At 40.3% G+C, this 555,629-nt stretch overlaps 46 protein-coding genes, 2 long non-coding RNA genes and 1 other non-coding gene across 96 annotated transcripts; 23 read left to right on the forward strand and 26 right to left on the reverse strand.

Annotated features, from left to right (window-relative positions):
- Nucleotides 1–16,314: 16,314 nt before the first annotated feature.
- On the forward strand, nt 16,315–16,386 carry TRNAT-CGU (transfer RNA threonine (anticodon CGU)). The gene has a single exon. It is a non-coding gene; the product is annotated as a tRNA-Thr (tRNA).
- Nucleotides 16,387–22,308: 5,922 nt separating this feature from the next.
- Nucleotides 22,309–49,495, forward strand: LOC136776353 (uncharacterized). 3 transcript variants are annotated; one of them, XM_066731809.1, is made up of 2 exons: nt 22,309–22,572; nt 44,234–49,495. In XM_066731809.1, exon 2 carries the CDS (start codon nt 44,304–44,306, stop codon nt 46,248–46,250), a length of 1,947 nt encoding a protein of 648 aa, XP_066587906.1. In that variant the 5' UTR covers nt 22,309–22,572; nt 44,234–44,303; the 3' UTR covers nt 46,251–49,495. The 3 variants fall into 3 exon arrangements, with proteins under 3 accessions (XP_066587906.1, XP_066587904.1, XP_066587907.1); XM_066731807.1 differs by lacking the exon at nt 22,309–22,572 and adding an exon at nt 35,520–36,043; XM_066731810.1 differs by lacking the exon at nt 22,309–22,572 and adding an exon at nt 41,328–42,263.
- A 2,893-nt stretch (nt 49,496–52,388) lies between these two features.
- Nucleotides 52,389–57,140, reverse strand: LOC136776357 (leucine-rich repeat-containing protein 45-like). 2 transcript variants are annotated; one of them, XM_066731819.1, is made up of 6 exons: nt 57,030–57,140; nt 56,051–56,416; nt 54,756–55,887; nt 54,337–54,662; nt 52,841–53,245; nt 52,389–52,524 (listed from the first exon to the last, which is right to left on the reverse strand). In XM_066731819.1, the coding sequence occupies exons 1-6, from the start codon at nt 57,119–57,121 to the stop codon at nt 52,440–52,442; spliced, it is 2,406 nt and encodes an 801-aa protein (XP_066587916.1). In that variant the 5' UTR covers nt 57,122–57,140; the 3' UTR covers nt 52,389–52,439. The 2 variants fall into 2 exon arrangements, with proteins under 2 accessions (XP_066587916.1, XP_066587917.1); XM_066731820.1 differs by lacking the exon at nt 57,030–57,140 and adding an exon at nt 56,480–56,601.
- A 1,069-nt stretch (nt 57,141–58,209) lies between these two features.
- Nucleotides 58,210–60,543, forward strand: eIF3d1 (eukaryotic translation initiation factor 3 subunit d1). The gene is made up of 3 exons (XM_066731821.1): nt 58,210–58,470; nt 58,545–58,590; nt 58,861–60,543. Exons 1-3 carry the CDS (start codon nt 58,279–58,281, stop codon nt 60,324–60,326), a joined length of 1,704 nt encoding a protein of 567 aa, XP_066587918.1. The 5' UTR covers nt 58,210–58,278; the 3' UTR covers nt 60,327–60,543.
- Nucleotides 60,544–60,611: 68 nt separating this feature from the next.
- On the reverse strand, nt 60,612–62,368 carry LOC136776359 (L-allo-threonine aldolase). Its single transcript, XM_066731822.1, has 4 exons — nt 61,919–62,368; nt 61,720–61,834; nt 61,564–61,647; nt 60,612–61,490 (listed from the first exon to the last, which is right to left on the reverse strand). The coding sequence occupies exons 1-4, from the start codon at nt 61,961–61,963 to the stop codon at nt 60,616–60,618; spliced, it is 1,119 nt and encodes a 372-aa protein (XP_066587919.1). The 5' UTR covers nt 61,964–62,368; the 3' UTR covers nt 60,612–60,615.
- Nucleotides 62,369–62,784: 416 nt separating this feature from the next.
- LOC136776220 (uncharacterized) lies at nt 62,785–63,997 on the forward strand. The gene is made up of 4 exons (XM_066731600.1): nt 62,785–62,854; nt 62,905–63,176; nt 63,426–63,648; nt 63,897–63,997. The coding sequence occupies exons 1-4, from the start codon at nt 62,785–62,787 to the stop codon at nt 63,995–63,997; spliced, it is 666 nt and encodes a 221-aa protein (XP_066587697.1).
- Nucleotides 62,965–94,692, forward strand: zip (myosin heavy chain 10). Of its 3 annotated transcripts, XM_066732162.1 has the most exons (11): nt 62,965–63,308; nt 63,426–64,408; nt 79,185–79,341; nt 79,455–79,573; nt 83,685–83,708; nt 84,162–84,200; nt 86,498–86,590; nt 86,670–86,832; nt 86,938–88,274; nt 88,377–91,912; nt 92,450–94,692. In XM_066732162.1, exons 2-11 carry the CDS (start codon nt 64,052–64,054, stop codon nt 92,574–92,576), a joined length of 5,952 nt encoding a protein of 1,983 aa, XP_066588259.1. In that variant the 5' UTR covers nt 62,965–63,308; nt 63,426–64,051; the 3' UTR covers nt 92,577–94,692. The 3 variants fall into 3 exon arrangements, with proteins under 3 accessions (XP_066588259.1, XP_066588260.1, XP_066588261.1); XM_066732163.1 differs by lacking the exon at nt 84,162–84,200; XM_066732164.1 differs by lacking the exons at nt 83,685–83,708; nt 84,162–84,200.
- On the reverse strand, nt 93,830–95,952 carry LOC136776555 (26S proteasome non-ATPase regulatory subunit 10-like). The gene is made up of 4 exons (XM_066732172.1): nt 95,717–95,952; nt 95,551–95,649; nt 94,983–95,265; nt 93,830–94,900 (listed from the first exon to the last, which is right to left on the reverse strand). The coding sequence occupies exons 1-4, from the start codon at nt 95,822–95,824 to the stop codon at nt 94,707–94,709; spliced, it is 684 nt and encodes a 227-aa protein (XP_066588269.1). The 5' UTR covers nt 95,825–95,952; the 3' UTR covers nt 93,830–94,706.
- Nucleotides 95,953–96,232: 280 nt separating this feature from the next.
- TRAM (translocating chain-associated membrane protein 1) lies at nt 96,233–100,255 on the reverse strand. 2 transcript variants are annotated; one of them, XM_066732171.1, is made up of 8 exons: nt 100,119–100,255; nt 98,691–99,107; nt 97,739–97,918; nt 97,544–97,659; nt 97,260–97,472; nt 96,902–97,011; nt 96,544–96,831; nt 96,233–96,465 (listed from the first exon to the last, which is right to left on the reverse strand). In XM_066732171.1, the coding sequence occupies exons 2-8, from the start codon at nt 99,084–99,086 to the stop codon at nt 96,371–96,373; spliced, it is 1,398 nt and encodes a 465-aa protein (XP_066588268.1). In that variant the 5' UTR covers nt 99,087–99,107; nt 100,119–100,255; the 3' UTR covers nt 96,233–96,370. The 2 variants fall into 2 exon arrangements, with proteins under 2 accessions (XP_066588268.1, XP_066588266.1); XM_066732169.1 differs by lacking the exon at nt 100,119–100,255 and adding an exon at nt 99,482–99,589.
- A 569-nt stretch (nt 100,256–100,824) lies between these two features.
- LOC136776556 (cdc42 homolog) lies at nt 100,825–107,633 on the forward strand. 2 transcript variants are annotated; one of them, XM_066732173.1, is made up of 7 exons: nt 100,825–100,961; nt 101,061–101,261; nt 101,914–102,114; nt 102,184–102,293; nt 102,373–102,570; nt 102,827–102,969; nt 103,055–107,633. In XM_066732173.1, the coding sequence occupies exons 3-6, from the start codon at nt 101,937–101,939 to the stop codon at nt 102,914–102,916; spliced, it is 576 nt and encodes a 191-aa protein (XP_066588270.1). In that variant the 5' UTR covers nt 100,825–100,961; nt 101,061–101,261; nt 101,914–101,936; the 3' UTR covers nt 102,917–102,969; nt 103,055–107,633. The 2 variants fall into 2 exon arrangements, with proteins under 2 accessions (XP_066588270.1, XP_066588271.1); XM_066732174.1 differs by lacking the exons at nt 100,825–100,961; nt 101,061–101,261 and adding an exon at nt 101,300–101,577.
- Nucleotides 107,634–107,782: 149 nt separating this feature from the next.
- Nucleotides 107,783–130,411, reverse strand: LOC136776553 (uncharacterized). 4 transcript variants are annotated; one of them, XM_066732166.1, is made up of 4 exons: nt 129,017–130,411; nt 118,633–118,761; nt 117,716–118,533; nt 107,783–117,643 (listed from the first exon to the last, which is right to left on the reverse strand). In XM_066732166.1, the coding sequence occupies exons 1-4, from the start codon at nt 129,837–129,839 to the stop codon at nt 115,001–115,003; spliced, it is 4,413 nt and encodes a 1,470-aa protein (XP_066588263.1). In that variant the 5' UTR covers nt 129,840–130,411; the 3' UTR covers nt 107,783–115,000. The 4 variants fall into 4 exon arrangements, with proteins under 4 accessions (XP_066588263.1, XP_066588262.1, XP_066588265.1 ...); XM_066732165.1 differs by having other exon boundaries at nt 107,783–118,533; XM_066732168.1 differs by lacking the exon at nt 129,017–130,411 and adding an exon at nt 125,152–125,211 and having other exon boundaries at nt 107,783–118,533.
- A 1,928-nt stretch (nt 130,412–132,339) lies between these two features.
- Nucleotides 132,340–134,239, reverse strand: LOC136776241 (chymotrypsin-2-like). 2 transcript variants are annotated; one of them, XR_010823037.1, is made up of 5 exons: nt 133,798–134,239; nt 133,349–133,668; nt 132,966–133,220; nt 132,652–132,899; nt 132,340–132,586 (listed from the first exon to the last, which is right to left on the reverse strand). XR_010823037.1 is itself a non-coding variant. In XM_066731632.1 (4 exons), exons 1-4 carry the CDS (start codon nt 133,856–133,858, stop codon nt 132,732–132,734), a joined length of 804 nt encoding a protein of 267 aa, XP_066587729.1. In that variant the 5' UTR covers nt 133,859–134,239; the 3' UTR covers nt 132,340–132,731. The 2 variants fall into 2 exon arrangements, 1 of the variants encoding a protein (XP_066587729.1); XM_066731632.1 differs by having other exon boundaries at nt 132,340–132,899.
- Nucleotides 134,240–135,738: 1,499 nt separating this feature from the next.
- LOC136776296 (zinc finger protein 84-like) lies at nt 135,739–139,169 on the forward strand. The gene is made up of 4 exons (XM_066731717.1): nt 135,739–136,543; nt 137,013–137,090; nt 137,172–137,315; nt 137,398–139,169. Exons 2-4 carry the CDS (start codon nt 137,028–137,030, stop codon nt 138,937–138,939), a joined length of 1,749 nt encoding a protein of 582 aa, XP_066587814.1. The 5' UTR covers nt 135,739–136,543; nt 137,013–137,027; the 3' UTR covers nt 138,940–139,169.
- A 153-nt stretch (nt 139,170–139,322) lies between these two features.
- LOC136776297 (regulator of chromosome condensation-like) lies at nt 139,323–143,881 on the reverse strand. 3 transcript variants are annotated; one of them, XM_066731720.1, is made up of 7 exons: nt 143,670–143,881; nt 143,473–143,562; nt 143,122–143,286; nt 142,907–143,058; nt 141,681–142,047; nt 141,316–141,588; nt 139,323–141,250 (listed from the first exon to the last, which is right to left on the reverse strand). In XM_066731720.1, the coding sequence occupies exons 1-7, from the start codon at nt 143,674–143,676 to the stop codon at nt 141,078–141,080; spliced, it is 1,227 nt and encodes a 408-aa protein (XP_066587817.1). In that variant the 5' UTR covers nt 143,677–143,881; the 3' UTR covers nt 139,323–141,077. The 3 variants fall into 3 exon arrangements, with proteins under 3 accessions (XP_066587817.1, XP_066587816.1, XP_066587818.1); XM_066731719.1 differs by having other exon boundaries at nt 142,907–143,286; nt 143,670–143,867; XM_066731721.1 differs by lacking the exon at nt 143,670–143,881 and having other exon boundaries at nt 142,907–143,286; nt 143,372–143,499.
- A 262-nt stretch (nt 143,882–144,143) lies between these two features.
- LOC136776491 (serologically defined colon cancer antigen 8) lies at nt 144,144–148,913 on the reverse strand. 7 transcript variants are annotated; one of them, XM_066732040.1, is made up of 11 exons: nt 148,739–148,913; nt 148,228–148,653; nt 147,927–148,067; nt 147,501–147,831; nt 146,583–147,444; nt 146,265–146,503; nt 146,094–146,199; nt 145,754–145,871; nt 145,010–145,086; nt 144,832–144,926; nt 144,144–144,755 (listed from the first exon to the last, which is right to left on the reverse strand). In XM_066732040.1, the coding sequence occupies exons 2-11, from the start codon at nt 148,416–148,418 to the stop codon at nt 144,441–144,443; spliced, it is 2,475 nt and encodes an 824-aa protein (XP_066588137.1). In that variant the 5' UTR covers nt 148,419–148,653; nt 148,739–148,913; the 3' UTR covers nt 144,144–144,440. The 7 variants fall into 7 exon arrangements, 5 of the variants coding, with proteins under 5 accessions (XP_066588137.1, XP_066588139.1, XP_066588138.1 ...); XM_066732042.1 differs by lacking the exon at nt 148,739–148,913 and having other exon boundaries at nt 146,583–147,393; nt 147,501–147,828; nt 148,228–148,541; XM_066732041.1 differs by lacking the exon at nt 148,739–148,913 and having other exon boundaries at nt 146,583–147,393; nt 148,228–148,541.
- A 152-nt stretch (nt 148,914–149,065) lies between these two features.
- Nucleotides 149,066–151,678, reverse strand: LOC136776271 (major facilitator superfamily domain-containing protein 12-like). Its single transcript, XM_066731678.1, has 8 exons — nt 151,322–151,678; nt 150,851–151,189; nt 150,570–150,777; nt 150,286–150,494; nt 149,845–150,204; nt 149,621–149,771; nt 149,405–149,523; nt 149,066–149,323 (listed from the first exon to the last, which is right to left on the reverse strand). Exons 2-8 carry the CDS (start codon nt 151,152–151,154, stop codon nt 149,205–149,207), a joined length of 1,470 nt encoding a protein of 489 aa, XP_066587775.1. The 5' UTR covers nt 151,155–151,189; nt 151,322–151,678; the 3' UTR covers nt 149,066–149,204.
- Nucleotides 151,679–151,805: 127 nt separating this feature from the next.
- Nucleotides 151,806–152,931, reverse strand: RNASEK (Ribonuclease kappa). Its single transcript, XM_066731670.1, has 2 exons — nt 152,725–152,931; nt 151,806–152,544 (listed from the first exon to the last, which is right to left on the reverse strand). The coding sequence occupies exons 1-2, from the start codon at nt 152,791–152,793 to the stop codon at nt 152,320–152,322; spliced, it is 294 nt and encodes a 97-aa protein (XP_066587767.1). The 5' UTR covers nt 152,794–152,931; the 3' UTR covers nt 151,806–152,319.
- Nucleotides 152,932–153,197: 266 nt separating this feature from the next.
- On the forward strand, nt 153,198–156,729 carry LOC136776496 (enkurin). The gene is made up of 7 exons (XM_066732053.1): nt 153,198–153,386; nt 153,580–153,988; nt 154,070–154,261; nt 154,871–155,642; nt 155,870–155,971; nt 156,062–156,119; nt 156,243–156,729. Exons 1-4 carry the CDS (start codon nt 153,301–153,303, stop codon nt 155,057–155,059), a joined length of 876 nt encoding a protein of 291 aa, XP_066588150.1. The 5' UTR covers nt 153,198–153,300; the 3' UTR covers nt 155,060–155,642; nt 155,870–155,971; nt 156,062–156,119; nt 156,243–156,729.
- LOC136776492 (uncharacterized) lies at nt 156,267–167,684 on the reverse strand. 2 transcript variants are annotated; one of them, XM_066732046.1, is made up of 6 exons: nt 167,546–167,684; nt 167,276–167,445; nt 167,047–167,177; nt 159,152–159,296; nt 158,904–159,078; nt 156,267–158,832 (listed from the first exon to the last, which is right to left on the reverse strand). In XM_066732046.1, exons 5-6 carry the CDS (start codon nt 159,024–159,026, stop codon nt 156,736–156,738), a joined length of 2,220 nt encoding a protein of 739 aa, XP_066588143.1. In that variant the 5' UTR covers nt 159,027–159,078; nt 159,152–159,296; nt 167,047–167,177; nt 167,276–167,445; nt 167,546–167,684; the 3' UTR covers nt 156,267–156,735. The 2 variants fall into 2 exon arrangements, with proteins under 2 accessions (XP_066588143.1, XP_066588142.1); XM_066732045.1 differs by having other exon boundaries at nt 158,904–159,296.
- On the forward strand, nt 165,174–214,105 carry mgl (megalin). Of its 4 annotated transcripts, none has more exons than XM_066732035.1 (22): nt 165,174–165,546; nt 190,679–190,801; nt 192,944–193,075; nt 194,379–194,633; nt 194,823–195,077; nt 195,212–195,328; nt 195,453–202,697; nt 202,830–203,459; nt 203,548–203,943; nt 204,067–204,634; nt 204,744–204,987; nt 205,131–205,738; nt 205,903–206,195; nt 206,302–206,819; nt 206,903–207,143; nt 207,288–207,542; nt 207,623–208,129; nt 208,222–209,185; nt 209,265–209,364; nt 209,464–211,676; nt 212,799–212,884; nt 213,875–214,105. In XM_066732035.1, exons 2-20 carry the CDS (start codon nt 190,705–190,707, stop codon nt 209,737–209,739), a joined length of 13,701 nt encoding a protein of 4,566 aa, XP_066588132.1. In that variant the 5' UTR covers nt 165,174–165,546; nt 190,679–190,704; the 3' UTR covers nt 209,740–211,676; nt 212,799–212,884; nt 213,875–214,105. The 4 variants fall into 4 exon arrangements, with proteins under 4 accessions (XP_066588132.1, XP_066588129.1, XP_066588131.1 ...); XM_066732032.1 differs by lacking the exon at nt 165,174–165,546 and adding an exon at nt 172,961–173,478; XM_066732034.1 differs by lacking the exon at nt 165,174–165,546 and adding an exon at nt 172,961–173,478 and having other exon boundaries at nt 212,799–212,876.
- Nucleotides 214,106–215,284: 1,179 nt separating this feature from the next.
- LOC136776221 (alanine aminotransferase 2) lies at nt 215,285–217,051 on the forward strand. The gene is made up of 5 exons (XM_066731601.1): nt 215,285–215,302; nt 215,511–215,843; nt 215,922–216,366; nt 216,436–216,704; nt 216,773–217,051. The coding sequence occupies exons 1-5, from the start codon at nt 215,285–215,287 to the stop codon at nt 217,049–217,051; spliced, it is 1,344 nt and encodes a 447-aa protein (XP_066587698.1).
- Nucleotides 217,052–217,053: 2 nt separating this feature from the next.
- black (glutamate decarboxylase-like protein black) lies at nt 217,054–220,062 on the reverse strand. 2 transcript variants are annotated; one of them, XM_066732050.1, is made up of 3 exons: nt 219,923–220,031; nt 219,639–219,845; nt 217,054–218,806 (listed from the first exon to the last, which is right to left on the reverse strand). In XM_066732050.1, the coding sequence occupies exons 2-3, from the start codon at nt 219,837–219,839 to the stop codon at nt 217,430–217,432; spliced, it is 1,578 nt and encodes a 525-aa protein (XP_066588147.1). In that variant the 5' UTR covers nt 219,840–219,845; nt 219,923–220,031; the 3' UTR covers nt 217,054–217,429. The 2 variants fall into 2 exon arrangements, with proteins under 2 accessions (XP_066588147.1, XP_066588146.1); XM_066732049.1 differs by having other exon boundaries at nt 219,639–220,062.
- A 1,053-nt stretch (nt 220,063–221,115) lies between these two features.
- LOC136776497 (membrane protein BRI3) lies at nt 221,116–223,797 on the reverse strand. 3 transcript variants are annotated; one of them, XM_066732057.1, is made up of 4 exons: nt 223,779–223,797; nt 222,945–223,047; nt 222,444–222,586; nt 221,116–222,371 (listed from the first exon to the last, which is right to left on the reverse strand). In XM_066732057.1, the coding sequence occupies exons 2-4, from the start codon at nt 223,000–223,002 to the stop codon at nt 222,240–222,242; spliced, it is 333 nt and encodes a 110-aa protein (XP_066588154.1). In that variant the 5' UTR covers nt 223,003–223,047; nt 223,779–223,797; the 3' UTR covers nt 221,116–222,239. The 3 variants fall into 3 exon arrangements, with proteins under 3 accessions (XP_066588154.1, XP_066588152.1, XP_066588151.1); XM_066732055.1 differs by lacking the exon at nt 223,779–223,797 and adding an exon at nt 223,477–223,771; XM_066732054.1 differs by lacking the exon at nt 223,779–223,797 and adding an exon at nt 223,477–223,771 and having other exon boundaries at nt 222,945–223,104.
- A 20-nt stretch (nt 223,798–223,817) lies between these two features.
- Nucleotides 223,818–230,730, forward strand: Sec71 (ADP ribosylation factor guanine nucleotide exchange factor Sec71). The gene is made up of 13 exons (XM_066732039.1): nt 223,818–224,331; nt 224,405–224,916; nt 224,989–225,365; nt 225,445–225,849; nt 225,931–226,287; nt 226,367–226,678; nt 226,752–226,993; nt 227,087–227,367; nt 227,631–227,964; nt 228,037–228,633; nt 228,726–228,946; nt 229,011–229,214; nt 229,285–230,730. Exons 1-13 carry the CDS (start codon nt 224,208–224,210, stop codon nt 230,410–230,412), a joined length of 5,094 nt encoding a protein of 1,697 aa, XP_066588136.1. The 5' UTR covers nt 223,818–224,207; the 3' UTR covers nt 230,413–230,730.
- Nucleotides 230,613–237,765, reverse strand: Oseg2 (intraflagellar transport protein Oseg2). Of its 2 annotated transcripts, none has more exons than XM_066732036.1 (9): nt 237,721–237,765; nt 236,799–236,942; nt 236,627–236,739; nt 236,373–236,558; nt 234,065–236,294; nt 233,423–233,983; nt 232,880–233,323; nt 232,172–232,492; nt 230,613–231,935 (listed from the first exon to the last, which is right to left on the reverse strand). In XM_066732036.1, the coding sequence occupies exons 1-9, from the start codon at nt 237,763–237,765 to the stop codon at nt 230,769–230,771; spliced, it is 5,211 nt and encodes a 1,736-aa protein (XP_066588133.1). In that variant the 3' UTR covers nt 230,613–230,768. The 2 variants fall into 2 exon arrangements, with proteins under 2 accessions (XP_066588133.1, XP_066588134.1); XM_066732037.1 differs by lacking the exon at nt 237,721–237,765 and adding an exon at nt 237,021–237,071.
- On the forward strand, nt 237,153–240,596 carry PGS1 (Phosphatidylglycerophosphate synthase 1). 2 transcript variants are annotated; one of them, XM_066732052.1, is made up of 8 exons: nt 237,153–237,966; nt 238,247–238,451; nt 238,512–238,638; nt 238,730–239,000; nt 239,074–239,330; nt 239,666–239,902; nt 239,971–240,180; nt 240,240–240,596. In XM_066732052.1, exons 1-8 carry the CDS (start codon nt 237,935–237,937, stop codon nt 240,440–240,442), a joined length of 1,542 nt encoding a protein of 513 aa, XP_066588149.1. In that variant the 5' UTR covers nt 237,153–237,934; the 3' UTR covers nt 240,443–240,596. The 2 variants fall into 2 exon arrangements, with proteins under 2 accessions (XP_066588149.1, XP_066588148.1); XM_066732051.1 differs by having other exon boundaries at nt 237,154–237,966; nt 238,512–238,634; nt 238,723–239,000.
- Nucleotides 240,597–240,744: 148 nt separating this feature from the next.
- On the reverse strand, nt 240,745–244,059 carry eIF3b (eukaryotic translation initiation factor 3 subunit b). Its single transcript, XM_066732048.1, has 10 exons — nt 243,867–244,059; nt 243,483–243,678; nt 243,087–243,399; nt 242,663–243,019; nt 242,447–242,589; nt 242,238–242,373; nt 241,973–242,168; nt 241,659–241,839; nt 241,234–241,583; nt 240,745–241,156 (listed from the first exon to the last, which is right to left on the reverse strand). The coding sequence occupies exons 1-10, from the start codon at nt 244,000–244,002 to the stop codon at nt 241,056–241,058; spliced, it is 2,109 nt and encodes a 702-aa protein (XP_066588145.1). The 5' UTR covers nt 244,003–244,059; the 3' UTR covers nt 240,745–241,055.
- Nucleotides 244,060–244,919: 860 nt separating this feature from the next.
- Nucleotides 244,920–383,747, reverse strand: LOC136776501 (inactive rhomboid protein 1). Of its 5 annotated transcripts, XM_066732067.1 has the most exons (17): nt 381,575–383,747; nt 363,083–363,330; nt 320,577–322,901; nt 320,118–320,501; nt 272,729–273,088; nt 272,202–272,388; nt 269,719–269,808; nt 254,225–254,517; nt 254,011–254,097; nt 253,469–253,663; nt 252,698–252,878; nt 251,540–251,778; nt 251,411–251,435; nt 251,072–251,259; nt 250,700–250,996; nt 250,444–250,597; nt 244,920–249,883 (listed from the first exon to the last, which is right to left on the reverse strand). In XM_066732067.1, exons 3-17 carry the CDS (start codon nt 322,868–322,870, stop codon nt 249,452–249,454), a joined length of 5,406 nt encoding a protein of 1,801 aa, XP_066588164.1. In that variant the 5' UTR covers nt 322,871–322,901; nt 363,083–363,330; nt 381,575–383,747; the 3' UTR covers nt 244,920–249,451. The 5 variants fall into 5 exon arrangements, with proteins under 5 accessions (XP_066588164.1, XP_066588163.1, XP_066588161.1 ...); XM_066732066.1 differs by having other exon boundaries at nt 251,411–251,438; nt 251,543–251,778; nt 253,469–253,645; nt 320,118–322,901; XM_066732064.1 differs by having other exon boundaries at nt 253,469–253,645; nt 320,118–322,901.
- On the forward strand, nt 378,714–391,791 carry LOC136776504 (putative 3-methyladenine DNA glycosylase). 2 transcript variants are annotated; one of them, XM_066732074.1, is made up of 5 exons: nt 378,714–379,082; nt 390,088–390,283; nt 390,344–390,550; nt 391,010–391,219; nt 391,297–391,791. In XM_066732074.1, the coding sequence occupies exons 2-5, from the start codon at nt 390,130–390,132 to the stop codon at nt 391,704–391,706; spliced, it is 981 nt and encodes a 326-aa protein (XP_066588171.1). In that variant the 5' UTR covers nt 378,714–379,082; nt 390,088–390,129; the 3' UTR covers nt 391,707–391,791. The 2 variants fall into 2 exon arrangements, with proteins under 2 accessions (XP_066588171.1, XP_066588170.1); XM_066732073.1 differs by lacking the exon at nt 378,714–379,082 and adding an exon at nt 389,733–389,865.
- On the reverse strand, nt 384,169–385,461 carry LOC136776331 (uncharacterized). The gene is made up of 3 exons (XM_066731770.1): nt 385,058–385,461; nt 384,539–384,980; nt 384,169–384,414 (listed from the first exon to the last, which is right to left on the reverse strand). Exons 1-3 carry the CDS (start codon nt 385,174–385,176, stop codon nt 384,301–384,303), a joined length of 675 nt encoding a protein of 224 aa, XP_066587867.1. The 5' UTR covers nt 385,177–385,461; the 3' UTR covers nt 384,169–384,300.
- LOC136776503 (facilitated trehalose transporter Tret1-2 homolog) lies at nt 386,175–388,904 on the forward strand. Of its 3 annotated transcripts, XM_066732070.1 has the most exons (5): nt 386,175–386,375; nt 386,446–386,634; nt 387,337–387,533; nt 387,874–388,183; nt 388,262–388,904. In XM_066732070.1, the coding sequence occupies exons 1-5, from the start codon at nt 386,291–386,293 to the stop codon at nt 388,885–388,887; spliced, it is 1,407 nt and encodes a 468-aa protein (XP_066588167.1). In that variant the 5' UTR covers nt 386,175–386,290; the 3' UTR covers nt 388,888–388,904. The 3 variants fall into 3 exon arrangements, with proteins under 3 accessions (XP_066588167.1, XP_066588168.1, XP_066588169.1); XM_066732071.1 differs by lacking the exons at nt 386,175–386,375; nt 386,446–386,634 and adding an exon at nt 386,934–387,180 and having other exon boundaries at nt 387,297–387,533; XM_066732072.1 differs by lacking the exons at nt 386,175–386,375; nt 386,446–386,634 and adding an exon at nt 386,949–387,035 and having other exon boundaries at nt 387,297–387,533.
- dor (vacuolar protein sorting-associated protein 18 dor) lies at nt 391,761–396,563 on the reverse strand. The gene is made up of 16 exons (XM_066732069.1): nt 395,986–396,563; nt 395,726–395,909; nt 395,335–395,492; nt 395,095–395,271; nt 394,756–394,945; nt 394,354–394,691; nt 394,059–394,288; nt 393,871–393,982; nt 393,620–393,799; nt 393,221–393,538; nt 393,025–393,160; nt 392,718–392,939; nt 392,498–392,649; nt 392,335–392,432; nt 391,950–392,261; nt 391,761–391,874 (listed from the first exon to the last, which is right to left on the reverse strand). Exons 1-16 carry the CDS (start codon nt 396,064–396,066, stop codon nt 391,811–391,813), a joined length of 2,952 nt encoding a protein of 983 aa, XP_066588166.1. The 5' UTR covers nt 396,067–396,563; the 3' UTR covers nt 391,761–391,810.
- Nucleotides 396,564–396,812: 249 nt separating this feature from the next.
- Nucleotides 396,813–402,337, forward strand: LOC136776391 (transmembrane protein 145). 2 transcript variants are annotated; one of them, XM_066731883.1, is made up of 6 exons: nt 396,813–396,949; nt 398,158–398,815; nt 398,892–399,399; nt 399,477–399,614; nt 399,702–399,957; nt 400,041–402,337. In XM_066731883.1, exons 2-6 carry the CDS (start codon nt 398,439–398,441, stop codon nt 400,229–400,231), a joined length of 1,470 nt encoding a protein of 489 aa, XP_066587980.1. In that variant the 5' UTR covers nt 396,813–396,949; nt 398,158–398,438; the 3' UTR covers nt 400,232–402,337. The 2 variants fall into 2 exon arrangements, with proteins under 2 accessions (XP_066587980.1, XP_066587979.1); XM_066731882.1 differs by lacking the exon at nt 396,813–396,949 and adding an exon at nt 397,612–397,881.
- A 30-nt stretch (nt 402,338–402,367) lies between these two features.
- Nucleotides 402,368–403,490, reverse strand: LOC136776392 (peptidyl-tRNA hydrolase 2, mitochondrial-like). 2 transcript variants are annotated; one of them, XM_066731886.1, is made up of 3 exons: nt 403,339–403,480; nt 403,105–403,269; nt 402,368–403,041 (listed from the first exon to the last, which is right to left on the reverse strand). In XM_066731886.1, exon 3 carries the CDS (start codon nt 402,926–402,928, stop codon nt 402,500–402,502), a length of 429 nt encoding a protein of 142 aa, XP_066587983.1. In that variant the 5' UTR covers nt 402,929–403,041; nt 403,105–403,269; nt 403,339–403,480; the 3' UTR covers nt 402,368–402,499. The 2 variants fall into 2 exon arrangements, with proteins under 2 accessions (XP_066587983.1, XP_066587982.1); XM_066731885.1 differs by having other exon boundaries at nt 403,105–403,490.
- Nucleotides 403,491–403,752: 262 nt separating this feature from the next.
- On the forward strand, nt 403,753–407,347 carry hay (ATP-dependent DNA helicase hay). Of its 2 annotated transcripts, none has more exons than XM_066731619.1 (9): nt 403,753–404,069; nt 404,308–404,519; nt 404,581–404,691; nt 404,756–404,905; nt 404,983–405,156; nt 405,227–406,547; nt 406,613–406,761; nt 406,838–406,954; nt 407,045–407,347. In XM_066731619.1, the coding sequence occupies exons 1-9, from the start codon at nt 403,802–403,804 to the stop codon at nt 407,171–407,173; spliced, it is 2,631 nt and encodes an 876-aa protein (XP_066587716.1). In that variant the 5' UTR covers nt 403,753–403,801; the 3' UTR covers nt 407,174–407,347. The 2 variants fall into 2 exon arrangements, with proteins under 2 accessions (XP_066587716.1, XP_066587717.1); XM_066731620.1 differs by having other exon boundaries at nt 403,960–404,160.
- Nucleotides 407,348–407,883: 536 nt separating this feature from the next.
- Nucleotides 407,884–408,450, forward strand: LOC136776222 (mitochondrial inner membrane protease subunit 2). Its single transcript, XM_066731602.1, has 3 exons — nt 407,884–408,027; nt 408,070–408,189; nt 408,271–408,450. Exons 1-3 carry the CDS (start codon nt 407,884–407,886, stop codon nt 408,448–408,450), a joined length of 444 nt encoding a protein of 147 aa, XP_066587699.1.
- LOC136776366 (KICSTOR complex protein ITFG2-like) lies at nt 408,352–410,753 on the forward strand. 2 transcript variants are annotated; one of them, XM_066731829.1, is made up of 6 exons: nt 408,352–408,632; nt 408,713–408,935; nt 409,006–409,325; nt 409,409–410,142; nt 410,219–410,453; nt 410,568–410,753. In XM_066731829.1, the coding sequence occupies exons 1-6, from the start codon at nt 408,486–408,488 to the stop codon at nt 410,745–410,747; spliced, it is 1,839 nt and encodes a 612-aa protein (XP_066587926.1). In that variant the 5' UTR covers nt 408,352–408,485; the 3' UTR covers nt 410,748–410,753. The 2 variants fall into 2 exon arrangements, with proteins under 2 accessions (XP_066587926.1, XP_066587927.1); XM_066731830.1 differs by having other exon boundaries at nt 408,463–408,600.
- Nucleotides 410,754–411,474: 721 nt separating this feature from the next.
- LOC136776367 (sodium-coupled monocarboxylate transporter 1-like) lies at nt 411,475–417,522 on the forward strand. Its single transcript, XM_066731831.1, has 9 exons — nt 411,475–411,610; nt 413,034–413,265; nt 413,362–413,707; nt 414,563–414,717; nt 414,827–414,967; nt 415,067–415,175; nt 415,266–415,487; nt 415,564–416,081; nt 416,751–417,522. Exons 2-9 carry the CDS (start codon nt 413,048–413,050, stop codon nt 416,845–416,847), a joined length of 1,806 nt encoding a protein of 601 aa, XP_066587928.1. The 5' UTR covers nt 411,475–411,610; nt 413,034–413,047; the 3' UTR covers nt 416,848–417,522.
- Nucleotides 417,523–421,025: 3,503 nt separating this feature from the next.
- On the forward strand, nt 421,026–471,890 carry LOC136776323 (homeobox protein OTX2-B-like). 2 transcript variants are annotated; one of them, XM_066731755.1, is made up of 4 exons: nt 421,026–421,571; nt 451,167–451,703; nt 461,627–461,781; nt 466,343–471,890. In XM_066731755.1, the coding sequence occupies exons 2-4, from the start codon at nt 451,475–451,477 to the stop codon at nt 467,072–467,074; spliced, it is 1,116 nt and encodes a 371-aa protein (XP_066587852.1). In that variant the 5' UTR covers nt 421,026–421,571; nt 451,167–451,474; the 3' UTR covers nt 467,075–471,890. The 2 variants fall into 2 exon arrangements, with proteins under 2 accessions (XP_066587852.1, XP_066587853.1); XM_066731756.1 differs by having other exon boundaries at nt 461,630–461,781.
- Nucleotides 471,891–484,128: 12,238 nt separating this feature from the next.
- Nucleotides 484,129–497,006, forward strand: LOC136776111 (homeobox protein OTX2-like). The gene is made up of 7 exons (XM_066731480.1): nt 484,129–484,560; nt 492,148–492,443; nt 492,543–492,694; nt 493,769–493,959; nt 494,050–494,170; nt 494,280–494,489; nt 494,607–497,006. The coding sequence occupies exons 1-7, from the start codon at nt 484,475–484,477 to the stop codon at nt 494,706–494,708; spliced, it is 1,158 nt and encodes a 385-aa protein (XP_066587577.1). The 5' UTR covers nt 484,129–484,474; the 3' UTR covers nt 494,709–497,006.
- A 232-nt stretch (nt 497,007–497,238) lies between these two features.
- On the reverse strand, nt 497,239–501,265 carry ari-2 (E3 ubiquitin-protein ligase ari-2). The gene is made up of 8 exons (XM_066731617.1): nt 500,744–501,265; nt 499,880–500,396; nt 499,533–499,764; nt 499,350–499,467; nt 499,056–499,280; nt 498,775–498,987; nt 498,540–498,691; nt 497,239–498,001 (listed from the first exon to the last, which is right to left on the reverse strand). Exons 2-8 carry the CDS (start codon nt 500,394–500,396, stop codon nt 497,992–497,994), a joined length of 1,467 nt encoding a protein of 488 aa, XP_066587714.1. The 5' UTR covers nt 500,744–501,265; the 3' UTR covers nt 497,239–497,991.
- A 380-nt stretch (nt 501,266–501,645) lies between these two features.
- On the forward strand, nt 501,646–502,327 carry LOC136776281 (uncharacterized). The gene is made up of 2 exons (XR_010823043.1): nt 501,646–501,880; nt 502,110–502,327. It is a non-coding gene; the product is annotated as an uncharacterized lncRNA (long non-coding RNA).
- On the reverse strand, nt 502,319–503,051 carry LOC136776282 (uncharacterized). 2 transcript variants are annotated; one of them, XR_010823045.1, is made up of 3 exons: nt 502,962–503,051; nt 502,650–502,878; nt 502,319–502,557 (listed from the first exon to the last, which is right to left on the reverse strand). It is a non-coding gene; the product is annotated as an uncharacterized lncRNA (long non-coding RNA). The 2 variants fall into 2 exon arrangements; XR_010823044.1 differs by having other exon boundaries at nt 502,650–503,043.
- A 146-nt stretch (nt 503,052–503,197) lies between these two features.
- On the reverse strand, nt 503,198–507,742 carry LOC136776237 (uncharacterized). Of its 4 annotated transcripts, none has more exons than XM_066731622.1 (10): nt 507,589–507,742; nt 507,138–507,491; nt 505,753–507,050; nt 505,332–505,679; nt 504,990–505,254; nt 504,504–504,922; nt 504,208–504,435; nt 503,665–504,140; nt 503,474–503,585; nt 503,198–503,390 (listed from the first exon to the last, which is right to left on the reverse strand). In XM_066731622.1, the coding sequence occupies exons 1-10, from the start codon at nt 507,602–507,604 to the stop codon at nt 503,235–503,237; spliced, it is 3,672 nt and encodes a 1,223-aa protein (XP_066587719.1). In that variant the 5' UTR covers nt 507,605–507,742; the 3' UTR covers nt 503,198–503,234. The 4 variants fall into 4 exon arrangements, with proteins under 4 accessions (XP_066587719.1, XP_066587720.1, XP_066587718.1 ...); XM_066731623.1 differs by having other exon boundaries at nt 505,753–505,931; nt 506,235–507,491; XM_066731621.1 differs by having other exon boundaries at nt 505,753–507,491.
- An 11,379-nt stretch (nt 507,743–519,121) lies between these two features.
- On the forward strand, nt 519,122–520,595 carry LOC136776039 (TP53-regulated inhibitor of apoptosis 1-like). Of its 3 annotated transcripts, none has more exons than XM_066731355.1 (3): nt 519,122–519,464; nt 519,764–519,990; nt 520,320–520,595. In XM_066731355.1, exons 2-3 carry the CDS (start codon nt 519,844–519,846, stop codon nt 520,398–520,400), a joined length of 228 nt encoding a protein of 75 aa, XP_066587452.1. In that variant the 5' UTR covers nt 519,122–519,464; nt 519,764–519,843; the 3' UTR covers nt 520,401–520,595. The 3 variants fall into 3 exon arrangements, with proteins under 3 accessions (XP_066587452.1, XP_066587451.1, XP_066587450.1); XM_066731354.1 differs by having other exon boundaries at nt 519,123–519,459; XM_066731353.1 differs by lacking the exon at nt 519,122–519,464 and adding an exon at nt 519,481–519,686.
- A 114-nt stretch (nt 520,596–520,709) lies between these two features.
- Ssrp (structure specific recognition protein) lies at nt 520,710–525,548 on the reverse strand. Its single transcript, XM_066731351.1, has 14 exons — nt 525,343–525,548; nt 525,046–525,231; nt 524,742–524,957; nt 524,492–524,667; nt 524,282–524,417; nt 524,088–524,191; nt 523,872–524,000; nt 523,497–523,788; nt 523,259–523,417; nt 522,697–522,840; nt 522,427–522,618; nt 522,091–522,336; nt 521,937–522,014; nt 520,710–521,846 (listed from the first exon to the last, which is right to left on the reverse strand). Exons 1-14 carry the CDS (start codon nt 525,391–525,393, stop codon nt 521,688–521,690), a joined length of 2,268 nt encoding a protein of 755 aa, XP_066587448.1. The 5' UTR covers nt 525,394–525,548; the 3' UTR covers nt 520,710–521,687.
- Nucleotides 525,549–527,335: 1,787 nt separating this feature from the next.
- On the reverse strand, nt 527,336–532,148 carry LOC136776315 (uncharacterized). Of its 2 annotated transcripts, none has more exons than XM_066731740.1 (5): nt 532,017–532,148; nt 528,373–528,601; nt 528,205–528,297; nt 527,689–528,126; nt 527,336–527,548 (listed from the first exon to the last, which is right to left on the reverse strand). In XM_066731740.1, the coding sequence occupies exons 2-5, from the start codon at nt 528,592–528,594 to the stop codon at nt 527,336–527,338; spliced, it is 966 nt and encodes a 321-aa protein (XP_066587837.1). In that variant the 5' UTR covers nt 528,595–528,601; nt 532,017–532,148. The 2 variants fall into 2 exon arrangements, with proteins under 2 accessions (XP_066587837.1, XP_066587838.1); XM_066731741.1 differs by having other exon boundaries at nt 527,412–527,563.
- Nucleotides 532,149–536,547: 4,399 nt separating this feature from the next.
- Nucleotides 536,548–541,146, reverse strand: Polr3E (RNA polymerase III subunit E). Its single transcript, XM_066731768.1, has 8 exons — nt 540,224–541,146; nt 539,835–540,088; nt 539,557–539,750; nt 539,312–539,484; nt 539,046–539,250; nt 538,782–538,984; nt 538,547–538,710; nt 536,548–538,476 (listed from the first exon to the last, which is right to left on the reverse strand). Exons 1-8 carry the CDS (start codon nt 540,272–540,274, stop codon nt 538,212–538,214), a joined length of 1,509 nt encoding a protein of 502 aa, XP_066587865.1. The 5' UTR covers nt 540,275–541,146; the 3' UTR covers nt 536,548–538,211.
- Nucleotides 541,147–541,521: 375 nt separating this feature from the next.
- On the reverse strand, nt 541,522–544,203 carry LOC136776330 (probable splicing factor, arginine/serine-rich 7). The gene is made up of 2 exons (XM_066731769.1): nt 543,874–544,203; nt 541,522–542,934 (listed from the first exon to the last, which is right to left on the reverse strand). Exon 2 carries the CDS (start codon nt 542,891–542,893, stop codon nt 542,093–542,095), a length of 801 nt encoding a protein of 266 aa, XP_066587866.1. The 5' UTR covers nt 542,894–542,934; nt 543,874–544,203; the 3' UTR covers nt 541,522–542,092.
- Between the last annotated feature and the right edge of the window lie 11,426 nt (nt 544,204–555,629).

The raw sequence follows: 555,629 nt of genomic DNA on the forward strand, positions 1-555,629 counted from the left end.
CGCGTTCCCTTCGGAAGAGAAGAAATAAGCTTGCTATATAATTTAATATATTATACGAGTGCGAAAGAAAGAAAGAGAGGGACGGAGAGAGTCATGAGTTTTTCGCATCCGTCGTCCGGAAATTGTATATTCGGAATTTCGAAAGCAAACTTGCTAGATTTATTCTAATTGGAGCTAGGACGCGTGCGTATACTGTATCTCGCGAATAAGAAGAGGAATCGTCCGGATAAGGAGATCTCTAGATAGCAATGATTTCCATATAAATTAGGTCTAGAAAGTATATCGCGTATTTATACCCATACGCACGCCTGTGTTGCTTCAAAATGATGCGCGCCAACCGGCAAATTTCAGAAGGAACTTTTCAGCAGAGTGCGTGTAGAGTATTGTAATAACGCTACATAGACTTTGGGTAAATAATCCAAGCAAGCGCAATTTTTTACCGACCAATAGTCGATTTTCCTAATACGGTACAACGAGCTAATTGAGGCTCACTGCCGGAATTTAACCGGACGCTCGATTCCAGCATCTCTATGTAGGTTAACACCAAGCCAAATGCCAAAAGTAATTGCAACATCCTGGGAATGGAGCTAGCGAAAACGAGCGAACGGACGCCCTGCGAGGAACTTTGAAGCTCCAAACTCAAATTATTTACAATGTTATATATATATATATATATGTGTGTGTATACTAGTGCATTTTCCCCTCTCACCACTTTTTACAATTTTATGCACTGCGATCTCGATCAATCCGAAATATAACTACATATATGATTGTACCGATGAGATGGGAATACAATATATGAACCATATCTATAATTCATTAAATAGCGGCTCGCGTGAGAAAATGGAGGAGGTGGATGTCCCTCTGTGCGGGGAATTAAATGAACAAGAGGAAACAACGAAATGGCCCGAGTGGCACGAATGTACTTCCGGTACCTGAGAGAGCCCATTAAAAACTCCAATTAATCGCTATTCAAATTAGCCTAAATGTATACATATAAGGTACTGTTAATTTCGCTTCTCTCTACTGCACAGTAGTGCAGAAAAACTCCGTTAAGAGATGACCTTAATTGATTTCGATTGTTTAACATCGCTCGAAACTGCATTTTCCTACAATTTTTTCTCCTCCATTTTTTTATTTATCGCCATGCAAGTAAAATTTATTGGAAACAGCTCGGCGCGGTGGTGACCTTGTTTATGGAAGATTTACGTGGAAAACGCTTTGAATCAGCCATAAGACGCGCGATTCCAATCCATCACGGATATGTACAAGCTTCCGTTGGCTTTCACCATAAGCAATTAATCCAAATTAATTGTCAGTTTAATTTCAACTGCAAACACGTCGGATTTTCTTGCTTCATCGTTGCGCCTGGAGAATCTGCTGGATCGTTCGAATGCCTAAATCAAAATTCCATCATTTAACGAGAGCATTTCAATCAAAGAGCGATTCACGATCTCAGTCTGCTTTTTATTCCTCTTATTTTATTATGTCTTTATATTCATAGTAGGTGCATGCAAACTTTATCGGCAGTCTAACGCGATGAAAGATTTCACGCGTTTCGGAGGAGCGCTCTATAAAACCATTCCGAAAGTCTTTCCACAATCTAATGATTCCAAGAAATCAATTTTACCTTCCAATTAGGCTCAATCTATCTAAATTAGCTTACACCGGACTTTTTTGGACCAGAGAAATCCGTCCTTTATAATTATCATGAACTGTACTACAATAGCAAGCAGTATACTGTTTTTTCTTCTTAATCTACCTTTTAAATTCAAATTAAGCAGCAATCTTTAAACATCAGTTGTGAAAATTTGGGCTCTCTTGATATTTCAACGCAAAGCTTTTTGACCAATTACCTCATGGGAGCAGTTATCTGTGGGAAAATTGTAGTCTGGAACAGGGTACTGCGGACAATTAAATGGCAAGTTTCAGCCTAACGCGTCGACTATAATCATGCTCTCGCCAAACCTGATTTGCTGGACTCTAACGGTTAGGGTGTTTCGCGAGCGAACGAGCTTGCAAAGCGTCTTCGCCTCACTCTTTTTTGCAAAACATGCATTGCAGTCGCTGGTAGTTGCTGCGTACGTTACGTCGCATCGGGCGATAAAAAAACCATGAAATTACATTCAACCGCGTGCTATTGTCGACAAATTGCGAGATTCTATGTATAATTGCCGTGGCTAATTATTGCCATATCCTATACGAAAAGGCAATCGGAACGGAAGCGATTATTGATTATTTGAATAAAATTTCCTACAATCGTGATTTGCTTTTCATTGAAGTTTTTGGTGAATTTAATTGGAGGTGGACGAGTAAATTGGTCGAAGATTTGGTCTTACGTGAAAAAATGCGGATACAGGAGTGAGTGTGCGAAGGTATGGGTGTAGGGAAGGAGAGAAGAGGGGGGGGGGGCGGGGAGGAATTGCGTGTCACGTGCAGCAGGTAGACAGAACTCAGCAGCAGCACTCAGCAGCAACACAGGCAGCACAGCGAAGGTAGCTGAGGAGCGCGCGTGCAAACTGAACTGCTGAACGGTGGCAAACGGTAGCAAACGGTGGCAGCCAGCTGCCAGATTCCTCGCCAACTGCCAGCACGCATCATAAATATTGATCGAGCAGACAGTGCACGAATTATTTCTACAAGTTAAAAAGAAAAGAAAGAAATTAGGTTTGTAAAGCACGTACAATCTTTCTCCCACCCCCCCCCCTCCCCCACCCCTCACTCTTTCTCTCTCACTCTCTCTCCACCAAGTACAACAGCATTAGGTCGCTTCTTCCAAACGTCGATACATTGCTCGCAGTCTCGGTTACCAACCTCCCCTTCTTCTCTCTCTCTCTCTCTCTCTCTCTCTCCATACATATGCATCCTCATGTCTACCCTGTATACACGTGTATGTGATTCATTCCTCTCTTACTGCCTCGCACCACTCGTTCTTTCCATTACAAGCCAGAAACGGTCCGCGAGCTATCCATTACAACACTTTACAGCCATTATTCGAAACTTTACAATTACAGCGTGCTCTCTCATCGAAACCTCGCTACCTTCCTCCTCATTGACACGCACCAAAATACCATTGTAAAACAAGACCGCAAAATAATGAGACATAAATCATTACGCACTATCGATCTTCCAGCAAGGAATTCCTTAAGAAACGATGAAGAAAGCCTTCTTATATTCCGCACACTTATACATATACATATACCATATAGACTGTGTACAGCTTTTTACTCGCACACGCGAGTTCTTCACGCGAGACAAGAATCTATACAAGCAGAAGTTCAATTGAGTTGTTTGCCTTTTTCTCTCTGTCTTTTTTCTTTTATCATATGGCCACGAGTCCACGAGCTAACTCCGCCGAAGCATTAAACGCTAATTAAAAGATTCAAGGCTCTATCGTCTCTTACAATGATGCTCTTACCTTTACAGCTTTCCAATTCGAATGGGACAAAGTTGTAAAACAAACGAGTGCACGAATTGCTTATTAAAGCAAATGACCCAGATAGTCCAATTGGTATATACTGCACCAAAAAACTATATATATATATATATATGTTTTTTGAAAATTAAGAATCGTGCGAAGAATTTCATTTTGCATCTATTGGAATGTAGCTGATGCACTAATTTGCAGCTGTCAAAGGTAAATTACAATCGTTGTAAAGTCGAAGCAACGTTATCTTTCATTATACCGAAATCAGGACTAATTTTTTTTGTAAAGTTTGTTTTGGTAATTCGTAAAAAAATTTGGAACACGCTCGTTGGAAAGGACACTATTATATTCACACCCTATTTTTCTCCATACTTTCGCTTCTCCAACTGTTATTCTATTTGTTATAAGAATCTGCAACACGCGATCGATGACATGCGTACGAATTACGAAGCATCACTATAATTACTATAACTGATCTTTATTTGCATTAAAAACGTTAAATCTTTACAGTCTCATTTCAGATTTCACTTTTCTAAAAGCTTCTTCTCATTAACTCCGTTTAAAACCTTATTACGACGTTTGGAATGAAACATTTTTCATTAGTAACGTGCCACTGACACAAATTAAATTCTCACTATACAAATAATATCCTTCGATAGAAACTGAAATGATTTCACATATTTCCCCAGAAATCGATCATAGCAAATACTGCGAACATGTACGAATTCCCGATTAAATTTGTAGTTTTTTGTCATTCTGCTTTGATGAAAAAGGGTGAGAAAATCTTCAAGGTAATTGAGGACTGTTTTTATTGGAGCAATTTGAAACGGACTGAGATGGAATTCGTCACGAATCTCGAGTTCAATGTTGATTTGAGAATATGTTATAGAAAAAGTAAGAAGAGGAGAATAGGTGTGACCCACTTTGAGGGATTCGCGCAAGAGAGTAGCTATAGAGACTGTGGAGTGAGAGACGTCCGGGTGACGGGGGAGAAAAAATTAATTGCTCCGACTATACTAAATAGACACATACCTTGGAGCAACAATGCCGCTTATAATTACAAAGATTCCGCTGGCTTTCTTAATGGATATGCTTTCTGGCCTTGATATCACTTGCTCTCCTAATCGTTCTTACGATCTTACGCTTGCCGCTTTATGATTCGCGTAATTCTCGAAAAAGGGAGAGAAAAACTCAATCTTCATGACTATGGTAGCAACTGTTATGTAGCTACTTACCGAGTAACCATCATATTTTGCACCTTATTATTATCGCTTAATAATCTTAACAAGTTGATGAGAGCTTTCCGAAAACAGATGTTATTCTCGTAAACGTTTCCAAGTAAATTCTCTAGCTAGTCAAAACCTTGACAACCGATCCCTCGAATTGCACCATGAATATATCTATAGTGTAATATAGGAACTCGAAGAGGGGAATACTAAATCGAGACTTAATTTTGAGTTATCAATAATATAAAACCAATAAAAGTGCGCAGGGCTTTTACCTTCGATAAAACCAAATTATCGAAGCTCTTCAGGCTCACCCTGAATCACACGCCAAATCTTTCAAACCTTCCTTAACGCTTGACCAGTGTGAAGTTAGCACCCCAAATTTTTAAAAATGGAAAAAAAGTAAACAGTTCTAGTAGCATCCGGACAAGTTCTACAGTTCCTTGCTATTTTTCAAAAAAGGATTTTTTTTTAATTTTTCAATTTTTAACTAGAGTTCTCATGACACCTCAAAGAGTTCTATAAGTATGTCTATTAGTTTTTATCAATAGGACTTTTAGTTTAAAGGATATAAGCGTTTGAATATTAGAGAAAGTGAAGTTGGCACCTCAAATCATCTTTTTATATTTTTTCGACTTCAATCTGCAGAACTTTTTTGAAAAATAGCAAGGGACTGTAAAACTTGTCCGGGTGCTACTAGAACTTTTTGCTTTTTTTCCATTTTTAAAAATTTGGGGTGCCAACTTCACACTGGTGAAAACTTGGGTCTTGGATTAAGACACTATATACTACAAATCGTGGCATTTAAATAAAGCATCCGCTTAAAATTCACTTTAAGCAATCCGAACAAAAATAAAAAGAAAGATAAACGAGAATCACGACAACATTAAAGTCAAATAAAATTTGTATATCAATACTTTCATGCAGGGTATTTTTAAGCTAAATTGCAATTTGTTTGTACATGGCTTGGACCCTGAAATGTTCACAGTTTCAACCATATCAACGTGGCATTAAATATCCTTTATTACCCTCTTCAACGACGAACGTACCTGACGTCAATGCCTGGATTAGCAGACTACTCGTGACTCCCGGCTTATTTCAGCTTTACCTCACAAAGTCGCAAACTATATAGTGGACAATACGCAAGTGGATGAAAACCAGAAAACGCTCATATACGCGCAGAGCTTAATCCTGATCTCACGTTGGATTACTCTTTGATGAATCACGATCCGACGAAATGTTCTCATGCTTGTAACTCCGCCCCCTCTGCTTTATTAATTATACCGTTTGTCACGAGCCGTTAACCACCTAAAAATTATCATAAAAACCTTGTTCACCAGTGGAAGAAAATAGTGGGAGAGATAAATACAGAGGAGACTATAGGATAACAAAAACAAATAAATTGTTAAAGGGTAGATACTGGTAAGCAAAAATTCCAAAACCTCGTATGGTCAAATAAATCCTCAGCACACTCGACTTTACTCCTCTCTCGTGTGTGATATAATTATACGCGTAGTGTGAAAAGGTTATATTATAGGTCAGGTCAGAGCGTAAAGCCTTACGAAGCTACAGAAGAGAAGCATTACGCTTACCAGTTAAGTAGTTGTTACGGTTAGCAGTGGCAACTATCGTGTACCAACCAGCTGCACCAGCTAATTCAATAATTCAATTCCACAGTCAGTTTGCACATATATATATATATATATATATATGTATATCTATGACAAAGGCAAGCGAGCCGCCCTTGTTAGCGATTATACAGCCAGTGCTAAATTTTAATGTGGATGAGTCGGTGAATAATGAGGAGGAAGCGTTCAGCGCGTGATGAGACGATGAGAGGAGAATCGGTGGACACGAAACGAGAGGAAGAGGCGAGATTCAGTCCCGTTAAGAAGAGTGCACGATTATGTCAACGTGTCGAGTGCGTTAATTGCTCGCTTCTCTCACGATTCCCCGACGACTCGCTCCCTTCAAAATTTCCTCGAGCAAGAATTTCCGTTCAGCTCTGATCGGGTCTCTATCGTATATATACAGCGGGGGCCTTTAATTGAAGAAAAAACGACGAAGAAGCAGTATCCACGGTAAAGCCGTATAGAGATGATTGAACGAATGCTCCGCTCCGCTACATAGTGCCGTGCTGTAGCCGCAGACGAAGCCGCGGCACAACAGCCGCTGCTCGATTAATGAAGACCATTTCTGAATTGGCAGTTCTGCGAAAGCAATCAGAGTCGGAAAGGTATAAAAAGTTGGCGGTAAACGGTATAGATTGAGCCGACGTATATCTATAATCCAGCAGTGAAGAAGGATAATGTTTCAATAATTCTGAAAAATTGTGAGATTGCTGAAATTCAATATTTCTTCAATTCTCTGTTGAGAGACTGCGAGGCGAGGATGTTGAAAAGTGTAGCATCCCCTTGGAGTGATCGAAGAACGAGTAACAAATATTTATTTAACTTGGGTTATCGTGAGAAAAAGACAAAAGACGATCCATCATAAATTCAATCGAAAAAAGCACTTTCACGAAATCGAAACTAAAACTTTCGAAACTTTTTCAGTGAAACGTTTCGAATGACTTTATTAGCGTTAAATGGGATTTATGTGTTGATAATATGCGAGCAGGTACTACATTTTCGAATGGACGACGAGAGGGATTTTTATGGGAAGTGACTTCGGCAATTAGGGCGTTTGATCGACTGTGCATTAACTGCAGTTAATTGGGCAAAAACTGTTTAACGTGTGTTATATGTGGAGAGAAAAAATAAAAATGTGCAGATCAGCATAACTGTAACTAGCGAAGGTGTAAGCATAGAGAAAAAGTTAGAAGACCAATTTGGACTCGTAAAGAAATAGTGTAAGGGTCGTGCACCATGTGTGACTCAGATGGAATGTCTCTTAGTTGTTTCATAAGAGCTGCCCATATACCGCGCTGTCCGCGTCTCGCCGGTTACCGCAACGAACGCTAATGAAAAGCCAGTAAATTCATTTTACTGAGGAGGAATCGTGTTAAGTTGAAAGTTGAAACGGTGAATAGCTAAGTTCCGAAACATACCGTATATACTATATAGTATATTCGTATATATAATACTGATGTAGGTGTCTTATACTGTAATAATATAATGGTATATACGAGTGTGGAATTACAAATAAGAGAGTGGGAAAAAATGGGAAAAGAAAGCGAGGAAAGGGCAATACCCAATTCATTTGGCATTTACAAGTGGTAATGACCAGTCCCCATACAGAAAGCGATCGTTTTTCAAATACAATTAACCCATTTTTCGCCTCGCGAACAGACTCTTTAGCTCGGATCCTTCATTTTCTCGCGAGATCCGTTTCTACTCCGCAAGGCTCCTGCAGTAATTGTACTGATGAGCTTGAGAAAAAGAAGTTTCACTGATTCGCCAGAAATTATACGCGTGGTTTTGAATAGTATATTCTTAAACGCAAATTTTTTGTATTCTAATTGTATGAATTAACGATATGTAATATATGCAATATATACTTCAAAGTTAAATTAAGCACAGTACACACTGTATCATCGCGATTCAACAAATCTGAATAAAATTATTATTAATTGGTACGAATTAGCAACATAAAGAAAATAAAGGGCTGTGTTCTCAAGAATCGTATGTTCTTTTATTTTTTCACAACCTGCGCTCTGAGTTTAATACTGTTCATGAAATATTATACGCAGAAACCAATTTTAAGGATTCTCAAAATTTTTATTCAGCCATTCATAAAAATTCAAAGGTCTCAAATTGCTATCCTCATCTTACCTTCCAGCAACACATACTGACGTACTATGCAATAATGAAAATTTGTAAGTATTTAGGATCCTCAGCTTGACTCCTCGAGCTCAGAAACCAATAACAAGACACATATTTACGCTTATGGGAACCTCGTACTTTCGAGCCATCTCCACCTATTCATGCACACTATGAAATAGCTTGCGAAATGCCTAGGCCGAGTGCAGTAGGCTTCGGTACACGTTGAATGAAAGCGAGAGCAGTATATAGTGTTTTCGGAACTTTATGTCTTTCATACATCTGCAACTTTTCAAGAAAATCCATATCTTTACAAATATTCAATCACATAACAGAATAACTGAATAAATAGATAATAGCTCGTGGCCAATTAACAATTGCTGAAACTAATACAAATTTAACTTTATACGCGAGATCTTTTGCGACTTGCAAACAAAGGCCAAACGTGTCGCTTTTTCGAGATATAATTTTTTAAACAATCCGCTGGGAGTCTTTACACTTCAGAACTCTTGGCTTCCCCCAAAAGCCTATTTTTTAAGAATTTACAAACTTTACATTATCACTGATTCATCGTTTTACACTAGACACGTTTGCAGCGCCACCTTTTATTGACCAAGGTATGCAGGAAATACAGAATTCTGCTGTATCAGTCGACGATAAAAATAAAAATAGAAGTGATCTGTATTACCTATCAGTATATTTCAAAATAAATTTATGTACTTGTTCATCCATCAATACTTGAAACAAAATTTCATGACATTAAAATAAATATTATGTTAATTTTACTCCCTCGGAATAATTTAGTACAAATTAACAAATGAATCTTCACCCAACCGAAAGAAACAAAAAGTAAATTTAATTTCCACTCTTCTAAGAAATAATTTTACTGTTCTAACATAATTGGCGTGTAGTTAATTACACTATTTTTGCTGATATGCTTTCGCAATCATCGTGCAAAGCGTTCAAATGTAAATTGGTATCAGGCTGATACCAAGAGAGAGAAAATAGGTTGCACCTAATTATAAATTCAAACAGAAATAATATTTCGTGGAGGACGTATCTGCAATGATTGGTTGGTTGGAAGTGTGGCTAATAGCACGCACACAAGCGGTTCCGCATTGAGGTAATTTATTTTATCTACCATAAAGAGATAACCGCCTTGGACATCATTTATAATCATTCCTTCAAGTTCCTGGATCGCGCCAGATTCGCCGAAAGGGCGGCCTACGAGGTGCGTCCATCTCCGTATATTATAGCATTATTATGTGTGTACTAAAGTAAGCTACACCATCAGAGTATATGAAGTGGTTCTCTTTAATGGCGTGCCTCAATTGAAATAAAAGCAATTTTCACTGGAAATAAGTATATATTATATTATATATATGAATAATAATTTAAAATGTAGATTGAGAAAAACTTGGCAAGATGAAAGCCTGTATTACTCGGTACGAAAAAGGGTCGCGGTAAACGGTCGTCTCTTATTGCTCATGAGTTATCAGAGAACTCTTGGCTAATTACATGGAAGAGATGCACAGGCCAATACTAATTAAACCTCTTGCGGAATAAGTCTGCAGAGGCGTGTTAAACCTTGACAAGATAATTGTGCGTATTTTTGCACAGTGATTAAGCTTCCAAAGATATAGCAAAAAACTCTTTTAAACGACAATGAATAATACATGCGCTCGTATGCTTTAAGCGACAGTTTTAGTGCGACAAAGCAGTCGCGCATCACTGGTAAATAAATCAATAAATAGATAACGTAAGGCTAAGCTTGCGTATTGTCGCTATGGAATATCGATTAACTGTTTATTAACAAGGATAAACTTATTTGTCGGAATGCGCGCGTGTGTGCGTACGAGAGTCGACTAATGAGAATAACGGCTCGACTGCGACGCGTCGCAAGATGGCCCGGGTGCATGTATGCGAGCGGTGGGGGGAGGGGGGGGGGGGGCTCGTCGAAATCGGTTGGAGACGTCGGAGGACGCTTGGCTCGGTGACTTCTGCCGGTGTCCGTTCCGTTCTCGCGCGTAAGCCTTGAAGAAATGCGAGCAAAAAGTTGAGGCAGTTCCCTGTACAAATAGTCGTTACCAGCGGCATCATCTTCGAGGTTGTCGGATCATCGGATGCGGTGGTCTCAGGCGTTTTCAGTTTCGAGCGGCGCGCGACGACCACCGAACCCTTATTCTTTTCCTCGAAACGACGACAGCTCGCCACACTCGACTCGAGTCCTCCTCGCACCGCTCCGCTCCGTCCGAAGCAAAGGTCCAAAAGTCCGGACGGACAACATCTGCAACGCGAGACGAGATGATCGTTCTTGCACGGACGCTCGCGGTGCAAGTTTGGTGCTACGCCTTTTGCCAACTGCCAACTGATCACGAAACGAGAGAGAGACGGGGGATTCTCTCGGAAGACAAGAGACAAGGAACCTTGTATTTATCCTTTTTATTCATCCTTTTTATTCATCCTACGGAGAATCGCACGATAATATATCTCTTTGTCGGTTCCTCGACCGGCCCGAGCGCAGAGGTCCTCTTATTTGAATAAGTGAATTTTAAACCGGCTGTTGCTCAGCGCTAACTCGGCTGCTGGCCAATCACAGTCGATCCTTCTCGCTGCTTCCACGAATCCGATCGTACGCAGCGTATAGGAATACTTCCGTCCTGTCTGTGCCACGAGTATATATATATATATATATATATTATTAATTTTTATTTTCTTTTTTTTTGTTAAGAGGAAAATCATTGAATGAAATCAATCAACTTGAAAGATAATAGCCATGTGCATTTAATCGTAAACAGATTGTATGGATTATCGGAAGATTCCTACTCTCTCGAGTGGATTACGGAATGTCTTCTGCGTGACGAAAGGACGCCACGCGCGCGTTTTATAGTTCGACTATTGATATTCGCACATGACCAATAGAGAGCCGATCGTTGTCAATGTTTAGCGATGTGTTTATCGGGAAATCGTATCGAATGGAGAAGCAGCAAACTTGCTGGAACTGCATGGAGGTAATGGTGAAACGGCTTCTATATGTATACGCTTTTACAGCTCGTATAATAAAACTTACACGATAGCACCGATTGGATGCGGCTAGTTAGAGCTATCCTGCATCCCATACGAAGAACTGACCTCCAGCTATTCATTTTAATGTCTTCCCCGAAGATTGAACCAACCTGGAAACTATGTGTGTTTCTAATGTACGAAACGACCGGTGCTCAACTTCGAATTAGACCTGTAGCACACATATATTTTTTTATTGCACTACTCATTTCATTGGTACAGTCCGTCCCGAATTTATTCTTTAAAAAAAATACTACTGATGAGCAAAACCAGACTTGTTCCTCCTCCTACTCTTGCATTGCCTGGTGAATTAGCCATGCCAAATGCAGTCACTGTAATCTTTTAAATCACGCCACACCGTTTGCATCACTGCAGAAAATCTGCAAATTTCGAGGAAGCATCGATTTCCAGAATATGGCGTCACTGAACATATTATTTTGAAGTTTGGAAATATTTTTTTTTTTTTTTTTTTCTAGTCAGTTTATTTAAAGCTAAGAATGATATTGCTGGATTCCGAAGTGCCTGAGTGTTCTTTGAACAAAATTAAAGATCAGGTGTATCGGGTAAAATGGACTGAGTGTCTGGGTCACGTGTTGCTTGCTTTTTATACTTGGCGCGAGACTCTACCGGCTCTCTTAGCCGACTTATTCCCGGAAACTGAGATTCCTAGTTAGTCAGGGCAATGAAATTAAGAAAAACCTTAAACTATGTTTACGCTTAATCAAGATAGTTTCCAGTGAAACTGAGTGTTAAATACCGTAATCTATAATGAATAAACAGAATTTATGACGTCATTTTAGCTAGCCCCGTTACTTTAGATAGAAATAGTATATATAACATGTTTAGACATTATCTGCAGAGAACCTATTATGGTTGCCATACTTATATAGGGCGTACCATAAATTACGATTTTTGTGTGTAAGAAAGAAATTCTTTTTCCTCTTTTATCTCTCATCACTGAATATTTATTCAGTCCGCTCAAAACAGTAGAATCCTTTAATTACTCATGACAATTGTTAATATCGTTTCATCCTTAAATTATTATTTCACTCGTTTTTGTCGTGAGTAGCGAGACCCAAATTAATTACTATCGATAGCCAGAAAAAAAAGGAGTACAGGTTTGATCATATAAGTATAAGGTTTTCCCTAATAAAATGCTCGTTACTCAGTGATCAAAGAAAACAGTAGAAAAAGGATTTTTATCTTCAAATTGCACCACCTGTTGAATCTTCAATGCAGAGTCATGAAAATAACAAAATAATAGGCTTACCTGTATAGCTATAATTATAAAATCTTAAATTTACGATTTATAAAGTGATTGCATTGGTCAAATGCATCCTTCATTAATTATTATTTTCTTATCGAATCAACTTATAAATACTAACATAAAGATTTCATTTTTCAGCATTTATTCTCGTCAAGAACAAGTGAAAGCTATTCCTGGATCTCGAAGATCCAACTCATCGTTACATCAAAACAAATTTTGCAACTCCCTGATGCTTGATCGACGTAAATGTATACAAAACGTGCAAACAATCATTCAATCTCTCGAAATATAGTATAGAACCACTGACAATGGAAAGCTCCACTTTCCCAATCCTAAGATCCCAGCGATGCACGTGCAATATTTCAAGAAAATCCTTCCCAAGTCCCCGAAGCGAAAAAATGGAAATAACGCGACAGACAAGACGAATGGCGTCGGATCTTCCAGGCCACGTTTAAGGAATAGCGGAATGTCGGTATTTGCGACTGCAACGACGGCAGTTCAAGGGTGGAATATCCTCGCGAGAGGAGAATAACAAATAGAATTATTCCAAGATTCCGGCGTCTAGACAAATCGTCAGTTGGCTGACGAGTCGTGGAAAATTCAGCGAAGGCGCAGTCCCGAGTTGGCAAGAATCGCGGGAATAGTGCACGTTTCGGACAGATGGAGTACCAACGTCATAATTGGTGCACGGGAGAGGCGCGTGCGCGAGGGTGGCTGGCGTCAACGTCGACGTCGACGTCGGCGTCGCCTACTCTCACGTGCTCGCTCGTGTAAAAGTTGCATTTTGCGGTGGGCTCGATCGATGATCACGCTTAGCCTTCTCAACGTATATATATATATATATATATAAGACACGGCTGATTTATTGGAGGAGCGCGTCTTGTGCGAGCCGCCAATGCATACCGCACCGTCCGTCTGCGTTGCGTTGAGTTATGCTACTAGGTCCTCGACTGCTCCAGTGCAACGCGTCTATCAATATCAAAGACACCAACCCAATAACTCTGCAATCTCTCTGCATTAATTCTACGAATAATCGCAGCAACACTCGATAACCTCCTCCAGCCTGAAACTCTCTCTGGAAAACATACAGTGTATACGATTACGAGCTGGGATCAAAAATCAAATGTTGGACGAGCACGCGATAGCGCGGAGTCGGTTTAGCTAGAATTGCGATAACTATTTAAATTGAATAAAAAAATAGAAAAAGAGGAAGGTATAGACGCAGCATTTATATATGAGCGATAAAATTTCCTGATTAAGTTTTTGAATAACTACATACTTATTACGTATCTGTATCTAACGATTTTAATTGTCAGAAATATGACACTCATTTTTATAAGAATAGCTTATCTATTTTGTGGAATTGCATTAATCTTGAGCGTAACAACTAGATGAACTTGAAAATAATCAACAAGAAACTTGAGATATATATGTGTGACTCCACACTTGTGGAGGATGTTCCGTTTAAGCGTGACGTATAAATATATTGGTTTTCTATTTACTGTTTGTCTGGCTTCGCGCGCTACATATTAATAGACCAACCCGTAACGCGGAGAATATCGAATACACTGGGTGGCGAGTCAGAAATTTTTACTCTTATTATCATTATGTACACCTGTAAACGATAGTCGAGTAATATTAATATAGTGCGTACATTAAGAAATTTTAAAAGAAAAAAAAAACATGAAAAAAGAAGCGAATACCAGTCTCCTTAAAAAATATAAAAAATTAAGTTAATGAGTTTTCCTAATATACGCAGCGGTCGAGATACAAATAGTCCACCGGGTATAAAAGATCCATGTCATCATTGACTAACGCGTCGACTACGTAAATTTCCTAGAAGTTGTTCAAGATCGAGTTGGAAATAACCTCGTCAACAATTCGGGGAAAATCGGGACTATGAGGCTGATATGGCTATACCATATACGGCGCGTAGCACACGTATCGATCCTGATATCTCGGAGATTTATGCATGAAGAAAGTTTGTAGTTCATTCGCGCAATAAACGATCACACTAGGAAAGTAAATTTTTGTTTCGAGCAAGACCTTAAAATGAATTTGGATTATAGGAATTTAAAAGAAATAGTTTACGCGAAGCTCCTTAATTGACGCGCGCGTAATATCCAGAGATAGAGTACCGTAGGCGTTATACATATAGGATGCCCTGGAACAGACAAACAGACGAAGAGAGTAGAGCAGGCCTCGGCGGCGAGCCTTTTAAATCGTTGAGCCGTCGAGCGTATGTACAGGTATATAGCGATTGTGTGTGTGTGGGCCGGCGCGCCGACCAACTGGCCAGCTGGTGAATATTCACTGGCCAAAAAAGCTCGCGCTTTACGCGGAAGTGCCGAAATAGAGCGACTTGGAAAAATCTGGGTCGTGCGTCGTAGACGCTAATACGATCTATGCATCCACAAATCTTTCGTATCACCCACGAAATCTCTAGGAATTTTATTCGTCGCAATTTTGTCTGGCGAACATCGAAATGTCGTTGAACTTGAAAATATTTTTGTACAACTTTGTCTTTCTTGCTGCTTGACACTTTATATGGATACTATATTTATATGTATATGATATATTTATCGTTCTTAATTATTTAAAAGCTTTCTAATAAGGTTGAGGAACATGTAATTATAAGATTATGGACACAAAGAGGGAGAACTAGGAAACGGTGCACATTTTTAGAAGAAAACTCATCCAACAATCCTGCATTATTTTAACATTCAGTGTACAATAATTATCGAAGCATTTCTCCATTCCATACTTCGTTACCCACGCATCATGCCAAACATCCACTACCGCAATCTATTTACTTTAATTTAAAGAAAAAAAATTAATTGCATCGCGGTTCGCCAAAGCCAATAAAGGCGATGATCCAGCAAATTTCACCGGGCCTTTGATCCAAATTCTGCAGAATCCAACCTTTGCAAATTTTAAGATTTTCTCTGGTCCGAGAAAGACTGTATTTGTACGATTGTTTCGCCTGCACGAACAGAATTTATTATAACATACATATGTAAAATGAGAACAGCAGGAAACTAACAAGCAGGGATTTTTAATAACACGGTTATACACCGAAGACCGCGAAGGCAAAACATCCGTAGTACGATCTGATTAATCGAGCTCGCTCGATGTTATCGAAGAAAAAATATGAACAGCAGGAAGTTTACCGGTAAACTGAAAGCAAAATAAACACGTGACGACTGTTATCCGATTCTACGAAACTGATGAAATTTCTTTTGTGTAGCGAAGCTATGGGCGAGAACCTATTGTAAAGCAGTGAACACGCAAAAACTGGAAATTTTGTAAAGAAAAAAAGGCGTCATAATATCCGTAGAAGGTGAGGAATGATTCTAAGAAACAAACAATTGCTATAGCTATGACATTCGAGGTAAACCAGCCATGAGACATGGACGTTTTAATCCTAAGTAATAATAATAATAGTCGTTTTTTGCTCGTGATTAAACAAGCATAGATTATTTTGAAAATTTCGGGCCAAAAGCGTCAGTCGGTAGAGATTTAACTATCGAGTTTTAAAATGTCCTTTAACATGCGCGACAGGTGCCAAGAGCCTCCTTAGCTCAGTGGTAGAGCACTGGTCTCGTAAACCAGGGGTCGTGAGTTCAAACCTCACAGGAGGCAAATCGAACACACGATCTATTTTATAGACCACCATTTCCTCTTTTTCCATGAAATATCTGAAATTTCATAGGTTATCTAAATAATAATTATAGCTGTAGGAAATTCTGACATTTCGTATATCTTGAGGAAAAATAAGGAACACTGCTAATGAAAAGAAATAAATAGAGAAAAAGTACCTAAATTGACATTATTATTTCATCGAGTTCTCGTTAACGACCAAACAAGTACCACATGCTATATACGACATTATATTTGAAAGTTAAAAAAGAATATCTCATTCTGCTCCCTATTTATTCTTTTCATCAAACCCGTCGACTCGGAGATTCCGGTCATTTCTGCGAAATGATTGTTATATTCCCTTTTCGATATATATATATATATGTACACGAGCAGCCTAATCGAGCGTGACTCGTAGAAATTGTACGGATAAACTGCGGTTGATTTTGCCTAGGTCCAATTGGTCAGCCAGTCAGGAGGCAAGTTTGACAAACAAAACCTAAGAGATCCGCAGGTTTTTGCATCGTCTATTTTGGCTGGCGTGCAGTTTTAATTCTAAAAATACGAAAGTATGCATTGATACAGGGGGAGATTATCAAATATTCTGACGGGCTGGCCGGTCGCGTCTGGAAGGAGAAATAGAATAATCTGAGATCAGGCGCAGACGTTCCGAGAAAATCAGCTTATAATATAATGCTTTTATGAAGTCTCAGTTTGAAATAAGACAAGTGCAGGTTTTCAACGAAGCGATTGTAACTGCTTGATTGTCCAATCTGGGAGTATCCGTGCAACGAAGGTGCAATAATAAATCATAATTAAAAATCTAAAGTCCCGGGCTGTGTTCTTCGAAAGAGTTCTTTAACGGGTTTCAGCTTCCAGACGTTAGTGAGGAGGAGGGGGAAGGGGAAGAAGACAAAAAAAATTGGTAACTTTATTCATACCGCTATAAATCACTAGCTCTCGTGTTTTCACGTCTATATGGCATATTATGTCGGTTCTCGCGCAATACACGATACATCCTACACGAATAAAGGCGACATCACTCTTGGCGCAGGACACGACGTGACGTCTTTTCAGCAAAATTATTTGCAAGTGAAAGCTATTCGAAAAAGAAGACCAAGTGTAGCCTTAGGAACGAGTTCTAAAAATTAAAATTATTGTTAACTTGCTGAATTATATATAATCTTTCTATCGAAATTCGATTGAAAATATTGAAATACTGCTGCGCGCGCACTGGACAAAAGGATGAAAATAGAAGACTCGTGTTAAAGCTGTCCTGACGATCACTGATTTATGCTTCAATTATTTTATCCTCCATCTCTATAAGCTAATTTAGGCCAACTCGTTATTCTTGCGATCCTGTAAAAAATTTATACAAGGCTGCACAAAGAAAACAATTTAATATAACTATTACAATAAAATTTCTGTAAATTTAAAAATATGCATTTAAAAGTACAGTCGTGGGTTACAAAGTTGCCCACGACTATCCTTGTAATAATTTCCACAGAATTTTTTCATCGCTTACTGTTAATGGTCCGAAGATAAATTAACTTTCTGAATGTAATGGCAGACAGAAATCATAGGTGTATCAGTTTTATCTCGTATCATATACTTATCACAGATGCAACCATAAATAGTAACTATAAAAATACATCATTAATCGCAGCTTTCTCAGATCAATTTGATCGGAAAGCTAACATGAGATTTGGCGACGTCGCGTCATCCTAGACGCTCCCTTCACGGAATTTCTTGCATACTGCGCTGCGCTTCCTATGTATACATATATAACACACATACTACACGTAGACACTGTGGCGTCGTCCATAAGGTCAATCCTATCGACACTGGTTCGTTCGCACCATATTACATATCCGACGAAACAATTATTAAATTATCGAGCTCGCGCTGTAACAGCAAATTCGAACAAGGACAAAAGTATCGATTAAACAAAATGATAATTAAAAGGATGATGGAATTTTTAAGAGGATTTTTCTATTATTAGAATAATGATGTAATATGATCGTGAGCAATGCGAGATAGTGATTGATTCCAGGTAGAAGAGAGGTAGCGTATTAAGCGGCCGTGTTGCGTGGCTATTCGTCGAGGGAAATTCCAGGAAATTCACGGCATATTGCGTCTAGTGGTGGCTGACGGTCCGGCCTGGCCCGAGTGGCCGACCTGGCCGTGCCGCGCCACGCCACGGCATAGAGACCGGAACATCTGCGCCGTTATTTCGTCGTTCGCCCAAAGCATACTGCTTCCTGGAAAACCTCCAATTACCACGAAGAAAACTGACCCGGAACGGAAGCGAGCAGCGCGACAACGCGCAACATCTCTCTCGATCCTGCTTTTCACAGAATCCACTAATGCTCGATCCGGACTCGCGCGGATACTAAACAGAAATCCTATGTGACCGAGTGGTACCGTATCAGGAAAATATCCTTACGGAATGTCGAAAGGATATTGACACTGGAGAACGATCATAGAAATAATAATAAGGCTACCTCATCGCGATGCAGCTATTTTCGTCTCGAATCGAACGTAAAAATGGATGCTAATTAGCATATATATGCATGAATAATGAAAGAGCGATGATTTCGTTTCAGGGAACGCTCCGAGTTCTCCGAAGAGAAGCTACGTCATGATTAGGTCGAATATGAAATACAATGATAACTATGTTGTACACGTGAGGCTCGTCCTTCCATTTTCGACCTATTCTATATATATATACTGAATCGCATTGACCGCTATCTCACGATCAATTGGAAATAATAAAAGGATATGGCGAGAGCTCTGGGAATTCTCGGAATACCACGGACAATTCTTCCAGTGACGTCATATCATTCGAAAGTACGACTCGATCGAGGAAGCTCTTGCAGTCACAGGAGTGAAGCAAATTAGCAGGAAATTATGTAATTCGGATACAGGTTAGTTCTCGATATAAAAGCATCGATTGCACTTTGAGCAACCTAACCAAGGTATTTCGTTTTGGAGCAATCTGCGCGACTTTAAACCGAATCAACCGCAATACTTGTTCCATTTATTTAAATGCTACAAACTTACGAAAATTATTGCTAATTTATACGTGGTTTTTTCATAAAAAAAATAGCAATTATAGTTTTGTTACAGTGGCGATACAGCAGTTCGATATCCGTGCATAACTTAATTCCAGACTGAACGCGATGTATCAAATATTGCTTTCGTGCAGGAAGGCCGTAAAATTCTAAAAAATGCTTGAATTCGTGTATCAATTAAATCGAATCAACTGCAATACTTGTTCTGTTTATTCCAATGCTATACAAGCTTACGAAAATTATTACTCGTTTAGTTTTATAAAAAAAATAGCAATTATACTTTCACTATGCAGAGGTGATGCAGTAGTTCGGTATTCACGCATAACTTAATTCCACGTGATGTATGAAATATTGCTTTCATGCAGGAAGACCTAAATTTCCAAGAAATGCTTGATTCGTGTATCAATTAAATCGAATCAACTGCAATACTTGTTCTATTTATTCAAATGCTACAAGCTTATGAAAATTATCACTCGTTATATTACATGATATTTTCATAAAAAGAATAGCAATTATACTTTCACTGCAGAGGTGATGCAGTAGTTAGGTACACTTGCATAACTTAATTCCATGTGACGTATGGAATATTGCTTTGATGCAAGAAGACTTAAAAATTGCAAAAAATTGTTAGTTCCAAGAAACGTTTGATTCGTGTGTATCAAACCACACTAACATACTTGTGAACGAATAAGGTGTCACTTCCGCTTGCACTGGAAATGCAGAATGAAATTCGCTAGCAAAGTTGAATGAATTTATTATTTGCAGTGGAAACTCGACGAACCAATGCTGCTCCGTTCAAACAGAGCGTACGCACACCTCCAATTGAGCTGGTATCTCATATCGCGATCGCAGTTTTCCTATACTCACACACATACGTTCGTGCGTGTTGCAGCACTCGCAGCAGCAGCTTTCACGCGAACCTCGACAGAGCGAAGCGGCTGCTTCTCTAATCGCACCATTCGCACCTGATGGGAATAAAGTTGGCGGAATTCATGTGGTGCATGCTATATATATATATATATATGCAAACTTGTGCAATATATATGCATACTTCGCTGATATCCACTGTCTTCTCAACCCTCCAACTAGTTAAAAATTACACAGATGTAACTACATAGATTTTCAACCATGTCTACAGCAGCCAAATGCGAAATTGTCTGCAAAATAATTTCTTAAGGAGCGAAACGTAGGATAATTGATATTCCGAGAATCCGGTATAGGGAATTTCAAATTGAATTTCAGTGGAATCGGTCGGTACCATAATGACGATGCGGGTATATACGTGCTTGGCGCACGTGGTATATTTGCAGCCAACGGATGTGGCTTCTTCGATTTGAATAAAACGTCGTTACTTTCGGCCAGCAGTTTTCGTACTTCTTAGAAATCGTCCAATAATGGCGGGACAGATGCTCTCGAGCGCGCACAAAGGCCTCGCCTCGCCTCGCACGCCGATGCATCGAGAGGAGAAAGAGAGAGAAAGAGAGAGAGAGAGAGAGAGAGAGAGAGAGAGAGAGAGAGAGAGACTAAGGCCAATTTATATTGTGCAAGAGGCACTATAGAACAGTACCCACTACTATACAATCTCATTCTTCGCGTGTCATTAGCATTTTATAGGATTATAATTATTTCGAAGAGATTATTCGACCTAAACACTCCTTCTTGTTTATTATGCAGCCTTCATTTTTTTGCACACGCGAAACACGCTACCATTTACCAACAAATTCCCTTTTATAGCACGAATAAGCATTCTACCATAAATCGTATAAATATAGTTTAATTGCTACTTTTTTGCGCCTCGTATAAACATTTCATTGATTGATATAATCTATATAGTATAGCTATATAGAGTTCCCTAGCGTGCTATTTGCATTGGACACGATCCTTCTCACTCGATTGCCCGATGACCCACTTTTCACGAGAAATCGTGACGTCACGCTGCGAATGTCGTCATTCCTGGGACATGGCGATTAACCTCAAATCGATTTATCCAATTCTAAAAAGAGATCAATTTCGTTCGGGTTTTAACTCTTTCTCTTCCAAGGATATAACTCATGACTATAACCGAATTAGAAATATCGACTGAATTTTTATTCTATTATTTGACTGGATATTGTTTCCATGCGCGCCAGAGAGAGAGAGAGAGAGAGAGAGGAATTTTATTGACGCGCCAGTAAAATTGATTTTCATGAAAAACAACGTATCGTTAAAGTCATTCTGTTAGATTTAAATTTTTGTTAAAGGCTATACTGAGAATAGCGGAATTGGACGATCGAATAATATGACTATTGGACGAATCAATCCTGTTTGACCTTGCCGCGCGGTCGCTCGCGTGTGTTTTCGTGCTTCGCGGAACGCAACTTCCTCTTATTACGATACGTGACTCGAATGCGCACCCTGACCACCAGTGCGAGATTAATTCACGTTCGACCACCAATCTTTCCTTTTTTCCTACGAATGCCCTACTACCTATACCTATCTCCCTTTTGATCCAAATCGCATCAATTCTCACCAAATGCATTCCCTTTAAGTACATCGTAATAAATCAAAGCGATTTTGTATTATTTCTATACGTAAACCTCTATGTTTTAATATAAACTGTAATCATTGAATCGTCCATCATTTCATTTTGTTATTTTATGGTTTTTGTATCAGGCACGTTGCGCGTGACCTTAAAATCAATTTTATGCAAGCTACTTTTCATGCAGTCGTTTGACTCGCCGGAGAGAGCGAAAGTGATTTTTGAATAAACGGAAGCGTAATGTCGTTTCGCGGGTTGAATGGTGGCGCCGCCAGTGGCAGCTGGCAGAACAAACGCCAGAGTTTATTTTATGGACAGGCTTTGTGGCGACGACTGGCACGAGCACCAACTCTCGCGACGACGAACACTCTCGGCCAGGAGAAACGCGCTGAAAGTTTATCTAATTAAAAGTAGTGCCCGTTGAAGAGCTTGGATCGTATTGTTTGAAAGGTGAAATTGTTGGGGAGCTGGAGTTTCGGTGAATATCGACTACGACACGTACAGTGGAGTGCACGAAGCTTAAATGGAGAAGTGCCGGACGGTTGTGCTATCCAAGTTCTGACTGTGTGTTACCGGACGCTTCGAGGGCAAAGCAAGGTAAAAGCTCTCTGTCCTATAAGCCTCGTCTGTAGTTATTTACTGTGATTGGAAATACATTAGAAATTCCTATTTTCCGTTAGTTTCCGTGGCAAACGGACGGGCATGCTATTTTCTTTCTCCTATAAAGTGTAATAAAGAACAGATACAGAGTGATTTTTTGTCGAGAAATATTTGTCTGCTGGAAGGAAGGGAAGAAGGGAAGTGAAACAGAAGTACATTGTTGCCACTGCCTCTTGTATCGTTCGTGCTATTCGTACTTCTTTAGACTGCTTTACACTCTGAGAAGCGTTTAAAGATTTATATCTTGCTCGTTTTGTCTTCAATCATACGGTACACAATTTAGTGTATCGTTGGATGTATCTAATTATCAACAGTGATATTGACAAGGGCATTCCATACGTTGTAACATTATTAGCATGTGCTTGAACCTACACCGAAAGTCGATTTCTAAATTAAAAATCCGTACGTATTTGAGTATTTGAGTGTGGAAGAGAATATAGCTGTGAAGAAAAATGCTAAAAGCATTGATTGAAGTTGGTCACGCGTTGTCTAAAAATATCGTCTATAATAGGTAGAGCGCGGTCGATCAATGTTGAGTGTGAGGAAGCGAGCTGCTTCGGTTTACGAAGGAAAAGAACAGTTTTACGAAGATTTCATCGATTCGTTGAATTTGTCTCCGATTAAAGATATCTAAAGCTGACGTGAGCTAATTATATGATTGCGAGAAATAGAGGTCCTACACATTAGACAGTAGGAATATAATATGAGGATGTTGGTGAGGGTAAGCTAATATAGGAAGGGTGCGCAGACCTTGGCTTTCAGGTTATAAGTGGAACATACCCGATCGATACTCGCCCACGACATTTCTTTGAAACCCGCGAGATATTGAACTTGCTGAAATCGTCTCGTCTCGTCTCGTCTCGTCTCGTCCCGTCCCGTCCTTACTTTCAACGCTCTTGTCCAAACGGGCAATGACCTCGTTGAATTCTCTTATTTACAGAGTAGTGGCCACCGATGGCCGGCGCTCTTTTAAACCGTCGCGCGGCAACTCCTCTAACAATTACACTTTAGCAGAAACGATGATAGCACTAATTACTTTTACTGGAAACGCTAATTACTTTCCATCTTACGCGGCACTTTCGCGTCTCGCGATCGTACCGGATTTTAACGGAATTAAGTGTCGCTATTTAAAAATCACCTACTTTCACATTTCTCTCAAAACTTTTCACCTTGCTACTCTCTCAATTTTACTGCAATTTATTATTTCTTTTTCTATCTTTCCTTGCGTTTCTCAGTTTCTTTGGTGTCAATCCAAAATTTAGTTGCAAAAAATTTTGTACAATTTTAAGGATATGAAACTCTTCGCGGAAGGCCAACTTTTACTTATTTCACTATGCTTCAAAGCGGTACAGCGTTGTTTTTTCTTGTTTTTAATAAAAAGAAAAATTATATTTTTCTCTTTGTGAATAATTTGAAGAAACGAACGCCTTGTGCAGGTCTAAACGAGAATTCGGTGGATAATTTAAGACCAGAAAAGGACGAAGGAAAGAAATACTTGAAAAATGTAAGAGATTTGCCTCGATAACTAAATTAGGCCTATAAAATCTAATTTAAACCTGTTTTAACGATATAAGATAGATATAATTAAGTATAAAGGCTTCATCCCCTTTTTGCTTTTATATACCGACAAAAACCTGTGCGCATAAAAAATGTGCATTGAATTGCACTGATTATAGGTTGTTCCGTTGTTCACTTTTTCTCATATTAAATTATTTAAAACTGTATTAAATTGTACCTTCGTCCAATAATCACCTTACTTTTTTTCCTGGCTATATTTTTGCTTATTTAGTTTCTATTAAAGTTTCTATAATAATTTATATAGGATTTTTTGGTAAGGGTTGTGTAGAAAAATAAAACCTCTGTTTAGTAACAGTTTAATGTCGCTATTTTACTAGATAAAATAAAACAAATTTGTACAGGAATTTTTCCCTCGATTCGTTGATCCAGGCACAACTGGTACTGAAGAGTAGTGAAAAGTGTGTGTGTGTGTGTTGAGGCACACTGGAGCACTCTGGACTGGATTGTTCAAAACTGCTCCCCCTTGATCGTTTGTCTCTTCCTATAGATGTCGCGCGCTGCGCATATTCCAATAAGGACCATTATTTCAAAATGCTATATACTTTGATCCTTATAATAATAATAATAATACTTTAAATTAAATAATTAGAAAAATTGATTAAATTTCTAACTGTCCCCGGTATTATATTGTGCACAGTCACGCTCTGATAATTTTTCTTTGAGATTTAATAAATTCAATGGAAAATTAAACTGAGCGATTAAAATAACATGTACGTTGTACCAACAAGTAATATGATAAGATTAAGATGCGTATAAACATTAATTCTTCTTCGCTGAAAATAATAAGTTTCTTTCTATATACACAAGACTTTACGATCGACCAAGCGTTTTCTCAGTTTGCCGAATACTATGTTTACATCTCGATACCTTTTGCTGCGGCGTAAAATTCTTTTTTCTATACAATAGATAAATGTGTTATTACTGTAGAAAACCACGTGGTAAACTCTGCGATATTTTTCCCTGGAAAAAATGACTTTTACATAGCACATCCATACATATATGTTCATTGTATTAGCAAAATATTCATGCAAGGAATTTTGTTGCTGATCTTCCAAAGCACAAAATCTGAAGCAGGCAATAACACAGAATCCAATGGAGCGATGATGAGTGATTCCGTAATGATTAGCATATATTTGTCAGCAGTAAGTCAAGACATGGATATTTTCGATAAGACAAAGTGATAAAGTTTGGCGTGGAAGAATTTAGGCCAGGCGTCCTTGAACCGATTCTCAGAAGGAAATATTTCCGGCTAAATAGCTGTGCTGCGCGCGAGATTTATTTGCTTGCGATAAGGAAGTGGTGGTAGGGAGGAGGAGGAGGGGGGGAGGGTCGTCTATACATATATATACATAAATAACTTGAGCAAGGTAAGGCCGATAACGGACTTTGGAAAACGCTATCATCCATCCATCCCACGCTACGCGAAATCATGTACCTCTCTGTCGCAAGAAACTATATATATATATATATATATATATAAACATACGATGATGAAATAACCGAGTAATTCGCGCATTTCGCGTGTCTTGAAAAAGTGAAAAATCCATTAAAAACCTTCCGAGAATCTCCAGACTATTAAAATACAGCTAGAGTCTGTATAGACAACTTGGAGTGATTATAAGCTGCGGACGAGACACTCAGGAGTAACCCTACAAAGCTATATATATATATATATATATATGTATATATAACAGCGATGTACATCCTTGAGATTTTCTCATTAACGACCAAGAACGAACTAGACCAATCGGAAAATGAGATATTTTTAGCTCCTCTTCGGAGTCTCCATGGAAGAAAGGATAAGGTTATTATAGTACCGAGAAGCCCTTTGAAGAGCTGCCAGCCAAGCAGGCAATGCTCCATAGATATATATATATATATATATATATATATTTAATTCCTTTTCTGACGATTCAAGTGATTGGATAAAAAATAAATGGGCATCTGCCGAAAAAGATTGGGAGGACGGTCCTTCCGAGAACCGCAGGATGATGCACCGACGATCTCGATTCTCGACCAGCCAGCAGCCAAGTATGCACCACCACTGGGATCGAATCGCTAGACCAAAATAAAAGAGACTCCCAGATTTCATTCGAAACTCCCGGCTATATATATTTCTCACGCTAATTTCTCCAGAATTTCCTCAGCTTCTAAAAATCAACCATTTTTATATTCAATTTCTGGTATTACAACTCGTTTGAGGACAGAGTCGACGTTGCTTCTTCTTCTTCTTTGCCACCGTTGCGTACCAATCGTAAACAGTGCACCGGTGTACAATAACTAGTACAAAACCGTCGCGCTTATATTCGTGAGCAGCCTGAAAACATTAATCACTCTAGCAGCGAGAAATCAGTTTACCGCAGGAAAGAGGAGACGATTGTTGAATGATACGAATATATCTGCACGTGAGAAATTCCTGGAAAATGCACTCGTGCGAAATTTTGGTGCTAGGCCAAGTGCGCTCGTAAATTCGTTTCTTGAAAAATTACTTCGAGCAGTTTCACACACATATATATATATACATAAATAAATCAGTAGAGCGAGAGAATTATTCGTGTTGAAACGAAAGAGATATTATATAGGTTCGCGAGGAACGTGCAAGCTGCAGAGGGATAAGCGAGCGAGACGCGTAGTTGCAGCTTGGATTCTGATGCATCTGCCTCGGTGTACCATCGGTGCCGTGGCGAGCCGGCTCAGCGGGATCGAGACGGGAGCGCGAGCGAGCGAGCGACTGTAGAAATCTCTTCCGAGAAGTCGATAAGCTAAAGCAGCCACGCAGTAGTCAACCAGCCGAAAATCTCATCCGTTGGACGGGGCCCGTTCTCTCGCTTCTCGCTCGTTGGCTTACGTCCTGTGTACTACCCCGCTACCTGCCTGAACTCGACGAGGACCCACCCACCCCCCCCCCCCCCCGCTCCACCCCAAACTCCGAGCCATCGAGCAGCAAAACAGCTCTCGAAGAGTCTGGCTGGCTATTGGCTCGAGAGAGCCTCGCGCGGCTCGCTCTCCGCACAGTCTGCTGCACTTCTCAGTTCTCACTGGCTTCGCTGCTTCCCAACTACTCGCGCTCTCGCTCGCGGTAATACTCTCATCTGTGACTCTCCGAGTCTCTCACCTCCCCCCCCCCCCTCCCCCTCTCTCTCCTTTGGCTCCTCCGTATACTCTAGCCTGGCCATTCCGGAACGAAAGGGATCCACACGGACGGCCGACTATTCCGAACCAAACTCGTGCCATCTTTGTTTGCCTCAACGTAAATTCCTATCCCCGAGCAACTCGTTCATCGAACCTAACTGCGCATCCCTTTCTTTTAGATTTACATGAGCAAGCAAAAATATCTCTTTCTCTCGCTCGCTCCACTCGTGGCCGTTAACCCTTATTAAACTTCCTATCCCCTGACATATTATTCTCGGAGAGATTGAATAAAGAGAGATTTCTGGGATCATTTCTTAAATGGTTGTAGATTTTGATAGAACTTGTGTAGTTTTGCAGGTACTTTGAATTTCAGTGGGTCAAAGTTCAATCGTTCTATCGGCATTGACCTCTGTCCATGGTTGTGATTAATCAGACTTTTTTTATCTTTAACGATCAAAGATTTCTTGGATCGAACGATTCCTTTATTCTTGGTATAAATCTTGAAGAGTTTTTATCGTTGAATGGATAGAAAGTAGTATAACTCGAAATAAGGAGAATTCTGATGCGCGTCGTAAAGGAATTGGTTGAATTTGAAATATTGCAGGCAAAGTAGCGAGAGTCTCTATCCGGAGACACTTAATTCCCTTTTTTTGTCAGGGTCTAGAAACCTCCGCCTTTTCCCTTCGAATTTAATAACCTTTTCCACGAAGCTCTTCCGACGGTCGGGGGACTCTAAGTAAATTATAAGCCCCAGTTGAGTCGAGTCGTACCCTCCTTCCCCTTCCTCTACAGGTGGTTCAATTATCAACGCTGTTGCTGCTGCTGCTGTTGCTGCTGCTGCTATTCTATGCATTCGAAAAGGAAACCTTACCTCACATTTTTTTCTTACAACACAAAGTGTATTACTATATCTTATATTATTATCGCCGAGGTGCCAGATTAAATGTTTATTTCCTCCGGACATTTATCGCTGCACTTTTACAACCTATCAAATCTTTTTAACACTACTCGCATAATTACTATATATAGTATATTTAAATCCCAGATGCAATTGTCCTTTAAAATATTTTAGTGTCTTCCACGAAAAAAGCATAAAATTCCAAATTGAACTTTGCACGATAGTCCTATATATTATGAATTTAATAGTTATAGACCAAAACTATATATATAGCTATAGAATAACTCGTCGTTATAAACCAATCAAACGCTTTATTTCGTCATCCTTTTCCACTATCTTTCAACTTACAGTTTACATGAAATTTTACACGCATCTGTCCAACGAGACTCAGACCTCCTCAACGCTGATGTACGGAAGGAATTCTTGAAATTTTTCAGAAAATATGAAAATATCCTTGGGAAGCGCTGCGCTCGCTTCTAAAGCTATATAGATATAGCTATACCAAAGTATATAGAAAGAGCAACTAATCCGGTACGCGGTATTGCAGCGAGACTATTTATAGTGAGATATTACGAATAAGCGCATAGAATTTCTCGGAATCCACTAATGGCTATCTGCTCTCAACACTTGACTTCCCTCGGCATAAATCCATACGTGTCACGAACGCACCCGGTGAACGTTCTCCGGCCAGAGTAGGATGAGAAAAGAAAGCGGGGAAAGAAATGCCAAGGACGGACTCGTAAATATATATATATATATATATATATATGAGCAAAAAGAAAGGGACCAGAGATCCGCGCGCGACCGCGATTATTCCACCTAATAAATCTATAGCTAATTTCGCTGGAGCGAGACGCACGGCACCGGGGGATAAACCATAATTTCGAAGGGACAAGCTAGTCTTTCGGAGAATTACGTCTCCTGTTTTATTCCAAAAGTTTTATTAATGATTGCAACGCTTGATTGCGTCTTATATACGGTTTATGCACGTCCAAAAAATCTCTGTGCGAACGAGCGATTAATAATCCCACGCGGAAGCTTGAGCGGGGAATGAGGTCGGTACACGTATATATATATGTATGTATATTTGTAGGATTGGTGCGAGAAACTTGGGAATTATATATGTGTAGGAAGTAGGAAGTGGACCGTTGCAAAAATGACGAATGATCGTAATATCGCGAAGAAAAGTTGCACATGTGCGGAATTCTTCGAAAACTATTTTGCACACTCGATCTCTTGCATGTATCTGCAAAAACGGTAAATTGTCCGTGCGTCGTTCTTCCTTTTCTTCTCGATCTTGTTCTCCTCTTATCTGCTGGGATATATAGTGTCTCGCGTTACGTTTATGGATCAGGTAACACCGCTTTATAATTATTCCTTGCACGTGGAAAAACAAGGGAATATATATTGCACAAGGTAGAACCCAAGTAGAAAGGGTGCACAGTGATCCTGAGGAGAGAGACGCTGAAATTTTATGCATTAATTTGTAGCCTCTTTAAATTTCACCTACTACTCTCGTTCTCGTTGAAATTTTAAATATATATATATATATATATATATATAATGCTTTCTCCGGCGCGCGATAGCGTATATATACACGACGTTAAGCATTTCATTTTCATCGTTGCGTTACTTTGAACTTTGAATACTTGTAACTCTATATATCCGAGGTACGCTTCGCTGTATAATCGATGGTTTAAAATTTTTAGTAAATCTGTTCCGCTGTGAACGTGACATGCGTCGCGTGGTCGAATACTTGTTTCGTAATACTCTAAAATTATCTCATTTATTTCGGAAAATATCTTAAATGGTCTGCAGTTTTTTTAAGTACCACGGCTCGAGCGCGACCGTAAGATTTATCTCGAGGCAAAAAAATATAAAAACGTCCCGTCCCGGGTGGAGCGCGCTTGTAAAATATCCAAATGTCAAGTAGAAAGTGACGTTTCGTGATTTCTAAGAGAAACAATGACCGTAATAAAAGATAATCATAGCGCGCTTTAAATTTAAATAATCGCACTTTAATTATATTGTCTGGCTTATTGTCACGTTCTATTTACAGAAAAAGTTATGCGTGTAAACTTGAGTAGCATGCTTGTGTATATGTACGTATACACTACTGCAGAACAGACAGTGGTGCGTGTGCAGTGGTTAATTTTCTACTTTCAAGTTCTAAGGAATTATATTGTTTGCGATGACTAGCCTTTGTTTTTATCTTTTCCGACTAAATCGCATAAAAACGTAGCGTACCCTTGTACTATACTTGTGCCACTTGTTTTCTCTGAATTTTTACATTGAACGATCGTGTAGTTTTCGCCTGCAGAATTTTTTGTAGTCTAAACAAGTCAGACGGTCATTGTTGAGATTTCTCCAAGCGAATCAACACCGCCAATTGCAATATACATCTTTTCACACTCAATGCTTTTCAGTCTGCGATTCTCTTTATTTTATAACCAATCCACGCGGGCGTACTGTAATTGGGAGAAAATTCAGCGAGGAGCGTATCGATGATGGTGAAATGGAAAATTATTCATGTACGTACGATCGACGGAGCACGGAAGATGTTATGCTTTTATGGTGCACAGTTCAAGCGTTTCTTGTCTGAAACAGCAAGGTCAAATAACTTTCAATCAAGGTCATCCATAAAAATTATTTTAGAACAAAAGAGCTATCTCTTTGATTTGCAATGGGACGTAATAGAGTGACATTAGCTTGACCTTGAAACGTCATTTGACAGCTGGACGAAGGTCACTTGGAGTTTTCACATTAAAATGAAATACCAGACTTGTTTTATTGCGTATTCTTTAAGCTGGATCCTCGAGAGCTTTCCAAGAGCCTCTCTTTGACGAAAAGAGGATTTTCGAAAGCTCCCGAGAAGTGTCAGATACAAAATGATGTAATAATTAAAATACAGGGTGTTTCGTTCAAAGAATCTCAAAGTAACCTTCGTTTAACCATCGAATGACGTTTCAAGGTCAAGTCAATGTCACCATTTTATGCCTCGTTTCAAATCAAGGGAACAATTTTCGTTCGAAAGATGTTTTCGTAGATGACCTTGGTTCACAGTTATATCTGACCCTACAATTTATTCCTCTCTACAACCTCCCTAATGATATAATAACAATATAATAGACTCTAAGTAAATTTCAGCCTGGACTGTACCGTAACGCGTGTATACTTGAGAAAAATATGCTTTAGCTAGCAACAAGTATTACGAAGAAACTGGTTATGGCCAATCATTAAACAGTACAATACAGAGGGTAGGCTGGTTGCTCGCTTTCCAGGATTCGGTAGAACGTTACCAGATTTGCTTAGAAATGGAACACAGATGGTCTTTCTTTCAGAAATTTCGGTAGGGGGGGAGCAGGATTTTTTCTGCGAAGGCAATCTTTAGCGGGACTCTTATCGTCGTCAACGGTCGCCATTATATGGTTTTCCGAAAACTTTTAATCGGATCTTCGGTAATAAACGAATAAACTAGGTACAAGAGATATAATAAACGAAGGATGAGGTATATGATGATTGGTGCAGGGTGAGGTTCGGATCAGGGACGGTTCCCGTGTATCAGGGATTCCAGTCTCCAGTGCCTATTTCATTTCCAGGAAGCTTTTACGCCCCCCGGGGACAATAGCAGCAGGAGAGCCCGCCTGGTTCCGTTATATTAGGGAGACAATGGAACGCATTGTGCCCCCTGCTGTACAATACTGCAAAACCAGGCAGATTTCCTGGAAGTTTCTCAATCCCTTCCCCCCCCCCCCCCCTTATTCGCTTTTTCATAATCGCTATCTCCAGCGACCCCGCACGCTATCCCACCCTCCCCCCCCCCCCCCCCCCCAAACAACCAAGCGAATATTTGCTAAATCTAACGAGACATCGATGCGAAATTAATAGATGCGATAAAATATATAAGCGCATAGCGAGAAAACGTTACGTTCGAATCACAGGATTTCCTCGCGAGCACAATAGCGATGATTAAAACGACTGGCGAGGAAAAATATATACGAGGCTTTTTTATTAATCGCGTCCGAGAAAAGACGAGCTCGAGTGGGAAATTAATAGAAGAGGAGTCGAGCGAGTCGACGAATTCAATGAAGAGCTTACCGAGAAAAGTGGTGGTGCGACGGCGCGTTACAATATCGAAAGCGAGCACAAGAAGCATCGGCGCGGGAACAAAGAATTTGTTATCGAGAAAAAATATTGCTCTCGCTGTCTCGCAGCTGTGACCCGCGATTGCGAGAATCTCCGCCGATCACCCAAGAAACAGAAACGACGACAATTCTTTCGACCAATGATCGATCGGCCAATAAAGAAACTCGGTGAGAATCGTTGTGGTTCCACGATAGTCCGCAACTATGGAATGGGAATGCTGCTCGAATCAAAATCATTCTTGGAAGCTGATTGAGTAATTTTCTTGTTTATCGTTGCTTTCAAAAGCTCTTGTATATATATATATATATATATATATATGTATGTATATATACATATGTACAGCGTCTGTTGTAGTACATTACAGGCGTTATATAGTTTTTTACGCGTAGCCTTATATAGGTGAGAGGCTGAGAGAAATTTATTGAATGATCTAGGACGAGGAAGAAAAAGAGGAAGATCCAAAGAGGGAAAGGTGTACAGTGGGCGAGAACTTATTGTCAGCACGCACACACACGTGCTTTTATGCTCGTGAGTCACCACCAGGTGTGCGCAGTCCCAATCATCCAACGTCTTCATTCTCTCCTTTATCCTTCCATCATCATCATCATCATGATTATCCACCTCGTGGAAAATACATAATCACCGGAAACACATGGATCTCCTCGAACGCGCGAACCTTCTTAATTCTTCATGCGCAGCTTTAACAAGTCCCTCGAGAGAAGCTTTAAAGCTCTATCCGGTTATAAATTTGCACAATTGTCGGAGGATTCGCAGATTTATAAAATTAGCGAACGGTCATGGATGATTTCAGTGGAGAGGAAATTTCCGTCTCTTTCTTCGACTCTGGGAAGATTCCTTCGTGTATCGGTCTGAGGTCATCATTTCAGCTTAACTCTTTCGGAAGAAAAAAATTGTGGTAATAATCGAGTAAATGATCAAATTCTACAGAAGAAACCGAGAGTCGATGAAAGAAAGATCGATGTACATGTAAATGTTACAAGGTACGATAATAAAAAAGAAACAGGATCAAAGGTGAAGCTCTTTGGCAATCGAAATGAAATTGGATAGGGTGAACGCTGAAGAAGAGATCCGCAGGATTATCTTTCAGCATCAGCACACGGCCCGTTCTCCAGATTTCTGCAGAGGCTTTCTTTTATTCCAGGAAAACCTTGCGTTTCCTTCGCAACACTGACGTATCATCTATACATATATGTAAACACGCAAATTGTCTTCCTTCTCTCATCGCGCGACAGATATACATAACTAGCCTAAACTGGACGGATTATCATTAAAATCACCGTTACTCTAGCTGGATAGCAACGAGCGTTATTAATTCCGCGTAGTCTGTTAGATAAAACTGCACTATTACTCTCGTAATTCATTGGAGGCATGCCGCGCAGAATATACGGTAAATTAAATGTCTCTCGTGAATTTCACGACGAGTTTTAAATTTCACATCCGCAATAGCGATTGAGTCGAGTTCGGTGAAGTTGGCAGAAAGGCGGCGCGCAGCGGCAGTCGTTCGTATATGCATATGTATATATATATATATATATATAGTACACTGTATGGTAAACAGAAAGGGTTTTACATATCATTATTCTTCGTATTGTTTGACATGGATAGTTTCCGAGTACGGATGATTGGTTGTTGTGAAGGAACCGTGGTTATGGGGGGGGGGGGGGGGGTTGTCCTTATTTATATTTGGCGGCAGTGGCAAAAGTGGCGGCGCGACGGGAGACGCGACCGAACGAACCGACAAGTGAAAGCCGATGCGAGCGTGATCGGCTGGCAAGCATCGCACAGGCATGGTGCACGATATACGATACTCAACGATAAATAGTACACATACGGGTTCGATGAACGGTCTATAGCTTGATTTCCTATCTAGCGCCTGACAATTTTGGTGTCAGCGCGCGTTATACCGCTGCTACGCGGTTATATTGTAATGAAGGCGTTGCCATTTATAGGCTCTATGTACTTGTTCCATAGCACGCCATTACCAGTTATAGAGAAAGTGCTTCTGAGAACATGATTTTCCACGGCACGTCAGCCACGATTACGATCATTAAACTGGCATTTAAAATAATTCCGAGTAAGATCGATTTGTTGTAACGTGGAAAACCTTGAAAATTGGAGCAGGGGGTAAGCCATAAAAAGCGGGACAATCGAGTCCCGCGAAAGCCCGATACTTCTCCTTCTCTCGGCCGCGCGTTCCAATTCCAGGCAGCGTAATTATTGTCCTTTGAACCTTTCGATCGAGAGGATGCACGTATCGAGTATAATATGTGTGTGGGATAGTTTTCTCGGTCGATCTATCGCGATGCATCGTTATTCCTCCTTTATATATATATATATATATATATATATATAGCCATTGCTTCCGACGACGCGACTCGAAAATTAACGGGGGGGATGAAAAAAAAAGTGTAGTCGAGATATCATAGGTAGACACTTTCTTTTCCTCGAAAAGCAATGATTTTATTCATATAGGTAGGAGATAGAAGAAAATTTTGCCGCAATGACTAAGCGGCCTTGAAAGTAAAAGCTGGTGGTATTAAAGCGCTTTTAAAATAGAAAATAAACCTATATCTGTATAGAGAACGACCGATAATGAAATGGGCGATTCGCGGAAGCATAGGAAAGATCGTAGAAACGGAGAATAATGAGCTAGGTATTTTGATAAGGTATTAGAGAGCAACCAGTTGGAAGGAATCCACTTTTCCCCGAGAGGCATAAACCTTTCCATTTAAACTGACACGCCGGTGCGAAGAGTGGGAGTGATGCTCGAGTCGAGGTTGCCTTCAGAGAAGAGAGGAGGCCTGTGTCTGCCTGCCTTTCTTTCTTTTCCTCGCAATTTCCCTTTACTTGGCCCAAAGCGCTGTGCGCGCTATGCTCTCCAGTATTCTCTATACTATAATATAGCTATGGGCCAACGTTGTAACGTTTACGACCAATGGGAGAATCGAACGGATGCCCCACCAGCCCTGCCACCACTTGCCAGTGGCGCCTCGCGTGGACTACCTAGCAATTATAGATTCATTCAGCTGAGAGAGTCTCCCCCCCCCCCCCCCACTCACTCGCTCCGATCCGAACTCGTCGACGGTCGAGCGAGCGCCGAGCGAGCGTCAGCAGCGACACTCACTCGACTGACTGCGAACGCGCCAAGCGCGAGTCGGTCGCTACTCGGTAGTCACTCGCTTCGGTTGAATCGAGTTCACTCGATGCTTGCCTCGCCAATCGTGCGGATATCGCGTCTGGGACTCCACAAAACTTGGCAAAATTTCGACAAACTCTCGCGTTTTGTGCACTCTACGCTCTTCCGAATCTTTGCGTGGATGTTCGCGTTGTAAAATTGCCTCTCCATCACCGAGTACCAACGTACAATAGTAAAAGTGTGCTGCTCGATTCAAGGAAAGCTTCATAAGCGAGATACTCTTGACGAGAAAGAACACAGTCGCTGGAATTCTGTTTTCGAGGAAATTGTGAAAGACGCGTTATGTGACTTGTAAAGCATCTTTGGATTCTTTGTACACACGTGTTTCCAAGAAAATTCTTTGTGCATCGACAATCGTTGTTTTTCGACAGTGTGGGATTTAATCCGATTTACCGTCGACGCTCCAGCTTGTTGTGGTTTTTTCCCATTTTTTCCCGGTAAGCCATAATAATACGCTTTGCTCGAATACGAAATCGAGAAAAACGCATCGTTCGTTTGCTCTTTTTTACCCGCGTTCTTTTTTATTGTTTACAAACATAGTGATCGCGATTCGTCGTGGAATTGATAATAATAATTGACTTGCGAGTAAGCTGTGCGAGCACCGAGGTATTTCTCCAGGCTTTGCACACGCTCTATGGTTTAAATACTTATATACTCTGTACGATAAATCGAAGCATCTTTTTTCTCGAGGTTTTCATGGAATTTGAAAGGTTGGAGCGATAGGCGGTGAGGCGAGGGAAGTAAGTGGCTTCTACATCGGATTTTAAAACCGGTTCTCTAGAGTGATTTGAGCCGTAGCATGGCGCGTACTATATACATACAAGTTGCGTGACATAAGCTCTACGTCAAAGTCTACTCTCTGAATTGCTCTCCCCGGCAATCGACGTACGCGAAAGGAAGGACCGACGAGTTTGTCGGGGCTCGAATCTTTCCGAGTGCAGCTGTCAAATCACGTCGCTCCTTCGCTCGCCTTGCAAGATACGCGCTCTCGAAGCTTTTCGAACATTATTAAAACCAAAGCGTATACAGCTTATAGCTATCTGCTATACTCTTGCGTAGGCGCTATCAAGGTGAGATTGAAGCGCGCCAAGAATTCGGTATCGACGACAGATAAGAGCAGCCTATCTCCGATGTACGCACTGCATAGCGTCGTTTCCACGAAACTCTGATTAACTGGGAAAGAGAGAAAGCGATAAATTCAGGAACGAAGCAATCCGCCCGAGCGCCCCGACCTCCTCTAACAACAACACTTTACCGCAATTTCAACAACTCGTTATAGATAAATCCCATTGGATCGGCAGCCCTGGAGGATGAAAGGACGATGCTCCGATGAATTCCATCTATATCCATCCGTCCCTCTCTTTCTCCCCGTGTCCGTGCGTCTGTGTGTATCGCTCGAGCCAGTATAGGTTCTTCGGCTCGGCGGGCTCGGCTCGCCTCGGAGAAAAGATGAGCCGAACCGCGAGCCCCCCCCCCCCCCTCCCCTCCTCGACTCTACCAGACACTCTCTTTTCGTCCCTCGCTCGGAACATTCCAATTCCAACGAGCTGTGTGCTCCGTACCTCCGTGATAGATGGATCGCGAGAGAGAGAGAGAGAGAGAGAGAGAGAGGAATAAAATGAAAGAGTCCTCGATAAGTAATTGTTGCCGAGAACTGAGAGAGAAAAGAGCTGCTGGTGCAGGCTAAGTGCAGGTAGCGACCGATCGTCCTTCCTGCCTCGCGGGCTAAATCCCTTCTCTCCTGCTGCTCTCTCCCTCGTCACACACGAATCTTCCCGATCGAGACAAAGAGAGAGAGAGAGAGAGAGAGAGAGAGATTCCCTAATAATATTCCCTACGTGGAAAAACACGTTTTGCTCGTCTCGTCTGGTCTCGTCTCGTCTTGGCCTGCTGATGGCTACCGTTTAACTTGGTCTTCCACCAACTAATCTTGCCTTCTTTTCTATTCTCCCCGCCCCCCCCCCCTCCTCATTCTGCTTCCCCCACCAAGCCAACACTCAATCGCTTACTTGGAAGCTTACGCGTATGACTTTCTACGACTGCGCGCTTGGCAACTCTGACCTCAATAACCCGCCGGTTCTTCGTAATTTGGCAGCAATGTAATAATAAAAGCGCTCACTTTCGCGGAATTTAATATCAATTAAAAGTCTCACGACCGGCTTTGTTCGACCCGGACACCGTTATTTCATTTCCCCCACTCTCTCGCTTTCCAATTTCCCATATATGTATGTACTCGGAGACATACGTGCAGGATACGCGTTTTATCACTGCAACTTTCGCAATTTCAATTTGTAATATGACTCGTGTACTTTGTAAATAAATATTACGACATTTTAACACAGGACAGGTTTTTTTTGTTTAACAATTATTGCTATTAGTCTGCATCTGTTATTCTTTTTTCTTCGTTTTTTTTTTAGTTTAATAACAGAGCTGTGGGAATTTTTTCTTTGATTTTAAATTGAATTGAGATGACGGGACGGGACGGAACGGCGTCGTTCCGGAAGAGAGCGGTACAATCGACAAACGCCCCGCGTTTCTCTTGAAATTCAATTTGAAATTCATTCAGTCCCTCGATTTACATCTTGATTTGAATCAGCACGACCCTGATAGCTGTAATCATTATCGCGTTCCGCGAACCGTGCGTGCTTCCTCATTATCTTGTTCGAACCGACTCTAGCCTCTTTTTTTGTCTTTCTTATTCTTCTTCTGCTTCTCTCTCCTACATTACTATTGCAAATAAACATTATCAACAATAATACGAGCGCGATGTTTAATTCTCTATTCAACCGCCGAACGATCCTCCTTGGACGAATCGCTCGTGCAACGCGTTCGATTTTCGAAAATTCATTCTTAAAAGCGAAACTCGATTACGCACTGTTCATTATGGATATGTGCATGTAAATCGTACCGAGAATGCTGCATTTTTTTTCTTCCACATTCTCTCCTACATTGCAATTGTCCATTGAAACTCATAGAACGATCCTCCTTGGAAGAATCGCGCGATGCGTTTAATTGTCAAAATTCCCCTCCATAAAGGCAGAACGCGATTACCCTGTTAATTATGGATACGTGTAAATCGTAGCGAGCATGCGGCAATTAAAATTAATTGCTTAACTAGCTAGTCCACTCTGGTTTCAAATGAAACGAGAAACACTTGGCCGAGGTAAACTGTAATAATGAGAAATAGATGGAATTATAATAGTGGCTGGCTAAAGCATAAAGAAAGTTTAAAATGATCGAGGACATGAATTTTTCTGCCCGAGAGAAAAGCAAAACGTTACGCTCTCGTGACAATGTCAATCCTCGTAATCGTAAAATCTCTATTGGGAGTAAATTCCTCGAATCTATGACTTTTTATGAAATTCCTTATCGAACTTGGACTCTTGCTGAATATTTCATAACTCGATTGGTCTGAAATAAGCAGATTCGCTAATTCATGGCCAAACCGTTATTCAAATATCACTCGATTCCTGACGTCATATCCCAGTTGGTTCTTCACGGAAATGGACTGGGAGATAAAGGCGTGAAACGAATTTTTCTTGCCTCTTCGCTTAGCGCATTCTCGATCCATCGACCTCGCTCACTCTTTTTCTCACACACACACACACATACCCACCCTCGTTCCTTTTCTTACAACGACTCCCGCAGAAACGTCGTCACTGGAATTCACGAACGAAATTCTCGCAAGCTCTATATAATTATAATCCCGTGCTCCTTTTCAATGATCGAACAATTTCAATCGCTTCGTAACGATCGTGATTTATTCGTTTAAAAGGCACCTACGCTACGTGCACGCATAGCGGATTCCTCGAGTAAGAGGAAAAAAATTTCACCGGTCAAGCTGCATCAGCATATTTACGTCGGAATTTCAATGTCGCGTGGAATCACCTCGCTATAATGAAATTTGATTTTTCTATCAGCAATGTCAGAGACAGAGAGAGAGAGAAAATAACTTTATCGCAGGACTCGATCAGTTGCGCGTAGTACCCTGTATATACCGTAAACTATACATATAAATAGTGCACGTAACCATCCAGCTCCTATTGCATATATATATATATATAGAGAGAGAGAGAGGGGGGGGGGGAGGGAGGGAGAGATTAAAAAAGAAAGTCCGGAAAGCGCTTGTTGCGCGATCAACCTTTTATTCCAAGTTTACTTATTGGCTACAAAGTACGTGTTTACGTACATGTATTGTATGGTCAGGCAGGCTGGCTATGCGCGCGCGCACCTCTTAGAAACGGCAGACGCTCAATGCGTCACGCCTCGATCGCCGTAGCTCTGACTCGTCAGCTGATTGTCAGCGAATCTACGTCAGCAGAGCCCGAGATCTATATTTTCCAACATCTTCCTCCTTTCCTTCTTCGTCCATCCACCAAATAATTTCCATTGAAAACTCGCGCGTCTTTTTGAGCACACGCGGCACGTATTAAACAAAAGCAGCTTTTCCTCAAACACATATACGTTTGCGGTTAAAAAACATCAATGTCTACAACCATTATTTTTGCGTCTCTATTCGCAGATGACGTGTTTCGTGTTTCAAAACGAAAAAAAGAGAGAAACATCAATCGCCAATTTCTCTGGAAATGAAAAACGAGTTTACTATAAATATACAAGTTTTTTTTTGTACCAGGCGGTGCGGTTTTTTCCAAGAAAGTCTATACAACAGATCCTATTGTATTCGTGACTTAACAGTAACTTTTAATCGAATGCGAGAAATAGCCATTTAACTTTTATCTTCCCAATAGCGTTGTGCAAAGGTACAAAGTTTTTCTTGCGATTAAATATGGTTAATGGATGAGGAGAAATTGGTTAATCGTATAAATAATATTATAGAGTCGAAGGGTTTCTGCGGCCATAGCGTTGCACGCGCCGATTAATCGACGGCGCGCGCGTGCAAGAAGAAGAATTCTGGAGAACAATTGGCCGTAGGTGTTTCTCGCGCAGCACGCGCGTTCTTCTTCTCTTCCTCGGGCTTGTGTTTTGCATAATACTCTGCAGATATATATTGACGATATAGGGAGAATAAAATTGGTTGGAGAGGAATCGCCTCGGTACCAGCAGATGCGTGCTTCTTGCGATATCCTCCGTCGAATATAAACCACTCCAAATTTCTTCTCCTCGTACACCGCGCTCGTTTAAAATCGATGCGCAGATGGCCTTTTACGTGCCTTCGTAGCAGCAACAAGGCAGCCATAGAAAAAAAACAACAACAACAACGACTCGGAAGTCTTGGAATTCTCGGAGATTCTTGCATAATTTCATTAGCAGCGGTTGCTCCTATTGTGCAACAGCGTATGTGAATTTCCGAGAAAATTTAATGATATCACTGAACGATGGAGAAGGATTGATAAAGGGGAATATTGTCGCAGCGATAAAAAGATGTTCATTTACCTTTTGGTCGCATGGTATGGATTGCTTTTTAAGAGTTGGAGCGTGTGTATGATTGATGGAATAGTGAGAGGGGGAAGGAGGGGGGGGGGGGGCAATGCGACGACTTTTAAACGGGGGCTTGGTCTTCTGGCATTGCGACACACTATACGATTAAAAACGACGAAGATGACGATGGCGATGACAACGACGACGACGACGACGGCGACGACGGTAAGACTGTAGCTAGCGTTGCGGTGTGGTTTCTCGGCCTCGAGTGGACTCGGCTCGACTCGACTCGGTTTCGCTCGGGCCTAACCGAACGAGCGAACCACCGACCGACGAGAGAACCAACAAGCGAGCCAGCTGCTTCGTGGAATCGTTGCTTCGCGCTACTCCAACGATACTACGAAATCCTCCGGCAACAGAACCAGTCAAGCATACACACACGCACGAACATACACGCATCCGAGCTCTCCTACGGCATACAAAGAAACTCCCATACAAAAACTTAAATATCTCTGCTCACTTTATATCCCATATTTATATAAAATCAGTAGCATTCAGTACCGGACGTGTTTGGACGCTCGAAGAGTCGACGGGGAGTGTTGTTGTTGCCGAGTGAAAGAAAGAGAGGTATTATAGAGTCGAGCGAAGAGTGGATGTGGAATCTAGCTCGTTCGGAGACACGCGTGGCCAGTCAGTAAGTCAGTCAGTCAGTCAGTCAGTTAGCAGTTAGGTAGCAATTCCACGATTTGCCTTGGCTCAACTTGCATCGTTCGCTTTGGTCGTTGGCGCGTAAGAAGAAGAAGAAGAAGACGAAGAAGAAAATTCCCTTCTCACTTCTCACAATATCAGCATCAGTGGAGGCAACGGCGGAGCTCGGCTCAGTTGCACGCGAGACTCGAGCAAGCAAGCATCGGTGGCGCTCTCTTCGCGGTCGTCAGTACAGGCAGATGTACATAACCTATACGACCTACCGTGCGCGACGCTATACTTTCCCAGCGATTCTTCTCCTTTCCTCCATCTCTTTATCAGCGAACGTGAATTGTAATCAGTAGTGCGAAAAGTTTTGCCAATCGTGCCTGATATTAGTGGACGGTGCGAAATGTAGAGCCTGCGATAAGTGGATCGAGCGATAGAGAGTTTTTCAGTGTGCAGCTGCGACGCGACGCGACGCGGAGTGACGCAGTGGGGGGGTATATGATACTATATAGCACAGTGTATATACATATGGAGGGGGGAGGACAATTTATTCTTAGAAAGCGACGTTGTTGCATAAAGAAGGTAATTATTTAGGTATAATTCGCCTAGGTTGGAACGGCACGAGAGAGCATGTCAGACAAAAAAGAATCGCTGATGGCTTGCCGCTAATTCCCGGTAGAGCTGCGCGCTCATTAAAAAGGACGAAAGTGCGGAATGACGAGTATGACAATGAGGCGTCGCGCGCCTCGCACGCTGCACGGTGCCTCTCCTCGTGCCAACTCGCTAGTCGATCCAATGGGAAGGAAGTCGTCGAGCGAGAGACCATGACACTCGCGTTCCGCCACTTCCTCCTGATTTACTTACAAAATTACGAATTCAGCCTCGCAGGAAACTCGTTCAATTCTCCATCGAAGCAATAAAAACGCTTTAATTAATTTTTCATTTTGCACAACCACGCGAGAACTTTACGACAGAGACACAATGGAGGGGCCAACACCTACTTTGAACCGACCACGCGACGATATCCTTGAAAGATTTTCTTTCGTCTTTTCTACACGCGCGATTGCGCAACGCTATTCCTTTCTCTCTCCCGCACCTTTTTTTTCGTCATTCTAATCTCACCGACGCGGACGTGTCTCTTCGTTCTTATATATATATAGCTTTTTCTCCTCACTTTCGTCTCTATATATACATATAGTACATACATATACCAGCGGCAATTGCAAACGGAATACTCGAACGCAATCGCCCTTTTTCCTCCTTTTTGTTTTCTATCCTTACTGGGCCGGCTCGCCGCTCGCGCCTCGCACTTCCATTTTCATGAACGGAGTCGTAAATACGCGAGTGCCAGGGGAGGGTTATCACGCTCGGTTTTATCGTTGAGGCTTCTCGGTACGGAATCAATCCATTAGTTATTGCTATTAATGAAAATTGGACAAATAATGTTTTCCCGAGAAATCATTTTTATGCACTTATGTCTCTTATCGGGCGCCGGTGGATCGGAGCGAGGACAAGAAACTGGCCGAGTTTCTGATAAAAAAATGGGTTCACTGCGGTGTTTGCCCTGTGGATATCTCGACGAGAAAAGCACCTACTATCTTCTCTCTCTCAATTGTTTCTTCTCATTTATATTTTTTGAAGTTATATTATGAACTTGTATACGAAGCTAATAGTAAGGCGGTGCTTTGCGAATCAAAATCACGCCAATGGAATATTTTGAGAGAATTTGAAAAAGGTAAATAATAAGAGACGCAAGAACGCGTTTTGAAATTTCGCGATAAATTATTCTGTTTACCAGCGGCTCATGGAGCATCGTCAACTTTATAATGTTCTTCCTGATGCGCAATATTGCAAGGCAGCTCCTACGTATCCGGAGGATTTCTCGAAAAATTGTCTCTCTCTCGAGTGCGCGACCGAGCGGGGAGGGTTTATATACTCGGCCCCCAGGAGCCAATTCCCTCAAACCGCTCGGCCTTCTTCTTGGAATCGGAGACCCCACTCGTTCGTCCGTCTTCTCTCATCCTTTATTTTCTCCACCTCCATACATTTTTCACAGGCGCCAGCACGCGCTCCACCAGTTTACAGCTTTCCAACCCACACATACACAACTATATATCTTTTTCTCAATCCGTACACTTATACCAAGTTTAAAGCCATATATATATATATATATATATATAATCAAAGAAAAGCTTGTCGGTGAAAGTATTTAGACCATCGATCGAATTCTCCCTCCCCTCGTCGATGGACGTTGAATCGTGACGATAATTAATAAAATCCCGAGAATTGGATTAACGAATCTAAGTAGAGCGAACAAGTTTATCATCGTTGTACTCGTTATCGATCGGATGATGATTTCATCATCGCATAAATCACTGTCACGCTTGTGCAATCGGTTATACGCTATATATATGTAGTACTCGTCGAGAGAATTATCGAGGTTGCAGCGAATCGCGAAGCGAAGAGTTCGGTTTGAAAAAAAAGTTTGAAATATTTAAGAGAGAAAAAATACTTGAAGAAAAGTAAAAGAAGTTTTTTTATTTATTGTTTAGATCGGTCGAGGACAATTGGTATGCTGATTTGCACGTGGTCGTCGAGAGCCGATCAGCATCGAGCAGCAAGATGTTGAGTGTGATGTGCCCGAACTGTCGTCACCGGTTCCCAGCTCCAGGATGCTGCAATCTGGTTGGCCAAGAACAGGAGCAGAGGCAGCGACAGATTCGTCCTCCCAACTCGAGTCACTGTTTCTACGGGGGTGTCCTGGTACCCCGAGGATACACCAGCGGCGGCGGCTGCTTCATAAATGCGCCGACGATCGTCCACGGTCCGGCGATAATACAGACATCCGACCTCAAGTCCCAGCTGGAAACGACCCTGCTGAACGGCGCCGGGGGACAATGTCGCGAGGGAAGAGCCCTCGAAGCCTCGAGCACGAGCCACCACCAGAGGAATTTCGCCTGTCGAGTCTCCCCCGAGTGTCACATCACCACAACCTGCGACCTCACCGGGGGCAGCGTCACCATAACAACTCCGAGCATCCAAGCCGGTGGATGCTTGATACAGACATCGGACTCCGCTATAGTCGTGCAAAGTCCGCACATCGAGATCCGACCGAAACTCTCCGGAGGCGGCTGCTTCCTTCAGAAGCTGTCGACGGAGGCCCAGGAGTCCGAGTCGGTGGACACATCCTTGCTGATGGACGAGGAAGACAGCTTTGGTAACCTGATCGAATCCTGCTGCGACGCGCATCCTCCGAGTGGATGTCAAGAACTTCCGGGAATCAGACGGAGCGATGACCTTGTGTGCAGATCGAGCAATGCGAGATTCGTCGATTGTCTGCAGGAGAACCTGGCGAACGAGGATTCTTTTTGTTCTGGTAATTGTAAAATGGCGGCTGATAGGGATTGTGATAAACGGTCACAGTGCAGGGATCAGAAACATCATTCGTTCGCCGGAAGGAAGAGTTGCTGCTGTTCCTGCCGTTGCTGCGGCTGTGGATGCGACTGCGGATGCTGTCGCTCTAACAAAACTCCGCCTCGGTCGAGACAGGCCTTGAGGAGCTGCGAGGCTACGATGAAGAGTTCGCCAGGCGCCATGGAAGACCTACCGGATGCCACGAAGGATAACAGTGCAGAGACGTCGCTGATAGAATCGACGAGTAACCTGCAGATCGCGGTAAACGCCACTGTTCAGTTACCGGCAAGTTTGGGCCAATGCACTTTGAGCATAACAGCATCGACCAATGGGAACGCCCATGCAGCATTGCCAAGGGAAGAACGTCGCGATTTCAATACCAAGACTTTGTTGAATGGCTGCGAGGAGAAAGAGGAGGAAGAGGAGGAGGAGGTGGTGGTTGAAGAAGAAGAAGAAGAAGAAGAACAAGATGAAGAGGAAGAGGAAGCAGTCAGCAGTAATTCCTGCATGACCAGCAGTGTCGGTAATAGTTACGAGAACATGATCGCGAACGAGAGGAGGGACGGTACTCCCAGTACCCCAGTTTCCTGGTTAATGTCCAGCAACTGCCCATGGGGATTCGATGCCTTCCTGATGGACAGGGACACGTCCAAGCTCTCCGAGATCAAACGTCTCTTGCAGACCTGTGGCTGGTATCACGAGGGAATCAGCTGGCAGCAGAGTGAGAACCTCCTGAAGAACGTGGCAGTTGGACGTTGGCTGATGAGGGACAGCTCCGACAGCAGATACACCTTCGCCGTCTCCGTTCAAACCGAGCGAGGACCCACCTCCGTCAGGGTCCTCTACCAAATGGGTCGATTTCGACTGGACGCCGAGCCGAAGCTCGCTCTGAACATGCCGCTTTTCGATTGTCCCATTAAAATGCTCGAGTACTACGTGAACTACTCCAAGAAGATCGACGAGAAACGCAAGGAAGTCTGGGTGGACTACAGTGGCGAATTGTACAGTCAAATCTACCTTACCAAGCCGCTGCTCAAGCAGGTCAGGTCGTTGTCTCATCTCGCCAGATTGGCCGTCAACAGGAACAACCTGCCCACCGATCATCTACCACCGCTTATCAAGAATTATATCGCTGAATATCCGTATACGCTCTGAATAGTCTTGCTGCATCTTCCAGTCTCTCTTCTATGCATATTACACAATTGTTAAGATATATCGCTTGAGTAAATAACCCCCGAAAGATTGCTGTCCTTCTATCCGCACACGTTAGGGCACGCGCGTGCTAACACGCAAATTGATTGTAGAAGGTTGATCGCAGGTTGCCAATGTGAGAGACTATGCCCTGACAAATGTACCGACCCCGAACAACGTATACTATACTTGTAAGAGAGCAATCTGCATTTTACTCTGACGACAACGCGCTAATTGTATGCGTATGAGAGAAAAGAGGGGAGAGGGTGGCGACTAACGTAAGATAAGATTAACGATAGAGAAATTGTCCTCTAGAAAGAATTATTGAAAAAACAAAAACATAATGAGCTTTATAGTCCGATTGCGAATAACGTAGAGAAGCTCTTTCCCAAGTTTTTCACTGATAGCGATCTTATACATATACTGTCGTCGACCTGCCTCTATCGACTGAAGCATTTTAATATATTTATTATAGATATGTCTATTTATATATAGTCTGTATGTATAATATATATTTTTGTGCTATACGCGACTGTCTAATGCCATTTTGATAACTGTTCGTTTATTGTATCCAGCTCTGTGTATATAGAGTAGCCAATTATCGAAAAGCGCGAAAGATCGGTCAATGTGCTCTCAACGGCCTTTGGTTTCATAGCGTTTTCACTTCGTAGATGTGTAAGTTTTCAGGCTGAGCGTGTTGAGTGAGTGAGAGAGAAAGAGAGAGAGAGGGGGGGGGCAAGACTGCAGGCGATAATTGGCACGACAAACGAGCGTACAGATGGTAATGTGCCAGACGAGAATGGCCATTAGCGAGAATCAACTCATGAGCGGAAAAACCTTTCGCAATTTTGTTCGTAAGTTTAGTCAGCATGTACATATATGTATTACATGTATATGCATATATAGCATAATGTCGTCGGCCAGCGCTGATCGTTTCGCGGCCGATCGTTGGAACGGATCGATCGAGCTATCCAAAATGAATCGGAATTGCATTCCAGTTGTGGAAGTAATTTTCGCACTTGGACATGTAAGGATGATTCCTCGTCTTTGGAGAGTCCGTCGTTTCGCGCAAGATAATCTAATGATTTAAATCCCCGCTGCCAAGATCGCCGAATCTGAGCAAAAACAGATTTGTATATATATACATATAAAAGAATTATTGTATGTGTATATATCGTTCGGAATATATATAGGGTACCATTTACATACCCTCGTTGAAACGGCGAATTTATTCTAGAATCGCGCACTCATATATCCTTACCAAGTCTTATTAACCGCGTCGAGAGTAAGACGCGCCAATTTAAATTACGTGTATACCATTTTGTAAAGGCACTTATGCTTCGTATCTAGCAAATCTATGTATCAATATATCTAGATAGGAATTTAGGAAATTTCGAATTGACGCTGACAATGGACAATTGTAAAAAATTAATACGAGAGCGAGCGGCCGGAGAGAATTATTTGTACGAGACACGCCAGACGGATCAAACAGCGCGTAGAATGTACGAGCTGCTACTACATGCTTATAGGGTCGCAATACACTCGGAGAAGAAAAGCACGAGCGTTCTGGTTAGCATTGACCGACTTTACTGGCAAGTTGCTCGCTCGCCACTCGCTCTCGACCTTATTCATTCGGAGCATATTCGAGCAACGTTAAATCAGCTTAGGACAGTCGATGAAACACGAAGGATTCTCATTAATTTCACCTGCAAATTCAACTGAAGAAAAGGTCCCATGTACAGAGATAACGCTCGTTCAAATTTATACATCAAGCGGCAGAGCGCGAGCATTCTGCTTTATCCACAAAGATATTAACCGTTTCTCGCTAACGGAAGCCACATTAACGACTAGTTTGAAATAATAAATAGTATATATATATACATATATGTATATGTATATTGTTCTCTAAACTCAAAGAAACCTACGTGACCTTGGCGCGTTTATGAGGAAGCCGAATGACTTTGATTCTTGTGGAGTGAGAGAGAAAGATTGTGCGTGAAAATGATTAAATGTAATACATATAGAGCTATATATAAATTATATGTACGTACTCTGATCGCTGTTGATTGCGTTCTAACTTTGTATACTTTGTCCATACCTTGTGTATATTATGTGTGTGTAGAAAGTATATTAATCTAAAACGCCATTTCCAGCGGTGACTGTACCTCAGTGTATGTGTATATATATACATATATATTAACGCGTGCAGCGTTTACGCGTCGTGTGCTTTTTTGTTTATAATTCTCTTTTTTTTTCTTTTAATCAAACGACTGGTGTCTCTATATTAGAGACCTTACTACAATCGGATCGTTGAAAATTGCATTGGCGCGCGGGAGCGCTTAGTGAGAATTTTGCGGGCCAACCGATTAGAGGCTCGTCAAGTTCGATTAACGCTGTGAGTTACTGTATAGCTTCAACGCGTGCAACAGGTAATTCGTTTTCATCGCGCGAGAGCTCCGTGAAAGCTGTTTGATCAATCCTAAACTGGTTGAGAGATTTGAACAATCAGTCGATAATAAAGCTTAGAGATGTATAATTATTTGTTGTATTCTTATATGAAAAAACGTACGGATGTCTTTCACAGTCAATTTGCATCCGACTTGATCGAGCAGAGTCCAAGAACAACCAGTTACAGGTATATAGTTAGTATGCGAAGAAGAGGTGAAGAACCTTATTGTAAAGAAACAATGTTTTACAATTGGTAGAACGTTAGATTAATCGTTTCCAATTAATCAATTGAGCGGACTGAAGTGAGATACGCCTGGGAATCTTAGCTTCCATCATGCGTACGTCTTATCCAAATTTAGGTAGAGACTGATAGGGCCAAAAACTGCCATTTGCGAGAAAGTACAGTAGGAACATTTTGTGGCAGTAAGAAATATATATATATATAAATACAATCCTCCAATAAGCTGTAATAATTGAATAGAGGCACAGTTCCTTTTTAACGAAGCTAACGCATCGCAGTAAAGAACCTGAGAGACACGTATCCTTCGTGTTATTTATGGAAGATTTCGGGCTTTCCGTTAAAGAGGGTCCCTCTGCTCTTCTTCTCCAACTCTTTGGCCTACCGAGTAAATCTTATTTTACCTAATTTATCAATTGTGAACTCTCAAAGATCATGTACTATGTATTTTGTATCCCGATGGCGAGATCAGTGTATAGCAAATCACACAAGTTAAATTATTAAAAATCCTATTTATTATCAATTATTCTTTGTCACACTTATTATCCTGTGCTCCACAATTCCTTTCTACGCAAACGATTTAATCGAGAAACGATGTGGATTTATTTGACATGGATCAAGGACGATTCGGAACGAGCCTGGACTCCCTGGACCAGCTACAGGAATTAACGGGAGAAAGTGCAGCGTCGCAACATTATGCGACATTTACCCAACGATTTATCGCAATCCTCTCTGCATCGTCGAAGGAAAAGTGTTGAGCGAGGGTATAAGTCGTTTGAAAATGACGACGGGCAGAGATCATTCCAATGAATCTATTATTGATTCGCGAGTCGATAAATGGATTATTCTGTCGGAATATCGAGGTACGGGAATAGGCACGCAGGGATACGAGCGACATGCCTGCCATCAGTTGCGGAACGTCTCGCGAGGAAAATAGGATGGGGAGGAGTGGGGACCGGAAGTTCATTAGTGTCCGTTGCTCGGCGCAGTTTCGAAATTGGTGGTTGCTCGAGGTGAGGCGATGGTGGTGACGGTGACGAGCGGACAAGCTGATTCTAGCTGGCCCCGGACTGACGGACGGACGGAATACGTGGAAAAGTGGCTGAAAATCGCTTAGCGGGAAATATGCAAGCGTGGATAATGAGTGTATCCAGGCGATGCAGCTGGCTGCCAATCGCGGAGGACACGCACACATATTATACGAGCAACTTAACTGCACATGACTGTCCCCTTAAACACCATTTCTTTCATTATTATATCCCCGTGTAAATAATTCTCAATCCGCGTCTGCTGTTATTATATTAATTACAACTGATTTATACGTGGAGCCTATTTGTATATATATATATATAGCATATATTGCCAAGTTTCGAGAAAAACTCGTGAATCGCACGGGGGAGCGGTTGGCATCTGCATTACCTGACTATATATATATATATATATTAGGGTGGTCATTAAAAAAAAAATTTTTGCGGATCCTTAAAAAACACTAGTATTTGATGAGAAACTACAGTGGTTGAAACCTGTGGCCTGACAAATGATAGGAACACGTGCCTCATTGCGATCAAATATAATTTTCGAAGAATTTTACAGTTTTTCGCAGATAACTCATTAAATATTCGATTCTATGAAAAGATGCATATAACCTTTTCTCTGCAGAATTAAATTCTACATAATAAAGGTTCTATACATTTTTCTTCTAGAATGCATACTAATGGAGATATTGCTGAAAAATCGATCCTCTTTTTCGTTTATACACATTATATTGACATATGCTCATATGAGTAGTTACTCTTATTTCGCTGTAGTTACACATTTTATTTCTCTTAATTTAATAAAATATGTTAATTATACGGTAAACTAAAAATAATTATTCATATAAACATATCAATATAATGTGTATAAACGAAAAAGAGGATCGATTTTTCAGAAATATCTCGATAAGTATGCATTCTACAAGTAAAATGTATAGAACCTTTATTATGTAGAATTTAATTCTGCAGAGAAAAGGTTATATGCATCTTTTCATAGAATCGAATATTTAATGAGTTATTTGCGAAAAACTGTAAAATTCTTCGAAAATTATATTTGATCGCATTGAGGCACGTGTTTCCATCATTTATCAGGCTACAGGTTTCAACCACTGTAGTTTCTCATCAAATACTAGTGGTTTTTGGGGATCCGTCAAAACAATTTGTTTTAACGACCACCCTAATATATATATATATATATATAGGAAGCTGCACGTTGAAATAACATTTTGTCCGGGTCTTAGCAATTGGCCCTTGAGCAACCAATAAGTAGCGCGCGCTATATCCTCCCCCCCCCCTTCCCCCCCCCCTCCCAATTTCATAAAACAGTCGGATTGCTTAAGTGGCCAGTATCAGCAGGTTTACGAGAGACAAGCGAGGAAGAAAGAATCTCGCACGTATGGAGTTGGAGGGTAGGTATTTACACATTGCGTGTGCGTGGCGTGCAAGAATTGCAGCTGCCGTATATCCACGCTACTATATAGCCTCTCTCGAAAACAAGGGGGCAATAATAGTATCAAGAGAGCACCTGTTAACGCGTTAAGAGAGCGTGCAAACTCGATGCTGTGTGGATGTATGTATAGCTATACTATTACTAGCACTATTGGAGGATAGCATGTATATATACACACATACGTATATAGAATATAAAAATAGCCGTATAGAGCAGATACCATCCTCCTCTAGCTGTTATATACAATTATTCCCAATGCACTTATTATACACGAGAACGAGAGATCGCGAGCGAGCTGTTCGAAGGAAAGTTACGCAATTAAAAAAGAGCGTTTCTTTCGCCGGAAATGATGAAATTAATTTTCATTGGTGATGATATTACACGCACGACTAGCATTGTTATTTTAAACAATAATAGAGTACCTTCCTAGAAAGAGCGCAGATTGAAATAGTATTATGGTGGTGCGAGGAGGCAGGTGAAGGCAGGGCAGGACATCGCTAGTGTACACAACTCGCAACTGCTCGCAAGCTGTTCTATGAAAGGTTTGCGCTACGTAGAACTGTCGAGTCGACCGGCAGCGGTATATATCGCTGAATTCTGATTATCCAGCCGCTTGCCGTTATTCATCGCGTTCGCGGTACTTTGCAAACCTTGCTGCTCGATCGTTATTTCAAAAATGAAGCCTATTGTTTCTTCATTTAGCCATCGAAACTACAATGGCAATCGCGTAACGCTAAACATTGCGTCACTATAAACTCTACTATATATATATATATATAGTAAACAGTATAAAGACCAAATTTATGTCATCGCTAGACCGAATTTTTTACTTCCAACGAAGCTCGCACGACTGAAATTTTTTTTACTAAATTCTTTATTTTGTTACCTAAATGGTAAGTATATATACAATAGTCGTATAAAAAAGTACTAAATATAAAGGGGACGTACAAAAAGACCTGACTGTAATCTCTATCTGTGTTACTTTACAGAGGTAAACTCGGTCCAATGGCTCCAAGATACTTGTTGAAAGCGGCGTAAAGTTGACCAGCTCGCTGCACTTCCTCGGCCCTGTCATGGTGTAAGCAAATATTTCACTTGAAAAGCAAACAGAGAAAAGAAAAAAGTGGTAGAAGGGCTTGATCCAGGCGAAAGCAACAGGTAGGAACTTTTGCGCTGCTATGTATATCTATACTATATTTACTTATTGTTTTCATAGCATCCATCTGCACAGTATGTGTATAAGAGCTTATTTTAACAGAACGAGTTCATAAATCTTCCTCCTTGTTACTTTTGCTTATAACAACAATATATATGTATATTGGATCAAGATCGAGAGGAATATGGGTGCATATACATAAATGTGGGTGTAGAAAAAATTGTTTACCTATACTCGGACAATTCTTTTTCCTTATTGGCTATCAACTCTTTCAATTGTTTTTTTTCCTTATCGCGCTCGCGCAATGCTTCTATATGATTGTTCTGCGCTTCGTTCATCTGTACCGTAAGACCATTTATTTGCTGACTCAGTTTCTCAATTTGTACACTCTGCTCCTTGATCCTCATCCTCTCGTCCAACAATTCCTGCTTGAGTCTACTTGAATTTTGCCTCTCTTGGTCCAATTCTTCTTTCAATAATTCGTAACGCCTCTGCGGCTCGATCAATTCACTCTGCAGAGCGCTCACTTGACGCTGAAGCGTAGCCGTTAGCCTCTGGGAATCGATGAGTTTCTCTCCTATGTCTTCCTTCTCCTCCTTTATCTTTTGGAATGTATCCTCTAGCCTCGTAAACCTAAAACGTCACGCGTTCTTTTAGTTATCGCTCGGATCAGTTAGCGGTACTGCGCTGGAAAATTCCTAATTGATTTTCCCTGCACGCGAAAATTCTTTAGTATTTATTATATAAGGATGTCCCACGAACGATGGCCATGCCAATGCCATCGGATAGGGGACCAAAATCTAAGTAAAAAAGTTGTAAAAACTTTTTTGCTAGCACCCTTAGTTAAAAAGTTATTTGGAATTAAAGATTATCGATTACAGTAGCCTTTCTTAAAGAGGAAGATTGTTTTGGTTGCATTATAAGGCCAAAAATGCTAAGATTCTGTGAATTGAAATACTGAGAAAAACACAAAGTCAAACATCCACTTGAGTCTATTGAAGTGGTTGAAGGCCTATCGGCAATTTCGAGTTTGAGCGCCGTAAAAACAATCAAAACATAAACACTATCGAGAAAAGCTACAAGCTAAGATTGAAACTTTTGCAACTTTCGTTTAACAAATGAATTATTTATATTTTTGAATTGTGCATATTTTTACGATGAAAATGAGTCCAAACGTGACATAATTACGGCTATTTTTAGCGATACTATTAATCGATTAAAACTTTTAATTAACTCTAGAATAGCCGTAATTATGTCACGTTTGGACTCATTTTCATCGTAAAAATATGCACAATTCAAAAATATAAATAATTAATTTGTTAAACGAAAGTTGCAAAAGTTTCAATCTTAGCTTATAGGTTTTCCCAAAAGTGTTTATGTTTTGATTGTTTTTATGGTGCTCGCACTCGAAGCTGCCGATCGGCCTTCAATCACTTCAATAGGCTCAAGTGGATGTTTGGCTTTGTGATTTTCTTAGTATTATAATTCACAGAATCTTAGCATTCTTGGCTTTTAAATGCGACCAAAGCAATCTTCTCCTTAAAGAAGGACTACTATAATCGATAATCTTTCATTGCAAATAACTTTTTAACCAAAAGTGCTAGCAAAAAAGTTTTTACAACTTTTTTAGTTAGATTTTCGTTCCCTATCCGATGGTATTGCCATGGCCATCGTTCGTGAGACACCCTAGATATACGTGTATATCGATACCGTCGTTTACCTACCTTTGCAAGGAAATTTCACAATCATTGAGTTTTATCTTTAAAGTGGAGTACTTCTCGGTGATATCGCGTAGCTCGTTTTTGGTTTTCTGCAATTGAGCCTGACACTCTTCTAGAGCCATCGTGGTCTCCTTCAAGGTAGTTTTCAAAATCCCCTGATCAATTTTATAGCGATGCTCTTTCTCCTTGAATTCAGCCTTTAGCCTATGTATGTCTGTCTTGTCTTTCGCAAGAAGGTCCTCGTAAGCTTGAACGTTCGACATGTATTTCTCCTTCATTGCACTGGCTTCCATCGATTGATTGTGAAGATCTTTCTCGAACCGTCTCACCTAATATAAACAAAAATAACCATGGTATAATACAAGCGCCGCAGTTATCACACTAGCTTAACTTTGTAGAGAAAATAGAAAATTGAGAGGAACCTTTTGTTCAAGCTCCTTCTTCATGGTTAAACATTGCTGATAAGCCGATTCCTGGTCAGCCTTGTTCCTCTTCCAATTTTCCTCAGACTCCGCGTGCCTCCGTTCGATTTCCTCGATCAGCTTAACTTTGTCCTCGTTAAATTTCTCCTGCTGCTGCTTCAGCTTATCAATCTCCCCTTGCAAATCGTTTATTCGACTCTCGAGGGTGACAGTATGCTGGTTCTTCGTGGTGATTTCAGCTGTCAAAGCGTCGATAGCTTTCGTCCTTTCGAGTAGCATTTTATTCAATTCCTCGATTTTCGCGTTAGTCTCCTGGTGTACCTTCTTCGGCACCACTTCCTCCTCTATGCTGTTCTGACTCATATTTCCCAGTTCCAAATCGAGCAATTCGCACTCCTTCGAGTAGGTTTCCAGATCGGATTTGTTGTCCTCGTCGTCATCCTCGGCCTCTTCACGGTTCTCGATGTTGGTGCTTTTCTTCAGGATAGGGGCAGTGTGCAGTACCTTTATTTGACTTCTTTGCTTTTTCTTCTTCCTTTTACGGGGTTTCATCGTGCGTTTGAGATTTTCGCTGTCCGACGAGAAGCTAGCCTTCTCGTTGGAATCTCCGTGTTGATGCGGCAGCTGTTGTTGTTGCTGCTGCTGTTGCTGCTGCTGCTGCTGCGGTCCCTCCCCTTTTTCGAGGATCGTCATCGGTTTTTTCGGTGTGGAGGCCGAAGACCGTTTTAAATTTGCGTCGGTTAACAGAATGGTGTAACGCAGCTCGGAGTCGTTGAGCTCCTGCATGCCAGAGTCGTCGATGAAGAAGGGGTCACCCCTGTTCTTCTTCGCAGCCGCTTTGATGAATTCCGTGCTGCTCTTGGAGAGAAAAGGTGGAATGTTGCTTTTGGACAAACGAGTGCTACGATTTCGCGAGGCGCAAGCTTCAATTTTTTGCACTATCTCTTCGGGAATACAATTTCCGCGCAATCCAATGGCCGTGATACTTTTGTTCTCGTACATGGCTGCCAAAACCAATTGGCCGCCTTGCAGGCCCAGGGTGTTCCATGCCAGGTCCAAGTTTCGTATGGATTTGTTGAATCTGATCGCTCTTGACAAGGACTCCGCGCAGCTCGGCGATATCTGATTGTACCTATATATATATATATACAAACAGTAGACATCAATTAGTCGTAACATCATAATAGACTCGTACGCGCAGCTTCTCTCTCCCGTATTAACCAGGAGGCGTTCATTCAAAAAGCTGTTCAACGCATACCAGTGTGTAGTTATATATACTGTAGACATGTGCATACCTCAAGTCTAGCTCCTGGAGATTGTGATTTTTGGCTAGGCCGTCGCAAAACTTGGCAAAGCTATCGATGTGAGAGCCGAGACTGTTCCATTCAATGTGCAGACACTTGAGAGTGTTGTTGCGCAAGAATATTTGGCCGAGCTGGCTGACAGTAGCGCCGTTTATGTTGTTACCTTTCAAGTTCAATGACGTTACGCTAGATCCGTCGCAGAGAGCGCTCAAAATGCAGCTGAGCCCCTTGGACAATAGCATACAGTCGCTGAGGTCGATGATCCTGATGGACGAGCTGCTACTCAACACTTGTCCTATTACCTCGCACATTGGTATCATCAGCGACAAGCAGGATAACCGCAGCTCGCCGGATGAGCTAGAAAGATTTGTTTACTTTTTACTCCACACCTATACATAGTGCATTTACCAGGTACTATACCTAATTATAACCGATTCTTTCATATTTATCTCTTATATAATAGTAAAGCTCGTTAAATACGACACGCCTTTCGATTGTAAACACCGTTCGCACGGAATCTCGACTGTACAACCCCCTATATGCTTTTCAATAATCTGCTTCTGTTGATCGCGCTTACGCGGAATACGCTTTCCCCGAATTATCACGCTACCGCATTTAACGAGTTGCAACACGCTTTTCTCAAAATAAATTTCGCATTTTATAATTCCGTTGGAGTTTGTTTATTCAGCGAGCCTCTCACGCTGCTAAGCTATATTTTGTATGCGGAATGCGGCATTTGATAATCTACATAAATTGGTATACGTTTAGATATCGTTAGATTGTGTTCAATGAATATTATTTCAATGCTGGATGGGTATCGAGTGCTTTGGCGAAGCTGCTGGGATTCTGCGAATGACGCAGGACCGAAGCAGTGTCTCCGTTTGTTTTGTTGCTGCTACAGCGATTTGTGTACATTTTTCGTGTAACCATGCGACATACTGCAGCACGCTAAACGCAAACACGCACACACCTGCTAATTTCAATAGCATTGAGAATTTCCTGCGGCGGCGAAATGCCCCGCTTCTCGCACAATTGGACGAAGAGCTCGTGATCGTGAAGCATCTTTACGATCTTTCTTGCAAATCACGGCGAACACATTGGAAAATAAAGTTAAAAATATTAGCGCGAGTTTGACACTTTTGATTTTGACGCAGGACGCCGCCAGAGTATCGATCACGATACGAACTATGTGAACGAGGCAAACGCTCGCCACATGACTGCCAATCATTGGTGGATGAAAAAACTTGAAACCCGGATACCAGCTATGTATAATAACATGCCTACACATACTATAGTGCAATATACAACATTTTATTTTTATTCATAGTATAGCAGAGTTTATTATCATCGCAGAAAAAAGATGAAAGTTAAACATTTAAATGTACAAACTTCGTGTACTTAAGCTTGTGAATAATTGTACTATGTGATCATTGTTAATTATTATAGAAATCATGTAAAGACGAAGGAACTTTGAGCAAGATTTATCTTTAAACCTTAATTTTTCTATGATTGCTATTTTTATTTATATATTATTGGTGCAGATGAAGTTGGAATCATTTAAAAAAAAAATTGGAATAGAGTACAAGTGTATTTTGTAAATAGCTTATTCTTTTGTATGTAGAGGTTGGTGGCAGTGTGTCCATGTGTTGTTGACAAATGTGGTAACGATGGTAACGAAAAAGTGAATAATGGCCACACCGGTTTTCCGGCTTTCCGCTTCGAAAACATCCGGCGCCAGTGTTGAGGGTGAGAGGGATGAGAGTGTTGACGTTCGCGTTCTGCTACTGTTCATTGCTCGGAGAATATGCTTGTGCTTCTGCCTTGCTTTAATTTACTCGGCTTTCGTGTTGCTCATATGTGTCACATATTTTTTACATCAATATAATGAACAAATTTATCTAGTGTATTGTGTAATACAATGATTCGCACAACAAATTTTCTTGATATCATAGGTGAAGGCATAAAGAAGGGAAAGGAGCAAGAGGAGATTATTGCTCGAACGATGGCTCAAAGCAGTGGCTCCTCTGTATTTTAAAATTGGCGCGCCTATGAATTGTGTATCGTGTGTGTGAAAGCTATAGTTCTAAGCTTCTCCGCTCTCTCTCTTCTGGCGCTCAGGGTAAAACTCTTCTCTTTTACAGGGGTGGGAGAACTAGAAGAAGGAACCAATTTATTTATAGTCGCCGTGGCGTGGTAGTCGTCGTGAGCTATCTATCGTAATGGCGGACTTGGCAACGCTGATAATGGACGACGTGGTAGTGCTGGACGATGCTGTCCAGAAAGAGGAAATAGCCCATTTTCAAGCACCAGCGATACAACATAATCCTGATGGTTGGGGTCCCTGTGAACTGCCGGATCAGTTTAAAGACATACCTTACCAACCATTTTCCAAAGGTGATAGGCTAGGAAAGGTAAGCATGCTGCTCCAGAACAATATCATTTTTAATGGAAACACGAATCTTTACGAACGATTTTACAATCACAGATATCCGATTGGACAACTCCACCTTTCTCCGACAAAAAATATCCAAGTAAGTAGCTGATTTTTGAAAACAGTGTCTCTCTCTCACCTAACCTCTAAACTCACTGACTGCAGGCTAGTTTGCATATTCACACCGGAACGCAATGAACGCTGTAACTTTCCTTATACACGGTTGTCATTTTAGTATTTCAAAAGACTTGTTAGTGTATTGTTTCCTTCGAAAGTCTAGTTTCTTTTTCAGTGATAAGATATTTTTATTTTCTAAAAAATAGAATATTTTTTTATGAATTAAGGCCTAATTTAAATCGATTATTTTCAGACAAATATACATCTCAATTTGGTACCGGCAATCAATATGCGTATTATCATGACGAGGACGAAACTACTTTCCACTTGGTGGACACAACTCGTGTTCAAAAGCCTCCATACCAGCGTGGTAGATTCCGTCATAATCAACGCAATTTACGTGGCCGCGGTGGTCAGCGTGGTGCAATGAGTCAGATGCAACAGCTTGGTAAACTAAAGTTACGCGAACGCGAACGTAAAGGACAAACCAAGAGATGGGGTAGGCAGCAAGGCTTGAGAAATCACAAAAATCAGCCTCCTATCAAGATCAGGGATGCGTCTGTTACTGTGAGACCTGATTGGACTACGATTGAAGAAATGGATTTCCCAAGATTATCCAAGCTCTCATTACCCAACATTGGAGAAGCCGAAGATATCTTATGCTGTGGCTCCCTGGAGTATTATGACAAATCGTACGACAGAGTAAATGTAAAGAATGAAAAGCCCCTGCAGAGAATTGATCGTATTTTCCATACTGTTACAACAACCGATGATCCTGTCATTCGTAAACTGTCCAAGACAGAAGGCAATGTTTATGCCACTGATGCAATCTTAGCCACGATCATGTGTTGCACTCGTAGTAATTATTCTTGGGATATTGTCATCGAAAAGATAGGAGATAAATTATTCTTTGATAAGCGTGATAATACAGAGTTTGATTTGCTTACCGTCAATGAGACTAGCGTCGAGCCACCGCAAGACGATGGCAATTCTTTAAATTCGCCCAGAAATCTTGCACTGGAAGCAACTTTCATCAACCATAACTTTTCGCAACAAGTGCTCAAATCCAATGAGTCACGTTACAAGTTTGAGGAAGGTAATCCATTTATTGCGGAAGAAGAGGAAGGAGATGTTGCCAGTGTGGCCTACCGTTACCGCAAATGGGATTTAAACAATGGTATAGTGTTGGTAGCGCGTTGTGAGCACGATGCGGTCATGCAAGGCCCGAACAACGAAACCCAATTCTTAACTATCAAAGCTTTGAATGAATGGGATTCGAAACTCGCCAACGGTGTTGAGTGGCGCCAGAAGTTAGATACTCAACGTGGTGCAGTCTTAGCTAATGAACTCAGGAATAACGCCTGTAAGCTAGCAAAATGGACGATCCAAGCCCTGCTGGCTGGTTCGGACCAACTTAAATTCGGATATGTTTCAAGAGCTAGCGTGCGTGACTCTAGCAAACATGTCATCCTTGGTACACAGCAGTATAAGCCTAATGAATTTGCAACGCAAATTAACTTGAATATGGATAACGCCTGGGGGATCTTACGGTGTATCGTCGACATTTGTATGAAACAGAAAGACGGAAAATATTTAATTATGAAGGATCCAAATAAACCCATGATCCGCTTGTACGATATTCCGGATAATACATTTGAAAGCGAAGGCGAGGATGACGAGGATGATGATGAGCCCGTTAATGACGCATTTCAAAGTTAACAGTGATCATTGAAGTCATCGTATGCTACAGCTTATTTGCTACCAAGTCAGATTTGATATCAACAGGTGAAATTATACTGGCATAAAAAATAATAAATCAATAGTTGTCTTCGAATCTTTCAGGTGATTTTTTACGAGCGGAATTTTTTCATTTCTGTTGTGTACTGTCAAGAGGATTCAATTAAGAATAATAAAAGAATATAATACAAACATTTAATTCCGAGTAAATTCTTATACTTATTATATTCTAACATGTTTAATTATTTCTCACAATAATTTTTATTGACTTTTATTCTTTAGAGATTTCTCTGATAACATGCATGATCTTATCAATCGCAGCTTGAATCATAGGAGTAGTGTGATCCCTATTGACAACTAATCTTATCATTTTCGAGGAAAGTGCAAGACTTTTTACAATAACTCGTCCCTCAGCGCAAGTATCATCCTTCGCTGCTAATCTTTCAGCAAAACAAATGCCATCGTATTTATCAGAATTGATGCTCACGAATATCATATTGGTCTGTACTTCTGAAAGATTAACAGTAAATGTCTTAGAGTTAATGCTATCAATCGCTTTTGCTATTGAATAAGCTCTTTCGTGATCTTGTTTTAGTAGCGGAAGTGTCTCATCCAATGCGACAAGTCCAGCAGCCGCCAGAACACCAGCTTGCCTCATTCCTCCGCCCAAAACCTTCTGAGCTCTTTTTGCCTTCTGAATAAATTCCTTGCTGCCGCACAGTAGAGATCCTACCGGAGCTCCGAGACCCTTGCTCAAACAGCAAGAAACCGAATCAAATGGTGCAGCCAATTCTTCGAGAGGTATATTGGTAGCAACCGATACATTCCAAATTCTTGCTCCATCAAGGTGCAGCTTCAAGTTATACTTCTTTGCTAAAACAGCTAGCTCCTTGATCCACGATTGTGGTACGATTCGTCCTCCGATTGTATTTTCCACTGCTATCAACCTCGATATAGGCTCATGAACGCTATCGTTGCGAAATTTGCTCTCAAGAATCTTGAGGTCGAAACTACCGTCCAATTTATTTGGTATGGTGCGTAAAAGTACACCTCCCACTTGAGCAGCACCACCCTGCTCGTGATGAACTATATGAGCTTGCTCTCCGCAGTAAGCTTCGCATCCACGTACATCGCAATGAGTCAGGACTGTAAAAAAAAGTATCAATTTCAAAAATTGGTAAAAGCGACGATTTGAGAAAAAGTAAACTATAATACTTGCTTGCAACTAAATTGCTCATGGTACCCGATGGTAAGTATATTGCTGCTTCTTTGCCAAGTAATTTCGCCACTTTATCTTGGAGCTCTAGGATGCGAGAATATTTTTATATAATCCATTATTACTAGAAATATCATTTTTATGATTAATACAAAATACCATTCACAGTTGGATCCTCGTTAAAAACGGCATCTCCAACTTCTGCATCTCCCATTGCTTGCCGCATAGCCTTGGATGGTTTCGTAAATGTATCACTGCGTAAATCAACGACTATCTGCAAGAAGCAAATGGAACTCTATAGTAGTTTAATCAGAAATATTTATTTTTCATAGATTAGATCACAACTTTTATTTCTTACATCGCCCGTCTCATTAAAATTCTCGTTGCTTTCTCCGTAATTCATTTTTATAGTAAATTTTTGTATATGCCTTCAATTGGTTAGACTCGTATTATTATAGTTTATTGAAGAAAAAAAATAAATATCTTGAATTTACGTTGAAACTTTTAAATAATATTTTCAACCGAATTTTAACAAAATAGTAATAATACTATCTAATAACCATAGTACGAATAGCAATATAATAACAGATGATGCAGGCAATCAAGACATATAAAAGTTTATTATTGTGAATAAAATGCTGTGCTCGGTATCTCTTTTAAAATGGAGAATCTGTTAGAAGTATAATTTCACCGGCGCGACGAAACCAGAAAAATTAAACTAACAGAAAAAAGAATAAATTATACTATTTGTACGGTGGTATAAAAATAGTATTACGCGAAAACTGTACCCGCAGATGTAACACTAATGTAATTGATCATGCTACTTGATGGCTTGATGCTGCTATTTATTATATCGTTAATCGAGTTGCTTAGTGCTGCCCCCTACGATACTAATGCCAACCATGATTTATTTATAGTAGGCATTTTAAATTTTAAAGGAGAATTTATTTTTCCCTCCGGTTACTAAATTAAAGGAGAAGAATAGTTTTTATAAATACATCGATTACACAAGTATTATCAGCTAGGCAAACTTGAAGATTATTGAACGCTTGATTCATAATTATAAAAGGTTTCTTATGCATTAACGAGCGAGCAGAAGCGAAATGACTATCATTCGAATCACGAAGGCCATTTTAATAAGGTTTTCTTCAATTGGTCGAAGCCATTATGGAATTCATGTGACAGCTGGAGCAGACCAATGATTGTGTAGAGTTTTAGCGCGAAATGGTAAACGGTCGAGAAATTTCAAGACCTTCCAATGGGATTGGCCGAGATACTCTCTTCGCAATTATACGTCATTGCTGGAGCGACGAGAGCGCTTTTAGCGGCGCTTCTCTATACTAGTACCCAATGGGAGAAAAGGGGATAGCGTATATGAAACATTTGGTCTTGGTTGGTGGAAATGTGAAAGAAGGGAGAGAAAGATTAGAAAGGGAGAAGGTCCACCGGTGAATAAGTGCAAGCAAGGGAAAGGCGAACAAGCGAAGGACTGTCAAAGCAAGAAACTAAGTTTGAAAAAAAGAGAGGGAAGAAAGGTTGGTGGAGGGAGTGACAAGGAAAAGAAAAGTAGGGAGGAGGACGAAGACAAAATGAGTGTGGTAGTGTCATGTCATGGGGTAGAGGGACTCTCGGCTCCGGCTGGGAGAGCAAAGTAAAGTAGTAAAGCAAGGCAACTGGTGAAGCAGTCTCAGAAACGTTTAAACCGTCGCGACGGTGGTCAGGAAAACCATTGAAAGTGTCGCGTGGAAGTAAGTAGGGGAAGAGTACAGTGTGGTCTGCCTTTTCTCTCTGTCTCTCTGTTTCTCTCTGTCTCTCTCTCTTTCTCTCTTTACTTTTCTATCATCGGTGATTTTACATGTGTTTAGTCGGTAGAAGAAGAGGGGCATTGTCGAAATTCAACAGCAGGTACAACGAGAAGGAGGGAGAAGAAGGAGGAGGAGGTGGAGGAGAAGAAGAAGAAGAAGAACAAGAAAAAGTGTGGTGGTATTGCCGGAGAACGAAAAGGAACAGCGACGGCGCGGCGTCTTAACGGTGAAGGAGGAAAAAGGAAAGAGAGGCGGTCCGTGGTAGCAGTAGCGATAGCGATAGGTAGGTAGAGTGGTAGTACGAGCAACAAGCGGGGACCGCGGCAAGGCGAGCGAACGACAGCAATAGTCAGTGTTGGTTGGAGGAGTTGAAGAGTTCGCTCGGCACTCTGCACTCAGTCGGCGTCGACGAGTAGAGTCAGTAACGAAGAAGAGGAGCCCCGCTGCTCTATCGTATACCGGTGTGGTGTACTAGGAGTACCTGGTGAAAAAGGTTCTTACGTGGTCTTATATACGTTCTTCTTAAGATAGGTGTGCAACGAGTAAAGGCACGAAAAGAAGGCAGTAACTGCCATTGGAGTGTCGAGGAGAAGAACAGGGGAATTCAAGAGAGAAAGAAGGAAAGAAAGTGAGCGAGGCACACCTCGGTGTTTCGCATTGTGTGTGCGCGCGGCTGCTAAACAAAGATGGCGGACCTGGACTCGAGGATAGACCGGTCGGATCCGGAACTTCGATTCTTGTCGGTAGACAGAAACAACTTCAACGATCCAGCAACACAGGCCGAATGGACCCAAAAGAAGCTTGTCTGGGTGCCGCACGAAACCCAGGGTTTCGTCGCGGCCGGCATCAAGGGCGAGCGCGGGGACGAGGTTGAGGTTGAGATCGCCGAGACCGGTAAACGCGTCCTCGTACCCAAGGACGATATCCAAAAGATGAATCCACCCAAGTTTGATAAGGTCGAGGATATGGCCGAGCTAACCTGTCTCAACGAGGCATCCGTGCTACATAACCTCAAGGATCGATACTACTCCGGCCTTATTTACGTAAGTACCACAAATACTCCTTCACCGTTCTGACAAATTCGATACCTTATCTTGAAATCGAAAGGAAGAACCATCGTGTCTTTTAATAATTTTCTTGGCTGTAACGTGGCTGCATTCGTTGAATTCCTGTGCTGAAAAATTGAAATTGACTCGAGAGCGATAGTCGGTGAAATTCGCCATACTCTTTCTCTCTCTCTTTCTCCGTCTCTCTCCCCGTCTCTACTCTTCAGTCTTTCTTCCCCTTCTCCAGACTCTTTATCCCTCTCACACTTACTCTCACAATATAGCAAAGTGCTTCTCTCGAGCGTCAGGCAAGCAGAGTAGCAGAGCAGAGCACGGCAAGCAGGCAAGCAGGTCTTTCCTTATTTCTCTCGCGAGAGGGCCTGGCCAGCCTGGCTCGTTTTCGTCCGTTCGTTTCTCTCGCCGCGTGTACTAAAGATAGCCAAGTTAGCTGTGGCTCTTAGCTGTCCTCGCCTGGAATTAATTCGCACGAGAGAGATATATCGGAAATGGCCAGGAGGACGTATATTTGCCGCCTGCTCTTTCTCCGATGTTTTACCACCTAGAAGAATTTCATGTAGTCCAATTGACGAGGAACGGCTCACGCTCTTGGACATTCCAAGAAAAGTTTCTCTCTCTCCCTCCGCGTTCCTGTGTGTATGTGCGTTACGGAGAGAGGATATATAGGAGCAGACAGATTGAAACGCCATTGCCATTGGCTGTGCTGCACGCTCGGCAGCGTTTTCCTAGCCATAAAGCACACCTACTCTCCTTCGTATCGATGGAAAAATGAGAGGAGCAGCTTCTAGCTGGTTTAGCGAGTCGCCTAGACCGTTCCTAGAGTTAAATTGCGGAATTCAGAGCCAATTATTATTCAGATAGTCGAGGATATTTTTTCCACTGCAGAAATGTCCAATTGCTGGACGCCCACGAATCTGGATCTGGCCCCGTGCACCGTCTCCCGCCATCGCGTCTCACCACTACAACCTTAGCCGGCTGGCTGCTTCCTATGCCTCGCTTGTTATTTTCATGAAGACAGACGGAAACTGCGGTATCCCATATGACCTTCCCCCTCCCTCCCCTTTATAATTAATAATACTAACATATTTTGTTGTGCTTTGTTTTGACAGAAACCTAATAAACAAGACTCGATGTGAGTTTAATTGTTGACGGTGCACGACTATCTACTACTTTTTTTTTTTTTTTTTTTTTTTTTTACAAAAATCTACAATCCTTTAATCTTCAGAAAAGCATCGATCGCGTCAATGGGAAAGATGCAAGTGGAAAAATTACATGTATTCATTGATTCTGTATTTTCTCGGTATTTCCTCTTATCAAGGCGCGATAAGCCTCACCTTTTTCGAGCCTCTGACTCATGCTAATTTTAACTACGTTCCAAATCAGACGGTTACATGCCAATGACTACACACCACTACATAGTAGCGGTTATGCCAATGAGGTTTACACAGGAGCTTTGTGTCACTGTCTTAAGAGGGTACGAAGCACAACGTGGTATGTTAGAAAATTGGTAAAAACTCCTCTAAACATGCATTGGTGAGAAATTTTGGAGGCGATTAAAATTTCAACGGATGCCGCGTATTCGGTTGAGAATTAAATGCGAGCTGCAGTATACGTTCCGGTGATAGTGAAACCCTCGCTCGATAAGATAATAAATGGCGCACAGCTGTTCGTATACTACAAGGGGTACAAACCAGAGAGTATTTTCCTTTGGCGAGCAATAATCGTGGGGTATTCAGCAGCCTTTCGCAGATAATGGATGGATCGTTTATTATAAAGTATACCTGCTACATTAGGATCACTCTTTCGAGCGAATTATACATGTATCCGAAGCGCCTGTTATGCAACGAATTTGTAATTTTCTTATTTTTCTCAAATGATAATTCTGCTGCCTCCGTATCTTTTTAGCTCGGACGCTGCTTGTCTTGTTTATTTCAGTTTCCGTCTTGATTTAGTACGCGTTATTTTTGGAGAATAACATTGGTGCGAAAAATAGAGGGAAAAGAAAAGGAGACTGCGGAGGAAGAAAAGAGCGAGGGACTCGCGTTCGGTTAATAAGTTGTGAGGGGGGGGGGGGGGAGTAGGTCGTAGCTATAAGTTTCGCCGTGGTTCCAGCGTGTAGCGCGCTGGCAAATTACAGATATCACTGCAACGCAGAGAGAGAATGTAGCATATAACGATCCATGTGCACGGTGTGACGCGGCGCGAATTACGATTTAGAAAGCATTTTAGTGGAATCCGCTAATATATGTATAAGTGACAGAGGAGAAATAAATTGCAGGTCTCGCACGCACAGCAGCTAACTTGTATGCGAGAACGAATGATTATTTCTTGCATGTGTGCTCTGTACGCTGATCGCTATAAATGCTCGACTCTCTAGCGCGCGCAGGCATCCCTTAATTCATTCGAGCGATCTTCCCAATTGCTGCAGCAAAATCTCCTCGACAAACGAGCACGGACGAGATACGTAATAATAGATTATATTTTATAATTTAACTAATAACGATCGTAAATGTCGCGATAACATTTCTTGCTTGTTATATGTACGTGTACACGTGTGTGTGTGTGTGTGTGTGTGTTCAGTGGGTAGATGGTGCACGGTTGCCCGTTTCCGAGGATATAGGTGTAAAGCGACGAAAAGCAATGGAAGAATAAATTAGTGCACCCTACGAGAGGAGAGCGTGTGCGTGTGCGAGATGAAAATATTTGTCCCGCGCGAGCGACGGCTGCAAAACCTCCTTGGAATTTCATTATGCGCCGAGCGAGATCCTACCAATTTTCTTAAGTAGACGCCTATTTGTAACGTAGGTACATTAGCCTGGCGTAAATGTACCGCCGAAACACTCATAAACCCAACGGCGCATTTCGATTCGTTAAAATAGAATAGAGCAATGAATTATTGTTATTGGTACTGTTATTATTATTATGCTACGCCATCAGAGACACCTTGTTAACTTTTTCCACAAATAAATCATCCACAATACTCTCTCTGTACTTTTTTTTCTTTTATTCTCCTTCTAATAATATGGCAGATTCGACCAATTGAATATTTCGCTGCAGAGATCCTACGAATTCTTTCGCTCGCGGACGGAGCTCTGACGAGGACGAGGACAAATTTTTTTTCTCCTTTCGGTTGAACTTGAGTCGAACGAGAGTCGATGCTCGTGACTCACGCGTGACTGATTCAGCAAACACGAGCCAAGGCAGTGTGCGAGAGAAAGAAGAAGAAGAACGATCGAATAATAAATCGAGATAAATACGTGTATAAGGGGGAAAGAGGGGGGGGGGGGGATTTTTCTTGAGTAAAAAAAATTAAATTGGTGTGTACATCTCGAGACGGATATCCGTTAGTGCATTTCTACTGCTTTTTTTTTTCTTCTTCTTCGAGGCGAACCAACCGATCTTACGCCATCTTGCGAATTTCAGAATATATAGCAGAGAGCAGCGAGTCTCAGCTTTAAACGCGAAATGCAGTCGCGACGGTTTTAAAAATACGCAGTTGGCATTTCTTCCGGCTGGAAAATGTTAATTCTTCTCTTCAGTATTTCCACCTATATCAATACTACTCGACTGAGCAAGCCTCCTTTCTTTTTATTCGTTCGCCATAGAGACGCGTCTCTCTATTGACATTTTTTGTCCTTCGGGACGGAATCTCGTGCTTTTGTTTACAGTCAAATATTGAGAATTGGATGATTCACTTGTGCTGCTGCTCATTCACTGCAATGTGTCTTACCGAGGGGTTTCGTTTCGCCAGATTTGCGTATCAATTGTACGAGATATTCACAGGGTCCGCAATTCGATGTAATCAGAAAAATGTAAAATAAGAAAAGGAAAGGGAACGGTTTCAAAGATCGAAGCTCAAGTAAAACACAATCCCACCGTCCTTAATTTTGAACTGATTAATGAAAATGAGAATGTAAGATTGCGCGAGTTTCTGATTGGCCAAGATCGGTGGGTTAAGCCGTCGATACTAATTAAGGCTTGGTCATCTGTTCGAAGATGAAAATAATATTTCTCCTGATTTGTTTGGTGGAAGTGGAAGGCGAGCGCGCCGAGTAAAAAAGAAAATAAAGCAGATATATGTAAACACCGTTGAATGCTGAGTTAAGAAAATTTCGGATTTTTATAAGAAAATTATGTTCAACCGTTTTATTAATGTGAAAATAGTAATATAACATATGAGTAAGTACAGCGCATAAACAGTGGTGTTCCGCGCTAATTTTTGGTCGGCTTCTCGCGTCGAAATCCTAATAAATATTTAGAATTGGTTCTATGGGACGACGATAGGAGTGATGGGACCAGGTCGGAGTAAGAGGCGGCTGGTTTTAGGTCGATTAGCATTCGGTTTGTACGACGTGTAGTCAGACACGGCAAGGAGAAGGCAATCGTGCATGCGAAAGTGCTTTGTGCCTCGCTCGTTCCTTTGCTCGTTTACTCACTCGCTCAACATTGCGCGAGAAAGTATTTTGGAATTTTCTTAGAAGCCCCTGGCAGAAATTTCCCCCAACGGGACCTATACAATTCTGCCACTCGCGTCGTATTTTATCACTTATTTATTATTTCTCAACTCTTGCAGGAATTTATATGCGAATTACCAAAGAATCTTGAAATAGTCGGTTAACCAAGTTTAATCGCGCACACGCGGATTATAAACATTGCTGTTGCGCATAAGAGACTGAGGCCAAAGGCCTGCTGACACAGCTATATAGTGTAGTAGTGTATATATATATATTATAATAAGTCTATGCGACGCGCCATATGTATCCACTCATTTCTTCTCTATGTCTTTTGATTCTTTGTCACGATTCAAGGTCTTTGAAAGTGGCCAAGCGTGGATCTTCCAATGGCATCATCTAAAAGAGCACCGTCTCTCTCTCTCTCTCCCTCTCCCGTTCACGAGCACAACACTACTCGCTGCTTTCAAAATAAACTCGACAATTTTTAGAAATACATTACTGCAAGCTACGTGCTAGAACAATTCACAGAGATTCGAGTTATCGTGTTGTTGCGCTTGCGAGTCGTTGACACGTAAGACACGTGGTCGCGCCGTCGCTTTACTTACGTTACATCTTTACGTATCAGCCACGTCCTACGAAACTCGCCACTCTCTTCACTCATCCCCCCCAATCATCCATTTTACAAAAAAACATCCAACTTCTCCCCATAATTTTACGCGAAAACAGCCCCAAATATAGCTTTTAATTCTATTTCAGTATCCAACTACGTTTCAATCTATTTTTAAAGCGCGTTAGTCTTACATTGTAACACGAGTTTTCTTAGTCATCCGCGTTATACACTAATAGCGGCCGTCATTAAAAGTGCAATATCTTGCAAACGTCCTTGCAATCTCAGCACCGCTATTATTTACCTTCGCCATGAAACTCGAATGCCGCTCTTTCCTCGCTCTATATGTAGTATAACAACCTCTCTCTCTCTTCACTTTCGCCCCCCCCCCTCCTCCTTATCCTTACTCATCTAGAGGATCAAATATGTATATAGATAATATTCGAAAGAAACCAAAGAATTTTCGTGTTACGGAGATGGCGGATTTATATCGTAATCCTGTACGGGCTGCAAAGTGCCCATAAAGGACGTCAATCTTGTGCAATGCTTATACGTATATATACTTGATTATCTCGAGAGAACCTTATACGGCGCGAATTCGACTGATTTTATTCCTATACCGTATATAGACAGGGGCAGGACTGTTTAATCCACGTTCGTATGATAGGCAAGCAGCAGCAAATTTACACTCGAAAAGAACAATCTTATCTTTTAACCAAGCGAAACGAGAAAATTCCTGAAATTGTTACCGCGATGTGACTAATGGCCGATGCTGATAAAGAATGCCCGAGTGGTTTCTTGTATGATTTTCCTTCCTTGGAGAGGCAGTAGTGGTGGTAGTAGTATAGCGATGTTTTTTTTTTCTGGAGGATTCTTTTCTGGAGAAATGAAATAAGAAGGACTGGCTGCACGGTGAGTATTGCTCAATCCTCTGGCATTGTTGACTCTGGCCTGCTGACCGAGCTTGGTTTCACGAGGCTCGAGTCAAGGAACGCCCGGTATGCGTACGCCTCAGCAAAAGCACCAAATGACCAGTTGCAAGAAAGAATCGAATAAAACGCTCTTAGCCTACATATCTCTGTCCTCTCATCGACTCGATATAACAGTCCTTCGCAACGTTTCAATATTCATTATTAATAACTTTCCGTGAATAATTAATTCCTTCTCTTTTTTTGCCCGCTACGAGAAAAGCAATTAGAGAGAATCGCGATTCAGGCGTAAAAGCAGCAGTCATGCAGATTTCGTAAGAGGATTTTAATGCGACTAACGCACACTTATTAATCCAACTAAAATGCTGTTTTGTCGCGCTGGCTCAATTACCGAGTAGAGGCCTTTTCTGCTGACGACCAGTCCCCCTCGAGCGTGTAGTCGCTCGGTTCCAGCAGAGACGCGCGATGACGCACTCTCCGCAGAAACGACGAGCCAAGCCAACTGGCTTCTAATAAGTATAAGTATATCTGTATAGCTCAAAGAGCGAGCGGCGTCGTCCGTCACCGTCGCGAACCATCGCATCGAGAGTCGATCAACGGACGTGACGCGTTTAACCCCCACCACTAATCCTGGCGCGGGGCCTAACCTTTTATTTTACCTTCTTGACTTGGCTCGGTCGCTCCTGCTTCCTACAACTCCAACGCATCTACCATTTTAACTCAATTTCTTCATCTCCTTTTAACTTTTCACCTTTTTAACTCATTCATTCGCTCCTGATTCTCCCAACTCCAAAGCATCCACGGTTTTAACAAAACTCTCTCAATCTCCTTCAAACTCTGCACGTTTACTCTCTTTTCAAGCTTTTGAAAATAATAATAACACTCGATCTCAGCCGTGTAATATTCCTCGACCTCTTTTTCCGAGTGGGAGTGTAACTGCAACCACGTAAATGCATCTATACTATAACTATAAGTCGAATGGCAGCGAGAGCTCGTATGTACGGGCGAAATTCGTTACAGGCGGCACACGGCTTAAGCGTGTTACCAAAGCAAAGAGCCGAGGGGAAATTCGGATGGATGGAACACCTGCTGCATCAGCGATGCGCGTTGCACAGCTTGCACCGGCCGGCCACTGCCCGCCAGTGGGAGGGGGCAACAGGAAATAAATAACCCGCGCACGGCTAACCGAAAAACAGCCAGTCTATTATTTCTCTTCTTTCTATTATACGATCCAGCAAAAACTTCCTACCGAGACCAATTTAATTGGATTAAATTGCAACGAAACTGCGCCCGACGACGCCACCACGCGACGTCCTTGGATTAATTTGCCACGATGCAATTGCTGATGAATTCGCATACTGGAAACCGATTAGCGCCGATAAACGGCAAATTCTAGGTGAATTTTAATCTAGAAACTAATTGGTTATCGCTCTTGTCGCGCTAATCGTTGGTTCTTTCCAGTGTGTTAGTCAATTTACCTGTAGATATTTACCACATATATATAGGAGCGAGTTGGACATCGCGCAGACGACGGTAAACACTCGTTTTCTACCAATGAACCATGAGTCGATCGAGGAAATGAATAGAAATTACAGGTACCGCGTGACGTCATCTTTACTCACGCGCGAGCATCACACTTATGATAGAAACAAAAAAACTCGGTTGAATCGCGCGAAGACTCTCAAGAGGATTTTGAATGAGAACCACTGCACAGTGGGACAGGATTCAATTGTATAATACCTGAACAAAAGAGAGGAAAAAACCAAAACAAACGAAAAGGAGATTTAAGAAAGTTTCTGCTGCGTATTATTGTCAAGTGTTCTCCAATGACGTCATCCGTTTGTTCATTTCACAAAGCGAGCCTGTAGAGAGTCCTGTATAGCGTGCCATTTAATCTTTCGATTTAATTTCACCCAAGTTTTTAATTACGTTAATTGGTTTCGCTTCGACGAAAGGATCGAGCATCTCGATAGTTTCTTCGATCGGATCTCGTTTAGCCTCGGGTGACGCGATATTCGCGATGCTATAATTTGCCTTGATAATCGAGTGCCGATAATTACGCGGAACATAGTGTTATCGCGGCGTGCCGATGGCGTATTACGTATGAGAATGATTAGGAAGGACTTGGCATGGCATAGTACGGCTGTGAGCTGACCTGACAGCCAGACGGACGCTAGTTGACCGTGCTGGTGCCTCGTGTTCGCCTGCTGCTGCTGCTGCTGCTGCGTTCCTCGATCGACACTTTCGATCTCGAGAAGCTATTACACAGCATCGCGGCTGCGTTGCGAGAGGCGGCAACGAGCAACGGCGAAACTCTGATGAAAAAAGAGGAGGAAGAAGAAGAGGAAGAGGATGATGAGGAGCTATAAGAAAAGACGAAAGGGAAAGATGCACGAGTGACCGTAACGTCCTTAACCCGGTTCTTCATCATTCTCCATTCGTTCTCTCTTGAGCGCACGCACGTGCTCGCGTAGATGTATATATATATATATATATATATACAGGGATATAGTCACGATGGACAAGAAATCCTTTTTAAGTAGAAACTCGCTAATGCTTATTATTTCACGTTCGTAGAAAGTAAATTTAGTGGAATATTGCTGGAAAGTGAGCAACGGATGAAAGGATATGGGTAAAAAAGGTTTGAGGGATGGGGGGGGGGGGGGGTAGTGAAATAAGTAAAAGACGAGGGAGGACTTATAAGGAAGGACGTCCTTAACCCGCTTCCTCCAGGAGAGCCACGTTATACACTACATAACTATACTGTAACCAAAAGCTTGATTCTCCGCTATTACGCCATTTATGTTCAACCTATATTCGCTCTTTAATGGAAATAACCGGTGAAGTCCTGTAATCTTTTCTATCGAATAGTTTATCAAGCTTTCTTCTTCGAGGAATTTAAAGATTTCAAGATTTTTCCTCAACTTCTTAATGTACGCAGAATGGACCAGAAGACTACAACAATTTAACAAAATTCAAACGTCAAATTTACTCAAAACATGTGCTTATTTTCTTGAAGGTACTTATAATTTAAAGGGAAAGTAGTCTCTTGCGTAAAATCCTTTTAATATCATTAAAGGGAATAGGCCATTCTAGAATTTATTAAAAAAAAATTTTTTTCTTATAAGACTCTCCAACATCTTAAATAATTGCCTTAAAAATGAGCTGTTGCGTCAAGTCTATCGTAAGGCAGCATTTTTTAGTATTTCTATCAATCGTGTTGAAATTACGAATTTTTAATTAGAATTTGGTAGAGAGAAATCAGCTGAGCGACACGAAAAATTCCTACAAATAGCATGAAATTTATCTCAACTATCCAACCGTTAGTATATATGTTTTTCGGATGTTATTCATAAGATTTTTCGATCTCTTGGTCCACCGTGCTTCGGCGTGATTCATAAATTTTCTTTTGCCCCGAGGACTGGCGTCGTGCTCCGGAGTTCTCCAGAGCGATTCTCCAATGGCCTTTTTTTCTTCTCTCTCGAAGAAGGATTATCATGGAGGTCTACTACGTGGGAAAACCCATGGAGATGACTCGTGGATGAATCGCTCGCTCGCTTCATGTACCTTTTAACCTCTCGACCCTTTCGTCCACTTTACGTCATACTAACGATCTCGTTAAGCACCAATTTTTACCCAAGAAGCTCTCTATCCTCCCCCTCGAATAGTGCAAAAATTTCTCATAATTTCTTCTTCGCTGTCTCATAGTTTAATGCACCATATATATATATATGCTCTCATTCACGAGAATTGAAAATTTATTTTTGAACCAAGAAGGAAACGTGATTTGTCACGAGCGATAAAAATGCAGGCACCGTTTTTAATTTCACAAGTAAATTAGAGTTTTTCTCGAGCGTGGACGGAGGGCAAAGCGCGCTCTTGTTCGCGCCACGAGCCTATACCAGCCCACGAGGACGAGAAACTTTTTTGTCCCCCTTTTCTCCCGAGCAGGGCTGTCCGAAGGTCCCCGAAACCGGTCTCAGAAGCCTTGTGTCGTCGACCTGTCCAACATTCCATGCTTATACCACAGCAGCATACACCTCTCTGCCTCTCTGACGCAAGTGCGTGCTTCCTCTCTAACCAACACATCCACCGTGAAACACGCGCGCAAATGCAAATTCAACTTAATTACCGTGGCCAAAAGCAGAATCTAATTTACCTGTACACCATTATTTTTTATCATCATCACTATCGTTGTCGTTTATCTGCTACGCTATTTTGACAATAAATGTTCAATAAATCAACTTGACGAAAGAATGCATTTATCGTGGAGATATTTATTCAATTAAATCCTCTTAAATTAATCCAAGACCTAAGCCTTATCTGAGCTTTAAAAGCTTTGTTTGTTTTTTCTACCATCTGTATTTTCTATGGTAGTCTATATATATTTATTTATAGACTATAGAAGTTGTGAAAGTACAGTTTTAAAAATTTGAAAGATTATTCAATTTTTAGAGACGCGAGCAAGCAGCTGTTTATAGAAAATTTGCTGGACAAGCTACTTGGAGTCATCGATTACAGTGGATTTTCTCAGAAATCACTTCCAATCGACGATTTGCGTCATTTTTTAAAGATAGCTTTTTCAACCAAACGCGCATGTTTACAGCGTATCGTATCAATTATTACCTCTATTGATATAGCACATTATTATTTACAGCCGTTTGAAACGACTTTATCGGATTTTCGAATATGAGCTATATACGTGCAATCTCGTCGCTGCTCGTCACTGGTGCAAGCTTACGATAAAAAAAAATAGTATTTTTTGTCGGTCCAACAAGATGATTCATCGAGGCTTGCCTTGCCACGATGCGAGGAGGGTAGCCCATATAAAGTAAAGATATACGTAGGCGTTGAAAATGAGACTTTCTGAAAATGTGTCGAATTACGTAGCGTCAGCTTAACCAATATCCTGAAAGATACGAAGCGCGAGATCATTGTCTTTTTTTATGTTAAAAAGTTAGCCAAAGTCGAACGATCCAATGCTTCGAGACTGTTGAAGCATGTATCGATCGATATAGACGCGTTTATAGATCATACAATGGCACCTCGATCGTCGTGACGACGAAAAAGGTCAACTAACTTTGATATCCTTCGTCTCACTTTATTTCAAGCAGCTTCGACGTGTATGATAAATATTATTCTATTTTTTGTTATCGTTATTCGTGACACTTTCGATAATTAAGTGCAATTGTTGGTAAAATACTCAAAGATGGAATACTAGGAAGAAAGGCCAGGCCCTCGCAGCCAGCAGAGAGCAGAAGAGCGATAAGATTTATCATTCGTACGAGGGGATAAACTTGCATGTGCGCGCGCTTCCGCTCCCATAGTCATTATAACAACCAGAGTGCAAATGATATTCGTTCATCTACCTCTACATTCTTGCTCGCGTACGCATACTTATGCCGTTGCAAATAAGGACCTCATTGTCGAATTATAAATGTAGCTCGAACGAATCAGCGCACGATGAAGACAGGTTTTGTCTGAAAATCATCATCAGAGATCTTGTATATAGTCAATCTTTTCCATTCTGCTATTTCAATTGCACATTGTAAATCCCCCCCCCTCCCCACTTTAAAAAGTAAAAGTAAACCCAAAAAAGTGGATTAACTTTTGAAGAAATAATTTTACTCCTGGTGCAATCGTAGACTTTGGCCTTGGAATTCGCATAAATCAATGCAGAAGTCGTGTCTTCGCTGTTAATTAATTGGACGCGCGTGCGTGCGTGCGTGCGTGCACATAGACTCATAATAAATCCATCCACGAAAATCGTCGTCTCTTCTTAATCGAGCGAGTAACATTGCGATATAGAAACGTCACGCTTAAAGATTATTTTCCCAGCAGTTATTCAGTTTACTACACAGTTTAGTATTTCCAAGATAGATCGAGCATAACACGGTCATCACAATCACACGGTCACTGCAGCTAGCATTCCGTGCAGATATTCGCTGCTATGAATAGTGCGAGAAAAAAATACCTCACGAATGATTGATCCGAAAAACACTCATTTAATTAGGAAAAGAAGAAAGGGTTTGAGAATCTCGTAAAGAGAGGCGTAGACGCTGGTCAATGATGCATTCTTGCACGAGCGATCGATGATTCTGTCTAGCGTCGCCGTCGCTGCCGACTCGTCCCACTGCCAGTTGCCACCAGCCGAGTTCCTTCACACTTCGACTCATCCCGCCACGTTTCCACACCCTTTCTCACTTTTTTGCAAAGAGTTCTCGATAAGTCCCCAAAGTACGCACGCGTGCAAACCTTTTTCCAACTTTTATACAGACACCAGCCGATATACTGGCGTTAGAACGGGTTCAATTGAAAACGTGTATCACCCTCGATATTTCGGTTCCCTTGTGGAAAATCAATAGAATTGTACAAAAAAGTAACGCGTTGTTTTTGTTGTATTCTAGAGAAATTTTCTTTAAATTTGTTTTTTGTTAATTGTATTAATATGCTCTGTAACGAGACTAGAAACGATTCTTGGAATATTAAATAAAAAAGATTATAATATGAAGAGTGTACACGTTTTCAAATTTACATGGTCTATATATATATATTCCACTAATTCTCCCTCTGCACAAAAAGAAAATATTTGTTTACCTCTTCTGCTCCAGGAATAATAATCGTTATGATTCTCCCCGCGAGATTCACGAGCTTCCCATTCATGCCTCGAAACCAGAATGAATTTCATTGCGAGAGGAAAGAAAAGAAGAAGAAGAGGAAGAGTCAAGGTCGCGATCCACGATTTAGGGGAGTGGCTCTCTCGGTAGATGGGATGCTAAACTCTGCGTCGTCGTCGCCGCGCACCATTCGTTCGTGCAAACCAAAACACAAGAGGATAGACAAAGAAGCAACTTTCTTGCAACTCTTGTTATAACTCAATTCCAAACAATCGCTTTCTTAGAAAGTTTCTTTCAATTTACTAGCCAAAGTTTCTCGAATAGAAACATAATCTGTTTGAGAGGCAAAAAATATTCTAAGAAATTATGCCACTTTATTTACTCAATCATCGATCCTCTCTCGCGCACAAGCCGCTCTGTCTTCTTATCACCCTCTCTACCAATTATGTCAATCTACAATTGAAATAAAATAATAATACTTTGCAGTGTAAAAAAGCGCGAATAAAGACACAACAAAATACATGAAATCTACATATTTTTCACAACTCGTGCGATTAATAATCCCCTTAATATCGCTCACTTGAATGTCTCCCCCCTCCCCCCCCCCCCCCATACGTTTATATTTAATATCGCAAATAATTTAATATAATTAATAGGATTCTACAGTTTTAGCTCCACTGAGAATAAGATAAGAAGGGATCATTGTACACGCATATATATATATATATATATATATGCACAGGGAAATATAAGCTCTTCCCGATCTAAACGGGATTAAATGCGAATCGAGGCAACGACGCGGGGCGTACCTCCGTGCATCGATCCTACATAGAACAAGATCAATGTGTAGGGCCAATCGCTGCTTTCTCCTCCAGAGTTCGATTCTCATTGATCCGTCGTCGAATGATGAACGAGCACGATAAATACCCGTGCTTAGCTTGATTTCTCTGAAATTACTCGGAAGGGAAATAATAAGGTGGGCACCGGTGAGGTGCTGCGCGAGCCTATATATACATGTATACACTAACAACGCGTATAGCGGACTTCGAATATTCGATTGAGTTCGATGCATATAGCACATACGTTGAGCAATATATATATGCCCGCATGGAAGAGCAACGCACGCGATTTTCCGCAACTTGCGGCGAGAGTGAAAGGTGAGTCCCGTGTTGTTGCTGCTGACCCGATTCTTCGCTACGAGCTTGTCGCCTGCCTTTTCCTAAACCGTTATTAACACTTCTAACGAAGCCGACGGCGGGCTGATTCATATTCGATCGATCGGTCCACGGACCAAAGAAACTCGCCTGGAAAAACTCCCGCGAGCTCGTTATAGCTTTTCTCGAACGATAAATTCTCCACTAACGCTGAAGACAGTATATATAGTCACTCTGCAAGACGCAAGCTCCGTCAGAATTGACTGGGTTCCCTCCAAAGTGAAAAATCTCGATAAATTTTTTTCTCCACGGTCCCGTGAAGGATTTTTTCTTAGGATTTTCACTCAAGAGCAGAGTTTATCCTAGGAGAGTGGAGTTCGAGAGGGGATCCGTGATTGCGCGCAGACGAGGGATTTAGGCGTCTACATTCCTCATTATAAATATATATGCATGCGCCGCGCCGCGACGTCGCCGACGCCCCCCGTCTCTTGCACCCCTCCCCCTCTACCCTACGTCTCTCCTCCTCGAGAATCGACTCGCGAAACGAGCTGCTATACCTCTCTTCTTCGCCGGATCCTTCTTTCGTCGAACGTCTCGCGCACCCAACCTTATCTCACGGTGCAACCTCTTCTTTCTCCCCCCCCCCCCCTCTTAAAAATCATACTCGACTCTGGTGCGATCCGCATCGGAAAACCTCCCCTTCGATTCATCATCCACAGAGACACAACAACGACCAAGTACCCCGATCAATCGCAAATCACCGAAGAAATTATAATAGCCACCATTATGCATCTCGGAGTATACAGTTGAAGATAATTGTCATAATTGGATTATCGATTAATTAATAGCGAATACCGAGCAGTAGGCCGAGACTCTTATTTGCAGCACGAGCTAATTGGAATTCGTTAAAATATCGCTGAGATAATTTCATTGATATATATTATATATATATATGTGTATATGAATTAATTGGTTTATCTTGTTTGTGTTACAGACGTATTCCGGCCTTTTCTGCGTAGTCGTAAATCCCTACAAAAGACTGCCAATTTATACAGAGAAAATCATGGAGAGGTACAAGGGTATCAAGAGGCACGAGGTACCACCACACGTATTTGCTATCACAGACACTGCATACCGTTCCATGTTGCAAGGTAAGTCAAATTGCTTGACTCGCGTCACCCTGGTTCTGCACATATATATATACATATATATGCTTCTGGAGGAACGGGTTGGAAGAGCCGAATTTTTCACGTATCTTTTGCAGATCGAGAGGACCAATCAATCTTGTGCACCGGCGAGTCCGGAGCTGGTAAAACGGAAAACACGAAGAAAGTCATTCAGTATTTGGCCTACGTCGCTGCCTCCAAACCCAAATCGAACGCGGTAAGTTATTTTCCAGCGCAACGTTCGGAAGATAAATTAGCTACTACGATCTTACAAACGCCTTTTATTTCTATATACTCGCTGCAAAACTATATCTATATATTTATGTATATATAGACAAGTTGTCGAGGTGGACCCTATCACGAAGACTCGACCATATGAAATGCCAATTGATTTTTCAGAACATTTTTATATTACTGAGCTTAGTGTCTTCTCTGCAAGGGATTCTACTGGAAAAGTTGCGAAACGTTGAAGAGGACACGAAGAGCACTCGCAACACTCGCTCGCAGGAAATTAAATTTCACGCTGCGTGGTTTATACCGCTGCAGGAAATTTCACCTCAATTCCTAATTCTCGCCCAATAGCGCTCCTCCCACGAGTCGCTCTCTTATCCATCATCGATGCACCACGAAGAGGAGAATTTGAATGATTTTCTCACACGCTAATCAAAGCCGAAGCTATGGTCAAAGCGATACGCGACAGTTTCAATTCTCGCTGATTGACGCTGTGCGTTAGCATCGCGTGCCTGTGTATACAGTGCTTTCTTTGTTGCCTTCTCCCTGCAGTCTAATCTTCAATGTAAACTGTAGCGTCATTAATTTATAGGCAGATATACAAAATGGCACACAGATGCAGTCGAAAACTCTTGCAAACTGCGCAAAAGAATAATGACTTCTTTTGTGAGAAAATCTCCCGAGATAGCAACGAGACGCAGCAGCTCTCTCGTCATTTGTCCATAGACTATATACGTGTTCTATCTTTAACTCGTCTTTTTTCTTCGCTTTATTTCTATTACAATCCTACGTGCCTCTGGACCTCGAAGATATTCTCAAGAAACCGATCAAGAGTAATTGTAAATCTGGCTACGAGGATGCACTCTCATATCTGATTCGTATAATTCTTGTATCTTCCTGAAGAGTCCATGCACACTGGAGGAAAAAGTGTCTTCGTCGTGGTCGATGAAGAAGAACGCAGGATTCCGCTCCACTCGGAGCGATGGTTATCAGCAGGCATATAGACGCTAAATCTTACATCAGTACAGTATCGAAATATAATTATCATGATTTTACATATCATAAAACACTTTCCCAGACATGTTTTGACATTGGAATATTCATGAGCCTACTCTGGTATAAATCACTGGAGCGTTGTAAATTATTTGTCACGATGCAGCAGGGATGAAGCGACGCAGCATTTGCCAACTTTATTCCGTTTCTCCTCTGACAGTCGGCGACAAAATTCCACGGACCTACTGTACGCGGTGTATTTGTGCACCGAGAGACTCGAGGACTAAAGTTGTTGCCAATTTTTCCACGTTGTTATTCAATTAGTCAAACTTTTCTCTCCAGTTGCGTTGCAACTATTTGTTTGGTGCACAATAATGCTACTCGCTGCTATAACTCTTATCGTTCACCGTCCTGCTGCTCTCTTTCGCTACCCTATTATGGCCTGTGCGTCTCGCTCAACCAGCAACCAATGACGCTTAATCAAAGTTCAAATACTCGAGCCTCTTAACGCACGTGCATCCTTCCACTGTAATTTAGACACTGTACTTTCGAGAATTAAACCTAATTCGTCTTATCTTGTCGTTGAATGAGACAATTAAATATATTCTATTCTATATTATCAAAATTATAAAAACTACAGATTTTGCATCAATCGTTGTACATCAAAGGTGCTGCATAAATGTGAGTGGAATTGGTTGAAAATTCTACTACAAAGATTATGGCGAGGTCGAAACATTTGTCCTGCTGCATATAACATCTAATTGGCTGATTCTGCACAGATGTTCTTATTGGTCCATCTGCGTCCTTTACACGTTTCATTTGGGCAAATCTAGTTTTACACCTTCGACCAATCTGTGATTATTAACCTTTTTCACCAGAGCTGCTGCAGGATGGTGCTATCGAGGTCGTAAGATCCTTAACACAATTTCTGTCATTCCCTACAGACTGTGTAGAATTGCACCGCACAGATGAAAGGAGGCTTGACCTGCATCATTATTACCTAATGAATCTCTAAGATGTGCAGAGATAATCGGTAGATCACAGTCGCCGGCGTCGATTGATTTTTCGAGCTGGTTCGAAGGACCCGTCCTTTTCCAGATATAAACGATCCACTTATCTTCAGTGGCGGAGCGACGACGCAATCGTCAGTTCTTGAATCACACGCGTGACTCATCTCGCGCGAAAACAACGCATAAGATAATCTTCGATATATGGACCTGTAAATATACCGATCTTTCGTCATTATAATTCCTCGTGATTTAACCTCGGCCACGGGCCAGCGCGCCAAATCAGAAAATTTCTTTTTCCTCTTCTCAATGTCTTAATAATTCTTTCCCCTCGACATTCGATATCTATATATATATATATATATATATAATCTATTTGAACTCCGATTAATTCACAAGAGTGCTTTATTAATGGAAAATCTTTCGTTTTCTCTCACTATGAAATGTAAGATGTGTTTGCATAAAAATTAATGTTAAAATAGTTTTTTTCATTGAAAACTAAAAATTCAGCAAATATTTCTCTCCTTATCTAACTTTATTATTTCGAACAATTCTAATGATCATCGATTGATTCTCTACGTTTCCGTATCGATCATCAATGGTCGCACACATGTACATATACACATTCTTCAATCTTTATTCTCAATAATTCACCAGGCAGAAATTCAGACGTCCTCGACGAATCCCGTGGTTGATCAAACGAGTACAGGCCAACCTCGATTTTTCTCCTGCAATAAATACAGTGCTGATTCTTCGTAAAAATAAATTAGAATATTTTTTTAAATGAAAAGAAATCAACCCCTCCCCCTCCGGTTAATTAAATAAGCGAGGACTGATTAATTTTATAGTAGTTATCGTTGGATAAAGATCGAATACAGAGACTTTGGTATGGTTCAATGATTTAATTGGTTAGATTAATTAAGTATATATATCAAATAAGCACCACACGCACGTACACAGATAAATCTGTGGACTGTTTGGAAAAGCGCAACGTAATTACCAAAGTTACTTAGTAAGTAAATACTTGATATGCGTTAGGAGTAAAGAATAAGAGGGGGGGGGGGGGGTGAGGGTGTATATATCGGAGGGAGATGTTAGATGTTTAGTGCTCATTTTGCCCGATGGCCCGAGGCCATTATGGAATGCGTATCAGATAATAAGTATAAAATGTGTAAAACGAGAACGCTCGCGATACGATGACTGCACACTACACGCAATATTGCACACCGGGTGCATTATCGTTTTACCTTCGTTCACGACCAGCACATTCCTAATCGTTTCGCATGCACGTAGACGCAAAAATTAGTTTGCTTGTTTTTAGAGCCGTCACGCTGCCTTGCATAAAGTGTCAAATTTTACTTATTTTTTTTTTGTTCATGTTGTTGTTGTTTTTAATTTTGTAGCTTTGAGATAACTCGTAAATAAAGCCTGCTCCTATTTATCGCTAATCCTTCTCGATACTTGGACGGACGGTTCGATTTGACGAACCAATGAGCTTATCAAGATTTCTTCTGCTGTTACGTGTGCTGCATATAAAAATATTAGTCAGAGTGCTAAGTATTGAGAGGGAAAGAGAGAAAGTCAGCAGATCGTTATCGGATTATAAATTGAAACAATGAATTATTGCTGCGGAAGCTTGGATCTAAGGCGGCTGGCTGGATTGGTCGGAAGAGCAAGCTGATATTATATTCACTTTGCACAATCGTCAGATTTGCTTTCGAGAATCGCAAAAAAAACAAAGCACTTGGCCGGAAGCGATGCTCGAGCAAATTTTTATTAACGAGCACTTTTTAATCACGCACCCCTTTTTCCTCAATATTTTCCTCGACTAATAACATCTCGATCACATTTCGATAAATTTACTGCTCGAAACGTGCCACAATCCCGTTGGTTCTTCTCAGAGAAGAATATAAAAAATTTAAAGACACGTTAAAGAAAACAATTGGTTGTCGTTGAAAGAGAGATAAAAGTGCAATAAATTATAGGTAAATTTTGTAAGAAAACCAAAAACAAAAAAATTCGAAGAAAAGAATCCTGGTCTAATAGTGAAAATTGTTTCATTTTCGGTGCTGACTATTTGGCGGGCGTCCCACCTAGTCTCCAAGTCCGGCATTAATCATAGTAAGTCATCAATGCAAAAAATTAAATATCGAATCGCGTCCAAGACGCAGCAGCAGGCTATAATACCAAGACCTCTTTTTGCTTTTCAACACTGCACTTACTAATCCCGCGCTTGGTTTTGGCCTATTCTAAAGAAAATAGAACAAACAGAGAGAGAGGAAAAAAATTAATACTCGTTTACGCGAGGAAAATTGACAAGCGAATTCTTTCATTTTTGATAAAAAAAAACCTGGACTCATTGCGAGTAGAGAGAAGCTTATCGTAATATCTATTACTGTGTAACAATGATAATAATAGTTGTTGGAGCAGAAATGAGGTAATAATGAGTCAATTTTCTTGCGCGTGATTCGAGATCGCTGACACTTGACTACTTAATGGTGTTTGTTGAAAAAAACTGAAAATGTTATTAGTGTCTAATAAATCTATCATTTTCCTGTTGTATCTACGATCCAGACTGCTGGGAATCTTTCGGACAAGTTTGCGGTAAATAATGTGAGGACCGAAGCTAGAAAATATACATAACGAATTAACAAACTTGGTGTAGTGTTTCTTGTTTGTGTTAGTAGCATGGCGCAAAACCTTTCCTAGGATAACCATCCCTTTGTCAGTGAAAAGACATTTTCTGTCAAACGAGGATAATTGACCTTTCGCTCCAACTATTTTTCTGGTAAATTTGCTTCTTTGGAATAATTGCCTAACTAATGAATTTAAGGAATGGTCATCCTAGCGTATAATTCTTATTGCTCTTCATTAGTCGCTTTGCCATCCAACTGTAATTATTGCTCAGTATTCATTGTACAGTCGTGCCAAGTTAACATCCAACCAATCATTCGTTTCGCGTTCTCGTCAGATGTCCAAGTCCAAGATATCCAATAGCGCAGCTGTATTCATATAAATTGTCGCTGGGCTTGCTCGTTAATCGTCTATGATAGAACTTGAGAAAAAGCACTGCATATTTTATTCATTAACCTTGTGTTTTCTTAAGAGGTATATATATATATATATATATATATATAGAATTTATGTTTGCTAACAATTAACATGTACGGATTGCGTTTTTTTCACATATACGAAAAATATGCTTTATTTTCTTTTGCCTACATATGTATAAATATATATATATATATATATATATATATACTATAGATATATGCATGCAATGCAAGAATCAATTGTAATGGCAAAAGCTTGATACGATTCAAATGTATCCGCCGAATGTGCAATTTTAATAAGAGAGAATTTCGTTTGCCAGGTGTAATAGAGAGCAATGCAAAATGTCCGTTCGTTCGATCTAGTGAAAAAGCAAAGCAACACACTGTTATAGACTGAGAAAGAAAGCCTAGGACAGGGTTTACACGTAGTTGGTCACGGGTGATTTAATAAATCTCGTAGGTACGTGATTCGAATACTTTAAGAACGAGCTCGACACTTCGGTTGATTTTACACTTTGTTTTTAATGCATCGACCAAAGACTCGATTAAGATATTTTTTAGTTTACCATTTATTATTATTATTATATCGATAGATCTAAGAGATTACGAAGTGAAACGACAGTGATGATATGAATACAGCTATTCGTTCTTTAATTCATCCAAATCATCTGCGTTTTTATTTAATGTTTCATCTATTTATACTAGACATCATTAAGCCATTCCATGTTCCATCGTAACTCGTCAAAAGTGATCTCTCACAATATATTCTAATTTTGATCTCTCCGCTTGAAAATAATTCATGAATCAATGCGCTCCAACTTTTTAACGTATTACGAATAATTTCTCTGTTTTCATATTAATCATCGGCTTCCTTTAAGATTAGCTCCAAGTTCTTTTCCTATGTTTAAATAGACAAGACGAGTTAAATTTGATCCTACTGTAACAATAGAGCACATACAGCTCCGATTCAACAGATGTCTCGTTCTTGATCAAAGTTAACTCTTCTTCTCTGTCTCGTGTATCCTTTGTGTTTTCCAATCCATCGATTGTCTCTCATTGAATTCCTACATATTTATTGTACGTAAGCTCAAACTTGTATTGGCATCGTCATCAAACTTAAGTCCAAGCTCATTTAAAAGCTTTAAAGGCTTTGTAATGTCTTTCAATGATTTGTTCAGTTTTTTGTCAGCTATAACTTCAGTAGAGAATTTAATTAACGAATTTTTTACTGAATTCTTTTGTAAATAAAACCAAAGTATTCAGATCAATTTTTAGGATTTTCCATAAATATTTTTGTAACTTTCAATGGATTTGGGAACGCAAGTTCACGCATATACTTATTGGTGTGTTTAAATAAAACGAGCCAAACGTTTAGTGTTTTTATTGTAAACTCACTCGAAATTGAGAGCTACGATTGGTCAGTTTATTTCTGTCAACTGAAAATAACTATTTTCCCGCGTTTCCCATCCAAGAGTGAAATCGTTTCGAATCAGGATTATTCAGGATTTCACGAGCAGTGATCGCTGCATCCTATTGCATTGGGTATATAAGCGCTAAAATTAAGCTGATCGTCGAAGATAAATGAAGGGAATTAACAGGATAGATTAAAAATCGTAGCTCTTACGTGACATTTTCTTCCTTCATGGGACTTCAAGAATCATTACAAATATCCTTACAGCGTGTATGTGTATAGGTTTGCTTCAGCATGAACTGTATAAAACTTTGGCTCGTTCTATTGAAAATTTTCAATTACCTTTAACCTATAAGAATCATGCATCTTATTTTTCTCAATGTTGAAAATTGTGAAGAAAAAATCATCAACTACCGATTTTCTCTAAAATTACATTTTCTTCGCAGGGTGAATTGGAGCAGCAGCTTCTTCAGGCAAATCCCATTCTCGAAGCGTTTGGAAATGCAAAAACAGTGAAAAATGACAATTCGTCCCGTTTTGTAAGACTACATCGTTCTACTAAATTATTTCATATGAAAACTTAATGCCAGCATATTCTTACATTATTTTTTTATTCAGGGTAAATTTATACGCATCAATTTTGATGCGTCCGGTTATATTGCTGGTGCAAACATCGAAACTTACCTTTTGGAGAAATCGAGAGCCATTCGTCAGGCAAAAGATGAAAGAACCTTTCACATATTCTATCAGCTCTTGGCTGGGGCGTCGCCGGAACAGAAAAGTAAGCTCTATGATAGATAATACGATAAGTATATTTGTATAATAAAGAATTAGAAGGAAATTTGGTCGTAGAAGAACTAACGGGTTTTTTCAATTCACTTTACAGAGGAATTTATCTTGGAAGATCCAAAACACTATCCATTCCTTTCGAACGGAGCTTTACCAGTGCCCGGTGTGGACGACTCTGCTGAATTCTTCTCAACCGTAAAATCTATGCACATAATGGGCATGACCAACGAGGATTTCTCATCCATTTTCCGCATTGTGTCGGCAGTGATGCTATTTGGCTCAATGCAATTCCGTCAAGAGAGAAATTCTGACCAAGCGACACTGCCAGATAACACAGTAGCGCAAAAAATTTCTCATCTTTTGGGATTAAGCGTTACCGAAATGACAAAGGCTTTCCTAAAACCGCGAATCAAGGTAGGGAGGGATTTTGTGACAAAGGCGCAAACAAAAGAACAGGTGGAGTTTGCCGTCGAAGCTATCTCGAAGGCCTGTTACGAGAGAATGTTCCGCTGGCTCGTCAACAGAATCAACAGGTCCCTCGACCGAACTAAGCGCCAAGGAGCGAGCTTCATTGGAATCCTTGATATGGCTGGATTCGAAATCTTTGAGCTAAACTCCTTCGAGCAGCTTTGTATCAATTACACGAACGAAAAGCTTCAGCAGCTCTTCAATCACACCATGTTCATCTTGGAGCAAGAAGAATATCAGAGGGAAGGTATAGAATGGAAATTCATTGATTTTGGCTTGGATCTGCAGCCTACGATTGACTTGATCGATAAGCCAATGGGTATTATGGCTCTTTTGGATGAGGAATGCTGGTTCCCTAAGGCTACCGATAAGACCTTCGTGGAAAAACTCGTCGGAGCACACAGCGTTCATCCGAAATTCATGAAAACTGATTTCCGCGGAGTGGCTGATTTCGCCATTATCCATTACGCCGGTAAAGTCGATTATTCCGCTGCCAAATGGTTAATGAAGAACATGGATCCGCTAAACGAGAATGTTGTCAGTCTCCTGCAAGCTTCCCAAGATCCATTTGTCTGTCACATTTGGAAAGATGCCGAAATCGTTGGCATGGCGCAGCAAGCACTAACCGATACACAATTCGGAGCTCGTACCAGGAAGGGAATGTTCAGAACTGTGTCACAACTATACAAAGAGCAATTAGCTAAATTAATGGTGACATTGCGTAATACCAACCCGAACTTTGTAAGATGTATTATTCCTAATCACGAAAAGAGGGCTGGAAAGATAGATGCTCCGCTGGTTCTTGATCAATTGAGGTGCAACGGTGTCTTGGAGGGAATCCGTATTTGCAGACAAGGCTTCCCTAACAGAATCCCATTCCAGGAATTTAGACAGCGTTACGAACTGCTTACACCAAATGTTATACCTAAAGGTTTTATGGATGGCAAGAAGGCTTGTGAAAAAATGGTATGTTTTATCAGATATTATTTAGTCTTTTATCTCACTTTAAGTGATAATAAATTATTGTATTTATTAATAGAATACTAAATTGTCATTTTTTTCTTTTAGATACAAGCACTGGAGTTGGATCCAAATTTGTATCGTGTCGGGCAGTCAAAGATCTTCTTCCGTGCCGGTGTCTTGGCTCATCTTGAGGAAGAAAGAGATTACAAAATTACCGATTTGATTGTCAACTTCCAAGCTTTCTGTCGAGGATTCTTGGCACGAAGAAACTATCAAAAACGACTGCAGCAACTGAACGCCATTCGCATCATTCAAAGAAATTGCGCTGCTTACTTAAAACTTCGCAATTGGCAATGGTGGAGATTGTACACCAAAGTCAAGCCCCTTTTGGAAGTGACGAAGCAGGAGGAGAAGCTCACACAAAAAGAGGACGAGCTCAAGCAGGTCCGGGATAAATTAGAGATGCAACTGCATTCTGCGCAGGAATACGAGCGGAAATATCAACAGGCGATCGAGGAGAAGACGATGTTGGCTGAGCAGCTACAGGCGGAAGTTGAGCTTTGTGCTGAAGCCGAGGAGATGAGAGTGAGACTGGCAGCGAGAAAACAGGAGCTAGAAGAAATTTTGCATGACTTAGAAGCTCGTATCGAGGAAGAAGAGGAGAGGAGCACGGCGTTGACACAGGAGAAGAAGAAATTGCAACTTAATATTAGCGATCTCGAGGAGCAACTCGAAGAAGAGGAAGCCGCCAGGCAAAAGTTGCAACTGGAGAAAGTTCAGTGTGACGCGAAGATCAAAAAGTTGGAGGAGGATCTTGCCTTGTCTGATGACACTAATCAGAAATTGGTGAAAGAGAAAAAAATTCTCGAGGAACGAGCCAACGATCTGTCACAGGCCTTGGCGGAGGAAGAGGAAAAGGCGAAGCATCTTTCAAAACTGAAGACCAAACACGAGGCAACTATTGCCGATCTTGAGGAGAGATTGCTAAAGGATCATCAACAACGCCAGGAGGTTGATAGATCGAAGAGAAAGGTCGAGACCGAAGTTTCCGACTTGAAAGAACAAATTTCTGAGAGGAAGGCGCAAGTGGAAGAGCTGCAACTGCAATTAGGAAAACGTGAGGAGGAGCTTAATCAAGTAATGGCAAAGATGGACGAGGAAGGTGCGGCGAAGGCCCAAGCGCAGAAAGCGCTGAGAGAGTTGGAGTCCCAGCTGGCTGAACTCCAGGAAGATTTGGAAGCGGAGAAAGTTGCTAGGAGTAAAGCAGAGAAGCTTAAGCGAGACCTCAACGAAGAATTGGAGGCATTGAAGAATGAATTGCTCGATTCTCTGGATACTACAGCTGCTCAACAAGAACTGAGAAGCAAACGCGAGCAGGAGCTGGCTACCTTGAAGAAAAATCTAGAAGAGGAGACATCGGTGCATGAAGCAACGTGCGCTGAAATGCGCCACAAACATACGCAAGAATTAACAGCTTTGAACGAACAAATAGATGCTCTGAAGAAGGCTAAAGCGGCTTTGGAAAAGGCCAAAGGTGCCCTTGAAGCTGAAAATGCAGATTTGGCCACGGAGCTGAGATCCATCAGTGCGAGCAGGCAAGAGTCCGATCGTAGACGTAAGCAAGCGGAGCAGCAGTTGGCTGAGGTAAACGCTAAACTGGCAGAGGTCGAGAGGGTGAAGCAGGAGCTAGCCGAGAAAGTTACAAAGGTGACGCAGGAGGCCGAGAGTGTGATGCAGCAATTGGAGTCGGCTGAATTAAAGGCATCCGCGGCCTTGAAAGCTTCGACCACCTGTGAATCTCAATTTACCGAGCTCCAGCAACAACTGGAGGAAGAAACCAGGCAAAAGCTCGCGTTAAGCTCGAGGCTGCGAGCTCTGGAAAGCGAGAAGGAGGGTCTGCACGATCAAATCGAAGAAGAGGAGGAGGCTAAACGCGCTCTCGATAAACAAGTTCAGAGTCTGAATCTTCAGTTGGCCGAGGCGAAAAAGCGTATAGAGGTGGAGGCCGAGGCTGCGCTCGCCGTCGAGGAGGCTAGAAAGCGTTGCATGAAAGACATCGAGGCTCTCCAGCACCAGGTGGAGGAGTTGCAAGCAGCCAACGACAAATTGGACAAATCGAAGAAAAAGATTCAAGCCGAGCTCGAGGACAGTATTATCGAGCTGGAAGTGCAAAGGGCCAAGGTCCTGGAACTCGAGAAGAAGCAGAAGAACTTCGACAAGGTCCTTGCCGAAGAAAAGGCGGTGTCCGAACAGTACGCCGAGCAGCGCGATGCAGCCGAGAGAGAAGCTCGCGAAAAGGAGACCAGAGTCTTGTCATTGACGCGTGAACTGGACGACATGAACGAGAAGGTCGAGGAGCTAGAGAGGGTTCGCCGAGGTCTACAATCGGAATTGGACGAGCTGGTGAACAATCAAGGAACCGCGGATAAGAATGTGCATGAGCTGGAGAAGGCCAAACGAGCTCTGGAGTCTCAGTTGGCCGAGCAAAAGTCACAGGTCGAGGAGTTGGAAGACGAATTACAATTCACGGAAGATGCCAAGCTCAGACTAGAAGTGAACATGCAGGCCATGAAGACTCAATTCGAGCGTGATCTTCAAACGAAGGAGGAGCAAGCCGAGGAGAAACGCAGAGGACTGGTGAAACAATTGCGCGATTTGGAGGCAGAACTGGAGGATGAGAGGAAGCAGCGAGCAGCCGCCATTGCAGCGAAGAAGAAGATGGAAGCTGATTACAAGGACATTGAGCAGCAGCTGGAGATGCATAATAAAGTGAAGGAGGATGCTCTGAAGCATTTGAAGAAGCTTCAGACGCAGATCAAGGACTGCACCAGAGAGACCGAGGAGGCCCGAGCTGCGAGAGACGAATTGGCCGCAGGAGCCAAAGAGACTGAGCGAAGGGTTAAGAGCTTGGAGGCAGATCTCCTACAACTCACCGAGGATTTGGCCAGCAGCGAGCGGGCTAGACGTGCTGCGGAAAACGAGAGAGACGAATTGCAGGAAGAAGTTAACAACAATGCCAGCAAGGGTACCATTATGTTGGACGAGAAGCGTAGGTTAGAGGCCAGAATCGCGGCATTGGAGGAAGAGTTGGAGGAGGAACAGTCCAACGGCGAAGTTGTTATGGATCGCGCTAGGAAGGGACAGATCATGATTGAACAGTTGACGACTGATTTGGCCACTGAACGCTCTTCCACTCAAAAACTCGAGTCCCACAGAATGTTACTCGAGAGACAAAACAAAGACCTAAAGGCGAAGATAGCCGAGCTTGAGACTGCCCAACGCGCCAAGACCAAGGCCACGATACAACAGCTAGAATCCAAGATCAATAATCTTGATGAGCAACTGGAGACCGAGGCGAAAGAGCGATTCGCTCAGCAAAAACTCAACCGGAAACTCGAGAAGAGGTTGAAGGAAATGACATTACAGTTGGAAGACGAGAGGAGGAATGCGGATCAGTATAAGGAACAAGCGGAAAAGATTAATACCAAAGTGAAGGCTCTCAAGAGGCAACTCGATGAGGCGGAGGAAGAGATCAGTAGGCATAAAGCTATGAAGCGAAAAGCCCAACGGGAAATGGACGAAATGTTGGAATCTCAGGAGGAGCTAACGCGCGAAGTGGCGAATCTTAAGAATAAATTAAGGTAATAGCCACTATTCATTCTTTTCCACATTATTTTCGTTCTCTCTTCAATCACTTTATATATCATCGATTCTTTTGCGAAAGAGAGCAATGTACTTTCCTTGATGAGATTAAACCGTGTTAATAAAGCTATGGCTTTATTTTTAAAGGAAGTAAACAACTTCTGAAATGTATAGATGTCAGAAGAGAAAAAATGATTGGTATCCTACCTAAGAGAGTTTTCAGCTAGGAAACAATCCTATTAGTTCCCAGTGTATTAAAGTGAGTTAAATGTTAAGTTTCTGAGTTGTGCGTTTAAGCATTGACCATGGTATCTCCTTTTGGCTGCTTTTTCCCTGTTTGACGTGATATAACGACCCACTTGTCTTGATTATTCCATGATTTGCGTGTGACTTTAATCACAGAGTATTTTTTTCTTGTGCAATAAAGAATATTTCTTTATTAATGATGCTAAGGTGATGAAGAAGCTTGCGTTTCAAAAACCACGCTTCAGTTGAAATTTAAATAGGAATTTAAATGGAATTATTGTTTTTTCTAGGCGCGGCGGCCCTCCATTAAGCCTGAGTTCTGCGAGATTGAAGCGTGGCTCTGTACAAACTGGTGGCTCCGGTGATGATTCCACAACGCAAGACGAAAGTATCGACGGCGAAGATAACGCTAATTGAGAATATGCATCCCGGACAAAAACAGCTAATACGTTGACCGCAAGAAACAATCAACACTTCATGCATAATAAATCGCGCCAGAGCGATCTTCAGTTAATATAGAGTTAGGGTATGCGAAGAGCCAGTGTCAAAGTCAATATGGATTTAAATTAATCCACAGCTCGCTGTTTTAATGGGAAAACAGAGATCATATTCTTTTCATTATGAAAAACTATCTGACAAATCGCTTCGCTACTATATGTATAAGTTTTCGAGCTTTTCTATTGTGCAAACTTCAAGGAGAGACACTTTTTTCGGACTTCCATGTGCACTGGATGATAAACAACAGGAAATAATGTTGTCTTTTTTCCTCTATTTCTTCCCTGTCTCTCTCTCTCTCTCTCCATCTCTCTCTATCTATCTATCTCTCTTTGTTATGATAGGTATATAAATACAATTGCTCTTTTCCCATTAACACACAAACACACAAGATGCCATGAAATTCGCAAAGCTTAAGAAAAGAGGATTTTGTTGAAGGAAGTGTACATAATTTTGCAACTTATTAAATGACCGCCGAGCGGTACAGAACTAAATATAATTTGAGTATCCAAGCTCGTTCAATTTTTTTGTGAATTATAATGTACGAATTATGAGGAAAGAGATAAAGCAATGAGTAAAATAGCAGAATACGAAGCTGCATAATCTTTAACAAATTAATAACACTCTTAGGTAGAATTTAGCGTATTAATGTTTATAATAATAATAATTATTATTATTACATTTTTTATTTTTATCGCTACGGTCAGCATCATCCCACACATTTTATTGCAGTAATTATTAATTATTTTAATAATTCAACTAATATTATGCGCGACTCGTACAGTTATAAGGGAAGAAACTTCGGGGTGGAGCTATTCAAAATGATTATTGTTTAGTTTAGTTTATTATTATTATATACTTCAAGATTATTGCATTCTAGTTTCGTTTTAAAAGGGTCATAGATTTAATGCCGTTTTTCTCCTTTTTTAAACTCATTTTGAGCTTCCCTTTCGCATCTCGAACTTATCACGATTAAAGAATAAAATTTGTATCTATTGCGCTATATCTAAGAATATTATTAGCAAACTATGTGATGTGTACATATGTATATACATGTATATATATGTGTGTACACAAACATGTTTAAAAGAAATCTTTTTACTTTAGCTGTACTTAAAAGCATCTTATATCATCTTTGTTTTTGCTTCGAGTTGAAGGGCTTCTTATTTTCATCAACCTGTTTCTAATGAACTTGCATAACAGCATGCAACTTAAAAATTGCCCAAATAATGTCATAATATAGTATTAAAGTATATCGGAAAAGAGTAAATATAAAAAGAAGTATACATTGAAGCAGGAAACAAAAAAATTGGATTTTATATATATATATATATATCCATGTTTTTACCCAAACATTTTACGAAATTCTTTGTATTCATAAATATGTGACGAATATAAAACTAAACTTAATACATCAATATTATGCGACGGGTAATCATGAAAAATCGGATTTTGAGCTGTGAAGATGTGAATGCTCTTTGGAGGAAAAACTAGTTTGGACTTGAAAGGAATAGTAAAAATGAAGTTCCCTTTGATGGATCACCGGATCCACAATCAGTTTGACATTGAAGACATATGGAATTTTGTTTTTGATAGCAGAGTGCAAACGTGCATTATTTGGTACAGCGTTTATCTAAAACATTGTTAATTGTGTACATAAGTGCGTTGTAAGGGTACTCACTTTTCGCCTCACTATGGTAAAATAAGCATTCTTTTATCAAACACTACAATCAAAGCATTTGATGACAATAGATCTCTATGTAAAAAAAGAGATGTCCGAAGTGAACCGAAAAGTGACCGACCTAGAATAATGTGAATGTTCAGTCTTGAGGAATAACGGAGAAAAGAAAAATCGGTTTGAATCGATAAGCAAGAGTTTTGATACGTTTTATATGGAATGAAAACAAAGGTTATTTGCGTCTTAAATATATAAGAGAGAATATAAACAAAACTTGCGAAAAAAAGAACAAAAAAAAACAAATGAAATACGAAGACATTTTATTTAATCAAATACATATGATGATAAAAATCTACAAAATATAAAACAGATATTTAAGATGATTCTGTTCCCTTGATTTCTTTTAAATCCCTAGCCAATCCACGACTGCAAAGATCTATCGGGGTTTTACATTCTTTATTTGTTAAGTTAATATTTGCCCCAAAATATGCCAACATTTTTGCTTCATTTACGCGGTCTTCTTCACATGCAAGATGCAATGCTGTATTCCCATAAATATCTTGTTGATCTAAAAAATAGGGTCTCTTTACAAAATTTCTAACTACTCATTGCATACATGCTGTAACGTTATTAGATGACTATTTACCGACCTATTTTCGGCTCATATGATAAAAGTAATTTTAAAATTTCGATGTTTCCTTTAGAAGCACACCTGTGTAAAGGTGTAGCACCTCTTTTATCCGCAATATTAATATTTGCCTCATTTTCCAGTAATGACTTGCAAATGTTTTTCCAATTCTTAGAAGCGGCGTATTGAAGAGCCGAATGACCCTCGTCCGTTGTTGTATTTACATTGGCACCCTCAGTAATTAAAGTATTGACTACTTTTTCTCGACCAGCTGACGCAGCCAATATAAGTGGTGTCATATTTGTCTGAAATATTAAGAATTAATTATTTACTATACTTTGACAGCCATGTATTAGAATAAATGTTCCAAGGATTCAGGCACAATTTAGTTTATGGTTGTGAGCATTGCGCTACATAATATTATTTACCACTCAATTTAAAGAAAAATAACATTATTCTGACGGTTGATATACATATAAGGAATTAGTAAACACTTCAAAAATACACATATCTTTACCGTTAAGATTGTTTAATTATTACTAAATATATACACTCAAAACCAATTGAAATTTTCAATGAAAGTAACGTACATCATCTGAAGGATCAACCGGAACGCCCAAAGAAAGTAAATGCCTCACTAAATCATCGTGTCCTCCTAAAGCAGCCCAGTGTATTAGCATTCTACCATTCTAAATAAAAAATTATTTCTCAAAACTAACCTTAAAAAGTTGTTTAGTATAATTTTAAAATACATACAGAATCAGTTTGAGTTTTAAGTTTTTCATTTTCTTCCAGTAAAATTTTTACTGCTGCTGTTTTTCCACGATAGGCAAAATCAAAAGGAGAAACTTCTTGGTTTGACATTTCTTTTAATTTTTACGCTATCACGCTTACTTTGAATTTTAGAGTTTACTATAATTTCTAGGCCTCGTTCATTTACTGGCTGTACCGGCTGTACGGAAAGTAGTAAAACCAGAATGAAGTTCAATAGTTTTCTCTCTATAGTATACTATAGCTAAAATGCCTACGAATTGGCGACGTTGGCGTAGCCACTAGCCAGTCAAAGCCGAGGTAGTGTACATACATACATATGTATGTATGTATAAACATATTCGCATTGATTTTGCTCAAGAGACTAGAAAAATAGAGTCTTTAGTACTCCTTAGCGTCTACTCATGTTTACAATAATAATTGCATACAAATTTTCTGTAAGATAACTAATTTCTAAAATGGAAAATCTACTTTTAATAATATTTATAGTAGTTTTATTTTTCTTAACAATGTAATTAGACAACATCCTTTTATAAAAAGTAGAAAATCTAATTCTAATCTGTGTATTTTATTAAATTTTTTAATTTCATAATATAGGAAAAAATTTAATAAATATTTTTAAAACTTTCAAAATAATATTTATTTAGCTTTTGATATAAATCTGTTTCTCAAATGTTTCTTTGTAGCTTGATCAACCTCTGGTAAATCATCATCCTCAGAAACAGGCTTTTTTCCTAAAATTAAAAATATTAAATAAATGGAAACATTTTCAAATGGGTAAAAAGTAACTTTTAAAAATAATGTATGTTTACCATCTTTCTTTTTCAATTTTTGTTTAGACTTTGTCCTGATAACAACTGGCGCAGCATTTTCTTTTGCATATTTAACTTGTCTCTTAATGAACACATAAAGGAGATGTGCTTGGAAAATTGTAATGATACTTAAAATAGAGTACTGTACTATTGGAGTATTAAAATTGCCTGTAGAGAAATTAAAAGATGGCTCAACTTGATTTAGGCCATACAAGAATACCAATGCTGTCAAGGCAAAAGTTGCAATACGAGCAAAAATGTATATTGCATTGGCTATCAAAAAGGCCACTAAAAAGAAAAATTTTATGTTATGAAAAAACTTCTTAGTAAAATTAATAAGCACATAGTATAATTTTACCTTTTGTATAATTTTCATTCTGATTTATGAAATGGACAAGTCTTGCACCATGCTGAAATGCATCACCTATATAATGAAAAACGAGTAACAGAACGCCCACCTGCTGGAAGCTAGAAATTAATAATTTTTTATTAGGACATCTTTATGGAGTAAATAACACTATATTTTGTTAAGAATGACAAAGAGCAATAATCTTAAGAAGCCCTAAAATTATTAACTGTGTACATTATTTTATACTCCTTCATACTCTGTAATATTTATTCCATCTATTTTCTATATCATTCATATGTTTTTCAGATATTTGTTGATAAAATAGAAATATTATAATATAAAATATACTGCCATAAACAAGTCTTACTTTGAAAAATAAGCTCCAGCTGTAAAAAGTAAACCTGTAGTAGCTAATGCAGCATGTGGTAAGATATTCTCCTTCTTAATTCGTTGAAAATATAATTCAGGGTAACAATGTAGCCAATATGCTAATTGTGTAATAAAGAATAATTTCAATGAAAACGACATTAGTAATGGATAGCTTTCCCATAACTGTGGTAAATTTAGTAATAAGTTTTCCCTGAAAAATACAAGTCATTTGTAAAATTGTTAATATATCATGATTTTTTTTTTATTAATTTTATATCTCACCGAATTATAATATCTATGCCCCAGATGGCAGAAAAGACATAAAACAGTACCAACTGGCTTGATTCATTAAATTTGGCCAGTTTAACCTTGCTTAAATGTAAGCGTTTTGATATTTTCTGTAATAAAAAATTTAATTACTTTTGAATGAGCATTTCATATCAGGAATTAGAAGTAATTTACAAAAAAAATATTTACATCAAATACATATTCCTGGAACACAGCATGCATTACAATTGCAAAGAGAAAGTAAAAGAATACTGCACAAGCATCTTTCCAGCCTGTAGTATACTTATTTGGTACTGGTGGATCTGCACCTTCAGGGGCTTCAACAGTATGATGGATAGCAATAAACATATACGCCCATGGAGATGTAGCCTAAAATACATAATCTCAAGTTAACTATGTTAAATTAAAAATTTGTTCAGCTTAGCAACCATTGTCATGAGTTAAAATTAAATTAAGTTATTAATAACAAACAGTAATTTAGTTCATAGTTTTATCGAATTTCTTCGAGCCGAGTAATAAGGATCTCGGTCGAATTTTTTGTTTTTAATGAGAGATCTGAGTCTCAGATGTACAAATTTTGGGCCTCTCTCGCGTCTCCTTAACTTATTCTCTATCATCGCATGTACGTAATCTTTAAATCTTATTAATATCAATCTCAGACTTTCGTATACTGTTCCGACGGATAGCTTAAAAGCACCGGCTAATTTTGATGAAAAGTGTAAACAAGTAACAACACAGAAAAACAAACCATATGTGTGTCGCCCTAACGCCCCCCCCCCCCCTCTTTATTCCAACTCAAGCCTGCTTATGCCATTTTAAAAAATGGAACTCGTGTGGTGTAGCAAAGCTTATAAAATGATATATAATAATTTAATGTACTAAGCACTTATTCATTTAGTTACTGAAAATAACACCATTACCTAATAATCCATAATGATACTAAAAATTATTTAAAAAACAAAATAATAATGGATATTCTTTTTAATAATAGCAAGTAATAGTTGAAACATATGGATGACATTAAACAAGCTTTATAATTCCAATTTTATTGTAAAACTGTATACTATCTTTTTTATTACTTGTAAATTATTTAAAATATAAAGCAGAACATTATATTTGTATATTAAAAAATTGTACTTGCCTGTATCATCAACCCTATTACAATTACCATTGCAACGCAAGATACAATATCTGCATGATTTTGTATAACAAATTCATGACTGAAAATCGGTGGATTTTTATTGGAATTTTTTCTTGGTTTAATTGCAACCATTTTAGCAGAATTATGCTTTATCGTCTTTTTGACACAACAAATAACACATCTAATTCTTAAAATTATATGAATGGAATACTCCAACAGACTTGACACATCACAACTGATCACAACCGTAACAATCAAAACCCAAGTGTGGAGCGGCAAGGTGGCACAGCAAGTTTGGCTGACAACAGGAGTGTTTTGTGTTTCCTGCAACAAAGCTCCCCCTGGGGGCTGGGACACAGAATTTATGCCCGACGATCTGAATGATCTGACACTCATGACAGTCGTGGTTGGATGAACCTGGACAAAGATGTGGACAAGATTTTAATTTTAAAAGCCTCTATGAGCGACCGCGCGGTCTACCGTGTTTATCATGTGCGCGGTTACCAACTTCTCTATTTGTTTTTATTCTGTTCTATGTATACGCTAGTAAAGTACTTATGCAAATATGCTACACACTTTCTACACCTTTTGCGAAAAGTGTTAAAAGTGTAGTTAAAAAAAATACAGCCCTTAATATAGGGAGAATGTATTGCAATATATGTATAGAAAAACGTTCTCCCCCAACCAAAAATGCTAAATGTTACCGATAGATAACGCTGTTAGTATGCATATGCATTACTACACATTCTCACTTCACTGTTTTTGTTTAGTACTTTATTAGCGTATATTACCAGAGATGAAACGGGAGATTGCTCTTTCTTTCTACCACTCTACTATACATATGTATGTATATAGTGTTTTGTCGTGTCTCGCTTTGCGGACTGCGGTGGCCCAATGTGATCAGAGTGGATTGTAAAAGTCTACAAGCTGAGAAGCTCATCTTCAGCCACGTCAGACGTCGTTTTTAACACTAAAGCATACTATGAATTTAGAAGATTATGATTATGGTGAGGACTGTGAGGAGGCTATTCCACGGAAAACCGTGATGGACTTAAGTAAATATAGAACTTTCAAGGATACACCTGAACGGGTTCAAATGCATGAAGACTTTTTAATTCCGTGCATTACCCTACTTTTAAGAAATCCGATGTAACAATAAAGTTAAGTATTCCGGATGAACTCAGACAGATTGATACAAAATCAAGTTCAAGTGAATGGGAAGGTCAACCTGGTCCGCCTGATGGAAGTCGGTGGTATATTGAACAGATATGTAACCGACTAGATCTAAATATGAAATTTCATACTCCAGAGGATATTTTCTATCAGGGATTGGAAGAGACTCTCGATGTACCAGGCGAACCGTTCTGGATTGATTTCGTATATAATAAAGTAAAGAACATCGGTGTGGATAGGTCAAAATCAGCATACACCAGTAAAACGGACGCAGACAATCTTAACAAGGCGAAGCAATTGAAGGAACACCACCACAGGAATCACACCGATGGCACTCAAAGAGGGACCAACCTAAGGGCCGTATTCAGAGACGTCACTCGAGCTCGACTCGAACTAGAGACTCAACACGATCTAGGTTTGCTCCGACTACGTTTTAAACGGCGACGATTCGACTGATTACCAAGATTGAAGTTAAAACAAACCTCCTCGTCGTTATGCAATTGTTGCTCCAATAAGAAATCGAGTAACCAATCTACAATTGGCTTCAATTTAAAAAGATCAGAAGAAAAATTACATATCTTAAACATTTTTATTGAACAATTTATATTGATAAAGAAACACTATTAAGTTAGATTGAAAACATAACAGAAGAAAAGTATTTAATGGAGTTAAAATTTGGCAATTCGGTTTTGTATTGTGTTCTGTTTACTTATATTTATTTGGTTAATATACTTTTTCAGTGTAATTAAATAAACTCCATAAAAGTAGATTCTATTTATTGTAAAAGTAATTTTATGTAAGAAAACATGGGAAACTTTTCATCAGAGCTTGATTCTCAAAATCTTGAGGGCTATTTCAACCAGACGTATAGTTCTACGACGCTGTCTCGCAAATCTCAAGGGGACTGGGGAAGTAATTGTGGTTTCAGCTTCAACATTGACAAAACAAGTTAGCGACCTTGAAAAAAATCATTTTTCCAAGGTTAGCACGGTTAGCACCGACACCGGATAACCACGAAACACTCAAAGACCAGAAGGACCAGAACTCTTCAGGGCTCAGGCTTCGATGCGAAAGGACGTATACATTAGTATACAATCTGTAAGCCTTCCTCTACCCATGTGGCCACGTTTATAACCTACATTATTGTAACATGTATCTCGCTTGTGATAAAAGCATAAAATAAATACATTTAAATAGGTTTATCGGCTTTGGACAAAAAGTTATCCACTCTGAAGTACCGACAACGCAACTTCCACACGTTTTATTAGCGCCCTCTGGTAATGATATTTCTTATAAGGAAAACTGTATATAACTAAACGCGGAAGCGTTTCGTATACATATATCATATATCTGAGTGAGTGTTACCACTGTTACCTCCTGGTCGACGCCCAGTTGCTCGTGAGTTTTTAATTTAAATTTTCATTATTTTTTTCATTAATCTTTCATTATAATAGGTAGAATCGAAGCCGGTAATATCTTTGTAGAGTGCATCGTATCTAATACAGTTGTAGTAATTAAAGAAAACAAATGCTGGATTTGACATATTAAGCAAAATGGCGTCTCCAAAAACAATTCACGAGCTCCCCTGTTTGCAATTATTTCAATAGTACTTGAAGTACAGCTTTTCCGTTGATTAGAGTTTTCGTAGAAAACAATCATTAGATATTTTCTGTTATTGGACATTTTGTTACTATCAATTACTTCTAGTTACACGGTAATTTGTGCAATTTGACATTTGCATATCAATGTTGTATTTTGCATTCTGACACATGTTATTATTTTGCTCACTTTGATTTTCTTGTGTTTAGCACATGATAAATTTGCAAAATCATAATAACTAACCATTAGTAGAGACCTTAATTGATTATAGTTATATAATTTTGTATATATTTACTCTAATTTATAATTATAGGACTTGAATTTGAAACTCTCTACATATGTTTTGTTAATACTTGATATAAAAGTTTCAAAATTTTGCCTTATATATTATAATAAAGAAGTAGCTTTAATATATAGACATATTTTTGTATAATTGTACACTTGTTTGTAGACAAGAGGTCAGAGCACTGAAAAATGCAGACAATAAAATGTGTCGTAGTAGGAGATGGAGCGGTTGGTAAAACTTGTTTGTTGATATCGTACACAACAAACAAATTTCCATCGGAGTATGTACCTACAGTATTTGACAATTATGCGGTCACTGTTATGATTGGAGGGGAACCATACACCCTAGGGTTGTTTGATACAGCTGGTAAATGTTTTGTTATAATTTTATTATATTTTGTTGATCGTAAAAGAAAATTTTATTGCTCCATAATAGGCCAGGAGGATTATGATCGCCTAAGACCTTTAAGTTATCCACAAACTGATGTATTCCTTGTATGTTTCTCTGTTGTGTCTCCATCATCTTTTGAAAATGTTAAAGAAAAGGTATGATGCATCTTTAGTGTTTCTCTGATAACAAACATTAGACAGGCTCGATGTATCAATATTAATTTTTTGCTTTCAGTGGGTGCCAGAAATAACGCATCATTGTCAAAAAACACCGTTCTTATTGGTAGGAACACAAATAGATTTACGGGATGATGCTGCTACCACTGAAAAACTTGCAAAAAACAAACAAAAACCAATTCTGAATGATCAAGGTGAAAAACTTGCAAAAGAATTGAAAGCAGTAAAATATGTTGAATGCAGTGCCCTAACACAAGTAAGTTTCTGTGGATTCAACTGAAATCAGTCAGTTATTAATGCTACCTATGTTGTGTTTAGATTAATATTAAATTGTAATCAATGCTAATCAGCTAGCTTAGAATTTGACACAGTGTGATGCAAATGTATGTACTTGCTGAACAGTTACTTTAGCAGCTGTGTCTTACTGTGTCAATTTGAAAGCTAATTGAAAAGCACTTAATAGTATAGCCGTAAAGTGGAATGCTTAATATTATTTTCATTGAAATTTACAGAAAGGTTTAAAAAATGTTTTTGACGAAGCGATTTTAGCAGCTTTAGAACCGCCAGAGCCGGTGAGAAAACGGAGATGTACTCTGTTGTAGGGGCAAATGACCCTTTCATCTTGTCAGACAGTTTGTCATTATTGCTACGCGCCGTAAGTGTCTGCTCCATCCCGCACTCAACATGTCAGCGGCACGCATAACATATTTTAACTAAATAGCTCTTGTTTCTCTATTTAGGAATGGTGTAACGGCAAATGTGGTTTTTTCTACAATCATATAAAGGAAATGACTATGCCAATCCGAACAGGAGAAGCCCCATCTGAATTCATTGCTGGGTAGCTCATCTGTCCAATATTTATCGTATAAGGCGTTTCTAATTATTGATTACTAGTGTGTTTTTTAATAAATCGGTTTTTAAAAATTATACGCATCAAGTGTCCTGTTGGGTGACTGTAGCCTCCATGGTTTAAGCCTCAATAGCCCTGTGTATAGTTTGTAATCTTGTATGATCAAGAAGGAACATTCTCGCATAAGTTTCCACTAATATTTTGTAAAAGCTTGAAGCAAGGATCGTAATATGAAATCGGTTTGATCAATACGATCCAATGTTTCAATTAATGCGGCGCGGCACTATTATATCGCGTATACGGCAATATTTATATACATATACAGAAATATATATATATATATATGTATACGTATAAAATGTATAATGAAACTTTATTCGAGTAGAGGATCGCGCATTTATTTGAATTGGCCATTAAGAAGGTGCCAAGTCCACAATTTTCAAGAGAATCCATGTTAACCCAATACTCGATAAATTGGAATAAGACTTAAAATAAAATTTAAATGAAAAGATTATCGTGCGTCAAGTTAATTGTCTAATCTACATAAATTCAACAATAAGACATTCCGCGAACAATTGATCTACTCCAATTATTTAATTTAATTTAGATTAGATTTCTACCTATCTTTTTACTTTTCTTCCTATTTTTCGGTGTCCATCGAGCAACAAAATATGCGTGTACACTTACATGCCTGTTTTTGTGAGGATGAAAGCTTGATTTACACATATTCAATAATTACTTTTATTTAACAATCATAATGAGACATAATGTATGTACAATCTACACTCGCATTTGGCCATTTATCTTAAAATTATCTAAAACTTATGTTAAAGTCAATTTCCTTTTTTATAGTCCATATAATAACGTCGATATTATTCTCTATTGTTGAATACTTTGCTTCTTTCATTTTTATAATATCTAATGCACTACATTCACAATGCCTAGAACTCCTAGGGCTACACACTACACACAAGGGGGTTAATGAAAATGCTCACTTTGGAAGTGTGTACCTTTTACGCTTTAAATTGCTCGCTCTCTCATTCTGATCTCATTATTCATTCTCTCATGCGCATTAAAGAAAACAATTTGCACAACTACCACTCTTGCTTACTATCTCTTTCTCTCTTACTCTCAACCCTTACCTCTATCACTTGAATTAATTCGTCATTACGTTTAACATAGCGAAGAAGATCACCTTGAACCAGACGGTTGCAAATAACACGAGTTTCATCATTAATATAATAATCGCTCATTTGGAACCTTAATAATAATAATAATAATGATAAATTACACTGGACTACAGACTGCAAGAAGAAGCCTAACGGCTCGTTTTCCTTTGTATTCGTTAATCGGACGCAAACCGACCCGAAAACGTTTCTAATACTTCGTACGTCCAGACTCGTGGCCTTTGCTGTCGATACTTGATAATGGAAATGGGAAGGTGGATTTGTTAAATGCTTTAAACTCGGCGTCACGGCCGGAATGTTATAACGGTCAGTAGTCGTTGCGAGGAATACGTGAGACGCGAACCGATTGTGTAAATTTAATATTCTCAATATAAGACTGTTAATACGATAGGCCAGCTGACACGGGCAGCCACACATTCTCCTTTCGTCTCCTCTCATTGTCCGATTTCCTACATGGAGAGGCATGAAAACACACAAAGCACAGACGCTTAATTATGCAGCAGTTGTTACAGGTCCGCCAATTCTCATAGTATTATCGTTCCATTGTAAGATTCAAACGATTGCTAAATTCTTGTATTGTACTGAAAATGTATCTATGAGATGGTAGACGCTAGACTGAAGTACGCGTAGAATTGTAAGGAAAAAGGGAAGAAAGCATAAGGAAATGTAAAAAAAAGAATGGATTCTTTGGTGACTAGGACAGATGAAATATGTCTGGATAACGATCAAATAGAATTTTCGCTGCTGTACGATTGTTGAAGAAATGATACGATATCTGTAATCTATTTAGATACACAATGTACGTAGCATTGGCTGAAGGAGCGATGGGGGGAGATAGCGTTGTAAACGAAGGAGCAACCCTTTTAACAACAGTTAGCTCGCGCATAAAAGCTTGAAAATTATGATTATTGTAAGGTGAAAACTTTTCAGACTCGACGCAACGCGCTTTATCTTTAGGAAACTGTTGCTCCTAATTTCATTGAAGGAATATTAGCTCTCCCTTTGTTAACGGCACTCTATATTTTCATGCTGTAGCTCATTTCACGAGGACAAACAGCATTAGTCGACGATAGTCGCTGTATTGAGAGAAGCTAGAAGAAGAGATAATCGAAGGAAAACATTGAGGAGGAATTGGACAATGAGAATAACAAGGTAATGGTGTGTGTGTATAGCGAGTGAAAAGTTGAGGAGTGCTGCAGACAGTGGAAAAAGGAGCTGGGAAGGAAGCTAAAGGAGGACCCGAAGGACTGCTTGTGCTGGCAGTGGAATGGGTTTATATATATATATATATATGTGTACACACATATACATACATGGGTAGCTAAGGTAGCTGTGCTTTTACCAGGATAGAAAGAAGGAGCTTTCCTTTTTTCACGGTCGCGTCGCTCGATCCCTCTTCGATTAATATCGAATGAGGTCCAAAGGTGTATCGATCGTACACGCGCGCAGTTGACTTATTTGAATTTCACCGGGGCTTCTCTCTGCCCCCAGCTCTTTCGCTCCTGCAGGCGACTCCTGCTTCTTCTCTTGGCTTTTCGACGCGCGGATATTTCTTCGGATCGATATCGTCTCCTCGTCGAAATAACCCAGTTGGCAAGTCCCGACGGTGCCTGGAACGAAATTCGCGCCACCTCAAACCTCCCCAAATCGCTCATCCAATTTTATTCGCCGCCGCATCTCCTCGCTTTTTCCTACAATCTCAACGAGAATCCGCGCCAGTAACGCATCCTCGCGGCCCGATCAATAATATTCCTTCAAATTCTATATACCTCCTCATTTCCTCATCCATTCTCTCATCCACATCGTAGCGTTTCTTTTTCTTCTCCCAGGCCGCTGCACATTTTTCAAAATTAACGATCTCGCTCTCGTCTCGTCTCCTCTCTCCTCTCGTATCGAGTCTCGTCTCTCGTCTGACTTTTATAATTTATATACACTGCGGGTGCGGATCAAATTGCACCAACAAATTACTCTCCTTAAATATATATGATTTTATATATGTATAAATGTTTATTTCATGTATAATAATATCCATATAATATACTTCTTTTTTTGTTAAATTTCGATCTGCTAGTTAGCTAATATCTTAAAAAAGTTCTACGGAGGGTCCCAAATACTGTTATTAATTCCTTTCTCAATCTCCTCTCTTCTTCTAGTTTCTAATGCCTTTTACATTTACTATATCACCATAGAACATATCCATACGCGCGTCAGCGTATGCACACACAAACACACTCATAACCTTTCCTCTAACGATAGAATTATAGATTTTTTTCAAAGATGCACAACATACATTTAATCATCGTAACGCCCATTTGAAATTTCTCTCGCAAGAATCTACGATACAACATTAATTTGTGCATGATGCTTGACTGGCTCATCTTATTATAGCACACATACAAAGATATCCAATGTAACGGCAAAGCAATATAATCACAATAATAATAACGATATCGCATCGATGATATAATAGAGACGCAACGATGTAATGTGACAATTTATGAAAGGCAATATCTATATGTATATATGTATATAAATCCCAGTGAATCCGAACGATCGATAACATTTTGGGAACGAGCGAGCTATTAAGAATGCCTATAAGTGCAGAAAAAATGGCAGAATTTTATTTACATTTTAGTGTGACATTTTTTGCAATATTTTCGCCAAGTGATTCAATAAGCATTCGAGTATCGATTTTTCATTTACCTTGATTAAAGTCTGCGCGCGAAAATAGAATTCTACCGACAGAGAGAGAGAGAGAAAGAGAGAGAGTTTCGTTGGGAAACGAATCGCGCGAGTCCAGCGTGCGATTTTAAACAATGGGAAGAGAGACGAATGCTTGGAACATAAATCTAATTTGGAGCTTGAGAGAGCAGGCCAATCTAAACAGTTGGAATGAGCCGATGTTTATAAGTATGAAAAGCGAACGATATAAATGAATTTCGAAAGTCCAAAAGATTTTCATAGAAAAAAGACAATTAACTTCCGTTCGTTTCTAGAAATTCATTAAATATTAATGAATGTTTAACATAAAAATAAAGTATAAAGAGGCCTGGAAGAGCCAAGCGTTGATCGTGTGCATTCGAGTAATAATAAAAAAAAGATTCCTGGTTAAATGTTATATATATGTACGTGAAAATCATTAATTGAGATATAAGGTTAAGACAAAAAAGGTTTGCGATGGCCATTCGATACAGAGTTTTAAGAAACGTGTTTGAATGCGATAACGATTGCGAAATAAGAGATTCGCGCTAGTGTGCAATCTACGTGAGAAGTGCAGTCTCGCTCTCTCTCTCTCTCTCTCTCTCCAGTATACATATATATATTTCCGGATCAATATTACGCTGCAGAAATGCACAATTTGAGAAATTGGGCAATTGTTGGCTGTCGCGCGCGGAGATGAGGGGCGCTTCAAGTTGGCAGCATTTGTCTTAATTCCTGCACGTATAATAATGCGTGGCCGCATGCAATCGATAAATCTTTGAAAATTCTTCAAACGTCGCGTCGGTCGCGTCTATCGCACGCGTGGAAAATATCCAACAAGAAAATTTAATCAAACCTTCGGTTTAAGTACCTCTAAAGGCAGTTCGATTAAACCGATATTTTAGAATAGACTATAAAATTTCCCACACATTAAATTAAACTAGAAATTGAGAAGCTTCTAGATTAGAAGGCCTTGATCGCCTTCTACGAATAAAATAAATAATCTTAAAATTAACACAGAATTTAACCAAATCGATATAGGTGCATATCTATGCATATTTATATAATATATATATATATATTTTTTTACTCGATTCTACTCTCATGTTTTATTTATAATATACTATATATATATATATACTATATTTAAATATAATTATCTATTTTTATAATAGGCCAGAGTTTTAAGTATACTATATAATATAATATATATATATTGCAGTCTTTAATGTTTCAGAAAAGCCATCTTGTTTTCCCGTGTATATATGTACATCGTTTGTTAAAATGGCGTTCCATTTTTTTGCACAACTTTCCTCTCTCATTTCCACGTTTATTCCTGTCCCTTCCCATCCTCCGCCTCCACTTTACCTTTTCCCAACCGTTGTTCGTTCAATAGATAACACGGCGAGACTTTTTTCAACGCCCCCTAGGCCAATCGAAGCTATAATATTATAATAAATCGAATGATGTGTCACTCGGTGGGGAAGAGTCAACTGAAGTTAGATGAAAAAAGGACTCGTTGTGATTCTTTGGAGTTTTTAACTGGGTGGATAGAAGGATAATCCGAAAGAGTTACATACGTGAGAAGAGAAGATAAGCCGATTTTCAGTCGCAAAGAAAAAATATCACTTCGGACTTACGACCAAGTATAATGGAATTTTTTAAAGAACCGTACTGTGGCTTTCAAGAACCGACGGTTTCTTGGATACGAGAGCTTGTTGGATGGTGAACGAGGAGGAAATAAATAAAACAAGAGGACAAATGCACTCGCGCATTGAAAGATTACGCCTAATTGCACTGCCCGACTAATTTTCGTTATAATTACTGGAGGAATTAGCGAGAGGACGATTGCCTTATCGATGATAATCGCTTAGACCGTTCGATCGATTTTTCCTATAACTCCTCGATAATAATTACTACAATTAGAAGCCGTACTTGGTTCTCGTCAATTTAGTATTATCCTCTAGCTCGAGCAAGCATCACATTTACACACTATCGACGCATCAGAGATCAGAGTCAGCAGCGCTCGTTATTAACACTCTTTCTCTCTCTCTCTCTCTCTATATTTATATATATATATATATATATATACACAACATCAACAAAATGGCGTAAAGCGAATAGAAGCATATACATGACGCAAAAACGCAAGTGTTTCACGACAGAATGAAAGATTTTCGCACTTTGCACGTTTATCGAGTTTGATTCTTTTCGCGAAGCGTGTGTACGCGAAAAGAAACAGAGAAAGGATCGAGTTTCGTCAGGGAGTGTTTAAATGCAAATTTTAGACGGATGAAAATAGCACAATAGTATAGTATAATAAGGACGGGGAACAATGGACGAAGACGGTGACCACGTATACTCTTTGGGATTCTAGGAGTGCCGTATTTGATAATAATAACAATAGCAATTTAATTATAATCGACGATGATTGGTGGTGATATTTCGTAAAAATCGGAAATAGTTGAATTCGCGTGCGAAAGTTACAGGAAATGGACACGACAGTGAGACGGCTAATTGGAGCGATAAGCCCTTATATAAATAATTATGCAAAACGCTGCGCTTCTATTTGTATACATGTATATATATATAAATGGTACTAAAAAATTGCATTTTAAAAGCCATCCCATAATGAAAGCAGAGCTATAATCGTAGATGCTCCGACGAAGCTAAGTTTACTCTTGACCTTAATTATTATTAATAAATTTATTAATACTGCGCGTTATTATTATTTTTAATTCTACTACAACCGTTATTCTTATTAATATTATTATCGATAAAATATATAGAGTCTAATAATAATAATATAATTATTATGTTTTTTCTCAAGACCTCCCGTTTAAACGTACATGTATAATTTAAGTCAACGTTGTTTCTCTCGATATATAGGAAGCTCGGATGCTTTTATTTCCCTTTTCAAATGCCAACTGCACGAGAGTGACGCGAGAAAGACCAAGCGCGATTAAGAAGCCCTACAATTGACCTAATTAATTCAATCCCGTTAATAAGTCAATTATCTCGAATTTTTGCATCGAGCGTCCATATTTCTCTTTTCCGTAGCCGCCAACTTTTCAATTCCTTTCGATATCGTCGAACCAAATGTCCGCATGCGGCACTATAACTCTATAATTAATGAACGTATATATATATATATATACATATATGCGTTTCAATTCTTCCAAGCTTTCTCTCAAATTTTTCACTTGCCTGACAAATATATATATATACACTGGTATATATCGCATACGCGCTTCCTTTATAAAAACTTTTTCAACATGACCTGCTATTAAATATATATATATATATATATATATATATATATAGAAACATTTATAGATCGCATTTCAGTGGGCGATTTATTGAAAAAGCGACGAAGCACATTGAAGAAATGAAATATTGATGGAATTTTGAGCGAGACCATTTGGAGAAATTTGGCTTTTCTTCTTCTTCTTTCGTTATTGAATTCCACTGAGAAAATAAAGATGGAAGTTGCGTGCCGTAGCCCGGTAGCAGCATAGTAGCTTTGAGCTTTGAGCTTCCAGTGCTTCGTTCCCTTGTGCCAGCCGCTTTGTTTCGCAACGAACCATTGCATTATTCATAATATACATATCTCGCGGTCTATGATCGTCTACTTTTCTTTATCCTCCTCCTCCTCCTCCCCCATGCTTAATTAAGCTGATTAAGAGCACGCAAGCGTCATTCCTCGGCTCGATTGAATTGCTCCTCGTTTAATGATCAAACAGAATTTTTACCAACGCACTTTAATATGAATGGAGAAATTGTCGCGAAAAATGGGCCAAATTTAAAGAGAAATAAAATCGTGGCTATACGAGCGAGAACGAGCCACGGGGGCTTTCAAAGTTTATAGCCCCACATGCAATATAATATCCCTATATATATATATATATGTTCCTCCTCTATTCACGAAAACTCACTGCAGAACGTTATACGCGGTCCAGGCTGATTCACTTTTGCCAATGTCTGCATGTTATACCAAAATGCAATCTTATTGTATTATAATTATAGATGAATATTTCTGCTGGACAATCGAATCCTATATAAAGTTGGAAAACAATTGGGCATTTTCCTAATCGATTAGTTTATCCCTGGATAAATATATCTATATAGCTCTATCTATAGACACGTTATTTGGTTCTCCGCCCTTATCGAATTCTCGCCCGAAACGGGGTTTAATTCTTTTCATTTGCATTTATTGCATTAGTTCGAGACGATAATCGCGAGAAGCAGAGTTCGAAGTGAAAACGTTAAAAATAAGGCGCATTTTTCTTCATGCAGATAGATGATGAATGGGCAAAAAAAGTTCAATAAAGCGCAATGGTCGAGAGAAAATGATAATTGCGAGCCAGACAACTCTGTATATATATATATATATACTGTATAGGTATATCTCAATGTCTTCATTGGAACGTTCGTCGCTTGAAAGCTGGAAAGAGGTTGAAAATAAAAGCTCCTCGTATTAGTTTTTACTCGCTACTTCCATCTCTTTCAGTACAGCCTATATATAGATATAAATATCCTATTAATTCTAATTTCACCACTCGTCTCGACTCTAATACTCTATAATTACATCCTTCATCGATCGTCGACTAACGGCTCTTATTACACGACTTGAATAGCAAAATTCGATAATTCGAAAAATTGTTTTCTCCAATATTGTCGATCATTTGGCACGTTAACAATTTGTTAACAACTACGTGTATATAGTTTGGGCCGAAAACATCTATATCGATGGGAGTTTATCTTGAAAATACCACTAAATAATACTCTATATACTACAATGACTAGAATAGATGATAAAACGGTTTTGGAGTGCAAAATATTAAATATACTGCATACATCGATCGACCATTAAAAAGTAATCAATGCATTATATTATAAAATTGTGGATTTGTTCTCTTTGCACTGATTGAATTACTGGTTAATTGATTTTTGTGGTGTAGTGAGAAGCTCATTCTACAGTTGTATATTTATATATACTATTTTCCAAGAGTAAGTGCTTCCTTTTCTACTTAATCCATACTGCTAAGTCGTTGATCAGTATAGATATACTCCTGGATCGTATGTTTCCACTAATTACCTAATGCTAATTATAAGTAGTTTGCCTAAGTAGAAGCTCGTCTTTCAGTAAAGCCAACGGTCTTTGGTTGAACGTTTTTTTTCTTTTTTTTTTAATAGAGATTCTCTAAGAACGACTAAATTTCTCTTTGGAAAATATATGTGAACGCGATTCTGGAAAATGGTTAATCCAGCAGGATTGTTTCTATCCTCGCGTCGTTAGTGCTAAAATTACTCCGTTTGATGCATCGGGCGCTCCTTCGATTGACTCGATTAAGTTTAGATCGAGAAGGGATATCGATAGGAAAGAAATCTACTAAAATTTTGCAGTATTTTTCATTGATGAAAAATTTGCCAAGCGTCGCTGGGACAATCTTGAATAACATTAAAAAGCACGCAGGAGTAACTGGACTAGTTTTAAAAGCGGTAAAAAATGAAGTTTCTCTCTCCCTAAAGCCATATTTCCCGCAAGCAAATACGCTATACGATGTATTTCACAGGGGAAAAGGAAATTTTTGGTAAAGCGCGTCATGTAAAAAATCGATAGAAATTTATTTACAAGTCCGTCCCCACCTATACATCGCGTTTATATATATGTATGTATATATATATATATATACGTAGGGGTTTTCAAGCTCGCAAACACTCCTCGGGTAAGCCATAAATTTTACGTGGAGCATTTCGCCCACCTGACAGAGATATCCGTTCGAATCGATCGTAGTTGGAATAAAATAAAGGGTAGAATTAATGAGAGGGAGAAAATGTCAGAGATCGTCGCTACGTATTTTTAAAGTGCAGTTTACGAAAAAAATTACGAATAGGTTTACGATTAACACGATTGATTCTTTCGTATGATAAATTCGCGATGAAAATTTATGTACGCGTATCATCCGGATTTGGCGTATAAATTAAAAGTTACGAGCAATCACTGTTATATATACCCACGTAGTACCCTCTACTCTCGACCATGAAATTGGAGAATCCGCCTCTTAAATCGTTCGATAAATGTTCAAAGTGCGAAAATTCCTCTTACATTCTATATTTATTTTGCTTTAAGCTTACGACTAGCACAACGGTTTCCCTTAATACGAAAGAGAATAAAGATGAATAATCTGTGTCAATTGCTGTAGAGAATATTAAATTATGGATATACAGAGATACAGAGAGACGAACGCATGTTCATATATACACGTGAATGAAATTAATATTGCGTATAAATATAAAAAATATAAACGGCCGGCCAATAAACTTCATCCAGCTTTGTTCGAAGCGTCGCGATAAAACTTTGGCAAATTAGACGATACAATCTAGGTAGTTAATGAAAATTAATCGTTCACCTACTATAATGAATAACGCTGAAACGTTGCATGAATCGAGTACACGTCGCTACTATTGTTAGCTCGATATACGTACGTACTATATGCACGTATAGGTGTGTGTAACTGTGATAAATCGGAAGGATGAACGTATCACAGTATCGCTTAAATAGATAATAATAAATTGATGAAAATGGAAAAATGGTATACTATAGGGAAAAAGCAACTGCTAGTAGCGGGTTAAGTCAATAATGATGAAAAGTTTCGTTAATCTCGTTAAAATAATGGAAATAAGCTTTTTGCCGGTGTAAATGCATTTAACGCGAACGGCCAATCTCGCAGAAATTAAAAAGTCGATAATGCATATTAGTCGAGGTGAAGAAGCCGTGCCACCAAGTCAGCCGCATCCAGAACAAAGAATCCTTTAACGAAAATTTCGTCTTTTATACCTTTTCTCATTCTCGCGCTGCATGCCGTTTCTATCTAGTATACCATAGTACGTACAACGAATAGCAGTACGTCGCTGTTTCCTTGCAGTATGCAGAGCGCTAACGTCGGCCAATCCACTATATACTATATATGTATATATATATATCGCAGCTCTCTCGGGATCAAATACGGGATGAGACATTACCAATCTCGTTAAATATTTATCATACTATATATATATATATATATAAATATATAGAGGCGAGAGATAAACTTTAGTGCCGAGCAACAGGAGCTTTGGTTCGCAGGCTTTGCAACGAAGACGACGACGACGACGACTGAACGAAAAGAAGAGAAGAGAAGAGTCGCGCGCTTACAAAAAAGCTGCTTCTACATATGTACACACGTACATACGAAACATCGCAAAAGCATATTTGAAAGGAAGCCATTTGAAATCTTTCCTGCGTGTAGCGCGCCACTTTCAATTGCCCTTTCCAAGATTCTACGAGAAGAGGTAGTCTGCTGGCAATAATTCGCTTCGCTCCTCCTTCCATTAACAATATACTATTAAGTATCTCTCGGGATGACAGCCGATGTAAAAATACACAAATATAGATGTATATAGATATATATGTATATATATATATATATATATATATCTAATAAAATCGGCCCCGATGTCATACTAAAAACGCACAAGCGCATTAAATTTCTTGAAATTCAATATATATATGTGTTTTTCTCTCTGTTTTGTTTTTTGTTAAAACGCACATATCCCCGTGTGATTGATCTAAACTCTGTTCAAATTCAATACTAATATCCCCTTGGCGTACTCGTAGCTTTGAAAATAGTTTCTCGTGCGGTATAACGACGGTGTACATACGTAGTATATATACGCGCGGCGTATATACTATATCCGGCTCGGATGGGGCGGATAGCGATCTTCATTAGGCATAATTCGTGCGGAGGCTTGCATCTTGGACGCTGAGGAAAGGGTTGAATAATCCGAGTGATGGAACGGATCCTATCCCGCTGTGATCGTCCTTGATACTGGGACACGATGCAAGCTCTTCGATAGGGAGCAGCAAGCGTCGATCCTTAATTGGACGCGAGGATTCCGGCAGCAGATTACACATTCATCGCGTAATAGACGGAGGAGTTCTGTGCAGGGTTGCTGCTGATGGTGGTGGTAGAGCTGGTGGTGGTGGTGGTTGTGGTGTTGCTCGTCGACACTGGTACCACGGTAGAAGCGTAGGAGCTGCTCGAAACGTGCGTGGGTGGCGTGGATAGGGCGAGGGTTGACGTAGAAGTTGACGTAGATGTGATGGAGGAGCAGGAGGACGAGGAGGAAGAGGAGGATGAGGAGGAGGAGGAGGATGACGAAGAGCATGGCGGAGAGTTGGAGGAAATTAAAGCTGATTGAGGTAGGAGAAAATCGTGCGCAGGTGCGCTGGCCGCACCTTCCGGAACTCCCCGCTCGGCTACGGTACAGGAGTTGCTCCGTTGAGGAGCTGGAGGAGCAGTGGTGGTACCAGTGACGGCAGCGACGGAAGGATAATGGGACGCGAGCTTGGTGGGCGAGGAGAGAGCGGGCGAGGAGGAGGAGGAGGACGAGGATGCGACTCCGACCGGTTGTACGCTACCGTTAAAACTGCCCGATAACATAGGAACGCAATTGTTCTGCTGCTGTTGCAGAGTAGTGGCGTTCAAGGCCGTGACGGTTTGTGTCTGAACGTCCGACGCCGAACGTCCCAGGTGCACCTGATAAAGATGGTAACCGGTGCCTCCTGCAGGAGCTGCAACCACGCCGGGAGTACATCTGGTACCAGGAGCCACCATCGAGTAGGAAGCTGCAGGTAGATTGCTCTGTTGCACCTGATACTGTCCTATCTGATGATGATGCTGCTGATGATGCTGCTGCTGCTGCTGCTGCTGCTGTTGCAAGTGAATTGGATGTACCTGCTGAGGATTAAGGTTGGCCAAACGGAATTCCGAATCTGGTTGATGATGATGATGCAGATGAAGGTGCAGGGTCTGCTGCGAGGCGTGAGCAGGTATGCCGGTATTTGTGGTTGGATTGTTCTGTATATTCGTCGCTGGGGTCAGAGGTCTCGCGTAGTACCTAGGCTGTTGCTGTTGCTGCTGTGGTTGCTGCTGCTGAATCTGACGAGGGTAGGGGTACCTCTCGATGTGCGTGGCGTAATTCGGCGATGAATGTGGCGGTAAAATACGCTGAATATTTTGGTAAGTCGGATCGGTGATTCCGTTGTAAGGTACAAAGTACATGGTGCGATAACACTTGGCTGCCTGTTGTACAGTTGCGGGAATAGCGTTGCAATTGTTATAATTGGCGATGGTGACCGGTGGCGGTTGCCTGCGCATTTTCGCGGCGAGACTATTGGCGTAGAGAAGCCCCGTTGGTGTCTCTTCCCCGGCACCACCGGCTATCCTCAACATCCTCGGATTTCCCGGTTGTTCCTGTTGCTGCTGCTGATGCTGCTGCAGCAAATGTATCTGAGCGTTGTTCTTTTGCTCCGTATATCTCGATAGATCTCCACTCGGGATTCTCAGGAATGGGGACAGCAGAGTTCGCTGTGGTGGGTTTGCCTCGAGGTAAGAATTACGTTCGAGCGTTCCTTGAACGTTCACCGCTGTCTCCGCTATAGTTTGATAGATGTCGTCTATCTGCTTCTGCATACTATTTATACGATTAATGGTATTGGTGTCGCGATCCTCCTTGGCCAAATTGGCGGCGTACAACTCGGCGAAATCGTTGATCTCCTGATCGGCGCCGGCGGCGGCGGCAGGTAGTTTGGCCTCGACCATCTGATCGCCGTTCTTCTCGTAGTAGGCTGGCCAGGAGGCGTGAAAACTAGCTCTCACGTCGACGAAAGTATTGGCGGGCGGAACGGTTCTCGAACGCAATTGCCTTACGATCTCGTCGGTGGTCTCGAATTGAGGTTTTATTCCACGCACGGAGGGTCTGCGATTGAAACCATAGTCGTTGAGTTCGTCGTCCTCGTCGCTCTGTTGCTTCTCCTCGGTTTTCTTCGGAGGAACCTCGCCATTGGCAGCTGCCGCCGCCGCCGCTGCAGCCGCCGCCGCCGCCGCCGCCGCCGCAGCCGCTGCTACCACTACGGAGCTCTCCTCGTGGGAATCGGTCTCGTAACGTCGTCTCAACCTCTCGGTCCTGCTCTTGTCCTGCTCGACGAAGGCCAATAGCTCGTCTGCCGTGCTGTCGGGAACATCCGAGCCGGTCCCGGTCGGTGTACCCCTGGTAACGTCCGGTGGCCCGACGAAACTCCTCTCATCCCCGTTCAACACCGCCTCGATGTCCTCCAAACTGTACGAAGAGTCCGAGTTGTATCCGATCGAGTCGCGATTGTTGGCAGCAGCGGCGGCAGCAGCTGCTGCGGCCGCGGCGATTCTGGACGTCGTTATCCTGTAATAATCCTCTCTGGCCTCCGTCCCGCTACCACCACCGACGCACGACAACGGCGCCAAACTGGCCAACAACTGTTTCCTCACATCCGAGTTGATCTTCGTCAACGGATTCTTGTTTTGCAAGATCCTGGCCGATCCATTACCGAGGCCCAAATCCGGTAAATTGTTCTCCATGGACTTTCTTTGCGCGAACAAATCGGTGATCTTCCTGTAGGCGGACTGAGCGTGGACTGGGTTACTCGGATTGGGATTTCCATTTGCGCCGTTTGTGCCGTTCGGGATGCCGATCCCGTTAGCGTTGCCATTTCCGGAAACTGCGAAAATTCCCTGCGAGTCGACCGAGTTGGTTTTAATGATTGGTCTCGTTGGATGCTCCTCACCGGAGGGCGATCTTCTCACCGGGAAGTCCGCAGGCTGAGGCTTCGCTCCCTCGTTGTTAGTCTTGATCATTGTACCGGGAGCAACCGCCGGATTTTCCGTTGTCGCGTTGTTGTCCTCGTCCTGATCGACGCAGGTCAGCTGTCGAATTCGCTCCTCCAGCGAGAGATCCTTCGAGCGGAGGTTCTTCTTGCGCGACGAGGAGACCGTGTCGTATTTTCCGATGAGACTTCTACGCAGGGCGTTCCTCTCGATGCTCCTCTTGATCGTGCTGGGCTCGCTCTCGGAGGAGTCGCTGCGACTTCCGGAGATCTTTGACCTTTTAGCGGCGTCCAGTTGCCGAAGAGGATCGTTGGCGAGCAACGACCTCTGGACCTCGGATTGGCCATCCTCGGGCTCCTCCTGGCTCAAGGACATGGCCTTGGAGACCGGTGCCGGTGGCGGGGAGATGAACCTAGGGTCCGGGAAGAGCTGCCTCACCGCGGAGTTCGGTTTCAGGCTGTTCGAGACCAAGGACACGTTGCCCAGTTTGAAGGTCAACGAGAGCTCCCCCGATGTTGCGTCCGATTGCGACACTCGTTCGTTCCCACTACCGACCCCGTTCTTTCCTTCTTCCGGTGCGTTACGCTCTGACTTTTCCAGAGCATCCTTGTTGGCCGCTTCTCCGCGCATCACGGAGCAACACTCGTCCTCTCTGTCCCTCTTCTTGGCCGCATCCATGGCTCGGTCCTCCAGCTCCAGGCCTCTCCTCGTCTCCTCCGAACTTATCTCCCGAACGATTCGTCTCTCCGTCACTGTTGTCATCGTAATGGTCTCCACCAGGAACCGTTGCTGCACATCTATCAACAAAGCGCAACTTGTCCAACTCTACCTGCTGCATCTTTCACGCTTCATCACCGTATCGGAAAGAACAATATAATAATCTTATTTCTAATTACCCGAAGTGGTTTGCGCCGCCGTCTGATCGTTCGCTTCCTCAGCATCCTCGACTTCCATCCTCTGCACGGCCTCCAGGCTATTTCGTACCTCATCGCAGCTTCCATTAATATTCCCCGTCTCTTCCAGCCCTGCAACCAAATTATCAATTACATCTCAATTTCTCGTCCAAACTTGCTTCCTCGAATTTCAATTCTCTCCGCAACTATATAGTATAAAGATGGAGCTGCAAACGCAATTTTTCTATAATAGTGGGAATAAGTATTCAGCTGGTGCGATGCACAAAGCCTTTTTCTTCAATTTATTTCATTGTTTCTCGCTTATATTTATTTTCCTATACATATAATAACTAACCACATCGTCGTGTAAATAGAAATTTAATAAATTTCCAACGCCGCGTGTATGTATCGTCGTGTCGATGAATTAATTCACGTTAGCGGAACGAGAGTTTGTGTGTGTGTGTTTATTCGGTGCTTGTTACTCAATAAGCAACTCTTGTTACCGATATATAACGTAACTTTCATCCTGAACGAGATCATTCCATCACACTTCTGGCTTGACTACTAGGCGTGAACTGCATGTTCATACTCTTACGCATGAACGCTCATCCGTATAGATGTAACTTGACCAAGTATAAGGTGGACAAAGAATAAGATGAGCAATGAAACTCACGTATTACTTTCGGCCAGTATTTAATGTTTATCGAGAGCTTGTTCGGGGCTCGGCCAGCCATATCGAAAACGCTTTCGCTCAAATGCTTTCCTTTCCACGTAAATGTTACATTCGATAAAAGGACTATTCCCGTCAGCTGTAAAATCCTACCAACTCTGTTCATGCGGGTATCGGTCTGTAAAAACAAAAATGACTTTTTACGGCCATCGCTAGTGCGATCAAAGAAGACGTTTCAAGAAACGTCTCTCGCTGTAACTGCACGATCTAACGTCATCATCCTCATCGAACATGCTCTAAACGGCAATTCTATAATACATATATATATATATATATATATATATATGTATAATCTGCTCTGTACAGCCTTGAGAAACGTTTGATAAGGTTAATAAAATATCAAGTGTATTTCGAATATCATCACATCACGTTTTCATCACTCTAATCCATAATTCGAAAGTATTTTTTTTATTGCACAGACAATAGACACTGAGAATAACTGGTTATTTCTATCAGCGATTAGGAGAACTTTTGTGACATGAGATTCGGTAAAGTACAATTTCCGGACTGAGAAACGCGTACCGTTTCGCCAGGGACTAACCGGAGTCTTCTTTATCTCTTATCAGCTCTGATACCGGTGGAGGTGCGTTAGACAGGAACGTAAAACTATAGCCGGATGATAAAGCAAAGGCATGCACGATGTACATAATTACAAAGGGTATTTTCTAAATTAAAACATGGGTATTTAAAAATAAATATTGCATTAAAGAAACAAAAAAATAGAAGCAATAATGTACGATTGTTCGAAATTGTATTGCCAATTTAAAGCGATACAAAGGGTAATTGAATAATTGTACTGTAAAAGACTATCGATGATTATCGCGGAGAGTAAAGAGAGAGGAAGAACGGTATAACGAGTAGGAAAGTTTTAGTGCTGGAGGAATATTGAGTAGGCCTGTGAAAAATGGTGGAAAGAGAATCTATTTAGACTGGTAATTATAGTAGAGGATATTGTTGTTAATAGCATGCGTTTCCCTTGGGGTTGGAAGGCTGAAGATCGAAGGTCGGTATACTGTATTGTCTAGCTAAAGACGGGAAGCACCTTTATATATTTACAGTGTATCTATTAAAAATGAATTTTTCAGAAAATAAATAATTTTTTTTAATCGATATAGATAAGATTTTCTTATCATTTAAAAACTGTACAGCTTAAATTCAACAATCTTATATCCGCGTGGTGCACGCGGACATGGTAAAAAAATATCCTTTAAAGAAACGTCAAATTATAATTTAAAAAATGATTGATCTTTAATAACTTCCTTTAGTTTTATTTCTACTATTAATAAATTGAACAGTTTTATCTTCATTCTTAATTTGACGTTTCCATGTTTATTAAGATTTTATAGAATTTTCGAATGTGACACAGTAGGTGCATAAAAAGGGTGAAGAGGTTGAAGAAGTTGAAACTCGTGAGTCGAATAGGAGCGAGTCCCGTCCGCGTCCGTATTATTGCAATGGGGCTAGTATTTATATATACTATTAGTGTATAATGGTGTATGGGAGGATTGAGAGTGGCGTGGCGGACACAGATTCCAATGTTGGCGTGGTGGACGCGGAGGAGAGCCAGAATGGAGTCAGTTAAGGACATATCGCGTCGGTGAAACGTTATTCGTATCAGCTAGCGCTCACCGGATGTACAGCGTAGCGTGACTCCGGTGCCTCAACGGACCCACCGACCTACGTCCTACGGGCTACGGGCCCACGGAATAACCAATACATCCCCAAAACCTCATGCGCACGCATTCATACACATACACACGCATACACGCGATTTATCCACATACACAGCTTCCTTCCCCACAAAACTTCCTCCAGCTCCTCCACATCAACCATACCTCGAATCTTCACCTATATCGATATATCCCTCCGATAAAAACCTTGGAATTTTCAGCGTTTACACGATAAATCGTTGTAAAGGAGGAAAGCACGATTAGTCGATAAATTTTTTTGCAAAAAATATTTCCAGAAACGGGCAGAACGGCATTTTCGATTATAAGAAAAAATTGGCAATGTGCCAATTACACCGAGGGACATTGCTTGTCGATTGTTCCGTCGCTCTATGTGCACCAGAGAAAAAAGTTTCTTCTTATACCTATATATAGCCTCGCCATTCTACAATTGCACTTTGTCCACTTGAAACAGTCCCTTTGAATCTAACGAGTAGTGGTGTGGTCGTGTGGCCTTGTCGGTACTCCAGCTATCCGATATAATACGGTTATTATAGTCGAAAATCAAAGAGCAAGGTTTCGTCAAAGACTGACAAATTTCCATTTATAAGCGAATAATTCGTGTTATAATCTTCTTAAAGCCAAGTAAGCGATGCATATATATATATATATATATATATATATAAGAAAGAAAAAATGAACAAAAAAAGAGGAAGAAATTGACTGATTCAATCGTTAGAGATTTTCAGGGGAGTGACGTTTATTTCTTGTTTAACGATGCTATTCGTTCCAAAGAATGTCGAGCTTTCCTGTTACTCGAGTGAAAGGGGGAAAGGTGAGAAGGGAAGCGGGGCTTGGGGAATTGCTCAAAGGAGAGGCATAATTTCGGCTCTAACTACGTACTTCCGCGAATTCCTTTCAAGCAGGTGCATTATATTATACTAAAATATAAATACACATTACAGCGAGCCGTCTAATCTCGTAATTAGACAGTTAACTATAATATATATAGGTATATCGAAGATATATATGTGTGGTATACACACCAGTTGACTCGCGTTAATTGTACAAGTGCGAAGCTCCAAGCGTCACGACAACTCTGACAGCGTTGCATAATCGGGCCAGTTTAAAAGGCGCATTAAACACACCAGTTTATTTATTATACAGGCATGAAATTTGACACGCCCGCACACGCCCTGCCACGCTCAACGATCTTAGCCCAGCTATATGTGTACTCGCCAGTGCACGCGCACTTGTATTAATTTCCCACCAGTGGATCTATTGTTTTTTTCATTTTTTCTACTTCTTTTTTTCTCTTTATACCTCTTCTCATCCTCCTCTTCTTCTATATACTCGCTGTATTCCGCATTGGAAAAATCGAAAAGCCTCGCGCCATCTCTGAAAGACCGTACCGTGACAATAGCTGTCTCAAAATAATTAAATAGCTGCCGCAGTCATTCTTACGACTTAATTATTTAGATTCATCAGCATCCAACCAGGTATATAACGCAAAACCCTAGAAGCAGCCTCTTTCTCCCTCAAGCTCCTACTATTTTCTCTGTATATATATATATATATATATATGCACTATAATTATCCCCTTCCGAGTAATCCTTATCCGGTGTAATGGAACTTTTAAAAAATTTTACTCAATTAACTAGCTCCACTGTGCAGTTGCCTGTAATCTACGTGGAAGGGAGCATGTGTGTGCGAGTCTCAAACTGCTCAATTGATAAAGTCGAATAAGACTCGGATGAATGAATGATCGATTATCAGAATGATTATATCGACGTTATGCTGATTTCCCGCTCGATTGTTTATATTAAATTAATTTTTTTCTCGGCAGGGGATTCGATTCTCAATAAAGCTACATTGTGCGATCAGCTATCTTTTTTTTTTCTTTCAGCGGAACGTCATTCTGTATTCGTTCGCTGGTCTCATTTTAATATTATACTAAATTTTAAATTGGTAAAACATCCATGCGTGCCATTCGTTAAAATAATTGCCCAAACGTTAACTAGGTCAGCATACAAAATTTGCAAAATTCACCTGAATATTTTGTTAGTTAACTATAATGCACAAATGTAAATACTAATTCGTTAAAATAAAATTGGCTATGTTCATTGAGAGCCAAACTAAAAAATGTTTTTTTATCCCCAATGAAATAAATCAACAAACAGAAAATCTAAAACAGAAAACTGAGTCTCGTTATGAGATTGAGAAATCCAATTAGGATAATTACTTATACACGATATATAGTTTAGCACTAATGTTCTTACTACCCACTTTGGTCTTTGGATCAAGCTTTTTCAAATTGGAGAGGCGTGCGTTTAAAGTCAGACATGGCAATTAAAATGAAAAAAGAGATGGTTATTTAACTTGGAAAATGTAGAAAATTTTACTAGATTTTCAGTCAATATTATTCTGCTTTTAATTGGTGCTGACGGAGCTGCTGGAATATGCTTTAACCCTTTCCTCTATCCCTGACGCAATATGGAATATGTATATTTTTAATCCATATGTATTGAGAAAAGCCGCACACGTACATTATATGGAATATAATATTTAGTCCATTTTAAAATCGTGTGTAAAATACATATACCGGGCATATACCAATATCGGTAAATCTATACGCTTTTATTGCATATTCTTGTAGCAGCTTTGCGTAGCAGCCGCGCACACTACGTTAGCAAAAAATACACGTGTACATACAAGTTTAAATCCATCAATACACTTTTTTTCTCGTTGCCTTGGCTACTAATTTTGTCTTCGAATCAACTGAATTTCGTTTCATTGAATTTGCATATCGTATATACCATGGGGACAAGTCATAATACTAATTTTATTAATAGCGATTCTTAAGTGACTGATTAAGATAGTGTATTTTCAACGGTGCACAGATATAAAATGACAGTTTTATTCGTGGATAGAGAAATGGAGTTGGATAAATTGGATAAGTGTAAATATCTGTTGGAAACGTTGTCTCAAAGCCATCCAAGAACGGACACATTCTCTTTCAGTTTCAGACGTTTCAGTCTTTCAGTTCTTTCATAATGCATCGGACGTGCCTATTGCTGTCAGAACAAATAAACCGAGGAATATTATCGCAGGAGAAAAGACGACGATCGCAAACAGTGAAACGCACCTTTATCATGCAACATTCGTCATTTTATTTAATTGTTACAAATAAATTCCATCTTGAAAATCATGTAAATTTTCGTATATCGCTCGTGGCTAAAATTCTTCTATTTGTTCATGGAAATCGTACTTTTCGCAAGTGCTTTCCGCACAGATTTGAGTATAAATCGAAATTTAACAAGAGCGTACCGAATCAAGTCTTCTCGTGGTTCTCGTCTTTACGCGCGATATCTCTTACACTGCATTATCAGTGTGTTCCCTCGATTAGCCTAGTTTGCACCAGCTATTAATTTCTATAGTAATCTACGACTGTTAATACATAAGGCACTATAGCACACAATACAGAACTACGTATAGCAGCAACCTTGCTGGAATTCCTTGGCGCAGGTGTGCCAATTTTCCGCGCTGCCAGCGAAAACTGCTACTTTCATCTTTAGATTTATCCATTATGCTTCTTTGTATTTCTCACTGCATGCTTAACCGGTAAATCTAAACGATTCAATATCGTCCAATCAAATTGTATATAAATATAATAATGTATAAAGAGAGAGAGAGAGAAAGACTGGCACTTTCTATATCATTCTTCATTCCAGTTTAATAAAAACGTTTTACGCGAAACGATCATATAGACATTAAGATTCCTACACCGTGGAAGCGCAACAACTATGTTGGTCGAGGACCTCATTGAAATTCTTCAATGCAGGTGTACCAATTTTCCAGGCTGTCGGTGAAAACTTTCAACGTTCGATTCACCTCGTCATGTATCAAGTTCATATTATACAATCTGTCTTGCACAAGGAGTTGGCATTGGCTATAAACGTCACTTGATAGACAGAAGGTTTGCGATGATATTTCTATTTCTACACGCACATGTATAAATACAGAGTTTAGAAAAGGACGGTGAATCACAGTTTTAGTAACGAGCGTATTGATCGTCAATGTAGTCATAAACGAGACGAATCAAGAGAGAGGAAGAAACACAAGTACCTACGCCTTGTTTTTCTTTACGTTAATGTCCAGCAGCTACTTAACTGTGTAATGGAATTTGTACCAAAGCTTCGGCCCACTTTACTAACCGCATTTTCTATGAGCGAAGGGAGCCCCTGTTAGTCTCCCCCCCCCCTTCTTCCACTCCCCCCACAATACCTATACTATACACATTGTATATCGTCGAGTAAAGTATATAAGATATACAGCAGCAAACACCTGATCCTAATCCTCTTAGCAGTTAATTCGATTTCGGTGAGAACCGGAAACTATCGCTGCTGGCGCGCCTCGATCTTTTCAAGGATCTCCATTGATAGATACCCGCGATATATGATTAGCCACTCGCGCGCCTTGTAGAGGAAGAGAGAGAGAGAGAGAGAGAGAGAGAGCGATCAAGTTTTTTCTAAGGAGAGTTTCTAAATACGAAGCGACTGGCGGGAGCGACCTCGAGCAAGCGTCCAACGCAAATCTCACATATACAAACGTTAATATAAAAGACCTTTCACCGTTTGCCTGGTGCTGATCTGCTGATCTAAGCAGCTTTAAAGAGAACAGGGAAATTACAGGTGTAGCACGTTGAGCGTTTAGAAGGTATGCCGCAAGATTTTCTGCAGTCTCCATATTGCGCACTGCAGGTTTCTTATATATAGTTACGTCGAGCCCAACAAGAGAGCCAATTCGATGCCATGCTAACTTTCTTCCCGAGAAATCTGTCCGGCCGGAATATTTTCTAGGACTCGCGCGACAGCTCAAAGACGACTGATACAGCCAATAGACACGTTCGAGCCAAGTCGCGTCTTTCGGTGAAATCGCTATAGCTCTTCCTTCCATTCTGCTTTCTCGCGCAATTATTACAATTACAAAAAGTCCTTTCTATCTTTTTCTCTCTTCTGGAATGTCAATCGTCGTGGGCTCTTTCTTCGATTTTCTCGAGAAGAAACGAGTTAAGAAACGTAGTATATATATGTATATATAGTTAATCTTAAATCCGGGAGAAGCACGTGCAAGTCAATCGAATTAGGTAGGGTTTAGGAAAAGAAGAAGGCGAGACGATGAGTTATGGTTTCTTCCTCATTCACATATACATGACTGGGTATGTATATAGGGAGGAGAGAGGGAGGCGCGCACAATTGTAATCCAAATTGGACTGATTGAATTAATCGAGATAGGAATGAGCACGAAAGAACCAGCCAATGATGCAAGCTACCATCGAGTCGTCTTTTACCGATCGAGGTAGCTTACCGCACGCGCCGTATACTATAGTAACAATTTCAACCTGTTCCGCAGCCATAAGCCATTTACGGTGATGAACGATACGCAACCGCCATAAACACCTCTCTCGTTTTCTCGTCCCCGGAGACTGATCAGCCACCTGGCGTTATATCACAATTTAAAAACCCCAATGACCTGCAGATTCTTCAAAAACGTGCGGTACACACACTCTGTATATATTTATTTATCCGCTACATAAGGATCAAACTCCAATTGTTATTATTCAACGCTAAAAGAGTCTATTTATATCGAAGCAATAAGCGTCTTATCTTCATCGACACGGTGCAGAGATTTTCCTATCGTGGGGGGTCCAACTGGTTGACCAAGTCGAGAATCCAATCCCAATCAGCATTGCTAATGGGTCAAAGGAGCAGGAGATCGGTGCTTTCAAATTGCATCAGGGTTCAGTGATCTGGACGTTTCAAACTGCATGATCCATAACTAACCTCGAGACAAAAATATTGATGAGGATTGGGCTTGTTCGTTGCTACAGACTATATATATATATATATAGGGTAGACCATTTGCGCGAAAGCTGGGAAAAATAATGCGGCGCAACCGGCAACATTTCATTATTAACCGCGGGTGCATCCTACGCGAGTTGAGTGAGTAGAGTGTGAAGTGTACTGAAGCGGGGTGGAGTGGGATGGAGTGGACATCGTGGGAACGAGCTCCCGTGCCTCCCGTGGCACACACGTGAGAAAGCGTAGAGCAAGGGGTTTGTCTCCCCACCCGCTTCGCTTCGCTTTACACCTATCCACACGTTTCTCCTGCTAGCCCGTATTTCCTATCCAACTCGAGCGTTCTCTTCAGCAATGCCACCAAAGGAGATTTCAACCCCAACAGCCCTGACTATTTTCTTTCTTACACGGATATATCATCCTAGCTCCGCATACGTCAAATACGCCAGACATATATATATATATATATATATATATTGTATACAACACGATAGTTTCAAGATTCCTCAAGCATCAAACGCGAAAGGAAATTTCTTTGTTTTTGTATCCCTCGGTTCTCAGCACCAGGACGATACGTACATACGACGCTCATCCATAACCCATTTTTCTCCCTTCCTCGGACTCTTCAGCCGCAAGGATTCAAGCAAAAGAATATCGTGCCTCCCCGACCATAAATTACTTCCGCAATAACCCGCTCTTTCCGTGTTTGTTTCAAATACGCTCGCTTCGATTCGATAATCTATACAGGATACTGTGTAGTATATATATAATATACTCCTTTACTTTCTCTTCTATTATATTAACGAATAAAAGAAAAGCGTCGAAAGTAACGATCGTTTACGGTATACACGGCGAAGAGAGGAGCGCGAAATAAATGATTTCGCGTTACGTTGGCCCCAGCCCCAGTTATTTGCACTATATTGCTCGCCAATAATCGTGAACATAAAAATGCCTGACACGTGACATAATTGCAGGTAGTTAGACGTATCTCTTTTTCTTCCTGCAGCAACGGATTTCCGGTCTTTTTCGCGCGGACGAGACGCTCTGCGTTTTCCATGAGAGCGAACGACCTGCACGCATAAAATTCTACCTCTCGAGATAAATTTGCAACAGATATATGTGTATATATATATATATTAGCTGACTGGCAATCAGTGTAACTTGAATTCGATCTCTATGAACAGTGTCGTAGAAATAGACTGGACTGAACCAATAATGAGATCGAGTTCCGGTAGCCGAGATGCGTTAAAAAGCACGCAAAAAGTTGTAAACTCGATTTGCTTCGAAATGAAAATTTCAAATGGGCTCTGTAGAAGGAAAAGCGTATAGTTTGTTATGGTATGAAAAATGGAAAAGTTAGGTTATACTGGAAAGCGTCTGTGCTGCTGCAGAATCGATCACACGAATGAATTAAATCGACTTTCCGTCATTCCGTCAAGTGGACGTATATATAACTCTGAATATTAGCTGCGACAATGATGCAAACTTTTACTCCAGCCTTTTGATTGTAATTCACCGATTTATCTACGAAAATTCCCAAAGCCTTTCTCATTGCAGACTAGCAGCACGTACATATACATATATAATATAACTCGATTTTAGAGAAACGTTGGCAAAAACATTACGTTCATGGATCATAGTCCACCACATAAAACGTCCCAGGGCAAAAATGCAGGAGTAACGCGTCTATCTCTATAATTACAAAAAATATCAAATTTTTGCACGAGCACTTTCCAAAACCTCCGGCTATATATTGCATTCAGAATGGTTTTGCACGAAATTCTGATATCTTTAATAGTTAGCTTTAATAGGTAAACACAAATATTTTCTTACACGCATATTTGTAGACGGGACTCTAATAAGTATACAAATATTATATCAAGAACGATTTCTGGATGTTGTTGAAGCTGAGAATGAAAGATATTATTGCTGTAAATTTGAGACGATTCGAAGTATATGCGGGTCGAAATAGAATCTTCTTGGATCGCGCTTCGATGTCCTCCGGTGCGTTACGCGACGCGAATGAAGCACGAAACCGCGTGTATATATTATTTGAAGCTACGCGTATGATGAAAAGGGGTGGGGGGATGCTGTATCCTGCTGGCGCAGGTCCCACTTTCCGCGCTTCTCACCTGTCGTCTGCTGGAGATAGTAGCAGTGTTCGTTGTTCGGGTCGGGATAAAGATGGCGTTCGGCAACATTGCTATTGGTGATGTCATTCTCGTCGCAGACGTCCTTGTATCCCTCCGGAGGACTGAGGGTCTCCTGTTGATGGGGTTGCTGGCTCGAGGGGCTGATGGAGCCGTTACGCGGATCTCGCGGTGGTACCACTTGGTCCACGACACGCACCGTGGCATCGTGTCCTCCCGCATTCCCGATCATCCCATCCACCGTCTCCTCATTCCCGTCATCCTCATCCATCCGGTCCCCATCTACGTCCCTCTCAGTCTCGAGTTGACCCTCGTCCTCCTCGTCATCCTCCAATTGGTTGTCATCCTGGTCCTCGCGAGGAGGCTCCTCGCAAGCGTACTGCAAGCGGACCGCCGCAGCCGCCGCAGCGGCCGCGCGACTGATCCTGGAAGCGGGGTCTTCAGGGTCCTCGTGCTCGTCCTCGAGCCTCCCGTTTCCGGCTACCACGGCCGCGTTGGCGGCTGCCGCTGCTGCTGCTGCCGCTGCGGCGAAATGCAGATTGAGTTCCGCTCTGCACTCCTTGCAATTGCCCAGCCTGATCATCTCGTGCTCCTGGCAGCAGCAGTCGCAGTCCTCCTCGTAGTCGGCGCAGCACTCCTCCTTTATAAGAATTATGTAGTCGGCTGCGAAAAATTCGTTGAGCTTCTCGTTGATGACGACGCGATTCTTGTGGGCTTTGCCCTTCGACTGGCCCGGCTTCTTAAGCAGGGACTTGAGTGTCCTGGGGGGCACTTCCGCCGGAAGCTTATTTCCGTGCTCCTTCATTCTCGCGCCTTTATCTGATTGCTTCTCTCCCGTTTTACTGGCGCTCGCGCGACTATCTCCCCCTCCCCTGCTCTCCTAACGATGAGTTCGCGTTCGCTCTCCCTCCTCTTCCTTCTTCCTTCCTTCCTTTGTCGCGGGATTCTCACGGGAAAAAACCTTAAACCCCTCTCGTGACCCCCATGATCCCCGCTCCCGTCCAGCCCGCCATATATCTCTTATCCTCGCGTGCTCTGCAGCCGGCGACCCGTCGACGACATCTCTCTCTCTCTCTCTCTCTCTCTCTCTCTCTCTCTCTCTCTCTCTCTCTCTCTCTCTCTCTCTCTCTCTCAATCTCTGCCAAGCAAGTGGATCGGCTTGATCGAATGGTGCAGAGCGAGCCGAGCAATTGCACCAGGGAGAAACGTGCTATTCATCGATGATGATGACGACGAAGCGGAGGAGGAGGTAGAGAAGACGAAGAAGAAGAAAAGGAGGAAGTGGAGCGCGTGCAAACTGATGGTGGTGTCCGGTGCATAAGGACCCAGCCACCGAGTCGGTCAATCAACGACGAGTCGAACAACTTTCATTGAGGCTTCGGGCAATCCTGCAGCCGAGCGTTTTACGCGATAGGATCGCGCCGCCGAGAAAGCGCTACTGTCACGCGCACAAACGCATTCTCCAACGGAATTCCGTGTTTTCGGGCCTCCTCCGCCTTTTACGCACGCGCTCCGCTCGAGCCTCCGACGAAACACACTCAAACGTGTCAGCACGCACCACGAGAACCAACCTCCAGCAGCACACGGACACACGCGCACATACACTATTTTGTTTCGCACACTTGCGCGTTTCTCTCGTCAAATCGTCGATACGCAAACGTCCACTTGGACGAGGAGGACGACGATCCACATAACCGCTGCAGCTGCACTCTCTCTGTCTCTCTCTGCAATCGAAATCCCTTTGAAAAATGCAGCAATTATCAACCCTCGCTCTTCTGGTCGTTCTGCCTCCACTTCCCGGAATCGCTTGCGTTTCAGCAGGACTGCGCTATCGACGATTTCACCGTCGGACTGTCAGTGGAACAATTCTCTCAACGCGCGAGACTGCTCTTAATGGCTGCGGGGGGGAGAGAGGGGGAGGGCAGAGTGAATCGACGTGGAATTGTCAAATGTTCCAATAGTACATATATATATATATATATAATATATATACTATGTACTAATAAAAAGAAGTTTTACCGAGAGACTCTCGTGGAGTTTTCCTTTAATCCGGCTTATTCGCGGCAAGCCGCTGCGAAACGTTTCCGTTTATCGATCTCGCACAGCAGACGTGGGCGCTTTTATAAACGGCGTCGCGCCGCCAGAAACACGGCACAGGACCTAGACGCCGCTTTCACCAGATCCTACAACGCAGCTACGTACGCTTAAACTTATTCTTCACCGATGAACAATCGTCTCTAGCTTTATCGTCAGCGCGACTAGAGGCTTCACAGTAGAAAATACTCTTTGTCATTCTCACCGAGGCACTTGTCTCACTCACTCGCGCTATTCCGTCCCTCTTCTTATACTCTCCGTTTGCCCCTCCCCCTTAAAAATCGTCCCGTCCTGTCAGATTTCCATGGACGATAACACGCGGGCGGTGAATTTTTTTGACAGCAGCGAGCGGGTCTTCCTCGCCTGGGCTGGGACACTTCTCCGACCACGGACTCTCTTGCTCGCTGACTGACTCGCTGGCCACCACTGACCACTCACTACTGACAGCTAAAGCTAAGGAGACTCGGAGGAGAGGAAGGAGACAGCTCTCTCTCTCTCTCTCTCTCTCTCTTGGCCTGCTCACCCTGTGGTCTCTCCCTGTCTCCTCCGCTGGTCTGCTGCTCTGGCGCGAGCGAACCAATGCAGGACAAAATACGGGCACGGCAGAGCCTGACTGAGCGGACTGAGCTGAGCTGCTGAGAGTGAGCTGAGTGAGTCGAGTCTGCTCACTCTGCTCTGCTCTGCTCTGCTACTACTGCCCCCGCACGCGAGTCGTTGCTGACGCCAGGTGCTACAACTCGCAATGGTTTACTTCTTACCGACCGAGCTCTCTCGTGTTTTTCATTCTTTTTAATAGGAAACAAATGGATCCAGATTCTTGTATAAATGGATTATCACATTTATGTATATGGAACAAAGTTGAGTAATGTTCCAAATAAACTATACATCGATTTAAGTCAATTTATACAAAATTGTAGGTTTTTTTAGGTAGGCTGTCTTATGATATTTGATCAACTGTTGCTTCTTCGATAAAGCAAATCATCATCCACCATCTGTACAAACATAGTATGTACTGCAAGCTCTCTGATCCGAACTATGATCTGAAATAACTGCGAGCTTTTTGCTTAGCTCTGTATATGGCTAATTTCCGCTTTTATATAGAAGATTATAATTTGTAAAAAATATTATAAGGCTGGGTTTATTTATAATTATTTTCTTATTGTTATTGGAGGAAAAAATTAATCAAGTAGAAAATTTTAGTGGAGAACAAGGCGATTATATTTGCACTTTTCGCAGTATCCATTTCTTCACCAGTAAGAAGTGACAACGAGTTTTATTTTCCTATAGAAATTATTAAATAATCATGTCGATGGTTCAACGCTGATGGAGTACATTTTGTGACGTCCGGGTGGTCGCTGTAAAGGTCTCCGCCAAAAACCACTTTTCGACGTCTCAGTGAGACGGACATTTTTTTTTACGCTTTTAACGCCGTGGCAGTTAGAGTCTGTTTCACTACCACTGAAATCGTGAATAAAATAAACATCTTTGGCAAAACACTGTCGCATTTCAGGTACTCAACGTACATCGACATGGCGTCTTCTATTTAATACTAATAATTGTTTTATTTGCTACATTTGGCATACACATAGTTTCTAGATATAGATCACGTTTTTAGAAGAAATTGGCGACTCTTCTGTATCGCTTTCTTTATAAAGTCCAAAAAGTAGTAAACGTTGCTGTAAACGTCTGGATAGCCCATAGCGCAAGGGAAAGTCCAGGAGAAAATTCCCACGAGCTTCTTATTGTGTACCAAAGGATTTCCGCTATCTCCCTAAAAAAAAAAATAAAAAATAATAAGAAATAGTTTAGATGTGTGGAAATTTCCGCTATAGTTCACCTTGCATGATCCAACTCCTTCTTTCGCGAAACCACAAATGTGCGATGGCAGAATAGTGTAATTCTTTTGGTAGGTTTGACAAGTGATATAATCCATTATTGGAATTTCCAATTTGAGCATGTATTTGGACAACCATGGTTCTGGATACTTATCGCGTCCCCAACCACTCAAGAGACCCTTAGCTCCTTTAGGCACATCTGAATCCGGTAAGGCTATTGGTGATACCTCTGACGTTATAACGACAGCTTTATCCAACTATTTAATATTAAACAAGCATGTATGTATTTACGAGATATATGCGTGTAGCTTCCTATGAATATTATATTATACGAATAAACAAATTCGTATAATATAATATTAAAGAATAGAAAACATTGACTCACAGTTACAATTGCCACATCGTTTACCCAGGATGCCTCTTTTCCGAAGATATAGTCTGGATGGCACTGGACGTTTACCACTCGATAAGATTTACCATCATCACCTTTCAAGTTAATGGAACCTATGATGACAGTGATTCCTTCGTATGGCTCCTCGACCAAATCACAGAGGCAGTGAGCAGCGGTGATAACCGTTCCATTATCAATGAGAGCACCCCCGCAAATATGCTGACCAAAAGCTCTCAAAGATATCTGGTAAGGTATCTCCCCTCGCACCACTTTTGTTCCACCAACGATTCTTTTCACTCGATGCGCGTATGACTCTGAAGAATACCAAAAGAAAAACTCTAATTCAGTAGAATAAACACTTGATACCTAATATATTTGCTATTCCTCCTTTTTCCACCGTAGTTCCCTTTATATCCATCCCTCATTGCTTCAAGGTCACTCACCTTTACCGACAAAACCTGCCACGAAAATCAATGAACACGCGAATAACGCTTTAAAAACCATTTTATAAATTTAGAATTAGATCTGGCACTCTCCCGATTTGCCGAATAATAATTGTACGCAGATCAGTACCTCGTTTAATATATTTTACGTTTCTTTTTATCTGTTAGCACACCTGCGCCTTTGCGTAACCTATATTGACAAGCGACGATAGGCGAATGCTGCATTTCAGGCGCGTGCGGGAGTCATCAAATTTATTTCTTTTGTCATAATCGCCTGACCGTTCGATAAGCCGCTATTCTAGCCATTTCTTCTCTTCGTTAAATAATTTCATTGTATTTAAAAATCTATAGCCAATGTCAACGGGAAAACAATATTCGCGTTAAATCATTTTCTTGCACTCCAAGATATACTGCGACTTAATCCTAATCCATTCGAGTCCAGCATTCGCTGATGACTAATCAAGTTTTAACAGAGACGGCCGTGTCTTTACCATCTCTCCCTCCTCCTACGTCATTCTTCCTGAAAAACCTTTAAACATTCGTATCCTGAATCTTTCGTTAAAATCTTATTGTCGCGCGCACTTGTTTCATTAAACTTTTACTCGTCAATTTTCAAATTTACGTCATGTTTTTTCCCTCTCTTTAGGGAGGAATATAAATGTTGCTTTTTTAAATGTCCTCTATAAAATGTCGGTAATGATCCATTCCTGAGATAAATACTGTCCCGGCGCGTGCAGGAAAAAGCATTGTATCAACGGTACCGGAATCGGACTGTATGTAAGTAAGCTCCAAATTTTAAAATGAAATTTTTCAAGTAGAATCTTTAAAGTTGTAACTCTCTTCAACAGGTAGTGTATAAGATTGCATTGTAGGGGGGGGGGGGGGTACACAGCATCATATATCTCATTTATTTTGTAGTTGGAGCTATATTTCGGGTAAATATAATATACGCATGTTTAGAGCCGATCCTTCCAGTCGTAATTAAGTTAATTATGCTATATTTGTGACGTAACATAGAATATAGCATAATTAACTTAATTTACGACTATACGGATCAGCTCGCTGGGCCAAGTCCTACCAACTCAGTTTGAACCACACCGAATTATAAAGTGATATAGGTTTGCCGCCATATACGGTCGGTAGCACTTTCAAAAATGATGGTGGTTAGCTAAAACAGTATAGTTTATATGAAAAGCACTATAGCAATTTAATCCAACTTGGTACTTTGGTACCAAGACTCGCTGGATTTCTGCAGACAGTCTCAGTTTTTGACTGACCCAAATTGTCTCGGATCCACATTATCCCATTCGGGAAAGCGTGCATAGGAACGATTTGATATATCGCTTGATTTTTCTTTTTCTCGATTCAATCGAAAATCATTGAGTGAAATGCAATAGTACTGGAACTGGAGTATAGGATCGTAAAGTTATTTCGTAGATGGACGTTTGGTGCGTTCGGAGTGTAGCGCTTGGATAAATGTTGAACCGTGTCGCGTAAGTGTAAACGCACCGTTAGGAGATTTAATTGAAAGACGGCTGTTTACTGCAGGAGTTGCAACTTGCAGCGCTTCCACGGGTTCCAGGCCTTTCAGCCAGTGATGGTAATTGGAGAGAAATCCTTCCCCCCACTATGCCTCCCAAGACCGCATCATATAGGGTGCATTTTCAGAAGCAGAACCGCAATCACGGTCGTCCCGAAGATAATATATTTGCTACTTGATTCCTAACCAACGTTTGTCTATTAATAAAATATATTATGTATATATTTAATAAGGTGACGACAAATACATAAATTTTACTCGTGTTGCTAAAATATATATGTTTACAAACTTTATTATGTTATATAGGATATTGGTGTATCTTACCCCGGAGATCTCTCTTTTAATTATATTTTATTATATTATTATAAAACGAAACAGCAAAATATTATTTATTATAGGCAGTTACGGGGAATTAAAATACGATACACATGATTGACACCGAATGATAATGTTATACATTAAAAATATGTTTCATGCAACGAATTTTTTTTATTACAACAATGAATAAAATTCATTAATACGACGAATTTTGTTCATTGTGTAATGACAATTTATTGTTCATTGTTTGCAACATTTTTTCAGCATAATGTATATAATATAATACTAGGATTAGGTACATGTATGTACCTAATATGCGCATTACACACGTTACTGTGGCTCATTCGATAGTACGTACATATATACATCAACACCTCGGTATACTACACGCACGCGCATAAATATAAGTGCATGTCACGGACTCACCACGGTCTCACGCAGTCTCACGGACCACCGACCGACCAAGACCAAACGGAGTACGGACCGTCCGGAGTCCGGACCAACGAAGCAACGAATGTATGACATACGCGAACGTCGCGAACGCGAATAACGCGATGTACTGATGTACACGCGACAGAACAGAATGGACAAATACTAGACACTCGTCAGTCCTCAGTCGTCGCAGTAAATGCTTGTGTTTATATTATATATGCGTGTGCGCATGTTTCTAACACAAATATCTAACGTGCATACTCAGATATCTCTGAATATTTTTTATGGAACGGCAATACATAAGAGTAGATCGAGTAGATATACAGAACCACGCTTGAAAAACGTCACTCACGTCACCAATGTGCCGAGTTTAAGGACGACTGTTAAATATATTTTTGCTTTAAATAAATAAAGTTCTATCTTTGTAACCAATGGATGGTCCATGTAACTTAAGTCGTAAGTATTTCAAAATGACGGATTGTTAGCTGTTATTTGTCCCAAGTCTCATATTATTACAATCGAGTCGACTATCATCGATAATCTGTCATTAACAACAATAACCCAGATATAACAAAAGTCATCAACAGCGTTGGCTGCGCAACAAGCAATTCGATTTTAATATTGTTATGACTATTGTTATCATTGAGGTTGAAAGTTATAAATAATAGAGTTTTTCCTTGGTTACATTCCCACACGCCAAAGTCACCAAAGTGCATTGAGTGATTGTTGTTAGTGCAGATTTAAATGCGTGAATATGGTGTAACGAAAGGAAAAAAGCTATAAACGTTACTTGTACCTATCCAGAATTCCAGAATATCATCTAATCATATATATTCTGTTGTCTTGTTCATCATATAATAGCATTTGCCTTGCTTGAACAACAGAAAATACTGCATCTAAGTGAAGAAATGAATTTCCCTTTCAGAGTTAAGTGTAGCAAATGGAAGGTTTTAAGGTGAAAGATGAACCAATGGATGCATTAGCTATAGAAAGTCAGGTTATGGTAAACGTTTTGTATGAAATTGCAGCACAATTTGCTTCAAAAGAATTACAGCTAGCACTCTAACCTATACATTACTTTAAGGATGAAAGTATTGTAAGCGTTGTGCTTAAAGAAGAACCCAGTGGCAAATTTGAGCCTGACTACATGGAGGATATCTGTTCTGGAACTTTCGACAAGGTGTTTCTACCTATCGAAAACAATGACGTTGACTTTTCTCATGAAATGGTTAGTATCCATTTAAGTAAAAGACTTTATGTTAACACTATAAATCTTTAGAAAACTCTCTTAATAAAATTATTAATTCTAGGTAAAGTTAGAGTTGGAGGGTGAAACAAGTGGACACGCAAATAACCAAATTCCTAAGTATCCAAATTGGGCAGTTCAGATTGACACATCAAATCTGTGTGACAAAGATGATGGGGGAATGCAAAGATGTCTGAATACCACTGATTTTATTCAGGCTCATGACATTGGAAGGCAGACAGGATTTTGCATTAATGGACAGCAACCAAAGTTTTATAAAATTCAGTGTTCAATTTGTAAGAAATGGTTTTTGAATAATGACTCAATGGTTACGCACTTAAGAATGCACTGCAGTGGAAATCAGTGTGAAGTTTGCCAACAGAGTTTCGAGGACATCACAAGTCTGCATGCTCACATGTTAACTCATGTTGGTATGACTCCATTAGAGTGCAATATTTGTCAAAAAAGATTTGCTTATAAATGGTGTTTACGAAGCCACATGCAAATGCATGTTTTGGAAAAGCCTTATGACTGTGAAGCATTGCAACAAGCATTCATGAAGAGACCTGGAAGTGAACAGATTTTAAGCTCGGATGAGAGACCCTTCAAATGTGATATTTGTCATGCAACATTTAGGGAGAAAGGAAATATGAATAGACACATGTTAATTCATACAGGAGAAAGACCATATAAATGTGATATATGCTTTGCAGCATTTCGGGAAAAAGCAAAGTTAAATACACATATGCCGCTTCATACAGGTATTAAACAATTTAAATGTACGATGTGTCACCGATCGTTTGCGCAAAAAACGGCGCTCAATAATCACATGTTAGCGCATAGCGGAGAAAAGCCGCATGCATGTAATATCTGCGAAAAAACATATAAAAGAAAATCTGAATTAATTAGACACGCTATGGTTCATACCGGGGAAAGGCCGTATGAATGTAAGGAATGCCTTATGACTTTTAGAGAAAAAGCAAAATTGAACTCACACATGCTTGTGCATACAGGGGAAAAACCACATGAATGCCGCATATGTCATAAAGCGTGCGCACGAAAATCAGATCTGAATAGCCACATGCTATTACACACCGGTGGTCAGTACGATTGTAAAGTGTGTGGCAAAATATTTACTCGAAAGTCAGATCTCAACAGGCATACTTTAATTCACACAGGAGAGAAGCCATTTGCCTGTGATCTGTGCGATATGGCGTTTAGGGAAAAGACGAGACTAAATTCTCATATGCTTATACACACGGGCGATAAAAGGCATGCTTGTCACATTTGTCAAAAAACGTTTAAAGAGAAATCTGCTTTAAGGAAACATATGTTAAGCCACACGGGCGATAGACCTTATGAATGTTATGTTTGCCACAAAGCTTTCACGCAAAAAACTACTTTAAATAGTCATATTCTGGTTCATGCAGCTGAAATACCTTACGAGTGTAGTACTTGTCAAAAAATATTTAAAGATAAAGCCACTTTAAAGAAACATTTAGCAATGCACATCAACGAAAAAACACACGAATGCCTGATTTGCTTGAAGAAATTCGCCCACAAAGCGGCGTTAAATAACCACTTGTCAACTAATCATACGTCATAATTAAAGTTATCTAGTCTCTCATAGCTCTCAGTTTCTTTACAATGAATATACCGTATCTCCGTGATTATATATATGTTTGCTCATTCATTTTATGTCAATTTGTACTTCTGTTACAAATTATATTTTTCGTGTGTATGCTAATACAATAAATTTATCTATTTGCGAATTAAATTCGCTTTACTGTATAGAAATATAACAGACATTAACAATATACCTTATTATAAAAAACATATCAGCTTTTAAAGCAGACTTCATTAATGATTTATGTCCATGCATTCCATATCTGGATAAAATCTTATCACTCATTTATGGAGACTAAATGTATGATATGAATGAATCTACTTAATTATGTTATTATTTGCTTAATAATATACTTTCATATAGATTTACACAGTGTGTTAAAGCTGTATTTTTAGTTAATTTTGTTAAACAGCACATTGATTTTGGAAATTACATTGAAAGTTCGTCAAACAGCGTAATAGCTATTTACAAATTGCACCGCATGATGATTGTATTAAAATAAATATATATTTTTACAGAATACAAAACAGAATATACATAGTAATATACAATTGCACATCTTCTATCAGCATGTAGTTATAATTAGTACAGTGAATAGAACATTTTTTCTTATTCCTTATTATTGTAAATTAGGGTTTCTTATCATAATAGCAATTGTTTCGCGTAGATTTAAACAAGTTTACTCGTTGATGAAATCTCGTTTATTTAAATTTAGACTTAAGCTGTTCTTATTTGTATAAACATTATGAATTATCAAACAATATTGTTTCAAAATGGTTGTTTAACTTAGTGGTATTTTATTTAATATTGGAATTTTTTACTTTCTTCTAAGCTTAAACCAAGTTAGAGAAAAAATATTGAATTTAAAATATTCTTTAATATCATTTGATTAGTAAAGTCATGTTAAATACAAATACAACATTACTCTTTGACAATGTTTAAAAAGGTAACAATTTAATTATAGTGAAAAAATTTATTTCATATCAGTACACAATTATAAATAAAAAACAGTTCAATCTAACACTCTCTTAATAATAAACAAGTACAATATGATATCATTTTTAACATTTAGACTACCTTTTTAAATACATACGTCATTTAATGGGAACATTTAAACGTATTTTCAAAAATATATTGTTCACTGAATATCTTATACAACTGATTTGTACTCGTTATGAAACATTTTGTTAAACACTTACAAACGAAGCTACTAACAATTTGTAGTTTGAAATGAAAACAAACTTTCCAATTTAATCAAATACTTGATTCATAATACGTTTCCTCGTTTCTTTCCTATTAAAGTTAAAGTTCATAAAAGTTTTCTACAAATTCATTCTAGAATTTTCACATATTTGTGGATTTACAATCATATATGAAGAATCGTTTTCATATTAACTGCACATAAATGCTTGATCAGTTAAAGTTATTGCTTTCTGTATGCTTTACTCTTATAAATTTTATCATAGAATAATGATAATTGAATAATCAAGCTTATTCTACTATGAATCAGTTGTTTCTTCGTTTACTATTTATAGTGGAATAAAGGGCCAAACTTGAAACGAAGGATGGATGTTCGACCCAGCATCCTCGAATAGATTACAACAATGATTGTGGACCAACAGAACTCAGCTAGAATTTATTCCGAGGCTATTTTGGACTCCAATTCGGGGAAAGAGCTCGAAATTGAGTGTCCCTTATCGCGGAGATGTCTTGTAACACGTCCGTAGCTGTTTAGTGAAAATTCGAGGGAGCTGGGTGCGAAATAAGTTTGTCGAGTGATTTCGGAAAATTGAGGCTGAGCGAAGCTTGTATCAAAATGTTTTCAAATCAAGCCTCATTGAGCACGCTTAATGTTGTTGAATAAGCCGTTAAACTACGACCTTGGATCGTGTTATTGTTTTCATTTTAATTGGGCTGCATGCGATATTTATACCTTTTTCGGACGGTTAGAGAACGATTGAAGGCTATCTATATTGCTACGCTCGATACAGTTAAGATCGTACGCGAAACTACTGATTGTAATTTCTATTGTACAATACACAAGAAAGCGGAAACAAATTTATTAATTACAACACCTTAAATACAGCGTTCTTTTTGTTCAACCTCATTTGTGAAATTTACACTGTTTGTGTCACGGCCATTATTATAGTATGTTGTCCACCACCAGCAACTTTAACAACGGATTTGCCTTTCAAGTCTTTTCCTTTTATCAATACTGGGGAATCTACGTCATCTTCCGAGCCTGTACCTAATTGTCCACTTGATCCCATTCCCCATGCATAGAGCTCACCTGAAATATTAGTAGGATCTTCTAATATAAATATTTATATAAACTAATGAATACTGAAATTATACCTGTTTCTGTTACTGCAAACGATTGTGCACTACCAGCAGCTATGTCAATACACTTAATAGAGCTTAAGGCTGGTATTAAAGTTAACTGTTTTGCATCAGTACAGTTGGATCCTAAGCCAAGTCGCCCATATTCTTTTCGACCAAGAACAAATACTTGTCCTTTCTCATCCAAAGCTAATGTGTGATGTAGACCCGAGCTAATATGTTTCCATTCCGTTCCACTAAAAGTTTCAGATATTCTTGGGTGGAAATGGGTTGTCTCCTCTTCTAACCCTGTGCAATATATTAAATAATTCATTATTACAATATCAACCTTCAAATAATATATAAAATTATTTATGAAGTTTTAATGCAAATAGTTATACCAATTTGAAAATAATTATTTAAGCCGAATACATAAATAGATCCATTGAAATACTCTTTAGCGAATGTGCAGTAAGTTCCTGCCCAAATATCAGAGAATTTAAGCTTCTTTGTAATTTTAAATTGTGCTAGCTCAGGAACTAATAGAGATGCTAGACCAAGCCTTCCATATCTACTATTGTTTCTACTTCCTTTCCGTCCTAATTGGCCTTGCTCTGCACATCCACAAGTGTATACATGGCCATTTTCAGAAAGTAAAACTAAATGATCAGCACCAGAGGCAATTTTAACTATTTTAGCATTAGGTGTTATTTCTACAGGTGAACGTTCATTTCCTTTTATAGTCAATCCCATATTTCCATGAGAGTCCTGCAAGAATAAGTAAAAATTTTGTTTAAAACTATATTGACACTTTTTAAGTATAAGAAAAGTAACATCTGAGATTTTTCACTTAATTTGTTAAAAGTTGGTATCTCTGTTACATTTAGAAATACATAAAATTTTAAAAGAATGTGTAGTTCATTTTGAAAATAATCATATTACCTTTGTAAGCACACAATCTATTTTCATTGCTATTTTCACCCATACATCTCAAGGCTATTGGCATTTTTTTATTCAATCAAATTCTATACTTTTTGTTGTGTATTGTTATAACGTATATAAAGAGCTTTTCAAAATAATATACTAATGTACCATTTAATCCAAACGTGTGTTATTCTTTTGGATTAGAAAACATATATAGCTACAGATTGTCTTAAGACTTACATGATCATAAAACATAAACATAAGAATCCACTTGCATGCCTATAATATTAAATACAAATATTCTACAACTATCTGGATTAAATAGTACACACTAGAAAAGTGATTAGTTCATTTAGTTAGCCTGATTCTAATTTTTTAGCAAAATCTATATTACCCTATAAAATAAAAAGGTCGGTTAAATTTCCTATTTTCTGTGCTACAATGATTCATTGAAAAAATTTTCAAATATAAGTTATAAGAATGTGCAATATAAAATATAGTATTTTATTAAAAAAGAAATGTCTATGACTTTGAAGTACCAATGAAATTCATCAAGAAAACAGATTGATTCCTATATTATTCATTTCAATGCAATTAATTCTTTGAATATTTTTGGCATTTTCAAATCTAACAGAGATGTAAACTTACAACACTTCAGGAAAATCCCTTATACACACACATATATATAAAATTGGGAAGCTACCCTAAATGATCCCCACGCAAAAACTCGCCCATCCTCTAATAAAGCAGCACTATGTGAGTCCCCTGCAGTCACTTGAATAGCTTTACCAGGTATTTCTACTAAGCCTGGCTCAGTTTCTGAGCCCTCTTTAGATGTGTCCCTACCCAGTGCTCCTTCATCGTTACATCCGAATGTTAATATTTCTCCAGTAATCTTAAGGCATACATTATGCATACCACCAGCAGCAATAGCAATGATATCAGTAAGTTGTGAGACAATAGCTGGTTTCATCTTTTCCATAACATCTTCACCCAATCCCAGTTGACCTACGTCTCCTTGTCCAAAAGTAAGAACTAATCCAGGTATTGTAGTTTGTTGTAGATTAGGTTTTACTTTTATTTCTATAATACAAATTTAAATTAATATGTATACGAATACAATGAATGAAAAAAAAGATTGAATAAGCTTTAAATATATTTTGTAAACCTTATAAAAAAGTATCTGGTATAAAGGTGAACTTAAATTCCCAGATAACGGAATGATTGTATTTTCGTTATTTTAATACAAATGAAATAAAAAAAAACTACCTTCTACTTTTCTTTTTTTGGAACCAGACGAGCTTACTGATGAATTTGAAACTGTTCGTTTCAATGCCTGCTTTCGTTTCCTCGGCGGCACTACAAATTTTTTAGGTTATATTTATATAAAATATTACTTCTATAAATTTTAATTATATTATAAATAATATAGATATAAGTGTTACTTTTATGCATTATATACATACTTTTCATTGAAAGAATATGCTATGATTTACAAACACCCGATTCACCTAAATCTCTTCAGTTTTTACTGCCTTGGCGCCAAAAATTATAAAACGTGTTCTAAGCGTAGGGCGACTGGCGGTACAATGAGCATTGGTAATGGTGATTGGTGAGTACGAAGTGAGATGAAATGAACGAACGGTGAGCGCCACTGCATTATTCAAAATGAAGGAATTGGAATTATTGGAAACGCTGGTTGATGGTTCCTGGTGTAGCCGCACGTAAAATTGAACGTGTCACAATTCGTTCCAATGAAGTATGAACCATTCATAAAAAAATGCTTTCGAGTCAAATATATGTGACTACATATATAAGGTCTGTTCTCGTTGGCCTACACTTTTAACACTTTCTACACTTTCCGTATTTCTGTCTTTGTCCATTGTATAAGTTGACACCCTAAAAAGTGCACAAAGTGTAAAAAGTGTAGGCAACGAGAACAGACCTATAGAGTCACAATCTTAGTAACAAAATCTAAATGGATCCAATTAAGAGAATAAAAGATATCCTATTATATACCAACATGTTTATTATATCTATACGATACATTATTAGCTTAATGTCACTAAATATATGATAATAATAACAACAATTACTCATTTCCAACCTGCAAATATTTTTCATTTGAAACGAAACAATAAAACTGTTCTAGCGCAGAGCGAGTATTACTTTAACTATCTGATTGATTATGCCACACATGCACAAATAAGGATTTTGCATTAAATCCTCAGAGAAATTTAATTAGTCGTATTTTTATTACTTTGCTGATCGTACTGAGCTTCATCCTGCGTTTCAGCTTTCATACTGTATTGCCCATCTTGCATATAATTCTGATCATATTGGGAAGGATTATATTGATCGTATTCACTGTACTGTTGCTCTGTTGGATAATTTTCATAGTCCTGATTATTCATTTGATATTTATCTTGTATGTTGTGATCTTCGTTTTGCAAAGAATATTCATGAGTAGCTTCTAAATTTTCGATTTCGGCTTTATCGTGTACATTCTGCTCACTCATCGCGTTATAGCCCGTTTGGATCATATCGGTAGCCTGAAATATTTATTTATCTTTAGCAAATGAAATTAATTGTTTTACATGCATGGTAAACTGAAAAATGTGATTTTACAGATTGTATAATTCCTTGTTGCTGATCGACAGGATTTCTTGAAATATTATCATATACGTAAGACTGTTCATTATTAGACATAATAGAAGAATTTACTAGAAATACGATATACATTATTATTGTTAAAAATAGGATAAAATATTGTTATTTATTAATTAATAGTTTAAATTGTACAAACCAGTTTGTTTATCAATAGTATTTTGTATTTTATTTGATAAGTATTTTATGTTGTCTTGTAGGCTGGCCATTTCTTCCCTAGAAAAAAAGAAATATTATTTTCAATAAATTCATAAAAAAAGTGTTGAAAGAAGAGAAACATTAAGTAATATATACTATATAATCACAGCAATAAGAATTTATTTTTTACATGGGTGAGTTTTGGCTGTATATACCTAATCGAATTTTACTACTGTGTTGATAGAGGAGGAGCCTTGGCTGATACTATACGAACCAACTTCTTTTTAGGCATTACTTTAACTTTCAGATCAACTTTAACGGTGCGTTTCTTGTTGGGAGATGGATTGGACTTATTGGCAGTTGCAATTTCTCCCTTGTTACCCTCTGTCAACACAGAATTCTCGATATTTAACGACGCTGCTTGCATTCACCCTGATAGCATATACTAATACGATTAACGGTGAAACTATAGCTCTTATTTTTAAAGATAATTAATATTGACTAATTTTATGCAGGGTAAATGGATTATTGTAATGACTAAAGTTTTTCTTTATATATGAATGTATGAACTTATTTGAGCAATTAATACAATAATGACATAAAAATAATGAATGGAAAAGTTCAACGTAAAATAGCGTTAAAAAATTCTGATTTTCCAAGGTGAATTTTAGAATTGATCTTGATAGATTATGCTATACAGGCTTTGTGCAAGGGTGTCTCAATCTACGTAAATCGTAAAATATACTTGTGTTTGATGCTGTTAGCTTCCAAGCGTTGTGTGAGAGATTGGCATTCAGCAGAGAGCTGAGAGACAAGAGTCGCTTGGCTGTTTAAGGTTCCTTCTAACCCAGCCACTGTAGAAGCTAAGAAATTCAGCTCCATTAGTCAATTTGTTGAAAATTGACCAAGCCTTCTCTCTACCCATGCTAGGCATAATGTCGCCATGCCGATTTCCCACACAATAATAATAATCATCATAACAGTATGAATAATATAGAGCAATTAATAAAAATAACGTAATAGAAAGATGAAAAACAGCTGATAGACAATATACCCAACATAGGCATACTCAAACATTTATTTACCATGCTTGCTCTCCATTTCCATTATCATCGTTGTCAATTCTTTGTCCTTATCAGCTTTACCCTGGTCCTTATTTTCCTCAAGTTTCGCCATTTTACTCATGTTTATCTGTAAACGAGTCTCGAATTATCGCACTTTTAAAAAAAATCTCAATCTTTCTCCCCATCCGTTACTTCTTTTTCCAACGATGAGATTTGTTCGGTTAATCGTAAATTCTCCCTACGACAGTGGACCAAGTCGGCATCGGCCCGCTCCAATCTTTGCTTGTAAGAATTGATCTCGGTCTGGAGCCTACTCTGCTCCTGTCTAGCTTGTCTCTCGATTCTCTCGGTAGCTAATTTCCCAGCAAGGATCTCCTGTTCTGCCGAATCCTTTTCTGTCAGCGCCTGGCTGAGATCGCTCTGCAGCATCGCTGAAAATCAAACAATTAATATTTTATAATAAGCAAGAGGGTGCTTGGACATGTTGAGATTTTCAGCATGCGGATATACAGATTTTATTTTGAAGTTCCTTCTTCAGGCTGTCGATCAGTAGTTGTTTCTGATTGAGGTCCCTCCTGAGTTCGGCGAGTTCCCGGCGTTGCTTCTCAGCTTCCAATTGGGATTTGCTGGCGGCGTCCCAATGGGCCGCGATATCAGCCGACAACTGCTCAACCTGCTGGCTATATCTGCGCTCTATTTGCTGCCTCTCCTCGGAAATGCGTTTGCTGGTCTCGTGAGTAGCCTCCCTGATCCTCTCGTGTTGCCTCTCAAGCTCGTCCCTCAGCCTCCTTACTTCCGCTTCGGCTTGGGCCTTCTCGAACTCGGCCTGCTGTGCCATATCAATTGACCTTTTGACCTTGTGAGTAGCATCGAGCTCCCTGTCGCGCAGCATCGACAAATTTTTCTGTATCTCCTCGAGTTTCACCTCAGCCTCGTATTTCGATCTCAACGCCTGATCGAGCTGAATCTTCAGCTCCGAGCTTCCGCTGTACTCCTCCGGTCTCGTTGAAGAACCCTTACCCTCCTGGGCCTTCCTCAGCTCCAATCTAGCCTGTGTCAACTGTGCCTCCAGCTCGCTTATTCTCGACTCGAAAACTATACTCGGACCCTCTAGGACAGGATACAGCTTTGATTTCTTCGATCCACGCGTCCCTTCGTCTCCATCTATAACAGCCGTTTCCTCTGCCTCACCTCCCTCCCCCTCCTCCTCCCCCTGGCTTCTTCCATTTTCGGTGTTCCTCAGACTCTTTCGCTCCGTCAAAGCTCCTCTCAAAAAGCCCGTTTTGGTCCTGCTGTGAAGCACCTCGTTTTCCGCTACCACCTGCGCGATACCGTTTCGATCAATTAATGATAAATCCCGTATCCTCGACTTCTGTTGAAATAATCGTGTATATTTATCATGGTATACGCGTGGTTCGTGTAATTTACCTCTCTGACTTTTGCCAACAGATTAGATAGTTCATCTCTGCAATATTGAGATTCCTGTTCCAGTTGCTCGATGTACTCTTCCTGCTTCTCGATGAAGGACATCAGTTCCGGTGGAACCGAATGATCCGTGATGGCTGGTACCAAATTACCACAAGGTTTAGTGTTCCTAATCGTGGCTGATGAATAGGGACTTTTGCTGGGTGATGGGTCTCTCCCTTGTACTTCCCTCGACCTTGAGCACTCGCTGATGTAACTACGATCATCCGCATCCCCCACCGATTCGTTGATCTTTGTATTGCCATTTCGATAAAAGTGTCTTATGTACGGTCTCCTTTGAAAATTGGTAAGAAAAAAACCTCCAAGTATAAATTATTTAATTCTCAACATTTTTAAGTTTCTTTTTTTTTTGGTAAATAAATTTATTACCCCGTAGTAGTATTTCTAGGAGCAGCATAGGACTCTGCAAGTAAATACTTCAGTTTGGAGACTGCCTCTCTGTAGGTAACTTCTGTGTAATCGGTAACTTTCTTCTTGCCTACGTCCATCTTGGGGAACGCATTGATTTTTCTGAAAAATTATAATATTTTTAATAATCATAATAATATAGTAATGATTCGTGCGATTGGGAGGCATATCGTGTTGTGATAGAAATTCATAGTTCGCACGTAAAAGGAAATAATCGATAAATTGATGGTAGGGAACGTATGTGGGAAAAGCGCAATTATACCTAGTTTTCAAGCGTCTGCAGGGTCTGCCAGTAATGTCGGCGGTGTAGGACGTTAAGCTGGGAATGATTTTCGGCCTGAAATAGGATCTTAGTGGGAATTTGGGTCGAAGGAGATAGGACGTAAAGGTTGTCGGGGAAGCGGTGGATGTGCCGATGAATCGGCTACGCCGGCTGTAGCTGCTTCCGAGCATCCTCGATCAGTAAGTTTCTTCCAATCACAGCGAGTTAGCTTCCGGTTTGAACACTCTGAACTGGACGGCTAGACTCGACCAACTCAGCTTTTGCTGCTAACACCGCGTTCGCACACTCAGGGACGATCGATGAAGCTACAGTCACGTCTCTGTTTCTCGTACATGTATGCTGAAGAAAAATCGAACTTGACGACGGTTCCTGGCAGTGGATCGCGTGCGATTCCCTCGTCCATCCCTACCCAAGACAGCCCGTACCATCAGACACCGATATCTCGTGACTCCTAATTATACATGGTTTCTCCTTCCTCCACTTTACTCACAAGAATATCTTCGCTGCATTATTCTACTCAAATCTCTTCAATTCCATTTTAGCGACTTTTACTTTCTTTATATAAAATACCTTCTTCGGCCATTTTCTACAGGTTGCATCATCAAAATTCGGGTCAAAATCAATTTAAAATTTAATTGAGTTTTTTTTAGATTTCCCTTTGGCGCATAATGCCTACCTCTATTTTTTCTTCCTAAAAAGATACCATTTTTACCATGTATATTCTATAAGATTTCTTTTTGTAATATATTCATAAGAATTCGTTCAAATCTTATTGGAACATATATTTAAAAGAGATAAGAAAAGATTCATATAAGTTATGTTTTGATGTTTTTATAAAAATCAACTACAATTTTCTTTCGTTAGCATAAGCAAACGGTCAAAAAACGTATAAAAAATATGTAATAAATTTAACAGTTTTAAAATTAAATATACACTCCCTATTTACGTGTATTTCTTTATGCTACTTCATTCTCCGTCGAAGAAATGCTATTGCTAGGTAAGATATTTGAAAATACTGGCGATATTGACCTGTCGAATTCTTCAGCCGTTTCTTCTGGGTATATGGATTGATAATCTAAAATTAAGCAATTATTATTATGTCTGTCGCCTATTTAAAAAGAAGCATATACTCGCTGAAAAATTAAAAATAAATTACCTTCGTCTCTAGAAGAGGGTTTAAAATACAATATCATAATCGCACCAAGAATTGCGGATCCACCGCAAGAAAATACAAGAATATCTTTAAAATAGTGCGAGCTATTAGCTACATTACGACTAAAAATAAATATATAATTAACAACTGCAAATTAGTTTTAATTACACTATCGTGCAAATCACTCATTAAATTAATCTTAAAATAGATGATACTAACAAATACTGTATTAACATAACAACCAGCCCATTTGATAATTTATCGGTAAAGCTCATGATTCCATAAACGGTAGCTCCTGTGCCTACATCCCGACCAATAAAATCAGCACAACATCCCAAACTCGTTACAAGCATAATTGATCCAGCACAGCCTAACCGAGCACAAGAATTTACAAGTTATTCAATTTAAAACTTCTGAAACGGATAAGTAATTAATTTATTTACCTAGCAACAAGGATACTGGATAAATTTCAAACTTTTTATAGGAATCTCCCTTGCCAAACCAAATCCAAGTGCAGGCACACAACCCAAAAAATACGCCTAAAGCATATGCAACTTTTCTACCTAATTTGGTGTTTAATTTCTCTATTATTAAGGACATAACAAAGCTGCTGACAAACATTGTTAAAGGTACAATAGCCAATGATACAGCTGACATTTTTAAATACTCATGTAAATACAGGGGAACATAAATCTGTGATAAATTTACAAATAATCTTGTAGGCATGTATACGCAAGCAAGTTTGTACAGCTCAAAATCCTTTAATAATGTTGATATGGATTTGATGTTTCCCTGTGAAGGTCCTAAAAATTGTATGGATATTAATCTCTTTTAATCATATTATCTATTTAATTTTTCATTTTAAAATATTTAAAAATGATTACTGTTCGAATTATTGGTATTTGTTTCCTTGACAAAAATATGAAAGATCAATGAAGTTACAGCACCAATTCCTAAACCAATCCACACCACCATTTGGAATTTATACTCATCTTTAGGACATATTCTAGCATTTGACGATTCATCAGTAATATGTAAAGTAGCCCACATAATGCAATAAACAAGAATATTTGAGAGTACTGTGAAACTATACCTAAAATTTGAGATAATTAATAAAAAAAAGTATTTACATTTTTATTTATATTAAGGTATAAAATTGTATCAGTACCTGATAGCTATAAGCTCTGTTCTTTCATGATCTGTAGGTGTAAGCTCTGGTACCAATGATAAATGTGATATTTGCACTGCTGCCCAACCAAATTGAAATATTACAACAAATGCAGCATAATATACCAATTGAGCCCATTGATGGGCATTTTCACACTGGATACAATGAGAGAATATAAATCGAAAAGAAAAAAGTACACAAATAGTACCTAAAAGGTATACAATTTCAGCTTTATATTAAGGATGAAAAGATTTCTGTTAATAAATTATCAGTAAACCAACCAAGCAAATGCCAAATTTTTCTTTTGCCATATTTGCACAAGCATAAATCATCATTTTGATCAGAAAAGTAGCCAACAAAAGGGGTGGCTATGGCATCTGCTACTTGACCAATAAGTAATACGGCTCCTGCTAATTCTGGTTTAAATCCCAAGATATAATGGAAAAACACTAGCAAATATGTAAACCACATAGAAGCACAAATATCATTAAGAATATGTCCAGTTCCATATGCTAATTTCAATGATTTTGGTAGCCTATACACAATTTCTGTGTAATCATGTGTTATCCTATTTACATTTTCCATGATTATGGAAAATTATACAAATATGGATTTGGAATCTGTAATAGTTAATAAAAAAAGTCATTAATACATCAAAATATATACATTATTTTTATCACAAAAAAAATTAATTTTTGTATTTTCAATTTTTAAAATTATATCACAAATAATTTATTATAATTAAATAATACCTTGAAATTGACTCCCTAAATCAACATAACCTTTGCAACACACATTTAACGCAAAACGGAGTCAGTATGATACTCATGTGACATTGACGTTTGCATTAATCAGACGCTTTCGTAAAGTTCTTGTATGCTTTTTTGAGCTTAGTCATAATTTTGTTTAAAAATAAAGGATTGGTACTTGTATCAGTACTAGTTGATATAAAAAACATGTAGTTATATAGGCCAGCTGTCATATCTCTTAACTGCCTCCTGCTGCCTCCTCTCCTCACAATTCTCACCACACCATTGCTAACATTGTACTTAGCTTACTGGCTTGTTAATTTTGCTGCTGCTTATTGTTATATGTATTTGTATAAGCACTATTATATTATCAACATTCATGAGTCACACATGACACACCATTTATTAACTTTTGATGAGTTTTTTATAAAAGCATTTGTCATATGGTAATTATATTATTAGTGTAAAACAAAATCAAAGTCAAAACTGATATTTTTTCTTTTATTCAATAATTGGAATGATAAGACAGAATATGAACAATAACATAATAATAATAAGATATACTGATTTACCAAGAAAATTTTATAATACTATTATGGTGCTGTATAGTCAACAATATAATTATTACTAACCCTTTCTATTCTTTTATTCAATGCAATCATTTTAATCATTTGTGGAGCGAATAAAGTGCACTTAACAAAATACTTCATACATATATATATATTTACATTACAGTATTTTTAATTTGTTTGAACGTGTAACTTGCAGAACATAACATGATAAACATATTTCACAAACATTCCACTTCTTTTCCAACATTTATATTCTTATTCAGACCAAAATGAACCAATCTGTTCTATTTAGATCTGCTAGATTTCAAAAACCTCTTTTTATTAAAATTTAAGATAAATTCCATCAGTTTCTACTACCGTTTAGAATAAACGATAATAATATTTTGAATTAATAGCTTTAAATTTAATTATTGTACAAAGCACATTTATTCAAACGCTAAGGGATGATCTAGAGTTCACATAGAACTGATGGCCAGAGAATAAGAAGGTAAACACATAGATACATGCTGCTATCCAGCAGTTAATTGCATTTTGCGAATAGTACCTATTCGCTTCTGTATAGAAATCATCAATGGTTTTAAACTCCTTATCTTCTAATGGAAGATCCTCTATTAAAGCTACGCTCCTTACGTAGAAAAATATTCCCATTAGGAGCTAAAAACAAAAATAAATTATGCATTGATGGTGGGCCTATTAAACACTTTGAAAAAATATCTCTAACACTGTCACAATCAGTTAATACATCAATCATACTAGCAATAAAGTTTGTAAGAAAATTTTAATTGAAAATTGTTAATTTAAACAGAGAGAAGGAAATTGAACATAATGTCTTACAAGTTGAACAATTCCCCATACTGAGAGAATTAAACCGCAGAGGGCATATTTCGGACCACAAATCTTCATGGTTGCAAGGAGTTTCTACTTCTAACAATAAAATTAATTGAAACCCTGTTTTTTAAAAAAAATTATAATGCTGTAGAATAACACTTGTCAGTAATCTATGAAAACCACACTCTCACACACTCCACCCTGAATGGTCATATGATTTGATCCACTGTCGATACCTCGAATCTCGAACTTTGCATGCATGAATTCGAAGCGAAGACAGTGAAGTTAGCCGAGATGTGAAAGAATTAAATAAGCGCGGTTTCAAACATGCAGTACCAAATTTTCTATTTTTGCTTGTATCGAACAAACATTCTTCTATGTAGATATGCAGGATAGAGTAGTACTTAGCAACCCGTATGATTGCACACTACAATATACACTATAGTATACATACAGCATTCAGTTGTTGCAGAGGGAATTGAAATTGCTGCGCGTATACAGATATTTTCCTTATATATTTTTGTGGTTATAAAGCCTGGTGATTTTTAAAAAAAGTAATTATCAGTTGTTCGTTTAATAATAATGCTGCAGAAGCAGGATACTATTCTAAATGAGTCAGTTATGCAGCTGACAGCGAAGCCTGAAATAATTATCAGAAAGAAGCCAAAGTAAAATATATATATATATATATATATGTTATTGTTGTTTTCCCAACATTTTATTTTAAACAATAACAATTAATTTTGACGCGAGTGTCACACGCTAAATTATTTCTATTCAATTCATACCATCTATCTTTTGTAATTCTTTTATAACAATATATATATTTATTAACATTTAATAGTATTATCCCCTATTTAGATTGTATCGTGCAAAGTGCCGAACTTTCATAAAGGAGTCAGAAAAATTGAAATTTTCTCATCGCACATTCGGCGTGCCAGAAGTGACTCTAGCACCACCGTCGCAGTTCCTGAAGAAGAGGAGTCGGCCAGTCTTCAAGGTCGTGGTGGATCACCAGCATTATCATCGTGAAAGTTATCAGCGTAAACTGCCGGAATGGAAACCGTTCAAGAAAGCTGCAAAAGCAGAAATTGCGGAACTACCGAAAGATCCACTGACTACAGGACGAATAAATTTTCGCAAGAAAAATATCAAAAGCGCGCAAAAACTTCAACCTCCGGAACCGAAAAAAAGATACGCCGATACGAGAAACGGTGACACTTGGGATTTAATATCCAGTGGATTATATCCCGTTTATATTCACAAAAAGGTGTGCTATATACTTGTTCACTTTAATTATTCATGTTGAATTATAATTTCTGTAATGAAACAAGGAAATATATTTTTGCAGAGTTTTGGTAAGGCCTCTAAAAAGGTCTTAGATGGAAAGGGCAAACTTTATGAAACTATAGAGCATATTGGGTACGACATGAATGAGAGTGGGAAAAAAATTAAATCCGAAGAAATGGAGAAAAAACGAGGAAAATCTCCATATTCGGAATATTACGCGGTTACTGCCGAAGAGAGGGAAAACTTATTAAAAGTATATATGTACATATTATTATATAATATTTAATTTACAAAATTTCATGTTAAAATTAATCGGCTGAGTGCTGCAATTGGGATTCAACGAATCGAAAATACCCATCGTATCATTGATAATTTCTATATAATTTCAAGGCTCGAAAAAATAATGTATGGATTATTAGTTACATTTAACGCGTAGCATACACGGGATTCCCATTCTGCTGTTTCCATTCTTCCTTCGCAGACGATGATATCAATCTGAATGACTCTTAGTTCTATTTTTATATAATCTCAAAATTCCCCATTATACTCGCAATTTTTCTCGTCATCTTTCTGTTTTCATCACAGTAAATATATATATATATATATAAAAGCGAGTACAACGATGAAGGATTTAAAACAATATAGTTATCTTGAGGAAAATTGCAAATGTTTACTCAGCAAATAAACTGTAGAACGGCTTTAACCTGTTTATAACCATTAAAGCGGCACTAACTTGACTTTTTTCTATTTAGTATTCGGAAATTCGCAGAAGTCTTGCGTTTAAAATCAGATTTCAGTAAAGTTTGTGTAAAATTATCTATCTTCTCAAATTGAAATTAAAATTCGCATGTTTTAATTAAAGGGAATGAAGCAAAGATGGGACGAGATGATGACTGAATTTCAACGTTTACCGTTCTTAACCGATACGGTTCCTAAGGTGATAAAGAAAAGTAAAATGGAACAAGAATTGAAGCAGCTCGAGAAAGACATTAATATTATAGAAAGCCATCCACAGATCTACGTTTATAATAACAGCGAGGAAGAAAATTAAAAATTGAAGAATATTTAAGAAGTAATTCGATTAATCGACGATCTGAATAGATAAAACATTTTCAATTTCTTACAAAAATTTATGCAAATTTTACACTATTTATAATACATATATACGCACATAATATTCTGTAATATTTTACCATATCATTCACCAATCAATATTAATTTATTTAACATTTTTATAAATTATGTGTATTATATTTATCACAATTTATTCATTGAAGCTAAAAAATCAAAAGGAAACGAAATGTGATTTAATTAAAATTTGTTAAATATAAGCAGTCATGACTATATATATATATATATATTAATGTGAATCTTAATCAAGATTACAATAATATGTCCTCGACCGGTATGTTACAATACAGTTTCAGTCACACACGTATGCAAAGATACGTCAGAAATGATAATTTGCTCTGCACGTGCTCACCGTCCTTTTGTGTAAGTATTTTTAAACATAACTACGAGATCCACTACTAAAAACACTGATATATAAAGGAGCTAAGTTTTTCTTTTACACCATTCCACTAAATACCTCAGCAGCAGGAATGTCTGAAATTCGATCTGACTAATAAGACATTGTAAGCAGAATTTCTTATTTCTTTAAGTAAATCTTAATTTTCTTATAAGCCTAAGAATATAATTACTTCATTGAGAAACGATTTAAGTAGTGTGTATATATCAGTATAGTATGTGGTACTAGTTTATGACTATGTAAAGAGGGTAGAAAATGAGTGGTGTTAAATTATTTGTGTAAGTTATTACCGAGTATTTCTAACTTATATTATTATTTGATTTTCGTTTATAGATTTTTCACCTAAAAATGAAGACTGGTTTCTTTGTATTATTCGTCGTACTGTCAGTAACGGTGCTTGTTCAATCACAACTTTGCAAAGACCTTCGTGAAAGTGTAAGGATTTTATATAAATCTATCATGTGTGATTATTTTCATAATTATGTCGGTATATTTTAAGGAAATTAAAATTTCTCTTTCGTTTAGTGCGACGACAATAGTAGCTGCTGCACTGGTTGCTGTCAAAGAAATAAATGCGTACCATGTAAGATATCTCTTTTCATCTAAATATGCTTTTGACTCGTATTAAAGTCTGTAGAAATTATTCTTTATAGGCATATACGGTAAACGAAAGTATAATTTTTAATAGAACTTTTGACTGTTACAGGGACCAGAGCGTGTTTGAGCGATAAATGGTGCAAGGATTGTACACCTCAAGAAACATGCGAACTTATTTATGTCAATTGTATTCGAGCACCCTGCCCACCAATTGCAGGATGTGTACCGAATTGCAAACCAAAATGTAACAGAGGAAGCCATTGTATCTTAGAGGAATGGCATTGCATCAACCCACCATGCGGAAAGCGTGCAATTTGTGTACCAAACGAGTAAAATTATCACAACGAAACGTTTGTACTTTCTTAAATATAAATATATATATATTTATATATATTGGTCTTCCAAATAGTACATAATCAATAAGCCAAGTAAGATAATATCTACATTTAACGGGTTTTTGAAATAATTAATACATGTGTAAATTAAGAGTCTTCTTATTATGTACACTTTTTACATTTCTCTAAAATGAATAATATCATTGTGAAAAAAAGAAGATAACATTTTGAATGTTAAATACAATGAATCATTGATCTTGATATATTTTAAAATTGTTGCCACGTTTCTGTAAACTTACAAGACTCGTCTTCATTGTCGTGAAAAACGACTGAATAAGGCTCGCATTGCGAGGAGGAACTAGTCGGGGCTTTTGTGGCTTGTTGCTCACACTCATGTTCTCTAGATGCTCCGTTGGATGTATGAGGTTTTGACAGATTCTTCATAAGCAATCGAGAACTCTTTAAGTCGATTATTCGGTTGTCGTAGGAGGGAGGAAGGTCGCAGAAGATGCATCTGGCTTCTTCAAATATCTCGTCTATACAAGGATGATAAATTTTTCCACAAATTGTACAGGTAAGGTAATTGACTGTGGTTATTTGTAAGAGTGTAGCAGCACACCTGGGTAATTTATGACCAGATGGACACTGCGTAGAATCCCAGGCAAGCTCGGTTATCGGTACCGAGCACAAATTGCACAACTCTACATCGGCCAAATCAATGGATTTTGTTGCAGAGAGAGCGGCTCTTGCACACTTGGCTGCATACGTGTCTATCTCGCTATCCTCGCCTGCCAAGTAAACTTCTAAATACATCCTGAGTAGTTTAATGCAGATGCTTTGCTCTTTCGAGATTGAGACTTGATTTGCCAAACGATTAAGAATTATGCACGTTGAATGCAAGAAAACCAGGGGCTGAGCCTCCGATATTTCACCAATTATATTACCTGCAGTTTTTTCTATTATTTTCTTCTTTTTACAAATTTCATTTATTATCGATATCCACATTGCCATTTGCAGCTCGTTCATGGGCAAAGATTCCAAATTTTGTGATATTAGAGGCAGTTCCACTGCTGGATTAAAAGACCTTGCTGCTTTGATGCGAACCAGTTCCACAGCGTCCCATAAGTCTTTCAAGTGCTTCTCCTTTTCTATCAAAATTTTCAATGGATCCCAAGAATCTCCTTTTAGGCCAAATATGTTTATCATGCTTGGTTCACGAGTTATTAAATGATCAAACATACTATTTGGACTTGTAATATTTACAAACATTAAATAATTCGGGGAATGCGCGATCCCGAGATACTGAACACCTGTCTTGACTAAATTATTTTCTAGCCTTCTCTTCTTTAAATTCGTATTTGTATTTATTAAAAATATATCACAGTTTTGTGTTGTAGCTAAAAATTTATCCTTTCCTATGGCAGTAAGCCCTGTTACAGAAAATCCACCAACTTTTATGTGCTGAACAGAGTTTAAACTGCCTCTATTCGAAATATTTAATAAAATAAGAAAAGGGCCCTTTACAGCCAAAATTTTTATGTTTGTTTTTCCCTGACTGCAAATCTTTAAGCTTGTAACTTCAATACGATCAGCATGTTCATAATAAATTTTTTTATATACTAATTTTAAATTAGTATTTTCATTTTTAAATATAATGCCATGAATGGTACCATTGAATAATCCAGCGATAATTAAATGTTTATCTATACCAACATCTAACCAACATAGTGCTTTAATTTTAACATCAGTATTTAAACTAATTTTACATGTGATTTCTGGGTTAAGAACTCCATCTATGCAGGAGATTTTAGGAATTTTCCATATTATAATATCAGAGCTGCGGTATGCAGTAACTAGATATGCAAATGACAATTTTTCTGTTATAAAAAGATTACTCCAAACCATGGTACAGGCAACAACCTTTCTTACATTAGATATTATTGTATCAAAATACAATTGTTTTTCTACACAATTCCTTATATTTAACTTAACTTCATCTTCTACTATTTTTAATAAGTATGATGTTAAATCACATACAGAGTACCAGTATTTAGAAACCTTGTGTAATAATTCTATAGCCCCTGAGGAAGTACAAATTGCTAATAAAGATTTGCTCGATTCTATTAAACCTTGTGGGGACCAAGATACTCTATTTATTGTTGGTGTAATATCAGCCAAGTCAGTAAATTTTGGAATGATACTTCCTTCCAAAAACATACAGTATACTTCCTCCCTGCTCATTTTAGTTATTCTTGCTTCTATATCTGTCGCAAAAGGATGTCCTGGTAGGACAGTAGAAGGATGAATGAATGAACGTGCAAATTTCATAGTTTGTTGCGGGCTCATAGGTGAAGGGATTAATTCCTAAAAGAAATACAGCTTCTATGAAACATTATTACTCATGCAAAAATATATGTGATAAAATAAAAACTCACAAATATATGAACTCCATTGGCAGTAATTACTGAAATCATATTATTCTGGGACCACTCCACAGAAAAGGTAGTATTTACAAGTGGGGATAAATTAAAGTTATGTATTTCCTCTAGGATTGCCATCTGTTCTCTTTACCCCGGATACTGACCTCTTTTATTAACCTTCCGGGAACGTCTGGAGGAATTTTTAAATTTATCTGGGATTTTCAAATCGTTCGAAAAAGTTATTTTTTCTAATTCGTCATTACCCATAAAAGACTGATCAATAAATATTATTGGAAATCGAAGATGTGTCGTGTCGTCATGAGCGGTCCGGGACTGGCTTAGCCCAGGGGCTGGACACTCAAGCCTCGAAGGCTCGAATTATTTGTACCGAAGGCAATTCTTAGCCAACTAAAAAAAGTTAAAATTGAGGAAAATACAGTATTTAAGTTGGTAGCAGTGCTTGATGCGTTGGGTGAAAAATGGTCACGTTAGGTTAGTAAGGACGATATCTTGTTACTTGACTATAGCATAATTCACTATAGGAATATTACCAAATTTCGTTTAATTTAGTTGTATTAAACGTAATGAATAAAATTATTTGAGACAAAATGGTATCTATAATGAAAAGTAAAAAATATAATTAAAGTAACAAAATAATTAAAAATCCAATGCTTTTAGTTTGATGCGATAATATGGTGAAAGCAGCCAGCTTTAATGAAAACTGAATACCAAAATATTATAAGAACCGAAAATCGTTTAAATGAATTGCAACTAACTATTCTACATATCATAAATTTATTTAAATGATTACAATAAAAGAATATATAAAATATTTTAAAGGTTGTCCTTTAATGTTATTACTCCGATTAAACGTTCTAATTGAAACATGGGGCATTCCTCATCAAATCACGGAGCTCAGAAACAAACTACTTTTTATTTTCTTGAAAATTGTTTACTGTGTAGAACTTTTTGATATAAACTTCAGTGTAAATTTGTAGAATTTTTCATTAATTCTAAAAAAACTTGTGAATTGTTGAAAATTCAACGCTTTAACGATTCCGAGATTTTAAATGTTTATATTTAAAAGAAGAAGTAAGATATTTCAATGTTCGGCATGCCAATTTCCTCATCTTGAATTGAATTTTATTTGTAAAAAAATATGAAATAATAATTTCCCTATTATCTATTTATTTTACATCGAATCAAAGTAAAATTTTTAGTTTTTCAAAGTGAACATCATTTTTCATTTTTTTTTTAAATTCTCAAATAAAAAACAATTTTTAAGGCCAATATAATCATGGAACAATCTTCGGTTCTTTTGTTTACGTCAAAATAAGAAGAAAATATTTTTTTTGTAGGGTGATGATTTGTAATTAAAAGATATATGATACTTTCTTCTTCATTTTAAGCATAACAAAAGAACCGAAAATTGTTCCATAGTCGCATTGGCATTAAGAATCGTGTTTTTATCATAGCAATTTTGATTGATATATCTAAGTATGTAAAACAGACATCGCTATGAACACAATATTTTTTTAAACGTCTAATCAAGTACTATTTGGAAAAATATAGAGTTGCGCAGCATAATTAATGCTGGTAACATTGTAGATTAATCAACATACCCAAACACATTTTTTTTACATCTGAAAATTTTAATATCTTGAAAAGTGCAGATGATGTAATAATTTTAGAACCAAATTTGGATTCAGCGAGAAAATTTACATAAAATTATACTTCGAAGTCTCAAACAACTTTTAAAATCCCTAATTTTGTTGTCCTGTGTAATTATATGTATTTTATTACCCATCTATAATTTAAAAAAATAGAAACTCTTCAATAGCAAAGAAGGCTATGCTTGAGGGGCAACTCCGCTTGACGGAACTGCTTAGTTTTTAAATAAATAAAATGTATACAAATTACGAAAAAAAAGTCCGAAAGCACAAAAAACTCTTTTCATTGTTTTATACACCTTTTACACTAATCACGATTACAAATGATATACGATCGTGCAATGAATTAAGCCGTATGCCGGTTACAATGTTTGTTACGCACTTTCGCATTCAATTGGCGAATCATTCCACATTTCGTATATATTATCGTTTAGCACGAGTTACGTCATTTTTCCAAACAGCCGAGCTGTCGAACCATTTGTATTCGTTTAGAATCGGGCCTTATGTCTTTTGCGAGCAGCCAGGTTGCGGAATCACTCGTATTCGTTTAAGACCGGGCCTTATAACTTTACAAAAAACCGCGCTGCGGTATGATCAAAAGTTTAAAGCTTCAAGGGGAACCGAGCTCGCTTATTACTTCGATATTTCAATTATCGGTAGGTAATTCGTCTTTTCAATCGGGTTAAGGTGCTCGGGGACGTCTTGATTGAAGGGCTATTACCAAGAAGATATCTGCTTTCGGCATATGTTTCAGGGAATTGACTCTTGTAGTGTAACGAAAACCAATTCTTGCCAATGATTTATAATCGATTACTACGCCACTAATATCGATTACCTGAAAAAAAGCCGGGATTCGATCTGTTACCATGTAAAGATCGAACAGAAACTTTATCGCACTTTGAAAAAATTCACTGAGCAATTTTACTCTAGAAAGAAGTAGATATTCTTAAAATTTTAGAAGATTCCTTGGAATAATTGTAATAGCGCGACTAAGTCAAATTTCAAATATGTCTCCGTTTTACTATTAAAGTTTTGTCAAAATAATCTTTTATATACAATTCTAAGAACGTTTGTTTCTTTCTAACAAAAACTCAATCAGTGAATTCTGCCAAAGTGCAATATAGGCTCCCTTTTTTGTAATTACTGATAGGAATAAAAAATAATTATTTATATTCAACTTTTTTTTTAAATCGGAAAAATATGCCTTTACGTACTTTAAGTAGATTAAAAGCAGAGGTAATTTGGTTCTTATGAAAATTTATATTCCTCCATTTATAGGAAATTTGTTGGAATTACATTTTTGCCACTCGATGCATCCTTTCAATCATTAGTATATTATACAGGGTGTATCAGCAATGATGCATTTAATTTTAACAACGTATTCTTGGGACTAAACTAAGACAAACAGTCCTATACTATAAGGTCTGGAAAAGCATCATTGCTGAGATGAATCAATTTTAAACCGATAAATCAGGGATTTGATTCAACGGAAAAATTACTTTCATTTCACTTTCGTTGACAGTTCCCCTTTAAAAAACAAAAGAAGTTTGTACTTCTCTGCCGATCCGTATACACACACGCACGCAACTACGCCGATTATTAATATTACCTCCTAATGTCCTACATTTCTGATCCTGTTGTTGATGAAATTCATTTTCTGCCTATTTTTAAAAGGATCCTCGACAGCATCCATTTCATAATTGAAAAGTCTAAAGAATAATACGGCGTTATTTGTAGATTAATTTCAAGGCGTTTTATCTTTGCGGTGACACGACATATGAACTGTTCTAAGGTAGTCAAGAATTAAGTATTATATTAATAAAGCTATAATAAGAAATTTTTTTTTCTGTTTTTAAAAATCTTACTGTTTTATCAGATAGAGCAGTTTGCTGTGTGCATCATTGGAAGATCAAAATGACTCGGTAATAGATTTTCAAGTAAGGCCATAGTCTTCTCTGGAAATTTCAATCTAAATTGAGAGGTTGAGGGATCCCTTTAAGAATAAATAAGCCTTTTTTCATTTTCTGAAGAGACAAGCCAAAAAATTAAAAATAATTTTTTGTTAATGCTGTAGATTATTATTCAGTCTTTGCACGCTCTTAGGTATAAAAAGATTTCAAAGATAAATTAGTATATGCATATGTTTTTCTCTTCACTTTATTACGATTTGCTTGGTGAATTGTAAAATATTTCTCTTTGGTGACCATATCAACTTATAGTCACTATAAACTAGAATCTGATCTAGCAATTGGCTAATTTTATTGGCTAGTCCATTTAGGCAGACACTATGCAAAAAGGCAAAAACTGTGGACAATCTACGACATAAAGAAAAAATTATTTTTAATTTTGTGGCTTGTCCCTTCATAAAATGAAAAAATGGCTAATTCGTTTTTAAAGGGATCTCTCAAGTTCTCCACTCTCTTAGATTGAAATTTCTTGTGGACTATGGCCTTACTTGAGAATCCATTTTCGAGTCATTTTGATCTTACAATGATGCAGCAAACTGTTCTATCTGATAAAACATTGAGACCTCCAAAAACAGAAAAACATACAATTTCTTATAATAGCTTTTATAATAAAATACTTATATTTTGACTACCTTAGAGCAGTTCATATACCGCGCCACCGAAAAGATAAAGCGACTTAAAAATTAATCTACGAATAACGCCGTATTATTCTCCAGATTTTTCAACCAAATGGGTGCTATCGAGGATCGTTTTAAAAATAGGCAGAAAATGAATTTCATCAGCATCAGGATCAGGAATGTAAAACATTAGGAGATAATATTAATAATCGGCGTAGTTGCGTGCGTGTGTGTATATGCGTGTACGACAATACTGATCGGCGGAGAAGTACAAATTTCTTTTTTTTTGAAGGGGAACTGTCAACGAAAGTGAAATGAAAGTAATTTTTCCGTTGAATCAAATCCCTGATTTATCGGTTTAAAATTGATTTATCTCAGCAATGATGCTTTTCCGGACCTTATAGTACAGGACTTTTCGACTTAGTTTATGCTCAAGAATATATGGTTAAAATTAAAAGCATCATTGCTGATACACCCTGTATATTGACTCGAAGATGGTAAGTACTTCCTGACGCTATATTGTACCTGGAATATTTATTTTATACTTCGAATTGGTATTATGCTTTTCCGTTAGCTTTCGAAATATTTAGGGGAGAGTTGGGCAAAATGATCACTCGGGGTAAAATGATCCCTGAGGGTTTTATAGAAACTATTGATACTATTCGTTTAAACATTAATCAATATTAAAATATAAACTTCTAAGTACACAATAATATAATATTGTAATGTCTATTTTTAATACGTAAAAAATTGTTAGCGGCATTTATGTTTTTCATCATTTTTCTGTAAGATAAGCGATTTTTGAATCATATAGGAAATAAATGTGGGGATACTTTTCAAATCGCAAAATTGGGTAAATCGTAATAGGTATTAACTTTTATTTCCTCTTAAAATTAATTTAAAATCGGCTTTGGTAAAATTTTAAGATTCTATGATAGATGGGCAGCTCATTTTGGGCAAAACGATCCCAGTGGATTCATTTGTAAGAAGCAGCCGGTGCTCAAAAAGTAGTAACGATGATGACAAAGAATGTATTTTTCATACAACAAACAGTTTAAAAACGAGACTTATTGAGAAGATTGGATCCAGTGTACTTTTTTCACGCTTTTTGCGCTTTAAGCGATTATTATACTTGAATAACACGTTTTCTTTTCATAAAATTCAGAATGTTAGCACTAAAATATGCTTTCTACTTTTTTATAGAAAGTATTATAGCTTTTGTCTATCGTATCTATAAATATAAATTCATTATTTTAAATTATTCGGCATGGGATCATTTTGCCCCACTCTCACCTACAAGTTAATTTTTGTCTATTTTTCACCCTTCGATGGCGATATTTTCAATAATTTTGCGTGTTGAACGTCAAACATATAACAAAAATTATATATAGGTGGTAGCTAATAAATGATAAATATAAGAAATAAAATATTTTTTCTCATAAATTGTTATAAATTTAAAAAATGTATTCTATTTGATTTTTTTATATTCAATATAATTGTTTAAATTTTCTGTAACATTAATTTTTAATGTATATATTGTGACGCGGTTTTTGGAGTCTCCCCGTCCCAATGTGTTAGTTCGAAACGGAATTCGGTAACGAGAGGGGAACATAATAAATCCACCGACTCTCCCTCCTTTCACCCCCCACGATTTATTGTAATTATCTAAGATTGTGTCGAGCCAGCACTTCGAGTGCCAGAAATGGATGTTGTTCCGTATACTAAGAAGAAAGGGGAAAGACATGTATGTAGAATGAATGAGCAGGATAGTAGACGGCGGCTCGCGGTTCTAGGTGCGGGGGTGGATAAGTAGTAGTATGGGACATAGAATAGGCATCAGCAACGGATGACCACAATGACGAGAAGAGGAATTTAGGAGAAAAAAAACCTTGAGCGAAAGGCCCCCCAGTACCCACTCCCATCCGAAAAGATACGACGGAAAGATCTACGAGAAGATTCTACCAGCCAAGAACCCATCCTGAAAACATGGGCTTTTCAATTGGTAGGCGGCCCCACACCTGTCGCCGCTAGAAGAGTGGTATGATAATCAGCCAATAATTGGGCCGCGGAAAAAGGACCCGCGAATGACTAGATTAGATCGATCCGATCCCGGAATAAGTAGGAGCGGAGTGGGGAAGAATCAAGTGGGGAATGAGACTATTGAGAGCAGGAGAGTAGTTCTCTTCGATTGGAGACAGGGAGCGGAGCGGATGGCTCAGGAGATCGAGCAGGATCGTCCAGGATCCGAGATGGAGAGCCAGTCCGAGGTGTAGGAGTTCGGCGGAGGAGGAAAGGAGACGTCCGAGGATTGTACCAGGCCACCGATAGATGAAAAGGTCGGTAGCTGCGAGGAGTTGGGTGTTCGAGCCGACCAAAGGATTCCTCCGGACCGAGTTTGAGTAAGGTAGGGTGGTGTAATTTTCGGATGTACTCCGCATGGCGAGGCTAGCTGGGTGAACTGGCCCAGGAGGGGGGAGGTGTTCCGGTTCACTCTCGATACGGGGCTCCCCGTCATGTTCCCCACATCTTTCCCGAGAGTGACCTCTCCGACGAGGAATTGTCCCTTATGGAGAATCACTCGGGTGTGTGGGTGAGAGTAATCGGGAGTTGGCGAGAGGGTGTAGAGGTCCCCTCGTCTCAGGGCCGTCGAGATGACTCGGGACACCACTCCCCAGGTATTCCCCAGCCGAAAGGTGTAGGTAGAATAATTCTCCCGTGGGAAGGAATCGTGCCTTTTCCGTTTAGATGGGGGAGAAGGAGGACCGTCGGTTGGTCAATAGTGGAGAGCGCGAGCCGGTCATCTCGATTTCAACCCGGTTCGGGATGTCCGATCGGAGAGGAGGGTAGGGAGTCGGTGCCTCGGCGCTGCCAAAGTTTGGAGTCGGTTGGGGTATTGGCTGACCTTGTCGCGAACCTCTCTCCGAGCATCTCTTCTTGGCGGGGCCCCTCTGAACGGTACAATTAGGGGGTGAGTGCCTAGGGCCTCCCCTGCGATTCGAGATGATCTGGCTCGTCGAGAAAGCCTCCTACGGGACGTGGCTGATTATAATATGGGACGACTCATTCCCCGAGATCGGGAGTTTCTCGTCATGCGGAGGGACGCAGGAGAAATAGATTCATGAAGAATCCCCGCTCCTTTGACCCGCGAGCCTATGTACGACTGTATGTATGTTTGTGTGTATGACGGTGTATGTGCGAAGGTGAGAAAGAGAGTGATTATACTGAGAATGGTATTTAGAAGACTGATTATGGGGAAAATTGGCGATAAGAATAAATCGTATGACCCCAGTATTATCTAGTGCTTATTTCGTTTAAATGCGCAAGTACCTAGTCCTGTGGTTGTCTCATCCTTCTAACCCTGCCCCTCTACCAAAGACAATATCCTGACTAGCTGGAGATGGAAGAATGTCGAAGTGAATTTCTGGATGGTTTGATCATGAAATCTGATCTGGCGCCCAACACTCCTACTTTAATGAGGAGCACTATTCTTCCCTGTACCGGGACGATTATAGCCATCGGAAATCATACTTGACAATTTTATATAATGGGAAGACAGAAGGACTCGTTATAATATATAAATATCTTAGAAGACTGGGTCCGATAAGACTGATAGATTATTATTAAACTTTACCTAAATTGACCGTAATTAATAAGAATTAATCAAATAGCTTAATCAAATTATTGAATGATTTGATACTATAGTAAAAAAATATATCAAAGAATGCCTGAAAAAACAAGAGTAAACAAAAATATTATTCAAATGGGCATCAAATTCTAAAGAAGCGCAATAACGCCATCTACGCAGTGCTGCCAATTATATTGCTCAGGATTTTAGGTTGGCTAAAGATTGCCTTCGAGCCTAGGGTGACAAATAAGAAAGGGTGGGGGTAGCTGAGTGTCCTACCTCTGGCTTAGCCTTCAGACTCTTCAGAGTTCAGGGCTCAGGCCGCCTCAGGCTTGAATCTCGGGTTGGGTTGGGCCGCGGGCTTGTTGCAGTGTGGAGGCGCTGGAAAGCTAACATGGCGACATTCAGTCCTACCACACAGCGAACATAAAATGTGACATTATAAGTTGGCAACTATGCTAGTCAAATTGACAAGACTACACTCATTATAGATATAAGCATACTGTACCTCACTGTACCTTACCAGTGCACATGCACTAACCACTTATAATACTTATATACATGTGCGGCGTGTGCGGCCTTACAATATGTTAAACCCTATTGTATATATAGGGGCTCCTCTTCATGTATCCCTCTCTTTAGCATCTCCTATAACGAGATTGGTCCACGGACCACTACCTACAGTATTGTAAAAAGAAAGATTTCGGAGTTGAATAAAAATGCTGAGTGGGAGATAAATCGTCGTGAAGCATTTCCTGGTTACAAATAATATACATACAGGCTCGTACCATCAAATAGAGCAAGCTCGGATTTCAGTTTATAGCGCTTACTTAAGACAGAGATCGAGCTAAAACGCCTAAAACATCGTAGTGAAGGTTGAAGCGAGGAAACTTATTATTAGCGAAGATAGCGTTGAGCTTAAATTCCATTCAATTGGATGGGTCTAATAACGTCTCTGCGCGAATGTACAGAGTGTGATCCACACCAGTCCACACAGTGCCACAGCCACTGGCGCCACTGGGCACTGACGTCTGACAGCACTACTGACTGGGCTGTGGTGATTCCATGCGTTCCATGTTCCACTTGTTCCGTTTAACAAACCTATTTTTAAATCGCTTCATTGTACTTTATTTAAGACTTAAGGCAAACCTGAGTGAATGTAATTAAGCTAGATTAAGTTAACCACGATTTAAGTTATATAGTTCCCGTCACGCGATCTATATATATCATTTCAACCCGTGGTTTGCTTTATTTGGCTCAACTAAACTGCACTTAGTCGGGTTGGCTCTTATGTGATCATAGATCCGAACATGCTATTAAACGGATCATAATCTTGTCGGTGTTTTCGATAATATAAAACTATCACACTTTAACCTATAATATAATGTTTTAGCTCGGTCTTCGTCTTAAGCGCGTGCTCACTGCTTAGCTGAAGTTCAAGTTTGGTGCTCCGCTCAGACCAGCTCCGCTTCATGGTACGGGCCATAGACTATACTGAAAGGAAGATAGACTGCTCTGGTAATTTTTCTGAACTCTGACGTCATTTCCGCGCATAGTCGAAAAATATATCATATATACATAAATGGTTGGTTGTATGCTTAAAATAAAGATTTTTTTCAAATGTTATATTCACCTCGTAGTGGTTCTTTACAATAAAAAAAATTAGGAATAATGTACAGCATATATATATATTTTTCTTATATATGTGCGATACAGTTGCACAATTAACTCGTACATTAAAATATATATGCATAAATTTGCACATAAACAGCGTTCTCCACTTAAATCCGAAAACGTTCGCAATATATAATACGTGTCACATGAATTATTATGAGCGTTTTGGGCCTTAAGTGGAAAACATCCAAAATGACTTTGGACGCGTTCGACCAAAGGTTCACAATGCTAGCATTATATATAATACTTGACACATCAACTGCTAATAACTATATTATAAGCGTTTTGGGTCTTAAGTAGAACGCGCCCTTTTTTTAATTGCCAGTAAACACTTAAATGTTAAGAAAATAAAAACAAATACAAATCTATTGTTTCGATCTTGAAAAATAATAAAACAGCAATCTTAGTTTAGAAAACTTATATACATATACGTATTTTTTTGTATAAATTATTAATGCATCTTTATATCGTTACTTAATGATGATTTTAAAAGGGATGATAGTGAAACATCAGCATTTGGATGTTAAAGTATGAAGTTTAGCTTCATAGGAAAGAGCAAAGCTAAGATTATTCAGCATGAGAATGTAAAGGTACCATTCGGTACCACTCACTGTGACGTCACCTAACAAGTAGTCACTTTTTTCAAAGCAATGAATGACCATGGAGAAAAAAAAACAAAACTTTGATAGTTCCAGGTATAAATTTATATTTTTTGAAGTTACCTTCACGCTCTTAATTCTTTCCGCTCCTATATATTTGTATTTGAAAATTATAATAATTTTTTTTTTCAAAAACTATATAGAAATCAAATTTTTTGAATGAGTAAGAGATGGCTGTGAAAAATTATATTAAATTAAGTTATAGCATATTATAAAAATATTTGCTTCCTTAAAACTGTCATAATTATGTAATATCACATTTTACTAATTTTTTCTGTAAGTATAATTCTATATTTGTAAGGTATTTTTTATTGTTTCGCAGATACTATTCGACTTCTCAAAAAATTAGTAAAAATGTAGTTATTTTTTAATACATCTGATAAATTTTTAAAGCCATGCAGCATACATATATCTATATTCAATATAAAGCGAGATTTACTAGAATAGCACAAAGTTATGCAATTTTATGGATGAAAGCGAATAATTGTATAAATTATTAGGGATAGATAATTAAAAGATTCTGCGCGTGGATTGGTATATTACAATTCTGAAAGAGAGAGAAAGAGGAATATATCAAGGATGAGAGAGAGGATGCTGATAAAAAGGAGTGGGATAGGAGGAAGAAGTAGAAGATAAACGACGAAATCGGCATGGACGGGTGTATAGAGTGTTTCTCTGTGTGTACGAGTCGTCGTGACCTTGTGGCATTTGGTACCTGGCCGTGCCAGCCTACACACATACACTTCCACGCCCAATCTCACCCATACACACATAGAGGCACACGAGCAAAATAACAAAGTACCATCTCTTCTCCAGTTAGTTCCCCACCACCTGGCACCTCCGTCTATGTGTATGTGTACGTATACTCGCTTGTTTGTACGGTAGGCGCGCGCACATACCGCAAAGTCACGTTTATGCGTAGTACGTTTGACACATTCTAATCAAGCCACGTATTTATACATCACGAATCTACACTCCAATCTTGATCCGAGCGTGTGTACGTGCGTGCGTGCGTGCGTGCGTGTATGGGTGTATGACAGTACACGTGGTGGTTGAACGCTTGACACATTCTAATCATTCTTACGAACGCACACATTCGAGCCACGCAGTTCTCGCTGAAGTGTGCGAGTACCCCCCCCCCCCCCCCTTCCCAACACACACTCACACAAGTACTCTGATCAATTGTCCATGTAGGCGTCTCTATAAACATTTTCTCGCAAGAATTATATTCTGTAAACACTGCATACATTGCTGAACTGGAGATGAAAGCCATTTATATGTATATTGTATAGATGCACAGACTGTACGTAGAGACTTTCGTTGCGGGGCACATCCATTCCTCTTATTGCATTTGGACGGTTGGCGCACACCAGAAACACTAATCGCTATCACAGTATAATATATACGCCTGAAAGATGTGTATACGCATGCCAGCATTAACGCTTCCACGCTGTTGCACTTTTTAAAAAAACTATCTTTCATCAACAATTTCTTGTGCGAGTGGAGGAGCATCGTTAGAAAATGACAGAAGAAGCGCGACCTTTCTTCCTGTCTCCTAAGCTAGCGTATCGTTGAAACTCGCAACGTCCTCGAATTACAATTTTCCCGAATAAAGTTCAACTTTATTATGGTCGTAACGATAGCTTATTACCTGATCCTGCTAGACAATCGCGCTTCAAATGTGCATACCTTCCGAGCAATCGATCTCTTTTTATATATAATAGCATTACACTATGACAATCTGTCATAAAGACAATGTCGAGTTCGGTTTTCTGTTGCTCGCTGCAAACGTTTCAAGAGGTTCACGATTATTTTCCTTTCTTCGGGTCAATGACTCTTGCATTTTCTTACCGTAATTATTCAACGCTTGATATATACATATAGCGTTTTGCCCTCCTAAATTTTGCTGACAGGAGAAAATATTTTAATATTAATTTTCAGTTGTGATTGAATATTGTATTTCAAGTTTTACTAGAATTACTCTTCTGGTAAAGTAACATTCCATTGATAGAGACGAAGGTTGAGCACAGAGCGTGAGATGTTCCAGCAAGTCCCTTTCGCTTTTACCGTCGTTCTCACACTATGCGTACCTTCTTCCAAATGTGAATTAATAGCTCGCCAAGAATGCATTCATGTTTCGCTACTCTTTAAAATATTATTAACATTATCAATTATTTTTTCTGAGATGAAAAGAAAGTGACTTGTACGGTATGTTATTTTGTAATATTTATTATTTAGGATTTTATAATGTTGCAAAAGCTGACGATATGGTTTTATCGTAGATGGTCCTTTACATTTTTTGGTATTTATCATACACACGCACGTACACCATCACCTTGTTCTAAGAAACCATGTAATCGGCTTTGTAGTTCATCTTATTACCAGAGATAAATTATTTCTACTTAAATTAGCACGACTTAAATAAGGTTTATAGACTGGGTTTTGTAAAGTTTTATGTATCAACAGGATAACAGTCGTTAAAGTTGCATGAATAATAATTGCACCAGTTGCAGGATGAATGGACAAAATAAATTGATTTTATTACTCGAGTTTCATTGTATGAAAGAGACACAACCTAGAGCCATACTATAATGTATAATGCTAACAATAAGAAAATACTTTCGAGGAATTCCAATCTTTGCGTGGAATTTTTAATGTTTCGTCAATTAATTACTTTGAAAGCTTGGTGAAAAATGTATTATTATTGCAGCTTCTATTAGAAAGAAGACTCCAAAAATTAGGCAACCTTCATAACGTATTTGAACATGAAATAACAAAACGTCATCACATTAACGGTGCATGTCATTATGAAGGTCAACCGGCACACGAGAAAGAATGTAATATAAAGTTTTAACTGTTCGTCGTTCCTTGCAGTAAAGATTTGGAATTACCCCCCTCATAGACCATTTGACAATTTATTTTTTAAATGAAGAAATTGTGGCAATAAATTTGTGTAACTTGTTGCTTAACGAAGCCACTTTTACAAAGGAATAAAACGACTGTTTCATTATCCTAAGTTGTAAAGTTTAAGAAATTATACAATAGCGCGTTCAAGCAAACTCTTATAATAAAATCCATTGAGTTTTCTGTCATTTAAATGTTAAAAAAAATACACAGAAATAACGGAAATTATATAAACAGTTAATAAAAACGGTAAAGCTTGAAAGAAGAATAGTTTGTATATATATATATATATATATACATATATAAATACTTGAAGAATAAAGGGTAAAAATTGATAACGGTGGATTTTTCAAGAAAAAGTATAGTTGTAGCTTTAAAGCGTGGCTGATGAATGCAATGACTTTTTTAAAAGAGTCTGATAAAAGAAGATGAAGAGGGGCAAGGATGCGCGTTATCCAACGAGGTTAAATGATAAGGCAACAAGGACCGCAGACAGATCCTTTTCAGAGATGGGTCAGATTAACTGAGAGGTGTCTCAAGTCAGGGCCCGATTCCGATTCCAGCTTTCCAAGTTAGAACGATCCGAAGTGAGCGGTGTGAGTTACTCAGTCTCCGTCCGTTCTCGATCGGATCGGAGCCCGGAGGCCGGAGATGCGGAGGAAGCCGAACTAGCCGAAGTCGAGGAGCACGTCGAGTCGAGAGTAAGAGCCGGAATGGCGAGCCGTGATTGGCCGATGCTGGGACGGTAGCGGTGGCGCGTCGCAGCGTAGCCGGCGCACAGGAGACGCCATCTTGGTTGGCCAGAGCCGCCACTCGCCAGAGTGGCCAGGCGGCCAGCCTGCCAGCCAGACAGAAGGAACGACAAGACGACAACATCAGTCGCTTGCTGACCGCGACCGAGAAAACTTGGGATGTGAGAGCCATGAACTAAGCTCCAATTCCTCGTGTCACTCTAATCTTGGCGCTTTTTTTACGTTTCCCCCCTTCCCCCGAAACAAGTCCCCTCCCCTCTTCTCCCTTTCTTTCTTCTCAATTCACCCCGACTATCTCCCCCTCCTAATCCCAACCCCCACCCCCTACCGGCACAGTACCACTCAACCGGAAACGCGCACGCGGAGCGGAGCTTTATTGAGATTGAGAATTGCCGCAGTTTACACCGAGTCGGGGTCGGTCAGTCAGCAACCGGTGTGGCTTAAGCGCACCGTGTCAAGTGAAGTCGCTATTTATTTTTATTGTTATTGATATTTTTTCACGAGTGTTTGGTGTGCTCTCGAGTGTTGTGGTACGTCACGGAGGTGTGCGATGGCGGTGGCTGCGGGCCCTCGGCGGCCACGCACCGTCCTTTCCGGTGATGAACGTGCTTCCGGAAGTGCCTTGAACCTTGGAACTTGCTCCGCTAGACTCCTCGTTCTTGCTGTCGCTCTTTGCACATTCCTCCTCATACGAGTCCCTGAAATTAGCGCTGTTAGGCTCGGTAAGTCCTACCTGTATAAACTTGCCCGTCTTTCCTGTAAGAATATTCAAGATAACATTTTCATCCGAACAATGTAAGGAGATAACGTTTGGAGAATCCTTTCTGTCAAATCGCTCATATTGCAGATCTACCTGGCCTGTATTGGTGAAAACTGAAATTGCTTTGAGCGAGAGCAGTAGTCATACTCGAAGATGCTATTGAGTTTATAAGAGAAATGTTTTCATTAGACAAATGCGGGCTTTTAATTCCTCTTTCTTTCGAATCATATGCAATTAATCTCGATTGAATCAATATAGCCTTATATCGAGGCTAACTGTAATGCTGAATTTTATCAGAGTGCTAAATAGCTAAGATTTTATTGCTTTATACTGTAGACCGTTTGACACTTGTTGGAGCTGGTTGTATACTGTTGGTGGCAGAGAGGAAAAGCAGGTCTCTTTCGCTCTAGCCATTCTATTACCGAGAGAAAAGAAGGAACATGCTGGAGAGCCATTGTTATCGTGTAGGAGCTAGGTCCCCCGCGCTACCGCACCGATTTTGTCGAATGAATTTTCAAAATGAGGTAACGGCGCGGCTCTGAGTTGATCCTCTTCAATTGCGAAACGTCAATAAATACCTGATCCAGAAACGGCTTGGTGTATCGTGTATTCCTACTAACCTTTCACACTCCATAAACTTTCTGTGAATCGAGAGCTCGCGTTATGTTTATTAAGCGCTAATTATACTTTATCGCAATCATAATACGGATTTATCTGCGAACGATTCAGTTTTGATAAAAATAAAATGAAAGCATTGCTGTGTGAATCCGTGAGATAAGAGATTCGTTGATGCTGTATTTTAAAAGCCATCAAGTATATAATGTAAAGTTTCTAGCGAATTTTGAAGGCTGTCCTGAGCTGTTACATGGGAGTATCTTGTTATTTGTTTCCAAGCCCACATTGCAATTAGTGGGACCCTATCTTACGGCGACCCATTGACATTTTTGATTACCGAATACCGAGGGTCATTATCACCGTTGGAGGAATTTCTGAGTAAAGCAACGATAAGCGATTTTTTTAAATTTCTGCAAACCAGTAAAGCTGATGTCGAGGAATCGTTCTGCCGAGGAAACTCGGGGAAGCAATGTACTGAAATTGCTGAACGTTCGTTTACACGCATTTGGTGACGTTTCTCTTTTCACTGCTGACTATCGGAAATCGCATATCCTGCGTAAAGGACGAGGCATCGGTTGAACTCTGTGCAAAATCGTACAGCGAATCACGAAGATTTCATTGCTATTTCATGGGCACTGGACGCTTCATATGCTTTTCTTTCCCTTCGACGTAACTCTGACTTTTTCAAGGTCTTTGAACTGAAAACCAGATGCCAAAGACGACGTGTGCTACACGTACATAAATAAGTCTATAAAAATGCAAATACCTCGGGGTCGAACAATTTGCGAAATGTCTCCTCTAATACCGTTTCTCATGGAACGTGTGTGTTAAATAATACACTGGAATCTCATACACATAAAGCCGACAGCGTGTATAGATACTTCTCGGCAAGGAGATGGTCGAAGGATGAATATGAATATGGTCGTCTGGATAAATGGCGAAAATGCTAAATTCTTTCAGTTTAAAATATAAAGGTTCGTAAGGTGGTAATTTGGCAAGAGTATAGGATAGAAAGGATACAAGAAAGCTGTACTGTGCTGACGGTTTACCGCTACACGCGTGCCCTCTGCCGGATACGTGATAAACTATAATTACAGAAGAGCCCACGTCCCCTAAGCTACTTTTGGGGTTAAAATCGCGAAGATTTAGCCGTTATCAGTTTGCACAACCAGGTGGCACGCCTGTCGACAGTTGACGGAGGCTCCTAAAAACTGAAGAGACTAAAAAAGACACGAATGACGCGTCACGAGAACGGGATAGATCTGGTAGATTTCAATGCCGAGCAATACCAACGTCGAGTATCCGTGAATCACGTGCAACGGCTCGATGATTTTTCCAGGCATATCGAGGATTCTTCCTGGGCTCCCGGGCCCAAAGATGATAATCAGTTTACACGAATGCTACACTTGTTCTCTCTTTCTCTGGAGGTAGGAAACCGGTTTACTCGAGGATTCTTATAGCCATTTAGGTGCGTTCCTTTAACCGGTACGCTTGCGCAGATCTCGCTAGGTTTCGTAAGGAAAAGCGACGACCAATCGTGGAAAAGCCTCAATTAAATCGAAAAAATATATCCCGATAGATTATATGTGTGGAAAAACTTGTGTATTCTTAATATTTCAAACACGCAGATATTCCAAATACGTTACTGCAGTGCAGCAATGATAATGCAAGGGTTATTTGTGGTTATATCAGCTGATCAAATAGGATTACGAGAGTATTTTATTGACGAAAGTGAGAAGACTCGTTGTTTCGAGGTTATGTGTTGGAAAACGAAGTTTGATGTTTGATTAATGAAGAAAATGAGATATCTCCAGTTAAAATTCGGGGTCTTGCACGGGTACGATGCATGCATTCGCCGTGTTTACACGTAGCTCTGTCTTTCTTAAAACCGGTTCCCTCTCTCTCTTTTTCTCTCACTTTTCTAACCTTCCAGTCAGCGTCTTTGTTTCTTTCTTGCTCGACGATCGCTTCTCCTCTTTAGCATAGGCGGAAAAAGGAGAGAAAAGGAGTCAGTCCCGAGTGTAACCCATTGCGTCGCGTCGCATCGTGTGGTGTGCTGTGGGAAGGAAAGGAAGGAGCGGAAATATAAGGGGGTAGGGGGGATATGGGGCCAGCTCGGCCGACAGTCCAGCCAAACCCGATATTTCAGCTATGAAAAAAAGAGACAACACTTCTGACCTTGGTTCCGTTTGCTGGATCATTCGTGCACATTTGGCTTGCCTAGCCTCCCCCCTTTTTCGTTGCGATATGATTAACCCATTCTTACCGTACAACAATCATCTTTTTTTGTTTTCCACTTAACAGAATCGCGCGAATGATTTGAATCCTCTATCTCAATGCCACAGATTCATCTAACAATATCTACAGTTTACCTTAACACTGACATAACGAAAACTCTATCTCTCCATTCCTCCGAGCTTATCCTAAACTTTTAAATTATTAAAAACTCTCAAAGCTTTTAACAACGCATTTCTCTGGCTCGAGGGACATAGATGAAAGAAATTGAATAAAAGCAATTTATATTTTTCTGCATGAAGATTTTTTGTTGATTAGGTCGTGCCAAGTATCCTCCTCCTTCCATATCTCGTTTAGTCGCGTCAGTCCAACCGGTAGTTTAAGTTTTGTCGAAAAACAAGCAGTAACTTTGACCTTGATTACGCTGTCGTGTTTTCGCAATGCAACCGCGCTTGAATAGTCGTTAAACGGGACACGACAACGGATTATATCTCTGAAGGAAGGAGAATCACGGAAATATTGACGCGATCAGTTTTCGCCAAGCACACTGATAATTGCGACATATTCCTCAGCTTCCAGACGAGTCAAGTATTCCGCGTGCTATGAAGGAATTTTATATGGCTAGTAGCTTGCCATTGCGATAGAATCAAAGAGCTTGGATCGAGCCTACAACTTTGCTATTTCGCAAAAGTGATCCACTTCTTCGGAAAGATGGCGCGATGACGCAATCGCAAAATCCTTGCGAAAGAGAGCAAGCGAGACTAGCGACATCTCCCACAACTTCCAACGGATCTTCAGGGGAATCAATCAAGAATATCCTGTGCTATAAAAAAACAAACTTTATATGACTACAAGTGATACCATTATGACCAAACGTTACCGGCTTCGCTGCTTCGTTTTTATCAAAATAATCTCCAGTTGATTTGTTTCTTAATTTAGATCAATGTCATCGCCCAATAAAAATGATTCTTGCAAATTTACAAACTCTGTATTATTTTGTAAACGAGCGTGTAGTTTTACTGATTACCAATGATAGCTAAATTAATTTGGAAATTTGCTATACATTATATGAGCATATAAATATCCCTGCATCGCATTCCCCTTGTAACACAGCATCAGGATAACAATAAGGGGCAATTTCAGTTTGAGCTCGTATATTTGTACAAATATATAACTACACGTATCTCTGCAGTTGTGAGAATTGTTCCGAAAAGTTGGCATCTGAAGGTATATATATATATATATATCATATGCCAGTAAGCACATACAAAAATACATATTTGTATCATACAACAACTAGCAGCGTAGCTAGCGTTCGGTAAATCAAACTTTAGTCTTTTAATTCTCGCAAATGAGTTTTTGAGGGGATTTTTAATTGCGCCTTTCGTTAATTATCTCTGACTTTGACGCAAAGCTCCTGATAACAGCTCCGATCTGGAATTCACTATTTAACATGGTCGTCGCAGCGTGATAACTGCAATATTCACTAAAAAGAAGAAATTGCTGTATCTGCATATGTATATACGTGTGTGGTAGCCCAACAAAATAAGTAAGAGTGATTTTTGCGCAGTTATTATCGAGTTGAGGGCGCGCGAGGGGGAGCAAGCGAGCAAAAGCTCCTTTTGTTCCTTCACTCGCACGAGACGATGCGTGGTGCACGCGGAGTATTCCAATGGTCCGACCGTTCCAACCAAACATGATAAATAAGTAATAGGAGACGTTGAATAAACATTCTGCTGCTGCTCCGGCTGCTGATTTCAATTGAATCTCGGACCTCTGGCTCCATATAAATTGCTTATTCGTCTACATAGGTGAACTGATTTAGATGGATGAGCCGATTAGCAGGTGCTCTCGGTCAGTCATCAATTCCAACAAGAGTAAACATTTCATTCTAGATCACGCATATGTACACACACATACGCATTTGTAATACAAGATAGAAACGTCTCATTCTGATTCTTCGCTCGACTGTTCAAACGCTGAAAAAAAGAAACTCATTGAAACTCGTAAGCAACTCTATTGTTGAACGAACCTCTTATCAGCCTCTTCTCATGTATTTCCCTTTTAAATGTGTGTTAACAATTTATTTGAATAATCGTATTGGGTATTATACATATATACATATATATATATATATCTGTCGTGATTGACTTGTTCAAACTTTAACGATAAACCTCTGCAATTGTTTTGATTTCGTGCGTAGTTTGGCTAATTACATAATAATAATCACTGTTGCAAAATACGATCGCCTGATAAAAACAATATTTTTTACGATGATATTTTTGTTTTTTAATTCTGTGGTGTATCTCACGTGTGTCTTGCCTTCAAGAAATTTTTAATCCAATCGGATCCCTTATAATTATGCAATTATGATAGGGCGAATATTATTATTATGTATACAGGAAGGCTTTTTCGCGAAGAAATCTTCTCTCTTGCCTTTTCTATTATGTATATATATATATATATGTAGAAATTCTCGCGTTGCGCGTGCAGTATACCTGCGCTGAGAACGTCTAGACGGCTCTGAAATAAAATCCAAGCGCTCATCCCCCCCCCCCCCCTCTCCCTCTCCCTATTATCCTCTGCTCAATCCTTATTCACGTTTTCCGGGAAGCGCATTCTCCACATTTCCAAACATTCCTTACAAAACGGCAACAAGTACGTCAGCGAATACCACTCCACGAGCAATTACCCGACGATAGAAAATTACATCCTAATTAATGACAAGGTGCGCTCCGCGCCGCAATACACCTGTACGAATCTTCCAAATATTCCCTGATTTCATCCACTATCAAAAGTAAAAACTGTGAAAACGCGCCTGCGCGTAACTCGAGTTTCACTCGATGGAATTACTGACGTTTGAGGAACCCTCGATAAAGAAATGAAGGAAAATAATAATGAAACTAGAATTTCTTATCCACGCGAGTTAACTATGAATGGATATATACATGTACACTCATATTCCATTAAAAATTCTTCTATCCCTCCGCAAATAATCAGCTCGTACAGCGTTTGGTTAATTGTGAAATTACGCAATTTTGCTTGCGTTATTCGAAGGATCTACACAATGCAAAGTAAGCTATAACGAAACGCGGATAAAGCAAGTTTAGCTTTCTCAACACGATGGAACGAGGCATATAAGTATGTGCCCCTTTGGAAGCAAGAATAGAACAGGAATGAGTATGAGAGAGAGATTATTATCCTGCAGCAGCCAATGGCATACATTCCAACGGGAGTTTATATCCCTCTGGAGGATCATCCTCAGAGTTGACTTAATGTGAAATTATATCTAGATAAATTAGTCTGGTTCGAAGGCCGAACCAGCCGCGCTGACCACTCCAAACTCTGCACATATTTTTATTGGTGCTAGCTCTCGCGCGCACCAATAAGCAACTTGGCTCCTGGATATATATACACACACATTTAAACTCGCTATTGCAGGAAAATTTGCGCTTTTGCAATTTTTGCGAGCCTATTTCCTTCGCTATACACCATGCTCCATAGTCTGTACTATGCGTCCTGTTTTTTCCATTGGGAAAAATGCGTTGTGCGCGCGATGCTTCCTAGTCAAGTACACTATATAGCTGCACGTTTGACGGCAAGTGGAACGAATCAGTGGGTCAATGAAACGACCTTCCTATAGTTACTCGAGAGCGTTTCCACTGGAAGCCTCTGTGCAAGGCGTGCAAGCTCTGATTCTTCCGACACCGATATAGACGCCGCGTGGCCCGAGGACCAACGATTTTTTTTCCTTATCGATGATCATCCTTTGCAAATATAATGCTGATAATTTTAAACAAGGGAGTATTAGACGTACGTGTTGAATATTCCGTTGATTATGTGACTCTTCGCGCTGGTGAAATTCTTTAAAACGAAGGAAATTTGTTTGCTCCCGCGTCGCGTCGGATGTAATAATATCAGAGATAAGAAGAGTAAAGCTTGCGTTTCGTGCCTTCTCCGTTCTCAATGTAGCTACATATATATATTTAGGTAGAACCAATGTGTCCCTGGACGCGAACAATTCTCCTTATCTTTCGTAGTCTCGCGAATAAATCGCTTCTTCGATTCTCTCGTAATAGCAGCCTTTGTGGTAAACTACTGTTTTCACCTTGGATACGCTGCCGGAACAAATAATTTTGTTTAAAAGCGAGTTGAAGATTCAAGAAGGGGAACAAAGGGCTTTGCTTGTTTTCTTAAGAGAACACACGCGATAAATATTGATAAACGATATCGGGGAAGAAAATGACGCAGTGGTTAGGCTCGACTCGCGCAATCTTGGGACGACGTAAGGACAAACAGAGAGGCTGAGGAAGCCAACGACGGAGCGGAGAGCGGACGGGAGCTCAAACTTGAAGATAGAATCAATTCGAGAGAAAGAAGAAGGGAACGCGCTGGTAAATTAAACAGTTTGATCCTGCTGGAATAGTATATCTATATATATAGGAGTGATCATGTCGCGCGCACAACTCGCAGGTACTCGTTCCTCCCCCTCCTCATCCTCCTCCTCATGGTCCGCGCGGCGCTCGGACTGTACACGTGGCTGCTGCCTTTAAAAGCCGGTCAAACTGCCTGCTGACGCGTATCCTCCTCCTCGCTTGCGCGTCGATCGACTCGAATAGAATCCCCTCCCCCCTCCCTTTGGGTGATAAAGAGAAGAAGATTCGAGGGGGAGGGTAGAGGGTGATGCTCTACGAAAAATTCATCAGTTTCCAGCATCTTCGCTGTACATACATATATATATATAGAAGGTAGCATGTAAGAAAGAGCAAGAGAACTATATATACAGGGAGTCGCGCGACGGTGCAATGGCTCTCGCCTGTTGTCGAAGATAGTCGCAGGTTCGAAGCTGGCAGAACGCTTTGAGGTAAAGTCAGTAGGCGGGCTCGGGTTCATTGACCTGAGCTAGCGGGCGACCGGATAGCGGGACCCGGAGTCCGGAGTGGCTGCCTGTCTGTGTGCCCGAGAGCCCGACTCGCTCGCTTCGCTCGCCTCTCCAATGCTCCCTGCACTGATCGTGCCTCCCTCTATTATATCCCCGATCTACACCTTACACCTTACACGTTTCACTCGCTCGTTCGCTCACTCAACATCCTTCTATCCTCTCTGCTGCCCTACTCAATTTTTTCCACCGTATCATCCGTACAGACCGCTCTAAAGTACTCTCTACGACACTCTATTCTCTCTCTCTCTCTCTCTCTCTCTCTCTCTTGACCAATCCTTCTCGTCGATGATAGCCACCGCCATCTTATTACACATATCATTCATTTACCAATATATTGCATATAAATGCATTTAATAGATATACTCGTCTCTCCTCCTCTTCCGTCCCCGGTTCTCCCAAAAGTCACGGTCGAACTGCCTAGCTTCCTCTTTATTATAACCTGCTATCCTTAGTATTCTACTAAACTTTCAATTTTTCCAGGGAAACATTGTACTTTCCTCATAGACACCGAGCCTATTCCATTTTTGTCATCATTCACGCGTATGTAGATAAGTAGTCGCGTCAGAAAAGTCTATTCTCTTGGATACAAAAGCAGCGTTAATTTTACGCGTTCTTTGCTCTCGACATCATCTTATCCCACTCGATTCTGCTTCCTCTTCAATTTCTGTTATTATTATTATTGTCAGTGCTTATATATATTGCCCTACACGCGCTTATAACCTTCGAGAACGAAAACGCTCGTATATACATGGACCCCTTTATGGGTAGAGTTATAATAATAGAGTTGACAAAATATTCTGAGTATGTAGAAAGAAAAAGAGAGAAAGACGCGTCCCGTAATGGCCATAATATCGCCTGGCTGCTATACCTGCGTATTCTTTCGTATAGTATAACTCACTAAAAGCCAGCTCACACGGTGTACGTTGTTTGCATCGCGGTGCCCTTTGCCAACACCGAGAATGTCAAACTTTGTCTCGCGGATGGAAAAACGTGTATAAATACGCGCACACGTGTTTCCCTCCGTCAGCCTACCTAACTATATATCAATGAAAAATATGCATTCGAGCGTGCGAGCAACATGACAAAATGACGCTACAGGTAACGAGTACTACCTCGTCAAACATATCAAAATAGAGATTCGTGTGGAAGCTCTCGTTCGTATAGTATAGAATAACGTTAATTTAGGTTTGGTCCGTAGGACTCAATTAACGTTAATAGCAAAAAAAAAGAAGAAACGAACTTAGTCATCCCGTTATATCGATAAAAACGTACGAGTGCCGCGTGGGGGATCGAAGAAGAAAATAATAATATTCCTCGCGTGAAAGGAAGGAGCCAGTTCCAAAGTTTCCGCGTGGTACAGCCACTCTGTATACACATGTATATTATAGATACGGTGGATATGCCAGAGTATCGTCGGTTTGAGAAAAAAAGAAAAACATTTGACTGTGTACCTCTCGGATGTGGCGAGTTTGAAATAAATAAAAACCCATTCGCAGCCGCGAGCAGAAAGCAACGATTGTCTGAACGAAAGTGAGTTTAATGGCAGAGCTAGCAGAACTGCGGGAATTTAACGGTTAAAAAAAATAATGGCGAGATGCGAAATTGCGTAGGAAGAAGAAATGCTGTTTCGTTGTTGGATGGAATAAGCGTCTCGTAGCACGAGTACAAAAAGGAAAAAAACCTGCTTGTTCTTCCACGTCCACATTTCTGGCCTATTGTTGCAGTTCGGGAGGAGGGAGGAGGGAGGCAATTTACGGTTAGGGAGGGAGCGACCATTCCAACGTGAAAAACCTTTCAGAATTTTTCCTCCGGTCTGCGCGAACGGCAGAAAAATAATAATGGAAGAAAAAAGTAGAGATGTTTCTCATTGAAGAAGTAAGAAGAATTTCTTGGTCCGTGGACTATAACGCGCAAAGCATAAACGGACTGCTCGAAAGAAAATAAATTCGTCATTGTTTACATATGACCATATCGTATTGCGATCGTTGGTTTCTCCAGAACGTCTTTAGTTCCCACTTATACCTTTCTATTTGTTTACTTGCTCTCGACGTTCGCTAGCTAGCAGAAAGGTCACGAACACACGTACTGCGTTCGGAGAAAATTGGATTCCATTTTCCTTTTAGTAATTGTATAATGCGTTTTTTATCGCTTCTTTTTCATCTAGCAAATGGCGTTTCTAATTCCATCGCGACTCATTGTAATTGCGACTCTTCCGTCCCCGCTGAAGCGAGCGCGGTACACTCTCATCGAGAATTAATCGCGGCGGACCATCAGCCACCTCGCAGTATTTCGTATTAAGTTACATCGAAGAAGAATACATCGCAGGAGCAACGATTGTTCCGCGCGACCACCTAAACAGTATATATATAGCTGCACACAATATTTAGAGACGCTTCATCGAATGGATCGAACGGGGAGCGACGTTTTATTTCTTTAGTTGGAAACGACCGACCAAGAAAAGTGCCGCCGCACTATTATCATTGTTCTTCCGCTGAAACTGTTATATATATCAGTGGAAAAGCGCGGATTTGCTGAAACGTCAAGAACCATCAATTTCACATTCATCGAGTTTTAGCTCGCTCCTGTTCTCATGGGTGAAAGTTGAAGTTTCCCACGAAGGGTGTTATCCTCTCTTGCGAGCAAATCGTCCCGACTCTTCTCGCGTTCTACGGCCACAGCCTGACCCCCTCCCCCCCCCCCCCCCCCCCCCACGTGAATTTTCTTTCTCTTCGCGCCAACTGTTCATTTTCTGCCCGCAATTATAAACGGCGCGCGAGCCCTCTCCAATCTCAATTAAGACCTCTTCCAGATTAAAATCGAATTAGGAGGTTCATCCCCCTCCGGCTGCATCCATTCAATCTTCATTGCAGGAATCAACATTGATTCAATTTTCCTCTCTGCCGCGTTGTAAGAGAAATTTCTAACGCTTCGCTCTAGTCTTTGTCACCACAGTGCGACGAAATTTTGATCCAAGTACACGAAGAGATGCGCGGTGGTATTTTCGATTGATATTAAAAAGACGAAGGTTTAATGCTTTTGTAGATGTGTTGCAAATGGCGCATAACTTTGTATTGGTATGTAGGTAGAGAAGGGACCAGGGGCCAGGGAGCTATAAGTACGAGTATTTTTGTCGAAAATGCGTGCGTTTGGTGTGCTCCGTGCAACATTGCGGGAGTTGGCGATAAATCCGTAGCGTGGTCGGCAATGCTCGAGCTATTGACTCGGCTCTTCTATATATATATATATATATACATACATACAGGTGGTTGCACTTTGGTTTTCGCGCGCGCACGTGCTAAGCTGTAAATGTGCGAAACGCCTACCTCCATGCACGATACGCACCCATCCTTCTCCATTCCATTCTGCAATTTCCACCTTAGTCTTCTCACTCACCGACACTCTTCTCTTGTCTCCACCGTTGGCAGCTGCCAAGAATTCATCGACTAGAAAGGTGCTGAAAGTCTGAAAACGCCTTGACCCAGCCCCATTGCTATCGCGTTCAATCTTGAAAAACTTCTTTCGGTACGACGCGCTATATAGATATATATTCCGAATCTGTCGATTCTCCTTGTCCTTGAGAATCAATCACTGGACTTGTATGACAAACGTACTCGCGACCTTTATAAATGTTTTATTCACAAATTTGGTAAACGAGTTGCTTTTGGAAAATTATAATTTATATTTTTTTAGATTTGATATATGTAGTCCAAGGTAGAACACGAAGAGAAAATAATTTGTCGAATGAAGATATTGGCTAGCAAGGCCTGCACCAGTGGGAAGGGGGGTCAAAGGTCGCCAAAGTCAGCATTGCAGCGCTATACAAGTGGTTACTATTTATATATATACATATAATACAAGGTGATTCGGTAGTATGACATTATTATATCTATCGATATATATATATATATATATAGGAAGCTGCGAGTGTCAGGACGGAATTATCCAATCCCTCGCTTTAGTGCATATATATTAGTTATGACGATAACACGGTTCATTTCTCAGAACTCGTCTCTCCGTGCTCGAACGACCCGGAAGGCTTGGACCACCCGGACTCATGCAGTGCATTCGAGTCTGTGCGTGCGTTAAGAGGAGGGGGGGGGGGGGGGAGATGTTAAACGAATGGAAATTCGATCTGGCGCCATAAAACAATTAGCCAAGCTTTCCCCGAGCTCCCCGGTTCTGCACTCGTTCCGATTACCAATAAGATTTTTCCTGCAGAGTACAAGACCCGACTTGTGAGCGAGCGAGCGAGCGAGCACCAATGAATATCATATTTTTAAAGAGATTTCAAAAATGGTACGCGAACCTGTTGAAGCAGATTTGCGAGAATCCTTGAGACACGTCGATTAAGGCGAGATTGGCTGATTTCCTGTCAGCATTTAGGGCCACGGGCCATGGAATCTTAGTGGGAAGGGGAAAGGAGGGGAGGGGGCTACTGGAGTAAGTGATTGACTGTGACATTTACCGTAGCTGTTGAAGCCGCAGGAGGAGGAGGAGGAGGAGGAGCAGTGGCCGACGTGCGGGGCTGTTCGAATTTTGCGAGGCGGCGACGGCAGCGTGCGCGCGCCACGGTCCCCGTTCCACTGGAAGGTCATTGACCTTAGACGTCATTTCTGTGTCACACCTCGCAATCCTCGATTACGCTCTTGGTGCCAATTATTTCTCTGCGCGCGTCCTCTCCTGTCCTCTCGCTTCGGCTCCATCTCGGGGAAGCTCGAAAGAAAGTTTGGCCGTGCATCAATAATGCGCATGAAGAAGCAGCGGGTCGCTCGGAGGAGACTCGATGGGCTCGCGGACGATTTGAGACGAGCGTTGAAAAAATGATCAGGCGGCAACAGGACTTTGATTAGAAATAAAAAGGGGGATGATGAGATGTACAGCTGGTGCAAGTGTTTAGGAGTATATATATGTGCGCACTGCGTGCCCTATATCCTATGTATATATATATATATATATATCTACTATATACGGCTAATGGAGGTAACGCACGCAAGAACCTTGGGAGCAAAGTGTTTTTCGCATCAGACGCAGATTGGTGCATAGCTGTCGAGAGCAATAAAAATCCTCCGTTGCGATTCTAGGCTGCTCTAGAAAATCTGATAGCGTGGCCTTGCCGACAGTTCTCGGGGCTAATTACATCACTCGGAATCACTGAGACGTCGTCGGATCAATGAACGCCGTGCGACACAAATAAAAGCCCTAGATGCGAGTCGAGCTACTCCCCCCCGCCCCTTGCTCCAATGTGTTGGCCGCACAAATACGCGAGCACAGTATCCACACGAACGATAAAAACGTTGCAGACGAATCCTCAATTGATGCCAGAGTCGAGAGTCTTTAGGCGTTACTCACACCGAGCGCCAAATCGCTCTATATAGCCAGGCTCAAAATCAAAGCTTTAATTTGCCTTGGTTTAAATTCATGAGGGGAAGAGCGAGAAGGTTAGGTCGCGACGATGCCTCCATTTGCCTAGGTTGCCTCCTCAATTGACTCGGATCGAGTCACTCTTAATATCGGTACGCATATATAGGTGAGATTATACATTTTTCGTGCCGACCTTATCCCCCTCCCCCTTTCTTTATTTCTATACGTGTGAAATATTCTTTGAATCGCAGAGCGTATATAGCGCAGTCTTTGGAAAATGAAAAGTTTCGCGAGAGAGGAACTAGATCGCGACAGGATCACCATTTAAGGGCGTCTTGACACTTTCTATGAATGAGCAAATTTCACGTCCCCAACGTGCACTCCTACCTTGGTACACATAGATATATACGATACATCAGTTATAGCACGTAGAAACAGCCGCTGGAAAGAGACGCGTTCGCTCAACCCGACTCGAGTCTTATTCAGCCGCAAAACTCACCTTTTCTACTCGCGCAAGTTACGATAACCATTCTAATAATAGCATCCTCCACTCTGCATACTATACCAGCGAGAAACTAACAAAACGAACGGTAAAGTTTTTTCAACTTTCATCCGCTCTACACCACATTTAATATCATTTTTAACTGCTCCACTCACTTCCATATTGAAATTTCCTAGAAACACGAATGCCTCTCGCCCTTACAATTAAATCAAGCAATTTCCACGATACAAGCTTTAATTTTCTTCCGTTTCTTCGGCAAAGAAAGATTTTTTCGCTTCGAAGAATCGACTCGAATAAAAGTACATCGATGCATGGAGAGGATCTTGGAAGGAGAGCGAGCGAGCGAGGTATAATTAGTGAAAAGTGTTTCGTGAAAAGAATGTATATAGTCAATGGATGTACGTAGATTTTTGAATAGGTGAGTAGTAAAGAGAGTTAATGGGGATTTCATCAGCGGAGGAGAGAAGAGACGAGCGTCGGAGCGGGGAGAGCGCTGTTGGTATACTCTGGAAGCACATAATAGCTATAGGTTGCTCTGCCGCCGTTCTCCTCTCTCTCTCTCTCTCTCTCTCTCTCTCAATGCACATTCTCCGAGCGTTGCGTGCCGTGCTGCTACGGCTCTCCGCGAGAGAGAGAGACTCCTAACTCCATCCACTGGGCTCTCCGGCCGCTCAGCTTAGCAGCGGCGCGGCCCAGCTGGCTCATGGCTGCTGGTGACGCTCTGACGCTGGTCTACCGGCGAAGCTGCGCGCCGGCGACCACCGTACCAGCCTGTGCGACCTGGCACGGCACGCGGGAACACCACACTCACCACACACTACAGACTACAGAGACTACACTACTGCACTCCCAACAGAGTCCCACAACATCCACTCGACCATCTCTTAGCTTGCTCTAGCCTCTTCTTGGCTTCTTGTGTAGCTGTATATATGTATATATCTACTGCACATTGCACTCTGCGAAACGCACCACTTTACCCCGTATTCTAATCCATCGTTCGTTCAACCATCCCCGAACAACCCCCTTTCTCCAATGTTTCTTCATAAATGGATATCATCGAATTACCTCTTTCTCGGTATATTTTTTTTTTACGTCAAGTAGAAGCGAAGAATTCGCTAAATCAAACGTCACTCTCGTTGCAGAGATATATTGCTTTCTCGTCCAAGGACGACGAATCAAGGATCCCTGGCTATAATAGGATAAGCTTCGTTAACGGCTTATAGCGTCTATCGCAAACCTGCGTTTAATAGACCCTCTCAATGTCGTTCTCTCTCCTCTCCCTAGATATCATTGGAGATATACAGAACATGCAAATGATATTGGAATCTCCTTTCATTCCCTACGCGTTCACCAGCGTGTTAAATACTTGTGTAACGATATAATGTATAGGTTATTTTTGGCAAGTTTTCCTCTGATTTGACTGGAAATGATAATGGTCTTTCTTCGAGTGTGTTTAAAGGTCCACTCGTGCTGAGAAATTCTATACTTTTCCTCTCTCCCCCCCTATTAGGAGTTGTCCGGGCCTTGCCGGATTTATTCGAGAACCACCCTGTGCACGTAGGCAGAATGCTAATGCTAATATCCAGATTGCGTTCAACTATACGAACGCCCGTTGGTTGGTTCTGCTCCACTGGGATCAACGAAAGCAACAATATTCCGTAAAACAGACGCGTGATTAAATTTAAACTGTCCATCGAGTCATAAATTTCTCTCTTTCTCTCTCTCTCTCTCTCTCTCTCTCTCGGCTGATAAGAAATTTTCGCTTTGGAATTTAATGATAATTTAATTGATCAAGCGGAAACGATGCAATTTTTCTGCAGCGTCCTCCAATCAATTATTATTTGCTCGGTGGGAATTTCTACTAAACGGATCTGGACTCACGAGAGAAACAGTGCGTTCCTGCTGCCACGTGTTTAAAGCAATACGGAACAAACAATCGCGTATATCTTTGCATATATATACCTAAAACGATCATCTATATTTACCGTATTCTAAAGAATTTTTTATTTCTAAAATTACAGTCTTAGTCGCGTGTGGAAAATTTTATTATAAGTTAATTTACACATGGTTGCAAACAAACAATTTCATAGTGGTTACTACAAAATTGTTATTGAATTAAACACGTGAATTTACAATGAGTATCGTGGCTCGTAAAATTGCCTAGCCATCCTCTTGTAATTATGTAAAAATTCTTCTACTTTGCAGTGGTTGCTGGAAAAAGGAAGCTTTTGTTTTGCACGCGAGCAAGCTTCGCTAATCTAAGCGTTTCCTCCCTAAATTCCTACCGGTTTTTTCCGCCGCTTCCTTACCATATCTTCATTTTTAGTCATTTATCCAACTGTACACGCTGGATATGCTTAAATATTATATACGGCGCGACGTATTTCATGAATTAAATCATCTCCCGCATCGGAAATATCAATTTCGAACCTAATTAGTCTCTCTCTTGAATGGAACGATTTTGCTTATGGAGAGAAAAGCAAGTACGTTCATACATACATTTCGTGACAAGATTAATGGAGCAACTTAAAAATCTCCTTAAAATTAAATATTCACTTGATTTTAAAATTTACAAAAGCTTTTAAACGAAACAAAAATAAGCAAGGCTGTTTGTCTTTATAAACAACGACGCTATAATATATTTAGAAATAAAAGGCGCCGTATGAAAACAACAAAAAACTAAAAATTCGTTTGTCACGAGATGACAATTGATTTTAACAGGAAAAAATCGAGAAAAATATTCAAGTATTTTAATGTTTAACAATGAAGTTAAAAACAGCTGTAACCTGTTTATAAATAAGAGAAGAATGGAAATACTTATAAAACATAAAAAAAAAACTGTAACAGAAAATTTGCCAATTGTAATAAAATAAATTAGGGAAGAGTTTATCGCTTTCCACGTTTCTGAATTAGAGACTCGTGAACCAATAGAGAAGATATACAATAGGTTGTATACTGACAGAACGCCAGCGCGTGCTTCGCAAAAGAAAAATATATATATATATATATAGACTCCCAGTTGACAATGGCTCAACCAAGCACAAGAAAGAGAGAGAGAAGCAAGCATCGTGCGCGCCTAATGGCGAGTCTCGGCTCCTTCCTAACCTGTTGCAGGCTCCGCGAACGCTCGATGAAAGATTGTCGAGCGAGCGAGGGAACGAACAATTTAGAGGCTCTCGACACATTGGTCTGTCGAAATCGAATGCTGCGGCGGAGAAGAGGCTGCAGAGAGGCGAGATTCGGTGCTGGATTCTTTAGCTATGCGCTCAAACTAAAAGACATTGAAAGTATATATATATATATATATATATATACAACATGTAATATAAGGTTGGAGCGTTGGATTAACCAAGCTGGTTGGCTGGCAGGCAGGCAGGCATTGAACCTTTCACCTATCACGCTAGTAATATTGTTCTCGATTCCCCGTGGCCGTGTAATGTGTAAGCGAGCGAGCGAGCAGGCAAGCATCCAATACAAGGAATATTCTATACTATTTCTCTGTTACAGCGGATGGCAGCGGTTGCGGGAGCGGCATGTTCAAATGTCCCGAAGGAAAGTGCATACCGGCCCTTTTGGTGTGCAACTATCAGAAAGACTGCGAGAACGGCGAGGATGAGTTTCAGTCGTGTGGTAAGTATCAGCTCTTGCTCCTCTAAATGTCTTCCATTCTTCAACCCCCTCCCACACTTTCAACCATTTTTATCTCCTCCATGATCTCCCTTCTTAACTATATATATATATATATATATAGGGAGAGAGTATATTGACCAAGCTCTGCACGCTTCTTGATTCTAAACTCATCCTTTTTCGATCCTCCGCTCTGTCGTCATCCTTTCCCGCTCCTTTCAAAACTTTATTATTATACGGATCATCGTTTTATTTCCACAATAACCACGTCCATCCTCCATCTCGACCAGAATCCTCCACGAGGAAAATATCAAGTTTAAGGTAATGCTGGAAAAAATGTAAAAAACTCTCGGGACGCGTGGGTTTTCTTATCGTCATTATGCGGCGAATGTTGCAAGGTAACGCGTAATAACGCATATTTAATTATGCGCAGGAATGCATTACTTAATCGAGACTCTGATTATTATTAAACTCGCTCGGCCGACAAAGAAGGTGACATAGAGGTATATATATCTATGAATAATTTTTCAATCTGTATAAATCTTCGGCTAATCGCGAAGATTTCCGCTATTCGAAGATTCCATTTGTCTCTTGGTTTTTTATTAAGTTTTATTCTATTCTTATTTTCTTTTGCCTCGAGTGCGTTAAACGATTGAAAAGGCGGATAGAGAGGGTGTTTTCAGTGTTTGTAGTTGGTAGCATAAAAGGGAGTCGATCCATTTATGTCGCACGTTCACCACTCGAAATATTAATTCTCCCCAACAAAGACCCACCGCTGCGTCGCGTTCGTTGTGTAAAACGATCGCCAAGGACAATCGCGCGCGTATGGATTTAGCCTATCGGTAGAAGAATTCATATTTTTTCTTTGTAACGAGAGGTTGGAGTATTATTGAGAAAATATCGTAGAGCGAAAGATTGAAAAATACGTGTAGATATAGGGTCGGTTAATAAACTAAGAGGGGGGATAACACAGTACAGGATTTTCTTTTACTCCGAACATGGTTTTGTTAGGTGGTAAGGCGATATATTTCATTATGCACGGTATAGCTTGGAACCGGAAGTAACGCTGACCCTCTTTCAATCCTCGCCGCGCGTACGAAGCACCGATGAAAGCCGCACGGTTAAACCAAACGACATCATTATTTTCTTTATTGGACGAAACTCCTTTTGCTCATTTGCTTGAAATGTGCGGGAGTAAAATTTGATTTTTCCTTTTTTCTCTGCGAAATACATTCGCTTTAATAAAATTATTTATTCTCTAAAATACACTGATATTTCTTCTGTATATCGATATAAATTTATATTTTCTATTTAACCATCGATACGGATTGTTTTTATTAAATATACAGAAAAGAGACGTAAGATTTTAGGAATCGTGTATTCGCGTTTAATCGCATAAGGTTTAATTGTGCAATGGAGAAAAAAGTCAAACTAGGAAGACAAAAGAAGTTCCGCTATAGATCTCCAATTGTGTCGCTATGCGAACTTCCGGCACGCGAGATGGATTTAAGGCCGCCGGAAGGCGAAGCAATTCGAGTGAAAAACGGGACAATTTTTTTCACCCGAACGTATTCCTACTGACACAACCCAATACAAATTCTAGTCTAACATTAATCCCGTGTTTATATACACGCTTTGATCGCTTATTCTTTGTTTCCCCTGTGCAACAACAAGACGAGCAAAACATTCGCGAAAATGATCTCTCTTGATCCTCGTGTTTTCTTCCTCACAATCGAGTCGAAGGTTGACTTTTGAAATATGTATTGGTTTTTTCCTTGCTCCTGCACTACGTAAATACGAGTTAAGGGGAGGACCTAATCTAACTTGACTTTTTTCTTTGTCTGCACAGTGAATGCGTACTACGGCACAGACTAGTTTGGCTACTTTTTATTAACGAGTGAAAATAAGTTTATTGACTATATATAGAGATATAGGTATTAAGACTCCTGGATAGCAATCGCTCGCATATTTATACATCGACGTTTCTCATGTAGCGAATGTTAATGGTTTTTGGTCCATCGAGCAACGAATTAGCGCACCTTGGAGTGTTACGTAATTAACGAATACTAACAAACCACGCTCTGCAATATATATATTGTATAACAACGAAAATTGAATGAAGAATTGCAACGATTGTTTTTTCAGCTCCACCGGACTGCGATCTGGGCCAAATGACGTGCGGACAATATGTATTCAACAAAACGTACTGCATACCTCCACACTACAGATGCGACAAGACCGTGGATTGCGTGGACGGAACCGATGAGGATGGCTGCAGTGAGTATCTCGTTCGAATTTCTTTCTCAGACTCGGTATTCGAGCCATTTGTCTATATACAACGCGTGTGCATTTTTTCCTCGGATGACTGTGCATGTGCTGTCCCGTACAATAGTATCAGCTGTTGCGCTGCAATAGAGAACATGCAAAAATATTTTCTAGCTCGCCGGTATCGACAATAGAGAGATATCTGAACGATGACACCGTTGGTCGATCCCTCGCTAGAATTTCCCTTCAAACAATTCTAGCGTCACTCACTCTCGTTACGTTTCTGCATCATATTGTTTCTTAATTATTGATTTATTATGGTATTTTGCCTTGTGCAACTATATCCGTAACATCGTTAAACGTAATTCTCAGTCAAATGAAACTAATACCCCCCTTTATATATATATAGATTGAGGTTTCCTACGAGTAATATTAGTATTATTGATCGGAAAACAATATGTTATAAATTTATGATACTCGAAGAGGAGATTGAGAGAAATGATTGGCTATTACCGAGACAGAAACTTATCGGCGATCGTCTTAAGGTTGGCTGAATCGAAGCCGGAACTGAGAGTTAGCACTTATGCAGATGAGAAACAGGTTCCTCCAGTTAGAATCGAGTTTGACGGTCAATCCCTTCTTCTCTCTCTCTCTCTCCCCTCTCAAAGACTCGCTGCCCGGAGATTATCCAAGTTTGCTCATTTATATACAAACGAGCTTCTCTCGCGACTATAATGAGAGACGAGGGCTTTCTCACGCGGATCTCCGGAAAATGACGTTGCGCGAGAGGAGGAACCGGATCGCTGATGCACATTCTGGACGTATTGCGATTGACGATCGACGGCGAGCTGCAGCAGCTAGAAGAAGCCACGATCAATTGGTTAAATAACAATTGCACACCGTTCCCTAATTGGCGTTTCTTCTTCTCCCATTTGCCTACGGAAATTCGTTTCTGTCTCGATCAATTTCAATTTAAAAGGTCAGGCTATGACCTCCTCTCTCGCTTTATACCATTTTACATATATATATATATAGGTACGAAATACAAAGGCTTAGCTCGCGAGAGACGAAATCCTATTACGATTATGTAAAATAGAAATCCGCGCTTATATCCCACTTGAAAAATGTTCTTTGATATGCATGCATGTGTGTATAAGGAAATAGTCAGATTTAGAGTGTTAAATATATAATTATTATAGGTTTGTAGGCCAATAAGCGTATATATAAAGAAAAAAAAGCACATTGTTTATACATTCCGAGTAAAATTGTAAAAACAAATTTTAAAAGTTCTTTACTGAAATATTTCTCGATACAGACTACAGAAAGTGCCAGCCGGATGATATCAGGTGCGGCGGAACATCACCGGAGCTTTGCATCCCGAAGGAGAAGAGATGCGACGGATATTTGGACTGTCGCGATGGCAAAGACGAGGAGAGATGCGACAAGAATTTGAAGGCTCCTTGCAGGCTCGACCAATTCCGATGCAATTCCACGCAACGGTGCATCGAACAGAGCGCAAGGTGCAATCACAAGGATGATTGCGGAGACAATAGCGACGAGGAACATTGCAGTTAGTATCTCTCTCTCTCTCTCCTATTTCTTAATAGACCATCCTCCCACCCCTATACATCTTGGACTCATCATTTATCAACTCGAAGATTCTCATTTTCCTGTACGAGCAACGATGTGCTCTAAGACAATAATTTGCAGCAAACCTTTTATTTATCAATTCTAATGGAGTCGCTTGTTTTTTCTTCAGGCTTCCCAGCATGCACGAGCGACCAGTTTCGGTGCGCCAATGCTCTCTGCATACCAATGGCTTATCAGTGCGACGGCTACAGGGACTGCGAGGATGGTTCCGATGAGAAAACTTGCAGAGTAACTGTATGTCCTGGGGACAAGTTTATGTGTCCGAAAGGAGCACCGGGTGGGAAGCCTCTCTGCATCAACAGGTCTCAACTGTGCGATGGAAAAACCGATTGCGAGGATGGGGCTGACGAGGAATCTGCTTGTTGTAAGATCGGATACTTCTTTTCTTCATTTTACTCGCTTTTCTTTTCCTCTCAAACCAATTAAATTGCTGCAAAGCTAGATCGTTTGATTAATACTATATACATATGTTTGTTTGTTTGTTCATGCGGAGTACAGCCAAAACCATGTGTCCTTCGTTGTATTGCACGCAATTGTGTCAAGCTTCGCCTACCGGTGGTGCCTGTTATTGCGAGAAGGGCTTCGTTCTGAGCAATGACTCGAGAACGTGCGTGGGTAAGTGTATATGTACTTTTATATATATATATATATATAGATAAATAGCGGGAGGTTGCCTCGCAGGCGAATCCGTGCAGCGATAATGGTCTCTGACAAGATGATTTTCTCTGATGACATATAGATATAGACGAGTGCAACGAGTGGGGCTACTGCGAGCAGCTCTGCGAGAATATGGAAATGTCGTACAAATGCAGCTGTGCACCAGGATACAAGCTGGAGGAAACGCAAAAATGTCGAGCGGAGAGCGGAGGAGGAACTTTGGAGCTGCTGCTGGCGCAAGATCGTAATGTCTGGAGAATGAGCGCCACTGGTGAAAATAGAAAACTCGTTGCTAACACCACTGGTGCCAGCGGAGTAGATTATTTATATTCGAGGAACATCCTCTTCTGGAGCGACGTGAAGACCAGGAAGATTCACTCGGAGTCCTTGAACGCCTTGGAGCACAACTTCGAGGCCGAGATCTACAACGTGGGCTCCTGGGCACCGGTAGCCATCGCGGTTGACTGGATCGGCGAGAAGCTTTACGTGGTCGACTCGGTTGCTCAGAAGATCGACGTCTTCGAGTTAGATGGACGTTACTTTGGAATCGCACTGGGATCAAACTTGACCAGTCCCGCAGATATCGCTTTGGACCCGACCATCGGGATTATGTTCGTAGCTGATAGTAAACAAGTGTTGAGGGCCAATATGGACGGGACTTCCGCTTATCCCGTAATTTCCGCAACTGCCTACAAGGTCTCCGGAGTGGCCGTCGATATCATAGCCAGAAGAATCTACTGGTGCGACTCTCTCCTCGACTACATTGAGACGGCTGATTACAACGGCGGGAAACGGGTGATGATCCTCAGGGGCTCTCACGTGCCATCACCGACGAGGCTGACGGTCTTCGAGAACAGGGTCTATTGGACGGATAGTACCAAACAAGCGGTCATGAGCGTTGACAAGTTTCAGGGGGAGTACTCGATACAGAACGTGTTGAAGGTGAAGGATGCCAAGGCCATAAAGGCCCTCCACCGACTGGCCCAACCAAGCGTGACCAATCCCTGCGGGAACAACAATGGCGGTTGCCAACACATGTGTATCGTTACGGCTGCCGGTGGCAGGGAGTACGGACTGGGATACAGATGCGCCTGTCTCATCGGCTGGAGATTATCCTCGGATTTGAGGAACTGTAACCTCGTCCAAGAGTTCCTCATGTATTCCCAGCAGAGGTTCATCAAAGGTCGAGTCCTCGATCCTGTAATGGAAGGATTCAGCGACGCCATATTACCGGTGGTATCCAGGAGAGCCAGATTCGTCGGCCTCGACTACGATGCTCACGATCAGTATATATACTACAGCGACGTCCTACAGGATGTGATATACAGGGTGCACCAGAACGCTACGGGACGCGAGATCGTGCTGGCCAGTCAGAACGAGGGTGTCGAGGGTCTCGCGGTGGACTGGGCAGCGAAAAACCTCTACTACATAGACTCCCGGAAGGGCACGCTTAATGTATTGAGCACACGCAATGTCACCTACAGGAGGACGCTGTTGAAGAATCTTAAACGTCCACGCGCCATCGTCATTCACCCGAATCACGGCTTCATCTTCTTCTCGGAGTGGGATCGACCTGCCAACATCAGCAGAGCCCAAGCCGACGGTAACAACCTCATAGTCTTCAAGAATTTGACCCTCGGCTGGCCGAACGGCCTCGCCATTGATTTCACCAAGGACCGACTCTACTGGTGCGACGCCCTGCTCGATCACGTGCAGCATTCCAATCTCGATGGTTCCGACGTCAGAACCGTCAACTCGAGACTGTTCAAGCATCCGTTCTCCATAGCGATTCACGAGCAGTGGATGTACATCACGGATTGGAGGCTGGACGCCATAGTGAGATTGCACAAGGAGACCGGTGAGCAGGAGGCTATCCTCGTGAGGGAACCATCGACCAACCGACTCTACGGCGTCAAGATCTTCAGCAGAGAGATCCAGAGCTTCGAGCAAGATCATCCCTGTGCCATCAACAACGGCGGTTGCGAGAAACTCTGCTTCGCCGTACCTCGGAACAAGAGCGCAAACGGTGATCAGCCGCCGAACAGGAGGTTCCCCGGAAATAGGTTGACCAGGGTCTGTGGCTGTCCTTATGGAGAACGTCTAGAGGCCAACGAGAGGACCTGTTCGGCGGATCCCGAAGCGGAGCCACCGGTCCAGGCCTGTCCCAATTCCTGGGACTTCACCTGTACCAATCAGAGATGCGTGCCTCAGTCCTGGGTCTGCGACGGAGAAAACGATTGTCTGGACAACAGCGACGAGATGCAGAACTGCACCAAGCCAACTTGCGGCAGCAACGAGTTTCAGTGCAAATCCGGACGATGCGTTCCCATGAACTTCAGATGCGATTCCGAGAACGACTGCGGCGACTACAGCGACGAGGCCGGATGTACCAACGTCACCTGCAGCTCCAATCAGTTCACCTGCGAGAACCACCGGTGCATACCGCTCACCTGGAAATGCGACTCCGAGAACGATTGCGGCGACAGCTCCGACGAGGGCGAGTTCTGCGCCGCCAAGACCTGCTCCTACTTCCAGTTCACCTGTCCCCGCTCTGGTCACTGCATCCCCCAGTCCTGGGTCTGCGACGGCGACAACGACTGCTTCGATCATCAGGACGAAATGGACTGCCCACCGGTGAGCTGCCACAACAGCCAATTCACCTGCGCCGACCAGAAGATGTGCGTCCTTGATTCCTACAAGTGCGACGGCATCTCTGACTGCAACGACGGCAGCGACGAACTCAACTGTCCATCACTGGCACCCGACCAATGCAACACTGAGAAACAGTTCCAGTGCGTCAGCTCAGCCATTTGCATCCCTAGGAGCTGGTACTGTGACGGCACTGCTGATTGTCCGGACAAATCCGACGAGCCCGCCTCCTGCGGCGAGCAAAGCTGTCAACAAGGTTATTTCCGCTGTCGGAACGCCAAATGCGTGTTCAAGGCCTACATCTGCGACGGAAAGGACGACTGCGGCGACGGATCAGACGAAGACTCGAGGCTGCACGCCTGTGGTCCACCTCCGTTCAAGTGCCCCGAGTCTCAACAGTGGAAGTGTCCTAACATCACCAACCGATGCGTCAACATGAGCAGCATCTGCGATGGAAAAATGGACTGTCCGAACGGCGCCGATGAGGGACCTGGCTGTGACCTGGCCGAGTGCAAGCACCAGGCTGGTCTCTGCAGCAACACCTGCGTCCAGACGCCTCTTGGCGCTCAGTGCACCTGTCCGAAGGGGGAGGAGCTCGGCAGCGACGGTTACACCTGTCAGGACATCGATGAGTGCGATCCACCTGGTCGATGCTCACAGATTTGCGTCAATACCAAGGGGAGCTACCACTGCGACTGCCTCGAGGGCTACACCCTCGAGAGGGACAAGCGTACCTGCAAGGCCTTCAATCACAGCGCAGCTTTCCTTATTATATCTAACAGACACACTATTCTAGTAGCCGATCTGCAGGACCAAGCCCTCGAGAGGGTACCGATCACCGTTGAGAACGTTGTAGCCACGTCGAGCAACATGCACACCGGAACCATCTTCTGGTCGGACATGAAGCTGAAGAAGATATCTAGACTGGACAGAGGCAGCGATCCTCAGGACGTCATATCGACCGGACTCGATCTAGTGGAAGGCCTCGCCTACGATTGGATCGGTCAGAACCTCTACTGGCTCGATTCCAAGCTCAACACCATCGAGGTATCCAGGGAGAACGGGACCAGCAGATTGGTCCTGGTGAAGGAGAACATCACTCAGCCGCGCGGAATGTGCCTCGATCCCAGTCCGGACGCGCGATGGCTCTTCTGGACCGACTGGGGCGAGAATCCACGAATAGAGAGGATCGGCATGGACGGTACCAACAGATCGACCATCATAAGCACCAAGATATACTGGCCGAACGGACTGGCCCTCGACATCGCCAACAAGAGGATCTACTTTGCCGACAGTAAATTGGACTTCATAGACACCTGCCTGTACGACGGTACCAAGAGGATCCAGGTCCTCGCCAGCTCCCACTACCTCCTACATCCCCATTCGTTAACGCTCTTCGAGGACACCATGTATTGGACCGACAGACAATTGAACAGAGTACTGTCGGCCCACAAGTTCCACGGATCGAACCAGACGGTGGTTTCCCACTTGATATCCCAACCGCTCTCCATTCACGTCCATCATCCAGTTCTTCAGCCAATCTCTCCGAATCCATGCGCAAACGCCAGCTGCGCTCACTTGTGCCTCCTCTCCCCCAGCAAACCTTCGGGCTACAGCTGTAAGTGTCAGGCAGGATTCAAGTTATCGGAAAAGGACGGTGCTTGCGTGGAGGAGGAAACGCCATACCTGATGGTGCTTCGGGGATCGCAAATAGTCGACCTCTCGCTCACTCCGGGCGACACTAAGACCGGCTACATAACGCCTGTCGTTGGTATCGAGAATGGAAGATTCATCGACTACGATCGGCAAAACAGGATAATCTATTGGCTCCAAGGAAAGGAGGGAGACGATGAGAATGGCACGATTTACACGATGCCTTACAGTGGTGGCAATAAGACCGAGTTCCCCAATCCAAACTCTGACACCGGCATCGTCGGCTCGCCCTCGACGATGGCACTCGACTGGCTCGGCAGGAACCTCTTCATCGGTAATAAATACGCCTCGAACATCGAGGCCATAAAACTCGACGGTAAGATCAGATATAGAACCATAGTCCTGGCCAATAACGGCAATAAAACATCGGTGGCCAAGCCGAGATCCATGTGCGTTGATCCATTGGAGGGTCACGTCTTCTGGGTGGACGAAGGAGGCTTCGGGGTACCAGTGAAGGTCGGTAGGGTCGACATGGATGGTACCAATCCATTGATCCTCGTGGAGGACATTGAAAGACTAGAGGCCATAACCATTGACATACCGAGTAAGATGATCTACTACAGCTCGCAGAATCCCACGTTCGTCATGTCGATGAGCACCGACGGACGTAACTCGAGGACCATCCTCTCAGCCGCCAATCACATCGCCCTACCGAAAGCACTGGCCGTCCACGACTCTAGACTCTACCTCCTCGATCCCCTCTACGACAAGATCGAGAGGGTCGACCTGCCCAACGGTGACAATCCTACGACCATAATTGATAACGATTCCGAGCTGAAGACCTTGACGATCTACAAAAAGCGAGCCATCGGATCGCATCCATGCTTCATAAATAACGGAGGATGCGAGCAGATTTGCCTGCCCTCGGCCGGCGGTACCAGAGTCTGCGCCTGTGGATTGGAGTATCGTAAGGCTGGAACCACTAACTGTGCACCGTTTAAAACCTTCGCTGTTGTCACTCAACTCGATGTTGCCAGAGGGTACAGCCTGAAAGACGCCAAAGAGGCTATGGTACCGATCGCTGGTTCGGGTCATCACATTCTTCACGTGGACGTGCATTATCGAGCCAACTGGATCTACTGGGTCGAGTTCAATAGAGGCATTTGGAACGGAATCTTCCGCATCAGACCAAACGGTACGGAACTCCAGCAGATCGTGAAGCAAGGTATAGGCTCCAACGGTATTCGAGGCCTAGCCGTAGACTGGATAGCCGGAAATCTCTACTTCGCCAATGTCTTCCCCCACGACAATTATGTGGAGGTTTGCAGACTGGACGGAAGCTACCGAAAAGTCCTGGTGAAAACTACCACCGACGCACCGAGAGAGCTCGCAGTGAATCCCGTTAAAAGATTGCTCTACTGGATAGATTACGGACAATATCCAAGAATAGGAAAAGCCTTCCTCGACGGCTCCGAGTGGCTGCCAATCGTCACTTCCGGTATCAGCACACCCCGCGATTTAACCATAGATCCCGCTACCCACGACGTCTACTGGGTTGACTCTAAACTCGACATGATACAGAAGGTCTCGTTTTCCGGTACCCATCGACAGATCATACGACGTAACTTGCCTAATCCGATGGGCGTTGCCATCTACGGGAACGAAGTCTACTGGGTTGACAGGAATCTGGCGACCGTCTTCAAGGCCAGCAAGCTAGTCGGCAACACGAGTCTACCGATCCAAGTGAGGACCAATCTTGAGAAACTTCGAGACATCGCCATCTTCGACGAGGCCAGTCAACCGAGCGACCCGAGTAATCCTTGCGCTCGAACTTCAAACGGTGGTTGCGAGCAGCTCTGCTTCGCTTTTCCTCCAGGCAGAGAGGTCAAGGAAGGTCAGCAGCAGCAACCCACCTTCAGATGCGAGTGCGCTACCGGCAAGGTCTCCTCGGACGGCGCCAAGTGCGAGAACGTCGACGAGTTCCTGGTATTCGCCACGAGAACAGAGATAAGGGCCATCAACCTCGATCCACAGAGTACCAATGTACCGTTCAAACCCATCGGTAACCTGACCAACGTCGTCGGGGTCGACTTTGACTATCAGGACAAGAAACTACTGTTCACGCAGATACGACCTTGGGCAAAGATAGCCTGGATGGACGCGGATCGTCCCTCATCCTCGGAGGTCCACACTCTCATCGGCAAAGGCATCAATCCCGAAGGCATCTCTTACGACTGGACGCAGAAGAAGGTCTACTGGACGGACTCGACGAACAACAGCATCTACGCCATGAACATCGATGGCTCCGACCTGGTGATGATCGCTCGCGTCGACAGACCAAGAGCCATCGTGGTCGACCCTTGCAACGGCTCCCTCTACTTCACCGATTGGGGCAGATTCGGTACTTCCGGCAAGATCTTCCGGACCACCATGGCCGGATCGCTGAAGAGGGCCATCATCGACAAGGAGCTGGCTCAACCAAGCGGTCTAGCGATCGACTACGAGGAATATATGCTCTATTGGACCGACGCGGTTCGGGAGAAGATCGAGCGTTCCGATTTGAACGGGAAGAATCGCGAGGTACTGGTAACGGCCACTATATATCCATTCGCCATCACCGTCTTTCGGGAGCACATCTACTGGACGGATCTTCAGCTGAGAGGTGTCTACCGTGCCGAGAAACACACAGGAGCCAATAAATTGGAACTGGTCAAGCGTCTGGAAGACTCGCCGAGGGATCTGCATATATATTCCGCTGGTAGGCAGCAGTGCAAGGTCAATCCTTGCAACATCAACAACGGCGGCTGCGACCAATCTTGTCATCCGGGCGTTAATGGATCAGCCGAGTGCAAGTGCAACGACAACAGCAGGCTCGTCAACGAGGACAGGATGTGCGTCCCGAAGAACGTCACTTGCGAGAGCACTAAATTCGCCTGCAGAAACGGACGCTGCATCTCGAGGATGTGGGCCTGCGACGGGGATGACGATTGTCTCGATGGATCCGACGAGGACACTAATTACTGCTGTAATTATATTATTATTATTGTTATTATGCTTTGATATGCATGCACTATACCCTGTGCACGTTATGATCATACACCCACCAACCCTATATATACATATATAATTGCTAATGCCTGTTTCTCTCGCTTTGCAGCGTATCACTCTTGCAGTCCGAACGAGTTCCGGTGCAACAATGGTCGTTGTATATTCAAGACATGGAAATGCGATCACGAAAACGACTGCAGGGACGGAAGCGACGAGGAGGGTTGCGTTTACCCCCCCTGTGCAACCGGCGAATTTACATGCGCGAACCAACGGTGTATACCGCTGGCACAAGTCTGCAACGGAATCAACGACTGCAAGGACAACATAACTTCGGACGAGACTCACGAACGATGTCCAAGGAATACAACGTGTCCGTTGAACCACTTGAAATGCGAGAAAACCAACATTTGCGTGGAGCCCTATTGGCTCTGCGACGGGGACAATGATTGCGGCGACAATAGCGACGAGAATCCTCTTCATTGCGCCGAGAGAACTTGTCCTCAAAACAGCTTCCGCTGTCCGAATCACAGATGCATTCCGGCGACTTGGTACTGCGACGGTGACGACGATTGTCTCGACGGAAGCGACGAGCCACCGGGCTACTGCCAATCCGAAGGAAGAACTTGTTTCGGTGACCTATTCACCTGCGACAATGGCAATTGTATACCTAGAATTTATATTTGCGATGGTGACAATGATTGCTTGGATAATTCGGATGAGGACGAACGTCATCAGTGCAGTTAGTATACGCTGCTTATTCTGTTTAAGCGAGACTTTGTCCTCTTAAAATTTCTTCATTTTTTCTATCTCTCTCTTTCTTTCAATAGATGATAAAAAATGCGACGAGGAAACAGAGTTCACCTGCACGGCCAATAAAGTTTGGAACCGTGCGCAATGTATACCAAGAAAGTGGCTCTGCGACGGAGACCCGGATTGCGTGGACGGTGCCGATGAAAATGTTACCCTACACCATTGTCCGGAGCCAACGACCTGCAGCAGCAGTCAGTTCACCTGTCAGAATGGACGTTGCGTCAACAGAAGCTGGCTATGCGATCACGACAACGATTGTGGCGATGGTAGCGACGAAGGAAAATTCTGCAATTCCCAGTACAAGACCTGCTCTCCGCACGAATTTACTTGTCACAATTTCAAATGTATCTGGAAACAATTCAGGTGCGATGGCCAGGACGATTGCGGTGATCACTCCGACGAAGTTGGTTGTCGTAAGTATCCAATAATGGTAAACACGTGTAGTATATTGCGCTGAATCTTTTAACAGACTACACACACACATATGCATAAAGATAGTCTTCTTCTTCTCACACTCATTCATATACTACTTTTAGCATCGAAAGCGAAGAATACCACTTGTCCGAACGCCGGAGAATTCATGTGTTCCAACGGAGTTTGCATCGATCAACAATTGGTGTGCAACAAAGAACCCGATTGCGCGGATGAGAGCGATGAGCCAGCGCATTGTAACGTCGATGAATGCGCTCGTGTAGAGACCAATCAGTGCGGTCACAGATGCGTCGACACACCAACCAGCTACTACTGCGAGTGCTATAGCGGATACAAGCTTCTTCCCGATGGTAAAGCTTGCGACGATATCGACGAGTGCATCGAGACTCCTCAAGTATGCAGTCAACAATGCGAGAATACACCTGGTGGATTTTATTGCAAGTGCAACGGACGCTGGTACGATCGTGCGGCCGATGAGCACACGTGCAAACGCCGTGACAATAAGGAACCTTGGCTAATTTTCACCAATAGATACTACGTTAGAAATATGTCAACCGACGCGTCGAAATACAGTCTCATGCATCAAGATCTCATCAACGTTGTTGCGCTCGACGCTGACTATGCGCAAGAGATGCTATACTTTTGCGACGTAACGGCTAAAACTATCTTCAGGTACTGTAAGAGGCCATCCTTGAAAAATTTTATTTTTTGAAACGATACAGTTTTTATTCGGAAATTGAATTTTTTGTTAATGTTTCTTCTCTTCGTGTGTGTTGTATAGAGCGAATGTAAATGGAGGCGAGAAAGAAGCAATTATTCGACACGACAGCTTGGGCTTGGAGGGCATTGCCATTGATTGGGTCGGACGAAAGCTTTACTGGTTGGATAGGCATGCCAAGCACTTGGATGTGTCTGAATTAGACGGGACAAACAGAAAAACTCTTCAATCCGGTATAGCTGATCCTAGAGCGATCGTCGTTCATCCTGGTATTGGATACTTGTATTTCACATCTTGGCATCTTCAGGTAATGACGATAATCTTTAAATGGAATGCCCTTAGTTTTTTAAGTACAATCTAATATTTTCCCTCTCTCTTATTATGTACGTGCGCGCATGGGTGTATGTGCTCACACATCAATCTCTAACCTCCTTTTTCACACGTTTACAGGCTTACATTGGAAAAATGGGAATGGATGGTAGCAACTTTACAAGAATTTTAACGTGGGAGGATGACATCGCTTGGCCAAATGCGTTGACCATCGATTATTTCACCGATAGAATCTTTTGGGCAGACGCTCATTTGGATTACATAGCTTTCGCTGATTTCGAAGGTCACAATCGACGAATCGTACTCTCCGGTGCTTCCGTACCACACGTTTTTGCTATAACTGTCTTCGATGATCATATCTATTGGACGGATTGGAATTTGAAGGCCATCAGCAAAGCGGAAAAGTTTTCTGGTGGAAATCTTCAAGTGCTGAGAAATACCACACACAGACCCTACGACATTCACATATATCATCCACTGAGACAACTTCCGTATACAAATCCGTGCGCGGTTAATAACGGAGGCTGCTCGCATCTTTGTCTAATCGCACCACCCGCTAGCTCCTACTTATTGGAAGGTTTCGGCCAGCCTGGCGTAACCTCTTACAAATGCAAGTGTCCTAATCAGTATACTTTGGACAAGGATGGAAAGACCTGTATCGCAAATTGCACAGCTGGACAGCACCGATGCGGTCCACCGGATGAGAAATGCATATCCTGGGATTGGAAGTAAGTACATTCATATATATAGGATTTCAAAGAAAGACAATAAAAGCGCTCGATTTCTTCTGCTCGCTCATCAAGAAATCGTCCTTTATCTACTATTTTTATATATCGGATACAGAATATATACATATAAACGTAAGAAAGAATAAATATCATTCGTTTGTCAGATGCGACGGTGAGAAGGATTGCCAAGATGGTTCCGATGAGTCTGCATCCTGCCCAACGAGATCTTGTCGACCAAGCATCTTTCAGTGCGCCAACAGAAATTGCACTCCTGTCACCACAATATGCGATGGAGTTGATGATTGCGGGGATAACAGCGATGAAGCCAATTGCTCACTGGAATGTTCGGACCTTCAATTCAAGTGTAAATCGAGTGGTAGATGTATTCACGATTCCTGGAAATGCGACGGAGATGCAGACTGTAAGGATGGATCGGATGAAGATCCGGCTATTTGTCGTAAGTGCAGCAATTTCTCGAGAAACAATAGAAATATACAGCATATTTTAATATTAAATAAATGGAGTACTGAGGTATTATGTTAATTATTCTTGCTCTCTTACAGACAACAGAACATGCGACGAAAACACCGAATTTACCTGCAAGAACGGAAAATGCATACTGAAGCTTTGGATGTGCGACGCTGATAACGACTGTGGCGATGACAGCGACGAGCCTGCATATATGTGTCGTCAAAGAAATTGTACACATGGTTGGCAGAGATGTCCTGGACACGCCAACTACCGTTGCATTCCTAAATGGTTGTTCTGCGATGGCAAAGACGACTGTCGCGATGGATCTGACGAACGACCGGAGAACTGCCCTAAATGCGACTCGAGCTTGGACTTTCAGTGTGCCAATAACAGATGCGTGCCGAAGCAATGGATGTGTGACTTTGCCGACGACTGTGGGGACGGCAGCGATGAGTCGGAAACCATATGCAAGGACCTTTACAGGGAATGCTCCGAATCCGAATTTCGCTGTAAAAATGGCAAATGCATTGCTTCGAGATGGAGATGCGACCAGGAGGACGACTGTGGTGATAATAGCGATGAAGAGGAGTGTCAAAATTTCACGTGCATGGTACGCTCGCATTCTTCCTGTTCTTCGTTATATCTGCACCATCCGACGCGACGAGTAGTAACAATTTGATCGTTTGGTTTTAGCAAAAGGACTTCTTCCAGTGCCTAAGTGGCCACTGTATTTCCATCAGCCTTCGCTGCGACGGTACGCGCGATTGCTACGACAGGTCCGATGAGATCATGTGCTCACCGCGTTATCCAGGAGGAAGATATTGCCCGCAATCGAGATTCGAGTGCGACAACAATATATGCGTCTTGCTGTCCGACAGATGCGATGGTAGCGACGATTGTGGCGATGGCTCCGACGAGAATCCAGCCATGTGTGGTAAGTAAGCTCCTCGTCGCTTAGTCGGAATCTTCTTCGTCTCGACTGCAGAAAGAATTATCTTCATCATATATATTTATAGTTTGTCTTCTATTCGCCAATCATTCGCATTAGCCGTTCTATAAGAAAAACTCTCTTTTCCAGCAAACTTCACCTGTGATACCGCCAGACGCTTCCAATGTGCCAATCATAGATGTATTGCCAAATATCAATTGTGCGATGGCATTGACAATTGCGGCGATGGTTCCGACGAGAATAACATGACGATGTGCGCAACGCATGTACGACCTTGCGATCCTACCACCGAATATCAGTGCGCCAATAAAAAGTGCGTCGATAGGGCCAGACTTTGCGATACTGCTGATGACTGCGGTGATTTGTCCGATGAGTTGGGTTGTCGTAAGTATTCTGATCGATTATCGGTCGCCAATTGCACGCACGATCCAAGGGAATTAATCATTGCTTCGTACGATTCGTAGATCACAATAAGCCTTGCCTGGAAAGTAACAAGGGTGGCTGTGCCCATTATTGCCACAACATAACGGATGGCGGATACATCTGCGCTTGTTATCCGGGCTACATAATCTCGCAAGTCAATCGAAAGCATTGCGAGGACGTTAACGAATGCTTAACGGGACAGCATACCTGCTCGCAAATATGCACGAATCTCAATGGTACCTACAGCTGCTCTTGTCGACAAGGCTTCCAGCTGTCGGACAATTTAAGCGGTGTATGCCGTACGGAGGACGATCAAGCTACCTTGATATTCTCCAATGGTGCAGAGCTCAGAGCGTACGATATGCGTCACAGAGAGGAATTCTACGTGATATCCGATGAAAAGAGGATCCAGGCTGTAGACTTCCATCCTAGATCGGAATACGTTTTCTGGATCGACTCGCACGACAATACCATCAAACGATCGTACATGGTGAATGCTAAAAATGGCGAGGTCAAGACCGGCTTTGCTCAGGATCTAAACATGAAAAGTAACCAGACAACTTTGCCTAATATTTTATTTACATAATTACTAGTCTGTAGCGTTTCATCGAGTACTACTAATCAAAATGCTGTTTTTTAGGTGATGCTAAGCCAACCAGCTTGGCGATTGATTGGATATCCGATAATTTGTATTGGACGGAAGTCGACAGTACTGGGGCAAAAACAGTCGGTAGAGTAATGGTGTCAAAGTCTGATGGAAGGTATCGTCGTAGTCTTGTAACGGTCGATCTGGAAAATCCAACTGCCATCGTGGTGGATCCTCAATTTGGTCGAGCGATATGGGCAGACTCTGGTTCGCAGCCGAAAATAGATATCAGTGAGATGGACGGTAGCAAGCGAAAAGTACTCGTCGGAGATAAAATAGGAAAACCGAGCGGACTCGCTATTGATTATGCGATGGATCATACTCTCTATTGGGTGGATATGAAATTAAAGCGAATCGAGTCCATCCGGCAAGATGGTAGCAACAGGAAGCTTATAATTCAGAGCGAGGGAATATATCAACCGATAGCATTAGATGTATTCGAGAGTAATTTATATTGGTTGCAAATGCCATTTGGAGAATTAGTCAGGCAAGATAAGTTTGGCAGAGGAGTGCCACAAGTTTTGCTGAAAAACCTTGAGCTTGCTGGTGGACTTAGAGTCTATCATCAATTAAGATATAATACAACCTTACGAGACCGTTGTTACAACGATCAGTGTAGTCATCTTTGCGTGCCAGTACCTGGTGGACATCGGTGCTTGTGTCCTGACAGCGTAGGTCCCCAGCAACCAGTACATTATAATGAGAGACAGTGCGATGCTACCAGCGAAAGACCTCGACCTGCTCCAAGGATATGTCCTTGCCAGAACGGTGGCCGATGTGAAGATAGCAAGGTCGAATGCACGTGCCCGACTGGTTTCCAAGGTCAACACTGCGAAGTAGGATTAGTAGCGGCAAGAGCGAGTGGTTCCACTGCTGCTATCGTTATCCCTATTGTTGTATCTCTTTTGATACTTCTTACTGCCGCAGCTATTTTTATGGTTCTCAAGAAACGGCCGTTGTAAGTTAATCATACATTTATTAATTTTTACATATATATTTCATAGGAAGAACTCTAATTAATGAACAATCTGCTTCAGTGGAAAGCCAGGGGGTTTGGGAAGCTTAACCGGTGCTCAAAGTGTCTCCTTTAGACAGGGAAGTAATGTTGAATTTGGTGCAACTCCTCACGAAAGGATGGTGAGTATTGTCTTTGAGTCAAAGAATATTTTTCTTTCTCTTCCCCTCTATATATATTAGCCTAAACTGATTTTCTTGCTGATGTACAATTTTTTACAGGAACCCCTTGACGTGGAATATAATTTGAGTGACGTAAGTAGTAAAAACAGAGACTTCAGTAATCCAATGTACGATGCTGTAAACATGGAGAGCGGTACAACGAATGGGACAAGTGCGAGTAACATGTACGAAATGCCAGCTGAGATGAAACCATCCAGTATTCAGCACAAAGAGCCGCCGCAGCTTCATATCAAACGAAGAGAACTAGATCCTACGACCGTAGACTCTGGCAAGGACACCCAGCAATTAGTGGAGGAGGATAAATCCGAATGCTAGGTAGTCTTATTCCAGTATGTAGAGATGCTTTCACATCTATTGTACTTCGATCTCACATGAATACTGGAAATTTTAAGAATATAATATCTTTTATTCAGGAAAAGAACAACTGTTCAATTAAGAAATGAATTTCTTTTTAGCTGGGAATAATTTATTCACTAAAATAACTATTTTTAATCAGTCGACTATAAAACATTAATCAAAAATTTATACAAACAAAAGAAATAAGATTGAGATCCGATTACAATAGGCATGCCTTGATCGTGTTATTTTGTTTAGGTATGATTTGTATAAGTCTTGTAAATATAATTACTATGAAATATTATTGTCATGTTATCCATGTACCATAAAAACACAAACACATTCCATTTTCTCTCAAGGATGCTTGAGCTATATAGTGATAAAGATTTACATATTTTTATTAATTATAACAAATTTATATGAATGTAAATGTATGTACATCTATTTGTTTACACCACTAACAGTCTGTAAACGTATAGATATATATTCATATTGGACCAATAAAATGAATTTGATAACGAATATTTTTACAAGTCGTGGTCAAATTAAAATGTTTTATAATGAGAAGTGGCCAATCGAAAACATCCAACTTGGTGCATCGTATTTTTATGGTGAATGGACTTTTACTGGATCAAACCAAGATTTTGTTACATGTTTCATACAGCGCGCTCTGTTAAACATTATTAAATATAATAAATGTTATGCAAATCGATTTATTATTACATATACATATATAAAATAAATGTTTTTTTATTAACAAGGCCTAGAATGTTTGATCGGCCACGTCGATGTTATTGTATATTTTTGAGAGTATGTAGCGTATGTCAGTGTACAGCTTTCCTTTCGCGCTAACTGTGATTGCAATTCATTAATTAGGATGATCGTAAGAGTCTCCTATCTCGGAAACACTAGCATTTCATGCATACTTGCAGGGGATGAAACTTTTAAAAATATATTTATGCTATCATTTTTGAGCAGAAAAATAATATAGATTGTACATATGTATGAATGAGAGAATATGGCCGTCACTGACTCGCTCTTTTACGCAAAGTAATTATACATAAAAGTATATATATATATACATGTTTAATGCGTTTATATAATATGTATGTATATATATATATATATATATATATATATATATATAAATATATATATACATATATATATTATTGCAATCGACTTTGTCCTGGGCAGGACTCCAGAGTGTCCTAATAATATTATTATAATATATCAGTATTTTGTGTATTTTAATCGAGTTGACAAGATGATTGTTAATATATTGTGCAAATATCAAACAGATACCGTCCAAGAATAAACATTAAGGCTCATTTTTAAGTTTTTTTTAATATACCTGCAAATCTTGCAAAAAGAAAAATCTTGTTTAATAAATTGTACAGAATGACGAAAATTTTTTCAAAAAAAAATATATATATAATTCAAATTGGACAATAAAATATATAAAGGAGCTGTATAAATTATTATGTCTTTGTCAAGATAATTAGTAGTATAATAAGAATCCTGCAATCACTGATATATATGAGTCTTGTACTCGTGATGCTGTATGAGACATGATTTATATTTTGTAATAGAGTAGATTTTGTAAAGATCTATTTCATCATACAGTCATTAGTTTTATAAATAATACATTAAAACAACTAATGTGCATTTGAAACGTTTTCTTCCTTATTGTTTACGCATCTCTCTCTCTATCTCTTTCCCTCATTTACCACCAGTGAGAAAGATTTTTCCTCGAGCGATAAAATTATATAATATTATCTAAAAATATCTTTGAAAATGTATTAGCTGAAAAGTACCATTCAAATACCCGCCTCACGACGCATAAGTAAAAATAATTGGACGGCCGCGCGGACGTCGATTCGGCGATAGCAAAGCAAAGTAGCAAGTCTGCTAAGGTAAATCAATTCAAGTTAATACAGAATAGTTAGAAATACTGTGAGAATTTATATAAATAGTCAGTCCTAAGAGATCAATCGTTTATCGATCAGAGACCAATATTTTCTATGTAAATTTGTTGGCATTAATACAGATGACTTATTTACATAAAAAATGCGCCACATAATACATTGTATTGTAGAGCATCATTCTTATTCTTAGTAGTGTATCTGACGTGTTTATATGTATAGCTGCTAGCTAACCTAAAACTTTACGTGTGTATAATATTAATATTTTCCAGAACAAAAATACAACAGGTCGATTTACCATTTGCTAACCCGTCAATTATTACTTGTAATTTTAAAAATACGTATTTGTTTAAAAATTATTTTGACAATTTGATTAAAAATAGTTGCCTAGTCGACATGTTTTATGTGCCACGCGTGTACAATAAAGAGTATGAATTCTTCTATAAAATAAAATATAATTTTTTAGTAGCACGCTACATCGAGTGAAATGTACAGTTAATAAAATCATTTTATAAAATGTGTAGAAAAAATATGGTAAATATAGTATATCACTGTGTTACAAGAATAAATGTGTACATATATCATAATTGAGATATTATGTAACACGCATTCTTTAACTTTTACTCGAATTATTATAACACATTATTACCGTATATAAAAAAAAACTGTACTTAAATAATAATAATTTCAACAAAGTACTCTTTTGTTATTTTTTTATGCTATCAATGCAATGGCGCGTCACTTTTGTGTTACTCTCACCATTATTCTCATTATCAATCAATTAACAATTAACAAATAACAAATTCAATGTGTGAACTACGGATAAATATAATTAAAAAATTATACATTTTGATCGATCGTTTTTAAATAGATTTTGATACGACTAATTGAGTTATCGGTGAAAGTGACGTAAGGAATACTATAGCTGACAGATTAAAACATATTACTTTTATGAATCAAAGTCTATGATGATACGCAAAATACACAGTATAGGGATTATAGAGTAGCGAAAAGCGATGACCTTTTCACATCAAGCTGTTCCTTGAGTTAATAAATATAAATTAAATTTTCACTTGTGATATATATCTGTCCTGCGCATAATGTATTCTGCAGTATTCATCTGGTATTCCCAAGCGACAGACAGCTTATGGAGCACAAGCACGAACTGGAAGCGCTTACAGAACTTGTTTGGTGAATTGGTAGTATATCAGTTATTATTGCACTTGTTTCATAACGTACATCGATAAAATAGGTATTTTTAATTTGATAACAGAACCCGGCGAAGAATATATGCAATATTTTTCAAAGGAATGTAAACCTAGGCACATACTTGAAATACCCTTTAATCCGGACGGCACATTTTAAAACTTTTAGCGTTGCAAAAGTCACGTATTATGATTATATATATGTGTATATTGTTGACGTCAATTATTTTAACTTTTGTCATTCCGCGTGATGATTAATTTTTTAATTAATAAGCGTTTCAACAAACAATTCGTGAAAATTCGTAATTTAATAAAGAAATAGCACCAATTCATCATTCTTCAAATAATATTTTTCATTTTTTTAAATGATAAGATCTTAAATTATTGTGTTTCATTATAATAATAGTTACTTATATTTACCTACAAAGAAAAATATAAATTAATTAATGCTATATCAATGTGTGCGGTACAAAGTAGAAAGTTGTAATTGACAAAAAAACTTGAATTTCCTCCCATTCAGCATACATATATATACAAAAGAATAGACATTTTCACATTTCTCAAACATTACTGGAACATAAATACTATGCAGTGTTATGTCTCAACAATGTTTTACAAATTTGAAAATGTTCGTTTATACGTACATGTACTTTGCAGGCTATTAATATTGTATTGTGCAAACCCACATAAGTATAATGTAGTATAAATATATAAACACTTCACACTTACAAAAAGCTGCTGATAAGAAGTTTACTTAAACGATAATGATTTCGTAGAGCATAGGTTTCGCTACATAGAATTATAACTGTTTGTTATTGTCACTGTTTGTAAATCTCATCTCTATGATTTATCTGAAAGATGCAGATTGAACGATAGAAAATTAAAATAAATACCTAAGTATTATAAATTCATTAATCTGTATTATATTATACGATATTTATATTAACATTAGTTGTTTGATGAACTTTGACATGTATTATATAGGACCGAAGGTGTTGTGCGGGAAAGAAGCATAGGTGGCAGGGCGTTCGACGAGTTTGCGGATCGAATCCCGAACCCGAAGCGTGAGAGGAGAGGAGAGGAGATTCTTCGAAAGGAAAGTCATTTGCGAGGGCTGTGACAATTGTAAAGCAACGAGAAAAAAACAACGAGTTGGTTGGTTAAGGAACGGGGAAAAAGGCTGACCCAACTGAGACACGTATTTATATTGAGAGAGTGGACGATGTCGCACTTGAGGAACGTCGTTATCGCGAATTGTTGGCCTAGGGCATGGGAACGAGGGGGGTTGGCAGGAGTAGGGGTGATGGGGGGAGGAGGAGGAATAGCAGCACTAGCAGGCGGCAAGCCTACGTGCCAAGCAGCAGTGACGTTAATCCAGCCGGTGCCCGGTCGTATACAGTCTTCTCGTGGTATGTCTAGTACCGCTCTAGGAAAAAAAGTCCTCACCGAGGACAATGTCTTCATCAATCTCAGGAAGATGGAATATGCGGTCCGTGGACCCCTCCTCATTCGCGCCATCGAAATAGAAAAAGAACTCCAGAAGGTATAAGCCGGTTATTTTATACTCTTTCTCTGCTTACTCTTCCTCTTTTCCTTTTTTTCACTTCAACTGTCATTTCTTTCCCTTCTCTCTTTACACGCTCATTGATTCTACTTGTTAAAAAGTAGGTGTAACTTAATTATACTTATCTCACGCGAAGCGTAGCTCCGTAGTTTTTGTTCAAATTTTTTAACCGTCCATTCAAATATATCGTTTACTTCACTCCAATCGGTCAACGCAAAAAATATATGCCTTAAGCTTCTCTCGAAAGACTAATTTAAAACTTTTCGCTGGACAACTTAGTCACTTTTCGATCATCAAATAATTTTTTGTATATTATATTACACATAAAATTTTGACACCTGCTGCTGCTACTGTTGCTGGTAATGACGCAACAGCCACCAATGTCAAATTGATTTGCAGTTTCAAATTCTCATGCTTTCCACAGCACATATGTACAGAGGATTCAGAAGAATTTAAACTGTTTTCCTCGTGTTCTAAAAATAGAGGAAAAAAGCAAATTCTCTTCGTGTTAACGAGTATAACATTCTATCATTTTATTGTTTCTACCATTCCTGTGATGTCTTATAATTTTCTTCGGAAATATTTCTCGCGCATAATCTTTTACCGAACGTTGAATAATTCTATTCTGCTGCTTTTTCTCGGTAAAGATAAACACTTATTATCAGTCAAGTCATAATCTTATAAATTGCTAAATAATCGTTGATATTGTCTAACTTTTTTCTATTGCACTTGAGTGCAAAATGTAAATTGACAGTAAAAGAAATATATTTGACTTTGCATCTAAGTTTTGAAATGTATCAGAGCTTTGTGCGTCCAATGCAAAATAATCCATGCTCCCAATTTACATTGTAAATGAGGCCATATTGACATGTGTATGGTTGTGTAAATTAAATTTCCTGTTGAGTCATAACTGCTATATATCAGTTAAAGAAATGTACTTTAAAAGCTGACATTGTTTCCTTATTTCATTAAACCTACATAAGATCATGTCAATTAAAAATACAAAAAAAATATATATATACTCCTTTTCTAATTGTTTTATTTAATTTCATGCAGGGAGCTAAAAAGCCATTTAAAGAAGTAATCAAAGCTAATGTCGGAGATGCTCATGCTATGGGTCAACAACCAATCACTTTTTTGAGACAAGTATTGACACTGGCAGTATCTCCGCAGCTTTTGGATGATTCGCGTTATCCAGATGATGTGAAGGAAAGAGTAAAAGCATTGTTAACAGGCTGCAAAGGTGGAAGTGTTGGATCATATTCTGAATCAGCAGGTGTTGAAATTGTTCGCAGACATGTGGCTGAATACATTCAGAACAGAGATGGTGGTATTCCATCTGACTACCGGAATATCATTCTATCGAATGGTGCTTCTGATGGTATCAAAGTATGTTTGAATAACTAAAAGCCCTCTTTGCTCCATATTGTAATGAGGAATATACATTAATATGTTTCTTTATTCCAGTCATTCCTAAAACTCTTTAATGAAGTTATTGATGGGAAGCCATCTGGTGTGATGATTCCTATCCCACAATATCCTTTATATTCTGCAACTTTGGCAGAGTTTGGTCTTGAGCAAGTAGGATATTATTTGAATGAAGATAATAAATGGAGTTTAGATGTGGATGAGCTAGAACGCTCTTTATCAGAGGCAAAAAGGAAATGCAATCCCCGTGTATTAGTAGTAATCAATCCTGGAAATCCAACTGGTCAGGTCTTAACTAGAGCCAATATCGAGGATATTATTAGATTTGCATATAAAAATCATCTATTTCTCCTTGCTGATGAAGTTTATCAGGATAACATTTATGATAAAAACAGTGCTTTTCATTCAGTTAAGAAAGTATTGACAGAAATGGGAGAGCCTTACTCTAAAATGGAACTTGCTTCATTCATGTCTATATCTAAAGGTAAATAAAATTTTATCCTCATTAGTTTTAGGTGTCTTTAATAGTCTATAAAAAAGCAAATTTTACCAGGATACATGGGAGAGTGTGGAATTCGTGGAGGGTATGGCGAATACCACAACATGGATCCAAAAGTAATGGCTGTTCTGCAAAAATCAATCTCGGCAATGCTTTGTCCAACTGTATTAGGTCAAGTGGCAATGGACGTGGTTGTTAATCCTCCAAGGCCAAATGAACCATCGTATAAACTATTCCAAGAGGAAAAACAAAGAACTTTATCCTCGTTAGCGGAAAGGTCACGCTTGGTCGTTGACACGTTTAACAGTATTCCAGGCTTCAAGGTAATTATTAGATCCAATTGAATCATATCTTTTACATATTAATCTGATGTTTGCATTACTGTTTATAGTCGAATCCAGCTATGGGTGCCATGTACGTGTTTCCACGATTTGAATTGCCAAAAAAAGCAATAGAAGAAGCAAAAGCTAAGGGACAAGAGCCCGATGTGTTTTATGCGTTCAAATTATTGGAGGCTACAGGAATTTGTGTGATTCCTGGTTCAGGTTTTGGTCAAAGACCGGGAACATATCATTTCAGAACGACGATTTTACCTCAGAAGGATAAGATCAAGACGATGCTCGAAACTTTGAAACAATTTCATTTGAAGTTCCTAAAAGAATACAGCTAGAACGGCTAGAACTAAAAATATCAATGTACATGTAATTTCAACTTGTTGTCAACTTGCGCACTTTGGACCTTTGCAAAAAGTGTTGAGAAAGAGATTAATGCTGAGATTTGTGTTCAATTGTTATTTCGTATTGTTAATTCAAATTATTTGTATATAGCAACCAATTGTAATTATGTCTTGTAATAGTATAACTAAGGCTAAAAATTTTACAGATCAAAAATATATAGACGTTCTTTAAAAGGAAGGAATAAGCAATAGTGTGTGTATGTTTATAAGCTTGTTTCGATAGTTTATTATTACAGGATTTTACAGAAGAGCTTTGTATGTTTTATATTCTAGGTTCTACCACTTTTGTAGGTGTTAAGATGATCATACGTCTTAAAGATCATTCGACAGCCTCTCGATTTCCTCTATGAAAAACTCCATATCTGCTTCCGTTAAGCCGGAATTTTGAAGTACTAATCTAAAGAAGTTTGGCATTCCACGTAAAGGCTGATAAGTAATAAGCATCGAACCTTTTTTTACCATACGTTCTTTCACAATCGGTGCTATTTCGTGCAGAGCCTTTGATAATTCCTTGTCCTTTAATTGACGTTTGGATGGAGGAACATACCAAAAACATACATTGGTACATTCTGGTTCCAAGATCAGTTTCCAGCCAGCACGATTACGTATGCGATCGGCGAAATATTGGGAAAGTTGAAATACTCTATTAACGTGAGCTTCGAAGCCCTTGAGACCCTTAGCTTTCCACATGATGAATAGTTTAAGGACATCTGCCCTACGACCACATTGGATGTATTTGTCTCCACAATCGTATTTTGTATCGTAGAACTTGTCAGGTTGGAAGAGATACGAAGCATTCTCTGCGTGTGCCAACTGCAGAAGGCCTTCGTGTTGCAAGAGAAGAGTCGAGCATTGCTGAGGTGCAGCCAATAATTTGTGTGGGTTCCAAGTGACGGAGTCCGCTAATTCAATTCCGTCTAGTAGGGACCTGTGCTCCTCGGACATCAATGCGCCTCCTCCCCAAGCTGCATCTACGTGGAACCACATTTTGTATTTGCTGCAAACTCGAGCAATGTCCTTAAGAGGATCAAAGGCACCCAAAACAGTTGTCCCTGCTGTTGCTGACACCATTAAAGGAACGCTACCCTCGTTCACAGCTCTATCGACCTGCTCGATAAGATCGGAGACACACATTTTTCCCCTATCGTCGACCTTGACGCAGTACACGTTTTTACTGCCAATTCCCAAAAAGGATGCGAGCTTTTTCACCGAATAGTGAGCGTCTTCCGATGTGAATACAATCAATCTCTGGCTTTGGCACAGACCAGTTTCCTTGATCTTTGGAAATTTGTAATGACGAGCTAAATTAATTGCGTAACCATTGGCAATGGAGCCGCCTGGACAAAAGATTCCTTCGCCCCTACCGTCCTTCCAGCCGACAATTTTTCGCATTTCTAAAAGAACTTTATCCTCCATTAATGAAAATACCGGAGAGACCTCGTAAGTGTAAACCGAAGGATTCAGAGCATCCGTCAGCCATTGTCCAATGAGGCCGTAAGGATCGATCGTCGAGAATAGTTGATTCACGAAGTGAGGATGACCGGTTTTCACGCTGTACTTGATGATGTTCCGAGCTAAGGACAGTAGCTCCTCGTCGGATGTCGGCTCTTTTGGCAATGACAGGTCCACTTTGGATGGCAATACTGCAGGTTCTACCCATTCCACAACACGATTTTTCCTCGAGGTACCCTTCGATAAAAAAATATTTATGCTATTAATTCCTTTTCTCCTTCAATTTACACAATCTCTATAGGCCCGCTAATTAAAAAGAAACCACCGATGCGTCTTCATATACATATATAAGGAAAGATCATTATTTGGCATTGACACAGTCTGAATTAATAAGCAGCCAAGTTAATCAAAGGCAAAATTCTATTTCATTTAACACTACATTCCACGACTTTTTTTTACACCTTTTAACGCTTTCGCACTTGTTCAGTTAATGTCTGTCGGAAATAATAAAATTATACATTAAAAGAAAATCATGACTATAAACTAGACGGCATTACGAGTTATAGGTACCAGTATAAAAGAGCATTCTTGCAAGAAATTGTATTCGATTTACTAGTTTTTCTATGAGTTCTTTTTTCTTTCTCTCTTTAATAATGTAATTTTTTAGGTAAGCTCGTCCTTGCTTTGGTCATTATGTCGAGTAAGACAACGTACAAAGTACTATAAACTATCTCTATAAAATATCGAGTCAATCTCGCGTAGCATTGATTTTATGGAAACTGACAACGGAAACGATACAATCATTGCTACTTAGTAATCAGAGCGAGAAATCGGTACGTATTAGTTTCACAATGCGTTATAAGCCTGCAAGTTCGAATTACAATTCTCCTTATGAGATTGTCTTACATGACTCGTTACAAGGATTTTGATTGATACGTCGCACAAAGCTGTCAATTTATTATGCAATCGCGTAAAAAGTCACTTTTACAAATAATTGAATATCAATGATAAGCAACGGATTCGGGAAGAATTTGGTGAATATATAGAGAAAAAATATATTGTCTTTTACCTGAAATATTGCTTCTTCGAGAATGAGCTCGGCAAAATCCCTAAACAGCTTCTCATGATCTTCTCTGTTGGGGAGGCTTTTGTACATCTGACGCTTCGGCTGGTTATTATTAGGATGGGCGAATAATTGTGAGCTCTTTGCGGAAGAATCACCACCATTGACCTTCAGCTTTGCAGAGTGGCTCAAAGAGGTATTAAGCATGTTATCCTGCCAGTTAGTCAACTTATCGTCGATTGAATTATAATTATTACAAATCTCTGAAATGGATGATTCTTCTAAAGTACCTTGAAAGGTAGGCATAGCTACTCTCACGACTTTCCACGTTCTGGTCCTGCAATAGCAGCAACTGCTTCCTTTATATATAATAAAGTTCTCACCAAGGACAGAATCTCGCTATCTATCTCCCTCCATCTCTGCCTGTTGCGCGACGGCCACATAATTAGTTTAATTTTCTGCGAAAGGCGCGCGCGGGGCTCTTTGCCATTACTCAAATTTCACTGCGAGCAAAGAGCAATAAGTAACTACTTATTTTCCTTAATCAATGCTCCACTAGCTATTTAACGTTTACATTCACCTCTGGAAAAACCCTCTTTCAAAACAGTTCATTCATGTGCGAATGTCTCTCAATCTTTCTCTCTTTCCCTTTCGAGCATCATTAGTCTTCGATCATTGAGAGATGACGCTCTCTACTCTGTATCTTTTTAAATATATATATATATATATATATATATATTACAAGCACTGAGAATACATAAAGAAAAAAGCAAAAAATTCACCGCACTTCAGTAACAATTATTAATTCAAGTATGTACGTACGCTTCTTATAAATTGACAGGAAATCCGTAATAGCAAAAAAAGTTTTACTGCAATAGAGACTATGACAGTCGATTGTGATTTCCTTGAATTTTCCTGGCGATAAAATATTTCCTGAGAAGGAACCAGGGTGAGAAATTTTCCAGCTTTTTAAAATAAGACTACACGACAGTGCAGCAAATGATGATTTTGCTTCTTCGATTCTGTCAGGTAATAGGCAATCTTCTCTTCCTTAGATAAAAAATTTTCCATCGGCAAAGAAAACATTTCCACATAGTTGCAAGCAATTAAACACATTAATGCAAAGAGTATATAGTTGGTACGCGTTTTTCTTCCATTATTTATGTAGCTTTTTTCGTCTCACAGGGAATGTAAAGCAAATTCAATCAATGTTGCATTCTTAATAATATATTACTATAGTTTATGAATTATAAATTATATCGACCTGCGATATACGCGACCTTAATACGTAGCAAAAATACTTAAAAAAATATGCTGGAATTGCATCGTTTTCAACCAAATTTACAATCTTCTTATTGTGTCTAAAACTTGTTGAACTTAGAACCACCGTTTTCTTCCTTTCGTATCTTTAAATCAGCTTTAAAATTTTCAACCTTTCCCTTTTATTTTAGAAAATAAAAAGATTTGTGAACATTTTATTCATTTATATATATTTCCGAGATAAAATATTTCTTTTATAATATCATTTTGTCAACAGAAATTAAATAACATATATAGATAAGACTGAGGCGCTCACGCACAAGAAATCCCAGAACCTGGACATCAGAATTTATTTACGTACGCAACGAGGTATTCATTTTTACACGAGAGCTCTATGCAAATAGAAGGAAATTTCTAAACGGTCCTAAGCAAAAATTAACACCTCTTGTGGCTATAGAAATAAGGATTTATTGGTTTTTAATGATCTGAGACATCTGAAGTGCATCAGTGCTTTAAACTTATAATATATATTTATAAAATAGAGCATACCTGCATAATCCATTTCTAAGAAATAAAAAATAAAAGAAACGAAGAATATAACATATTTTACACAATAAGACAATAGCTTAAAATAAGATTATTATTATTATTTGATTAAACCTAAAAGAAAACCATGACTTGGCCGAAGTAATAATATAAAAATCTTTTTCAAAATAACTTATTACTCCTTCTTTCTTACCTAAGATTTGTTAAATATTTCATCATTGCCACTTATGTAACTGTATTACAAATATAGTAACATTTTATTAAGTAGTTAAAGGCAATTAAATTTATGTGACAACTGATAATGTATCAGGCTATTCCCATAATATTAAATTTTGCTCTCTCTCTCTCTCTTTTACAGCACTCCTATCAAAAACTACAAATACAAATCACTTACAGCTCAAATTGTCATTTAAAAATGCTCATATTATAGTAATAAGGTAAAAAAAACCAAGGCTTTTAAAGTCCTTATCAAAAAGAAATTTGACTGGAAAAAGATAAGTTATATCATTCTTTTTAGCATTACATTCTAATTAATTAGGAGCTTGAATAGTTTTATTATCATTTAAAGTGCTCCTTATCATGAAATTATGAAGACTTATATGACTAAATAATTTCTCTTTGATCAACTTCTAGTTGAAATTTAATTGACTGTAAAAATGTATAAAAATATTCCAGCTTTAGGGCCATTAATTTTTGACAAATAACTTTTCATAAATATTAATTTGTCATATTTGAAAATGCTGCAATTCTATATAAATTAATAGCAATGCATCACATGCAGCTGCATATTTTTATGGTTGATCAACCAAAATAGGCTCCACAATTAGAACAACGTTTAGTTTTTAATAAGAGACAGATGATTATTCCAAGGGGGAAGAATACAATTGCGCATAGAAGACCTAAGCATGTATAATCATCTTCCATAACTCCAACCTATCATACGAATTATTTAATTATCAAAATAATCTTGAATACATTATTCTTATAGAAATACAGGATACTTACCCGGCAAGCAGGACAAGCCCCGACCACAATGATTTCTGGCATAATAATTGTAGTTGATTGGGTAGAACCATAAGTTGATGGGTTATTAGCTGGATATGATGGTGCAGTAGGATAATATCCAGGGGGTGGTTGCCATGAGTTTACTATCCATCCAAAAAAATAAAATGTAGCTTTGGCTTTAAAAGTTATATACAGAATGTTTACTTTAACTTCTCCCAGAGCATGATTGCAAAAATTCATTTATTCACATAAATATGAGATATTAATTCTTTGCATGAAATCTTTTTGAAAGCTCTTCATATTTAGACCCAAAAAAGTATTAACCGAAATATTGATATCTTTCACAGTTATAGAGATAAATGCATTCTAACATTCACTTTTTGGGATGAGTTAAAATAAACATACTCTACAAACAATTTTAGAAATGTGTAGAATTAGATAAATATGTATATATAATATAACAACTTTTTTCTTTAATAACCTAAAAATGAATAGATTTACCTGGGGAAACAGCAGAGTATGGAGGAGGTTTATCCGATCTTAAAGGTTGGTTTTCCATTTTTTGGAAGCAAACAACTTTTCAGGGTAAAGAATACTGTAGAATCTTTGTATAACAAAGAAAACAACCAAGTGTAATTTAATCAGCTGATAGCAGGATCGACTAAACACATTAATACATATACATATAAGGCACAACACACTCTTAATAGTGTATATTTTTTTATAATTTATGTAGTGTAATTTTTAAGATATATCACACAACAATAATAAACAAATTATAAATTAATTGATTAAATATATTCTCAACAATGACGTACTACTGCAAGCCAAACAATATATATTACCATTGTGCCGAAGAACAGGTATTATAATAATGTATAATACCATATGTTATAAAAATGTGACATTAAAATCAAGATCGAATAAAGTTGTAGATTTAGATTTAAAAAACTTTTTTACGCTTTCCTTACCATGCAAGTAGTATATGTATTGCATATATATATGTATTTATTTTTCAAATGAACTTTTTTACCTTTCCGCAAGATGGCTTAAGCGACTTTTCGTTTCATAATTAATTCACTGTCTCACACACCCACATACATGTATAATCACACACGGTGTGAATATATACATATATTGCTATTATTTTGTGTAGTTGTAGGTGTTGCTTTCTGATTTCGCCTTTCGTTCCCTACATACATATATGAACAAACACACATAAAAAAATAAATATGGACACTCTCCAACTTTAATACACGTACTTCACGTCTTCACACTTCAATCTATCTCTCTTTCTTTCTCTTAACTCCTACATGGTTACATATACATACACACCTTTCCACTTGCACACACCATTAGTGAAGCTGAGATAGTCGTGGTTGCGGTAGTGGTCACTGCTGGTCACTGGTGAACCTGCAGAAGTCCCTATTCCAGTATATTACTCTACTATACATTTGACTCTATTATTTCAAAAATTCAATGTGGCTGTCAACCTGCCAGCTTTACTCGGTGGTTTTACGCGTAAACTTACAGAGTGATTACCACTATCGGCTTTTTTTATTGACTACTTTAAGTCTTTAAGTGAATTTCGACATGATTAATTAGCCTTCAACATTTCATATGCAGAGAGTATAAAAAGATGCGAATGTCAAACTACAAATTTACCTTTAACCTCAATCAGTACATGGTTAGAACCCACTTCAATGTCAGCTTCCTAAAAATTCAATATTAGGTCATAAAAGGACGTAGAACGTTTTGAAGACGATGCAAAATAATTTCAAAACAAGAGAAATGTTTATCGTAAGGGCCCTAGAAAAAATTTTAGCTGACAAGGATGTCAGACGCTCTCATCTTTCACAACTTAGAAGATCTTGTGAATCAGCACTTGGTAAGATTGGCAAAACAATTTTGTCACTTATTCTTACATATAAAAACTAATGTATCCTATTTTCATTTTACAGAGGATTTGCGCAATGAAATCAAAGAAGTCCCTGCTGCACAAGGGGAAGAAGTTACTTCTAATGCTTTACCACAGCCAAAAAATGATTCAAATGTAATAACTGCAGAAAAATATTTTTTACCTTTTGAATTGGCATGTCAAAGCAAATCACCACGTATTGTGGTTACTGCTTTGGATTGTTTACAAAAATTAATTGCATATGGCCACTTGACTGGCAATGTACCAGATTCCATAGAGCCAGATAAATTATTAATTGTTCGAATTGTTGAAACAATATGTAGTTGTTTCATGGGTCCTCAAACAGATGAAGGTGTTCAATTACAAATCATTAAAGCCCTTCTTACTGTTATGACTAGCCAGCATGTGGAAGTTCATGAAGGAACTGTGTTACTTACAATTCGTACTGTTTATAATGTATATTTAGCTTCAAGGAATTTAGTTAATCAAACAACTGCACGGGCTACTCTTACTCAAATGATTAATGTGATATTTGCTCGTATGGAAACACAAGCGGTTAGTAGTATTTTTTGCATGTATTAACTGTCCTTGGTATAAATTTGTCTAATAAAGCCATTTGAATTATAGGAGGAAGAAGCTATAAAATTAGATGTTGAACAAGACATTCCAGCTGTATCTATTGGGGAAATTGATGGCAATGAAAATGTTAATAATGTAGAAATGGTGCTAGAAAATGTAGGCGAGGCACATGTTATAGTAAAAAGTATTTTAGATGATGTTATTAATGCAGTTGTGCCAGAAGCTCCGAGTAACATTTTACCTGTAGAAGAATCAAATTTAGAAACGGCTCCTACGGAAGATAATACGGATGAGGCGGCTGCAGAAAGTGATAATATGGTTACAGCAAAATTTACCCATGTATTGCAAAAAGATGCGTTTCTCGTATTTAGAGCCCTTTGTAAGCTTTCTATGAAGCCATTGCCTGATGGGACTCCAGATCCTAAGTACGAAACTAGCAGTTTTGTGTACGATCTTATCATTTTTTAAGTTTCTGTTATATTTAATCTAACAAATATTTTCTAGATCTCATGAATTAAGGTCAAAGATACTTTCACTGCAGCTACTTTTGGGCATTTTGCAGAATGCTGGGCCTGTGCTACGCTCTAACGAAATGTTCGTTATCGCTATAAAGCAATATTTATGTGTAGCCTTATCGAAGAATGGCGTATCCTCAGTTCCTGAAGTTTTTGAATTGTCATTAGCATTATTTCTAGCATTGCTAGCTCGCTTCAAAGTGCACTTAAAGATGCAAATAGAGGTGTTCTTTAAAGAAATCTTTATGAATATACTAGAAACTTCAAGCAGTTCTTTTGAACATAAATGGATGGTAATTCACGCTTTAACACGAATTTGCGCGGATGCGCAAAGCGTGGTCGACATATACGTAAACTATGATTGTGATTTATCTGCAGCTAATTTATTTGAAAGGTTCAACATTGATTTTAAAGTTTTCATATTATGTAGTTTCTTCTATATAACAAATTGAGTAAATGATAAATATTGTTCCAGACTTGTTAACGACTTATCAAAAATTGCACAAGGTCGACAAGCTCTTGAATTGGGCGCTTCTCCCAATCAAGAGAAATCAATGCGTATACGAGGGCTTGAATGTTTAGTTTCAATATTAAAGTGTATGGTGGAATGGAGCAGGGATCTGTACGTAAATCCTAGTGTGCCAGCGGACCAACAATTAATTACCGAGCCACCGGATCCTCCTCTTGAACCACCACTTCCGCGTTATGGAAGTGCTGGGAGTTTGTCCTCAGCTAATTCTAGTCTCCTGGGAAATAAAGAAATCCCAGATTCTCCCGAACAATACGAGGTACAGAAGCAACAGAAAGAAGTATGGGAAGCTGGCATTGAAATGTAAGTCTAACATGGTGCGAAGGTAAATCAATATTTCAATATGAGTAATAATTTGATTTTCATTATCTTATGTTTTTAGGTTCAATCGTAAACCTATCAAAGGTATACAATATTTACAAGAACAATCTCTCCTAGGATCTTCACCAGAAGACATTGCTCGCTGGCTTCATATGGACGAAAGACTGGACAAAACTGCGATTGGCGATTTCCTCGGTGATAATAATCACAATCAAGTTATGTATAATTACATTGATCAAATGAATTTCGCTGATAGAGACTTAGTTACGGCGCTTCGGCATTTCCTCGAAGGGTTTAGATTGCCCGGAGAAGCTCAAAAAATTGATCGGTTAATGGAAAAATTTGCTAGCCGATATTGCGAGTGTAATCCAAAGTAAGTTGAACTAGCGTTATTTATCCTCAAAGTTTCTGTGAAAAGTTTACCAATGCTTTATGATCGGTTTTAGTAATGGTCTATTTACAAGTGCGGATACAGCTTATGTGTTAGGATTTTCAATTATAATGTTAACTACGGATCTTCATTCTCCACAAGTTAAAAGCAAAATGACGAAGGAGCAGTATATCAAATTAAATCGACGTATAAGCGATAACGAAGACTTACCTGAAGAATATCTATCGAAAATATACGACGAAATAGCTGGTAACGAAATCAAAATGAAATCAAATACAAACCGACCTGGAAAACAAGGTTTATAATCATTTGTTTCGTAGTGAATAAGCCGATAGTATTAATTATTTTAGCAAAGAATAGTCTTCTAATTAGTTATAACCTATTATGTAGTCATATCTAGTGAAAAGAAACGAAGGCTTCTTTGGAATATGGAGATGGAAGTAATTTCAACTGCAGCGAAAAATTTAATGGAGTCAGTGAGCCACGTACAAGCACCGTTCACAACAGCTAAGCATTTGGAGCATGTTCGACCGATGTTTAAGATTGCTTGGACACCTTTCCTTGCAGCATTCAGCGTAGGTTTGCAAGATTGCGATGATCCTGAGATAGCCTCTCTATGCTTAGATGGCATTAGATGTGCGATCAGAATCGCCTGTATCTTTCATATGACTGTAAGTAAGCAATACAAAGAGTGACATTTCGAAACTCGATCTTTTATTAACTTCATCTCAGAACTGGTTTTCTAACTGTTTAATATAGATTTTAGTATATATATATAAACTAAAATAAAATATTGTAAATATAAAAAGATTTAATCATTTTTTAAGAGCTCTATGTAAAATTGTGTTTTAAAATTTCACTCTTCATATCTTTTTATAATTTTGGGAAAAAAGAGCAAAGGGACTATACCAGATACTTTGTTCAATGAATGTAGTTGGAACGAGATGCATACGTCCAAGCTTTGGCAAGGTTCACACTTTTAACAGCGAATTCTCCAATAACGGAAATGAAAGCAAAAAATATTGATACGATAAAAACATTAATTACTGTGGCCCACACTGATGGTAATTATCTCGGAAGCTCATGGCTGGATGTAGTGAAATGCATATCACAACTGGAACTTGCTCAGCTAATAGGAACCGGCGTAAGGCCTCAGCTGTTGAGTCCTCCATCAAAATCTCATTTTTCTTCTCCTCTGTCCTCCTTTAATAATTTAGCGTACAGCACTTCTCATCAAAATAATGGACTTAATCTTAGTTCCTTAGATCGTAAGTAAAACTAGATTAAATGAATATAAACAATAAGGTATAGTGCGCAATTAAAATTAATACAATTTACAGCTAGCGTCAAAGAATCTATAGGAGAAACAAGCTCCCAAAGCGTAGTTGTAGCTGTTGATAGAATTTTTACTGGTTCGACGAGACTTGACGGAGATGCCATAGTAGAATTCGTAAAAGCGCTATGCCAAGTTTCTTTAGAAGAATTGGCGCACCCTACTCAACCGCGTATGTTCTCGCTAACAAAAATCGTAGAAATATCTTATTATAACATGGGACGTATAAGATTACAATGGTCGAGAATATGGCAAGTTCTTGGGGACCATTTCGATAGAGTTGGTTGTAGCCCTCGGCAAGATATCTCTTTTTTTGCCGTGGATTCTCTCCGACAATTGGCGACCAAGTTCATTGAAAAGGGAGAATTTGCCAATTTTAGATTTCAAAAAGATTTTCTGAGGCCATTCGAGCATATTATGAAGAAGAATAGATCTCCTGTTATTAGGGACATGGTAGTGAGATGCGTAGCCCAAATTGTACATTCTCAAGCTCCAAATATTCGGTCTGGTTGGAAGAATATTTTCAGCGTCTTTCATCATGCAGCCAGTGATCGTGATGAATCCGTAGTTGATTTGGCATTCTCGATGACAGGAAAGATTATAAGTAAGCAGCTATCGGTTATAGTTTTCTTTCAATATTTATTTTAAGTGTTTTAATATTTGGGAATGTTGTGACGGTGTTGCGATTCTTCTTAGATGAACTATATGCACAAGACTTCAGTATTATGGTGGACTCTTTTCAAGACGCCGTCAAGTGCCTCAGCGAATTTGCTTGTAATGCTTCCTTTCCCGATACCAGCATGGAAGCAATACGGCTTATACGTTCTTGTGCCTCGTATATCGATGCAAATCCTCATTTGTTCGCCGAAGGTATGATGGATGACAGTGGGATGGTATCGGAAGAAGATAGATCTTGGGTAAGAAAGAAATTAAATTTAAGTGTTTCTTATTAAAAATCTTAAAATTAAAATTTGTTTGCAGGTCAGAGGCTGGTTTCCGTTATTGTTCGAACTATCCTGCGTTGTAAGCAGATGTAAATTGGACGTTCGAACACGTGCTTTGACCGTCTTATTCGATGTTGTGAAAACACATGGAGCGTCGTTTAAACCACATTGGTGGAAAGATCTGTTTCAAGTACTATTTCGTATTTTTGACAATATGAAGTTACCTGAGCAACATACAGAGGTTTGTACTACGGTATTATTGATAACACGTACTTGAAAGGATGAGTCTAAATTTTTATTTTATATCGTAGAAGGCTGAATGGATGACAACTACGTGCAATCACGCTCTTTATGCCATTGTTGATGTATTTTCTCAATTTTATGATATATTGGGACCTCTTCTCTTAGGTCAACTGTACTCGCAACTTTTATGGTGCGTACAGCAGGATAATGAGCAGCTTGCCAGATCAGGAACAAATTGCTTGGAGAATCTCGTAATTAGTAATGGAATTAAATTCGATGAGGAAACCTGGGAAAAGACGTGTTCCTGTATTCTGGATATCTTTAAGAGTACATTACCATCTTCCCTGCTCACGTGGAAACCACAATGTTCAAACAAAGAATCCGATTTAGATGTTATTACTGGTGAAGCAGACGGGCATATAGGAATTTTAAAACGAAGCAATAGTGCGCAAAGTTTATCTAACGGGGAGAGCGCGAAGACGAAAGTCTTCTCTGCATTGCTTATTAAATGTGTAGTGCAATTGGAATTGATTCAGACAATAGACAACGTCGTATTTTATCCTGCGACGTCTCGCAAGGAGGATCAGGAAAATCTCGCACTGGCCCAAGCTGACATGCAAAACGGAAAAATATCCGAATTGGGATCCAGAGGTGGCGGGGATCAACAAAAGGAAGAACAGGGAATGTATTGTGCATTAGCTACAGTTCATTTATTAAAATTAGTTGATTGTCTTTTAGATTCTCATCGATTTGCAAAGACTTTCAATTCGAATAACGAACAACGCAACGTCTTATGGAAAGCTGGATTTCGTGGAAATGTTAAGCCTAATCTATTGAAACAAGAATCACAGTCATTGGCATGTGCCCTTCGCATTTTGTTTAAAATGTATAGCGATGACGCTCATAGAAATGACTGGCCTAAAGTAGAGGCCAGACTTACCGAAGTTGCAGCGGAGGCTCTCGAATATTTTCTTGGTTTACCTAGTGAGGCACATAGGGATGCTTGGACTCCAATTTTATTATTACTTTTAACCAGGATTCTTAAAATGAGCGATAACCGATTCGCAGTTCACGCATCTAATTGCTATCCTTATCTTTGTGAGATAATGTGCTTCGATTTGAAGCCAGAACCACGATCCGTCTTACGAAGATTTTTCTTGAGGATAGGACCAGTGTTTAGAATCACTCAGCAATAGATTTGTAATTATAATGACTGTAAATGATATTTATAACGTAATTTTTAACTTGTATTATTATTATATGTATAGTCACTGTTTAGAGCCATATAAATACTTGAAATAGGTAATTATGTAGACGACATGAGAAATTTTCTTTATAAATAGGTAATAGAGTGGTTGTTATAAATAGCGGTGTATTGTAAAGGAAAAACGCGAAATCACAGAATCCCATGTGTGTATATTCATGACAGACGATAGGATCTATTATTTTTAGCTAATTTATTTCAGTATATTTGGTTGGTTCGATTGTATCTAAATAAATTCCATATAAATTAACATGGTTTTATTTACACGAAAATATAATTTCAATTGATTTAAAGCTTGTAGCTCGGTGCGTTACCACACCATTCCTGAATAAAAACTAAGATATCGTTTAACGCAGAATCCGGCGGAGCTTGCCTTGCAGTATTAATTAATTTATTCCAACTATCTCGATCCGCCACGCGTTTATTCTCTTCGAAAGTAATAGTTGGACCTCGAATGGGATAACCGGTTAGTACACATGCTTGCAGAGTGCCCGCAGAATTTGCAGGGCAAGTCAACGATCCTTGATAAACCCCACGCTGGTCGATGGGTAATCCTTGCTCCACACGCTGATCCATTGAAATTGCTAGGATCCATTCCCTGGCTTCTTCCCGTTGCTCTTTCGTCATACTTAAGGCAGGAGGCAGAGGAACTTCGAGGGGAAAATCTGTAACCCTGATATCGTCAACATCGAGGATATTACTGTCACCTTCTTCGATACACTCTTCAAGGTCTAAGAAATGGTTTAGAAAAACGAATGCTTCGCTACGCCGTCCAGCAGCCTTGCAATGAATTCCTGCTTCGTAATAACAACGATCAACAACTAAAATATCCGAATATCGTAGAAGAGTGATTGATAATTTGACAATAAGATCTGAGAGAGGAGGAAAAGGCTGACAGGCAGATTTGGTTGCAGAATAATGTGCCACTTCCAGTAATTTAGCGACTCTGTCCTTGTTACTCGAAGGCTTCATGTCTTTCCAGAGTTGATGTAAAACAGTTCTCAATTGAGAAAGATATCTATAATCGTTGTAACATTCTTCCGAATTGAGTATGGTCTCTGATAATTGCAAATAAAGATTGTAGTATTGGGGAATTGGCGGTGCACCATATTGCACGTAAAGCTGCAAAGCTTGTATTTCTGATCCTGATTTCAAAAGTTGTGCCGCCCGCTGAGTTAAATATTTTTCCAGGACATCGGCTCCTTGCACGCTGGCAGCTTCGAATAATTGATTCCACTGGCCTTTTCGAGCTAGAAGTTCCAATGCTGCGCTAACATCTACCTCCACCAATCTGTCCATTTGACCATCTCGAATTATTGCTTCTTTGTACTTCTCATCTAAATACATTTCCAAGTCCGGCGCCAGTTCTTGAACAATGCGCTTAGCCCTGTCCCATTCACCTACTGCTGCTAATGCATTTATAGCGTCTTTCAATCTATCTGCTTGCAAAAATACCTGCGAACAATGCAAACAATGAATTACTCGGTAGGAGAAAGGACAATAAGATAAAAATGTTAATTAGTGTTATTGCTTAAAATTCATTTGACGCTTTGGTCAACAAACTTGGCGTATCATAAGAAAATGATGTTTGGACTGTTTTTCTTCCCTCTTCATTACTATTTTTTTTTGTGTATTTGCCATCGCGAGAGACTAAAGCCTCTTTTGGCTGTTAATTAAGAAGATAAAATGACCTGTGCTGCTAAAGCATGTTCATCAATGGCGAAAAGTCGAGCTCCTAGTTGACCACCTATTTCCGTAGCAGTTTCTGGTTCAGCATGATGAAGAAGAATATCGGCAGCACGAATAAGATTGGCTCGAGGTGCTTGAGGATCTGTAATTAGAATATCCAATGCTGTGCGAACTTCCCTAACTTCCAGCCATTTTCGTGCTTCTTCTAGAGCATTAACACCGTCGATTCCACTTCGTTGACCCAATTCTCGTCGAAGAGATGCTTCTTGGCTTGGCAAATATTCTCGGCAAACGCGTAATGCCTCAGACCACATACCAGCTTTCTGTAATAAAAATATTAGAATCAATGGTATAATCGTAATAAAGAGAACTTTTCAACGATCTAATAGCGAGCGAGGCGAGTTTAAAGAGAGGAATCGCACGCCTTGACATGTAAAACTCCCAAGGATAAAACTCTGCTCTATTTCTCTAATTACCCCTTCTCCTATCTGCTTTACTCATCTTATTCTCCTTATCAGACTCTAAGACAGAAATTACAATTGCTGTCGCTACAAGGTCGACGTTGGTCAAGTCGATAAGTTGCAGCAATTTTAAAATGATAAGGTTTTTTGCGATAGCTATTTATATTCTTGACAAGAATAAGGGGACAAGGATACTCGCTTGCACGAAAATATAATTAACAGTTTTACAAGCTCCTTTTATGAACTCACTTTGTAGTGGTCTATTATAACTTGTGGTTTATGCGCCCTTAGTAAAAGTGACTCTGCGAGGGCATAGTCCTGCACTTGTGCTGCTTCAGCTGCTCTGGCGACAAGGACGAGCGACAGAGCCTCCTGACCGTGAGTTTGAGCAACGTCTTCGGCAGCTTCCCAGTCTCTTTTGTGAATATACATTTGAACAGCCTCCACTGCCTTGTCCGCTCGTATAAATTCTTTCTCAGCTTCGGCATAACGTCCCTCATCTTCCAACGCCATAGCGTGCTTATAGTGAATCTCCTTCTTTTGATCGGCAGTACCGTATTTGGCAATTTCCAATGCCCACTCGAAGAGACTAGCCTCGCACGCTAATTGAAGGCACGGATCGAGGTATCCCAGTCTCATGAGGAGCCTGGCTCCCAATTCGGGAGCTAAACTTCTGGCCCATAAGAGTGCAACCTGTGAAATTAATAGGTGGGAAAAAAGAAAATAGAAACAATTAATATTTTTATGGAGAAATATTCCTTAACACAAGGTACTTTACTGTTAAATTTGTACCTGTTGCGCAGCTCTTTCTCCGGAGGCCTGTTTTGCCACTCTAAGAGCATCTTCCCACATATTGGACGATCTGTAGGTGGCTACCGCACCTCGCCAATCACCGGCTCCTAAGAAGTGTTCCTCAGCTTCTCTTGGCTTGCCAGCAGCATCCAATTCTCTTGCCAAATGCGCGTGTGTGGTTTGCAACAAGTCTGGTCTATGTTTCGCCACTAATCTGATCATATCGCCACGTTGTCCAGCTTTTCTGTACATGGCTATCGCAGCATCAAATTCACCAGTTGCAACGAGCAATGCTTCCGCGTGGCGCAAATCTCCAGCTTCTTGCAAGGTCGCGGCGTGCCTGGTCAGAACTTGGTTTGCCTCTTCGGTGCTCATGTATTCCAAGGCCACCTCGTGGGCTCGACTCCAATCTCCAGCTTGGACGTGAGTCTGCACGGCCATTTGAGCATCCCCCGCCCTCAAGAATAAATTCTCTGCTAACTTTCGATCTCCTATCGAAGCACAGTACTCGCCAAGCTTTATACACTGCTTCCGAACCTCGGGGTCGTCGTCTTCGATCACCTGTAAACAAATTCATTAATCCGACGCATTCTTCAAGCTTTACATTTGATCATTGTTACCGCTGACGTCATTTAGTCTTACCCGAATTATTTGCAAAGCTTTTCTCCATTGCTTGGCATTAATCGCAGCGTTTAAAGCTGAAACAGTTTCTCCAGCTTCGATGAAATGATTAATTGCAGCGTCAAAGTGCCCAACCGATGCCAGATGTGCACCCCATTCCTTTTCTAGACCAACGACGGACGTTGGATCTACTTCCCTCGCTAAATCAAGCGCCCTTGCAAACACATTGGCTTGGGCATAACACTTTATAGCATCGATGGAGTTTTTAGTCTTTTCTAAAATCTCCCCAGCGAGCTCCATTAAATCAGCAGCTTTTAATGCTCTTATGACGTCAGAAACTATTTTACTGTCATTTAACATCTCGCCATCCGATAAAATTAATCGAGCAGCTCGGCCAGGTCTACGAGCCTCGAGATAGAGTTTGACTGCTTTTTCAGGACTCTCGTTCTCAATTATAGCAGCTGCTCTGGCCGCTTGACCACTGTCCAGCAACCAAGCGAGGTGCTTATCCCTCAGATCCAACAAACCTTCCCAATTTCGATTCTCCGCTAAATCCAAAGCCTCTTCCCAATGCCAGTACTTCTGATACATCTCCAAAGCCTTCTCCAGTTCATTTTGCTCCAAATAAACGGCCTCGGCTGTTTTCAAGTCGCCATTCAGGATCGACAACTTTGCCCAGACATCCGGACTGGAGATTGGATCATTTCCAGTCTCCTGGGAAAACTTTTTGCCAATCTCAACGATCTCCTTTAAAAATGTTGAGCAAGCAACGTCGCCAAGTGCCGCGTAGCATCTCGCAGCAATTGTCAGTCGTTTGGCAGCCATTGCATTCCTTGCAACGTTGTCCCACATGGCCTCTGTTTGGGTTCTCTCGCCAATTTCCTCGAGAAATATGACAACTTTGCTAAAATCATTGTCGTGCAATGCTGTACCAAATTCAATGAGACCTTCGTCAAGGAAATACGAGACCTTCCCTGTTAATTCATCGACTATCACCGACGTCTGCCCCTCTTCTCTCAGAATGTCAACGGCGTCACCTCGAATGGGAATAAGAGTTGACGCCTCCGGCGCATCCACGTTGTACCAGACTGCCAGGGTTTGGCCTGTTTGTGCAACTGCTACATCACTGTTTGGTACCCAGGATGCGAAGCTAACACCGGTCAGTAGCAAAACTCTCCCACCCTGCTCGTCACTCAGCCAAAGCCTCGCTTTCTTATCTCGAAAAAGGAGCCTGTGTCCTGTTTCGCTCAATTCCAACCAATCGACCCTTATGTCGTGAGTGACGAAACTAATCGTCTCACCGGTTATAAAGTCAATTATGCGGATAGTGCGAGGATCCAACAAGTAGGCCAAACGTTTGTTTTCCGGCATTCCTTCGATTTGTCTCTCGTTTATTCTCACACTGACCACGTGTGGATTTACTGCTTCGGTTCTCACAGAACCAAGGATCTCGTTCTTTCCGTACTCGACGATTGCGAGCTCACCCGAAGAAAATATCAGGCAAACTCCTGGATACTCAAAGAAGAACTTTTCATTGCCGCTTTGATTTTCCCAGGGTATTTCGCTTATCAAATTCAGCTCGATATCGCTAACGAGGAGAGTGTGGCTAGTTCGCGCTATGATGTTGTTGTCTCTTCGTCCAAGGACCCTGACATCCTCGATTTCACCTCCCGTTTGAGATCTGACGATAACGGGTCGACTGCCGTTGCTTAAAGGACGTACGACTACTTGACTTGGTCCTACGTAAGCCACCTCGTGACTTCCTCTTACAACACTTCGCTTTAGAATTGTTTCGAAATGTTCAGCAGCCCCTGTTAACCCTCCAATTACTAATTTAGAGCCATCCTTTCGCCAGGACATGGCGGTAACGGTATAAAAGTTTGGTAAAGATCTTATGTTAGCTTCTTCCCAGACTCCTCGTCGAGGTGTCCAGTCAAGAATTCGAATTTTGTTCCAAGATCCAATGGCTATACTCTGGCCACTAGGGCTGCAACATGCTACCGTCATTTCCTTCTCATCAGTGTCCTTGCTATAATCAAAGCATTTAGTTACTCTTCCATTGGAATCATAAAATGTTATTTTTTTATCACAGCCAGCTGCCAAAATCTGAGATTGCGGCCAAGCTAAGGCATACGCCGGTACACTGTGCGTGCAAATACGTCCCGACGTCTCCATGCTTCCATCATCCACAACATAATATCTTATAATACTTCCATCAGCATGACTTGATAAAAAGCCAGTGCCTCTAATGCTAAAAACAAAAACAAAATTAACATTTATTTCAATTAAATAAAGAATTAAATAATATTGTACAATCTATCAGACTTACTTGCTTGCTAAAGCAATTGTCATAGCATCAGCTGCATACAATGTGTGTGCTTTGTGAGATTTTATTAAAGCAGCTCTAACTTTTCCATCTGCCAAACCCACAATTATAGGTCCTTCCAAAGGCCAAATTAAACAAGTAACTGGTGAACCTTGACGAAACTTATTACAAATAACTTTCTTATCTCCCCTGTAAAGTTGTTGCTTTTATCAATTAATAGTTCATTTTAGAATTAACAATATCTTCATGTTTTATACCATTCTTCTCCAATTTTATATACATAGACCATACAGTCTGTTTGCCCTACAGCAATCTTAGTTGAATCATGGGAGAAAGCAATATCTTGAATCATATAGCTTTTTTTTCCAAACTGTAATTATACAAAATTCTAAGCATTCAATAAGAATATATTCTCTGACTCATACTTACTTTGGGCTCAACAGGTTTCGTTGAGAATCTATCTCTCTTAATCCCATTTTCATCAAATAGATATACCGATCTGTCAGATAAGGCTACAGCTAATTTTAAATTATTTGGAGACCATGCTATTCCAATAACTCTACATTCGCTCTCCTATTAAATCCAGATTAATCATATTAAAAGAGTTATTTATATAAAATGAAATAAATTTACATGTGTACAGGGTTTTACTTGTGATGGCATTAAAGATCCTAAATATTTTAAATGCATTCTTTATTTTTCTTGCTCTTGTTATTGAAGGAGTATAAAGTTGGCTAATTATTATATATTTATTTAGCACAGGTACTGATGTAAAATGCTTCAATTAATGTAAATATTTATTACGTCAAATTATCACATAAAACGTACTGCTGTTATAAGTGATACAATAGTAGTAATATTTTGACATTTTATTATGATTGTTGTCGTTTAGTACAGTGGTTGGTCACCTAGCAACTAGCAACGCAACCATCATAACAATTTGCTCAATGTGCATTACGTGCATTGTGCTATCACTGTTAGCCAGCGATATACTGACTCGCCGCTCAATCAAAGGCCAATGCAGGCCAATGCCTTACTACCCTCAATCCGCTCAATTTCTCCCTCACCTCATTCCTTATTTAACAATCATCAACATCAGCCGCATTAGCGTGCTTATGTGTTCATATTTTATATATTTCTAGGTTAGGAAATTCGGCTGCTACCTACTACAGTGCCTTATCGTGTTTGTGCTTTTTCGCGAATTAGGATACTTGCACTAGAGTGCACACTGCACCGTGCACTGAGATATCTTTATCCTTTGCTTTCACATTAATAATAAAAAGATAGAGATACATTCAGTGCGCACCGGTGTAGGTGATGCAAAATCCTAAATTCACGATGTGTTTTTTACCCCTTTTCCTTTGAATTCAGTTAGGCAGATTGAGTCAGAGTGCATGTGTAGGAGAGCTCAGTGCAGGTGCAACTGGTGCAAACTGCAAGTGCAGGCATTGCAGACATTTGTCTGGCAGGTCTGGCTGGATGTTTCGAATGATCGTTTTGTCGGAGATGAAAAGTCGTGAATTAATTTAATTGTCATTAGATAATATCATTTTCCAACAGCTCTAATGCATACATTAATGCGAATTATCTTCAAAAAGTAAGTTTCATTCTTTGTTGCTATTTATAATTTATTTGGATAAAAATAATAGTTATTTATTAACCTACAAGATAGTTGTAAGATATAGTATTTAAAACTAAATTATGAGTTAAAACATATTTTTAGTAATTTTAGTATACAAATTTTTATTTGTTTGATTTTTTTAAAGTAAATATACCAAATATATTAATAAATGGAAAAGGTTATTATAAGTTTTTGATATGTCCTCTAAAGATTTTTAAATGTTTACATTTGTAATATTAGCATTTTTATTTTATAGATTACCTGCCTCGTTATCTACTGCAATTAAAGAGAAAATTAATTTACATCCAAACTTAGTACCTTTGACTTCCTCTAAGTATAAGACTGATATGGGAGTAGTAGAAGAGGATAGATTATTAGAATCTGAAATATTTAATGTTCAAACAAATGATTTTTCTTGGTTAAAAAGTGCTGCACCAACATTTTCAGTTAATGGTGCAAATGTAAGTAAGTTTGAAATTATTTTAGGTTGTTTAAAAAATTTATATGATATTTATTCACAGATTAGAATAATTCATGAGCCATCAGAGTTTTATAACATCCTCATTGAAAAATGTAAGTTTGCGAAGGAAAGAATAACTTTTGCATCCTTATATTTAGGTACTGGAAAATTAGAATCTGAATTGGTAAGTATTCTGTTTCTGAAGATATATTTAAGCTTCAGTAATATCTTAAATCATTAAAATATAGAACATTCTTTTTTTTTTATAACAGGTAAAAGTCATAGGAGAAAGTATAGCAAATAGTAACAAAAATCTTAAAGTAACAATCTTATTAGACTATATAAGAGGCTCTAGAGGATCTCCAAATTCTCGTGATATGCTGCAATCATTAACGAAGGGAGAATTAGCAAATAACTGTCAAATCTTATTATATCATACTCCTAGGCTATATGAAATTTTTAAGAAATTTATACCTGGACGCTGTAATGAATTAATAGGTTTGCAACACATGAAAGTCTACCTAATAGACAATTGTCTCATAATTAGTGGGTATGTCAATAGAAATGCTAGTAGAAAATTTGAGGGCTTAAGAGATCTTATTTGTAATAATTCTCTGTTTTAGAGCTAATTTAAGTGATGATTATTTTGTCAATAGACAAGACAGATACTATATTATCGAAGACTGTAAAGAGCTTTGTAATTTTTATGACCAATTAATTCAAAAGGTTGGAGAATTTAGTTTCTTACTTCAAGCTGATGGTAGTACTAAATTAAATCCTTCAATGGATTTTTCTTGGCCTAGGAAAAAATTTATTAAAGATGCTTCCCAAAAAATAAAAACTCTTTTTCAAAATGAAATGATGAGACAAATAGAACCAGGTATAATATATCCAAAAGATTATACAAAATTGATTTTCAATTTATATGGGGTCATTGCTATATGACATCCAAAAAAATGAGCTAATCGTTATTTTTTTTTTTTACATATAAAGCATACCATGAAGTGGTACAATTACTTATTTTTTTATGAAAGCAACAGTTATAAAAAATACTATTCTTAAACAACAAAAAATTTATTTCTCGTTTTTACGAGTGTATTTTTCATAGAAAAAAGAAGCAATTGTACATATACATGCAACATCTTTTACATAAAAGAAAAAAAATAATAAATGATTATAATTAGTTTATTTTTCGGGTATGACACTGAATGATAGAATCCAGGACAGGCGCAGACACACTAGTTTTTCCAATTGTTCAAATGGGTCAGTTGAGTATTTTTCATGAAAATGAAATTATACTGAAGCTCTTGAGGTCTGCACCTGCAGGTGGAGAATTAAGAATCGGTACAGGGTACTTCAATCTGACTTCCGAATATTGCAATGCTTTACTTCAAGACTGCCAAGCAGACTGTCATCTTTTAACTGCTCACCCAACAGCCAATGGCTTTTTCAGTAAGTAAAGTATTAAGTAAATTATAGATTGCCTAAACATATTTTATAAAGTTATATTTTACATGAAGAGTCTAAAGGAATTGCCGGGGGTATTCCTGCAGCATATACTAAAATAGAAGAAGGATTTTACAAGATGTGTGAAAACAAAAAGCAGGGCGATAGAATAACGTTATGGGAATATGCTAAGGCTGGATGGACATATCACGCTAAAGGCATTTGGTACAAAATGCCAAACCAGATGAAGCCCTCACTTACTGTAATTGGCTCATCAAATTTCGGTAAAATATTTCTATTAAAAATTTAATATTAATCCATAAATATCTAATTACCTGTATAGGTTACAGATCTGTCAGAAGGGATTTAGAAACTCAAATTGTTATATTAACAAAGAATAAAAAGCTGCAAGATGACATGCAAACAGAATACGACAGGCTGTTCGCAAATGCTAATTTAGTTACGAGAAAAATATTTTCTCAGAGGGATAGGCGACCTCCAATTTGGGTGTGTGCCACAGTCTTCCTCTTTCGTCATTTTTTTTAGAAACTATAACTTTATACACTAATTTGGATCTACTTATAAAAACAACAATTAAAATGTTTTTTATAATAATATAACTGCAGTTTGATATTGTTCTGGTAAAAATAAAAATAAACTAATCATAAAACAAATACAGTTAAGGATAAAAGAAAGCAATTAAGTCAGTTATTTCTTTTTTTCTAAAAGTATTATTTGTTTTATATGTATACGGGTCAGAAGGAGGCTATGATTATGGTGATGATTATAATCAAAGATTGATAGTTTTATTTTAATACGGGTTAAATAAATAAAAATAATATTTAAGATCAAGTTGATCGGATAATTATTTTTGTTTTCATGAATTATTCTATAGGGTATGTGATAAAATTTAACAGTACTACGATTACGCCGTTTCATGCGAAACGTCGGAGCTATGAGGGAAATCCAAATGACACTGTACGAATATAATAAAAATTGTCCATAACCATTTAAAACAGTCATCTTTCACTGTTTCCAGAACCGCAAAAGGGCTCCAAGACTTAATTATTCTGGCGCCACACAGTGATAGAAGCTAACCGATTTCACACTAGAGATTTCCAAGATCGGCAAGCAAAGTTATATTTTTCTTTTGGAGAAATTATTTATCATCTAGTACAAAAGTTTCCTCTTTGACGAAAAATTCTACAACTTCTTCTTCAACATTTTTCGAGTCAGAGTCTAGTTCGTCGGTATCAATATCTGCAAATGAAATTAACTTCCTGTAGAATCATTTTTCACTATAATTGAAAAATAATCATTAGTACTGAATAACTTACTGCAACGTAATTCCAAGCGTCGTTTCTTCTGAGTATTCCATTCTTCAATACGCTTAGAACGATATTCTTCGAATGATTTCATTAAAGTACAACGCTTCTCTATTAACTCCTTCGATGCACGCGTCAATCGCATACGATCCTTGCTTTCAAATTGTGCGGAATACTTCTTTAAATTCTTTTTAATCTCCTTAATCTGCTCAGCAGTAAGGAGTGTTGGTGGCCTCGGTCGCCACAATAACTGATTAAATGCGTTCAAATTCACTCTCTTCAATATACGGCCTTGGAAAGTCCATATCCAATAACCATTATCCACGCTAGTTTTCCAGCTAGATACGGCAGTAACCACATAACTGAAAGTAATAACGGGAGACTTGTTAAATTTTATACATAGGTATTTATTAATGGAATTTGCAAAATATTATTACCGTCCAGTAGGATCCCACTCAACATCCGATGTCTGATAATGGTCAGTAGCATTCATAATAGTAAAGTCATTAGTGTCAATAAATTCAAGTGCTCCAGCCATTGTAGTTAGTCCAGCAAGTACTATGAACTGGCCCGATGGAGACCAGAAAAGATGATTGCAAGCTTTTTTTTCCAGCTTTTCTGTAAATATATATAAACGTTAATATTTTAAATCGTTAAGTTACAACGTAGGTTTTATTACTAACGTGTAAATTTTAATACTAAAGTTACCATCAAAATATGAAACGATAATCATCTAACAGAAATTACTTACTCAAAAGAGCGGGTTGGTGTCCATAACGCACTTCGTAGAAGCTTACGTTAACACTTGGAATTTCACCATGAATGATCGCAAATTTGCTGCCTATTGGCTCCCAAGCAAACGCATGGATTGGTTCTTTTATTTCCACGCTATCTACTGGAATTTGTTTCTCACGCATATGGAATATTTCAAAATTGTATGACATTCCCTAAAGTCAAAAAATGTCTTTAATTTTATTAGGAAAAGCAATATAATGATTAAATGATACTTTTCATACCGTATATTTTTGTTCGGTTTTTTCTTTACGTTTAGCAAAACGATCAACTTTTACACAGAGATAATCTCCGGATTTCTGCCAAAAGATTTTACAATCAGCTACATTGAATAAATTCTTGTTACGCGTTTCGTTTCGGCTAAAAATTAAGAATTTTATTTAAAACATTGTACTTCATAGCATAAAATTTGAATAGAAAATATGTTTTATACTTTGGAATTTCTAGAAGGGTCACCCTTGCAGGAACATTTTTGTCTTCTGGTACCCAAAAAGCTAGAACGTTATCCGTTGGTGACCAGCTGAAATCACGAATTCCTGGAATTTTTATACTTTTCTTTTCCAGCAAACCAAAGGACTGAAAGAAATTTTATACATTTTATGATTTAAATACGATTCAGTTAAAAAATTATTCTATTTAGTTTACTTACCGGTGTTTCATAAACGCTCAAAATATCTTCGCCCATGCGAGCTAAATATTTATCGTCGTGGGACCAGCGAAAGATAGGCCAGACAGAGGAGCCATCGGGATAAAATGAGCGTTTCTCTTGACCAGTCAGTATGTCCCAGATAACAAGACGTTTCTGATCTGAGCCAAGATCAGCCCTTGGAGTATAAGTAACAAGATAACGTTCACAAGGGGAAAAGTCAATACATTCAACTCCTTTTTGACTAAATCTTGCTTGTTGAGCAAATTGTGGACCACCCCATAATGCAACACCCAATTTGTGAAATGTTGCTAGATAAGTTCCTAGCGGAGACCATTTTACATATGTTTCTGTCCAACGCTGTTGTAAAAAAATATTAAATATTATAAACTATGTAACATAATGAGTACAAGTCAATTAATCTTACCGGACGTTCTTCTAAAAGGGAGGGCTCAGGTGCAGAATTCTGCCAAATTTGTACAGACACAGCTTGTGCATTACCACAAAGTACACAAAATTGATCATAAGCATCTGGTTCAAGAAGGTAATAATGTAGATCTCCAGCAGCTTTATAGGGCTGGGGCTTAGGTGGTTCCCATTCATCTGGTATCTCTGCATATTTTTTAAAATCAGTGAAAAGATTTACTTTAAATGTATGATGCTTATCAATTTTATAGTTATTTGCAGCTTTTGCAGCAGTCATAGCAGAAAATGGGTTGCTATACTCCAAGAAGATATACCTACAAGTAATATTGCCTATGATTGATTGGATACAATATGACTTAAATATATTATATTATATATTACATAGAGCACAGCATACCCTTTAGTATATCCATTTTCATTTTTTGGGTAATACTGGTTAACAATAGTACCGTATTTGCCAAGAACCTTATTAATTACAGATTGTAGCTTCTCCAATCTTTCCGGTTCAACTTGCGGTACACCGTCGACTACAATTACAGATTCTACACCATCGGTTTCCGAGGGCTTGTTTTTCAAGATATCACCTAAGAGTTCTGTAAAGACAAATATCAGCCACTATTAAAAAATTCAAATGTTATTTTTATTGTTACAGCTTCGATAATTTTAATTGTACAACTTGAGAGGTTAGGTTCCTCGTGCCACATTTGCGGTCATACGGAGTAGCCATGCCTCTCCTCATCGTGGCAGTTGTGATTGTAACTGTCAATAAGCTTTTGTTTACCTTCATCTGTGACATCGTCAACAAATCCTTCAGGATCACTGAAATTTGGTTCTTCGTCGTCATTCGGCGCATCTTCGTTATTTTTCACATTTTCTTCGTTTTGAGGAGCTTTATCTACTAACGTTTTCTTCGCCATCTTGGAAACCTCTATTTGCAGCGTGTGCCTGCCATGTAGTCCATGTAGGTGAAAATGGCAGCGAACAAGCCCTCTGCCCTGCGAGTTGGAGCGGTTAAAGCCGCGTTTACAATTATCAAGGCGCGTAAACACATTGTAGCAAACGGAGATTGAATAAACGAAATGTTCTCTTCAAATTAATCATTGCGATAATCTCTTCTTTTTTCCATCGTATTCTACTAGCACTGTGTAGTATTGCTAGAGCTAAAAATCTAACCTGATAATCAAAAAATAAACATTCGCGGATTGGTTTTCATGAAAAGGCGCCCCATTGCCAAAGCTTTTTACACAGTTTACAGGCCGGATCGATTCGGCTCGTAAGTCGTAAGGATAAAGCCACGTGCGCGTTAAATCCGTTGGGGATGCATGGTCAGTCGAGGGAATGGATAGGATTAGGAACAACAATATGCACATGCACCTTTTATCTTAATATGGTCTTCAACAGATCCATCTATCTTTATCCTAACTCATCCCCTTCCTCGATCAATTACACGTTATACTAAAGTACCATTGTTATTTTATTTTTTGTTAGTGCACTTTCAATTTTCAAATTACAGCAAGATCGATACTTATCGCGAGGGTTTCAAATAATTACAGAATTTAAAAAAAGGCGCGAAATCAGAGTATACTTCGGAATTGCAAGATCTTCGAAAAAATGAAATTTATTCGAAGGATATAAAAAGATAGAAAAAGTACACTTTATATAAAATTAATTATTTTATTAATGCATATATTACTAAAAAGTGAATACTCTCTTCAAATCTGTCTACTTAACTTTATTATGTAAAAAAATAATAATACCAGCGTAAAACTGAAATTGTTTTTTTCCACTTCACTTCCAAGGAAAAGATCAACAGGGACAGGAATAATATGCAGTATGAGTTTCAATTTTCTTTATTGTTATTAAATTAATGTTGTTCGAGATATCTGTATGTATATATGTATATAACAGCGACAAGTACAATGTATCGTTATGATTGGTATTATTAATTGTAATCGAAGACCTTAACAATTACTAGTGGAAATAAAATTGGCGAAGTAATGATAATCGGTATCAATACAATCGTATATTCATAAATTTAGTCCATCGTTAATACTTATGTATATATATATATATATATATATATATATGTATAGGTTGTGTGTATATATATACAAATATATCTTTTCATATATGTATATATATATGAGTCACGCGTATAATTACAGGGATACAGAAAAATAATACCGCGCGGCTGTGGTGGAATGTTCTTAAAGTATATATAAAAGGGGTATAGAGGACTTCCATTTTGCTAATGTGAATTATATACATATAATTCGCAGATCACCTGCTCTCGTTTCGCCTTGAAAATGGGCAATATAAGGCTGTGCGGGCACAACGTCAAGATTAACTGCCAAACAAACGTTCTCCACGTTTCGCAAGCATACGAAAATAAATCGCACCTCAGACACTCATCTACCCTTGTAGTTTTTTTATTCTTCTATGTTTTATCCTCTTCCCTCTTCACCCCCTCCACTCTCTCACTCTCATTCACCCCATGGCGCATTCGTTTTCTCAATTCTGAATATTTTTTTCAACCTTATACCCTTATAACAACCGTATCTCGAGTTAAAATCCTATCGTACTCGAATCCAACCCTTCGTACTTTCTCACTCACTCACGCGTAAGAGTTCGGATAAGTCAAGTATCTTTAACAGGCGAACAAATGCACACAGACGCACACGAGGCTTTGCTAGTAGATCCTTGGTCCATTTTCGACGCATGTGTTGGTTTATTTACAGGGAATTTCAAGGCGGATCGAGAGCGAGTGACCGAGCGAGCTGCTTTCAGCTTCAAAACGCGTGTCTTTCATAACTTTCCTTCTATTTCGATTTATTAAATTTCTCCCCTATTCTCTCTTGTTCGCTGACTCTTTATTTTTCTTTCATCTTATATTTTCGGCCAACACATGCACAGGTACGCTCTTGCGGATTTACACACATTTTGTTAATTTCTTTAAATACTTTCATCGATAAAAGTGAATTGTCGAAATTTTGAAAAAAATTAAAAAAATTACGAAAAAAAAGTGTCTGGTATTTCTTTGTTATTATTTTTTTAAGGCAAACACTCTATTATGTTCTCTTTATGCTCGGAAAGTCTGAAGGAAGTCTTGGCGGAAAACAAGTAAAGGTGACGTAAATTTGTGCAGAGATTCATTAATCGGATCAAGGGAAATGTTTCGCTTATGAGTTTCACGAGAATTTTTTGTTTGTGGCGTAAGGCTACCGAGTTTCGTTGAAAACGAGTCTACAATACCTGCTGGACTTTTTGCAGTCTTCTGATAATATATATATATATATAAGTCTCTTATTTTTCTCGCGAAGAAGACGCGGCGCTTCGATTGAAATTGTCACTCTTCGCCCCTGCGGCGAAAGACTACATTCCACCTCGCCGTGATCGGTATGGAAATATCGAAAGTTCTCAATTTATTTTTCTCCATTAGTGATTTTTGTATGCATGCTATTATCTGTATATGACACATTTACAATAATTAACAATACTTTACTTCCCGACAATCTTAACGGTCCATATCACTCCTTTGTTCGCTATAGTTATTTATTAATTTATACAGTAACTGTATATGCCTATGGGACAATGAGTTTCTGTACTTGTGTATGTGTATACGCGTATCTCGCGTAATGCTAGTAAAAGTGTGAGTAAACGTCGCGCAGTTCCCATTTTTATATCACAAAGTCTCAAATTTATAATTGTATTCTTTATTTAACTGGAAGCAATGACTTTATTGATGAAAATGAAAGTTTGCACAATATATTTAGTTTGATATTAAGGATGCAATGGTTTGTAATCATATTTTTTTTATTCACAATTAAAATATACTATAAGCTGCTTTAGCAGTCTTTTGTGATAACTCTATATGTTTGTGTGTACTTGTTTTGCTGAGCGTGTAGGGTTGTTACATTATTATCATTATTCAATTGTAACAAATGCAAATGAATTTACAAACATTTCTTCTCGTCAATTTGTTGTTACTTCATTGTAAGCTCCTATTTAAATTGAAATTAATTACGAACCACGAGTATTATAATAATGCGAAATAAATTGTTGGCCACGCTGAAAGAGTTTTGTCTAATAAATCAATTTTATGTCAAAGATTCTGAGATTGGTACTGTAAGACGTAAGATCTAGGAGAGTTTTTGTGTCAAACAGACGACTTTGTCGTACAAAAACTATTTGACGATTAACAAAAATTTTAACACTCTGTAGAAATATGTACATCGCAAGCTGACCGTAAATAGAGTTTCAGCCTCCTTTGACTTTAAGGTTCCGCTTTTTTATATTTTCAAGAAAAATGATGAAATATTGAATGTACTGAATTTCAGGTTGTTCTTCTTCCTTTAAGGGTATTCGTGTAAGTCAAAAAGGCTCTTGTTAATTGATATCTCAAGAATATTGCATGGAAATATTTTGTCAAGTAACATTTGGGTAAGTATAACAGAGAAGCTGAGACTTTTATGCAAAAGCCACAAGCAAATGATCGAGAACTACTAAATTTGTCTCAAGACTGTACCGGAAGGTGCGCTATCTGCTTAGAATTATTACTTAACCTTTTTTTTTAACAATAATTTTGGCAAATGCAAATGAATGAATCGGTAATTTTGCGAGTATTAATTGCTTATCTGCTCGTGTAAATGAATGATGCAAAGACTTTAATTACACTTTTATTTGAAGAACCAACGAGGCAAGAGAAGTAAATATTTCATAATGGTAACTGAGGATCCCAAAGGGCGGTAGAATAACCAGTTTTAAACATTACGTATAACCTGCTGTAATAAAATACATATTGACAAAGTCAGAGTATTTTTCCTTTTTTTTTTTAACTGGAATGCTTGAACCGTTTGCAGATTGAGGCACGCGCCCACTGCAGATTTCTTTCTCTCACGCACGCTCACCCATGCTTTCGCATAAGCTTTCATTCTGTCAGACACAATCTTTGTACAGTTTGTAAATTGATTAAGAGTTCTGATATCTCGTTCCTCTCCTCGCTATCGGCTCTCATAATGACTTACAGTTTTATATAAAAAATTGATTCGTTTCACCGAAGACTTATCATTATACTTTACCCCGCATCATCCTCCGAGCTTGAAAGTGAAGAAGCTCATTCAATACTTTTTTTTTATATTTTTCTTTCTTTCTTTTTTTATTTTTTTTTTTAAGATTAGTCGCTTTCGATCGAGTCGAGTTTAACACATTTATGAAAAATATCTCGACAGCTGGCTGAATCACAGTTTTCTTTGTCGGAGGTGCGCGGGGAACAACTACTATTCGTGCGAAATCACGAAACGACAATAAAGTCAAAAATTTCCTAACCAGCAGCAAAAGTTGAAAGAATCCTCGACGGATCTCGATAAATTCTAGTGAAAACAAAAGTAGAACCATATAATTGTTACACAATGCAAATGGAAAGATATCAATACAAATGTGTAAAAATTTTCGCGACTACTCACAAAATCTCGTACAAAAGAAATAACAATGACACGGTAAAAGATTTACACTAACCTTTCACTGGCTGATTCGAAATTTTCTGACGTAAATCGGCGTGTGCACACTTTCAAAGGTTCTTTCTAACGCTAACTGATTAAGGTCGCCCTTACAATGTGTGTATATATATATATATGTATATATATATATAACAAGAGTTTCGCTTTTATGTACAGATTGTTCCGCTGATATCATATTAAACCGAGCTAGCTAGTCGAAAATCGCAACAAGTTCGAAAGCTAGTTCAGATTCAGCTAGAGCACCGCGGAATTAGAAATCCCAACTTGTCGATTTAAAGAGAGAGAGAGAGAGTATATATACATGGGTAAAGGCCGATGGCCTTGGCATTATTTCAGAGTCCTTTTTTACGGTAAGTGACTTTAAGGCAATGCTATTCGCGTTTAGATTCGTTGGCAGTAGCGAAGCAGTTGGCTAAAATTCGTCGATTCCTGTACGATGGTCGCTGCATGGCTATACGACAAATGGCATGAAAATCTTTGGCAAGATCTTGCGCGAGATGAAACGTTTGAAAGAAGCGGAGGAAGAGTAAGAACGGAGAAAGAGGATAGAGTCTGTAAGAAGAGGAGGAAGAGGAGGAGGAGGAGGAGGAGGTTCTCGAGTGGAGGCGGCTGGTAGCGCGTCGCGGCGTCTTCGAGACGGACGATCGGTGCGGGTGACGGATGATCCGGAAGGGCGCAGTGGGCAGAGTCGTCTTCGGAGATCCTGCAATACAGAGGGAATGGCCAGGATCGCCAGGATTAATGATAGAAACGTTCTGGACGATCGACCGACCGTGGAGGTTTGATGACGAGCGAAGGATTGGGGGCCGAACGGTACTTCGCGCTCGACTCTGAACCGCGGCCCCGTGTGTCATACGGGCTCCTCCCGGTTAAAGTTGATGTTCTGCGAGGCGCAAAAATCCTTCGTGATAGGGATGCAGGTGAAGTACTTGCATATTTCGCACTCGTAGGCGGGAATATTGTAGAACAGCGTGAGGAGAAGTGCGAAGAGTCCTACGATGAGGACTAAACAGATCCAGGTGTGTAGGATTCTTCGCCGCCTGTCGTAGTGGCCGAAGGAGATGAAGGGCATCAAGGCGTAGGACGCAAGGAAGCCGAAGATGAAGCCGAAGAAGTGGGCGTAATTGTCCACCCACGGTAAAAGACCAATTATCAACAGGATTATCAGGATCATTATCAATTTGGTCAACGTTCTTCGTGGATTGTGTATCATCGGCCAACAGTTTAAAACTTCAACGATCAGCGCGGCGAAAAGAGCGAAATGGGCTCCTGCTGGACCAACCTGTAAATGTAAATTCATCTTTTTATGTTTTATTGGACCATATGGCAGCTATTTATTTTATACTTTGCATGCTCTAAGATAGAGGGAGAGAGATTCACATGTAGCAATTTGCTTATGAGGCTAGTTTCTTCATACTGCCAGAGCAATGAAATGTAGCGTTGCCAAGTCACGTGACTCTCTGTCACTTTTCACCTATCTCTAAAACTTCGATACATTACTATAAGCCATGATTAAACGCTTCGTGAAATCATTCAATTAAAAGTTGGCCGGTAATGGTCCGCTAGAGCAACATTAATAGAGTCACCCCCCCCCCCCTCTCTCTCTCTCTCTCACTCTCTTTATTCATTGTCATACGTAACAAAAATACAAGTATAATCAGTGTGACCCAAGCTTGAATATAACTTTGACCTAATAACCGATCCCATAAAGGATAAAACAATGTACTTGTAGAATAACTCAAACATAGTCTTTTGGTTAGAACATGGGATTGCCATTGATACGAAATCATGCTAAATAAATGAGGATGAAATGCTTGCGATACAATTTGTTGATTGATTTACCTCTGCCCTGTAAGGTATGAAAATGGCACTGGCGAGGTTGCCAGATAAACCGCCCACGAAGTAAATCAGACTGATGCGTAAAGTTCCAATGAGTTTTTCCAGATCTCTCATGAAGAAAAATTGGATCAATAGGGTAAGTGCCAAATGAAGAATTCTGCGAAAAAAATTAATTTACAAATTAATAATTACGATAATCTCGATAAATAAGCTTCTACTTATAAATTACAGATATGCATATAGAATTGTATAAACGCACCCAGCGTGTAAAAAGATTGTACTGAAGATCCTGTAGAACTGATCCGGCCATTCTGGGTTAAGAAACGGTATCATGCCACAAACGTCGTGCAGGCATTCCACTTGAGAGCAGAGCGATGCCTCCTCATGAAAATATCCGTGCACGAAGTCGCAGTACTCTTTGGTGGTGATTCGACACATTCCATGAATTCCTATGCAGCAAGGATGTCCGATAACTTCGCACACCATGTGCTCTGCCATTTTGTCTTTATAACGACCAATCGGGAAGTTGGCATTTCCACGCTGATTGCTATCTTTGCTGTATATCGAATGATACATGGATTTTATTGGAAACATATTCTTCGTTCGATTGTGCGCATATATACATAAATACCTGAAGCGCTGATTGAACGTAGTTTTTCGACAGATTGGCCATTTGGTGATGTCATCCGGCCACTCGTACGGTGCTATACTTGCTGGTGCGTCGCAGAATTTCGGATCCAAACCGCAAACGGATCCACTTATTCGACCACCTGGCCCGCTGTCACCAGGGCCCCATTTCTTCCACCTTGATATTGTATTCTATTCAAATTGAAATTGGTGCGTTATAGATATTGGTAAATGATTTCGTTTGTATATACATATATGTATAAGCAAAATTGAGAATTCTAAGGATAATATTGTTCAATGGAACAAGCTGATCAAAACTATTTGCTAAAAATCGAAGATTTACCGTCATGGTAGGTCTCAATCCCCGGACCAGTTGGTTTGCAAGAGAATGTTATATTATCAATACTTGTACACTTTCGATATTTTATTCTTTATTCTTTGATAATAGTTGAAAATCAGATAACGCTAACTCACCGAGCAGTCAGCCTTGCTAGACTGAACACATCCAGAGTCATCGTTTCTGATGCAGCAGGCGGTATCCCGTTCTCTTTCCCGCCACATGTCGATTTCCTTCAGAATTTTGATATCCCTCCTCATGCAGGGAGTAAATTTCCCTCCTAAATGAACTAAATCTGCCGCCCTTGGACCGACCCAAATATTCGCCGGCTCGTAGTATTCCACCTGCTGCACCGATAAGCTAGTCACTAGAACCTGAAACGTTGATCAATCTTTGAAAATTCCGCTCAAATTTCATCCTTGGAATGGAACAACGAGGAATGAAAGATTCTCTTCGCGGTGGTGGCAGCAGCGGAGATATAGCCAATCGGTTGAATAGAATTCTTTTTTTTTTACGACAGTTTACTTATCAATGATTCAATTGAAAAAGGTTAAGGAATAAAAGGAATCAGCAAGGTGTTAGAAAAGTCGAATAAAAGCTATTCAATCTCGCAGGAGAATCTTGCCAGTTTTTGTTTAACATTGTGTATTAAGGGTACAAAGGCTAGTTTTATTCGAATCTTTTTCTTCTCCGTATCGTAAAGAGAACGAGCTTGCTCACTGGTTGTTAATAAAAGCAGATAAAACTGAGCAAACTGAAAGGGGAGGGTTGAGAGGATGAGGAGGAAGAGTGGAAGGATAAGATCTGGCGTAGAATGGAAATGAATTCGGGAATAAACGTGATTTCACGACTTTTGCTCTGTATACACGCGTACGCTTTATGCAGAAGGAACGAAGCAAATTGTTGGAGGGTTTCTCATGATTATTTATCGAGACCCTGAAATTTGCATGTTATGCACGCGTTTGCCCCAAGTTATTCGCCATTTTTCAATTGCCAATGGACTCTTCTCTCGCATCATTAAATCTCCGGAATCGTAAGCAATTCTCTACCGTGTCTTTCACACACACACACACACACACACACGCTCGATTCGATTTCTTTATATCGTATAATATTTTCACGAAAGAGAAAGCAAACGAAGAAAATGTAACTCGGTTGTTTTTGAAGCGCGTGGGAGCTGGGAACTTATGGGATAGAATAAATTTCAGCGGAAGGGAGAGTGGGAATTCTCTTTTCCTTTGTTTTTTATTTTATTCTATTCACCTGACAGGGCGGCGGTAAAAGTAAATTTACCTGTGCAGTTCGACGTTTGAGATCCATTCCGAACGGACCGAAACCATGAAACGCTATAGCAAAGATGAGAACCAACACCTGCACCGTGCTGACCCAGTAAGTGAAGAAAGGCCTGTGATCGTCAAAGTCGTCCAGTTGTTGTCTAACAGCCGGCTTTTCCGTAACGCTCCTTCGAAAGGGCCTGGTGATGTAGCAAAAACAGAATTAACTCGCTTTACTTTTGGAAGAATCAAGCAATATCGGAGAAGACTGACAATCTACGTGATATACGAGGCAGTGCCTTCAGGAATAGGCGAGTGGATAATTTACAAGATAAAAAACATTTTATGACTTTTCGCAGTACTGGCTCTTCTCAACTAGGTCACTCGTTTAATGCAACGAAGATTGTTCTGCTCTCTCTCTCACCCTCTCTCCCTCTGCTCTCGCTTCTCTCCTAGCTCTACTGTACACGCATACACCGCGCGTCGTCGTGACTCGTGACTAATTTCTCAGACAGAGAGCGAAAGAAAAAAAGACAAGCTTCCTACTGGCACGAAGATTTTAAATCTCGCGAGATCCAGCTTGAAGCTCCAATTTCTTCCAGCCCAACGATCATGATAAAAGCAAAACTATTGCACTTTGCATAAATATTCTCGTATATTATAGAAGCGCGATATAGTTGAGAGCAAGAGGGCCATTAGAGCGAAGCTCCTTTTTGAATATTCAGGCGAAAGTAATTGTTATTTCACTCGTTCGACGAAGCAAAAATTTCAAAAAATATTCCAAGATTACCCGAGGAAACGTCTCAGCATTCTCATTCCGTGCTGGCGACGATTGCTGTTATCGAAGATCCGATCGACTGTCGCTGGTGATATCCTACATCTTCCAGGTATGCTCCTCCTCAAGGTCACTCCATCCTCCTGCTGCTCGATTCTCGTTGGATCGCCCAAACCAGCGTCCGTCCTCGACCTGCTCCAACCCGTTTTTCTGTAATTTCTCTCTCTCGTTACCAAACCTTCCAACTTACCAATTTCCGACATCTACTACATATATATATACACGAAGCAATTTCAAACATTTCCCATATAGATTCCACCGGTGAAAATTCTTTCTGCTTATAGCGCGCTTTATGGAAAATATCCCGAAAATTATCACTTTTTCTGTTTTTCATCCCTTTTTTCGCAACTTGACTCGAGATTAAAATTTTGACGAGAAAGCCGACGTTCGTCCCACACAGCGTTTCAGTTTATACCAACGAGGGAAACGGGAGAGTTATAATTATATAATGTACCTTCTATATATATGTTTTATATTTTTTCCCAAGAAATACATACCTCGAAGTGTAATGGTCCCTCGTGAACTGACGCGGTCGTCTAGCCTGTCCATCAACCGTCGTCCTTTCGTCCTTCGTTCCCTCCAACCTAATGTATGTAGAAAATAACATCTTTCTCCATATTTCTATATACATATATATGTGTATTATATATATCGAACGCGCGTTGCGGCACATTTTACTGTCACACGTACGAGATGGGTAAAAATATTCACCTGGCAAGTTCATCCGGAGTGTCCTTCGCAGTACCGGAAGTTGGCTCTAAAATGTCTTCGGATTTAGTGGTTTCCTTTTCCGCTTGAAGAAGCTCCTCCGGCTGCTGCTGCGGCGGAGTTAGCGGAGCTGGCGATGGTCGAGAGGAAGACGGTCTCTCGAAAAACCATTCTTCCTCTTCTTCCTGCGTGTTTTCCGGCTCCGAAGACATTTCCGGATTCGTGACGCTTGGGGTAAAGCTGCGTGACAGGGTCTGATTCGTCGGACGCTCTCGAGAACCTCTTCTTACCAGCGACTGTAATTACAAAAATAATAATCATTATATTATGCTAAAAAACTTCCATATTTTACAAAAAGGACGATAAAATTTTATTCCTCGGAACTCCCACTTGAAATTTTCATCCTCTCAGTCCTTACATCGATAAACTATATATATACACAAAGGGCTTTTCCTTTTAGGCCATTCTTACTGTTATTTTTCTCACACAAACATCTACCACCAATTGTTCTTAGTACTATGTACTATACCTATCTGGAAATTGTAATGGTAATTCTAATTAGAGTTTCGTGGTGACCTGGGTAGCACTTGGCTTTACCGTTAAGATGTTACGAGACTGCAGTTAAAAAGTTTAAAACCAAAAAAAAAGCAGGCAATTTCTCGTAAAATTAAGATTCAATCGTTATTCCCATCTCTCTCCTCCTGATTCAGGTAATACATAGTTAATAGCTTAATATATATTTAGTGTACGTAGCGCATAGATAAGAGGATGCACATGCAAATATTACGAGTATTGGTTTCGGAGCGAATAACGATCGAATGACGGATGCATGCAGGGTGCGCGGATATAGGGAATATCGACTATCGAGGACGAGTTTGACGCTACGAAGTTTGCACCGTTTGCACGGTGCATTATAGGCGCGCGCGCTTTTCATGTTTATTCATTGGAAGAGTCAGGCCGGTCAACTCCCTCCCCCCCCCCCCCCCCTCTTCCTTCCCCCTTCATAACGCAGCGACTAGGCCGTAATTTCGCGACATCAGAGAATAGACCGGAATCGTCCTAGCCCTACTTGGGAAGTTGACAATTCCGCGAAGCAAAACACTAATAATTAATAATGATTAACCGTAGGCCCCCTGCAATAACGCTGCCCTTCCGTAATTGATTGGAAATGCACTAATGCGATTTTACGTTAATTAATGCATTCACAAGTTATACGGGAGATTATTCATACCGCGACTTGGGCTATAACGATCACGCAGATTTATTCGTTAATTATATCGTCGATTCCTATCCTCTAATAGGGCAGTGACCATTTTACCTAATTGCTATTAACGAGAGTGGCCAGTTTGGATTTTGCGAGGCGTTAATCCTTTAAGCGTCCGTGCTGTTGTTGCATGGCTCGTCCACGAGTGCACCGATCGGAGCAGGAGCCATGGAAAGAGTGTGTAATGTGTATATAAGCTTGTGGCACGAGAAGAGCGAGCTAGTTGCCCGGAGTTGCCTAGTTGCTGATGCAACAACACTATATAGAGACTCTGACAACCACTGGATTTACCTATAACGATCGGAGGAGCCCTTTAACTCTTCGGGGCTTGAACAATCTCAGTCTCGGCTGTGCAACGACGTTTTCCGTCAATCGACAGAAATAAGAGGAGAATAACGCAAGTAAAGCGAAGGTGATAAAAGTGTCAAGTGGTAAATGGGGTTGTGGCCACTGGCAAGGTATGCTCTATGCTACATATATATATATATATATATATACGTACGCGTCGACAATATTGCCATACTTAAGTTGCTTCAGTTTGGCAAGATGGTCGGAGTTGGAGGAAGAATAGGCGAGAGGGAGAGGGGGGAAAGAGGCTGTCGTAAAAAGATTCCATTAGCCTAAAGCGTTCGGCTGTAAAGAGTGTAGAGAGTTATTGCGTTTAGCCTGGGCAATATCTGGCTTCTATCTTGCTCGTATCCGTGCGCATACATGCTTATTACAGTTATGGTTTCTGGCGTCGTTCGTTTCTCTATTATAACGTAATGCGGAAGCAGCAACCGCTTCAGATCCTATTACCGATATTATCCCCTTTGCATTTCGAATATAACGACGTTGCTAAGCCTCCCCCCTCTCTGTATACTATATATATACATCAGTTGCCCACCCACCCTAAAATCAACCTTGACCACTACATCCCTACATCCGTGCGGAACGTAATGTAAAATCCTGATTCGCACGTGCGCGCGCTCCGCAAGAAACGTTATTCCGGATCCCTATGCTTCCTGCAGGACCTTTGTAAGATTTACTGCGCGAAGCTTTGCCTTTTATTACGTATTACGCGTGGCTGTCGTCGTTCTCATCGTTTTCCTTGTTTTCGTCGTAGCGGAGGTGGAGATGAAGGTGACGTCACAAAGGAACGGGATTCCTTTTCCTCCAGTGGATACGGATAGAAAATTGCATTACTCATTGGCGAAATTGCTCTCGATGCTCTTTCAACGACTGTACCTCTCGCGCGCAGACGGGATTATTGGAACACTCGGGACTTGGTAATAGGCTCTTCCAACTTTTCTTTTCTTTCTTCCTTCTCATCGTCTAGCCCTTCCTTCGCTATCTCCGCTCTCTCGCTCCTCCTCCTCCTCCTCCTCTTTTAATTGCGTCGTTTTTTAGACTCCACTCGGGGAGGATCGATGTCTCGAGCAAGAGCCGCAAGAGCGAGCCTTTCCGGAGCCAGTAGAATTGCAAACGATTGGTCAGACAAGTGGCGCTCTACCGGAGCAAACAGCCAATTTCCACTTGCAATCGTCTATACCTTCTATAGAAAACTCTATACACACGCTTATATATATATAGTATATACACGAGAACAGAGAAATATCCATCAAGCTTTTTCTCCACGATAAATTAAGCTTGACGTTAATGTGCAGTCTGGCTCGCGATATGGAACGAAACAAAAAATTGCCGTTGCAGACTTAAAGTGGAGTTTGATGACTTGGATGCGATAAGCGAGAGGCTTACGTGCAAGTGGAACACACAGAAATTGGCCATAGACCGTTTATTTTCGACGTTTTCAACAGCTTACTCGCCGCGCCCGGCATACACACACACACACACACACGCTTCGATTCTGCCGTTGCAGAAACATGCTGGAATTTCGCTGCCATAACTACTAACATCATTCTCCTCCACCGCACCCCCACCACTTCCTTGTTAAAAGAACCTTGGAAATTTATTCAACTTTTACGAGATTTTCTTCTTACAGTGTTACAGTTAGGCGAGCTTTTCGGTCTGTACATAAAAAATTCGCTTAAATAGCCAACGTAATCCTCTTGATAAGAGGCATTTGCTGAAAGGTTGGCCGCGCTTTGTAATTTATAGGTTAGAGAGAGAGTCTACAGGGGTTATATACGTGTGTGTATGGAAGTGAGAGGGGAATAAGAGGGTAGAGGGAAGGGAGGGGGGGGGGGGAGGTGGTTGAAGCAAGCTGGAGCGTTGTGCGTGCTGCTTTTCAATTATGTACGACAGGCAGTAACTCTGAACTAGTTCCCTCCTTACTCGCACGACTCCAGCCAGGCCGTCATTGCCCAGAGCATCCTCCATATAGGCTGCTTGAAAATTTATGCCAGCAAACGCCAACACAGTATCTCTTCTGGCCCTACTATATTTATTGCGCACATCCCGTTTTTGCTTATATCCATAACGCGCCTATCCTTTCCCCGAAATGCACCAGTCGTAAAACTAGCTCAGCTGCTCGAGGAATCCTTGACTTTTACCACTACCCAATTATTATTCTCTCTCTCTCTCTCTCTCTCTCTCTCTATCTCTCTATACCTATATGTGCATATAAGAGTGCGTTCGGTTCGAGGAATTTCCTTGAAGAATGCAAGGTGTAAGTACTCAGGAAGAATGGAGTCACGCGTCCATATGGACGGAAGATACTTTTATACCCCGAAGAGTCATTCTCCGAAAGTGGATTAGAGAGCTATAGATATATGGCAAAGATAGAGATACCCCGGTTCGTGCGGAATCTATAGGGGGTCAAAGTTCAACCTTCATGCACAGTGCATATATAGAATGTGCGTTCGGGTTTGTTCGGTGTGCCCGAAGCCTGTGCATCATATCGAAATGGAATTTTGCGCGTTTGGTGTCGACTAACGCCCCATGGCTTGTTTATAGAGTTGCACCAAGGCACGCGCAGTTCGTGGCTTCGATGAGTACGTTCTACAACACAAGTACGTACATGTTCTGTAACCGCGGCCGATTTAGCTCCTATATGATAGAGACACGTCTAAGCTATGAGGGTCTGAGGGGTATTAGGTCACTCACTCTAGATACGCATTGGAATCCTCGCTTTATAACGCTCGAGATTTACGGTCCTTCGCTCCGCTCACGACTCATCAGCTCCTAATTTCACCTCGGGCGAATCAAATTAAACTTTTCATGTTTCGCGCGTACCGCGTTTCTCAACGTTTCAACGTACGGCGAAGTGTATCTACCGGTTTGCGTTGAACCGAGAGCTCTCTTCAGGTTTGTTTATACCGCTGCAGGTGCGAGGAAGGATTTTTCTTCAGTCGCATCGATAGATCAGCTTTCCCGGCTAGATAAGGAATAGATGGAACGCCCTAAAATCCTCGTTTTACAACGTTGAAGATTTACGAAGATTCCTATTGCTGTTCACGAATTGGAAATTTCAGCTTGGCAAATCGATCGTAAAATTCTTGAAGCTGCGGGAGAATCGATCCGAGCTTAGGACGATGCGTTTCTCGGCTCGACGTTGTGTTGTGGGGTGGCGATGTTGAAGAGGAGGCTTTCGTCACCTTTCAGCCCTCTCATGCGAAAATTATATCCTTCCTCTATTCCTTATTAGGTATAGAAGAATCGATTTTTGGTCGAGCCTCTTGTTATCGTGCTTCACTCTCGTGGTTCACGTGCTTCCTCTTCTATACGTATATATAATAGCAATAAAGCGCTCGATCAATTGTTTCGCCGCTGCTCGTTAAACCTTTCTACCTGCAGCTGAAAGGATTCAGTATACATATATATATATATATATACTATAGTATAATATTAGTCGATAATATCGCGATTCCTCTACAAGCTCTCATAGCAGTCTATATACGTCATCATGATCCCGGTACGCGATAGACTTCGCTTCAGCCTCTGCACTTTCCTTTTCCTAAGTCAATATAACGCTTCATTATTTCTTCTGCTCTGGCAGCCCACCTTCCGCATCCAATTTCCTCCTAATTTCAACCGTCCAAGTAATAAACCTTCAAAGTATCGCGGTACACACGAGCGAGTATTGTTGATACACGTGCCATTGGGTATATAGTACGTATTACACACATAATACGTGCATACGTGCACGAGAGTATCCCACATCTACCGGACCATATTACATAAGAATGCTCTTGCAGTTTTATCATCGTCCGCGAAATATCGAAAGACCTTTTGACGATCCCAAGACTGGGTTGGCGCAGTGGATCGCTGATAGCGCAGTGCGCAGTAACGCATCCTCGTCATTCCCGCACGAAATGGACTGCAGTTTGCCAAGCGCTACGACGACAACTTTATGAGCGCGAGTCTCAAGTTTCACTAGACTTTATACGCTTATTACACGTTGAGTCGGTAATACGAGGAAGATATGTCCGCTATAGCGGAGGAAAACATAAGGCAAATAGCTAACAAGCGAGCACAGTGCTCGTTATCAGCCGGATAACCTTGTCAGCCCTCCCTCTTTCTTTCGCAACTCTCAACTCCCTTTTTCAGTAGTTGCTGTACTGGCCGGAGGCCGTTGTGTGGGATTCACGCTCGGTCATCATCGGCGCTTGGCGTAAAGCAGCCCTTACAGAAAAACAGAACTCGCTAATAATATCAGACGTTTTACGTCCTTCGCAAGACTACCGCAGGTGTATTTTTTTCATCCTCCAAAGATCATTTTCCAAGCGACTATAATTGACCTTTTGATCGTTTCAATGAACTTTCCGCTGCTCGTGACAATTATTGCATTTAACGCAAAGTCGAGAGAAGTATAAATTGCGTTCATGGTGATTTTGTCGGATGGCTGATTGGATTTTCCAATCGGCTGATAATTGCGCGCTGTGGAGGGGGTGGCTTGCGGGAGCAATTGTTTATATCGCGAAAAAAATTAGGAGGTCACCGTTCCGAAAGGTTAACACAGCGATTTTGTTTAAACTCTGGGGAGGGACATGACGAGTGTCCTGTGGTACGGCGATCGACGTTGGAGTTTCGTTTTTGCAGCGTCGCGCGCCGATGACGCGTAGATCGGAAGGTTTGCGAGGTTCGTGGTCCGCGCTCGTGGTCAAGCGGAGTTGGTCCAATCAACGGCCGCGTTGGGAGTGCAACCGGTGCAACCAGTGCAGTACCGAGGTGGAACGCGGAACGCAAAGTAGGATCAGGCTGGATCAAAACGCGGTTTTCCCTCGAAACAGCTAGCCTTGCCTATATATATGCACGCAACACTCGCCTGCAATATCTTAAACCGACGATTGCTCCAACTGTATATGATCCTGACTGCGCGAGCCAGACGAAAAGGGAGTTAAATGGGCTTGTTTGGGGATTGAGGTAGAAATTTGCAAAGAGGATATCGAGTAATAAGGGCGAGACTAACGAGGAATGAGCAGATTTGGCGGCGCAATGCTGCAGGTGGCCGCACGTCAGCTTGGCTTTATTGCAGGGATGATAGTCCTTAAAGTGCTCCGATGGCTCTTTAAGCCGCACATTACGCCTCGCTGCCGCTTCATTATCTCCCTTCTCGCAAACTACTTGACGCGCATAGCTCTCGTCGCCGAAGCATTATATACCTATATGATCCTTTTGTATACCTTGCCCGCGAAGCTTCCATCTTGTTTTTTGGAAACGGACTAAGCTTTATAATCGTCCATCGTTTTTACCCGCCGAAGCATGTATGTGGTACACGCTATACGATGATTGTCTCTTAGGGGGGGGGGTTAAAAAGGAAATATTGCGAAATTCCACTGGTTTGTACAAGGATAAGGTTGGACAATAATAGCTATATGTATACAGTGTACAGTGTTCAGTTTTAACAACTGCGTCAGAGTTTATTATTGTGGGTGTATATATAGATTGGTTATCGGGATGGAGGGGGTAGGCACTGTGTGTGCAGACCGTACACACGAGACGCGGCAAGGGGTTCCCATATAATTAATCAAATTGGCGAAAGCGGCTTACCCGAGAGCCAGGATCGATGCGAGGAACATTATGGAAGTACGAAATTGAGTGCTTTCGCTCGTCCTACCGACCTACGGTAGTACCGTTGCCCATCCATGGACCACTTCATCAGCAAATTCGAGCGATCCATTTCCGGCTGCTCTACCCTTCCGCCATCCACTTTCCCACTCTCTCCTTCACTCGCGCGGATCCTCCATTATTTCTAGCCCCGTGATTCCCGCATTATTTATCATCCAACCCCCGAAAAATCCTTTTCGCACCAAACCCACAACTGCGCTTGCTCGATAACGTCGAATAACCGCTGGCTCGATCTTTCTCAAACTCGACTTGCTCTTCGAGTCTTCCAATATCGGTCAACCGCTCTTTTCAATTTAATTCTCCCTCCCCTTATTATTCTCCCTTTCCCACGGGCCAATCAATTTTTTAGCAGATTTAAAAATTCTTTTGAAGCGCGGTTCAATTAATGCGTGGTAATTTTTAATGTAAACGTGACTATGATAACGAGGATTATGATTTAAATAAGAATCTTCTGTTTTTTCATGAGTTTCATCAATTTGTTCAGCTCCACTATGATTTCATAGTCAAAGGTCTGCAAGGTTATTTACGAAAAAAAATATGGAGCTTTGATCGTAATGATCGTGTGTCGTTTCGTGGCACAATTCTATTCATCACGATTCACGAATTTACCAAATGCCACAAAAAACAAGATTCATTTGTAAAAAAAGGCAAAAAGTACATTAAATCATCTAGCATAATATATTAATACAGTAAAATAAAATATTTCAATAAAAAAAAATGAGTGAAATCCAAATGTAAGGGAAGTATATATTTTTACCATGGAAAAAGTTAAAATATCGAAAAAAAAAAAAAATAACACAACAGCTACTTGCCGGAAGCCCGTTGTATGCTATCACATTAAATATGGCCATATTTTGAACTTTATATAATAGAAACACATCACGCGCACTAGGCACTAACGATAATCACGATTTTGTGAATTGTCACATTGCATTCTCGAAGATAGTTTAATAATAAATCGAGAAAAAGTTGGAAATCATAGCATAAATACACCACATGCACTACGCACTGTCGATATTCACGACTTTTCGAATTAATTTATTGAATTTTAAAAGATTTTTCTATTAATAATTGAGAAAGACGCGTGTTGGTAGCACAAACGCGCGACGTTTTTCGCGATTTTTCAACTTATTTCGCTGTATTTTGGGAGATTTTTGGATTTGGAATGGAGAAGAGCACGAATTTCGGCGAAATTGTTGGTGAAAAGCGACGAGAGTGCACCGAGGCGCGCGAAAAGTGAAAAAGATCCGGTCGCCCTCGGTGGCGGTTAGGAAAATTCGAAAAACCGTCGCTGCGGCCGCGCGGCGAAACAAAAATAAAGATGGCGGCTTGGCGGGGCCGGAGTGGGGAGAGGTGAGAACCTGCTCGCTCAAATCCGAAAACTGGTATCAGTTCAGTTTTCGGATTTGAGCGAGCAGGTTCTCACCTCTCCCCACTCCGGCCCCGCCAAGCCGCCATCTTTATTTTTGTTTCGCCGCGCGGCCGCAGCGACGGTTTTTCGAATTTTCCTAACCGCCACCGAGGGCGACCGGATCTTTTTCACTTTTCGCGCGCCTCGGTGCACTCTCGTCGCTTTTCACCAACAATTTCGCCGAAATTCGTGCTCTTCTCCATTCCAAATCCAAAAATCTCCCAAAATACAGCGAAATAAGTTGAAAAATCGCGAAAAACGTCGCGCGTTTGTGCTACCAACACGCGTCTTTCTCAATTATTAATAGAAAAATCTTTTAAAATTCAATAAATTAATTCGAAAAGTCGTGAATATCGACAGTGCGTAGTGCATGTGGTGTATTTATGCTATGATTTCCAACTTTTTCTCGATTTATTATTAAACTATCTTCGAGAATGCAATGTGACAATTCACAAAATCGTGATTATCGTTAGTGCCTAGTGCGCGTGATGTGTTTCTATTATATAAAGTTCAAAATATGGCCATATTTAATGTGATAGCATACAACGGGCTTCCGGCAAGTAGCTGTTGTGTTATTTTTTTTTTTTTTCGATATTTTAACTTTTTCCATGGTAAAAATATATACTTCCCTTACATTTGGATTTCACTCATTTTTTTTTATTGAAATATTTTATTTTACTATATTAATTTTGCTAGACGATTTATGTACTTGTCGTCGAGACACTGCCGTTTCTCTTGATATGTTCGAAAATAATAAAATTATTTTTTTCTCACTTATCGTTTAACGATTTTTCAGTGTAAAATTGCATTGTAATTATTCATATGTATTACCTGCCAAATATCGTATTAATTAATATATTTGTATATCTACATATGGACATCATTTTTAAGTGACATAATTGTTTAGGGTTTGAAAAGCGATATTATACTAAAAATAAGGAGGAAAATGTGTCTGAGAATAATCGGGAAGGTAAGGAGGAAACTGGCGAGGTTGGCTTTGGAGGAACGTTCTGACGAAAGTAACGGCAATGTTAATAAGGAGTTTATTAGGTTTCCGCTAATAAACAGCAGCGCGCGCGTTCTCCTTATTAAGTCGGATCGTGTAAATTTTAATAAAAAGCTCGGCCAGGAATACTAGTGCTGTACAGTAGCACCGAGAAAAGCAGCCAGAATACAGCTGGACATTAATCATAGGTAGACGCCTTCAGCGAAACAAGCTTGCGCAAAGAGCAGAGCGTAAAGCGAGTTACGACGCTAATCTAGTGGCGTGCGCTAGCCGTTTCCATCCAAGATTTAAAAATTCTTCATTGCCGCTAGGTGCAGCTGCTTCATAATAAAAAATCCCAATGCTCACCTTTTTATTTCCCACGTCTTCCCATTAAGAACGCTGAGCCCTCTTTTAACTATACTAAAATTTATTATATTTATATCCTTGTTTCTTCGCGTTCTTCGATAAGACGAATCTTTCCCAGGAGGCAGCCTCCTCGAAATAAAAATTCACTGCAATTTTCAATAATATGGCAAAAATCATTGCTATTCAGATTAGCTTTTAACCTGGAATAAGCCAATACTAGAATCGAAAAACAATAAAAAGTCTGATTGTTTTTAAAAATAAAATCAAGTTCTTAGGCTTATTTTTCCTTTAATAACGATAAACAGCATCGAATCTCATGTTTCGAGTCGAGTTGGAGCATAAAATATTTCGTTCTTCGGAAAAGCGAAATGTTCGGTAGAGTTTTATCGCAGCGGGAAGTACATTTGAATATTCGCGCGTCGATTAACATGCTTTGAGCATCCAGTGCGTTTCAGTGTTGCGTGTATATATATAGGTGTGTGCGTTGGAAAGTGCATCATCATATCAACGACACGGAGGGTTGCTTTTGACACGCGTTACATACGCGATGCGATGATGATGGCTTCGCTAATGACTCTGCTGGAGGCTCTAACTGGGCGTGAATGTCCCCATGCATCCACGTTGACAGATTTCGCCAAGCAACTTTCGCCAAAGTAATAATAAGACCCATTTTGCTTCGGGATGCTCGATCAATAATCCCGCAAATTTTAGTCTTTCGCTAAATCCAACGGTACAAGGTATAATATACAACTTGGATAAATCAATTCAGCTTAAATACACACACACATACACACACACATATATATATATATATATATAAAATATTTCATCCCTTCGACGACCGAAGAATCACCACGAACGAAAAGCTGATCAGCTGGAGAACGCACAGGTATGCATATACCACATATACAGCAATTTTGCTAGATTATTTGTAATATTCGAGCAATTAGCGGGTAGAGGCTGTCGAGTGACAGGAAATATGCAGCTCGGCCAACTACCGATGTAATAACATTGATCATTCTCGTAGGATATTACAGGCACGGTATGCGCACACGGTTCTCCTATATCTCACGACTGTTGGGATTCCACCTCCCTCCTTCCCCCTCCCCCTCCCTAAACTACCACGGTTGCGTAGCTTCGCGACATCCGTTATATTCGCGCTCCTCGCGAATTCCACGAAGTAAGCGCGCGCGCGCGCGCGCCCGCGTTTCTCACGGCTCAAGCACACACAGGCGGTCTGCGTAACCTCCGCGTTAACTCTCGCCCGATTACGCAAACAACGCTGCCACGATATGCTCCCTTTTCTAAAAGCGCGCGATACTTTCGCTGAAACCGTTCGCCATTCTTACTGCAACATTCAATTTAGCCTGTAAACATAATAAACGCGTAAAACGCTTGCTCATAATGCAGTTGCCGTCAGGCTTTTGAAAAAGCTTCTTCCCTTTTTTTGGCGTAGTCGTTGAAAGTTTTGCTAGTCGCATTCTGCAGTAAATGTCCGTTGAATATGGAGCAGCCAGTACAGGTTTTGCGCGCGGATGATAAATTTTCTTCGAGAATAAAGCGCCAACGTCTTTCCTGGAAAGTTTGCCCCCTGGCCGGCTCGATGTATATAACTGTGGATAGTGGTGCAATAGAGTATTGTGTGTGTGCATGCGTGGGCTAGCTTCTTGCACAGTGGCGTTTATAAGTGCAGGTTATATATATATATATATATATATATATATATATAGGTATATATTTGAGTGTTAGGATAATTTTAATTTAACAAGGTCCCGGGCCATAATCTCTACTCAGAGCCGAGACTCATTGGCGAAAATAAAGCCATTTGCCAAGTTTGTAATGCGGATGGTGAGTAAATAGGATTGCGGTAGATCGGCGTGTACAATTGCAGTCGTAAAGCGGGGGAATTGCATTAAATAGTCGAAACAACTCATTAAGCGAATGTTGCCTTTGATGAAATTTTGCTTGATGGATGTACAGTGGAGGCTCGAGAGTTGAGAAGCCTATATATATATATATATATATATATATCGCAACGAAGACGGATTATTAATAAAATGCAAGCTGAGCTCCATGGATGCATCTTGACTGAATAATTTACAAGGCCCCACGAGGGATGCCCCTGTCCTCTATACACATGCGCTCCTACACAGTCTCGCAGTACACTCTCATCCGCTATTTTTTCTCCAAGGCCATAATAATCTTCCTGCACACGCGTAAGCTCGCGAAATCTACCGTCCTCCTTTTTTTCAAGCAGCTAATTTATATTATACTTGATTCTGCCTTAATGTTTAATTATTCTAATTTTTGTTGTTGGAAAGGGGCATTTTAAAAAATGGTAAAAGGGCTGGATTTTCTATAGTGAAATGTGGAAATGGTGAAAATATTGCGAGCGGGGACTCGTATAAAACCGGTCGAGTCGAGCTTTCGTGCGTTACTGTACTGTGTGTGTAAAGTCAGGTTTGGCGATGGAGGCATATATAGTAGCGTGTGTAAGTGGAGAAAAGTGTATAGGAGAGTTGGAGAGTTGGGTAGCAGCAGGAAGTCCAGTGGTAGCGCGGCCTCCTAAAGTTGCTTGGAGACTACCTCAGCCATATTTCAAAACTTACCACTTAGCCCGAGTATTTCCCGGTACAAGCTGGACCATGACTAGCCCATGTTCGCTTGTCCTTCCGAATCTAAACGAGATATAGAGAAGGAAAGTCTGCGTACACCGTACAAAACCCTTAGCGTTCCTCGAGTTTTGCCTCAACGATTTACAGTCCTCTCCCATTCCTCCCCTACCCCCCCCCCCCCTCCTCCTCTTTCTCTGCCGCATCGAATATTTTAACTATCCATCCCTTCGAGAAATCGATCATTTTCTCCAAACTGCACCTACCGACTGCTCTATTTTTATACCCTTGCCACAATTCAATGCTCCTACAGAGTCAATGTCCGCATATAGTATATATATATATATATACAACGATAAAATATCGAACTTCAAATTGCACCAGTTTCCTACTTCTATATATTTATATAGATATAATTAATTTACTTTGTCAATCTATTTTCAACAATTAAATTTAATTCAGTTGTAATCCACAAGGAGAGAATTTTTTGTCCCAACGAATTTCAGATATAATTGGGACAGACTGTGCACGGGGTTAACGACGTTAACGCTGAATTTCTGGCTGATATTATAATGCGAGTGCTGGCGGTGATTTTGGCGGTCAAACATTGGCAAAGCTCGTTTGTTGTCACCTGGAAGTAGACCCTGGGGAAAACAACGGAAAACACGGTGAAATTGCAATACCGAATCGATTTCGGCCCCTGCAGTTATTCTTTTTCCTCCCTCTGATCCCCAGTCGAACAGAGCCACCCTTCCGTACTTCTATCGAAATAAATCCAGAACACGCGCGCGATAAAAAAAATCGATACCATGCCAAAGTTTTATAAACGGAGAGAAATGAAGGAATTTTTCGAACGCGCTTGGGTGAAGGAAGGGAGGGGGAGAGGGCGCTCGTTTTTACCTTCGAATAACAACTTTACATAATTTCTTTCGCATTTTGCTAACGTCGTATTATGACTGAAACTACCTCCCACCCCATTCTCTCTAGCCCGGACCAAAGTGGAAAGCTTTCTACAAAATTTTACGACCTCGTTCTAGGGTGGCATATAGGGATGCGAGCGCGAGCGCGCGCGCGGTAAATATACGCTTTACCGGTAAAGTGAGAATATCCGACTGCAGATGCGAGAACGTTTAATAGAATTTTGTTGGAACGGACCATTAGCCAGGGATTTTCTTCGAGAGAATCGAAACTCTCGGCTTTAGGGTAACACGCATCCGTGTTTGCTTCGACTTATTTAAATCCACGTGCAGGTCCAACTTATGGAAATATCATAATGGCCCACCTTTGTCTTTCGAGGTTTCAGCGAATCATCCTGCTGACCGAAACTCTCATTTTGCTCTACTCATGCCTCTTATTGCCGTATAATATTGCAGCGAGTATATACTATGCAACCTGCAGAACCTCGAATCTATATATATATATATATATATATAGAGGATACACTCTCTCGATGTACTGCGCAGTTGGCAAGAAAATTGTCGACAAGAGTTCAATAGCTTTTATTCTTGTTAGATGATTGAGATACACGTGAATTTGATTGTAACGTGCAATCCTCTTATTTCGACCCTCCTCCCTCTTTTCTATAACGAAGGTAAACCCCTGTACCTTGAAAGATTTCTCTTGATTTTTAAATCACCCTTTTGCAGGTTCCCTCCCCTTATAGCCGATTCTTGTATCGTAGTATATATAGAGTAAGTGTACCAGAGAGAACGTAACAAACCTGATAATTTTCGTTTACAGAACAAACGAGCTTCTTGTAGCAATATATCGTTGTACGCGGTTCTATAACGATCCAAGACACACCTAATGCTATCTACGGTGCTTTGTTGTTGGTAGTTCTAGCCCAAGCTATTGCTTAACATTCAAGTGGAAAATCTCTTATTCCACTTGGCTGCTTCCTTAAGAGTTTCTCTCTACCGCTAATATATCCAGTTTATTTATTTTCCACAAAGACCCATCACAAATTTAATATAATCTTAGTTGATATTCAAAATTGAGAATATTTGCCGAGACAAATCTCTATGGGTTTAAGATATTATAGTGTAACTGCGTGCAATGCCACGGATTTATCGAGTTATATCGCGCGATATAACGTAGGACATATCGGATGAATCCGCAGAAGGAAGCCGAAGAATCGTTATTACACGCTATCGGATCGAGTATTATCTCGCCTTTTGTTCACCGTGGACGAAGAATTGAAAAATAGAGTTTTAACGTCGATAGGAGGGACAAGTGTATAATATATTACATTCGAACGCTCCTGCGAGGTAAATCGATAAGTATTACGTTCTATTGCAAATTGGATATCAAGGCAACGTAGTTACCGGGCGAGCAGGTAAATTGTAAATTTGCCGATTTAATTAGTCGTCTGGAACTATACATAATGGCATCCGTGCGCACTGGATAATTGTGAGCCATGAATACTGGTAATCGATCCAACAAGCAGAAAATTAATGGTTACCGATCATCGTACAGTGTTTGTTCGTCTAATTAATATTAATGGTAGTTTAACTGCGGAAAATTATGACTTTCGGAAATGGCGAAAAGGAGAAAAGTTGCGGAGGTAAATTACGAGAAGATGAGCTCGCTAAAAGTTATTATGTTTTACGCAAGTGAGAAAGATCAACATTTGCTCTAGTCGAAGGAATATGATGATGGAATTAAGGGGAAAATAAGAGGGAAGGAAGCGACGAAGCGTGCCCATGGCCGAATGATTGAATTCGAGGCACGTTCGAGGAAGCCTCGCGTGTCTTAAAACCCTTCGAAGCGTGTTACCTATATGTATACCCCGAGGGACTTGTAAGAATTGTTGATTTAGATGTAATCGTCAAAATCTATGTCACTTACCCCCACCATGTACTGAAGGCCCGATAACGCCATTCTGGCCACAGAATCTTTTCTTCGCACCGGCAGCTGCCTCCTCCGACGTGTCGTGCCCTGCAAAAATCACAATTTATGACTCGCGTGCTCCGATACTAAATCACCTTTTTCTCCTTTACCTCTATTTTCTCCCTCTCTCTCTCTCTCTCTCTCTTAGCTTTCCTCATCGATATTCCTGCCTAATGAATTTTTCACTTCACGCTCTAACATCCCCCCACTCTATATCCCCCGTCTGCCTCTTTCTATACAAATTTCTCTATATATCTCTTTCGGCTCAAATCTTTCTCTTCTACCTTATTCCTCTCTTTTCTTTCCAATAACCTATACGTCTCTTTATTATTTCGTATATATACACTATCGCATTCCACACACACTTAGCGATTGGAAAGACCGCACATGCAGGCAGGCAGGAGTCAGGAGCAGCAAGGTCAAAGAGGGGACGAAATTTTTTCGTCGAATCCTGATTATTCGTGAATATTGAATAATGTATAGAGCGTCTCCATCTCAGGACGGTTATCTTGTCGAAACGAGTTTTCCGAGGCTGGAGTAAAGTGGGTGGGTGCAGGTGGGAGAGCTATAGCTAGAGGACGAGTGATCCCGCGATGGCCCAAGGCTCTCTCTGCAGAGTCCAATAACGAAATTGATTGCACGTCCAGGTCACAAAATCGCTATAACTGGATCTCATCGAAACACTACTGCACTCGCGTCGAGGCTTTATCACGACGATGACGACCACGAAGAGTCCGGCAAAATTCACGCTGGCTATAGGCTTTACTCGAGTTTCCTATCTGCGGTAAATTAGGCTTCGACCCTTTTCCATTATTGCCATATATATGTATCCACCGCAATAAATGATCAGCACTGTAAAGAGCAGTGCTAACACATGCACCTACACATACGCGGTCTCTGACTCTATCGCCTAGCGCCTCCTAACTCCTCAACCTATCAACGATATCCTGCAGCGGTATCAATCCGATTTTCTTTGCCTCGATCGTCACCAATCCCACAATAGATCCCTTAAAACTTGAAATCGTGAAATAGTTTTGTCACTCGACGGTTTAAGAGAAACGATGGACTTTAAAATGAATTTTTATGTTATATATATACTCTATAAGAAAATAATTAAAGAGGCAGCGTTTTCAAGCACTTCCGCAGTGTTTTCGAGCGGTGTCGGATGCAGCGAGCACGAGAGATTGAATCGGAAAATCGATCGTTAATGCATCGTCGAGCAGTGATTTTATTGACCATTAAAGGACGATGCTCTTTATTCCGATTTGCCGCGAGAGACATTTGGCGAAGAGCCTTACGGTGGGAATTTCTGTAGGTGCAAGATGGCTTTTTACAGCTTTCCGTTATGGGAAACTTGAAGTAATTGCAATAAAGTGGCAAACGGTAGCATAAATCTTTTCCGGACTAGTACTCTTTTCAATTGTTTTCTAATTGCTCGAGAGTCTATAGTAAGTATATATATATATATATATATATATATATATAGGTATTATTGTGCCATCTTCTTTAGCGAATACTGGTTCAAAGCAGATCCGAGTTCTCCATGCACCCAATCGAATCGATTGTACGGCCATTCGCAATCATCCACGATTGTCCACGCGCTTTTTTGCGATGCTTCTCCTTAATCTAATATGCTATATATAGTTTTTTCAGCTCTGATTGAAACTTTAGCTGTATGCACGTATATGGAGAAATTTTATTGGCCAACGACGGAATACTCATATTAATGCTCGTTCGTTCTTGGTTTCTCGACCCGAAGGAGAAAAACTGGTTGAAAAGCGTAGAAATGGGAAGGAGCTAAGTGTTTCTTGTTCGGAATTACGCTTATGCGTTCCTGCAGCGGCGGAACTTTTAATGGAAATCGTCTTTTATTGTAGAAACGAATTAACGGTAAAAGTCGCAATTATGGTATACATATATATATATACATATATATATATATATACGATTCGTCCGCGACAGGTTCTCAATCAAGAGTCAACTCAGTGTATTCTCCATTAAATTAGTCTCTCGATTTTCTTAACGCCTCGAATTTATATATTTTTTAGAGATAGAGAAACGCTTGCTTCGTTCTACCATATTTTCTTTATCAACTATAATTACAAACTTATAACTAATAATTTAATCTTATTATGTTTGCCTTTTAGCAACAACTTTTGTAATCTTACGTTAATTCGCGTAAATGCTGAGCTTGACGCGTATTTTGCAAGAAAGGAGAGAGAAAGGGGAATGCAGGTGGAAAATTTAAAATTCAACAAGACTCGATAAAAATGGAGCAGGAGCGTAATAACACTCATGGGATCCATCGACGGAATTATAGGAATTGAGGAAAAATAAACAAGAGTGGTTGATGTTAAGTTGAAATATTGCTTGGTGGAATTTAAGGAGAAGAGCCGGAAAACGTGTGTAAGCACTAGAGTTTCCGATAATGTTTCAAGTACCTCTGGAATTTCGCTGCTATCCGGTACGTCCTTGGTAATATCGGGATATGGTGGCCGATGTTCAGGCACCAGACCTCCGAATTGTCTTATTGCCATTCGTCGTCGTCTGTTCAGCCACCTCTCCATCTCCTCCTCTTCCGTTTCTTCGTCAACGCCGAAAAACTTTGCTGTCTCCTTCACTATATATCTGTCCAAAAATTACATGCCTTTACACTATATATATATATATATAAATTGCGAAATGTCAACACATTTCTATGATAGAGTCCCATTTCCATGCAAGGATGGTAAAGTCGTTCAAGGGTCCGAACAGTGATTTTCTTTATGTGCATGCATGTATATACAGACATTGGAAACTCATTGATGCGATTCAAGTCTCTCATGGAGAAACCTAGTGAAAAATTCAACGCGAATCGTATAAACCACTGGAAAATTGATTTCTCATGTTTTTCATTTTTCTTATTTTGTAGAAAAAAAAATGGGGCATGGTGTTGAGCGATTGAATAAGAGAATGGAATTGTTTGTACTTTCGAACGGCTTCCGTTCTGCTGGTGGTCCGTTTGAACTTGGTCCTTGCCGTAGGGGTGGTAGCGGAAGTGCTGGCAGTGCTGGGCGTCGATTGGATGACGGGACGAGAGCCGCTGGGTGCCGAGACGCTTCGCGTGATACCAGAAACCCCGCTAACTCCAGTTGGCACCGAGCAAGCAACAGCCGAGACCGTCGAAGCCACTGTTGATGACGTTACCGGCGTTGAGCTGCGAGTCTCCGAAGTCCCGACGCTGCTACATCCAACCGTATACATCCCGATATTCTGGCTCCCTTCCGTTTCCGGTCCACTCGACGGCACTGTTGGCGTCGCCATTGTACCGGAGACTGGGGAGGATTGCCTGAAAAACCAACAAATTGCAAATTTTTATTATTTATAATTACTGTTATTACTATATGATTAATTAACAATTATTTCTAAGGAAAACAGCTTTATTTTTAAAAATGTTCTTTTTTTTGCAGATTTCAAAGTTTGAAATTTGTTTAACCTTTGTGTAAGGTGTATTTGCATAAATTAATGAAATTTCCTCGGTATTTTTAATACGGAATATTTTCTAGCAGTCTTTACATTTTATAGCTTTTTTGTGAGTATCTATTTTCAGCGACCATTATTTTAAAACAAATGAGTATTGTAATTAAAGAAAAAAAAATAGTCTTTTATTATCATCACAGACGATAATAATCATATAAAAAATTGTAAATTAATCTATGGAGTAATTTCTGAGAAAAAAATCCCTTGAAAATAAATGCTTTGTTTGTATTTCCTCCATAAATATTGCAGTTAACGAATGCAGATCACTGTTTAAGAGGCATCTGCCTAAAATCAATCAAGCCGAAGGGGAAGAAAGTGCTCAAGTATCACAGAATTTATCATGTTTAATTTTGGTCATTGCAAGTGCCTGTCGACTGTGACTGGCCAACGAGGGGAAAACTAAATGATATATTTTGTTCGTACGTTGCCTATTCTTGTGTGTGAGATCTTCGGACCTCAGGGCGCTCGGAGGTTTCCTTTATTTCGCGTGCCATCGCTGAGGAATTCTCAGTGCGGTACAATGTTACATCCCTTATACATCCTTACCCATAAGTCCTGAAGGTGAGCTTTTACTCACCTTTTGTCGGAGCGTAAATTTCCTGATCCTGATAGCGCACACACACGATTGTGTCGAGGCACTTGCTCGTTGAGAGCTTAGTTCTTGGTTTTACTCATTGAGACTCTCTCTTTTAGTTTACTACTGTTCGCTTGGAATTGTTTTATTTTTTTTTTTAGCAGAAAATCTATAGTTTTCCAATATTTTCAAGCTTGTATTTCATCTTGGATTTATAATAAATGTAGAAAATTTGGTAGCACCTATCCTTTTTCTCAATAAGTTATTTGGATTTCTTTCCTTTCTTACTTTTCAGCAGTTTGCAGATATACCAATGGCCCAGTTTTGGAGCAGTTTACGCACACAAATGTATAAGTAAATAGGTAAATAAATATTTGATCGAGGTGGCAATCGATAGAGAGATAACGATATACACGTAGATATATATATATATATATGTGTGTGTGTGTGTGTGTGTGTGTGTGTAGGGGAGTATACTGGCAAAGGTTTTTCGACGGTCTCTTTTCTCTCGTCAGTGTAAAATTAATTTTCCAGTTAATGAAACCGGTATTCCAGTGCAGACATGACCTTAACGAGTAAATGAAAAATACTGTACGTAGTGCAGCTTTGCCACCGATGGAAAATTTGTGACGTAATGTTTTCATGGACAAGAAAACGCTGCTTCGATACTGCTACAATTATATTCTATACAGCTTATTGCTTCTTCCACAGGCTATATTTTTCTATGTGTTTCCAAGTATTACCGCGAAAAGATCCTCTGATTTTCTCTATGTTATATTCCAATAACGAGGAAACTATTTTTTGTCTTCCCTTTCTATCTATCTATCTATCTTTGGTCGAGTAGAATTTTTAGCTCAAGACTAAAGGATGGTGCGAAGCGTTGAATTGCCATCGTCCTTGGCACGTTACTCGGCTCGCAAAACTTCTCAATCCTATCTTCTTCTCATCTATTCATGACTCAACGATTTCACACCGACCAAATTTTCCTTTTAAGCATAGCAAAAACTGCTTTTCGCCAACGGTCGTCAGAATTTTTCGAGCTGCATTTTTGCAATGGCTTTCTGGGCAAAATAACAAGAGCAAGAGAAAAACCATGCAAAATTTTTCCCACAATAATGAAGCGAATTCCAATTTTCCACGCTCAAAGTTAACGAAGCTTCTTTCATTTAAATAGGAATTTAAGCACGTTGGCCATTATAAATAGCGAAAATTCAAATAAATGGAAAAAGTCAGTGGAGTTTTTACCCAGTTTGGTAGAGGCTGCTTGGAGAACGCATTGGAGGGAATCAAAGGACAAGGAGAAGGAATAAATAATTGTGGCAAAAATTAGCAAGACAGGCTGGCACGTGCGACTGATTGCTACTGCACTGCACACTTCTATATATAGCATGGTCATTAATTACCAAAGATTATGCGATACGAAATTCCTTCCCCCTCTCCCAATCTATCGTTTCCATGCATCATTTGTTGCGATCTTTCCCGACGTTTCATCGAATTGGTAATGAAATTGATCGAAACGGATGAGGGTAATGTTGCTGGTATCTACAGGAAATATACCAAAACCATCGAAGAATTCATCAAGAAGATTTCTTTTATTCAGAAAAAAAGCAAATGAGGTATGGACAGTCTGTTGGGGGGTGGGGGGAGAATATTGGAAAATAATTAAAGGTTACTATATATACCCATATATATAGCATCGAAAATTTTCCAACGTGCCATAGAAATTTCGCCCAATCGTCTGTTTGTTCCACGTTGCAACGGTCACGCCTTCGGTATTCGTGGCTTATTTGTGAGCGGACGAGCGGAGCGGGAGAACGGTAAAGGAAAATGAAAAGAACGAGAGGAGAGAGTGGGAGGGGAAAAAGAAGATATTAAAAAAGAGAGCTAAATAAGGAGATTTTAGGTGCGAGTCACGTGTAAGCGACGCGGTATACGTGACCCTACAACGTTTCGTGCAAATAACCAGCTTCGCGCTTCCCGGCTGCATGCCTATTTTCTGTATTTTTCTAAATATGCCCATGCATCACGCGCACCAATGTGATTCAAAGAAATATCGCGTGTTATTTCATTTGAAACAGGAAAAGCCAACATTGTCGTTAACAGCTGATTCGTTTGTTCGTCGTTCGCTGATATAATTAAATTGTATTTGAGGAAAATTGGCTCGTCGCCTCTGGGCTATATATATACATATATCTGCTGAAATTCGCCTCGTACTTTCGGCTCTACAGTTTTACGTCAATATTAGGCTGATGGTGGTGTATAGAGATGGGAACGTGAACTTTGAACGTTTAGGGGAGGAGGGGGGGGGGGGGGCGGGGAGACGTCGGAGGCTCGACGATGTCGAATAAGTACAGAATGCAATTGCATCCCTGGCAGTAAAACTCTAATATCCGTGGTTTTCCAAGCTTCACGCGTGACTCGCCTCTCGCAACCTTGTCCAAACTTCTCTATATGTATAGAAGCATGCACGTTCGGTCGTTTCCGCGAAAGCAGCTGTAGAGCAGCTTTTGAAATGAACGCTCAGACCGTGATGGTAAGTTTGACAACGTGCATGGGTTTATGGAAGGCGAGCGTCGAGACGACTGGGAGAAGGCGTGAGGCTCGAGAGGAAATTGGAAGAGGGCCAGAAAAATATTAGAGACGTGCGAAACGCATCAAACTCTCCGCTATAGATTCTCCCACAAAAACTCCTTTTTTCCTCGATAATTGAAGCTTTCTCGAAAAGCACGTGGCACGGGTCTAGGATTTCCGATATGCACGGCCCACCTCGCCCGATTTGCCATTGCCAGCTCTCCAAATACCGGAATTCCTTTTCACGTGGAAGAAAGATTGATCCTTTGCTAGTGGAATTGCCAAGTGGCAAATGACCGATCCGCAAACTCGCCTTCTCATCCCCTTTTATCTCGGGATTACGTTGGCCGATTATATCGACATCCACGCACGTTCTTCTCGTGCAACGCCAATCAGATGTGATAAATTATATGCATGCTACGGGTATACATATATATATATATATATATAGGATACGCTATATTGTACGGCTGTGCGGCGTACTATAATAAACAGAAAGGTATCGATTGCATCGGAGACCGCCCCTCTGTTATATATAATACGCGTATGACGTATAGGGTGTGAGACGCTTCACTGGGTCAGTTATTAATACAAGTCGAAGTGGCAGGCAAAGTTTGCGCGGCATTAGATTTGGCTCGCTTTAGGCGTACTCGGTTCTGCCATAGTTAGTTTCTCTCTGCTTCGCAGCGTATCGAGAAACGTTTAATTTCCGGCCAACGATCTATTGCGAAACCAGACGCGATGCTATACGTCCAGAACGAGAGGAGGAATGATGGATAAGAGCTGGATGTGAGACAGTTTCGAATCTTTCAACTCGCTTATTTGCCTCACTCCATTCATTCTTCGAGGTGTAACGAATTTTCCAATAAGAAACAAACGAACATTTTTATGTACTCCCTCCATTTTCTTATCGATGTAAATTTAACCGTCGTGTGGTTACGGTATCTAGCTTCTTTATTGGGCAAAAAAGAACAGTGTACATTTTTCTTGGAAAATTTTTCCTTCCGCTTATATATCGAGCGTTCTCACGAAGTGCACTATTATTACACGTGTTTATATAGATTGTCGTTCGGGAGGAGCTTGCAGGCCGGGGTCTCGATTGAAATGCTCCAAAGAGAGAGAGAGAGAGAGAGAGAGAGAGACAGAGAATATCAGGCAAATCGTTATCGTGCGTTTGAACCATAAAACGAAAGGTAATCGCTATAGAAAGCGGGCTTGATGTGCGCTGTCAGCGTGTAATGGAAATTGTCGAAATGACAAGTTTCCGAAAGGACGATAGGAGAGAGAGAAGAGGAGGGGGGGGGGGGGTGGATTTCCTGGGTGGTTGAAGATCGTAAAGGTTGATAGTTTGGTTATACGTGACTTAATTAGTACGACATTCAGCTGGCGAGATGCAGTTATTGCATAGCAGCCGTTATGTTTTATATCGCGACCAATCTTGCTCTATTCATTTGGCGGAATAACGCCTGCAGTTCCGCGAGAGCATTCGATGGAAATTCCGCAAGCTACCTTGGACCTTGTTAAATCTACCGCTAATATGTCCGCGACTATAACGATAACCATGCGTTATTCCAATGGTGCAGGCTCTAAAACTCTCAAGGACGATTCTACCTCCTCGAGTTTTTCGCAGAGAGAGAGAGAGAGAGAGAGAGAGAGAGGGAGAGCGGGGCTCGTGGAAAATTGTCGGAATTGTTGAGTGAAAACGAATGGATTCCACGCTGTAAAGTAACGAGAACGAAGTTCTTGATGATCGCGTTTGGGTCAGTCTGGATGTTGGAGGGCGTTGGGCCGCGGCAGGCCAATTGTAAAGTGGTCCGAGCGAACGAATGGACGGATGATGGTTGTACGATGGCGAGCGGGGGAGGGGGGGGGGGGGGTTGCGAGTCGTAAAAGCGAATGGCACTCGTGCAGTACTTGGTGGCGCACCACCAAGAAAAGGAAATCGAGTTTTCGCAGACGCATCTTTTACATACGTAATGCGGACCGCGTTTTATTATCCGCTCGTACGTAAAGAACTCGCTACGCAAATTTCCCCGGAAAATTTATGAGAGCGCCACCATTAATCCTGAGAAAAAGCGCCGAGAGAAGAAAAAAGCAACGTTTGCTGTTTGAGGCAGCAGTTTAATTACTTCCAGCTGCAAGTTTCGACAGAGCTTTCACGCACTTTGCACTTTGGTGTATGAAAGAGTGCGGACAGGAGCTGGGGGGGGGGGGGAGTAATGTTGATTTCTGTATGTGTTTTTCAGCGAGAGGGAGAGGGAAGGTGTACATATTTAGTTTAGAGATTTTACGTAGGAGAGATAAGAATATGAAGTGTGGAGGTGAGGCGGGGCTTCTGTAATAAAAAGAGCCCGGAGCTTTTCACGAAGCTTGACTGGGATGGAGGAAGAAAAGAAGCAAGGAAAGGAAGGTGGCCTGGGAGGCTGAAGGAGAAGCTCGGGTCGTGTACTCGTGCAGCCGTGCGCGCTCCGGGCGTGCCGTCGAGAGAGAGAGAGAGAGAGAGCAAGGAAGAGAGGAGCGAGAGAGCGTGTGGCAACGTGGCCGTGCAACCAGTGCAACTCGCGCAAGTGGGTCAAGTCGGCGGGGTTCTCGCGCGCACTAAGTGCAGTCATTGTTAAAGACGTAGGGCTGGCCAAAGCGCTCTCGCGCGCACGTCACGGAGTAAGTGCCTTGAGAATTCCTGCAAGGCGAGAATCCGGTAAAAATGTAACTGGAACACGCGCCAAGGAAAAGGAAAGGCCCTTTGAAATTATACACGACTGCAAGCTCGCTCCGATCTAAAGCTTCTCACCACCTCCCCCCCCCCCTGCCGCCTTCCATAGCATTTTAAATCAAATTGAAGACCACCATCACAATCGTACGTATCCTCGTAGCCAATGCTTCGCGTAACTCGGTATATATCTATATATATATATATATATATATATATATAGTTATTGCGTTGTAAACAAATACAGTGCAAATATAATATATAGTTTTTCACATGGAAACTACCCTTTGTATACTGTTGATTTTGTCGTCTTTTCAAGTCTGCTCTGTAATTGTAGCTGTAATGAAAGAAATTATGCACACCCCCTCCCTCCAGATTAATTAGGATTTTTCTAGAGAAAAAAAGGACCGCGCGATGTTTCCGATAATAAATCAGAGATTACAGCCAGAATTTTCCGACGTGAGAAAATTTTGTTAACGAGTCCGTTTTACGTTCCAGCATAAACGAGTGTAATTCCTGTTGTAAAAAATGAATAGAGTCGGCCTGTCATTTCTACAAAAGAGCTGGCGTTATAATTTAAAGGAATGTGTTTTGGTAGTTTCGCGGTAGTACGGTACAGTAGAGCTGCATACTCTATGACGAAGCCGGCAGTTTGTCAAGGTAGCTATTTGATAATGCGGAAGAGTCGAAGAGAGGTAGGGGAGGGGGGGGGGGGGGAGGGGAGCTGCGCGCGTCTCGACACTTCTTCAACCAACGATTTTCACCGGGATTGGAATTTTTCATACTGGCTGCCTTGCTCCGCTTTCGATCTTCTCTGATTCTTGCCACAGCTAAAGCAACATTCGATGCTCTCTCTCTCTCTCTCTCTCTCTCTCTATTGTTTGAGAAAAAGATGGAGAAAAGCTGCACATTTTCGCCCTTACATACGTAGCGTACGTCATAAAAGCTGCGCTTTGTTCTCCTTAAACGTGCGAGCGCAATATAGTTTGATCTTGAAGCTTATTGCCAGGCTGGAGGTATATGTACGGTATAAACGCAATTATCCTGCGCAATGCTTGAGCCGTACTACTGGAAAATTTACTGGACGGTATTGAGGCTAATAGAAATTTTGTTTATTCGATCGGTGGCTTTGTTTATATTCAGAAGCCGGCTCTCGTTGTTTGCGCAGCCTAACAAGCAGCTGCGCTGCTGCTGCTGCTGCAACAGCCCAGCAATTTGATTAATCGTAAGGTATAGGGGGGATCGTGGAACTTGCGTTTCGCCGAGGGCGCAAGTGTACGCGTTAATCCGTTGCAAAATGGATAAGCGATAAGTTTGCATTCCTACAAATGCATGGCTCGACAAATAAGTCCAACCAGTCCTTTCATCGAGATTCCCGCTAATTTGCATAACGCCCTCGTTATTATACATATATACATCTGTATGTCGTGCGTAGCGTTGTACTTCAGCGTTAGCGCGTAATGCTCGCCGATTAAAACGATCAGGGTCGAGTTTTAGCTGATGAAAATACCGCAATATAGCGCGATTACTCAGTTTGGCTAATGTCGAAGATGACGCTCCCGAGGGAGTTGTTCCCGCACTTCCTGCAGCACGCGGAATGGAACCTCGTAATACTGTAAGGACTATTACTGTTATTATTATTATTATTGCGTCAGAAAGGACAATATATAAACGCAATCTCGTAGATTATACAGCGTATAACGTAAGGCGACAGAAATAGGAGAATTAGGAAGATGGCCGCTGGACACGAATTTAAAGTCGATGTCAGGAACGAGCGGGATTCTGGAAGTCTGGAACTCTGAGAGGGAAAAACAGGTGAGATCCGGTGGGTGATCGTAGAATGGGAGTATTGCTCGAAAATTCTATTAGATTGGTGAAAGGCGCTAATGTATTCGCAAAGTGGTGTGCTGATTAAGTGGTGCCATTAGCGCTTGGTACTTGAACAACGAACATAATCATTAGTAAGAGAAGCAGTTTCCGGTTCCACCGCTAATAACCGGCTGGCACGCGATCGTAATTATTATTTGCGGGAGTTGGAGCGGGAGACGCACGGGAGCAACGCTAGTCCAGTGGCCCGACCGCCAATCAATCGCGATACTCGTGTAACGACCGCGTATAGGACCGGTAGGAGGACGGTGTGTAGCATCATTGCACCGTTCTGCATGGAGAGCGCGCATGCAGATTTTCCAGCTATTCGTCGTGGTTGGCAAAAAGAAATTCTCCCGTTAAAACTGGAAGATACGATAATGTCTTGCTGTAAAGGTTAACGTTGCGGCGTACCGCGGCCACTCTCAACGCCAAAACTCTAATCTTGTATGTCTATGTGTATACGAGAGGTCTGCTTTAAATTGATTCTCGTTAACCCTATTTTATATATATAGATATACAAGAGAGTCATTTATCGACAAATTCATAGAATATCGTTGAAAGAAGCATTCCTCGAGTTCCAAGCCTTCCAAAATAGAGCTTGAAGCCCTTACTCGTGTTTTTATTCGAAAAAAGCTGTACGTGTATGCAACCTAACAATAATTAATTAACCAGCTACGTATCGTCTGACTTTGTAAATAATAAACGAGTATATGGCTGGTAGGTGCAGTTATATGGATGAATGCAAGTATAAAACTGGAAAAATGAGATGAACCACTATGGCAATCGAGGACGAAGCATGAATATCTAAAATTTATTAATATTGAGAAACGATAGCCGATAGCAATTGATAAGCCACGATAAAATCGTTAAGCTTTGTAGAACACTCATCACTCGCCGTCGGTTTAATTGCAAGTGTAACAGAGTGTCGGAGGTACTTTGGCTTATTTCCTAAAGCTTCGTTATTTATTATACAGCGCTGACAGGGGAGCCGTTACAAATGCAGTGAAAATAACACAACAAATGCTTTTTATGCACGACTTGGTTATTAGCTTTCTATCCATTTGGATTAGCCGTGCCATCAATTTTAACTGGCAGTAATAATTAATTGAAGGAGGGAAACGGTCAAAACGGGAGATGAGACAGATCGAATTAAATGTCTCTGTGGAGGTGTGCATCAGAGAGCAATGATAATTATTGCGGCAACCAATGCAAATGGAAAGTATAGCCGAACCGTTTGGTCATCGGCCGTTATGGGATCGCTAAATCAGGCTGAAAGAATCGATTCGATCGACTCGGCATGGAGCAACAATGAAATATTTTCAGCTATGGAAAGTACAACTGTGGAGTAACAGATTATTTATGATAATAAATTGATGTAACCTCCAGGTGAACCACTGCAGTCTTCCTCAACATTTGTCTCCCCCGTTGAACCGTGCAGTGAGCGCCATCCTTCGAATGAAAATTATTATTCATTGAAAAGCTAGGAAATTTCATGGAATTTCACAGGATATTCTTATAGAATGTTCGATTTGCGAGGCCAGCATCCGGTTCCGTCGTAAGACGCAAGGTCGCTGAAAAGAAGTTTGGGGAATGTGGAAAAATTACGGATGCATCCGTCGTACGTCCTACGTCCAGGCCGATCCATCTTTATTATCGAAAACGATGGGAAATTGGGCCATGCTGTTCCGACAGGAGAATTCACGGTCACGTACGCCGTGATTCGATTCTCCTACAAGCGAACCATGCAACGGAATTCCTCCACTATACTTATTCCCTTTCCCATTTCCAGCGACTCACGTGTCTCTGAAAATTGCTTTCTCGCGGACGCTCCCTTGACAGCAAATAAGTAAGGGCACGGCCCGTAAAATTAAGCAGAAAAAAATCCTCGATGCTCGAATCTATATATATACATCCTCGTTCAACTGCATTTATATCGACGACTGCTTCAATTTTCGAACGATTCGTTCTCGTCTCGGGGAAAGAAATTTTGTCCTAAATTTTATCGCCTTGTATCCGATGCTTTATCGATGCCAAGCGCGACCGGGCTTCGGGTCGGGATGAACTGTAAAGTATAGTAGTGGCGAAGGGGGGGGGGATTGAAAGTCGGAGCTTGAAAATAGCAACTATGTGTGGCAGTGGAATTTTCTTTTTTGTCGCAGAGGTCAAAAGTCCGATAGGTCGAAATCGAATGGTTCCGGCTGTAGATTAAGCTGCAGCAGCGACGCGGTTTCATTTTGATTCCTCGTGTGGTCTAGGGCTCGCACAGCTCGTGGTTGTTGGTCGTGTTCCTGGTGGGCCGACCGTGCTATATATATTTCGACAGGGCGAAAGAGGGAAACGGTTGTAGTAGCTGGTGGCTACGTGGTGTCGCGATGGGAGAGTGGAAACTGATGGAGAGTGGTTGGGTGGTGGAGGGGATAGCTAGGGTCTTGCGCGACACTCAGCGACATTCAGCGACATTAACGGTAGCAGGGCGATTGACCCTAGTGACCTGACCCGAACTACCCGTAGCTTTCGGCCAGGATCGGTGGCCAACGAAAGCTCACGGCCAACCTCGGCCAATTTCGCCCGTACTCGCTACTCCTCGGCTCCTTTCGTTACAGCTCGGTCAACCCCGGCTTTCTATGCTCGCTCGATACCTTCGCTCGGTTCGGCTAAACTCGGCTTGCCTTGGCTTCCTTCAATTCGCTTCACTATCACTACGCTTTCTCACCGCGCTATACGACCTGCTGGGGCTGCTAGCTGGGACCTGGGACTTCCGAGTTTTCCGCTCTCTCTCTCTCTCTCTCTCTCTCTCTCTCTCTCTCGATTCTCTTGCCCTCTCGCCAACTACCCGTTCTCAAGACCAGTAGTTAGTCAACGCTTCGGCAAACCATCTATTCCTTATACACGTTTTAACCCTCCCTTAATTCTTATTTTAGCAACTATATATTTTATATAATTAGACGAATTCTTCTTAGTCCAAACGAGACTATAACCCTAGGGATCTTTTAATTATTCACCCCAAAGGTACGTTTATCTCCGTTTATCAACAAATTCGACATTTGGGTATTTTAGAAGCAGCATTACGTCATTTCTCGCCATGCTTCAACTCGATATTTCGCAATGAATATTTCACTACGATAATTACATGCGTATTACATATCCTTCGGTCTAATTTGTCGGACCTCTGCAGGAGTGAGAGCAAGGTGTGTGTGTGTGTGTGTGTGAATGGGCTCAACGTGTGATTGGATATTCCATTACAATATTTTTCTCGAGTACCTCGTGGGATCGTCGTCGAAATGCTCGACCCGCACTACTGCTGCTCGAGTAGAAGAGGTCAAGCGCATGGAACGTGATAATGCCAAAGAGATTTGTATTTGAGTCTCTTCCGCCTTTGACCGATATCTAATTAATTTTCCTATCTTTATTTTGCATTCGTCAAGAAGCACCCGTGCCATATCCCTGCAGTTTATCATTACGAGAGATTAATTATTCCCTTTGTAAGAACTCGCTGCGCATTGAAACTATTAATGTTTCTGACATGGATGAATCGCTGACGGCTGGTAAATTGAATGCGTATACGAATCGTGGATACACTATATATATATATATATATATATAAAGCTTGGGTTAATCGAAATTTCTAAACTGGCAAAATCAGTCGTGCGATAACTTATCGAAAAAGTCAAGAGAAGGGGGGGAGGGGGTTGATCGAAATTCAGGAGTGGAACGGGAATCTATCTGGTTTCTAGGTCAGTGAACCCTTTCGAGTAGCAAGAAGCGAAGGGGTCCAAGAGAGTCTACGATACCAGCAATGATTCAACATGAGCAAATAAGTCCTTGGGGAATCCCGAAGAAGTTTTCTACGAATACTGGTCGAGTTTACACGAGAATGGAATGCGCTACTAGAAGATGGATCTTCTCGAGTAGAAAAAATGACGAGTCACCGCGGTTAGCCCGCCTGTAGAATGCCAAACCGCTTGCTTATTAACAATAATATGGAGGAGTATATAACAAGTTTCCTTTCACCAGTAGATATATATGAAAGCTTGTTCAAAACCATTTTAAGGAAAGCTTTATTTAAATCATCACAATTGATCATTCATTGAAATATATTGGTTTAAAAATTGAGACGGCCAAACTTGCTGTATAAGTTACACGGTAGTGCTCGGCGGTACAGACATGTCATTATCTACTTTTATATGTACTTACCGTCGAGACACTACCGTGTCTCTTGATATATATACGTAGAAAAAAAATGTAGCAGGAAGAAAAAGAATCGCGGCAAATGCTATTACTCCGAATGAAAGAGTGAATAAGCCTGATGATAAGAGCTAGGGGTAACGTAGATGAGAATAGCATTAGAGCCCGGTAGAATTGTTTTTAGATTGCGCACCGGCCGGATTTTATTGGTCCCACCGACCCCACCGTTCCAACCGTTGGTCCTCGATGGTTCTACTTGGCTGCGCAGAGCCAGGCTTTCGCCTAAGCTTCAATTTATGCATTGCCGGCGAGTCAAACGCAATTTCTCCGCGAGCGAGCCGCAGACAATAACTTGCAGCGCTGCTTTTACCAGGGATCGATGGCTTAAAGCGTAATTGCTTGAAAATATAAATCCATCGGCAGAGAGGGCGTCGCGCGAGAATCGATTGCATGCATTTTAATGGGGATCGACCGATCAAAAATTCCAATCTCCTGAAATAATGAAGCTCCGACCACTTTCCCGCCAACCACTGATTCTTCCCTTCCTTCGCCTCGTCCTCTTCCAATCTAGCTCAACTTTCTCCCAAACAAGAAATTACCATCGTCGCTTTAACCAATTTTCAATTTCTCCCACGCTTCTCTCTCTCTCTCTCTCTCTCTCTCTCTCTCTCTCTCTCTCTCTCTCCAGGAACAATTCTCTTATCGTGATAATATAAGCCTGTGCCTGGATTCCTATGCAGCATACCACAGTTACATCCTAATTCATTTTCAGTGACACACATACACACGTACACACGGAAGCCCGCATGCATCTGGAATATTAACGAGGAATCCTCTGGACACGACACGACGAAGAAATATTTGCAAAAGTGCGCGAGGTAGAAAATTAGTGGTTGATCCTTATTATCGCGAGGATGAGGAACGAAGCGAGCGGATGCGTGGATGGATGTATAATGCTGCAGGGTAGGTTTAAGGTTGTACGGATATAAGAGTCGACTGTGTTAATTATATAGGGAGTGACGTAGTAGAAGTGTGCTTGGTTGAGTTGGCTAGGGGAGGGGAGGGAGGGAGGGAGGTTCGTAGCTTTAGCTCGGGCTTAAGTCTGCAACTAAGCGATGCTGCCCATGAATAATGCAATGTTTGTATCAGCAGCCGGAAAGAAGGATGCTAACTTATTCCTTAGCCACGGCCAAACCGAATGTATCACGACACGCCGCTTAATTTTCTCTCTTTTTGCTGATTTTCCCTCCGACCTTTGCATTTGCCTGTCACAGTATGTATATACATATGTACCATGTACATACCTGTGTTGTACCGTGCGCGACGATGACCTTTATGATCCTTCAAACTATACTTATATATATATATATATATATATATATATATATACGATCGAATCATCATCCATAATTAAATCCTTCCTGTATAAACAAGCAGAAGCATCCACGTGTCTCTACATCTCTGCATTTCTCTAATCCTGGATTCGATAAATCTTTTTACGACCGATAATTCAATATTACGGCCACGTTGTTAAATTCGACTAATCCAATTATCTTTTCAATCCAAACACAATACCATTGCAAGGTATGGAAAAGGCTGCGATAAAACTTTACTCGACAGTCGACTGTGCCCCAGTTATCCTTAAATAAACTTTTCCTTTGCTTTTATTTATTTAATGTTTTCCGGGTAAGCTTGGAGATGGCAGGGGGTGGGATAAAAAGCTTACAAGCTCTATTTAAGCCACTGTTAGATCTATACTATACTATATCTGCGTCAAAAGCCGATTAAGAAAATATATAAATGCAAACCCGAGAAGAGTATGTAAATGAACGAGCATCGATCTCGTTTGGATATTATTATAATAGGATAAAAGAATATCACTGAATTATTTCGTGTCTGCACTGCCAGAAACTAATCTTTGCTCTGTATATATGTGTGTGTGTATATATATATATATATACAGAGGTACATACACGTGTATCATCAGTGTATTTCACTGAATTCGCGTGAACCTTTCATCGGATATGGGGAACAAAACCATCCGAGAGATATTGGACACGTTCGGTGAGAAATTTTTTCCAAAATAAATCTGAAATTTACGGGAATAACAATTTTTGTATTAGAGGAATGGCAATAATTTCATCTATTTTATTGCACGAATTACAGTATTCGCATGGTGAGTGTAGCCGCGATAACATTGTACAATCCTGTTATTTCCCGATATACGATTTACCGTTTATCCGAACCGATAATTTAGAGCGTAAGGTCGAAATATACATCTATCTGTACGTTCTATATTGTGCACGCGCGCGTGTATTGGTGTATACGTATATGGACACGAACATGGAACTCGATTAAAGCGCAAATTGATCTTTCGCAAAACGCCAGTCTCGAACTCTCGAATTCTTCATGTTATATATATATATATATCCTATATATAATGAGAAAAAATATACAGCACTGCTGTTGCTGTATCGATTCCTTATATCGGTATCCAGTATACGCGGTTAAGCATGCCACTAGCCCACTTGTGTTTCCGTGCTGACCTCTTTCAGTTGGAAAGAAATCAAAAAGTTTTCGCCGATTTTGCCCAAGTTCACTCGAGGATTCGATCTAATTTATCCTCGTAACTTTGATCTAAAGAGGGATACCAGATATACCCCGCTGCATGGTCGTGAAATTTTTCTCGGCCAAGAAATCGAGTCCCAAGCTGCAGCAAAACTCGCTCCTTTGTTAATTGCACGCCACGCGCAATCTCTTCCTCTCCATCGCGAAAGTAAAATAAAACCTGCACATACTAGTCCCGTCGGAATGTACAGCGAAATTTTGGTGGAGCGAATTCGTTCGCCAACTACGATAAAATCCCAATTAATCATCGTGGTTAGCCGTTTTCCATTAATTAACTGGGCTCTCGCGTGCCACACTGTGCTGCTATGCCGTGTTCATTTCGCTGATACGTAGCTTCGTAGATTTTTAATTTTCAATCCCAGTCAATTTGCTCGGGAAGAGAGAGATATATATATATATACATAAAGCACCGAGGCGGTGGGGTAAAAAATCGTGCATAGAAAAGTTTGCCTTTTACCACTCCACTCTCTTTAATCGAACCTGCTTCTTCTCCCTCTCTTTACATATTTTTTTCCTTCCTATTGTTCCTATTTTGCTGGAGCACCGAACATGAAGAGACACTGCAGAAGCAGGAAGCATTGGCATGCCTAGATTTTTGAGAAATTTAACTTGATTACATCGGCATTATTCAGTATGGTCGAAGAATGAAAATTTCTGCGAATGACATTGCAACTGTATATATTTATATCGATGTACGGTGTTTTCGGTAATTGAAAAAAAACAGTGCAATGACTTTGCAAATGTTTGCAGGAGGTCTGGTAGCATTGGGTTCTCTGAGAGGTTGCCAATTAAGTACCGAGGTAACACGGGAGGAAAGGATCTTTATTGACTTGGAAGTTAACGTCGTTCCTATCGGGCTCTTTCACACCTGAAGAAATCAATTCTTAGGTAAGTGCTGGTAGCTGTCGTTGTTTTTTCACTACCCTCTTCTCTCCTTCTCCAACAAACCACTCTTTCCTCGGAAACTTCTCCCTTTCAAGATTTTCCTCTTGGTTTCCTCCGTTCTCTTCAAAATACACTCCTCGGGCTATTTATTTCCCTCCCTCTTCAAACCAATACTTTTCTTATCCGGAAAATCCAGTGGATAATTCGTGGGTTATCGGGTTATATCACGTATGCGCGGGGTGGCTTTTCGAAGGTTTGTGTTGGAAAAGTGAGCAAGGAGCGTTACGCGTGTACGTTCGTTGACGGTGTGATAATTGGTTTCAGGAACGGGAAGCGTTTCCAGTGAAATTAGTTGGACGCCTGTACAAACGGACTCGATCAGCGGCGACACAATCCGGACCATCAAAGTTGTCGCAGCGACCAAATCAATTAAGAGCATGGAACAGGCAATTTAACCTAGAGACACGACATTACCGAATCACCGGTGAAATTGGACTTCTGCCGGGATAAGACTCTGCCTCGGAAGCAATTTTCTATCTTGGCCAGGAAGGGGAGATCGAGGAACCCCACTGAAGAAAATTACCTGCACCGCACGATTTTCTTCCACGCAAAATAGCCGGATAAACTGGCCGGAATGTTTTATATTAATTATTATTTAACGAACGACCTACGAATAGTTTCGATAGACAAAGGCTATCATCCGCGGTGAACGAATCGATAAATTCCGTTCATGATTCAAGAGCAGAGACTGATTAGTCGATATAGCTACAGTGACGTTTGATTAGAATTTATTCGTCATCCGTGAAACGTATATATATTAATATACACATATTGATAAGAGATCGACAGGTATTTGTCGGTCGAAATTAATTCAGCCTGCACGGTTGAAAAATTCATTGTTCTCCAGAGCAGTTACAGCATTCTTCGATGCTCGCGCTTCCGTTAAGGGCGTAGGTTGAAAAATAGGGGGAATAACGAGCGGAAATTGCATGGAGGAAGAAAACCATGAAAAGGGCAAAATGGGAAAGAGTTGGTGTGCTGGATTGTTTGCTTATGTAGAAGCTTGACGGGAAAATGTATTAAAATCAGACGGAAGGTTTAATTAGGAAATTCTAGCGGGGTGAAGATAATTCTTTGACCCTTTCGAGGGCTCTGACGTGAGATTATCTGTGCGAGGTAATATTTGGAATACCATGAAGAGAGAGAGAGAGAGAGAGAGGTAGGGAGGAGTAATAAGAAGGTTTTATGGTAAAATGGTAAGATAAGTAAGCAAAGAGGAGGGGAGGGAGGGGCTGCTCGAGCTTGAGGGATAGGAAACGGAAATGCGCAATTTGCTGACGGTTATCAAGGCTCGCGTCGCTCGTGAAAGCCAACCATCTCTAGATATCTTATCCGGTTATCGGCACTACATCCCCGCCCCTCGGAATCTTTCCCTTCCGTTGCCCACAATTTTTCACCCCGTTCAAAACTTTAGCTTTGAAAATTCATTAAGACGCGTTGAAAATTCAGGAACCGCTGCACTTATTTCCTCTAACGCCAAACTTTATAGCAGTCAAAATATTTCATCTATTATTTTCTCCAAAGTTTCTCGAGAGGAACAAATTTTAGTCATCTATCTTGACAATCAACGTGTCTTTTTTTTCAATCGCTGGTCGTTCAGTCACCCCACGCCCAGCACACGACCCTCCAGCCTCTTTGCGTCCTTGTTTTTTCTTCGTCGGCGTTTACCCCGTATACTATATATATATATATATATATACATGGCCAGCATTTACCCGAGGGTTTTTCTTCAGCTTTTTCCTCTCGATCGATGAGTCCCGAGACTGCCAAGCTAAATCTGCCTCAATCCCTAAGTTATTCGATACACTGGACCAACGTCCACTGGATATATCCTTTCAGGGGAATTATCATCCGAGTGAAAATTCCATAGTAATTTACCTGTCTGATCAACTTGCGCCAATTTTTCGGCAAATCCCGATCACTGGCTGCATCCTGCAATCCTCGGCGATTTAACTGCGAACGATCCATCGCAATTGCTAGCTCGAGGAGATTCAACGTCTCTGATATGTCCATGCAGTCCATCATTGATTCGCGACTCGGCCTTAATTTCCATTAGGATGATGGAGCTACGCTGGACTTGGCAAAATTGATTTGCAAGACTTTGTTAATCTCTTGTTTGAATATAGTTAGTTGGCGAATCGACTGGGAATGCCTTGATAGGACCACACCATCGACCATTCGAATCCTCCGGATAAGGAAAACTCAGTTTGGCGATACCGAGAATTACAGAGGTTTGATAAATTTTATTATACTGCAGCTTTTTGCATTCTGGCCAAACCTACCAAATGGGAGTTCCGCAGTTGAGGTTTAATCATCTTTAATCTTTCATATTTTTTAATTAACTCCACGGCTTTGGCGCATTCAAAAGGCTCGAGTGCTCGTCCTGGCTTCATTAAATTTCACTAAATAATCCCTTGCATTTAACTGATTCAAAAGTCTTTCTCCATCCGACGACTTTCGTCATATCGATTTTGGCTCTTTGTCAACAGGCGAATGAAAGTGCCTCTTTAATATAAAAGGAGAGCATCTTTTCGAGATTATGAGCTTAATCTTGACGAACGATGAAATGGGTTCAGGCAAATTCATTTAATTAATCGTATTAGCAGGAATGACTTCGCGAGGGACCTGTGGAGCTCTTTTATTTTGCCAATTCAATGAACCTCCCCCATCCCCACCCCCTCCCATTCCTCATCCTTTCTTTTCTCTCTATTTACGAGGGCATTTCTTAAGAGCCGTGTAAACGCCAGGCTGAAAATTCTTTCATCCCTTTCTTATTAGGGAGAAACGACGAGAAACCTTTGAAGAGTATAAAAAAAATATCATAATAGGAGCCGATGCTTTCACACTGGATAATTTCAGTGGAGCGAAATAACGATGAAAGCGGAGAATAAAAAATAAATGTTAACACGCAGATTTATGCCAACGGCGTATAGTTACATGTCTTAACGAATTTTTCGAATCAAACTGCTCGTTAGAAATGGTGGAAATGGGAAGAGCTAGTGCAGCATCTCGATGAATAGCTTTTCGTGGTAGCATTGCAGCTAGGACGAACGGAAAATTAGGCGAAGCCCTTCGCTCGCCTCGTTTTATTCTTAATAGTATACGTGCAGCATGACAGTAGCTCCCATGCCCTGTAGCTAAGATACTTCTCCACTTATTAGGCTCGTCCATGCAGCCAACGGAAAACTTCCGGAATGGCGTGTCACATGGTAGGACTCTAGAAATTTGACGAAGAGCAAACTTTATTATACGATTAGCATATCGTTTAGGTCCCATCAAACTATCCTTCGGGTTTCTGTAATTTGGCAAAAAGTTGCGAATGAGTTTCCGGGATTATGCCTGTATGTATATATTAAATTCACATAAAATATAGTATATATTTTATAGATGAAGTAATTGGAAGGATTGATTTTGCATTATAACGAAGCAGCGGCAGCAGCGACAGATTCCTCGCACTTGGCGTGAGCAGAGTGGTAAAGTTGTTGCTGTTATCGCTGGAAAGTAGTTGAGAAATTTTCTTGTAGAGGAAGCGGAGGTCTCGACTAAGTAAGTCTGACAGGAAAACGATATAAAAGCGATCATGTTGCTGCTTAAGGGAGCTTTGAACTTTTTAACGAAGGTATATATATATATATATATATATGGTATATAGGTGGAAGAAGAGAGAAAGGGGTGGGGTTTGCGAAGGGTACTTGGGGGAGGGGGGAGGATTGCTGTTTGCCAATGGACAGCAGAGCGCAACGGTAGCGGCAAAAAGAAGAAATCGGGAGTGTCTAGTCTCGTACTTGGCTAGCGTTAAACTTGTCGAGTCTCGAGGAGGTGACGGGGCCAGGGGAAGCTATTCCCGCCAGACTTGATTTAATTTTCCGCCAGTACACCTCAACGCCCACACTCTTCAAGTTTCGCGAAAGTCGTTGCAACTTTCGGCCGGCATCAGCCGCCAACGAATCCGCAACTTTTCCCTAACAATGTATCTCCATACATATTTCCATCAACCGTGCTTTCTACCTCATAAGCTTGCGAGAGAGCTAGATTAATCATCGATCGAGCCTCATCGTCCCATAATTGCCACTATATAGTCAAGACTAGAAAATATTACGGCTAACGCAGTGACTTTCATTGCTTTCACTTTATTATACTATATATATATATTATATACATAGATCGCGCCGACTGACCGGAGCGCCACGGGGACTGATTAGTAGGAATTTACGATAACACTTTGTATAGTTTGATAAAGCACGTAAAAAAGCGAGTCCCGAGAGGCGCGTGCGCGACACGAAAGGACGAGGACCGCGACACGCTATTACGTGCTCTCCCCGAGGGATCGAGATTCTTCGAGCAGAGACATAAAGTTTTTTTCACGGATACCCAGGACCAAGTAAATGAAGAAGAAAGGGGTGTAATAGCGAAAGAAGGTGAACGAACACGAAGCTGGAGTGGCTGGAAAATCTTGAGAACTCTTTCATTTCCTACTCCCCAGAAAGCAATGGCCGAGAGACTGACTGAAAGTTTGGCCAATCTTTCATTTGCTACACGTCAGGACTATTGCAGTTCACTCTTACTCCGTCAGAGTCCAACTGTGTTCGGCTTGGTCCCCGGAACTAAATCACTCGTCGATTGAAATTTTCTCCTTTGGACAAAATCATTATTGCTGCCTACCATACACACACACACACTATTATATATTGTGCTTTAACGAAATGAAAAATCTTGCTGGTTCCGAGCTGGACTACGTATAGTGGCACGCAATCAACTGCTGCGTCATATAATATATTAGCGAGAGTTTCGCGTAGATATACGAGCAATATAAACCTCGCGTAATATCTGATTAGTTAAACAATGTCGGATATTGACGATATTAGATGCAACGTGTTGTATGCTGTGGTGTGAGCCAAAGGCGAGATGTGGTCATGGGGGATGTATAGTGCATGGATTCTTGTATATATATATATATATATATATCTAAGCGCTATATATCCTCCTTCCCGTATAGTTTTGATATTGCCGAGCGTCCAGGCCGTCCAGGATCGTATTACGGGAGCTGGGGTGTTATGCTTCAATGGAGTTCCGTTGAACCATCTCTACGTTTGCTATACACCACAAATTGCATTATTATGCAGGTAAGATGGCGCGCGAGCACTTTCGCCGTCTCGCGAGATAGCGTTAAATTTCTTATGGCACGTTGCGACGTGGATACTACTACAACTACAACCACTCGCTACCAACCACACCCCTACGCGAACCACTATCAATTTATCTTACGTCAGGTTTACGGACTATCGATATTTCTCTTGACAAAAGCGATTTAATATTTATACATAATATCTTATAGCCGGCACCAGACAGACTACAAAACTAACGTTGTTATGTACATAACAGAGTATACCCGGTAAACAAGCTGTTATTTTATAATACGTGTGTAGTAACAAGTGGAAAAGTAGCTTAGACTCTCCAAGTGGCTCGTATCTTCGTTTTTATTAAGAGAGTACGTTCGTAAGAGTTTCTTTGTACGCAGCCCCCTCTCTTTGGACAAGAAAAATTTCTTTACTCACTGTAACTGCTTTCGATTGTTACATGTCAATAAGCTGCTACTCACCTGTAACATAAAAAGAATAAACCTCGTTATTCGCATTGTTCTATAGATATTCCGAGGGAGGTTATCGAAGGGAATTAAACGAAGCAAATTCGCTCGACATATTCGAGCTTGTAATTTTTGCCGAGCATCGGAAAATTTGTTAGGCGCCTCTTGGGGCTATGGCGAAATTTTTTCCTCTCACGCAAAGACAATATGGCGCAAGTAACTCCGTGTCTCCGTGCTCCGTGGCGCTTAAGGGAATTAACTTTTCATCCCGGAACAATGTAGGATAATCCGTGGCAGATTCAGCAGGACGCTACGTTTCTTCAACGCAGTATTAAGCTGTCGAAAAAAGCCTATGAGCCTTTCGTCTCTATATATAGCTTGCACCCACTGCGCCTACCAAAACTTCCTATTCGAGAATAAAGCAGCTCAGCTATGAAATGGCACTTTAGGATTCATCCAGTACAGATTGAGCTCGTCTCAATTTTCATCGAAAGTCCATTCACGTATAAGTATCATTTCTGTATACGAAGGAACACCACGAGGAACAATATTAATTCTATATCATTGTAAGCTTAATAAATTTTTCGTTATACGAGCATAATTATCATAGAGATTGGTTTGACAGTAATTTTTAATAATATAGAGTGAAGTATTAGATATAGGAGGGATCGAGGAAAAATCATTATAGGACAAAGGAAAAACGAGCGTATGACAAAATATTCATCGTATAATTTCTGCTCGTGACAAGATCGACCCTTGGATCACTATCGGGTCGTTCGAGAAGGTGAACTGCCACGATAGGTCGATTGTGTTTAGCGGGGGGCTAATTATCAAATTCCAGCGAGCAAAACTATGCAGGACGCGCATGGAATTCATCCGTGCGATTACTGCCTCGGTTTGGACCAGTCACCCCTCCCCCCTCTCTCCAATAAGCAAAGCGTATTCCAACGTGATTGTGGCTTGCTCCAAGTCCCCAGCTCCTCGCTTTCATTCTCCCATAAAGAAAAGATCGCATTGAAAGGTGAGAAAGGAGCCGAACGAAAAACGAATTGAAAAGCGAACTTCGCAAAGTCCTCTTTCTCCCTGCAACGCTGCCTCGTATATATACTATATATATATATAGCATTCGCATAGAACGGGATATATCGAATGGAAATTTGGCAAAGTTGATATTTGTTATTTATCGTGATGGGTGCAGAAATCCAGGGAGTTGCCAAGTGTGGAATTGTCAGGTGGAATAAGATAAGCTGGTGGCGCAGATTGCTGCACGTTTTAACCTCGAAAATCAATGAGAGTTCTCCACTCTCCCGGACTTTCAGCTTCCCCTTCGATTTCACCCATTGGATTATAGCATCCAGGAAAAACCTGGAACCTCACGGTGAGAGCGAGAAAATCAACTTTTTCCACTAACTTTGCGCTATATTCTGGAGAACAACTATATGTATATAGAACGGTGCACATGCAGAGAGCAACGTCCGTGACTATCGATGACTGAGAATGAACGGTTCATATCGCGAGGTGCTTCTAATTCGCAGGCTAATTTATTTTCGGTGCATTCATCAGACTTGACATAAATCCTACAATTTGCCATTTCCTCGAGACAAATGACGCTGAGACGAGATTTTTCCTCCAAGGTTTTTCCACCCGATCCATTTCGCAGCAGTGACCTTCGATATTATACCTTATAGTCTCCTCTTCGAAATGCTCCAAACGATTTTCATCGAGTTTTCTGAATTTCCGACAATTCTACCTTAATAATTTATCGTCTTTAATTAAATTCTGCGAATAAACTTTGCGCAATTTATTTGTTTGCAGCGTTTGCTTTATGAATGAAGGAGGAGTGGGAGGGGGGGGGGGGGAGTGAGTGTTTGTGTGTTTTCGCAGGATATGTTTATACGCAGAGATATCCACCCGCAATGGCTTGGTAGATTCTGCGACAACTCGACATTTTCAATGTTGGATCTAGCATGAGATCGAGGCTTCGGTGCATGGAAGAAACGAAAGTTACTTTGCGGAAAGTTTCAAGCTGAACATCCGAGTGAGTTTTGCGACTCAGCAACGACTCGGCAGATTTATCGCGGTCCTAGATAAAAGCCAGAATCTTTTCACCAATTTCGTCGATTCACTCGACCATTCGACTCTCACGTGCATCTCTCTCTCTCTCTCTCTCGCTTGGTTTATCGCAGAGTAACTCGATCGGATAATATCGTTCGAAGATAGTTATACTTGCGAAATTCTCGTGGAAAACAAGTAGAGATCCGCGTGGCAAAGAATAAACGCGAATATAACGAGTTACTCCGGTCCATATTTCGCGCGACGCATTTGAATTTTTCCTCCGGCAGGTAAATTAGCGCGGGCTCCGAGTTCCCGTAAGTTTCGAGAAACGAAATCCGCGAGTCTCATCTTAATAACAATAAGAAAGTTTGCCGCTTAATAAACTGATTAAGGAAGCCGCGAAGAAGCCCCGGGGACTTTAATTACGCGACGAACATCCTTGTTTTCCCGGAGGTGTAGTAAAATGTTTCTGGAGGCCGAAGCAACACTCGACCCAATATAATAATGTAGCAATTCCTCGTGCAATAAACCGAGCTGCCAGCGGTGGTCAACCTATAAACTTTGGAATAACGTTATAACCGTATAACACAATGTTCAAATAGTCGGATAAAACACGGAGTTTCGCGCCGAGAGCGAATAATTTCACGCTACGTCGATTCTTCAAATTATCGCCGCGCGCGCGCGTCAACTCGCCTTATTTCCTTTCCTTCTCTTTTATTGCCTCTGCGAGAAAATCCCATTCGCTCTATATATACACTGTACATATACACATACACACAGCCATATTGGCCATACTGCCGACAAACAAATAAGTAAATATAGTTAAAGGTTATAGAAATCGCGTGAGGGTGAACGATGTGCCTTTGAAGTTTGCCGAAGAACGATCGAATCGACGTCGTGTATATGCACGATGCGGAATTTGTTGAAAGTTGGCGGCCGAGATGTTAAGCCGGTAGCTCGGCGAAATTAGCATTGTTGGTTTATCCGGGACGCTCGTTAATTGGGCTAGCGTCGCTTGTCAATCACGTATCGCGTGAAAGAATAATCATCGAGGGTTGTGTATAGCGATGAGCGAGAAGGCTTGAAATTTCACTTTATATATATAGTTTGTACCTGGAGGAACACTGCACGCGGAGGCCGCATAGTAGAGGCTATCCTAGACTTTACTTGGCTAATTTGTCAGATGAGCGTCCGTCCGACCGTCCATCCACAGACTAGTGCAGACTCCGGTCTCCCGTAATTACGCCCTGTCACGCCAACTCACCCTCTGGCCTCTCGCAACCTTCCACTCTCTTACCCCGTTTTAACCCCAGCCTGATGACTCTACCTCCCCCCCCCCCCCCCCCCTCCCTCCCACTTCTCAACCATTTCCTTCACACTTTTTCCCATTTGTCACGAGTGTCTTATCGTGTCTCGAGTAAATTATCAAACGACGCTCAAGTTTTTTGCTCAGACGTCATTTGTATGCATATCCCCCACACAAGTCGTTCTCACGCAACCGCAAAGTGGAGTTAAGAATTCATTTGGTCTCTCCGATACTCGCCCTGCGAAATAAAACGCCTCGTTAATCTTGATGCGACCTTATGATTTCCATTCGCTGCATTCTCCTCTAGATCCTTATTGTTTCCCCATCAGGATCAGCTAGTTACTTTCCACACTGTGTATTTGTTTCTCTCGTAATTCTACAGAGCAAATCGGTTTATCGCGCGATATAAACCTTTTATAACGCTGCTTCTCCAAGATTATTTCGTTAATTGACCTGATTTGTGCAGTTGTATATGTATAGGAGCGTTAAGAATTAAGTTGACGCTATATTGATGCGAGTTTTAACAATTATAAGGAACTTTTAATTTTCGTTATGAAAAATTACTGGGCGATCGTGAGTGTTTATTAATTGAAGTGGAAAGAATGAAGGTATGGAAAGTTTCAATTAGCAGGGCCATCCAGGCGGCAAAACGGCCAGCCACTCTGTTAGCAGCGCTATAGGAGTTTGCCCTTAAAGGGCCCGGTCTCATAAATGGCTACAGGTTGCAGCCGATCCTGTGCAGCAGCAGAGAAGGAGCTTCTTCATTGGTGCATCGGGTTCATTTCATTCCTTCGTAAACGTTTACTCGCCACCCGGAGGCGAGATTTCCATATAAAAAGCTTTTCTTCTACAAGAGCCCAGATTTATCCAAGTGCTCGCAGTAGCTCGCACTTACCGATTGATACAAAAAGCTCGGAGAGGGATGGCCAGTGCACAAGAAGGACTTCGATATACATATACTTACTGAAAAATCCTGCACATATAAGCATAAATGTACATGCGCCAAACCTATGGATCATTTCTCCTGTACAAACATTATCTCTTCAGCGTTTAAAGCAAAGTTCGATCGAATCGCTATATATACTATTTTATGCGTGTGTATTTGGACCGAGAGGAAAATATACCTTCAGGAGAAAACTATAGAGTTTGGATTGAAGAATGTTTGCGAAGGAAGTGGGTTATTTTATGCGGTAAAAGGTGAGAAAATTCGAAAGCAGACAAACGATTTCAATAAGCTGCGCTATACAGGGACGAATATGGCAAGAGAGGTGGCATTAAATATTCAGCATTTCTGGCATATTTAAACGCGATTCGTCGAGCCGTGGAAGGCCCTCGAGACGAGTGCGAGTTGCCCCGGGCCGACTTAGCGAAGCTCAAACCTCCTTTCAACCCCTCCAACCGCCACCTATATCACCTCGCTCGCACTACTCCACTCTCTCTCTCTCTCTCTTTCTCTTGCTCTCTACAACCCTTCGCCACAACTCCCTTTTCTACAGCACGTCAGAAGCCTAGACACAAAGCTTTGCCATCCCTTTGTCCCTCTTGCTACCGGCCTCGAACTTCATAATTCACCCTCGTCGCATCACCCAATGTCCTATAGATTTCATCATCCCCCCCTCTTCCTCATATCCTCCAGCTTTCTTCCCCGAGCATGTCCCAGATCCCAGATGCATTTTCTACCCAATGCGCGCGCGCGCGAACCATATTCAATTACATTCTTACAATTTACATACGGCACGCTCCCTGGTGCACATATACATATATACATCCTAGCCAATTAAAGTCAAAACACTGCAAGATGCGCAAGATTTGTAGATTTTTGTCAATCAAGTCGATTGTTCGGGAGTTACGCGTCTTAAATCTTGAAAAGGCTGGGAAGGGGGAGGGGGGGGGGGGGGGGTAGTTCGTAGCACCGTGCAGATAGATATGGATATACAGGTTGTTAAATTAACTAAGAGCGAAGAGGCACAACTCAAAAGCTCATTATTGATCTTAACAAGGTCTGCGGCTGTGCTGGATGAAGTTCATTTGCAGCTTCAATTCAACGTTTAGTGGTATTGAGACTGTAGTAGAGGCTAATGCAACGTGGTATCCTGCTGTGACACGTCGAATCCTGCAGTTTCCTTTGTGGTTCACAGATCCGTGTATATACGGGTAGCGTGTGCCACCGGCGTGTAAGATGGTAATGTTCTCAAGACGCTCTATCTCTCTCAAACTCAGAAGTATATATATATATATTAGATACCGTAATTTCAAAGCTTCCTTATAGGATAGGTGGATTTTCTCCAAAGAAAATCACCGAGCGTCCTCCCATAATTGCTTCACGCCACCGGTATATAATCAGATTTAAGGGAAATTTTTCTCAATTTCGCATTCACGCTTTGTCTCATTCACCTTGGCAAAAGCTGATGCTGATTTTAGATAGCATGGCTGGGCTCTGGCGTCAGTCGCAGTTCGCAAATCCAATCATTCCATTAAGCAGTTACTTGCATCGGGCAGCGGAAAGTCCGACCCACGTCAGTAGCAACTGATGTACCAAGTACCACAATAGGGAACGGGGATAAGGACTCTGTCAGGATTAAATCGGACAAGCTGCATCCCTGACCGTGCCAGTTTCAACCCGATCGAGCAGACATGCGCCTGACACCGGCCTATTCTATATATATATATATATATATATATATATATATATATGTATGTCAAACCCTCCAATCACTATGGATCATAATGAGAAAGTCAAGAAAAAATTATCCATGTCCGAGCTGTATGATAAATTGCAAAATTTTTCAAATCAGCTATATAGGACCCTTTTGTCTTGGTATATGTTATAAAGAAACTCGAGGTGTATAGGTTTATATACGTTGAGGTGCTATAATGGGTGACCTATAGCACTCTGTTTGTGGAAATAGCTAAATTTGCTGCAGGTGCAGGAGTCGAGCATCCTTGCTTCCCGGACTAAAAGTGAAGTAATGGAATTTTATTGCGAAACCTTGCTAAGGAAAGGATGTCGGGAATGATTTGCTTCGTCTGGTTCGGAGAAGGGCCGTTCGGTGGTTTGCGCTTGTTAACGTCACGTTTGAGAAAGCCTCTATCGAGAACTGGCCAACGACAAGCTGTCGATAGTACCTTCGCTCCTTTTTCGTGGCTAGACCGGAAATCCGGCTCTAGGATCCATTTTCTTTCAGGATAAACGTCTCTAGCCACTATTCCAGGCTATTCTGTGAATCCTCCGAGAGCCCCACTCATCTCTCTCCCTCCTTTCTTTCTCTACCACCTCGAGTGGCCCATACTTTACCTTTTTACATCAGTTCACAAAACCCAACTAAAAAATTACACTCGCCAACCACGCATCTATATATATATATATATATATATATATATATATATATACAATAACGATCTTTCGAGAATATTTTTCAACGTACACCGAGCACGTAATGCAATAAATATGTGTCACCATTTTAACACGTTACAAATAACCACTTAGGTTGCTTTGATGAATTTTTTCTGGGGTATGATACATCGTCCTGAAGATGAGATACACGTCCATTCATAAATGACTCCGTTTTACCGAATGGACATTTCGGGCAACGTGTTTAATAAAACGGAGGATGGAAATGAAACTAGTGAGGAATGAGTAGGGGGGGGGGGGGGGGTAGAGCGCGAGGTGCAAGAGTGTCGTAAAGTTGTCAAAGCGACAGCTCAGCTAGAAAGAATTAAGGGACTAAGCGACTAAGTAAGATTCTTGTAGAATCAGATGGGGAGCAAATCTTGGAGGTTTAATGGATCGACGTGAGACTAGTTTTACGCGTTTTTCCAAACAAGCAACTCTGCCAGTAGATACGCCCTTGTTTACTGCCTCGCTCTTTCCTACAAATTCGGCAGTTTTAAGTGTATATATAGGTATATAGGAATTACCTACGCTCACCCGATTTCCCATTCCTTGGTTTCTCACGATCCACGTCATTTTCCCCTGTCCCCTCACCTATATATATATATATATATATATATATATATATATATATTACGCTATTTTATTAAGCTCCTCGCCCCCTCGTTCACTCGCGCCCATTTCTTTTCTCCGAGCCCGATTGTCCCAGCAGACCAACTTTGCCGCCGATGATGGAACTTTAACGACTCTACTTTGCTACACTCGCGTGATAGCGAGATCGATATATATTTCTGGCTGGAAAAGACATCGAACCGTGGGGAGTATGGCTGCTGCCATGCCAATACTCACACATGCCTTATTTATAAAATTCACACTGTGCGCGCGCCAGGAGTTTGACGATTTTTATATCTATATGTACCAGTTCGATTGGAGAAAACTTCAAAGTGGATTTTAACGATCGACCGTAAAAATTTAATCTGAAAATATTCATGGCTTTCTTCATAAAAATCATCGGATCGGTTAACCCCGTGCTACGTGAAATTGCAGTCATCGTTTTTCTCATTTTTTTTAACCTAGATATAGGTACAGAACGCGCTGATGCGTGAATGATTATAAGACATGAGAATAATAGTCGGATTGTTCGCTGTATAAAGAGGTCGCAATTTAATAAAGGACTTCTAGCGTGAAAAGTCTAAATTCATATTTTCTTCGACATGGAACGCGATGCCTCTTTAAACGGACTTTTTATTGTCTTATGTATTCGGCAAAGTTAGGTTTTCCGTATCCGGAGAATGCCTGCTTCGGCAAAATTGAAGCTACCTTTTGATCCAGAATGCCAGATATTTCAAGCAAAAGCTCGAATATCGTTTATGAAGTCGAGGAATCTCTTAATAAAAACTTGCGCTGCTTCTCTTGCAAAATCTTTACGTTGTTTCGTCTCCTAATAATACGTTCTAGGCTGAAATTCTTAACGTTTTCTGGATACAAGCAAGGAAATGCCATAGCGATCGCTTGTAAACGCCAGCTCGGTGAAATAAAATATCGAATAATAATAATAATAATGAGCACTGGAGAAAGAAAGGAAGAAAGGGGGGGGGGGCAATTGTAGGAGGGACGGATATCATAGCTAATTTTTCCAATTCAAATGAATTCGCGCAGCCTGGTCTTCCTCAATTGCACAATAGACCGAGAAAACCTTTCTTCCGCGTTTTCACAATCGAGAAATCTGCAGACTCGTTTCGCCGTTGAAATCGTATCAAGTTGGATTATATTAGACGAGTTGTGTGGTTTCATCGATGCGCGTATTTTCTTCCCGTACACGGCCCTGCGTCATCGCACACGGATCCTCGACGAAAATGAATCCGGGAATCAATTAAAATTGATCCACGCTTTGCTAAATAGAATTACACCAGCACTTTGCAGCTTTCTCGCTAAAGTGTAAAGACCTTCTAATTAGCAATAACGTAATAATACGATCTTCGTGAATAAGAGCGCTTAATGTCACATATATGCAATTGGATTACGTAGACGGCTGTCTTTACGCTCCAGCCGTCAGTACATATCCCCCCAGCTATTTTATACTTCAAAAATCGGTTTATCACCGTTAAAGTTTCTCCATTCCGTTATATATGCATATATATATTTATAGTAGCGACACGAGATAAAGCTGTTAATCTTAAATCAATGCCTCGGCGATATAAAAGCTCGATCCCTTTATTTTTTAACTTGCTTCGCGAAAACTCGAATTTACGTTTATGGAAAAACTTTTCTATGGAAATCAAATGGACTGTGCGAGTAAGCCGCGCGCATAACCAAAGATTTCACCGTGTTCTCGAGTGTCGATTGGATGGTCATTCGCATGATTTCACCAAAAATATATCGTACTCGTGTTTTTTTCTCTTTTTTATAAATTGGGATAGGATCTGGGGCGGTAAATGTGGGAAAAGAAATTCGGAAGAATCTTATATTCGAGGAAGAGGAGGAGGGGGGGGGGGGGGATTCTCGGGGCCGAGAGGTCGAATAGCTTTCGGTATATAGGCATGCCTCGTGGTATATACCGCTAAAGAGTCGAAACTTGCTCGATTGTTGGGGGTAATGGCCCGTGATAGAGTTGGACTCCTCGCGTGGATATTTCTCGAAGGATTCGCGCCGAAATAGAAGACATTAATCCTCGTCCTCTTGCTTCCCTCCACCTACATAAACGGCGAGAGAAACCACAGACATTCTATCGAATCAGTAAAGGAAAAATTCAATCAAACCTTGTGTGCCCAGCTGCACTGACCTCTCCACACACACACACATTTACACCAGACTAAAAATCCTATATCGATGAATATACACTTTACGTCCGCAGCTTTGGCAGTTTAATCTTTACGAGTATTTAGTGAAAAAGGCAAAGGCCCCTCCGCGCGGGACTCGACGAAGAATAAATTTCGGATTGCAGAGCGTATAAAAAAAAAGAATGGATGGCGTAGAGTAGTTTTGGGTGGGAAAAATGTAGGTCAGTCGATCGTAGGGTGTGTGCAAAGTATAGACCCTTAGACGGTATATATCATGGGTATTATTTGGTAATCCGGCGTGAAAGGCTGTGATACGAAAGTTGGTCGACGGGATGAAATGCCAACAGTGGTAGTACGGCGCTCCGTCGATGAAATTTTAATCCAATTAGAGAGCACCGTGAGCTCTCCGCTAGAAACTCCCTTTCCGTCCTGGCGTTGCTGCCCGTTACCGCTTACCGCTCACCGTTTACGGCTGCAGCTTCTTGCTGGCCGTCCAACTAAAATCGATAATCGTCCTTGTTGCTCTGTTGCTGCACTGTAAAACCTGCTTTAATGTCGCGCGAAAATAATGACGTTTACCGCATCGTTTACGGTCGCAAGCTTTCGCATAAAGCTTGCAAAAAGTCCCTGCATCTCAATATGCGCGCGAGCGCTCATCCCCTATATTCCGCAACTCCCCTTTCATATGACACATGTGTATATATATATATATATATATATATAATATACTCCTCACCCTCCATTTCTTTCGAGCCTCGCAAACGCACTTGCTTCTTCGTTAGCTATATATATACTAGGGTGGTCGTTAAAAAAATTTTTTTTGTCGGATCCCCAAAAAAACACTAGTATTTGATGAGAAACTACAGTGGTTGAAACCTGTGGCCTGATTAATGATGGAAACACGTGCCTCAATGCGATCAAATACAATTTTCGAAGAATTTTACAGTTTTTCGCAGATAACTCATTAAATATTCGATTCTATGAAAAGATGCATATAACCTTTTCTCTGCAGAATTAAATTCTACATAATAAAGGTCCTATACATTTTTCTTCTAGAATGCATACTAATCGAGATATTCCTGAAAAATCGATCCTCTTGTTCGTTTATACACATTATATTGATATGTTTATATGAATAATTATTTTTAGTTTACCGTACAATTAACATATTTTATTAAATTAAGAGAAATAAAATGTGTAACTACAGCGAAATAAGAGTAACTACTCATATGAGCATATGTCAATATAATGTGTATAAACGAAAAAGAGGATCGATTTTTCAGCAATATCTCCATTAGTATGCATTCTAGAAGAAAAATGTATAGAACCTTTATTATGTAGAATTTAATTCTGCAGAGAAAAGGTTATATCCATCTTTTCATAGAATCGAATATTTCATGAATTATCTGCGAAAAACTGTAAAATTCTTCGAAAATTATATTTGATCGCAATGAGGCACGTGTTTCTATCATTTGTCAGGCCACAGGTTTCAACCACTGTAGTTTCTCATCAAATACTAGTGGTTTTTGGGGATCCGTCAAAAAAAATTTTTTTAACGACCACCCTAATATATACATATATATATAACACTGCAAAATTGGCAACCTTAATTTGCTCTCTAATTGACTGCCTTCAGAAACGTTTTAGAATCGTCATAATTCCAAGTGACAAGCTGGGGGAATAAAATATTTTACGATGATAATTGATGCGTGGTGTGAGAGGAAAATGGAAAATAGAGTGGGTATTTTATATGTTTGAGAGCTGACGGGGTGAAAATAAAAGAAAAGGGTGAAACTACTCCGAGCGAGTATTCATTGCAGTCAGACGTCAAAAATTCAGCAGCGAAAGAAAGAGAAGATTTGAGTTGGTTTGAAGAGAGCAGAGATAAGAGGGGGGGGGGAGGGTATGGGGGTTAAATGACGCGGCGAGGCCAACAAATAAATGTTCGCCAGCCTCTCGCCAGCAAGGGGGACAATGAAGGTTCGCGGCGGTAATCTCGGAGTAAATGAGGCTGGGGATTCTTCACGAGCTGGAAAATCCTAGCTTTACCCCCCTCCCCCCCCCCCCCTGTATATTTGTCCATTGCAGTGGCCCCGCTGCCCTTCCCTCCATTCGTAGCCGTAATTTCCGCGAAACATTTTACAAGCCGCTGGGCAATTTTGCTGTTCAGCCAAGCGAGTCACTGCCCCTACCTAGCATTTACTGTACAATATTCCACGTACGTACTGCAAAGCATTAATAATTTACACGCGAATTTTTCACCTTTATTTTTTATAATAATTCTCGAGGAAAAGCGCTAGCAAGGCTAATCCATAGGCGCGAAAATACGCGCCGAATTTACTCGACGGTCAAATATGATTTTGAAGGTGCGTGCTAGCTTCCTCCGCCAATGGGATTCGCGTCTTCCGCCAAGCAGACTGTTTATATTGCTCGATACTATATTACGCAGTTTTGCCTTACCTTTGAGACGTCAGCGGGCCTGGTTAGCCAGTAATCGTAGACGCGAAAAGGGGAACACACGAGTCTTCATGAATATTTCATAAATGTATCTCCCGGTATGTCGAGAGGGTAAAGAGGTGTGTGGTAGGTCGAGGATGGAGTGGGAACGTTGGAGACTTCTCTCTCTTTATGTCATAAGTATAGATAGCTTTCTGTATACTACATATATATATATATATATATCAGAACACGGCCTTTGGCTCGGTAAAAAACTCTCTCGCGGCTTTGTTTTTCTCCCAAAGCATCAGTGTGTGTATCCAACAACAAAACACACATATTTTTCCTCCTAAAATCGCTACGCAATTTTATTCCACTTTTCCATCCCGTAATTTTCTCCCTCACCCCTTTCAGAAAAATTAACATTCGAGCGTCGAATAAAATCCGGGATCATCGACTAACGCAACTACTCCATTTTGCTAATTAAAAATGTATTGGCTATATAGCGTGACGCAACGCTCGTCGATATAGTTTCAGGATATTTTAACGGTTGAAATACTGCATAGTATATATAACAATCGTAGCGCTGGTAGCATCTTCGGGAAGCAATTTATTTCCGTGAGTCGTCAAGTCACTTGTGCGAGATGGCCGCTAGTATGAAGAGAAAAATCAGGAAGAAAAATCCATTTTACGGCAGCGGAATCGTGCTGGAATCCGTTTGCGAAAGCAACGGCGTCGTTACACGCTCAATAACGGATTTTGAGGATAAAATTGTACGAGAGAGAGAGAGGGTTCGAACATCTCGAGTCTCTCTTTCCCCTTGCTCCTTCTTTTATTCAAATCGTGAAAAATAAGTAACGTTTAGAGAGGCTGCGATGAGTCTGAAGATTTCTCATCATCACGAGCGATGATAACGGATTGGAAGGATAATCAAAATTGGAAGTATAGACCGACATAAAAGAATATGAGCTAGGTAAACCTGGATTTGCCATATTATCCTTCGTCCTCTCGTTTCGCTGCAAGATGCATTTTAAAATTCAGCACGTCCTCCCCCCCCCCCTCTCTCTCTCTGTTATACTTAAGCACTCTCCATACTTATTTTATAATTTTTCAATAAATTAAACCGCAGAATCCGTAATGTTAATTTTTCTTATAAAAGGGAGCGGATCAATTAATCAATTTCCGCGTGGCAATTAATTCTTAGCGAAATGAGTGACTATATAAGCTTGTCGCGCGAGGATGGGTGGTGGTTAGGGCTGATATGGTATAGTGGTTGAGCGCGCTGTATAGTTGCTGCTGCGAGGGGCTTAAGTAGACGATATGCCTGGCAAGGAAAGGCGGCGCGAGGTCGTCTTAATTCGGGAAATCTGCTTGTGACACTTGCAAATTAGCTCCACCCTCGTACAACTCCCTTGCTACCCCCCCCCCTTCCTCTCCTGTATATACAACCCTTCAGACGCGCACACGCACACGCGTGGTTAAATTACCACCGGAGGAAATCGGTGAGGCTTGGCTAAATAATCCCGCTCGATATAGCAACACGACGTATAATATACATTAAATATGTATATATATTATTTCTACAGCTGTCGTATATTTGGAAAATTCGCAATCCTTGAAATATATATATATATATATATATATATATATATATACGAATGATTACCCATAGTGAAGTTGATATAGAAAGCACTTTGCCTCGAATGGAACAAAAATTGCGAAGGTCGTCTTTAGGGGTTGGTAAATTAGACACATACGTGTGGAGAATTCTCGCTCGTAACTAGGTTGCGATAGGGGGGGGGGGTGAAGAAAGGAGGGAGATGTGTGTTGCGAAGTGATGATTTAACAGAATTCTCGGGGACGTCGGAGTAGTGCCGCGCGAGAGTAAATCAAACACACGTGACTCCCAAGTAATGCTAACCGCTCTCACACGGCCGGAAATGGGATCAACACCTGCATGAATCATAGTAGTTGCTGCAGTGCCAAGAGCCAAGAGGCAACGTGCCGTGAGATATGCCGAGTGATCAGCCGCTCCCGGAATGTGCTGCTGATGCCGCCGCGACCAGTGAGCCAGTGGCGCCAGTGGTCGCGTGGAACCAAATCAAATGGGACCACGCGTGACTCTACACAATAATCCACACTCTCCAACACCAACCACCAAAGCCTTCTAACTACAACATTATTTCTGTGGTTTTTACAACGTCGAAAACTCGAGTATAATCAAGCAGATGCTGGAACTCTGCAAATTATCCTAAAACTTGCCTAGCGCCTCGCGGTGTCGCTGGACGCCAGCTGGAAATATCTCGGGTGACGCATCAGCAACGCTTTTCTTTTGTTCGCGCGCGGACAAGCACGACAGCATCGTCAACCTTTAAATATAGCCTGTAAAAAGTGTTTCTATGCGGTGGTTTTAACCGAATTCGAGTCGAGTGAGTAAAAGGAAGGCACGGCTCGTTTGGAAAAAGATTGACCTAGGTTACGCCCGATGAGCTCCTCCCCCCTCCTTTTTACTAGGTCGATGGTGGGAGCTGGGTGGATGCAATTGGATGTCACTTTCTATTCCGAGTTGCTGCCTGAGGACCAAGGGAACTGTTACTTGCATAGTGTATCGAGTTATTGAAAAGGACACAAAACCAAAATAATTTTCGATTGATCAACCCCAACATGGAAAATTGAATAATCCTCCATTTTTAACAATCAACGTTTTCTTCTGTTTGCCAACTAATCGATCGTAATGAATATTCCACATTGTATACACATCCACCACATCGTAGCAGTGACAAGTGCAAGCAAAACATTTACGTGGCGCAAATCAAGCGAAGAGACGCAAAGTTTTTTTCTTTTGAGATTCTCCCTTTGATTGACACGTTACAGTAGCAGCGAGAGAAACAGAGGGAGAGAGAGAGAGAGATCCATTAAAAATCGATTTAACACATCGACGAGACTGATTTTGTAATAAAACAACTAGAGATTATACGTTTTTCCTATCTCTGACCCACTTTGCGCCTAACTTGATCTATCACGGCAATATCCGGCGAATATCAAGTATAATGCACTGGGTAAAAACACTGGAAAGTTGACCGAGTCTTAATTATTGGGATTGAAGAGCGCTCGAGAGCGCAGACGCTACAGCGCTAGGAGACACGCTGCTTTCTTTGTTTACGTTCCACTTTCGTTAAAGCGTTCATGAGTCACAGACTATAAATTTTTTTCCACATTTTACAACGTTCGGAATATTTACTTGTATCTCTTCTAAGGAAAGTAGGTCAAGTTTTTCTTACCGTTCGGTTAAACTTTTCAAAGGTACGTTTGACATGTTTCACCGAATCCGCAGCTCACAGCGAAGCTTGTAAATCAACGGGAACGTGTTGATTACGTTTCTTCGACTCCATGAATCACGCGAGTAATTTAACAGCTAGATACACAGCACTCATCGGGTTAACAACTCGTAACAATGCGAAAAAGAGGGAAAACTCGTTCTTCCGTCGACATCAGCGGACATTCGTAGGAATTTTTATGATTTTCTTTGAGAAAATGAATAAAGACTTTGTATCCGTGTTGGGAGAAGTGTCAGTGCTCGATGCTGACAACAGACTGAGCGCATGCGCCGGTACCAGCAAGAAACACGTGTCGCTAGTCCTCCTCCGTTCCGGCACTCGGCATTCGACCTTCGATTTCTTTCACGACTACACTTATATATATATATATATAGCGACACACGTCAATTTTCGCAATCTCTTCGCTCAGTTTTATCAGTCGTATCAACTCTGCATCGCGGCTTATCCGAGCTGAAAGCTCTTTATCGATCCACCAACAATGAGCATTCTCATAAACTCTGACACACACTTAAAAGTCTCGTGGTCTCTTCTTTTTCCTCAGCCTTCCGGTGTAACGGTACCGATTCATTGTCCGATTTGCGCAAATCTCAAGTAAAAATTTGGCCAGCTTGTTTGGCCCATTAAGCTTTTCACTTGGCATCATCGCAGGAATTGCTATTTATTTGGAATTGAACTTTTGTTATATAGCTGAGGAAGTTAGTCCGACTGACGCTGAACGAGCGAGTGAAACAAAGAGCCGGATGGTTATCGATCGAATGCGAGAATTTTATTTATCGTGGCGTAGCGCGCTGATTGCTAGTCGGAACTCGGAGAGGAGAAGGGAGGACCTCGACGAGCACTCGCTCGTGTGTGCGAGCGCGTTTGTGTTGGTGTGAAAGTTGGAAGAGCGCAAAGAGACCGCAGTCGAGCGAGTTCGTGGAAGATACAGCGTGGTATATACTGTAGAGATCTTTTGCTGGATAGGAGGGGGGGGGGGGGGAGTAAGAGCAAAGTGTGTGTATCTGTGAGAGAGGTTGAACGGCAGGAGCAAGAGGAGAGGGGGGTGGGGGCGATATACGAGACAGATAAATAGCGAGTGAACGGGGAGCTGACGTCACTCGGGGAATAAAGAGAGATGGAGAATAAGTTTTCCGGTAAAAAGACTTGGAAATGCGTGAATATTGCATTAGCACTGTACCGATGCACCTTTAGAATTTCTAGTCAGTTACCGCTTTACCGCTGTTGCCAACCGATGCCCCAACAATCATCAGTTTCTGACAACTTATATCAACTATCTAGATTTTCCGTAGTTGGAGCTGAAATGTTTCGTATGATCCAAATATTGCTACGCGACCATCTCGACATTGACAAAACAATTAAATCAACATTGGATGCTTCACGCATCTAGAGTTGGACTGGTAACTACGGTAACACAAGGGAACAAACTCGCCTAATGTTGAGATTCCTATCTCGGATATTTGTGGCCACGCGTGTTGGATGATGAAAGCCTAGTAGAGCTGGTCGAGGAGCTGGTCGAGCTCCGCTGGTCAAACCAAAGCATTATCGGCCAATTGATTAGCAGCGTTCCGGGAATGTTTCGTCAGATCCGACAAGTTGACCCAATTGATCTTTGAAAATCATCGGAGAATGCGACAGGTGGTCGTGTCTCTCGTCCAAAGGTACCTTTCAAACGGACGCTGCACAAAGCAACATTCTAAGCGCGATACGATGCGATAAAGGATATAAATCATTGGACGATGCGAGTGACGGATGACTGGTCCTACTCCGACTGACGTCGAACTATAATATATATATATAGGTATAGGAGGAAGAAGTTTCTGCCACTCGCACCACTTGTGCAGACCGCAATCGTCAATTGAGTTGTAGGCCTTCCACCTCGTCCGGTCGGCCAGCTCCTTGAATTTCATGCCGAGGGAAAATGCTCCACGCTGAAGGCTCTCTCGCTAATTAAGAAACGCGAGGTGCTCTACTTTTCCATTTGAAATAGAGTATAAGAGAGAGAGAGAGAGAGAGAGAGAGAGACTGTATATAAAGATCCAAGAGGGAAAATCCAAGGTACGCTCTGTTCCTCCAGTCTAAAACTGCATTGCGTTCACGACTAACCCGCATACACTAGACATTCATTAAATCTGCTGCTTTTTCCTCTCGGAGAACTACATCCATTGCTCCCCTACAATTTTAGTCAAACTGCTTCTGTAGCTCATACCGGCCAGTTCTGCCTCTTTACCGCTAAATAAAACGAACGTTCGTCGCTTGATAAGGTTCACCGAACGATTAATCATTGAGAGAGATGATAGAATTACTGCAGAACTCTCGAAAGTCAGCGTTTACCTCTGCTTTATCTCTGAAAGAATACGCGGAGATATTTTAAGGATGCAGCTGGGTCGCCGGAGATTCGGCCATTCGGAGACCTTTTAGATAATACCTTTGTGCATATAATGTATATATATATATATATATATATATATATATATATACATATATATATATATATAGTATATTACATGTATATTAGGATTTACTATCGGATGGCCGATCGGCGTAGGACGGCACCGTACAATAGTAAATTCGAGCTGTATAAGCGAGCGCGCACAATGCAGCGTATGCTATATGCTTCGCTTATTTATGCCGAATGCAAATTGAAATGTGTACACTCGCCAGCGACCATTCCATATAGCAGATATGCTATCGTACTACCTAATTCACATGCACAGACATTTTTCTTGCTCCTCGAGTGTATCGCCACCGGAATTCCATAGAATTCAATCTTTCCATTTGGGCTCGTCCCTGTCGGCCTCCCTCCACCCCCCTCCCACCCCCTCCTTTCCTATTCTCCTCCATGGAAAAATCACAGCCACAACGACATCGTAATGCAATTTTCAAATACCCACAGACCAGAAGCATTCGCTAGTCGAGTGGCAAAAAGTAGCAGAAAAATCTTCAATGTTTAATATTTACCCTCGAAGAGCATCTCTTTAGAGGTTTCTTTAGCTTTAGAAATTAAAAACAATATTTCTTTGGCTACATGGCTACATGGCTGCACGTACTCGAACAAGCGGGAATACTTTCAAGTTGGAGCTTAGTTTTGCTGGCTTTGCTTTGAATCGCGATAGTTTCCATCTTGGCGAAACTTCTCCAAGAAACTTTGGGCTTAGGAAACTGTTTAAGAGATAGCTGCGCATCGGGGATTACAGGGCAAGGGGACGAAATGGTGATTTATTCGATATATTCTCGATGGATGGATGGCCGCTTAACTGCCAAACACGTACAAATACACACACACACACAAAACGTCTATTTCTTGGCAAGGATATTAATTAAATTGCCTCCAGGCAGTGCTTTCCATTCATCAAAAACTTTGAAAACGGAGGAATAATAATTAGACTTCTTATATACTTGAGAAATAATGATCCAGACATATATCTCGACGAAAGTTGATTGGTCGGAGGAAAAAGTGGTAAACTTTAAAAATAGGGAGGGTATATGCGGTGATCGTAAAATGAATTTGTGAGGAAAAGTCTTTAGTGCAGTGAGGTATTCGTTTTCTTCTTACAGCATTGCCGCTGGAGAGTGTTGAGTTTATCGATGAGGAAAGAAATTCGCAGGAAGTAACATTTGAGTATAGCGCGTCAGGGTGGTTTCACGAGGGGGCGAGGGGGAGGCTGCGTGGAATTTCGATCGAATGACCTGTTTTTTCGTCTATTGAAATCCTGATGGTAGAAGAAGAGAATGGTATAGGAGCAGCGGGAAATGGGAAACTTGGAATGTGTGAATAAAAAAGTAAAATATCAGTGGTGTTTCGTCGGTAGAATTTCATTCCGGTCACTCGTCTGCTGAATCCGCGATAAAAAGAAAACAGCGAAACTTGCACTTTCCTTTACACTTTGCTACAAAGTTTATGCTTTTTCTTTTTACTTTTCACCGAGCACCCATCCGTTCAAAGGAGAGAACGCTATTAATATTTTTATTCTTTTTCGTCGCGATAATAGAGGGGGTAGGAGAGGAAAGGCATTATACGATCATTGTACGATCTTTCCATTGAAATACCATGCGGCGAGGCAAGATAAACAAGATTATATATATATACGTACACAGCTGTTATCAGCGATGGAACGCTTGTCGGAGGAAAATTTGCTTTTTGAAAGAGGAGGCCTTTGGGGAAGGTGCGCAATGGTGTAGCGTTGAGCCAACAATATCAGATTGAACACGACTGAAATAAAAGAAAAAAGAGAAAACAAACGAGAGAGGGAAGGAGGGGAGAGGGGGGGGGGGGCAGGTTCTTGCGATCATTAGGTATCTGGGATCTGAGGAAAATGGAATCGACGGGTAATCGAGCCGAGACTTGAAAATCACGCGGCATCCTCTCGCGCGACGGAATTGCTTTCGTGCCGGAATTCTTTGAAGTTGGCGATGGCGGTGGGTGATGCAACAGGGGGGAGGGGAGGGGATTGCAATAAGAGAAAAAAAGACAAGTGTGCTATTGCTGTAGAATAGACACGATAGTAAGGTGCAATTGAAGGGATTGACTCATCGGTCTTATCAGTACCATTTTGATCTCGCAGCATACGATGCCTTCGACCTGCGCCTCAATCAAGCATTTCCCTTTCTCTTTCCATTTAGAAAGATGAACTATTTTCAGGAAAGATAGGCGAGTTTCGAAGCACCGTTCTCTATACGCATTTATCGACTTATTCCAAAGTTTCAACGAACACAGATGTAGGACTCTGTTTAACCGTTTTGTCGGAAACGCTACTTTCCTCCGGTGTATGCCGTCCGTGAGGCATCATCCGGGACCAAGAGACAGCTACCATTGCCGCTAGTTGCCATTGTAAAGTTACCACCCTTTACGTGTGTGTACGCATCATTGCTCGGATTGTCCCTGGCGTAACAGGCGATTCAACGACACCTATCGCACCGTATCGTTACGCCTCTTCAATTACGAGTATTTATAGCTTCTATTCCAAAAATATAGCTGCAGAATACACGTACATATTTTAGTACTTTGGATTACCTGAAATTTTCTGCTTTGATACAATCTCAATGAATGCGATGCATATACTTGATGGTTGATTGAAAATATTTACTTTTTTATGGACTTTTGGTTTTCACGCCTCTCTCTCTCTCTCTTGATCCATGTAGCCCCGAGGCGATCTCAATGGTCTCGCCTGAAATTCATCGTAATGCGATAAGCCAACGTTTACGACGACGGACAGTTGGACCGTTGATATACGCATTGTCCCTTTTGTCCTCGTCGGTCTTTACGCGTGTGCTCGTTACGTTTTACGAGTCGCGCGTCGGTTCCGTCGACAGAGTGGTTCGGAACAACAACTTTCCGATCATTAGCAACCTCCACCACCTACGGACGAACGATACGAATCATACATTTTCCAAGCTATCGTAGCGGTATATCGACCGGAGTGATTTCCTAACAAAGGATAATCACATACCCAGCTGATAATTACTAGTATCGGCATTTACATCCCCTATAGCAAATCAATGTATAAACCCACCGCGTTTCGAACAAAAAGGATGAGTATAAAAGCTAGTAAGATTATCAACTTTTAAATTAGCATAGTGCAATAAGACTCGGATGCGAAAGTTTCAGTTAAATTGGTCAATTACGGGAATTGGTGTAAGTCGGCTGTATTTGGAGCAGTATACCTACCTTTCCGGATACTTTTATCCCGGATATTCGAGTTTCCAAATTAGGATTGATATACTGCATCTGTGTGCGTCATGCGAAAGAAGGAAGCTCGCTTGTTGGGTAATTTGATTGAATGAGCATAATTATGAAATTTAATTGAGACTTTGTTGCGGGGTAGAATGGTGCATGGCAGTATACGTTTGCGGTTTTAAGAGTATAATTATATAGCAGGAGCCATCCTGCGGTAGCTCCACGTGACGATCCTGCCATTATCCCGATGTCCATAATCGCGTCTGGAAGCAGAGTTTGCAGAATTCAACGGACCAACCAACCAGTTGGCTGGAGATTCGCACAACTTTCCCTCTCCCAGCAGCCCAGTCACGTTCTGCCTCTGCTCACATCGCAGCATACCTCTTAATTATTTCGCGTAATTTCACTCGCTGTTTATTATCGGTCCGTTCGCTCGATTATCGCACACCCTTCCCCCTCTCCTATACAATCTCCCGCTCAGGACTAATTTCCCGTCTAATTTCTCAAACCGTCCGAAGAGCAGTGTCTTCTTTTTTTCAATGATTTTTTCAATCTCCCCAGCAGCAAGCAGCAGTTAGCACGGAACCGCTTTCGAATGGATCACAGGGACTAATTAAAAGTTTCGGCTGTACCGTGTGTCTGGAAAGATAAACCAGCGAGGGGTCAAAGTTTCCTTTATCTAGCGCCACTCGAGCGCTAGGATCGCATTACTATTCATTATACGACCCGCGGTAAACCATCTTCAGCCTGTTTCAGCATAGCCGAATCCTTTAGGAACGACTGGCACGTTCAGCCATTTTAAATCCTCTTGGACTTTCATCAGTCAACATATTTGTATACGGGAGAGGAATGAAAGCTCTGACTGGTCAAGTAGCTATAAACAATATCTTCTCTCTCGTTTTTTCATTATATATTCAACTAAAATCTCATTTTCTATATATATACATATAGAATATTCACAAGTCCTATAGCTGTAGGCCTTGCGTCACTTGCTAGATCGCCTCTGATAATATTTCTTTGAAATCCTTCATCTACACTGTATCTCTGTCATCGTTTATTAAAGCTACTATATAATCATTATAAGAAATATAGGTAATCATTAATAGGATCACAGTTGTAAGACGCTTTCTGTGTGTGTGTGTGTGACTGCGAGCGATTCACGCTGTAATAATTTACATCGGATGATGCAAAATAATTAATAGTACTGTTTAATAGTCATGGAGTATTACACTACATGAAATTATATTGTGGTATTTCACAAGAAATTAATTGTTAGAGACTAGAAATATGGAAGCAACGGGGAAGAAAGGAGTTAGGCAGAAACGTTTGGCAGATGAATTAGTGTATATATATATAGATTCGCGCAGTGTTCCCTCCAGCTGATCGGTATACCGAAAGAAAGAAAGGTTTCCAGAGAGAAGTTTGGGTGTTCGAGATGTACAAAGGGTCATTATTTTGAAGAACTGGCGCAGTTGCAAGTTTTCGAAGCGAACAATACGCGCGATCGAGCAATTAGCTAATGCCAGAACCGGACACGAAGCACTTTAATTACAAGCTTAAAAGCGCAAAGCTCGAGATAGGAAGCACAGGGGCCCGGATAAATGGAAGAAAACAGAATGAAACCGAATCGCGGAACCGAATAATGGGGAAGAAAAACCAGGGGGGAGGGGAGGGGAAGGGGGCGGGGGTTAAATTGAAAGGAGGAAATTGGGGGTGGAAGAGGAAGTATTCGTAATCGAACAGGTTGCAGCGAGCGTATACGGTGTGTATTGCATTAGCAGAACAACGTTGCGTGTTTGGAGTTGAGCTGGCTGGTAATTTTCCGGTTTCGCGATATAAAGGGCTTAATTGAAAGCGACGACGATGCGCCAGCGTAGGAACGGCGGCCGGCGTCGCTTGGCAATTTCGTCTGACGGGCCCTGTTAAACTCGTGGCCAGGACATAATTACCGAAGTTGCCAACAACAGCACGTAGAGCGTCGTCGTCGTCGTCGTCGTCGTAGTGCAATCCCCCCTCCCCCATTCTCGATCCTTGTCAGCATCCCTCGATCCATATACCTCGCTTCTTCACGCCCTGCACTGTATTTTTCACCGAATAAACAATTTCCAAGCTTTTAAAGCTCGCAAGAATCTCCTCGATCCAACTTGGAATCTGTTTAATTGCAATAATTTTGTTTTTCACTCTGCAGTGAATTTCCAACGGTATATATACATATATATATAACACTTTTCCTTAGCCATCCTGTTAAGGATTATATAATTGTTTCGTGGAGAGACACAAATTTCCTGTCATATATACAGCGAAGAGAGGAAAGACGATCTCCGAATGCTGGCCCTCATATTAGTCCCTCGATAGAGCGATCAACGAGGCTAGTACGGACGGATCTCCAAGGGTTGTCCGGATTAATTTGGGATTTGCCCCGGAGCACGACTCGCGTAATCGTAAAACCGTCACTATGTAATAGCATCCCCTTGCATAATTTCACCCGCCCCCTTTTCTGTCCTTTTTCTGGACTTTCGCACTGTTCGCGTAGGAACAACCCCAGTTAAAAGCTCCCGTTAATCCCTGTTCCTTTCACCCATGATTAAAAGGATCGAACGGTATACGTTTGTAAAATCGATACTCCACGATTGGAGGAATAATCGGAGAAACTTTTTGCAGTTGCTCAGCCCTTTCCATTAGAGTGCAGCTACGGTTCCTTGGCGTTTAAGACAGGAAACGTCCTGCAATTGGCTGAATCTTTTCCGAGGATGAAACAACGATGACGCGATTAAAGGGTGGAAAATGGAAAAAGGTTAAGAGGCTGAGGAAGCATTTAGCGTTAAATAAAAGGAGGCAAAGCGAACGGAAAATGAGTATGACGAGATTGTCTGAAATATTTAACGGACCATTTGGTTGGTCCGGATCGAGAAAATAGGAAAAATCGATGTTGATGAATTTTCCTCGTGCAAATGGCAAAAGTTGGACATGTCGGGAATAATTTAGATTGTTTTTTCTACTTTTCTCTTTTTTTTGGGGGGGGGGGGGGATATCCACAGTATATATATGGACGTCGAATCGACTTGACCGCAAAGCTTTGGACAAATTCGGCAAGTTGGTGGAAATTTAAGCAAAGTCGATATCCGAAAGCAAACTGGAAGGAGGTGTAGGCGGTATATATATATATATATATAGAGGGAGAATACTAGCAGCGAGAAAGGACCATGTCGACGTAATGTTGAAGGCTCCGCCGCCACTGGTTGGCCCACTTTGCTGGCTGGCAACGACCTGGAAATCCTACCTCCCTATCGAAATCACACTCAGGTGAATATATAAGGCGAGTATTATCTCAGCCTTAAGCTCAAAATGTACCAGCCCTCCCCTTATCGGCCTCCTCCTCCCCCCCCCTCTCTCTCTCTCTCTCTCTCTCTCTGCTAGTGCTTTGCAAATAGCCATTTAATATACAGGACCGATATTAAAAGTTTTATCGGGTACATATTTGCACGTTAACCCTTCTTCCCCTCCATCCCACAATGAAGCCATTGTCGTTAAAGCTTAGCCAGAATTCCTTTTCCTGATGGGAAAAAAGGGCAAAAGATTACAGGTAAGTTGGTAGTGGAAGGGGACGCAAGGAAAAATTGATGGACGATAAGCGGAAGGGCTGATAAGATTTGTCAAAAGACGATACTGGGGATTGGTATCAGAAGCGATTATCATTCGGTGGAAAGTGGTAGAGAGTGGCCTGTTACGAAGCCTGACGACAGCATTAAGAATGAAAAAATAAAGGGGAGCCGATACTCCATTAACCTGATTGCTATGACGACAAAAGCGACCTTCGCACTCGGTCGAAAGTCCACAATTGCAAAAAGCTCGCCAACGCTGTCACCAGCCAGCTATATAGGCTGCAATCTAGATAATTCTGCCCGCACCCCTTCAATAAATTATCCAACACGTACCTCGCGTTAAAATTAATTTTTATCTTACCATCTTTGAAATTATTCCCATCAATGTGATATATATATTTATTCATCCCGCGTTTTTATCTCTCGTATATCTCAGTTTCGTTATGATCGCCCTTTCCCATTATAAACGCCCAGCCGCGTCTGGCGTCCCGGCTCCCAGTCTCCCGCACACCCATAACTAATAAAATATTTCTCAGATTCTCTGCAATTGTAATCCCCTTTGGAGCGTAGTTTTCGCCGCAAGAGTATTAGGCCATCTTATAGTGGCAGATTTAAGATGGACGGAAAGTAAATTTGGGTCGGCTTTGCGTTAACTCGAGCAAGCAAGGCCCCGAGGAGTTGCTGTCTTCGACTCCGCTGCTCGTAAATAATACTTATCCCTCAATTAAGGAGACTACTCTGTTCTAATTCTCGTGCTTTATAACCGAGCTGCTGATTACGCCATGCAATGCGTGCATTATACACTTGCATATATACATATATATGAACCTATATATACCAAGCTACCAAACTAAATTAGCAAGAGGGACAAAAAAAAGCTTGCAGTTTTGCCGGACAGATTAAAATTCGACCTACGTAACCGCGCAATCACCACATAACTTACAATTATTATACAAAGCTCCGAGCTTTGTTTAGCCTGTATTCTTTCATATATCCGTACATGTATATATGGATGTTCATTAATCTTTTTTCTTGAAATCTAAGGCCACCAATTAACAATTCTTTTCTTCCCCTGTATTTCCATTATTCGCAGACTCTTTTATAGGGAATTAAAAATTTGCGTTTGCAATGTAAAATTAAGAACGCGGTCGGATCAATAGCTGAAATCTATACATATATACAGAACTTACCATGGGCTATGAGTGGGTTGAGCTGTGATAGAGGGAAGAGTAGCAGGCGGCAGCGATCTTCGGATCGGTTGGCAACACGCTCGATTATTGGAGACGACCTCGGTGCAGCAAGATGGAGGTGGGTTGGCAGGTACGTGTCTCGCGGACGAGGCGAATTCGAGGGCGGACGCGCCGCGAGTTTTGGGTCTGAGGAGCGGCGAAGTGGAGAAGCCGTCGCGTTGGTTGGAGGTGGAGCTGCTGGAGCTGCTGGAGCCGGGACTTCCCGTCAATCTGCTGGGCGAGGCGGCGGCATAGGCGAAGCCACGAAACCGAAAGTGGGATTGGTGATAAGGGTAGGCCGCCGGTGGTGGTAGTCGATAATGGTGGTGAAATCCGAGATCCCGCCTCATGTAAGGATCACCGGGATCGTTAGCGGGAACGTAACGGTCGGTCGGTGTGTGAACCGAGGCAGGAACGTACCGATCGACGTATCTGTCCGAGTAAAGCACCTCCTGCGGTGGCTGAGGTACGTATCTCTCGACCGGTGTGTGCGCGTTCGGTGGCACGTAGCTACCGTTTCCGGCTGAAACTCCGTAATTCCTGTCGGTGCAGCCGGCGCTGGATCCTCCGGCGGTGGCGCCGCTACCACTAGCAGCGGTATTAGTACCACTAGCGCTACCCACGGTAACGACCGACGCACCACAGGACGAACTGTTCACTATACGAGCGGAAAAGCGATCCTTCGCTTTCGGAAGGGACAGATACTTATCCGCTGGCATTCCACGAGCAGGAGAGTACCGATCGACAGTAGCGTGGTGGTAACGTTCGTAACGCTCCTGAGGAGGCCCGATGGAGAACTGATGATCGTTGCTGGTGGCTTGATTGTAGACGTATCCACTCTGAACGGATTTCGATAGCTGAAGATACTTGTCGGCGTTGGATTTGGAAGTGGCCGATTGGTAGGCGTTGGTCCTGTGGCCTCCACTGGAGGCACCGCAGGAGGAGCCATCCGGTGGGCTGGGCGAGATCGAGGACTGCCCGGTGCTCCCGTATGGGAAATGGTAGCGACTTCCGGTCTCCGAGGAGGACGACGGCGAGGATGAGGTATTGGCCAGCAGACGCTCGGTAGACGAGGCGGAAATGGAGTACCTGGCGTTCTCGTGACCAGGCGAGGAGTTGGACAGGTACCGGTCGTTGCCGAACCTCTCGTTGCCTCTGCTCGATTGTCCGCAACGCTGCTGAACTGGAAGATCGCTGAAACGCTGAGAAGCAATTTCCTGATAATTGGCGTATCTGCCAAAGTCTCCGGGCGTCGAGGGCATCGTCGAGGGCAGGGTCGACGATAGGCTCGATCGGTCCACGTACTTTTGGCAGACCGTCGCCTCCACCGGCCTCTCCGAGTTGTTATTGTAATGTCTTCGTCCTTGGGAGTCCGTACCAACGGAGTATCTCTGATGAGCAGCTTCCGGATTGACCGAGCTCGAAAGAAACCTCTCCGCACTGGTGGCGATCGTCGCGTACCTATTATCGTGATGAAGAGTCTGCGGCTCCTGGCGATGATACCGTTCGTGGACCGGTGACTCCACGTGGTACTTTTCCGAGGGTTTACTGGCGAATCTCTCTGGTACCGGCGCGTGTATCGGTGAGGATGACAGCAGTCTGTCCGTGGTGATAGCAGCGGTGTATCTACCGGCAGATGGCTCCTTCGATTCGGTCGAGTAAGAACCGGAAGTGATCGAGGGTGGTCCTCGCTCGTTCTGGAGAACGGCTTGGATAGAAGCAAGCACTGGCGAGGATCCCGACAGATTACGCTCGGCAGCTGGTGCAGAGTATCGTTGCTGATCCTTGCCTCCTTGATCGAAGGATGCTGATGGCGATGTCGACTGCTGATTGGCCAGCAATCTGTCGGAAGGCGAGAATCCCTTGGCTGGCATTGGCGATGCCGGTGCGGTGCTATATCTGGCGACCGGAGAGCCTGGGGGCAGAATCCTATCAGCAGGAGGATAACCAGCCAGACTCTGTGAGGAAGCGTACTTCTCGCTGGGACTCGGGGACAAGGGGGGCGGTGGGACGAATCTGTCGTTGGCCGGTGCTGGCGATGGCGGCGACGGGAAGCTTTCCGCGGGTGAAAACGCCTCTCCGCTACCGGATACGACGGCGTTGCCACCGAGGTACTCCTTGGCCCCACCGACAACCTGTCCAGGCTCACCGGAAGTGTGCTGGAACCGCAACTCGTTACTGGCCAGCGACTGGTACCGGTCCACCGTCGACAAACCGAGTCTCTGATCGGGATGACCGTTTCCCAGTTCACCTCCGTACCTAACGTATCTGTCCGACGAGCAGCCGCTCTGCGGTAGCGTTTGACTGGACTTGCTCGTCGCGTATTTGTGGAGGCCCTGAACAAATCTATCCTGATTTTGGTAGAAGCGCTCGCCACTGCCCGTTGATAGATCTCGCTGATCCGTGCAGCCTTTTCCCGTATCTTCGAACACCGCTTTATCCGACGTCGACTTTTCGTGCCTATCCAAAGCGGATACTCGATTCCGGAGTCCATAGTCGCAGTGGTCCGAGACGATCCCGATTTGCGTCTGTTGCTGGTCCAACTGCTGATGCTGCTGCTTGTAGCAATCCGTTGGGTTATTCGAGAGAACTTGAGAGTTGCCGGAACTCGCCGTTGTTCCTGGGACCGGAGACGACGACGACCCATACTGACCGATCTGGTGCTGATGCAACAAGAAACGTTCTCTTCGGCCATAGTCGTCGTCTGTCGGCATCCTGCTGGCCCGTGGCCCGCTGTCAGGACATCTGTAAACACAGAATTTTGTGTTTTTATTCAAATTCTATATATTACTTAAATTTTCACTAGTTTTGTACATATAATCGTTAAGACAAAATGTCTAATGAGACGAGTAAAGAGAATATACGGAGTGATCTCCACTACGGAATATGGTACCGCGTGGCATCGGTTTCTAAACAATAAAGTATAGTATAAAGGCTGGTAATAATGTAGCATTGTATACTATAGGACGTGCGTTGAGCGTAAGCGGGCCTTATCGAGCGCCCCACTCCGCACCAGCTAACGCGAGCGCTATCAACGGGCAATAATCTAACTACCGACGGCTATATAAAGACCGATCTCAGAGCGCACATATCACTCCTTGTCCTCGCTCTAGCCGGAGTGTTCAAATACCTTCCCGCACAGGAGTTATCCGTGCATCATCCTTCCCTGCACAGGAGTTTTCCGTGCATCATCCTTCAGCACAGGAGTTATCCGTGCTTCATTCTCCCGCACAGGAGTTTTCCGTGCACTCCTCTATATGTTGTAACCGCCAGGACCAGGAGTTCTCCGGATCCGAGCGTGTCAATTAACAGACAATTCTCTTTTTTTACAGTTGATCAGCCCTCACGGCCAATCCGTCATCCACTTATACCAAACGTCCGATCAATTACCATGACAAACCCTGCTTCGAGTGCCTGCACGCGCAAAACTAAATTGTTTTTATACACAGTAGAATAACAGCGTTTTAGAGAATAGGTTATTGCACATAAATTTATATTCTTCTATGATAACTCTGCACAAGTGGATGTTAGAATTTTGAATAAAGCTAGAGTTTACGTATCATCCTAACGAGAGTCCTCCGAACCGTGAACAACTCGAGAACTGCAGGTTAACCCCACATTGAAAAGAGTGCGTTGTGAGTATTTATAGTATTGGATATATTTGGACGTGGCAAATGTTTCTATATTGTTATGGATATTATTAGCGCGCGCGCAACGGTATCCCGTATCGGTTACGAGCGGTACAAACGGGGCTTCGTATTTTCAATCGGTGATTGCATCGATGGCAAAGAAAAATTGAAATGTTCGAGTCATCCGGCTCTACGAGCTCCTATGGCAGAGTATAGGAGACACTTTTGCGATGCGTCGATCGTTTATCGGATAGTAGAAAAAAGTCTCCGTGAAAGGTGGAAATGGCGGAAAAAGTGTATGCTTGCCGGTGTCATAAAGATAAAATGCAGCTGGTGTTTCGCGCGAGTCACTCTGTACAATCTTCAGAAGGAAAAACACTTGGCAGAATGAAAAACCAGTGGAAACTTGGCGCTCGTCTGATCGAGATACTATATCGATTCTTCTCTCTATACATATTCAAATACTCTCCGGATATATATCCATGAAAGTTAAAACCGAGCGAGCGTTTAACTAGCGATTAAAATATCATAGTCTCTTCGCGTAACATCGCTTAATTATCTCGTTTGCCATTTTCTTTTAGCGCGTGCGATGCTTTGGCCCGTCGAGTTGGCGTAATCAAACCGCTGAAGAGAATTACGAGATGAAGATGTTGTGGAATAGCGAGCGTCGACGAGTTTTTGTCGCGAGTTCTTTTGATCGTTGGACTTTTGGCTTCTGGGAAAAAGTAGATGTGAAAATTTAAGGATGAAAAGTTGTTAGGACACAGAGCATCTGCAGTGTGGAGCTGTGCTAGCTGCGACGCATCTGGCTTAATGCAGTAGCTCTTACCCCATTCCGACCTTTTCTCCTCTTTTGCGCCTTTCCGCCCGAGTCTCGCCAGTCTCACGGACTTGCCCGTCGCCCCGTCTACCAACCAGATGGAGTATCGCGTGGACGCTTCAGGCAGTTTTTGCAATTAGCGACTGCGACCGACCACTCCGCCATCATCCTCCTCCTCCTCCTCCTCCTCCTTCTCCTCCCATTTACTTTCCCGTCCTTTTTCCTACACCTTCAACTTTTCCCTATCACAACACGCGCAACCATCTTTTACCAACATCCAACATCTACCGTTACTATACCCCGAGGTTCTTGCAGCTCTTCATCGCGTTTATCGCTCCCGATACCGATTTTTTCGAACCACTTCTTACCATCCGGTACGATTGATAAAAGTTCTTGCGAAAAGTGGTCCATGTTGCGAATACTACGGGAAAGAGAGATAGATATATAGAGTTTATTATTCGCCAGAGTCTTCTAACTCTCTGAGTGTAAGAGTAACATGTGTGCGGGGTAGAGAAGCGAAGGGACTAACATATCCTCGAACATATATAGACGGTGTGTAAGCTCGTGGATGGTAGATGTAAAACTAAATAGTACGAATAAGCACATGCTCTAGGGGGTAGTAGAAAATCAGTAATTCCTATAGACGAGGTTTACCAAGAAAGGAGGATGCACCAGAGGCTGCAAGTTCCTAAAACGCGGTGCATGAGAAGCAGGAAGTTTGCATTTAATTGGTCGGAGAGTTAAGGAGGAAAAGAAAGCAACGTTCATCGAACCTTGAAAGTGAAAGATATTGCAAGAAGCTTTTTTCTTTTTTCTCTTACTTCCACATAGAGTTTGGCTCTTCGAGAAGATTCAGGTAAGAAATATCCAGTGGATTAGGCCTCTTGGGGAAACCACTTAAAAAAAAAACGCACCTAGCTATCTACCTCAAGGTGGTGTGGAAAAGATAGCAACGCTTTGGTATTTTTCAACATTTAATTCTTCAATAAGGGAATCAATACTAAAAGAGAGAGAGATAGAGAGAGAGAGGGGTCGACTGGAGAATCATCAATTTACAAGTAAAAATTAAATTATTGAACAGCTATAGATGTATTCAGGTTAGGATGAAGAGATGTGGTCTGGAAGAAAAACTGGGACGAACAACAAAAAACATTTATCTAGAAGGATCGAAAGAAGGTAAAGTAGAGAAGACGTTGAAGCACGTTCTACCAAAAGAAAAGTACGTCGATTCTGTTCGTCATCGGGGCGTAAGAGTCGTATCTCTCGACGATAAGCGCTAGCTGCTCAAAACTTTCTTCTTACGCTTTCTTCTGTTTTTCGTTTCTTCCTCCCCCCCCCCCTCTCTCACTCTCTCTCTCTCTCTCTCTCTCTCTCTCTCTTGTCCAAATCCATCTCATTATACCTCGTCGGTCCAGTCGCTCGACGACAGAAAAGAAGGAAGCAAATCTATGCGTCGATCGTTGATTGCTCGCTATATTTCTCTCTGCAGATTAAAAAGGATGGAAAGAAAATGTTTGCAGGATTATTTACATCCTATTTATGGTACTGGAACATTTGTAACTTCGGTACTTCTATCCCAATTAATCAGTTGTCAGTAGTGGAGTGGAGAATAATCCAATTCGATGGATACAATGATTCTACAACATTTACAGCACGATCAACAATACCAGAACTTATTCATCCTTTGATCCTTTAATTGCATTGATTGCCACGCGAGTACTGTGTATTCCCACCACCTATAACAACCTTTGCCTACCCTCATGCGTTTAATTTCATTTCACTCTCGAACACACTCGCACACACGATCATTCGGAGTCTGATACACGTACGAGTGAACATTTTTTTGTCACTCGTTCCTTTAAACGAGGTTCGATGGAGCCTACTCGTAGACGATAAAAAATTAATCCAATTATTGATCGGTGTTATCCGATAGGAAGCAATAGAGAAAATTAATTGTCATTTTGTTAAAGTATTTTAATTATCGATCAACGACGGAAAGTTTCACGAGAATCTATCGGAAAATTGCGCAAGGTGGATATCGAAGTAGGTCGATCCTCGATGCGAATTTAATATTGCAGTTGCCGAATGGCGGATGGCGATTAGCGAATCGTACCAGGCGGCACACGCGAGGCCTGCAAATGTACCAAGCCACCGGTGGACATGCTCAACTTGTCCAAAGCGGAAACGCAAACGTTTCCGGTCTCTCCGAGAGACCGGCTATAGGACAGTGAGAATGCACTATTTGAGAATGGAGCAAGGAAAGGGCAAGCATTGCGAACTTTGTTAAATCTAGGAGAATCTATTAAAGCGATGCTTTGGCAAATTTACCTGACACGACTATATATAGCTGCGCTAGAGCTATATGTATCGTCCATTTTGTGTTTTCCCGTTACATACCAATTTAAACGGAATAAAATATGTAGGTTTTCTCCTTTTTCCAACTTACTAAACGAATTACTCTATATTGGAACTTTTGACATATGGAAAAATGACGTATAAACTAGATTTCATAAAAAAACTTGTTAAAATTTAGATGCTATTTGAAGTTGGATTTTTGAGAAACATTAAGTATTCCCGCGATAGTCACCTAACCGTGGTAAACTTGACTCGAGTAGAAAATCAAATGTTTCTTAATTGTTGAAATAATTTATTCATTGTGTTAAAAAGTGAGAGAATTTATGCTTTTCTCTTTACTCATAATCCATGCATCTAATCCCTTAATTACTGATAAAAGTTGACAAATAAAGCGTGTAGCAATAAGAGAAACTTCGTTTTACACTGAACTACTCAACGCTGATAGATGAGTATATATATATTGCTGAAAACCGATATTTCCCTAGTGGGAATAATTCTTTCGTCTCTGTCCATCGACAGTCAAAAATTATGAGAGGATTTATTTCTCACAGGAATTACGTAATACAGAACTTGCTAGAATACAGAGAGTCGAATCGAGATAATTGGAACGGAACCAATGCCGATTAAGCCTCTTACCGAGGAATATCAATAATGATTGCATGGTCAAATTGTGTTTGGGTAAATTCTGATTCTTTTGGAGTAGGTGATGAATTTTTATATTGAACGTGGATTTAACAGCGAGGATGGAATGAGTAGACAGTACAGGGGAGAGAAGTGAATGGAGTAAATTCATGAGTTGACAATAGCGATGCAGGAGTGCAGAAGGGGCAAATGCGAAATAATAACAGCGCGCAGCAGCATCAGGCTTTCAGTATACTACTCGATTGTACGAGGAGACAAGGAGACAAGGAGACGAAGAGTTCCTTTGGACTTTTTCCTCGGAGGGGTTTTCTCGAAGAAACCTCCTGCGACGGGGTAACGAGCTCGATGAAAAATAAAGGTCAGAGACCCCGATATGTCTCGCCGAATAACCAAGCGATGTCTTCTAGTCTTCTCGATATAACGAGCAGTCTTTCAGCCACCGAAACTCTCGTCAACTACAACGACACGCTTCTCCTTACATTTCTTCTTGGTGCGCTATATATATTTACATATAATTCTCGCAATTCCATGGCTCAACCTTCCAGAGAATCCAAGTTAAAAATAATACATATAGTTATTTACTATTTAAAGATTCAATTTTTAACTATTATCGATCGATGTTTTTGAACAATTCTAATGACATATTCGTGATAACACGAAGAAATACTTGATCAGCCAATATCCACGTTAAAATTTACAGACCTCAGATATTTTTTACTTGATTTTCTTACAATTTGAAATCGATAGGATCTATTTTTAAGCACATTGCCTCAAATTTCTTTCTAGTCTCTCAGCCAAACAGTACATTTTTCAAACAAATTTCAATGAATTATGTTGCGATAAGAAATTAACCTAATTTTATAGCGAAGAATATACGTCAAAAAATAGATTTAACAATATAAAGTGACTATACTTCTCGACTGAATCGTATATGCTACATAAAAATTACATATCTTTTTGACCGAAGAATCTAATTAATTATTTAAAGCTACAATGTAATGGTTAAATTATCAAGATCTACTAAAAACAGGCTGCAACCATCCATATATTAAACTTATTATTAAGATATTTCTGAAAAATTAGTTTGCAATATGATATCACTTTCCATGATATATTATCCAGTTTTACGAGTATGACGTATAAAAGCTGTTCGATGAAAAGAAAAGGAATAGGAGAAATTCTTTTGGTAAGCATAATTTTATCGGGTCCCATGAATGAAATGTTCTAGGAGGTAAATTCCCCGTTGATATAGCAGGATTTATGGTGGTATACATAGGATCCGATTAATATTATGCATGGGGAGACGTTTTGGAAAGTTTTAGTGGATTTATGGAGTGGGTTGTAAGTGGGATGGGAGGAGGGGGGGGGGGGGAAGCGCTGATTTCAGCGTTGCGATCTCCCGCTGCTCCTCTCTTCTTGCACCGGAGTCCAAATGGCCCGGCGGCGGCGTCGCGCGATAGATAAAATAGGAAAGCGAGCTTTGTATTGGAAATGGCGTAAATTCACTCTCGTAAAATTGCGGTCTACTGGCGGCAGGGCCGGCAGACAGCAAAGAACGGCAACTGCGGGGCCGTAAGCGCGCAACGACCGATACGAAATCAAGTGGTGAAAAGCACGCAGAAGCTAGCGCCACTCCCAAACTCTCTTCAAATCTTCTCACCTTTTGTCTTTAATGTCTTTATTATTACCACTCAATATATATATATTTATGTAAGAGAGAGGTCGCGACCGAAACTTTATTTTAACCGTGATAAAATTCAGTGGAGAGGAAATATATTAAATGCATGCCACTCCCTGCAGGCTTTGTCCTTGGAGAAAATAATCACTCGTGCATTTTAGGTGAAAAGATTTGTAGATCACACGACAGCTATACTGCTTATTACATAAATTTGTATTTATCGAGGCCCATAAATATATGGTTGACGTTCCCTCGGCAGGTACGACGGAGATTTATGGTCCTTTCAAATTAGTGTCATCCGACGGGGCGTTTTTCATCGGCATATTAATCCGGATACACTTTCAGTCAGATCCAAAAGTCTCGGTCTGAAAACTAGGGTCGGAAAGCCATTAGCACCCGTCGCTCTGCTCGATTCGAATTTCACGCTGAACTTGCGTAACTCACCGACAAAAAGATTGGAAACCCATCGTGATATCCTGCAATCGTAAGTCCAGTTTCAAATAACGAACAAAAGACCTAGCTCGCTGGCTCGCGCAGGAATTATTCTCATCTCTCAAAGATGATTATTCCCACGCACACACACACACTTAAATATACATACGTATATCTATAGAAAGCATGATATAACATACTTGGTGGAAAGAAACTTTTTAAATCCGATCTTTCCAAGAACCACTTAAATTATCCGGAAACTGAAAATATAATGGATTCAAAAGTGGATTTCTTTGCTTCGCCAGTATGGAAAAGGTGCAGGTTCCTCCAACGCCAGGCTCCTTTTTAATAGAAATTTTTAAATTTCAATCCGCGCTCGCGCGGCCCTTTTCCCACATTCTATTGAACGAGTTGACGGTCTGGAATGAAGATGAGGAACATTTGGAAAATCGCGTTGTTCAGCGCGCAATATTCATCGACGCGTTATTCGGCCTCGATGTCAGTTATTATTTCTTTTCCCATATGCAATATTTATCTTGTAGCAGACGCGTCGTGTACCGCGCCCCATGAAACCGATTTCTAAACCGTTCAAGCCCATTCTCGCGTCCAGTCGAATAAACTCCGCTATTGCGCGCTATATATGCAATGTATATGCATGGATACTCGACCCTCGCGCTGAAAATTGCTGCAGAACATATACATATATATCGAAGCGATGGAGAAACCTCGAGAAACTGGTGTCAAATAGTCATACACGCTTATATAACCCACGTGCTCGTCCGCAAATATATTGCTAAGCTTCCTTCAATTAAATTCGATGTGCCATTTCGACGAGAAAAATAGATCCAAGTATAAGATGGGGAGGGGGGGGGGGGAGCGGTTTAATGAACGTAATAAATAATATCGAACAATAGTGGTCGACCTACTTCTAGTGAATATATATATATATATATATATATATAGAGAGAGAGAGAGGGGGGGGGGGGGGACGGACGGGAAAGGTCACGGAAAAGACGCGCGAAGCCGAGAAACGTGGAAAATGGCAAAACTAGGAGAGAATATCCTGCTTTGGTCAGACATGAAATTGTGTCACGAGTAAAAAGCGCGCTGAAAGTTAACGGACCAATTGAGAAGGATATTCTAATTAGAAATAATTTTCCATCGTCGTTTCGGTCAGACAGGTAAATTTATTTGCCAGATTTCCGATAGCAACTCATTTATGTATAGAGATAAGCTGCACAGATTTATTTTAGTAAATTTCGTCGTTTAAAAGCGAAATAGATAACGATAATTGATTATACAGTTAGAAATACGGCAGTTTCTACGTTATGCTGGACAAGTGCTCGTATCAACAAAATTGATTGGCCAATATAAGCCTATATGTGTGTATATATATATATATATAGACGCGCGCGTTCAATCTGAAATCATAAAATAGATTTCCAAGCCGTCCGATTTGCATCTCAGCGTTCACCAAGTTTTTTCCTCTAAACGTTAAAATGCAGGAAAAACGTGATATGATGATCACTTTTACCCAGTTTATCGCAGTTCGGAAAAACAAGAAGGAAAACGCTGCAATTTGTGGTTGCGTGGCCACGGAAATTTTCGTGGTCCAGTGACCATCGCTATAATTAGTTCCGATTATGATTATATTGAAAAGCACGAAAATCGCATCGTTTCCACTTAATTGTCCGCGCGTGTCGTCCAATTATTTCTAGCACGTGGTGTGTCGCTAATTAACAAATCCTACCAAAACGAGCAAATTATTATTAGTCGTGTAGTTTTCACTAGGGGCAAAATGAAGCTAATTTTTCTTCTTTTTCTCATTTTCACGAGGAACGGTAATTATTGCTAAACAATGACACGTCAAATATATGCAAGAATAAACCAATGAAAGCAATAGGAATTAAGGCAGAAGGCAAGAAGGTGGTAAGATTGTCATTCATGATAGCAGCTGGTCCATATCAAATTGATATGCTGGCAGCACATAAACCAATATCACTGTAGCGCAGGATTGAAGCGGAAATCGATGGACCAGATCGACTTGGCCGCACGGAGTTGACGGAGCTGACGGAGCTCGCTCTATTCTCCGCAGCAAACTACGTCGATTCTATGCCACAGCGTTATATACATGGTAACACGATCAGATATATATTATACTCATGAGAAAAAAATGGAGGATAAAAAAACGATGAGGCTTTCCATGAACCATGCCAAGGGCTCACTGGCAAAACTCCACTGGGGTGTTCGTTCAATTAAATTAATTATCCATCTCGTCGTTATCCTAATATGCTATATATATATATATATATATATATATATATACCCGATACACTAATTATGCACAAAGAAACAATAAATGACATATTACGCAATACCAATCTCTCTCTTAATGGAAAAGTAAACACTACAGTTTATCACTACACATTTATACTCATCCTAATGCATCAGCTTCTCCATTCACGTGGAATACGCGCAGCAATATTGTTTTTGGTTTTTTATAAAGCGTCGACGGTGCGTCGAGTGAAAGTACGATTCCCCCGAGGATGATTGATAAATGCTAGGCGAATATCGATAAAACGATCAATCAAGCGAAACGTCCAGTATCCGAATTTTCTTTATCCACGAGAACTCGACTAACTCGAGCGTTGCCGAGATTCAGAAAAAACACTGTGCAATCTACCAATGTACAGCGCTTCGCTTCTCCCATTCTCCTACCACGATTCTCCATGCTCTCTTGGATTTTAAACCGCAAAACCATCATCCAACTCGCGCGTAATAATAAGAGACAAAAATCTACGCGTTATGGCGAGCGTTAAAATAATCTGTTTTTCTACCGCGGTTATACATATAACTACGAAATATATGTACTCGTAAAGTTAGTCAATATAGCCAATAGCAGAGTGCAATGTGCATGGCTGCTGCAGAGGGTAACTCTAATCGTATACAGGTAACGGCATGTCGCGATCGAGGAGAGATGATGAAAATTGCACGAGCTTCTGCTGAATTTCCTCTTATATAACGTCCGTGTTCTCGAGCACTCATTTATTATTATTATAGTTTTTTCCTTTCCAGCAGGTGCCATAAGCCTCTCGCGATAAGCTCGATGATAAAAGATTCTTCTTAATCCTGAACCGATTGATTTTTATCGTAGCTGTGTATGTATATGGATCGTACGTTATTATTATTATTATCAGCGAGTGAAGCCTGTGTACACGAGCAAGTCCACTACGTTATATAAGATATACAATTCCTTCCACTGCGAGAGATCATCGACAACGTTGTTTGCAACTGTTTGTTGAAAAGATCCGAGGAATTTCTTGTACTCCGCACGCTTCGTACGTGTAACGTAACATTGATACATTTATTTCCTTTTATCCTCAACGATTTACGAGCACGTGCTTTTTGCGTATAGCTCACGGGAAAACTATAAATTGCGCAAAGTCGCGATAACGAGTCTGCTACGAGTCTATCTTCTCCGAGTGATGCTTCCACCACACACACATATATACACACCTTACTAATATATACATACTCCGCGCGAAATGATGCCATTACAACGTTTTAGCCTCTAATGTAACGATTTTATCAGCATAATGCACGATAGGAGAAACTAACGTGACGATTCTGTTATCGATAGTGTATATGTATAATGCATCGAGTCTATCTGTCTGGTATTATCGGTCCAATATAATGTCTAATGCACAGGTGTTCTGCAATCGGTTGAGGATAATTGTTTATAGGTATATACAATCCTGTATTAAGAGCGAGGAAAAAATAGTCTAGCGTGGAGAGTGGCGAGATAAATATAATTACGATATAATTGGTTCGTTAAGAAGTTTAAAGGGTTCCGCTAAATGAATAATGATAATGGAAGAATACTGTATATAGGAAGGTACAGAGAGCGATAAGTGCGAAGCTAGACTGCAGGAGCAGAGATACGATTTTGATTAAAATTGATAAGCTGGTCGTGCGCATTGATTGGCCGGAGATGAAAATAGGCAGGCGTCATGCAGCAGCATTAATTAATGACGTGTCGCCGGGTCGATTCCAGAAGCAAAGGTGGTGTGTGGGGACAAATTGGAAAATGAAATCCGGACGGAAACTGTCAATAATTAAGGGGAGACCGAATCTACCGATTATTCTTACTCGTAGATATAAAAACTAGATTGTAATGAGACTCATTATATAGGAAAATGTAAAGAGAGAGAGAGAGAGAGAGATAGGGAGCTTTATGGATTTTTTGCTAGCGCTAGTAAGGTGCATCCACAAATACTAGAAGTATAACAGTAACTTTTTAGCCAAGTAATAATCAGCCTCGGGCTCCTCCGTTGCGTTTGTCTACGGAGTAGCTCGTTAAAAATGGAATGGTTAAAGCCGCTTTTTACATCTCTCGTTGCCTCGTTTCCTCGTTCAACGGACCCGTACCGAGTCTAAGCGTAAAAACAGAAACGCGATGGTCATGCAGACGTCGTTATTCTTATTAAGCCGAAAAAAATAATGGTAGCTTTATGTTGGTCATTACGTATAATTTCGACTTCTCTAATAACTATTGTACCGTAACTTTGCAATGAGGTTGACGAATAAATTCATGTATATGAGAAAGAGCTAAAAAAAGGTGCAGGCACCTATATATATATATATATATATATGTAAGAATTAAGGAAATCAAGAGTGAAAAATAATTGTAGACTTTGAGAGTCGGAGGGGGGAGAGGGAATTTTCTTATTAAGTCAGCAGAGCGGAGAGAGTTCCAGGAAATCTTTCGCGGGTCGCTTGTAATTTGCGAGCGTGTAATTAACGATCGTTGTTGTCGTTCGTTATCGCAGTCGTTAGGCCGCCGACTGACGCCCTGCCGCTTGGATTTCGAGGACTTTAGCGTCTGGTCGTTCTTCCTAATTGAGCTACCCCCTCCACCGATCCCTTCCCATGTACCGCCTGACCTCCAGCTGTAATTACATTGCCAATCTGCAAACGTTCAATTGCCAGTGGTTAGCACGATAGAGGAGCTCCATTGCACGGATCATCCTTTCCGAATCCTTCAAACCACCCCTGTGCGTTATTCGATCCTTGCAATTATATAAATATACCTTTGTACTTTTTACATCAATCTCGTTAGGCTTACTTCAAGGTGGTTCGACCGCTTGCAAGTATATTATCGTGTAATGAAAATTCCTTGTATAACGCTATATAGTACTATATATTCTTAAAAAATTTAACTAGAGAGTATATACCTCCATGCGCGCCGCTGCACCGTGATTTCCGGCAGAGGACCAATAAAGAAGGGCCATTATTTTTCTTTATAAATTCAAAAAGTAGGTTTTCCCGATAGGGTTAAAAGGCGGATTGCGTGACCGGCTCGACAAGCACCAATTTCGCTCATTTTTCTTCGAAAACTCTCGTGTCTCTCGTGTCTTATTCACCTTCGTTGCAAAGGCACGTCGTAGACGGATATCAAGAACCAGTTTAATCGTACGGTTTAAATCTTTTGTATCAGAGATTTGTCCCCCTCCCCCCTTTGCCCGCGATTAAACAACGTTGCGGTTGCAGCAACATTCTAGATAAAATCGAGCAAATAAAGGAAAACGTCTGTTTCGCCTTCTCGATCCCATTTATTATCGAAAATCCAAGTACGGTAACGTTTATCTGGATCCGCGACTAACCGATGACCGTTTGATTAGCACCTCTCTAGCCTAACATCAGTAACCCGGCGAAAGGATCGAAGAAAAAGCGGAATGATCCTTATCTCACGTTTTTCCTGCACGCGTGGGAAATATAAAGGAGAATTCCAATTCCTGCGCTTCCGATCCTATCAATCCTTTCACTTTTCCTTCCTCTTCCCTTTTTTCATCAAGCTCTATCGCTTCGGTACAACGCGCTGCATCGGAAAATCAAAAGGCTCCGCAATGAAGATTCTTTGTTAAAAATCGTCTCGATGAAGAACGACGCCCCATTTCTCCGTTATTTAACGCTGAGAAAATCTCGCACAGTCGGCTCTAATAACATATATCCCAACTCCCACTTGAATTATAAGAAAGAGCTTCGAGACAATAAGCCACGAGTTAACCCGCCTGACCAATGCTTGACTCTAACTACTGATCCACGCTCCAAACTCGGAGCACGAAGAACGAACGATGAACGAATCATTTGAATTTGTCCTGCAATCGGTGCACGGATGTGTTTATACATAGGAAAGCAACGTACGAACGACAAATAGTCGTTCTATAGTGCTGCGCGTACGTACGCTACAAGGGAATGCATAGGGGAAGGAAATTTTGCCGCTATATGCCGGAGGAAGTTAAGCAAACGATCAAGTTTCGCAATTGAGGAATATAGCAGAGTGTAATCCGGGACGAGTGGAAGTCGGGTCGTCGGGTCGTCGAGTTGCGATGCATTCAAGATCGTCCAACAGTTTCCCCGAATTATTATGTCCGTTTGACGATGCAGCACGCACACACACACGCATACATACACATAGTTTCATCTTAATCACCAATCTCTAGGCGCAATTGGCGCAGCTGGCGTTTATAGCGGCGGTCTCGGCGGAACCAGCAACCGGGAACGTCGGGCTGCTGGACCATCCTCGGCATCCCCTCTCTTGTCCGACTATGACCGCGGGATTATCCCCTTTGGCAGCCTCGTTACTACTGCAGCCTCGGACCACCACTGACGTCATTGGATTCGCCGCGAGAATCCCCACCAAATGACGGAAACCACGCGTGCCTCCTCTTCCATGCATTTTTCGTCTTTTAACACGAGACACATTGTGCCTATATATATAATAATCAGCGCGTGATTAGATATAATTTTATTTCAGTATTTCTTTGTTATTTGTCTTTCATTGCATAAAAATGCAATGTATATATGATATATAATAAAGGGAAACTGATATCTTGACCGCGGTGCTCCCCGCGATACACGTACACGTCCGGGTCTCCGAAGTTGGAGGAGGGCGGGGTACGAGGGGAGGTAAACGGGACACTCGAGCACGTTTGTTAATTAACGCTAATTAATGAAGGAAGCTCTTCCCTCACAGTATCCAGCAACGACAAGCGGACAACTTTGTATAACCGCTAAAGCGTTCAGTAACATAAAGAAGCACTTGACAAAATTTCTCGCCGGGGTCAAAAGGTCGCTGCACGCTTAAACGTACAGCGTGACTAAAATTTCACAAGGATGGGCAAAGCTCGAGAGGTTCGCGATGGGCCACTTATCGATATATGGGTATCTTAATTCCTAATGATGGAATTTGCACTAATTGCATCTATATATATATATATATATATAATAACTGCATACGTATTGGGGTTTTGAACGATCGTTTTCTCGGTAAACGATAGCACACACGATACGTCTACAGAGAATTTTGCAGTATCGGTCGAGTGACGAGATATAAAAGATCCCAGCACGATTATATATATAACATCATCGGATATGGACAGATGAATAGCGAAAGGCAAAATGATGCGTGGCACGCGAGACAAATCGATGAGCTCCGCGTTTACGTTTGACGTGGAACTCACGATTCACTGTGGAATTTAGGAAGACTCGGTAGGTATATAGTGCGTGGAATTCCTCGAGAGTTTCTTGGTAAAGTTTCCTCCACGGAATTCTCGAGAGCTCCTTTCCCCCCTCGATGTTGCGGCGACGCACCGCGCCGCGATCTACGGTGTCGCGAGCATCCCTACGAGTTTCCTCCTGGCACGAAAACTTGTTTCCCCATCCATCCATTCCCCCACGCATCCACTAATTAATTTGCACTCTTCGCACACACAACTGCACACCTATATCTCCTTAACGAGATTTTACGCGGGAAGAGACGCAATGGTGTTATCAGCACCCGGAGACGATTTAAGTCGCGGTATTTCATCGCAAATTAACACTAGATTTCCTATCGATATATATATATATATATAGACAAGAATATATCAAATTCTGCGCTATATATAAGTAGCGAGATGTTCGTAAGATAGTTATATTATATATTGAAGAGAAACAGGGTGTTAATGAATTACCTGAAGAACTGAATTTCCGATTATGGATTTCGTCAAACTATAAATATACATTTGTCGTGTGATTAGACGCTTTTGGAACTTGTATAAAAAAACTTTCATAGTTGAGAAAATTTCGCCAGCAGCACGCTGTCCTCCCCTCTGTGTGCGAAACTTTTGTCCGACATAAAAAATCTCCAGGTGAGCGTGTGAAGTCGACGATAAAAGAAAAGTTGGCACGCAGGGGGACGGAAAGTTTTATCAGTATAGCAGTATCCGCGCATTATTATTACATATTACGACCAAGTTTCGCTGGTCGAACCATCCTTGTCCAAAGCTTAGCCTCTCTCACCTTTTTGCACCTCCTATACCAAATCCAACCAAGTATACCTACGTATATATCATGCTACATAATTATTGATCAACCAAAGTAGAATGGCTTGATGGAAGGTTCATTATTGCCGGGAGTTGGAGCAATTTTGATCGGCGCAATACTATTTTATAGCCGGGATTTTCTCAGTGTGTGTGTGTGTGTGTGTGTGTAAATTGTGCGTAAATGGAGTGAGCCAACGCAGGCGGGCGTTAATAGCAGAGCAAACAATGCAAAATGATTGGAAACGGTATTATTTTCAACGGGCTCTCACTACTGGATTTCCAACGCTCTCGAAAAACAACCATTTCGGCCAGTTTCATTTTACCGAAAATTTCCTATAGCGGAATATATAATGGACTTTTGGTTTCCACCCACCCCCGAATATCGCTTTCTTTCGCTCTAAAAATAAGTGTGATTTGGCGATAACAATTTCTTCATTGCTCTGTTTTTTCTTCAAAAATTAACAGCTACCACATGAGCTTAAGAAGGAAAGTGTACGTAGAACCTATACATATATGCATCAGTGAAAACTACAGTAATTGCGCCAGCGCACTGAAACGATCAAAGCGAATTCTCCTATGGTATTACACATATATATAGATACACATATACATATAGTGTCGCTAGAAAAGTGTCGATTTTTGTCATGCTATATTTGCCAAGCCACGCATAGCATGGAGCATAAAGAGCACACAAATCCGATTAAAGGCTCAAGCGGTGCAGGAATTAGCTTGAAATGTAACTACTAACGAATCCGCAAATTATTTCTCTTATAATTTCAACCGCGGCTAATGCGACCAATTTGTCACTCTCCGTTGAGTTATTCGATCGAAAGGTATATAGCACCGTGCATGGCTGCAGGACTATCGCGCTGGTATCTATACACACACACACACACACACACACACACATATATATAGTTTGCTATTCGGACGACAATTTTTGCCTCTCCGCATCAGCATCAGCTGTATAAGTGGATCGATTAATTCGAGTTGGATTACGAGGAGGCTCTGGGAGCATTTGCCAGTTATTAATTACGATTATTAATGACCACTATTACAGCTGCATTAGCGTACACACACACACACACACACACACAGGTGTGTATATCAAGAACGATGCACTTGGCGAAATAGCGCGAGTGATTATCAGACTCGAAAGAAATTGATTTGCCACTTGGCATCGATATATAAGAGAGGTGGGAGCAGGACGGAGCCATTCAGTAGCGAAAGACCGTGCGGGTCGGCCGACATTGCAGCTAGAGGCGAGATTTTCCAATCCCCCCCCCCCCCCCTCTTCTTCGCAACCGCTTCTCTTTTTCTTAGATGCACGACAAGGCGAATCTCGTGAAAGAGTGGAAAGAGCAGAAAGAGCTTCTTCCTCCGATGTGCCACCCTTACATATTCCGCAGTCGTATGTATACGAGAAGAGCTGCATCCGGAATGTACGGGTCACCGAAACTTGCCTAGCTGCAAATAAAACGCTTATTGGGATTCTATTTGCCAGAGGCAACGTTTAAAATGCAAACTTACCCGGCAATATTTACACACCAGCTTTTCTCAGCGAGTTTGCTCCCTCGCCTATCTTAAGACCTCAGCCAGGCTCACTCCAAAACCAACCTGGCTAAACACAATTTTTATATACCTTTTTTTCAACCATTTTCAATGGCTATTTTCAAGAAAAACTCGTCCCTGTTCTTCGATACTTTCCTCGAGTCCTACTTCGAAAAGAATTCCATGCCACGGAATAATCGTGCAAGTATTGTATAAAAGAGGGGTTAATCGCGAGCCAGTTCATATACTGCAGATCTTTTCACTTTAACCTGCCTTCCTATATATATTATATATATATATATACTTAACTACTCTGTTTTCATATTTTGAATTGCAAGTATAATTCAAGAGATTCCACGAGTACAGAGCTGAACCGTGCATTTTTTTAGCCTTACTCACTCAGCCTTACTGAAAAATTCTATGCATCCGTGAGTGAACGCGTTAGCAATAAAGTCCGCTTTCATTGGACGATGAAAAAAATGAGAGATTTAGTGGTCGCGTGCACGTGCATGATAAACTTGGCCTCCTATATAATAGAATTAACCTCGATTGACGTCAGCTTCGTTATTTCGTTCGAAAAGGCGCAGCTTTAAGGCGATGTCCAAGCCCGGTGTACCTGCGGATTTTCTTCGGGTGATGATTTTGGGGAAAAATCGGAAATCGAAGATCGCTTGAAATGTTAAAACACACACACATATTTAGATATGCTAGACGATGCATGGTGGTTGGAAAAGCGAGCGCAACGACGGTGATTATTCGAGCAAATAAGTGGAGGGACACGACGACTACGCCGGCTAGGACGAGCTGTGCCAACGTTTTCCACAAATCGTTTTTTCCTCGAATGAAATTCGACCAGAGGGATATGAATGAAAAAGCGCCGGAATTTCACGGCGCGACCAGCAACAATATACCTCAATGTTGATATGCCAAAAGCGCAGCGAGCTTTTCGTCAAAATATACATACATACATATATATATAGATACGTGAGCCCGTCGCGGGACCCAAGAGACGTTCCCATCATAAGAGATATGTGTTTGAAATATTCCGAGCCTGCCTGCTCTTTTCTCTCTCCCTTTCCATTACAAAACTTGCATAAAAATGTATTTGCGAGTGCTCCGAGTCTGTGCATGAGAGCAACAACAATGAAAAAAAAAGAGAAAGAAACCGTATGAATTCTATCCTGACGACTCGTCTGTGAAAGCGTCGGAATAAATAAATCAAGGGACTCGCGCGAGATTTTTTTTAAGGGACAGCAACGTTTTTCTAGGCGTCCATTAATATAAGCAAGAAATCTATACACACACATTGACATATATAGATATATATATATATACGCACTGGAGACTGCTAGCTACTGCCTGGTCGAGCGATAATTCCAAACAAGCGTTTCTAAGCATAGGGTGCTGGAATCGATCGTACGCTTCGCTATTATTCCCCCCAACCCCCTCCCTCGGGCCCTTTCTCTCTCATCCTGCCTCAACATCCATTTGCAAAGCAGCAGCGTTGCGACAAAAGCGACACGCTTCATTGCTAATTAATCGTCGTCGACCTGATTGATTTTAGCAATAGCCATTCCAAAACTACTCGAATCTATTAAACCCTAAGGATATTCAAAGTTTTCGCTCAAAAAGTACCCTCCCTTATTCCTGATCATTCCGTCAGAATTTCCTTTCCATTTTCTCAAGTCCATCTCGGTGATGGCTTCGCATATAGACAACTTTTTATTATTATTATTATTATTGTTGTTGTTGAAGAGAACGATGGAAGGATTCCGTTGACCTAAGCTGTCGCGATGAAACTATAGCCGCATTATCAAAAACGTGCGGGAATACAAAGCGAATTGTAAATCCGGCGCGAGTTTTCTCTCTGCGCGCTCAAAGCCTCGCGTTACAAAGAGTTGACCTTTATTCTCGGCAATAAAAAGTCGCGCGTAAATGTGTTTTACGCAATTAAGAAAAAACTTGTCCTCGGCTAGCACCCTGCGGTGCCACTCTGATTTTCCCCATTTATATTGACCGAAACTTGCCGAAATAAGAGAAAAACGCCACGAAGAATGATTAAATCAAAATAACATACATTGATTGAAATATTTCCATTTAAATATTTGCACGGTATTCGCGAAATTTAATTGAATGCATTAAAATTGAGTTTATTAAAATAGTTCTTTTAATTCAATTGAATCGGTTATTATAAATAGAATCAGGTAAATACGTTTAATTTAGTTAGCACTCTAATCAAGTAACGATTCATCTCAATCAAAGAATTTTGTTCTCGGTGTAATATAATATATATATATATATATAGTCTGCAGCACAGGAATAAAATCCTCGCTAAAGAATCCAAATAAAGTTTTCTAAAAAACTGAATTCCTTTTGAGATTTTTACGAGCATGCAGGATCCTTTTTGTTTCTAATATTTATCCACGATACTTTATTATATTTGCAGTTGCAAATTGCTAGAAAAAACTTGTCATTACAATCGAAAACTTGAATGGGTGGGTTTTGCGAAGCGAGAGAATCGAGATCAGGACTATGAGAACTCGAAGAGCGACGAGTTTTCGGATGCCGAAGAAACCAAATTTACTGGTCCCCCCTTCCAAAATTCAAAAACACCATATTCTTTTCTTCTTACTCTCGTTTACTTATCGACGAGGTTATGTCAAGCGCTGTTGCTGTTAGTCACAGATGTAAACACGCTGCATCAATATTGTCTACGGTTGTTTACAAATACGGAACGACGTCGAGAGTCGTCAATGTGTGGATAAAGTGGCGATAAGCGTTCTTTAAAAAGAGCGGAAAATGATGATGAAAATCTATGAAGTAGTGTATGAATATTTGCATTTTATGCGACTCTAGAATTTTTTTTATAGCACCAAGTATATGCATCCACCACGAGACGCGGGTAAAGATTGCATGAATATTGCGCGTATACATTGTATACTCACTCTGCACGAATATACATGCGGAGGGTCGGCCAGCAACTGTAGCGTGGCATTATTGGAATAGGGCCCCACCAGACTTTTTTTTTTATGCGAGTGGAAAAGTGGAACGTTGATTGCGTCCAAACTGCAATATTTGCCATTTCTCCGTTATTCCGAGTTGCCCGCGCAATTTACCATCCCCCTCCCCTCCGCGTGGGGTGAACGAAATAATCGTCCGAAAATATATTATAAATTCATCGTGCGAGAGAAACAGACTTTAATAAGCTATATACAGGTAATTTCTCATATATATAGAGAGAGAGAGAGAGTACGAAGAGAGAAGGTAAAAAGGGAAAATAGGGGGTGCAATGGACAGTGGATATTTCTTGAAATTTTCACGCGCCTTCTCGAGGAAAATAATGGATTGTACTTGCGACATCAAGCAACTAAATTTAAATATATAGTGTACTTTATGCATGTACCCGAGAGACGGGTAACGGGGGTAACATTAAATTATTAGATTGACTGTACCCGTGAGGCATCGGATGCGAACGCCCGCTTTCTTAGTCTGCAATCTACGGAAAAACTTGAAGCGTTTTCTCTCTTACATCGGGGAAAATAGAATGGAGCCGATGCGATGGGTTGAAGAAGGAAAGGGGGGGGGGGGGGGGGTAAAAAGAGACACGTGGAGATCGAGCGGACCGACAGAGACAAAAAAGGAAAAATTTGATGAAAGAGAGTTGATGAAAACTGTATAAAAGAATATATATATATATATATATATAGAGAGAGAGAGAGAGATATTGAAGAGGTATAAGAATAGAGTTAAAAAAGAAGAGACGTAAAAAGTCTAAAGGAAAATAGGGGATGAAACTGAAGAGATAGAGAGGGAGCGGAAGAAAGAGGTAGAACGACGAAGAAGATATATGTTGGGAAAGCGAGCGAGGCGTATCCGACAAGGAGCGAAACGACGTCTTGGTTATGGCGAGTCATAAAATAGGCGGCGCGAACGTCATATGAGATAAGAGCCTGAGTTTTACACCCGACAACTTTTGATGGCTCGGAATGGAATACGCGATCGAAAAATATTTCCCTGCGGGTGAGAGAGCGCGTCTGTCGAAATCATCTGTGCGCGACTTTCACGCGAGATATATGATATGGCGCTAGCTTATTAAATTCATTGTTCCACGCATTTCCATCTGTCATACGTATTCCCCCACTCTCGGCATGCACTATAGTACCTAAGTATGTATATGGCACATCGAGACGTAAGGACAGATCCGTGCACGAGGCGCCTTTAAATTATTATTATTAAAATTATTATCGAGAATCTGACCAAAGAAAAGGACGAAGGATAAACTCGTTCCTCAGGTTCATCCCTGCACCGCGCTACTCCGTTCATCGGGACTCCCGCGCGAGATAAAGTTGTAAGTTGGCGAAATTTTCCACGAAAAGATGCTCGTGATTTACGAGCGGGCGACTCTCGAAGAGTGATTAAACTATAGGAGGAAAATGTGTAAGGAGGCCATTAATAATGTAAGGAGATTTTCCAAGAGTTTCTCAAGACAGGGGTTATGGGGTTCTTTGCGAAGCAGGGGCCAAAGGGGGAAAAGCTCCGACGCGACGCCGCGCGCACCACTACAACGATAAGTTTTGGCATAATAATGGGACTGGGGACAGTGGGGACGAGGAGCAGCAGGAGGATGCTGCGGGGAGGAGCTGGTACCGCAACCCCCTCCCTGCCATCTATACTATAGACTATATATATAAAGCTGTGTAGTTTTAGAGAGCAGAGCCAACCCTCCCGTGCACAACTTTCTCTTCGTTGTTTGGCCGACGATGAAAAAACTTGGCTGAAAAACACCACCTCCCATTGCATCTTATACCTCGCTTCATCCCTCTTCCAATAACTTATTTATCACTCCTACTCCGTAGATTTTCCAAGGACGACAGGCGCGAACAGCGCAGGGATGCTGGAAAAATACTGGGAAGCAGAATTCATGATAATCGTGGCCAATTGAAAATGATGTCGATTCGACGCCAAGGTAAGAAGAAAACGAACTTGAAGACCCTAGAAAATAGGGAGAGGAATGCGAGTCGAAGGAGGAAAAAGCTGCGCGAACAAGGCTGAAATGGACTGACCTGTGCAAGTGGAAAAGTCGAGTGCTTACCAGCTGGAAGCCAGCGACGAAGCTACATAGCTGCAGGTGAAACGTCGTTCCTGCGTTTCCTGCATGCACGGGGATAAAAGGTGACATTACGTGGAAAAAAGTGGGACAAATTCCTGTTAATTGCCAGGCGCAAGAAAATTTCCATTGATTCTGGGGTAAGAACTCTGACGAAGACCAGACGTGAGGGAAAGTGATTCTAGGATGAAAATTGGCCGAAAAGGATTTAATAAAATAGGTTTGAGGGGGGGGGGGGGAGTGGAAAGAATCGATGATAATCGAGGCGAAAGAAAATTCGTGTTGATTCGAGGAAGGTGAAGCGCGTCTGAGGACGACCGCGAGGAAGAGAAGCAGGGAAAGTGAATCGAAGGTAAAAGCTGACGAAGAAGGATGAAATAAACTGGCCTGGGAAGGTTGCGAAGTTGGTAAAACGTGGAGAAACGTGGAGCGTTGTAGGGAAGGAGAGATAGACGGAGGGGTGGGTGGGTCCAAGGGAGAAGGTCGATCAATATCAAGCTAAGCTTTCTCTCCGACCTACCAGCGCTCCGCTCTGCTCCGTGCAGCTTCCAAATGCGACACGCCGCACTTGTTTCACTGCTGCCGGATGAGTTTTCCAATATATACTATATATATTTTAGCGGAGCTTCCGCCTAATTTCCAGCAGTCGTGAAAACTCCTACGCTGCGTCAACTTTCACGATGCTTCTCTCTACAAGTTTATAGTTCATCGAGAACATTTTTATCCCCATCGTCCTCTCATCTGGAATTTATCATACACAAACAAAACGAGTTTTCGCGCTTCTCAAATCATTGCGTCCTACTTTGTCTTCGAGAGCTCTTATTTAACGTCTGCATCTTCTTATTAAATATTAACAGTTGAAGAAAAGCGACGCTAAATTTACCTCCCAATTTATTTTTCTTCCCAACGAATCGAGCAATTTCTCATTCGTTCGATATTTACTTTACCAATACTTATCATAACTATTTTATATTCCCTGTAGCCTCTATCGATTCACTCGAGTCCCTCATGCAGTCCATGCGGGTCAATTTTAGTATCATTGTATTCTCTAGCATGGTCGGACCATCTTCGTAACGGTCAATGGTTAATTATGAATAGAAAGATAAAGTTTATATATAGGCAAAACCGATCATTAAAATTGATCGGTGCGCAGGTTTTTTCTTTGTTATATCGGCTAATGTGGAAAACGGGCTTGCCAGGACGAATCGACCACTCAAGTAGCTTAATTCTGTCGAAACAACACTATACTCCTCTTTGAACGTTCGACGAAACAATCTGTTCAATCCGCTCGTATAATTATTCGTCAGCAATGACACGAAAATCAATGCTGAGCTGCTGCCATGAGAATGGAATTCAAGTAGATCGAGTTTGATCAGACTGGCTGGTATTAACCATATATACGTGTGTGTATGTGTGTGTGAACGTTAACCAGATTTCAGTAGAGGTGTGGCTCATTATTGCGATTGGAATGATTTTGTAGACTTTAGGGGTATTTGACTTATTGACGATCAATAGGTATAAATGGTAGTTGCTTTCTTGCCATCGGGAAGGTCTTGTTAACCGAGAGCTCTTACGCAAAACAATCGGAAACTCGTACGGTCGCTTTAAGCTGGTGTTACCCGAGAGCTCTTACCTATATAATAATAGTCGATACACGTTGAAAAGTACATATGTGTCCCGAGGACTAATGCGTCAACCGATATATACGCGCTCTATATCGCTTTGTCTTAAGAAATATCTAGCTTTACCTTACTGGAACTCACTACTGGTATATATATATATATATATATATATATATATATATATATATATATATAGTCATACTTCTAAAAGAAAGAAGAAAAATTTGATAGGTTAAATTTCACGGATTACTATTAAAAAAAAAATGCAATTGATAGAAAGTCGATGGATTGATAATGCTGAGAGGATTATACGTAGTAGTTCCTTGAAACCAAGTGCCAAAGCTGATAGAATGTAAACGTGGCACGAAGCAGCAGGAATATCGTGTACGTACAGTAGAGATAGAAAGCACCCACCCCTTTCCCCTTTTAACCAAACGTGGCACATACAGGGTGCCAAGTTGTATGTACGCGTATGTGTATCGAAGCTGGCTTTCCAATAGCACGGAGCTTTAGTATTGATTACCTTTCCTACAAACCTCTGGTCTACTCGCAAAATATTATCTGTTCCAGCATATACCAGCTTATTTCCACAATCGCACCTTTCCAACCTAACGACTTAATCCGAAGGTCACGTCGAGTGACAATCATAAAATTCTTCACGATTATACTTTTGTCACTCGAGATTATAGCCTAAGTTGAAAATTAGTCAGAGCACGGATATTCGTTAACGATGCTTTTTTTTGTTATCCTGGCTTCTCTTCTACTTTATAAAACAAAAAATCGCTTTTACCATTGAAAAATATGAAATTGTACAGCACAATAGCAATATCGAATTGCAGCAGTTTTCACTCTCCGTTATGTACTATTTGTCAAACCACCGTGCACGGGGATACAATTTGTTTATATTTGTTATTTCCAACCGGCCAACTGAGTACAGATTTCGCGGTATGTTATTACTCTGTACACGTATAGGGAACTAAATTGCGTTTTGAAGAAGGCTTAATATGTAAGTTGCGTGCGTGTAACTGATCTAATAGGAAAAAAAGGTGAAAGTTATTTTAACGAATTGATGTTGACTAGAAGAAAATTCCATTACTCGATCTCTCTATCTCTCTTTTAGTGTTCATCTTCTATTTCATCATGGTGTATAATTTCAGTCATGCAATTCCTCTGCAGTTCTGCTACCTAAATAAATACCTGAAACTTGGTCAGACGATTTTTGCTATTTGATTAATAAAATTAACGGTCATAAAATATTTCAGAGATGTACCAGAGAGACTATTAAGGAATGCAGGTTATTTGATGAAGAAATTGTTTGTTTTCTACCAGGAAATATCTTCGGAAATATTGCACAGTGAAACTTGTTCGGTAACCGAGTACCTATTTCATGGAGGTTTTTAAACTGGAAATTAAAAGGGGAAAAATAATCTGCGCTGTGCAAAACTTGACAAACCAAGCTATGGGTAATAATAAATAGGCGAGGAATGCTGAGAAAAAGTGGCAATTCCTGTTTGGGAGATAAAAGAAGAAGAAGAAGCTTCCGCGAAGTGTCTGCAGGAGAGTCCAACTAAGCTGCGCGTGCGGAGATGTTATTTATCGCCGCTCGGCCGATGGAGCGAAAGAGAAATTTTAATCGATTCGAAAGTGTGCGCAATATACGGTTTTTGCCTCAACACCTACTAAACTCTGCAGCCTCAGCGGCAGTAATAACGAAAACTCGATGCACGTCAATTTAATTACCTTCATATCTCAACTAACAGCTAGATTATCGTTTCTTTCAAATATAGAAAAAGAAAAGTCTCGCTATCATCCCTCCAAATCTATGTGAATTTATCCATGTGACACTTTAATATACCATTAAAGAATTATTCCGAGCCATGCGATTCTAACAAAGAGAACCAAGAGACTAAGGCATTTTTAAAAAGCAGGATATATATATATACCACAAGAAGCGAGAGGGTAAAGGAAGAATAAAAGAGTAAAGGGGGAAAGAATCAGGAGGATGAGGTCTCGCAACTAGAAAGGATCTTAACGGCATCGTCCTGGCCATCCCAGGATATACGCGGACTGCGGAGGGCAAATTTATGGCAGCTAAGAAGACGCTGGATCCCGAGCCATGCTATGATGCTACAGCTTGTCGGGGAAATGTATGGTGGTTTGTTCCACTAGCATGCATCTTATGGCCAATGGCGTGCGATTTCGCCTGCGGAGCCGCTGCCTGCTGCATGCCTATATCCTTCTCCTATCTGCAGGAATACCGGCAGAGACGAGGCTTCCCTATGGCTTCATTGGCTTCTGCGCTCCAGCCTTTATAATGTATATATATATATATATATATATACAGGAGTATAGTGGAGGGATATTTACAGGTTATTGTATGGGTGAGTATCCATGTCACACGGGGAATATACTTCTTCGTTTACTCCCGAATCCTGGATAGAGGGGGAAGCTATAGCTAAAGGTTATCGTCGAAACGTCGTTTTCTCCAATTCCTCAGCTTTCCCTTCGATGGCAAAGTCCTTTCTTCCAATCCTCTTCATATAGTTATATACATATATATATATATATATATATATATATATATCCGTTTCTTATACTCTTTCCACACCAGACATTTTCAAAGTTAATATTATTCTTTCCACCAAGTTTGAGTTTGACCCGGATTTTTAGGTTTTCCTTTTGAAACGATGTCCATTCCTCCAGTTCACTCCTCAGCCCCAGCTTCCTCTGGTTAGTGACGATTTTACGAGAAGCTGCATTGACGAAGGCTGAGAGACCTGCTCGCGGATCGATTTGTTGCTACTCGGCGAGAATTCACGGCATAATTCGATATACGTCCCTCTCCCATTTGAGTTAGCGGTGTCATTGTATACAAATCGAGCTGGAGACAAAGGAAGCAGTCTTTATAGGGATAGCAGATCGCAAAGTGCTTGTAAAATGCATCCGTCGTCCATGGAGCAAAGTCAATTCCCTTCCATTCTCTTTCCCTTTTCCTCCTTCTCTCAATGATTTCCTTGAAAGGATCCGATGTCTTGGAACAATTTCCCGCACCGAAGCAATAGGTTTAATTCATTCGTTTCTGTATACCTATATACGTACACCAGTATCACTCTCTCTCTCTCTCTCTCTCTCTCTCTGTCTTCTTCTTTGTCCTCTTTTTAACTGTCAAATGTTCATATTTATTATTAGGAGGAACATACTAGACAAAATCAGAATGTGTTATACGTCACGAAGAAAATGTTCTTTCGTTCGCGTAGGTTTACCTTTCAATGGCGTTCTTGGGTGATTTTTGGAGCATCGAAAGATTGTTTGTATATATATATAGGGGTAGCGTGTAAAAAAAGGTATTTGTTGAGGCTCACCCGAGGCAAAATCGATAGGTGTCTCCGCCGGTGAAAAAGTTGCGTAACGGGAAAGAAACAGGAGAATAATAAACAAGTGGGCTTTAGCGAGTGAGCCAGATACTCTCTAGTGCAACTTTGCTCGATAACCGAAAAATTTCCGCCAAATGCCAAATATTGCGCTTTTTGCCGCAAGGAAGCAACTACCGCGTAAATGTAAAATATAAGCGACGCGTATAAAAAAGTTGTTGGAGCACGACTCAAGTTTAAGATGAAGCTGAGGAAACTCTTGGACCTCTCTCTATCTCCCTCTATATCCATAGGCCACATATATTTATTGCTTTTCATGACTTTTTCTCTTCCGAATAAGGCTAGCTCACTGCAAATTCTTATATTCATGGAAATCCATAAAAATTGATAAGCCTTGCCGATAAAGACGCGACAAAGTACAAGAGTTTTTTTTCTAATGCTCCTCGAGAATTTCAAACCGGATCTCATTAATGTTTATTATGAAATTATATCCCGTTATAAACCAGAAACTATCGGATCACATCTATTTTTAGAACGGTATATCAACGCTAAGTGGAATAAGATGGTAGGAAATGTTATATATCAGACGAGACGGATAAAATTTTGTCCATTTGAACAATTGCTCGAAAATGATGTATCGATATAAGACGTATATACGATTCTCTTCTTAAATTATCCTGCAGCGAGTAAGAACGACGCCGTTGATAGATTCAGTAATTCCTGGTGGTTTCTGTAATTCGAGCCGGAGGCTGGCAATTGAGGGAGGGGGTGGGGAGAAAAATGAGAAAATTCCTGGCGTCCCTGCGGAAGAAGAGAGATGCGTGGCATAATAGGACGATAAGAGTTTCGGGAGGTTGACGCCGTTGACGAGGGAATGCAATTAAATGGAACGCGAAACACGCAACTGCGGCGCAAGGCACTTTTGGTGGCATTGATAGAACGCGCCGGTTCGTTCGTGTAATAGCAAGACTACCAGCTCGCAACTAGCAACTAGCAGTTACCTAGGGGTATATCCTGCGCTATATTCCTATGGAACTCCGGGCTAAGGGGGGGGGGGGACCCCCGGCGTTTAAGCATTTTTCGTCGCAAGCACCAGCAACGTAGCAGCAACGCCTGGTGACAGCTGCTGCCCACATCAATACTACCAAATTAATTACCCTCGTTAATGGGCCTCTCCTACTATACATATATATACCTATGGAATCCTGAAAAAATGCCTTAAAACAGCCACGCTTCTATATTCTTATCGATCACCGAACGCGATGGACAGCTAAATTGCTGGCGCCAGCTCGAAAAATTGTAGCGTCGCGATAATATTTATGGATCCACTCGCTCGGCTCTCGCTGCTAGAATTGCACTTGATTAATCAGAAGCCAAGCCAGACGCTTAAATCACGAAAGCGTTATACTTGCTTTCTATGGAAATCGCGGGGGAAAAATTTTCAAGCGATTTAATAAAAAGTTGAGTGTACTCGTAGGCCGATGCTACGAGGGGGGGGGGGGGGGGGGGGGGGGGGTAAGTTGGTCTGGAAAAAATCTCGAGCGAGGATAAACTTGGCCTCTCGCTCAGGAGCGTATACGTATATATATATAGAGAGAGAGACTATACGAGGACTACTACGACGCCTGCATCCCGTTTTGCTTCGCTTCCGAGAATGGCGAAGGGCGAAGGGCGCGAGGGGAGAAAAAAAAACATGGCCACTCTCTTCCCGGCTGACCCACAAAAACTTTCGCGAGACTAATGGAACACGCTCGATTCTACGGAAAACTTTGCAGGAGAAACCGCTCCGTGACATATTGGATATTGGATACATAGAGTTATACTCGAACGTTAACCGCGATTGGCACATCTGCGCTATCATTATTGATTTATCTGTGCCACGCTGAAAAACTGCGGCATCCTCTAGGAAAACTTTGATATCTCGCGGCCAGTTGGATCCAGTCTGATTGGCAATCGGCTTAAATGCATCGCGTCGCGCGCTGCTATATAGGTGTATATATATATATATATAGTAGTCCTCTTCTCGACCCTTATTGAGAGAGCAGACACACGTACACTGATGCACTCTGCCTAGCAACAAAATATTCCAAGAAACTCGGCGCGTTCACCGATATAAGATCGAGATACGGTCGCTGCTGGCTTCCGGCCGAACTATATTGCACTATATATATATATATATATATAGAGAGAGAGAGAGAGAGAGAGAGAGAGAGAGAGAGAGAGAGAGAGAGAGAGAGAGAGAGAGAGAGAGAGAGAGAGCGAACGCTAGCCTCCTTCAATTATCGGAAGCCTTCAACCTTTCCTGCATCAGGAAGCTCCTCCCACTTTCTCACGATAATACCAAACTTACCATTCTACCTACCTCGTTGCGCGCTTTCTAATTAAAGTATTAAACTCAATTACGCACAGCTAGAGTCGCGGCTAGTCGAGCGCTGCGACAGGGCAAAAATTCTGCACAAAGGGACCAAAGTTTGCGCAAATTGAATCGGTACAATTTACAAATTTGTCGCGCCACTCTTCACCGGGCGAGAATTGGAGTAGTTGATTCGCGAATATCAGCAGTGCTATCGCGACCACTCGAGCAAGCTATAATCATCTTTATATCCAGGATGCTTCGTTAATTACCGGAGGGAGATGATTGGACTTGGTCTGGTTGGATCCCCTAGTTGCGATAAGCATATACATATATATATATATATATATACTCCGCGCGGTATGGTGTAGACTATAGATATATATATATAGATACAGACGGGGAAGGCCTCTGGAGTTAGTTTCAGGGTTGTTCCTCTCCGCAAAACGTTTGGACTGTTAAGCTTTTCCGAGTGTTGCCTGCTGCGTATATAGTGAAGCGAATAGTGTGAGTAGGCCGATGATGGAAGGGGGAGAAAGGGGATGGACCCCCTGCTGAAATTCATTTCCCTAATGGAGGAAGGAATATCGCTTCTAATAACGACACCGCCAACTAAACAGCTCCTCACCACCTTCCTTCCCATCGGCCGTTCCAACCCTTCCACCAACGCTCTTGCATCATTCATTTATTCTCTCTCTTCGTAAGCCCCCTCGCTCCCCCACCACCACAGGATGCTTGCTCTTAACATCCACCGACTCCGATAATATTTCAACAGACGTTGAATGTAGAGGAAGGTCCATCGTTAAAATTTATCGTATTCATTGGGAGCTGAAGAGTCCCAGGATGAAGAGTATTTTCTCTTCCTGGAGCCTCCAAATGATTAGTAAAAAAAACACTGCATCCATGGATCAAGGGACACCGCAGTAGGGGGAACTGCGTCCGTCATTAACGGAAAGATCGGAGCGTGTTTGTACAGAGCGGACAATCGGACTCGGCTTTGCGAATGTAAAGAGGACTAAATAATGTACAGTCGGACCACTTGAAACTTCCTTCGCATTTTGCCTGAAGGACGCTTTATTTTAATGTTCCAATCTTCGGTGGCAGAGTATTCGTTTTTAATCATTTTTCCCGACGATCGGAATGCGGGAAAAAAGGTTTTTGTGCGGAATAATCGAACATCTCTCAGACGATTTATTTTCCTCGAGCTTTTGTAATATTAACAAGACTGACTACCCCATCCCAGTCCCTTCCACTCTCTTGATATTCCATATTCCATGTTTCCATTCCACGGACAGGATGAAGTTGCCGTTTGTACGAAACGCGTGCGTGGACGTGGAGGGGGAGAGAATACGTAACTGTATTCAGACGAGAGAGAGAAAGAGAGAGAGAGAGAGAGCGAGAAAGAGAAAATTCTTTGGAGTTTTAAAAGGCACACGATGGCTCGAGAGAAAATCTCTGGGTTATCGAGCAATTGGAAGTTAAATTGAAAAGTGGATGAGCTGGGAAACATGAGTGGCAAAGGTCGTGGCTCGATTGGTCGTTCGTCTTGTTGCTGTTGTTATTGTCGCCGGGTCAGGCTTAACGAGAGGCTCGATCGTGAATGACATTGGTTATCGAGAATTTGATAGAATCGCTCGGTGAAAGAGGAAAATGTCATGCAAATGCGATTCGGGGACGCAGCATCAGAGAGGTCAGAAATGCCCGTGCGAGGATCATCCTCCGCTTCCGGCTGGCAGCCCACGAAGGGCACTTAACCCAAAAGTGTGTCGACGGTAAGGTAAAAAGGACATATTCCATTTTGCACTGGTTGCTCGATCAGAATTTATCCTGAATATTTTCCCATCCTATTTTTTCCTCCTTCTCGCGCAGACCAGGCACATGCGGCACTGGCAGCCCTATTCCTTTACCGGCAGCTGCGAAGGAAAGGTGAGAGACGACCATATTTTGCCACGCTTTATGCACTTTCCATGTAAATCCCCGCTGCACACAAACTCCCTTCCCTTTCAGGAAAGAGAGGACCAAGTTTCTTCCGAAAATCGCCGACTTGAGAAAGGAGCGACTCCCGGATATCCATGATAATGATTTTCAATTGTGCGTGTCTGTAGAGCCAAACAGACGAGCCCCCTGCTCGAGGCTCGTATCGCGCCCCCCTCCACCCACTTGCCCCGCCGCTAACCCGAATTTACCACCGGAAGTGCCACCCTGCAGGTGATCGTGTTACGATAAAACTGCGCGAGTTTCGCGCTTCCTTTAACGATGCATATATATATATATATATATATATATACGTATATCTTGACTCTGTTAGAACGAGTGACAAGTCGAGAAGTTTGAAACCTTTGAAGAAGAGGTATAACCGAGTATCATCGGAAGACGCAAACCGCTGCAGAGCCAGCGAGCCGGTAGTCGTGCTTTGCGGTGAAACGGCCAAAGATGCTCCGGCTTCGAGGCGTATTAAAAAAATCAGTGCTCTGGACAGAACGGTAAGCAAACTCGAACAAAGAGAACGTGCTCGTGCAGAAATGTCGATAAAATTGGAATTGCTTCAACCTGGACCCGTGAAAATGAGAAGTTGTGCGATATTTAACTAAATATCTATAGAATAATGAAGAGAGAGAGAGAGAGAGAGCGTGGATAATACATACAGAATTTTTTTGAAGTATTGAAAGGTTGGTTAGATGCACGAAATGATGGACATGTGTGTATACACACGGAGAACCGTGGCTGTCGCGTTACGTAAGAATGTCAAAGTGTATTATGATGGAAGGGAGTGTCGCGTACGTATGTACCCACACTCTTTTTGCAACCTCCTACTTGCGTTTGGCAAAGATACGCAAAATGTATTTTCGCTGGAGAGATACACGTGACAACAATTTTCGAAAAATTGGATGTTTCAAAAAATGATAAAAAAGATATATAAGCTGGAACCCGCGAATCAGATGAAATTGCAGCTTATTTTTCAGGATTGATCGAAATCTTACAGATCAGCAGAGCGCAGTGGGAGGACGACGAAGGTTATCACATGATCGAAGCTAAACTAACACAATTGTGCGAGCCCGAGGAGTGTAAGTGTTTGATGGCGTGAGAAATGATGCGTGGACGCAGTTGCTTACTCAGAGTATCGTTTAGTCAAGGGAAGCTCGAGTTGCAGCAAGGACAAGAAACTTAAAGTGTTGAGGTCGAAATTAAAGGGGCTGCTGGCTGAAGCAGAGCCAATCCCCGAGCACTTGTTTCCGGATAATATTAACGCCAATCCGGAGCCTGAGGTGGTGGCCGCTGCACTTTTGATGTCTCAAGTCGAAGGGAACGACCTTGGCAGTATTCATCCGAAACATATCTTTGGTAAATTATTCTCTCAGTGCGGCACGGATCAGTCCATAGGTAAGGTCAATGAAAGATGCATTTGCAGTTAATTGAACCATTTACATATACTTACGTATGTAATACGGTCTTGTTGATAAACATCTTTCTCTCTCTCTCTCTCTCTCTCTCTCTCTCTCTCTCTCTCTCTCTCTCTCTCTCTCTCTCTCTCTTCAGCAATTGCGAGCACAAGACCGGTGGCAAGCAGCAACATTGTGCTACCAATAACGGTCGAGGGATACCCTCGAAACGGGGGTGGCTTGGAAATACCAAACATGACTGAAATGCTAAAACAAACTAGAACAACAGTGGCATCTAACCTAAATGCTTTCGAGAAAGCTGAGCCATCGGATGCTGCTGAGCTACTGCAGGGAGGCTTCGGTCTAGGGCCAGATGCTCAAGAAATTCTCAGGTATTTACATCATGTATATTTATTAATTAAAGTCTTCCAAAACGATGTTGTGCTACTAATATCATCATTATAATTGCTGTACCTAAGAACACCAATTGTATTATATATATATATATATATATATATATATAAAGTAGCGAAGCATGGAATGACGTTTATCGAAAGTCGAGTGAAATTTGCACTTGTTAACAGGCATTTGGGCAGAGACGAAACGCAAAAGAAAGAGGAGGAGGGGAGAGGAGGTCCGGCAGATAGCATGTTGGAGTACACGCTCAGGCAAGAACCATCGGCTTACAGAAACTGCATACAGCTGAACGGTTCTGTTAAACCGAGCTGGTTCCCCGGCTACATGCTAGTTTCACCGCTGCTTCCTCAATGCATCACGATCACTGCGGACCCCGGGGAGGCGTTGCTACAAGCTTGGCGCCTCTGTCAACCCCAACACTTTCACGATGCTTCCAAGTCACTGATAAACACCGCCTGATCCCACGCCTCGCTGCCAGAAACCTATAAAAATCTATCAGTCCTATCCAAGAAATTTTTCGATAACGCGATTACACGGGAAATTCCACAATAAAGAATTTTTCCAACGTTAAAATAATAGCGCTCTCGCTCGATTATATTCTTACAAAAGAATCAAATTCATGGAGAATTCTTTTTAGACTCTGCGAAGCTTTTTTTTCCTCTCTTTCTTTCTCTCTTTTTCTCTCTACCGTTGTTGCTACATCGATCAAGTGGCTGAGGAAAGTTCGATGAGCGTCCGAGGGTAAATCAAGCGTTTCGCCATCGGTGAATGCAAGCAACTCACGTAAGCAAAAAAAGATGAACGTCGATGTTGCGCGTAGCTTCGCCAAAAATCACGCCCTTTTCTTCCTCGACTCGCCTATAATCCACTCGTCATCAAGATGATTCTAGCTCTTTCACCTTGTTAGTTACCTTTCTTGTTCGATTCTCGTATACAGGTTAGAAAAAGTTTTTCTTTGCCATTCCGTTCGAGAACTTTCGTCGAAGAAGAAAGTGGTCTCTCTCCCCATGGAGCATCAAAACAAAATCTTTTTTATTGTTTTTAAAAAGACAGTGTTGCTCGTCTCTCGAGCAGCGTTCAACGAACGACTGACTAGCATTTGTAATGCCTTGCGAGCAACGAATATTCAAAACAGTTACGACTACATCAATCTTTTCATGATTTTTTCCAAATGTTATTAAGTCTTTTCCTAACATATATATATAGATCTATCTTTTTTGAAACGACGATACGGCGTATACAGCAACGTACTTTCCATCTAAATGGGCCCGTAAAAAATGGACCCTTTTATCATCGATCCCTCCACTTTTGGTTTTTAGTATTCCATCGCGAGCGCGAGTTACCGGGACTCACGGCCTAGCGGCGCGCCCTGCAAAAAAAGAGCCGGTTGGCCTTTGGAACGCTCGGAGAATTTATTGCACAGAACCACACTCCCCGTCCCAGCACAATTGCATCCTAAAATCCTCGCTATTTTCCAAATGCAGAAATCATAATTGCCCATAGATCCATACAACCAGTTAAATTTTTATCGCGAACCGTAAAAGAACAATTGCTTCCCCCCTATTTCTTCAGTCAGCTCTCTTTATTATTATTCATTGCCGCAGAAAAGTTGAGGGAAAAACAGAATTGTTGCTGAAAATAGGAGGAGCGGGAATGAGTATGAAGAAAGGAGAATTAATTTAGCGGTGGGAGCAGGGTCGTTTGTAAATTATGGCTGGAGATTCGGTTACAAAGGAAACTTTGTCCAGCGTGACAGTGTGGCCTTGGTTAATAAATACTTGCAACTAAACTGTATAAATCGATTTCCTTTGAGCGCCAAGCGATTTGCGCCAACTGTATTCTTTAATTAAAAGCCGGCAGCGCTGCTGGTTTTTATTTTTCTATGCGCAGTCGACGCTCGCTCTTCTCTGGCCCGACGATCATCAGAGGGGACCGGAAGTTGGACCGAACTCAATGAAATTGAATATTCCTCGTCCTCGCTTTGCACCAACGCAGCTCGCTCCAACTAAACTCCACAGGCGATCCTCACGACATAATAAGGATTTCAAGCTGGACAGATATAATATCATCTTTTCATCCGAGCTTCTTTACACTGGAATCGCTCTCGTTGCTCCGCGCTCGGTCATTTATTTCATTTCACTCGCTAGACTCGATCGAGTGTCTCAATTAAAAAATATAGTTAGAACTGACGTTAAAAACCAGTAGAGCTGCGATAATAGTTGAAATGCTTGGAACAAACCTGCATCGTCTCTCTTCGATTCAAAGTATTATCTACTTGTCAGAGCCAATATTTAAGTAGTAAGTATGAACGAAAGTGTTTCCAGCATATCTCTCAGTATACATATACCTTCTCTCTTTTATACCAAAAACTCCACAATTTGCGAAATCCAAGAAAAAATCTCACGAGAGATTAGTCTCACGGCTACATTACACGTGTAAGCTCGAGCTTATCTTAGACAGGTGCAAAGCAGCAGAATAGACTATAGGAAAGCTTGTTGGTTTATCGCGGCCGAAAATTATTCGTTCCGCGCGAAGGAATAGAGTTGAAAGTCCGCAGAGGAATAATTGCGCCGAAGCACGAACCGAAGGAAAAGTTGTGCGATTAATTTCAAAGGTAAAATTCAGTTGCGCGAATGTAACGAAGCGTCAACCGAGCGGATGTATCAATGAGAAATATGGAAGAAAGGATCGAGGAGGGCGGGGGGAGGGGGGGGGGGGTGAACATACGCCGTAGTGCAGTACACGTCGAGAATAAGGGGGGAGGGGGAGGCTCGTTTACACACGAAGAAACCAGAATGCCGGTGAGCCAGTGTTTCGGCAAGAGGATTGTAGATTGTAGCGTGTCTCGAGCGAGTATTGTTCGCGTGGTTTCCGCTTGTCTGCGCCACCACAGAAGCCAGCCACGGGGTCGAGGTGCTAGCTGACCACCAACCACCTGACAAATGGCTTTGTTTACAATAGTCCCGACGTCCGACGATTCTGCTGCGCGAGGAGAAGCATCGCGCGATGGCATCGTTCCTCCTCCCGTGCTTCGGATATCCATCATCTTCTTCCATCTCTCCCCTCGCGAATTCCTCTTCTTCCTCGTTCGAAAACCAACCTACACGCGTACACGAGGAAAGAAGCTTTCGGGAGTAATATCCTTGCTAAGGAAATTTTGCCGCGCCAAGTCTCAAAGAATCGAGAAGAATATATCTAGCGAGGACGTGTGTCAGAGTCGAAGGAATGGAAATTATAAGACGGTGAACGCAGGTTTGCTCGTCCGTACGTGACGAAGAAACTGTTTGTTTGATTTTTGCGCGATATTTGGCTCGAGTTCCTGGTTGATCCTGGGAAAGCAAGTGTAGCGTGGCGCGGCGTCGTGACCAGTGGAAATTGGAGGTGGAGCTCCTCGATAAGGTATCCCTCGAATTCTCCCAGCCAGACGTAGACAATATTTACGAGACTATATATCCAGCAGATTTCTCGAGACGTTACCGCGACTCGAAGCAGGAGAGAAGCGTCTGGGTTCTGGGTCTGCCAATGCCTAGAAAATCTCATCATAAAACATCCCCAAAGACTTTACATTCGCGCACTAACTTTTGCACTCCATCTCTACCAGACTTTTTCCTTTTTCCCCCTTAGACGACTCTCCGCGACTTTCATACCCTATTCCTTCCTCTCCATTTTTTCCTTTTATTCCTTCGTACCTTTTTCCCCTGGAGAAACTAATGGTCCAATATTGTGTTTCTGCGTTTCAATCCCATTGCGCGCTTATAAATTATCTCATCTCGGTTGTTTTATTATTACGGGTCATTATGCAGTCCGCGTTATTGCGCGTCCGATGAAATATCGCGTAATCCGGCCAATCCAGGGGACCATTGCTCGCACGCGTTACGTTTCTTACGTTTTTCCAGCAGGGGTCGAGGCATCGTAAAAATTTCTACCCTTTTCGCCATGTTGCGCGCCAACTAAACTAATAACTCTGGGGGAAAGAGCCTGGGGTATTTCGCAGGGGCAATCGTGTGTACATAAACTTGGCATATGAGTGCTGGAAGAAGAGGTTTTCCTTGGAAAAATTGCTTTAATCTCTTTCTAAATGAAACTCGAGCCCTCTGCCTTCTTCTCTCTTTCTCTGACACACACACATGTCGTATGTATATGTATATTTATGGATGAGAAAGCCGAGTAGATACTTTCGTTTTCTTGCAACGATATGTCACAGTTGTTTCTCTCTCTCTCTCTCTCTCTCTCTCTTTGTGGCACCTCTGGAACGACGAAAACAAAACTGGAATCTCTCAACGGTTCAAATCAGTTGCTGTATAATTCTGCAAGGGACCACGAGAACGTCGAAACTTTTTCCAATTACGAAGGCAACGCGACTTTCCCCATTTGCGCTCAATATTCAAAATGCCTCTGTATTCCCTCGCTGTATTTTATTTAAAAACGAAAACGACCCTGGTCCGGTTGAATACATTGAATATCGGACTACGCTGCGAATTCCACTGGGAGAAAAACTTGGATACAGTGGAATAGTTGGAATATAAAGTAACACAAGTTCCTCGTTTACTTTAATATCCTGTTTTCTGGAGAACGTAACGCAAAGGAAAGCTATATAGAATTACATCAGTTTATAGCATTTTCATACAGACCGAATTGCAAAGTTTATATTGAAAGTAATAAAGAGTGTTTTTGGTGGAAAGAAAAGGAGCACTTGCGCTAAAAACAGTAAATAATTAGAGTTGTTAAACTATTTCAATTGTTTATAGGGCTCGAGGGAAAAAAATTTAATTATTTTTACAGCTGAATTACGAGCAGACGTCGAGTGAAATGTTGCAGAAATCACCGGGAAACGTAATCGCTTGGCAATGGGTGCGCGACTGCCACGACTTGATATAATTGACTAGGAATTTCGACAATTAGGATGAAGTTGATCCACGGACAAATGGCGAGCCAGCTCCAACTTTGCCCACTATTTTAACTCTCTGGCAGTCGGGCTTCTAGAAACTTGCAACCAACGCCCAGCAGATTGCGCGAAATACCACATCTTCTATCAAAATCCAGCGTAAAACTTGATTCTTTTATATATATGTATACAGTTTACCTCATTCAAAGAAAAGACTCGCATCAAAAGATATATATATATAACAGCTTCTAAAAATTCTGAGGGAAATAAAACGTTTTTTTAAAACTTTTGAAAAATTAGAAGCAGGGGAAAATGTTTTTTTTTAACCACTCTAATATACGTATACATATAAATTTATATTAGAAAAAAAGTGGAAAACATTTCCTTCTCAATGTTATTGCATATTGCACGCAGCTATAAACGTAACAGTGACATTTCTAAATGCTTGTTTGAACGAGCCGCTTTTTTATTCGTCATTTATCAAGTCCTTTAAATCTAATTTGCCAATGTCAGTCAAGCGGCGCGGGATATCATATATATATCGAGGAAAAAAGTAAGGGCGAGCACGACGACGATGATAAAATGCGAACACGGTCGGTTAGTGTTCTCTCTACACGCTAATGGCCCCAAGAACCTCTAAGAATCCACCCTGATTAAATCCATTTTCATGGTCATCGGCAAAAAATTACAGGTAAAAAAAGTGACGAAAGCGAGATCCACAGTTTCCACCCTCTCATCTGCTGAAAACTTTACAGCGAATTTTCTCTCGCGTCACACGGCCCCGTTAACGTCAATTTTTCCAGTAGGACGTATCAAAAATCTTTGCCGATGAACAAAAAGTGCAAAAGAAATCCATTTTCTTGTCCATTGGATGATTCCGCAGGTGGTGATAGCACTGGCTGCGCGTAAAACGGTAAAAATGGAAAAACCGAGGTCCCACATGGCTGGCGTATATTATATAGAAAGGGAAAAGGGTAGGGGCTAATTTTCAAATTAAGCCAAGAACCCTTCGCACTTGGGTGAAACAACCCCTTTACCCTGGGGCTCGTAATCTTCCTGCTAACTTTGCTCCAACAGCTAGCTTTCGCCTTTCCCCCTCCTCCTCCTACATAAGCAAGAGAGAGAGAGAGAGAGAGAGAGAGAGAGAGAGTGCGTTTTGGATTTTAACATTTTATTGAAAATATATTACCGTACGAGCAGACGAGCCAACGGCAACGCCAACTTGCTCAAAATTATTCTCTCCCTAATACTCCGGAAGATTAAAGGTTTTTCGCGTTGTCAACGAAATTCTATCCATCTATAATTAGCCATTATAAATCTCAATTATCCATGGTATTTGTTACGTAATGTTTATTGCTCCCACGAGTGCAATTTTGACCAGGCTTGCATTATAACAACATTATAAATGCAAATGAATCGTCTGTTTCATTCTCCGCAGCTACGAGCGCGTAACGAGTACGCGCGCACGCGATTAAATTAAATTTCAATCCGCATGTACGGCCTGCATCTACTCTGTTTATACGCTGCTGGAAAAAATCCGGCTGGATTTTAACGTTTCCCCTGAATCATCGCGAGATTTTACTGGAATTATTACAACTACGGCAACAACAACAACGACAACAGAAACCTTATATATATATATATATATATCGTATATATCGTATATAGGACGGTGCGTGGCAGATATCCGGTGCAGCTTTTATGGGTTAAACGAGTTTACCAAATGTATATGAATGGTGCAAATAAATTTGACTAGCGTCAAGCCTACGGCTACGCGACACACTGAATATTTTTTTCTTTCCTTTCTACCGTGAAATCGGCCAAATAGATTATTTACCCCACGAGGCTAAAACGTTGATTAGCTCGAGCATAGAAATCTCCAAGTTCTCTCCCAAACGAAAGTATATATATATATAATAAACTAACGCATATATATATATATATATATAGTTATAATTAGAAAAGAGGATAATCCAGTTTGTAGATGAAGGTAGCTCGCGTCAAAGTTGGCAGAACGGATGAAAGGCAATTTTCCGAGAGTACCATTAGAGTTGAAGTTTGTGCCGGTTGCTTCGGCTGTACCATGTGGCATATATACTAAACCTACACACACAAACAGCATCCTACAGGTATATATCTGCCGTGAATGGAATTCAATGCTCGAAGAGTTGTTTGATTCGCAGTTGCAGTGGCAGGTGCTACAACCTTGCGGTTTAATTGAGATATATATATATATATATATATATATTAGATGGAGGAATTAATATCAGGTCGTAGCACATATATATTTAAAGTATAATTATAGAATAGGTAGAGACCTGTTCTGTTGTTCGGCGACGCTGACAGACGCAAGGGTTGCTGGAGGTTGGCCGAGGCAACGGGGTTGCTCGCCCCGTCGCGGTGCTCACCGGCTCTCAAACCGTTCAAGGCCGCCTAGATCCTCTTTCACGGCCTTTGATCCATAATCGCTCCAATCGCTCCTTGCAACAGCCGCTACGCCTTCCTCTTCGGCATCACTGCGCTCACCCGTCGAACCCTTCCGCCTACGCATTCCACAAATTTACCCCTGAAACATCATTCGACAAAATCATCCATACCATCATGGTACTTGTGTGTATTGCGCGTTTAACATTGCTACAATCAAATTTCTTAAAAATTATTCAATTTAGAGGGCGGAGGGAGGATTATAATATATTATTGCTACAAGCCCCGGTGTTAACAACGTCCTATATTGTGTGTATATTTATATATATAGCGCACGTGCGCGGGTGGGAAATTAAATGGAAAGGATTAAGCGTCGTCAGTGTGTGTTGGGCCAGTGTCTCAAGTGGGATTTCCAAGTATCGCGCGTAAGGCATAAATGGCTCTTTCTATGTTGGCTGTGTTTGCACACAATTACCGTGGCTTTGGAAAGCCACACGAGTCGGAATTAAAGCACGCTGGAATAGATGGTTCACGCGCGTTTCGTTCGTTACGCAGCTCGATTGCTCGCACTGTATGTATCAAACTGACAGTCTTAAAACTTTCGAGTTTTTTAAACGGCCGATTTTTCACGAGAGCAAACTTTTTATTTGGTCGAAAACTCTCCTTGTCAATTCGGCACAGCGTACCTGTCGTATTTTATACATGTATACATATATATATATTTAGCTACAATTTAATTAATTTCTCAATTTTGCATGGAACAAATGCAAATAAGATTTCATCTGGAATAAAAAATATTTTTCATGCATTTTTTTAACATTGCAGTGTAGATTTATATGGAATTTATTTATTCTACACCGCACGTGCGTGTCTACCTTGCACGATCACGATACAATAAGCAGCTAAAGACATTTAGGACATTTTTCCAGTATTTTTCTCGACAGGGATAAATCGAGATGGAGTGCAGGATTGATCATTAGAATACTGGATGTTCCGGATGCGCCAAGTAAATGGATGGAGAAAAACGCACGGATTACTCTGGCAAGTATCTTCCGCCCCTTCTTTCGACTGTGAGCGTCGCTAAACGACGTAACTTTTATCGACCTGCATTTTCACTGTACGTACAAGGCGAGCTCTCGCATGGAGGACACCGAGTCGCTAATAAGGTGCGTCTGCGTCAATGAGAAGTACACACACACACACACACAATGTTGCTCCAAGTAGTTTAAAGCTCCGCGATGATTCCGCGCCTGAAAGTTGCTGCAACTGACAAGAGAAATAAAACTCGGGGCAAAATGAAAACGAGATCCTTTTACAGCTGGTCCTAAAAAAGTATATATTTACATCGGGATACGCGCCGTGTTTAACGCCGATAGTAAAGACCGATCGATGCCATTTTGAAGCTCTCGAGCTTATTCTCCATTCGAATGCATATAGTTCCTCGGTAAAAAAATTCTGCAGAGATTTGGTTGTGTTTCTCGCGAGAAGAGTATTTTTTGATGAAAAAGAAAGGAAGAGGGACAAAGATACGATGTGGAACACACGAGGTTTTTCGGATATAACGGGTGATAAAAAATCTCGCGCCACGGCCAGTGGCTTTTAGACCGTAAGATCCATAGGTGAAGGTGGAAGGCCGTTAAGAGGGAGGAGTAGTGTAGTGATAAGGAAAAGGGTGGCCGATAGAGGGAGAAGCAGAGGCGCTTTCTCGCTGCAACGGGATATCAAATAAAATATGGCCTGGCAGGAGTCGGGTGTCTTTTCGCGTTTCTCCGCTGTAAAAAGCCGCAACGAGAATGTGTGTGTGTGTGTGTATTTTCAAGGATCCAGCCTCCTGCTTTATCCTTTTAACTTTTGTATTTTCAAGCGGAGATTTTGCAGAAATTTTTCGATCGTAAATCGCGTTGGCCTTGCGATAAAAGCTCTTTCATGGCGTGTCTTTGAAAGCAGAAAGAACAGTAGCATGCAGAAGCCCTCTCTCGCAATTCTTATATACTTGCTTATGCTACAGCCGTGTACTTGCGTTATAATCTACAGTGTGTGTGTGTGTGTGTGTGTGTGCGTGCGTGCGTGCGTGCGTGCGTGCGTGCGTGCGTGCGTTGCAATTACTATCGAGAGCAAAGAAATTATAATTAATTATTCCTAAAGGACTCCCACTCGTTCTTGCTGTCATGTAAAATTGAACGCAGCGAAATGTTTCGCTTTATTATTCGTCGACTCGAACATTTTCGGATATAGCTGACGCATCGCGGTATCATGCTTATTCGCAGCTTTGACAAGAGATATGAATTCCGAGATAGCGCGAGTGCGGAATGAATAGGTCCCGCGTGTTTTAGCGATATTTCACGTTTCCATTGTGCGACGTTTCCTAAGAGTATCTCGAAGCTCCAGTCTAAAATCGCAGTCTGCATTTTCTTCATTAATCTTCGTCAGCGAGAAAGGGGACTGCCTCTTTGCGCGCATTCCATCCTGAAGGCAGCTATTACTTCCGAGGTCTAACTTCCGCCAGGGTCTCGCCTCCATCCGGTTATCCACTTCGTCCTTTTTTTTCCTTTATTTTTTTCTTTATATATATATATATATATATATTCCTGATGCGCGCACCATCCGTCCGCCACACTTTTAGAAAATAAAAAAAAAATCATCCCCTTTCAATGGCCTCTTCTCCTCTTATCCATTTTTACAAAACTTCTTCTCTCTTAATTATAAGCTTCATCGAGACGGGGATAATTGCTCGTTTAATTTAATAATCCGATGACACCGAAACGCTGCTCCTCAATGGGCCACCTATCGATTTCTCGTGCAAAGTATATGCATGATGTGTGTGTCTATGGTACGAACGAACTAGGATAAACAAATTATTTGCTGAAAGGTGGCAAGATTTTATTCGGTACCAAAGTAGCTAACATATAAGGGGAGGGAGGGATATTTACCCAAATGCTCAATCCCTCTTCATAGTGTCTCTTTTATGTATCCAAGTTAAATCCTGTTGTTGTTAGTCGTTGACGAAAACCGAAAAGGCTTTATCAAAATTTAAATACACCATCTATTACACACACATATTTAACATAAAAGTGCTTGTGAAATTATTAAAAAAACATGTGCATACCAGCACGAGAGAGAGAGAGAGAGAAAGGGACATATCCGTCTAGTAAAACAGATAAGAATAACTTTACTATCGAATGCAGAGAGACAGTCGTGAGGGGAGACACACGAGACCAAAGGATTTCAATAAAAGTAAATCGAATCGCGTAGCTCCCAATTCCTTTCCCCATTTTATTATTATTTTATCCGAGCGTTATTATCTCCATTACTGTCGACTCGAAACGGGTAAAAAGTTTTTTACGATTTTCTCAATCTGAGCGGATGACAAGCAAAACGCGGTGGTAAACTAAACTTGGCTGGTCGAGTTCCGTCGCGAACAAAATGGATTGGAATCGTTGAGTGCAAGAGCTCCACTCTGCGGATGCATGCATGGGGGTTATAACGAACGATTGGTTATTGGGTGGCTTCAGCCAAATTTCCAATCCAATCGTTATTTCCACGACGTATATATATATATATATATATATATATAATGTATCTGCTTGCTTCCGTCGACTTCCGAGAAAAAACACCTACGAGCCTAAAATCTCACGCGCGTCTGCACCAACATCATCTGAAAATTTCTATCGTATCATCATCCCCCTTGTTGACCGAACCAACTTGACCGGAAAATTCCTTTGCGGAGCAACGATCGACCTTTATCTTTGCGTGAAAAAAGCCTGAAAAAACAGACAGACAGACAGACACACACACACACTCGCACAGTTTTATTCCCAACCGAGGCCTCGCCCTCATCCCCCCTATAGCGTCCTTATAACTATTTACAGTGAAAATACATTCGCTCGTTGTGAAAACTGACAACAATGGAGAAGAGCCCCTTTGTTGTCTGAACCGACCGACGCGACGCCCCGCGAATTATACGCGAAATTCCAATTGTTAAGTAAAAAATGTCAAAGCTAAAAGCCAGACAAAAACCGGCAAAAAAATAACGTTTCAAAACACGGGCAATTAATGTACAAAATAATTAATAGGCTCAATTTTCTCGTTTAATTACGAATTTCATTTACAATATGATCCTAAGTAATATTTAACGAATCATTGCAAAGTTCGATATATTTCTGCGGCCGTATAGCCGTGCCGTGAAATTAAAAATTCTGCCAAGCTTGCAATTACGGCTACCACTCGGTTTTATATGAGAGGAAGTGAGAAAATGTGATTTTTTAGTTTATTGAAATCCACGGAGTGCAGGTGGAAATATATTGACAAAGTTCGTTATTCGATATATAGATATAGGCCATTGATCGAAATATCGTCTAACGAAAGACGTCGATGCGCGTTGATATTTCGAAGTAGAATATGTCCCTTGTTTTCTCTTGAAGGGATTATTTTTGTTTGGTCTTCCGGTAAAAAACAGATGTCTACCATGATTGACTGTAGTGCCGTGTTATGTGGTCGATTTTACTCTGCTTGCCTTTTCGGCAGAGGAAATTGTTATATGCGTGCAAAAAACAATGGATCGAAAGAGACGAGGATAAGTGAAGAGGATGGAGGATAAAAGCCGCTTACAATCGGTTCTTCCTTTGCTCGTAATCCTGTAAACATTTTGGAGAGGAAAAACTCTAATAATTGACTGATGAGATCCGACAGTTTGACTCGTTGTCGCCCGGCACAGGGGTACACACTTCCATTTAACTGTAATCATCTAATAAGTTTCGCTCTGGAGGAGTAAGAGGCTAATAATAAATAATAACCATATAACTCACTGCAGAAACGATACGTGCGTAAGTAACAACGTTGCAGTGACGGAACGAGGTGACGAGGTGTATAATATATAACAGCGCGAGAAAAAATGGCAAAGCTCTCACGTCTGCTTTATATAACAATTCGACGCGTCAAAAAAATCTTGCAATTTTCCAATGCACGTGATTATTTTTTCACGAAAGAAAGGAAGCTAAGGAGAACGAATATAACAATGAGGAAAAGTGTGCGAGAATTGCTGAGGAAATACACCGAGAACAAAATTTCTAGAAATCAATGAAATATTTCTCGCTTTGTAGCTGAAGAAAGAAACCATCGATTAATTTGCAAAAAATCTGTTTCTCAATGTATACTATAGTCACTGTAATTTATAAACTGTTAAAAAGTAAGAGGATAAGGAGAAAAATAAAATAAACGTGGAGAAAAAATAAAACTAATGTTATAGAATTTTTAAAGTTTATTAAAAATCAAAATTTTTTATACACAAGCTTTAAAATAGTGGGAATCTTTTCTTAAAAAAGGAAGACTTTCCGGAACCATAAGCCAGAAGCTCAAAGCTACGACCTGCTTCCGAGAGTCCAGAAAGGTGAGGGAAAGCTGAGGCCCCTGAGGAAAGGATGTACCTGCACGCGTTCACCGAGGAACCAACCGGAGCAGGAAGAATGGGACATCATTTCTTGTCCAGTTTGCTTCTTTGCTCGCAGTCTTCCTGCCAAACTGGAAACGACCCTATTACTGTAGCAACCGATCACGCTATATCATATATGACGCGAAGCAAGAGAAGAGAATTAAGGAGCATCCTTATAGGCCAACCGAGCACCGTGACGACGTTCTCCAACCGAACGGTTTCAAGGGATTCAACCACGGTTAAAGCGCGCCCGCGCGAGCAATAGTTCCTAGCCAAGAGAAAAATAGCAGAGTAGAGAGGGAGTCCCTCCAGAAATGAGACGCTTGAAATTTGAGAGAGCACACTTTACGAGATTAATACTCTTTCGGTGGAGCAGCAAATTTCCTAATGGCATTAAAGTCTTAGGAGCGTGGTCCCGGACGCGGACGCGGACCTGTCTGAAGATATTTCACGTGGTCCGGGGTAATTCATGACCACATCCTGCAGAACCGGTAATATTCCCATTCCTGGTCTCTCACCGGCACCTCCCGCAATGTAAATCACCTTGCTGCTCTACCTACCAAAGTACCAAAGTGGATGGGAAACTCCGGATGTCTTTCCGAAAAATAATTTCCCGCCTGCACGGACCCTTCCTTTGCCTTTTCCATTAAAAAGTTTGATTCGCAGATAGCGGGATTCATCGAACGGAAGTTTTCATTCCTCGACGGCTATATGGAACAAACCACTCACTTTTCTTTCTTTCTCCCCTTTATATTTTCCTTCCTTCCTCCCCCCTCCCACTTAACCTCTCATCGCCATAACAAAGTACCATTATCAAAATAATTTATCACGAGACTCGACATATTTGTATATACGTATTACGATATACTCAATAGTACGAACAATATTACCTATTACCGATGAAGAAAGACTCGCGCTTTGTCCCTCTTCAATCGCGTAATTTATTATCTCTACTATACCTCCGCCAATCTGAATCATAAAGAAGACTTTTCTTTCTATACAAACTATTCTTCATATTTCTGTAGGAAAATCAAATATTGATAAGCGCGAGCTGCTATGTATTTCGTTCCAACGAGAAAAGCTTTTAATAGAGAAAGCAGAATTTCAAGATTGAGAAAAGAGCGACGAGATATACTTGTCCGGTTCGAAAAGGAAACTCCCCGAGGAAAATTGGATGTGTATGCGTTTGTATATCTAAGCGCACGTCGACTTGATAAAGAGGAGGGAGCGTCGATACCACTTTTCACAATAGCAAAGTAAATCCATTCGTATAGCATGTCCAACCTTACTATTTCCTTCGTGAAAAAGCGTCGCGAAAAATTCAACCACATTTTACCGATGAAACTGATAAAACAGCTGCAGCAAGTTAATATTTAACGTAGGCATAAGAAGAAAACACTTATTAATTATTTAGGAACGAAAGATTTTTAATAAGCAACACAGAGATATATGTATATATTTATTATAGATGTAAAAGGAAGCTTTGAGAAGAAAAGAGTGGAGCAACTCGTAAATATAAGAAAAATATCATTTGATATATGTTATAAATATGGCCTCGTAACAACCTATAACGTATACCAACCACGGATTTCTGGAAACGTTCACCAGCTCTTTATTTGCGCCAGTTTGGTTAAAGGCACACGCACACACACACACATGCATATAGCAACTGAGCCAAAGTCATACCATTACAGGCTTGACCGGGATTTAACGGCGGCAAATGCGCAAACCGAAAAAGTTTGTCGCTGCCACGGCACTTCTTGCGCCTGCAATCCTGCAAACCGATTTATTTGCAAGCAACAAAGAGCGTAAAAAACTATTCTCATAAGGAAGCGGAATAAATTTAGCGCATGCTTTAAGTTGCTGCCCGGGCGAAATAAAGAGCGTCTGTTTGTCGTGCACTTGAGCTGCCTGCACCGAAAAACAAAGTTTTCCCCCGCTATATATATACATACAAACACATATATACCGTACGCGGCTATATATCCGTACTTCGGCGAGGCTGAAAAATCACGAAATTACGCGGCAGTTCCTCGAGGAAATTTGCCAACCGATTAATTCTCTTTTTCTCCTCGGAACAACCTTCGAACGCCAGACTGAAAACAATATTGTCCTTGGTCTATAGCGAAAGGTCCAATAATATTTGTCGAGGAAAGGATCTCGACACACTGCAGCGCACAGAGAGAGAAAGAGAGAGAGAGAGAGAAAACGCGAAAAGTTTGTCATCCGATAATAAGAAAAGAATAAAAGGAACGATCGGCCCAGGATATTCGGAGAATTGAGCTCCAGCGATTTCAGCAAATATTTGGATTGTTTTCACGTGCGGTGTGCTTTTGTATCGAGCGAACGAGTGAAAAAGAGCCGATTGAGCGCCACTGGGATTATGTTAATCAGCTTAGGGGTTCGAGAGAGAGAGAGAGAGAGAGAGAGACAGTAGACGCACAAGGATGAATTTGCCATTGAAAGCAGGAGCAACGCAGCAATATCCTAATGTTCCGCATCATCGTTGCATGGTTTTAGCAGCAGCAGTAGCAGCAATAGCCAGAGATTCGAGGGAAATGCCGCTGTGGTCTCTCTATGAATACGCGATCCACATTCGACGAAACTATGCAACCTCTATTCCGTTCTGCCTATGAATGCATATGCGAATCGCGACGACGACGACGACGACGACGACGACGTTATTCAAAGTCACAGAATCAGCTTTAACGTCGACCGTGGTCTGCGACGCGTCGTGGCCTGTGTACAATATATATATATATATATATATATAGAAAACTCATGAATAAATTGCTAGATTAATTTCGATTGGAGATACAACGTTGCATCAATCAAAAGTTTTCCCTATTTAACATTTTAGATGGCCTTAACAATAAGACTGTCTTGATATTTTTATGAGAAAGAACACGAAAAGGTGTATGTTTGTGTGTGTGTGTGTGTTTTGGAATAATTGATCGTAATTTAAAAATAATTTTTGTAATTCTTACTTTCAACGTCTTTTTATTAAGTTTTATATTCAAGTTTTCGCGTTACTTACGATATATATAACGTGTACAGTTTTGTGAGAAAAGTTTGCATGATCGAACAAAGAGACAAGTAATTAAGTTGGTATATGTACAGTTGTGCACGAATCGAAACCCATGGAGAGTAAGTTACAGCAAAGCCTAGCCAACATTATGAAATTAATATTCAGGCAAATCCTCTTCTACCGTGCACAGTTGGAGAGGCTTGGACGATGTAAAAGCTGTATGGCTGCACCGTGCACCTATATAGTTACATGGCACACGCCATTCATTTAAATGATACCTTTTCTCCGAGCCAGATCTGCATAATCATTATCTGCGACATTTTAGAAAATCGACGTTTTTTCCTCCAGCTTTTTCAAAAGCCTCTTTTTAGCCTCTTTTCAATCTGAATAATGCAAAGATTTCATTTTGAATCTCGTTACATATAATAAACCCGTGCTCAGGGTAGAATGTACGTACACCGAGCATGAAGCATATATATATACACCTTTATAAAAGAAATTTCCAAGGGTATTAATAAATAAAACAGTATATACCATTCTGGTTGAAAATTATTAGCCACGTACGTAGACTCCTTGTTAATTTTTTGCCGCTGTGAATAGAAAAATGGGCCTCGTGTGTGTACACTGCGCGAGTGTGTGTACTGCAAGCAAATATTCGATTAAACTCTAGTAATGAAGCGAATAATAATTTGCAAGAGAGATGCTTCGCAGATACAATCGAATTACTGTCCAGGCATACATGATTACATAAGGCTAACGAGACCGGATTATACCCAGAGGGAGCCATTACAGCGGATATAATAGCAACAAAGTGAGGGAGGAAGGACAATCAACAAAGGCCTGCACAAAGAAATAGGACTCTACAGCAATATATAGCTTTATCATATTTTCTATAGTATATACGTATGTATAGGTATGTATAAACAATAAGTAACAAACACATACATAGATATACCGACGTGCAACAGCTCACGTTTCTCGGTGCGTGCGACATTAAACTATCATTATTAATGATCGACGCTTGAAAACTTCAATTCTACAAAAATAATCGCCTCTCGCAATCATCGATGCACAATATTCCTCGTAAAATGGTCAACCATGGAAGCCAGCGCACAGCAAATATTTGAATATCTTCGAGCGTGTCGCTTATGGAATGGCAAGTGCTACTAAGGTTATCACAGTGTCCTTGAATTGTCTTAGCTGGCTCAACAATTTCCAAGCGATTCGGTGAAATTTCAATATTGCTCCTGTTTGCAGGAAAATAATCGGAAGACAAACAAGGCTGACATATATATAGTTTATATTAAATTATATGAGCAAAACGACTAGAAAGTTAGAGTTTCTCTTTCCTTTTTGTTGTGCGTTACGATGTTTTTGTGTTATACCATGCGTCTCTGTGTGTATAGGTGTACCAGTGGACCGGACGGAACCGAGCGCGATACCGTATACATGTATGCACCACGACGTCCTATACTGGCTATGTACAACTGACCAAACCTCAACCGAGTCCATTGGGACACCGTGTTAGATTGGTTGTGCGACGAATGCACGCGCGGGCCTCATCGTCAGGCTGAAACCAGATAATAAATTGATTCGACTGTCGAATACCAATCGGACAATGTTAACTTTTCGACTCGGCCTATTTCAATAAGGTTTTCCGCAAAATTCGCTAAACTCGATGAGTCAAGCGTTCTCCTTATGAAATTATAGTGATTGAATAAATTAATGAATAGAGTCTTAAACCACAAACTATCTCAAGGTGCAAAAAGATCGCCTTCCAAAGTTGCAAAAGCTCGCATCGTCGCGTCCTGATGCACGCGAGTTAAACGCGGCTATTAACCCAACGGAGTCTATCAATAAAGTTTCAAGACGAAACGAAACAACAGTCGGACTGACTTTGAAAGTATAGATGGCCGGCCATTTCTGCTGGCATCGGTGTGCTATTATTTGCTTTGGAGAAAAATCAGGTCAGAGTATAAACTGTTTTCGGCATCCGATACAAATGGATGGATGCAAGCGCAGTCTATTGCGTTTCCATCAATTCGTGCTTTTTCACGTTTTACTTGGCAAAATTGACCGGGTCGAGATCTTTAGTCTGCACGTAGTATATGTATATATATATATATATATATATACACACACGCAAAGGATACTTATTCAAGACAAAGGGGGGAGAAGCGAAGGGGGCAATCGAGCAAGACGTAAAGATGCAAAACTAGATATACCTCAATCAGCATTACACACTATATACATATACATATATGGTATGTACGATATATCTAGGCTATCTTTACAAGCGCGCTCTTTCCTATTCAGCCCGAATTTCATCTCCGCTCGAATGATCCTTCCCTCGGCGTGTTTACGATTTAACCAGTTTCGCGTAGCTTTCCGATAGAGCATTAGAGCGGTTGGGGTCCAAAGCTCGCGCTCCTTCTCCTCTCTTCCTACCAACGGCCCAAGATGGCCGTCCATTTATTTGGCCAAAGTTCCTAGCACAGCAAATAGGGGCAGAGATACTCTCGACACAAGTTTAAGGCTCGTTAGCACTGCGGCTCGCAGTATTGACCACGGATTCCACTAGAAAATACCAGGTGACTGAGGCAGCAGAATTCCTCCCCCCTCCTCCTCCTCTTCCTCCTCCTCCTCGTAGCGTTGAGTGACCATTCAGGGTGGCTTGAAAATTTCACCGAACATTCGCCGAGCATTCATTGTCTATATATGTGTATACCTTCGCGAGAGGAGCCTTCGACAATTTCGCTGCAAACGTAAACAATAGCAAAACGGTTCGAATAGTTACTCCACAGGTCACTCTGTATAAATACAGATATAGAATATATGTCTCCGTGCAACTATTCCAACCTTTTTCTTGTTTCTTTCGTAACTAGCGTATCAAAACATGGGAAACATTGCTGAGGCTACGTCCCGTGTATGAGTGTACGCCTGCATGTTATTAGAAAAAATCTTTCTCGTAAATTGTGAAAATTTGCTTGTCTCCTTTTTTCAATTCAATCATTAATTACGGACTTGGAATAATTATTTTTAAAAATACGTGTATAGCTTTCTCACAGGTTATTTTAAGTCCTTTTTTCAATAACCATGTTATTGATTTTAATTCTGTAAGCATCTCTTTTGAATGATCATTCTGCGAAGCTTGCATTGTTATTTCGATGTTTTTGTTTGATTACATTATTTTTCTTGATTTTTACCACATATTTCGTACATATCTTTTGTAACTGAACTAGAATAACATATAATAATTTTCGGGGTAGGATACGATATACTCTTGTCGAGGATCCAACGAATACACGCATAGAATTCATCCGGCCCGATTAACGTCACGTGACGCGAAAGATGAAAAATTGCGGGCGATTGTCACGAACTGCCGAAGGATTTTTCACGCGTTCTCCACGCGCAACGCATTGTCCCCTGGTAAAACGATCCCTCGCAATTTACGTTTGCCACGTCGTATTTCTCGCGATAATTCTCGTTTCGCGGAATTAATTAAGTGCCCGCTGTAACACAGAGCGTAGGACTCGATTTCAGTGTGCATGAGTGGTGATTATTCAAATTAATTTGTCACTCCGATTCGCAGTGCACTTGCGCGAGAAACCACCAGCTCTCGTGTATGGCGTGACCCGGCGAACAAGGGAAAAACACACAAACACAGAGAGAGAGAGAGAGAGAGAGAGCAGCGTCTCTCATCGAAAAGCTGAAACGAGCCAACCACCAACCAACGAGGCTCTCGTTCTCCGTAGCTCTCTTGGCGTCGAATCCCCTCGGAACCGCACGCGCGCGGCACCACTCAGTGCAGGTTATCAACGTCGCGTCGCGTCGCGTCGACCAGGTTGCCATGGAACGCAATATTGATGGGCTCTGCTTGATAATGGCGCCGGAGAGCTGAAATAATAATGGGGACTCGGGCAACTGGCAACGCGAGAATAAATAAAATTTACGGAAATAAAGTTGCAGCATCCTATCGCTATATAACTATATATATATATATATACTTTTAAATAACACACGCTCGTCGAGTTTATATCGATCACACTGGCAAGATTCGTCCAGCGAATAATCTCGCTATTATTAAACGCCGCTGAATATTATTTGGCTCGGATATGAAATTTGTAGGATTATAAAGGATGAATTTCTGCTATGTAATAGGCGAGCTTCAACAATTCTATATATGTATATATATGAATATAGCAGCGAAAGAGAATGTATGCTATAGCGTAATCTGTTGGTCGTAAATTGTGGCAAAACGCTATCTTATCCGACTGTGGGCGGGAGCAGAACCAAAGAAATATGTATTTTATACTTATCGCAAAATGATACAAACTGGCAACTAATGTGCGTTCTATGCACGAAACCTATAGCTTGCGCTCTTCTCGACTTGTCCAAACAAACTCGTTACTAGACCAAACTGAGGGGGGGGGGGGGGGGAGGAAGGTTCTAAAAGAGAAGAATCTAAATAATGAAATGTAAGCCGATGCCGATACTGAATCTGCTCTTCGATCCTACCGAGAGATATCCTATTCCTGCTCGGTTACTGCACCGGTTACAGTTCAAAATACCAGAGTGAGCTACTTACACGTATGTATATAGAGCTTATATCGAGCACGATCTTTAGCTACCTAGATTTTTTCATCGCTAGAACGAGCTACCTGAAACAGTATACTGTGTAAACCATCCGCTATGCAACGCGTCTTTTTCATTAAAAATAACATTCTCTCCCGTACATTACTTTTGCAAATTTCACAAACCATTATGCCAAAGTAACAAAATACCTGGAAAATTTTGCTCTGTCGACTATTTAGAGGTTTTTCGCTACAAAATTTGTCCAATCAAAGATTACACATAGAGATGTGAAAAAAATAAAAAATAAAAAAAAGCTCACATGTGGCGATTACCGTATAGGATAACCTAAACTCAATTTTACGGTGCGTGCTCGAGGCTGGAATTGTTCTCTAGTAAAATTGAATGGTTTGAAGCTTTTTTTTTTGTTTGTTAGCGGGGAACTGTACTATTTTCCCGGTCGATAGGGTATAGGGTTGTGACGAAAAATGTAAGGAGGAAAGTGCGAAGAGTAAGAATCTGTGAGAGTAGTTGGATTATTAATCTGAAAACAAACGCTGCTAACGAAGGACAAGCTGGGAGTATGTACGTAGGCATGGACCTGTGTAAAGTTGGGATAGCCTAGAGCAAGCAATCAATCTCTCTCTCTCTCTCACTCTCTCTGCTGTACGAATAGTGCGACTAGTACGACACGCTTCACCCTGTCTATTTTACTCGAGTCGCGAAACTCGCTTGTTTGTCGTTAAAGATAGCGAACGAAGCTTCTTATCCGATTAGGACCTTAGCAGATTACCAGCTAACCCCTAGCTTCACTCCCCCGACCTTACAACCCTCTGCAGATGAAATATTCCAGCGATTAAACGCTCGAACAGCAATTTTCCTCAGAATCAATTATTTTATCCATCTTCAAGGGCCAACGTGAAAATTGGCCCCAAAGATATTTGAAATTCCATTAGCAGCCAGGCAGGCTTGCATCGCGAATCAGTTAGTAGTGACGCGCTACGCGCTTCATTTCACACGCAGCTGCCTCTTATATATTTTCCTCGACGTACGTTAGATGAAAATGTAACTTATATAAATACATTATTTACAAGCGACTCTAGGCGTTGGTGAAAACTTGCAGCTTTACCTGCCGTTACGAAACGTAACTTTGCATGAAATCATTTATACTATTTTATCAAAAATGGCTAAAATAGTTTAGTAAACGAATAACAGCAGCAGCAAGAACTTTTAAACACGCTAAACTAAAAATTCTCACTAGTTTTATAATGATTTTTAAAAGCTACTCTCTAAACCCGAATAAGTGAAAATTTCACTTATTCCATAAGTGAAGGCATTCTTCACTTTTGAATAAGTGAAAATCGCTTTTGAAAAAGTGAAACTTTTATCCAAATGGTGACCATTATTCTATTCACTTATTCTAAGTGAACGCGATTTTTGACTTATCGAATAAGTGTATATACACTTACAATAAGTGAAATTTCACTTATTGAGATTTAGAGAGTATATATGACTAACTTCTCGATCATTCCTTCATTCACTTTGTACAAAAAATTTCATGACAACATCCTTGGCTATAACTCCCTTTCCTCAGCATTCCATCAGGTTCGCTCACACTAAACCAATACAATTAACAATGCACTCATACATTCGTACTCGCGCCTAATTTTCCAAGCCATTCCGTAACGCTATATACATAGAAATAAATTAAGCAAATTTGAAATATGGCTAATTTGGTATAACGTAGCGCACACGCCGCGGCTACGATATCGCTCCGACACCTCCGACAGAGCGAGAAGAGTCGGAAGACCGAGTTGCCGCGTCAACTCGGACAAAGACTGTCCTCGATGCAAAATATTTTCCAACTTATGCGCATCGACCAATTTTAATATGTATTTAGTAATGCTTCTATCGAGGTCTATATATATATATATATATATATATGTACACGTGGCTATTGGGTCTATACCCGGGCGTAAATTTCTCATACGGTTGACTGGGTTCAATAAAACATGTGCAACTGCACTCAGATGGAACTAAAATCTCCTGGGATCTGCTGCTAACTCCGACATTCACTGCCGTATAAAATTTATTTATACGTTTGTAGAGTCAAACGCACATTCGTATAGTTATATACCTATCGAACTACCTATATATAATAATACCGAGCGTATCAGCAGAGCGGTCTGCCGTACACCGTCCTTTTTCACTGTGCCATTTCTCTCTCCCTCCCTCTTCGCGCACGCAAAACGACCAGCAAGATAATGGAGTCATTAGCACTGTCGAATTATCTTTGGCGCAATTTCCATATCAGTGACTTTATCGAAATATGCATTTTCATTACTCGCTAAATATATAAAGTATTAGGTGCGCGAGTGGGCTGGATCCGTATTGCGATAAATGAAAAAGATAATTTAAATTGAAATTTATTTTGAGGTTAGGGCGGTCAAAGTTGCTGTATACGTTAGACGGTAGTGCTCGACAGTATGTATTTTCCGTGGAGACATTAGTGACACCAGTGACACTGCCGTGTCTCTTGATTCATTTCATTCATTCGCATAAGGGTGCAGCGGAAGGGAGGAGAATGTTCCGCGCTTTGTGTTGGAAGAAGAGAATATGCGGAAAGAGTCCGATGGAAATACTACAGAAGGTACTATAATAATATATCGTTGTGCATATGCTGGCTGGGTGGATTTAGTTGCAGGAGAGGATGCGTATACCGTTGGTTGGACGGGAATCAAAATTTCTCCTAGAGGGAATCGGTGACGGACGTTGCAAAAGACTGGAAAAGAAGCGATGCTGCTTTTGGCGTAACCCACATGCTCATCCACACGGCAAATGATATTCACTTGGCAAAATGAAAATGGTTTGCAAAGCATTCTTATACTGTGTACGTATGTATATGTATGTATATATATGTAGGTACAGCATGTTGGTTCGCGCCGATCTCTTTACAAAACGCGTGGACTCACGCGTTTCGGATCTTTCAAATATATATATTTATACTTACTACTTTTATTAGCTGCACATTGCGGAAAAGAGAAAATCAGCTTCATGCTAAAATTAATTGACGTTTGATCTGCGTGGCTGCGACGAAAAATCAAAGAGCAAAGTACAGTTTTCGGAAAATATATATATACGCGTTGAAAAGAAATCATCTAAATTTCTGAAATGATTGGATCCAACACGTAGCTCGCTTGGAAGCAAGATTTACGGTGTTTACTGGAGATCCTTAATTTAATTTCAAGGATGGTCCGATGACGCGAGGAAAGGAATGATGGATGATAAATATAGTATAGGTCATAGGGTGATAAATCTCTGAGTGGATAGCACCGAAATAGGTCAGCCAAGTAGGTTAAGGAAATGGACTCCGGACCCTGATGAAGGTTCGAAGAAAGCTCAGCATACGCTCACCCTGATGGTGGAATAAGTATCAAGAGCCAAGGTGTGTGTGCTTCGAATTATCTTTTATCGGTGGAAAATTAGGGTTGCAGAGGGTGGATGGGAAACGAAGAAAATTGAAGGAAATTATTAGCAGCGTGAAACTAGCGGTGTTACATAAACCGTAGGTTTCTCTTCCACTTGGTTTCCAGAAGAAAACTTCCATGGAAGCAATCTATTCGGCTCGACTGCAGTCCAATGTATACGGAGAGTATAGAAAATCCAATTGTCACTGCGGTAACACTGAAAATCCAACTGTCAAGGAGCGCAAATCTTATCAGCCGATTACGTCGAACGATTCCATGGCTCAAGAGACTTTTATCCCTCACTCGCAGTTCTCTCATTTCCGTATGCGCGCGGAAAGAATTCAGTGAACGGAGTTAAGTATTCGGTAACGATCGTAACAGTGTTAAATGATGTTAAGCTTCGAGCCGCTTTGCCCGTATATATATATATATACAGGCTAGAATGACAAGGATCTGCTTAGTTTTATCGCAGCTGCACCCCCTTTCGCAGATCTCTTATCAGAACAGTCTGATCCCCGTCTGCAGATATCCTCCTACTTCTTCTTCTCCTACATCTATGAGTTTGCGGATACGAAATTGGGATATAACGAGTGGTCGTTCGCTGTGCTCCTGCCATCTTGAATCTTTTCTCTTTGATACATCTATAGGCAAAGAGTGGATGGCCATTTGAGCGAATTTTTGGGAAATGGAATAGGAGCAAGTGAGCGAGCGCCACTGGATGCCGCATCTCGAGACTCGAGCCTTGAGATTTCCTCTCATTCCTCCCCTACCGGTGTTCATGCTTATCTCTAGCATTGCACTTTCTTCAGACTCTCGCCTTTCAATCATCGACCTCCTTCTCCTAAGCCAATAAAGCTTCGAAGCTTCAATTTGCATTTTCGACAACCAAGTCTATAAGGCTATCTATATATATATATATATATATATACACACACACACAGTAGGTACCGTACCATATATGCAGTATGCATATAAGTAGAACATAGAAATGTTATATGTAACGGTCGGCAGTGGTAGGTCTCTCTGCGCACGTGTACTCGCAGGTACGTACTTGCAGGCTACTACGAGAGGCCGAGAGCTGCTGCGAGTACGGAGTAGGGAATGTCCCTGGAACTTTGCCAGTTTTCCATGTTCTATGATTTCACATTAAAGTTTCAATGTACTCGGAGCGCGCGCGCGCGCGCGCGCTAAACTCGGTATATACACGACGTGAAACGTCGGATGAAGCCTTAATAAACTGATGCGAAAAGCAAATTTTATTCAAGTTTTCAGGAAATCGGTGTGGAACCTACGATTCCCCGCTTCCTTAACAAACTGACTTTCACCGGGATTTAATAAAACTTTAAAATGCACAGGGGGGAATGTTGCCAATGCTGTGCCGCCACTGAAGAATAAGTGGGCGGCACACGGCATGCGGCACAGTCTTGTCAAGCCAACAATACCGTTTTACTGACGTTTCTACGAGGAAAACAACATTGTTTTTCTATGAAATTTATTTAGTGTACGCTATACAACATTAGATCCTGCACGGAGATTAACATCCGCTGGAACAGCTCACTTTCTTCATTCCGGAACCGTAAGGATTATACGGGTATCCCTGGTATTAAGAGGGAACAGTTTCTTCCTCTCTCTCTCTCTCTCTCTCTCTCTCTCTCTCTCTCTCTCTCACTCCTTCTCTAATTACGACTCCAGTCTCTATGTATTCAGCACAATTCATTATTCACCGAGTCAACCTTGTTCTCTTCCCACCGGGTCTCCTGCTTAAAACTTACCTATTTATAACACATGTATAACAACGGGGCTTAATTCTTCACTGAAATATTCAAAAACCAAGCAGCGTAGTGTCAGTTGAAATCGATACAAGGGGGACGATTAAAATAAATTTACTGACCTTTTTACTAGTAGGGCAGTGCACCCGTTGACAGTAATCCTTCGTTAGCGCGAGACAAACGGAGAAACATTCTATGCACTACTATAAAAAAGGAGTAAAGTCACTGATAAAGATAGATGTACAGCTTGAAATATATAAAAAATACGGGACAACGGTACAATATCGTAGCGATTAATTCATCATTATCACGTTGTTCTTTAGCGCACAAAATGGAACACAGATAGTTCGCTAACCGATTAATTCCCAAGGGGTAACACTTTAATTCATTCTACGTTTCCTAATAGCGAGAGATGCGAGGGATACACTTAATGATTCGTCGAACAAACTTTCACTATTTTCTAAACAAGCGTAGAGGAGTTTGTAGTCTCGATTAATCGATTGGTTGATTGGGTCGGTCGAGCGATGATCCACGTCATATCGTGGCTCGAGCGACTTTCGTTTCCTTCAGGAAGGCGACAGGACGATGTATTTGTTTACCATTGATGTTGCGTTGTCGCAACATTTCCGCGAGCAGGTGAAAGCAGACCAGTGGAATGGGAAAAATGGCTAATTATCCTGATCCGATGGACAAGCAGGGCGGACACACGCGAACACTTAAGATACGCATCGCTCGCGACAGAAAGCTCGGTGGCATACGAAACTCGCGGACCTCCAGCAATTCTTTTGCTGGAAGGGTGGGTAGGTGGTGGTGGGTGGCCAGCACGAAACGAGGTTAATGGCACTCAAGATCTTTCAGCTTCCACGCTAGCGTCGTTTCTCGCACACTTTTTCCCTTCTTACTTTCCCACCCCTTCCTCCCTGCTTTTACCTCGTCTTCTTCGTCTCTGCCTTCGCCTTTGCCCTCCTCCCCGTCGACCGCGTCTCAAAGCTTCTTCCTGCACGAACGAAAAATAATTTTGCCACGAGACGACGGCGACGTCGCTACTGATGCTCCTCCTCGTGCAAGAGCACCGTGTCCGTGGACCAGACCAAGCGAGACTAAAACCTCGACCGGAAGGAATGCGCGTCGAACGTAGCAAACGATCGAGCCACTCACAATTTTTTCTTCTGCTTTCAATCACAATCCCTTCTAAAATCATAGCCGACTGCCTCCCAGTCCTTCCCGGCTGATGCGCAGAGTCATGCTTCGCTAGAATCAGAGGAGATTCTCCGCACGGCCTAATTTTGCGCCATCCGACAAAAACGACGACCAGCTGACTGCAGAGGGGAAAACAGCCTCCGCCTTCCAATCTCCGTGCCAAATTCACACGCAAACGCAATGGCAATTCCCATCGAGCTTCCTTGCATGCCAAACTCGAAGAAACTACCTCGATTCACTGATATAATATTCCCATTTGATAAAGTAACGGACGCAGGCTTGCGAATCTTTACGAGAGCACGATAAAGGCGAGCCACACGGGAAATAACCTCGCGCGCACCCAAAATGGTGGACGACACTCCCGAGCTTTGGCGAGCTTGGCTGACACGAGCAGCTATTCAGCTTCTCGATTAACTTTCCTCGTTGAAGCGTGCTATGTTCAACCCAAAGCTCGATGATTTGGCAGCCGTGAGGAAACGATAATCAGGTTTTTAGGTTGTTCGAGGCCTGTCACGAAGAGCTTCACTGGAGCTGTCGCCGCCTTTGATCTCGCACAACAACACGAGCGCGAATCGAACCAGCGGAGAGGGAATAGTAACGGCCACGTCCCATACACTCACTCGCGAAATCCCTACTCGATCACAGCACGCAACGTTACTCCGACGATGATCGTTGTTCACTTCAAATGGGAAATTGTTCGCGGCGAGGTCAAGCAATAGGGGGGAAAAAAGCCTCGCGAAAGACGACAGCTTCTAGAGGGGCTCCTCGTCGTCGGTCAGGACATTCCAGCTTAGACAGGGTGGACCGATGCGACTGGTGCGCCATCTGGCCGTTCGGCAGCGAAACCTATTACCGTCATGGCCGCACCTGCCTAGCCTGCCCTCCTTGCGTCAATAACAAGTTGCGCGCCACTCGGTATAAACAAGAGCTCACTCTTACAATCGTACACTTTCCGACAACCAAATTTTCCCCATCAGCCCATTTCTCCATTTCCTCTCATCTCGTAGTTCCTAGAGGATACCTAGCTATGCTGCAAAGCTCCTTTACAATCTCATAACTCCTCTCCTACTAAAGAGCCTTACTTCTAATTCCTATCTCGTGGAAACTTTCATGCAACTACCCCGACTGACTAATGCTGGGTTGGGGCGGCTGCGCGAGTCGCACTGAACAAACCCCGCATGGAAACCCGATAGGTTGCGCCGTAAACACCCGATTTTTACCGACGATCAACGAACTCTTCGTGTCTCTCCATAATCCACCGACTCAAACTGCCCAGACTCTACACCCTCTACAATCTACCGTTGTTCTCTCTTTCTCTCGTGTTGCTCCTCTTCTCACGCTCACGCGCCACAGAACCGAAGCCAAAGCGTGGAACATGCGAGCTTTTTTCGGATTTCTCGTCGCGCCGACCGATGCGCCATCTCGCCATACATTTCCACAACTTGTTTCATCGGCGCGCACTTGTGCTTGATCAAAGTGGAACAAAAAACCCTAGCGCCGCAAGTAGTAATGAGCGATTTCAGTCAGACGCCTACTCATATACAAGCCGCTACTATATAAGTTTATATTTTTCCACTTATATATATGTATATATATTATATCTTATCGAATCGATACAGCAGTACTACTCGGACAATTATGATAAATTCTACACATTTTCTTTCGTCTCGTACTGTTTGAAATTCAAGTCGCGTTCCTCCTCCTCTTCTTCCTTCCCTTCACCTTCATTGTCGATCCCAATAGTATATTCCTCGCTCGAGGACTGAAATACGATTGTCGTTTATCGTCGCTTTACGAATTGAATTTTAGGAAGACTAAATACATCATGATACACACACACACACACACCCACGTGTATATCTAGCAAATTTTAAGAAAAAGCTGACCTTGTCTTTCATCGACGATCTGAGATACAACAACTGATTATCGCATTCGAGCTGTTCAGTCGCTGCAGCTTGGCATTGCTTGTAATTAATCAGCCAAGATCCAAGATACGCAACTGCGTCGCGAGGCTTTTTCGCCGCGATTTCTCTCAAAGCCATTTTAAGTGGTAATCCCAAGTGTCGGATCAGCCACTTTCCATTCTCGGACAAACCTGACACATATTGTCCAATCTCAGTGCCCGCCCAGTCTTCCTTCTTTTCATATTTTAATCCGGGATACTCTCCCTCCCCCTCTTCACCACAGACTCGACCATAAAGAAGATCGTTATTAAAATTATAAGGTCCAATGGGCCGATCGTAGCGTCTCTTTTTCTCCTCTTCGATGCCGCACGGATCTTTCAACAGTGGCAACAGCAAACGCTTGGCTATTACATTGGGCTTATCGCTGAAAATAACAAACATATAGACCTTGTTCTTTCTACAAAAAATTGAAAGTTATAAATTTTATATAAATTCCCTTACCCGGTATTTTGAACGAGAGCTTGCGGAGCGTCCTCGTATCTATCTCTTAGGACTATTATGGGTTCTCGAAAGTCCAATTTTGTTGGTGGCACGCTCTGCTTTCTAGCCCAATCTGACATGTTGTTCGTGGAAATGCGTTGCGTTATTTCTCAAAAGACAATGTTTACAATAGCGACAACCGACAACCGACAAACAAGCAGCGGCCATAAATCTGTCACCATTTCGACCAAGAGATTGATCGCGCATCCGGCGCATCTTTAGCGGGGCTCCACTCGGTTCCAGCCCCCGAGTGCCCAATCCTCGCTCCTCGCGCTGCTGCGCTGCCGCAGGCCGCTGCTCCTCATACAAATATAATATTCCTCTGTTTGTCATGGCATTTTTTACTTTTACACAACCAACATTGAAACATCGGAACGTCTATCCTCTGAAGTTATTTACGTATGTATATCTAAGAGCAAAGAATAGCATTTGCGATGAGGATTTATTGAACAAAGATAGTGTTGTTTTACCAGCGAGTTACTGCTATTACAACAATGGAGTAATTATAGTCGGCGGACGGCACGCTTTTTTCCTCTTATCTGATGACTCGTGGGACACTCGGAGACATTCGGAGACTGGCAGATATATAGAGCGTATCGGTTTCCGTGCAGAAATCCTCAAACAGAAAATCATTGCTCTCTAATATTTATTATATGTACTTATACAATAGCAAGAATAAGAGGGTTTGCCGGAGCCAGCCAAGTCAAATAGCGTCTATACCAAAGCTCATTGTATTCGTCTGTTTTCTCCTTAATCGCGTCACAATCTCTATTAAGTTTGCAAAATTATGCTGTTTTCCACGCACACACGCATGCACACGTACATACATATTGCACACCCACGCCACAGTTTGACGTTGACGGAAGTAGTGAGTAAGTTGCGCAGATAAGACATTTTACGATCTCACTATCTCTCTCTCTCAAGCAGCTATGACAAATAATCGAAATGGCCTAAATATTCAAATACTGAGCAAATAGCGGATGGAATCATAAATAATTCGCTCGTACCCTTATCGAAAAGTAAATCTCCCGATGTCACCTGACGCACCGCTATCCTCTTTCGAAGACAGCATATTTCGAAGCTCCTCGAGGCCCGCAAGCACCAGTAGATCGATCCGCTTGGTAGCACGTAACATGTGCTCATCACCCAACGTCATCCGTCCAGACATTCCACGCTCCGCCAATTGAACGCAACATGTCGTCCTTGAAAGATCCCGAGAAAGTTGAGCCAGCCTGCAATAACAAGACCCACTGGCCACAGTGGTTGGCTTCGTTCACCGGTAAAATAGAACAAAGATGAAGAATCAATGGACCATTTAATCCCGAGTTTGTCTTTCGGCATTTTTTCAGTGAGTCTGGCCATCGTGGTGAGCGGATTGGCCAACGGATGGGTATCGCCCTACCTGGCAAGACTTACTTCGGACGAAGCTGATGGCGATGGGGAGACCTTGAAACTTACCGACACAGAGGCATCCTGGGTAGCGTCCATTCTTAACCTTGGACGACTGGTCGGTGCCGCTGTAGGCGTCATTTGCCAAGGTAACCTTCCTTTCCTAAATATATATAAATAGATAGTCGTGAAATTTTTCCTGGAAAAACCATGCGTGCATGCATGCACGACTTTTATTCACCTCATTCGGTATAAGCTCATCATAATAGGAATGACGCGCGCAACGAGAAAAAAAACCTCTTTATTTACATCCACACCTGCATCCCCTGCCGTGAGAGAGTTCTCTCCGCTTTGCATAGCGCGATGTGCCTCTCTTATATAGAGATTTCAAATCTTGCGAGGTAAAATCGATCTGAATATTCAAAGAAAACGACACTTTTTCAGCATGAGAAAAAGCCAGCAACCGATCAGGACTGGAGAAATCTAAGAACAAGGCAGCCATGGCTCAGTAATTGCACATTTGCACACGAAAACCCGATGCAGGCAAAAAGTGCGTTATGTTTTTTCTTTCTCTATAATATAAATCGTTGCTCTCGTGCGCGATGCTGGATGACCGAAGTGCGAGCCAAGGCATCCGAGAGAGATCCAAGCTAAAGGAAGACAGGGACATTTGGTCCTCGGCATAGATACATATCGTGCGTAATAGATTTCTTGTTTCTTCTCGAGTAGCTTGAATAGAGTTAATTTCGGGATAAATCGAGCGGAAATCAAAGATGAAGAATATCCTGAGTCATGGTGATCTTGTTCCAAGGTTGGCATGTGTCTAACGCGTTTCACGACGCGATCTTCAGAGTACACCGGAAGGAAGAGGACGCTTCTACTTGGCGGTCTGCCATTAGCGTCCGGCTGGATATTCACCATTTGTTCCACGTCGGTCTTCTGGCTCTACGTATCTAGGTTCTGCTCGGGTATTGGTTCGGGCATGATTTGGCCTGCCCTCTCCCTGTACCTTGGAGAAATCGCGGATCCTTCGATTCGCGGTGCTCTGGTAAGCTTCGTTAATATATATATATATATATATATATATATATATTTAATAAATATAGTAAAATATAAGTACTGCGCAAATAATCGCTTAAATTTGAAAATATAGCGTGTACTTGCTTGTGTATGGGCGACGTGTTACGCAAGAGAAAAAAAGACTCTCTATCTATAAATTTCTATAGGCGCTTCACTAATATGCGCGGGTTTAAATCTATCCGTATTGGCTGCATTGCAGTCGAGCGTGGGAGATGTTGTAAATTATTACATACGGAAGGCAAGGCATGGCAGAAGCTAGCGCATAAGATATATATATACGTGCCTAATGTAAAACGTCACGTTTTCAGATATCCCTGAATGTGAACGTAGCTTCCATAGGAGCGTTCCTGGGTAACGCGATGGGTCCTTATCTGTCCATGGAGATGTTCGCATACGTGAGCCTCCTGCCGAACATCCTCTTTATAGCTCTTTTCTCCCTGATACCCGAATCACCGTATCATTACCTTCTTCGGGACGACTTGGATAAGGCCGAGGCGTCCTTGAAGTGGTTCCGCAGAGAGCAAAATGTCAAGGCAGAAATGCAAGAATTGCGGGACTTTGTGGGTAACGCTGCCTCCACTAATTTACTCGATAAATTCAAGGAATTGTGCCAATATAGTAAGTCTTATGTATATATGTATATCTTCTGTTCCTATGGGAGAAAAAAAATTAAATCATTGATTTTACTGATTTCAGGCAATTTGAGAAAGATAACGATTATGATCTGCTTAAACATTTTCGTCTACATGACCGGATATAACGTGGTCAACTCGTACACGGAGATCATCGTGACGAGTTCCGGAGTGAATTTACCAGCCAGCGTCGTCGTCATGGGCTTGGGACTCTCCTCTGTAATAGCCGGGGCTACCGCGGTATTTGCCATAGACAGATTAGGCAGAAGATTGCTGCTGATGTGCGCCGGATTTGGCGCGTTCATCTCTTTGGCCTTGCTGGGCCTACATTTCCACCTTTTGTCCATCGGTTACGATCCTCATCATCTCACCTGGCTACCAATCTTATCATTGTTAGCTTTCAACCTGTTCGTCAACTATGGATTCGTGCCTATGCCTGGTACACTACTCGGGGAAATATTTCCGGCCAGCCTGAAAACTTTTCTATCTTTCGGCTTTCATTCCGGAAATTCCCTCCTTGCCTTTACATTCACGAAAACTTATCAACCCTTCCTGGATCTCGTTGGTCAAAAGTACGTTTTCTGGACTTACGCTCTGTCCACGTTCCTCTCGATACCGTACGTCTACTATTTCATCCCGGAGACTAAGGGAAAGAGTCTTTTGGAGATTCAAAAATCCATCGGCAAATAATCACCTATAGGTTCTCTGTTAGCGACACTTTTTAATTTTCATTCTTTTATTCCTTTTACCATATATATAAATGAAAACTCTCTTGCGCGAGTGTCCGCGTCTTTTTATCTACCCCTATTATATATGTATATAGATATAGAATTCTTTCTCGCGAGATAAACTTTTCTATTTTTTAATCTTCGACTTTGGTCTCAATTAAATACTCATTTTTAAATATATGTGTATACATTATAACACATGGAGAATTCAATCAACTGTCGTATCAACTATTTTATATGATATATATATATATATAAGCATGGTCAGTGAATGCATTTTACGGATAGACTACATAATATGAGATTTATCGATTATTATTTGACAAGCAAATACCGGCTTTAAGATTGAATAAGAAAATGAAAGAGAGAGAGAGAGAGAGAAGAAATTATTGTGTTCGCGCGTGTGCCATAATAAAGACCGAGAAAAAGGATAGCAGAATGGTTATCAATCAAAAGCATTAATCATTTCTCAAATAAAATATCAAAAAATGCTAGAAAAAAAAATCCCTAAGAAAAGTTTCCAGTAAACGCATTCTCATCTGTACACAATATAGATAATACTTTACCTTCAATCATCAGAGTAAATGACGAACTTAGTAGTTTCTAATAACTAAAATTTAATCAGATAAAAAATTCGATAAATTATTTGTCAAAAGTTTATTTATGGTATTAAAATATGCTCAAGATGCTTTCAAGTCATAATATCTCAGTGAATATGGTGGATATGATCTGCAATAATAAATAAAAATATAGGTCCAGCCAGCTGTCTGTTGCTAATGTTGTGCGTTCTCTAGGATGATAGAGACGGCCGATACAGTTTAATGTGAGCTCTGGTAGGAATACTAGGAAGGAATCACCTATAGAAATCCTAAAATCACCCTTTCTTGAGTAGTTAAGTGCTGACAGACAGGTACTGGCGCAGTGACAGATGAAATTATAGGTATATAAATACAACTGATTACAACGGGTCTAATCTAAGCTTAAGTAGTTACTAGCCTATATATAAGCAATATTATAAATTTAATAGGCATCAGTTATGACTCATAAGCGAAACGTATACATATGTGTGTCTCGTGTTTTCTGTGTACCCTAACCCCTCTGTCTAACCATTGAGTATAATATGCAAGCAAAGCTTAATCTGTCAATTTATGCCATTCTATAGAAAATCCCTACAACACACATTCATTGAATTCAAACAATCAATATGAAGAAAAGGAAATTAATATCATCCACATCAGAACCTGCAGTAGACAAAAAGAAATTTCTCACAGATGATTCGTACCATAATGATGATAAGTGTGATGAGACTGTTTTAGTTAAAAGTGGAAAAAAAATCAATTTAGACATTTTAAAGAACTGTAAGTTTTTTCTTACATAATCTTCTGTTATTTATACTTTAATGCCAAATGAAAATTTAGATAAAGATTCTGTGAAGGAAGAGCTGGAGACACATGCCAATAAAGTTAAGAAGAGAACAATTGCAAATAGAAATAAACTTTTGAAAGAAGAATTAAAACCACTGGAAGATCCACCCTGTACCTCCTGGGAGAAAGAAATCTCTGCGCACAGATTAGATCATTCATTTTTCCACAGTCCTTGCGAAGAACTAGCAACAAAATTACTGGGTAAGATTGGAAATAATTTATTATATTGCACATTCCTTGCAAAAGTGGCACAGTTTAGAAATATATAAATTTATGTTAAACTTATTCTATCACAATTAATTTTATCTTATATATTCTATCACTCATAAAATTAGCCAAAATAATTCTTCTAATTTCAACCTGGTTATGATAGTGACACTTTAAATAATAAACAAGTTTGTGTGATTAATAAAGGTACTAAGTATTTACTAAAATCTAGCCTAACTTACATGTACTATCGTGTTATGTAAAAGTAATACCACTACTCTTAAAACAAGCTGCATAATAATAATTGTTTGTATATTCTTGCTCAGTTATTTAAAATCAATATTTATGAAATTTGTTAATATTCCAGAATTTTGAAATCTCTATTGTGTTTTTATTGCAGCCTATCAATAATGTCAGAATATAAAGTCATAATGCATGACTATTTATTTACAGGAAAAGTTCTTGTTAGAAAATTGGATAATGGAGCAATATTAAAAGGTCTAATAGTTGAAACAGAAAGTTATTTAGGAGGATTGGATAAAGCATCTCAGTCATATCAAAACAAAGTCACACCAAGAAATGTACCAATGTATATGCCACCAGGCACTATCTATATTTATATGACATATGGAATGTATCACTGCTTCAATTTATCTAGTTTAGGTAATTATCATTATTTCATTCTTTTCAGATTTAATAAAACAGCTATTGATCAGTATTTATTTAACTTTAATTTTCAGGAGAAGGGTCTGCTGTGCTTATAAGAGCTTTGGAACCTTTGGAAGGAATAGAATATATGGTTATTAATCGAAAAGCAAAGTCAAGATCTAAAAATGCTAAAACCATAAACAAAACTCTAGAAATAGATCAGCTCTGCAATGGTCCATCAAAATTGTGTATGGCCTTTCAACTTGAAAAATGCCACAGCAAATATTCAATATGCACTTGGAAAAATTTATGGCTTGAAAATAGTTTAGCAGAGGAAAGTATTACAGTAGTTTCTTGTCCAAGAATTGGAATAGATAGTGCAGGCATAGAATGGGCTAGTAAACATTTAAGATACTACATCTATAATAATAAGTTTGTAAGTAAAAGGGATAAAAAAATCGAATCCTTGATTCAATCAAGTCTTAACAAAGAAAGATTATGATTCATATACACAAGTGCATAATTTTATATTTATATAAATTATTTATAGAAAACGTATCACATAATAAATATATTTTTGCATATTACATTTTAATGAAAATTCTTTTACGCCCATTCTTTCATAACTCGTTCGTAGTCCTCTTCTTCAATAAATGGCTTATCAATTGAGCTGCAAATAAAGTGATATTTGTTTAGTAGCAGTTTATAAAAAGAAAAAAAAATATCATTTTACAATATTGCTCACTCTATCATTAATTCTCCACAATACAAACATTCAGAAGCAATAAGATCATCAATATCAGCTTTAATTTGATCCTTCGTCGATAAGGACGTAGATCCAACCGATGTAGTGTCATCCGATTTACTTGGAAAAGCAGTAAGTTGTCTTTGAAGATCGGCTAATTTTATTCTCTGGCTTATTGATAACATTGGTGTTAGAGCAGCAACAAGGCAATCTCCATGAAATTTATGTCCGCAAGGAAATACATAAAACGGTCTTATTAATAGCTGCACGTCACATTTATTACATGTATCTTTGGCATGAATAAAAGTACACCTAAAAGGTGAAATTAGTTTGTATAAAACTATATAATTGCATATATGTATATATATTTTTCAAAACAATATACCTCGTTCTAAAATCTTGAATATCTTTTCTAATCAGCTCTGCAGCTTTGGTGGCCTCTTGCATTTCATCTTTTAAGTCTTGAATATGTTGATTATATTCCTATTAAATTATAACATCAAAATAACTCGTTTATAGCTAGCCCATCTATGATTATGTTTTCGTACCTGTAAAGAGTTACAAATAGCATCCTTAAAGTGATCAATTGTTACAAAATCTGAAAAAAATGGTAAAATGTCTTCAATTTTAACTAAATCACAATTTTGTAAAAACTTCATTGCTTGCTTTATGTCATCACTTTCCCGGACAACATGTTCCGCTGAAAACAAATTAAATAGTGGTAACGGATCATTCGTCATATATTTTTATGGTCAAATGATATATTACCTATCTTCAACCATAATTTTTTTCTTAATTCATCATCATGATCAGAAGGCATGGAAGCAATTTTCTTTGCCAATTCCACATTTATTGTCAAAGCTAAATCTACTGCAGTACTCCAAAGACCAAGTATAGCAGATAATTGCACACATGCTTCAGTTAAATTTGTTTCTTGACACAATCTTAAAGCATAATGGACATCATAATGAACCATACTTATATCTTGCTCTAATAAAATTTACAATATTAAAATTATTAAAGATATTTCACGGGGACGGATAATTTTATGGATATGTTATAGATACAAATATACCTTGTGAGCTTATGTAACGCATTACCTCATCTGGTTTATATCGCGCGTAAAGTGACAATAAGAAATTATGTATTGCTTGATCCTGACAACTTAATTTGTATATACAAAACTCTAAATACCTTATAATTTCTTTCGCCTAAAATTGTTTAAATATATTAATAATTTATAAATAAAATAATTAAGAAAATTTTCTTACGTGTTTCTCATCGCAATTACAAGAAATTAAAGCTGGAAGAAGTTTTGATGGTTTCAAGAAAGATCCTTGAGAAATCAGAATGCCTACTGTCGGGCGAGGTAATTCTTGTAAAAGAGTACCGGCAAATTGATAAAATAATTCCTTATTATCTTGATTTTCCAAAACCTCTAATGCTTTTAAATAATTATTCTCGTACAAATGTTTTCGAATGACTTCTTCGTAATTGCCGTGCATTATTGTTAAATTAATAAGGTGATCTTTATCACCATGGCTTGCCAGAAGTTCGTAAATTGTACTACGATTTTTCTTAACACACTCCTACAAATAAAATTAGTTTATTATATTATGTTGTCATAACTTATTTAGTTTCAATGTCATAGATAAAGTAAAAGCACACACATCAACTTTCGGCATAACAAGGAATTGGTCAAGCTGCTTCTGAAGCTCTATATATTGCGGATCATTGCGTGAAATCTTATTATTTTTTAATGTTCCTAGCTGAGTCATAAATAGTTCTATTACCCAAACAACTATCATAGTTATTTGTGTCTTGTCCTGAAGTTTTAAACCTCCAAGTTTCTGGGATTTTAATAAAACTTATTTTAATATTAGATGCATTTCTAAAAACAGAATGACAAAGATTCATTTACCTTTATGAGGAATATCTTTAAAGGTTCTATTTGTTCAGCGCGTAAGAATTTTAACGCTATTTCTTCAAATGACGAATACGTATCAGCATATATAAGAGCGCTTTCGATGTATCTATAAAACAATATATTAAATTTAGGCCAACAAAACCTTTTTCAAATACAAATTATTCTATAAATAAAATATTTACTGATTATTTTTAAAAAGTATTTCAGCTTGTTTTACAAGTACGTGATCTACATGTGCGGGATTGTCCTTGCAATATTGCTTGGCAAGCTCGAATTCTCCATTTTCAACATAAACCTGCCAAACATTACGGTCCTCTTTGTTAATTTTGTATTTAAATACTGCTCTCTCAGTACAAGCCCATATTATTCGAGTTGCAGGATCTTTGGTAATAGCAACAAGCTTCCCTATTGCCTAAGTAAAAATTAAATATAGTCCACAAAGAAATAATAGTTTTATGTCGAGTCTTTGATGCATACATCATTATACATATCTTCAAATATGAGCTCCTCATTCAAAAGCGATATTCCTTTTACGTGATCCGTATAAAGTAGTAAAGCATGGAATTCTGTTAACACAAATGACAGAGGAGCAACAGCCTTTTGCACTGAATTACTAGTCATTAGACTAGTTTCAGGACATGTCAAATCCTTTTTATCAATCAATACATTTTTAGGATCAGCTTTTGTATTAATTTGAGCATACAGAATCCCCCCTTCATACAGCCAGCCAAATGATTTTGGAAATGCACCAAGTTTTGGATAATAAAATTGCATTTTTGAATATGGCAGACTATTTATTACGTGTGTGTAGTTTTCTGTAAAATATTTGTAATTTAAAAATAATTGTCCTTCTTAATAATTTTATCTTTATATGCTTACCAGGTTTATTTAAATATTTATTAAAAACTTGTTGTAATAAGGGCTTTTCTTCAGGATTTGATACTATATCAATAAATTGATATAAACAAGTACGTGTTGTTAATATAATTAGATATCTATCAGAGTTTGGTATTCTATGAAATTCTAAGCCAGTGATTGGTGTGTTATTATTTTTTCCTATATCAAACACCTATAAAAATAAGAGTAGTTATTAACATTATTTTTTATAAATAGCTAGCAACAGCTTAATATTTTTATATAAAGGCATGATTAAAAAATCATTCACAGAAGAGAACAAAATATTTTATTATCAGTATACAAATTTTAAATAGTACATACCTTATGCCAATATTGTTCTAAACCTGTATTAAATATCTTATCGCCATCAAATGCAAGCTCGGTTTCAAAAATAAGACCCTTTGAAGTTCCCAAAAGTATAGGCCCTGATGTAGTTTTGCTGGTACTTGTAAAATTCCATCCTACAGCAGTTATTTCATGTCCCTTAAATTTTCCTGCCTAACAGTTAATGATTCATATTAAGAAAAATTATCAAACTAATAAAAATGACTCATTACTTACATGTTTCAACTTATTAGATTGTTTATGAACATAGTAAAGTTCTGGCTGAGGATTATCACCTTGTTTTGGAACTAAAGGCAGTAACAAATGATTACCCAGTGGATCCAAAAATAAATTAGATAACTTCATATTTGTCATATACTTTGATATGTCAATTTCTGAAATGATATAATTCTGTAATTTTCTTTAAATACAAAATATATCCAAAACTCGATAAGCATAGTAAAAAAGTGTTTTATTTTGCTTTGACCTATTCATTTGATGAGATAAAAGATTATCAGTTTATTGTCATAAGCACGATCAAAATTAGATTTAAAATTAAATTAAAACAAGTTTTTTGATTTAACTAGTTTCAACTGTAATCATAAATATTCCAGGGAGAATACCATACCTTCTATATTACTGGCATCTTTAAGATGAATTCTTAATAAAGTATTATTACCCATGGCAATTATAATTATATTATTACTAACAGCCAAATGCAAAATTTTATCTGTTGGTTGAAAATTTACTTTTTGTTTCATAAATATTGGCCCATCATCTTGAAGTTTCATTTGTATAAATCCAGATGAGGTCTATGAATCACAAATAATTAATTAAATATTTCTTAAATTTTTGATGATTTATTGGACTGAATAGTGAAGAACGCACAATATCTGGTCGGCTTAGATTTGGATTCACTTCTTTTGACCTCTGCGAGGCTTGTGCAAATTGATCAAATATAGATGTCATTTTGCTAATAATTAATATTTATTCACCAATTACAAAACTTCATTTGAAATTCTTTATAACCACTAAGCTAAATATTATATAGTTATGTACATTTTAATTACAAGTATACATTATTGCTAATATTATGCTAACAAATTTGATCTCGAGCATTACTAGTGCGGATTATCATATTCAAATACCCAAAGAAGAAATTAAATACGCTCGATCTGACTCCGAATTGTCAAAAATGAGTATTGAGATAACGAAAAGATTAGTATCGTTGGTATTGTAATTGTCTGATCACATTGGTCAATGTGTAAGTAATTATTAGTCAAATAAATCAATGATTAATATTCAGCTAACTGCTAAATAATGCTTTGCTTTAGGGACTAGCTAGCCAGATATCCAGCCAGTCCAGACTCCAGTCCAGAGTTGTCCAGCCAGAGTCCAGATAGTGATAGCCGAGCTCAATCGAGTTACTCTAAACTTCTAGAGTATCCAGCCAGAGTAGTCAGAACAGAACTGTCAGAAATCAATCTACTAGGGGGGGGGCATAAGAATAGACACGTTCGAATCGACTTTAGGCTCTAATACTACAGTTTACGTGACATATACTGTAGTACTTGAAACTTGAGTCAAGCTCGAGTGATGTATGTATATGACATAATATGAATACGGAGGAAGGATTTGTTTTTTGTTCCTTTTCGTTGCACTATCGAATAGGACTGATGCAATTAGTAGAAATAAAATAAAGGCCAGGCTGATTGCATTAAATTTACCTTGGAACCTGTAAGATATGTTACTAGACTATACATTTTAATGGTCTAAGCTGGAATTTAAACTTCAGTGAGTTCAGTGCATCCCGGATTTAACTTTAACCCTTAAGTGCATGGCTTAAGGCAAGGTGGATACTGGTGGATACCGACATTACAGAGCGGCTTCACTTGCAATCTTATCAAAAAGCAATGTTATTTGAAGATAGATTTCAATTTCGGTCATGTTTTTAAACCCTCAGAGAAAGTAGCTTTTGGATAGAGAAACAAAATTTTCAAATAATGTTGATTTAGAATAGATTTCGGGTGAAAGTGCTCTGTAATATCGGTATACACCTTCCCATTAAATGGTACAGCTAATATATAAATGCTCTAAAACTCTTTACACTTTTCACATTCTTGCATGTTATCTAATTCGCTTATATAGCTCTTTATACTTGAAGAAAATTGTATGTATTCTAATCTTAAAAGCGGCAAATAGTGACTTTTCACACTTTCACGTATAAATTTTCCACACGATTTTACGGCCAAAAGTTGTCATAAATGCGAAAAATATTAAAGAATCTATTTCACTTTCACAGCATGTTGAAGAATATAATATATATTTTACTTAAAATTTTGAATTATTTGAAAATATATCACATAATCAATTTGTTATGTGGATGTCACTAAGCTTTAATTCATTATTGTTTCTATAAGATAAAAATTCAAATAAATTTTGTAATCAGTTCCGCCTACTATAATACATATATACTATATAGTGTATATAATTTAGCGTTGCCTAGTCGGTTAAACAGAGTAATAAATTATGTTATGAACTGATTATTGTTCTTCTTTAATAATAATCAGTTGAAACACGAGAAAGTAAAGACAAAAAAGAATTAGTACTTGTCTGCTAGGGTCAAGACGGCGTATAGGTGCGTAGCAAATCTGCAGATAGCATGTAAGCTGATGAACGTAAGAGAGGTGACGTGACATATAGATTGATAAAGGTTGAAGTTGAAATTTGAAGTGTAAAGACAGAAAACATACATATGATAGGAGGATAGGATTGATAGGAATGGTATGATTATAGTTTAGTAGTGTGCTATCTGTTAGTAGTGTTACCGAAATGTGATTTTTCTGAATATTTTCAAAATCAGTAATCATATATATCTGTTTTTCCACGATTAATGTCTGTTTGTGGCCATAAAAGAAAGATAAGAAGATTAACTTCCAAGTTTTGGATTCAAAAATCTACAAGTTTAACTAGTATATTTGACCTAGCCTGATATAGTTTTGCTCATGCAAATGTGAATTGTGTGCGTCGACTGTTATTTTTTAATATTTGTCTTCGTAGGCATTCATAGCAAGTAATCAACGAATACTGCTCAGCTGTAGTGATGAGAAAGATGAAAACTTGAGGAAATTAGAAATCTTGTAAATGATGTCGCTATCATGTCAAGAAACGACTGAGAGTCACTCGATTTGCTTACGAATACCGTGTTATAGATGTTTTATTGTAATGTTGTTCAATAACAGGTGTATTTTTTTTAAAGAACAATGGTAAAAATAATTCAAGTATACACTTCTTGATATCTATTTTTTAAAAGAGTTCAGTTCTCAAAGTAAATTGTAATAATGACGGTAAAGCGCGTGTTAATCCTTGTCTCCATTGGATTGTGCATAATACTGCAACAAAATTTAAGTGAATCTACTCATATAACGGGTACTTTTAATACCAAAGAGTTTTTTCGTTTTCTCATTAAATTTGGCTTTCAAAAAACTGACAGACATCGACAAAAAGAATCCTATGGATATATTTTTGGGAACATAACATCCAGATCAAATTTCTCTGTACCCATAACATTAGCAGTACTTGATCGTGGTCATTTTTTGGAGTATTATGGAAACCGAACAGTAAAAGATAAAAGTTTAGCTTGTTCTTTTATGTTCAATACTTTAAATCAAAGCTCTTACGATCCCCATTGCAACGATGAAGGCCAAGACTTTTTAAGGTAAATATAAGAAGATATTTATGCTTGGTTAAGAATCTCATTGTTCATAATAATACAGTACTGATTTACATTACAGAAGAGTACCTTGCCCAAGAGGAAAATTATGCCCTGATGAGGATTCTTTATGGAATGTTATTAAAGGTCACCAATTTACATATATCATACAAGATTTTTGGCAACCTAGATTCTGGTATATGAGTCTAGTAGCCTGTTATAGAAATACAACCACATGTCAATGGGAATATTATGACAAACAAGGCGAATTAGAATATAATATTTGGCTTGTGAATGGCAATCCAAATACAAGTGGTTTAAATAGTCTAACTTATCAACTTTCTTATGACAAGCAAAATACTATAGAGTTGTATTTGCTTTTTTTCATGTGCTATATTATATTAGTCCCTTTGCAACTATACGCAGTTAGATTACAAAAACATCCTGTAACAAGATTGTTTACTGCTAGCTTGCTGTTAGAATTTATTGCACTCTGTTTGATTTTAATACATGTATTAAAATTTGCTCTGGATGGAGTTGGCTATGAACAATTAGAAGTTGCTGGAGATATTTTGGATATTTTATCAAGAGTAAGAAACATTTCTCTATTATCCTGAATATTTAACATTTCTCATATTTGTTCAAAATTAAAAACATAACATTTTAGACATCATTTATGCTACTGTTACTTTTACTTGCCAAAGGATGGGCAGTAACACGCATAGAATTAACTTGGAAACCATTAGTATTTGCCATATGGTTCTGTTATGGAGTTGTCCATATCCTGTTATATGTATGGAACATGGTAAGCATGTAATTCTAAATATTTTTATCACCTACATGTTTTTCCATCTTTGTTTCTATAGTAATTAAAGATCAATTTTAATTTTAGACAGAAGTTGATATTGTAGAGGATGTTGATGAATATCAGACTTGGCCTGGTTGGTTTATACTTCTCTTCCGTAGCGCTATAATGATATGGTTTTTGTGTGAGCTTAGAAATACCATGACATATGAACATAATATTCAAAAATTAAACTTCCTTCTCCATTTTGGGGCATCTTCATTAGTTTGGTTTATATATTTACCTATTATAGCACTTATAGCTCTTCAAGTAAGTGCTCTGTGGAGGTTTAAGCTTTTACTTGGTAAGTCAGAAAAGTTTATTTTAATAGCATTCCTTGTAGTATTATTGATACTTTTGTTAGTAACAAATATTGGATATTTTCAGGCATCACTTATTCAGCTGATTGTTTTGCTTATTGTGTAATGGCCCATTTATTATGGCCAACTAGAAGCGAACAATATTTTTTACTTGCACAGGGTGCAGATAATGGTGATGAGTTAGATGAATTTAATGAGGCACCACATGTTCTTAATAATTATGTTGAGCCACCAGAACTCAGTAAAATAATTACCTAATATCAAAATACCAAGGTAATAGGATCATATAAATATATATATAATAATTTAATAAGTCAAATTTTAAATAATGTGATGCATGTTTGCCAAAAGGTAAATTTTGTAGAAGTAATAATGCTCTGATTTATACTTTTTGAGACTGAAACATCCTGTACATTATAATAAAAAATGTACCTAATCTTAAAGTTAAATATATGGTTACATAAAAAATACTGCAATCTTAAAAAGAAAAAACAAGTATGATATAAGTAGGTATATTTACATGTTGAAAAACTACTGCAAAATTTTTCATTTCAAACAGAGATACTTTTCATTTTTACGTTTTTGAGTTTATTTATTGTGCACAGAAAGTTAATTGAATTTTATTTATATTTCTTAAATGATCACTAAAAAATTAATAAACTGTTTGTTTGTATTAAAACTAGTAATACTCTTAAGTGCTACATCTAGTTGGCAGGAAGAATCCTTTTGGAGCTTCATTTTATGAGACAAAGAACATAAGATTCCTTCTCAACTCTCATGGTATCAGAAAATGTTTTTAGAATTCTTAACAGTCTCTCATATTAATATTACAGAGTAAAACGCGTGTTAATGATACAGTATTATATGAGGACCGTTTTCAAAATCATTAAAACTTCTCAATGACGTTAAGAACTGTTCTTTCCAATAAAATAGTCACTTAAAGAAAAAACTTAAAATTGTTTTTGTTGTTTTTTTAAAAACTGATAGCCCTACCAAAATGAGCAGCTCGCGACATCGTTAAACAATATAATCGATTGAAAGTCATTCTTGAAATAATGCCGTAAACTTGTCCGGACATTTCGATGTAAAAGGTGCTTGAGAGATCCCGTTAAAGAGTTTATAAATAACTTGAGAAAGAATGCTTCTTTTGTTTCATAAAAATTGCTCTACAACTATTTTAAAAGAATTCTATTTGCTATAGGTGAGCATACTATATATTTTTGTCTATATAAACATTAGTACTGAGAAAAATATTTAGCCTACCTATAGAATTTGCATATAAATGCCAATACTCATTGTCATATTTTTTAATTATCACATAGAAATTGTCCATATACATAGGTACTCTGTAAACAAGGAAAAGTGATTAATTATATAGGCAATTATTGAATGCAGCAATCTCGTGGAATTTACAATGATGATATATTGAAGAAAGCTTGTATATTAAAATTCTATATAGAATTAATTATTAGCTTATTTTAGAAATAGCTAAAATTGTACAGAAATAATCTTATTCGTTTACTATGCTTGCACATAAACCTGATGTAGCTGTATTAGTAAATATGGTATCATTTCATCTTTAATATTACAGCCATTTTTTAAATTGTGATTTGTCAAAGTATTTACAATTAAAGTGACCAATTTTCTTTGTATATAACTCATAGTATTGCTACAAACGTATCAAATCACAGAAGTACTGATCTATTAACATACAAGTTTTTTAAGCCATTTCGTAAATATTCTTATATTCAGTTTAAAACATGCAGGATTTTTCCTATGCTGTTGCTCAATCTTAAAATATATTAGATAGTATGTTAAGAAAATATACATTTGATTTAGATTATTCTTAAGATTCATTAATTATTAGTGCAATACTGGTGAGCTCTCAGTGTCTTAATCTTTACTAATAATGGAAGGATGATTAATTAAAATTTATTTAATGTTTTAATAAATTTCATTGAAGATTTAACTCTCTAAAATATTCAGTGTTTTTTTGTGAAAATCTAATTGAATAGATGATAAATAGCAATTTTATGAAAAAGTATAATTAATTACAATGCTTTTTAATTATTGATAATTAAAAAAGACTACATACCTGCCAAATTATCTTCATTTTTCTATAATACATAATATAAAAAAATAAAGAGGATTACTAATTGCTCTAAGATGCATGATATCTTTTAAATTAAATTTGTATTAAAATGCAAGACATTCAATCGTATTTGTCTTTATAGAAGATTGTGAAAGATATAGTATTATTTATTTACGGCTAGTTTAACCAACTTTAGTTGATCTAACCAGGAGTTGGTTTAAACCAGTCATTAAAGATAGTTAATTATCATACATTATTATTTCTAATGACATTTTGTAAAATAAAACAATAATAATTGTATAAATTGTATATTAATATTTATTTCCAATTTACATTAAATCTTAAATGTGGCCAAATATTTATTAAATTTTGCAAGAAGTTGAAACAAAAAATAAAATTATATAAATTATTGAATCTAATAAATATAGTTAAAATTATAATAGTTTAAGGTGACATGTTAACTTGTCAACTACATCTTTTGGTGCAGGACCAATGCCTAGAACTGAAACTGTACCTTGCTTTAACTGAGTCCTACCAGCATCCCTTATTACAGCAGTAATAACACCAGCTAACTTTGCATTCCTTTCTAAGTTATATAATTCTCTTTCACTTGCAGCTCTTAAAATAATTTTTGGTTGCCCAGAATATACCCAAGTTTTAAGTATATTTTCATATTTTCCACAATTTGTTCCTAAACGATAACATTCTACTGCAGCATGAGCACATTGTGCACCTATCTTACCACTTCCCATTTTTATATCAGTTCTTACAATAATGCTCATTTTACAAGATTCAGAATTAGGAAATATAGTAGACTTAGATTGAATTAATTTTAAGAAAGATTTTATACCTTTAGGTATCATTATGTTTTGACTTCTTGCTTTTCTTTTTTAAGAGTATAATTTTGGTAACATTTCTTAAAATTTTCAACATGGATTTGACACTTCCTGAAATCTTTTGTGTCATTCATACAAATCTGAAAAATGTACTTAATTAGTTCTACTTATCTTCTATTGAGATGAATTTTATAAGTGAATACATTTATTTGCTGTAAAAGCTCGCCACAGCCACTATTCTCTATAAAATTGTCATACACATCAGCCGGAAAATTGTCTCGTACATGACCCATAATAGAATTATCTAATCAAATTCGTTGTGAAGTTTCATTAACATGTAGCAACAAATTTATGAAAATAAACGTGATCTGATTAACAGATAATTTTTAAGAATTAAAATGGTTATAAAAATATTTATATATAATATTTTATCATACATAAAATAAGAGAAAAGACTTCAAACAATATCTGAGTAAGGTTTGGTAAGGTTAATTTGATGATATAGAAATCATAGTACAATTTATAGATAGGTTAGCATTTAGCACTTGCCATGCCACTTTAGCATTCAGCCTCGTGGCCCTCGTGCGGCGTGCCTCCGTTATTCCTCGTATGTAATTTCGTATCTGTTACCAAAATATGCATTATGATTGGTCCATTTAAACTGATTGACCAATCATACTGAGTATTAGTAAAAGTTATGTTAGGTATGGACTTGTGCTATAGGCTGCTATAGGGATCGTGCGCATCAACACAACACATCAATGTAGCTATGTAAGTACATATATGTACATACGAGAAGTGGAGCTAGAGTCTGACCAATGAGAGGTATGAAATTTTCCAGTTTGTTTAAATGTGGTGTAACACAATTGTGCTAGATTGTGGGCTATAAAACCCCCTTCAATGCCTCCTAAAACTATAGAAGTTTATGACCTAAGGGGACATAGTGGGAGGTCTAAACGTCCGCAATCTGGCAATTTTGGCATCACTGGCAATTGTCTGGCATTATTATTCAACGGTTGCTATGTACATACATATGTATGTATGTACATTCAGCAGCCAGCAGGTCACCCAGTACACACTGGTACACACACTTCAAAGTCAATCAAGTCAGTGCGAGGAGTGCGAGTTGCAACTTGCAAGGCATACGAGCCGACTAAATTTGCTACTAGTAAGCTGTTGTTATTAACATTTTTGTGATATACGAACAAAAGAAAATCAAACTAAAATGGCTCCACCAAAACGTTTTAAAAAAGATAATGGTATATAATAGGCTTTATTCCTCTATTATTTATGTAATTAAAATTAAATCAATCATTAAAAAAAAATAAATAAAGGAAACAATAATCAGATATTGCTGGTTTTAATTAAAATTAATATTTAATTCTATGGTTTACTGGTTTTAACAGATAAAGGCAAATGGAAGAAGCGAAAGGAAGATCATGATGACTACGATGAAGATTCTATTGAAGGTTTAATGGAAACTGATGGAATACCTGATGCAGCAAAAAATGATGTGGAAAAACTAGATGAAGCTGCTATTGAAGATGAATTTGGAGCCAAGGATTACAGATCACAAATGATATTAAAGCAGGATAGTGCTTCAAGACCGTTATGGGTGGTAAGTTAAATGTAGTTTTAGTATTTCAAAGGTCATTTTGCATTTTATATGATTTTTTTAGGCACCAAATGGACATATATTTTTAGAGTCCTTTTCACCTGTTTATAAACATGCACATGATTTTCTGATTGCTATATCAGAGCCGGTTTGTCGACCAGAGCATATCCATGAGGTAATAAAGAATAATGTTGACAAATTTTGTGCTTATATAAGATACTAAATCTTATTTCTTTCAGTATAAGCTAACTGCATATTCGTTATATGCAGCTGTAAGCGTAGGACTCCAAACACATGATATAATAGAATATCTTAAAAGACTGAGCAAAACTAGTATACCTGATGGTATTATAGAATTTATTAAGTTATGTACATTATCATATGGCAAAGTATGTATAACTCGTTAAACCGATAAAAATGTACATAGATTAAAATTAATAGTTTCTTCACTTTTTTTTTAATTTAGGTAAAGCTTGTATTAAAACACAACAAGTACTTTGTTGAGTCCCCTTATCCAGACGTACTTCAGAGGTTATTGAAAGACCCAGTTATCCAAGAATGCAGGTTAAGAAAAATAGTAGATGAGACAGAGAAGGATGATGTTGTTACATCTACTATTAATAAACATAAACTTTTTCAAGTAAGTGGATTGTAAAAAAAAATTTCTTTAATAAAAACAAAGCTATACAGCATCATTTCATGGTTTACAGTTTGGTGCCAAACCAATGTCAAACACTCCAACAGTTTCTGGAAAAATACAAGCACCAGAAGGAGCCACTGAAGTTACAGAGGAATCAGCTACAGTTCCAGAGGACATTACTACTTTTTATAGTAAAATAGATAAAGAAGACGAGGATGAAGAAGATGATGCAGAAATCAAGACTGTTAGTTTTGAAGTGAATCAGGAAAAAATTGAAGTAATCCAAAAGAGATGTATAGAATTGGAACATCCTTTATTAGCAGAGTATGATTTCCGAAATGATACTGTTAATCCTGATATCAATATTGATTTAAAACCATCTGCAGTTTTAAGGCCTTATCAGGAGAAAAGTTTGAGGAAGATGTTTGGCAATGGTCGGGCAAGATCTGGTGTAATTGTATTACCATGTGGTGCAGGGAAAAGTTTAGTAGGAGTCACAGCTTGCTGCACAGTAAGAAAAAGAGCTTTAGTTTTATGTAACTCTGGAGTGTCAGTTGAGCAATGGAAACAACAATTTAAAATGTGGTCAACCGCTGATGACTCGATGATATGTCGATTTACCAGCGAAGCAAAAGATAAACCAATGGGATGTGGAATTTTAGTTACAACATATTCAATGATAACACATACACAAAAACGTTCTTGGGAGGCTGAACAAACCATGAAATGGTTGCAGGAACAGGAATGGGGTATTATGGTCTTGGACGAAGTACATACGATTCCTGCAAAAATGTTTCGTCGAGTATTAACGATTGTCCAGTCCCATTGTAAATTAGGTTTAACAGCTACATTGTTAAGAGAAGATGATAAAATTGCTGATCTTAATTTCTTAATCGGACCTAAGCTTTATGAAGCAAATTGGTTGGAGTTACAAAAAAGAGGTTTTATTGCAAGAGTACAGTGTGCAGAAGTTTGGTGCCCCATGACACCCGAATTTTACAGAGAGTATTTGAATAATGGAAAGATGAGCAAAAAGCTATTGCTTTATGTAATGAATCCAAATAAATTTCGTTGCTGCCAATATTTAATACGGTATCATGAAAGAAGGGGAGATAAAACAATTGTTTTCTCTGACAATGTTTTTGCCTTAAAACATTATGCAATAAAAATGAATAAACCTTACATTTATGGTCCTACTAGCCAAAGTGAAAGGATACAAATTTTACAGAACTTTAAGTTTAATACTAAAGTTAATACTATATTTGTAAGTAAGGTAGCAGATACGTCTTTTGACTTACCAGAGGCCAATGTTCTTATTCAAATATCATCGCATGGTGGATCCCGAAGACAAGAAGCACAGCGTTTGGGAAGAATTTTGCGAGCTAAGAAAGGTTGGTGCTTGGTTGATAAAATTAGTTAGAAAATAAAAAAATCTTATTTTTGTTTCATTTTATAGGAGCAATTGCTGAAGAATATAATGCATTCTTTTATACATTGGTATCGCAAGATACCATGGAAATGAATTATTCTCGAAAACGTCAAAGGTTTTTAGTGAATCAAGGTTATGCCTACAAAGTTATTACAAAATTAGCTGGAATGGATGAGGTATTGTTTTTTATTCAAAAGTTTTCAAAATAGTATTGCCCGGAGAAAAGTATTTTTAATTTTAATGAATTTTTAGGAGCCAGACTTGATGTACAAGACAAGAGAGGAACAAAGCCATTTGTTGCAGCAAGTGTTATCGGCAAGCGACAATGATGCCGATGAAGAACGAATTCCTGGAGAAGGGCCCAGATCGGTATAATTAATAAAATAATAATATTTATTTATTTATATTTCAATATACGACATTTACTTCATATGTTACATTATCGTTTATGCATTTTAGGTCATACGAAAAACTGGTAATATGACGTCAATTTCCGGAGCTGATGATGCCGTTTACTATGAATATAAAAAATCTGCTAGCTCCTCCACGGCAAATAAGCATCCACTTTTTAAAAAATTTAGAACATAAATTCTATAGTAAACCAAATTAGTATTAAATTATTTTTACCGAGGTAAAGTTTAAATTTGAGTGATAAATTCATAAATAGATATATACTATTGACCTTGTAATATTTTGTTATTTATTGATATTCTTTATAAGTTATGAAAACCTTAGTATTAAAAATAAAACTTTTTATGATTATTTCTTGTTTCATTGTAAAAGGATTTTAAAATTTAGGTATTTCCTTTATTTATATCAACACAGTAACGTTAAGGTAATGGATAGTTCTGGTAGTCTGGTTGATGTATAATGCATTCATGCCGCCAATACTTTCTAATGATAAATTTCATTATTATTGATGGACAATTTTCGTAGTATGCAGTATGAATTCAGTATTTGTATATAATACAGCTACACAGTTTTATTTTAGTGTTATTGTGTTGATGTGCAAAAAATGAAAATACTGGGAGTGGGATCTGGTATGGCCACGTGCTTATATTATATCTGAGTCCTGACATTGCGCTGTAGAGTGTAGACTGTCCTAGCCTTAACTGACATCTGGCACTACTATATAAACATGATTAGAAGTTGTATAACCTCTTCAAATTTTCATCATCTAATCTAAATTGATATTAAAAATTATAAAAGTTTTAAATTTCTTCATATTTAAATCAATACATTAGAATATGCTAAATAGAGGATATTTTGAAAAAACAAATATTTTTGGAGTACAATAGATGGGAATATATTTATTCCTTCGAGGTGCTCTCATAGGTGTTCCTATTTGGGTCACATTTACAAACACTGTAGGATGTATAAAATCTGTGGATGGTTTTTCTATGCAGCCAACATTAAATCCAGATCTGAGACTTCAAGATTGGGTATTTGTTAATCCGTGGCCTATATTAATGTGCGATTTTAAGCGTGGTGACATAGTAACTGTTATTTCTCCAAGAGCTCCGGATGAATTGTTAATCAAACGTGTGATAGGTTTACCTGGTGATATTATTAATACTCAAGGATACAAAGAGAAAATTATTCAAGTAATTGGTTTGAATTTCAGCTCATTTATTAGATTTTTGTAGAATCCCTTAACATTATAAGTTATTTACCACTGATTATAGGTACCAAAAGGACATTGCTGGATAGAAGGAGATCATGCTGGTCAATCTTTAGATTCAAATAATTTTGGACCAGTTAATTTAGGCTTAATAACTGCCAAAGCCACTTGTATTGTTTGGCCACCAAGAAGATGGCAAATACTTGAAACTACTGTTCCTACTCAGCGTTTACCTTTAAACTAAATTACAAAAGTAGGATTATATTAGCAAATGAAACAATGAGGGCTGTAAGTTTTGTTAAAAGATTACAGTGGGAATTACCTGGTACTGTATGCAGACATGGATTAACTATTGGAGATGTGGATAATGATGGAGATAACGAATTAGTTGTAGGTACGGCAGAAGGAGGCTTATATATTTTTAAGGTATTAAGTATTAAGAATTAAAATTAATTTAATAACCAGCCTCACTCATTTGGCTGAAATGGATTAATTGATATTTGTAGGGATCAGAACTATGGCAGAAAATAACTGGCCTTGGTCTCATAACTAGTGTTGTGATAGGTGATATTTTCAATTATGGCTGTAATGCACTTCTCGTTGTTTGCGGAGATGGATGGGTGCATATATTTTATAGCCCTAGGTCAGTCAATGTTAACAGTGTAAATACAATTGCAATTCAGCAAATGGAAAAGGATACAATGAGCCAAGAAATTCAAAAGCTGTCAAGTAAAATATAAACTGATATTAATAATTTGATACTTTGATTTCAAATGAAACCATATTATATCTTTTTAAGGTCATGCTAGCACAAATATGAATGTAGGACCAAATTTGGTTAACTCTACAAATATGGATCAAGCTGATGGTACAAATGAAAAAGCAAATGAATTAGGGGGTAAAATGGAGTGCGTTCACGTACAGAGGGTTCCTACTAATACGAAAATAGCGCTCGTTGCTGACATTGATAATGATGGCTCAAATGAATTGATACTGGGATTAACCGATCGTGTAGTCAGATCCTATAAATGGTCGAGCAATAGTCACTCTGAGACTGGAAAGTTGGTTGGATTAAGTAAATGGGAATGCACTAATCAAATTGGAACTGTCACACTTCAGGTATGAGAAATTCATTGATTTAGCGTATTCGTCCCTTTTTCTTATAATTGCTAAGATATTAAATCATTACAATTATTTAACAGCATACCAGTGATGGAACACCCACGTTGTTAGTAGCTCAGCCAGGCGGAACGTTTATGAGAATCAAATGCAGCCCAGAAAGTAGTAGATTAGACGAGGAGATGTACGAATTAAATAGCGAAAGGGCTGCTAGCTGCGTTGATTATCAGACTTTAGGCATATCGACAATGCGCAATCCAAATATTTCGACTGAAATAATAGGAGATTTAAAGTCTGGAATAATACCGATTCAATCTGATATAGGAGTAAGGACATCTAAATACATCCAAAAAGACAACTTAGTTTCGAGTAAAAGCGATCATACGAAAGATCACCAAAATGATTCACAGAAAGAAACGAAAGAGAGCAATGATTCAAAGGAAAATGTTGAACAGCAAGAATTTGTTATAGAAGATCCTAGCATGATAAGGTTTTATAGCTTAACAGAACCGACTGACGTCGATCAAGTTGACGGTAATTTTCATGCTGGCAATATCATTCTTGGCGAATATAATTCCAGTGATGAAAAAAAATCTTTGCTTCCTACTTTCAAAGACTTTTCGCATATTAGTAATAGTAATAAAAGTGAAGTTAGTAACAATAACAATAATAACAAGGATAATACAACAACAAAGAAGGAAAATGAAAAGGAGTGTGGTGATACTGCGATAAAGCAGGAAACTTTAAGTACGAAGCCCTATGCGTTAGCCACCTTAGACGGTACTATAATGTTAGTAAAAGACGATATAATATTATGGTGAGAGAGCATTATTTCATTGCCCGTTTAAATTTCACTGAAATATAATAAATAATTTGATTTTTATGTGATACAGGGCGATGCAGGTAGATCATCAAATTTTTTCACTATGTCAATTAGACGTGACAGGCGATGGCTCTGATGAAATAGTCGCCTGCGCTTGGGACGGTCAGACTTATATCTTAGATCAACAACGAAACAGTGTACGATTTCAGTTTGAGGAAAGCGTCAGAGCTTTCTGTACTGGCAATTATAACGTAATACCAGGAACCTCAACCCCTTGCCTCGTATACAACACTTTCAATAATAAGGTGACGATACCCCCCGTGAATTGTTGATTTTAAATCACAATTAATCAAGAAAAATGCCATTGTTGATATTTTCAAACCTGTATATACGTAAAATAACCAGAACCGTATTTGCAGATTTTTATCTACTACGACGTAATACTTCCAAGCATGAAAATATCACCTTTGAAACCGGAGGAAGATCTTAGCGAAGAGGAGAAAAAAGCTTTATGGAAAATAATAGGCGACGGTGACGAAACTGAAAGGCAGCAGAAACTTCAACAGTTTACCGAATGGCTGTTATACGAGGCCCATTAGATCGAAATAAAATCGTATAAAGAAAAAAAATCATGTTATACGAAAGGTGATTCAAAGTAAATTATCCATAGCCCAATCAGATTTATTGTTGTCAGAAGACACGACGGCAATCGTTTTTACAATTTCTTTGTTATTCTTCTTCCATTATACATCAATATTTATAAGTATATATAGTATATACTTAATCTGTATTTATAATATATATGTAAAATTATCTGATGGTATGCGCGCAAATGTTGACACAAATTGAGTTTCTTTCCGCATTGACAGCATTCGGCCTTCTTCGCACACCAAGCTTCCTGAAGGCCTCGTGTATACATTGATTATCATGACAGATATACGATTGTAAAAATCCCAGAAAATTTCGGTAGCTCGGTGGTTGAGTGAGATTGCAGTATCGGTCATACATGAAAAAGCATGCAAAACGTGCCCGATCGTGTGTTCTCCTCCGAAACCCGATTTATGAATGTGCATTATTATTTGTGGTACTTTGCAAGTTCCTTATCTGTCCCGCTGTAAATTAGAACGGAATTTACACGTCATTAGCAACGGCCAAATATGTGCCATCTTATAGCGGCTTGTTGCTCGTATTGTCATTGGGTATTCGCTCAACATCAAGTACTTTTCCGCACCAGTCTAACGCCACAAGTCGGTTCTCGAAGGCCATCTTCGGTTACCGGTTACATCGCGCGGGTGAATCAACTTCAATCAGCGTGTAATCGCGTCGTGCCATCCACTGCTAGATTTCTCAGACGTGCGGAAGCTTCGACGGACAACGATCTGCGGGTATCTCTCTAACAGCCCTTCTCTGCCGTTTCACCCGCGCCAATTTACCGGAAGTACATACAGCACTCTCCTGACACGTAAGAACTAACTAGTTGCACTTAATTCTATATTATATCGTTTTACCACACGACTTTTCTTTTGTTTTTCCGCCCTTACTCGAGACAGACTTCGGATTACCATTGAAGAAACATACATATTTATCATTTTTTTCTTTTCTTCCCAACTTGTGAGATTCTCTGGTACACCGAATAATACCCCATACCCGATCCTGCGTTATTCGATAATTGTATACGATTGTCGTGCGATAAATGTATCCGTGTATTTGTAAAAATGGTAAATTACCTTTTAACGAAATTGTTTATTCGCTCTGTACATATCAACACAATCATAATCATGTGAGAATATATGACTGAGACACGTATATGAAAAAAGTCCAGAAAAACTGATAGAATTGATATATAAATAATTTAAGAAATCCGTGCAATGAAAAATATAAGGAACAGAATATTTAACATGATATAACTTGAATATAATAACTTTTACAAATATGATTAATGATTTTCTTATGTTTTTTAATCTGTCGTCCTTTATATTTTTCATCGTAGAGAGTCCTTTACACACTCTCGCCTCAATGTCAACGTGTTAATATGCACGCAGCGAATACTCCGTTGATCCAATTTGAGAGAAATATAAAGACAAAATAATGTTATTTTGTTGATAGCCAATTTTTACCGTTAATTTCTTATTTATATAACAACAATATTAAAGTTAAAAGTGTGACTGTAACAATATGTATGGTTAATGCTAGTTGGTTATTGCTTGTTAAAAAAAGTCATTAGAAATCTTGCTATTTTTATCATATTAAGCAAATAAAAATTGTAATTTTATGGAAGAATAAATTTTAATTCTTGATTGCCCAAGTGGTCACGCCAAGAATCTCATACGCAAGTAGTCAAGCTGGGTCTTTCAGAGGACCTCGGAGCAATCTTTAGAAATTGTTAATCTAAAATAAAGCTTTAGCCAGACACTTGAGATTAGAACTATTTTAGGGTTATTTTTAACAAGAAAACGTAATAGTCGCAATGTTTCATTCGTCAGTACAAAGGGACCCATTGATGCTTACCAAACGACTAGTTTGATTAAAAAATCACATTAATGATACACGCATAAAAGATTAATCGTTTCGTCAGACAGGAACGATCTATTTTTAATAGCTTGCTATCATTACTGTCAACCTGAGTAAATAATAGATGAAAATGTTATTTTAACAGTTGCTCCTCATTGTTTCTCGAATAGAATAGATTTGCATTATTATGGTGGAATTTCCCCCCGCGCTATCTAGTAATTAACTACTTAATTGAGTCAGTTGTGTTTTTAAATGGATTGCTTACGTTAAAGATTAGCCACGGACGAAAGATCATAGAAAAAAGCAGGAAAAGTCTTGCGCGTAGTTCGGTTTGAATTTCTTGGTTGTACAGTTTTGTGTTTGGTTACATTCAGAGAGCACTGGAAGGATGGAAGGTGGAGCAATAGCAGATTTTGCCCTTCACGAGCTGAAGCAGCTAACGTTTGGATGGACCGATTACACGCTATTCGCAGGTTTGCTGGGAATCAGCATAGCGATCGGGGTTTATTTTGGCTTTTTCAGCAAGAAACAGGATAACACGACGGAATACTTACTCGCCGGGAAATCAATGTCCTTTATACCAGTCAGCATGAGTTTAATCGCAAGGTAAACTAAAAGCCAAATACTTCTCGAGTGGATCGATATTCTGAATATTGAATTATATTTAAAAAAAAAAAAAAAATACTTTGCATATATTTTCAGTCACATATCCGGCGTGTCATTGCTGGCCATACCTTCGGAAGTGTATCAGTATGGGAGCCAATACGCGGCCTGCGTATTTACATCCATAATAACCTGCGTTATTATCTCCCTTATTTACCTGCCTGTGTTCTACAAGCTGCAGCTGACCAGCACGTTCGAGTATCTCGAAATTAGATTCGCCAGGCCTGTCAGGCTTCTCGCCTCGTTTCTCTATACCCTTTCTTTGGTTATCTATATTCCGCTGATAATATACGTGCCAGCGCTTGCTTTCTCTCAGGCTACCGGGATCAATTTGTACCTTATCAGCCCAGTTATCTGCATAGTCTGCATATTCTACACAACCATAGTGAGTACAGTCTATACTCGATCGATTCCCATGCGCTCTCTCTTACAAATATATACAAACATACACACATACGCACGCGAATATATTTTTCAGTACTCGATGATACAATCTTCCGTCGAAGATTGTAAAATGTTCAAGTAAATTATCACGTTGACAATGTTAGTTTTAATAACATGATTATATTAATATCATTATCATCCCAACGTCGACCCTTCAAACTTTCGGTACTTTTCGCAAAGCGCGTATCTGTGCGTTAAGAGCGTCACTGTAAGAATTATGACGTAGCCTTCGTGAAACGTAAAGGCTTTGCTGCGCGATACGAGAGATCTAGATAAGATTTATTTGCAATGGAGTTAAATCGGTACAGGCGTTTTTCGTATAAAACCTTTATCGAGGTTTAACGCATATTTGTCAAATATAATTAGACCTTGTCTATAAAATACGTCATCATATAATACTGTCTCACTGAATTTATACAGTAGTATTTGTTCAGTAGTAATGTCTTCCATTGGCAAATGTTTTCTTTGCGTTATCTCTCTATTTCTCACCCCTTTCAACCCCCTCTCTCTCTCTCTCTCTCTCTCTCTGTCTCTCTCTATTTTCACAGACTTTTAAATAAATGTGTATATAAGTTACTTGACAAAAATTTTAAATTCGCAATGTTCGCTTTCGACGAAAAGAAATGTTATATATTCAGTATTGTTTCTTCGATACGCGAGTGAAATCGGGTAGTTGGAGTAGGGTTGATGGGATTGGGTGAGAAATATCTCTCTATATATATATATATATATATATAGTGATTGGCAGTGATACGCCTATTGTGGTATTGAAAGGTTGTCTTGAAAATTCACACAGGGAGGCTTGAAGGCTGTTGTATGGGCGGACACCATTCAAATGATAGTGACAATCGGAAGTCTGTTCGCCGTTCTGACGTTGGGAACCGTCGCCGTGGGAGGTGTCAGCGAAGTATGGAGGATAGCGGAAGAAGGCGGGCGGATCGTGTTCTGGAAGTGAGTCCCTTTTCAGCATCCATTTGACTTATGCGTCCACTCCCACGTTGTCCCCTCCGATTAAAGAAATTTGAGACGTTATAACCAACGAAGAAAAATTTCTACACAGTATGGATCCGAGCCCGTTCGCCAGGAATTCTTTCTGGGGTATGTCCGTGGGTATGGTTATGACGTGGCTGGCAGGTTTGGGTATCAGTCAGGTATCCATGCAGAGATTCTTAGCCGTACCAACCCTGAAAGAGGCGCAAAAGTAAGTATTGACTCGATTTAAACCAAATTACTATAATATATATATATATAATAAAAAGGACTTTGAATGACCAAACTATATAACAACTTAATGTTTTAGATCAGTATTATTCATGTCGGTAGGTCTCACGTTGTTAAAATGGATATCGGTATTTACCGGTCTTACCATGTACGCGAGATATTCAAAGTGCGATCCAATAAGCAATCGCGTAAGTTGCTCGAGATAATATTGTCGAATCGCCGTAAATTGCCCTTCGGAAGATCCCGAGGAAAGAGAGATTGAGTAAAATTGATTTCAGATGGTAGCGAGGAGCGACCAAATTCTTCCGTATTACGTATTGGACGTGGCCGGTGATATACCAGGTCTTCCGGGTCTTTTCCTCTCGGGTCTCGTTAGTGCCGGTCTCTCAACAATGAGCGCTGGCCTCAATACCGCCGCTGGTACAATCTACGAGGATTTTATCGAATCCTGGATACCTTCATCCAATAACAAGGAGAAACTGGCCGCTAATATTTGCAAGGTAAGAGTTTCCACCGGGTTTCTCTATATATATTCTTATTATTATTGCAAATTTCATCGTTATTTTTGCGCTGCAGTTAACAGTGGTAGTGCTTGGATTGGTGTGCGTGACGCTGGTGTTTCTGATGGACAAGCTGGGAGACGTTTTCCAAGTATCGATGACCTTGACCGGAGTGACTTCCGGTGCGATGTTAGGTTTATTCTCACTGGGGATGTTGGTACCTTGGGCCACGACGAAGGGAGCTGTTACCGGTGGCGTGGTGTCGATGCTTCTCATGGTCTGGATGATAATTGGTGCACAGTGGAACATGGCGAACAAGACCCTCACTTATCCAGCGCTTCCGGTTAACAACGAAGGCTGCAGCATCCTTGAAACGGTCTTCAATGTCACCAGCACTCTACGGCCATCCACCACTCCCGCCACCGTCATCGCCTCCGAAGAAGAGCCTTTCTTCCTTTTCTCCATCTCCTTCATGTATTACACGCTCTTTGGTTCCCTCACCGTCGTGATCGTCGGCACCATCGTCAGTTTCCTCCTGGGGGCTCCCGAAATCTCCGATGTCAACAGGGATCACTTCCCGCCTTTGGTTCGCAGGTAAACATTTCTACAAATAAATTCTTGTATAATTATTAAAAATCTCAATCTTCGCCAGGGTGTCCCACGAACGATGGCCATGACAATACCATTGGATAGTGGACAAAAATCTAAGTAAAAAAGTTGAAAAAACTTTTTTGCCAGCACCCTTAGTTAAAAAGTTATTTGGAATTAAAGATTCTTGATTACAGTAGCCTTTCTTAAAGAGGAAGATTGTTTTGGTTGCATTATAAGGCCAAAGATGCTAAGATTCTGTGAATTAAAATACTAAGAAAAATGCAAAGCCAAACATCCACTTGAACCTATTGAAGTGGTGTGTTTATGTTTTGATTGTTTTTATGGCGCTCGCACTTGAAATTGCCGGTCGGCCTTCACCCACTTCATAGGCTCAAGTGGATGTTTGGCTTTGTGTTTTTTTTAGTATTTTAATTCACAGAAACTTAGCATTTTTGGTCTTATGCGACGAAAACAATCTTCCTCTTTAAGAAAGGACCTACTATATAATCGATAATCTTTAATTGCAAATAACTTTTTAAGCAAAAGTGCTAGTAAAAAAGTTTTTAGAACTTTTTTACTTAGATTTTTGTCCTTTATTCGATGATATTGGTATGGCCATCGTTTGTTGGACAACCTGTATATTAAAATCGTAACTCAACATTTTTATACCAGGTTCCTTCCGCCCAAGAAATACATGGAAGTGTCTCTGCACAACGTACCCACAGCAATCGTGACAAATCCGGAAAAGGAGGAACTGAAAAATTTTTAATAACAGTATTAGCGAGTAACGAGATCATTGACTATATATAATCACACTTGACATTGCTTGAAATATAATTAAGATTTCAAGATACATATGCAGCATATTTACACGCAACTATGGTATGGTAACTATGGTACCACTTATACATTGTAAGAAGAGACTTTTACACTCCGCTCGCGGAGAAGGAACGTGTTTCCAGATATAAGAGAGAGAGAGAGAGAGAGAAGGAGAAACAAGAAAGAGAATAAATTTTCTTAGGCAAATTCTATTTTGACACGTTCTCATTGATGGGTTTATTAGATGAGTTTCGTCTGGAGGAAGCTTATATATATATATATATATATATATATATATACATAAAAGGCGTATACAGGACTGGGCTCAGGGTTAAAAGAAGCCATTAGGCAGTCGATGTGGGTTTCAAATTGACTGGATTATATATCCGTCCGTACATCTGGAAACAAGCAGACTTTACGCAGGAACATCTGGAAGAGCGATAGCTATCTGGCCAGAGGCGGAAATGTAATGGCAATAATCACTCCATTCGGACTAATTTTTATCTTTTTTAATTAATCATATCTAGCAAGCTCTACGGACAAATTCTCAATGCTATAATAAATGTAAATAAGATTTTAAACACGCAACACACGCGTCTAATTATCGTACGAAATAAAGCCTTTCTTACGAAACAAAAAAATGTTATTCCAAAATCACTCATCTTATCCCGTGGTGTATTTTAATGCGCGATTATATTTAAGAGCGGATAATTGCACTCGGAATGAAATTGTACGCGTGCAGTCGTCGGATGGACGACAGAGTATGGGAGGAAGGCAAAAAGACACGAGGAGAAGAAGAGAGCAAGTGGCGTAGACCCTTATCAGTGCCAGGAGATAAAATCATCGACTTTCAAGGATTCGACGCTCGTCGGGATAAACGAGAAGTCGCGCAGGGACATTCCAGGTTGACCGGAGACGTAGCTCTCGGGACGCAACGCGAGCACGAGAGAGAAAGAAGACCGCATTCCATCGAGCCATTTTATTTTATTGGACTGAAAGGTGTCAAATATAGGTGGTAAGGGTCTATACCTACTTAGATAGCAACGTTGTTGCCCCGTCTCCACTTTTTCTTGTGATCTCTTCCCTCTCTATTCCCCCTCCCCCCCCCCCCTCCCTCCTATCCCCTCGGTCGCATAAAAGCCCGCACGGTAAGCATCAACGAAACGATGTCAACCGGGGAACGTGTGGCTCTCCGCTGTACGGCTTCCAAAAGTGAGAGGGTCTCCTAACCTATCCTGCTGCTGCATTGTGGTCCGGTGACAGATTTTTGACGGACTCTGATTTCGTGTCGTTCCACGTAGCTGACGGGGGAGCTCGTCGCTACAGCCAGGCCTAATACTCGTCTCTCGAACAACCTCTCGCACACTCAATCCCTTGAAAAAGCTTTGCCTCCGTGTCATTCACTTGTCATTTATTTGTACTCGAATAAACATATACATCCCGCCCAATGGCAATTGTCTCGATCGACCAATCGCGCGGGTTTCTGTCCTTTTGCCGCGCATCGCGTGGCACAAAAATTCACAATAACAACAAAGTTGTTTATATGCACAGCACCGGCGTCTGTCTGACCATGCTAGTCTCGCTACGCGGCAATTGATCGGTGGCATTCTCGCAAGGATCGCGTGATCGGGCAAATTGGTGATTTTTGCCGTGAGCGCAGCAACCGTGCTACCGCAACGGCCCTGCCAAACGCTCGGGGGCGCTTTTGTGCGTCGGCCGTGCTCTGTGTGTATGCGTGTTGTGTGCGAAGCAGCTCACAAAAGGTGAGCAGGCCACTGGCGTATGGCGAGGGATACGGCTTATTTCGGCGACAATAACCATGCCAGGAGTGAGCATAAAGACGGACAATGGCCTCCGCTAACGTGAAAATTATTCTGTCAAACATTCGAGCGTCGGATTATCGCTCGGCCTCCCTCAAGCCCCGGAGTGGCCCGGACTTGCCCATCTCGCACGCCTTTCCACTTTCTACTGGCGCTCCTTCCTCGGCGGTGTCGACTGGGCCTTGGGACCTCGATCTCGGGCGAATCTTGCGTTAATTGGCCAGGCCACCGTGAAAAAGCGCCCGGAGTAGTCCTGAAACGAGAAACGCTCCGGCGGAAAATTTATGCGTCGTGTGGAACGTCTAATAGGAGGGGGGAAGCTCGTAGGAAACTCGCGTATTCAGCGAAGCAGCTGTGCCCCTGCTAGACAGGCGGAATATTGTGACATTTCTTTCCACGGTGACATATTCAGTGTTCAGGATGGTATAGGTTAGCGATGCTTCGTTGTGTAGCATCAACCGCACATACATTCACAGGTGTACGTATACGTGTATTTAAAGCGGGAGTAGGCCCTTCAATAGAACGGAACACGATATGCCTATTCAAACCCCTGCTGGCATAGCTGGCCTCATCCTAGTAAACACAAACAAAACAGTTTACTCTCTCTCTCTCTCTCTCTCTCTCTCTCTCTCGGTATATAGTACATCTGAATCTCTCAAACGTCCATCAGAAACTTGGTAAACTCGAGAGAGAGAGAGAGAGAGAGAGAGAGAGAGAGAGAGACCTGATCGTACACAAACTCTGCTTGTGTCATCCCCTCTCCTCAGGATGATGAGACAGCACTCTGCGCTGGATATGCTAATGTATACAAACACGTCCGTTCTTCAAAGACGGACTGAAGCAAATCGTACAAAGGATTTAACGTACGCCAGAAATTCTCTCACTCTCTTCTTCCCTTCTTATGACCCGTCTGTATATAGTACTCGTTTTCCACGATATCAAACTCTTGCCATTTCCCTTTTCGTCCAATTAGAGATTTCTCGATTTCTCAAGAAATTATAGATTGATCCATGCGAAACTCTCGTTTCATCCAATAATGATTTAAAAATATCATGTATATAATTATATCATATTAATCGATAAATAATTGAAAGCAACTAATCAGCACTAATTATTCACCTAATTTTCCATTCATCGTTGAATCTGATATGCATACGAGATTTAGGAAGAGAGAGAGAAATAGAGTGTACATATGCCCAGGGAGGGAGGGGGAGCCAATTATGATAAGAGCTTTGAGATAATAAGGTTTGTAAGAAGTAACAAGTAACGATCTCGTTTTACTTCCAATTAGCATCTCCTTTAATGACGATCAGTTGCATACACGCGGGCTCCATTACGCTTTGGAGCACACGGACGCCTTACCTTACACTCGAATCGGTCCGCGTGCATACAGCATTTCATCTTTTAGCGTTTAGCGCACGCTCGCACTCGTATTCTTCGCGCGCGCGCGCGCACACATTATTATGTACAATGCAGCCTCCAGCACATACAGAAAGAGCAATCGAGTAAAAAGAACGAGGGACGGAGAGAAAGTGTATGTGCAGTGCATAAAAGGTATGTGAGAGGAAAGAAACAGAGAATTTAAGAGAGAGAGAGAGAGAGAGAGAGAGAGAGAGAGAGAGAGAGAGAGAGAGCAGTTAGATCCATAAAAAACTCTTTACCCTCACCGCTGGAAATTCACCCTACCACGGCAAGTATACTTAACGTGCACCCTCTTTTTTCCACCACTCCTTCACCATTCTGTGCGGTCCCACACCATTAACTCCCTACAGGGAGATTCTTGTTTTATCGTCCCCTCGTATGTGAACACTCCCATCAGACCACGCCCATCGGCAACCACACTGTACCAATCGAATGGCTCGCAGCCAGCCATTTTGGTCCAGCGCGGAGGCTGCGTGACTTCCTTCGTCCTTGTCTCGCTCGCCTGTTGGTGATTTTGGTCGTTCGATCTCGCCTTCCAGCTATCTTTCACTCACTCACTCTCTCTCTCTCTCTCCCTCCCCTCTCCAGCTTCCTTCGACAGGAATCTCGCTTGCTGCGCGCGCGCGTATCGAGGGGGACTTTGGGAGGTTGCGCGTTGTGTTTCATGGAGAGGATTAGTGGACGAAGCTGGATGGAGGGGCTGAATCGACAGGGGGTGGGAGAGGCGTTTTTGAAAAGAGTCCATGTTAAGGGGGGAGGGGGGGGAGGAGAAGAAGCGAGGAGGGGAAAGCATGGGTGATATCGCGAAGGAGAAGAAGAACGGGAACAGCGCCACACGACGGGCTCAGTTGGTATTAGGGAGTTTGTAGGTCGCCGCTTGGCCGTCCCTGTCCGTCCGTCCCGGTCCCGCCGTTCCTACGTCGCGTCGTGGATCGCGAGAGAGACAAGTCCACTGGCCCGTGCGAGAGTATCGAGATATCCGGCCTGCTCTGGGGCCGCGTCAATATCGCGATCGTTCGTTTCTCGATCTTTGCAACGGTAAAAGCTTCGCGCCCAGTACGTACAGAATCGTCGTTGGCTCGTACGGAAAACCTTCGGTGAAAACGGGTGTCCCTTCTCTATAGGGATCGTCGTCGTGACCCGGGCGCGCGCGCGCGCGCCACGTTTCTATATCATCGCGTATAGAGAGAAAAGCTCCGGAATGAAAGCTTGTGAGAACCAGACGAATAACGCGAGAGACGTGAGAAAAAACACTCGATTAGTTTAGGGAGAGAGAGATTAGGGAGATTTGGACGAGTGAGGACGTATCTTTGATGGACGTGACAAGGGGAGGAAGGAACAGGAGCGAAGGGATATTTTTGGAGGTATAACGCTGGTCAGGGGAAGAGAGGACGAGAAGCGTCAGCTGGGTGGTCAGCCAAGATTTCAGAAGGTAAGTTAAGGTGAATAAGTTTCCTCGGGCTTGTTCGATCAGCTTGTACAAAAGCTTGTACAACAGTGCTACCGGTGTAAACACGATCATGAGGATAGGTCGGCGGTCTCGAAGATTTTCTTGTCAATGGTCCACAGAGAGGTTTACCCCCCGTGGATCACGGATCAAGCCTCGGTACCTCCTCCACTCGTTTCCCATTGTTTCCCCTCATTGTTCCAATACTCTCGCAAGACTAAATCATTACTTTGCAAGTACGGTTTTTCTCCACTCTTTCGGTAGTTCCGCCGCTACTTCCTTCCGTCGAACTTGCAGCAACACGTTCCAAAGAGATACGTTCGAATCGTTCAATACAATTATCAAGAGTTTATGTTTACACTGTAATTTGCACGATAATATTGTGTCGTAACGTATAGGCAACAGTTGTATCGCTTCGAGGACGGTATCTGCTTTGGAGCTCCGTATATATAGTACACCTAGCGGCAAATCAGAATTTTCTACGCGGGTATGATGGTAATTTTCGATATTACCTCCGCATGATTAGTCCAGCTCGAACCCAATTTTTACAACACCTCGTACATTTCTCTTTCGTCTGGGGAGAGAGGGAAGGTTTTTTTTTTCAACGAATTTCTGTAGCATATTGAAGAAATTTTTTGACAGAAATATAAGCGACGAACGTGCCAGTAAATGCGAACAGCCGGCCATAGGATTTTACTAAACGGCACCGATTGACTCGGCACGCCCTATAATCATAGTGCCGACAAAGGGCAGGCGTTCCTCCCGCTTAATGAAACTAAAATTCTCTTCTTTCGCTCTCCTCTGATATATTGATTCTTAATAAGCGTTGTTATTATTTCAGCTACTCGTGTTACATTATTCGATATCTATTCCCCGCCTAACGTAATCCAATTATATTAAAGCTTGCCGCAAGCGTGAATGCTCCATTGACGCGCGAATTCGGTGCTCGGATAATTGATTTGAAAAACAATCGTGCACACTCGTTCCGTTTGCCACCTGTCGCACGCTGAAACGATTTAATTCTCAAAATACTCGAAACTCTACCCTATTCTGTTTACATCTGCGCCAATAAGATACTCGGAATCAGAAGCGAAGGAAAATTTGAAAGAGCGTGTGAGACGGAGAGAGACAGAGATATAGCGTGTTTTGAATGATCGAAACTTCGTGGAACGCGTTATTGACGATCAGTCTCCTTTTCCTCCGAGCATTGGATTTCGAATTACACAATTAATTAGCGCTCGTACGCGTATAGCTTTTGATCGGCTCTATTGAGAATATTTCCTGGCGACTCTGGCTTGCTTCGGGAGGGGCGTGCTTCGCTTCTTTGTGAAGAATCGCAGCGTCACGTTGGTTAATCGTGAGGAAAAGTGCGTGTGCGCGTACTTTGGCGCTTGCACGATGTTGTCTCGGCATTGTCGTTGCCGTCGGCGGCGTTAACGTTAACGGCGCGCGTTAGACGATACATCAATCTCCTTCAGAATTTCTCGGGGAGATAACTAGACTTTGGAGAGCGGGAGAGCGCTCTGACAGGCCAGCGCGCCGGCGGATAAGTCATTTCAATCTTGTACAGCGCCGCGCACTTGTACACGTGCCGACCCCGGAGAGAAAGCATCAACGACGACAATCTATGGCCGCGACGGCCCCCGCGCGCTTTCCTAATCTATCATTTCAATTATAAACTTGCGTCGGCAATTCCAAATCGCGATTACCTTATCGAATATTTCAGTCATTCCGTCTAATTACGCGTAAGGACCTCCACTTAAATCTATCCGACGGCCATTACCGTCACGGTTCTTCGCACAATTAACTACATTTTTTTTTTTTTTTTTGCAAAACGCACGATTTTCTTTTCCTCGGAGCTCCACGATTTGCGTGAAATCTTGTAGCGTGGGAGTGGTGGAAAAGATGGATTAAAAAAGGAGGTTTATAAACGTATATGAAAAGGAGTTTGTCAAATTGCGCATAATGAAAGAAGAAGCAACTCATTGGGAGTGGTGGTGGTGCGTCTGACGGGAAGGCAGAGAGATGCTTGTGTATTATACTATATATATATATATATATAAGAGAGAGGGAGAGAGTTGGAAGCTTGGGTTTTCTCGAAGCGAGAGGACGGCAGGGGGCTGCGATATGCATGGGTCGCGAACCGCAGGACGAGCGGACAATAAGAGCGAGGAATGCCCCGCAGAGCCAGACATGAAGACGTCACTCACGATCAGAAACGGTAACGCGCCGCTGGCGGCTGCTTCGCTGGCTCGCTCGCTCTTTGCCTTCCTTCTCCTTCCTCCGGCCCCGACTCGCTCTCTTATATTATATTATATATATAGCATACCTATACCTGCAAATCTTAAACCGGCGAATCTCCCACTCGAGCCTCGCCAACCGAATCCTTTATATCGCTAACCGAAAATCTTCCACGGTAGCTCCCACTTATCACTTACCGAAGAGCTAATCTTACTCACTTTTATCCCTCTACCTTGTTTTTTCTCGAAAACCGAATGGAGCGAAGAGTGCGCGATGCAGAAATTGCCAAGATCATCGCCGATCATTCCCGGTAGAATTGCCGACCTCGTCTTCCAGCTAAAGATGACTAGCACCGGTGAGTTAAAATCTGGGAGGTCATCGCGAAAGACTCTCCGGGAAATCCATCATGGCTGACACGGTTGGAGAGTCGTGTGGAAGCTTTGTGCAGGTTGGAGTCCTCTCGCGAAAGCTGCATGGCCTCTCGTGCGAATGAGCGGGAGAATATCGAGAGAGATTTTTGTTTGAAATTGGCAGGGGGGAGATAAAAGAGGACGGGAGTAGAGTGGGAGAAATGTCACGCGATGAGTGTCAAGTGTAAATGGGGCTTAAGGGTTAACGTCATTGGATTCTCGTAAGGGAGAGAGGCTGACAGGCATAAATCTTATGTAATTTAAGCTCGAGCTTTGAAGGAGTCTGACAGGGGGCGCCAAGTGCCATTTCAGTGCTGCCTCCTACCGTAAATCGCTCGTAAATTAGTCTTGGACATCGACGGCTCCCTCGCTCGCTTCGCGCGACGACAAATCCATCACAGCCAGTGAGCCTGGATCGCGCGTATACTTTTTTTCCCTCTCTCTCTCTCTCTCTCTCTCTCTCTCTCTCCGCCTTTTTCCTTTTCTCCCTCCCATCTATAGAAGCTATAGTGTGTATAAAATATAATAAAATTGACGAGTCCGGTGATAGGTACGCGTCTCTCGAAGCCTCTTTAAAGCCGAAGAAGCAGAGAAACGTCTGTCGAATTTTCTGGTAGAATTGCTGACCTTGACACTGCAAAGCTCGTTTACGGTAAACACGAGGAGAGGAAACAGGCAAGCAGGTCGTTTGTAAAACGACGATCGTTCGAGTTTGTTTTAAGAGATAATCGCATAATGCGGATCCCAGAGTGCGAATCTACGGGATTTGTGGTTAGAGCAGCGAGATCCGTTCTCGAGAAAATCTGATCGTTCGGCGCTAAACGAGTGAATGGGCTAAGAGAGAAATAACAGTCCGGTTAAGTAGATCTCTTTGGTCCGGGCCGTGAGGCACCTGTGCCGAACTTGTGTCCGGAGAAAAGGAAAGCTTTGGGAAAATACTGTAGTTAGTGGTATATGTACTATTGGTCGTGAGAGTTGATAACGAGAGGGATGACAACGGTTGTCCTTGTGGTTGAGAAAGCCGAAGATGCAGCCACAACACAGACCCCCTAGCTGGCCTAATAATCAGTTTCATTGTCATTCTTAAAAACAGTTTTAAACCCTGGGATCTCCAGGGACCATTCCGAACAATTTAGGACTCTGCCCATCCTGGCCTGCCTGTCCTCTCTTCACCCCCTCCCCCCTCCATCGCTTACTCTCTCTCTCTCCATCTCTCTCACTGATCCGGGAGCCGGCCTTCGCACCAATTAGTGCTCCGGCAAAACCACCGCTGTAGGGGTCCTCTCTCCTGACCAGACTATCCCGCGAAAGGCACCGGGAGAGGTCTGATCCCTCAACACCTGGACACGACGTCCCGACCAGAAAGATTCCAACCTGCGAACGTCCCCGACGAACTTGATTCGCGCGCGCCATACTCGTTCCGTATATACATTTTTCGAAACAATTTTGGTACAAAGGTCACTCTACTCGAAAGTCAGTCACTCTGAACCGGTACGATTAATAAACTTGAATTTTTGTATCTTACTCGGCTAAAAAACTTAATTTTCACACTTTTTTTCATTCTCCTCTACAAAGTCCACTCAACGTTCATCTGGTTTTCTCATCGAGACCGCGAATAAGATGAAACAAGTGCAGCGACTGGAGAAAATCTAAGACTTCGAAAGGAGCTTTTTTTCTTCGAGCTTCCACGGTACTGGAGAACCAGTGCCGATGATTCGTAACGTTACAATAATAATATTTCACGATAAGCTTCGCCATACGCAAAGTTTGCATCGCTCCGCGACCACTCGCCGCAAAATAAACATTGACGCGCGTACAACCACAAACTTTCGATCGAAATGCGACAAAACCACAAGCGCTGCACAGATGTGCTATATAGTATACTATGAGTGAATAACAGAATTCATTGGAACAGAATTTGTGGTGGAGAGGGGGGGAAGGGGGTGGGGGGAACGAAGATTGCTAGGTTGCAGTGTTTCGTGGAAAGCTGGTGAAATATTTAGCGACGGTGGATGAAATTTCGCGTATAAAACGTACGCACGGTGCAGAGTTGGATGCTAAAGCTGAAAGATGGTCGTGACGGCAGAAGCAGCAAAAATTCACGCTTCTTCGCACCCCGAAGAGACCAAGAGGCGTTAGAGTCCAGGTATATTAGGCCGGTGAAAGGATTTTTACGACTGGAGCGTTTGTTGATTTGCCACCGAGCGGTTCTCGGCCGACCGAGTTTCGTCCTCTTCGGGACTCGTGCACGGCCCGAATTAACCTTGACGCGTAATCAAACAGTCATTCTTTTTCGCTATAAACGCAATGATTCCTTTTCCTCGCCGCGTGGCACATATGGATAAGACGCTTCTGTGATTTTCACAATTGACCCTGGCGTTAAAAATGCGAAAAGAATTTATCTCGTTGCTCGACGCGAGCTTAATTTCGAGTGGCTGTAAAAAAGAATATTAACCACGCGAAGAAATAATTTACGCCTCTCGTAGAATCTTGCTCCACAAACGCAGCGCACATTTTTATATTCGTAACACGCGACATCTGCGCTTGATCGTTGCAGAATTTGGATTATCGACTGTATTTAATTACACAAACACTTGTGCTCTACTCGCTTGTATTACGCCATACATATATGCTCTCTCCGGATATTATCGCAAGCTCTGCAAAAACACTGTACTTTGCACCGTGCAATCATCCCATTCGGATCAACATAAACTTTTAACAATATCATTTGATAAAACCTGTAGGTTTGAAGCGTGCGATAATTCGTACAGGTCGGGTGTACAATGGTAGGAAATGAAGTAGATTTTATTGCCACTTTAAATCAAGCTGTCGAGGTGACTATAAAGTCGTGGCATTTCGAAGCGCGCGCATAATCTCTGCAGCCGACTGTCTATCGCTTTCGCAAAATCACAAGAGTGTTGCATGGATTCTTTTTAAATAGCGAGAAAGATTCGGAATATAACGAAGGTGTCAGAGAAAGAGAGAGAGAGAGAGAGAGAGAAGCATATATATATATATATAATAGAGTTTCACAGGTTCCGTGAAGCGAAGTAGAAATGGTATGCACGGATCGATATTGGGGCGGACAGTCTTGAAATGAATAGACGGGAATCAAGTAGATTAATAAGGGAAAGGTGGAGAATCGTCGTACGGGCTGACGCATAGCTAATCGAGAAAGCGAGGGAGAGGTGAAAAGGAGAAAAAAGTGAGATGGAGAAGGAAGGAGTTGGAGGAGGAGGAGGAGGAGGAGGAGGATTTGAGGTCGCCGCGTGGTTGCTCCCGGTGGCGATGCGTTATAAAGCAGCGTCGCGCTGTGCCGTCTTTAAGAATGTAGCGTGGAGGTTGATCGTGAAGAGCGGTTGGCTCGCTTGGGATTCGGTTGTTGGTTTGCGAGTTGAGCCGTCGCAGGTGTAAGAATGTGTCCACCGTGTTGGGGCGAAGCCAGCAGCAGCGGGAGTAGCAGCAGCAGGCACCTCCAACGGGTCGAAGGAAGAGAAGCGGCATATTTCATCCATTGTCGCCCCTCGACTCTGCCGGGGCGGCACTTTTCAACTTTTTATAGAGATTTTTATACGGCTATATCTATAACGCTCGCACCGTGCCCCTCTCGCGCCTCAGGACTTGGGAGGCCACGGAAGCTATGGGATTGGGGGGGAGTTATTTTCAAGCTGGGCGAGGGTGGCGTGAAGGGGGGGGGGTGACCAGCCGCAGTTCCACGTGAATATAATAACGAGAACGGGTTTCGTCGTCGTCATCGTCGTCGTCGTTGTCGTCGTTACTGCCGTTTATGCTCGTCGTCCTTCGGATACTCTCGCCTTCTATTCGTCTCTTTTCGGCATCTTCTCTATTTTTCCTCGTCCACCCACCTCCCAATCTTCCACGTTTGTACCGATCTTCTTCTTAACCCCCCCCCCCCTCCTAGATCGATAACCACGAGAGAATTACCATTTCAGTGAACGAACGAATAGAGGGATAGGAAAATTGTGCTGATAATCGAAAGTCGTACTTCTCGCTAGATTAATCCTTATAGGTTATGGACAAACTATTCCGTAATGAGGACGTTTAGCATTGGCTTAGCCGCGCAGTTACGCTTCGCCAATCGGAGGATTGCTTTTGCTCTGAAAGCTATACACGAGGATAGCATAGGACAGTAGTATAAATATCTAGTAATGATATGCTAAAATATTTCGTCGGGAGAATAATAAATCAGGCACATAAATTTCTGTTCACTGATTGAAATTACAATGCTTCAACACGTGTTTATTTATAATCGTTGGGACGCGCCGGAGAGTTTTCGTTTGTTTTGTTTGTTTTCCTCGGTGCTTCTCGGAAAGGCAGTAATCGAGGAGCTCGAGCTTCGCGGAACTTTGTATGTTTATCCCTTTGGAGGAACGCTCGCAGCGTCTCGAGTGGAATGCTTTTTTCCAATGAGTTTATATCTGATTTATGGAAAGGAATTGGCCTGGCCGTGCGTGTGTATGCGTGTGCGAGGAGGCGCGATAGGAATCGAGCAGCGTAATAAGATAAATAATAGGAGGGCGCATTAAGCGTGATGTAAGAGTTGTAAATCAAGAAGCGTGGCTCGATAATCGAGTTTCCCGCCTGTTTTGTCCTCGTGGTGGCTATATCGATGGCACAGGACGACGAACGAGTTTTTACGGCTCGTAAAGAGGCTACCGTTGGTCTCCCCCCTCCCCCTCCCCCCTCATCCCAGAATCCAAGATCGCAGCAACGTGTGAATTTACAAATTGTGGATTTGGAATCCGGCGTACGCGCTCCTATAAGCGGAGGATCGCGGCGATCTGGGAGGTTTCGGTGGAGGGGGGAGGGGGGAGTACACGTGTTTCGGTGACGGGGGGAGGAAGCAGGACGAGGGCGCGAGGAAGGAATGTCGTACACAAAGGTGTTGAGGTGGATAGCCGCGCGTATACACGGAAAATGAGAAGAGAGAGAGAGAGAGAGAGAGAGAGAAGGGAGAATGGTGAGAAATATCTAAAGGGAGGGGAGGGGGAGTAGGGGGATCGGTGGATGCGTATAGTATACGGCTATCGATATATTACGCTGCTTGCGATCGTGTTAGTGCAAAAGGGTGAAAGGAAGGGACATATTTTATATTTATGGCTGTTCGCCGCTACTGTGCTCTTGAACCGGCGCGGCGGCTTCCACCACAGAGTCTCAACTCTCTCTCTCTCTCTCTCTCTCTCTCTCTCTCTCACTTTATCTTATCGAGAATATTCGAACCTTTTCGAATCTAAAACTCCAACAGGTACTGCCCCTAATTTCTTATTATCTCAGCAGCTTCATTTTGTCCTTTCTTATTAAAAGATTTATAGGGATTTTTTCCGAGCTTCTTGTTTCTTTTCGACTCAAGCTGCTGCAGCCTTCCGTGCGTTTCTTCCTTTCGTCCTCATCACACGGTCGAGCTCTTTGCTTCGTTCTCTCTCTCTCTTTCTCTCTCTCTCTCTCACTCTCACTGCCTTTGATTCCGTGGCGCGGTCGGCTCGACTGGACGCACAGAAACGGCGACTGGCCCATGTGTCATCTTCCCATATTCCATTCCTTCGTGCGATACGTTCCACGCTCTCAGGATCGTTTATAGGTGTGCGCGAGCGCGCGCGTTTGTCCCACATCTATATATAGATACGCCATAGTCGAGTACAGACAACACCATAATGCGTCTCCGCCCCCTATATATACGGCTCGATCAGTTTTGTAACTTTTTGCCAATTTTGCCCATTCTTTTCAATCAAGAAACATTTTTCATCAATTATTCCATTCTTTTCACGCTGCGAAACAATAAACTATTGTAATTTTCTCTTGTGCCATCTTTATAATAAATCGAATTGATACTCGAAGCAATTATTCGAGGTTGGAGAAAATCGACGAGTGATTAGATTTCCAAAGCTTTCATTCGATTCTTTTCTAGCGATAAATTCTCGAGGAGTCTCGCATCTTCACTCCATATATATATATATATATATATATATGCTTTATAACCTTTCGCTAAATCTGTCCTTGGACCACTCCTCAATCGAATAAACATTTTTCACCAATTGTTCCATTAATTTCCACACTGCCAAACAATGAATTATTACAATTTTCTCTTGCCAAATATACTATCTTTATAATAAATATAGAGTCTCGATACTCGAAACAGCTGCCGAGGTTGGAAAAGATTCTTCCAGTTATATTATACGATTAAAGTATCGCGATTCAATAACGAAGATCGTAATAATCGAGGAGTGATTAGATTTCCAAAGCTTTAATTCGAGTGAAGTATCTTTTCTAGCGATAAATTCTCGAGGAATCTCTCGCGCTTCGCTCGCTAAATAAATACAGAGAGTAGTATACGGCTGAAATATTGTCTTATAAATTTCACAAATGAAGCTTCGATCGTTCTCGCTTATGTAACTCGCGCGGCTAATGGAACAGTGGAAAAATTTCTGCGAATTGCGCAAAATCTTTTAATAATTTACGCGCGTAAATCATGCGTGCCGAATTAGGAGGAAGATCGGTGAGATTTTCGTGAATAAATAGTCGATAAATTAGTTCGGTAAATACGACGCGCTTGGTACATTATATCTAATGGTGCGCATAAATTTTTCAACTACGCTTTTGCCTACGTGCTTCATCCCTTCGTGCATCTCATGGTCAGTTTCTAAATAAATAAATACGTGTGTAGTATAATATATAATAGCGGAGTTTATTTTTTGAGCTGACTGTACATTTCCTTCGAGATCACCTCTCTCTCTCTCTCTCATTTTTTGCACGCGTTTGACCAATAATTTACGAGCGTGGATTCCTATCCGGGCCACCGGCTCTCTCGACCCTTAATTAGGGATTGTGTCACCGGCGCGTTTCTACGCTTCTAAATGATGACCTTGACCCCTCAACGCTCCTTCCCTATAATCTCTTTATCTAGAGAATCCACCTAGAGCTCTCCCTCTCCCATGAAACGGAATCAACGACCAAGAGAGAACGAAACGTGTGTTTATGGGGTGGTAGAAGCGATCGAGTGCTTTACTATCAAGATGAGGGAGAGTGAGAGAGAAGAAACGTGCTCGATAAAACAAAAATCACACTTCCACGATTTTACAAGTTTCGTAAAATGTATATCGATAAGAGGAAAAGTGAATATACGAAAATTTCCAATCGTCTATGAAATTTACAAAGATTGCTCAAACGAAGCGAGAGATTTCGATGCAGAGTTTAGGGTGGCGGATGCGATTAAGCGTATAATTGTCGAGAGAAGAGAGCGCGGGAATGAAAGAGCGTTGGATAAAAAAATGGCGTTGCAATGATTCTACAAGATTGAGAAAAAATGTATCGGCTGGATAGAAATGGGAGAGAAGTTTAGGGGGGTCCTGCGGAAAGAATCGAGGGTGGATTGGGGGATGACGCGAAGCGTCCTTCCGATGCGCACTCCAAGGAGAAAAGGAAGATGCGCGCGCGTAAAGTTGAATCATATTAACCGTTTGAAATCTGTCCCCGTTCATTTGTCGATGCGGCACTGCGCGAGTATTGTATACATATATATATATAGCAACGTTCTAAACCTGGGAAGAAACGGGGGGTGGTATGAGGGGGAGGGTTGGAAGGGTGACGGAGGTGGAGGAATCGTGTCGAGCATACTGCGTGGAGATCCTTAATGCAGAGCGACTACGGGCGACGAACCGTGAGCACCCTGGCTAATGCCTCCTAAAAGCATCCTCTCCGAAACCCGACAGGAGCGACGTAGACGCGGAGAGAGAGAGAGAGATGGACTGGAGGCTACAGCGGTGGAAATACAAGAACGAAGCATTAACGGAAAAGAAAAAGGGAGCAAAGTTAACAGGACGAGATATGTTGATAACCACTGACTTTTTTCATTCTTTACATTTTTCTTTATTTCACTTTTTCAAGCAAAGCAACAACCACGATACACCGTATAGTGAAATTTTAATTACAAGAGGTACATATATATGGTTGGAGGTTTTCCAACGATGGTTTGGTTCCTCAGAGATTTTCCAAAGAAGGTTGTTTGGAATTATATTGGATGCATCTGTAGGGAAATTGTGAGGGTGAACTGTACGGACGATGGCACAGATTAACGCTCGTACAAATTGACGTCGGAAGTATAGGAATTGGGAGATTAGTAGGGTTCTTGCGGATACTTTAGTGGGAAAACGATGTAAAGCGAAAGAAGATCGAATCTGAAGAGGCCCTGCGACCCTTGACGAGCGACGCCTGTGGTGCAAGCCTACTTAGCTTCTCTCTCTCTCTCTCTCTCTCTCTCGCTCGCCTTTATATATACCTTATTCCCTGTCCATTTAGCGGAACACGCAAGCAACCCCCTTTTGGCCGTTTTACGCCAACAACGCCACTCGCTCCGATGAATGTAGCTTTTTGTACTTTGCATCACATAACGCTTGGACAAGCGTTTTCAAGACGCTTTTCACCGGAGGAAGGCCCACGCCGCAATGAAAACTTTCTGGGGAGACCCCTATCCCTTCCACGGGAAAACTAGGATAAGCCTGAATAACGCGTACCGCAGATAACCATCTCTCGATCCTTCGATATCTTCCACGTCGGACACTCTTATTCTATATATATATATATATATATATATATATATATAAACTCTTCCTTGCGCCACGTTAAACTCTCTTAAAGAGTTACGTCAATCACTCTCTATACTATACATATGAATAATATTGCACGAAGAAACGATGCAATTTTATTATTGATTTTTACATCAATTAAATATTGATTTTGATCAATCTACTCGCGGATGATCGCCTTTGGTATTATGTTGCGTCGATGGAAGGATATATCGAGAGGTTACGAGGTATATTGCTATATGTATATATTGGCGCTTTGAACGAAAGGAAGGAAGGAAGTAAAGCAGGAAAGGCCGGAAAGACGAGGAGCCTGCGGCTCGAGGGGCGGTGTCTCCCCTAAAAGGCAAAATGAGGGGCTTTGCCCATTGGAAGAAAAACGAAACAGAACGCCCACTGAGGGCACACTGGGATCCCTCGTTATTACTACTCCTTTGGCTTACCTTGTGCCAGAAGCTAACGGCAAATAACTTGCGGTTTTCACGGATCTCAAAAATTCTCCTCTTCTTCTTCCACACCCAGAAGACCATGTACCCCTGAACGTTCACATTCAAACTCGCGTGTCTCGCTTCACGATCGCTGAAAAAAAATTCCCTCCTACTTTTTTCTCTCCTCTTTCCCCTTTTTTTTACATTCTCCATATCGCAAAATTGCGCGGGCAAAGTTATCGCCGCAATTCCCTGCGCTCGCGCGCACTTTCCCAAAAGGTGCTGCGAAATTAGTCTTATTAAAGCGTTTTACGATCCGGTATTACGCTATAAATAACTGTATTAAACAAGATCGATAGGGGTAAATGCAATATGGCCGAGCGCGACGCGTGCAGGCGAGAAAAGGGCAAGAGTTTATTGTGAAAAGCGTGGATGTGGATAATTATCCGGAATCTCAATGGAAAATGCGTGCGAGGAGTCTCGCGAGGGTCCTTTTCGTCGTTTAATTATATGCACAACCTCGAGTGTGCACGGTTGGTTATCTAAGAAGCACAGCGCAGTGGCGTTGGAACTCGTGTCGCTTCTGTGCTTGCCGTGGAACTGGCAGAAGTGGAGAAAACCGGTTTCGCCGAGGAATCGCTTGGCCGAGAAGCGCGTAAAACGCTTCCTCAATTATTCCATCGTAAATCCGTGCGCGGCGCGAGCTGCGACCAACGCAATTTGTCCCATTGGAATTATTAAAAAAACCAAGTAGAAAAAGTTCACGCAGTGTTCTATATAGTCCCACAGCTGTGCGCCGAATGGTATTCTTGCAAATGGACCATTTTTCTTCAGGCTTGTTTTCCTCCTCCAACTGTGCATACATGCGGATCGAGGAGTTTGGAGAACGCGCCTGATTCACCGGGCGCGAAGACTCTCCGTAATCGTGGCTCGAGTTCACCGCGAGCCTCCAAGTTGAGAACTCGGTGAAATATATGAATAAAAAAATGCTGGGTCAAAACTACGCTGTAGTAAATTCGTAGAGGCTGTTACTCGGGTCCCGGAGAGAGTTTGCCTTATTTTTATTTTGATTTTCCACCTGTGGAAAAAGTTTCGAGGCGAAGGGAGGCCAACAGGAAATATAAATTAATTCGGCTGGTTTTTGGGGTCGAAAGTCTGGCACCGCGAGACCTCTATGGTATACAGCGAAGAGGGTGGATCTCTCTTGTCGGCTTCCATTCATTGCGCTCCAGGACTATAAATCCTACGCCCTCAGGTTCATTGTCCACTCCCGACCTTCCCTTCCTTCTCCTGCTTCTTCTTCTTCTTCTTCTGCTACTTCTTCGTGAGAACCGGACGCGTGGTCATTTTTTTTCAATCACGCGTTAATCCTTCGTGCACTTGTTTCTACTTTGCACTTTGGTGTACTTTTGTTAGAATTATGGAAAAAGTACTTTTTAAGGCGTTGATTCATCGGTTTATCGAAAGATTTTATGATCCGTGGAGATTCGGTTTTTATTCGTAAGGATTCCACTATTTTATAGGGATATATGTGTCTATACATGTGTGTAAGGTTTCGGTTATATTATCGAGCAAATTAAATGATCGTACAATGTGAGAGGAATAAGATACTTTCTATATATATATATATATGTGAGGGAAGGGACCCCTGGTACAGCACTGGGAATTAATTTGATGGCATGGCTTAGTTTCCAGTGGTCACGTGACTCCGGCAGCTAATCCACAATCATTGGCAGAGCAGACACGTGACGTTCCCGAGGCAATCGCAGCCAACAGAATTTTCGCTCTTATCTCTTCCTTCTATCGGCTAGAAAACCACCACTCGATTATTCCTATTATATACTTTTATAGTATCCTATTTAAACATATAGTATATGTATATAGCCTATATAGAACAATCGAGCAAAAATATTTTTTTCTCAACAAATTTTCATTTTTACACTATATACAAATAACTTTCAATTTTTGCCAATCAATTTCCATTAAAAATATAATTTTACGTTTGATTTGCACGAGATTGCTGAGACGAGAAAATAACTTGAAAAGTAATGTGTGTCCCACGAAGGATGGCCATGCCAATAACATCGGATAGGGGACAAAAATCCAAGTAAAAAAGTCCTAAAAACTTTTTTGCTAGCACCCTTAGTTAAAAAGTTATTTGGAATTAAAGATTATCGATTACAGTAGCCTTTCTTAAAGAGGAAGATTGTTTTGGTTGCATTATAAGGCCAAAAATGCTAAGATTCTGTGAATTTAAAATACTAAGAAAAATGCAAAGCCAAACATCCACTTGAGCCTATTGAAGTGGTGTGTTTATGTTTTGATTGTTTTTACATCGCTCATACTCCAAACTCGGTCGCTCGTTTTTTAATAGGCTCAAGTGGATGTTTGGCCTTGTTTTTTTGTTATTATCCTCATTCACAGAATCTTAGCATTTTTGGCCTCATAATGCAACCAAAACAATCTTCCTCTTTAAGAAAGGCTACTGTAATCGATAATCTTTAATTGCAAATAACTTTTTAACCAAGGATGCTAGCAAAAAAGTTTTTACAACTTTTTTACTTAGATTTTTGTCCTCTATCTGATGGCATTAACATTGACATCATTCGTGGGACACCCTTTACAAAGTATATGTATATAGAATGAGAATAGAAGCTCCTGTTTGCTATTTTCTGGTAAATTATCGCGTTTATGATTGAAAGAGAGCCTCTATACACTATATATACACACATACATATACGTACAGAGAATACAGCGTGCTCTTCGAAGATAAAATCTTGGCATTCTATGAAACGGCGTAGGCCAATAAACGAGTCGTTTGCCGGTGATTAACTGTTAGCCGAGGAATCCCTAGGGAATCCCCGCATAGGGTGGTTGCAGAGGGAGAGAGAGAGAGAGAGAGAGAGAGAGCGGAATGGGGAAGTCTGCCGCAAGCGGCAACACGGTATAACGCACACAGCCCGAGTAGCGGATAGAGGATAGAAGAGGGGGGGGGGGGGGGGGAGCTAACGTAACGGTGACCCTTTAGGTGCACGCGCGATACGTATCGTGGAAAAGAGGGCTCGGCTAATTCCAACCGGGTGTGCTAATCTTTGCTAATCGCAGTGTGCATTCAGGCCAATCCCGGCATGACAAAAAGCCCGCAAATCTCCTACGTCACCCTACAATGACACGCTCTGCCAATCAACAGTCGTGAAAACCACCTCGAACTTTTCGATCCATCCTACTATATATCATCGTTTCCACGCGTTTTCGTCCGACAACACTGGGATCACCTATATCTATATATATATACTGTATCTTTGGAGAACGATACTTTGCGAATTCTTATAAGAGACAAAAAAAAATATTAAAAGTATATTTAGAAGAGTACAAGCAGCCGGTTATTCGGGTAATCGGTATAGGAGATAAAGTCGGCGAGGCATCAAAGGAATAATTGTATTATTATTCTGAAACGTGCTTGCTGCTTTAATAGTGTTGTCATGACATTTTAGCCGAAGGGATGCAGATAGAAGATAAGAGTTCTGAGTTACACTCTTTTTGCATACCAGCTGAGAAAAAAGGCTTTATAATATATATATATATATATATAAAGAGTCTCGGAAGGTGGTGGAGGAGCAGAAGGTTCGCCTCGGACAGGTTGATGCGTGAGATGAAGTCTGGCGAATAGTTTCGGGGGAAGGGGTAGCCCGCATAATTTTACCTATATATATATGACGAATGGAGAAGGAACGCGGCCACTACGGCCAGTTTCATTGATGAATAACGAAAAATAGAGAAATGGAATCTTTAAGATTTTGCTGGATGAAAGTCGTGTCCATTACGTATATATATATATATATATATATATATACGTTTGAAAGCTGTCCTTGTTCAGTGTGTATCGTAGCAGGAGGACAGGTGCACTCGGGACATATTGTACTCTTTAGGAATAACCGTCCCATTGTCCGACGAACCAATTCTTGTGTCATTGCCGTGTCACTGCTGCACTTTCTCACGTACCTGTGCAGTATATGTATAAGTTTTGTCCGATACTCCCATTTTCCGAAAAAAGCTTTGGGAGACCCAAGATCGATGAAATCAAAGTTTTAGTAAGCCTAAAAATTCCTCCGAAACTATTAGGAAAACTATTAATACTCTCTGGGATGATTGTAATTTAATTTTACCGATGCAAGTTTCATCGTGAAATTCTCAGCGAGAGCAATTAGCAACGATGCCTGATAATGGAGGGCGAAAAAATATTGCGGAGAGGAAAAATAAAAAGGTCGTAATTTTTGTAGGATTATAAGTTGAAGAGGGCCGAAAAAGGTGAGAGACAAAATGGGGCTTACGTCTCCTCAGCGGCCGTCGGCTGCTCGCCAAACGTTTGACGAGGGCCGATTTGCATCTCGCAGATTTGGACGTTTGCCGAATTCGAGCGATCGAAACCTGGAACTCTTTGGAAGGTCCCGTCGTCACTCGGGCCATAAATTAACTCTTGACATTGTGCCCACGTGACTATATAGATACATTTTGTCAGAGACGTCTTTGGTGCAACGAGCAACAGAACGAGCAACAGAACGAGTAAGAGAGAGAGAGAGAGAGAGGATGAGACCTAAAATGTCAATTATCGCAAGTCAGTGACATCCTAATGGGCTCCGCCCCAAAACCCGTTCTCTTTCACTATTCTATCGGGTCGGATTAGCTCTGCTCATCGAGTGTTCCAAATGCCATCGATCTCGAATGCCGAATCCTCAACTCCGGTCGCACCAAATCCCGAAACCTACACCGGAACACGACTCTGCTCTTCCGCATATACCCAAAGTCTTTCAGGTCAATTCTACACCTCTGCTGGGACTAAAAATTCCAGGCGTCGCAAAAATATTCCAATTATTCTATATCCCCCCCCCCCCCCCACACACTCTCAAACAAATTTATAGCGCGAAAACGATATTGCAAATCGATGACTAATACACGACAGGAAACGATCGAATCGATCGATAACGGACACTTGTGCAAGATCGATCTGTTAACGTTCAAGCTTTACAATAATATATGTCTCCGTGCGCCAAAAGATGAATCAGCTAAAGTTGGAGAAGCGAAAGTCGCGTTTCCTCGTGTACGATGTGTAAAAAGGAAGAAAAAAGGAGTGAGGGAATAGAATGGAGCGAGGGAGGGGGGAGGGGGGAGGGGGGCTGGCGTGGAAGGCAGGAAAATAGCGGTGGATTCCGTGCAAAGGCGACTGGCTAAAATCCTAAACAAACTAGGTTTACTCGTCGATCATTGGAGGCTGGGTAAACACGGTTTACAGGCTGGCAACAAACCAGGCAAATTGTAACAAACCGATCTATAACTAAATTACACGCTTCCGACGTGCGGGGTCGCCACGGGCAGCTATATAAACACGTCAGCACCGTATTGTGCGTGTCTCGAACCCGGATCGAACGTGGCCATTGTTATGTCTGCTCTCTCGCTCGCTTAGCTAGGACCTATACTGGTACAATTTTTTCCATCTCGCGCGACTCGACACACACGCACACAAGCTGCTCTCTGTTTACCTTAGCGCAGTGCGAGCGTGAGTACCTCGGGCTCGCTGTGTTTACCTCCTATCCTTACCCAATGTCACTTTTCGTCCATTCATGCAACTCGATTATCGCTATTATGCTCTATATGTATAATATATTTCTCGATTCTTGTTTACATCAATCTTCGGTCGTCCATTCTTTTACAGATTTCTTTACGTTTCTACGACGAAGCACAGAGTTCCCGGTAAAGCTCGAAGACTCTTGCGAGAAACCAGGCGATTCTCCGAGTAACAGGAGAACGTAGAATGATCATTAAAGGATAATTGTAACAGGGTGAAATAAATTGTTTATTTCTGTGAAATCTGCGTGAAAAGACATTGTTTCACGGGGTGTCAACCGGAAGTCTTCCGGAGCTCCTCGCGTACGCGTATAATGGCAGCAAGAGATTCCGGAGAATTTTCAAAGAACCGCGGCTCTCGTTGAACGGTAAAGGAACTAAGAGAGGGGGGAGGGGGGTCTATGGCAAAGGGCGGGATTCTTTTTTCCTTCAAAGGGATATCACTGGCGAGCAAAATGATATTTGAAAGTTTGTATTTTGAAGGAAATAGACTCGTACACAGCCGGTCTAATCCGAGAAATACCAAGGATTCGCTCCTTGGGCCAATTAGACGAGTTAAAAAGGTGGAAAGGAGTGAGAAAGAGAGAGTAAGAGTTAAGAAAAGGTAAATGTGGTTAAAAGTGTCCTTGTCGAAAATATTCCAAAAGCGGCAAGATTTTGTGTGAGAGTGAGAGAAGTAGAGGGGAGGGGGTGCTCTTTTTTCTTCTTTCAACCCCATTACTCTCTCTCTCTCTCTCTCTCTCTCGCACTTTGACGATAGCTGTTCCTGCTGACTGTGCAGTGGAGAGTCCAGTTTAACGCGGGCTTTAACCAATTGAATTCATAGGCTCGGGTTAAGCCTGGATTTGTGGCTTAGCACTGATGGTGTTTGCTACCACCACGAGAGATTTAACTGTTTCTGCGGCAGGGAGGTCGTTCTCGAATCGTGGTCCAGGTACCAATCCACCTATATCATTCACAGCCTGATGCTGACCAACAGTTATCGAATCTACCTTGGCGCTTTTTCCCCAGGAGGACCAACCGAACCGATATACCAAAGTACCCACTGTACCTCAAGAATCAACCTTATTTTCTTCAGCTCCAAATACGAGTACTCTGCGCGCTGAATCAGGCAAATAAATCAATGAAAATCGATATAGTTACGAGAACAAAGTAACGAAAGACGTTCGAAATATACAATTAACTCGGTCGGAATAACAAAATTTCCAGGAAAACCGACAGAACCGATATACGGGACTACGAACCGCACCTCACGAATCAACCAAATATTCATCATCTCGAAACACGAAAATTCTTCATTTCCTCTCACCCCTTTACACCGAATTATGGGAATAAATCGATGAAAATCGATGCAATTATGAAACAAAGCAACGAAAGACGTTGAAAATGGAGAATTAACTCGGGCAGAATGGTAAGATTCGCATTGCATACTTGGAATTCCTCGGTCACACTTGGCTGAGCATTGGAACGCAATCAAGCTCGTTCCCAGAGACGAGTGTTTGGGGTGAGAAAAAAAACGATTAATTCGGGCCCGGCGAAACATTCGAGCCACTAAGCAGCGAGCATGAGCGTGTATAGCGCTGCTGCAACACAAGCGAGTCTTCGCACGACCGATATCTCCTATAGAATTTATATATATATATACACACAATATTTCTGTAAGCAGCTGCAGGATCGAGGCCTCGATTATTCGATCGTTCCGAAGATTTTCTCCCGTTTGCCCGCGGAGGACAAAAATATCTCGCTCAGCGGGAACGACAAGGAACTCCTGCTATCCGTGTGTGTTCATATACGTGTGTGTCACGGATTTGTTCAACAAGTAGACACTCGCACACCGACACACCCGATCGAGCGTGTATATATATACGAGTTTGAAGGTAAAACGACACTGACACAATAATAAAGTTAACGCGCCGGAGTTTTTCTGAATTCCTGCATGTGTGTGTGTGTGTGTGTGTGTGTGTGTTACACATATTTAGACGTAGGTATTCTTTGTTATAGGTTTGGCGCGTGTATGCGTGGCAAAGAGAGGTAAATATGTGTTGGTCGGTCCAGCACCGGAGAGCACATAGCAGTCAGCCCAGTTGGGCCTTTAATGATGATCTACGGTTAGCTACCGCGCACAGCTTCTATAAACCTCCTAATTTCTCCTCTATAAATTCGTCGGACGCTTCTCTCCCCCCCCCCCTTCCCCTTTATCTCTCTCTCTCTCTCTCTCTCTCTCTAGCGCAAACCACAAGCCGTCATAAATACACAGCGTGTATTTAATATTTGCGTCCACGCATCAACACACGTACACATAGAGACGCACGCGTGTGCGTGTATAGTCACATGCTCGATACGTGGCGAGGCACGAAACGCGCGGCACGTTTGTATGCACGATTTGTTAGCGAGCCGCGCGAAGACAGAGAGTGGGAGGGGCGCGAGAAAGCCAGTGAAAAATAGGAAGGCCCGACACACACGCTATTATGACTAATGAGCTAGACCCTCCAGTATCCCACACGTGTTTTTTTTCACTCCTCCCCTCGTTCCCTTATTTCTTTCGCATTTCTCGAATTCTCCAAAATTTGCCCGTAATTTTATTGTTTTTTCTTTGCACGAATTTTGCCTCGCATTTTAAAATAAGCGTATATATAGTTTTCCTATATTCAACCGGTGATGAGTGGAAGGCGTTGAAAATTGACTTGAGTGGCGGTGGGATTGGGTGATTTCTGGTGTCAAAGGAGGGGGGGGGGGTTCTTATTAATAGGAATAAAAGCAGGAGCAAAGGAGAATATCCTGCGAAGGCTGCTGCTGGAGCACGGATGAGCAATCTCGACGCAAAGTTTGCACGAGTAACCTCGTTACTCCTTCGAGGGTCATTTCCAATGGCTCGGCTTAACAGCTAAGCTCGCTCCGAGTCCTCGATCAATCGATCGAATAACGAATCTCCGCGTCGATCGGTTCCTCACATTTTTCCGCCACGGCGAATCCTCACAGACTGTGATAAACCTTTCTTCGCGTTGAAACACGATTAACTCCGTTTGCTCTCGTCTCATGGTTCACGCGAGACGCAATTTTTGAACGCGAAGCTGAAAGCTCTTTGAATTTTCCACAAGACTCGAGCTTCTCGTCTCTTTGTACGAGAATTATCGCGCGTTGTTTTTTCCAGAAGAGAATATTCCCCTTTAATCCCGCGTCTGTATACGATCTTCCGGGATATTTAGAGCGTTAATCCCGAGACACTTTGCATCTTCATCCGAGCGACCGTTTCTTTGTACGTCTCTGCGGAGAAGCATTTATTATTAATGCGAGATTGAAAAATAGAAGAGAGTCTGCGTAATTGGGTTAATTCTGCTCGCAGACGTACAGTATAAATTATATATACGGAATGAGATATATTTTCATGCGGTTTTAATAGTTTTAATTGGAATTGTATACTAATTTTAATCCTATATATGGAGGTGGATGGTCTCCAAGGTTATTGTTATTATTGAGAACTAAGGCGCGTTACGGGAGCGGTTGGATGTTTCGGAGCATCGACGAGATATTCTCACGATTGGTTATAGCTACCGAAAAGTCAAATGGTTGGAAATAAAAGTATAGTAGAGATCGTTGCTGGTAGGATGTATGGAGAATGATAAACCGGTTGGCGCGAATGCTCCCTGGTATCCGAGTGAAAGTAATAAAGGTCCAGAAGTAAATAAGGCGAGGATGATTATGGAATGGGCCAGTCGCAGCGTATAACGGCCTCGCGAGGCGGCTTCGTCGTAATGCCGGATCACATTTACATAAATTTCTTAATTTCCTGCCCTCTCGGTGTGTCCCACGTGTTTCTAGTCGAGGATGCAGTATTATTATTGTCCCTAAACACGTGTCTAATAAAATTCCACATTTGCCTCGTATCGCCTCTATCTCGATTCTCGTTCATCCAACTAATTTATCCCGAGAGAAACATCTGTTCGAAAATATTAGTCGTATGATCGAAATTCTAGCGAATGACACGGGCAACTTGGGTGATATTTACAGCCCTGCCGGAAAAAACAATGCGCTTCGACAGTGGACATTATTGTTATTGTTACCACAATAAAAGCCCTATTAAGCAGATTTTTACGACTATCCTAAACTGGATCACTTTTATTGTGATCGGACAGTAAAGTTTTTTTACTCCTCCCATTGTACTCTTCAGCAACACTAAACATGCAGCATTGTGCACTTGTCACGCGCTCCTTTATTACCCTAGACACACATAAACGCACACAAGTTTTGCGCTATAATAAAGTACCTGAGTTTCGTAAAAAATAAAGTTGTCCAGACAAATTTCTATGGAAACCTTTCGCCATTTATTTTAGGCATCATTGTACCCTTCGAGTAAATTGCATGCACTATATGCTATAGAGGGAAAAGTATTGTTTCGCTCCGAGATTTTATTTCACCTCACGCTCATCAATACAAATTCATATTTAACCAGTCCAATTTGTGCGTCGTTTCCTCGGTATCGCGTGACACAGCGCGAGAGCAGAGATACAAACGGTTTACCACTGACAAATGACGCATCGTTTCTTGGACAAGTTTCACACTGGCAGAATTATTAGACGTTTATTTATTTAGCTACGCGCGTGTTTTGGTTTACCAATGCTACGTTCCGTGAATCGTGCTAAGTACTCCGTAGCCTCCGAACTTCGCAGAGCTCGGTCAAACGGAAGAAGTTTTGTTGTGTTTACGATCGGGCCACGGACATTCACGACGAAGGAGCGTAGAAACGCGAAGGGGCATTGCGAGCTTCGTTGCTCGAGCGTGCGTGCGTTTTATTGTACCGCAATAATAAGGACTGTGAAAGAGTGTCGCGAGGAGTCTGTGTGGAAAACAAAGCATTGGAAGAGTGGTAATCGCTATATCGTTATAGGTGGTCGAAAGGAAAAAAGAGATAAACACGGCTGAGCAGGTCAGCGAAGCAAAACACAGCAAGCTAATCCTTCATTTCGGGGAAGTTGCTTCTCTTTCGTTTCTCGTGTCGACCTCTATGATAGTAGTTTACTGTGAGAAACAACTCGAAGAGAGTGCGTTGTATGGCGTAGTAATATAACGGCTGTTGTTGCTCGCTCCTATCCCCGAAGAACCACGTGATTACTGTAATTCAACTAAATAACAAATTTTGTTGTAATGAATCAAAACAAAACTTTTAAAACGTCAAATACGCGTTTTTATTTGCTGTTCTACTCTGCGCAAACGGTCGTTAAAAAATTCCTCCTGGTGCGATCTTAGCAAACTATTTCATCTTCTCTCCCACCGAAAGATTCTCTTACCAAAAACCATCGACGCAATTTCTTCAACCACTTTTTATCCCAACGATATCGCGCTGCGTGGACTCGGCCATTTTCCTCTCTGACGTCACGCAGCAAATTATTGATCTGGAAAGCGATGCTTCGCCAGCGAAAATTTCAAGAATTTTTCCTTCGTCTCTGCTTCGATTGTCTATTTATATAATAAAGTTTGTACATCGCAGAGGGAACGAGGGTTGAAAGATAAAATCTGCATAGAATACAAATAGAAAAAAATGTCAATTTTCCCCGTTTTTGAAAATCGAGCACCGTTATTTTTCGTGGCTGTCTCGTTGTTCACTAATAATAAATTGTGGTTGGAATCAAGGGGTTGGTAAAATTCGGGGTGGAAGAGGGGTTGGTTTTAACGATGGGTTCGTTTAGTGCTGGTAATTCGAAGGTCGCAATAACGCGCTGTAAACGCAAATTTTTCAGCGTGGAAGAAGCGTTTGGAAGCGGCGCGGGGCGTCGGGCGCGTCGTCGGGTGGCGGCAGCGAATGGGGGGGAGGGGGGAGGGTGCTGGAGGGAGAGAGGCAGAGGGATGGATGGATAGGGGAAGTTGATTGCGCGAGGAGGGAAAACGACAGGGCGGAGCTTGGAGAACGAGAGGAGGTTTAAACGCGCAAACTCTTGCGACACACGCCCAAGTCTAGAGGGGGGATCCCCCCTCCCCCTTTCCATCCTCTTTACCCATACATAAAACGTCTGTCTACCGTGGTCTCTCTCTCCCTCTCTCACCATTTCAACGTCTTTGTTTCTCCTGGTGTTCTCCTTCGGCGAAGCCACCCCGTCCGGTTCTTCCTCTTTCGACTCTCCCCCCCCCCCCTCTCTCTCTCTCTCTCTCTCCTCGTATGGATTTTTTATTTCACGCTTCTTCATCGGCAGGCCTACGCAAATTTGTCTCGCAAGATAAGAGACATGGCAGACGGCCGACTCTCGCGTTTCCTTCAAATCTCTCTCTCTCTCTCTCTCTCTCTATAGTTGCATGGTGTCCAGGCTTGTAAAGTGACTCCCTCACTGTATCCGCTTTATAATTCTCATCTTACGTTACACGCTCTCGATTTTTTCCTGTTTGGAACCGCTAGCCGACACCCACCCACACCTCCGAGGAATTCTCTTGCGAGAAAAATCGTTGGAGCATGCTCGCGCGCCGGATGGATGGAGCGAGAGGTATTAGGGTGAAAATCGAGGAGAGATAAAGGAAGTAGGAATCTTAGCATTGATATGGGATGAATAGGGAAATGAGTGTTTAAGAATGGCAGGTAATAAAAGAGGGAAAAGGGGTTCTTCAAGGGTTGAACGCTGGAGAGAGAAGGTTGAGACGGATGTATATAGGTCTAGAGTATGCGTGGATAGGTAGGTAAATGGCTGGTCGAGAGAGACAGAGGCAAATGAGTGAGGGGTAAGAGAGAGAGGAGGGGGGGGGGGGGAAGGTGAGTCCTTTTCGGTCAGAGTGGCGACGTGCGCGGCCCGTGCCGCCGTGTCGCTCCTCTGACCGCACAGCGCTCACCACAGCACAGCCTATTATTAGCAGTTTGGATTGGTGCCGGCCGGTCACCGACACCCCATAATGTTTACCGTGGTTCCCTAATACCTAGAAAGCCGTCGTCACTTGACAATACAAAAATGAATTATTGCCAGATGTTTAGGGGTTTTTCCATGCTCCAACATTTAATCGTTCTTCGACTCATTACTCCTGTCCCCGGCTTCTCTTTCTTGTCTTATATACCTACCGTAAGAGAATTTGAATATTGCAGGTATACTATGCTCAGATATATGGAGGGGGGGGGGGGGGTAGCCTATCGAGTATTGTACGTTGTTGGTATGGTAATGATGGCAAGTGCGGATTGCTTCTAGAGCTTGGTTTAAAGGTTTTGATGGATTTATGTGCATCACACCGAGCGAAAAGATTATTTGCATCAATGTATAATTTATTTGTCTTAAATAAATGGTACAATCCAATACGGCGTAATTAAATGTAGTGTTTGTGAGAAACGTATGATTTATTTGGATGTTCTAATTAAACCAAGAAATGATATATTTGTCTGAAATTTATTAATTTCTTGCAACAAATCGATGTTAGAATAGGAAAAAGAACTAACTGATTTCAGACTATATAATAAACGTGTTTCTTCAAATTGACTAAAATAATTATACCAAAGCCTTTTTGAAGTCAAATCAAATCATTTTAATCGTCCAGCAAATGCAGCAGCAATTAAAGTGAAATTAGATAATCGATATTAAGAACGAAACATAGTATTCAAGGAAACTGTATTTTATTCATTAAATATTTATAATAAAAAACGCAGGTATGTAATCACACCTTAACAATTATGAATGGCACATGGGTTCTCGTCAAGCAAATCAGATAGAGATACAAATTTTTCGACGCTTAATTCCTCTTTAACGATTTGGTACGATTTACAATGATTAACATATCCTATTGCAGTATACACTGCTTTAGACACAATAAAAGGGGTGAAGAATAAAAGTATTTATATGCTGGAATATAATAAAAACATGTCTTTGTATTATCATTAATTGGATTATCTTACACTATACTTATTACTATATATATATATAGTTATACTTATCGCAAATCCTTTGCGCAAGCTTTTCCATCTGATGTTATCAATTCTCTCAAAAGATTCATCAATCTCGTTAAAGATATCTCGTTTAGTCGAGTTTTAGCGTACTCCAGCGCCGAGTAATCGCGTCAGCGATTAATTTTCTCCTGTATTAGCAGTGTATAGTGTTTATATGTGTGTGTGTGTGTGTGTGTGTGTGTGTGTAGTGCGAGGCTCGACCCTTGCTCGGTACCGGAAGTCGTCACTCCGCTAATAACATCGCGTGTTAACGCATTCCTCGAGACAATAACTGCCAGAAATCTCTAGCGAAGATTGCACGCGTAACGATGACGTTTATACGTCTGCATGGCTGCGTGATATATCCGCCACGTGCAGGTGTGACAAGTCGAGTTTCAGAGTTTCTTTGCACGAGTTCGCTATCTCTCAGTCAATTTGAGTCTCATCCGGCGTAAGCGGATCGACCGGGTTGCTAGCCTTTTAACGCTGGATTGTCCCGGCTCTTTTCGCCTCTCCCCGTAACAAACATTATCTCCGCCATAATGCCTCCTGTAAACATAACGACTACCCCCCCCCCTCCCCCCTGCTATCCTATTAATTCCTCATCGCTTCTTATCGGCCAGCTTCAACGACTCTTCGCCTCTCAACCTTCCTAAATTCTCGCGATGAATCTCCAATACACCCAGTTTGTAAACAAACGTTCAACTACCACTGGGAGACTGTGTATGTTTTTATCACAGCTTTCTCGGTATTGCAACGCTCATTGTTGCAAACGACGGTGGATTCTTGATTCGAGGCTTTTTTTTTCGAACCTTTGACCTTTGTTGTCCTGGTAATCGTAAGAAACTTTTCAATAGAATATCCTCGGTGTATCGAGTTGGTAAATACTGCGTAGAGATTCGACTACTACTTGGAAATTTGTGCATTTCATTTTCGATACATTCCTCTCCGCTATTTATGCAAACGACAGTGTGCACTTGATTCGATTCTTCGCATTTTTTATAAATTTTATTTGAATCCAAATAAAACAAATACCACGCGGAATTAGTAAATACTAGATAAACATTCGATGAATACTTTAAAATTATTAAATTTAATGTTCGATTCAACCATATCTCATTTCAACACTATATATATAAGTCAACGTTAAAAACGACGAGTTAACAGACCATTACTCTCCATGGAATTATACGATGATACTTTTGTGGCGATCTGCGGAATAATGCAGTTATCGCGCTTCTCTCAGTAATTTCCGGCGCAAACTAATCGCTCTTCTGATATAATCTCGCGGTGCAGAGACTCGATCTCTCTGCCGGGCCGTTCCATATTTTCCACTCTTACACGTGGACGATCGGTTCGCGTGCCAAGTGTCGAGGATTAAGCGCATTAATGTTTTCGCGATGATAGCGCTGCAGTTATAAATTTCCTTTGTTAATGAATTGTTTTAATAAACACTAGGCACTGTATGAGTTATTAGATTTTCATCGGTCTCGCATCGATAAACTCGGAGCTTTGTGCTTTTCGTCTGATTTTCATCATTTATTCGCTTTAAGAGTAAACTTTTCGCTCTCGGCTTGCGTACACAGTCCTATATATATATATATATATATTATATCAATCACCGTGAATTGCGCAATATATCGCCTGTCGCGTATTTAGCTCGATGAAGCTAATGCCTCGTTGGATATGACAAGATCCACTTTGCTAGTCGTTAGTTTACTCGTGCTGAATAAATTGCAGGCTCTGACTCACGGATTCCCCGTGTCTTCCTATATATATATATATATATATATATATACACACCTATTTTTCTCCCTTTGCTCACTTTTGTTTTGCTTCAACGGTTACCGGGCAGGGCGCGCTGTTGCGAGAACGTCGGATGAAACTTTATTTAGCCATTTAGAGTCGCGGGCCAACTTGAGTTTGACGGATAAGCCGCTTTTTTAGCACGACACGCCACTCCTGCTGCTCTTTCTTCCGGCTTAGCACGCGCCACTCGTTCGACGTTTGCCGCGGTTCATTTCCCAAGACCTCCCATCGGCGTGCACGCATATTTACACACGCGCCGAGTCAAACAAGAACCTCCATAAAACTTCCTCTCCTCCCAATTAGCAGTCGATGCGTCCTTCCTGCTTCCGTCCACTCCCCTCCACTCTCCCAATACGTTATGCCGAGGCTATAATTTCTCGATTATGGCTTTACGATTGAACGTGTAAAATTCTAATATAATCGACAGTCTTTTCTTGCGATACGAAGGCTGTTTGGAGGGGGAGATTGACATTTTCTGCAACGACACGCGAATGGTCTAATTTGTGTCTTGTTTAGGAAAGAGGTGGAACGGTCTAATTGCAACTAATCGATGAAGCAATCGAAGCTACAACTGTAATATTCGAACTATACATATGAGTATGTATGCACGTGTATAAACGTACGTTTGTTAACAGCATGTATCATCGAAGCTTCCTAATTCGACCGATATAGTTAGCCTCTAACAACTCGTAGTCCAAATATGAGCTCTGTAGATATCAACACTGTATATCGTACGAGGAATAAAGTAGATTTTGATACCACACAACGAAATAATAATAATAATGGAGAAGTTAACGCTACTGTGCCTTTGCTCGAGCGGGACACCGAGCGTGAGAGAGAGAGAGAGAGAGAGAGAGAGAGATTCGGGCCTTCCTATAGGCTGCCCCCCCACCCTTTTGGGCCCGAAAGTCTCCACCCCCGTTTTCGGGAAGGGACCGGCAGTGCAAGGGCCTGGAAAAGTGTTTCTGCTATTTCAGTTGCAAGGGTAGCTTCCAGTCGCGTGGAGTCCACCGAGGTCGCAGTGCCAGCGTTCCTGCGTTTCTTGCAGAGACGGTGGCCCGAAATCTCTCTCCATTTCCACTCTCCCCTCTCCCTCACTCCAATCCTCCAGTGTTTTATCTTTCCACTCGTCGTACCGCGAGAGCCACGAGAATTCAATCGTCGACGTCGGAGACACGTGTTGTGGGGAATTAAGCGAGTTTCCGCAGTTTGCCGCTTCTCCCGGAGTTCCATTACTGGATTTATAAAGCAATTGTGTGTATATATATATATATATATATATATATAGTCGGTGAATGTACACGGTGATATTAGGCGTTTTTGATTCTTCGGTGAGTTTATATATATATATATATATATATAAGTTTTATTTTGTTTCCTCGGTGCGCATCCGAGGAGAATGAAGAGTTTTTTTTGTTGAGAAAAATGTGAGTTAGGGGGGGAGGGGAGTTATAGTGGTAAGGCGTCGTGGACGGGAAGTAGAAAAACGATTAGAAAAGTGCGAAGAGAGAGAGAGAGAGAGATACGTGGGCGGATTAATGGAACGGTGTGGTTGCAGAGTTTTTCTTGGGCCAGGAAATTTTCCGCTCGACAATGGCCGGTGACTTTTACGTGGAGTCGCATTGTAGCCGAGTTGCTCGGCCCCCAAAAGAGAATGCTAATTTCGTCATTGTGCCCGGGCACGTCCGCGAGGAGCGTTACACCCTATGTATCACGTTCCTCCCCAGCCTCACAATGCCCCGAGATGCCATTTCTGCGGTCCACTTTCCACTTATTGGTCCACTACTAAAATATGCGAAGGCGCATACTCTCTCCTTTCACATTGTCACGTCGGCACTCCTCTTCCAATCGACCTTCTCTCTCTCTCTCTCTCTCTCTCTCTCTCTCTCTCTCTCTCTCTTGCCAAACACGACAACAATTTTCCTAGGAATCTGTATGCCGAGGAAAATTGTTCGACCTTTCAACGACTTTTCGTTGTAACGGTCAACTAATTCTTTTATATAACTAATAATTTATTATGCAGAAAACTATTCGTTGCATCGATGAATTTTGTCAAGTTACGCACGAAAAATTGTTGGTTATGTAAAATATTTGTCTCGGTGTATCGAAATTCATTTCACTCTCCGTTTCGTTCGAAAGAAATTATTTAACTGTATATACAGTGCTTTAAGACGATATAGGAATTTTGCTTGGTTTTCTAGACTGAAATAATAGCAAGATTATTATTTAAACTGTTTGTCATCCGGGAAGTTATAGAAAGATTCCAAGTGTAAATACATATAGAGACGTACCGAGACGATACAATCGATGAAATTTGTAATAATAAGTTGCACGATGAGTAAGTTTCCAGCGATTCGGGTCGCGTTAAGCCCCTTTAAAGTTGATTTAATAGAACGATCTTCTACTTAAGGGAGCTTTACTTTTAAATCGCGCTTTAGAAAGCACAAGTGTATAAAGCCGGTTTCGCCGGAACTCGCCAGGTCTAAATAGATTAAGATCAACCCCTTCTCGCATACCGTTATATTAGAGCTTATTCTCTCTGTCATCGGAGGTATACATATATATATAACAATGTTTGAAATTTTCAGGTGGAGAACGAGCGATACTCCCTCTCGTGGTTGGATATAGTAGTTGAACGAGAGGAAGAGGGGGAGGAGGAGGGACAAGAAGAAGAAGAGGAAGAAGAAGAGGAGGAGGAGGGAAGTTTGAAAAAAAAATAGGGAGGAGTTGGATAGGTGGTGGCGAGAGTGGTCCTGCGGTGGGTGGTGCGGGTGGCGTACCGCGTTGAAGGGGTGGGGGAGACGACGGGAAGAGTATTAGTGAAAATAACAGTACGCGAAATCGCGAAAAGGACGCAGCGGTGGCGGGGGGTAACCTGGCTTACCTCGCGAATTACATGGCGAGCTACCTGAAGACGGCGGGTGCCGCTGTCGCCCCGACCACAAACCCCCAGTACCACTCGCATGGACATCTCGGTATGGGGATGGCTCACCCCCATCCGCACTCTCACACCCACTCACTGCCAACGGCGCCGCATTCTGGCCTACCATCGCCCTTCGCCCTGGCCACCCATGGAAACCCCCATCACCACGCTCTCGATCACGGACTCTCGCCTTTTCCTCAAGGTCAGTCTTTTCCTCTTTTCTTCCAACTTTCTTTCATCAATTTTTTGCTCTAGTTTAAAATTTTACACATACGTAGCTAAAGTAATGCATCGCGCGATCCGTCCAAATACGAAGCGGCAACTTGCTACTATATACATATATGTATTCTGGTGTTGATTATTATTATTATTAGTCGATGGCTCTTACCCTCGAAATCCACAGGTAAAGCAAACGCGCGCTCAAACTTAACGATCTCTTTGTCCAGAGCAAGTTCAACCGACTTCCAAAGGTGGCGGTAGCTAATCGCTTTTCAATAAGACGGATTTACTGCGAATTTCCAACTCCCGACCAAAAATCTCGTCTCCTTCTTAGAAATTGCAATACTATACTGAAAACTCTATCCGCTATTTATACAAATATTACAGAAATATGTCAATTTATGAATACATACCTCGATCGTATATTCATAATTATTTATATGTTAGAGGAAGAAAAAAAACGCGGGATTATTTATTTAGTTTAACAACTTTTTAAAAATTGCATTCGTTCTCCACAGATTTTTGCAAATTGGAGAACGTTTGTGGAATAATTTTGTAAATTAGGTGAGAAGGAGAGAGAGAAAGAGAGAGAGAAACGGCTAAGCTGTCTTTAACTTGTAGCTTTTATCGATTGTCTCTGAGATCGATAAATCGACTGAAGCCGCAAAAAGTGTCGAGTTGCTTGGAAGCCCCGAGTAACTCTCTCTCCTTCTGTATCTCTAGCGCGTAAGGGTGGTTAGAGGGGTGGGGGGGGGGGGGGGGGTCTTTTTGTCTAGTCGACTACGGTCGATTATTTTGACGAAATTTTAATAACACGAGAGCTTTTTCGAGTGGCCTCTGTCACACCCATTGGTCGTTACCAATAATTGCCAGTTGGTCGCGAAAGAGAGAGAGAGAGAGAGAGAGAGAGGGAGAGTTTAGCACGGACCAATAATTACGTTTCGCGTGGCAAAACCGCACGAATGAACAACTGGCTCGAGCCAGGTTCGCGCGCGCGCCTGTTCAAACGGATTATTCAGTCCCGAATCAATTGCACTTTCCAGCAAGGTCTACGATCTACGCGAAACTCCATTTCATCCAGAGCTTTTACAATTATAAATAATTTCCTTTTAGCTCCGTTTTCAAACTCCATATAACACAACGCTCGTAATGTACGTAGAAACAAACAGTATGTATATATATATATCTATATATAGGACGTATCGCAAAGCAATATTCCAATTGAGAAGTATTATTATTCATGCACAAATTCGCTTGCCCGGCCGCAAGCTGATTATTTCAACAACGCGATAAATTTTTAACAAATATATTGCACTCTACACTTTTATTTATCACGCTATAATAATTTCGCCTCGTTTAATCGCTTCTATATTAGTTTTTAGCTAGAAAGGAAAAATAGCTTTTATCGAATCGCATGGGTTTTTGCTTTTAAATAAAGCTTTCCACAGTGTTCGTCATTTTTTTTTTCGACAAAATTGGTTAAAATGTTAGGTTTGGTGTGTAGGTAAGGTAAAATAGAGCGGTATAGGAAGGAAGCGTACGCTGCGGGATTGGTTTCTCTTTGCGGCTGGCTCGATTTTGCGAAAAGCGTCGATATCTTTGTCGTAGACGATGATGGTGGAGAGAGGAGAGACACTCACACATGTATAAACTGGCGCACAAACACGACGTGGAGTAGCGGGTGGAACACTGGTTGGCCTTGCTCCCCACTCTCTGTACACGTATATATGTATATATAACTATCTCTCTCTCATCGACAGAGAGAGAGAGAGAGAGAGAGAGAGAGAGAATTGCGGGGGGCAGCCCGTTCGCGAAGAAGAGTGGAGAGAACCATGAGAGTAAGCCGCTTATCAGGGTGGCAGCAGGCAGTATAGGTCCAACCGACGCAGATAGGTTGGTTTCCATGGAAACACGGATGTGTCCGTTAGGTCCCTACGTCCAGCCGCCCGTTCGTTCTAGGCATATCCGTTCCACGAAAATTTCTGCTTACCAAAAACTAGAACCGCGGGACAATTAACCGCTGAAAATCAAAATTAAACATATAGCTTTGCGAACGAGAGGAGTCTTTAATATATATATATATATATACACTTGAAATTCTAAACATAAATATATATATGGACGATCTTTTATCGCTTCTACGAAAACACACAACTCCCACCCCCCCCCCCCCCTATTTATATTCTTTTCTGCCATGGGATATATTCCCTGAATATTTTCAACTTTCGCCGAGGCAATTTCTGCTGCTGGAACCAACCGAGCTGCTTTCTAAGCTTTTTTTCACTGGATCCAGTTTCCTACTGGATAAAGAATAAAGGATTCTCCGTCTGCTTTGTCTCCACGGATTAAACGAAAATTCGACGCTCCTCGTCTTTATCGACGTTTCTTCGACTCGTGAAAAACATTGGATTATGATCTACGAATTAGTTTCTTCGTTGATACTGTCAACTGTTCTTTTTTTATTCTATGATATACCTGTAGGAAACGTTGATACGCTGGTCGAAGGAAGAATTGGCTTTTGTAGCGTTTCTCGTTATATTCAGTCAAGGTTGGATCTGTTTATAGTTGAAGCGCGGAGGAGCGAAGGCTGTTGTGCCGTGCGTACACTTTCGTGGCTTCCCTCGGAGTTTAGATAAGGCTCCCGTTTAGCGCTTCGAGCCATCGCCAGAGCTTATTCTCTTCTACTGCTTGACGAAAAATTCTACAAATCCGCCGTTGGTCATTGATATTCATGGGGTTTGCCACGTGCCACAAGAGGAGAATTTCGTGTCGTGCATCGATGCCATTCGCTTCTTTCGTCACAACCCGTCGGCCGTCGCTGTTTGTTGACAGTCAACGAGAAGCATGTACGCGCTATACTCTTTCATAACAGGGTTGTAACGTTTGCCAAAGTCTTTCAGTTATTAGAATCATTTTCTTATTGACACATATCAGGATTAAACGGTGATTCATTAATAGAGAAATGATTTTCATTTTATTGAGTAAGAATTAATGTAATTAGAAGATATAGCGTTATGCTCTCTTATAATAAAATTGTAATTTTTGCAAAAATCTTTCAGTTGTTATATAAAACAGTCTCCTATTGATACTGTATAGGGTGTTCCACGAACGATGGCCATGTCAATACCATTGGGTAGGGTGCGAAATTTTAAGTTAAAAAGTTCTAAAATCTGTTTGGCTAGCACCATTGGTTAAAAAGTTAATTGCAATTAAATATTCTCGATTGTAATAGGCGTTCTTAAAGAGGAAGATTGTTTTGGTTGCATTATAAGGCCAAAAATGCTAAGATTCTGTGAATTAGAATAATAAGAAAAACACAAGGCCAAACATCCACTTGAGCCTATTAAAAAACGAGCGACCGAGTTTGGAGTATGAGCGATGTAAAAACAATCAAAACATAAACACACCACTTCAATAGGCTCAAGTGGATGTTTGGCTTTGCATTTTTCTTAGTATTTTAAATTCACAGAATCTTAGCATTTTTGGCCTTATAATGCGACCAAAACATTCTTCCTCTTTAAGAAAGGCTACTGTAATCGATAATCTTTAATTCCAAATGACTTTTTAACTAAGGGTGCTAGCAAAAAAGTTTTTAAGACTTTTTTACTTGGATTTTTGTCCCCTACCCGATGGTATTGGCATGGTCATCGTTCATAGGACACGCTGATGTATATATATATATCAGAGTTAAGAGTTGAGCCGTTAATAGAGCAGTGATTCCGATTTTATTGGATAAGCGTTAATGTAGCTGAGATACGGTAAGAGAGCACGATGAGGAGAGCGACGGAAGTCTGGTGGGTGATGATAGCGTCAAGAAGCCGATAAGGGGACACGGCGAGTTGCAGAGGGATGGAATGGGATAGGATGGCATTGAATTTCAGTGTTTATTTTATTATGCAATGACTGTAGGGTCGCACCCCGTACGTAGTATGTACGTGTGTGCGGTGGGCGCGAGAAAACTCGGGGGCGGTGATGCAAGGTCTCCCCTCTTAACGCACGTGTACCGACGTGGGAATTGTCTCACATGCCACCCTCCTCTCCCTCACTCTTTACCCAACGCCTATTTGTTGTCCCAGGGAAATTGCTCGTCCACTTAACTCGAACCTTTCGCCCCTGGCGCTCTATATACACTCGCCACGAAAACCTCACTTTTCATTCTTCGCATATTCAACGTCCAAACATTTTTCTTCCTCCCCCCCCCCCCCCCCCCTATTCCACCTCAATAATACAAACATCCAATTTTCATCGAATCGACCAGATTCCGCTATCACTGTATTGACATTTCCAAAGTTCCACGTGCAAAATTTAATTCTACAGTCGTATACATATGTATTTATATGTATATGTGTGTGCGCTGGCCCTTTGAATGGTTCGTTTTACCAGTGGTAAGACAAACAAATTTGTGTGCCCAGGGCTATAATGCCTGATTCGTGTAGCCGTATCCCCTTCCCGTTGACTCCCACCACACGTCGAATCGCTCGAATTCCAATCACTCAATTAGACGGTTAGAGGGTGGCACGTGGCTCAGCACGTGCGCTTCTCCACTCGCTAGCCCATTGCTAGCCTCCGAGTGGCCAAGTGGCCGCAAAATGACACTCTTCTTCTCTCGTGTGGCACAACTATATATATATATACCTAAGTCCAACACAGAATCAACGCGTTGTCCCGCATTCCATCGTAAACAATTGCAGAATCGCGTAATAGCAGCTTCTTTTCCCAGGCAAATAACAAAATTGTTAAAATTTTTTATTCTGCGAACGACAGAAATAACGAGTTGCGCGCGCGTGTGTGTGTGTGTGTGTGTATAGAGGAATAGTAAAAACTAGGAGACAAAATATAATCGTCGCAGGGCGGGTGAAATGAGATAGCGAGAATCGACGCATATATAGAGGGGTGGAAAGTACAAATCCAAACCTAATTGTAGGATAAACACTCGAGATTGAGTGAAATGTCACGTATAGCGACATTGACACTCGCCATCAAAGTATATATTTCTTATATTCCCACTATTATTCGAGCCTTCGACGACTCGTGTATCTTTTTTCTATATATAATCGATTCTTTCAAGGAGCTTTAAAAAATTGCAATAGTTATCGAAAAACTGTCTGGATGACTGCGAAGCACTGGACGATGAATTTGGCGTGAAAAAAAGGCGCAAATGCGTATAACGGTCGCGAATTTGCAGGAAGGCCAGGAAGAATAAGGGAGGCGTCGCGCTTCGGGTTGGTAATACGAAACTTATCCGATTATTCGCTTGTCCCGCGAGTGTATTGGTATTTTGTTACTTACTTATACTTATGGCAAAGAGTCCGTTGGATTAGCTCGCAAGGACTGACGCATCCTTTTCGTTCCCTGCATATTCCACCTGACACGTTTCTCGTCCTCCCGTACTTTCGAATAACTTAATTAAAACCCAGTTAAGACTCGCTCCTGGAAAAAATACACAGGACTCTATTGATTTTTAATTTTACTCCATGGAATTTAAGGGAAAAGTATATATTGACGAACCGAGAACTTCGATATGTGATTCGATATTGTGCAGCGAGATTGAAATTGTTGTTTACAGAACATTATATATATATATATATATATATATATATGTATGTCGCGAAAAGAGAGGTTCGTTTGTATTAGAAACTCCTTTCTCCTGGGTTTGGACACTGTGGCTTCATTCGCTTTATCTTTATTTACAATAAAGTTAAACTTAACAACTGGATTGTGAAAGAATCAATGAGTCGTCGCTGTCCAAAGTCTCCCTGACTAGCTCCTTGGTTGCTCTGGACTTGTCGGGACACGTTCGCGTTCCAATTGCCAAACGAAAAGAACAAAAAAAGGGGTAAATAATCATTCGCGCGCCGTCTTCACTCCTCTATTTCCGACATATATATATATATATATATATATATATATAGGAGAGGCTTAAGGGAAATGGAAGTTGTGGGAAATGCATTTGTCGCGCGCGGAGGTGTCGCCGCTTCTTTGGTATTCATAGAATACGAGATGCGCCTGTGACAAAAGTGCGAATGGGGCGAAAAGCGAAGTGGAAGTGAGAGTGAGAGGGGGAGAGTCTGGTATCGCTATACGTTGTAGACAAAGCCAAGGCTCGAGAGAGAGAGAGAGAGAGAGAGAGAGAGAGAGAGAGAGATAAGGAAGAGAGGAGGATAGACAGGCGGCGCGCGAAGAGAATCGAAAATTAATTAAAAGCCGAAACGCGAATAGATTGCTAGACTGCAGGCTGAAAGAGAGCGTGCTGGAGGATTGGATTATTCAGAGGACCGTGGGATAACAGCACGTGCCGATCTTGCTGACAAGGGCGTCTCTTCTAAAAGGCCATCAACTATGAAAACATTTGGCCGACTTTGCACGTTTGCGTTTTGACCGTCGCCAACTTATTAGCCACTGCAAGATTTTACGCTCCATCCCTCGTACACTTTATGCCACGTAGTTTCTATTCCGACGTGCGTATAAATTTGAAACCCTGCAAGCAAAGTCGAGTGACAGTGGAGAGAAAGAAAATGTAAACAACACACACGCAGCGTTGGTCGAGGCTGCGGAATAGCAGTGTTGCGTGCCTGAGCGAGTATAAGGTAACGGAGTGGCTAATCCGTGAAAACTGATAATATCGGACCGATCGACGGGAATCGAAGGCTATGGGCAAAACTTGAACCGATTCTCAAAAGCAACAAAATGTATCTGCGTAGAAAAACACGAGAGAGAGAGAGAGAGAGAGAGAGAGAGAGGGATGCACGCGAAACTTTGACGAAGCAGCCAGAGTGTTTATATTGCAAAAATGACCTTCCGTTTTCCTCGGTAGGACAAATTTATCAAACCGCGAGGAATACGAGTTGAGAAACGTGTGGCTGGGAAGTTGGAGGATCGAGAAAAAGAAGATTCCAATTAATTACGTCTGGTTTCGCGGCTTTATCGCTGATGCATTTCGCGTATATTTCGCGCTTGATGTATTTGTTTTCTCTCATTTATTTACATTTTTTTACGTGCCTCGCTCTGGCATTTCGCAAGAAATTGCCGCACGGTCCGATCGATCATTGCCTCGATCGGATCTTGGCAAATTTGCCCAATATTATTAATATCACTCTCGCATCAGCGTCACCGGTGTGTAATGTTTACATCAGTCGCGCGTGTCATTTCTATCGCATTAAACTCGTGTTAGACTCGCGACTGCTATTAATCATTCAATTACGCCTGCTTTTTCATCGTCCTTACGCACTCGAGTGGCCACGCCATATTTTCTCCCAGTCGTTACATATATATATATATATATATATATAGTAAAAAAACTTGGACAAAAATTAGTCGAGTGTATACTACACATAGGACGTATACGCTCATAGAGAATATAGGATGAACGAGATTGAACGGTTTCTGGCAAGCGGCGAGGCAGCCGAGCAGCCCTAATGGTTCGGCAAACACCCGCTGGGTCCTGGAGTATGATTCGATTTATTATGGCGAGGCTGGAATCTCGGCAGGGTTGGTACAAGGGTTGATCTGGCTCATTGACGCGCAACGAGATCAGACGCTACCCTAATAGCAAATTCGTTTTCTGTTTATTGGATTCCTCCGGAATCGTGCGCCGCCACTCCGCACACCCATCGCCAGGTCAATGGACCGCTAAAAGCAAATTTCACGCTAATTTCTCTCCGGCTCTTTTTATACCTTGTTTACAATTTCTCAGATGCAAGAACGCGCGCGCGCAGCGCTCGTTCTCTCCAATCGTCAACCTCTCTGCTCTTTCAGACATTTTTATTGTTACTCCATGTCACTGTAAACAAGTACGTGGTATCGGAAGAAATAGAAATAGAAATAAAATGCTCGTAATCCTCCTTTCAAAGTTTAACGAGAGTCATCCGACTGGACGTGAAAATACCGGAAGCCGATATCACACTCTCATCTTGGTCTCTGGTGCTTCTGTTTTGTTATTCTGTATCGATGCGCAGAATTGCGAGAGAGAGAGAGAGAGAGAGTATAAGAGCGGGAGGGGGGAGGGGATGAATAAAGATCGTAGATTGGTTGATCGCGGGCGTGTCGCAAGCAAGTCGAGACGCGACGGCGGCCACGGACCACGGTAGCCAATTGCAGTGGAATTCTAACATTGTGCGGTCTGGTAATCTCGAGGAAGGATCTCTGTTCTGGCGTGGCGTGACACAGCGTGCTCTCTATATATGTATACATATACATATAGCTACTGCCTACATCGGCTAGTGGCCCACTCGACCAGTTCGTTAGCTGATCGCTCACAGTCATCGTCATCGTCATCGTCACCGTCGTCGCTCGTATACATATATCTCCTCTTCCCTCTTACGCCGAACACGGACTCTCTCGACTACAATAATAAGAGCAGCAAGAAGAGGAACGACCGCTGCGCGAGCGATAGGCCTATTCTCTCTCCGCGTCCAGCACTCGAGAGCCACTCCTCAAGCTCCCTCGCTATAAACAACTCTTGCCTCGATATTTTCATCCGCGCAACAACACACTCCATATTCCGGCCTTCTCTCGTCGCAGAGGCGCGCACCAATAACCTCGTTTATCTTCGATAAATGTCTCCCCACCGCGTCTTATACGAGCTCGCGCGTATAGGCGCGCGGAGCAACGATAAAAACACCTCGGTCGCGACGGACAAAATTTCTGATTTACGAACTAAAAAAGAAGGTGCTTCTCGCTCTAACGCTCGAGGATTAATTCGCTGGAAATTAGCTGTCCAGCGTAACGTCACAATCAGCGCACAAATTACGATTTTACAGCTGTTTTATGGGACGTAGGGTGCACTCTATAAAATCTGATGTACCAATTAAGTGCGTCTCTGCGGAATCACCTTTTAATCCTCGACTCTCCGTCTCTCTCCTACCGCTTACCAATTATTATACATATATATATATATATATATATATATATACGCGCAAATGCGTAATACATAGACGGGAAAATTTATGTCGAATTTCTTGCACGCACGGACAGTGGAAAATTGTTGACGGTCGTATAACTATAGGTACATATATATATAATAATATATCGCGGAGAGAGTTTAACGTATACGTAGAAGAAAGCAGGAAGGAAGGAAGAATAAGAGGAGGAGGAGGAGGAGGAGGTTTCAGCTCCATCCGGAGATATACTGTACTAAAAGAGGCGATAGGAGAGAATGGGCCTCTTTGGGGGCCCGTCGCGTTAACATTCCGCGAGTGAAAGAGTATCGGGCAGGATTCTTGGTGGCTTCGCGGAGAATTTAAAGCCATACAGCGAGGCGAGTCGAGTCGGCTTTATAGTTTATCGTTCGCGAGCTGCCACCACCGTTGCCGCTACTGCCGTTTCCTTCCAGCTGCCAGGAGAACGACGAGCGAATGCTTCTCGTGTATTCCGGGGTGTCCCAGCTCGCTACGACCCCCCCTCATAAGCGGATTACGTGGGTCCCGAAATGAGTGGAGCGAGCTTCGATGCGTACGACTCTCGGGGCCCCGTAGCGCGGGTGCTCTCCCTTCTCCCTCTAACCCCCCCCCCCCCCCACTCTCACACCATTATTACCGTGCGAGACAAGCCAAGGGCTTCTCGAAAATTACGCCATAGCGCGACGTCTTCTCCGGTAGGAAAGAAACTCTACTCCCTACTATATATATATACACCATAAATTAGCGAGAAATCTACCTCGCTGGTCCTTCCCTCATCCGCGCGCAGTCTGCCAAACTGTCACGTCAAAAAAAAAGTCTCCCGCTAGAGAGTAAATTCCTCCACTCGCTCCTCCCACTTTTATCGGTCGACTTCGATCGAGTCCTCCGTTTCCAGCATACTGTCCCCTCGTCACGATTCGCGCAGATATCGTTTTACCCGATTTGCATCGATTATGCGTTGGCCGTTAAGGGGAAAAACGTCATTGGAGAAATATGCTTTTTGTTTCAGTAGTAAATCAGCGGAAACAACGCCGAGAGCGAACGACCTTCAGCCGTGCCCAGCTCGACATGCTGGAGGCTCTCTTCTCCAAGACGAGGTACCCGGATATCTTTATGCGCGAGGAGGTCGCTTGCAAGATCAGTCTTCCGGAGTCAAGGGTCCAGGTGAGTCTCTCCGCAACTCGCTTGCGTCTCTTCCATCTTTATACGTATAGTTTACGGCGACGATGCGACGGCGCGTCATGCGTTCGCAAAGCGAATGACGGAAGAGGACGTTCAGGGGCGACGCGGCTATGCACGCTCAGGGGCGGAAATTTGGGGCGCCTCGTGGGAGAAAAGGGAACGTGCCGGGGCAAGCGTCGGCGAGATTTCCGATATTTACACAAGAAGAGAGGCGATAGCTCGCCTCGCGCCTTCCTTAGTCCGTGGCTTGTGTACTCTTCTCGCTCTCGCGGTTCTCCCCCCTCCCCCTCCTTATATAACTACACCACGCACACTCTCCCCTCGTCCCATGGAAACACGCGACTACGAGCTCGTTGACGCTTTTATTGCGGTCCTTCCAACATCTTTACTCCCCCATTCTTATATAAGGGCTCCCCTTGACCTCCCCCTAGATGGAACTCGCCGCAGCCCTTAAGAGAATCCTCGCTCTCTTGGTGAACCAACGCGTACGGTGCTTTATTTTTCGTGACTAGAATTCCTATATATATATTTGTAACACGGAAGAACCCTCTAATGATACTTTGATATATCACCCCCCTCCTCGTTAAAACCTACAAGTATACGCACTTTGGCCTCGAATGTAGAAAATTGCCCGAGGAAAATATTTCGCGGTTCCCGGAAGAATAAAAGAGAGATAGAGGGAATGCAGAATCGAACATTGGGACGTAGACGGAAAAGGAGAAAGGTGCGGAGGAGCGTGGGGCGTGGGGAGCAATCGTTGACTGAAAATATGGGACAAAAGCGAGGAAATTCTGTCCAGCGGAGTTTTCATGCGAAGTTAAGCCGTGGTGAATGGAGGCGCGACTAGAAAAGGGTGCACACGTGTATTCTCCACACACGTACATGTGTCGCGTTTTATATAAGAGTGTGTGCGTATGTAAGTATAGGTATACTATATATATATATATATATACGTTTGGTACAATACGCGCATTGAAACTGCCCGTGGAAGAACATTGGTGCGCGCGTTTGGTTTACGAGAGAGTGTGTACGCGTACTGATCCGGCAGGATGGAGAGGGAGAAGGGGGGTGGTACGTGTGTAGGTAGCACACGTTGTGTACCGAGCGCGCGGCACAGTTGATTTGTTCGTGGATTATAGCCCCAGTACGATTTCTCCCTCTCCCTCTCCCTCTCGATTCTCTTTCTACCTTTTCTTTCTCTCCTCTCCTCTCCTCTCCCATGAACCACCCTGTACCATCACCACCACCCAACCTATCGTCCCATCCCCGAGAAGATCGCAGCTGCGATCTCTCCGCTGAAAATCTTTCCTACCGCGTCGTCGCGCTTCTATATATATTGCGTCTGCTACACGCGTACAAGATCCACCCGACCAATGAAAATTCTCCCGCTACAAACTCTAATGGAGCGCCCTGTACCCCGTCGCGAGAAATTTTCTTCGGGACGCGAAACAACGTGTCAAACTAGCCTGAGTTCGCTCGGTTGGAAATGCGGATTTTTCGGATTTAATTTCGTCGAATTCGGCGTATGTACAGGGCGTGCCGGTTGAAATATTCTATTGAGTATATAAATACAAAACTTAAGAGGCGTAACTCTTTAAATATCGAAGATATCAAAATTTTGCATAGGACCTTTCCGAAAAGTCTTGATATTTGCAGTCGGAAAGGTGTTATAAAAAATTTTGATATCTCTAATACTTACGGAGATTCGTCTCATCTTCTCTCTTTCTTCCGAGGCGTTTTAACAGTCGCGACCTGTACATCTGTTCAAGGAGAAAATTCTGAAATTAAGACGTTCGTCGAATACACGCGGATTCTCGTAACGACGGCCGATTCTCCGTGGTACCGGGGTCGAAGAAAACACTCGGAGCGTGTATATTTGTCCCGAAGGATAGATTTTTCAAGTGGGGAGGATTATTCGTAGATTTTGCATCGAACGCTGAAAGATGAAAAATAGCTGAAGACGCGTTTGAGGATTATCGAGGCTGACGTGAAATATCGCCGGAGCGATGATGTCAGCCGCCATTTTGCAGGAGTGGCGGGTGTGGGACTGTGCGATCACGCGCGCGCGCTCACATCTATACGTGTGTGCGTCCCTTGGACGGATCGTATTAATAGCGCAAATAAGAAAATATATTTGTCATAACAGAGTGTCAACGCAGCTGCGCTTCCGAACCCTCGAGTGTGTTCCATGCAAACCAGATGGCTCCGATGCAATTCGCACCTCAAAACTCTGCTGTGCAAACAACGTTTCCCCACCCTTTGCCCTCTTCTCTTTCATCCTAGACCAAACTAGTGACCTAACGCCAGACAAATATTTCCAGCCTACAGAAAAACACCATTATCCCCCGTGGTTAATCCCTCACGCCCCGATCCTACCACAGCAGCCTATATATCTATATAGCGTATCACCACGGATCGCCCGAAACTCTGTGACCTTCGACCTCGGCAATTGCACAGTTTCCTCCAAGACCCGCGAGAATTCAATCTTTGAACAACGATAATTGATCTAATGCGAATGGAATTTGGATTACGCTGAACGTGTGCGAATATAATATATATATATATATATATATGTATATAACTGCGTATCGTGGAAAACTCTACGACCTTTAATCTGGGAATTGCAGAATTTTCTGGAAGACTCGCTGGTATCCTCCTCCAAAATTCGCTCTTTAAATAACGATAATTAATCCGAAATGGATGGAATGTAGATTGCGGTGAGCATGCGCGAACAATGCTTGGCTTAGGCGAGATTCCTTTCTGCGTGCCAAATCAATGCAATAATTTAGCTTTAAACTCGGCGATAAATCAGCGCGCGTTGGGATGAGAGAGAGAGAGAGAGTGAGAGAGAGGGAGAATGGCAAGCCAGTAGCAGCTCAGCAGCGGCAAAAACGCTTGATCGGTACTACCAAAGTCATAAACTTGGTCCGAATAGAGAAAGCCGAGAATTATCCGTCGTCGCACGGTAGCCCGAAACTTCTTCTTCTACGTTATGAAAAATAGTTAATCCCTTTTTTCTCGCCGGACAAAATTTATTCGACGACGCCGCCGAAGACAAAACTCGACTTTTCGCTCGGTGCTAACGGGACGGGGGGTCCAGTTGGAGGAGGAAATGGGATATGGAAAAAAAAATAAAATAAGAAACAATGATACGAAAAAAGAAAATATGAGCGAGTCTACAATGGAATGGGAGAGGGGGACGGTAGGTTTATCGAGGAACAATGGACGAGCGAGAGTCGCATGGAACGAGTTCTCGAGGAATCATCTGGCTCTAGGCCGACAATAACGCGCGCAGCGTGCGTGTCTCTCGGCTCGGGCCAATCGTTTTCAAGGGTGCCGCCCCCCTCCCCTCCTCTCCTCGCCGCCACCCTCGGCAAGAGAACCCCCTTGGAATTTTCTGCGACCGCCCCAGTGGTTCGCTATATCGTGCGCAACAACTGTTACAATGACGGCGATAATAACAACAATAATGACGGGTCCCGAGGTTTTAAAGGAGCAGGCATAGATTCATAGGATCGCACCCCTAGCCACATTGTGTGTCCGGATTACGATTAAGGGGGGTAGCGCGCGAGCTTTTGCGGCCTGCGCCATGCGAGGGTCGCCTCTAGCCTCTCCTGCACCGTCGTCGCCGTTCTGCCGGCGTTGCTCTCTCCTGTCTCATCCCCAAGCTCCTTTTTCTCCGACTCTCCACTACCACTGCTATATACGTGTGCCTAGTGGCCGGGGATGCTTTTTGCTCGACCCTTTATTACTATACGAAAAGAGAGGTAAATGGGGAGGGGGGTTGCTGGCTCTACCACACACTCCAAAACTAACGAGACGATTCGCAATCGGCGTACGTGCACTCTGACCTCGACTCCTCTTTTCACTCGACATTTTTTATACCGTCAAAAATAATCGACGGGAAATACAAACCTGACGAGATACAGCGCGACTCGCGCTTAATGGTAATCCCGTGTATGTCCGTTAGCGAAAAAAATATCGCAGTATCGGTAGAAAAAATAATTAAAAGTCGTGCCAATATAACGAGGCTGAGCTCTGGATGTTACAGGGGATGGGGGGGGGGGGAGTTAAAACAGTCGCAACAGTGGGTTAAAAAGCGAGTCTCGTCGGCGAGGGATTTGGCGAAAAAGCGAATGGGCTTTTAGCGAGTGTACGGTTTAGGACGCGCATGCGCGCGGCAGGTCGATGGGGAACCTAGAAAACGTCCCGAGGGATGGCCAAGCATGCGAGAGGAGCCGCTTCTTTCAGCTATATCCCCCCCCCCCCCCTCTTCCCTTTTCACTTCGATGCTCGTTATTGTTGCGATTTAATGAAATGTTACGCTCGTCCGCCCGCGATTACTTTCCCATTGCGCCGATTAACTCCCCGAACAGACTTCCAGAACAACTATTTCTACCACCCTTATATATGTATGGAGACGCTCCGACGATGGCACGCTCTTCCTTTATTTCTTCAGCCCCCGTCCTCAACCACGCTTATAGTAAAATCTGTGTAATTGCAAAGCGAACGAATTAACATCGCAAAAACGATCTGATTTCAGGTATGGTTCAAGAACCGTCGTGCCAAGTGCAGACAACAGATGCAGCAACAACAGCAGCAACAGCAACAACCCCAGCAAACCTCCCCTCCGAAGGCATCGCCAAGGTCAAATCAGAGCCAGAGCAACGGCAGCAGCGGGACCAACAGCGCCAAGTTGAACTCCCTCAGTTCCTCGTCGGCCGGCAGCCGAAGAGCTTCCCCAATCTCACCGCCTCGCGCGAAAGAGGAACCAGGACCCAACTCGCCACTGCTCTCCGCTGGCTCGACCTATCCCAGACTCGGAGTGACGCCTTCTGGAACCAACGGCGTGAACAACGCTCTGCCAACCCCCTCACCCCCCTCGACGCCAGGATCCAGTCAGTTGCCGTCTTCGACCTATCCACCCCCCATCAATCAGATCCATCACAGCGAGTACGGATTCTGGAGCTCGGCCTCACCTGGATCGGTCAACGCCAGCCAATGCTACGCCAGTCAGAGCTACAACGCCTACCACCAGAACCCATACCCCAGTGGCGACTACTATCAAACCCAGATCTCTCACATGCACCCGAGTACCCAGAGCAACTACCATCATTCCCAGTACCATCACAATATGGCCCTCCAGGGTACCATGCAGCACCTCACCGTGCACCATGTTAATCCGGGAGCGTCCAACGACATGGCTGGTTCGCCAGTCGATTCGAACGACCCCTACATCCTACCGGAGCAGAAGTACCCGCCGACGTTGGTATAGCGCTCAGGCAGGTCCTCGGGTATCCAGCAACGCCAGGACTCGACAACCTCCATCAGCAACAATTCCTCCACTTCATCCGTCACACCGACCACCGACGCTACCAACAGTACCAATACCATCACCACCGTCGCCAATCTTGCTACCACAACCTCTTCCTCCTCCACCCCCGCTACGACCGTCAACAACAACAACTTCCACTGGCGTCTTCATCACATCAACCCTTCCAATAATCACTTCAACCACGACGACTAAGATCTCTCGTCCCTAAGAGGAATCCCTGCGTTCCTCAACCATACAATCTTCGCTTATCAAACTCTTCGTTCTTCGCGCATTATTCTTGTCTTTCCGGCGACCCTGCTAAAACACACTCGACACACACACACGCGCGCACACACAACACTGATGTGGAAATTATAAGCTTTGTGGATCTATAATCGTATAGCATATCAACTTGAGAAATTATGCTGAAATATTTCAAAGGATGGCTGCGTCGTTCGACTATTTCGGAAGGCTCCTTATTTCGGCAGCCGCCATTTTGGTAGGAAGAATATTATATGCGATGCTGACATTATTTCACTGTACCCGCGTCAACCGCTGGCGACGAATTGCAATATTTCATCCGGCGACGCTGCTGAAGATTCTCGGATGCTGAAGAGATATCCTTGAGGAATGGGATTCGATGATAAGAGAGAGAGGGGAAGCGTAAGTGTGATGTATGTGTGTATGCGTGTACGTTTGTATGTATGTCTGTGCGTGTAACAGAGAGAGAGAGAGAGAGAGAGAGAGACGGAGAGAAAGAGAGGGAAACGCAACGACGATGGAAGCCTGGAAAGAGTGTGCTTCTTGACAGATTGTGCCGCGGATTTCTTCTACTACGCGCCAATCCAAATGATAATTGGATATATCGTTACGTGTGCAATGAATCATCTATAGGAATCTTTCGTCAGTATTCTCTCCTAAAATATAGGAGAATCCCTTGATGATAATATAAGCTTAAACGGGATAATGTAGAGAGTTTATAGCGCGCAAATACTAGCTTCCAACAGTTTTCTCCGCTATCGAAACATATGTGCGAACCGATATTTTGCAGCGAAGGAGTTTAGCAAGAAAACCGATCTTATCTGTGACGAGTGAGATCGTTAATGGATCAGTGGTAATGAAGGTTTTTGCGGTTTCCACCCCCCCCCCCCCCACATTGTGTGACCGCAAATACCGTTCATTCCCACTATCCTTGCTGCTCGCAATTATGCTTTGCCTTTATTTAAGAATTTTTTTTATCTCATCATCTTATATCTTTTAAATTTGTTGATAAAAATAGAGAGAGCGAAGTATCTTTTTTTATTTTATTCAAACGAATCTTCTTGCTAAAGCTAAGACATACGCTTAGGTATAAAAAGGTACGAGTTATTTTCTTTCCTATATTCTATATAGTGTAAAGAAATCTGTACAAAAGAGTCAGTGAAAATTTAGTCTACTTTGTAAGTAATTAGTGGGAATAAATTAATTTGCCACTTTGATAGGAAAACGATCGGTATTTGCTCTCTTCATTTTCCACCCTCCATATGATCTTTTATATTATAAGATGAGAGGTGCCGATCGTATTGTTTTTCAACAATAGAAGTAGATCTACTGTGGATTATTATCAGTCGGATAATCAAGAAACACTCTAGTGTCTTCATCGCAAAGAATTTAGAGCATGACACTACTCTTTTACGCAACTGTGCGACCAAATTCATATTTAATTTTATTTCCGATACATATATATTTTCAGATCAGTTTAATTAATTAAAAAACTAATAAAACCTTCGTTATATACAATTTGATCCAAGCTTTATTCAAACGAAACCCCAAACCTTAAAATCGATTCACGCAATGCTCCAGAAATATTGTTTTATATTCATCATCGTTGTTTTAATCAAGCTAAAAATTTTTGGTTTCAATTTTCAGAATATCCTCCTCTCACTCTAACGCATTTGCAACAGTATACGCGATTCTTGCTATTTTTCTTACTCATTGCTTATGCTATATAAATTTATACAATAGCGACCTGTACCTCGTTATACAAATTTCACAATTTGCTTTCAATTAATCCATTCCTCCTGCATCAGTGAATTCTATTTAAACAATTATCAAATTAAACAAAAAACCCCATTTCCAATAGAATATTGCGCAGAAACATTCTTCAAACCAATTACCCTTTGAACTTTGCATCTGAAATCTGTTTCTATATTTTTTTTGGTCCCTCGTATACTTTTGTTATTTCGTTCAGAGTCTCTTTGCGCGTGTTGCAACTCTATCCTTACCTACGTGATTTCCCATGCAGTAACAAAATATTTCCCAACATCGTCAAAATGACATTTCTCCCCATAATTAGGTATTTCCTCTCAAGAAACATCGAGAGAAATGTTCACATAGTGCAGCAAGTTCTCCATTTAAAACATGCTTAGCTTTGACAAAGATATTCGTACAGCAGCGAGAGCTACTGGAATTGAATAAATCATTGAATTATGCTAAGAAACGCAAATAGACTCTCGGTGTAATCGATCAATCAGTCGTGACTTATCATCTTTTAATAATGAATTTCTTTAAATATAAATTTGATTAATCATTCGAAGGAGAAGTAATTCATTGAATTAAACTCGAGTTACTTTATTCACGATTAATAGCATCGACAAAAAGTTCCGAAGTAACGTTTAAGGTGTAGGTCGAACAAGAAACATTTATAAATAACGAAGTTAAAAGTTATTGAGAAACGTATGTCCTCTGTTTACAAGCGATTAATCGTGCGACACGAAGTACCAGCGATATGAGAGGCAAGGAGAAAGTTTGGTGGAGGCGCGAGTTTAGGCAAACTGTAATCGCTGAAATTATCGTTAGACGAGATACGGGCGTGTAACGTTTTGTACTTCGGCCTGGAAAGAAGCTGCGTAACTTGCTTTTCAAGGACAATTCGTCTTGCCACTGATCAAACGTTACGGAAACCTTGATGCCACTGTTGCTCCATTCCTCGATGCAGAGTAATTCTTCTCTTCAAGAATTATCATATCGGTCCGTTTTATCGAAATACAGCAATGAATTTTCTTTGTAACAATAGTAATTCACATATATGTATATATAGTTCACTCTTATCAACAATTTCCGATGAAAAATATTTTCTCTCTACATTATCAATTTTTACGTGTTTCAAATTCAACTACGATTCTGTATAAATTCTGCAGTACTTTTACCCCAACTGCATATTTCCAAAAATACCGCAAGCTTTCCTAATGAGTTTTTGGATTCTGTTATCGGCATCTCGAGTGTTTCGCAATTTATCGCAAGTGTTTTGTCAGTTGTAAGTAAAAAAAGTGAGAAAAGAAAAGGGTAACCTTGTAAAAAAGATTGAATCGCATCAATGGCAAATGCAAGTCCTTTATGTACAGGGTGTATCAGTGAGGGGTGTAAAGAAATTTAAGGGGTTATTAGAGGAGTAATTTTGAACGATTTTTGTTAACAAGCATCGGGTCGCTAAATCATTAATTTTTTGTTTACTAAAATTTCAAAACTCGTGGTTACTTGTCCAGCGAATCCTTCTCAGCATTATACACACATAGACACTTCCTCCTGCCGAGCCAGCAACTATTAAGTTTCCTGTGCATATACAGTGTGTATTAGAGCTTCGTTAAACCTTTAAGGCAGAATCTTCTAATTTTTATGTAAAATTTTTAATAGTCCAGCGAGAGCCAAGGTTCCTTAACAAAATTTGCTGAAAATTGACTTCCTTGCAATTCTTTAATTTTCTACACGTGTCACTGATAACGCTTGTATATTATAGTCGCGCCTGCAGTGTGTAGCGTGTATGCATATATTTATGTGATTTGTCGATTAATGCAGAAAATGGATGAGTGTGAGTGTGATGAAAAAATTAACGGCGAACATTATAAGTGTACAAAAGTGAGATTAAGAGAAAGAGAGAGAGAGAGAGAGAGAGAGAGAGAATGAGAGGGAGGGGGGTTAGAGACGCGCAGTGTAAAAGATATTAACACACTTTAACGTGTAATGTAATTGTGTAATGCTGCATTCGTTGTCATTATTATTATTACTATTATTATTATCATTGCGGTTACGGTCAAGATTGGCACAGCTAGCGTTATCAAAAGCGACCAGTAGCCAGGCAGCAGTGGAAAGTATGTTGAAGAGGAAAGTGAAAAGAGTCTAAGCCGAGGCGAAAGAAAAAAAGAAAGAGAGTTTATAATGTTTTTCTCGTTTTCTGGTACCTTAATCCGAGACTCCGCACACCTTGGCGAAAAGATTCTCGAGGGAATTTCTTGCATCGCGCGTCGCATCTCGCAAGCCCCCCATATTCTCGTTTAATTAACGAGCGACGAGAGACGAAGTCACTGAAACATTGTCGTACCGAGCAAAATCACTCTTTTTCCACCTATTCTTCCTTTTTTCCTCCTTCCCTTCTTCGCTATTCGTTCCTCGCTTCCTCTTCCTCCCGATTCGCCCCTCCCCGACCACCCCCTTCGCAAGAGTGTGCGAGAGATGCATATACTTTAGTCGTGAGTGTATATTTCGTATATACAATCTTATTGTATATTTCCGTGAAGTAGACGAATGTAACTATAACGAGAATGAGTTAATATTAGTAATATTATAAGGATAGTCGAGGATAAATACTTATTAAGATCCAGCTGAATATTTGTGCGCACATAGATATTAAGCTAATTTGTAATATTATCATTCAACGCGAATGTAAATAACAGTTATCTTGTATCATACATGATTGTTCTATCATGTCAGCAGAGAATCTTCCTACGTCAGAATAAACAAAATCGCATATTATTAATAAGCTGCTTCAATTCATTACCGACGAAACACCTGCCAACTACCATGTACCGACTCGTCAAGATTTATCTCTACTCCTCCCATCTAGTTATAATTACACAGTTTGACATTACCATTATTATCCAAAGTACTCGATTGAACGCGCTGCAAATTATTCCAACTCGAGTCTTCGTTGGATCATGCGGCAATTATAGTAATAGATTATTATCATTACTATATATACATATGTATATATATACAAATAGCAATATGTATCAAAAATGAGGTGTTATGGAATGGAGATTCGAGAGAATCGACGAATTTTACTTCCATCTATTTACTCGTATCTTAATCAATTTGAACGGACAGCGGTATTATGATTACCAATCGCGTTGCGTAGCCGTTTGAACGAACGGCATTAATCACACACGAGGTTATCCCCCCATAGCCGCGAGCTGCAATTTCGTTAATGCACTCGAAATTAATTAACGAAAAGCCTCGGTCGAGTTGGCGCCAGATCCATCGGAAACGGCAAAGCGATGAATTTCAAGTATCTCACTCGGGGACCGATCGTTGTCTTCATCGGTTGGAAAAGTGGGAGGATCGCGCTGCTAATTGGAGCACGATTCTTATCAACACTGTGGCTTTCGTGGGAGGAGGAGGAGGGGGGGGGGGTGTTTGACGTAGTCACAGGGCTTTGTTTCGGAGGATTTACCGGCTCTGATCGAGTGCAACGTAGCCCATTAGAGAGATGATGGAGAGATGACGGCAGGTGCAGGTTGCATTTATCGTATTGGTGAGTAGACAGGGGGTCAGAGGTCACGGGGTTGCGCATCTGCAAATGACCCGACATAAGCGTCCTTACAAAGGACCCCCATACTATCCTTCCCCCTCACCTCTCCCTCTTCGGTTTCCCCTTTCGGTGCTTTTCCACTGTTGGTGCATCCGCATCGGGCGTTTGAGGGTGGCTCGCTAATTGGACGGATCGCCTACCTGCTGCTGCTGTTCCGCTGCAGTGCCACAGCAGCCTATACCTTTTGACGACGTAATCCGTCGTACTTTTCTAACTCGTCAAATTAACGAGCTATAACAAATCGGCCCGTGCTCCTTTCTCGTCGGTGACCCTTTCACGTTATTCGCTAATAACCTTTCCACTTTACGGTGGCTCCTCTACAAAGGATCGAGAGGCATACTCTTGCCCTTGGCATACACACACACACACACACACACACACACACACACACACACACACACATATATATATATATATATATATACGTACACGTACCATTAGCCTGGACAAACACTCGCTGGTATATACAGCACCGTCTCCTTTAATCCCAAATCTCTTCCGCGAGATATCTCTCGAATCGCGCAGGCTGCTTCCAGTCCATTCATCCATCGGATTCGAGCTGATTATCTTTTTTCTTTGGTTATCATAGGTTCGGTACATAGGGCGAGGTGTATAGATAGCGGAAAGAGGAGGGGGGGGGGGGGGAGAGGAGGGGTAGTAAAGTCGCGAGAATAGGTAGGTAAGTCGGGGTTTAGCCCGGTGACACAGTGGCAGTATAGAGTAGTACAGTAGCAGTAGTGGTGGTGCCGGTAGTATTAGTGACAAGCTTACGACGCGTCGACTCCGAGTTGTTATAATGGGATCCGGCTAAACGCAAGCCGATTTTAACTCTTCGTGTACGCGCCCGTGCCGTGCCGTGCCTCGCAGACTCTCACTCGGCCAAGTTCAAGGCCATTGTCTTCCTCTGCTAAGCTTACCACCACCGGAACTTCATTCCATCCACTCTCTCTCTCTCTCTCTCTCTCTCTCTCCGACACCTCGCAAAACAAACATTCGTATTATCGGTAAAATCTAACCTCTCCTCGTTCTCTTCAAAGTTATATGTATATATATATATGCAATATGCGATCGCTAAAGTTGAGGACGAAGAGGAGAAAAACTGTGAACGCGCGAGTGGATCCTGATGAGAGGGGTTGGTGGTGGTCGGGGCCGGAAAGGATCAAAGAAGCGAGGCTGACTCGCGAGTCGCGTCCCGCGCCTAACTAGATTTCCCTATCCCACTTTGAGAGGATCGCTTAATGCTTCATAAGCGGCCGTTTTAAACTCGAGAGAAATCGAATCGGACCGAATCAGGATCGCGCCCCGTCTAATTCGATTGAAGAAATCAGCATCGGTCCCCTCGACTTTTTAACTCGTCCCCTTTGATCGCTACTTTGGCCAAAAATCTGCTCGCTCCGATGGAAAATATTGCACGCTAATTTTCCCTCTCTCTTTTTCTCTCTCTCTCTCTCTCTCTTAACGAAGAGAGAGAGTTTGGCGTAAATCGAGGGGAAAATGGCTGCTTTGACCGGAAACGAAGTACACCGCTTATTGTGTCTTAGGTAGAAAATTACACGAAGAAGAGATCCGCGGTTCTTATTGTCATAGCGTCCGTTGAAATTAGGTTTGCGCGGAGGAAACGCTGATTCCGCGTAGTTGTTGCGCACAAAGCGGAGCGAGTATCGATAATCGATCCGGACTGGCTGAGAAGGAAGTATGGGTCGCAGTGACGTAAAAAAGGAAGCCGAGAAAAGCGTGAAAGAAGCGAGACGGACGGACGGATGTATAGAGATTGGTGGGAGTTTGCTCGACCCAATTTCTCGTCTACGCGGTGAGCATCGGCAGGAAACGCGGGCGCGTATATATATGGTTTACGTGTGCTATATCTGTAGACATATATATATATATATATAGGTAGAAAAGGAAAAAGGTCCGGCAGCGGCGGCGTACGACGCGCGGCGTGCGCGCGAGGGAAAAGGAAGATCAGAGAGGCTCCGCATCGTTCCGCCAGGAAGTCAAGGGGGCTCTAACGCATTGTTGCTCTCCCTCTGTCCAAACATTATCCGGCCACTGTGCCTCCCCTCTCCCCCCTTCTCTTTTTATCCCCCGATTTCGTTCTCGCTCCCGCAGGTAATCCTAAAAAATGGACCGAGCGTCACCTCCATTTCCGCCCCCGAGCTTTCCCTCCACGTTTACCTCACCCCCTCATCACCCTCTCTCTCTCTCTCTCTCTCTCTCTCATGCGCGCGCTCGCGCACTCTCTCTCCGAAACTGCCAAAGGTAGAAGAAAAGTGGATTCGTTTTTGGCGAGGGAGGAAAAAATCGGTGCTTCCTCCCGAGGCAAGAGTGCGAGTTTCGATCTTGCACTACGTATATATATATATATAGTGCAGTATACAGAGATACAAGAGGAAAGAGAGCGAGAGGGAATGTACATCGAATCGGTTAGGAGAAGAGGAAGGAAACATAAGAGGAAAGTCCCTCTTCTCCGCGCGCAGCCCCTATATAGCTCCGGTTGAAATGGAAGCTATCTCTGGTTGCTCCCCTACGCTCTCTGGCTGTTCTTCGGGCTCTGCCGTGCGAGAGAATAGAGGCCGGGATGGGCCGAGAGAGGGTCCTATAAATAATTAGCGAGGAGTCGCTCTCCGCTCGGCGGGCGTAAGCCGCTTACAACCCCCTTTCCCCCTTCCTCTCTTCTCCTCTCTTCTCTCTTCTCTGCTCGTCCCTTTGCCAACCTTCGCTACCCTCGTCGTGTATTCATCCTCTCTCTCTCTGTCTCTCTCTCTCTTTCTCTTTACGTCTGCTGTCGCAGTTGAGAGCGAGAGAGTTCTTCTTTGCGCAACTGGAAGCGAAAGGCAAGCCAGCCAACTGAGACTGAAGGCAAAAAGAGAGAAGACATAGGACGCGCTTTGAACGAGCCCTTCTCTTTGCGAAAGAGGGTTGCTCCTGTCTAGCTCTCTCACCTCTACTAACCAACCCCAATACCCCTTGGATGGCACACGCACACCCACACTCGCTTACCTGCGCTCATCTCGACCAACCAGCCTCTCGTGCCAGCCTCGCAAAAATCTCAAATTATGCTTCGAGATCTCCCCCCTCTTTGTACTCATCCTCGCCACGTACTACGAATATTATATTTCTACACATATATATGTATATATAATAACGATCGGTCCGCCACGAGAAAACCAACCGATCGTTATTTTCACGGGACTGTCAGTTTGCAGTTTGAATTATAGGGGAGGGGAGGGGGCAGGCAAGAGATAAGGTGTCGGCAAGGGGTGCTTCTAGTCCTGCCTAATAGATCAGCCAGACTCTTATATCCCGTGTATAACTCGGTTAACAAAACGAAACGTGAACGCCACGTGCCACTTTGCCATTCAATTACGTCTAGCTTACGCGTTTATTAGCACCATTCGCTGCCGCTGCTTTACCATATCGAAATCTTTATCGTTCAAAATAATTTTTAAACAATCCTCTATATATATATATATATATATATATATATATAATCTCGAAGCCGGTGAATAACGAAGATTCTCCCGCGCGTAACAATATCCAACCGCAATATATAACCATCCTCCAATAATTAACATCAATCGCCCTCATTGAATTATCTATTTAGCAGACTTTGTCCGAGTGTGGATTCGATAGAAGCGTTGTTGTAACATTTTACCGTAACACAAGCACCACCAGTGCTGTTATAATTACACAAGCTTATATACAGTTAACAAAAGTCCGTCAAATATTAAAAAAAAAATCCCAGCCGAGTTTACAGTGGCGATATATTAGATATCTCGGTTAACATAATATATATAAACACGCGTAATTGTTGACTGACTGCTTGGCTGACTGGTGTAACTTAATCCAAAATCCAATGAACGCACGCATGATCAATCGGGGTGGTCGGGGGATGATCTTTTGCGGTGAATCGAGGCTTTGCCCGTTAATGTTCGTGGAACGTCCGGTGAACGTCCCGAGGACTATAACCAAGTGAGATGCAGAAGGGAAAATGGAGGGGGGGGGGGTGTACAGGGGTGGTTGCATCGTATATCAACGCGCGCCAGCGTGACGTACACTACAGATGCGCTCGTGTGTGCGAGGCGAAAGAGAGATAGGGTTGGTGAGATGAAGAGAAGGGGGGGGGGGGAGTAGTACACGAGGAGAGTAGCCATACGCACAAAGTGAATCTCGGATTACCGGTCTGCGGGGCTCGTCTCCTGGGGGAAACCCCAAACTGGCTGCACTGGCGCTCGATCGGAAAGCTACCCCATGCATGTATGTGTGTGAATTTGTGTGCACGAGTGTGCGTGGAGAACCCTCGAAAAATCGGTCAAGCCAACAACAACGCGACAGAACGCGTAACGATATCGCAAAGAGAGAGAGAGAGAACTCGATGGAAATCTGCAGAAGCGTGCACTCGCTCGGGACTCGAATTTCACCGGGTAACAGAATAATATATATAGTTCGGTTGTGCGGCAGTGGGTGCTCGCGGTGGTCTATACGCTGTATTAATGGCCCTGTAATAGCCTATTTGTGATCGCTAATAGCTCTGGCCCCTTTTCCTCCGCCAAGTCTCCTTGCTCCCGAGGGAAATCTCAACCTCGTCTCTCTCGCTCTTGCCCCACCCCCCTTTTTCTATCTTTCTCTTGCTAATCTATATATATATATATATATATACTTTGATGGATAAAAATTTATTATTATTATTATTATTACACAAAGCGAAACCAAATACGAGTCTCTCGATTCTTCTCCAATTATCCGTATCATTTGTTTGGTTAATCGAATTTCAACCCCGTCCACGTAGCGAATTTTGCAAAAATCGTTGCGATTACTGCGTCGATCTCATTTTGCGATTGAAAGTCGAGGATGGCGATGCAGATTCTCTATGCAACGCGATGGTAACCGGCTTATCCTAGCTCTGTCCGATTTGGACACGCTCCACCTGTTCGTTCCCGTCTTCATCGTTCAGCTCCGCACCGCGATTCTGATATTCTATAGATTTACCCTGTACAATGGGGAGCAACGACTCAACCGGTGCTTCCAGCTAAGAAACTGCTACACCAGGACGTACTCCGTGCATGGTGTATATCCGTAGAATCGTCGGTTGGACCACGAATACTTCCACTAGTGTTCGTACATAACGTCTTCTATATATGCATATATATATATATATATATATATAGCTGTAAGAGGATTCGTTGTTCTCCGTTAAAAACGAAGACAAACATCCTCATCGTACAGTTCCCTCGAGATTCGCGATCAACTCCAAGGGCAAAGGGTGAATTATTGGGAAGCGTCGTTATAACGAGCCTGAATGGAGTTTCCTCGTTTACAGAAGAATAGGGAATATGTCCTCCTCCGAAGAATAAGAATCCGACGCGTATATATATAAAGAGGAAGTTTTCTCACGTCCGGCGGAACGCCAGGATTCTCGGACAATGCGCGTTACGCTGGATGCGGAGCAGGTAGCTCCTAGTCATTCCAATGGGACACCGATGAAAAACTCGTTAGTCTCGGCCTCGTTCCACGAGGATAACAAATGTGGGAAATTTTACACCCAACACCCACTCCTTTTCCCATATATCCCTCGCGCTACCTCTCTTACGCGATCCTCCGAAGAACACCACTCCCTTTTCCAGCTGAAATCAATAACTTCACGAATTCTAGCCCAAATCCATCAATCAACCAACTGCAGGACGTTTTTCGGAGGTTAAACGTTTTCCAGCTCTCTTATTAGGATTCTATACGGAGAATCATCAGAGATCATCGATACTTTGCCCATTTCAAGCGAATATACTGCAACACTTTGGAGATTGAAAGTCATGTGGCTGCAGTTTATTATGTATGTGTATATATATATATATATATATATTGATCGTGTTGTCTGACAGCGATAAAACGAGAGGACAACAAGTGGAAAACGAGCCTCTTTCTATAATATATTATTCTACAGTGCATATATATATATATATATATATGTATATAGGTTTTACACGGTGAAAAGGAGAGTTTCGAGTGTCGAGAAAGATTGGACTCGAAGAATGAATAAAATTCGTGGTAAGGCGATGACGTTGTCGCGGACGCCACTCAAGAATCAATTTCACATCGGTCCTGAAGAGATCGAGGAGCATAGGACCCGTGATCGATATCGCGAGAGTCCCCTGGGTATTACACTGCGGAATTTACTCCTTCGATCTTTATGTTTGTACACCTATATATATATATATACCTGCTCCGTCCTGCCGTTCACCTGCGTGGGTCCCTCGTGCATGATCGGCAAAACTATGTGGCTGATCCTAAGGAGCAAACTTTCCACTCGTGTTCTCCACGTTCTCTCCTAACCTATATATATATATATATATATCTCCCCCGAGTCACGCGCGATCAATCATTATCCAAGACGCAAGAGGCAAGAGACAGCATTTATTCTCACTATATATATATATATATATGTATATATAGTTAATAATAAAAGTAATGGAGCCGAGTCTGTATATCGATGGAATTATCCCACTCGATTGGATTTACATTACGTTGAATGACTGGCTCGATCGAACATCACCGGTAGTCCTACGCGATACCACTCCCAATGTCCTATAGCCACCATCATAATAGTTATGTACATATTATTCTTTTTCGGAGCTACCCAGTAACCAGTCCATTCATTGCCTCGATCGTATCCAGTAACGCTATTGCTGTACATACTAGCGTTCAGACACTTGCAACGCGATTCTTCAGATTCAACAAATTTCATGCTCGAACGAGGAAAAAGTATCACGTTTTTAAATATACACTGCCTGCTTTATTATAAGGATGAGCATAGTTAAAAAGTGTACTTAATTCGATAGATAATTAATATTCTTATGGTACATGTGTATATATAAGTATTAAGTAGAGACGTCAAGTTTATAGGTTGCCACTATTAATGGTCAGACTCGTTTGTCCATAAAGAATACAGCAGTGGAAAGGTATAGAGAAATGATTGATTTTACACATTTCGTGTTATTTTATTTATTATCATCAATATTCTTTTTAGAAACGTTAAACGTTTCCCGGAACGACGCTCATAATAGGATATCTATTCACTCTACTATTAGTCCTTGGTAATTAATCAAAGTTTCAGAGGGAGTTGAGCGTATATATATATATATATATATATATATACATAAGGAAGACGCGGGATACGTGACGGAATAAAGTAGCTGAAAATTGTAAATGATGAAATCAATAATTTGGAGAGACTCGGTCTCCCTCCTGGCTAATATTGTTTTTTAGATATAGAAATCGTCTAGCCTGTGGAACGTTCATCCACTTTGGAGTGGCTCGATGACTTTCGCCGGTGATTTACGCGAAAGCTCCGTTCGTAAGCGGCTTGCCTCAGTTTCAGATTCTCTCTCCTTCCTACCAAAACGTTATACTTACGTATATATACACATACCTCCAGACCTTATCTAATTTATAAACGAGGAGAAACGACCTTGTTGCTTCATTCCGGTAAATTATGCTCACATTTCCGAGGGATAAAGTGTAATAAAGATCTTTGGGACGCTGTATAGAAAGTTTGAGAGGCATGAAAAACAAACGTTGGAGTCAGCAGTGGTTATGCGGAGAAAAGTGTGGGTAGTCGAGTGAAGACGATTTGGGCTTGGGAGGGGGAGAGAGAGACTCGTATACGTGTGAGGAGAGAAATTTTCGGAGATGAAAGAGGAGCAGTGGAGCTAAGAGGAGGAGGGAGGGGAGGGGGTGTTCCAGAACGGTGCGGTATGCAGCAGCAAAGGTTATTTGCACCGAGTTGTCTTTTTCCAGTACTTTTTGTTCGAACAGTTTGTCGAACGGCTCAGCCGGCTGATCTGCCGGATGATGAGCATGAACTACATTCTGTCTAAAACCCCGGAGCATTTTAAGCTCCCGGACGAATGTGTTTTCGCGGTTTGCAGGACGGTACGCGCGACGCCGTTCCATCGATCCCTCCTAGCTGCTGGAAATATTATATATATATATATATATATATATGTGTATAGAGCGACATCAATTACACACTGTGACTGACAACAATGACCTTCTTTGCTGAAAAAACAATCAATTTCCAGAAACGTTCCTGAGACATTTTGTTTGTTTCTTTCGTTACACCACATGCAATATAGCTACATAGTTGATCGAGGAACGAGAAGACGGGATCGCGGGAAACTGGCGTGACCGAAGACTGCGGAGAAAACACGACACGGTTCATTAGATGGATCAATTAAGCGATAGGTGGCGCGTGCGCGCGCGCGCACCACGAGTCAATTGGCCAATGAGCAAAATTGACTCTTAGTTCATGAATGGGCCGTACTGGGATAAAGTGGCTACATGTTAGTATAGGTTTATGGAAGCAAGCCGGTTTTAGCTACGCTAATAGCATAGTAATGCTGGCTGATCTTTTCGAAATCCCGTAAGAGCATTAACCGCTCGCACGTGAGCAAGTTAAATTGCTATGTTGTGGCTATACGAAGGCTATGTAGCTATCACCTGCCTACACAGCGTATCAAAAGAAAGCCGCTGCGTCGATCCCAAAAGCGGAAATCGCGACCTCCCCCCCCCCCCCCCCCTCTTCCTCGCTCCCCCTCGGCCCTTCAGCCCTTTTTACCATAAGTCCTCCACCGCTGCGAATTCCGCAGTGTGCCTTTTTTCCGACAAAATGTCAGCGCGTTCGACGCGCAATATCGACCGCAGAGGCAGCCCCGCCGACGACCAACGACCAACCAGTCCTGCGCACCAAATTCCACCACCCTCCCCCGCCCGCTTCTTTCCCTCCTCGACGCCTCGCGCGTCCCTCTTCTTCCAGTATATACGCGGAAAAAATATTAATGCTGCACGATCATCTGGCAATTGCACCAGTAGAATTTTTATGACTTTTCCTAAAAAAGGACGCTGCGTTGTATATCATTAAATATCGAGGGTAACGAATTTTTCGAGAAACTCGATACAGTGGCAAGCGTACATGTTTAATGCCGTACATTCGCAGGGAACGAGATATTCGCATCGTCGACACAGCGGAACGAAGGTTAAATTTCCGCGTGGTATCGTTTCTTCGATAAATCTCCGGAGGGAAATATTATAATTTCTCTGTTCTCTCCGTAAAACTCTCTTCGTGTTCTTTTTTTTTTTCTTTCTTTCTTTCTTTCTTTTGGCACGCGCGCGGAGCATGAAGAAACTAACGAATATCTCGTTCCGCCCATCTTTTCGTTATCCATTGGTGCGTCTTTGCGCGAACGGTAAGATGCACACGGGGTGAGGCGGAGGGATGCGGTTGGAGCGGCAGTGACGAGGAGGGAGGGGGGAGGGGGTTGGAGGAGAAAGACAGAGAGGAAAGACGTATCTCGCGCTCGGATATGGTATTTTTATAGGTGGACTGCGAGACGTAGTGTTGGTGAGCCGCTGTCTGTCGCATGGTGTTGCCATCGCGGCTGGCAAGGCCGATTCCAAAGGAGCTTTCCGATTGGCTCCCTACCATCGAGTGACGGCTCGCTCGGAACGGCCCCTGCCACGCCAATTTTACACGAGCCAAAGCTGCGCTTGGCCGTTTCGTTCGACGTTACAACCGCTTTTCTCCTTCGGGATCCCCTCCCTGTGCGCCCCGATATCCCTTCCACTCCTCTTTCCATCTCCTTTCACTCCCGAACACACACACACGCGCGCGCAATCGTCTCTCTCTCTCTCTCTCCCACGTGAAACTCGATTGGAATATTTCTACTCCGTTCAACCAATCCTTCCATCACTCGCGAGTTTGCTCAGTTCGATGACTCCATCTCTCTCTCTCTCTCTCTCTCTCTCTCTCTCTACATATATATATATATATATTGAAAGAAACGCACATAGGCACACACATATATATATAGAGGTGGCTGTTTACCCCCACCCCTGTACACAGCGTCGATGCGCGTCCTCCCCTCCAATAACACAGAAGCTGGAGGGAAATGGTCGAGTGGCGGGGAGTAGGGGCGACGGCAGCGACGACGGCGACGACGACGACGACGACGATCCCCCTACCCTCTCTCATCCCCCTCGCCGACAAAGCAAAGACCCCCCTCTGCACAAGCCCACGGCCAAGAGAGCGATCCGTAACAACTAAAGTTCCCGTGAAAAGTTGAGCTGAGCTCTCTCCTACGCCCTCTCCTGCGTATAATAGCCGCTCTCTCCGCTCTCTGTGTGTTGCGTCCTATCCACTACCCATGTTTTCTTCTCTCCTCCTATATCCCTCTCTCTATCCGTCCTGCTGCTTCTCGACGACGCAACGCCAACAACAACAATAACAACAACAGCAGAAGCAACAACGCGTCAAACGGAAGAAGAGAGAGGCTGATCGTCATTTGGATTAGGAAATGGAACAGTGATTATTTCTCTCTCTCTCTCTCTCTCTTCGTTTCCGCGTGTTTCTCTTACTCTCCGTTCGATCCCTACTCTATCCTTCCCTCTCTCGCTTCGACACACGCTCGGTGAACTATTTCGGTGGTGGTCCGAAGAGACTCGCGAGGAGCAAAATGCTCTCTCGTGACGCGTCGTCGTCGTCGCCGTCGTCCTCGTCATCGTCGTGGTCGTCAGTGCAAACGGCGTGAGTGGCGAAAGCAAGGAATATTCGAGCGACCGTTTTTCCCCGCTTCGTCTCTTCTTGTTCGACTACGCGCATCGTCGTCCTGGAACCGGGACCGGAATCTGGATTCGATTTGGGATTAACCAACGAGAGATCGCACCCGGCTTCCTGCTGCTCCTCGACTCGTCTTCTTCGGTTCTTCCGAGCCTGCTGCCAGCCTGCCTCATCGTCTGCCCGTAATAGCCTCTTTGCTTTCACGGTGAGTATATCGCCAACGTTCTCCTCTTCGTGCTCGCCTTCTTCTTCTTCTTTCTTCCCCCCCCCCCCCTCCTCCTCACCACCCTCTTATTACTCACGCATACTCTTATCCCCATACGCGTGACATTTTACGCAGCATTCCTAAAGAAGCGACTCGCATCACGCGTCCATCGAACAGTGCAGCGATATAAACCCATCGAGCGTAAAGTGCCAAAATTTATTGTGACAAGAAAACGCGCGTGACGGCTTATCACCAGTCCGCCACGGAAATCAACGACTGTGCGCGCTCTTTCGCGAATCAAATCGATCTTGTATGCTCGGTGAGTATAGCTTCTCTCGCCTCGATATCTTCTCTTCTTTTCTTCATACTCCACCCTTCTCCCCGTCCCTTTCGCTCTCTCTCTCTCTCTCGCTGTTTTCCTCTGTTCATTCTTAATCCCCGTCGTCGATGCCGCAAAAATGTAGCGGTTTTTAACAAAAGCTTAGAGGACAGCTTCTACGTAAGCGAAGCCATGCAAGAATTTCTTGGTGCTAGGCGAAACTCTTATCTTTAAAAGTGCTGCAAGAATCGTCGCGGTGTGTTCTTTCCTGGATAATAATGTCGTTCAGTTTCTTTATTTTTTAAGAGATATTATACAATGTGTAACGGAGATTTGATAAGAAACTTTTCACTTGGAAATTTTCAGTTTTGTTTCCTCGCACTCTGTATATACACGATCGATAACGTCAGAGTCGTTCACGAAATTACGGTATATTATACAGTTTCTTTGATGATGACGAAGAATTTGAGGAAAATTCTCGCAGAATTTTTTGCGACCGGAAACACCGAAGAATCGAAAGCTCGTCGCGGAATATTATTCTGCTCACGAACCGGAAGTACTTGGACCGTTGACGAGTTTGTGGGTTTTCGAGGACGATCACGGTGATGACGGCGACGGCGACGACGTCCGTTAGCAACTCCAGCGATAGGGAATTGGCCGGCAGGATTTCTACGGAAATAATCTGCTTACGGTAATCTTCTTGGCTTGCCTCCCTCCAGCCTGAGGTCCCCGCCTTCCATCAGGAGGACCATCGTCCACGCAACGATTACTGCATCGTTCTCCGCGTCGTCCACGAGGACTCCTGCCTCCCAGACTCTGTCAAAACTCGATCGTCCAAATTTTCATTTCGCTCCTTCGACGATTAACAAATACGATATTTTCATCGCTATATTTTTCTCGATACTTTGCACGTAACTTAATGACCAATCGTAATTAGTTGTTAATGAGTTTATGTTTGGTAAATATATTGCTTCGTATTTCTACCGTCGTGTTAAAAATGGAAGTCACTTTTACAATTTTCTGCGCTCGTATATCTTCATCTTTGCGTTGACGATGTACTTGTGAAATTCCGATGCTGCATTTGGCCTTAGCTGGTGAACATGTATTTTCGTTCGTAAACCTTCAATTATTTTAAAATGTCATTTGCGAATTCTATTCTTAACACTGCAGTGTATGTGTTTGTGTTGCTATATAGATAAATCCTACCGGAAACAACGTGCTAATTGATTAGTGAGATTAAAGTGTATCGATTGACGTCGAGTTGGTTCTCGTTTTATCGTGTTTTTTGTTGTTGTTGTTGCACGGGTCTAATCACGTGGATTGGAGGGCTCGTGCCAAAAACTATAATCGCATCGAAGAAATGAAAATGCGTCCCGTAATCCCCAGTAATGTACACTTTTTCTTGTTTGTACTTCTCTTTCCATTAGCCTGAATATGGATGAGAGTCTGAAGCTTTGTCTATCAGCTGAAAGTGGACACCCTAAAGTCGGCTCTTGGGGATTCTCAAGCATATCCCAAGGTGACATTTCCGAGGTTTTACATTCACTCCGAACACCTTAGCATTTCCGCTGCTACAATCTTGCCGCGATTCGATCTCTCATGGATTTTCGAGCAGGTCAGAAATACTCGAGACTATCGAACAGCGATCTCATCGAGAATGAGAATGACAGAGAGAGAGAGAGAGAGAGAGAGAGAGAGAGGCTCTAGAAAATATAAAATATCTCTCACTGATCCGTCACTAGCCTATCGAAATCTTGTCGAATTTCTACCCCCCATTCCTGGAATGTTAAACTGTATAGACTTACGTCACGCTGTAAAACATCAAAATTGATCGACAGATTCTTTGCAACAATTAAGGGAATGATGAAAACTAAGGTGGATAATAGGATTCCACGTGTGGGGGAAGTGGTGGGGGGGGGGGGGGATGAACGTTCTGTCGAAGAAAATGGTTTTGTATTTTTGAGGGGTGAGGGGGTTTTATATATATATATATAGAGAGAGAGAGAGAGAGAGAGAGGGAAGCACGCAGTCATAGGTTGACGCGAACAAAAAGTGCTCGAAATTGGCTCTAGGCTATCGCGTAGTTGCATCGCTGCGGCTGTGGGCATCTTTGTGCATCGAACGAGAAAAAGAGAGAAGAAACGTCAATGGGGATGGAATGATAGAGAAAAGGGAGAAAAAAGAGACGGCTCATCCCCCGTATACAAGGACGGCTCCAAGTACAATCACTTTTTCCTCCTCTTCTTCGTCTTCCTCCTCTACTTCTTTCCCCATTTCTCTCTCCTTGCCCACTTTTTTTTCTCTGCCTCCGAATGAAAACTAAGAAAGCAGGATGGGAGGCATGCCTCAAGGAGTTTCCACGGGAATTAAGTTTTACGCTCAATGAACGCGCAACAAGGCCGCTCCTTCGGGACTAAATTGCATTGAATGCGACTTCGAGGAATCGTTTCCTCCTGCGCGACTATAGCAACACGCCAACGATCCGGGACCACCCCTCTCGCCTGCACCAGCTGATTCCTATCCCGATACTCCCTCTAATACCTCTATAGCCACACCATCCTCCCCCCTCCTTCCCTACACCACACAATTTCCGCTTGGACGAAAATTCTCCCTCCCCCTTCTCTCTTACCGAACCCTCCAAATATATAGATATATATGCTCTTCCCATTGTGACGCGAATCACCCTTTAAACAGGCCCGCCAAAAATCTACGAAAATTCTATAAAGATTTTCGTTGGGCAAAGCGAAAAAGTAGGAAAATCAGGGGTTGCCAGAGTTTTGTTCAGCTCGCTGGATGTAAGTTGCCAATCGAAAAGTTATTTGGACAAGTGCCTTTTGGCTTTCCTCTGTGGAGAGCTCGTGTACTGTACATATACTCAATACACACACACACACACACATATGTATATAGAGAGTATAGACGGAGAAGGACCACGCTCCCCGAAACACGGATTGTGCAACGTACTTGCTTCCTTCCCCGATGCACATGTAGTACACATGCACGGAGAGACACACACGTAACTCGCAAACTCCGCTTTCTCCCGAGTGCTCTCCAGGAACAATGCGCTTGTGTGCAAACACTCCTGGAAACAATGCGGTCAGAATTTAACTTTTCGCGATAGTTCCGTCGAAGCAGGGTATTTACTCCACCGACACCCAATATACTCTCTCCTTACTGCTGCACAATTATACAATTTCATCTTTCTCATTTTATTTCCACACACCGAGTTCCCTCGATAATTCCCAGCAACGCGTCCTCTTGAAATAACTTTAATAAGAAAAAAAAACACAAGTTTTAATAGATATATATAGAATTTTCAAGTTTCTACCAGCGATAAATCGAGGCGTGAATTAGGAATAATAAATTGAGCGCAAAAAAGTATTGTTTGCGATCGTGCAGGGCTTATCGTGCTTGGACAATGCTAAATGAAAATCTCGTGGATGAGGAAGGGGGTAACAAGAGAGGGCAAAGGGAGCCCCGGGCGTAGTGCTTAATAACGGGGATTTAATAGTCATTAGTGGGTGACGCGTTTATATATACGTGTAATATACAAACATATATATATATATATATATACGTCCATCAACGGTTCATCAGAACGATTATTGGTAAGACAAAGTGTTTACGATATCGAAGGGTTCCCTCTCTCTCTCTCCCATTTTCATCCCCTTCTTCTCTCGGTCTTTCATCGAGCACTCGCCAGAGGATTCTTCTTTTATCATTATCGCTCTTGCAACTCTCTGCGCCTTGTAAGCCACCCCTCGCAGAATATCGTCCCTCTCTCGCAAGCACCGATCGGACTCCTCGGGCTCTCGAGCGTTAAGCACGCGGTTTTCCAAAGGGTCATAGACAATTGGAGGACCCTGTGGGACCAATCGAGTGGTGACTCTGATATTTTGTCCGCACTTGGTGGTCTGTAACAAGTCCATTGTCCCACGCACAGGCCTAACTGCACAAAGATAAAGAGGCCCGTCAAGTGCACCTGTCCCTTCCTCTCTCTCTCTCTCTCTCTCTCTCTCTCTCTCTCTTTACCTTTTGTACCAGGTCGAGCTTTGGCAAGACGCGTCCATACGCGCTCACACACATACACACATAAGGCTCAATGCCATCCCAGAGAAGCCTGATGGAACAAGTTACTCGCACGAGGAAAGCGGTACGCTTCCGAAATTGCTATATACACGAAAATATGTGTCAAGAACGTTCCTAGAACGTGGCAGACACGTTTCTACCGTATCGATCGCGGAGGATCGTTGGAGAACTTGCAAAAGTACGGAGGAAAGGCGAAATAGTTATCGGTACACGTATATATATATATATATATAGACTCCATATAGCACACCTATTTGTAGCGTTGACGCGTCTCCTCTTTTCAATCGCACTTGTTTACGCTCGGTGGCTCGGGGTGGACCGTAATAACGAAACGAGTGCTTTGTAACTAGTGTAAAGCAGCAATACACAGAGCAGTACCGTCACGTTAGAAAAGCAGAAAGGCAGAAGTGTATACGCATGAGTGCTCGGACAAGGAGCCTCCACTCAAGCACAGCGGCAATTTTGCGCCTTTTCTTCTCAATTCTCACCCCTGTCCTGCCTGTGCCTACTGCATGCTGCTGCTCCTACTCTTGCCTCCGCAAAGCCAAATTTTAATATAGCCCACACAAAAACCTCTCGTTATACGCAATATATATTGCAGCCACAGTGTAAACTTTGCCAGCAACCTCAAATTTCATTTCACGCCACTTCAAAGCCTTCCTTCCCGCTTCTCGTTACCTTTTCTTAAACGTACAACTACATATATATATATATACATATGTATATACACGTATACAAATGTATACAGTATAAAGGAACCGTCCCAGAAGTATAACTGCAGCAAATTCAAGCATAACCCTTTGATTCTCGTTATTAGGATTTTTCTTGGAAGAGAAGCACAGAGAGAGGAATTTAATGCAGTTGAATGCGAGGGATTTGAATAACTGTTTCCAGAGGTGGGTAGTCGAGGGGTTTTAACAGGTATAGCGAGCACGTTCGTGCGGCAATGAAGACTGGGGACCGAGGCACCGAGGTGAGATTTGGGTTTTTCCTCAATTCAATAGGTGTCTACTGCAATTGCCAGAAGTAGTGGCGCCGAGGGTCTTATTCTATGAGTTTAAATGACCGATCCTTCGATGCTTCATCCCGCACCTCGCATTGTCTATTATACACCTTATGGATTTGTATGTACAACAGTGTCTCATTAGTCGGCAAACATCAGAGTACCTGAAAATATCTGCACAGAAAGAAATAGTCAACCTGTTAATAATACATGGTGAACATGGGCTTAGAAATCATTAATACAATGTATTTTCAATTAATACAATATTCAAGAGTTATTATAAGAATAACGAATACTTAAGATTGATTTATTACCATCATCCTTAATATAATACCAAAGTTACAATCATTGTAATGTAACATTAACATTAATGCAATGTCAAAAGTCATATATAGTAGGAATTTTAGATTGTACCAATGATCGGAATACGAAAACTAAACACTTCGATGTTTGATATTACACCCAGAAAAATTATTCATGGATTTTGACCCCATTAACGATTATTCTTCATATCAATAAACTAATTTTATTAATATTAAGAATATCTTGAATTATTTATAATATGCATAAATTTAGTTTATTGATATCACGAATAACTGTTAATGGGATCAAAATCCATGAACAATCTTTCTTAGTGCATGTCCTTTTGATCACCGCATTTTATTAATGTGGATGTTATTACAATCACCTTGACATTAAGCAATGAACAGTAGTACATTATTCCGATTATGACGGAAAACATCGATTGAAAAATAATATTTAAGGACCTTGTTACAATGCTATATTTATTCAATAATTGGCTACTATTTCGTTCTGTGTATACGGTGCTTTTAACATTGGGGAAAAACTCTAGCTTCTAAATATGTATATATATCTGCAATATATTTTATTTCATTATATTTGCTTCAAGAGGATATATATATATATGTATAGAAAAGGAAAAAGACAGAGGAGGAAGCTCACAATAGGCAGTCGGAACGAATGCATTTATTGCAAAATGATATTTGCAATTGGCTCCGTGCCACATGTTTCCACAAAGGGTTTTAAGCCCGAACGGTTCGCCTCGAGTGTCCGTCGATGCGCTTTTCGCAGTTTCATTCATTTCGCCTAGAGGGAAGCTGGAACAATACTTTATTAAAAACGCTTCCGCATCAAGAGACTTTCAAGATGCCGTTAACTCCCCCTCGTCCTATACTCCAGCCGCCCCTTCCACCCTCTTCCATCGCATCTTGTCACCATATTTTAAAATAGAAAATTTCCTCCCATTTTTTACCTTCTCATTTGAAATATGCGCATGTCTATATACGTAGGCGACATAGATTTTTGCCAAAGCTTTCTCTCAATATTATCCACCTGTCTTATACTGCACTATACTATATATATGACAAGCCACCCTCGGTGCGCATAACGACGCGAAGTCGTAGAAAAGCATCCCCCTCCCCTCCCTCAACTACAGCACTGACCAAGCAAAGCATATACATAGAACTGGCTGACAACTGGCCGAGAGATTGGCGAAGGTTACGCCGGTATTAAATAACCCTAATTAAAACAGCATCGATCCTCGCCCTATCCTCGCGTAATCTCTTTTCCGTCGCTCTATCCACTCGTGTACCTTCTGGAGTCTCGTAATCCGCTTGTTTTTCATTTCGATGCACAGACTCTCATTATCCGACGATTAACGCTCTAATCCGAAACATGTGCGAGTGACCTGGCCAAGAGATATTGCCAGCAGCAGCGTAGCCCCGAAGGTGCCTCCTCCGCAGTCGCCCTCGATCTTTTCCTCCTCCACTTCCACCGCGCCTTCGTCCTACAACCATTTTCATGATCAAACGCTCTCTTCAACATTTTTTTCTCTCTTCGTCAATCTTCTCTAAAAAAAAAGAAAAAAAAACTCTGTCCATTCTCCGACAAAAACAACGCGACCATTTCTCTCCTCTCCTTTTTTTCCTCTCCTCCCAGATTCTCCTCGACGATGCTATATAGCGCGAGCTTTATTCGCAGATGCCGAGGCAAACAAATATGAAACAGTCCGTGTCCTGACTTTGTAACCGGATAGGATAAAATGGGGCTTAAGGTTTCGTGTCGTAGCGTAGCTTCGGTTATATACATATATATATATGTGTGTGTGTTGTAACGTCTAGGTCCTCTCCGAAGAATCCACGTCTCCAGAATGTGCAGTCACTCGACGCTGCAAGATGTAGCTTCTCGATAAACACTCCCGAAAATCTCCATCCTCCTCCTATCTTCAGAGATTTCAACAGCCGCGAGCTACATCTTCGGAGGACACTCGTTCTTCAGCATTTTTTCACTGGGTTCCTCCAATTCTTTTGCAGCCATTTTCACTCCATCATCATCATCCCCTTTAGTTATTTAACACGGATCTCTCTTATTTTCGCGCAAGCTCTTTTTGTCCCGCGGAATCTTCCATTTGCCCTCGGGTCTCTCCTCATCGCGCTCCCGCCATATTGCTCTTCGTCGTCGTTGGCCGTGACGTAATAGCGCAGCACCTTCCACCGATTAAGCAGCTCACATGCTGTCGAGCTCTGCTCCAGCTATTTCGCTCATTCGCTATTTTCCGCATACCAGGAGTATATATGCACATATACACACACCGACGTTCCTTCTTCTTCGTCCGCAAGACTCGAACAGCCGTAGATTATTTATTAACGACGGATATTGAAATGCAGGAGGGTTAAAGGGGGTGGAGGTATTATTATTCATGGCAATAAATACATCAGCGAGGATTTCTACCGAGGCTTTGCTGAAATTCTCGTAAAACACTTATCACGATTATGAGAGCTGCTCGGCGAAATGGACCAATGAAGAATAAGGCCCTCTTCTTTCTGGTTTCGCGCACTTCAGGACCCAAAAGCCTACCAACCGGTCTTTCCACATTCATTTTCCGCCGACGGCGACAAAAAACCTCCTGCATCTCTCACGCGGGCCCAATGAAATAATAAAGACGAATGCGAGGGTGGACTGGCGCATGTCCAACGTCCTCTTATCTAGTTTAACTGCTGGACCCTGTAGTATATATATATCTATATATATATATATATATATATATATATATATATATATATATATATATATATTACAAGTCTTTCCCGATTTAATTCCTCGCCTTTGTACGAGAATAATAATAATAATGCGAGAGGTTTGTATTTTTTTAAATTTTGCTTTCAGACAGAGAGTGAGAATCGAGGGAGCGATTGTGGAGGTGATAATGTGGCCGAACAGCCTCGGCGGGACGTCGGGGTGCAGCGGAGGTGCAGGGGGTGCCGATCTCGGTGCCCTCGCGGCGTCGACCAATTCGGCCAGCGAGATTTTCGGGCCAGGAGCGTTCGGCGCCTCGGCAGCCGGGCCCTACGGGGTCCTCAAGAGCAACCCTTACGTCAGCGCCCTCGGGATCCCACCGATCGAGGCCATCCACTCCAGCATCAGCTACCCTGGCTGCTCTCCAGCCGGTGAGTCTTACTACTGTGAGTGTCAATCAATATCATCTTTCCACATCACTCGCGTCTTTCCTCCGCCGTACACACGCGACTCATCGTCCAATTTTTTTCGCAAACGTCCCAAAGGTAACCCCAGGAAGCAGCGAAGGGAAAGAACGACCTTCACTCGTGCCCAATTGGACGTGCTCGAGGGACTGTTCGCCAAAACGAGGTACCCGGACATTTTTATGCGCGAGGACGTAGCGGTTAAAATCAATCTGCCGGAATCTCGAGTCCAAGTAAGTATATATAGATTTTTCCTGAAATATTCTGGCATAAAACTATCATCGAATTATGACGTCTCCAAATATATAATAGATAAAAGCATTCGAACAGATTTTAGAGGTTAGGGCGTAGAATCTTGCTGTAAAACGGAAGATAGTGCCTTCGCGGTGTTATAATAATAATAATAAATCGTCTCGAGTCTCACTGGTGGACCTCAGGCTGGACACTCGAGAACCGAATCGAGGGGAATTTTGCAAAGGGTTGTCCTCCGTCCAGCGAGTGCTGGCATCCAGACCTATATAGCTTACACGGGAGCATCGATTTACCACTGAAACTTATTCGACCCTCTTATCGAGTTAACAGTTACCCTGCTCTATAGCTGTACCCTCGTCGTGATTCTCTCCTATGCTTTATTTCTCTGTAATTACCAGGCCCTTAAAACGCGTTAAACGAATTAGCTCGAATCGAACAATCGATTTCTTATTATTTCCCTTCCGAGGTGAGATGACCCACTTGATAATTCAATCGAGTTCCTTAATAGATTACATTCGAGTGCTCGTTTACGCTTTGTTACTATATATGTATATACAGAATTGATAGATCGAGTCGGGTGTTCGTGTTTAGTTTATACGTGACTACGCACGTTCCTCGCTGATTTGGACCGGAAGGGCATCCGCTGGACGCACCTGGACGTTTCCCCCATTGAACTATACATATCGAATCGAGCGGTTATCGATCTATTCTTGAATGTTTATGAAATAACAATGAAAAAACAAAAAAGAAAAATAGAGGAAGAATTTGAACGTGAAAGAACGTCGTGGTAGCTCTCGTACAGTTCGTGGTCGTTCCCCAGAAAATCCGTAGAAGCCAACGCTCACCTCTCCACCACCTCTATAACATTGATCGGCCGCGGGGCTTCTCCAAGCTCTCTTCTCCCTGCTTTCCACCGTTACACCCCCCCCCCCCCTCATCCTCTTCATCCACCGCACCGCGCTCAAACTACGAGTCGAAAAACGAGAGACTCCTGCAGCACGTGTTTCCTAGTTAATTTGAAATTGATTAACGATCGAACGATATTCTCCACGCAGGTTTGGTTCAAGAATCGAAGGGCCAAGTGTCGACAGCAGCAGAAACAGCAACAGCAGCAACAGGACAAAGCACCAAGGTCGAAGAAGCCGTCTGGCAATGCGTCGAGCAATCCTTCCCAAGGAAAGAGTCCTTCGATCGCCAGCACGCCAACTCCAACTCCAGCTGCAGCCGTACCCGCGACCACTCCCCTGTGAGTTCCTTAGTAGATATATTACTTTTTCTCTGGAGAAGAGAATTTAGCATCGCAGATCTCTTATTTTCTTCCTCGTTGGAATTTCAGAAGCGGTGGTACTGGAGGTTCTGCGGCCAGTTCTCCGGCTCTTCTGCGAGATTCGCCGCAATACAAGCCAGCTGGTAGCGCCACCAGTTTGCTATTAGCTGCCAGCACGACTCCACCCAGTGTAAGCCTTATCGATTTAAAGGAGAATGAACAAAAAATCTTTTTATTGGTAACGCGTAGATTTGATCGAGTTTTATAAACGATGCATGTTTTTTTTTTTTCAATATTAGCTCGGTGGAACGGTGTACAGCAGCGGTGGTAGCAGCAGCAGCATTTGGAGCCCGGCTGTGACGGAGAGTGGCGGAGGATTCCTGGGGGATCATCAACGATTGGGATGGACGACGACAGCCTCTCAACAACAATGCTACCAAAATTATTCCTCCTACTACACGTCCAATATGGACTACCTCTCACCAGCCTCCCATCAATTGAACGTTGTGGTTGGTATCGTTATCTACTTTAGCGTGTTATATGTATATATATATATATAGAGCCCATCATCCTCTTCATAATTGCATAATGATAAATCTGGATCTTCTCCTCTCTCTTAACACTAGGATGGCGGAGGAGGAGGATTGGATAATTCGTGGAGCAAAACAAGAGATGAAAGTGCCTCGTCCTGGTTTTATAACAGTGCCGGATGGGGGGATAGAAAGTGAATATATACTTGATACGTGATCATGAAAATCAGGCATAAGTACTACATATCATCGACAATAGCAGAGTGTAATTCTTCCCTGTCCTCGCAGGTTCTCGAAGAACGTGACATAGTAACGTAGTGCCAAATTCGGCCAAAGACGCATATATCAGATGTACGAGCGACCAGACTTTTTGTTCATGATAAAAACATATCGTTGGTATATATGGCCGTAGTAGCCTCGTTGACAGTGCTGAAACAACTCGTCGATTTATTTATTCCATCGGGTTTTTGTCGTGCACGCGCGACCAAGCTCTCGAATTTTCAGTCTCTTGAAAATAGATTGCGTCGTTATTATTATTTTAGGTAAAATACAATGCATGACCATTGGATAGAAAATTTCGATCGGTATACTTCTTAAGGGGATCCCTTATCTTTGTCATAGATTAATTTTAACATTGTTTTCCCCGAGCGAAGAAGCCTCGAATCAACCACGTCTTTTTCTTTCGCCAACCGCATGTGAACGAGTGTTACTTAAGATTCAACAGTGTCGTCGAGAAAAAAAATCCTTCTCTCTCCCTTTCTCTCTCTCTCTCTCTCTCTCTTTCCTCGTTAAACAACAATGGATAACAAATGCTGTTGCGTGTATCAATTTTAATCAGAGTCCTTCGCAGACATTGACATCGCGAAAATCCGATGACGACGTTGAGTCTGATTGTTTCAGTGCAGCGAATCTTACGACAAAAAGAATTCTTATTGTTAAAGACTAGTCATTTTAAGTGGAGTAATAATTGTTATTAAAAGTATCAGAAATACTGCTTGTAGATGTTAATAATCTTTATGTAAACGGAGACAGTGCAAAATGAGAAAATACTTAATGTTTATTTATTTCCATATTGCAATTGGTAAGTTTAAGAGGATCGTGTATTTGTTTAAAAATTTATTTCCGTCATTAATTCTTTATATCTATCCATTGTAATACGTGCGCAATCCGCATTAAGGCTGCATTAAAGTACAATCTTTTCGTTCATTTTTAATGTGATTGTAAGAAATTATGATCTAGAATCCTAGGTGTAATTACCAAAAATACCTAGATATAAACGTCCCCAGCTAGAATCGCTATTAGATATTCCGATTTGTACATACTATATATGTATATGTATATATATTGCTGTTCGAAGCTAATTTAGTTAGTCCCCGAATTCAACAAGAAAATATACATCCTATCCATAATACGTTTAATATTTTCGATGAATAATATCTGTACTCGTATATGTGTATTCGTACACAAGAGGCTACACATACACAGTATGTATATAAACAATAAAAATATATACATAAATTATACATCGAAAGTTTATGTACATATGTACCATGCTTCCGTATTGAAATATGATTGTACACATTGCACACACGTCGAAGTGTATTTACACCTGGTATAGAGACCGTGCACATCAACACAATGATAGCGAGGTGTCAATGTATAACTGTATACGTATAAATAAATTACACTGAAAAACTGCGAAAATTTACCGATATTTTGCGCTGATAGTATGCATATACACCAATATACATTCTTATCTCACTGTCATTGTGTTGGTGTGCACGGTCTCTATAGAGCTAGTATTTTAATTTCTTAAAGATCTTTGTTTTTTTCTCAATCAAAAAAACTTTCATCTATGATTTCAGATCCGTTTAAACGCATACCTTTAAAATTAACTCTATTACGTTTGAGAAATAGGGAAGGCATACTAGATATATACATACAGAGTCGACGCCTCTATGGTTTCATTAAAGCATTCGACAAAAAGTGAAAAAGTTACATGTAAAATAAGAATTTATATATATACATATAATATAGCTTAGGATGTAATTATGTCATTGTTTAGATTGTTATTACACAAATACTATCAATAATAATAGTAAGATATCAAAGATAAAAACAACGATGTGCATTTGTCTTAAAATGTATGAAGAGAAAAGATGGAGATAATATATCAATTTAAATTAATTATAGACCTGTCATTATTAATGCTGTTTAATATAAACCTTATCTTCTAGGTTGCAAACAGTGGCTTCAACGATATGTGCTGTTTATACATTGACAAGATTTCAGTGTAAATTCGAAGCAATTGTATCGTATTATTTTCGACGATGGAGCTTCTAGTAAAGGTTGGATAAGCCTAGTGCTCCAATTTATAATCTCTTTTACTGCTATTTCTGATATAGACTTCTCATTTTGTTTCAAAACATACATTTTTTTTAGACACCCAAAGAACCCAAACAAAAATATTATATGAAAAATATGGAAAAATAGTTTCTATATTACTATCAATCGCCCACGGTTGACAAACAATAACTTTTAAGGGCGTATTCCACTTAAGGCCCAAAACGCTCGTAATGTCTCATAATGTAATAGTTCACGTTACACGTATTATATATTGTGGGCGTTATTGGCCTTAAGTGGAATACGCCCTAAGAAGATAGAATTTTAACTTTTTCAGGTTAACGTTTTGTTAACAGAATGATTTTAATAAAAGCATTTCAGATTTTTAAACAATTTTTATTCTTTCGAACAACATGTCTCATTACACTTAATTTTTATGTCGGCCTAACGGGAAAAATTCTATTTTTAAGTTCTTCGTCCTCACATCGCTATTCTAGTAGACTATAATTTAGAGATATCTTTAAAAAAAAAGGTTAATTATAGCTTAATTAGCTTATAACTTTGATCGTTGGATACATCTTAAAGTAATTACAGAAGATGCTATATACTTTTACAGCGCAATAATATGTACACGACAGAGAATACCATTTATTTGTATCGCAATAATTCGATTATTTCATATTATGTATACCTTAACATTAGCAATCATTGAATTATATCCTTAAAGTACAAGTAAAATAAAAATTCAGTGATTAAGACTAATATTTAGCAGACTGCAATGATTCATTACATGGCTAACATCAGTATAAGCACGTGCAAACGCATCAATTGAAGAAAGTACTGTTTCGTTTAAGCTATATCTTAAATTATAAATAAAATATTCGTCTCTCGTATTAAAACTTCGCAATCAGTCAGTGAAGATAATACACTTGATTTTTTTATATTATTATTACCTACATTCCACACACATTATAATATACTACAATTATAACTTCGATATCGTTCGTAAAACTTTTTAAACAGCCGATAGCTTCATCCTGTGATTAGAAAAAACATGAACATTGAACTCATGTCTGATGATAGAATCCTATTGTTGAATCCTTTTCATATGACCAGATGTGACTACTGATTGTATTATTCATTGATTTCTGCACATTTCAACATGTAATAAAAATTTTATGAGGAGAAATATCTACACAATATGTGATTCAAAATTAAAGCAACTGCCCTAGCTGCTTAAAATCATAACACTTATAATTACTTTTACCCATGTATCTCCAAGTATTAAAATAAATAAAAATTACGTTAATGTTTCATTCAAAAAATATTTTAGAAATAAAAATTATTTTTGCCTTTTATTTAATTAAAATTTCTGCCAATTAACGATAACGGGTCTATAAAATCAACATAATTTCAATCACCTGATTTCCTAATGCCGCGATACAATAATGCTTAAGATAAAACATTTAAGAAAATTCAAAATTTAAGTGAAGTTATATTTTGCAAAATTAATAACAGGTGAGTAATGTTATATCGTAAATTTTGCCAGTTCAGGGTGTTGTAATAACACAATTATGAGGAATGATACAAAAACAGAGAAAATATGTTATGATGCAATTTTGTATGAAAATAAATATCAGATCAAAAACATAACAAGCATAAATTTATCAATTGCAAAATGCTTACACTTCAAGGAAGTCTTTCAGTAAAATAATACGCCGTTTTTCAGCTATATCCATTTGGTTTTCAAGATCTCCTCGGTCCGTGGTTTCCGCCCGTTCTATTTTCCAGGAAAGATTTTCAATCTCAGCTTCTAATTGCGCTTGTTGGTATTCAAACTGTAATATATCAACAGAGTTTATATTTCTCCTAATAATTTTTGTTGATCTTTATGTTTTAAAGAATATTATTAAGGCCATACCAATTCTTTTCTTGATCCAGATTCCATGTAATATGCATATGGATAAGTGTATTGCAAAGTATACCGACAACGCGCTAACAGTGACGCAGCTTCATATAAATGCTGCCAATCAATCCATGTTCCACTGGCATTCATTACTTTTTTATCCACGCGTGATTTTATAGTTTCTAATGTTTGTTCTTCCAGTTTTAGAGATCTACTATGATTCTCCCACTAATATTGAAATAATCATTAATTTAGTCATTTTAAGATCATCTAGAAATTAGTGACTGAACGCTCACCCTTTCATAATAATGAAGATACTTCTTTAAAGCTTCGCGAGCTTGAACGTGAGCACTTTCATGCGCAATGTTGGGATTCTCTTTATACCTTGAACACTCATAGTAATCACTTCCATGTGCTTTCCAATCTCCAAGGCACATCCAACAGAAGTCATATTTACAATTATAACATTGCATATGATTACACCCTCCATTTTTCTCTATACAAATATGACATTTTGGACACTACAAATACAAAACCAATTATTACTTTATGTCACTGAATATTTTATGCAACTTTTAAAAGCTACCCACATCTTTGGTATGTGCACTAATATAATTGGCTGTTTCTGAATCATCAGCACATTTTGTCAGCCACTTTTTTATTGTACTACAATCTGTAGGTGCATGATAATCCATACCACAACGAAAACTGTAATCATTTATTAATTTTGATATATTAAATTTTCCAGATAAACTTAATTTATGAAAACATACCAAAATATGGTTTTACATGAAGAGCATATAACTCTTTTAGCTCTTTGTTCTTTAGAGCGTACAACTATTTGGCAATTAGGACCAGGGCAGAATCTGAGTTGTGGATGAGACTTAACATAATCGCAAAATACAAACTGCTGATATTTTTCCCTAAGTTTCCGTTTTGTCAGTAAAGAAAGAACAAAATCCTCTGGTACCAAGACATTGCAATCTTGTGCCATACAACTTATACCTATACCAAAAGGTTAAATTTAATTCAGATAATTGATAAGATTCTTACTAATAACGATCCACAAGTAATTTTCCTTATGTGAAATAAATGGTACCCTCCATATCCCATCACTTACCTGTTGAAATACCTGAATTTATCTGTGTTTCAAAATGAATACACCAACAATCACGACAAAATGAATGTCCGCAAGTAAGTGTAGAAAATTCAATAACAGAGTAAATCATAACACAGACTGAACACAATCCACCTCGTTGACTAAGTGCTGGATCTACTGAATGTTGGGGTTTAATTCTTGAAGTAATTAATAAATTGGAAGCATTTGTACGATACTTAGATATAACATCTTGAAGATTCCAATTGTGCGCATGTAATAAAAGTTTGGCTAAAGAAGGTGTTATATGAAGACTGTCACTTAAAGTCTCAACATCTTCATTTAGGTGTCTCTCAACTTCTTCCACTCTTAAACAATCATATATCGCATACTCCAAGTCTTTTCTAGTATGATCAGATTCTAGATCGTTATCTATCTCACCACCCCATGGCTGTACATTATAATAATCCTCATATCCAGTATCTCCACAATCGGAATCAGAACAGTCCATTTCACTGTCATATTCTTCTTCTCCTGACATCTGAACAAATAACTTAGATATAATTGATATCTATTATAAACATGACTTTTCTAATTTCACATAAGTAAAATAATCATAAACAAATATTTTTAAAAATAGGATATGAAAGCCATTTAAATTACTAGATTTTTAACATAGCCAATTACATGTTAATTAAATAATAAGTAAAAAATGTTTTTTTTATTACAATAAAAGAAAAGGAGAATTATATTGAGAATTAGAGTAGTGAGTATTTTGAAAATTAGGACATGTAATGAATTAAATTATTTGTATCTATTTCAAAATGGCATTTCATAATAATGTAATGTGAGAGCACAACAATAAATTATTGTTGTAGTAACACCAACCTTTCCTTTCTGCTTATAACCTTAACCCCACCTCAAATAACACGATTATCAGGAAAAATTCATCTACATCAAAGGGTTTTCCAATAAAATCTTATTATTAATAGGCGTCAGAGCGTATAATTTTTGTGATAGCATTTTAACACATAAGTACATTATTATAATGCATCGTTTTAGTGTTTAATCCTTTTGTTGTATACAAGGCGTTCGTAGAAATGGTAGAAATTAGAATCGTAACTGATCGCAACAAAATAATTCCTTTTGAAATCCAGAAAACAATTTTTCTACTAGTTTCCAGGCCACCGATGAAAAACAGATGTGACTGGCGTCCAGTATGGTTTTTTTCACTTTTATATATGCACGTTTGCATGAGTGTGTTTTATATGTATTACATGAATATTTTATCTATTATGTGTACAAAATATAGTAATCAGAATAATTATATAAATCAATGTACTTATATAATTAATTTCATTATAACAATCAGGACTTTTCCTTTTCCTAGTTGCCTTCCAAGTTCCAGGAAGGTCACACATTTAACTCCTGAAAAGTGCATCATTACATACAGAGCCATCTGCTAAGGCCCCGAAAAAGTTGAGAAACTATATTATTATTAAATGACGACAAGGGGTGCGTTCAGCTGATGCTGATAGCGCTCAAAAGGAGTGTTTAAAAGTGGCCATAGTTTATGTCACGTTAACTATACTATTTAAAATTAAACGCGGTTGCAGAAAGTGCAGCAAACCCGCTTATGCACAAATGACGTCACATGAACAAAACAATTATGGCTGCGTTCGTTTATGTACTGCCAGTACTGAAAACCTATATTTTACGTGACATACATTGTAGAATTTTAGTACTCGCAGTTAATAAACGAACGCAGCCTATGTCGGATAGCTTCCTTTCCCTTTACGCCTTACCTTTCAGCCCCCTCGTCCAAACTGTCCAAAGTGGCTCTTTTCTAGCTAGGTTCCTTACTCCATAGCGATCAAGACAAAATAATTATTGTTTTTGAGAAGTTTAGTTCTATGATTTTTACCTTGGTATTGAGTAAGATTCTGGATTCTTAAAGAGGGATTGGTTAAAAGTTGAAATGGTTTCACCAATAGCCACGAAAGGCCTTAGGGTCGCTAATAATTGGTTAGTATACTGAAAATTTAATTATTATCTTCATGTAATAAGACTTTACGAATATATTGATTTCTATTCTTATATTTCATTATATTCAGTTTTAAAGGCGATATTTTTAATTATATAATCGTAAAATGACCTCTTCGATTTACATTAAGATGATATCTTTAAATATTCATTTATATTTCAATATATAATTTATATATATATCAACTAATAATTGTGTTGTGTTTCTCAGGTCTACATCTTTAATTTTATATGGTGTAACAGCTTCAGTAACAGGTCTCTATTTCACAGATTGGAAAGCTGTTTTAATGTACGTTCCTTTTATTAATGGAAAATTCAAAGAGGAATAAAATTTAATAGCTGTATTATAAAAAAAATTAATATAAAAACTAGTGCATATATATTGATGTATGAATAAACTGGCAATAAATTAATTAGATGTTCACTAAATTTCTAGTTTATTATTATAATTAACAATTAAATTACAGATAAGTGTTTTAAGACATTTGCTTGTTTATATAAACAATTTTATTTCAAGCACAAATCATTTATCTTCTTGGAGTACTTTATTTATTTCATCCTCTTTTTCTAACTGTTTCTTGTAAAACTCATACAATAGCTCTGCATGCCTTTCAATCTCCTCCTTTTTGGATTTTTCAACTTGAGGAGCAATTACATAACTAAAGCAATTATTTTTAAATAAAATTAATATCTTTGCTCTATTTGCAAAAAGCAATATAAAATGATAGATTATGTAATAACTATATCTTACTGTGATAAAAGATAGCTTCCTCCTAGAATTGTAATAGCAAATGATATTCTGCGTGGAGTAATGAATGACATTTTTTAAAGATTAAATTAAGTTTTGTCATACAAAAATAATCCAATACTCAAAATTTATTTTTATTTCTCTTCAATTGTAGTTTTTTCTGTTGTTTGTGGCTTAACAGTTTCAGTTGGTTGGATTATGGGTTTCCAGAAAAAATATGAGACTACAGAACCTAAGAGAATTGCAACAACTATTTCATCCGTTCTCAGATATTTAGGCTTCTTTATTCTCATATCAACAATAAATGAGGTTTACCTTAGATTAGGAGTCTTTTTGCTCCGTAATTCAAGCTACTACTTGCATTACAGTGATTAGATAGGTTATGAGTTTTATAATAGAAGAGGTTATGATCAATTTGAGAAAAGGTAAAGCTAGGTTAGGATCATCATATTTTGTACGTTATTTGAAAAACTAAAAGCGTCTATTTTATCCAACTCATTAGAAAACGAAATTATAGCGGCAAATGGGATTTGTTTGAGATAAAAAGCATCTTTTACATAAAAATGATTTATTTTCTAATAAAATATTTTATATTTTTCCAGTAAATTTGTAAAACTTTTTAAACATTTCCATATGAGTCTTAAAAATTTCTTGCAAAGATATTGGAAGCGCACGAGAAAGAAATGCAATTGCGTGTTGATCACAAATACTTATTAATTGCGCGAGACAATTTTCCAAAGGAGGCTAAAATATTCAAATAACAAAAATACAATTATAAATTTATTTCTTGTATATTATAATAGAAAATAAACACAGAAAACACTTACTTTCACAAAAATTGGTGTAATACCTTCCGAAAAAATTTTTAAAAAATCAGCTACAATATAAGGACTAAGTCTACTCATATCCCTTTTAAGTTTTATTAACGAATTCGTGAATCTGTTAACATTTATAATCACATTAAAATTAACGGTTATCACAAATGTTTTATAAAAAAAATTAATAAAAGGGTACTTACTTCTCTATGTCAAGCGCTAAACAACGACACTGATCCTGACTTCTCTGGTCATTTGCCTTTCTGGATTCACTTACAATTACATCCATAACACGCCTGTATATTAGTAGAAAAGCTGGTAATTTATCAGTAACAAAGCTAGTTCTTACTTTGATCAATGATGCACTTATAGCTAAAGCATCTTCACAAGCTAAAATTTGAGATTCATTTATTGATCGGATAGTAATAAGAATACTCATATCAATTATGTTCTCAGTAAGATGCAGATGCTTGAAATTTAAGATATTTCTAAACAATTGTATAATATAATGCCAATGATTTTTAGAAATTGCCGAGGACTGTATAATTTGATACAGACAATCAATCGATCCTACTCGGAACTTATTACGCTGAAAAGACATATCTGCCTTCATTACAGTATTCCAAACAATCAATGTATTTCTTAACGAATCCTTATTATGATTTGATAAATCTTTCACCTAGAAATAAGAGGACCAATTTGAAGTTTTTTAAATACAATACATTTTATACAAAGTTATACTTTACTAGTTGTTGCTCTAGTTGTTTTAATAATTCTTGAAGCTCTTTGACTTCTGTAAACTCTAATAAGATCAATATCAAGTTCTCATGTGCATTTGTCAACATTCTATTCCAAATTAATTTTATAGTCAATTCATTTAATGAAAATTTTGCACGATTCCGTAATATTACGATTGCTAATTGTAATCCATTATTAATAAATTTTTCGTGTTCAATTTCCGCATTATTTTCAATCTGCAAATAATATAAAATTATGCCCATTTAATTATATTTCAATTAAGAAATATGATACAAATACTTACAGAAAATACATTTTGAAGAACTACTTGTGCAGTCTTTGTCAAATCTGTATTAATTTCTCCATCCGCTAATGCTATTTTTAATAATTGCGTCAAAATTTGTAATTCATCTGCTTCTATAATATTTGTAGTTAAGGTTTGGCAAATTAAATCAAAACATTTCTTTTCCGCCTTTCTAAATATAAGTTTTTGATTAGCATTAAGTTTCGATCTTATTTGTTCAAAGCATTGGAAGAAAACGCGTAATAGCTTTTTTCTTTTTTTGCAACAAGCTATGCAATTATTTAATACTTTGTACGACGTAACTAATTTCAGCGATTGATTAATAGCTTTAGAAATTCCTTTGCTACCTTCCATATCATTTATTAGTAAACTTGGCTCGATAAATTGGAATAAATCCAGTCCAGATTTTTCGGAGAGATCTGTGAATTTAGTTTATCATATATTATTAAATTACAAATAATAGTTTTATTGTAATTAAAATCATACCTAATAAGATTTTGTCACATAAATGTACTATTTCAAGATTATTCTTGCATTCTTTGTTAATTGCATATATCACAGCAAATATCAACATCCTAATGTTACAATTAAGATATATTAAGGGCAAAGAAAGTAATATTTCTAAGTATAATTTAAGTTGAATAGTTTTGTTTTCATCTACTTGATCCCAAATTGCTTGTTCTACTTTATCTTTTATATCTTTAAGTGTACTTAAAATTTGTCCATTTTCCACCATTTCTGATAGTTTATTCTATGAAACAATAATATCACTGATTAAAAAAAAAATAATAAATTTAAACCTTTAAACAAATTGTTATAATTTCTTACCAGATTCACAACACTGATTATGAAGCCTGTTGTTGTGGATGGTATCAAAAAAGATATTCCACTCAAAATATGTGAAAGAATATTCAATACAAAAAGTTTATTTTCTTGTAATATTTCTATTTCTGAAATATTAAGCCAATCATCTAAATTGCATTCTTTAGAAACTATTTGTTTCACCAAAAAATATGTTAACTTTGATATTTCTTTTTTTTTTAATAGCAAAATGGTTTCAGGACTGTATTTTAGTATGTCTTTCCAAGAATATTCAAAATTACCAATTAAATCTTGCAGTCTTATATTCAAGTCATGATTGGCATTTGCTTTAAAATTATGCAATATAAGTTTATTCTGAAATTTCATTAAAATATTCAATGAATTTATTAATATCTCCAAAAAAATATATAATTATAAATATTATTACCATTGCTGCTACACATTCCATGTCTCTGCTCTCCTTTATCTTGGTGTATAAGAATTGCCATTGATCATTCGTGATTGAAAATGTTAATTTTTCTTCATCTTTGTGTGAAATGTAGTGTTCTAAAACACTCGTAAGCTCACACCATAATAAAATTGCTTTCAAAATGTGTTTAGCAGTTTCTTCATGAAAATTTAAGTCAATGTGAGATATTAAAATATTTTTTAATTTTTTCAGAGAGTTTATAAATTTATGTTTATTTACTGTTCCAGAATATTCTAATACAGGAATTGCTTCAAGAAACGATACAAGCAACTCAACTGTTGCTTTTATCATTAAACTATTACTTTTTTCTACATTTAAATGGAAAATCAATGTTTCTAATGTAGCAATTCCCTGTCCAGGTGTAATTTTACCTGCAATTTTCTTAAATTCTCTTTTAAACTTAACTGGGAAAAACTCTATTAATGTCTTCTTAAACTTACTATCCACTTTTTCACTTGTTTTCAAAGCCATCAATATTTGTGAAATAAATTTTTGTTCCCTGCGTAGGAGTACATATGCGTTTAATAAAATTATAAGTAAATTTGTGAGTTCCTCTGCACGTTTCTGCCATATAATCTTTTGCAATATATTTTGTGTTTCTGTTTCAATTATTAATGGATTTAAAACTGCAATTCCAGAAAGTATTTCATAGTCGATACTTTTTAAATTCTCAGTTTCTAAAATTTCATGTATAATGCTTTGAAAATAGTTAGTTAATGTAACACCATCAATCTTATTGTCAAAAGGAAGATTTACATCATTTAGGTATGTAAAAAGAGAATTAAGAATATCTTTCTTTAAATTACTTGCAGAATTAAGTAATTGTCTCAATATCAAGTCAAGTTTTATATTTTCAGTTTTATATGATCCTGCAGCTGCACGGAATATAACAACAGCTGTTGAAGTAATGCTTTGATTACTAACTTTTTTTGCTTTTTCTATAAGTACAGAAAATAATGAATTCAGTGTATCTATATCATTCTCACTATCATTTATATTTTGATGAGTTTTAGTCTTGTTAAAAATTAATTGCTGAAGGCATCTATGGGTAACTGCACCTACTCTGTTTGTATTATCAATACATTTGTGATCAATTATATCACATAGAGGATATAACATATATTCTATAAAATTATTTCTTAATTCATTCTTCATTATTCCTGAATGCTTATGCATTTGAATAATATTCTCCATTATATTAGGAATAATTTTATAAGAAGCATATAACTGCATATTACTGTTTACCAAAGTTAGATCTACACCATGTGATAAATAACTTGTAGAGCCAAAGGTATTAATATAAATATTGAGTACATAATGCAAAAGAGTATTGATTAAAATACCTAATGTTTTTGGATTATTAATAAAATACTGTTGCATTGCACCATTGGAAAGGACTAAATTACTGCACTCAATAATACAGATGTACACATCTTCTACTTTTCTTTGAAACTCTTTTATGAGGGTATTTACTAATACCTCTTTTATTTCAGGCTTCACATTTATGTGCTCAGACTTTAAACAATTTTTTAGTACTTCCCAAGTAGAAGATTCTGTCAAAGACATATTACACAGCCACTCTAGTAAAAGATCTTCTTTTCGAATAATTGGCAACTCAATACTAAAATATGCATTCTCCGCCAATTTTAATCTTTTCGCTAGAGGCTCTTCTTCTGATATTAGACGTCTCATTAATTCTTAAACAAAAAATTACATTGAGTTATGCAAACATTTCTAAAATATTATATCATTTACTAATATACAATAATTGTAAACACAAAAGTTAAGAGTTACCTCTTGATAAAGCCATGGTATTAGAGACAAATATTGTGACATTTGTTAAGTATAATGTGTATGCATGCGTGCGATACAGCTGATTCCGTACTCGTAGTACACTTGTGCTTCGTCCTCGTACTCCTCGTGGCCCTCGTGGTGTGGTTGCCGACCAGCGTTGCCAAGTCCGCCATGTTGGAAGATACTACGCTGTATAGTTTGTTGGCGAGAATTGAATATACCACGCAAAATGTATAGTAAGTGTGATTCACAGAGAAGAAACGAAGTATAGTGTTTTAGGTATAATAAGCTCTCAGTGCTTTCGGAGTTCGGACGTGTTTTGGCCATTAAAGGTACGATTTCACTTGTCGGCCTTGTCGCTCGTCGCTAGCGACAAATGGTCACGTGGGATAAAGTATACACTTTCTGCGACACTGAAATAAAGTTGAATTTATCCAACTTTTCAGCGACATCGCTAGTATCGCCCGTATCGCCTGTATCGCTGCTCTGTATACTATGTATTCAACGGAACGGAACAGGCGGATCGTGTGAATTTTAAATTTGAAAAATGGATGGAAATTCAAATTGAAAATACATTTGTCACAATTATAGCAAGCCGATACATATGAAGCTAAAATAATATAATGAATAATTATTTAATTAATATATAAAAAACGTTGAATATAATTAACCCAAAAAACAGGCTTTGCTTGTAAAATAATACGGCATATATACAGAGTGAAGCTGTTATAACGCCCTAGAATATAGATGCGGAAAGACGAGTATCTCTTTAATTATAAAAGATATTCAATTTGTGCATAGGACATTCTCGAATCCTCTTGTTATTTGCTTTCGCAAAGGTCATATAAAAAAATTGAATATCTCTTATAGTTAAAAAGATATGCATCTTTTTCTACTAATGTTTTGGGGCGGTTTAAGTTCCTCACCCTGTACAGATTTCTTACTAAAAACAGAATCTTAAATTGTAACATTTTTATTACAAAATAAATTCAATTAAGTTTTATTATGAGTAACATGTAGCAACAATGAATTTTACTAATAAAATTATCAAACTAAGGATAATTATAACTTTACTAATGTAAATTATTATATTCTGATATATGAACTATATAATTTTCATCCTCTCATGCTATATAGGAAAATGAAGGAAATATTTTCATAACAAGGATTTAAGAAAACACATTCATTTCAAATATATATGAAACCTTTATTAATTCCTCATTCAATATATGTGCATACCTCATAACTTTTGATTATTATTTGAATATTCACAATTTTTTTATACATGCAAATTAAATTCAAATGTCATACACCATAACACGACACTACAGTCACTACCCCTAAGAAACCATTATGCGATTGCTGCTAGCGATTACCCGTTTCCTTCGTTCCTACATTCAGAACCCGCCTCAGAATATGTCGCTGCTAGCGACGAGCGACAAGCGACAAGTGAAAACATAGGAGAGATAAACTGCATATTCTGTCGCTAGTGTAGTGCAGTTTGAAAAATCCGAGTCTTTTAGTGTCAGTCGTGAAGTGCTCGTCGCGTAGTGCGGTTCTCCTGCGTAGTGTTCGTTAAAAAGAAATCGCGTAGCGCACAGCTGCTTCAAAAATCCGAGTCTGTAGTGTCAGTCGTGAACTGCTCGTCGCGTAGTGCGGTTGTCCCGGTAGTGTACGTTTAAAAGAAATCGCGTAGCGCACTGCTACTTTAAAAATCCGAGTCTGTAGTGTCAGTCGTGAACGGCGTGAACTGCTCGTCGCGTAGTGCGGTTTTCCTGCGTAGTGTACGTTAAAAAGAAATCGCGTAGCGCACTGCTGATTTAAAAATCCGAGTCTGTAGTGTCAGTCGTGAACTGCTCGTCGCGTAGTGCGGTTATCCCGGTAGTGTACGTTAAAAAGTAATCGCGTAGCGCACTGCTACTTTAAAAATCCAAGTCTCGAAGTGTCAGTTGTGAAGTGCTCGTCGCGTAGTGCGGTTCTCTCGCGTAGTGTTCGTTAAAAAGAAATCGCGTAGCGCACAGCTGCTTCAAAAATCCGAGTCTGTAGTGTCAGTCGTGAACTGCTCGTCGCGTAGTGCGGTTGTCCCGGTAGTGTACGTTAAAAAGAAATCGCGTAGCGCACTGCTACTTTAAAAATCCAAGTCTCGAAGTGTCAGTTGTGTAGTGCTCGTCGCGTAATGCGGTTCTCTCGCGTAGTGTTCGTTAAAAAGAAATCGCGTAGCGCAATGCTACTTTAAAAATCCGAGTCTGTAGTGTCAGTCGTGAACTGCTCGTCGCGTAGTGCGGTTCTCCTGCGTAGTGTTCGTTAAAAAGAAATCGCGTAGCGCACAGCTGCTTCAAAAATCCGAGTCTGTAGTGTCAGTCGTGAACTGCTCGTCGCGTAGTGCGGTTGTCCCGGTAGTGTACGTTTAAAAGAAATCGCGTAGCGCACTGCTACTTTAAAAATCCGAGTCTGTAGTGTCAGTCGTGAACTGCTCGTCGCGTAGTGCGGTTTTCCTGCGTAGTGTACGTTAAAAAGAAATCGCGTAGCGCACTGCTGATTTAAAAATCCGAGTCTGTAGTGTCAGTCGTGAACTGCTCGTCGCGTATTGCGGTTGTCCCGGTAGTGTACGTTAAAAAGTAATCGCGTAGCGCACTGCTACTTTAAAAATCCAAGTCTCGAAGTGTCAGTTGTGAAGTGCTCGTCGCGTAGTGCGGTTCTCTCGCGTAGTGTTCGTTAAAAAGAAATCGCGTAGCGCACAGCTGCTTCAAAAATCCGAGTCTGTAGTGTCAGTCGTGAACTGCTCGTCGCGTAGTGCGGTTGTCCCGGTAGTGTACGTTAAAAAGAAATCGCGTAGCGCACTGCTACTTTAAAAATCCAAGTCGCGAAGTGTCAGTTGTGTAGTGCTCGTCGCGTAATGCGGTTCTCTCGCGTAGTGTTCGTTAAAAAGAAATCGCGTAGCGCAATGCTACTTTAAAAATCCGAGTCTGTAGTGTCAGTCGTGAACTGCTCGTCGCGTAGTGCGGTTGTCCCGGTAGTGTACGTTAAAAAGAAATCGCGTAGCGCACTGCTACTTTAAAAATCCAAGTCGCGAAGTGTCAGTTGTGTAGTGCTCGTCGCGTAATGCGGTTCTCTCGCGTAGTGTTCGTTAAAAAGAAATCGCGTAGCGCAATGCTACTTTAAAAATCCGAGTCTGTAGTGTCAGTCGTGAACTGCTCGTCGCGTAGTGCGGTTGTCCCGGTAGTGTACGTTAAAAAGAAATCGCGTAGCGCACTGCTACTTTAAAAATCCAAGTCGCGAAGTGTCAGTTGTGTAGTGCTCGTCGCGTAATGCGGTTCTCTCGCGTAGTGTACGTTAAAAAGTAATCGCGTAGCGCACTGCTACTTTAAAAATCCAAGTCTCGAAGTGTCAGTTGTGAAGTGCTCGTCGCGTAGTGCGGTTCTCTCGCGTAGTGTTCGTTAAAAAGAAATCGCGTAGCGCACAGCTGCTTCAAAAATCCGAGTCTGTAGTGTCAGTCGTGAACTGCTCGTCGCGTAGTGCGGTTGTCCCGGTAGTGTACGTTAAAAAGAAATCGCGTAGCGCAATGCTACTTTAAAAATCCGAGTCTGTAGTGTCAGTCGTGAACTGCTCGTCGCGTAGTGCGGTTGTCCCGGTAGTGTACGTTAAAAAGTAATCGCGTAGCGCACTGCTACTTTAAAAATCCAAGTCTCGAAGTGTCAGTTGTGTAGTGCTCGTCGCGTAATGCGGTTCTCTCGCGTAGTGTTCGTTAAAAAGAAATCGCGTAGCGCAATGCTACTTTAAAAATCCGAGTCTGTAGTGTCAGTCGTGAACTGCTCGTCGCGTAGTGCGGTTCTCCTGCGTAGTGTTCGTTAAAAAGAAATCGCGTAGCAAACAGCTGCTTCAAAAATCCGAGTCTGTAGTGTCAGTCGTGAACTGCTCGTCGCGTAGTGCGGTTGTCCCGGTAGTGTACGTTAAAAAGAAATCGCGTAGCGCACTGCTACTTTAAAAATCCGAGTCTGTAGTGTCAGTCGTGAACTGCTCGTCGCGTAGTGCGGTTCTCCCGCGTAGTGTACGTTTAAAAGAAATCGCGTAGCGCACTGCTACTTTAAAAATCCGAGTCTGTAGTGTCAGTCGTGAACTGCTCGTCGCGTAGTGCGGTTGTCCCGGTAGTGTACGTTAAAAAGAAATCGCGTAGCGCACTGTTACTTTAAAAATCCGAGTCTGTAGTGTCAGTCGTGAACTGCTCGTCGCGTAGTGCGGTTCTCCTGCGTAGTGTTCGTTAAAAAGAAATCGCGTAGCGCACTGCTGATTTAAAAATCCGAGTCTGTAGTGTCAGTTGTGAAGTGCTCGTCGCGTAGTGCGGTTCTTCTGCGTAGTGTACGTTAAAAAGAAATCACGTAGCGCACTGCTGTTTTATAAATTAGAATTTGTAGTGACAGTCGTGAACTGCTCGTCGCGTAGTGCGGCTATCCCGGTAGTGTACGTTTAAAAGAAATCGCGTAGCGCACTGCTACTTTAAAAATCCGAGTCTGTAGTGTCAGTCGTGAACTGCTCGTCGCGTAGTGCGGTTGTCCCGGTAGTGTACGTTAAAAAGAAATCGCGTAGCGCACTGTTACTTTAAAAATCCGAGTCTGTAGTGTCAGTCGTGAACTGCTCGTCGCGTAGTGCGGTTCTCCTGCGTAGTGTTCGTTAAAAAGAAATCGCGTAGCGCACTGCTGATTTAAAAATCCGAGTCTGTAGTGTCAGTTGTGAAGTGCTCGTCGCGTAGTGCGGTTCTCCTGCGTAGTGTTCGTTAAAAAGAAATCGCGTAGCAAACAGCTGCTTCAAAAATCCGAGTCTGTAGTGTCAGTCGTGAACTGCTCGTCGCGTAGTGCGGTTGTCCCGGTAGTGTACGTTAAAAAGAAATCGCGTAGCGCACTGCTACTTTAAAAATCCGAGTCTGTAGTGTCAGTCGTGAACTGCTCATCGCGTAGTGCGGTTGTCCCGGTAGTGTTCGTTAAAAAGAAATCGCGTAGCGCACTGCTGATTTAAAAATCCGAGTCTGTAGTGTCAGTTGTGAAGTGCTCGTCGCGTAGTGCGGTTCTCTCGCGTAGTGTTCGTTAAAAAGAAATCGCGTAGCGCAATGCTACTTTAAAAATCCGAGTCTGTAGTGTCAGTCGTGAACTGCTCGTCGCGTAGTGCGGTTCTCTTGCGTAGTGTTCGTTAAAAAGAAATCGCGTAGCGCACTGCTGATTTAAAAATCCGAGTCTGTAGTGTCAGTTGTGAAGTGCTCGTCGCGTAGTGCGGTTCTTCTGCGTAGTGTACGTTAAAAAGAAATCACGTAGCGCACTGCTGTTTTATAAATTAGAATTTGTAGTGACAGTCGTGAACTGCTCGTCGCGTAGTGCGGCTATCCCGGTAGTGTACGTTAAAAAGAAATCGCGTCGCGTAGTGCCTTTTGAATAATCCGAGTCTCGTAGTGTCAGTCGTGAGCTGCTCGTCGCGTAGTGCGGTTGTCGCGAGAAGTGTACCTTAAAAAGAATTCGCGCAGTGCCGTTTAAAAATCATTTTTTCGCGAGTGCATAACGTCAGCGTCCTCATCTCCATCGTCATCATAAACGCCATTATCATCGCCATCAACATCACCATTCCCATCTTCGGTATTATCGCAGAATATGTATGAATTATGGCTGGGAATTCGCTGAATGAGTGAGTCCCACGGGTAAAACCGTGGAAATTTTTTTTATTAACTAAAGAATGACCAAAAACCTATCAGTAGGTTACAGTTGGCCATTCTTCGGTTAAAATCATTTCTTGTTTTGTTTTTAATGTTTTTCAGATCCTCCGTATCGTCTATTTCTATTTTGCGCTTATTTTCTGTTTTTCATTAGGTTTAGATTGGCGTTATATGTAGGCTCTTTAGCTTTGTGAATTAGATAGTCATTATAGTTTTCGGTATTAGGTAGAGTATCATTTACAGGTTTCTTAATTCCTTTTAAAATAAAGGGAATCACCTCAACTTCATTTTCCACGGAGATTCTATCTTCCCACACGTCCAGTTCAACTAATAAAGGCACATCTTAATTGAATTAACGTTCACTCTCTCGAGAGAAAGATGCATCTCATTTAATAACTAGAATCAAATACCATTTTCCCTTTTTTTTTAAAATCGTATGTTTTTGGTAGAATCTTCGTATTAAATACCATTTTTGCCAGTTCTTGAAATTCCAAATTATAAAATGAAATATGGAATTATTTTGTTTGAAAAACCTTCCATATTTCAGGTTAAATACTCGTTTTTTCAAATTTTATTAACATTTCTTATTTTCAGGTGGAGTGGAAGCGGACTATTCCTAGTGGCAAAACAGTCCAATATCGATATATATTCGATATGGAATTCATACCAACCCTGTACCCTTTTCTCCATCAGTTGGAGAAAGACAAACCATTATTTGGAGTCAAACCGTCATCAGAGGAGGACGTACTGACAAATATCCTAATTATTTTTCTACTTTTCATACTTGCTTAATTTTTTTAAGTTTTAAGAGGGACAAGTATAGGGCAAGGCTGTCAACGAGTAAGGCTTAATTACCTGTCCGTTTACTTAAGTCCACATTTATTTAAATAATTTCAAGGATAGATAAATTTAATCTTATTATTTTCATTCATTGTTAATTCAAGTACAGGTGTTTATTGAGAAGTGGACTCTCGAGTGTCAACTGGCTCGGGCTGATCCTCCTTCAGCCACTATCAACCCTTACTTACTTTGTCCTTGTGGACTCTCGACGTTGGCTCAATAAGTTCACCTAATAGGGGTCCATCTTTATTGATGTGTAAATCGTTTCCTCGACGTAGTAGTTCTTCGTGTGACAACTCGGATCCACACCAAGGGACAAAGAAAGTAAGGGTAATTAGTCACTGAGGAGAGTATCAGTCATGATCTGGTTGTCCTTTGTGTGAATTAACATTCGCGCTCGAGAGGAGGAAGCTTTTCAATTAACCGCTGGAAAGAAGTAACAATTTCGTTAGCTTCTGTTTTCATTCACTTTTTGTAGCATGCTTTATTAATTTATATCTTTGTCTGTCTTTGAAATTCCTAATTAGAATCTGAAATGTGGGAATATTTTCCTTGAAAATCCTTCCACATTTCGGGTTGAATTCTCGTTTTTTTCCAAATTTATTCTAATTTTTTTGTTTGTTTCAGGTCGAGCGCTAGAGGACCATGGATAGTGACCCCGTATCCAATAACGACATAAACCCTATAACGAATCGACACCAATCATGCGCCATTACCATCCTGGGTTGGGGTGAGTCAAACCATCATTCGGAATCGAGCCGTCGTTGGAGGAAGACGTACAGGCAAATACATTCTTTTCTTATTTCTCATACTTGTTTAATTTATTTTATGTTTTAGGAAGGACGCTTATAGGACAAGGCTACCAAGGAGTAGGAAGTAAACACTCTCCGTTTACTTAAGTCCACATTTATTTAAATAATTTCAAGGATAGATAAATTTAATCTTATTATTTTCATTCATTGTTAATTCAAGTACAGGTGTTTATTGAGAAGTGGACTCTCGAGTGTCAACTGGCTCGGGCTGATCCTCCTTCAGTGACTATCAACTCTTACTTACTTTGTCCTTGTGGACTCTCGATGTTGGCTCATTAAGTTCACCTAATAGGGGTCCATCTTTATTGATGTGTAAATCGTTTCCTCGACGTAGTAGTTCTTCGTGTGACAACTCGGATCCACACCAAGGGACAAAGAAAGTAAGGGTTATTAGTCACTGAGGAGAGTATCAGCCGTGATCTGGTTGTCCTTTGTGTGAATTAACATTCGCGCTCGAGAGGAGGAAGCTTTTCAATTAACCGCTGGAAAGAAGTAACAATTTCGTTAGCTTCTGTTTTCATTCACTTTTTGTAGCATGCTTTATTAATTTATATCTTTGTCTGTCTTTGAAATTCCTAATTAGAATCTGAAATGTGGGAATATTTTCCTTGAAAATCCTTCCACATTTCGGGTTGAATTCTCGTTTTTTTCCAAATTTATTCTAATTTTTTTGTTTGTTTCAGGTCGAGCGCTAGAGGACCATGGATAGTGACCCCGTATCCAATAACGACATAAACCCTATAACGAATCGACACCAATCATGCGCCATTACCATCCTGGGTTGGGGTGAGTCAAACCATCATTCGGAATCGAGCCGTCGTTGGAGGAAGACGTACAGGCAAATACATTCTTTTCTTATTTCTCATACTTGTTTAATTTATTTTATGTTTTAGGAAGGACGCTTATAGGACAAGGCTACCAAGGAGTAGGAAGTAAACACTCTCCGTTTACTTAAGTCCACATTTATTTAAATAATTTCAAGGATAGATAAATTTAATCTTATTATTTTCATTCATTGTTAATTCAAGTACAGGTGTTTATTGAGAAGTGGACTCTCGAGTGTCAACTGGCTCGGGCTGATCCTCCTTCAGTGACTATCAACTCTTACTTACTTTGTCCTTGTGGACTCTCGATGTTGGCTCATTAAGTTCACCTAATAGGGGTCCATCTTTATTGATGTGTAAATCGTTTCCTCGACGTAGTAGTTCTTCGTGTGACAACTCGGATCCACACCAAGGGACAAAGAAAGTAAGGGTTATTAGTCACTGAGGAGAGTATCAGCCGTGATCTGGTCGACCTTTGTGTGAATTAACATTCACGCTCGAGAGGAGGAAGCTTCTCAACTAACCGCTGGAAAGATGTAACAATTTCGTTAGCTTCTCTGTTCATTCACTTTTTGTAGCATGCTTCATTAATTTATATCTTTGTCTGTCCTTGAAATTCCCAATTAGAATCTGAAATGTGGAAATATTTTCCTTGAAAATCCTTCCACATTTCGGGTTGAATACTCGTTTTTTCAATTTTATTTTTGTTTTCTTTCTGTTTCAGTTGGAGCGGGAGAGAGCCATGGATAGTGACCGCATTTTCCCAATATCGACATAAATCCAACACTAATCATGCGCCATTGCCATCCTGGGTTGGACCAAGTCAAACCCTCACTTGGAATCGGGACATCATCGGGAGAGGACGTACTGGCAAATAATTTATTTTTTTATTTCTCATACTTGTTTAATTTATTTTATGTTTTAGGAAGGACTCTTGTAGGACAAGGCTGTCAACGAGTAGGGCTTAATTACCAGTCCGTTTACTTAAGTCCACATTTATTTAAATAATTTCAAGGATAGATAAATTTAATCTTATTATTTTCATTCATTGTTAATTCAAGTACAGGTGTTTATTGAGAAGTGGACTCTCGAGTGTCAACTGGCTCGGGCTGATCCTCCTTCAGCGACTATCAACCCTTGCTTACTTTGTCCTTGTGGACTCTCGACGTTGGCTCATTAAGTTCACCTAATAGGGGTCCATCTTTATTGATGTGTAAATCGTTTCCTCGACGTAGTAGTTCTTCGTGTGACAACTCGGATCCACACCAAGGGACAAAGAATGTAAGGGTAATTAGTCACTGAGGAGAGTATCAGTCAAGATCTGGTTGACCTTTGTGTGAATTAACATTCACGCTCGAGAGGAGGAAGCTTCTCAACTAACCGCTGGAAAGAAGTAACAATTTAGTTAGTTTCTCTATTCATTCACTTTTTTTAGCATGCTTTATTAATTTATATCTTTGTCTGTCTTTGAAATTCCTAATTAGAATCTGAAATGTGGAAATATTTTCTTTGAAAATCCTTCCACATTTCGGGTTAAATACTCGTTTTTTCAAGTATATTTTTGTTTTCTTTTTGTTTCAGGTGAGGCGGCGCCGCCTCCCTCCCCGACGGTGTGCCACCTTGTCGTGGTGGGGGGGCTCACTTCTACAAGATCCCTTCCGATTAGTAAATGATTCGAATTAATTTTCTGATCTTTGGGAATCTTGTAGAAGTGCCAAGAGCACACCACACCTTAACGGGAATCCATATACCAACATTACAGGGCGAAAACTATTTCGCATGCAGCGTCGTCATTTGTTGACGGATTGTAAAGTTATTACAGGTTTTTGGGAATGCCAGAAGCTTATCTACTAAGTTACGTTAGGAAAATTAACAAAAAATGAAAAAAAATTTTTGTTTAAATAAATATATTAACATTATTGAGAAACAACAATTAAATCGCAAAATCCCCCAACGTACTTTACTAGATAATGTTCATACGTTTCCAAAAAGTCCACAAAAATGCAAATCTGTCAAGAAATGACGATGCTGCAGGCAAAATAAATAATTGAAGAATTTCGTGTTGGCGACTTCCCGAACACGAAATTCTTCCATTATTTATTTTGCATGCAGCATCGTCATTTCTTGACAGATTTGCATTTTTGTGGACTTTTTGGAAACGTATGAACATTATCTAGTAAAGTACGTTGGGGGATTTTGCGATTTAATTGTTGTTTCTCAATAATGTTAATATATTTATTTAAACAAAAATTTTTTTTCATTTTTTGTTAATTTTCCTAACGTAACTTAGTAGATAAGCTTCTGGCATTCCCAAAAACCTGTAATAACTTTACAATCCGTCAACAAATGACGACGCTGCATGCGAAATAGTTTTCGCCCTGTAATGTCGGTATATGGATTCCCGTTAATTATACTATAGTTTTCTTTCCCGGGTTGAATTATATTATTTAATTCATTACTACACTATCTGATGCCTGAGCTACATATGATTTAATTTCCCATTGTGTATATACGAGATAAGCGAGGATGAGATATACATAGGCGCGCGTATTAGTACTACATAGTAAGAGCGCTGGTGTCTTTTTAAAGCAGTTCCTAAATGCATCGAAACATTAGAAAAAGCCATACCTGGCATTGGTTGTATCCCGCAAGGACAGAAACTGTAGCGTAGGATCCCGCAGTGAACAGAAACTATAGTGTAGGATCCCGCAGGGAACAGAAACTGTAGCGTAGTATCCTAAGGATACTACGCTATAGGAAAATTATACTACGGTAGTATAATTATACTACACTTGGCAACGCTGTTGCCGACTACCGTATTTGCCATTTGCCGCCCGTATTCGTCGTAACTTCGTAAGGCCCGTCGTAGCCGTCGTACGTAGGCCGTAACGCCGTAAAGTAAGCCTGAAGCAGCGTTGCCAACTCCGCCATTTTGAATTATGCTACGATTGGCAACGCTAGCCCACCGCCCGACGTGCCCTTAGCGGGCCTTAAGCCCTACTCATAATGGCCAATGGATAGCCAATGTAGCCATGATAGGCCATCATAGGGTGCATTCCAAATTACGCATGAAGCGCATAGAATGTACAGTTTATGTCACATTTATTATAGAATTTAAGTGCTTACTGCGCGCATATGCGTGACTCGGAACGCACCCATAGTAATTTTAAGACGGTAGCGCCATTATTTGAAAAGTTAAGGAGGGTAATAAATGGCACGCCCAGTGGGCAGTGATGCCAGAAATGAAGTTTTTTATAACTATAAGCGAGTAGAGAGTAGGGATACATACACACATCACATACGCACATCTACATGAAACGTGATTGGTGAAAAAGTCCAAATTTGGCATCACTGAATGACCACATTAATCAATCCGCTATTTGCCGCCATTATAAGGCGCGTTCACGGAACACGCACCTTAAAGATATCAACAAAATTTGTAGGCAAGAATTAAAGGAAATCCTTTAAGAGTGAATCTGTGAGAATTTAGGAGAAAATATATTAATTGTTTCTGGTAACAACTCCAAGTAATACACTAATTAACCTTCCAAAGTATACTCATGTGCATGTCGCATCATGAGTCGAAGTTCAAATCAGTTCAAATTAATTGCATTGTCCAATTGATATAGCATCAAAGTTACCTGAACAGAACTATTAAATTTTGTTTCCTAACCTACTACCAACTTCAACATATTGTTAGGTCAGGTATTCAATTTTACTCAACCTATGCATGCATTTATTATTTCTTTCCTCTTGAGCTGCCTTTCTAGTGTTCCGACGTTCTGAGTCATGCATAAAACAATTAGTGTTAGTATAGTTTATGTTACTTTTTTTGTGCATACAGTTTAAGTACTTTAGCCATAATACACGCATACATATACATATGCGTAAGTGCATGACTTGGAAGCTTGGAACTCAACCTTATTGGTATACTTTTCATTGTTATAATACTTTACTATTATATTGTTGATTGTTTATTTGATAGCAATATTATATTTTTGCAGATTTTACTGCATTCTCTTGTCTTTCGTTAAAAAAAAATAAAAGTTTAAATTTATACATATTATTATAATTATTTATAAAGATGAATAGTTTAGGAGAAACCTGTAATGAATTAAAGAAGCAATATGACTTTTGTTTCCATTCATGGTTTTCTGAAAAGTTTTTAAAAGGTGATTCAAATGATTCTGAGTGTGATCCTATGTTCAAAATCTATCAACAATGTGTTAAGGTAATTATAATGACTTTATAATACTTTAGGTATCCTATAAGTAGCCAATTAACTGTTGCACAAAATATGGAGGTATGCAAAGAACTGAAACAAAAATATGATGACTGTTTCAATATTTGGTTTTCTAATAAATTTTTGAAGGGAGATTTTAATGATTCTATGTGTGCTTCTTTACTCAAAGCATATAAAAATTGCGTGGAGGTAAGTTATTGGCCACGCATTCTTCAATTTATGTATTTATAAATACCAAAATTTAATAAACATGAAACTTTTATTATAATCATGTTTTAAAGAAATATATTTTGTATAATCCAATGTTATTTTTTCAGAAAGCAATGTTGGAGCAACATATAGAATTAAAAGATGTAGAAGTAGATCATTTAGGAACTGATAAAGAAAAGAAAATATAATTACTGTTATATAACTTTAAAACTAATTCATTTTGTTACTTAAATATTTATTGTTCAAACAAAGATTACACAATCCTATTACACCATAATTAATAACTTTTGAATTAAAAATGTTTGATACAAATTTCTTATAAAGAGCTTCCCTTGTATAAAATATATATATAAATTATAGTAAATATATAATAATTAATTATTTATTTTCTCAATATTTTTGTTATATATTATTAAGCAGCTATTCTAATCTTTTATATTTATATTAATTCTTCCTTATTTCTATGTATTTAAGCTTGATTTTTTTAGTTTGCTTTCACTTTTTACTTACCTCTTAATTTTTTGTTTGATTCTACTTTCTCTTTTTATTTAATCTTACTAACTCTTCAAAAACTTTACTATGTAGTTTATAGAATCTAAGTAACTTATACCTTTTTGTATTAAAGTAGAATAAAAACCTATCTCTATATATATGACTCCACCATATCCATATTACTTTTATTTCTTCAGCTCATTAAGTAAATAGCAGAATGTTGTTTTGAAATATATTTGTATGAGTAGTATTTTGACTGAATTAAACAATTTGGAGATAAAACAAATATTGTATTTTTAATTACTATGTGTAAATAGCTTCAGTAATGCTTTCTTTTAGGATCCAAAAAGACAGTTTTTTTTAAATTAATATTTAAAAATATCTTTAAAAAACAAAGAATGGCAAAAAACCAAATAAAATTGATGTGTGTATAATTACAAATTTAATACAATTCTATATAACATGTATTACAGTTCTACAATAATCCTAACATACAAACCCTACAGATTTTGAAAATTCTTCATAAATATAATAAAAAAATAAATTACATATTCATGAGATCTTAATTCTAAGCATTTAAGCTATTGATTACCCAATATTAACATGTCAAATGAATAACTATCAAATATTTTTTTATACCTATATGAAGTTGCTAATTGTATTATACTGGCATCTTAAAAATTGATGTGTAAAAACTGTTAAAAAAAAATAAAGACAATTATTATGTATCACAATGGTCAACATTGTTTTTAATCTATTACAAAAAATTATAATAGCTCGAAGAAAATTAATAATTGTTGTTTTTATACATACTACAAATAGATGTGGAATTTTAATAATTACCGGTTTGATGAAATTAATAACAAAAATTAGTAAAAAAACTTTAGCTAGCCTAAAAACATGGAATTACAGAAGATGGATGCGAACAAAAGTTTTGTACAATGACTGTGGATGAAAGTTTTCTGATAACTACATATATACATTTAATCACTGTCTTTTGATTCATCATCACTGGATGGTGGAGTGCTTTCTGCTTCTTCTTCAGATTCATCGGATTTTTCCTCATCTTCATTGTCATCGTCTTCATTCTCTTTTACTGAATCTTTTTTCTCTATTTTCTTTGCTTTTTTATTATCAGTTTCCTATATAACAATCAAAGGAAATTAGAACAAATTTATTTCTTTAAAATTGCAACATCGTAATAATAGCTCAAAGAATACTATAGTACTAACTGTTCCATGCTTTTCTCCTTTTCTTTTTGATTTAGAGTTTCCTTCTTCGTCTTCAGATTGTTTCTTTTTATCTACCTTCTAAAAAAGTATCGATTTTTTATTTTTTAAACATCATTTACATTTAAAAAAATTATTATTATTAAATACTACAAACCTTATTTGCGGAGCTATCATCGCTACTGCTGTCATCTTCGCTGATATATTCTTTGCTTTTAAAAGGTGAGCCTGTGGTAAGTTTAGATGTAGATGTTTCTTTCTTCATTTCTTTCTTTTGTTTATCTACTTTTTCTTTGTCTGGTTTTTCTTTCTTATCTTTAGCTTTACTACCGCCAGACGCTTCATATTCCTTCATCAAAACAGCATATTCTTTTTTCGCCTTATTTGCTTTGTCATCCCACTCCTGTATTAAAATTAATTTAAATATTAGACACTGCAATTTGATATTCACAAATTTGGAAGGGGTTTTTTTCTTTAGTAATTTTACACCTACAGATTTATCCTTTAATTCTCTCCACATTTCACCGCCCTTCTTTGCAATGTCTAAGAACGCAATACCCGGATTATCCGATTTGATTTGCTCACGATTAGCATTTAACCACATCATAAAAGCAGTAACTGGTCTTTTTGGCTTATTGGCATCCTTCTCCTTTTTGGACTTTCGTTGTTTCCTCGGCTTTTCAGACTTAATAGAGATATTAATTATTGATATTTGAATATTATAAAACGTCATTTAAAACAATTACATGATTATTACACTTACCACCGTCTTCGCAGATTTTGGCTTCTTCTCTTTTTTCTCTTTCTTTTCTTTCTTCTTACTATTACCGGACGCGTCTGAATCGTCTTCCTCGCTATCGGAACTGTTAGGATTACTGTCATATTCTTCAGCAACATCACTTTCATCCTAAGCGATTCGTAATATTTATTACATAAAAACAAATGATATATGAGATTTTTGTGTTTCGACAGTCAATATTTTAATTGGATATATTTTCAATAATAAATATAATTAAAAATTATTTACATCGTTCTTTATTTTTGAAACAGCTATCGTTTAATGAACTAATCAGGCGACGAGACAAACGAAGTAAGCTAATGAGGGAAACAACTTGAGGCTGGTGTTTACCTATCCAAGCTTTCCTTACTTATTACATTGCCTGTTGGTTCAATAAGTTGTTTCAAAACAAAAGAACAATAGAACAAAATATTATTAGATTCTTTTTACTTTTTATTATTCGAGGAATCTATGGTTGAAATATTAATTATCAAAAGGACAAGATACTGTGTATGATCTGATTATAGCAATAAGGGATAAAACATACTTGATTTGGATTAAAATCTTCATCCGTTGATTCTTCTTCGGAATCTTGATTTGTAACACCATCTCGCTCTTCCGCCTCGGCTTTGACTCTAGCTAAATAAGCGTCTGGTTCATCTTCTTGATCACTATCCCCAAAGTCATTATCATAATTAGGCTTATCCTGAAATAAAAATATCATTTTCTTCAAACATTAATAGTTTAAAAGCTCATAAGCAGTATGTATTAATAAAGATACTGACACTTTTACCCCTGTTCTTAACCCTAAGTTTCTTTGCTGTGATAAAATCAAATAATTTGCCATATTCTTCTTTTTCAATACTACTAAAAGTATGTACAACACCACTAGTCAGCTCAATTTCAAAATCAAATGACCTAGTAGAGCCGCCGCCACGAGCAAAATTAACTGAACTTATTTCTTCAAATCGTATATGTATAGGAGGTTTATGTACATAGATAAAACCTCTTTCTAGTGGATATAAATATCCAGCTGCAGCTTTAAATGAACATCCGATAGCAGGAGTTCCAGAATGTCTGAGAATAACAATTGAAAATGTAAGTGCTTTTTTTATTTAAAAGCAAACCATATAAGATGTTTAATATTAAATAAACTATACCCAATGAAATGCCCAGGACCAGTAAGCTTTCTGTTTATTATAACTTTCATAACTCTACTAAGTACTTCATATGTAGGTCCTGATAAATCCTTTGGTAACTTATCTTCATATTTTTCTTTCAGCTCCTTTCTATACTCATAAGGAATATATGTTTAATTAACATTAGTCTTCTAAAAAAATATTAAGATGAACATAAGCATTACACAGGCTGCTTACTCAGAAAATGGAAGTTCCATAGATGTATCTTCTTCTTGATTGAATAATAATACTAGATAGTGATATCTAGTTTGTCCTTGCTTAATAGGTGGATCTAAGCTAACCTATGAAAATATGAACATAAAAAATTTTAAATATTTACAAACTTAACTCTTGATTGGTAAATATATTAACAAAAAGAAAATATTACTTACGACAAAAAACATTTGCCTATTGTCTTTGTGCGGAAGTAAAAATAATCTAAGTACAGTTGACATTGGAATTTTATAATCAAATGTTTTTCCATGAAGTTGAAAGAATGATTGGAAAATTTTAATATCATAACGGCCTCTGAAAATTTTTAAAGTTAAATAATATATAAATGGTCCAATTTAAGTAACATTATTTCATATAAATTAACTCACCTAGGAGTAAGACACTGAATTTCTCTGAAAATAGCAATTGCATCTCCACTAACACTGATGACTGAAGCTTTTTCCATCACTTGCTGATGGAATGCTTCAACAGGGTCTTGATCCACACTATCGCTTACTGGAATATGGAATCTCATTTCCATTAAACTAACTGGTGCATCATCATTCTAAAAAGTATTGTTTACTTTATATTATTAATTGATTTGCTTTGGTTGTATAAATTTAATTTTGATGAGCTTACCTGATGAAATTCTAAAGTTACTTCATTTTTTCCAGTATTACATTGAGAAACATCATATAGAGGAATCTCAAAAGCAGTATGATGTCCAACGTCAAAACTAAGAATAGATCCATTGAATTTAGCTGTACCCCAATTCCATCCTTTTAAACTAAGCTCTTTTTCAAGCATGTCTTTTTTATAATTAAGAGAGAAAAACTTGGCAACCTTTTCTTGATCCTATAAGCAAGTCAATTAACTATAAAAATCTTAATGAAAAAAAATATTCTTAAAGCAAATATATGCATATAGATATAAAATTACATACTCCTTCCTTAAACCCTCTAAATCTATGCAATGTTCCATTTTTTAGAAAAATACGAAGTCCCCAAGTTCCTATGAACTTTTGATAATTAACCATATCAATATCATTAGCAGATATTTGTTCAACTTTGCCTGTTTTTTGATTTTTAAATATGATAGATTGGTCCGTTAATTTTAATCTTCCAGGTGACTAAAATAACAATTACAAATTAACAATTACATGAGCAAACGTACACATTTTGTAATTATCGAGAAAATGTAAAATTCATAGGTGAACATTAAAAACAATAAAAGTTCTTACCATTGCACCCTTAACCTCCGCAATAACATCTGGATATTCCAAAAAATCCATCTTTTTCCTTTAATTTAATAATATCAGGAATCAATTAGGCTCCTCTTTAATAAAAATGAGGGAAAAATGAGGCAATCACTAGCCTAGCCACCCAGCAGCACTCTCATTTACTCAAACAAATGCCATCTGCCGAAGGTACGTTCAAAAACTCCGATTGGCGGAGGTAAAAGCAAAAAGGAAAAACATCTCAATGCAGTAATGTGGTCATATCTAATACGTATTTTATTTATACATATGTACATACATTTAAATTATTTTATAGAAAATTACGTATTTATTAAGTGTTCGTATATATAAGTTTTTAGGATAAAACTAATTTAAACAATTTTTTTTAATTGTACTCCGAATGTTTGAAAAGCGATAAAGACGCCATCTTCAAACCCTCTTTCCTAGAAAAGTAATTGGTAACTTCGGAAATTTAGCGGCATTAAAGGAGAATATATATAATTAAACACGGTTATTAATTTTTTCATTAAAATTGCAAGTTATATTTGTAAAAATTACTCTATTCTTATATCGTTACAATTATTTATCTTCTTCTTTTAAGCGTCAGACATAACCTAAAATGCTTGATTCACGCTGTTCGCGCGTTTTTTTCAACATTGCAGTTTGAAGTGAACATAGCAGGCCGCGTTCAAAATCCTCAGCACTTAAGTAGCGCTATATCATGATTGGTTCAAACGTTTTTTGCATAGCGCTACCTTAGCGCTAAGCAAAGTGCTGGCAGCTGTGGGCAGCTGGACCAGTAGCGATGCTACTGATTGCCACTTGATTCGTTCAAGGTACATACTTCTAGCCAGCAACTTGGTAAGTGGATTGCACCAAGGAGTCAAGGGCCAATCAATAATAAACGTACATACTTATATCCTTTTTGGCCGTTGATTAGTTGCTGGTATCGTTTATTAAAAGAAAATGTTATTTATTGTTAACGTGAAACATACGATGTACTGCTTTATTACTTATTATATTAATAAGTATTAATGAAATAACAAAATAATATACATATCTATATATGTATAATAACAAAATAAAAGTGAGAATTTATTTATTGAAGATCATATTTAAATTATACAATATTAACTATTATAATAAGCAACCCTTTGATTATTCAATTGTTTTACTCGAATAATTTTTGTTCCTTGTGAGAAATTTAGAGATTACAAATCAGCTTACTTTTCGCAAGCGTCCTATGTTTTAACATAGATTTTAGATGCAAATACTGATAGGTACTGTATATAAACTGTACATGATGAATTTCTCACACTTGCAAGCGTATAAATGAAAAGTTTGATGTACATTTCGACTTACTTTCTTCATTATAATATTATTATTTTATGAACCAGAGTATTCGGATTGACTGAAATGACAAGAAAGAATGGAGTTTTAAACCTATTGGTACTTTTTATTTAATTCTAAAGTCGTTTACAAACTATACACAACATATATAATTATCACCGATCATTATATTTACAATAATTAAATTATGCGTTATTTCCTTCGAATTTATAACTAGATTCAATTGATTTAAATCGAATAATTACAAACTGGCCTCTAATTTTTATACTTTTTCCATCGATATAAAATTCAGTAATCGTACCAAAATATAAAAAAAATATAGCTTTGCTTGCTTAAAGAAATCCTATGAATTAATCGATAAGCTTCACATGACGTAGTAATGTATAAATATTGGGTGAGCGCGCAAAAATTATTAATACTTTTCGTGAAAAAGAAAAGGGGGTGGGAGTAAAGAGAGAGAGAGAGAGAGAGAGAGAGAGAGACAGGGAGGGAGGGAAGGAGGTAGGGAAACAGATTGTTCTTCGAACGAAGATAAATACAAAGAATGATAAAATTTCCATATCAGTTTTAGGCATGGTAATTGGATCCTCGATGAAATTTGAATCTTTTCAAGGTCATGAAGAACTATGAAGAACCGCACAGTAGATTATTCGTAGTCCTCCTCACCAGGTCTGACCTGGGGATATCTTCTGAGGGGTTTTTGATTATGCTGTCGTCTTTGCTGCAGTGGAATGTTAACTTCTTCAGGACTGCGGAAGACCTGGTTTACCGGTAAATGAAATTGCGAAATTCCTTGGGGCTGTGGTCTCGAGGATGCCGGAATGCTATTTAAAGCTGCTGGAGACGAGCTGACGAACACCTTCAATCAATAATACTACATGTGAAAATAATGACAATTCATTGCAGTCGCACGTTCCCATACTATATCTTCAGAAACCCGAAGATTTCTCAGGAAGAGCTTACGACATTTATAAATTGAATCGAGTCAACGTTCCTCACCTGCTGGACCGGTCGACGAGGAGGTGCCGGTGTCGGGGTGATTTGGTATTCCCCAGCTTCACGCTCGTCCGTGTAAATGTCCGCTGGATAGTAACGCTCGCTGTACCTCAAGGTCACGTTGGGTTTGCTCTCGGCTTCGGCCAGATTCAGAGGTTTGTACAGGTACTCGTTGACAAAGTGGTACTGCGAGCTTTTCTTACAATTGATATCGCCACTGGGAGGCATGCAGATCAGGTGAACCTGATGGAAGGTGAAGCCCTCGGGACAGATCCAAGAGTGCTTGGCGTTGTCCTGGCAGTAGTGGAAGACCTCGCAATTGAGGTCCTCGTCGGCGTAATATCCGGTCTGTTTATTAACGCAATCGAATTTGCTTTGGGGCAGGAGCAGGCTGAGACGATCGGGCTCTTCCTTCTCTTCCTCGAGCTCCTCCACCGAGACCTTGAAAAATTTTAAGCGTTGCGTAAGCCGCCATTATGGTGCGAGTCTTCACGGAGTATATTTATATAAGCTACACACTTGACCGTGTTGACCAAATTGTGGCTGGCCGCCCCTCGTGTTTCCACGTTGATTCGTCAGTCTGTAATCGCTCGGGGATGGTTTCCGGTAGACCTGTTAAATAATTGACGTTTTCATTCACATTCCTCAGGCTCTACACATACGATAAAAGCATCAGTGCGATCTTACGGGTTGGGAGTTGGGGTTTCTGTAAATCGGGGTTGGGGACGGAGTCGGCGTCACGGCATTATCCTCGTAGCTGTTATCGCGATATCCGGAGGATAAACCGGAAGTGTAAAGCGGTCCAAGGCTGCTCGGCTTTCCCGGGAAGGAGACTGATCTTGCGTCCAAGTCGTAGGGGTTCTGCGCAGCGGCCGCTGCAGCCCATATCACCAAACACCACCGGTACATTCTGCAACTATAAAAGAACATCGATCGAACTCTATATGTATATATTTACATATAGTATGTATATATACGAGCGATTTCTTCGATCTCTACAATCATTTGTGCAGCGTGCTGCACTTTCACGCCGCTGTTCGATTCACGCGAACCAGGGAAAGTAACCTTGAGTTGGACGCTGCCCATTCTCACTAGCTCTATTTTTATTATCTCTCTAATCTCAAAACTCTTCGACTCGCACACCCTACTTTTTTTTCTTTTTTCTCTTTCTTCGAGCATATCGCCACTATGTGTAATGGGGTAACGGTTTGGCGTAACCTATACTATATATATATATATATATATATATACACAATATATAGGTAATATGCCAGACCGTTAGGAAAGCGATTTCTTGTCGCCCAACCGCGCTCTTTTTAATAACAGATTTCTCTCCTGATTTGCAAGCTTGTTATGCTCAACGGTCAACGTAATTTTATCGAAAGTGATTCAACGTTTCGTTTTCACGATCACGCTCGCGTGTCGATGACCCGATGAAAAAGGTACGGGGAGAAATGGCATAATCTTCTTACATCGAAATACGCGTGCGTGTCTGTGCATCATCGGTGCTTTTGTGGCGTTACATTCGACGAAGCCGTGTGTACAGCGGCCAAGCCACGCAGAGTCGTGTGTGGAAAGCGTGTTACTTTCTAAGCAAGCGACAAAACTCGGGCAGCAGCGCGGTTTCACGTTTTCCTCGAAGATCATCGAGCCTTTGACTCCGAAACATATTTGTCCATCGTCATGCTGACAGACGGCAGATGTAATAAAAAAAAACAAACATCTCTACCAATTCTGGTTAATCACAAAACGTTTATCGCGAAAGTCTCACAGTTATACGACTTTCCTCAAAGTATTATATATATATATATATATATATATATATATATATATATATATATATAGAGAGAGAGAGGCTTCTGCAAAGTTTAATGAGGGGGGAGGAAAAAATCGGTAAACTGCCGAATCGGGTCACGCGTGAGAAACTTGCCAAAATCATGATCGGACTTGGTAGTTTTCTATAGGATTGGAAATGGTTGGTCGAGTGACTATTAATGGGAAGATGTTGGAAACTCGGCGAAAGAGACCAGCAGCAACACGCGCCAGGTGTGATTTCAATAAAATCGAAAGTCAGCGACGAAAGTATATACAGGTGCACAATTATTTGACCTATAAATCTTTCGCCGGTTCTTGTGCACAGGCAGCTAATACTTTCGAATTTGAACGAAGGGATTGGTGTGTCGAGTCGCGCGGGAATCGTCCGCAGGCGGCCCTCACCCCCCCTCCCCGAGGTCTCTCCCTTTCGGTCGAGAGAAGCGCAAAGGTCGAAGGTCATCCACGATTTTCCATTTAATAACGTGACTGCGGCGGACGCTCGTTGCGTCATGAGACATCTCGGGGTCATCGTCCGGGCGCGCAATTATTCTTTTGGTTCCCATGACGGCGACGACTAATTATCGAAAACTCGAGCCGAAGAAAACAGAAAAGTCAACTTTCTTCCACTTAACTTATCTAATTATGGGCTCTCGTAAATTATGGATGAGGCGCTTGACGCGCTAGGCCGATCATCGGCTCTTTTGACGCTTCGAATCGCGAGAATCTCGCTCGGGGCATCCCCGTGCGAGCGCGCCAAAGATTTCGCTTTAATTGGTGCTGCCTCGAAGCGCGCGCAATTACTGCAGTGTATATTATAGAAGCGGTTGATTCACGGATGATGCTGGTTATGAATGACCGCAAATCCATTGAAACGTTGAGCAACGTTTGAATTTATCGAAAGCAGCCGAGCCGATGAATTCGTAAAACGAGATTGACAATAAGGTTAATGCGAGGGGAAAAGTGGAGGGGGGATGAATAAAAGTGGGGAAGAAACGGAAAGTGGAATGTGCAAGAGTCGAAGCAGTGCGTGTAATATAATGGAAGCGGCGAGTCTGCGGATGGAGGAGAGAAAAATGTGGTTGTGTCGCTTTAACGAGGAGACCCAACCCCGCAAAGGTTCGCCAGACCAATGATTAAGGAGTGACCGCAGACTCGCCGTTTGCTCGATCGCCGTGGCGTGGCGTGGCGTGGCGTGGCGTGGCGTGGCTTGGCGCGTGAGAGTGAAAGTGAGAGGGTCAACGTGCAAAAATTGCTCCGCAAAAAGTATCTGTATCAGATATCGCGAGCAAGGTACCCCTTATTACACGCATCGCGAGTCCAGTCCTGCAACCACGCACACACACACACACAAACTCGTGCAAGTTTAATTTCGCCAAATTACCAAAAATAATCTCGACTTTCTCTCATGAGCCGTATTTCGATGTACCGATACAAGATCCGACGAATCAAATGTTTCTCTAGGAAATGAAAACTCATAGCCAATTAAGTGACAAGAGAATAATGAGATTTTTTTCGATCGAACCAGCCAGTGAAATCGACTGTCGACATCGATATTTTTTCACGCGAGCAAGAAGAGGCCAGAGTTGGCAGCTGATCAGCTTGGATTTTGTCCCTTGCAAAGAAAGCAATTGCATAATGGAAAAAGAGATAGTTGTCCCGCAACTGTAAAGATGGAGAAGGCGGCTGTATAATATAACGTTAACATACGTAACTGGTGAACCAGTCGGTTCGGCTACGACACGCTCTTAAGGAAATCTGGAACGAACTTTATTACGATAGCGACATTTTTCAACGGCCCCCAGCCATTTCGATTATTCCGATAAGAATCGTCAATCTCGACTCGATCTTATCACTCCGCCGTGCTAATTTTCCAATGTAATTATCCTTCGCAATGCGATTGTCCAAGCGAATCCCTCATTCGTCATCCCCTTTAAGTTCTGCCGAACATTAACGTCGCTACATGCTAAAACTTGTACCGAGAGAATTACGCAAAAAACAAATAGTTTGGCATTGTTCTCTCTGATGAATTTCCTTTCTAGTTATGATTTTTATTATAATGGTACCACTTTATGAGAATTGGTTCCTGGTTGCAATCGACAGACACCGGACCGGTTTCCTGTAGATTTCCGCGAGGCACGTGTCGGCAAATCTTGTTCGACACTGCTTGTTTATTTTTATTTATATATATGTATATATAATATTCCTTCTATATATTATTCAAATAAATTATTTCAACCAATCAGACACCTCAAAATTCGATAAATATCCGTACGGAAACCATGATAAAAAAACTACAATTGTAAATAGAAAAACGAAATTTTCAAAATATATTTAAAGAACGTTTTTCAATCGTCACAAATGTTACTATATATACTTTAAGTCGAAAAGCCTGAAGAATTTTATAAAAGTCTTTTTTTGGAGGATAAAAATGAAAAGGGAGATTTTTTTAAAACCGCACAGAAATTTACAAAGATGGACGCGGAGTGGAATAAAATTGATGCAGGAGGTCCACTTACCTGTAAATTAAAGTAGGTAAAGGAGTATTAGCACAGATACCAGATTGACAACACACACGAGCTTTATCTTCGGCGGGCAGCTCGTCATTCTCTTATATAGCGTGTCCCACTGAAAGTTGCCTCCACCAAGTAAAATCTGGATTCTCTTCGGGGTGGTGGGGCCGATTGTGGTAGCTCGCTACTACGATGCACTATCCACTTCGATTCAGAGACCACAGCCCACGTACGCTCGATACATTATCCAAAATCACCGCTATAATGCCGATAAATTCCCACCTGTGGGATCATCTACTGGAGAAAAGAAATTTTGAAAGGAACGTGCCTCCTCCTTCTCCTCCTCCTCATCCTCCTTCTTGATCAGATCTCGATCGCAAGATGCTTCGATAGAATTTTCCAGCTGGGAGAATCGCACGAATAATGCACAATTATAATATGGTAATAATAACAGCCACCTGGATAAGTATTCGACCATGACTAGCGGTGATAGCGAGAACGAATTAGGTATGCATTTTTCATTCGGAAAGAAAGTCTTATATAAAACAATTCAACTATGGACATACACAGTTCGAACTTGTTAGTCGTTTCGAGATAATTCGTAATTTTGACGTGAAATCTCATTTGCTAAATTTTAAATGCTGTACTACGTCTCTGTCACATTGCACGATGCAACAATATAGTTCAAATCGATTATTACGAGTATAAAAATATTAAAAATAATTCTTGCAAATGCAAAGTCTAAGATTTCGTCAGAAAACGATAATATAGAACAAAATCATTTGTAAAATGATTTTTTACCAGTATGTGTATATACTGCTTTCGCTTTTCGATTCGTGCTCTTGCCTTAGAGCGATAAATCGGAGAAAAGTATAATAAAATTGAAGAAAAGTAATCGAAGCTTCGTACAAACGAAGCTGGATCTTCGGGGAGCAGGATTCCCAAAGATTTCGGGGCTTTCGATTTGTTCTCACGTTCGAGAGCACTTCCGCAATGTGCTTTAGATGCTTCGAATACAAAACTATGAAAATACAAAACAGTCCAAGTGACTTTCTAGCAGGTGCCACGTGAAAATCTCTTTCAAGTAGGTCGACGCTCCTGTATATCTCGAATTTTATACCGTCGTTAAAAAGGTATCCTCGTTTCGTTGAGCCAGCAATAAGACACACTGGCACAATTCTAAATTCACCCGAAAAGAGTTGGCCCTTGAACTTGATCGACACTGAAAATCCTAAGATCCTCTAAAGTGGTTCGTTATATACACGCTTAAGCAATTTTCTTATCTGACGAATGAAAAAATCTTCTAGACAGAGTTACACCCAGCCTATATAAATTATTATACCTGTACGTACCATGTGTGCCTCACTCTACCGATTGATCATTGCGAAATTGGTGCTGCACATTCGAAATCTTTGCCCAAGGCTATGTCTGCGTATAATGTCTGTACGCGCAAAATATTGCACGACTGCATGTTCCTAAAAAAAAAAAGAACATCACGCGACACAACAATTAATCAAAGTTTCTTCGCGAGTCCAAAAAACTGAATTAATCGAATTCGTTGGATTCGCGCGTGTGAAAAACGGTGCTTCGGGATGTTGAGGAGGTTCGTTTGATCCTCGCTCCATGACATATATATAGATATGTATATATTCCACAGCGCGAGATTTGACGACGGTGAAAACAATGAGCGACCTTCGTCGTGCACGATAGAAAGCTCAAGAATCTGCTACACTTACCACGCGCGCGATTCCAATAAATTACGCGATAAACGGTGCGTTGAATCAGCCGGTGGATAGTTGCTATACTCTTGAATTTTGCCGAAGCGTCGAGACTCTCGACAAAAACAGACTGAAAGTTTCGTAACGTAAATATCGTTTTCGTTCTCCTTACAACAGTGGTACGTTCGTTAAACGGAGAAATTGCTGAGAATTTACTCGAGACTTACGCTTAACCCACTGACGCGTTAATTATTATCCGTGTTTATATATATATATATAAAGTATTCGGCTAGCTAACAAGTGCAAAACCTTGCTTGGAATCTGGAACATCGCGCTAGCACGGATAGCATGTCAGCTGTAATAATAATCGTGCACGGATAGTATGAGAATTCGTTTAATTGAGAAACTGAAACTCTGTGTAATTATAATCATTTTATTACAAACTTACACGAAACTCCATACACGTCGCTCGCGTCGGAATAATTATCAACGCTGTGGATTGATTAGATCCAATTTATATATGTCTTATTTCTCGAGTTTCTTTTCTACAAAGCGCAATCAAAGTTATTGACGATTAATTATAATAATTCATTATCGGTCGTGATTGTTATATTTCTATATGTGTATATACTGTTAGATTTCTTCCATGTGTAGTGGTGTGCAAGAATGCACCTATGCGCACCTTATAATTATACCGTGGATGCAAGCATCAGGGGTCAGGGACTCCTATCCTTAGTCAGGTTCGATAGATCTGCTTACTAGACCAGTAAACGATGTATCTATACTTCCTCGAATGAGGGAGGAGTGGCCAGATAGAGCTATGAACATTCGGGTGGCCAGACTTTTACACGCTTGAGAAACACTTTCACCGGCTACCAGAACCACGAGAGAAAGTCCGATGCCCTCCGTTGCACCCCTCGAGCGCTCAAATGGACCATAAAAAGGGAAACGATATGAAAAAAAGGGAAACAGCACAGTTTCGTCAAGCGCAAACAATCTTACATTCTCAAGGTCAAACATGGTTTTGTCTTTTTATAGTCCTGCTATTATTTACCTGTGCAATTTCCATGTAGCCGCTCTACATCTGTAATATTGGCTATTTGAAATACTCGTTCCTCTGTGTAATTCTAGACATTGATTGGAGCTGTATAAAAGTCCGTTTCAGTTGGGAAATATTAATCCTATAAATAGATCGTAGTTATTGACATTATGCGGGAAGGAGTAAAGGAAAAATTGTCCAAACATAAACGCACTAAATTTAATATCCTCAATCGTGATATGGCAATTATTACACTTTTAAAGACATATTTTTTTGACAATATGGTACAAAGTCGTTAAGTTTACTGATTCCGCGTTGTACTGTTGAAAAATTGTTTTTAAAATTGTAATAATTGCCATTTCACAATTGAGGATATTTAGGGTTTTTATATTTGGTCAATTTTTCCTATTTATTTTTTGTGTGTATGAGTACCCGACATGAGTTGAAAAAAACGGTAGTATTTCAAGATAAATAATGTTTTGTCATAACTTGCTTGATTTATGAAGAATTCCCTTGTATAAATGAGAAATCAGATCTTTGATCAAAGTTATACAGTTTCTTTATAATATAGCAATGTAGCATGTGAAGTAGTAGATGAACATTTAGAATTTCTCTCTCTCTCTCTCTAATGCATAGGCAATTGTTATAAATGATAGTACGACTTATTATATTTTAATTGAGTTTCATTAACAAGTTAAGAATTCACTCATCATAGCCGTATATGTAATTTAAATATACCTCTTTCTACCGAAACCAGTAATTTTGACTAGTCCGGTAAATCTAGCATTAATATTTATATCTATTAATTTTAAAGCTTGTCAAAAAAAAAAAACTTGTAATTAGTGTTTTTCTCTATTTGTTAGTCTAAAATAAAAAAATAGCTCAACAAAAACTCATTCTGTGAATATATATGTTTTACTGAATGGTCCTCCCTTAACAATGTAATTAATTATAAATGGATAATAAGGCAGAAAGATTAATTTATATAGCTTTGCCAGATAAAGAGGCACGAATTTATGAAAATCACTAACCTGTTAAGAATCTATTTACGTTAGCAAGTAAAACATCGATATGTAATCTTCTAGGAAATACTCTGTCGATAGCTATGCAGGAAACTATCCGTAATTTGCATTAGTATCGTGTGAATTGCTTAAGTATCATAAAAATTGAAAGTTTCGCTTATAAAGGCGTGGCCTTTTCAACTCCTCTGCTACCGAAGCATTTAGCCACATGAGCATTCTGCTATAGAAAAATAGAAAAGATATGTTATTTGTAACATAAAATAAAAAGCGTATTCTTAATAAATATGCTTTAATATTATTTATCACAATGTATTATTAACTTAAAGATAATCCGACTTTTAGCAGTGTTTTCTACGTATCCATAAAACTATTTTTTACTCAAATAAAAAAAATCAGTCGAATTTCAGTTCATTCCCTCCTTGTAATATCGATCAACGATACAGAGAAAGTACATAAATAGTAACAATTATTAACTCACTTTTTTTGATTGTTTTTTTTAAGCAATAATTGTGTTGAACTTCACTGACTTGATTTTATATTGTTTCATATTATAAACTCCTCACTTACATTCCTTTACATTCCAAAAAGTAGTAACAACAGTATAAAACTATTTATTCCACCTAAAACTTTACTAAATCAATCGAGTACAACGGCAGTGCGTTCGAGAAAAGGATGATGACTACTTTGTACAACAAATGTATTATCAACGCAACATATTGAACAATTTTTAACAAAGGCTTCTGACGAAATATATTTAGTTACTAAGGTATTTATATACAATTATCTATATACATCTAACGAAACAAATAGAATTAAAATATAACAAATATCAATAAGAAAAATCTTTGTATTACAGGCGGCTCTAATTTTTGGTGTATGTAGTGCATGCCATGGATGTGAGCTTACAAATATAGCTAGAAACGACATAGAAGAATATTAACATTTTTGTGGTAAATATACATACGTGTAACAAAAAATAGTAAGCCAAGAAAATTTATAATCGAAATAGGCTGTTACTATGTTCTAAACAAATACATTCCTCTTCCTTCCAAAGATGTAGAAACCACAAGGTTCTTTCTAAATTACCAGCAGGGTAAATGACAAAACAGTCAATTGAAAAGAATAAGCTACCCATAATGTATAAACAAACTACAAAGTGAGCGACTTATATTTAATACTACTTATTACCAAAAATTTATATTATAATTTCTTGAAATAAGAACATTTTAATTTTTTACAGCTGAAAGATCCACAGACATACACTAAACATACATTTCATAGAATTTCAGCAACAATAATTACAGATGCTGGTACTAACATAACAACGATAAAGAGACATGGAGGTTGGAGATTTTATACAATAGCAGAGGGTTATGTGGAGCAATTCATAGGAAAAAAAAAAAAAAAAAATAGGTGAACGATAACATAATCTATAATTTTGAATCATTAGACACTAAAGAAAATGTAAACGAAACGTCATCAACAGCGAGGAATAAGAAAATAAAACTTGAAACATCATCCACAATATTAAGTAATATTAATGACAATATAAGGCAGAAAATAGTTAAAAGAAAATAACATTTTAAAGAAAAACAATATCAATCCTACTTAATAACTTAAACGACTATTTGATAACTTTAAAATAATTTAAATGCAATCATATTGTTCTTTGTTTCAATTTTCTTTTAAATAAAGTTTAAACCAAATTTAGCTGTTTTAATATTCAAATGAAATTAACTACTTCCTTGATATATTTTTAAAATCTTTTAAACCGTGATTTTACACATTTACATGCTTCTTTATTTGTTATTTTTGAAATAGTTTATAACAGGATCAGGCGTGTTTATTCATAAAATAGGAAATAACTACTTTTGTTTAAAATAAGCTGTACTCTAACTTTCAACTCTTTATAATTTGTGAATACAATAAAACGCTTAATGTAAAATACTGTTTTTTTGCTTTTCCATATGAGGACTCGCTCCTCCCCTGGTGGGGACTTTGCCCCCTGCATCGTTATTAACGCAACTGACCCTTCGGTCTTGCTAGGGGATTTGGCTCCTTAGATTCCTCTCTCCTTTACCTTACAATAAAATCTTATCGTCTCTTCTTTTTTCTATTTCGCGATTCATCTTTGCTAATACAAATTTCAATACGCAATTGGAAAATGAGCAAATACTAGATTACATAAAAACAAAAGATTTGTTAAATAGCCTTTTATCATCCTTCCTCCAAAACGTATTTACTATTTTTGCACTTCTAACAAAAAGTATCGTGCGTTACACGAGATGAAATTTCCTGTTTACACTCGTAGGATGGCAGCACTTACTGTGCTCGAATCGTAAACTTCACACTCACGTGCAAACGCCAACTTTCAACCCTTGTAACAATATACTATTATAAACTAATGACGCTTCAGTCTGGGTCATGTAGACTCAGAAACTTTTCGAGATCTGGATGTTTTCTTATGTTTAATTGGCTCTGTCGAACCATCATCCGATACAGAAGAGTCTCTTAAAGATTTTCGTCCTCTACCTACATTCCTTTCTTCATTTTCCGATCCGATTGACTCTCTATTAGATTTTCTTCTTTGTCGCTGAGGAATTTGGTTTTGTGCCTCCATAGCCTCACGAAGATGTTTCCGTTTCGCTTCCCAAAACATTTCCTGTCTTTGAGCTATTTCCGGATACCTATCAGAATTCAATTGTTGAATAAAAAATAATACAAAATATTTGTTATGTATTTATGTAATAAAATTACCTCTCTGGAAAGTCTTTACTTGGAGGAATAATCAGTCTCCATCCTTTTTTAGGTTCATGTTTTGCTAAATTACTGAGTATTTCTTTGATTTCTTCAGATGGTAATTTAATGACAGATGCAACAGCTCTTCTATCAACATATTGATTTTCAGTATAACACAGTAACTAGAAAAATTCGATTATTGTAAAATAACGTATTTTCTCTTATTGCTAAGCAATGTTTTAGTTATATTTACAATATAATCCCTGGAGCGACACATAAGTTCAGCAGGAATTCCACTAAATGAAGATATGCTATCTTTAGGATAAATAAGTTCACTATTTACAATCCAATTGCCTTGTATTAACACTGCTACTTGTTGTAAATATTTTAATATTGCAGCTGTATCATATTCTGATGCTAGAATTGAACGCAATTGCCCAAATGACATAATTCTTGCTGCAAAAGAAGGAAAAGTATTTTAATTTGAAAAAACATTGAACTTCTTATTATCACTTACCATCCTTCATAAGTACACGTATTTGCTCTAGTAGTGGTAATGTTCTAATGTAATGTAGAGATGTTATATGGTTTGGAAGATTTGCTTTTGAATGAACTTCTGGTTTTACTGATGGAGCTAATACTTCTAAATATTGATATGGTGCTAAATTTAAAGCATTGACTGTTTCATCAGTTGTAGAGCAAAACATTTCTAATCTTGTCAGCTGTATAACAATTTCATTATTGTAATTATTTCTCTTAAAAAATTTCATCATTATAACTAACCTCTGCTTGAGAGCTATTAGCTGCTGCATAATTTGTATGTATCCATCTTTCTTCCATGCTCTTTTGAGAATGATGCTGAAATGATTGCTCTTGCATCTTTTTTAGAAATTCTGGTTTTTGTCTAGCAAATGTTACATTAACTTGCTTCAGTCCTTCATCTTCTTCAGTAACATCTTAAAAAAAAAAAGGATTGTTAATAATTAATTTTAATATATGTTTTATTATATTTCAAGTTTTTAATTTACCTTCTCCCAAATTTTTTGATTCCTCCCTTACTCGTTTATCACTTTTATCTAGGTAGTTAAACTGAGGACGCATTTGTATAACACCTTTTAATGGTGTTATATGTAATTCCCCATCTTGTAAAACACCTACTGCATAATTTGAACAATGAGGCAATGCACGGGAAGAAGTTAATACAGTTTTATCCATCAGGTGACTAGACAAAAAAATAACTATAGTGTATCACTTATGAAGATTATTTTTATAATTATTGTCCTTTTTAAAGACCGATTTAACATACCTATCAAATACTCTTTCGTCATCATCTTTCTCATTCTTGGATCCATCAGCGTTAATGGCTATTTGCTCACCTTTTTTACCATCATAATTAATACTCTCTGTATCAATTGCTATTTCTAATCTAACTTCTTGGTTTTCAGGTTTAATTGCACTTTTTAAAAAAGTAGCTTTATCATAACCTTCTCGGGCTGGTCTTACAGGGTATTGAAAGATGAATAGTTTATCAGCAAGTGCTTTTGACAAAAAAACTGGAATCTATTATAAATTTTAATTCATTAACTTTTACTTTTAATATTGTTATAAATATAATTATTAAAAGTTATTCTTAACCTAAAAATGCTAGTTTATGTTTACAATTAAACGAGCAGTTTATTATATTTATTTACATACCTCTTTAACCACAGAATCGTCATTTTTATCTATTTCATTCGTGTTAGACATTGTTTTCAAGTAATAAAAAAATCAACACGTTTAAAAAAAGACCACAAGGTAAGTTTAGTTCAGACTTCAGAATAGTTCAGATACTTTAGCGTTAAGGTGTTTGTAGCAGTTTGTAGTGTCTGGAGTTGGAGGCTTGGAATTTGGAGTGTTTGGACACTGAATCCTCAAGTGAAGCGGTCGTTCATTCATATGCAGATTGCAGACTATTGCAGAGAAACTACGCTGTGAAGTTAGTTGGAATGCTTACGAATCAATGTGACACGATATGAAAAGGTAACAGAATTTAAAAAAAAATTTAAATATCTATTGACCGATAACGTGGAATATCATATCATTTTATAAAAATTAACTGAAATGATTTTATAGTTCTTCATCCGACTGCTCACCCCACCACACACAGTATTATTAGCGATTGTAATGGTGTGGGATGGAAAAGAGAGATTAAGAGAGAGGGTTTTTAAAGCATGCGAAAAAGAGATACATATATTACATTCTTGTCTGTAGCTTTATATAAAATTTCTTTTGGATTCAAATTAGGTTCAATAAGTTTGATTCAATTGGACAAATTCAATCCATTGGATATTTTTTCGCGTTTTTTCTTGAAAAAAATTCTTAATTCTTCATCTATAATTCGAAAATCGTCCCAGACGAAAAAACAATTATAATAATAAAAACATCCAAAATAACTATTAAAATTTAACAATAACTAATAAGATTAGAAATATAAAGTCTCGTTCTACACATTTATTCTTAATTTATTTAATGCAATTATTTTACAATCAGGAAACAAAATCATATTTTACATTTCCTGTATTTATTTTTGGAAATTTTACTATGCTATAGCATTATAATACATTACTCAAAAGCTTATATACGTCCAGCAAATGACCCATTAGAAACTTGCTCATCCCACTTTTCATACCAATAACTTGGGCACATTACTTGATAAGCATGTTTAAAGTATTTGCATGCTTCATAACTTTCACCATGTTTCTTACTACACCGGTGGAAATCTAAGTAGTTTTGATAACAGTTCCTAAAATTCAAGAAAGTTATATCAACATATTTTTTCAATAAAAATTTCTATAAAATAGTATAAGTTTTCTTTGCACAAAAGTAAAATTTTGTATTACCTTGTTTGATTAGTGTTAGGAAACCTAGGATCAAACTGTACTGTCTGCTCCCATGAAATTTTATCATCTCCTTTTGGACTCATGATCTATGCAGTAGCTATAACACTGCTTAACATATAAGAAAATTTTTGAAAGTTAAATTGCATTGTTAAGTTTGATTTTATCATAAAACTTAAATTTATCTCTCGCTCTAATTTGCTTGCCTCTTATATCACTATTATTTTAATAATGCTTGTAACATACATAGCGTAAATGGTTTACAGTAGTAATTTTCACTTACAAATATTTTCAGAATTCTATAGTTTAACAACTCTTTTAAAAGTAATCCTTAAATTTGGTTCTCGAATATTAATTAACAACAATTATGCAATGCTTAAATTAAGCATATTAAATTTCTATACAAAATTTTTCAGATATAGAGTTTATATAAACAAGAAAAGAAATTTTAAGAAGTATACAATTTTAAAATAATTACAATCAAGCGCTATTCGAGGACCGTTTATCTATTACAATTACAAAATTAGACTTACAGTAATTGGAAATCAGACAGTCTTAACATACAATGTATAAATATATATAAATATATATACATATATATATATATATATATTTCTATATATATATATATATTTTATAACAGTACTTAAAAGAATTAAAGAGAAACAAAAGAGAAAGAAATGGAAACTTATTTAACCAGTGGTCGAGTATTATCTTCCTCCTGACAACAAACTTCGCGATATTTTTTCACTTCTGCCATATATAATGACCAAGCGTCCTTTGGCTGCTCTACAGCTTGTTCAGTTTTTGGCTTAGCAACCATACCAGTTTTTAAAATTCTTCCCCCCCTTCGTTTTCCCACCATTAATGGAGGTGGAGCTACTGGTTTTTCCTCTAAAATAGAAGTTGTTGGTTTTTCTTGTGGTTGCATTTGTTCTTGCATTTTCTTGAACATCTCCATGAAACTACCATCATTTTTGAAAGCATTAGGCTGAACAGAAACAGATTGTTGCGTTACACCCGTTTCAGCATTTTCGTCAAAATTATCAGATTCGTATGAAGGAGCTCTATGGTGTCGTCTACTATCTCTGTACCTATGCCTATCACGACTTCTATTACGACTTCGACTACGTCTTCTGTCTCGGGAACGTGATCTCCCTCTAGATCTAGATCTTGACCTATCTCGTCTGGAGTGTTTTCTAGACCTATCTCTATCCCTATCTTTGTCTCTGTCACTTGATCTGGAGCGTCGATGTGATCTCACTGGTGAAGATTTAGAAGTGCTACGTCTTTTTCTTCGCCTATCCGGAGATTCATTTCTGGTCGACCTACTGCTCCTATGGTCTGAAGGCGATGGTGAACGTCTAGATGATCTGCTTTTGTAGCTGTCATATGTAGAATAAGTTGAACTATAGATTGGAGGTGATGGTGGCGTAGGTGGGGAGTCTGTGATTGATCTTGTAGTTCTCTCATGCCGCTTAGAGTCCATGGTAACTGCTCAACTGCCTCGGTGAACAGACTGATGGTAACCTACAAGGATAGAAACTACCATCTATAAGTAAAAAGCTCATTTGTATAAATTACGCCTTTATCTGAATGACTTTAAATACAGATTTGCAAGAGACAAACTTAGAGCGAGAGATTATAGTATGTCATAGAATATACAAGGTAATTAGTTTAAATCAAAGCTGAATATATGTTTTACTTCTACAATAAAAATGTAAAGATATTGTTAGATTATGTAATAACTACATCTTAAAGTATATTTCATAAATTCAGCTTTAATTATATATTTTATAAAAAAAAAATATTAATCACTATAGATTAATATTCTATCACATTTTATTTTGCAGGTCAAAATCATTTTTCAAAATTCACCTTTAAAAAATTAAAAATATTAAAATGTGAACAATGATCAGTTGAAATTGTATAAATCATATAAAAATTACTAATAATTAATGTTCTACTCTCTGCAAATGATACTGTTCCAAAAAAATCAATGATTATAAGATTCTAAATGGACAAAAAACAAATTAATTTTATTTTTATCTCGTTTCACACTTTTTTATTAATACAAGAATTTTCACTGTACTGAGATTTTCTCTCTCTCTCTCTCTCTCTCTCTCTCTCTTTGTGACTACATAACAGCTATTTTTAAGATATTTTGACTAAATCATGTCAATCTCACGGTACTTTAAAGAGAGCTTGTAAGATGTATTGTAGCATTTTAAAACATTTCTCATTTGATACAAAAAAAATACACCTGATTTAACAAAATTTTTATATACATCAGTATCAACTGAAAATCATGACACTGTTCTTTATCTTACCAAGATTCATAAATATTATTATTATCCTGCTAAGGATCTGTATATATAATTGCAATTAATATACTGAGTATGCCATTAACATTAAAGATTATTAAACATCTAGCTTAAAAATATGTAAGTTATTGCTATTCAATAATACCTGAATCAGCCTTGTGGATGAAACAAAATGGCCACTAACAAAACTGCTAGAAGATCGTTACGTCACTTGAATCACTAACTAAGTCACTAGAAAGAAAGATCTGCCGAGGGTGGTGTGTTACGCAGAGATGGTAACTCGAGGGAAAACCCTAGTCCCCAACCATGCCTACAAATACAATCTCAGGGCGCGTTCATGGAGACGCTAGCTGTGTTTTATTTAGTTACACTTTTAACACTTTTCTACACTTTCCGTATTTCTGTCTTTGTCCATTGTATAAGTTGACACCTTAATTAAAAAGTGCACAAAGTGTAAAAAGTGTAGCAACTTTTTGCTAAATAAAACACAACTGCTATCAACGCTACTGCGCACACACATTTCAATGGGCGTATTCCACTTAAGGCCAATAACGCCCACAATATATAATACGTGTAACGTGAACTATTACATTATGAGACATTATGAGCGTTTTGGGCCTTAAGTGGAATACGCCCAATCATTTTTAGCGTTGGCAGTGCTAAAAGCGTGCTCCGTGAACGGCATGAACGCGCCTTCAATACACAGGGATAGGCATGGTGGGGGGTTAGGGATTTCCCTCGAGTTACTTACCATCTCTGGTGGTGTTACGGCCCAGCGTTGCCAAGTGTAGTATAATTATACTACCGTAGTATAATTTTCCTATAGCGTAGTATCCTTAGGATACTACGCTACAGTTTCTGTTCCCTGCGGGATCCTACGCTATAGTTTCTGTTCACTGCGGGATCCTACGCTACAGTTTCTGTCCTTGCGGGATACAACCAATGCCAGGTATGGCTTTTTCTAATGTTTCGATGCATTTAGGAACTGCTTTAAAAAGACACCAGCGCTCTTACTATGTAGTACTAATACGCGCGCCTATGTATAACTCATCCTCGCTTATCTCGTATATACACAATGGGAAATTAAATCATATGTAGCTCAGGCATCAGATAGTGTAGTAATGAATTAAATAATATAATTCAACCCGGGAAAGAAAACTATAGTATAATTAACGGGAATCCATATACCGACATTACAGGGCGAAAACTATTTCGCATGCAGCGTCGTCATTTGTTGACGGATTGTAAAGTTATTACAGGTTTTTGGGAATGCCAGAAGCTTATCTACTAAGTTACGTTAGGAAAATTAACAAAAAATGAAAAAAAATTTTTGTTTAAATAAATATATTAACATTATTGAGAAACAACAATTAAATCGCAAAATCCCCCAACGTACTTTACTAGATAATGTTCATACGTTTCCAAAAAGTCCACAAAAATGCAAATCTGTCAAGAAATGACGATGCTGCATGCAAAATAAATAATGGAAGAATTTCGTGTTCGGGAAGTCGCCAACACGAAATTCTTCAATTATTTATTTTGCATGCAGCATCGTCATTTCTTGACAGATTTGCATTTTTGTGGACTTTTTGGAAACGTATGAACATTATCTAGTAAAGTACGTTGGGGGATTTTGCGATTTAAATGTTGTTTCTCAATAATGTTAATATATTTATTTAAACAAAAAATTTTTTTCATTTTTTTTTAATTTTCCTAACGTAACTTAGTAGATAAGCTTCTGGCATTTCCAAAAACCTGTAATAACTTTACAATCCGTCAACAAATGACGACGCTGCATGCGAAATAGTTTTCGCCCTGTAATGTTGGTATATGGATTCCCGTTAAGGTGTGGTGTGCTCTTGGCACTTCTACAAGATTCCCAAAGATCAGAAAATTAATTCGAATCATTTACTAATCGGAAGGGATCTTGTAGAAGTGAGCCCCCCCACCACGACAAGGTGGCACACCGTCGGGGAGGGAGGCGGCGCCGCCTCACCTGAAACAAAAAGAAAACAAAAATATACTTGAAAAAACGAGTATTTAACCCGAAATGTGGAAGGATTTTCAAAGAAAATATTTCCACATTTCAGATTCTAATTAGGAATTTCAAAGACAGACAAAGATATAAATTAATAAAGCATGCTAAAAAAAGTGAATGAATAGAGAAACTAACTAAATTGTTACTTCTTTCCAGCGGTTAGTTGAGAAGCTTCCTCCTCTCGAGCGTGAATGTTAATTCACACAAAGGTCAACCAGATCTTGACTGATACTCTCCTCAGTGACTAATTACCCTTACATTCTTTGTCCCTTGGTGTGGATCCGAGTTGTCACACGAAGAACTACTACGTCGAGGAAACGATTTACACATCAATAAAGATGGACCCCTATTAGGTGAACTTAATGAGCCAACGTCGAGAGTCCACAAGGACAAAGTAAGTAAGGGTTGATAGTCGCTGAAGGAGGATCAGCCCGAGCCAGTTGACACTCGAGAGTCCACTTCTCAATAAACACCTGTACTTGAATTAACAATGAATGAAAATAATAAGATTAAATTTATCTATCCTTGAAATTATTTAAATAAATGTGGACTTAAGTAAACGGACTGGTAATTAAGCCCTACTCGTTGACAGCCTTGTCCTACAAGAGTCCTTCCTAAAACATAAAATAAATTAAACAAGTATGAGAAATAAAAAAATAAATTATTTGCCAGTACGTCCTCTCCCGATGATGTCCCGATTCCAAGTGAGGGTTTGACTTGGTCCAACCCAGGATGGCAATGGCGCATGATTAGTGTTGGATTTATGTCGATATTGGGAAAATGCGGTCACTATCCATGGCTCTCTCCCGCTCCAACTGAAACAGAAAGAAAACAAAAATAAAATTGAAAAAACGAGTATTCAACCCGAAATGTGGAAGGATTTTCAAGGAAAATATTTCCACATTTCAGATTCTAATTGGGAATTTCAAGGACAGACAAAGATATAAATTAATGAAGCATGCTACAAAAAGTGAATGAACAGAGAAGCTAACGAAATTGTTACATCTTTCCAGCGGTTAGTTGAGAAGCTTCCTCCTCTCGAGCGTGAATGTTAATTCACACAAAGGTCGACCAGATCACGGCTGATACTCTCCTCAGTGACTAATAACCCTTACTTTCTTTGTCCCTTGGTGTGGATCCGAGTTGTCACACGAAGAACTACTACGTCGAGGAAACGATTTACACATCAATAAAGATGGACCCCTATTAGGTGAACTTAATGAGCCAACATCGAGAGTCCACAAGGACAAAGTAAGTAAGAGTTGATAGTCACTGAAGGAGGATCAGCCCGAGCCAATTGACACTCGAGAGTCCACTTCTCAATAAACACCTGTACTTGAATTAACAATGAATGAAAGTAATAAAAGTAAATTTGCCTATCCTTGAAATTATTTAAATAAATGTGGACTTAAGTAAACGGAGAGTGTTTACTTCCTACTCCTTGGTAGCCTTGTCCTATAAGCGTCCTTCCTAAAACATAAAATAAATTAAACAAGTATGAGAAATAAGAAAAGAATGTATTTGCCTGTACGTCTTCCTCCAACGACGGCTCGATTCCGAATGATGGTTTGACTCACTCCAACCCAGGACGGCAATGGCGCATGATTGGTGTCGATTCGTTTTGGGTTTATATCGTTATTGGATACGGGGTCACTATCCATGGTCCTCTAGCGCTCGACCTGAAACAAACAAAAAAATTAGAATAAATTTGGAAAAAAACGAGAATTCAACCCGAAATGTGGAAGTATTTTCAAGGAAAATATTCCCACATTTCAGATTCTAATTAGGAATTTCAAAGACAGACAAAGATATAAATTAATAAAGCATGCTACAAAAAGTGAATGAAAACAGAAGCTAACGAAATTGTTACTTCTTTCCAGCGGTTAATTGAAAAGCTTCCTCCTCTCGAGCGTGAATGTTAATTCACACAAAGGTCAACCAGATCATGACTGATACTCTCCTCAGTGACTAATTACCCTTACTTTCTTTGTCCCTTGGTGTGGATCCGAGTTGTCACACGAAGAACTACTACGTCGAGGAAACGATTTACACATCAATAAAGATGGACCCCTATTAGGTGAACTTAATGAGCCAACGTCGAGAGTCCACAAGGACAAAGTAAGTAAGGGTTGATAGTCGCTGAAGGAGGATCAGCCCGAGCCAGTTGACACTCGAGAGTCCACTTCTCAATAAACACCTGTACTTGAATTAACAATGAATGAAAATAATAAGATTAAATTTATCTATCCTTGAAATTATTTAAATAAATGTGGACTTAAGTAAACGGACTGGTAATTAAGCCCTACTCGTTGACAGCCTTGTCCTACAAGAGTCCTTCCTAAAACATAAAATAAATTAAACAAGTATGAGAAATAAAAAAATAAATTATTTGCCAGTACGTCCTCTCCCGATGATGTCCCGATTCCAAGTGAGGGTTTGACTTGGTCCAACCCAGGATGGCAATGGCGCATGATTAGTGTTGGATTTATGTCGATATTGGGAAAATGCGGTCACTATCCATGGCTCTCTCCCGCTCCAACTGAAACAGAAAGAAAACAAAAATAAAATTGAAAAAACGAGTATTCAACCCGAAATGTGGAAGGATTTTCAAGGAAAATATTTCCACATTTCAGATTCTAATTAGGAATTTCAAGGACAGACAAAGATATAAATTAATGAAGCATGCTACAAAAAGTGAATGAACAGAGAAGCTAACGAAATTGTTACATCTTTCCAGCGGTTAGTTGAGAAGCTTCCTCCTCTCGAGCGTGAATGTTAATTCACACAAAGGTCGACCAGATCACGGCTGATACTCTCCTCAGTGACTAATAACCCTTACTTTCTTTGTCCCTTGGTGTGGATCCGAGTTGTCACACGAAGAACTACTACGTCGAGGAAACGATTTACACATCAATAAAGATGGACCCCTATTAGGTGAACTTAATGAGCCAACATCGAGAGTCCACAAGGACAAAGTAAGTAAGAGTTGATAGTCACTGAAGGAGGATCAGCCCGAGCCAGTTGACACTCGAGAGTCCACTTCTCAATAAACACCTGTACTTGAATTAACAATGAATGAAAATAATAAGATTAAATTTATCTATCCTTGAAATTATTTAAATAAATGTGGACTTAAGTAAACGGAGAGTGTTTACTTCCTACTCCTTGGTAGCCTTGTCCTATAAGCGTCCTTCCTAAAACATAAAATAAATTAAACAAGTATGAGAAATAAGAAAAGAATGTATTTGCCTGTACGTCTTCCTCCAACGACGGCTCGATTCCGAATGATGGTTTGACTCACTCCAACCCAGGATGGTAATGGCGCATGATTGGTGTCGATTCGTTATAGGGTTTATGTCGTTATTGGATACGGGGTCACTATCCATGGTCCTCTAGCGCTCGACCTGAAACAAACAAAAAAATTAGAATAAATTTGGAAAAAAACGAGAATTCAACCCGAAATGTGGAAGGATTTTCAAGGAAAATATTCCCACATTTCAGATTCTAATTAGGAATTTCAAAGACAGACAAAGATATAAATTAATAAAGCATGCTACAAAAAGTGAATGAAAACAGAAGCTAACGAAATTGTTACTTCTTTCCAGCGGTTAATTGAAAAGCTTCCTCCTCTCGAGCGTGAATGTTAATTCACACAAAGGACAACCAGATCATGACTGATACTCTCCTCAGTGACTAATTACCCTTACTTTCTTTGTCCCTTGGTGTGGATCCGAGTTGTCACACGAAGAACTACTACGTCGAGGAAACGATTTACACATCAATAAAGATGGACCCCTATTAGGTGAACTTATTGAGCCAACGTCGAGAGTCCACAAGGACAAAGTAAGTAAGGGTTGATAGTCGCTGAAGGAGGATCAGCCCGAGCCAGTTGACACTCGAGAGTCCACTTCTCAATAAACACCTGTACTTGAATTAACAATGAATGAAAATAATAAGATTAAATTTATCTATCCTTGAAATTATTTAAATAAATGTGGACTTAAGTAAACGGACAGGTAATTAAGCCTTACTCGTTGACAGCCTTGCCCTATACTTGTCCCTCTTAAAACTTAAAAAAATTAAGCAAGTATGAAAAGTAGAAAAATAATTAGGATATTTGTCAGTACGTCCTCCTCTGATGACGGTTTGACTCCAAATAATGGTTTGTCTTTCTCCAACTGATGGAGAAAAGGGTACAGGGTTGGTATGAATTCCATATCGAATATATATCGATATTGGACTGTTTTGCCACTAGGAATAGTCCGCTTCCACTCCACCTGAAAATAAGAAATGTTAATAAAATTTGAAAAAACGAGTATTTAACCTGAAATATGGAATGTTTTTCAAACAAAATAATTCCATATTTCATTTTATAATTTGGAATTTCAAGAACTGGCAAAAATGGTATTTAATACGAAGATTCTACCAAAAACATACGATTTTAAAAAAAAAGGGAAAATGGTATTTGATTCTAGTTATTAAATGAGATGCATCTTTCTCTCGAGAGAGTGAATGTTAATTCAATTAAGATGTGCCTTTATTAGTTGAACTGGACGTGTGGGAAGATAGAATCTCCGTGGAAAATGAAGTTGAGGTGATTCCCTTTATTTTAAAAGGAATTAAGAAACCTGAAAATGATACTCTACCTAATACCGAAAACTATAATGACTATCTAATTCACAAAGCTAAAGAGCCTACATATAACGCCAATCTAAACCTAATGAAAAACAGAAAATAAGCGCAAAATAGAAATAGACGATACGGAGGATCTGAAAAACATTAAAAACAAAACAAGAAATGATTTTAACCGAAGAATGGCCAACTGTAACCTACTGATAGGTTTTTGGTCATTCTTTAGTTAATAAAAAAAATTTCCACGGTTTTACCCGTGGGACTCACTCATTCAGCGAATTCCCAGCCATAATTCATACATATTCTGCGATAATACCGAAGATGGGAATGGTGATGTTGATGGCGATGATAATGGCGTTTATGATGACGATGGAGATGAGGACGCTGACGTTATGCACTCGCGAAAAAATGATTTTTAAACGGCACTGCGCGAATTCTTTTTAAGGTACACTTCTCGCGACAACCGCACTACGCGACGAGCAGCTCACAACTGACACTACGAGACTCGGATTATTCAAAAGGCACTACGCGACGCGATTTCTTTTTAACGTACACTACCGGGATAGCCGCACTACGCGACGAGCAGTTCACGACTGTCACTACAAATTCTAATTTATAAAACAGCAGTGCGCTACGTGATTTCTTTTTAACGTACACTCCGCAGAAGAACCGCACTATGCGACGAGCACTTCACAACTGACACTACAGACTCGGATTTTTAAATCAGCAGTGCGCTACGCGATTTCTTTTTAACGAACACTACGCAGGAGAACCGCACTACGCGACGAGCAGTTCACGACTGACACTACAGACTCGGATTTTTGAAGTAGCAGTGCGCTACGCGATTTCTTTTTAACGAACACTACGCGGAAGAACCGCACCACGCGACGAGCAGTTCACGACTATCACTACAGATTCTGATTTTTAAATCAGCAGTGCGCGACGCGATTTTTTTTAACGTGTCCTATGCGGGACAACCGCACTCCGCGACAAACACTTATCGACTGACACTACGAAACTCGGATTATTCAAAAGGCACTACGCGACGCGATTTCTTTTTAACGTACACTACCGGGACAACCGCACTACGCGACGAGCAGTTCACGACTGACACTACAGACTCGGATTTTTAAAGTAACAGTGCGCTACGCGATTTCTTTTTAACGTACACTACCGGGACAACCGCACTACGCGACGAGCAGTTCACGACTGACACTACAGACTCGGATTTTTAAAGTAGCAGTGCGCTACGCGATTTCTTTTAAACGTACACTACGCGGGAGAACCGCACTACGCGACGAGCAGTTCACGACTGACACTACAGACTCGGATTTCTAAAGTAGCATTGCGCTACGCGATTTCTTTTTAACGAACACTACGCGAGAGAACCGCACTACGCGACGAGCACTACACAACTGACACATCGAGACTTGGATTTTTAAAGTAGCAGTGCGCTACGCGATTTCTTTTTAACGTACACTACCGGGACAACCGCACTACGCGATGAGCAGTTCACGACTGACACTACAGACTCGGATTTTTGAAGTAGCAGTGCGCTACGCGATTTCTTTTTAACGAACACTACGCGGAAGAACCGCACTACGCGACGAGCAGTTCACGACTATCACTACAGATTCTGATTTTTAAATCAGCAGTGCGCGACGCGATTTCTTTTTAAGGAACACTACGCGAGAGAACCGCATTACGCGACGAGCACTACACAACTGACACTTCGAGACTTGGATTTTTAAAGTAGCAGTGCGCTACGCGATTTCTTTTTAACGTACACTACCGGGACAACCGCACTACGCGACGAGCAGTTCACGACTGACACTACAGACTCGGATTTTTGAAGCAGCTGTGCGCTACGCGATTTCTTTTTAACGAACACTACGCGATAGAACCGCACTACGCGACGAGCACTTCACAACTGACACTTCGAGACTTGGATTTTTAAAGTAGCAGTGCGCTACGCGATTACTTTTTAACGTACACTACCGGGACAACCGCACTACGCGACGAGCACTTCACGACTGACACTACAGACTCGGATTTTTAAATCAGCAGTGCGCTACGCGATTTCTTTTTAACGTACACTACGCAGGAAAACCGCACTACGCGACGAGCAGTTCACGACTGACACTACAGACTCGGATTTTTAAAGTAGCAGTGCGCTACGCGATTTCTTTTAAACGTACACTACCGGGACAACCGCACTACGCGACGAGCAGTTCACGACTGACACTACAGACTCGGATTTTTGAAGCAGCTGTGCGCTACGCGATTTCTTTTTAACGAACACTACGCAGAAGAACCGCACTACGCGACGAGCACTTCACAACTGACACTACAGACTCGGATTTTCAAATCAGCAGTGCGCTACGCGATTTCTTTTTAACGAACACTACCGGGACAACCGCACTACGCGATGAGCAGTTCACGACTGACACTACAGACTCGGATTTTTGAAGCAGCTGTGCGCTACGCGATTTCTTTTTAACGAACACTACGCAGAAGAACCGCACTACGCGACGAGCAGTTCACGACTATCACTACAGATTCTGATTTTTAAATCAGCAGTGGGCGACGCGATTTTTTTTAACGTGTCCTATGCGGGACAACCGCACTCCGCGACAAACACTTATCGACTGACACTACGAAACTCGGATTATTCAAAAGGCACTACACGACGCGATTTCTTTATAACGTACACTACCGGGACAACCGCACTACGCGACGAGCAGTTCACGACTGACACTACAGACTCGGATTTTTGAAGCAGCTGTGCGCTACGCGATTTCTTTTTAACGAACACTACGCAGGAGAACCGCACTACGCGACGAGCAGTTCACGACTGACACTACAGACTCGGATTTTTAAAGTAGCATTGCGCTACGCGATTTCTTTTTAACGAACACTACGCGAGAGAACCGCATTACGCGACGAGCACTACACAACTGACACTTCGAGACTTGGATTTTTAAAGTAGCAGTGCGCTACGCGATTACTTTTTAACGTACACTACCGGGACAACCGCACTACGCGACGAGCAGTTCACGACTGACACTACAGACTCGGATTTTTGAAGCAGCTGTGCGCTACGCGATTTCTTTTTAACGAACACTACGCGAGAGAACCGCACTACGCGGCGAGCACTTCACAACTGACACTTCGAGACTTGGATTTTTAAAGTAGCAGTGCTCTACGCGATTACTTTTTAACGTACACTACCGGGACAACCGCACTACGCGACGAGCAGTTCACGACTGACACTACAGACTCGGATTTTTAAATCAGCAGTGCGCTACGCGATTTCGTTTTAACGTACACTACGCAGGAAAACCGCACTACGCGACGAGCAGTTCACGACTGACACTACAAACTCGAATTTTTAAAGTAGCAGTGCGCTACGCGATTTCTTTTAAACGTACACTACCGGGACAACCGCACTACGCGACGAGCAGTTCACGACTGACACTACAGACTCGGATTTTTGAAGCAGCTGTGCGCTACGCGATTTCTTTTTAACGAACACTACGCAGGAGAACCGCACTACGCGACGAGCAGTTCACGACTGACACTACAGACTCGGATTTTTAAAGTAGCATTGCGCTACGCGATTTCTTTTTAACGAACACTACGCGAGAGAACCGCATTACGCGACGAGCACTACACAACTGACACTTCGAGACTTGGATTTTTAAAGTAGCAGTGCGCTACGCGATTTCTTTTTAACGTACACTACCGGGACAACCGCACTACGCGACGAGCAGTTCACGACTGACACTACAGACTCGGATTTTTAAATCAGCAGTGCGCTACGCGATTTCTTTTTAACGTACACTACGCAGGAAAACCGCACTACGCGACGAGCAGTTCACGACTGACACTACAGACTCGGATTTTTAAAGTAGCAGTGCGCTACGCGATTTCTTTTAAACGTACACTACCGGGACAACCGCACTACGCGACGAGCAGTTCACGACTGACACTACAGACTCGGATTTTTGAAGCAGCTGTGCGCTACGCGATTTCTTTTTAACGAACACTACGCAGGAGAACCGCACTACGCGACGAGCACTTCACGACTGACACTAAAAGACTCGGATTTTTCAAACTGCACTACACTAGCGACAGAATATGCAGTTTATCTCTCCTATGTTTTCACTTGTCGCTTGTCGCTCGTCGCTAGCAGCGACATATTCTGAGGCGGGTTCTGAATGTAGGAACGAAGGAAACGGGTAATCGCTAGCAGCAATCGCATAATGGTTTCTTAGGGGTAGTGACTGTGGTGTCGTGTTATGGTGTATGACATTTGAATTTAATTTGCATGTATAAAAAAATTGTGAATATTCAAATAATAATCAAAAGTTATGAGGTATGCACATATATTGAATGAGGAATTAATAAAGGTTTCATATATATTTGAAATGAATGTGTTTTCTTAAATCCTTGTTATGAAAATATTTCCTTCATTTTCCTATATAGCATGAGAGGATGAAAATTATATAGTTCATATATCAGAAAATAATAATTTACATTAGTAAAGTTATAATTATCCTTAGTTTGATAATTTTATTAGTAAAATTCATTGTTGCTACATGTTACTCATAATAAAACTTAATTGAATTTATTTTGTAATAAAAATGTTACAATTTAAGATTCTGTTTTTAGTAAGAAACCTGTACAGGGTGAGGAACTTAAACCGCCCCAAAACATTAGTAGAAAAAGATGCATATCTTTTTAACTATAAGAGATATTCAATTTTTTTATATGACCTTTGCGAAAGCAAATAACAAGAGGATTCGAGAATGTCCTATGCACAAATTGAATATCTTTTATAATTAAAGAGATACTCGTCTTTCCGCATCTATATTCTAGGGCGGTATAACAGCTTCACTCTGTATATATGCCGTATTATTTTACAAGCAAAGCCTGTTTTTTGGGTTAATTATATTCAACGTTTTTTATATATTAATTAAATAATTATTCATTATATTATTTTAGCTTCATATGTATCGGCTTGCTATAATTGTGACAAATGTATTTTCAATTTGAATTTCCATCCATTTTTCAAATTTAAAATTCACACGATCCGCCTGTTCCGTTCCGTTGAATACATAGTATACAGAGCAGCGATACAGGCGATACGGGCGATACTAGCGATGTCGCTGAAAAGTTGGATAAATTCAACTTTATTTCAGTGTCGCAGAAAGTGTATACTTTATCCC

Source organism: Prorops nasuta, unplaced genomic scaffold, assembly GCF_024137725.1.
Source record: "Prorops nasuta isolate Cenicafe-Biocafe unplaced genomic scaffold, Cenicafe_Pnas_1.2 PNAS00009, whole genome shotgun sequence".
NCBI classification, from domain to species: domain Eukaryota; kingdom Metazoa; phylum Arthropoda; class Insecta; order Hymenoptera; family Bethylidae; genus Prorops; species Prorops nasuta.

Excerpts from the sequence above, each read along its gene's own strand:
- LOC136776497 (XM_066732057.1), bottom strand. The coding sequence starts at position 223,002 with ATGGAAAACCAACCTTTAAGATCGGATAAACCTCCTCCATACTCTGCT. Across the intron at positions 222,587-222,944 it reads ATACTCTGCTGTTTCCCCAG|TAAACTCATGGCAACCACCC; the intron begins GTAAATCTATTC and ends TTGGATGGATAG. Across the intron at positions 222,372-222,443 it reads GGGCTTGTCCTGCTTGCCGG|GTTGGAGTTATGGAAGATGA; the intron begins GTAAGTATCCTG and ends TTCGTATGATAG.
- LOC136776359 (XM_066731822.1), bottom strand. The coding sequence starts at position 61,963 with ATGAATTACGGAGAAAGCAACGAGAATTTTAATGAGACGGGCGAT. Across the intron at positions 61,835-61,918 it reads ATTTTAATGAGACGGGCGAT|ATAGTCGTTGATTTACGCAG; the intron begins GTAAGAAATAAA and ends TGCTTCTTGCAG. Across the intron at positions 61,648-61,719 it reads CGAGGATCCAACTGTGAATG|AGCTCCAAGATAAAGTGGCG; the intron begins GTATTTTGTATT and ends CTCGCATCCTAG.
- black (XM_066732049.1), bottom strand. The coding sequence starts at position 219,938 with ATGCCTACCTTTCAAGGTACTTTAGAAGAATCATCCATTTCAGAGATT. Across the intron at positions 218,807-219,638 it reads TCGAAGAAGCAATATTTCAG|GGTACCTCGAGGAAAAATCG; the intron begins GTAAAAGACAAT and ends TTTTTATCGAAG.
- eIF3d1 (XM_066731821.1), top strand. The coding sequence starts at position 58,279 with ATGGCGGACTTGGCAACGCTGATAATGGACGACGTGGTAGTGCTGGAC. Across the intron at positions 58,471-58,544 it reads AAGGTGATAGGCTAGGAAAG|ATATCCGATTGGACAACTCC; the intron begins GTAAGCATGCTG and ends TTACAATCACAG. Across the intron at positions 58,591-58,860 it reads CTCCGACAAAAAATATCCAA|ACAAATATACATCTCAATTT; the intron begins GTAAGTAGCTGA and ends GATTATTTTCAG.
- LOC136776492 (XM_066732046.1), bottom strand. The coding sequence starts at position 159,026 with ATGGCAATCCTAGAGGAAATACATAACTTTAATTTATCCCCACTTGTA. Across the intron at positions 158,833-158,903 it reads CCAATGGAGTTCATATATTT|GAATTAATCCCTTCACCTAT; the intron begins GTGAGTTTTTAT and ends TATTTCTTTTAG.
- LOC136776220 (XM_066731600.1), top strand. The coding sequence starts at position 62,785 with ATGGTAAACGGTCGAGAAATTTCAAGACCTTCCAATGGGATTGGCCGA. Across the intron at positions 62,855-62,904 it reads TACTCTCTTCGCAATTATAC|TACCCAATGGGAGAAAAGGG; the intron begins GTCATTGCTGGA and ends TCTCTATACTAG. Across the intron at positions 63,177-63,425 it reads TGGTAGTGTCATGTCATGGG|TCGGTAGAAGAAGAGGGGCA; the intron begins GTAGAGGGACTC and ends ACATGTGTTTAG.
- LOC136776392 (XM_066731885.1), bottom strand. The coding sequence starts at position 402,928 with ATGATACCTAAAGGTATAAAATCTTTCTTAAAATTAATTCAATCTAAG.
- LOC136776111 (XM_066731480.1), top strand. The coding sequence starts at position 484,475 with ATGACGGCGACGGCGACGACGTCCGTTAGCAACTCCAGCGATAGGGAA. Across the intron at positions 484,561-492,147 it reads ACGGAAATAATCTGCTTACG|ACAGAGAGTGAGAATCGAGG; the intron begins GTAATCTTCTTG and ends TTTTGCTTTCAG. Across the intron at positions 492,444-492,542 it reads AGCCGGTGAGTCTTACTACT|GTAACCCCAGGAAGCAGCGA; the intron begins GTGAGTGTCAAT and ends AACGTCCCAAAG.
- RNASEK (XM_066731670.1), bottom strand. The coding sequence starts at position 152,793 with ATGAAGATTTGTGGTCCGAAATATGCCCTCTGCGGTTTAATTCTCTCA. Across the intron at positions 152,545-152,724 it reads TATGGGGAATTGTTCAACTT|CTCCTAATGGGAATATTTTT; the intron begins GTAAGACATTAT and ends TTTTGTTTTTAG.
- LOC136776271 (XM_066731678.1), bottom strand. The coding sequence starts at position 151,154 with ATGGAAAATGTAAATAGGATAACACATGATTACACAGAAATTGTGTAT. Across the intron at positions 150,778-150,850 it reads AAAAATTTGGCATTTGCTTG|GTACTATTTGTGTACTTTTT; the intron begins GTTGGTTTACTG and ends TATACCTTTTAG. Across the intron at positions 150,205-150,285 it reads AAATACCAATAATTCGAACA|GACCTTCACAGGGAAACATC; the intron begins GTAATCATTTTT and ends TACAATTTTTAG.
- hay (XM_066731619.1), top strand. The coding sequence starts at position 403,802 with ATGCCTCCTAAAACTATAGAAGTTTATGACCTAAGGGGACATAGTGGG. Across the intron at positions 404,692-404,755 it reads GACCAGAGCATATCCATGAG|TATAAGCTAACTGCATATTC; the intron begins GTAATAAAGAAT and ends TATTTCTTTCAG. Across the intron at positions 404,906-404,982 it reads GTACATTATCATATGGCAAA|GTAAAGCTTGTATTAAAACA; the intron begins GTATGTATAACT and ends TTTTTAATTTAG.
- TRAM (XM_066732171.1), bottom strand. The coding sequence starts at position 99,086 with ATGAGTGTCAGATCATTCAGATCGTCGGGCATAAATTCTGTGTCCCAG. Across the intron at positions 97,919-98,690 it reads TAATAGGGTTGATGATACAG|GCTACATCTCCATGGGCGTA; the intron begins GCAAGTACAATT and ends TATGTATTTTAG. Across the intron at positions 97,660-97,738 it reads TCCAGGAATATGTATTTGAT|AAAATATCAAAACGCTTACA; the intron begins GTAAATATTTTT and ends TTTTTATTACAG.
- LOC136776237 (XM_066731621.1), bottom strand. Across the intron at positions 505,255-505,331 it reads TAATCAGTGTTGTGAATCTG|AATAAACTATCAGAAATGGT; the intron begins GTAAGAAATTAT and ends ATTGTTTCATAG. Across the intron at positions 504,436-504,503 it reads TTCTTCAAAATGTATTTTCT|ATTGAAAATAATGCGGAAAT; the intron begins GTAAGTATTTGT and ends TATTATTTGCAG.
- LOC136776353 (XM_066731809.1), top strand. The coding sequence starts at position 44,304 with ATGTTGAGTGTGATGTGCCCGAACTGTCGTCACCGGTTCCCAGCTCCA.
- LOC136776366 (XM_066731829.1), top strand. The coding sequence starts at position 408,486 with ATGAGGGCTGTAAGTTTTGTTAAAAGATTACAGTGGGAATTACCTGGT. Across the intron at positions 408,936-409,005 it reads AGAAATTCAAAAGCTGTCAA|GTCATGCTAGCACAAATATG; the intron begins GTAAAATATAAA and ends TATCTTTTTAAG. Across the intron at positions 410,454-410,567 it reads ACAACACTTTCAATAATAAG|ATTTTTATCTACTACGACGT; the intron begins GTGACGATACCC and ends CCGTATTTGCAG.
- LOC136776367 (XM_066731831.1), top strand. The coding sequence starts at position 413,048 with ATGGAAGGTGGAGCAATAGCAGATTTTGCCCTTCACGAGCTGAAGCAG. Across the intron at positions 413,266-413,361 it reads AGCATGAGTTTAATCGCAAG|TCACATATCCGGCGTGTCAT; the intron begins GTAAACTAAAAG and ends ATATATTTTCAG. Across the intron at positions 414,968-415,066 it reads ACCCTGAAAGAGGCGCAAAA|ATCAGTATTATTCATGTCGG; the intron begins GTAAGTATTGAC and ends TTAATGTTTTAG.
- LOC136776330 (XM_066731769.1), bottom strand. The coding sequence starts at position 542,893 with ATGGACTCTAAGCGGCATGAGAGAACTACAAGATCAATCACAGACTCC.
- Ssrp (XM_066731351.1), bottom strand. The coding sequence starts at position 525,393 with ATGGATTTTTTGGAATATCCAGATGTTATTGCGGAGGTTAAGGGTGCA. Across the intron at positions 524,192-524,281 it reads ATAGGCAAATGTTTTTTGTC|GTTAGCTTAGATCCACCTAT; the intron begins GTAAGTAATATT and ends ATATTTTCATAG. Across the intron at positions 522,337-522,426 it reads GAGAATTAAAGGATAAATCT|GAGTGGGATGACAAAGCAAA; the intron begins GTAGGTGTAAAA and ends ATTTTAATACAG.
- LOC136776315 (XM_066731740.1), bottom strand. The coding sequence starts at position 528,594 with ATGTACCGGTGGTGTTTGGTGATATGGGCTGCAGCGGCCGCTGCGCAG. Across the intron at positions 528,298-528,372 it reads GAAACCCCAACTCCCAACCC|GTCTACCGGAAACCATCCCC; the intron begins GTAAGATCGCAC and ends ATTATTTAACAG. Across the intron at positions 528,127-528,204 it reads AATTTGGTCAACACGGTCAA|GTCTCGGTGGAGGAGCTCGA; the intron begins GTGTGTAGCTTA and ends AAATTTTTCAAG.
- Oseg2 (XM_066732036.1), bottom strand. The coding sequence starts at position 237,765 with ATGCACTCTGACTCAATCTGCCTAACTGAATTCAAAGGAAAAGGG. Across the intron at positions 236,943-237,720 it reads CTGAATTCAAAGGAAAAGGG|GAGAGCGAATGTAGAGTTAT; the intron begins GTAAAAAACACA and ends TGGATTTAATAG. Across the intron at positions 233,324-233,422 it reads GAGAAAGAGCTGCGCAACAG|GTTGCACTCTTATGGGCCAG; the intron begins GTACAAATTTAA and ends TTAATTTCACAG.
- LOC136776039 (XM_066731355.1), top strand. The coding sequence starts at position 519,844 with ATGAATAGTTTAGGAGAAACCTGTAATGAATTAAAGAAGCAATATGAC. Across the intron at positions 519,991-520,319 it reads TCTATCAACAATGTGTTAAG|AAAGCAATGTTGGAGCAACA; the intron begins GTAATTATAATG and ends TTATTTTTTCAG.
- LOC136776553 (XM_066732165.1), bottom strand. The coding sequence starts at position 129,839 with ATGAAGGAGCACGGAAATAAGCTTCCGGCGGAAGTGCCCCCCAGGACA. Across the intron at positions 118,762-129,016 it reads CTATCTCCAGCAGACGACAG|GGCTGGAAGAGACGGGGAAT; the intron begins GTGAGAAGCGCG and ends ATTTGGTTGCAG. Across the intron at positions 118,534-118,632 it reads GGCGGCGCAAACCACTTCGG|ATGTGCAGCAACGGTTCCTG; the intron begins GTAATTAGAAAT and ends CTTTGTTGATAG.
- LOC136776241 (XM_066731632.1), bottom strand. The coding sequence starts at position 133,858 with ATGGTTTTTAAAGCGTTATTCGCGTGTTCATTGATTTTCGTGGCAGGT. Across the intron at positions 133,669-133,797 it reads GGCAGGTTTTGTCGGTAAAG|AGTCATACGCGCATCGAGTG; the intron begins GTGAGTGACCTT and ends GGTATTCTTCAG. Across the intron at positions 133,221-133,348 it reads ACGATGTGGCAATTGTAACT|TTGGATAAAGCTGTCGTTAT; the intron begins GTGAGTCAATGT and ends AATATTAAATAG.
- ari-2 (XM_066731617.1), bottom strand. The coding sequence starts at position 500,396 with ATGTCAGGAGAAGAAGAATATGACAGTGAAATGGACTGTTCTGATTCC. Across the intron at positions 498,988-499,055 it reads ATCTTCATTATTATGAAAGG|TGGGAGAATCATAGTAGATC; the intron begins GTGAGCGTTCAG and ends TTTCAATATTAG. Across the intron at positions 498,692-498,774 it reads CTGGATCAAGAAAAGAATTG|TTTGAATACCAACAAGCGCA; the intron begins GTATGGCCTTAA and ends GATATATTACAG.
- LOC136776296 (XM_066731717.1), top strand. The coding sequence starts at position 137,028 with ATGGAAGGTTTTAAGGTGAAAGATGAACCAATGGATGCATTAGCTATA. Across the intron at positions 137,091-137,171 it reads CTATAGAAAGTCAGGTTATG|GATGAAAGTATTGTAAGCGT; the intron begins GTAAACGTTTTG and ends CATTACTTTAAG. Across the intron at positions 137,316-137,397 it reads TTGACTTTTCTCATGAAATG|GTAAAGTTAGAGTTGGAGGG; the intron begins GTTAGTATCCAT and ends TATTAATTCTAG.
- dor (XM_066732069.1), bottom strand. The coding sequence starts at position 396,066 with ATGACATCTATATTTGATCAATTTGCACAAGCCTCGCAGAGGTCAAAA. Across the intron at positions 392,940-393,024 it reads GCGTTACATAAGCTCACAAG|AGCAAGATATAAGTATGGTT; the intron begins GTATATTTGTAT and ends AAATTTTATTAG. Across the intron at positions 392,650-392,717 it reads AAAATTATGGTTGAAGATAG|CGGAACATGTTGTCCGGGAA; the intron begins GTAATATATCAT and ends ATTTGTTTTCAG.
- LOC136776504 (XM_066732074.1), top strand. The coding sequence starts at position 390,130 with ATGAAGAAAAGGAAATTAATATCATCCACATCAGAACCTGCAGTAGAC. Across the intron at positions 390,551-391,009 it reads ACTAGCAACAAAATTACTGG|GAAAAGTTCTTGTTAGAAAA; the intron begins GTAAGATTGGAA and ends ATTTATTTACAG. Across the intron at positions 391,220-391,296 it reads CTTCAATTTATCTAGTTTAG|GAGAAGGGTCTGCTGTGCTT; the intron begins GTAATTATCATT and ends TTTAATTTTCAG.
- LOC136776501 (XM_066732063.1), bottom strand. The coding sequence starts at position 322,870 with ATGCCGACAGACGACGACTATGGCCGAAGAGAACGTTTCTTGTTGCAT. Across the intron at positions 269,809-272,201 it reads ATAGCAGCGAAATTCCAGAG|GGCACGACACGTCGGAGGAG; the intron begins GTACTTGAAACA and ends TGATTTTTGCAG. Across the intron at positions 252,879-253,468 it reads ATGCTGAGACGTTTCCTCGG|GCCCTTTCGAAGGAGCGTTA; the intron begins GTAATCTTGGAA and ends CTACATCACCAG.
- mgl (XM_066732032.1), top strand. The coding sequence starts at position 173,307 with ATGGCGGTGGCTGCGGGCCCTCGGCGGCCACGCACCGTCCTTTCCGGT. Across the intron at positions 195,078-195,211 it reads TGACGAGGAATCTGCTTGTT|CCAAAACCATGTGTCCTTCG; the intron begins GTAAGATCGGAT and ends TGCGGAGTACAG. Across the intron at positions 206,820-206,902 it reads GTCAAAATTTCACGTGCATG|CAAAAGGACTTCTTCCAGTG; the intron begins GTACGCTCGCAT and ends GTTTGGTTTTAG.
- Sec71 (XM_066732039.1), top strand. The coding sequence starts at position 224,208 with ATGCAAAATAATTTCAAAACAAGAGAAATGTTTATCGTAAGGGCCCTA. Across the intron at positions 224,332-224,404 it reads ATCTTGTGAATCAGCACTTG|AGGATTTGCGCAATGAAATC; the intron begins GTAAGATTGGCA and ends TTCATTTTACAG. Across the intron at positions 228,947-229,010 it reads CGGAAGAAGATAGATCTTGG|GTCAGAGGCTGGTTTCCGTT; the intron begins GTAAGAAAGAAA and ends ATTTGTTTGCAG.
- eIF3b (XM_066732048.1), bottom strand. The coding sequence starts at position 244,002 with ATGGCGAAGAAAACGTTAGTAGATAAAGCTCCTCAAAACGAAGAAAAT. Across the intron at positions 243,679-243,866 it reads TGACGATGTCACAGATGAAG|AACTCTTAGGTGATATCTTG; the intron begins GTAAACAAAAGC and ends TTGTCTTTACAG. Across the intron at positions 242,590-242,662 it reads TGAGCGTTTATGAAACACCG|TCCTTTGGTTTGCTGGAAAA; the intron begins GTAAGTAAACTA and ends AATTTCTTTCAG.
- PGS1 (XM_066732051.1), top strand. The coding sequence starts at position 237,935 with ATGCATACATTAATGCGAATTATCTTCAAAAA. Across the intron at positions 237,967-238,246 it reads ATGCGAATTATCTTCAAAAA|ATTACCTGCCTCGTTATCTA; the intron begins GTAAGTTTCATT and ends TTTATTTTATAG. Across the intron at positions 239,331-239,665 it reads GATGAGACAAATAGAACCAG|AATCCAGGACAGGCGCAGAC; the intron begins GTATAATATATC and ends ACTGAATGATAG.
- LOC136776331 (XM_066731770.1), bottom strand. The coding sequence starts at position 385,176 with ATGTCAGATTGGGCTAGAAAGCAGAGCGTGCCACCAACAAAATTGGAC. Across the intron at positions 384,981-385,057 it reads GCTCTCGTTCAAAATACCGG|CGATAAGCCCAATGTAATAG; the intron begins GTAAGGGAATTT and ends TGTTATTTTCAG. Across the intron at positions 384,415-384,538 it reads GATCGTCGATGAAAGACAAG|TCCTCGAGCGAGGAATATAC; the intron begins GTCAGCTTTTTC and ends ATCGTATTTCAG.
- LOC136776555 (XM_066732172.1), bottom strand. The coding sequence starts at position 95,824 with ATGTCAAACCAAGAAGTTTCTCCTTTTGATTTTGCCTATCGTGGAAAA. Across the intron at positions 95,650-95,716 it reads TTAAAACTCAAACTGATTCT|AATGGTAGAATGCTAATACA; the intron begins GTATGTATTTTA and ends TTTTTTATTTAG. Across the intron at positions 95,266-95,550 it reads CGGTTGATCCTTCAGATGAT|ACAAATATGACACCACTTAT; the intron begins GTACGTTACTTT and ends TTAATATTTCAG.
- LOC136776491 (XM_066732040.1), bottom strand. The coding sequence starts at position 148,418 with ATGCTCGGAAGCAGCTACAGCCGGCGTAGCCGATTCATCGGCACATCC. Across the intron at positions 148,068-148,227 it reads TGCAGACGCTTGAAAACTAG|AAAAATCAATGCGTTCCCCA; the intron begins GTATAATTGCGC and ends ATAATTTTTCAG. Across the intron at positions 144,927-145,009 it reads TACTATTGATAAACAAACTG|TAAATTCTTCTATTATGTCT; the intron begins GTTTGTACAATT and ends TCGTATTTCTAG.
- LOC136776391 (XM_066731883.1), top strand. The coding sequence starts at position 398,439 with ATGACGGTAAAGCGCGTGTTAATCCTTGTCTCCATTGGATTGTGCATA. Across the intron at positions 398,816-398,891 it reads GAAGGCCAAGACTTTTTAAG|AAGAGTACCTTGCCCAAGAG; the intron begins GTAAATATAAGA and ends TTTACATTACAG. Across the intron at positions 399,958-400,040 it reads GAGGTTTAAGCTTTTACTTG|GCATCACTTATTCAGCTGAT; the intron begins GTAAGTCAGAAA and ends GGATATTTTCAG.
- LOC136776556 (XM_066732173.1), top strand. The coding sequence starts at position 101,937 with ATGCAGACAATAAAATGTGTCGTAGTAGGAGATGGAGCGGTTGGTAAA. Across the intron at positions 102,115-102,183 it reads AGGGTTGTTTGATACAGCTG|GCCAGGAGGATTATGATCGC; the intron begins GTAAATGTTTTG and ends GCTCCATAATAG. Across the intron at positions 102,571-102,826 it reads AATGCAGTGCCCTAACACAA|AAAGGTTTAAAAAATGTTTT; the intron begins GTAAGTTTCTGT and ends TGAAATTTACAG.
- LOC136776503 (XM_066732070.1), top strand. The coding sequence starts at position 386,291 with ATGTCGTCCTTGAAAGATCCCGAGAAAGTTGAGCCAGCCTGCAATAAC. Across the intron at positions 386,376-386,445 it reads GTGGTTGGCTTCGTTCACCG|TGAGTCTGGCCATCGTGGTG; the intron begins GTAAAATAGAAC and ends GCATTTTTTCAG. Across the intron at positions 386,635-387,336 it reads TGTAGGCGTCATTTGCCAAG|AGTACACCGGAAGGAAGAGG; the intron begins GTAACCTTCCTT and ends CGCGATCTTCAG.
- Polr3E (XM_066731768.1), bottom strand. The coding sequence starts at position 540,274 with ATGTCTAACACGAATGAAATAGATAAAAATGACGATTCTGTGGTTAAA. Across the intron at positions 540,089-540,223 it reads ACGATTCTGTGGTTAAAGAG|ATTCCAGTTTTTTTGTCAAA; the intron begins GTATGTAAATAA and ends AATTTATAATAG. Across the intron at positions 539,751-539,834 it reads GACGAAAGAGTATTTGATAG|TCACCTGATGGATAAAACTG; the intron begins GTATGTTAAATC and ends TTTTTTGTCTAG.
- LOC136776297 (XM_066731719.1), bottom strand. Across the intron at positions 143,287-143,472 it reads CAAAAAAAGAAAAGTAGAAG|AAATAAAAGTAAAACCTAAT; the intron begins GTAGTTTTTTTT and ends TTTGTATTATAG. Across the intron at positions 142,048-142,906 it reads TTGCGTGGGGATCATTTAGG|GACTCTCATGGAAATATGGG; the intron begins GTAGCTTCCCAA and ends TTATTCTTGCAG.
- LOC136776222 (XM_066731602.1), top strand. The coding sequence starts at position 407,884 with ATGGGAATATATTTATTCCTTCGAGGTGCTCTCATAGGTGTTCCTATT. Across the intron at positions 408,028-408,069 it reads ATCTGAGACTTCAAGATTGG|CGTGGTGACATAGTAACTGT; the intron begins GTATTTGTTAAT and ends TGCGATTTTAAG. Across the intron at positions 408,190-408,270 it reads ACAAAGAGAAAATTATTCAA|GTACCAAAAGGACATTGCTG; the intron begins GTAATTGGTTTG and ends CACTGATTATAG.
- LOC136776357 (XM_066731819.1), bottom strand. The coding sequence starts at position 57,121 with ATGCTTCACGATCACGAGCTCTTCGTCCAATTGTGCGAGAAGCGGGGC. Across the intron at positions 56,417-57,029 it reads AATGCTATTGAAATTAGCAG|CTCATCCGGCGAGCTGCGGT; the intron begins GTGTGTGCGTGT and ends AAATCTTTCTAG. Across the intron at positions 55,888-56,050 it reads CTCCAGGAGCTAGACTTGAG|GTACAATCAGATATCGCCGA; the intron begins GTATGCACATGT and ends ATATATATATAG.
- LOC136776323 (XM_066731755.1), top strand. The coding sequence starts at position 451,475 with ATGGCGAGCTACCTGAAGACGGCGGGTGCCGCTGTCGCCCCGACCACA. Across the intron at positions 451,704-461,626 it reads ACTCTCGCCTTTTCCTCAAG|TAGTAAATCAGCGGAAACAA; the intron begins GTCAGTCTTTTC and ends TTTTTGTTTCAG. Across the intron at positions 461,782-466,342 it reads TTCCGGAGTCAAGGGTCCAG|GTATGGTTCAAGAACCGTCG; the intron begins GTGAGTCTCTCC and ends ATCTGATTTCAG.
- zip (XM_066732162.1), top strand. The coding sequence starts at position 64,052 with ATGGCGGACCTGGACTCGAGGATAGACCGGTCGGATCCGGAACTTCGA. Across the intron at positions 84,201-86,497 it reads ACAAGTTTGCGGTAAATAAT|GGTGAATTGGAGCAGCAGCT; the intron begins GTGAGGACCGAA and ends TTTTCTTCGCAG. Across the intron at positions 86,591-86,669 it reads ATGACAATTCGTCCCGTTTT|GGTAAATTTATACGCATCAA; the intron begins GTAAGACTACAT and ends TTTTTTATTCAG.
- LOC136776221 (XM_066731601.1), top strand. Across the intron at positions 215,844-215,921 it reads GTGCTTCTGATGGTATCAAA|TCATTCCTAAAACTCTTTAA; the intron begins GTATGTTTGAAT and ends TCTTTATTCCAG. Across the intron at positions 216,367-216,435 it reads ATTCATGTCTATATCTAAAG|GATACATGGGAGAGTGTGGA; the intron begins GTAAATAAAATT and ends AAATTTTACCAG.
- LOC136776496 (XM_066732053.1), top strand. The coding sequence starts at position 153,301 with ATGCTGCAGAAGCAGGATACTATTCTAAATGAGTCAGTTATGCAGCTG. Across the intron at positions 153,387-153,579 it reads ATTATCAGAAAGAAGCCAAA|ATTGTATCGTGCAAAGTGCC; the intron begins GTAAAATATATA and ends TCCCCTATTTAG. Across the intron at positions 153,989-154,069 it reads CCGTTTATATTCACAAAAAG|AGTTTTGGTAAGGCCTCTAA; the intron begins GTGTGCTATATA and ends ATATTTTTGCAG.